The sequence below is a fragment of the Vulpes lagopus genome, chromosome 15, assembly GCF_018345385.1.
Source record: "Vulpes lagopus strain Blue_001 chromosome 15, ASM1834538v1, whole genome shotgun sequence".
Taxonomy (NCBI): domain Eukaryota; kingdom Metazoa; phylum Chordata; class Mammalia; order Carnivora; family Canidae; genus Vulpes; species Vulpes lagopus.
The window spans coordinates 35,905,841-36,454,026 of NC_054838.1; the positions used below are offsets into that span (position 1 = coordinate 35,905,841).

Sequence of the window (548,186 nt, forward strand, 5' to 3'; positions counted from 1 at the left end):
GTGGCAGAGGAGCAAAAAGAAAAAAAAAATGAAGAAAAATGAAGCAAGCCTAAGGCACTTTTGGGACATCATCAAACAGAACCGTGTATGTACTATGTGAGTCCCAGAATGATAAGGAAGAGAAACTATTTGAAGAAATAATGGCCAAACTCTTCCAAAATCTGAGAAAAGAGCAGGCATACAAGAAGCTTAATGAGCTCTAATTAGGAAAAATCCAAAGGGATTTACAATGAGAGAAACTGTTGGAGGTAATCAAGAAAATGTGACCACCAGTTGACCTGCAAGTTGGACCTGGGCAATTGGAGGCTCCTTGAATATACATTCCGTCCACCATCCTCATAGAGGGAGCTGTCTTCAAGGACACAGCCTTGAGAGAGCAATGTGTTATTGAGACCATCTGGACAGTGTATGTGACTGAACCCAGTCAAGTTTCTGGTGGTTGAGGACAGAGATCAATTTGTCTTGTGGCCACCCAAGACAAACCTTGTATGTAAGTTCTTTATTAAAACTTCTACCAATTTGGACTGATTTGCCTCTTGCTTTGGTCTCTGCTTGCCCTTCATGTACAGAAGCCAGTTTGCCAACCAACAGGTATCATAAACTGTCAAAAGTCACGAACAGAGAATCTCGAAAGCGGGAGGAAAGCAATTGTTATATACAAAAAAGCTACTACTAGGGATCCCTGGGTGGCGCAGCGGTTTGGCGCCTGCCTTTGGCCCTGGGCGCGATCCTGGAGACCCTGGATCGAATCCCACGTCAGGCTCCCGGTGCATGGAGCCTGCTTCTCCCTCTGCCTATGTCTCTGCCTCTCTCTCTCTCTCTCTCTCCGTGACTATCATAAATAAATAAAAATTTAAAAAAAAAAGCTACTACTAGATTGTTAGTAGATTTCTCAGTGGAAATCTTGTAAGATAGAGGGGAATAGGATGACATATTCAAAGTACGGAAAGAAAAAATGCCAACCAAGGATATTATATCCAGAAAAACTGTCCTTCAAAAACAAAGGAGAAATTAAGAATTTGTCAGATAAACAAAGGTTAAAGGAGCTCATCACCAATAGACTTGCCCTATAAGATATTCTGAAGGGAATCCTTCAAATTGAAGCAAAAGTACTATAAACGGTAACACAGGGGTACCTGAGTGGTTCAGTCTAAGCAACCAACTTGATTTCAGCTCAGGTCATGATCTCAGGATTGTGAGATTGAGCCCCACAACAGGCAACCCCACTGAGTGGGGTGTCTGCTTCAGGATTCTCTCTCTCTCTGTCCCTCCTTCTGCTCATGCTCTCTCTCTCCCTTTCTCTCTAAAATAAATGAATAAATCTTTAAAAAGGGACACCTGCTGGCTCAGTGGTTGAGCATCTGCCTTTGGCTTAGGATGTGATCCTGAAGTCCCAGGACCAAGTCCCACATCAGGCTCCCTGCAGGGAGCCTGCTTCTCCCTCTGCCCTATGTCTCTGCCTCTCTCTGTGTGTCTCTCATGAATAAATAAATAATCTTTTTAAAAAAATCTTTAAAAAAATGAAAGACAAAAACAAAAAAATAAACACTAACACAAAACCATATAAAAATGGAAAACTCCCTGGTAAAGGTAAATATTTAGACAAATATACAAGCTTAATGTATGATAATGTATATATGCAAATCACTTTACAATCCAGTATAGAATTTAAGAAACAAAAACAAAAAGCTATAATATGTATGTTGATGAATATGAAATATAAAAAGATGTAACATATATCATTAATAACATATAGCAGGAAAAGTGAAGATGTAAAGGAGTGGATTTTACATACAACTGAAGTGATTATCATACTTCAAGTGATCAGCTTAAAATAGATTGTTATAACTTTAAAATGTTTCATGTTATTGCAATGGTAATCACAAAGAAAATAACCATATAATATACACAAAGAGAAATGAAAAGAGAATCAAAGTATAGAACATTCCCTTAAGAGAGACATGTTAGACCACAAAACAAGTCTTAAAAATTTAAGAAGATTCAAATCATTCAAAGCATCTTCTCTAACCACAATGAAATGAAATTAGAAATAGAAGAAAAACAAGGCAATCCACAAATATGTGGAAACTAAACAATGCACTTTTTAAATTACTCAAATATATGTTATATTTAGGCATAACTTAAAATTCAAATTATAACTCAAATATATTCATTTTACTACAAACCAAATCCCTCTTACTATGTTTAGACTCAATTGACATCAGGGTCAGAAGAGGCAGTCCACTATTGGCTCTCCTACATGCCCTCCTGCATGTGGAGTGTGTCAAACTGCAAGCCCTGTTTTTGACTCCACAGCCTTTCTGTAGCTAGTCATGCAAGCAAATTAATAAGTCGACCACAGCTGACTGTCATACAGTTCCCTTGATTTTTTTCACACATAAAAAAGCCCATTTAACAGATTCTTTTTATAAAATACAAAGTTTTAATTATTCTTAAGTATTTATATTTTGGATTCTTTTTTTTATTTATCTATGATAGTCACAGAGAGAGAGAGAGAGACAGAGAGAGACAGAGACAGGCAGAGGGAGAAGCAGGCTCCATGCACTGGGAGCCGACGTGGGATTCAATCTGGGGTCTCCAGGATCATGCCCTGGGCCAAAGGCAGGCGCCAAACCTCTGCGCCACCCAGGGATCCCTATATTTTGGATTATTTATAATTGAGATATAATTAACATAACATATTAGTTTCAGGTGTATGACATAATGATTCAATATATGTGTATATTTCAAATGATCACCACAATAAGACTAATTAACATTTTTCACCACACATAATTACAAATATCTTTTCCTGTGGTGAGAACTTTCAAGATTTGCTGTCTTAGCCACTTTCAAATATACAATATAGTGTTGTTAACTGTAGTCACCATGCTGTACATTATATCCCCAGGACCTACTTATTTATATCTATCTTGTACCTTTTGACCACCTTCACCATTTCACCCATCCTTTATCCCCCACCTCTGAAAACTACCAATCCATCATTTGTATCATTAAGTTGGTTTTGTTGTTGCTTGTTTGTTTTTAGATACCGCATATAAGTGAGATCAATAGTATTTGTCTTTCTTTGTCTGACTTATTTCACTTAGCATAATGCCCTCAAGGTCCATCCATGTTGTCAAAAATGGCAAGATTTCCTTCTTTTTGTGGCTGAATAATGTTCCATTGTCTATATATATTACATTTTCTTCATCCATTCATCTATCAATAAACATTTAGGTTGAGTCCATGTCTTAGTTATTATGAAGTGCTGTAAAGAACATGGAGTTGCATATATCTTTGGGAGATAGTGTTTTTGTTTCTTTCAGAAAAATATCCAGAAGTGGAATTTTCAGACCATATGATAGTTCTATTTTTTTCAAGTTTGTTTTATTGATGCCTATATTCAGGCCTTGACTAGATGCTTTTTTTTTCTCATTAAACTTCTGTTCTAATGCGTCTCAAAATTCTTTTTTTTTTAATTTTTTTTTTTAATTTATGATAGTCACACAGAGAGAGAGAGAGAGAGAGGCAGAGACACAGGCAGAGGGAGAAGCAGGCTCCATGCACCGGGAGCCCGACGTGGGATTCGATCCTGGGTCTCCAGGATCGCGCCCTGGGCCAAAGGCAGGCGCTAAACCGCTGCGCCACCCAGGGATCCCGCGTCTCAAAATTCTGTGGCAGGTTTTTGGTCAAGTTGTTTCTATTAAAAACTACTTATTTTATTTTTTAAAAGATTTTATTTATTTATTCATGATAGACAAAGAGAGAGAGAGAGAAAGGTAGAGTTACAGACAGAAGGAGAAGCAAGCTTCAGACAAGGGAGCCCGACATGGGACTCGATCCCGGGTCTCCACGACCTGGGCCGAAGGCGCTAAACTGCTAAGCCACCCAGGCTGCCCAAAACTACTTATTTTAAAAATTAATAACTTAAAACTGCCACACACACACACAAAAACAAATGGTCCACAAAACATTCTCTTTGCTTCTGAAGGTTTTACAATGCATTGTTATCATCAACCAGCTTTTACTAATAATCTCAAATGGCCAATTGACACAAAGAGGCCTCAGACTGTTCTTCCACCACTGATTAACACTGGGGTGGCAGGTATTCGATATTATATTCATTTAGCCTTCTGAGCTTTCTGGGTGGACTTGGTGACCTTGCGAGCTCCAGATGCCTTCTTTGTCCACTGCTTTGATGACACCCACAGTGACTGTCCATCTCGTGTCATGAACAGCAAAATGGCCGAGAGGAGGATAGTCAAAGAAGCTCTCAACACACATACACTTGCCAGGAACCATATCAACAGTGGCAGCATTACCAGATTTCAAGAACTTGGGACCATCTTCCAGCTTTTGTCCAGAATGATGATCTATCTTCTCCTCCAGCCCGGCAAACTTGCAAGCAATTGGCTGGATGACAATCCATCACAGGTGTATATCCAGCACTTATTTGGTCTGGATCGTTCAGGATAATCACCTGAGCCATGAAGCCAGCTGCTTCCACTGGTGGATCATTTTTGCTATCACCAGCCACACTGCCATGATGAACATCTTTGACAGATACATTCTTGACACTGAAGCCCACATTGTCCCCAGGAAGAGCCTCACTCAAAGTTCATGGTGCATTTCAACACACTTTGAAATGCAAAGGTGTGACACTGACTTGAGCAAAGTTGACCACCATGCCAGGTTTAAGAACACCAGTCTCCGTTTGGCTCACAGGGACAGTAACAATACCACCAATTTTGTAGACATCCTGGAGAGGTAGATGCAAGGGCCTATCAGTGGGATGAGCTGGTGGCAGAATGCAATAGAGCTTCAAGCAGGGTGGCTCCACTGTCATTCCCATCTTTACACATGATTTCCCATCCCTTGAACCAAAGCATGTTAGCACTTGGCTCCAACATGTTATCACCATTCCAACCAGAACCCGGCACAAATGCTACTCTGTTGGGGTTGTAGCCAATTTTCTTAATGTAGATCCTGACATCCTTAATGGTTTCCTTGTATGTCTTCTGGCTGTAGGGTGACTCAGTAGAATCTGTTTTGTTTACATGAACAATTAGTTGTTTTACACCCAGTGCGTAAGCCAGAAGGGCATGCTCGTAAGTCTGCCCCTTCTTGGAGATACCCACTTCAAATTCATCAACACCAGCAGCAACAATCAAGACAGTACAATCAGTCTGAGATGTGCCCGTAATCATGTTTTTTACAAAGTCTCTGTGTCCTGGGGCATCAATGATGGTCATGTAATACTTGCTGGTCTCAAATTTCCACAGGGAGATATCAACAGTGATACCATGTTCACATTCAGTTTTTAGATTACCCAAGACTCAGGCATACTTGAAGGAGCCCTTTCCCATATCATAGCCTCCTTCTCAAATTTTTCAATAGTTCTTGTGTTGATCCCACCACATTTATAGATTAGATGACCAGTAGTGGTAGACTTGCTCAAATCTATACGTCCAATGATGATGCTGTTGATGTGAGTCTTTTCCTTTCCCATTTTGGTTTAGGTTTAGTGGTGGTTTTCACATCTGCATCTGGCAGCAAATCCGTTAGGAAAAAGCTTGACCAGATACTTCTGCAGCGAGTGTAGCCGCTCCTGCTGCTGCTGCTTCTTGGTCTTCAGGTTCTCCTGGTGCTTGTTCAGTCACAGTGCATGGCACATGTCTTCTTGGGCTGCACATCCCGTGGCTTGCACTTCTTACCCTTGTAGAATTTCCTGAGGTCCTCTTTCTGAATCTGGCTGATGACCAGATGTTAAATTAACTAAGAAAATAAGAAAGAAGACTCAAATAGCTAAGCTTAGAAATGAAAGCAGGGATCTTACAACCGATGTCCCAGAAATAAAAAGGGTCATAAGAGATTACTATGAATAATGATATGCCAATAATAGGATAACATAGAAGAAATGGACAAATTCCTAGAAACATCTAACCCAATAAGACTGACTCATAAAAATAAAAATAAAAATAAAAATCTGAACAGACTTATACCTAGTTAGGAGATTGAAGCTGTAATTAAAAAGTTCCCAAAAAAGAAAAGCTTAGAACCAAATGGCTTCACTGAAGAATTGTACCAAACATTTAAGGAATTAATACCAATCCTTCTCAAATTCTGCTTATGAATTTAGGATAGAATTCTCCCCAAGTTACTTTATTATGCCAGCATTAAAGCATTACCCTGATATCAAAACCAAGAAAGTTAAAGATCCCAGAAAAGAAACCCATAGAGCAATATTCTTAATATTGATACAAAGATCCTAAACAAAATACTAGCAAACTGTAATTTGAATCTTTTCTATACTCCATATCCACGACTAACTCAAAGTGATTAAAGACCTAATATAAGACCCAAAACTATACAACTCCTAGAAGTAGACATAGAAAAACACTTCAGTATATTGTGCTTGGCAATGATTTCTTGGCTATAACATCAAAAGTACAGGCAACGAAATAAAAAATAGATAAATGGAAGTATATCAAAATTAAAATATTCTACATGTCAATGAAATAGTTAACAGAATAAAAAGGCAACCCCAGAATGGGAGAAAATATTTGCAAATCACATATGTTGATAGGAGGTTAATCCAGAATATATAGGGAACTTCTACAACTCAACAACAAATAAATCCAATTAGGATATGGGCAAAGGGAGAGTCGAGACCAGAGGCCGAACTCGGGGTCTGACAAGATGGCCGGGCTGCCCTGCAGGATTATCAAGGAAACCCAGCGTTTGCTGGCAGAACCAGTTCCTGGCATTAAAGCAGAACCAGATGAGAGCAACGTCCATTATTTTCATGTGGTCACTGCTGGCCCCCAGGATTCCCCCTGTGAGGGAGGGACTTTTAAACTTGAACTATTCCTTCCAGAAGAATACCCGACGGCAGCCCCTAAAGTACGTTTCATGACCAAAATTTATCATCCTAATGTAGACAAGTTGGGAAGAATATGTTTAGATATTTTGAAAGATAAGTGGTCCCCAGCACTGCAGATCCACACAGTTCTGCTATCGATCCAGGCTTTGTTAAGTGCTCCCAATCCAGATGATCCGTTAGCAAATGATGTAGCAGAACAGTGGAAGACCAACGAAGCTCAAGCCATAGAAACAGCTAGAGCATGGACTAGGCTATATGCCATGAATAATATTTAAAATCGATCTGATCATCAAGTGTGCATCACTTCTGTTCTGCCAAGACTTCTTCCTTTTTTGTTTGCATTTAATGGACACAGTCTTAGAAACATTACAGAATAAAAGCCCAGACATCTTCAGTCCTTTGGTGATTAAATGCACATTAGCAAATCTATGTCTTGTCCTGATTCACTGTTGTAAAGCATAAACAGAGGCTAGAAGTACCATCTGGATTGTTGTGAAACATTTAAAAGCAGTGGCCCCTCTGCTTTTATTCATTTCCCCTATCATGGTTTAAGTATAAAGCACTGTGAATGAAGGTAGTTGTCAGGGTTAGCTGCAGGGGTGTGGGTGTTTTTCTTTATTATTATTTTTGAGGGGGAGAGGTAGTTTTATTTTAATTTTATGGGCTCCTTTCCCGCTTTTTATGGTGATCTAATTGCATCGGTTAAAAGCAGCTACGGCAGCCTGGGTGGCTCAGCGGTTTAGCGCTGCCTTCAGCCCAGAGTATGATCCTGGAGACCCAGGATCAAGTCCCGCATCGGATTCCCTGCATGGAGCCTGCTTATCCCTCTGCCTGTGTCTCTGCCGCTATCTCTCTCTGTGTGTATCTCATGAATAAATAAATAAAATCTTAAAAAAAAAAAAAAAAGCAGCTAACCAGTTCTTTAGAATATGCTCTCTAGCCAAGTCTTACTTTATTTAGACGCTGTAGATGGACAAGCTTGATTGTTTGAACCAAAATGGGAACATTAAATAAACATCACAGCCCTCACTAATAACATTGTGACTTTGCTGTCAAGTGTAGAATCCTTCCTTCAAGAAAAAGCTTGTGACCATTTTGTATGGCTTGTCTGGAAACTTCTGTAAATCTTATGTTTTAGCAAAATATTTTTTATTATTCTAAAAAAAAGATATGGACAAAGGACTTGAATAGACATTTTTATACAGAATATACACAAATAGCCAAGAAGCACACAAAAAGATGCCCAACATCGCTAATTATTAGGAATATGCAAATCAAAATCACTCAAAGACATCCTCTCATACCCACTGGGATGGCAACTATCCAAAGAACAGAAAATAAAGTGCTGGTGAGGAAATGGAGAAGTTGAAACACTTGTGCCCTGTAGTGTAAAATGGTGTAGACATCATGGAAAATAGTATGGAGATTCCTCAAAAAAAGTAAAATAGAAATACCATATGATCCAACAATCTCACTTCTGGGTATGTACCCAATAGTATTCAAAGGAGAGTCTTGAAATGATATTTGCACACCCATGTTCATTGCAGCATTACTCACAATAGCCAAATGATAGAAGCAATCCAAATCTTCACGAATGAATAAATGGATAAAGAAAATGTGGTATTAAAAAAAAGAAAGAAAAAGAAAATGTGGTATATACATATACATATGCTAGAATATTATGCGTTCTTTAAAAAGCAGGAAATCTGGGGTGCCTGTGTGGCTCGGTCAGTTAAGTGTCTGCCTTCGGCACAGGTCATGATCCCAGTGACCTGGCCTCAGGTGGGGTTCCTTGCTCAGCAGGAAACCTACTTCTCCCCCTTCCTCTGCCTCTCCACCTGCTTGTGCTCATGCGGTTTATCTCTCTCTCTCACTCTGTCAAATAAATGAAATCTTTTTTTTTTAAAGGCAAGAAATCCTATAACATGCTATAAAATGGTTGAACATTTAAATAAGTCAGTCACAAAAGAACAAATAACGTATGATTCTACTCATACAAAGTGTCTAAAGTAGCCAAACCCATAGAAGCAAGAAAGTAGAAAGGTGGTTACCAAAGGCTGGGGGTAGGGTGGGGGGGGGTGGTGGCAGGGAGTAGAGAGAAGTAATTAGTATTTAATGTGTAAAGTTTCAATACTGCAAGAAGAAAAGTTATAGATATCTGTTGCATAACACTATGAATATACCTAACATTACTGAACCATTCATTTAAAAATGATGGGGATCCCTGGGTAGCTCAGCGGTTTGGCACCTGCCTTCAGGCCGGGGCATGGTCCTGGAGTTCCAGGATCAAGTCTACATCAGGCTCCCTGCATGGAGCCTGCTTCTCCCTCTGCCTGTGTCTCTGCACCCACACCACCCCCCCCCACCGTCGTCTCTCATGAATAAATAAATAAATCTTTAAAAAATAAATAAAAAGGGGATCCCTGCGTGGCTCAGTGGTTTCGCGCCTGCCTTTGGCCTGGGGCGTAATCCTGGAGTCTTAGATCGAGTCCCGCGTCGAGCTCCTGGCATGGAGCCTGCTTCTCCCTCTGCCTGTGTCTCTGCCTCTCTCTCTCTATGTCTATCATGAATAAATAAATAAATCTTTAAAAAAATAAAAAATAAATAAATAAAAAATAAATAAAAATAAAAATGGGATCGAGCTTATATCAGGCTCCCTACAGGAAGTCTACTTCTCCCTCTGCCTATGTCTCTGCCTCTCTCTCTCTCTGTGTGACTATCATAAATAAATAAAATAAAATAAAAAAATTTTTAAAAAGCTTGCATTAAATATTAAGACAGAAGTAGGTTAAAAATAAAAGTATGGGGGGATCCCTGGGTGGCGCAGCGGTTTGGCGCCTGCCTTTGGCCCAGGGCGCGATCCTGGAGACCCGGGATCGAATCCCACGTCGGGCTCCCGGTGCATGGAGCCTGCTTCTCCCTCTGCCTGTGTCTCTGCTTCTCTCTCTCTCACTGTGTGCCTATCATAAATAAATAAAATTAAAAAAAATAAAAATAAAAATAAAAGTATGGGAAAAGCTATGTCATATTAATACTAATTTTCAAAAGCTATTGTAGGGGCATCCCTGGGTGGCGCAGCGGTTTGGCGCCTGCCTTTGGCCCAGGGCGCGATCCTGGAGACCCGGGATCGAATCCCACATCAGGCTCCCGGTGCATGGAGCCTGCTTCTCCCTCCGCCTGTGTCTCTGCCTCTCTCTCTCTCTGTGACTATCATAAATAAATAAAAATTTAAAAAAAAAAAAAAAGCTATTGTAGGGATCCCTGGGTGGTGCAGCTGTTTAGCGCCTGCCTTTGGCCCAGGGCGCGATCCTGGAGACCCCGGATCGAATCCCACGTCGGGCTCCCAGTGCATGGAGCCTGCTTCTCCTTCTGCCTATGTCTCTGCCCCATTCTCTCTCTCTGTGTGTGACTATCATAAATAAATAAAAATAAAAAGCTACCATAGTGGTTATATTAATACCAGACAAACTAAATTGCAAAGCAAAAGATATTACCAAGAATTTAGATTATTTCATAATCATAGAGGTATCAGTTTATCCTAAATGTTTATTCATTTCATGTGGAGCTTCAAAATAAATGAAGCAAGAGCTAATAAAGTGAAAGGAGAAATATGGAAAATTTCCATAATAGCTGGAGATTTCAACAACCTCTCAGTAATTGATAGAACAAGTTGATAGCAATTCAGAAGGGATTAAAAAAAAAGTTTAAAAAAAAAACTCTTAAACAATGCTATCAACCAACTTGATATACTGATGTTCAGAACACTTGGCACAACAGCAGCAGCATATAAATTCATTTATATTGCACATGGAGGGGATCGCTGGATGGCTCAGCAGTTTAGTGCCTGCTTTGGCCCAGGGCACACTCCTGGAGACCCAGGATCGAGTCCCACATCAGGCTCCCTGCATGGACCCTGCTTCTCTCTCTGCCTGTGTCTCTGCCTCTCTCTCTGTGTCTCTCATGAATAAATAAATAAAATCTTAAAAAATATATATACATATAATATATGGAATGTCTGTCAACATGGACCAGAATCTGGGCTATAAATATCAATAAATTTTAAAGGATTCGAATCATACAAACTATATTCTGTGACCACAATGTAACTGAATTAGAAATCTGTAACAGAAAGGTACCCAGAAAATTGGAGCTATTAGAAAACTAATACACTTATAAAAAACTCATGGGACAAAGAAAAAAGCAAAAGAAACTAGAAAGTGTTTTGAACCAAACCCAAATAATAAACATTTCAAAATCTGTAGGACATAGTTAAAACCGTAGTTGAGGGAAATTCATAGCACTAAACACGTATTTTAAGGGGAGGGGGAAGATCTCACATCAAACGACCTCAGCTTCTTCCTTAAGAAATTACAAATAGGGACACCTGGGTGGTTCAGCAGTTGAGCCTCTGCCTTTAGCTCAAAGCGTGGACCTGGCATCGGGTCTCCGCAGGGAGCCTGCTTCTCTGCCTAAGTCTGCCTCTGTCTGTATGTCTTTCCTGAATAAATAAATAAAATCTTTAAAGAAAAAAAAGAAAGAAAGAAATTACAAATAGAGGAGCTACTTAAATCCCAGGCAGGAAAAAGAAAACAAATAATATAGATCAGAGTAGAAAATAATCAAATTGAAGACAGAAAACAATTAAGAGGGGGAAAAAAGCAATGAAAAAAAAAAAAAAAAAAAAACCTTGGTTACTTGAAAAAATCAAACCATTAGTCGAACTGATCAGACACTAAAAAAGAGAAGATAAATGACAGATATTAAGAGAGATGTGGCCTCATTACAGATTCTACAGGTTTTATAGGCTAATAAGGAAATATCGTGGGAGGAGGGGCAGGATGGCGGAAGAGCAGGGTCCCCAAGTCACCTGTCCCCACCAAATTACCTAGATAACCTTCAAATCATCCTGAAAATCTACAATCTCGGCCTGAGATTTAAAGAGAGACCAGCTGGAACGCTACAGAGAGAAGAGTTCGCGCTTCTATCAAGGTAGGAAGACGGGGAAAAAGAAATAAAGACACAAAAGGCCTCCAAGGGGGAGGGGCCGCGAGGAGCCGGGCTGAGGCCGGGGCGAGTGTCCCCAGGACAGGAGAGCCCCGTCCTGGAGAAGCAGGAGCTGTACCAACCTTCCGGGGCGGAAAGGGGCCCGCAGGGAGTTAGAGCAGGACCCAGGAGGGCGAGGATGCCCTCGGGTTCCCTGGGACACTAACAGGCACCTGCGCCCCGGGGAGATGCGCCGAGCTCCCTAAGGGCTGCAGCGCGCACGGCGGGACCTGGAGCAGCTCGGAGGGGCTCGGGCGGCAGCTCCGCGGAGGGGGCTGCGGGGCGGGAGCGCGAATCCAACAGCGCAGGCCCCAGAGCACAGGGCGCCGGGACACAGCCCAGGATCCGGCCTCCCCCGGGACAGGCAGAGGCCGGGAGGGCCCAGGACAGCGAGGACGCTCCTGCCTGGAACTGAGCAGATCAGCGGCCCTGCCCCGGAGCCTCCAGGCCCTGCAGACGGAGAGCCCCGGAGTTACTGCTGGAGATGAATCCAGAGCTGCTCCCACCACTGTGGCTGTTCCTCCTGGAGTCTCACGGGGTAAACAACCCCCACTGGGCCCTGCACCAGGCAGGGGGCAGAGCAGCTCCCCCAAGTGCTAACACCTGAAAATGAGCACAACAGGCCCCTCCCCCAGAAGACCAGCTAGACGGACCAGTTCCAGAGGAAGTCAAGTATACAGAATCAGAAGATACTTCCACGTGTTTTTTGTTCTTTTTGTTTTGTGTTTTTTTCTTTCTTTCTTTTTGATTTCTGATTGCTTCCCCCACCCCCACCCCTTTTTTTCTCCTTTCTTTCTTTTTCTTTGTCTTTTTCTTCTTTTTCCCTTTTCTTCTTCTTTCTCTTTTTTCTTTTTCTCTTTTCTTTCCTTCTCTCTCTTTTTCTCCTTTTCCCAATACAACTTGTTTTTGGCCACTCTGCACTGAGCAAAATGACTAGAAGGAAAACCTCACCTCAAAAAAAGAATCAGAAACAGTCCTCTCTCCCACAGAGTTACAAAATCTGGATTACAATTCAATGTCAGAAAGCCAATTCAGAAGCACTATTACACAGCTACTGGTGGCTCTAGAAAAAACCATAAAGGACTCAAGAGACTTCATGATTGCAGAATTTAGATCCAATCAGGCAGAAATTAAAAATCAATTAAATGAGATGCAATCCAAGCTAGAAGTCCTAACGACGAGGCTTAACGAGGTGGAAGAACGAGTGAGTGACATAGAAGACAAGTTGATGGCAAAGAGGGAAACTGAGGAAAAAAGAGACAGACAATTAAAAGACCATGAAGACAGATTAAGGGAAATAAACGACAGCTTGAGGAAGAAAAACCTACGTTTAATTGGGGTTCCCGAGGGCGCCGAAAGGGACAGAGGGCCAGAATATGTATTTGAACAAATCCTAGCTGAAAACTTTCCGAATCTGGGAAGGGAAACAGGCATTCAGATCCAGGAAATAGAGAGATCCCCCCCTAAAATCAATAAAAACCATTCAACACCTCGACATTTAATAGTTAAGCTTGCAAATTCCAAAGATAAGGAGAAGATCCTTAAAGCAGCAAGAGAAAAAAAGTCCCTGACTTTTATGGGGAGGAATATTAGGGTAACAGCAGACCTCTCCACAGAGACCTGGCAGGCCAGAAAGGGCTGGCAGGATATATTCAGGGTCCTAAATGAGAAGAACATGCAACCAAGAATACTCTATCCAGCAAGGCTCTCATTCAGAATGGAAGGAGAGATAAAGAGCTTCCAAGACAGGCAGGAACTGAAAGAATATGTGACCTCCAAACCAGCTCTGCAAGAAATTTTAAGGGGGACTCTTAAAATTCCCCTTTAAGAGGAAGTTCAGTGGAACAATCCACAAAAACAAGGACTGAATAGATATCATGATGACACTAAACTCATAATCTGTCAATAGTAACTCTGAACGTGAACGGGCTTAATGACCCCATCAAAAGGCGCAGGGTTTCAGACTGGATAAAAAAGCAGGACCCATCTATTTGCTGTCTACAAGAGACTCATTTTAGACAGAAGGACACCTACAACCTGAAAATAAAAGGTTGGAGAACCATTTACCATTCAAATGGTCCTCAAAAGAAAGCAGGGGTAGCCATCCTCATATCAGATAAATTAAAATTTACCCCGAAGACTATAGTGAGAGATGAAGAGGGACACTATCTCATACTCAAAGGATCTATCCAACAAGAGGACTTAACAATCCTCAATATATATGCCCCGAGTGTGGGAGCTGCCAAATATTTAAACCATTAATAACCAAACTGAAGAAATACTTTGATAATAATACACTTATACTTGGTGACTTCAATATAGTTCTTTCTACCCTCGATAGGTCTTCTAAGCACAATATCTCCAAAGAAACGAGAGCTTTAAATGATACACTGGACCAGATGGATTTCACAGATATCTACAGAACTTTACATCCAAACTCAACTGAATACACATTCTTCTCAAGTGCACATGGAACTTTCTCCAGAATAGACCACATACTGGGTCACAAATCAGGTCTTAACCAATACCAAAAGATCGGGATAGTCCCCTGTATATTCTCAGACCATAATGCCTTGAAATTAGAACTTAATCACAACAAGAAGTTTGGAAGGACCACAAACACGTGGAGGTTAAGGACCATCCTGCTAAAAGATGAAAAGGTCAACCAGGAAATTAAGGAAGAATTAAAAAGATTCATGGAAACTAATGAGAATAAAGATACAACCGTTCAAAATCTTTGGGATGCAGCAAAAGCAGTCCTGAGGGGGAAATACATCGCAATACAAGCATCCATTCAAAAACTGGAAAGAACTCAAATACAAAAGCTCACCTTACACATAAAGGAGCTAGAGAAAAAGCAGCATATAAACCCCACCCCCAGCAGAAGAAGAGAGTTAATTAAAATTCGAGCAGAACTAAATGAAACCGAGACCAAAAGAACTGTGGAACAGATCAACAGAACCAGGAGTTGGTTCTTTGAAAGAATTAATAAGATAGATAAACCATTAGCCAACCTTATCAAAAAGAAGAGAGAGAAGACTCAAATTAATAAAATCATGAATGAGAAAGGAGAGATCACTACCAACACCAAGGAAATACAAACGATTTTAAAAACATATTATGAACAGCTATACACCAATAAATTAGGCAATCTAGAAGAAATGGACACATTCCAGGAAAGCCACAAACTACCAAAACTGGAGCAGGAAGAAATAGAAAACCTGAACAGGCCAATAACCAGGGAGGAAATTGAAGCAGTCATCAAAAAACCTCCCAAGACACAAGAGTCCAGGGCCAGATGGCTTCCCAGGGGAATTCTATCAAACGTTTAAAGAAGAAACCCTACCTATTCTACTAAAGCTGTTTGGAAAGACAGAAAGAGATGGAGTACTTCCAAATTCGTTCTATGAGGCCAGCATCACCTTAATTCCAAAACCAGACAAAGACCCCACCAAAAAGGAGAATTACAGACCAATATCCCTGATGAACATGGATGCAGAACAAAATTCTCAACAAGATATTAGCCAATAGGATCCAACAACACATTAAGAAAATTATTCACCATGACCAAGTAGGATTTATCCCCGGGACACAAGGCTGGTTCAACACTCGTAAAACCATCAATGTGATTCATCATATCAGCAAGAGAAAAACCAAGAACCATAGGATCCTCTCATTAGATGCAGAGAAAGCATTTGACAAAATACAGCATCCATTCCTGATCAAAACCCTTCAGAGTGTAGGGATAGAGGGAACATTCCTCGACATCTTAAAAGCCATCTACCAAAAGCCCATAGCAAATATCATTCTCAATGGGGAAGCACTGGGAGCCTTTCCCCTAAGATCAGGAACAAGACAGGGATGTCCACTCTCATCACTGCTATTCAACATAGTCCTGGAAGTCCTCACCTCAGCAATCAGACAACAAAAAAGACATTAAAGGCATTCAAATTGGCAAAGGAGAAGTCAAACTCTCCCTCTTCGCCGATGACATGATACTCTACATAGAAAACCCAAAAGCCTCCACCCCAAGATTGCTAGAACTCATACAGCAATTTGGTAGCGTGGCAGGATACAAAATCAATGCCCAGAAATCAATGGCATTTCTATACACTAACAATGAGACTGAAGAAAGAGAAATTAAGGAGTCAATCCCATTTACAATTGCACCCAAAAGCATAAGATACCTAGGAATAAACCTAACCAAAGAGGTAAAGGATATATACCCTAAAAACTATAGAACACTTCTGAAAGAAATCGAGGAAGACACAAAGAGATGGAAAAATATTCCATGCTCATGGATTGGCAGAATTAATATTGTGAAAATGTCAATGTTACCCAGGGCAATTTACACGTTTAATGCAATCCCTATCAAAATACCATGGACTTTCTTCAGAGAGTTGGAACAAATTATTTTAAGATTTGTGTGGAATCAGAAAAGACCCCGAATAGCCAGGGGAATTTTAAAAAAGAAAACCATAGCTGGGGGCATCACAATGCCAGATTTCAGGTTGTACTACAAAGCTGTAGTCATCAAGACAGTGTGGTACTGGCACAAAAACAGACACATAGATCAATGGAACAGAATAGAGAACCCAGAAGTGGACCCTGAACTGTATGGTCAACTAATATTCGATAAAGGAGGAAAGACTATCCACTGGAAGAAAGACAGTCTCTTCAATAAATGGTGCTGGGAAAATTGGACATCCACATGCAGAAGAATGAAACTGGACCACTCTCTTTCACCATACACAAAGATAAACTCAAAATGGATGAGAGATCTAAATGTGAGACAAGAGTCCATCAAAATCATAGAAGAGAACACAGGCAACAACCTTTTTGAACTTGGCCACAGTAACTTCTTGCAAGATACATCCACAAAGGCAAAAGAAACAAAAGCAAAAATGAACTATTGGGACTTCATCAAGATAAGAAGCTTTTGCACAGCAAAGGATACAGTCAACAAAACTAAAAGACAACCTACAGAATGGGAGAAGATATTTGCAAACGACATATCAGATAAAGGGCTAGTTTCCAAAATCTATAAAGAACTTATTAAACTCAACACCAAAGAAACAAACAATCCAATCATGAAATGGGCAAAAGACATGAAGAGAAATCTCACAGAGGAAGACATGGACATGGCCAACATGCACATGAGAAAATGCTCTGCACCACTTGCCATCAGGGAAATACAAATCAAAACCACAATGAGATACCACCTCACACCAGTGAGAATGGGGAAAATTAACAAGGCAGGAAACCACAAATGTTGGAGAGGATGCGGAGAAAAGGGGAACCCTCTTACACTGTTGGTGGGAATGTGAACTGGTGCAGCCACTCTGGAAAACTGTGTGGAGGTTCCTCAAAGAGTTAAAAATAGACCTGCCCTATGACCCAGCAATTGCACTGTTGGGGATTTACCCCAAAGATTCAGATGCAATGAAACGTCGGGACACCTGCTCCCCGATGTTTCTATCAGCAATGGCCACAATAGCCAAACTGTGGAAGGAGCCTCGGTGTCCATCGAAAGATGAATGGATAAAGAAGATGTGGTCTATGTATACAATGGAATATTACTCAGCAATTAGAAACGACAAATACCCACCATTTGCTTCAACGTGGATGGAACTGGAGGGTATTATGCTGAGTCAAGTAAGTCGATCGGAGAAGGACAAACAGTGTAATTTCTCATTCATCTGGGGAATATAAATAATAGTGAAAGGGAATATAAAGGAAGGGAGAAGAAATGTGTGGGAAATATCAGGAAGGGAGACAGAACATGAAGACTCCTAACTCGGGGAAACGAACTAGGGGTGGTGGAAGGGGAGGAGGGGGGGGGTGAGGGTGAATGGGTGACGGGCACTGAGGGGGACACTTGACAGGATGAGCACTGGGTGTTTTTCTGTATGTTGGTAAATTGAACACCAATAAAAATTAATTTATTTAAAAAAAAGGAAATATCGTGAAAATCTTTAATACTTTGAGAACTTAGATGAAACGGACATTTGTCTTGTGAAGAACTGATTTTTATAAAATCTCAATATTCTAAATTGCTTTTATTATTTCAGGATGGCATGCTGTAGATACTGTACAATGAACATTTATAAACTTCAAAATTAGCTTCAAATAATTAAAAATTAAATTGGAAAAAGCATATGAAATGGAAACAAGTATTCACATGGGCAAACTGTCCCTGCATTTACCTGGGAAACTTTCCAGGTGGAGCACAGGCTGACTTTCTGCCTTGGAATCTGAGGATGTTTTATACTGACAAGCGATGATTTGACATTGGCTACATTCCTCACAGCCAAAGGGGTTTTGAGGGCTCTTCTGCTCACCGCGCCAATGAAAATTCCTCCTTTATCTTGAATAGCACTTTCTCCTTGATAAAGCTCAGTGATTTCCAAGGCAACCTTGTTAGCGGCACTTTTAGGATCCTCACAACTTTACAAAACAGACAAGGAGAGTGTTATTTCCCCTCCCGTTTTATAGACGAGAAAAGAAGCTGTGGGGATGAGAACTGACGCTCGGTCCAAAACTTTGGTTCTCAATTGTTCTGACTTAGGAAGCCCCTAACTCCCTCGCTCTCTCGTTTTTCTTTCCCCACCTTCACCCAACCCTGTTCCTATGAGCAGTGCTCTGCAGGCACGAGGGATCCTCAGAAAAAGCTCTTGCTTGCTCTTGAGGGCCTCAGATTGTGGCAGGATAATTCCCAGATTACGACACAGCACAGGGAGCTGAAGGTGCATGGGAGAATGAAAACCCGCAGCGCAACCTCAGCCCAGGGGCGCGTGGGTGGCGCAGGGGCTGAGCGTCTGCCTTGGGCTCAGGTGGTGACCGACAGTCCTGGGATTGAGTCCGCGTCGGGCTCCCCACAGGGAGCCTGCTTCTCCCTCTGCCCCTCTCTGTCTCTCATGAACAAATAAAAATCTTTAAAAAAAAAATTTTTTTTTTTTTTTTACTTCTTTTTGACTGAGTATACCCATCCTGCGGCCAAGGGCCGTGCAGTTTCCATATACCCCACGCCCACACACGAGGGAGACTCCGCTGGCCAGAAGCTGAGGTAATGAGGTAGGTTTTCAGTGAAAGGAGCAGGAACCCCAAATTTCCATTTCCACAGGCTCCGTCCCGGAAGGCGGGGATTGGTCGTTGAGGCCTCCGCTCCGCGCCGACCCAAACCCCTCAGGCCGCAGCCCAGGAAGTGGCGCCCGCGGCCAGCGGCATCCGCAGAGCCCGACCCGCCCGCGCGCGCCGCCGAGTCACGTGCCCGCCAAAGATGGCTGCGCTCGGGCGAGGTGAGTGGAGGTTGGAGTGAGCCCCGAGCGGGCGGAGGAGGACTGGCGGAGGCACCGACTGCCGAGAGGGAAGCCTAAGGTACTGGCATTCCGGGGGAGAGCGTGAAGTGCCCGCATACCTGGAGAAGCACAGCGCGGTGACAGGCTGGTCGCCGGCAGTGCGGGACCGAGACCCCGGGACTGGGTCGGAAGTGGGGGAGGGGAGGGCGCACTGCCGTCTCGTCGCTTCACGCCCTAGACGATCTTACATTTACACTAAGCCAAGAGGAAAAATAAACGCCTGCGCTTGAATTTAACCCCAGTTTTACTGCCAGTGTCCAGGATGACCTTGGCCTAACTTAATTTTCAGAGGACCCAGTTGACGCCTTGCCTGAGAGTTAACCTGAGGGACAAAGAGAGCCAATGGAAAAAAAAAAAAAAGCCTTTGGAAATGTTTGTGGTATTTAAAGGTGGCATTGTCTTGGATTAGGATTTATTAATAAGAGGGGATCCCTGGGTGGCGCAGCGGTTTGGCGGCTGCCTTTGGCCGGGGGCGTGGTCCTGGAGACCCGGGATCGAGTCCCATGTCAGGCTCCCGGTGCATGGAGCCTGCTTCTCCCTCCCTCTGTGTCTGCCTCTCTCTCTCTGTGACTATCATAAATAAATACATAATTAAAAAAAAAGGATTTATTAATAAGAGACACGTCTTACTGCAGGCTGCCATGTGAAACTTTTACTGAATTAGGGAGACTTAAAAACTACACCTTAGAAATGGCTAGTTCCTAGAACTTGGAACCTCACCAGTATGCAGAGCATAAAATATAAAACTAGTGATAACATCAGGCAGGGCTTTCTGAGGAAATAACTTTTATTTCAGACATGCATACTGTACACACTTTCTCTGTGTATACTGAATTTATGTATTTCTACACGCATTCCAAACATAATCATTCAAAGCTCCTGCAGGGGGCAGCAAATACTGTATCTCTCATAGTATTGTAACCAAGTCCATCAAGAAGTCTGAGTCCCAGAACCTAGATGTACATTTTTAAGTCTACATTGTATTTATTAAATCTAAGGATATGAAATTTCAGTTCACTTAACATGTTCCAAATGATCTGGTACCCAGCAGTAAATCAGTGTTGTAAATTAATCTTGTAGCAAATGGATAACAAATCACGAAAATCTGATTTCATAAAACTATGTTGTATTTTGCTGTTATTTCTGAACTTTTGCTTTTCTTGACTTTGCTACCCTGAAATCTTGCTTGATGGGGATCCCTGGGTGGCTCAGTGGTTTAGCACCTGCCTTTGGCCTGGGGCTGATCCTGGAGTCATGGGATCGAGTCCCACTTCGGGCTCCTGCGTGGAGCCTGCTTTTCCCCCTGCCTCTCTCCCTTTGTGTCTCTCATGAATAAATAAATAAAATCTTTAAAAAAAAAATCTTGCTTGATGAGCTAAATCTTCGGTTTAATACTCCCAATTCACCATCCCTCTACTCTGCATTCACTCCAACTAGTGCAAGGATCAAGGAACTCCCATCCTTTTTGACAAAAACCGTATGTGTCCTGCAAAGTCTAAAATATTTATTATGTGTAGCCCTTTTGAAAAGTTTGCTAATTTCTACTTTAGGGTATACCTATAAGTGAAACTGGTAATGTTTCTTCTACCTACTAAATAATACCTCTTTCTTTTTCCAAAGTAGTTGTACGCAAAATGAGTACCATGTACATGTCTACCAGCAGCTCATGAGTTTGTTACCCCACATTTTTGCCAGTAACTGAAATTGTTAGGTTTTAATTTACCTAACCTGTCACTGTTTTTAATTTTTTTCCCGATTATAATGAGGTTAAGCATATTTTCATGTTTATTGGCTGTTTGCTTCCCTCTTTGTGAAAGTACCTGTTCAAACCTTTTGCCAGTTTTTGTGTTGAGTTGTTTGCCTTTTTCTTGATGATGTGCATTTCTTCATTTTCTGGGTACTAACTGCTCCTTTGTCAGTTATATTGTAGACATTTTCTCCCACTCTGGCTTTATATAGATCTTTATAGTATCTATTGATCAATATTAACTATTGACTAATATTAATATTAGTTTTATGTTCAGTGCTATTTGCAAATTAAGAAATATGTTTAAGGGTTATAAAGATATTCTTTATTTCCTAGAAGCTTTATGGGTTGTTTTGCATGTCTGGTTTCTATTTCACTTAGAATGTATTTTTTTGGTATGATGTGTATGCATTGATTTTTCAATTATGAATCAAATATAGCTAATTTTTAAATTAAATATTTATGGTATTTAGAAAGCTTTTTATAAGCCATTTTGTTGTTTTTTCTATAGATATATATTATTGAAAGATATTTTAATTTAAGGCTCAAGATGGAAAATCATGAACCACATGATACTGCCAAGGAAAACTTAATTTTCAATATCATAACCAGGAAAATTAGCCAACTCCCAGAAGCAGAAAGGTAAGATGCCTTCTTAGTTTAAAAATACTTTTACCAGGGGGATTTTCATAATTGGTTCATTATCTCACATTTATTTGGTTTAAATATAAACATAGGACATCAGAAAGAAACCGAGCTCTTTTTCTTGCCTTATTGAAAAAACCTGAGAGACCAAAAGAGATTAACTATTTTGCTTGTGGTCAAGGCTAGAATTGATATCTTTGGATTTAATTATATGATCATTCTCAGTTTTTCCATTTGGCTTCGAATATTGTTAAATGTGAACATTTAGGGCAGCCCTGGTGGCGCAGCGGTTTAGCGCCGCCTGCAGCCCGGGGTGTGATCCTGGAGACCCAGGATCGAGTCCCGCATCGGGCTTCCTGCATGGAGCCTGCTTCTCCCTCTGCCTGTGTCTCTGCCTCTCTCTTCGCTCTCTCTGAATTAATAAATAAATCTTTAAAAAAAAATGTGAACATTTATGAACTCATCTAAATAACAGACCTTCAAAATAGCTTTTAAATTGTCTTGTCAGTTCATTTCTATTATTATGTCTAACAGTCCAAGAGAGTGCCATATAACACACATAACTAGACAAGGAGTGCCAGAGAGATGGGATCATGGCTAAAAGATCTCTATCATTAAATAGAAAAAGCTATATAGGAATCATACTCAATCAACATTGAGTAAACTATAGTGCACTTCCTTAGCAAGAAGGCTTCTCTGACTAGATTCCATTTAAAGAGAAATTATGAGGCCAAAAAGGATTTTAAAAAAAAGAAGCCAGCCTAGGGAGGGGTTTTGGGGACAGATCTAAGGCAGAGAGGATGGCATATGCCTCAGCCATAGGATAGCAAAGAGTTGATCATATCTGAGGAACCAGTGCTACCAAAGTACAGGGAAATAGGCATAAGTTTGAAGGAACAGGAAGAGTTTTAAGCAGGGAACGGTATGACCCAGCTAACATTTCTAGAGAACATTCCAGTTGCTTTTGGGAAATAGATTTAATGTAGGAGAGAAAAGAAAGACCAGTAGGAAAACTGGCATAATAATCTTGGTGAGTGGTAAGGGTTTGAAGGATTTAAAATGCATTTTGGTTTTATTTTACTGTCCTGAGTAAATTCCAGTCTTGCCGCCACTCACCGTCTCAACAAACGAGAACCTATAAACCAAGGGCAACAATAAGAACTTGGTGAGATTTCATAAGGTTTATATCCTATGGCTCTTCCCCCTCCACACACACACACACACTGTACATCCTTTTTAGTGGTTTTCCTAAGGTAGATAACAGAACAACTTTTCAAGCAAAAAAAGGGCCTATGTCCACGTTTCCAGGAAGTAAGGTAGAGCGCCAGAAAGACTAACATAGGAATAAGGTCAATGGTGGCAGCTTTGAAGAGAAAAGAGCAGGCGCTATCACTGGTACTTTCACCAAAGTAGAAGAGAAGAACAGTGTGGAAGTAAGCTGGAACTGCAAAGTAAGCTTTAGTTTGGAGGTAATAAATTGCTCTCAAACATTGGAACCAGAACAGGGCAGGTGACAATGTCTCATCATCTTTGCCTTATTCCCTCTTTTCCTCTGTTCCTATTTTCTTATATAATAGTTATTTGAAAAGTCCTCAGGTATATAAAACTATCAAAAAACCTCAGTTTCTGATCTACAAAGTAATTATATGTACCGTATATTTCATTGCCACTTACAGTTCATGTTTCATTCATGTATCTATTTTATTTTTTAATTTTATTTATTTATTCATGAGAGACAGAGAGGGAGAGGAAGAGAGGCAGACACAGGCAGAGGGAGCCTGACATGGTACTCCATCCTGGGTCTCCAGGATCACACCCTGGGCTGAATGCGGCACTAAACCTGAGCCACCCAGGCTGCCCTCTCCTAACTTTTTAAATATTATCTTGTGTACCCTAAGTTTTTAAACTACCTCTCTCTTGTACTTCCATTACGATTTCAGTAGATTTGTTATATCTCATGTTCACATGTCTGTCATCCTCCAATAATAAACTATGAAAACACTGAAGGTTGAAAATAATTTTTGTAGAAAATAATTTTTTGTGACTTCAGCATCAAGTCTGCTGTATGTAGAAAATAATTTTTTGTGACTTCAGCATCAAATCTGCTCAATGATTGAATGACAAGCACCATTATGATTGCAAAGTGACAGGTAAGGAAAATAATGCATTATAAAATATAGGAAACTCAGGAATTCCTAGAAAAGCTGTTTTTTTTTTTTAATTTTTTTTTTTTAATTTTTATTTATTTATGATAGTCACAGAGAGATAGAGAGAGAGGCAGAGACACAGGTAGAGGGAGAAGCAGGCTCCATGCACCGGGAGCCCGACGTGGGATTCGATCCCGGGTCTCCAGGATCGCGCCCTGGGCCAAAGGCAGGCGCCAAACCGCTGCGCCACCCAGGGATCCCGAAAAGCTGTTTTAAGATGAGCGTTAACCATAAAGATTAGGGGGGTATTGTGTGGCTAGTCTGGCTAAATAAGTAATGAAAAATTTAAGAGACTGATGCCTGTGTTGTAGATGGCAAGGCAGGTGGTAAAAAAAAGTTAAGTGGTAGGCTGAAGAGTTTGGAGTACAGTATCTAGCATTAAGTTTAGGTATCATTTCTTCTGAAAGAAAGCACAGAACATGCATTTTAAAACTCATACATACCTTGGCTAAAAACCATACTACTTAGTAACTCAAACAGCAGTTTATTCTTTATTTCTATAGGTTGTAAAGTACCTAGCATATAGTATCCCGTAAATGCAAGTAATTCCTCCACTTCCCTGTCCTTGACTCTAATGCTTCAGGGTAAAGTGAAAGGAAACATAATTAGCTCCACCTTACTGAATGCCTTTTAGGTGTCAGGTGCTAATGAAAGCAAAATAACTAGATCTTTATATCCACTATCCTCAAGTTATTTACTTGAAGACTAGTGGGGAAGCCTGACATTATAAATCACTGATGATAAGATAGTACCACTTTATCATCTGTTGTGCTAGAGAGGAAAGTATTGGGTATTGTGGGAACCCAAAGGAGAGGTATTCATGTAAGACTCTTTGAAGCTCTTCCCCATTATATAGTTGGAAAATTTCTATACTAATCTTTTACAGAATCACAAAATACATTTAGCAAAATCTGAATGTATCACTCTATCCTTAAGTGTTGACCAAATTCAAAAGGTTTAAAATAAAAATGTGTATGTAAAACATTATTTTAGGGACGCCTGGGTGGCTCAGCGGTTGCGCGTCTGCCTTTGGCTCAGGGAGTGATCTCGTGGGATCCAGTCCCACATCAGGCTCCCTGTGGGGAGGCTGCTTCTCCCTCTGGCTGTGTCTCTGCCTTTCTCTGTGTCTTTCATGAATAAATAAATCTTTTAAAAAAATAAAACACTATTTTTAAAGGTTTTCATTTTATGGGGCTATATGTAAGGGATAAATGTTGTATCCTGTTATTCCTAAAGTCCTGTTAAGGACTTTAACATACAATTGTTGGACAGTTCACAAAATATAGTACCCTCCCAAAATGTTTTTTTGTCGCCACTCAGGAATCTGTTTGAAAATGGATCAGTATATATTGGACTTAATGCTGCTCTCTGTGGTCTAATAGCAAACAGTCTTTTTCGACGCATCTTAAATGTGACACAGGCTCGTATAGCTGCTGGCTTACCAATGGCAGTGATCCCATTTTTGACGGCTCATGCATCTTACAAAGGTTTTGTAAGTTTACCTTTGAATACAGGTAAATCCTATTTCACTATCACTAGAATTTGTTTTGGTGTATATTATTTGTACCTTACACTAATCCTTCAATATTTACATCAGGTATCTAGCTATATGCCATATCATAGTCAGTGAATGGGTAAGGCTGAAATGTGCTAGCCTTTGTAAAGTGGCAGTTCATATTAGCAGTCTTCTCTACAAGTAAAATACACATACATGGCAATTCTAAATACTTTACCTATTTTTACTAGAAGACTTAAAGTAAGAAATATTTGCAGACTTTATATTTTTAAATGCTGACTGCCTTAGTTTTTTTAAAAAACGTATCGGGAAGTCCCTCAAGACAAAACACTTATGGTAGGGGTGCCTGGATGGCTCAGTTGGTTAAGCTTCTACCTTCGGCTCAGGTCATGATCCTAGGGTTTCTGGGTTGGAGCCTGCTCAGCAGGGAAGCCTGCTTCTCCCTCTCCCTCTCCCTCTGCCCCTGCTCATGTGCTGTCATTCACTCTCTGTTGAATAAATAAAATCTTTAAAAATATATGTATATATGGGAAAAAGACTTTCATAGTAAATCTTTCAAAGCATTAGATATATACATACGAGAATTATCGAATATATGCAGACTTGATTTCCTTTTGATAGTTTTAATGTATGTGCTGAGTGCTCGGAGTTTAGACATACCTTGGAGATACTGCAGATTTGCCAGACCACTGCAATACAGTGGATATTACAGTAAAGTCAAATGAATTTTTTTATGTCCCAGGGCATATTAAAGATGTTTATAATAAGCTATATCATCTGTTTAAAGGGTGTCTAGTATTATGTCTAAAAACCAATGTAAATACCTTAGAAAATATTGCTACAAAGTATTAACCATCACTTGAGCTTTCAGCATGTGGCAATCACTGATTACAGATCATGATAACAAATATAATAATAAAAAGGTCTGAAATATTATGAGAATTACCAAAATGTGACAGAGACACATTTGCCCAGAAATGGGCAAATGCTGCTGGGAATGGTGCCTACAGATTTGACTCAAAAGGGATTGCTACAAACCTTTAATTTAAAAAAAAAAAAAATGCATTATCCGTGAAGGGCAATAAAGTACAGCACAATAAAATGAGGCATGCCTGTAGCTAATTATGAACTTTTTTTTATTAATTTCACATAAAAAATACTATTACCATAGGTGATGGTAAGATGGGAGACACTATCCATTTAAATTCTCTTAAGTGCTTTCCAAATTGGCTTAAACTGGAGGAGTATTCTGCTTGAATCCCCATCATCTGTGTGGAAAGAATCTTTATGACCTAGGGCTATCTACCACCCAGTGAACTGAACAGACTGAGTAAAACATATGTTACTAACTTAGCTTTCTTTTTTTAATATAGCTTACACTAATTTGGAAATGAAAAAAGAATTCTATAAAAATAGTCACACTATATAATATAAAAAAAAAAAAGTACAAATTATTTTTTAAAACTTCCCATGGGTTAAAAGTTTCTTACAGACAGAAAAATATTAGCTCAGGTTTGCCAATACAAATGCAGAAAGGTAGAAGCAGTACAGACTGAGATTAAAAATCCTCTATCAGGGGATCCCTGGGTGGCTCAGCGGTTTAGCGCCTGCCTTTGGCCTGGGGCGTGATCCTGGAGTCCTGGGATCAAGTCCCACGTCAGGTTCCCTGCATGGAGCCTGCTTCTCCCTCTGCCTGTGTCTCTGCCTCTCTCTCCCTCTCTCTGTGTATCTCATGAATAAATAAATTTTAAAAAAAAATCCTCTATCAGATATTCCTAGCTATTTTAGGTTGTCTGTACATATAATTATACCTTCCGACATACCTTAAGATTTGCATTTGCTGCCTAAAAATTGAGTATCTGTGACACATTTAAGATGACCTTGCATTCTTTAAACCATGTTTGACTATCATTTCAGAACTGATTTATTTCCTAGGTGATTTGAATTGTGAAACCTGTACCATAACACGGAGTGGATTGGTTGGTCTGGTCTTTGGTGGTCTGTACCCTATTTTCTTGGCTATACCTGTGAATGGTGGCCTAGCAGCCAGGTGAGATTCTTTTTTTACTTATAATCATCAAAAAACTTCAAATATAAATGATTACCTAGAAAATGTACAAATTAAAATAGATATATTTTCTGCTTTTAAGGCAATGTTAGTTTTTTGACTTACTTTTTTTTTTATAAGTAATATTACTTCTCAAGAATTTGAAAACTGTTCTAGAAATTGATCCCATTATACATACCTCTTGCATGTGTAGTTCAGGTTCTTAACCTTAACTTGTGTACTGAATGCCAACAAAGCTACAAACAGTACTGTGCCTAGCAATGATAGCTAATTATATGTTACGACTTTGAGTAATTCCACTAAAGGAAAATTCCCACAAAATGGCTGGCAATAAGCCAGTATAATTCAGTTATTTTCTGATGAACTCTTCTATCAAGCTATCAGCTGTATGAGCCTTCAGAGGTGAAGTGGAGGAGGAGACGAAAGAAAACATAAGTACAGTTTTAAAGACCAATAGACATCAAAGAGAATAACTGAATTACCTTAATCTTTACCTAAGCTACTTTTATTTTAACACTTCTTGGATTAATATATATTGTACATAGGTTTGCTATTTGATAAAACTATCTTCTAGAGGACTGTCTCCATGTTTTCTTATAGGTATGAGTCAGCCCTGCTACCAGAGAAAGGAAACATCTTAACTTACTGGACTAGAATTTCTAAGCCTGTCTTTAGAAAGATGTTGTTTCCCATTTTACTCCAGACTGTGTTTGCAGCATACCTTGGATCTAGACAATATAAACTAATTATAAAGGCCCTTCAGTTACCCGAACCTGGTCTAGAAATTCAGTGACAGTTAAACAAATGTGTACACAAAAATAAAGTTGTAATGTATGAATAAATATCAAGTGTATGAATAAACACAGACTTGTAATCACCTGAGGTACAATTCTAGGACCTATAACATAAGGCTACAAAGGGCAACAACAAAAGGCTGAATACTAGTAAGGGCTATTCCCCTTAAAAAAGAATAGAACTTTTCTAGTTTGCCCAATATTCTCTTCTATTTTGTTTGCTCCATGCCTTTACATTAAGCACATTTTGGTCTGTAACACAGGAAAAGTAACCATACAGCAGTTTTTACTAAAGACCTCATGAAGAACCCAAGCAGGAAGGGATGACTGGGTGGCTCAGTGGTTGAGCATCTGCCTTCAGCTCAGTGCATGACCCTGGGTCCTGGGATCAAGTCCCACATCAGGTTCCCTGCAGGGAGCCTGCTTTTCCCTCTGCCTATCTCTGTCTCTTATGAATAAATAAAATCTTAAAAAAAAAAAAAAAAAAGAATCCAAGCAGGAGGAGGGGATGAGGATTAGTTCACTACAGAAAATGTTCACTTTGTTTCCCCAAATCATTCTTTCCATAGGTATTATTAATCCATAGACATTTAGAATATATTTAACCTTCCTCACAGGAATCAATTCCAGTAGTCTTGAAAGGTGGTAGGCTCAGCTAGAGCCGATATATTGATATAGCTAATACAGTGATATAATGATATAGTTACACACTTGTCTCTGGAAAGCTATATTCTTGGAAGACTGAGGCAAATTCTACCTTTGAAGCTTCCATCTCGTGTGGGATAGTTCTTTGCGATGACATACCCAGGCCTCTTCTTTTCAGCTGTGTGAGGTTAAGCAAGTTAACCTCTCTGGTCCTCAGTTTCATCAGTAACCTCACTCAAGATTGGTATTATATGATATATAGGAGCTAACACAGCACTTGACCTTAAGTGGTAGCACTTAAATGGTAGCTATACTCTTTCCTATTGGTTTTGTTTTCTGAAATAGCTTAGTCTAATATTCCTCATTTCCTAAGATCATTTAAATTTTTGAAGTGACCTTTGGTGTTCCCCTTTGTAAAACTTTTCATCTCAGTTCTTTAAACTATTTTCATGTGACAGCATCTAAAATCAGCACTGTCCAAAGAACTTTGTGATGATGGAAATGTTTTATACATGACTTAAAGTGTTAGCTACTAGCCATATGTGGCCACTGAGCACCTGAAATGTAACTCGTGCAACTGAATAACTAAATCTTTTTTTAATTTAAATTTTTTCGCCACATGTAGCTAATGCCTACAGTACTGAACAGTATAGATCTAGACCAGCACTTTCTTATAAGCCGGTCATATAAAATAAAATAAGTGCCATCCCAGATCATATTCACAAGCATCTTAAATTACTCCTTTCAAATATAGTGACCTGTTAAATAATCTTATGCTACTTAACTGTGTGACAGAAGAATTTAATTTAGTTCATCACATAGAAAAGGTAGTCTCACGAGTGAAATACGCTTTCAGGGTCTCTTCAAAAAGAAAGCAGTACAGCTAAAGATTTTAAAATTTAAATAAAATTAACAAAATACATTTTAAGTTTTCCATAAAGCAAAGCTGATAATTCAACAAGTGCCTTAAAATGTATTCCCTGGCAAATTTATATATGAAATATTCCCAATTATGAGGCAAAAAAATCTATTTTTTTGCTTTGAATATTCTCTATGTTAGAGAATTAGGGGTGATTTTTCATTTTGTTTTGATTCCTTTCTGGATTTTGTTTTCTATACCGAATATGCTTTACTTAAAGGTCTCTGACTCAAAATTACATACCTCTACCTACATACTATCATTTTTATTTAAAGGAGAGTTCTACTTACCACAACAGAGAAAAAAATGAATTAAAAGTAATTCCTGACTTCAAAAATAAGAAACCCAAATTACTAAATTAAGACTCCAGAGAATAGTGCAATCAACTTGGATAATTCAAAAGCCACTGATGTAACTAAATTGGTAATTCAATAAAAACTGTTTTCTTAAAAAATAAAATAAAAACTGTTTTCTTATCCTGACACATTCCTAGCATAATGCCATCAATATATAGAAGAGTTTGCAATGGTTTCTATAACCAAAAAAGATTCCTTTCTAGCATCTGTCCTCTACCATATATTTTTTATTTAAATCATCTTTTCAATTAGTAAAAATGGGCAACAGAAGCAGAAGACTGTATTATTTTACATCTACTGGTACAAATCTACTCTACCAAAATTTTTGGTTGGGGGCAGGTAAATACATGTAAACTTGCCGTGACTGCATTACAATTTAAGGAACAGTCATTTGTAGCTAAGACCTAAAGAACACTACCTCAGTCAGGAAGACAGTTTTTAATCGTTCAGTCATAGTAAACTATTTAAATCTGTCTTTCACAATTTACATGATATAGTTAATCTGGCTTAAAGAAAGAGGACTGACTCCTATTATATTGTACTTCAGATAATATAATTTGTAAAACCCCAAACTATAGAACATTAAGAGCCAGAGGGGTCTAGGAATTAAACTCAGTATGTGTGTGTGTGTAGCAAAAGTGTAAAATTCAGAGACATGGTATAAAGAAAAGTTGGGCCACCAATAAAAATCAAATCTACATATTAAGACAACACAATTTCTCAAAACACCATTAAAGATTACATTTTTAGATTGAAAATTAAGCAAATAATTTTCAACAAAAATAATTTTGGGTCAACAAAACTACAAAAATCATTAGGTCCAATATAAACAGGTTTCTTTTTAAAAAGTGGGGAAAATGGTTCTAAGAAAGAAATCCTGAATATACAAACTGGGAAAAGTAAAAAAAGGGATAAAAACACTGTATCAATAACCAAAGCAATGAAAAAGGCAAAGAAAGGCAAGTTCATAAGCAACTTTCTATTAATCTGTATATTTTTTAAAATCAATTTTCCCTAACATTCATGATTTATATTCCTAATGATACTTTCTGAATAAAATTTATTTCTGCACTTCAAAACTGAAAGTAAATGACAATTTGTTGTAGTCTAGGTCAGAGCTAAAGGCTGTATATTACATAAGACAACAGTAGGTGACTGCTGAAGAGGATTGAGATATTCAAGGTCAAATATGTGAAAAATACGGTGCTGGCCACACAAAACATTCTACAGGTTTCTACGGAAGACCTCCCCTTTCTGATGCATAGCTTAGATGGGAACTACCTGGTTTCTGAAGAAAAAGCTGCAGAACTAAATACAGAAATAAAACATTTGGGAGGGTCTCAATACTCTGTATTGATAATGAGTGTGGGGAAGACAACACTTGAAAGTATTTTACTGCCTCTTCAACAAGAATCATCAGGTTATTTAGCTTAAAAAAATGTGACTAAATCAGTGAGACCTTAAACTGGAACATCAAAATGCTGACCTACATGATCACATGTTTTTAAAGCTAATTCTTATTAGCAGTGAATTATCCACTCTATCAAAGAAGTGATTATCTCCAGCTACTGTTAATGCCAAATCCTTGTAGAATTATAACCAATAGGAGCATTCATCAATCAAGGGTAAACCACTCTTTGCTGCCTTGCATCACAGGCACTGAATGTACTTAGATTGCAAGATACAGAGTAGATTTAATAAAAGTTTTGTGTAATAGCATACAATAACCAAACTATATAGTTATGATAAATCATTCTGGGCCTATCTCCTATCCCTCCTACCCCTCTAACCTGTACACTTCCCAATGAGTCAGTAAGATAAAATGACTCCATCTAGACCAAATGAAAGAATGTATTAACATAATCCAACGAAAATGAAATAAAACAATCCAGAGTTGAGTGTTTTTTCACACTTGTAATAAGCTGGAAAAGTGTTTCAATTAAGTAAAACAACGATATAATGCAAAAAAACAAAAACAAAAACAAAAAAAACCCTTCCATCATCCAGAATACTAAAGCCCTTACATACAACTAGAGACATTTTAATATATAACAATAGAAACTAGGATACCATTCATTAGAAACCTCAAAATAGTCAAGAAAGTGTCAAGTACTCAGAGAAAACTCAAGAAGCCGAAATCTCAGAATGCAAACATCCTCTTACCCTAAATTGCAATTAACTACTCACATAGTTAATCATAATTTTTTCAAAGATACACAAGACAAATCAATGCATCTATTTAAAAAGACTACTCTTTATAGTTAAGGACTTTACATTAACTTTTATATTCTACTCAGCAAGGTCTGCCTATACTCCAGATTAGCTCTCAAGTTCCAGGAAATAAATACAAACTCATGATAAGCTTTGTGATCCCTGATGGCCTGTTTATGTAATTCTACTCCACTAAATGTAATTCCATAGAATGTGTTCTTGATAATGTAAAGAATCTAATATTCCTTGATGATATACTATAATTCTCTTCTCCAATGGTTACAATTTTTAAAAGGTATGCAAAGAACTGAGTATCACTCCCATGAAAGACAAAAAAAAAAAAAAAAAAAAGTATAATTTTGTTCCAAAATTAACTTAGTCTCATGTATTTCTATTAAGTCTTTCAAGGATTCCAGAGAATCTTTTCATATCTCCATTTCTGGAAAGTGAAATCAGTATAGAAGTAATTTGGGAACTTGAAAATGGCATTCATTTTTTTCAGCAGATGCCAAATTTTTGACCGACATGGCTCCCACAATTACTTTGTTACCATCAGTCCAGTCAGTTAACAGGTTGTAGGAAAAGATTCTTTTTGCAGACACTGCTAAGCTGTTTAAAGAGAAGAGAGAGAGATTAATTTAGTGATTACAAAATGCACAAATATTTAAAATATTTCGAACACTTTTTGTTGGATTATATCAGAGGTGTGACTACATTTTAACAAACGTGGACTTTTTAGTTAGGACTGGTCAAGAAAGTGCAGAAACAGTAAGTCAATATGATAGAAATAGAAGGTCAATATGATGTGTTAGTTCAATTAATGTATGAATTCCTGTCACCATCAGAAGACAAATATCAAAACACTACCTCTTTACACTAATTCTGTATCATTCTGCCAAAGAGGCAATCAGAGAAGGGGAAAAAAAAAAAAAAAGGTTCCCCAAATACTAAGTTGTTTTCAACCTCTAAAGTAGAGCCAAACCTTAAAATTTCAAAACAATCCACATTATATGCCAAAAAATCTCCTTTATCCAACTATTAATCATTCAGAACACAATTTTCTAAAAATAGTAAGACAACAATTTCATATTAATCATAACTTTTTAATTAACAAGTAGTGAATAGGACACTTTAAGATATTGTTTACTACATACTGAAATAAACAGATCTGTTGTAAATTCAGAAACCCAAACATTTACAGTAAAATGTGCTTACACATAAATATGATCAAATTTATTTAAAGCCCCTGTTAGATAGATAGGTCCTAAATACATGCAATACCATGTAAAAACAAGACCATGAAGTTGATGTAAAAAAATGACAAAAATCACTAAGTCACCAAAATTAGGAAGAAAAAAAAAAAAAAGAATGAAATGGAAACTAAGAAAAGACAGTTAAAACATAAGAAGCCTAACAAAGCAGCTTTAAAAATAGGCGATACTAATCTCCATTTTCAAAAGTTCTTAATCAAGTATTTCCAAAAACTGCCATTTATAAAATGACATCCTAAAAATCTACACTTGGAATTTTCAAAGCATCCCATTTCAGAAAGCTTTGATTACTGTTTCTCCCCAGCCCCGAACTTCAAATAATGCAGGAAAAGCACTGACATTAGAAGAAAATATTCCAAGGGAATGGTATTTTAGAAAAACACACTTACTGCTTCCAGAACCTTTTAAGACCCACAGTCAGCATTAACAACAATCATTTTTCCTATTTTCATCCATTATTTTCCAATGTCATGTTAGAGATGAATAAATTCTTTGAGCCCATAACTGAAAGATCAACAAACCTGGTTTTATTATGACACCGTATTTTTGTCATTGGTACTGCACAAAATTATATACAAAGAAATATATACAAAATGTTCAAGTATTAATTAAATTTCAATTCAAGGCTTCTGTTTCAAAAAGCTACATTTAACATATTCCATAGATAGCACAAATTAGTCATTTCAAATAATTTTTCCAACTACTTTTGGTTTTTATATATATATGTATATATATATAATTCAGTAGGCACTAAAAATCCATGCAGCTGCATTGTGAGGGGCTTGCTCCTGCACTTAGGAATAAGCAGGTTCATCACTCCAGGCTGTGAATTTGGTACTACCCATTCATGCTCAAGTGCAGATGATTTTACAAAATATGCTGTAATGCACTGGAAACCAGAGACCAAAGTTAGGTCTCAAATCATGTTATCTAGCAACAAAACATTTACAGTTCTGCAAGAACAAGGATTCCATTTTTATAACCAAATAACAACAAAATAAAACATGTGTAAGATAACTTACATCTTTGGACTGCTGGAAAATACTTTTTAATTATGAACATTTTAAAATAAAAAACAGCAGAAGCCCTGATATTACCTCTTTTTCCTCATTTCTTATACTACCTTTTAAAATAAAGCAGGAAATGTGGCCAGCAGCTGGTCCCGTCTCTTCTGCCCCAACAGCTGTATCCACTTTAGCACAAAGAAAAACAAGGATGCTAAATATGTATATACTTTATCAAACAGTGATGTTTCACAAAGAATTTCTTAATGCCTCTTACACTGAAGGACACCGTAACTCAATCTATACAACTGGACAGTGGATAATACAGTACTTCAAGGGAAGAATATGTCCCATCTTTGGAAAGTGTCGATCGTGTCCTTAAGTAGCCAGAACCAGCCAATTTAAAAAAATTATTTTTATAAAGGACAAAAACCTTGAAATAAGGAGAGTAGTAGTAAGATTCTTTGTGAAGCCTCACTTTACATGTTTTCATTCACATTTCACAAACCTTCAATTTATCTAATCATACATAAATTTAACCTAAAATTTTAATACAACAAAAGTAAAGGTGTTCAACAATTTATTTATAGTCAGTGATAGGGTAATCACTGTGCTGGTCCTCAAAGAAACATTTCATTAACCACTCTTATTCCTCCTTCAATTAATTAACACAGAGATGCATGTTAATTTCCAACTTTTTAAATGGTGAGATTAAAATCTTCTCATCTGAATAGATTGTATTTCTAGATCTCCTACTGAAAACTAAAAGGCATACCCAAATAGTTAAGATATTTCTGTCATCTTCAGCAAAGTTAACTATCACATTTGTGCAAGCCCCAAATACTTATTGTCAACCTCTAAAAAGTTGCTCTAAAATTGGAATTCCAACTTGCACCTTGTACAACTCGGAACTTCCATTCAACTTCACCTGTTTCACTGTCTCCAAACTGTATCTCTATTAGCAGCTTTCAGTGTACAGTTGGAACCGATGTCATCCAAGGCCATGTCCACACTGGGGACAGAAGAGCTAGGTACACGCAAGTCTGAACAAGGGGACACATTAACAGCTATTTCAACCAGAAGAAGCATCTTAAATACATTACTGACCAGCACAAGTCTGTTTCCAGGGTGGACAGGGCCCAAATTAGCCTTCCCCTCCCACCTTCCAAAAAAGAAAAAAGAAAATAAAAAACCCACACACACACACACACACAAATTGAGATGTTGCCCAATAAAGTAGACTAAGCAGCAGAGCATGAGCGTTACGTGAAGAGATGGATCCTTACCAGGTTGTGAGGCGGGAACGACTGTTCTGTAACCCCTACAACGGAGCCTGGCAGGAAGGAAATCACCTAAAAAAGAAACTGTCAGAGAGATTTAATAGTCACATGTTATCATTAGGAGTTGGTTACAGTGTCACATTCATGCTTTTAGCTAAACACTTAAAGATTCAATATTACTTTTTCCTCCTCTGAAATGTGTCCAGTGAAGATGTCCCACTAAGGTGTTTTACATGGTGTAAGGGAGTTGAAAGGGGTAAACGCGGATAAAGAGCAGATTACTTGACCCTACATTTTAAGAGAAGACGACGCCTTCCGGGCGCACGCCGAGCAGAACTCCACCGACACCTTATCCTTGTCCACATGAAGACACACTCCTCCCGCCGAGTCGTCCTCTTCCAGCAGGTCCTGCTGCTGCTGCTGCTGCTGCTGCTGCTGCTGCTGCTTTCCCACGGGCAGAGCGTAGTCATGGTCACCGGCGGGCGAGTCTCTGAAGAGCGAGGTGGTCAGCCGCAGTCCCACGCCGCTCAGCCGGCTCAGCAGGCGAGCCAGTCCGGTCTCGTTGGCCAGGACGGCCCGTAGGTAGCGACTCTCCTCCTGCAGTGCCTGCACGCGCTTGCCCAGCTCCCGATTCTCGGCCCGCAGCTCCTGGTTCTCGGCTGCCAGACCGCGGACCCGGCTCTCCAGCCCCATCACGTACTCCTTCTTCTTCAGCCGATTTAGACGGGCAGCGGCCGCCGCCGCCTTCCGGGGACTCTTTGTCGCCGCCTGGTTGCTGTCGTTGCCGCCACTGCCGCCGCCTCCTCCTGGGGACTTTCTCCGCCTCTTTTCGCCGCTGCCACTGTCACTGCCGCTGCTGCAGCCTCCGATGCCGTTTAACAGCCTCTGCAGCAGGTCGGAAAAGCGCTGCATCTCGGCGGCCGCGGCCTCGTCATCGTCGTCCCCTCTCCACAGGCCGCCGCTATCCGAGCCTCCGCCGGACGAGGAGAGGGGCCCGGGCGAGCTGAGCCCGGGCTCCAGGTGCCAGTCCGGTTGCCGGGGGTCCAGCAGATCTGCCAGTTCCAGCCCGGACAGAAAGTCCATGTCCTCCGTCTCCTCCCCGGGGACGCTGGCGACCGCCTCCTCCTCCATCTCCTCGGGCGAGGGCGCGCGCACGGCCACGCCGCCGCGGCCCCCCCTCCCGGCCTCAGAGTCGCCCTCGTCGCCCCGCGGCTGCCTGCGGCCGGGAGATCCGGCCGCCGCCGTCTCTTCCTCCTCAGCCGCCGCCGCCGCCGCCGCCGCCGCCCGGCTCAGGTCCGGGGGCAGCAAGCAAGTCGCGGCCGGAGCCGGGCTCTCGCTGCGGGTTGGGGAGTCGCTGCCCGAGGCCGCCAGCAGTTTGGTCAGGCTGTGCCTCATGGGGCCCAGCGGCGGGCCCACGTAGGCCCCGGCCCCTCAGACCGGGCCTCGCGGGCCCCAGGACCCCAGAGCCCAGCGCGCGGGGCCCGGGAGCTGGCCAGAGCGAAACGGAGGGGAAGGGCCGAGTCGCCTCCCGCCCCACTTGGCTGGTCGACCCCCCGCGCCGGGGCGGGGGGAGGGACGGGAGATCGAAGCGGCGCGGCCCCGCAATGACTCGACCGCGCCGCCCAGACAACGGCCTGGCCGGAAGTCAGTCGATCTCACCCCAGCCCCTCCCACGGCGTTTCGCGCGCCACTGGGCTCTAGTATCGCGAGAGTTCGGTGAGGTCTCCGGTGGGGGTAGTTGCAGAATTTCAGTGATGTCATAGTCCGCAAGCGGCAAAAATAACGACAGATCCCGAGTTTATTGATAAGTGGTCTACTCTCTCCGCCCTCGCTTCTCAAGCCTCCGTATTCAAACTTCCACTTCCGGTGAAACCGCTCTCGCACAGACTTGGTCTTCTCGATACCAGATTTATGAATAACCTTAAAGCTATCCTGCATTTCCCTGGAATTTCATGACGGGTGATCGGACACCGCTTGAAATTGCTCCTTTCCCTTCCGTTTGTTATACAAGAGCCTTTCACTCAAACACAGAGTAGCGGGGGGGGGGGGGGGGGGGGGGAGAGGTAAATGAGTCATTCATACGTGATTGGATTTTTTTCAAGTTTTTATTATAATAATTTAATTAGAATGTCTAAGCCATTTCTATGCATTTTCTAAACAAACAAAAAGGTTTTGTCCTTGTCTTTAAAAAGATTCCAGGGATCCCTGGGTGGCGCAGCGGTTTGGCGCTTGTCTTTGGCCCAGGGCGCGATCCTGGAGACCCGGGATCGAATCCCACGTCGGGCTCCCGGTGCATGGAGCCTGCTTCTCCCTCTGCCTATGACTCTGCCTCTCTCTCTCTCTGCGACTATCATAAAAAAAAAAAAAAAAAAAAAAAGTCATAAAAAGATTCCAAACCCATTTCCTGTGTGTGTACTGTAGTGGGCGTGAATGTGAGCATGTGTGGGTTCACATGTGTGTCAGTGTTTTTGTACTATCACTACCTCACGGTTTTAGTGATGGTTGTACTGCTGGTTGTGTTAACAGAGGACGTTTTGTTGAGTGAATCGTGTGTGGGATTTTTTTCCTGTTTGTTTTATCCGGGGGTTCATGAAACTGACAGATTTTTTTTTTTTTTTCCTGAAAAGGACTACTACCAGTTTCCAAATAGAGTATTTTCTGGTTTTTCCTGAATGAGCCTGATTTTGTTGCTGTTTTTCATCTATCTGGTTAAAAACAGTGCTCTGAAAATCCCTGTGGTGGGGTTGAACAGCCCTCTTGCATTCTTTTCTCTGTTGTGTTGGCAATTTTATGAATGTGCTTAGTTTTGATGACCACAGGTTTTTAAATGTTTTTGTTTACATTTTGTATTTTACTTATTCCGGTCAGTGTTTCAGGATCATATTTTCTTTGACATCGACTTTACTTGAAATCAAAACAAATTCTAGTTTTAAAAGTAGATGTTGAAATGGGCTACATTACAGAAGCAAACTCTTCTCATTAGAACACTAAGGTTTCAACTAAATTTCTTCCAAGTTCTTTAGGAATTTCAGAAGTTTTTCCCCCTTAAGTCTACATATACACTCTTGTGACAATGTTGTGGTCTCTTTCCATACTAAAATTTACCAAGAGAGATACATCTCCATCTGGTAGAGTATACAATTCTTTGAAAAAGTTTTAACATAAGGTTTTATTGATTCATTTTTAAAATATCTGAAGCATATTTTCCTTTTTTTTAAAGATTTTATTTATTTTTTTTTAAGATTTATTTATTTGTGATAGACATAGAGAGAGAGAGAGGCAGAGACACAGGAGGAGGGAGAAGCAGGCTCCTTGCCGGGAGCCCGATGCGGGACTCGATCCCGGGACTCGATCCCAGGACTCGATCCCAGGACTCCAGGATCGCGCCCTGGGCCAAAGGCAGGCGCCAAACTGCTGAGCCACCCAGGGATCCCCAGATTTTATTTATTTATTCATGACAGACACACAGAGGGAGAAGCAGGCTCCATGCAGGGAGCCCGATGTGGGACTTGATCCCAGGTCTCCAGGATCAGGCCCTGGGATGAAGGTGGCGCTTAAACCGCTGAGCCACCCGGGCTCCCCTAAAGCATATTTTCTAAATTTAACTACAATCGTATCTACATCAATTTCTAATGGCTTGCATAAGAAAATTACCATTTGAGAAGAATGTGTTAGGAAGTATAAATGCAGAATATGAAATCAAAGATAATGATTCCCGAAATCAGATGTATGAAAATACTAGTACTCAGAGAGTAATGAATATGTAAATTACCCAGAGATAGTTCTGTAGATCTCTGTAACGTTGAACATCAAAATTCTAGCAAACACCTATAGTGGTTCTAGTGATAGTTGGACCATAATAATAGAGTCTCTAAATTTAATCCCCATTGAAAATTAAAGTATCAATCTCTTTCTTTTTTTTTTTTTTAAGATTTTATTTATTCATGAGAGACACACACACACACACAGAGAGAGAGAGAGAGAGAGAGAGAGAGAGGCAGAGACACAGGCAGAGGGAGAAGCAGGCTCCATGCAGGGAGCCTGACGTGGAACTCGATCCGGCGTCTTCAGGATCACACCCTGGGCTGAAGGTGGCGCTTAAACCGCTGAGCCGCCCGGGCTGCCCCAGTCTCTCTCTTTTTCCTTTTTTTTTTTCCTTTCCCCAGTCTCTTTCTTTAGAAGCTTTACTGCATAGGAAATTGCTTCACTGAAATATTCTAATGTTTTTGATAACCACAGTTTTATGTCTTTTATCTGTGCACAATAGAAAGATATATATCAATTTTAAAATTTTCCAAATATTTCACAGAATAGTAGTTTCCACTCTAATACTACCCAATATGCAGACCAAGCAATTCAACAATTAACATTTGCCATATAAAAATGTTTGTAAAAATATATATATATTTTTGGGTTTTTTTGCTGAATCATCCTAAGTTTGTAGACAGGATACATCACTCCATACTTAAGTATGTATCTCTAAGAATAAGAACATTCTCTTTCATAATCATAACACTATTATTAGGTCTTGAGAAAATTAACAATCATTTACTAATATTATCTATTATCCATGCCATATTCAAATTTCCTCAGCTTCCTTCAAAATAATCTTTTATAGTATATACTTTCTTTTGAGCCAGGATCCAATCAAGGGTTACTTATTGCATTGAGTTATATTTTTGTAAAGTTTTTTTCCCTATTTCTCAATCTAGAATTGTCCCTTCTACCTTTTAGCTTTTCTTAATATTGGTTTTTTGAAGAGACAAAGGCAGTTGTCTTAAAAAACGCACCACATTCTGGATGTCTGTTTTCCCCTTGGTGTTATCTAGTTCCTCTACTCCCACAGGGTATTTGATATTCGAAGCAGTTCATACGTACATTGTTTCATACAATGAAACAAAAAAATTCAAAATTTTTAATAGTAAGTCCAGCGAAAATATAGATGAAATAGGAAGACAAGACATTCCAAAAGGGGGTGAAAGTTTGCATTGGAATACAATAGACTTACAATCTTACAGTTCCTCAAGTAGAACTTCCCTGGCAAATCAAAAGGAGAAACTTTCCTTTGCTCATAAGTAGACTTTATATGATAAATTCCATAGCCACTTTTCCAGTTGGTAGGTCTTAAGAAACTTCTCCCTAGTGTACTCTGCAAAGTAGCAAATAGTCTCAATGAATAGCTACCATTATATGGTGGTTTCTTAGAGGGATAGAAAGCTAGTTCCAGAAAAGTTGGACACCGATAGATCCCAAATATCCAGAACAGTACCTGCCACAGCTTAGGCTTCAATAAATATTTGTTGAATAAATAAATAAAGAACATCTCCAGTTTCAGCTGAAGGCCTAACATAAAGCTCAACTAAATGAAAACGATTCTGCAAGGGGCAAAAATAAATATGACCTACGGTATATAGAAGAATAAAAAGAGAAAGAAACTTCCAGATAACTTTACAAAATTTTCCAAGTTCAAAAAGAGATGGAATTTTCATGGAAATTGCACTAAATTTATTAGTTTATTTTTCCAAGTTATATTATGCATTTTTTGCTCCTGGGCTGGATTATTTCTTCTTTTATATTTTCCAAATGATTATTGTTGCATAGGAAAGCTTTTGATCTTTCCTTTGTTAAAATTTTTACTGATTATTCCACTGAACTTTCTTAACAGTTTTTATTTTCAGCTTAGTCATTCAAATTGTCCTGGTAGACAATTATATCACCTTATTATATATAATGACAATTTTGCCTCCTCCTCTGCAATACTTTTTTTTCATTATCTTAACATAATGAAATAGTTCTTCCACCATGATGTTAAATAATATTGTCAATAGCCAACTTTGTCTTATTTCTGACATTAACAGGAAATGTCTCTGGTGTCTCGCTGTTAAATTTTTTAAAGGCTTTATTTATTTATTCATTTATTCATGAGAGATACAGAGAAAGAGGCAGAGACACAGGCAGAGGGAGAAGCAGGCTCCCTGCAGGGATCACAACAGGAGCCAAAGGCAGATGCTCAACCACTTAGTCACCCAGGCGCCCCTGTTAATTTCAAATGGGTATTTTTTTTTTATTAGGTTAAGCTCAGTTGCAGGAAAGAGAAACCAATCTGGCTATTTTAAGCAGAAAAGTTTCTAATACAGAGAATGCGTGCTTATAGTCATTGGAAGGACTGGAGGAATGGGCACTAGGCTGGGAGATCAAGAATGCCTCTCAGTACAAAGTGGCCAAACAGGCCTCTCAGGCCTGATAGAGACGTGCTATCTCTGCCCCAATTGGGAACATGGTAAAATAGAAAACTGGAATTTAGCTCCCAAGTGCACGGCTACTGCCCAAACTCTCAACCCCATGTATTATTTATTGTGGCCTAACACATTACCCAATATCTAAAAACAACAACAAATATTTGTTTATTGTTGTGGCTTAAACCCACAATAAGCATTTATTTCCTCTTGAAGTTCTTATTGGTCAGAAATTTTCAAGTGATTTGGCTACCCAGTCTGGCTCTGGAATTTTCATGGAATTCAATCATATTTTGGCTGGGGATGCAGTCATCTGTGGGCTTGACTGGGGCTAGAGATCCACCTTCAAGATGGCTAGAGGAAGCTTCAGCTCCTCTTCCATATGGGCCTCTTCATAGGTTGTGTGAATGTCTACGCTACATGATGGCTGGCTTCCACCAGAGTGAATGATCCAAGACATCAAGGAAGCAGCTGCAATGTCTTTTATGGCCTGGTCTTAGAAGTCACATATGTTCACTTCTGTAATATTCTATTGTTCACAGTGTCAGACCTTACTCACTCTGAAGACCACACAAGGATTGAATACCGGGAGACAAGAACCATTAGGTGCTATCTTGGGGGCTGACTACCATATCCCATAAAACTAGTGAATGAATATAAGGATGCTGTTGCAGAAAAACACAGTGTTTCCAAGAATATGTTTGGCAGCAACAACAGCCAAAGAAAACAAGGGGAAAGGGCCTGTGCCTCATCTGCATCTTCCTAATATAATTGCAGAGGAGTCTGGCAAATATAGTTTGCTTTGGTGTTTCTTTTGTTTCAGCTTTCCTATTTTTGTAATATGGAGAAAACACATCAAAAGAGGGATTGAAATAGATAACAATTACCAATCTATCAAGTCCTCTACAAAGACCATGACTTTGTGGTACTTCAGCACCAATACATGCATTTATTGGATTTTCTATAGCAGAGGATTGGAGCAGAGATGGTAGCGAATGCAGGGAAATCAGAGTTGGAGCATAGTGCGACAGAGGCCAGAATGCTCATTTTAATCTAGTTTGCCTATTCACCCATGAAGTATAATCTTCATAAGACCATGAGAAGGTCTTACTGAGTGAAAATTGAAGACTCAGGGATTGACAGTGTTTGACCACTGTAGGATTATGTTTACAAGCACCGCATATTTGCATGGATTATGTGCAATTCCCAGTGTGCTTGCTATATTTCCATTCCTTTGTTCTCTACTCAAGAAAGCATTTCTGAATGCAAATGAATGAAAATTACACTATTGTGGACTAATATGGAATCAGATTTCTTTTATTTAAAAATGACCAACATTTGTAATCAACTAAAATAGTAACAATGTACTGGTATGTCTCCCAACTAATCAAGCAACTGAAGTTGAGAATTATTGCTTTTAGGGGAAGGGACAACAAGTGTAGAAGTTTCAGGATTAGAGATTTGGAAGGGCAAAAGCAACACTTTTCATGCTCTAATAGGAAAAACTCCACTTCTCATCTCTCACCCCAGGAACCCCAGAGCCAGAACTTGGCTGAGCTGCCCTAGTTTCCCTTTGCCAATTCCAAGTTATTACTCTTCTTCCTTCCTTCAGAAACCTCAGCTCTTTTTCAATTTAATTTTTTGAGTATTGAAAATTTGCAGTCATACACAAAAGAAAATAATGAATCTCAATATACTTCTCCAGATGTAACCATTATCAAGATTTTGCCACACTTGCTTAATCTCCCTGCCTTGTTTTGCTCAAGTACTGTGAGGTAAAGATTCTAGACATCATGTCATTTTATCCTTACATGTGTCAGTATGCATTTTTAACTGTAAGGTCATTTTTTTTCCCTATGACAACAATGTCATGGTTGTAACCAGTAATATTATTATGGATTTCTTGGTATCATTTGAACCCAGTCACTATTCAGTTGTTCCACAAATTTCTATCTACAGATGACTTGATTGATTCAGGATCTGTTGGACCCTGGCTCACGGGTGCCAACGTGTCCCTGTGGACGCCCCAAAGACTCAGACCCCAGACAGGCAGATGCAATTAGCAAGAGGGTTTATTGAACGTTTGCGCAAACGGGCTCTCCGCCTCCGAGGAGGAAAAGAGCCCTGATTAGCAATTACAGGTATTTTTTAAAAGGCAAAAGGAAAGAAACCGCCTAAAGACAAAAGAACCGCAGGAGTCGCATAGCATCCAGGTTGATTTCTCAGGTCAACATGAACCTATTCAGGGACATTCCTTTTTTTTTTTTTTTTTAATTTTATTTTATTTTTTATTTATTTATGATAGTCACAGAGAGAGAGAGAGAGAGGCAGAGCACACAGGCAGAGGGAGAAGCAGGCTCCATGCACCAGGAGCCTGACGTGGGATTCGATCCCGGGTCTCCAGGATCGCGCCCTGGGCCAAAGGCAGGCGCCAAACCACTGCGCCACCCAGGGATCCCTTCAGGGACATTCCAATCAGGGTGTGGAGGGAAATGGTTTTCTTATTGTAAACAGAATGCTTTTAGTTGCTAAAATTTCAGGAAGGCACCTGGATGGGCTGCCTCTGGATTAGGGATGGTTCTACTTACAAGGGGGGAGGTTTCTTCATTCCCTCCTCTTGTTTGGGCTGATTTTAACCTTAAAATCTTAGGGAACATTTATTTCTTCAGTTTGGAGGGCCCGACATTGTTGAGTTAATACCAGAGCTTGGGTAATAGACAATCTTTCTCGGATGAACTGGAGCAGCCGGTTGAGGACGCAGGGGCCGAAAGTTAGCAGCAGGAGCAGGATAACTAGAGGGCCCATAATGGTAGAGCTTAGGGTGGTCAGCCAGGGAGACTGATTAAACCAGCTTTCAAACCAGCCCTGCTGGGCCTCCCGATCCCTTTGTCTTTTATTTAGCCTATCCCTGAGTTTGGCCATGGAGTCTCTGATGACTCCAGAATGGCCTGCATAGAAACAGCATTCTTCTCCTAGGGCCGCACACAGTCCTCCCTCTTTCAGGAGTAGTAAATCCAAGCCTCTCCTGTTTTGAAGTGCTACTTCTGAAAGTGAGGTGAGGGACTGTTCTAACTTAGAAACGGACTGCTCTAGTGCCCGTAGATCCTCATCTACAGCTGTTTGGAGTTCTAAATAACGTCGTGAGCCCTGGATCAGAGCAGCTGCGCCAGTACCCACCCCAGTAGTGACCCCTAGTCCCAACATAACGGCTAAGGTTAGGGAGACAGGTTCAGGCCGAAAACGGGTGGGATGTTTATCATACTGATTTTCTAGAGTTTCAGCAGGGTGATAGAACACCCTGGGTATGATCTGCACCATGACACAGAAGTCGTTTGAGCTATTTAGAACCTTAGCTGACACACAGGGGGTGAGGCCTTTGTTGCATGCCCACCAAGTTCCCGGCTGGGGCTCCAGGTAAGAATCAGTCCCCAAAATCGGGGTGGTAGTGTTGCAGAGTCCCTGGTAGCCCCGGGGAGGGGGGGTGTTCCTATGCAGGTTCCCTGTCCTGAAACTTCTGTAAGGGTGAGTTGTGGTTGGGAGTCGGGTGTGCATCCCTGAGTGCCAGTGATGTTATTATAGGTCCCTGGAGTAGCAATTCCCTCATAATAAGGGGGGGGGGGGATGCAAGGCAGAGCCAGCAGGATTTAGTTACATCGGGGCCGGTTCGATTAAGGGCCAGGAATGCCCCTATAAGATTAAACAGTCGTAGTCCCGTCTCAGGTGACGACCGAGGGGTTGGAGTGACCGCGAAGTTATTGGGTGTGGCACTCCCTGCAGCTAGGGCCGGGGCTGTTAGTTTAGCAGGAGCTCTTTGTTCCCCAAGGACCGATCGCCACTGGGTCTGGGGATTCTATTTTTAGTTTAATTCTGAATATAAAACCATCATCTGTTCTTTCTTTGTATAACCTGAGTCCCCACGTATATCCATTGGCCCAGTAAGTAGACCTTTTCCCGGGCTCCGTGAAGGATATCCGTAGGGGATGACACCACCCTTGGCAGGGCCCATAATTAAGGGTTTTCCATTTGCTAAATGTCGGGTGAGTATAGTTAGCCTTGACAGTGATATAATCCCAGGAGGAGGAGGGCCTCCATTCTGTGTCCCCCGTAGTCTCGCACCCCCAATTTTTACAATAGAAGTATTCCCCTCCTCCACAGGTGGGATTTAGCCTGCGATCTCTGTGGTACCCGGGACAGACATAAAAGGGAAGAGTGCTGAGCATGGCCCTTCTGTCAGGCGTGCCACATCCTCCCCATGGGTCTAATCCCAGTCGCCCTGGAGGGCTTTCTTGGTTAGGGGCTCTAGAGGTGTCGAAGTATCCCTCTAGGTCCCATGGGCTAGGGGCCCCTATGGTTAGCTTGCATAGGTCAGGATATAGGTTAGGCCACCAGGTTCCCACGGGGGCGGTCTTAGTTATAGACCAGACCTCGTCACCCCCAGACGTTAGTACCTGCCAGGTTAACCTTTTAAGGGCATGAGGGTCACCTTTGGCGGAGGTGAAGAGCGCTAGGAGAGGTAGGAATATAACAACTGTCATTGAACAATTTTTGAAAGTCTTATCTTGAGCGGGTTTTGGGTGCGGTGGAGCTTCCATTGGGGTGGCTCGCCAGGTCCGTCCTGGCTGGCGTCAGCGGTGCTCGTTGATGGGGCGCGCTTCACGTGTGAGGCGTGGACCCAAGCAGCAATGCCGTCTACCTTTAAGGCGGTTGGGGTGGTCAGTAGTACAGTGTATGGGCCCTTCCAGCGGGGCTCAAGCGTCCTGGACTGATGTCTCCTGATGTAGACGGAGTCACCGATCTGGAACGGGTGTGGGCCGGTTGTGTCTCCGGGGCGGTAGACAGCCGCAAGGGGTTTCCAGATCTGGCGCTGGATAATCTGGAGCGCCTTTAGCCTGTCCTGTAAACCGGGAGTGTTAGCAAGAGGGTCAATAGCAGAATCTAGTAAGCCCGTCACTGGTGGGGGACCTCCATAGAGAATCTCGTAAGGAGTTAGCCCATGGCGCGCGGGAGTGTTCCGGACTCGGAACAGGACCATGGGGAGGAGTTGGACCCAGTCTCTAGTGCCAGTCTCCAATGTCAATTTAGTTAGGGTCTCTTTAATTGTTCTATTCATTCTTTCTACCTGACCTGAGCTCTGGGGTCTGTATGCACAATGTAATTTCCAATTTATCCCCAGTAATCTGGCCACCAACTGACTTACCTGGGAGACGAAGGCGGGGCCGTTGTCCGACCCTATTACCTTGGGCAGTCCAAACCGGGGGAAAATTTCTTCCAGGATTTTCTTGACAACCACCTGGGCGGTTTCTCGCTTGGTGGGGAATGCTTCTGTCCAGCCTGAAAAGGTATCTATAAACACTAGGAGGTACTTGTTACCATATTTACCTGGCTTGATTTCGGTGAAGTCTACTTCCCAATTAGTTCCGGGTCTTTCTCCCCTCATCCTGGTTCCCTCAAGCATCTTGAGGTGTTTGGCATTTACCTTAGCACAGGGTACACAAGCGTCGGTTACCTGTTGGATCAGGGAGGGGAGTTTGGGAATGTAGTAAGTCTGACCTCTCCGAGGAGTGCTTTTAATGTTTTGTGTCCAAGGTGAGTCCATCGGTGGAGGTGAGTCACCAGTTCTTTGGCCCTTTTCTGGGGCAGGACCGTCTTCCCTTGGTGTTTCCAGACCTTCATTTGCTCGTCATATTTTGCCCCTATTTGCTGGACGATATCTAGGTCGCTGTCTGAGTACTCGAGAGAGAGTTGCCCCGGTGTCCGGACAGCCTCTGGTACTTGTAGGGAGAGGGCCTGTGGGCCTAGTGCAGCGGCCCGTGCTGTTTCATCGGCCATCCTGTTCCCCTCTGCTACTGGGTATTGCCTCGCTGATGCCCAGGACAGTGAATTATACTCAGTTTTCTCGGCAGAAAGAGGGAATGGAGATCTTGTATTTCTTCTCTGTTTTTGATGTTTTTACCTGCTGAGGTTAGGAGACCCCTTCTACGGTATATTTCTCCATGAATATGGGCAGTTGCAAAAGCATATCTGCTGTCAGTATAAATGTTGACCTTTTTGTCCTTAGCCTTTCTTAGGGCCCGAGTTAGGGCTTTAAGCTCTGCCCTTTGAGCTGAAGTCCCAGGCTCTAGAGCACTGGCCCAGATGACAGTTTTCCCATCTACCACGGCTGCCCCGGCTTTACGCTCACCATTTCGTAGAAAGCTACTCCCCTCGGTGTACCAGGTTGCTTCAGCACCTGGCAAAGGCTGGTCCGTCAAGTCCCCTCTGGTGCCATGGACTTCAGCTAGGATCTGGTGGCAATCATGCATTACTAGGGAGGGGGACTCGGTTTCTGGAAGCAAGGTGGCCGGGTTTAGGGATGTAGCCGTTCCAAACCGTATCCGCTCGGAATTCAGTAACATGGCCTGATAATGGGTGACCCGGCGTTTGAGAGCCATCGATCAGGGGGCTGGCGGGTGACTGTCTCTATGGCGTGGGGGGCCACCACAGTGAGGGGTTGGCCGAAAGTCAACTTGTCTGAGTCTTTTACCAGGACTGCCACAGCCGCTATTATTCGGAGACATGGGGGCCATCCTGCAGCCACGCTGTCTAATTTTTTTGAAAAGTATGCCACGGGCCTTTCCAGGGTCCCAGTTATTGAGTTAGGACCCCTTTGGGTATTCCTTGGTGTTCATCAACATATAGCGCAAATGGCTTGGTTACATCTGGGAGGCTCAGGGCAGGGGCGGTCAATAAGGCCCTTTTTATTTTGTCAAAAGCCAATTGTTGCTCCTTTCCCCAGTGGTAGGGGGTGTTGGATTTCGTGAGAGGATATAGGGGAGCCGCCATCTCTGCAAACCCAGGTACCCAGAGGCGGCAGAACCCGGCACTGCCGAGGAACTCTCGTAGCCCTTTGGCATTAGTGGGTGCTGGGATCAGGGCTACAGCCTTTTTGCGGCCCTCCGTCAGCCACCTCTGGCCTCCTCCAGGGGATATCCCAGATAGGTCACTCGTCTCTGGCCTATTTGGGCCTTTTTGGCGGAGGCCCTATACCCCAGTCCTCCCAGTCTCTCAAGCAGGGCCCCCGTACCTTTTACACAATCCTGTTCTGTCTTAGCTGCCAGGAGCAAATCATCCACGTACTGCAGGAGGACGAGGTCCGGATGGCCAACTCGGAAGTCTGCCAAATCCCGATGCAAGGCTTCATCGAACAAAGTGGGGGAGTTTTTGAATCCCTGTGGCAGCCTTGTCCAAGTGAGTTGTCCTGAGAATCCCATCTCAGGATCTTTCCATTCAAAGGCAAAAATAGGCTGGCTTTGAGAGCTTAACTTTAGGCAAAAGAATGCATCTTTTAGATCTAACACCGTATACCAGACATGGCTTGGGGGTAAGGTACTGAGTTCGGCTGGGGGTTCGGCACCGTGGGATGTATGTCCTCTGTCCTCCAGTTAACCTCCCGTAAATCTTGTACCGGCCGGTAATCTCCTGTGCCGGGTTTTTTTTACGGGCAATAGAGGAGTATTCCAGGGCGACTGGCAAGGTATTAAAATGCCCAATTGTAACAGTCTCTGAATATGTGGCCGAATGCCTTCTTTGGCCTCTTTGCTCATTGAATATTGCCGGATCGATATGGGGGTGGCCGAAGGTTTTAAGTTTATAATTATGGGTGGCTGGTTTCCAGCTAGTCCCATTCCGGCCCTTTCCACCCAGGCCTGAGGGTAGGTAGTGAGCCATTCAGAATCTAGGGGCTGCACGGACGGTGGAGAGTCCGCGTGCAGCCGATGTTCATCTTCTAGGCGCAAGGTCAGTACCTGGAGGGGCTGCCCTTCTGCGCCAGTAATAGTGGCCCCTTTTTGCTGAAAATGGATCTGGGCCCCTACTTTTGAAAGAAGGTCTCTGCCTAGGAGAGGGTAGGGGCAGTCTGGGACCAGTAAGAAGGAATGCGTTACTTGCCCAGTGCTCAGGTGGACCTTCCGTTCGGTTGTCCATCGATATAACTTGCCTCCAGTTGCCCCCTGAACCCAAGACATTTTAGAGCTCAAGGGTCCTTTTGCCTCAGTTAAAACTGAATGTTGAGCTCCTGTATCGACCAGGAAGGTCACTGGCTGTCCCTCCACTTTAAGGGTTATCCGAGGCTCAGGGGGGCGCTTCTGGCCCTGACTCCCCTAATCTTCATCTTCTAGGGACAAAACGGGAATGGGCTTCTTTTTAGGTCCCTGCGTTTGGCCCTTCCTTGGACAATCTTTAACCCAATGTCCTTTTTCCTTGCAGTAGGCACACTGGTCTCGTTCAACCCATGGTCCTCTTTTGTCTCCCAGGTCCCTACTCTGTCCTGACTTACTCTGCCCTGAGCCCTGTACTACGGTGGCCAGTATCCCAGTCAGTTCTTTATTACGTCTTCTATCTCTCTTATCCTCCCTTTCCTCTTGCTCTTTACGGATCCTTTCCTCCCTTTCCTCTAGGGTTTCTCGCTTGTTAAAAACCCTCTCTGCCTCTTTCACTAAGTCCTGTAAGGTGTACCCCTGAAGTCCCTCCAACCGTTGTAACTTATTACGAATATCCGAGGCCGACTGTCCAATGAAGGACATAATTACATCTGGTTGGCGGTCTTCAGCCAAGGGGTCAAAGGGAGTATACATGCGGTAGCCTTCTATTAACCTCTCCAGAAAACCTGCCGGCGCCTCATCTTTCCCCTGCCCTATAGCACGTACCTTTGCCAAATTGGTGGGGCGACGCCCTGCCCCTCTGAGACCCGCTAGGAGTACCTGGCGATAGAGACGGAGCCGCTCCCTACCAGCAACAGTGTCGTAGTCCCAGGTCTGGCGAACCAAGGGGAAAACATCCTCAATTTCATTAGGCAGCCGGGTCGGCCTCCCATCCGCCCCCGGGACGTTTTTCCCAGCTTCGAGGTAGACGCTCTGTCTCTCCTCCGTGGTGAGGAGGGTCTGCAGGAGCTGTTGGCAGGCATCCCAGGTCGGCTGGTGGCTCAACAGAACTGACTCAATTAATCCGGTTAGCGCCTGGGGGTCCTGGGAGAAAGTGGGGTTATGAGTTTTCCAGTTGTAAAGGTCAGAGGCACAGAACGGCCAGGATTGCATCTGGCCGCCCACTGATCGGAGGGGACGTGCCTGGGAGGTGCAGACGTCTTCCGACTCTCCCCCGCGCTCTCGTCGAAAGCGGAGGCGACTGGCGAGCGGGGGTGAAGCGAGGGGTCGCCCCTCTGCCCCCCTAGAGTCGGGGGACGGAGCTGAGGGAGCGGAGGGAGAGGTAGGGGCCTCCGAGCGGGGTGTTGGGGGTTGAGCATAAGGGGGAGGGGAGGAGTCCAAGAGAAGGAGACTGTCCTGGTCCCCTGGGAGCACAGGCGGCTCCTTAGGTTTTGATTCAGGAAATTTTAGGGGGCAAAGGGTGGAGGGAGAGGAGGGACGGGGAATTGGGGGAGTGGGGCAGGGAGGGGGTGAGGGTCTGGGGCCTGGTCCCCCCTGAGAAGGGATGAAGCATTTTATCCAGGGGGGTGGATTCTTAGCGAGATCCTCCCATACTATGATGTACGGCACCTGATCGAGGTGTCCATTGGGTCCTGGCTGAAAGACCAGGGCCTTCACCTGCAAGATAATGTCAATATTAAAAGTTCCATTCCTGGGCCACCCGACGTTGAGAGTCGGCCACTCTGAGGAGCAGAAGGTGACCCATTTTCGTCTTCTGACTTCGACCGAAAGGTTGTATGCCCGGCTGGCGACTTCTTTCCAGTGATCTAGAGTGAGGCTTAAAGGGGTGGTTACAGTTTGCCCCATGGGTGTAGAGAAGAGGTGAGCGGTGAGGAGGAAGACAGGAAAGGAAGAAAAACACGGAACGAACAGACGCACACGAATCACAGGACTGGCGCGGCAGATTCAGATGGGAGCGGTCGCGAACAACGACCCTCCCCGAAGAGGAGGGAGTGCCGGGCTCGGTTCCTCTTCCAGACCACTCCGGAGTCCGACTCCGGAGGGGGACCAGGGGACTCAGGGCACGTCTGCCTCCCCCGCTGGTCCAAATACAGAGTACAGCGTCCTGCAGGCACAATACAGACCCGGCACAATACAGACCCGGCCAGTCAGACAAACGGACGAGACAGATATGACATTTAGCGAGCTCGGTCTTACCTCCTACCGGTCTTAAGATTGAGCCTGGGGCGTCTCGGATCCCGGACGAGCCCCCAGATGTTGGACCCTGGCTCACGGGTGCCAACGTGTCCCGGTGGACGCCCCAGAGACTCAGACCCCAGACAGGCAGATGCAATTAGCAAGAGGGTTTATTGAACCTTTGCGCAAAGGGGCTCTCCGCCTCCGAGGAGGAAAAGAGCCCCGATTAGCAATTACAGGTATTTTTTAAAAGGCAAAAGGAAAGAAACCGCCTAAAGACAAAAGAACCGCGGGAGTCGCATAGCATCCAGGTTGATTTCTCAGGTCAACATGAACCTATTCAGGGACATTCCAATCAGGGTGTGGGGGGAAATGGTTTTCTTATTGTTTTTTTTTTTTTTTAAATTTTTATTTATTTATGATAGGCACACAGTGAGAGAGAGAGAGAGGCAGAGACACAGGCAGAGGGAGAAGCAGGCTCCATGCACCGGGAGCCTGATGTGGGATTCGATCCCGGGTCTCCAGGATCGCGCCCTGGGCCAAAGGCAGGCGCTAAACCACTGCGCCACCCAGGGATCCCTGGTTTTCTTATTGTAAACAGAATGCTTTTAGTTGCTAAAATTTCAGGAAGGCACCTGGATGGGCTGCCTCTGGATTAGGGCTGGCCCTACTTACAAGGGGGGAGGTTTCTTCAGATCCAAACAATTCTATAGATTCCATTTGCTTGTATGTCTTTAAATCTCTTTTCATCTAGGGCAGCGTCCCTTCTACCTTTTTTTCCCCAGTGCCATTTAACTGAAGAAACCAAGCCATTTGTTTTTGTTGAATGTCCCATATTCTAGATTTGTTTGTTTGCTTTCTTATGGTGCCATTTTACTTTTCTTCATTAGCCCCATCCATCCTGTAAGTGGGAAATTAGTTTTCAAGGGTTAGTTCGCTTCAGGTTCAACATTTATGGCCAGAATATTTCCTAGAAGGCAGCACTCTTCATGATGCATCCTATGACATGTGAATGTTTAACTATCCTGTTTTTAGTAATACTAAGAATAATGGATGTTTTCAAATAGTGACACTAATTCCTCCTCCATTGTAAAATTGTCCCTTAACCTTTCTCCTAATAGTTTTGTCTAATGATGATCAATACCTGACTAAATTATTTCCCTAGGGATTACAAAATCATGCCTCTTAAATTCTTTTATTTCTTTAATTACCTGCAGTTCTGTGAAAAACAACTTTATCTCAGCACATATGGGCCATATTGTCACCCTAATATACAGGGAACAGGAAAAGTAAGATAATCCCTCTTAATAGCTACTTTTCAGTTAGTGACAAATGAGCTTTGCCTTTGTTGTTTTCATTATTGTTGTTTGTCTTTTGGGTGTATCATAATGAACTCATAGATTTTAAAATATTTAGTTTGTTTCACTCAATTGCAGTTATTTTTGTACTCCAATTACTCATCTTTAGCCATTGGGAATCTCTCCAACTTGGTTCTCATGTCTTGTTAAGAGAACTGTTAGTGGTTGACAGTTGATTTGCTTTTTGATACAACTAACTGTATCAGGTTCATTGTGTACATTTCCACCTCCAGATCTGGAATTAGCTCTTTCTCCAAAGAGTCCTTCTTCCTTTTAATGGAAAATCGTTTTTGGAGGTTGCAAAGTGGGCCTGAGGGATGCTCATACCAAATTGTTGCTGAATTTAGGCCTTTCAGTTGACAGAGCTGGGATATGTGTATTTTTTTAAAGAAAAATACTGATATTTTTAATTCAAATTTAATATCAAATGCTTTACTTTACTTTTTGATATCTTAATTTGTACAATGAAAATTTTGTCCATAGCAACACAAAATAGTTTTGCTTTAGCCTCTCTGTCTCATTCTCTCTCATACACATTATACATATCTCATATATGATATAGTTTCTTAAATTTTTTTTTTAATTTATTTTATGATAGTTACAGAGAGAGAGAGAGAGAGGCAGAGACACAGGCAGAGGGAGAAGCAGGCTCCATGCACCGGGAGCCTGACGTGGGATTCGATCCAGGGTCTCCCGGATCGCGCCCCGGGCCAAAGGCAGGCGCCAAACCGCTGCGCCACCCAGGGACCCCCTTTTTTTTTTTTAATTTTTTTTTTATGATATAGTTTCAAAATGGTTTTAAAATATAATAGTTTTACAATAATGCCAATATTACAGCTAACCATAAACCTAATAAATAACATTTGCTAAGATGTTTTGATTCTATTTCTCCTCAGAATATCGCCTATTAAGGATATTCATTTGAAAAGCTGTTTTCTAGATTTGGGTGATTCTTTTCTCTCTAGGGTTACACCAGTGTGAAATTCATGCCATCTTCTGGTCATTTGTCTCATTCACTGAAAGTTTCAGCTTTCAGTACAAAGCCCCCCAAGTAAGTGATGGGATTTGAATCCAGACAGTCTGATGCCAGTGCACTCCTCCACTCACTACACTAATACTCTGGTTGTTTGCTGATCACAGATCTAGGTTTTCAAAAGATCTAGTGGAAAGATTTGAATGGGGATGGGGGCAGGGCGAGGACTGAGCTGGATTATGAAGGCTCAGACCTCTGACAGGGACCGAGGTAAACACGGATAGGAGTATAATGAGATTAATCTGGCCACAGCGTTTCTGGTAAGAGTCTACTGTGCCTGCTTAGCCTGCAGCTTTGGATGGTGTGACCACTAGGAAGGGCAGTTTCTTTTTTTTTCTTTTTTAAAGATTTTATTTATTTGAGAGAGAGCATGAGCAGGGGGAGAATGAGAAGCAGGCTTCCCACTGAGCCAAGAGCCAGATGTGGGGTTCAATCCCAGGACCCGGAGATCTTGACCTGAGCCAAAGCCAGACATTTAACTGACTCAGCCCCCCAGGTGCCCCTGAAAGGCAGTTTCTTACCAGGAACAGAAGGTACTATGAAGGCTGTCAAGCTACTGTACTCTTGTATTTTCCTCATCTCTTCAGTGTGCAATTCTTACACATTTAATAGGCTTTAGCTTAACTGCCACCAGCTGTCCTAACCTCTTCTACTTATGTTGGCAAACTCTGCTATGCACTCCCTTGTCGTCCTATCCTTCAGCATTTTCCTCACCCACTAGGAGGCAAAATCAGTGAGGATAAGGTCTCTCTTTTTTTAAATTAATTTATTTTTTGTATTTTTTTAAACGATTTTATTTATTCATTCATGAGAGATACAGAGACAGAGGCAGAGACACAGGCAGAGGGAGAAGCAGGCTCCATGCAGGGGGCCCGATATGGGACTCAATCCCGGGTCTCCAGGATCAGGCCCTGGGCTGAAGGCGGCGCTAAACCGCTCAGCCACCTGGGCTGCCCTGTATATTTTTTTATTGGAATTCGATTTGCCAACACCAAGTGCTCATCCCGTCAAGTGCCCCCCTCAGTGCCCGTCTGTCTTACATTGTGCCCAGGTACTTAGAACAGTACCTGGCCGATAAAAGGCCCTCAGTAAATATTTGTTAAATTAATGATGTACATTAGATTAATAACTTATTAAAATGGAAAAATCAGATTTTCTCTACCATCTCTTGTTTGTCTGTTACGGCACAATGAAAACCAGACTAAAAACTTTAAAATAGAAAATAGGCTAAGATCTAAAATTCTTGTCTCACACAGACATATGAAAATCCATGAGAAAATACATTCAAATCTTTAAATTCAGGAGAGAAATAGTAATCTTTAGGTGACATGCAGGGTAGAAAATAAATTGTCATTAGCCGTATGTTGTTGAACATTTGTGAAAGCAGCAGCTTTCAGCCGAATGGCCTGACCTAGATCTGTCAGGCCATATTTGGCTCTCTATAAAATATGTCTTGTCTACTTAATTCTTGGAGAAAGAATAATCTGCAGGCTTTTTGAGTCATCTACACCAAAATAGAGCTAACTAGGAAGTTAAAACAGTTACATGGGAGATTCTTTGTTTTTAATTGTATTGTCTTTTTGAATAGGTAATACACCCAGATGGCTCAAAAGTCAAAAGATATAAAATGGTATACACTGAGTTTCCTTCCCAGTCCTATTCCTCACCATCCCAGTCCCCACACCCCTCCATAACACTGATAACTGCTTTTATTAATATTTATTTTATTTTATTTATTTTATTTTATTTTTTATTAATATTTCTTATTTTCAATATTTACTTAAGCAGATGGGAGCAAATATATGTTTGCATTCTTATTCCTCTCTGCACCTTATATAGAAGATCATATACTACAGATATTATTCTGCACCGTTTGGTTTTTTTCCCCCTAAATGTATCCTGGAGATATTTCCATACTCATACATAGGACTTAATTTTTCTTTTCTTTATTATATATTTGCAATGTATTCCAAAGTATGAAGGGCCTACCTTTTATTTAACCAGTGCCTTATTGATGGTATTTAAACTATTTCTGATCTTTTGCTATTGCAAACAATGCTGTAATGAGCAATCTTAAACATGAAAGGGAAGATTTTTTAGACGAGTACAAATATGAGTGGATTAGAGCATTCAATAGGCATAGTCTGGCAAATAGCTAAGACAAGTCCCTTTGTAGAACTGAGGAGTGAGGTGGTTGAGGAAGGGGACACTGTGGTCAATTGAATGTGTAATGAATGACCAGGAAAATCTGTCCCAGGGAAAATTCTTCTTGGATTAGTTTTTTCCAAGTGAGATAAACAGAAGATTTAGTGAGAACATCAGGTAGGGAGACACATCTGTACAGCCTTAGGTTCTTAAATATTATTAGATGTTTTTCCTCTTTGGAAAATAATATCCAGCTTGTCTCTAGGGAGATGGACAAATGATTAGAAAAGCCACCTCCGGGCACCCCGGGTGGCTCAGCGGTTTAGCGCCGCCTTCAGCCCAGGGCCTGATCCTGGAGACCCGGGATTGAGTCCCATATCGGGCCCCCTGCATGGAGCCTGCTTCTCCCTCTGCCTGTGTCTCTGCCTGTCTCTGCACCTCTCTCTCTCTTTCTATCTCTCTGTCTCTCATGAATAAATAAAAATCAGAAAAGGAAAAGAAGAGAAAAGAAGAGAAAAGAAGAGAAAAGAAAAGAAAAGAAAAGAAAAGAAAAGAAAAGAAAAGAAAAGAAAAGAAAAGAAAAGAAAAGCCACCTCCCTAAAATGCCAACTTTGTTTAGGAGGCCAGGATAAAAAAAGAATCCCTGCCTGAAAAGGTTCATTAGTCTAAGTAGATGTGGTATAGCAGGCACTGTTGATGGCCTACCCAGCACCTATCCCTCTCCATCCACAGGTATCTAGGTAAACAGGGACTGGATAGAACAGCAAGCACCCGGGCAGGTACTCCCTCCAACACTATTCTTAAATAACTATTTAACTTGTGGCATTTGGGTGGCTCAGTTGGCTGAACATCCACTCTTGATCTCAGGGTCATGAATTCAAGCACCATGTTGGGTTCCATGCTGGGAGTGGAGGTTACTTAAAAAATAAATAGGGGCATTCAGTTGGCTCAGTTGATTAAGAGGCTGCCTTTGGCTCAGGTCACGATCCCAGGGTCCTGGGATCAAGCCCCACCTGGGGCTTCCAGCTGGATGGGTAGCCTGCTTCTCCCTCTCCAGGGCTTGTGCTCTCCCACTCTCTCCCTCTCTATCTCATAAATAAATAAACAAACAAACAAACAAATAAATGTTTAATATAGCCGAGTGGGGAAGAAGTAGATTTTCTAGTAATACTTTACTAGAAATAAATTAACCTGAGTATTCACTAACTGAAGCAGAGCCAGTATTTGTGAAAACATAAACCCAGTCAGTTCACTTTAGCTCTAGCTCTAGCTCTCCTTCCTTTTCTAGCTTTCATGATTTTTTTTTTGAACTAGACAAATTCCTTAGAGGCACATTGAGGGAATTACAAAAATGTAATACAAAAGATCATACTATGTACACAGCGCTATTCACACATTGGCTTTAAAATCTCTGTTCTGCTGGCTTTGTTTAGGGTTAGTGCTTGTGGATGTTACAGAAAAATTCACTAGCATTACAGATCTGCCTTAGAAAGGAGTTTTGTTGTTTTCCAAACTTCCCCTCAAGGGCAGTATTTCGGAGGCGGCCACTTTATACTTTTGTAATTTGTTCCAGTGATAAGCGTCATTTTACAGATCCGCATACCACAATAACTAAACTGGTTGCTCATCCTCAATCTGGCTGTGGGTCACAGATGAGATACAAGATAAGCACTGAAACAGTGGAATGCAAAGTGCTATGGAGCAGAGGGAAAAAAAAATCTCTTTTTTTTCTGAGGCTGGTGAGAAGGTAGTTCGTATAGTAGGGGAAAGCATGGAAATTTGAGCCAGAAAACAGGCTCAGCCACATAAATTGCCATGCCCAGTGCAAAAAGAGGACGTGGAACTCCTTGTCACACAATTATTAAGAATGTTGGGGTACTTGGGTGGCTCAGTTAAACCTCTGATCCTTGATTTCAGCTAAGGTCATGATCTCAGGATCATGAGATCAAGACCCATGTCAGGTTCCATATTGGGCATGGAGCCTACTTCGGATTTTCACTCTCTCCTTCTGCCCCTCCCCCACTCCCAATCACACGCTCTGGCTCTCGCACTCTCTCTCTCTCTCTAGACAGTGACAGCAGAGCACTAAACCAAATGTGGGGCCACCATGCAAGTGACATACCTATGAGGCTGGCCCTGCTACAGAGAGTGGAGTTCAAACCTTTCTCCTTCCCCACCCCACCCCAAGCAAAGCTCCCTGGCTTTGGGCAAGTCCCTCCCTGAATCTCACTTTTTTCATCTGTTAACAGTGATAAATGAACTTTCTTTGAAGACCTAGTATGTGGCTGAAATGAAAAGCACTTGACACATGATAGGTTCACATTCTTCTTACATTCTTATTCCATATTTTGGGCTCTGGTGTGAAATGTTGGGGTTTGGGAACCGTCAAGGATTCTTGAGACGTCTTTGGTGCAAAATAGGTGGTTTTATTAAATCACGGGGACAGGATCTGTGGGCAAAATCTGCAGTGGGATTGTGGGAAGAGACTGATTATATATTTTTAAGTTGGGAATGGATTAGAGATCTTAAGTCTGTAAGAAATTTGGAAGGCTTCCAGGACCTTGCAGGGCTGGCTGCTGTTAGGATAATGTCATTCACTACTGTCAAATAAAATCTTTTTATTTTTATTTTTTTTTTCAAATAAAATCTTAATCATGAGATCCTTCAGATGTTTATCAGTGGACTATATGTTTGGAGGATGATTGCTAACATATATCTTGGTGGTGGATATAAAGGAAGTTTCCAAAGGGATTTTTTATATGTTAAGGAAGACTTAAAGGATCCTGGAGGTCAGGCTAATGTCCAGCTAAGGTTACCTTTGCCTCTAGCAAAGTATTGAGGCAGTTGAGTTCCTGGAAGAAACTTACTCTCCTTGTTCCAAGTACTTGTCAATGTCTCTAAGTTGTAAGGAAGTTTAATTTTTCCTACATTTCTTTTACCTTTGTTCTCCACATTAGGCTGTTTGATTCAATTCTGTAGACATCCATCTTTGACCCTCTCTTCTGATTACTCACTTTCCTTTTACTATATTTCAAAAGAGTATTAGAATGATCAGGAAATAGTCAATAGCTAATCATTGATTACCCATAAAGTGGCAATTTCATATTGTACAACCTAATACAAATGCCTTAGCATGACTGAACAGTAGTGTCCTCAGACCTGGGCACCTGAGACCCCTCCTTTGAGCCCATGTTCTAGGGGACATACGTCCCTGTCCCCCTACCTTACCCACCTCTCTGCACTCTTCTGGATGCACCCTTCCCCACCTAAAGAGGGGTATCATGGGCTAAGCCCTCTATTAAACCACTCTTCGATACCAGGACGCCTGTTTCTGATTCCCACCTTGCCTCTGCCCAGGAGTTGCTGCCTCTGCAGAGATTGGGCATAAAATTTCAGCAAATTACACCACCTCCGGACAACTTGTTGGGGCTTGAGGGTGGAGGTTGGACAGGCACAAAGGGCTGGGGGGGATGGTGGCAGAAAGAAACGGATGCTGGCACGCATGCATACCAGGCCCCATGCAAAGACGCCCAAACCGGGCTGGGAAAAGAGGGCTGATCTGTGTGGCTGTATTTGTTCCCTTGCCCCCCTCCACCCTTTTCTCCTCCTTTTATAAGGGGTCTGCCCAACTTTCAAGCCTCCCTGTGTTCTGTCCACAATTTACTCTTCCAGTCTTATCTGTAGACATGATTCTCTGAGCCTCCAACTATGATGTCCCCCCAAAATAATATATATGTATATGTACATATGTATATGTATGTATACACACACACACACACACACACACACACACACACATATATACTTTTTTAACTCTATGACTTTCTACTCCATGCTGTCTCAAACCTTTCTCCCTTTCTTACACCGGTGAAATTCTAGTTATTTAAGAACCAGCTTACACACCAACTCCTATGTTAGTCACCCCTGCCATTCAATCCTCTCTACCTTCCTGAGCTTTACCCCAGGCAGAGTTAGCTGCTGTGTGTGTGTCTGTGATTTACTTGCTGTGATCTTATAAAGCTCTTGGGAAAACACATTACATTGTACGTAATTGCTTTTTGCCCCTAGACTCCACTGTGTGGGAGCTCTGACGGGGCAGAAAGGATGCTTCTTCATGCTTATTCTTGGCACTCAGTGGGGTGTTGTCATCAAAATCCCAGTTCTCCCAGTGATCAAGTGGCCTTGGGCAAATCCGTTTCCTCTTCTTTGAAACAGAAATAAACATAATGACCTTCTCCAATGGTAATTTAATCCTGTGGATTAAATAAGTAAAACAAGCCATTCAAAGTGCTTCAGCACGATACATAGTATGAGCTCAATAAGGGATAGCTATAATTAAATTAGCTCCTATATTCTGATTCTTGGTAATGTGTAAGAGCAAGTAAATAGTCCTTTCAAGCCAACAGCATGGTTTCTTGGAATTTGTATTTAATACCACAATTTTATAGGATTGTGAAAAAATAGGTTTTAAAAAACTGCCTAAGGTAAAGTGACACTCAAAAATTGTTTGTTAAAAAGATACTAAGTAAAGTTAGTAAATCCAAATTATTAGGTAACTCTTGGGAACTTTGACACCAAATGGGTAAGAAATATACTATATTACAATCTATTTTGAAAGGTATGTTTACATATTGACTAAAAATAGGGAAATAAGGAAGCACAGTATATTTTTTATAACTGCCTCTTTAAGAACTTTCCATAAATATATGTAATAACTATTATGTTTTTATATATCTACATAGTTATTCCTACAAACATGCTGTAAGTATACATATATATTTCATTTAGATGATTTTTAAAAAGGAAAAAGTTAAATATAAATAAATAAAAAAGGAAAAATTAATTGCAAGGAAATAAGGCTAATAGAAACAAAACAATCACTATGCATTTCTTTATATATCATACCCAGTCTGCTCTGACTTATTACCCTAAGTTGGGGCCCTTTGTCTATTAGCATATTATGCAGTATTAAATGAAACTACTGATACTTGCATCCCTGCACCTCTAAATCCTGTTTTTATTAAGGAAAAAAACCCCAAGAAAATGGAAAGTGATCTAAGCTTGCAGGAAAGATGAAAACTGGTTGATTTCACTTATTTGAATCTTACTGCTCATATAGAATGACTGTAATAAAGTTTGCCTACTTTGATAAAGACCTTAATGATTTCAATCCTTGTTTTCCAAGCTAGTGCAAGCAAAATAAGATCAAAAGGATACTGCTGTAAAGCAGGTGAAGCAAGCAATTGTTTGCCAGTTGCAAAATCAGATACTTTCTTCTGCAAGCTCTCCATGCTATTTTATTGTGCTATTAACTGTTACAATTTATATTTTCAACTAAGGGAGACTACAAGTCTACCTATCAACAAGGGGGAGCTATGCAAAACTGTCTTCACAATAGTACATCTCATTGCACATTGAAGGTTCACTTAAGTTCACAGCTGCTAATGTAAAATATTAGGATTTTTGAAGATATCTTGGGTTGAGAATGAATAAGTTAGGAGGAAGATGAAGATAATGATAGCAAATTTAGGATTTCAAAGGCACAGAAAGAAATCTGATACATCTTGTGTATTTAGGTGGTAGGACTGAAGATTAGGGCTACCCTTACAATAGTAACAACCACAACATCACAGTAAAGTGGCTTTTCTTTGAATCACCCTTTGTGCTTTAAAGTATAATAAATGGAATACCAACTTTTCTCTTGCAATGCTATGGCACAAATATTTAAATTCTAAATGAGAGGAAAGAGGAAACTGGGATTCCTATGGAAAGAGATGGCGGAGTTTGGCGTTGAGTTCTCTCTCCTTGCTTAAAAGATCCAGGCTGTGCTTTTTGAAGGCTTCAGACTGCAGCCGGAGTTCGTCGTAGGCCTTCTGGATCCCATCTACCCTGCGCTGAAGTTCCCGGACTCTCAAGTTGCTGTCCACGGCCACTGCCTCTTGCTCAAACCTCTCCAGCGCGTGCCTCCTGGCCACATCTGCTGTCTCCAGCTTCTCCTCGAGCTGGCGGATCTCTGCTTGCTTGTTCTGAAGCACCCTGCCCCTCTCCATGGACAGCTGCAACAGCTCGTCCTTCTCTCGGGTGACCGTCTGCAGCCTGGCCTGCAGCTCCCGGTTCAGGCTGCTGTGTGCCCGCTCTGCCTCTGCCATCTGCTCCACCGCCTGCCGCTGCTGCTGCTGGAGGCTCTGCAGCTGGCTGCGCAGCTGCTCTGTCTCCTTGGTGTGGGCGCAGGCCTGCTGATTCTGCAGCTCCAGCAGCTCCTTCTCTCTGGCCTGGGCCTGGCAGGCATCCTGAGCACACCTCTGTTTCAGAGTCTCCAGCTCCTTGGAGAGGGCCTCGCTGCGGGCAGTGAGCTGCAACACTTTGGCCTCCTGGTCCTTCAGAGCCTGACTGAACAGGTTGCTGTTCTCCAGCCTCAGTTTCTCATTCTCCTCCCTGAGCTTGACGTTCTGACTCTTGTGTTCGTCCTTGAAGCGTATCATCAACTCGTGGTTGGCTGCCAGGGTCATAAAGCGTTCCTCCAGCTTCTGGGCATGCTGGCTCTTGGCCTTCAGCTGCTCGGCCTCCAGCATCCTCTTCTCCTCCAGCTCTGTGTTGAGCAGCTCCAGGATCTGGCAGCGTTCCAGGGCCTCATCCGACCTCCGCTTCAGGATGCAGATGAGCTGGGACTGCTCTTGGATGCGGGAGCAAAGCATCGCCTTCTCGCTCTTCTCCTCCGCAGACAGCCCCCGGAGGTTTGCCAAGGCCTCCCTCAGACCGTCCAGTTCCTTAAACTCCATCTCCTCTTCCGGCGTTTCTAGTTTTTTGTTTTGCTTCTCTAAGGGCTCTTCAGTGGGCGCAGGGTCCATCCTGAGAGGCTTCTCTTCTTGAGGCATAAGCGCATAGGCCTCCTCCACTAGCCGCTGACCCCACAGTGTTTCCCCCGCGGATTCAAAAGCCTCGGCGCGTTGCTAGGGCCTCCCCGCGCTCCCCGCAGCAGTTGCTTTTCCCAGCAAGGAGCCCTGTGATTGGCGGGCAGGTCCCCGGAATGCTGTGAAGTAACAGGCAGATCTGGGGGAGGCCAGAACCAGTCTGCCCTGCTTCTGCTTGCCTCCTAGCAAATCACAGCTCTGGCTCCCAGCCGGTGTCGGGCTGTCCTGGACAGGGAAGAGATGCCAAGCTCGCTAGGTTTCCAGCCCGCTCAGAGGGTAAAAAAAAACTTGACTCTACCTAATTTCTGGGAGGAGTAAACAAATCGGGCTGACGGTGACATATGCTTCCTCCCTCTCGCCCCTTCAGTGATCATGAGAATAAATTACCGTCTGTGGAAACACCTTTGCTCCTTAACAATCTGCAATCTATAAAAACAAAGTAGCAGTGCTGCTGTGAGAGCCAGGATCCTAAGTGGCTGTGAGTTGCACCTGCAGTGTTTAACACAGCTCAGAGAGCAAACCCCAATGAGGATTTCCTTTGTTTCCCTTACCATTGTCCTCGGCTGGGAAACCCTCTTATTATTCAGTATTCCCTGTTTTTTACCCATTAGCAAAATAAGATTACAGAAAGCAGCTTCATGAACAATGTAGATACGAAAAACATTAAAACCGAAAAAAGATCCGGGGGTCGCCTACCATCATATACCAATTCCAGATGAACTAGACTGTTCAGTGTAACATGTAAAATAAAATCCAAGTGTTAAAGATAGAAACTAGAAGAAAATAAAGGCAAGTATAAAAACTCTGGGTCAGGGGCACCTGGGTGGCTCAGTGGTTGAGCATCTGCCTTTGGCTCAGATCATGATCCTGGGTCCTGGGATCAAGTCCAGCATATGGCTTCCCGCAGGGAGCCTGCTCCTCCCTCTGTCTGTGCCTCTGCCTCTCTGTGTCTCTCATGAATAAATAAAATCTTTGTTTAAAAAAAAAACAAAAAACAACTCTCTGGGTCAGAAAGGACTTTCTTAGCTTAAATATTATATAAAAGGTAAGGGAAAGCTTAATTTTGCTGAACATTTCAAGTTATAATTTTTAAAATTGTGAGCTCCGGGGTCTCTCCAGCCTCTTGTTCCTCAGGACCTGACTTTTTATGCCCTAGTCCAACCCAACCACTGAAGCTCCCCTAACCAACCAGCTCTCTGGCCATGTTTGCAGGTGTTCTCCTCACCTGAATGATTTCCAACCTTGGCCCTTGTTGCTCTCCATATGTACTCCGCAACAGCGGTCGGTTTAGAAGCGTCTCTTCTGTGAAGCCTTTCCCGGCCCCTATATGTGGAATGGACCACTCACCACTTTTACTGCTATAAAAAAGTCCACTATGGACTGCTCATAATTCTAATGGAAACTGTGATAGCCTTACTGCACTCACTGCTCACCTGCCTGCCTTCCCCTACTAAACCCTGAGATCATTGAGAGCAAAGGCTGCATCTGTGCTCTCCTTGATACTTGACAGGTGCCTGGGACTTTGGGAAGGCTTAGATAAACGTGTATTGAATGAATGTTGAAGGCAAATTTCAAACTGGGAAAAATATCCACCATAAAGATGACATGATAGATTTATATTTTTGCAGAGAGCCTGAACAAATCAATAAAGTATTAGCATCTTAAAAGAGAAATGAACAATTAAGTTCACAGATGATGGGGTGGATATGGCTATTGAAAACTAGAAATAATTTCATCTATTAATTTTGCTACATTTCCCCATTTTAGGACTACCCAGGATGGCTGAGACTATAGTGAAACAGGTATTCTCTCATACTCTCATACATATTGAGGACTTCAAACATTTTTATGACTTTTGAACTAATGGATTGCCCTTCTGGGGAGAGTTTTGCTTGGGAAATAATCCGAACGTTTTGCTCAAAGCTTTTCATGGCGGTTGTTTATAACAACTAAAAGCTGGAAACCTAAATATCCCCAAGAGAGAAAATGTTAAATTATATTTTCTTAGAATGTTATGCAGCCATGAAACATTATCATGTTTATAAGTAATTTGATGGTATGAAAATATTTATGCTAGAAAGAACTGCAAAACAAAAGATAAAAAAAATTCAGAATGATCTTGCTGGGAAAACTCAAGCACAGAGTGAAGGGTTGATGACTCCTACAAACACTGTTTCTGATGTTGAGATTTAATCTCTCAAGTCATGATGATAAGGAAAAAGCCTGGGTGTCATTACAGATGTTGGATGCATTTTCAAATGCTTCAGATTTCACCAGAAGCAAAACAGATCAGGAAGAGGTTTCAGATTTTCACTTGGGTGTCAAAGACTAGAGTCTCGTGTCTATAAAAGAAAAGCAACGTTGGAAGACTGGGGAAATTTCCTGAGCTGAAATTTTAATAACTACTGTAATTATAGGATACTGAGGTTTTATGAAAGTGGATTCCAAAGACTTCAAAAATGTGAATTAAATTTATTTGTATTCTCCCCTCATTTCTCTTCTTTTCCTTAAATTTCAAGCTCATATACTGAAATGGAACTTGTGAAGTTGAGACAAGTGACTAGAAAATTAGAATACTTCTCGTCATTTAAATAAAAGGTCACATATATATTGAATGTATTGCTGATTACCACATATGGTTGTCTGATGTAGTAAAGTGAATTTACAGAATATGTTTCCTAAGGTAAAAAAAAGATGACAGGGAAAATACTCAAAGTGGTTAATAGCAGTTGTTTCTTGAGGGATGAGCTTCTGGATGCTTACTCCCCGCCCCCCACCTTTCTATGTCCCTTGTACATAGTGGATACTTGATGGTATTTGTAGACTAAACAGATTTTCCACATTAAAAATATTTCACATTTATGTGTTAAAATTATTTTAAATAACTAAGTCCACAAAATGAATACTTGTCAAGTCTAAAAATCTCATAAGACTCTAATTAACATTCATTCACTGATTCGCTCAACAATACAGTGCAAGATACTAAGTAAACAAATAAATTAGATACCATCTGTCTTCTCAAAGAACTTGCAGTTTAGTAATGCTTTTAGGCTCCTCTCTGGATGGTGGTTGTCCTCGTTCTACCATTTTCTCCCCACATACCTTTGAACCTGAAAGTATCCAGTATTTCCTCCCCAGAAGTCCAAGGCATAAAACTAGGCCAATGCTCTCTCTAGTGGCGACCAGAGTCCCTTTCCATTGCCTTTGTTGAGTCTTTTAATGTCTTTTTTTTTTTTGAAGCTACTATTTAGAGTTATTCTATACAAAAGTACTAGGCATTTGTACATCTTCTCTCATTTAACTCTAACAATATTCTTGAGAGGTAGGCATTATCATCTACATTTTCTATTTTACAGGAAACAAAGAAACAAAGGCATAGAGAGGTTAAGCAAGCTACTCCATGTCACCCAGAGAGTGACAGAGCCAGAATTCAAACCCAAATCATTTTGATACCAAAGGTGGTTCTCTTGGTAACTCTGATGTTCTGAAGGTCAGGGATCTGAGGATAGGAGGAGGCACGCAGTCCCAGGGGGAGACGATAGAACCAATCTCATGTTTCAGAGCCAGCTGGATGCTGGAAGGTGGCTGAGCAGATAACTGAAAGAAGGGCTGAGAAAGAAGCTGGTACCATGAAGTGGCAGGAGCTGGAACAAGATTTGCACTTCTGCCACTATTCCTGGCCAGCCTGGGAGGTGTGCTTCCACTCAGCTCATCTTGCCCCTTCCTGTGCTCAGAACAGAATCAGGACCTGGAGCTGGACTACACATCTCTTTCTTTCTTTCTTCTTTCTTTCTTTCTTTCTTTCTTTCTTTCTTTCTTTCTTTCTTTCTTTCTTTCTTCTTTCTTTCTTTCTTTCTTTCTTTCTTTCTTTCTCTTTCTTTCTTTCTTTCTTTCTTTCTTTCTTTCTTTCTTTCTTTCTTTCTTTCTTTCTCTTTCTTTCTTTCTTTCTTTCTTTCTTTCTCTCTCTCTCTCTTTCTTTCTTTCTTTCTTTCTTTCTTTCTTTCTTTATTTATGAGAGAGAGAGAGAGAGCACACAAAAGAAAGGGCAGAAGGAGAGGAAGAAGCAGACTCCTCACTGAGCAGGGAGCCCAACGTGGGGGCTTGATCCCAGGACCCTGAGATCATAACCTGAGCCGAAGGCAGATGCTTAACGGACTGAGCCACCCAGGTGCCCCTCTAGTCTTTTTCAATGACATTTGCTAGACACTTATTGTAAGGTTTCACACTCCTGAATGTCCAGGCTCCCCCTGACCTATGTTTAAATTAGTGCTTGTTTTGAGAAAGACAACCAAGTTGGGTCCTAAGGAAGAGTAATGTTTTATATATTAAAATGATCCAGAAAATGTCTCCATGGGAAAATTTTCAAAAATAAATGTTAAACTACCTTCAACGCTTTTCAACTACTTTTGTAAAATAAAAATTCCACTTTCAATAACATAGCCAGAGCTTCTCACTTAGAGGAAATGATGTCCAGAGCTGCAAGTAAATACTTAAGAAATATTAGCTCAGTAGTTCTTTAGCCTTGCAAGAAAATTTACGTTTTAGGATTCCTGACATAAAGTATTTCACTCAAAATAAGAAGTCAGGTTAACTTGACCACACAATTAAATCATGTAATAATTTATTCTAAGGGTTTTTTACAAAATACTTTATGAAAATTATACATACATAGGAAGTACAGTTTAACAATTTACATTCTAATTAAAACTTTGTTGCAAAGCATGTCTGTGACCACTCTCATGCTCATTTCATATAGTAGAGTTATAGGAAAAACAGAATCTTGCATATGCAAGGTTTTGTTTGTTTTTATATAGTCTATTACAAAACACAGGCTTGGGATCTTAGGAGAAAATTAAGCCAAAAGCTGAATTCCACCTATGAGCCAGTGGGTGGCACCAAAGCACATCTCAGACTTTGACAGGGGAAAACAGAAAAGCACTTTCAAAGGCAGACATACATGCAGTAAATTCAGTCTCATGGCCCTAACCTGTAATTCCACATTTTAATAGAGATTGCAGAGTAAATAGTTTCCTTAGGGTTAAATTCTTTATTATCACTGATATTCTTCCTTTTTCCCCCTTATAGGAGCATTGTTCTGTCCCTCTTTTCCAAAAACTACATATTTTTCAGTTCCTGTGAGGGTTTCCAACCATTGAGTAGCTGGCCCTCCTAGCTGTAGCACAGGGTTGGTGGTGTGAAACACAGGATGGCAAACTAGAATATTTTGCTGGTTAAAAACCCAACATTTAATGTTTTGGGACAGCTTTTTCTCTGAAGCAGCAGCAACTGTTTGCTTTACCTAGCTTTCTCAAATATCTTCTTTAATGTTGAAGTCACAAATAAGTTACACATTTTATTATTAGTTAAGTCTCTTGGGTACATGCAGGTTGACTTTACCATGCTGTGTGGCATCCATTAGTGGTGAGAGGCAGCAGGTGAGAATCTGTCCATATAGTCAGATTTTCAAGATCAGATTCTACCTGTTTAGTAGTTTTCAGTGGAGGAGCCAGTCAACTTCGGGATCATTTTGAAATCTTGGCAATCAACAGCATTCTGAGAGGCAGGGTTGCTTCAATCCAAGTGTTGGGGGAATTTACCATCTTTTCCCAGAGAGCAACTTCTTCTGATGTAGAGTCCATCCAATCCACTTCAGTACCATAGCTTTTACCTAAAAAAGAAAGAAAGAAAAAGAAAAAGAAAAAGAAAGAAAGAAAGAAAGAGAAAGAAAGAAAAGGAAAAAAAAGCAAGAAAGAAAGCTTTGCATTTAGAAAGGAATAGTTCATTGGGGAAAAAAAAACCCTGGACCATCCCCTAATTATAATCATCAATGGAAGAGAGTGAGGAATAGTTTTAGTATTACTAGGAGGGCAGATCTGGGGCTCAATATAAGAAAAAACTATTTAACCACCTGAGATGCCCAATAATGGGGCATTCCATAATTGGGACTATAATTGGAACTATTCCCTCTACTCACAGAGTAGATTTCTCTTCATGTTCATAGAAGTTCTAGCTGACAACAAATCAGGGACATAGTGGGGTAATAGGGAAGGTTGGAAGTTAGACAATCTCTAAGGAAGTGTAGTTTGAGGTTTAGTGTCTAACAGGCTCAACTTTGAATCTTGGGTCTGATACTTATTAGCTCTGTTACTTCATTTCTTAGAATAACATTAGTAATAACTCATGGGCTTTCTGTGAAGATGAAATAAAAAAATATAAATACAGCATTCAGTACAGTGACTAGTGCTCATTAATATGAGTTATTATGATTATTTTAAGCACAATTCTAGTTACAAAAGGACATAAGTGTTTTTTCAGGGAAGAGTAGTAATGAAGGCTTTTCTGTACTTCCCACACACAATAACTTAAGCTTTGTGTGGATAGACACTACATCCCGTTAATCTTTGTATTTAGAGCCCTTGGCATACAGCCTGACATTCCTCCACTCATTCATTTCATTACACTTAACAGAAGTAGAATATCTATTTTCATTAGGAAGAAGCAAAACAACAAACAGGCAAAACTTTACTGTCCCTGGAAGCACCTGGCTCCTAGAGAATTGAAAACCTAACAAACATTACCTGTTCCAAAGCCAATCCGAAGACCTCCCAAAAACTGGTTGGTTAATTTGTGATGGTCCCAGACAGTAAGCTCTACACAGGCTTCTGTCAGGTCTTCAGGCCTGAACCCATCATACACCATGGTGTGGTTGAAGACAGGATTGGTGGTTTTCCCTACAGCTCTTGTTTTCTGGCGACTTTTCCTACTTGTATCTGGAAGGATGATACTACAAAAGGAATCATATTGTAAAAGCATTTTAATAAGATGGTGAATATTTACGCTTTCAGTGTACTGCAACACAGCTACTGAAGATTGGCAGAAGGAAATGGAAGAAAAAAAGAGTGTAGAGAGGCAGCAGTGGTGGTGGTGATGGTGATCATGGTGGCAGTGATGATGGTTGTGATAGTGGTGGTGGTGGTAACCATGATGGTGGTAGTGGTGGTGATGGAGGCAGTGATGATGGCAGTGGTGGTGGCAGTCATGACGGTGGTGGCAGCTACGATGGGGGTAGTGATAGTAGGGGTGCTGGTGGTGATGATGGTGGTGGTGGTGGTAGTGGCAGTGGTGATAGTGGTGGTGGCAGTGGCAGCGGTGGTGATAGCAGGGATGGTGGTGGTAATGGCAGTGATGGTGGAGGCAAAGATGGTGGCAGTGGTGGTGATGATGCCACAGTGGCAGCATTCTGCTGGAGAGACTGTGCATTATAGTGGACCAGACTTGCTTTAAATCCTGACTCTGCCACTTATTGGCTGTGTATTGTAGGGAAAGTCCCGTAATATCTCATACACTTGCTTCTTCATCTTAAAAATGAGAATGTGATGCCTATTTCATGAGGTTAATATCAGAATTACATATGAAGCAAACAACTTGGGTTAGTGCTTTCTTTTAGTAAGTGCTTAATATGGTAGCAATTGGCTGGGGATTCCTTTAAAATTTGTAAGCATTCGTGATCATCTGTTTTCTGTTTTTAACCTACCATCTCTTATAAATACAAAGCCTGAGAGTTGTCTCAGAATGACACACTGACCTGAGCTGAAAAATCTTACCAACTGACATCTATAAATACTATGTATAGTGAAAATCACAAATAATGTCAACAAACTTAAACTGCTATAATTGATCTTCTGGAAGGATCTATATAGATGAAATTAGTTAGGGGGAACTGAGAGTGCTTACTAACATCTGCTTAGTTACTACTGACTAGATGCCAGAGAAAAAAGTCTGCCACTTAAAGACTCCAATTGTCTTACACTCCTAGGACATAACTATTAGTAGGGGTCTTTTTTTTTTTTTTTTAAGATTTTACTTATTTATTCATGAGAGACAGAGAGAGAGAGAGAGGCAGAGACACAGGCAGAGGGAGAAGCAGGCTCCATGCAGGGAGCCCGACGTGGGACTTGATCCTGGGTCTCCAGGATCAGGCAGTAGGGGTCTGTTTAGCAAGTCATTTTCCACATATTTGCAGGCTGAGGCAAAAGATCTTTTGCAGATAAGCCACAAAGGTGGGACAAGGGATAGGAGGAAAAATTCTCCTAGCTCCACAAAGGAACCAAGGAGCATGGAATCCCAACATTAGAAATCTGATGAACTCTTTTATACTGAATATTAACCTCGCCAGCAGATATATCTCCCAGAAGACATCCCATACCTGAGTACATGGTCCCTGGTTTCATTTGTATGTATGCTGCCTTCATGGTTTTAAAATTAAATGGACCCTTAGGGGTTCGTGTCACAGATCCCTCTAGTTCACATTGTCATTGTCCCAAGTTATCTCACTTAAACCATGGAGGATGAGTTTCAGCATCACAGATATTGAGACCCCAAAACAACCAGCAAAGGCTAGTCTATGATAGAACTGAGAGAAGCAGAGTTATCAGTGTGGTTACCATTTAACAAAAGAATTTAGATGGCTGCCCCTTAGCTGTGGTAGATCAAGACATTCCTTTACCCAGATGTGCACTTCTCCCGTTGTAGGAAGCTTTTTACCTGGAATTGGAAAAGGACAAAAAATAAAACTTCACTGCCTTTCCTCTTGTGGCAATACTATATCCAAAGATGCCAACCTAAAAATGGTCTGGCACAGTGATACTAGCTAGAGCTTGAGGATATGGTCCTAATTGGTTAAATGTATACATTCTTAACCAAATCTTCCATACTCTGGCTGCACTAAGCTCAGACAGTTCTATAAAAATAATTCATATTGATTCCAAGTACAGAGTACTATATAATCTTTCTGGGTTTGGCTTGTTTCAAGACAAGTTATAGAAATCAGGTATGTAATCATACATTTATAGTTATATTCAAAACATCTCAATGAAATGCACATTCCTTTCAAATATTAATACTGATATCAATTGCTGTAGTGGGAGGCATCTGAAACCATACTGAGTATAAAGTAATCAAAATAGGTACTGGCTAAGGTATAGCTACTCTTCTTTTTAAATGTGGTGACATACTTTATGTAGATACACACATAATAACTAATCTTATGGACAGGGAATTACTGAGAAGTTGGCTTAGTCTTTAGTTATTGGCTAGACTGGGTACACATGGACAGAGGGCCATTACCATATTTTTCTGAATAGGTTAACTCAGTCAACCAACCTGAATTTAATGGGCATCTATGATATGCTCAGCCCTATGCTAGTAATGTCATCAGATATACAAGGAATATATAAAAAAAAATCTATCTCTTTGGAAAATGTTTACACTTAAGCTAAAAAGATTAACTCAAATAAAAACTATAAAAATGGCATATAGAATGAAATGCCAAGGTATTACCATAATGTTCTAGATGATGATGTGAACAGTGAGGGGGAAAGAATATAGCCAGACAAGATGGGGCTTCATCTAAGACTTGGATAGGTTGAGAAGAGGAAGCCATTTCAGGGAAGAGAAACTACATGAGCAAAAACTCAGACAAGATGGAGCTCATCAAAACACATGATCTCCTTTGCCCCCTCACCAAGAAATGATAGTGGAGGGAAAGATATTGGCAGAATTTCTATGCATGTGGACCATAAATGATAGGATACAAATTACATATAGTAAGAAAATCTGCCTTTTAGGAAGATCCAGAAGTAACAACAAGGTGGTTTGGCAGCTATATGGGCCTAAAGATAGGTTTTGCTTGCCCTCCAATTCTTTTTTTTTTTTTTTTTTTTTAACTGAATTAGAATGTCTTTCTCCAGTTCAATCACTGCCCTTACCACCCATTCTTTCTTTCGTCCCACTAGTTTTACTACCCGGTTACTGAAAACATTTGAGTTGCAACCTCTGATTTCAGTCATAACATTTACACAGATTCTTACAGAGAAAAACTTGGGGAACTTCTTGGGAAATGAGAGTGGGCTGGCATTCATTTCTTGCTAGTTTCTTGCTCCTTAACTGGGCTGTAGGCCTGAGGCCCTAACATCAAGGATGCAATTAGTAACCTGGAGGAAAAAGCTTTCTGTACTGCTGAGGCCTTGAGAATGCAGAACCAATGAACTCTAATTTCCTAAGAGCTTCATACTAATTCTTCTAATTCTCACCTCTGAAGAACACTCAGGTTCCATTCTTACCCTAATACAACCAATAGTTCCAAATTCTGAATATGGGAAAGGCCATTCACATTGTGTAGATACCAACTTTTTAGAGAGTGAGGTGAAAGTTAAGACGGCTGAAAATGAGGATTTTTTTTTTTTCATAGAAACAAGGTACAATGGTAGTTACCAAGGGCTGGGAGAAGGACAAGGCAAGGGCATAGTTTAATGGGTATAGAGTTTCAGATATGGAAGATGAAAAAGTTCTAGAGCTCTACTTCATAACAATGTGAATATACTTAACACTACAAATGGTACACTTAAAAAATGGCTAAGATGGTAAATTTTATGTTATATGTTTTTACCATAAAGAGAGAGAGAGAGAGAGAACGAACTATCAATTGTAAATTGACTCATTTGGTCCATACAATTATTAAGTTAATATATTTGCTTAGGGTTTCACCTTTGAAAGTAACACAGCGTCCAAAGAAATCCTTGGAGAGGGAGATATTAGGAAAGGGCATAAATCTAGATGGAAAATCATTACATACCAGGAGTTGGCTCTGGGACGTACTGGAGAGCTAACTTCATTTCACCTCTGTTTTCTACTTCAAGGGGAACCGGTGCAGTCTAGGAAATGAAGCACTGCCAGTCAGTAGGTGTAAGACACAAATGATTTTACTCTGTTGGTACTCTGTTATAGGACCATAACTGCCCCATCTCTGCAATTCTGTATCACCCACGAGTGCCCCAGATTAAAAGTTCCTTCCCCATTAGAGCTAAACTCTTGCGTTTTTACCTGGGAAGGCTCTATTATGTATCTTGGAAAAACGTGCTTGGTCCCCAGAAAACATCTCAAGGCCTTTGATCCCAGAGATAGGAGAGAAATCAGTTTGGCTGTCTGGCTGGTTGGCTTGCTTGCTTGCTTTTTTCCTTCTCTTTCTCTCTCTCCTTCTCTCTTTCTTTCAAAATTTTATTTATTTATTCATGAGAGACAGAGAGAGAAAGGCAGAGACATAGGCAGAGGGAGAAGCAGGCTCCCTGCAGGGAGCCTGATGCAGCCAGCCTGAATTCTAGAGAGGAAGAAAGAATTGAAAATACAGAAGAAAGAATAAACATATGGGACAGGGTCATGAGATTGAGCTCTGTGTAGGGTTCTGCACTGAGCATGGAACCTGTTTAAGATTCTCTCTCTCCCTCCTCTTGCCCACTTGCACAGGTGCTCTCTCTTTTAAAAACAAGAAAGAGAGCAAGAGAAACATATATAATGATCCCAAACTATGGATAACCATTATGAATTAAAACGCCATTATAATAGCTTTCTCCTATACAGGACCCTGGGATCATGACCTGAACCAAAGTCAGATGCTCAACCACTGAGCCACCCAGGTGCCCCCAGAATGGCTTTCTTGGAGATAGGAGAAATGTTCTGGGATGCTTTGGTTTTTATAAAAACACACATATTTTTGTTAGTCACTCAGCCAGGACATAAAACTATTTATTTGTATTATTCTCTTTCTTTGAGTAAGAATGTGGGAAAGGAGGGGAAAGAAAACCCAAACATTACATTTTCAAAGGTACATGAGTCTAATTACTTCAGATCACTTCGTATGAGGTCTGTAAGAATAACAAAGACTGGACAATAACTTAAGAGTGTAGCTCTATTATTTTGAGTATAAGAGAGATGGCTTTACTTTCAAATTCTGGTCCTCTAGAGCCTTATTGCTGAAGCATGGCTATGCTTCAGAAATGTAAGGGAAGTTAGTTTAAAATGAAAACCTCTTGTCATCTTCTGAAGAATTCATACCCAGTAAGTCTTTGGTAAGACTAGAAGCAAGGGCTTCCAGTGATTTTGATGCAATATTTTAGAATCATTTCTTTAGTATCTACATAATACAACACTTTCACTTAACAAAGATTTGTATTATTGCTATTTATAACTTCCAGCTGGGATCATACCAACCCTCACACTGAGGACAATAAAAAAAAAGAGATTAAACACATTTATTTGAAGGAGTTAAAGAACTATTAATATAGACAGGACTCAAATGGACAAGATCTTTTAGCCTGACAGTCATTGCTTTTCACGTTGAGGCATCAGCTAATTTTTAAGTAGTGCCAAATTAGAACATAAGAAGCCTAAATGAAAAAGACTAAGACGACTGAGCAGGAGGATGCCTAGGTGGCTCAGTGGTTGAATGTCTGCCTTTGGCTCAGGTCATGATCCCAGGGTCCTGGGATTGAGTCCTGCATCAGGTTCCCCACAGGGAGTCTGCTTCTCCCTCTGCCTCTGTCTGTGTGTCTCTAATGAACAAATAAGTAAAATCTTAAAAAAAAAAAAAAAAAGCCTGAGCAGAGTTTTTTCCAGTCTCATGGGGCTGGAGAGACCAAAATTGGAGTCCACAGCCAGCTAGGAAGGAATAGCCTTAGAAAGTATCCTAAATCAGTGGTTCTCAAAATATGGTTCCCAGGCCATACTCTGCATCAGCAATTAATCAGCAATGCCTAGGAACTTACTGGAAATGCATATTCTTGGGGGCTGAGGTCTTACTGAATCAGAAACCTTGGGAATAGGGCCCAGAAATCTGTGTTTTAATGAGTCCTTCAAGTGAACTGGATTCATCCTAAAATTTGAGAACTACTTCCCTAGGCTTTCACTTGGAACCTCTGAAGGGTCATAGCCTAGGAACACGGCCAAGCAAAAACTACATGAGATCCCATGAAAACTGAACCCCAGCTTCTGGTTGGTTCATTCTCAGGTTAAAGTGGTCTGTCCCTACTATGTGTCAGAAACAAAAGTAAATCCTCTCAAAGTATCCCTAAAGGTTTTCATATAAAATGTATAGCATGCAATAAAAAATAAACAGGCATATTAGGACAAAGGACCAAATGACCAAAGATAAAGAATTAGATAAAAGAGACTTACAAATGCTTAAGATATTGTGTTTTCAGATATATACCTTAAATAACATTGATAAATATGTTCATAAAGACAATATTAAGAAGAGAGAATTTTTGCAGTAAAGTGGTCTATAAAAAATCAAATGAGAATATAAATCTGAAAAATATAATGTTGAGAACTTATAAGATGAGTGTTCTAGACACAGCAGATAAGAAAATTATTAAACTGAAATATAGGTTCACAAAAACTAGTCAGCCTGAATTCTAGAGAGGAAGAAAGAATTGAAAATACAGAAGAAAGAATAAACATACGGGACACGGTCATGAAATTGAGCTCTGTGTAGGGCTCTGCACTGAGCATGGAACCTGTTTAAGATTCTCTCTCTCCCTCCTCTTTCCCACTTGCACAGGTGCTCTCTCTTTTAAAAACAAAAAAGAGAGCAAGAGAAACATATATAATGATCCCAAACTATGGATAACCATTATGAATTAAAATGCAATTATAATAGCTTTCTCCTATACACCAGGTCTCGAACCATCCAACCAACCAACAAGTCTGAACTTACCTTTCGCTTCAGAGGGTACCACTTCAATTGTTTGTTCTGTTTGTTGTCCCAGTCCCAAGTTTCCAAGTCCAGTTCCACTTCCCCTAGAAAACTATTACGCTTAAATGTATCCCGATGCCAAACGGAGACGTTCAGTTTTTGTGTTTTTAAGATTTGCTTTTCGATTTTATACTGTAGATCAAAGAAGGAAATTAAAGTGGTGAATAATATTATTTTATACCAAAGTTATAACATAGAGAGAGGAGGAGAAAAGTCATCTGTGCAGATCAGGTTTTCTCATCTGCTAGGTTTCAAGTCTCAAAAATATTGCAAAGTCATCTTATTCTAAGTGTCTTGTTTCAAAGAGCTATATCCATCTTTCACAAAAGCTGATTTTTTTTCCTGCTTCTGGAAAAGCAAACCACAGTTCAAATATCAGAGGCAGTAATGGCTCTCTAAAAACAAAAGCCAATTATTCATTTTTTTATTGGATGTTTTAGTTCAAACTAGATATAACATAAATCCAATTCATTCTAAAAATACTAATAAAGTTTAATCCTGTGGTCTGTTTTCTACTTAAGGACAAGGTATTTTTTTTCTAATAGACTCTATTTTTTTAGAGAAGTTTCAGATTTACAGCAAAATTGAGTAGAAAGTACAGACAATTCCCATATACCACTCGCCCCCACTTACACAAAATGTCTCCCACTATGGATATCCTGCAATGACAAGGTATTTTTCAAGAAAAGATATTTTTGTTTTTTTCCTGCTTCATATGGTTAAGTGGAAAATATCTGGCATCCTAGCAGTTTTTCATCTAGGATGTAGTCAATCCTAGATTATATATAATCATGGAAGGGATAATAGTAGTTCTAATCTAAAAATAATCTCTATTTGGCTTTATGATGTACTATTTGAAAGTCCATTTCGGTTGTAGCAGGCTTGCCTTTCTCTGAGTTTACCATTTAAATTAGCTGGCTTTTCCTGAGTATAGGGTTGAAGCAGCTGACCCAGAAATAGCAAGGGTACTGAGGTATATCATAGTCAAACTGTAATTAAAAAGTGGCTACAGAAAATCCATAAAAAACTGACCCATGGAGGACTGAAAATTAATTTAACTCTGCTTCTTTCCTTGGAGGATAATCAAACAGTAGGACAGGTTTTTCAGAAAGGGGGAATGAAGAGCACTTCTTATATTTTGTTTTACATTATCATGACTAAGGCAGCATTATGCAATCTGGGGGGAAAAGGAATACGGCCAATTGAGCCAGGTATACTTTCTATTCATCTGTTCTGCCATCTCTCCTTCCAATAAACATTTTTTAAACATCTATCACGACCCTGTACTAAGAGTCAACATTTACATGTTTAATGTATACTAATCACTTCGCACATATTAACTCTTTTAATGTTCATAAGTACTGAAGTAGATAGGCAGGTACTATTATTGCCTTTTGGAAACCTCAAGTATGGACAGGTTTAAGTCTTTTGCCCAAAGGCACACTGTTGATAAAGTACATGGAGCTGGTCTCTGACCTCCTGGAACTTAGAATTTAATGGGAAAGCAGACAATGGAGCCAGTAGTTAAAGTGCTGAGAGTTAACAAAGTCTATATGAAACAAGGTGCCTGAGGTAGCAGACCCAGGCGGGACAGAAGGGTTAGGGACAAGCTCTCACAAGAAGAGGCATTTAAAACTGTAGGAGGTAGTTAGGGATAGAATGTGGGAAAAAGTTCTTCAGCCTGATGGAACATGAAATCCAGCAGCGTGAGAAAATGTGGCTAGTTCCTCCAAACAACAGAAAGGAATCAGGGTGACCTAAACAAAGACTCTGAAAGTAGAGGTGCAAAGGGACTGGTGCATGGTAAGGATGGACTTGCCTCTAAGGGTAATGGGAATCCTACAACATTTTAAGCAGAGAAATAACATGATCAGGATTATGCTTCTGGGATACTTTGGTCACAATGCTCCATGTTTTCAGCTGTGTGTCTTTGAGCAAACTCCTTTGTTTCTCTAAGCCTCATCTGTGAGGGGTAGGTGATACCCTCCTGGTGGGGTATGTCCAGAGTGAGATAATGCATACAATGTTCATGGTGCATGATCTCACACAAAGCAGTTTCTCAGAACATGTTTATCCCTTTCCTTCTCCACTCTCTATGACTGACTTTATCTGTAGAGATACTACCCCAGAAGATACGGCTATTCACACACAATCACAGTGACACATCATCATTTAGGATTTTCCTAGACAGACAGTTCTTAGATACCCGCAATATCTCATTATACACAGGATTCAATGTCTTCTTCACTACAAGTGTTTTCTTCTTGCCCATTTTGCCCTTGTCTGGTAACAAATAGGTCTTTACATATCTAAAAAGAGAAGTGGACAGACAAGAAGGTCAGAGAAAATAAAAGTGCTATTTCCATCTCTACTTTGAAAAATGCATTGATAATTGACAGAAAAAAATATTTCATGACACCAAGAAAAGCATTAAGTAAAGGATGTTCTCACCAACACCTTTTATACTTAAACTTTTAAATTTGGTGCAACAGAATTGGTCATTTTATAATGTTTTGAAAATTTTTCAAGGATATTTCCTGAATTCCCTTTTCCCTTTGACCTTATCTGAAGTGGAGGAGGGAGGAAAAGACCTCTAATGTCCTTAATTTTACTGGCTTGTTTTCTATTGAGAAAAGGCTTTGGTGCTTGCAGAACTTAAAAAGTTTTATTACTGCCTTTTGAAAACAAAAATTAATCTTAGCTCACACCTAAGCAAGCCATATTTAGTGAGGGGAAAAAAGGATACTGACTCCAGCTGTTTTTACAATAAAAGCATAGAAGGATTGGCCTTACGCTAGCAAAATGGTTAAGAATCTGACTTTTACATTGGTCTAAGCGAGGAATGCCATTCAAATTCTGCAAATAAACTGAAATTCAATTAACCCTTTGATTTAAAAGATGAGCTGGAAAAAAAATAAAAATAATAAAAGATGAGCCGGTAATTTCCCTTAAAGTTCTTCTGTAAAATAGAATTTAAATTTAGAAACTACCTCATTCTAGAATCTTAACTGTTTCTGCACCACTGAGCATTCTGAAATATGGCCTGACATGTCCCTAATTTTAGAGAAGTTTGAGAGAGTCATGAGGGGAGATTGGGGTTCAAGCCCTCATGCCCCGTTTTGCTGCTGACTCTCTGAATTTATGTAAAAAGGTCACTTATCTTCTCTGGCCCTGGTGTCCTTATCTGTTAAAAGAATGAATGGGACACGATGGCCTTCAAGGCCCTTTCCAACTTGAAATATATTATGCTTCTCTGACATTTTTATAGTTTAATAAGTTTGGTATATGAATTCATGGAGTAAATAAAAGAGCATTTTCCCCCAATTTTTCTTCTCAGACATTTCTTTTTGACACAGTCACACACATATCTTCCCTTCAATTTTTTTCTTTCTTTCCCAATTACTACAAGATTACAAATTACTCAGAGAAAACAGTAACTCCAAATTGTACTTACGGATCTGAGCGTTGTTTTTTAATATCCGCTGCTGCTAGGTCTTTACACTGGGCCACAAAGACATGTAACTCCTTCAGTGAGTCCACATAGTCGATGGCAAACTGAATATTTCCTTTTACTTCCAGATTGCCAAAGTCTCCACTGTATACGCTCATCACACTACCGCTCACCTGAAAGCATCGGAAATATGCAGTGTTTGTTTCTATCTCTTTTGTGAACCCATCACAAGGATCACAGATATCATATTTGCTTGCCATTATTTCTCTAGTTTGCATTTAAAGCAGTTACCATAATATGGCATAAAGACAGACCAACACAGGCAAGCTGACATGCTATATGACACAACTAGTATTTAAAAAAAAAATGCCTCTAAAAGATACAGATGAAAAATGCAAAGTTATTTAGATGCTGGCTCATTTCAAAGCAGGGGGATTTTATGGTGAGGTTGTTCAGAGTCCCATTTTTAGGCATGCTTCGTTATTTAAGATGTTAAAGAAAGAGGATGTGAGAAACCCCAGGCACACAATTCACAGTGACACATTGCTCTATCAAATTTCCAAGGCACTAAAAAGGAATTTTACTATGTTATCCATCCACTGAATCTAGAAAATGCTTAGTGGGCCATACGCCTTTAGAGGTCAGGAAGGGTAGAGAATGGATGATTGATGAAGGCAGTTGAAAGCCTTCCCCAGGCCATACATTTGAGTATCATCAGCAGAAATTCTATTTAAACAGATTTTTAAAAAGTTGGAGAAATGAGAGGCTAGTAAGAATTTAAGTATAGCTTTAACATTTAGTTAGCATACCTGGTGAGGCATGTGCATCTGTATGTATATCAGAGAACTATCTGGGTAAATGTATGTGAATATATTTCCATATATGTATTTCTACACACAGACTACATGTACACACAATGACCTCACTTTATGAAAGAAGTTCTAGGTAGAGTCCAATTTTCTACATCAAACCTGAACAACTACACTTAAGGAGATTTCCTTTTAAAATCCTGTTCTGAATCCTTATGTAAAGCAAAGAATCACTTTTCCTACTCTTTTATCTGTATCAGTACTTTTATTCATCAGGTTTGCTAAAAGAGAGGTACAATTCTAAATGTTGCAATCAGAAATATAAAACAGATCTAAGCAGACTTTACAAAAGTTACCTCATTTGTTGCACAGAAAAATATGGTGGTTCACCTTGTTAGTAATTCAGGTATATTTTTGAAATCCTTACATTAAAAAAAAATTCATCTACAATGGGTATGCACTCTTTTTATGCTTATAGAAAGAAAAACAAAGATTTAGCTAGCCAGGAGCTATTGAGGGTTAGAGAAAAAGCTTGTGTCCTTGGAAATACAACAGGAGGCCATGTTATAGTAAGCAGGAGAATGGCAGAGTGAGGTTCACAGAAGCAGAGAGATATTAACACAGAGCCTTTGTTTACATACAGAAGAGAGGGACGTCATGCCAGAGGAGCTGCTAAGATTGGTTAAAGAGCTTGGGCTCTTCTTGTGTCTGCTGAGCTGGTAACTGCTTTCTGATGCTGTATCTGTTTCTCTGTCATCACTCTACAAAACATCATATAATATACACAAAATTTAAATTCAGAATGAGTGAAGATCAGCATCTCTATTTAGAAAAATGTGATACCTTGGTATGACATTTCCGAAGGTCAAAGCACACTAGTACTAATTACCAGGGAATGGGAATCAGGCTCAAGTGAGTGGTCTACCTTGGACCTCACCTAGAGAGGACAGCAGTGCTTAGCTACCAAAATAACAAAGTGATTTGTTTTTTTTACCTACAAGGTGGGCTCCAGGTGCTACGGTAGGCAATACTACTAGTATACTTAATACTATATATTTATGTTTGTGGAGAACTTTATTGACATATATGAGAAATTAACTTTACCCAGATAATAAAAGATCTGATTTACTCTCAAAACACCAAATACAATGCTTAATTCCTTTCATTAGTAACAGAGCTTTAACTTCCCTAAAAATAAAATCTTTTACTTGAGACACTATTAAACTCGAAAAGATAAATGCTAGTTTGATCTGTTTAAACTAAAAGTTATATATACATACATATTTAAAAATTTTTAAACCACCTCTTATGTATTTCCATAGTGCTATTATGTTTATCTTTTTATTGCTATAGGGAAGTATATATTAAATTATATTTATTAAAGTATATTAAATTCTACCTGCATTAGATTTTAAAACATTTTTTAAAAAGTAACAAAGACAATTATTTTAAACCTGTCCCAGGAAATATTTACCTTGGTAAAGAAAAAAAGGTGGCAATAATAAACTTTATTATATTTAGAGCTAAAATTTATTAGATAGTAGCTTTAAAAATTCATGATTAAGAATGAGCTCTTTGGGGGGTTAGAGAGTTTATGGAGCAGTTCAGGGGAGTTAGGGAAACACCTTCATAGAGTAGTTAGTTCATGCCAACATATTCCAAGGCCATGCAATTATGTATCATATAACAGATGCCAATTCAAATGCAGATTAAGGAAGGAGTTAAAGAAAAACAAAATTTATGACTTAAATGGATAAGGAAACAAATCCTCCCTTGAGGATTAAAAAACCCTCCACACCCTAGTGTGTCTGCTGTCATGCCCCTCACGCCCTTATAGTCCATTTCCCTCTATTACAGCATGTACTATGCTGTACCTAGTATATCAGGTCACTAGTGAATTACTCAAGGATGGGGTCCTGTCTTGTTAACCTGGAATACTGATTTTCATGCAGCAGGTACTCAATGAATGTGACTAATGCTAAGCCTCAAAGGTAGAGTGGATGGAGGAGCAAGCCTGGTTTCATCTCCACTTCCTTTAACATTTGGTCTGACCCATGTGCTTTGAAAGGCAAAATTCTACAGCTTCTTTTGGCATCTCTGATACACAAACTCAAATGATTTGGACTCTCATTGGTGCGGAGCTATGATGGAGGAGAAAATTAAACCAGGAACTGGTATCACTTGCCTCTTAAATTATTAAATGCTTATTCATATGACCAACCAAGACCAAAGCCTATTTACAAAGGTATAAAACCACAGGAACTCCATGAGTGGCCTACTGTTGGTTTCCAACTTAAGATTTAGTTTCAAAGAATGAGTGATTCTTTTCAAAGGAACTGTAATGTGGACTATTAAACATATGCAAGGGTGAATATTTACAGATAGAGTTAATCTAAGGCCCGAAAATAGACAGAGGGGGGCCTGGGAAGTCAGGGAGGAGGTATGTAATTTATATGCTGTCTAGAATGTTCCTCACATTTCATCTAAGAGAATGCTTGAAGATAATGCTTTTTATTTCACCATCAAAAATCGGACCCATACTGCAAAGAGTTAACAGCTAGCTACCATTTACTGGGTATTCACTACATGTCAGGCACTGTGCCATATGTTTCCCACGCATTATCTCACTGACTCCTTACAACCTAATGAGGTAGGACGAGGAAACCTGTCTCAGGGAACTTGCCTGTAGTCATATACCAAATTAGTAGCACAGCCAGGACTCCAAATTCCTAACTACCTGGCTATAAGATGAAATCTTTTTTTTTCACTTTTTAAGTTTTTATTTTAATTCTAGTATAGTTAACATACAGTGTCAGGTATACAATAAAGTGTTTCAATAATTCTATACATTACTCAGTGCTCACCACAAGTGCAATCTGTAATCCCCATCACCTACTTAACCCATCCCTCCACTGAGAACATGGAATCTTAATTAAGTCAAAAGGCCTGAGTTAAAGTCCTAGATCTACTTTTTAGAAGCTGTTGAATTTGGGGGAAGTTATTTAACCTCTCTGAAGCACTTTCCTCTTTTATAAAATGGAGAACATAGTACCTATCACATTTTGTTAGTGAGAGTTAGAAATCAGAATGACTATTAGGTGCCTAGTATTTACAAAGTACTGAGTAAATAGTAGGTAAGAGTCCTGTTCTGACCTGAGACAGTAGGTATAATGGCTAACCACAATAATCAGATCTGGGCTCCAGTCCTGGTTGGATCCCTTTCTACTGAGTGAGGTTACTCACCTCTCCCGATGTTTCCTTATCTGTAATATCTGGTAATAATGATGGTGTCTGCCTTCTGGCATGTTGGATGATTAAATGAGATAATGTATGTAAACTGCATATACCCGGTAGCTATCCTTAAGGTCCGCTGTCATTGTCACTTTACTACTTTAACAAATGCTTTCAAGCTACTCATGCTACCTAGACTAAGCTTTCACAAATCAACTCTACTGTAAACTACAGAGTGGTTAGGTCACACCAACATATTTCTGCCTGGATTTCTTATTTTGTACCTACTTTGAAACATAAGTCACATTCCAAAATCAATGCAGTTTGACTTCATCACCAAAATGAGTTATTGTTTGAGTCAAATGAGAGGTGCCTTGCTTGTTCCAGGATTAACAACACTACCTCTATTGATAGGAAAGGCAGGGGTCATTCCTGCTGACCTCCTTGGTCTCTGCCACCACTGAATACAAACACACCAACCTTGGCATAGCAAATCCACCTATTTGGTTCCAATTCTTCTGAAGTTACAAAAGACAAACTTGCCTCATCTTGGAGAAATGCTGGAACAGACTTGCTCATCCTTTTGAGTTTGTCAGGGTGGGAAAATGGATTATCAGGTTGTGAAGGCACTGTGGAAACTAAACAGCAGCATTTCCATTCAAAATTATCCTCACATTATCCGACAAACATAAAGGCATAAGTTGAAAACACACTTTTATCTATGAACAAGATATTTTTGTAAAAAGGTTAAAGGCACAGTAGTTTACATGCATAGGATCATAAGATAGGCAACATGCAGTTTTCATGAATTATACAGAGAGAACTAGCAAGGAGTTGAACTAATTGAAAATAAAATTTAATTTAACAACTGTTAGTTTTTATTAATCTGGAGCTGGATTTGAATTATATTAAAACTTACTGCCATTGTGAATTGATTTTCACTTATTTTTCACATCAGAGATTTGAACCACAAGATGTGTGATTTATTGGTTCATCTCCTTGCAATGTATTTTTAAAACATGCTGCAGGCTGAAAAACTATTTCATCGGACAGCAAGGATCTCCATACACAACTCAATCATGACAGTGTCCTGGCTATGGAGTGTCTAAAGGAAGACTTGTTTGTTCAGTGACAGTGTTTCTCACTTAGAATTATGAAAGACTATGATTTCAAACTAAATATTTTTTTAAAACAAATTAGATACTTTTCTGATTGCAAGGTATCAGACACCTTAATTATTTAGACACAGTAAGGATGTGTGTGGAAGTCACAATGAGATGATGAATTCTATTCCTCATTTGTGTGACCCTAGTTAGAAATCTATTTCCTTCTTTATCTAAAGGTTAGTGTCTAAGCTTTTCTTACAGTGAATCAAAGCTTATGTATGAACGAGTTCGTATGTTTCAAGGCCCTTAGAACAGTGCCTGGCACATAGTATGCTCTATATAAGTATTTGCTAAAAAAATAAATATTCTCTGATAATCTTTAAATTACCTTTTCAACATGATACAAATATACTGCCTTGTTTTTTTTTTAAATTTTAAATTTAATTAATTAATTTTTTTTACTGTCTTGGTTTTTATCAGTGAAAGAGATACTAGGAAAACAGATAAAAATCAAATTATATTTCTATATATAGCTTAAGAGGCTCAAATTCAGTCCTAAACATAAGCTAAATTCATCTTTAGTTAAAAGAAATCTAATGAAGGAAAACTGAAAATTTAACTATACATATTAAATATTTGCTTATTCACATAGTAGTTCTCATCTAGCCTTTAGCTCACAAATGTATCAAAATACATTTACAATGAATGACTCACGAGATATCTGCTTTAATCGTTTCCCATTAAACAATAATGTGTATGTGTGTATATTCAGGTGACTTACACTGAAGTAGTGTAAGATTAGGCCCCATGAGGGCACAGTACAGCCCAATGAGTATACAAAACCTTTTTATCATAATACTGCTCCCTATTATTTTCAAAATTTATATCCACTACTCAAATGTAGTCAGTTTTATATTTACGAGGCTTTAGTTTTTTATGTTTCAATCAGGTATTTCAGTTTTGTTTGGTGGTGAGAATACAGACTTCACTAGAGAAAAGAAATAATCTCAGCCTAATCATGAAGAGTCATCTTGGAAAGTACCACAAGAGAGAGTGGAATTAATTCATCCAGAATTCAGCACATGATTAGCCAATTTGGCTTCACCTCACTAAGCTAGGTCATGAACAAAGACAGATACATTACCATATATGTCTAGGTCTATGTTTTGTTTTCACTCTTCAGGCTAAATGTTGAACAAAACATAGCAAGATAAAACAAGATGACCAAACTGAAGTATCTACCAGTGCAAAAGCAACTGGAGAAACCTCTTTACCCAATACTCCTGAGGGACAGAAGTCTTGGTACCTCTGTAGCCACTGGACAGAAGACGTGCACCAGGGGTTGAAACCTGGATTATCTTTTTGCCTAGGTACTTAAGAATTTGTCAGGTCCTGTGCTAAACTTCAGCACCTTTCTCTCTGGCAGGAGGACCTCATGAGCAAAGTTTCGGATTTCAGACTAGATGTCACTGCCTTCTAGCATCAGCGCTTTGTTTCTCTACTGAACGACTCCTTCATTTAGCTGCTCTTCTCATTAAGACTTATTAGCACATCCAGACTGTTGGGCAACTGTTAACAAAAATAAAGTGTGCTGCTGACAGCAGACATGTGTATCATTATCTCCATACCTCCAGCACCTAGCATTATGCAACCAGCGAAACTGGGAAGCTGAGAAGACACACACACATGTCTGTGTGCTTTGATAGACCACACAAACACCTTTTTAATGTGCTATTTGTCCTGGAGACAGTAGTCCCAGGTAAGTACAGCAATCTTAAGACTGAACAGAAAAGAGTAAATAATCATTATCTTTGGTTGGTGGTGGATGGTAATTAGTGGATGGACATTGGGCACCACAAGTACACACTTATTTCTTAAGATTCAGACATTCACTTGCTTTATATTTTGAATAAATAACTGAGTCCAGTTTTGAACTTCAGAGCTTAAACCCTGGACATATTAAAATTTATTTCCAAAGGTAGATAGAGAGGCATATACAACCATACTGCATACCAACTGTAAAAATACAATTCTTTCTTAGGTCCAAATAAATTATAAATTGTTTCATGTCTACAGTTTTGTGTAAAGGTCACAAGAGATCCAATACTCAAGACCATACTGCAACATAAAGTGAAATGGTAATGCAAGGTGCCAACTTCATTTTAAGAAAAGACTCAAGGGCCAGAGAGACTTACAAAAGAATAATACACAGTAATAACATACATCTATATTTATATATAATACATATATATGCCTACATAAAAGTTTTTAAAATATGTAACTCTCCCACCAGAACCACAAATTAATCTTTCAATACTGGCAGCAGTAAATTGTTTTTAATAAAACCCTTGTCAGAATGAAATAGTTTTGTAAGCTGCAAGAGTTTAGTACCAATAATAAATACTGCGTGATTAGTAGTGTTAGTTATTTCAGTATATTTAACACCATGTAGAGTGGCAACATTTAGTCATTTGTGAGAAAGATCCTGCTACTCACTTCCTGGTATGCATTCATTTGTATCTGGTTCCTGATCTGCTTTTTGATCTACTCAGAAGAGCAACATTAAGAATAAATACGATTTTACAAGAAGGATTAAAGAGACATGAAGGTAAAGCTCACATGTCAGTGTCACAATGGAGACTCCAGAATACATCTGACACATTTTCAGCTTGCTTTTATCCATTCCCCAGAGTGACTCTTCATTAGCCACTTGAGGTCTCCTGTTCAACTAAAAATCTAACATCTAGCATAGGAGATGTTTGGTGTGTTTCTTCTAAATGCACTGAGCCACACATAGCTTGGGAGATGGAAGGAGCACTGCACCAGGAGTCATGAAACCAGGATTTAGTTCCCACCTCTCCCCACTGACCAACTAGCTATAGGATCTTAGACAAGTCACCTAATTTCTTTGAGCTTTTCTTATCTGTAAATGAAAATGGAAATCCTTGCCCCACCTACTTCCATGAAGTTGTTGCAAGCATAAAATGAGAAAGAACTAGGATATAAAAGTAAGGAATGACCGTTGAGGAGCTCTGATACTACATTTCATGGGGAAAAGCTCAGTTAATATACATTTTCATTATTATAGTAAAGGCAGTTTGAAAAACACAATTCCAGTGCAGAAATACAAATTACACATTTGCATAAATGCTGAACTATAAAAAAAATCAGACTCATTTCCATCTATTCCCCCATCAAGGCACTATTATCCTATATATTTTATAACTGAACCAAGTAATATTCAATCCATTGACAAACGTCAACATCTTTTGGCTCTGTAATATTCAAAACTGGTTAATTTTACTTCAGCCTATATTTAGCTATTTAAAATGAGCTGATGCAGGACCCCGACTCTGGTTCTGGGACTCCTTCCTTTGAAGTTAAAGCTTTACCAGCTATGCCCAGAGAGATCCAAATGCTGAGATGTGAGATTCAAATACAGGAATAACTTAACCCAGGAACCCACCCGACGCTTCCTGCCCTCACAAGGAGTTCTGCAAGTCAGAGTAGCAAAAATCAGCTCATATCCATAGAAATACAATTTCCTATTTATAGAAACCCTTGCTTCCCAAGGGTCTCTGATGCCATCCTCACAATGGTATCACCAGCAGAAGTCTTGAGAATACAAACAGTTAGTATTAAATGCACTGAGTCAGAACCGTTTTAAAACAACTTAGGCACCATTCATCACATGGTGGCAAATGACGTTCTTCTATTTAACCAACAGCTGCGTCTCAGTGACTGCCCAAACCACCCCACAACCTAATACACAGACAGACATGCAAATACATAAAGATATTTACCATCTTCAGCACTACGTACTAATTCTTCAGGCAGATTATCTACTTTTGCTTGATCTGTTCAGGAGAAATTAACAAACGGTTAACACGGCTGACCCTTGGCGAGAGAGAACAATGAGACTGTCCCTGGGAGCCCCCGGAGTTGGAAGCAATTAGTCAAGATGCAGTGAGGGGTGCAACCAAGATGTCTTCCCCAAAATACTTTCTCTTTAGATTAGCTACTTGAACCAGTGCCATAGCGGGAGCTCCCATTTCAGCCCCGATGCAGCTTACATCAGCACACTGCTGCACACGGACTCCCAAGGGTTAGAGGGTTAGCTAAGAGCAAGCAATCTGCCAGCAGCAGGAGAAAACACAGGGCGGCAACAGCCTCTCTATTCTTCTGGAAAGGGTAAGATGCTAGCCATGACTAACACCTTCTCAAACCCATGGTCATTAATAAATATTTCTGTGCATGCATCATCATTTGTGTATGCCTCTGGGAGCCTTGCTTGGGAAGTCAACTGAAGAGATGTAACTGGGGACCAGCTGCTAAGTGGAATCTTGGCAGGCTAGTGTGAGAGTGGGTATCGGTATTTGGAAGGGAGCGTGCAGGAATATCTGTCAGCTGATGGAGATTTTTTTTTTTTTAACCCTGCACATTCCTGAGTACTTTAAAGCTGCACCATGGAAATAGCTCCACGCCTCACAGGCAAGAGGTTTGCCAAACTGGACAATTGTTGCTGAGTTTTGGGGTTTTTTTTTTTTTTCCTTTCCTCAGGATCCATCACCAACATCAGGAAGAACAATTAGGACGGTCCAACAAAGGACTGGACTTGCTTTCTGTGGGAGCATTCAGGCGGATATGGCGGGGTTGGACACCTGTTGAGGAGGCTTTATAGAGAATTTCTGCACTGGGGAGATGTTTAAAATGGGTGATCTTCAAGGTCACTTTCAACCCTAAGATTCCAAGATCTCTGGTAGGGGTAGAACTGCATTCTAATTTGGGAATTCTGCCCTCAGAGCCCTGAAAATCTCTGATTTTTAGGAATTATTTAATGGAATGGCTTTTCCCTTTCCCTTTTTAAATTCTGACTTTTTAGTCTCAATTGCAGATGCCTAAAGCATATTCTAAACATGACAATGTTCAACTTTCAAGCACATGAGTTTGGCAGCAGTTAACTTTCATTCAATAAAGTTTCTCATGACCCTCTTCACTCCCAGGGGTGTATGATAGCTTAAAAACAATTAAGAGCAAACCTCCTAGAAGTCATAATTTCTAAGTCCACTTGTCTGGCTCACAAGTCTCTCGATATATTATGCTTTATGTTAGTAGTCATGAAGTCTGTCACCATTTAAAGCAGTAGCTGGGGGGAACAGTGTGCCTAAAGTGTTGTAGGCTAGGTAGTCTTTGGACTTTTAGTTCCAGTATCCAAAAGAAATGTGTGAAAAGAAGGGATGAGAGAGAAAGGATAGTCCTTGAAGCTAGGGACCAACTCATCTCCATATCACAAAAAATTCATCAGACACCCAACACTGTCATATAGAACACAGTCACTTCATAAATGCTCCTGATAGTAGTCTGTTGATTTTGATTCATAGCTCCGTGGCATGACTCTAAACAAGTTGCTTTACCTCCCTGAGCTTCATTTTCCTCATCTGTAAAATGGGAATAACAATTATCTCTTACAGGGTTCCGTATGCCAGTTAGATGAAATCATGCATGTGAAATGCTTAGCCAAGTCTTGGCACATGGTGCTCAATAAATGTTAGCTATTCTTACTAGAGTTGCTAGCTACCACAATCTTTTAAAACTCACTGTACTTGAATAAATACTCGAACTGGGATTTTTCAATTCAAGGAAACTTAAGTGTTCTAGTAACCAAACCTCATGCACTACTTTCAAAGTTCCAGTCACTTTAGGATGAGCTTCTTCAGTTCCTATGAAAAGGTTATTCTCATCTGTTAACCCTCAATTTAGGGACTCTGGTGCACAACAGCATGCAGTGAGGCCACAGAAGAGCACAAAAGCATTTTTAAGCTTAGACAGTGGCATCAACAGTGGGGCAAACTTTATTCTCACTTGGTGAATCTGATGACATGTCTTCTAGACTTTTGGAAGGCATTTTCCTAGCAGCACTCCTTTCCAAAGTTTTCAAGACAGGACTGGGTTCTTCTTCTGAACCTGTTACAAAACAAAATTGATGAACACTGCACGATACAAAAAAGATCCAGAAATCCAAGCTATTAATAAGCAATGGACATTGATATTGTAGGTTGAAAGGAGGCATCATGTCATAAGCTTCTATACTTTTATTTATAAGCCTAAGAAGGACTTCTTAGAAAAAAGTAGACGTTCTCCATTCTTGGTATATCCTTTAAAAACCATTTTCCTGGTCAAGAAATCTTTGCAAGCACAAATCATAAAAAACAAGATAACCACATAAATAGAAAAGTGACTCTTAGTCGTCTACACCTCTATTTTAGGCACATGATTTGTTCTGTGCCAGACTTTGAATCTTTCCACTTCACTTCTAGCTTTTGAAGACAACCACAAAGTGGTTTTAGGAGCATTAAAACAATTAGCTGAAAACCACAGAAGGCAGGATTCAGATGCTTAACATCTGTGTATAATCAGGTACACAGATGGGTATGGGTGAATTCTTCAGATCAACAAATGCAGGCTTTTTGGGATTCATGAGCTAATAAAATTTCCAACAAAATGCTGGAAAATGACACGAGGTAATCAACCTTTTATTAAGTCATTTTAAAGTTGGGGGGAGTCTATCATGTACTAATACCTTTGCTTATTTTTTTTTTTTTTAAAAGCATATTAGAAAAAAAAGCATGTTAGGACCAACAGAGAAAAAAAAGGGCATAATTTAAAAATAAGAATAGTCCTTTAAATCAAATACATCTAGGGGAACCCTGGGTGGCGCAGCGGTTTAGCGCCTGCCTTTGGCCCAGGGCGCAATCCTGGAGACCAGGGATCGAATCCCACGTCGGGCTCCCGGTGCATGGAGCCTGCTTCTCCCTCTGCCTATGTCTCTGCCTCTCTCTCTCTCTCTATCATAAATAAATAAAAATTAAAAAAAAATAAATCAAATACATCTAATGTTACAAAAAAAATATCTCTAGCTGGTTCTTAACTTTTTCATTTTGACAGTGAAAGCTCCATCATGGATTAACTCTGGTCTGAATATGGTCATTCATCACTGTTGTATCAATACTGCCTAGAACAGTGGCTGGCAATATGCACTTCAAAAATGTTTGCTAGGGGAGCCTGGCTGGCTCAGCTGGTAGAGCATGTGACTCTTGATCTTAGGGTCATGAGTTCAAGCCCCATGTTGATCATGGAGCCTGCTTAAAAAAAAAAGTCTACAAAATAAATCAATGATTCTATTAATAAGTCAGTGAATTTGAGATTTACTTCTCTACATGATACTTTCCTAAAATGCATCCCAGTTCTCCCCAGTACTGATTGGCATGCTAGAGCAAATGGATTCTAAGATGAATTAGATTTGGGATGCTCTGTGTTCAAATTTAAAGGTTTCCTACTATAAATCTTCTTGGAGACTTTAATATGCTAATAATAATGTGCATAACTTCCCAGCATTTCCAGACATATTTGACCAAGTTTTTTTTTTTTTTTAAAGGAGCATACTGAAGCATTAGTTGATTAAGAGCTTAGCCACAGGTCAAACATATTAGGTTACTCACCAAAATTGTGGTGCCATTATAGTCAAGGTTCCTCTCTCCTCCACCCCACCCCTACTTGTTTGTTTTAAAATAAAAATTTAGGACAGAGTATATGAAACTAAATTCTACCATTTTATACCTTTTATTGACTTATAACTTTTAAAGATCTTTTCTGGGTATTGTGAGGTCATTTAATATTGATTATTTCATTTTTAGATAGGCTTTTTGCTGTTCAATCAGTTATGCTGATATACTATAAACAAAGCTATATACATTAGGGGCAATAATCTCCAGAGTAAGTACAAATTCACAAGCTCTCCTATGGTCAGTTTACCCTCCTTACTCATGGGGTAATTTAGTAAAATAAAGTCTATCTCACCAAACTTAACATGCTGACTTATACTCCTGCAAAAGTCTGGCATTCAGAGATTGGTATTCTACTTTCCCTTTCTTTTATTTTTATTTTTTTTTATTTTTATTTTTTTTCTACTTTCCCTTTCTTAAGGGAAAGGGTAGCCCTTTCTTACCAGCAACCTTTCTTAGAGAGGCTTCAACTTGATTAATTAGGATTAAAGGTGGATCCTTTGGTCAGTTTTTTAAAAAGGCCCTATAGTTACTTGCAAAGGAAACCAAACCTCATGAATCATCTACTCAGCAAAGCTTATTCATTCTCATCAATAGTGAGTGGAGCTAGAAAATGATAAATTTTCTAAACTGCTAAGAGTGACCCATACCAGCCATTGTGCAACTATGGATAAAATGTCCCAGAGAGCATCCTTTACCCTTTTATCACTATAATTGGGGAGTTTCACGTTCTTATTTGCTTCTGGGTTTCTCTGCTAAAATGCCCATGTTGATCACGATGGCAAACTGAGACAGGTCCTGTATCTTACAGCCTGGCTGAAACCAGTACCCCTGAGTCCACTTAGATGAATGTGGTAATCGATTAAGATCTTCATCCAATTAGCCAAATCAGGAGCCAAAGAAATGCAGGCCAGGAAATGCCCTCAGGTGGAATCAGGTAAAGTCATCCGACCTCAGTCACACTCTAGAGAAAGGGAAGATTCTGCAGAGAATTGAAAATAAGAGGAAAACACCACAGCACAAGTATCTGAGGGAAAGAGAGTTCCAGCCTTGCACTCTGCTTCTGGCATTTAGCCACTACTGTGGTAGGATATTCATCCTAAAAGGGAAATCTGTGCCCATTTCTCTGTGGCACTTTCTTGCCACAAATCTTACTAGAGACTTCTATGTGGATGGCCAGTTAAGAAATTCTAATTATTTCCAGGAGGAAAACTAGTTTGAATGTTTCAGAAGTATTTTCTAAACCCAAGAAGTTCTTTAAAAAATACTTTTAAAACCTAAAAATTCTATCGTTAATGAGAAAAAGAAGTCAGATTCTGAAACACTGCCTTGTGAGTAAAACTGTATGTAACTCACTTGATTAAAGAATGTAAGAGGAAATGTAGCTTTTTATTAAGAAAGGCTAGGTAGACCTAAAGTGATAAGAACTGACCACCATTTGGGAGTATCAAATTAATCTCAATTTTAAAAACCATATCATCCTTTACATCAGCATTCCCTAAATCAACTCATTAACCAATGGGTTAAGAAATTCAGAATGCTCACTGGAGGTTTTTCTCCAGCTTTCTGCATTGGAACCCACGTCTCCAGCTGAAAAATCAGAGTCAGAGAAACCTTCTTTTTCTTCTGTTTTCTCTTGTCTCTTACATGGTGATGCCAGAATCAATTCAACGTTGCTTGTTTCTGTAGGTTTTTCTGTGTTTCCCAGGAGAGAAATGGGTTGCCTATTTCTGACCACACTAACTGCTTTAGGAGCTTCTTCTGAGCAAGGCTCCAGAGAAGCTCCTTCTCGAACACCTGTAACCTCACTTTCACTATTCCTGTCCTCTGGAGGGTTTATAGTTTCAGCGACCCCTATTTTATGTTCCATATAAAGCTGTGGGGTTCTAGAGCTCTCAACCCCACTTTCAGAACCACAAAGATCTACTGATAAATCAGTCACAGGTTCATTGCCTCCCAGCACTTCATCGCACTGGTTGACGTGAGATTTGAAAACATTACTCGTAAGCTTCATTTCAGAGGCCTCTGAGGCTGTCCAGTCACAATAGGGTACTGTCCTCAAGAAACTGGCTTGCTCTGACTGGGAAGACTCCTTCTCAGGAGTTTCTTCCTTCACTGACACCTGGAGCTGGGAAGAAGGAGCTTCAAAGGTTTCTCTAACAAGTTTCTTAAAACCAATATCAAAAGCACTCTCTGATATTGATGGAGCCTGAGACTTTATTACTGTTTCTTTGATTTCCTCAGGATGGAATTCAGAAGCACTTTGCCTGGACACCTCAGTTCTACCTGTTAACTTTGATGGATAAAGAGCCCCTGTATCACTTTCATATTTTGAGGAGGGGGTTTCAATTGCTTCCTTCAGTAGTTTTTCTAACCCAGCACTGAGTTCTAGGAACTCTGATTTAGGTTGAATATCTGTCTCCCTTACAATTTCTGCTACTTCCTGAGTGACAGTGGAATCAGATGAAAGGTGAGTTTGTACTGATGGAGATACTGGGGCAGCTAAATAAGATCCAACGTTATGAGTTTTATCAGGAACTACATTGAAGGAATAAAACCCCCTTTTGTCTGGAACCATAATGTCCATTGTAGTCCACAATGTAGAATTTTGGGGGCTACCTGCTGCCTGTACTCCTTCAGGAAATTCTGCGTTTAGTTCTCCAGGCACTACTTCTCTCTCAACTGGGTAACATGCTTCTCTAAGTAGCTTTTGTAATACAGCATTTACATCATTCAGGGCAGATTTAGGTGGAAGAATGACTTTTTCTACAGTTTCTGAAATTTCCCTTCTCGATGGTAATGCCTTATCCTGGGGAGCAAGATGAGCATCCCTGGAAGAAGGCATCTCTTGGGAAGAGTTGGCCACATCCCCGGAAGAATCTTTTCTGTAAAGACAGGAAGGTTGACCTGATGGGTGAGAACCTTCTGCAGGTATCTGATGTAAGTCCTCCATGTTGAGTTGGCACTCACCACTTTCATCTTTTGGGGGGAAAGCTTTAATTCCCAAAGTTTCTTTCCGCTTTGAAAAAGGAGCTATTTCTTTCTGATAGGCTGATGTGTTGTGACTCCCTTCTATTCCTTTTTCATAAATTCTACTACCCTCTTCAGGCTCAGAGTTGATCCTAGTAGTAACAGGTTCCAACATGATTGGCAAGGGACAGGATGAAGTTCCAGTTGCTTCCTTCAGGAGTTTGTCTAGACCAGCAGTCCAAGTGTTCGGCTTAACCTTCAGAGGAGCTACTGTTTTATCTACATGCTCATTAATGGTCTCCTTATGTCCTTTGTCTTCTTCCTTAGTATCAGCAAAACCTGTATCTTGAGGCCATGTTTTATTTCCAGAAATATCTGGTTCCGACATTTGTTTTCCATGAGCTTTTCCACCAGAAGGATGCATGGCTAGTGATGAAGCTTCTGAAAGTAGCTTCTGTAAGCTGTCATTAAAAGTGTCTTTGTAGTCTTTAGACAAAACACTCGTTTTAACGATGGCTTCTTGAATCTCTTGGTCTGAGTAATCCTTTTCTTCCTTGAACACTGGCGTAACAAACCATTTTGTATTCTTTCCCACATTTTCCTTTGATGACTCGTTTCCTGGCAAATGATGAGTAGACTTTCTGGATGATCTCAATGGAAATATGGTTTCATCTGGTAACACCTGGAGTGTGCACTTTGAATTTAATTTCTCTGTTTCCTCTCTTGCCAGAATTTTTTTTTTACCTGGAACCGGCCCTATTTCATGGATGTTCTTTCCTGGTGATTTAATGTAACTGAATTCTTTGTGTTTCTGGCTATTAAAAGGCACCGAATATTTCTGGTTTATTGTGGTAGTATTCTTCTCAACATTATCTTCACTGTTTGGATTGGCTCCTAAGTCCCAAAACTTTCTCAAATTCTCAAATTGAGAGCGGTTATAGACCTGTTCTGTATTGGGTTCATCCACTTTTTCTTTTAGGGACATAACTTTAAAGTTGGGATTCGATTCACCAATTAGAGATTTGTCTTTCTCCAAAGGAGTAGGAGTTCCACTCCCAATATTTGAAGGATGTTGCCATGCTGGTGAAGTAATGTCCCTTTCATGATGCCAACTCTGTGCCACTGGCAATCTTTTTATAGGCTCATTTATCTTATTCTGAAATGGAGATGCTTCACTTGATTGGTCAACTGAAGGGTAATTTTTGCATGGGCCTGATATCTGGGGCCTGGTTTCTTTTGATTTATTCGAGGAATAAAAACTGGAGAGATGGGCTGTGTGGCCACTTTCATCTAGGACCACTTGTTTGCTAGTGACTTGATTATATTCACTCTGGCCTGTAGATAAACTGTCCATGGACTTTACAGGCTGATACGCTTTAGCAGAAGGTTTCCCTTGACTGCATGACAATGATGGTTCTTTATGAGTTAACGTAGCAGCAGCTTTCTCACCTTCCCAGAAAGATATTCTTTCACTAACGCTTTTGTATTTCTCTCTTTGCACCTGGTTCTTGGGAACCTCACCAGTTTCTTGTAATTGGACTTCAGGCTTCTTCCAAGATTTGTTTTTGGTAGCCTCATGTAGGGACTCAATGTTCTCTGGCTGTAAAGAAGCTTTCAGGATGTATGTATCCCCTTCTTTGCTCTTTCTCTCTGCTTTCATGTTGTCTTTCAAACTTGGTTCTTTGACAAGGGTTGAAGAGTCAAAATTCACTTCTGACTTTCCTCTATTTTTTTCATAAACATGAAATTCAGGCTCTTCTTTACCTGAGCTGCCAATATCCTTAATGTGTGGAACTTGGTCTTCTGCATCAGCTCCTTTGAGAGCACTGTAGGAATAGTTTCTGGTAGGGCGAAGTACCTGATTTCTGTCTCCTATGTTTTTTGAACTTTGGCTATAGTCCATAGTTTTACTCCCTTGATTTGGGTCATAGATTTCAAAAGGTTGCAATATGCCTGGACCTTCTTGCCTTGTTGGGACAAATTAATAGATTTGGGTTTTATATTTACATTATTATTTTGGCAATTTCCAGAAAGCAGCGTATTTCCCTTCCTGTGGAATGTTGAATCAGATTCCATAGGCATCAATTTAACTTTGGTGGATAAGAGAGCCTTTGAGCCATTTTCTTTTACACTGGTGTCATCTGTCACCAAGGCAGTAGCAGTTTGTGATTCTGAGTTTGTTTCTTCTTTCGATTCTATTCTTTGGGGATGTTGGAGAGATGACTTATTGTCTTCTGAATGAGAACTTCGATTAAACCAGTCTAGGACTTTAGATATGGAATCATCATTTGTCTTCCTTATCTCAGTGGCAAATGGACCAGAGTGTGAGGAGGTCCTAGCTTTTAGGGCCTTGAGAAGTGGGGGCTTACCTTGCTGATGGTCTCTAGAACTGTGATCTGGCACCTGAAATGGCTCAGGCTCAACACTAGACAGTCCATCTGCAACACAGAAATGCTTTTCTAAATAAGGAAAGAGAATGCTTAAAGAATTATTATTTAATCACTCACATTACTTTTTAAAGAGGCACTTTGTATTTACACTTTCCACACCACTAGCTGTTTATATCAGCATTTTTCATGCTATAATATAAACCATCCTAATTAAGATTCTACCAGAGTTGCTCTACGACAGTAAAGGAAGGTAAATGAAGACTCCTGAAACATGAGGTATAGACCCAATTGAGAAATTCCTTTGAAGTCTCTGACTTATTCTGAAAATTCATATGGGGGTGCCTGGCTGGCTTGGTCAGTAGAGCATGCAACTCTTGACCTCAGGGTCATGAGTTCAAGCCTCACATGGGGTATAGAGCTTACTTAAAAAAAAAGTTCATGTGGCTTTTGTATTCTATGTTGTGTTTTTTTTTTTTTTAAGATTTTATTTACTTTGTGAGAGAGCATGTGCACATGTGTGCACACAAACGTGCACTAACAGGGAGAAGCAGAGGGACAGGGAGAGAGAATCCCAAGCCAACTCCATCTGAGCATAGAGCCCAACATGAGGCTGGATCTCATGAGCCCAAGATCATGACCTCAGCAGAAACCAAGAGTTGATGCTTAACTGATTGACCCACCCAGGCACCTATGATCCATGTTAATTTTAAATATATATTTTTTCTACTCTCAAATCCATTCATAAAACACTCTAGGAAGATACATCATGTTGATTTTATGATTCCACCCATCCATTGGCATACTCATAAATACTAGAGGGGGTTTACACCAAGTTTGAGGAACACGGACCAAGGAGATTTCAGGAATTAGGAAAACAACTTTTTGGAGTGCCCTCCAGAACATTAGCATGGTGCAATGAGGATATTTGTATTCCTGGGCCTTAGTCTTGATACATTAAACCAGAATCTCTGAAGAGGGATCCAGGAATCTTTACTAATAGCTATCCCAGTGATTGTTCTGCATGCTAGAGTTTGAGGACCATGATCTCAAGAGCCTCCTCTGTTACTCCCTATTTCCCTTCTACAGTTTGTGAGTTTCGAACTAGTTTCTGTGAGCCAAATAAACAAACAAGACTAATGCAGAATGTGATCTCTAACCATTCCCGGATGTTGGCTGACCAAAGGGTAAGAGGCTAGAGAAGATTATCTAAGCTCTAATATCAAGAATCCTTTCTGAGCCTTAATCATAGGGTACACGGTACATTTAGTTGAGGGAGCTCAGGCACTCTTCCCTTTAGTTAAGACCCAGGCGTTTCAGCATTCCTCTCTCTTCCTTACAGATGCTAAGCCATGCAATGTGTGTTCCTGAAAATTATGTCAGCTGAATTTTTATGAAGTCAGTTACATTTCAAATGCACTAGAGGACATATCATTTAATAAAATTCTATCTTTAATTTTAATCATTGACTCCAGCTAAGCATGAAAACAACAAAGAATTATACAATAATTAGCACATAGTAGATACTGGTTTCCTTAACTACACTTTGCACTATTGAATATATGTCAATAATGGTGAAGTTCTTTGAGAAATCTTGAAGAATTCTGTGTTAGTTTAACAGAAGACAATGATGAAAAAGATGATTGATTATAACATACTATTAGTAAGAACAAGAAGTCTGGTAGTATAAACATAATTACAATTATATTCATTCTTGAAAATTATTGAAAGGTCTCTAATTAAATGTTAGCAATACTTAGTGCTGGGTGATGACATCACAGATGGTATTCGTTTTATTCTGTGTGCATTTCTTCTTTTCAAATGTTTTACAACAAAAGTGTATTACTTTTAAAACAAGAACACTTATTTTAAAGATTTGGTACCAGGTAATGTTTCATTTTCTCTGAGGAATTCTTTTGTACTTCCCAATGTAGTAACGAATGTCATTTTAACTGTACTGAAGGTCAGAGCTAAAGTCAAACCCTTATATATATATATTTTTTAAGTCAAACCCTTATAATTCACATACTTTGCGTTTACCATTTTGGGGGACTGATTTGCTTTTCAAGCTTCAATATTTACTTGTATATATTTTTGTAGTAAGTAGCACAATAATAAGTAAGCAGAACTTTCTTTGTACATAAGCCCTAAGGCCAGGAGGCCAGTCAATCAAAATAAGTGTAGCTGATGATGCTACTAATTTCCTGGTCAGTTGGGATTCAAAAATCAGAAAGCACAAGGGCACCTGCATGTTTCAGATGGTTAAACATCTGGCTCCTGATTTTTGCTCAGGTCATGATCTCAGGGTCATGGAATTGAGCCCCCTGTGGCAGTGGGGGTGGGGTCCATGCTCAGCCAGGAGTCTGATTGAGATTCTCCCTCCCGCTCATATGCACACTTTCCCTCTCTCTTTAAAATAAATAAATAAATCTTTAAAGTAAAAATAAAAATCAGAAAGCACAAATCAGTAGTTAATACTAATATACAGTCTGTCATTGTAGGAAGCAGGCAGTTTGGAAAACAGGAAAGGGTTTACCAAATTTTTCTGTGGATTGTAATAAAGGAAAATATTATTAAATAATTTTTTTCATCTTTTGAACAAACATTTAAGCATCATCCAATTATTTGCCAATGTTTATCAAACTTTAGTAATTTCCTTTAATGAGGGGCTTTTTTATTGAAGAAGCATTTGCTTATCTTTTATTTTTTTAAAAATAATTGTGTTTAAATTATTCAAAATGTCTGAGGCGCAGGAGGGTATTTGGTATTTGAAAGTGCTTTGCTCTTTAAGAGGTGGATTGATCTGAACAAGTATAAAACTGTAGGGCTGAGCAAAAGTGACCCAGGGTTAACTTAATATTGACTAATAAAGAAGGAGGTGAGCAAGTGCATCAGACATGTGACTGCTGCCATTGCAAATTTTTCTAACTATAAGGAAATTATCATAAGGTTAGAGGAAGACTGGTAGAAGATGGGAGAGAATGCACAGCATGATTTTTTCCATTGTTTCTGTTTTTTTTAAAACATAAGAATTATGAAGTACTCATATGGGTATGGGAAAACAGTGTCTCATCCCATGAGAGATGTAAAATCTTCAAGACAGTGCTAGTGAACTAGGTTGCAGGGAAAAACAGTATTTTGCTTCTCAGTTCTTACGATCTAAGAATAAATGGCTAAGAAAATGAAGGTTCAGAACATCTGGGTGGCTCAGTGGGTTAGGTGTCTGACTTTGGCTCAAGTCATGATCTCAGGGTCCTGGGATAGAGACCTGAGTTGGGCTCCTGGCTCAGTGGGGAGTCTGCTTCTCTCTCTCCATCTGCCCATCCCCCCATTCATGCTCTGTCTCTCTCAAATTAAAAAAAAATGAAGGTTCTTCTGAGATTTAAAAAAAAAAATCTGGGGCACCAGGCTGGCCAGCCAATGGAGTGTGCAACTCTTGATCTTGGGGTTGTGAATTCCAGCCCCATGTTGGGTGTAGAGATTACTTAAAAATAAACTCTTTAAAAAAAATCAAAGTTTAATTAAATGGTAATTGATAAATATGCATTAGGTGAATAATATATTCTGTACAAAGGTATTAGTCTATTTTTAATTCTTACTCTATGTACACACCTTGATTTAACCAAAATGGATTTAACTCAAAATGCTATAATTTGTTTACTTAAATAATTGATAGTTACATTTTTTAGGGAAAAGCAGAAACTGTGCTAACCTGGTTTTAGTTTTATTTATCCCTTTAGATATTGGTGACTGAGGAAAACCTCCAAACCCATTAAGAGGTAGGTAGTATAATCATTCCCCAGGGGCACCTGCCTGAATTGTAGCTGGAATGTGTAGGAGGCAAAATGGGGCTTTTATAGGGCTGGCCTGGCCATTCCAAGCCCATTGGGTTGGTTTTCATAGCCTAGTAGTGACGATTCTCTTACCAGCAGGGCTTTTAGACAATTCTGATTCAAGCCTTGATAATTCTGATGATTTAGCTTTCTGTTCATTGATGGTAGGTGGATTCTCAGTGGACTCTGGTCTTGCAGTTAAAACTTCTGAGGGAGATTGATGCTCATTAATTGGAAAAGAACCAGATGTCACTGGCTGATGTGTTTCATTTTCTGATGCACTCGGGCTTGAGGCTGATTGATGTAAAGGCAAAGGCTTCCTGGATTGGGAAGGCTTAGCGTCATTCCAAAACTCATCTACATCCACATTATCTTCCGTTCCATTCTTCAACCTGTCAGATTCTAAAACACTAAATTCTCCTACTTCCCGGCCATGGCTTAGCCCAGGAATCTGTGGGAGTTCATCCTTCACTGCAGAGAATCTCACATGCTTTAATGGCTCTGGTGAGTGTGAGGAGGAGTCATCCTCTAAAGAATGCTCCTTCTCAGAAAGTCTCTCATGGATGATTAGGTCAGGTGACACAATTTTGCTTTTGGGTTCAAAGTTCTGATGGAAACGAACTGTTTCTGAGTCTGTGCTGCTGGAACTGGAATTGCGCTTCAGGATTCCTCTTGGAGCTCCCCTTGTGCTCAGAGAGTCTGTCCCTTGTCTAGGAAAAGATTGCTTATCATCTTGTTTTAACTCCTGTGATTTGTGGAGCATTCTTCTGGCTTTAGGGATTGGAGCTTTGATTGGGGATCCATTCTCAGGGCCTGGAAATGTTTGCTTTGGTTTCTCTAAATTTTGGCTTGATATATCTGGGATAGGTGACTTTTCTTCTGCCTCTGACAATTCACCTGAAAATCAAAATATATTAGGTGACATATCAAATGGAGAATAATCTAAAACACCTATCACAAATCTAATCTACATTTAGCAAAAGTAGTAAAATATTAAATAAAGTATTAGCATAAGGGCAGACCTAATTAAAAAGCATTTAAAAATTCATGCATGAACTTCATTGAACTAGACATTTAAGATTACTGTACTTTACATATATACTTTGTGGTATTTTTATACTCATTAAAAATTTTTTAGAAAAGAATTTTAAAATTCTTAAGGAGGCTAAGGAAAAACATAGAAGTCGCTTTAAAAATTCTTCTGTGGAAACCAGAAAAAGGAACTCAATTTTTTAAAAAGAAAATTGCAATTTTAAAAAAAGAAAATCTCTAAGACAAAAATTAATTTTTTCAGTAATGCCTGAGTGGTACAGTTGGCTAAGTGTCTAACTCTTGGTTTTGGCTCAGGTCATGATCTCAGGGTTGTGAGATCTAGCCCTGCATCAGGCTGTGCACTCAGTATGGAGTCTGCTTGAGACTCTCTCTCCCTCTCCTTCTGCCCCTTCCCACTTGCTCTCTCTTGCTCTCAAATAAATACATCTTTTTTTTAAAGATTTTATTTATTCATGAGAAACACAGAGAAAGAGCAGAGACACAGCCAGAGAGAGAAGCAGGTTTCCTGTGGGGAGCCTGATGTGGGACTTGATCCTAGCACTTCGGGATCACAACCTGAGCCAAAGGCAGACACTCAACCACTGAGCCACCCAGGCGCCCCTCAAATAAATAAATCTTTAAAAAAGAAACACAAAAACGTTTTCAAAAAGTTAAAAAAAAAAAAAAAAGAGAACATGTTCCAGTGCTTTTTTTCTGTAAAATATTTTACATAATATGTAATATGTATATCCAATAGAGAGGGGGAAATACACTAATATCAACATGGATAACTAAAACTCCAACTCCACTATTCAATGTTAATTTTCTACCCCTTGTCCAATCTTTAATGCCTGTGGAATCTTCTAACAGCTGTTTTTGAAGAGATTGAATTTTCTAGTATTCTTAATGGTATGGAAGAATGGTAAAATTCTGTAAGAGGCAGACTTAAATTAATTAAGCCACAAACCTGATCAAATGCCTCCTGAAGGACAAGGCTGATAGTTACAGATTAGAGGATCATAATGTTGTCAAGTGGCCTTTTTTTCTTGAGGCAACCTTTTTCAATTTTACCTGAACTGTGTCTGCATGTGGTAGGCATTCAATAAGTGCTGTTAAATGAATGAATGAATGCCTCCCCTCCAAAAATTCCCTAGTTCACTAAGGGGGAAGCCAAGGCCTGGAAGTCAAACAAGTGTCAGCTCCACGACTGGAATGCATGAACTCCCTGTTTCTAAAATTTCTGCTTCCTTCCCTCAGGCAAGAAACCAATGGGCAGAGTAAAATAAGAAAATCATCAGGACTTTTCAGTTTCTCTTGCAAGTTATTTTAAAGGAACTCTGAGAATTTCCCTTAGTCCACAGATAACGAAGATAAAAATATCTAGTCCATAAAAATAATATTTACCTTCTTTTGAAGTCTGAGAGAAACCAGCCTTTCCATTTTTTGACGTCTCACCTTTGGTGTGTTGAGATAAGTGATCTTCTGGCAACTTGGAGCTATTAAATGGATTCTTCCTTTGCTGGGGAAAAATATTATTAAACTTGTTTTAAATGTCACAGCAGCAACTCAATATTAGCAAATGCTTATTATCTCCAATATTGATAGTTGTATCCATTGAATTCTATTTGGTATGTTTGAAAAATTACCGTCCTGGTTAATGTGGCTGGCACAGAATTGCCATATATGCCAGAGAAAAATTAAACTATATAAAATATACTCAATCCAGGGTCCTACAAATTTAGATCAGAACCAGTTATTCGAATCTAAACCTCGCATTTTACAAAGGTGAGAAAATTTGGACCTGGTCAAAGTTAGAGTAAATCAGAGACTAATCGGAGCAGAGTTCCCCAGTGCTCTTTCTACCATATGAGATTCTTGCTGTGCTTGATTAAAAGTAAACTAAATATAATTGTAAATGATCTTTCCTATAAAGAATTAGAAGACACTTATCAAGGTATTTGAAGTGCTTCATTATCACTATTATGATCAATTCCAATGACAGGGAATCAGTAAATAGAAATTTTAAATTAATACAAAACTGATTATGAATGTTTACCGTCTAGAGTTTCATAAATTGGCAATTCCCTCCCACAAGCAGACATGTAACACAGATTCAGGAAACTATGACTAGGAATGTGGACCAAAATGCAACTAATGAGCCACATTCTGAATGCTTAAAAAGCAGCAATCCCCAGTAATTTGACTTTTTATTCTCTAGAGCAAGAATCTTCAGCAATGCAGAAACATGGTATTCATCAATTTTTTCACCATAAGCGTGGCTTCTTACATCAAATAGTAAAAATTATCTGTACTTGGTGCCAAAAAGTCCTCTTTATTTCATGGTGCTTTGCTAAAATGAGAAAAATGGCATTCTTGCCAAAAATAAGATATTTGGAGGCTGAGCTCCATCTACCTTAGCTGGAGACACAGTGGACTTCCTCGTGTTTTCCCAGGTATCAATCACGGTGGAAGCTGGATTTACCATGCTAGAAATGTAAAAGAAACAATTATTCAGAGAATAAACCCTTACTTTTTGAGGAAGCATAAATCATGACTCTGAAGCTTAGAGCTATTAAGGCAGGACAGCAGAGGAAGTTTGTAAAACCAAACTGCTAGGAAGAGAGAGGGAATTGGGGCCTAAAGATGATTAAGCAGTGAAGCAAAGGCAAAGGCAGAGCAGAGAGAGGCAGGTGTGAGAAAAGCAAAACCATCCAGCAGAAGCCTTGAAGGTTTTATCATGGTACCAAGCACACAAGAGGTTCACAATGTGAATTTGTAGAAATGAACTCATCTCAAAGTCAGCAGCTAACATCAGGTACAGATGACAGGGAGCCACTGATCTCAAGGTGGTGGGGGGAGGGGATGTCAGTGCTGAAATGAAGGCCCAAAGTATGTCAGGGCTTGATTTCACAGAATCACAGTGCTCACTCTAACTCAAGTGGGAAATAACTGAAGAAAAGACTCAGGTGAGACCAGTGACTTGACAGCACACTGTGCAGGGAGGCAGTGGCGTTCTGGCATCTTGCTGAGGACTCTCAACCCAACTCTCCAGGCTAGCCAGTGGGTTCTTAGTTCAATACAAGAGGGATAAGGCCAAGCACAGCAGCCAGAAGATGATGGGAGAATAGAAACCTAGAGCTGGCTCAGAAGAATAAATAAGATTCTCTACCCAAAGGGCAGGACAGCCCCAGAATGAGAGTGAGGTAAGAGTAAATGGAGAGAAGTGAGTTTAGCAGGGCTCCTTCCTGAACAACCACTCCCATGGCTATGGAGGAAGGGGAAAAGAGAGTTAGAGTGGCCCTAGAGAATGAAAAAAACCACCTGCTCAGACTTCCTGCAGTGGCCTTGCCTCAGGCATCAAATGTGAAGTCACTATTGGCTGAAACCACTGTGCCCACTTAGACTCCACATGTCCTCTTAGTGATGTCACAGAGTCAAGAACTTGGAAAATACCTGGAAAGGTGCTGGCGTTACACCATACAGCAGAGGAAGCAGAGGTTGCGGAAGGAGAGCAATGTGCCCCAAGGACACAGAGCCCGGCCCAAGAATACAGCAACTCCAGTTGTAGGCTACATGTTTCTATGGCTTCCTTTCCTTCCCTCTGCACTCCAGTTGTTATTTCTGCAGAGTCTTAGTCTCAGGAAGAGACTGAACTTCTATGGAGGCCATGTTCCCTCTCATTACCCTACTCATTGTTCCAGAAAGGAATTGTGGCAGATGAGGCAGATGTATATAAAATACATCTTGATCACATGGATGTGACAAAGAGTGGGGGAAAGGATGGGAAGGGGAAGAGCAGGGAACAAGAATGGGAATTTATAATGGAGCCAGAATGAAGGCTAATAGAAAAACACATCATTGGAGTCTGGTAGGCTCAAACTTCTATTAAGTCTTCTAGCAGTCAATGTGAAAAAAAGCAGCTGGTCACTAAGAGAACTCAGTCCACACTATAAAAACAACCAATAACTCAGGATTAGAAAGCAATTTATCTTGACTGCCATCTTAAGACACCACTGAGTGACATGGGGAACCTTACAGCACATGCCAGGCTCAGTTTCTTAGACCATTTTATATTATCTCCTTATAAATAAAGCATTCACATGATCAGAAGACCTGAACCAAGTGCTGCTGGTCAGGGCTGTCCACGGAAACACATCTTCTGCCACCTTGTTCCTTTCTCCTCTTACTCACCAAGAACAAAGGATAAGCAGAACCACTGTACTTTCTCCTCCCTGGTCCTTGGAAACTCAGGTCCCTAGCTCTGAGTACCTCTATCTCACATCATAAAACTAGACATGAACTCAATCTCTTTCTTACTAAACTCTATCAAGCAATGTACATCATGACTACTATGTAACCTCTTCCTGTGCACATGTATCTGATCTCTCACAGCCAACTGGAAGATCCCTCAGGAGTACCATCTTGAGCATCACTCTATCCCCCTGCAATGTCGTGTAGAGCAGCTGGGCCACAGATGGTGAACAACTAAAAAGGTGAAGGCCACTGAACCAGCACCAAGGAAGATGGAAGCAGATAGGCAACCATGAGCTTTCCTTTAAAAATCCATGTTATCTGCCAAACAACAACAAGGCATATTATATAGGTTTTTTTTTTAAAGTCTTTGTTTCTTAGCTCAGAAAGCAAAAGAGGGGAAGAAACAACACATTCAGAGCACACAGCTGTACACTAAAATACAGAAATACACAGTACTCACCAGGTTAGCATGTGGTTGGGAGAGAGGAAAATGAGATGAGGTTGGGACACGTGGTTAGCTACTTGGTTAGTCTGCTTACTTTGAAAAAATGAAACAAGAGTCTTAGACCTCAAAGTCTGTCTGTGAAAATATAGCTACTTCTTAAACTCTGGGTTTACTTCTCTTGAGGAATACAGCAACATTTGGCATGCCTGCCTGTTATTTGGCAACCATCATTACAGCAACCATCTTATTTTCTATTGATTTTTGCAACATCCCTGGGAGGTATGTACCTTTCTCCTCATTTGACTCATAAGAAAACCAAGCCTTGGGAAGGTTGAGGAATCTACTGGATATTACAAAATGAGTTCAGGAAGAGCTGGGGATTTGAGCCAGGTGTGTCTGACCATGACCCCAAAGAACATCATAACAATGACAAAGCTATTCTGCCTCTGATTTCTCACAGTAACAAAGCAATGGTTTATGGGATGCCTGGGTGGCTCAGTGGCTGAGCATCTGCCTTCATCTCAGGGCATGATCCCAGGGTCCTGGGATCGAGTCCTGCACAGGCTTCCCGTTGGGAGCCTACTTCTCCCTCTGCCTATCTCCCTCTGCCTATGTCTCTGCCTCTCTGTGTCTCTCATGAATGAATGAATAAATGAATGAATGAATGAATGAATAAATAAATAAATACTTATTAAAAAAAAGCAGTGGTTTATAGCAAGACGACTGAGGTCCAAGTGATTCTTCCTTCCCAGTCACTCTCACATCTGTCACTTCCTTTCCAGGTGTACTGTTACCTCCTGTATTTCTGTTGACTATTAACTTCACATTTGACCTACTGATTCTGAAGTTCCACCCCTCTAATCCATTCAGCATTCCACCACTAAGCTGGGATTATCTCAAATACAACTTTGATCGTGTTGCTCTTCTCCTCGTTACCTTTCCCTGGATTCCCCAAGGTCTGTGGGATGAAGCTGGAACTTGTCAGGGAGGAACTGGAGATCCTCCATCATCTACCCAGTATATTTTCTTCCTTTCTGTTGACGCTTCATGCTAAACAAAGCTGTCTATCTACTCATTACAGCCAAAACTCTCTTGACTGGTTGTTATCTCCACTCAGCCTATCCCCCAGCCCAGCCTTCACGTATTTTGCTGTGCTCTCAGCCCTTGCTCTCATTTCCAAGCCCAGTCCAAATCTCACTGCCTGGTGATGCTGCTCTGGTATCAACCAGGTGGAAGTGGGTCTCCTTGTCTCGAATCTTATAGCACATTTCAGTGGTTCTTTGGATTAGAAACTTGCTCTGTGTCTGGCACTATTTATCATGTGATCAGATATTCACATACGGATGCATAATTTTTCCTAAAAGAGTATAGTCTCTTTATAGCCAGATACTATGTCTTTGTTTCTTGGAATCCCTCTTGGAGGCAGTAGACTGTGTCCTGAATATAAAAGACATTCAGTACACTCCACAAGATGCACTTTTTAAACTGTAGCAAGCCAAATTCCACACCCTGTGCTTGTAATAGCTCCCTCAGGCACCCTTCAAAAACTACCTGCCAGAAGGAACACTTAGACAGAATGTGTTTACTTTGTTAAAAGAATTATTCAAGTATTACATTATGATGTTGGCATTAGGGTTAAAAGTATCTGCATTTTAACATAACTCTTTGAAGACTTAACTATAAAGAAATAATAATGTTAGGTACTGTTGCAAGGACACTGGGGAGAGAGGTGAGGCTTTAAATTACACTACATAGGCAGCCATACACTCCATCTGTGTCTGTGTCCAGCCATAAAAGTGCTCCTAAGTACATGAAAGCAACTTTTAAAAGCTTTGGACCTAAACAGGCCTTTCTCACTTAAATAGTTAAAAATAAAAGCAGACCTCTTATACCTTTTGAGGTATTTTGCAGCTTAAATATTAACAGTCCTGAATCAGAAGTAAACTCTGCAAGTGATTTTTTTCACGTGTTGTTGTTGTGACCTCTCCCTTTGGATGGTGAGGTCCTTGTAAGTTAATGCTGTATCACATCCCCAGCACCCAGCACCATTCTGGCATATGTTAAACTCAGTGAAGCTCGAACACATGAATAAACAAAAGAAATGGCTCAGGGATAAAGGGAGGGAGTAAGTTAGAAAATATGCTAGGCCAAGCCTTTCAAGTCAGTATTTTTTTAAGTAAAACATTACTTCTCTGGTGCCACCACACTGCACGCTATAGATTTCTCTAACGTGTATAGTCTCAGCCAAGTGTAAGACACTCTGATGTCACAGTGAAACTATTTCCACCACAAGTGATGTGGGCAAATCCAAGAGTCTATGAGATTAAAAAAGATTGTTTTAAAGAGCTCAATATAAGGGATTCTGTGGGGCAGGCCTCTAAGAAATGAAATGGTCACATCACTGGATGTGCAATGTATCCAAGAACAAAGATCAAATGTACTGTCCATAGATGGGCATCTCTACCTTGCTTTTGTGAGGCAGCTAGGTGCCTCACATCGATCTTATTATTGAAGGGTTAGAGGTAAATAGCTAATCCATCTGTAAGACAGAGATAGGGATGGGGAGGGGGAGAAAGAGAGAGAGAGAGATTGAGAGAGAATAAACAAAAGCCTTCCAGGAAAAAGAATGTTAGAAAAACTAATACTATTTCAGAACTAAAGACTTGGTTTTTGTAGGTTTCTTTTTAATTTTAAATGTTTGTTTTCCTTTGATTAAGACAGTATATTATCTCCAGGTATCCTTGGCAAAAGTAAAGTCTCATTTTTTCCCTACAAACATAGGATATACGTTCTACTCATGCTCTAGAAATATAGTTGAATATGAAGAGGAGAAAGAAATAACAGTAATGACTGTTAGTCATTAACATTAGTAATATATTTTTAATATATATATTTTTATTTCAATTCATTAATATATAAAGTATTATTCATTTCAGAGGTAGAAGTCTGTGTAAAGACATGGTTTTGATTGCTTGGTTCCCATTCAGCAGAAGGTTAAGAGGGAGGTCGGTGGGAGAAGTATTACTGAAGCATAGGCAGTCAAGCTTAGAGACTAGCATATTCGTTCATTATGACAACTTAGAACAAAACAATGTTTTAATTCTACCAAAAAACAATGAGAAGTGAGGATGCACAACTTCCCTTGTAAGAAAACTCATCACTTTGACATGTCACAGGGAAGTGCTGATGCCATGGAAAGAAATACCACAGGGAAGGCTTTACCTTGTTCTCCTGAATCCATTTTGGACACATTCTCTAGGGATTTTTTTATAAAAGATTTTTTATTGATTGATTCATAAGAGACACATAGAGAGAGGCAGAGGGAGAACCAGCCTCCCTGGAGTCCAATGCAGGACTTGATCCCAGGACTCTAGGGATATTTTTGATGAATGGGCATCACAAACCTCTGTAGTAGCCAAGCTCCCTCCTGCCTCTGTGCCTTCCAGTTCTCTATCCTGAATGCCCCTCTCTTGCCGTTGTCCGAAGGTGAGAAAACTCCTCACATTCTCTTCCATCTTTTATAATCACCAGAGCTCATGGTGCTACTGCTCAACTGATTCTCCAATTAAGTCCAGAGGGGGTCAGTCCTGTTCTTGTAGTTTGACTTTTCTCCTTTTCCTCTTCCTACTCACTTCCTGAGCTGCAAACCACTTCATTCAATCATTCATTTATTCATTCGTTTGTTCACTAACCTCATTCACTGTTATTCTTTATTTCATAATTATCTCGTCAACTATTTTCAGTCAGTTGGTCAGACTCTCACTCTCCACCTATTCTCCATTTATTTATTCATTCCATGCGATACTTGTTGGGCATTGTTGTAGGTGTTAGGAATAGTGCAGTAAACCAAACAAAATATAGCAATAAACCAAAAGTCCTTTTCTTCATGGATCTGGGGGGAAGGGATAATACATACAGTAAATATAGAACATGATGTCAGGTAGTGAGAAGTGTGCTGAAGGACAATGAGAGACGGTGCTGGCATTCATTCATTCATTCATCCCACAGATACTTATTCCTGATTGCCTACCATGTGTTAGATGGGATATGGTGGTGAATAATCTCTGTCCTCAACTTTGAGAAAGAAATGCAGTGACACTCAGCCCTGGGAATCTGAATGTTTGGAAGTTCCTTGGGCAGTTCTAACCTACAGGTCACAGTTGAGAACTTCTCATCAAGGGATTATCATATCCTTTATAGATTATCAGATATCTGTATCTTACAAACACTTCAAATTTCTTCTAATTTCATCTCTAAAACTCTAGACATTTCTTTTCTCCATTTCCTTGATTAGGTTCTCACCATCTCTCACTTAAACTTCTGTTATAATGTTCTAATTGAGCTGTCTAACCCCATCTTCCACAAAGTTACCAGAATGATGATTCTAAAAAGTAAACTTGATCAAAAAGTCATTTAATGGGGGCTCGGGCGGCGGCTCCGCGGAGGGGACTGCACCGCCAGGAGCGCGAATCCAACAGCGCAGGCCCAGGAGCACAGGGCGCCAGGACACAGCCCAGGATCCGGCCTCCCCCGGAACAGGCAGAGGCCGGGAGGGCCCAGGACAGCGAGGACGCTCCTGCCTGGAACTGAGCAGATCAGCGGCCCCGCCCGGGAGCCCCCAGGCCCTGCAGACAGAGAGCCCCGGAGCTACTGCGGGGGCTGACTCCAGGGTCCCAGAGCTGCCCCCGCCACTGTGGCTTCCTCCCGGGGCCTCACGGGGTGAACAACCCCCACTGAGCCCTGCACCAGGCTGGGGCAGAGCAGCTCCCCCAAGTGCTAACACCTGAGAATCAGCACAGCAGGCCCCTCCCCCAGAAGACCAGCGGCACGGACCAGTTCCAGGGGAAGTCAAGGGACTTAAAGTACACAGAATCGGAAGATACTCCCCCGTGGTTTTTTTTTTTTTTTGTTTTTTTGTTTTGTTTTGTTTTGTGCTTTTTTTTTCCTCTCTTTCTTCTTGATTTCTGATTGCTTCCCCCACCCCCCCTTTTTTTTTCTTTTTTCTCCTTTCTTTTTCTTTCTTTTTCTTCTCTTTTTCCCCTTTTTTTTCTTCTTTCTCTTTTTTCTTTTTCTCTTTTCTTTCCTTCTCTCTCTTTTTCTCCTTTTCCCAATACAACTTGTTTTTGGCCACTCTGCACTGAGCAAAATGACTAGAAGGAAAACCTCACCTCAAAAAAAAGAATCAGAAACAGCCCACTCTCCCACAGAGTTACAAAATATGGATTACAATTCAATATCAGAAAGCCAATTCAGAAGCACTATTTTACAGCTACTGGTGGCTCTAGAAAAAACCATAAAGGACTCAAGAGACTTCATGACTGCAGAATTTAGATCCAATCAGGCAGAAATTAAAAATCAATTAAATGAGATGCAATCCAAGCTAGAAGTCCTAACGACGAGGCTTGACGAGGTGGAAGAACGAGTGAGTGAGATAGAAGACAAGTTGATGGCAAAGAGGGAAACTGAGGAAAAAAGAGACAGGCAATTAAAAGACCATGAGGATAGATTAAGGGAAATAAATGATAGCCTGAGGAAGAAAAACCTACGTTTAATTGGGGTTCCTGAGGGCGCCGAAAGGGACAGAGGGCCAGAATATGTATTTGAACAAATCCTAGCTGAAAACTTTCCGAATCTGGGAAGGGAAACAGGCATTCAGATCCAGGAAATAGAGAGATCCCCCCCTAAAATCAACAAAAACCGTTCAACACCTCGACATTTAATAGTGAAGCTTGCAAATTCCAAAGATAAGGAGAAGATCCTTAAAGCAGCAAGAGAAAAAAAGTCCCTGACTTTTATGGGGAGGAATATTAGGGTAACAGCAGACCTCTCCACAGAGACCTGGCAGGCCAGAAAGGGCTGGCAGGATATATTCAGGGTCCTAAATGAAAAGAACATGCAACCAAGAATACTTTACCCAGCAAGGCTTTCATTCAAAATGGAAGGAGAGATAAAGAGCTTCCAAGACAGGCAGGAACTGAAAGAATATGTAACCTCCAAACCAGCTCTGCAAGAAATTTTAAGGGGGACTCTTAAAATTCCCCTTTAAGAAGAAGTTCAGTGGAACAATCCACAAAAACAAGGACTGAATAGATATGATGACACTAAACTCATATCTATCAATAGTAACTCTGAATGTGAACGGGCTTAATGACCCCATCAAAAGGCGCAGGGTTTCAGACTGGATAAAAAAGCAGGACCCATCTATTTGCTGTCTACAAGAGACTCATTTTAGACAGAAGGACACCTACAACCTGAAAATAAAAGGTTGGAGAACCATTTACCATTCAAATGGTCCTCAAAAGAAAGCAGGGGTTGCCATCCTTATATCAGATAAATTAAAATTTACGCCAAAGACTATAGTGAGAGATGAAGAGGGACACTATCTCATACTCAAAGGATCTATCCAACAAGAGGACTTAACACTCCTCAATATATATGCCCCGAATGTGGGAGCTGCCAAATATTTAAACCAATTAATAACCAAACTCAAGAAATACCTTGATAATAATACACTTATACTTGGTGACTTCAATCTAGCTCTTTCTACCCTGGATAGGTCTTCTAAGCACAACATCTCCAAAGAAACGAGAGCTTTAAATGATACACTGGACCAGATGGATTTCACAGATATCTACAGAACTTTACATCCAAACTCAACTGAATACACATTCTTCTCAAGTGCACATGGAACTTTCTCCAGAATAGACCACATACTGGGTCACAAATCGGGTCTGAACCGATACCAAAAGATCGGGATAGTCCCCTCTGTATTCTCAGACCATAATGCCTTGAAATTAGAACTTAATCACAACAAGAAGTATGGAAGGACCACAAACATGTGGAGGTTAAGGACCATCCTGCTAAAAGATGAAAAGGTCAACCAGGAAATTAAGGAAGAATTAAAAAGATTCATGGAAACTAATGAGAATGAAGATACAACCGTTCAAAATCTTTGGGATGCAGCAAAAGCAGTCCTGAGGGGGAAATACATCGCAATACAAGCATCCATTCAAAAACTGGAAAGATCTCAAATTCAAAAGCTCACCTTACACATAAAGGAACTAGAGAAAAAGCAACAAATAGACCCCACCCCCAGCAGAAGAAGACAGTTAATTAAAATTCGAGCAGAACTCAATGATATCGAGACCAAAAGAACTGTGGAACAGATCAACAGAACCAGGAGTTGGTTCTTTGAAAGAATTAATAAGATAGATAAACCATTAGCCAACCTTATTAAAAAGAAGAGAGAGAAGACTCAAATTAATAAAATCATGAATGAGAAAGGAGAGATCACTACCAACACCAAGGAAATACAAACGATTTTAAAAACATATTATGAACAGCTGTACGCCAATAAATTAGGAAATCTAGAAGAAATGGACGCATTCCTGGAAAGCCACAAACTACCAAAACTGGAGCAGGAAGAAATAGAAAACCTGAACAGGCCAATAACCAGGGAGGAAATTGAAGCAGCCATCAACAACCTCCCAAGACACAAGAGTCCAGGGCCAGATGGCTTCCCAGGGGAATTCTATCAAACATTTAAAGAAGAAATCATACCTATTCTACTAAAGCTGTTTGGAAAGATAGAAAGAGATGGAGTACTTCCAAATTCGTTCTATGAGGCCAGCATCACCTTAATTCCGAAACCAGACAAAGACCCCACCAAAAAGGAGAATTACAGACCAATATCCCTGATGAACATGGATGCAAAAATTCTCAACAAGATACTAGCCAATAGGATCCAACAACACATTAAGAAAATTATTCACCATGACCAAGTAGGATTTATCCCTGGGACACAAGGTTGGTTCAACACTCGTAAAACCATCAATGTGATTCATCATATCAACAAGAGAAAAACCAAGAACCATATGATACTCTCATTAGATGCAGAGAAAGCATTTGACAAAATACAGCATCCATTCCTTTTTTTTTTTTTTTTTTTTTTTTTTAAATTTTTTTTATTTTTTTGAATTTTTTTTTTTAATTTTTATTTATTTATGATAGTCACAGAGAGAGAGAGAGAGGCAGAGACACAGGCAGAGGGAGAAGCAGGCTCCATGCACCGGGAGCCTGACGTGGGATTCGATCCCGGGTCTCCAGGATCGCGCCCTGGGCCAAAGGCAGGCGCCAAACCGCTGCGCCACCCAGGGATCCCTACAGCATCCATTCCTGATCAAAACCCTCAGAGTGTTGGGATAGAGGGAACTTTCCTCGACATCTTAAAAGCCATTTATGAAAAGCCCACAGCAAATATCATTCTCAATGGGGAAGCACTGGGAGCCTTTCCCCTAAGATCAGGAACAAGACAGGGATGTCCACTCTCACCACTGCTGTTCAACATAGTTCTGGAAGTCCTCGCCTCAGCAATCAGACAACAAAAAGACATTAAAGGCATTCAAATTGGCAAAGAAGAAGTCAAACTCTCCCTCTTCGCCGATGACATGATACTCTACATAGAAAACCCAAAAGCCTCCACCCCAAGATTGCTAGAACTCATACAGCAATTTGGTAGCGTGGCAGGATACAAAATCAATGCCCAGAAATCAATGGCATTTCTATACACTAACAATGAGACTGAAGAAAGAGAAATTAAGGAGTCAATCCCATTTACAATTGCACCCAAAAGCATAAGATACCTAGGAATAAACCTAACCAAAGAGGTAAAAGATCTATACCCTAAAAACTATAGAACACTTCTGAAAGAAATTGAGGAAGACACAAAGAGATGGAAAAATATTCCATGCTCATGGATTGGCAGAATTAATATTGTAAAAATGTCAATGTTACCCAGGGCAATTTATACGTTTAATGCAATCCCTATCAAAATACCATGGACTTTCTTCAGAGAGTTAGAACAAATTATTTTAAGATTTGTGTGGAATCAGAAAAGACCCCGAATAGCCAGGGGAATTTTAAAAAAGAAAACCATAGCTGGGGGCATCACAATGCCAGATTTCAGGTTGTACTACAAAGCTGTGGTCATCAAGACAGTGTGGTACTGGCACAAAAACAGACACATAGATCAATGGAACAGAATAGAGAACCCAGAAGTGGACCCTGAAATGTACGGTCAATCTAATATTCGATAAAGGAGGAAAGACTATCCATTGGAAGAAAGACAGTCTCTTTAATAAATGGTGTTGGGAAAATTGGACATCCACATGCAGAAGAATGAAACTGGACCACTCTCTTTCACCATCCACAAAGATAAACTCAAAATGGATGAGAGATCTAAATGTGAGACAAGATTCCATCAAAATCCTAGAGGAGAACACAGGCAACACCCTTTTTGAACTTGGCCACAGTAACTTCTTGCAAGATACATCCACAAAGGCAAAAGAAACAAAAGCAAAAATGAACTATTGGGACTTCATCAAGATAAGAAGCTTTTGCACAGCAAAGGATACAGTCAACAAAACTAAAAGACAACCTACAGAATGGGAGAAGATATTTGCAAATGACATATCAGATAAAGGGCTAGTTTCCAAAATCTATAAAGAACTTATTAAACTCAACACCAAAGAAACAAACAATCCAATCATGAAATGGGCAAAAGACATGAAGAGAAATCTCACAGAGGAAGACATGGACATGGCCAACAAGCACATGAGAAAATGCTCTGCATCACTTGCCATCAGGGAAATACAAATCAAAACCACAATGAGATACCACCTCACACCAGTGAGAATGGGGAAAATTAACAAGGCAGGAAACAACAAATGTTGGAGAGGATGCGGAGAAAAGGGAACCCTCTTACACTGTTGGTGGGAATGTGAACTGGTGCAGCCACTCTGGAAAACTGTGTGGAGGTTCCTCAAAGACTTGAAAATAGACCTGCCCTACGACCCAGCAATTGCACTGTTGGGGATTTACCCCAAAGATGCAGATGCAATGAAACGTCGGGACACCTGCACCCCGATGTTTCTATCAGCAATGGCCACAATAGCCAAACTGTGGAAGGAGCCTCGGTGTCCATCGAAAGATGAATGGATAAAGAAGATGTGGTTTATGTATACAATGGAATATTACTCAGCAATTAGAAACGACAAATACCCACCATTTGCTTCAACGTGGATGGAACTGGAGGGTATTATGCTGAGTGAAATAAGTCAATCGGAGAAGGACAAACAGTGTATGTTCTCATTCATTTGGGGAATATGAATAATAGTGAAAGGGAATATAAAGGAAGGGAAAAGAAATGTTGGGAAATATCAGGAAGGGAGACAGAACATAAAGACTCCTAACTCGGGGAAATGAACTAGGGGTGGTGGAAGGGGAGGAGGATGGGTGTTGGAGGGGAATGGGTGACGGGCACTGAGGTGGACACTTGACGGGATGAGCACTGGGTGTTTTTCTGTATGTTGGTAAATTGAACACCAATAAAAGTTAATTAAAAAAAAAAAAGTCATTTAATGGCTTCTTTTTACTTAAAGGGAAAAGTCCAGCCTTTCGGCCAACATTCAAGGCTCTTCACAATCTGGCTCTAGCCTCTTCCTCCAGCATAACTGCCTACCACTCACACAGTATACCCACCATACTAGACTACTTCCATGTGTCCAACATGCCAGGCCCCGAAGTCATCCCCACTGCCTGTACTCTCCTCTCCCCATGTCTACCTGCCATAATCCTTCACATCTTTCAAGAGCTGCCCTACATATAACTATCTCTAGAAGCTTCCCTGACAATCCCTCCCATTCACCCTGGACACGGTCAGTGCTGCTGGCTGTGTGCTCCCACAGCTTTTTAATTATACTTATCCTACCACATCACAATTTATGGTTATACATGTCAGCTCCTTTTGCAAACAATAAGTTCCCTAAGGACAGGAACCGTATGTTGTTCATCTGAATTCCTAGCTATCATCTTGTATACGACAGACACTTAATAATTACCAACTGACTTAACAAATGGCTGAACGAAGAATGAATTAGCAACCCTACAGAATGATTTATCCTATTGGGTGCTAGCAAGACGTTAAATAAGTGTTCCCAATCAACTGCAAACAAGGACATTTAAATGCTGTATTTCCAATAAATAGCCTGAGTTGCCTAGTTAACCTATGGGTTAATTGTTCCATCCTAACCATTTGAACCTATTTCTCTTTCTTATTTTTCTCCACATCTCACTCTTGCCTTTCTTCTGGCCTTTCTGAATGCTTCTGCCGTGTCTCAGGCTGGCTTACACCACCCCCTATTTTTTCTATAGCAAAAGCACTGACCTTTGACTGATGACATCAATCAGGGCTAGTATGTATAGAGTCAGAGTATGCTACCACCACCACCTTGGTGTGATGCCAGGGCACTGAGATGCCCACTGCCCCTAACATAGTCCTCTCTGCACCAAACACCTTGCTTCCCTTGGTTGAAGGCACTGGCTTTTCTGTATTTGAAAGCTAATTCTTTAATCTTTGGAAACCATCAGAAACTGGAAGTCCTCCCAGCAGAAAGTCTGCACAGTGTGGGAGACAGGCACATGACAGACCTCTGACTCCTTTCACTGAAATGCCCTCATCTGTACTACACACCAGATGACAAGAACTACTTGGGCTGTGTGTTAGGATGCCACAAACATGCTTAGACTCATCTTTCAATAGGCTGACCATTGAGAAAAGCCAAGAGGCTCAAAATTTCCATCCACACAGGCTGAAGTTATTAAAGGTGAAGTACTCTTTAAAGTGGAATGCATGTTAGATCCCTTAAGGAGAAAGGAGAAGCTACCAGGCAACAGAGGGATGTGGGATGGGGAAGGGCATGGGAAGAGGAACCAGAAGGGGGAAAGAATTGGGAAACTTGGAAAACACTTAAAGAACCCTCATGTTTTGAGAGTACTGGCCCTGTGTGAGGCTACAGAGCTAAGACAACATAAGCTACCACAGGGACCAGGCCTCAGAGAGGCAGTCTGAAAGGAAGAGATTAGAGAGGGGCAGAAACTATAGGGCCAGTCCACTTCCAGGTTCCTTCGGACCAAAGAAGCACCAAGAGTGGGGCCATTTACGACTCTTCTCAGTAGAGAGGCTACTAGACTCTCGGTGTTGTCCAGAGGGCCCAAGCTAGTTTGACAGACTATGTTATCTCAAGTAACAAGGGAAGGTCTTCTTGTCCAGAGCAGGACTACCTCTATAGTCAAGAGATGTTATTCCTCCTTTATGGGCAGGGTCCTGTTCTCATGAGAGGAGCTTCTCACATCTTTATTATGTATTCCCATTCCCCACCTTGGTTCAGCCTGGCTCTGTGGATTATTGTGTATATGTGCCCCAATTATTTGGGAGCTGAAAATGACATAATGTGCTACAAGGTGTGGTTCACGGACCAGTGCCAGCCTGAGAACTGTTTGTTACTGGTTCACTATGAGGAAGGTACAGAAATTGAGAGTATGCATATAGAATCATATATAGCAATTTGCTGAGGCATCCCAGCACTTGATCAGGGTTTATATTTTGCATGTCTTTGTTGTTTATTTCATTTTTGTTACATTTTTTAAAAGGTACCAAGCTATGATGACTAGAAATACACATTTTCTAAAAAAAACAAAACACTAGTATTTTACTACAGTTTGTGCCAACACTGCCCAGTTAAAATTCAACAACCAGCACTGGAACTGTGACCATTTGCAGTTTTCCCTTTGCCATTCTAAAGAAAACCTGAGTCTGCTCCTTTGGTCATCAAACCTCTCTTTGCTTCTTTGTGTGACAGGTGCAAACATAGATGAGTTCTGAAAGAACACAGGTAGCGGACACCGCCTGAGTTCATGCTGCGCATGCATGGTGTTTCAATTCTTCCCAGGCAGGACCACACAGAATTGTGTCCAGAGAAAGAAGGAATCTTGCCACAGAGTTTATTAGAAAAAACTCCTGTGGAAATTGCAATATCTAGTCACTGTGGCCTCACAGGACTCCCGGACACCTGACTCCTGGCTAAGAAAATATTGACAGGTACTGAGTCATTCTATTGAAGTTCCATTCCTCTAAAAGGACAAGCCCCAAAATACACTTAACACACCCAGTTCCCAAAGGTTAAAGTATAGGTAAGAAACACTGCAGGAACCGGATATGAGTAGTAGTTTCTGACATAGGAAGAGGGAGTGATACAACAGCCCCTTCCACAATTCCGGATGATTATCACCTGTGTTACGTAATGAGTGAAGCATACTAGGTACAGCTGACATTTTTATCCTTGCCTTCTCGACCATATCTCATCTATGTTAAAATAACATAATTACAAATCCATTGGAAATTGCCAATTTTCTTTCCTCCTGTGAAATGCTAAGTGGTTTCCACATCTCATTTCATTTAATCTCATAATATCCTGGTGCGGCAGCTCTGCTCTGATTTAGAGATGAAACCAGGAAGACTCATCTAAGGTCACAAAGGAATGCAGAAAATAGTGGAGACATGAATTGTGGAAGCTGTATTAGTAGCATCAAACTGAGAAACAGGGGAGAAATACCCATCAGCCTACATGGTGTCATAAAGAAAATTAGCTGGGCTATGAAGGCAGGGGTGTCTCTATCCCCCGGGCCCTTTGGGATGAAATGAGTTCCTGGGAGGACAGAAAGTCTGACCCAGGTAAAACTACCAAGTTGGTCTTCTGACACCCCAAAATCTCCTTTCCCCTTCTGTGGGACTTGTACCACCCCTAGTCAGTGTTCTGGTGTCTCTGTCCCCTATCAAACTGGCTCTTAGGAGGTGTTGTCAGCAACTTGATGATGATTCTAAATGACTGTGTTTTCACTCCTGAAGTTTCTAATACTTCAGGTGTCATCTTTCCCTATGGAAGGAAATCCTTTATCTCATTAGGGAGATTGCTGGTAAATGGGGAGTTACCAAAGGGAAGTGGTAGGGGTATGTTATTACTCTATATGTGAGGGCCCATACTTCATTCACTAAATGCCTACTATGTGCTATGGACCATGGTAAGAATTCTGTATGTACTAGCTAATTAAGTTCTCAATAATCCTGTTGGCAAATCATTATTATTCCATTTTACAGTTGAGGAGCCAAAGGCCCAAGAAGTTAGTCCCTTCTAGTGCAAGGTCACAAAATCAACTAGTGGCTATTTATTGTTTAACTTCCAGCCAACATGGCTTCTACAGATGTAACAGAAAATTATAAATCATCCCAGAGGGAAAACAGTCCAGTCTACCACCCAGGGAAATGGATAATGGGTATTTTAGTAGAATCAGTATTCCGTTGTCTGTGTGATATAACTTGCCTCATATTTGGTTCTGAAATGCCTATTGATGCCTATATTACAGATCCTCTCCCTCACCTGTAATCTATATTGGAAACAACCCTGATCCCCATGTGCCTCGGGCTTGGAACCTGACTTGGTAATAATTGTACGATCAGCAAATCTGTCGACTTCAGCCCTGTTGGAGACTCTGAATTGAACCATCTTCACCAAGGAGCTATAGATAAATTACAACTGCTTTTTCATCAAAGGGTAACAACTACACCTCCAAGGGATGAACATCTGGGAAGATCCTTAAATACCTAAAAGCAAATCCTCAAAACATTTGTAGCAATGTTGCTCCACAATCAGGTACTTCTTAAGAAGGATGCACAAATGTACACTTTGGCCAGATGGTAACAGATACGGAAAATACGAAGAATATCAAGACTTAAATATGGAGGACAACCTGCATCCTGAAGAGGCATTTATTAAGCACCTACTATGTGTCAGGTATTCTACATATGTTATCACTAATTCTCACTACAGGCTTTCCTGGTATATACTATCATTCTTATCTATGATTAAGAAAAGAGACTCAGGTCAAATGACTTGCCCATCATCAAAAGGCTAATAAATGGCATATTTAGGACTTGAATTCATGTCTCGTTTCCATGCCTGAGCTTGTTCTTTTTTTTTTTTTTTTTGCATCTGAGCTTGTTCTATTACACCAGGTTATTACAATTTGATCATAATTCACCTCTTCTCTATCTCTCTATTCACTTCTTCTCTGAAGTGACTGTATTTATTTTGAAGTACCTCTTCATTCTACTCTAAGGTGAAATCATTAATACAAATAAAAATCAGCTATTGTTGGTGCTGGAAGAAATCACTACTTAACATTTTAATTTTACTTAACATTCAGACTTATTAGAAATTCTGGAAGCTGGGAAAGAGTATTGCTCAGGCTTTATCCACATCAGGGCCCAGAATTCTCTCATACATACTTCACAGAGCCTGTGAGAAGAGTTTGGTCTTTGTGCTCATAGCACCCCAAGCCATGAATCCCACATGCAGTGACTGTCCTCATGAGCTCTGTCTTACCTTGGGCTTGCTGGGGCTCCATCTTCTGGCTCTTCTACAGCACCAGTTAGCTCTGGGGGAAGGAAAGTATCTTTGTTGACATTATTCACCCAGCTTTCCTTTGACTCAGTTGCACTGTCCTTACTCTGTTCAGCTGAAAAGGAAACCGTAAATACAGGAAAGTTATCTCTCACCTCCATGACCTACAACTTTCCTAGCAGCTCTTGTCACTGAAGCTCAGACCTGAACTTCAGGCCTTCCTGGAGTGCCAAGGCAATCACTCAAGAGTCTGAGTCCCCAGAATCAGAATTATATCTGCAAAAGAAGTCAATAGATTCCTGTGATGTTAGCTTATCCCAAGCAGACTCTCTCGAGTATGAGCATACCTTTAAATGGGCAGGTAACTCCAGAGACCACTCCAGCAAGATTCTGACCACCTCTAGGTGAATTTGACCTGAATTGGGGTCAGGACAAAATATGTATGGCCAGGGGATGCGCAGGGCAGCTAGTCCTCATTGGAATAGAGACACTATCACTACCAAGCACTTACTGAACATCAGCAATGTGCCTGACTTAAGTCTGGGCTCTGGGATCAAAAGGGGAACAAATGCTTCTAGTCTGGAATGTTCCTCTCCACTGCCTCTTCCAGTCTTCTACACACTCAAGTTCTACACATACTCCCCAATATCCAACTCAGATGCCAAGGTCCCCCATAAAACCTCTGGTGCTGCCTCTTCAGGAAATAAATTCTTTTTGCCTCTGCACACCCAGGACTCTTTACCAGCATCTCTCAAGTAATTAGCATTAACTAATTATGCTAAGTGTCAGATGCAGTGTTGTTGGTTTTTGTTTTGTTTTGTTTTGATGCATGCATGCATTACCTTGTGAGGAAGGAGCTATTTTCCAAGTTTACGGATTTGGAAATTGAGGACCAAAAAGCTCAGGAAACTTGCCTTGGACCACAGTGCCAGCAAGTGCTTGGAATGCTTATACATGGGTGTTAAGATGAAGCAATACAAGAGCTCCCGGTTTCCAAATAATCACATTCCAGGGTGGTATTTACCATAGGTCTCTTCACACATAAGCCTAGTTTTGTCAATTGCAAAATAGAACCCACAGTACTGACTTGTACCTCCCAAGACTTCTGAAGGCGTGGATGGTTTTAAAAACCAAGAGGGATACAACTAATGCATGGCACATACTAAACAACAGGCCCTTCTTTACAAGGCTCTGAGTCAGAAAGAATGAAATCCCAGCTCTACCATTTGCCAATGATATAACCTGGACAAGTAACTTCACTTCTCTGAACTTGATATGTCCCATATCTAGAATGGGTATAAGAATACCTACCTTAAGAGATTGCTGCTATGGTTAGAAATAATAGAGAGCAAATGCTTATCACATATTAAATGTTCAGGAGGGGACAATTATTTTCCTTATAGGCTAGAGCTAGACAGGGGCTGTCCTCAGGGGTCAGAGTTTACACTGCCTAGCTCAGAGTCAGGAAGAAGGCACACCATACATATTTAACAAACCAAACATAATTCTAAGAAGCCCTCAAAATACTGTCTTTACAGTCCCTTAAATGATATACTTGGTTGATTAAAGAAGCAGCAGATGTCAAAATTGTTGAAAGGGAAGCTAATCTCTTCCTGTCATCCTACTCAGAGGAAATGGTTCTGAATCTTCAGAGTTAGAAGCCAAAGGAATGAAGGTGGTAAGCATCTTATAAGCCCCAGTTGTTTATACTACTACAACTCAACGCAGTAACATTGTATCTAAAGGATTTCCTATGTTTTTCTACATAACCCTGTGTCCCTTAGCCCTGCTTTCATCCATCCGAATCCAGGGAAAGAATATTTTTAGCTGGAGGACTACACACTATGCAAAGTGCAGCTCTAAATGACTTCCCTCAGCAGACTCCAGTAATAATTCTAACACCCTTCCCATCTCCTGACAACACCTGCCCAAACAAATGCCAGCTCAAAATGTTTTAGCTAGAGCAACTCACCTGCTACCTGAAGCTTCTTCTTTCTCATGGATGCTCTGATGATATCTGCACCATGAATTCTGTCTCTGTGTCTTTTTGCCTTGGCTTCATAAAACCATTGGCCACTCATATTCTTCAGCTGTTGGTCATCCTTAATTTTTTCAGGCAAATGTCTACAAAACAAAAAGAACTTTACTTTGCTAAGAACCCATGGTAAATAAATGAGTTCACCGTGACAGTGGATAAAGAAATCTATAAACATACAAATAAAGCTCTCAGTATTTTAGAAGACCCCACAAACCTCCTAGATGACCAAGAAATACATATTCCTCTTTGACTGAAAAGTCAGGAAAGACAAGGCTAACATTTTTTAAAAATCAAAGACTTCATCTATGACCTCTACATGATGTCTGGCATTTCTTAAGAGCAGATTCACTTTTTGGCTGCAGTCTTCTGTGTCCACTGTTCAAATGTAAATACCCCAGGGAAAGATGGTTTATTAAGTGTCTCTAAACCCTGCTCCCTTTATCTGTAAAAACAGGTTTATCATGGTAATCTACTTCATGATATTGCTTTGAGGATTAAATTAGCTAATGCATGTAAAACTACCCTTTGCAAATGCCTGGCACCTAATACCCAATGAATAACTGGTGGAGGAGTTATCAGCTGGTTAATCCTTTCCATTTGGCAAAATGAATTTATCAGAGACTTTCGGGGGTGGGGGAGGTTAGTGCATGATGTCCCTGGTTCTTTTTTATTTTTTAACTTTTAAAAAATTTTTTATTTATTTATGATAGTCACACACAGAGAGAGAGAGAGAGAGAGAGAGAGAGAGAGAGAGAGAGAGAGGCAGAGACATAAATAGAGGGAGAAGCAGGCTCCATGCACCGGGAGCCCAACGTGGGATTCGATCCCGGGTCTCCAGGATCACGCCCTGGGCGAAAGGCAGGCACTAAACCGCTGCACCACCCAGGGTTCCCCGTCCCTGGTTCTTAATGCCAGAGAAATGAATACTGAAAAAGTGGGCTGTAGGCAGGCAAGATCAAATTTATGGAAGTAGGGGGGTGGGGAGTAAAGGCAGAGGCAAATTCCGATCGTGTAGATACTGCTTTCAAGGCCTCCACAATCATTCATGCTCATTGAAAAGCTAGTACCTGTAGAACAAAATAAATATGGCCCTAAGATCTCCCTAACATACACTTGCTTAAAAAAAAACACTGTTCTACCTGACAAGTGTTGTTTTTCTCTTATCATAAATGTTTAATCCACATCCCCTCTTTTCCGATCCTTTCCACATCCCTACTGGTAACCATCAGTTTGTTCTCTACAGTCAAGAGTCTGTTTCTTGGTTTCTCTTTTTTTCTTTGTTCATTTGTTTTCTTTGTAAATTCCACATGTGAGATAATATGGTATTTTTCTTTCTTTGACTTATTTCTCTTAGCATTATTCTCTCTAGTTCTATATATGTCATTGCAATGTTATTGCAAATGGCAAGGTTTAACTTTTTAAAGACTGAATAATAATCCATTGTATACATACACTACTTCTTCTGTATCCATTCATCTATCAGTGGACACCTGGGCTGCTTCCATAGCTTGGCTATTGTAAATAATGCAAACATAGGGGTGCATGTGTTCCTTTGATTTAGTGTTTTTGTACTTTTGGGGTAAATACTTAGTAATGCAATTACTAGGTCGTAGGGTAGTTCTATTTTTAATTTTTTGAGGAACCTACACACTGTCTTCCACAGTGGCTGTACCAGTTGCCTTCCAACAGCACAAAAGGATCCCTTTTTTCTCCATATCTTCAACAATACTTGATGTTTCCTGTGTTTCAATTTTCACCATCCTGACAGGTATGAGGTGATATTTCATTGTGGTTTTGATTTCATTTCCCTAATGATGAGTGATGTTGAACATCTCATGTGTCTGTTGCCCACCTCTATGTCTTCTTCAGAGACATGTCTGTTCATGTGTTCTGCCCATTTTTTATTTGGATTGTCTTTTGGGTATTGAATTGTACCAATTCTTTACATATTTTGGATATTAATTCCTTATGTCATTTGCAAATATCTTCTCTCATTTTGTAGGATGCCTTTTAATTTCACTCTTTCCTTCACTGTGCAAAAAAAAAGTTATGTAGTTCCAATAGTTTATTTTTGCTTTTATTTCTTTTGCCTCAGGAGACCTATCTAGAAAAATGTTGCTATGGCCAATGAGAGATATTACTCCCTGTCCTCTCTCCAAAGGTCTCACAATTAGGCCTTTTAATCCATTTTGAGTTATTTTTGTGTATGGTGTAAGAAAGTGGTCTAGTTTTCCCAACACTATTTGCTGAAAAGTAGGTCTTTTCTTCCCCATTGGATATTCATTCTTCTTTTGTTGAAGGTTAATTGACCATATAACTGTGGATTTGGTTTTAGATTTCTGTTCTATTCTATTGATCTATTTTTATGACAGTATCATACTATTTAAATTACTACTTCTTTGTAATATAACTCAAAATCTGGAATTGTGATACCTCCAGTTCTTTCTTTTTCAGGATTGCTTTGGCTAGTTGAGGTCTTTTGTAGTTCCATAGAAATTTTAGGATTGTTTGTTCTAGCTCTGTGAAAAATGCTGTTGTATTTTGATAGGGATTGCATTAAATAGATGCTTTGAGTAGCAAAGATTTTTTAACAATCTTTATTCTTCCAATCCATGAACATGGAATATCTTTCCATTTCTTTGAATTGTCTTGAATTTCTTTTATCAGTGTTTTATAGTTTTCAGAATACAGCTCTTTCACTTGTTTGGTTAAGTTTATTCCTAGATATTTTATTGTTTGTGGTGCAATTGTAAATGGGATTATTTTCTTCATTTCTCTTTCTGCTGCTTCATTATTAGTGTACAGGAATGCAACAGATTTCTGTACATTGACTTTGTATCTGTGATTTTACTGAATTCGTTTATCAATTCTAGCAGTTTTGTATATAGGGCATCATGTCATTTGCAAATAGAGTTTTACTTCTTCCTTACCAATGTGGATGCCTTTATGTTGTCTAATTGCTGTGGTTAGGATTTTCAGTACTATGTTAAAATAACAGCACTGAGAATGGACACGCTTGTCTTCTTCCTGACCTTAGGGAAAAAATTCTGTTTTTCACCACTGAATATTTTTCATATAAAACCTTTATTATGTTGAGATATGTTCACTCTGGACCTACATTACATAAAGCTTTATCATGTATGGGTGTTATACTTTGTCGAATGCTTTTTCTGCATCTATTGAAATCTTTATATGGGTTTTGCCCCTTCTCTTATTGATGTGACATATCATGGTGATTATTTTGTGAAAAGTGAACCACCCTTGCATTCCAGGAGAGATGAGAGAGAAAGAGAGAGCATGCACGTGCAAAAGTGGGGGGAGGGGCAGAGGGATCTGGAAAAGAGAAGCAAACCCCCACTGAGCAGGGAACCCAACTCAGGTCTAGATCCTAGGCCCTTGAGATCATGACCTGAGCTTAATAAATGCATATGCTTAACTGATGAGCCACCCAGTCACCCATTTTTGTGGTGTTGTTTTTTTTTTTTAAGATTATTTATTTATTCATGACAATGCACAGGGAGGAGAGAGAGAGAGGGAGGCAGAGACAGGCAGAGGGAAAAGCAGGCTTCATGCAGGGAGCCCGACGTGGGACTCGATTCCGGGTTTCCAGAATCACACCCTGGGCTGCAGGCGGCGCTAAACTGCTGAGCCACTGGGGCTGCCCTTTTGTGCTGTTCTTTTTTTTTTTTTTTTTTTTTTAATTTTTTAAAATTTTTATTTATTTATGATAGTCACAGAGAGAGAAAGAGGCAGAGACACAGGCAGAGGGAGAAGCAGGCTCCATGCACCGGGAGCCTGATGTAGGACTCGATCCAGGGTCTCCAGGATTGTGCCCTGGGCCAAAGGCAGGCGCCAAACCGCTGCGCCACCCAGAGATCCCTTTTGTGGTGTTCTTATCTGGTTTTGGTATGAGGGTGATACTGGCCTCATAGAATGAATTTGGAAGTTTCCCTTCCTCTTATTTTTGGAATAGTTTGAAGAGAATAATCATTAACTCTTCCTTTAAATGTTTGGTAGAATTCACATGTGAAGCTATCTGGTCCTGGACTTTTCTTTGTTGGGAGTTTATTACTAATTCAATTTCATTGCTGGTAACTGGTCTATTCAAATTTTCTATTTCTTCCTGCTTTAGTCTTGATAGATTACATGTTTCCAGGAACTTATCCATTTCTTCTAAGTTGTCCAATTTGTTAGCATATACATTTTCATAATATTTTTTTCTTTTTTCTTTTTTTCTTTTTTTTTTTTTTTTAGAGAGAGAATGAACAAGTAGAGGGCAGGGGGAGAGAGAGAGAAAAAAAAAATCTTAAGCAGGCTCCATGTCCAGCATGGAGACTGACAGAGGGCTCAATCTCATAACTCTGAGATCATGACCTGAGCTGAAATCAAGAGTCAGATGCTTAACTGACTGAGCCGCCCAGGAACCCTAACCCTCAGTTTTCAAAATATTCTGTTACAATTGTTTATATTTCTGTGGTGTTATTTTTCCTTTTTAATTAGTGATTTTATTTGGGTCTCTTTTTTTTTCTTTTGATGAATCTTGCCAGAGGTTTATCAATTTTGTTTATCTTTTCAAAGAACTATCTTTTCATTTATCTGTTCTATTGTTTTTTTCATTTCTAGGTCATTTATTTCTGCTCTAATCTTTATTATTTCCTTCCTTTTGCTGAGTTTTACTTGTTCTCTTTCTAGGTCCTTTAGGTGTAGGTTCAAGATTTTTCTTGCTTCTTGAGGTAGACTTGTATTGCTATAAACTTCCCCCTTAGAACCACTTTTGCTGCATCCCAAAGATTTTGGACCATTTTCTTTTATACCTTTTCATTTGTTGCCATGTAATTTTTTATTTCTTTGATTTCTTGGTTGACTCATTCATTGTTTAGTAGCATGTTATTTAACCTCCATGCATTTGTGCTCTTTCTAGGTTTTTTTTTCTTGTGCTTGATTTCTAGTTTCATAGCATTGTGGTCAGAAAAGATGCATGGTAGGACTTGGATTTTTTTTTTTTTTTGAGACTTTTTCTGTGGCCTAAGATGTGATCTACTCTGGAGAATGTTCCATGTGCACTTGAAAAGAATAAGTATTCTACTGTTGTAGGATGGAATGTTCTGAATGTCTGTTAAATCCATCTGGTCCAGTGTGTCATCCAAAGCCATTGTTTCCTTGTTGATTTTCTGTTGGGACCATCTGTCCACCAATGTAAAATGTTAAAGACCCCTACTATATTACTATTGATGAGTCCCTTTATATTTGTTATCAACTGTTTCATATATTTGGGTGCTCCCATGTTGGGTACATAAATATTTAAAATTGTCACATTTTTAAGATTTTATTTTTTAAGTGACCTCTATATGAAATGTGGGGCTGGAATTTACAACCTTGAGATCAAGACTTACATGCTTCACTGACTTTAACCAGCCAGGTGCCCCTACTATTGTTATATCTTCTTATCAGATTGTCCCCTTTATTATGATACAGTGTCTTTCCTTGTCTCTTCTTACAGTCCTTAATATTTATATATTGCCATTTTGTTACTGGTTTTGTGGTTGTTTCTATAGATTTTCTCTGATTTTTTTTTTCTCTTGCTCTCTTTCATGGTTTGTTGGCTTTCCTTAGTGATTTACTTGGATTCCTTTCTCTTTATTCTTGCATATCTATTATTGGTATTTGATGTGTGGTTACCATTAAGTTTGCATATACATCTTTTGCATATAGCAGAGTATATTAAGTTGATAGTTACTTAAGCTTAAATCCATTCTTTTCTCCTCTCTCTGCCATGTTTTAGGTATATGGGATTTTATTTTACATCCTTTTATGAATTCCCTTGACTAATTTTTACAGAAATATTTATTTTTACCACTTTTGTGTTTTTACTTTTCATACTTCACTTATGGTCTTCCTTTTCTACTCAAAGAGCCCCCTTTAACAGGGTTGGTTTAATGATCATGAACTCCTTTAGTTTTGGCTTGTCTGAGAAACTTTCTCTCTCCTTCTATTCTGAATGACAGTCTTGCTGGATAGAGTGTTCTTGGCTGTAGATTTTTCCCTTTCAGTAAATCCTCCCACTCAGTTCTGGCCTGCAAGATTTCTTTTTTTTTTTTTTTTAATTAATTTTTATTGGTGTTCAATTTACCAACATACAGAAAAACACCCAGTGCTCATCCCGTCAAGTGTCCACCTCAGTGCCCGTCACCCATTCCCCTCCAACACCCATCCTCCTCCCCTTCCACCACCCCTAGTTCGTTTCCCAGAGTTAGGAGTCTTTATGTTCTGTCTCCCTTCCTGATATTTCCCAACATTTCTTTTCCCTTCCTTTATATTCCCTTTCACTATTATTTATATTCCCCAAATGAATGAGAACATACACTGTTTGTCCTTCTCCGATTGACTTATTTCACTCAGCATAATACCCTCCAGTTCCATCCACGTTGAAGCAAATGGTGGGTATTTGTCGTTTCTAATTGCTGAGTAATATTCCATTGTATACATAAACCACATCTTCTTGATCCATTCATCTTTCGATGGACACCGAGGCTCCTTCCACAGTTTGGCTATTGTTGGCCTGCAAGATTTCTGCTGAAAAATCCACTGATAGCAAAACGAGAGTTCCCCTAGTATGTAACTGTCATCTTTTCTCTTGACGCTTTAAAATTTTTTTATTGGTATTTTTGCCTATTTAAATTACTATGTGTCTTGGTGTGGACCTCCTGGGGTTGAAATTTTTGGAGGGATCTCTGTGCCTCCTGGATCTGGATATCTGTTTCCTTCCTCAGATTAGGGAAGTTTTGGATATTATTTCTTCAAATAAATTTTTTTTAAGATTTTATTTATTCATGAGAGACAGAGAGAGGCAGAGACACAGGCAGAGTGAGAAACAGGCCCCCTGCAAGGAGCCCGACATGGGACTCAATCCTGGATCCCGGGATCACGCCCTGAGCCAAAGGCAGACACTCAACCGCTGAGCCACCCAGGGATCCCTATTTCTGCAAATAAATTTTCTGCATCATTGTCTCTCTTCTTCTCCTTCTGAGATCCCTATAATGCAAGTGTTATTATGCTTGATGGAATCACTACGTTCCCTAAGACTGTTCTTGATTTACATAATTTTCTTTCCTTTGCTCAGCTTGGTGACTTTCCATTACTCTGTCTTCCAAGTCATTAATTCATTCCTCAGTTTCATCTAGCCTGCTATTTATTCCATCAACTATATTTTTAATTTATTGTGTTCTTGATCTCTGATCGATTCCTTATCTCTGTGTTAGGGTTTCACTGATGTCCTCCACTCAAGTCCAGTGAATATCTTTATGATCATTAATTTAAATTCTCTATCAGAATTTCATGTTGGTCTCTCACTGTGGTTTGGTCCTGTTCTTTCATTTGAGAATTCTGTCTCATTTTGCCTGTTTCTCTGTGCTAGGAAAGTTAGCTACTTCTCTTGCTCTTAATAATAGCCTTATGAAGAAGAGGTCCTGTAGTACCCTGCAGGGCATGTCCCATTCCCCAGGGCCTGGCAAAGGGAATGTCTCATAGGTGTGTTGGTGTCCTCTGCTGTTGAGTCCTGACCTCTTTTTCCTTCAGTCCAGTGTCTGCAGAGGCTTTGTCTATCATGGGCAGTATTTGGTCCCCAGCAGGAGTGGGGCACATTTTAACAAGGTGTGTGGTGGCCTGCTTGCCCGCACTGCAGCTGGAACTGATGTCCACACAATGCCTGGTGGGAGATGTGGTGTTGGCAGGATTGGCTCTGGTCTTCCTGGGGAGGGGCCCACAGTGCTGAGCCTAAGACAAGGATGACTGAAAAGGGAGGATCCAAGAAAGCTCAGGGTGGTGTGTCTTGGTGTAAACAAGTTAGGTAAGCAAGTGTTAGAGCCAGGCTGGTTCCCGCAGGTAGCCATTGTTTATGCTGGGGGGTGGAGGAGGGAAATGGGACCTGCCAGGTCCTTGTTCCCGGAGGGGTTGCCCCATGATTTTTGTCTCTCCAAGCCACACTCTGAAATGAGCAAATCACTCCCTCCTGCCTTCCCTAAATGTTTTTTAAACTGCTGGTTCTAGCTGTATGTTTAGGCTGTTGTGTGCTGTATCTTTAAGGGTAGGGACTCTCCCAGAGCCGATGCCTTGATTTTTGAAGTTCCAGGCTTTAGGTCCCACTGGTTTTAAGAATTCACAAATTCAGCTCCTCTCACTTTCAAAGGCAAGTATCATGAGGATTCATCCTGCAGTTTGTGGGCTCCCCAGTGTGAAAGTCTGTTTTTCACTTTTCTTTGTGCCACTGGCTCCCTCCACACTGCAGACAGCCCCAGTCCACTTCACTTCCACACTGGGTCTTTGCCCTTTCTACCTTTTTTGATGTGGCCTCTTCTTCACCATTTATTTGTAGAATTTGTTCTGCCAGTCTTCAGGTTGTTTTATAGGTTATCTATGCAGACATGAGAGTTATCTAGTTGTATCTGTGGGGCAAGGTGTGCTTAGGGTCTTCCTACTCTGCCATCTTCCCGGCCAACCCTCTATTTGACAATCTTTTAAACTTCAAATCTCTCCATCCATCTCAATGAGAACCACAAACTCCAGAACATAGTAAAAGAATAAAGGAGTATAAAAGCCTTAAGCCGACTGAACTTTCAGAAGGTAATGTGCTACAAAATCCAAGAGGGTTTCATGATTGTAATTCAAGCTAACATGCACCCTTCCTAAAGTAGTAAATCTAAGTATCTTAGCCAGAGAACCTATATGATGGCCACATCAAGATGGTGGCAGGGCTGAGTGTCAGGGGTGCACACCAGCATACCTGGGAGTAGGGAAAACAGGAGGGATCCTAGCAAGTACATTTCCTTTTTCCCAAGTATGCCTGGGGAGTATCTTTTTCCCCAGAGTCCAACTCTCTCCTGGAACTTTCTCTCCTCTCCCAATTATTTAGGAAGAAGTGGTCCATAGCAAACATAACCAATCACAACACGTGGACATACATTGTCATGACAGAACAGCACCAAATCCTGACAGAGACTGTTATCACTTCATGGTTTTCAATCACCAGAGAAGTCATGGTTCTTATTAAACATTTCTAATGGTTTCCAATTATCTGAGGCTTTTCACAGGACAAACAATCCTTCGTGGGCTGCTGATGGAGTGTTTGCCTTCTTCTCCCAAAGGACCAAGTTTGAGTTCAATTCCAGAAGACAGAAGTCCCTCCAGCATTCCCTGATTAGAAAGTGAGCCCCTAGGGGCAGGGCCTCTACTCCATATATCCTTGCGTGGTGTCTTTGGAAAACAGTGGGGTTTTATTCAGTGGAGGAAAGAGGTTTCATATGAGGCTCCTGGCCACCTGGCTTCAGACTGCCTTTTCAGATTCATTTTCCAGCACTTACTCTCAGACTCTACTTGCCAGTTATGCTGAACTTCTTACTATTCTGCGAACTGCTCTTTCTAACTTCCAAAAACATTAGAAGTAGAAAGCCCTGCAGAAAGACTATGAGCTTTAGACTCTCCCAAACAGGTCCAAACCCTAGTTCTGACCCTTCCTCTGGCAGGTTACTGAACCCTTCAAAGCCTCAGTCTCTATTCATAAAGACAGAGGAAAATGAGACCTACACTGCAGGACTTCTGAGGTGATTAAATGAGGTGTTTACCTGAAAGCACCTAACGGTGCCTAGATCTGGAGAAGGGGCCAATAAATGTGAAGTCTCTCAGGATATCCTTCCTCACTTCTCTGTGGAGTGCACTGCTCCTTATCTTTCAGATCCAGCTCATGTACCTCACAGGGGAAGCCTTCCCTAATTGCCAAGGCACAGGTCAGTAGCTTGCCCTTCCCACAGGCTCCCATGCCACTGACCACACCATATTCTAATGATCTATTTGCACATCTGTCTCACCCACTAATCTGTGAACTCTGTATCTCTCGGGACCACATCTTAATCACCTATGTAATGCCAGCCCTAGCACTAAGCCTGGCACAGAACTGATACCCAACAACTGTTAGGTGAGTGAATAAATGAAAGAACAAATAAATGCTCAACAGCCACCCCAGTCCAAGTCAGGCAAGAGATAAGAATGATCCTGCCACTTCTAGGGTTAAGTAAATCATAAATGTCACAAAGGCACTGACTTCTCCTGATGAGGTAGGACATCTCACACTTGGCAGAACAGGAACAAACATGATGATATCTGGCACTATCATCTTATTGAAAGAGACCACAAACCCTCATAGCATAACAACTCTCAATTTCTCTTCAGGAGGTTATTTATTTACTTATTTTCAGTGTTCAGCTGAAAGGCATTCTGTAGGTGCCCCTGTGCAACTGTGGATCTACTCCTGCCTACATGACTGTCTGCAAGCCCTGATCATGCTAAGCTTTCAGTATACGAGGGACAAATGCTGGGTGAGTCAGGCTCACTGAAACACATGGCTCCTGGAAGAGCTAGGAGCCATCATAGTACAGAATTAGGATTGGGTTTCATGCTTTTTAAATGGCAAAAGAATAAGAAATTATGCAATTTCATTAAGTGCCATTTATGTCTTTTCTAACATGATAATCCCTGCTAGGTTTAATTAATCAATTTCTTTTTCTATCTTAGTCATTTGGAATATTTCATAGATGAATACATATGTGTGACATTAAAACCCAAGGTTTATAAAGATGTAGGATTAAAAAAAAAAGAATCCCATCATCTAGATGGTGCTATTAAAATCTCCACCAGTTTGGAGTTGATGTCTCATTTTTCATCAACTCTAATCAGACCAATAAAAATGGCATTTGATTCTCTAATTCTTACACTATTTAGTTGAAATGAGAAAAGATGTTTCTTGAGATCACCATTTTCATCACTTACCATCCTCTGCACATATGCACAACGTGATTAGGAAAGAGCTAAGGATAGAGAAAATGCCCAATAAACACTCACGGGCTGGTGGGCATAAGTGAAGGTAGAAGAAGAGCACTTGACCCAGATAGGACACTGTCCTGCTGGCCCTCCAGGCAGAACATGCCAGTCATGCCCCTCATTCCTTTGGCTAATACATACAAAGCATGTGTTTTATATTGACCTTGGGCTTGTCACTGAACATGCATCATCTCATTTAATACTTACAATTTCACCATCACGTACAAAGAATTTAGTCAATTGTAAAAGACAGCCATCTTATCTCCTCCGCATGCTAAAGGCCATATCTATTCATTTGTTTATTCATTAATTCCTTAATCCCCTATCATGTACCAGCCATATGCTCAGAATTGTACATTAAAAAAATTCATTATTTTAGACAGTCCTAAGTGCCTGTCTCAATTCCTGTGTTGCAGAGAGTGTGTGAGCACTTCCAGGAGAAAGTCAGAAGAGCAGTGACACCCTTCAGGCTAGCCTCAACACTTTTCCTTTAGCTTATCCTCTTTTCCCCTTTTTATGCACACAACATACCCTGGCTTCCAGCTATTCATCATGATTAGGCAAAGGCCTACCTGGTTGATGTTATCTGGTCAACTGGATAAAAACCAGCAGAGAGGCTGACTGGCTGGCCCATTTCCCAGCCTTTTTTTTTTTTTTTTAACCCCTCAGTATATCCTGGGATGAGATGGTAAGACTATGTGATTTGAAAACACTCTAGGGCCAGAGAAATTAGGAGATTGGCCCAGAGTCAAACAGCTAGGACCAGAGCCATTCAGACTCCTAGTCAATGCCGTTTCTACCACTCTACCCTACCTGAGAGAGCCAAACATGATTTTTATGTCTAATATGGTTATCACAGTTCACTCTACAAAGGAATTCAACCTTTGATAGAGAATCTGAAAAACCAACACATGTGAAAATGAAGGAAACTGCAAATGCTTCCTTATAGTGGAAAATGAGAGGAAACATGTGTCCCTTGTGTCATAGACACATCATAAATCCCCACAATCTGCTGAGAGGCAGCACAGCATGTGGGAAGCACAGACTTTGCAGTTCGCTGAGCAACTCTTCAATCTTGCAGGGAGCTTAACCTCTTCTACCTCACTTCCTCATTGTTAAGCAGGTTCAGCTATGTGAATGAAAAGGGAAAATACATGTGAAGCCCCATATATAATATAGTTCCTTGAGAAATGTTGGTTCCATTCCTCTTTGCTTTGACAGAAAACACCCAGAGGTCCTGGAAAGCAGTTCTTCAAAGCCAACTGCCTTCACTTAAAACAAAACAAAACAAAACCCAGGTCTTAGGGGAGCAGCTAAGAATCATAAGTTGCGGTTGCGGTTGAAATGATATCTATGGCAAGAATGCCCATCACGTAGATGTGGTTATATGTGCACGGGGGTGGGAGGTGTGGTGCTGGTGGTGCACAGACACACATGGGCAATGACTTCCTGCTGACAGTATGACGCAAAGCACAGGAAATACCACCTTTAGAGTGTCTCATTTTCAAACCATAAAAGACTAAAATTATATATATGTATGCAGAATGGTGTTTCTTAAAAAGAAAAAGGAGTAGGGAGATTAGAAGAATCCATCCCGATGTCTGCTTCACCGCTGATCTGTGATATGTCTGTAGCTGGTAGTTAGGGAAGCAAGCTGAATATGCATGTGTTGTAATGACCGGGCCCAGTACTTGTGGCAGCAGGCAGAGAAGTAGCACAAAACACAGCTATAAGGGCAACAGTGACCTAGGACGGTTATCTTCTAGCTGCCTCCTGAGACGCCACAGTGGCTATTCCCTGGGTTCAGGTCCATGTTCTACCCTGAACAGGTAGAGTGATTTGGGAACTGAACATTTGCTTCCCCTGTATGACACTCATCTTTCTTCTTTCATGAAATCAGATTGGAGGTAACATATAGATTAAATCATTTCCAAAATGTCTCAAATGAACTTGGATGTGAACAATTTGAAGCCCTGGATATATTAGGAAAGGCAAACAGATTTCAGACTGAATGTGAAATCTCACCTACAGCCGTGCTGAAAAGGATTCGGAGGCAGCATCTGGTCTTAGTGGGCAACAGTGCTCTAGGGCATTAGTGATAACCTCTCATAGCTGTAGGAGGGTTATACTCCAAAGTCCATAATAAATTAGCATTTGAAAGATTGGTCTGATTTATAGTGGCAGATATGCCTTTCTAATGATGTTTGCTTACGCTAATATTAGAATCACATAATTTATGTTTCTAAAGCCACATACCAACCAGGAGGACTAGGAAATTGTAAAATCATGTTAGGGAAACAAAGTTGAGATTTTAAATTTGCAATTGATAATGCATTAAAAGGATAAAGGTCAATTTCTTTGAGGGCTAGGACCATGTTTTAATTACCATAGAATTCTCTTCATATCATTGTCTAGAGAAGTTCCCTATGTTCAATGAAATTTCACTGCATTAAATAATTGAGGGTTTTGGGATGCCCGGGTGGCTCAGCAGTTGAGTGCCTGCCTTTGGCTCGGGTCGTGATCCCAGGATCCGGGATAGAGTCCCACATCGGGTTCCCTGCAAGGAGCCTGCTTCTCCCTCTGCCTATGTCTCTGCCTCTCTCTCTCTCTCAGTCTGTGTCTCTCATGAATAGATAAATCTTAAAAAAAAATAATTGAGAGTTTTAAGAGTAATTTCCTCCTAAGGAGTCAGACTACCAAGCATAGAATTCTGTCCTTTTTTTTAGAGGCAAAGGTGGAGAGGGGAATAAGGGAATTAAAATGTATCCATCACCTCTTACGTGCTAAGAAGATTAGGAATTATCTTAATTAATCCTGACTCTAATCCTTTGAGTTTGGTATTATGGGCATTTTCAGTCTCTGGGTTAAGGCTTGGAGAGGTTAAGTAACTTGTCCAATGTCCAAGTAACTTGATTAGTGGTGAGAAGAGGATTCAAACTCATTTCAGTTTTGACTCCACAGTTAAGTAGGGGACTTCTTCCCTATTCTTCTGAAGGAATAATACCAATGATTTTGACTCCAATTGAACATGAATGCTTTGTGAATGTACTGTAATTCACTTTAAGCACTACTTATTATGGCTACTAATAATAACTCGTAAATAGACAGTGCTTCACAAATTAACAAATGATTAACAAATGGCAGCCCTGGACAAATTACAAGGGGCAAAAATACCACCATGAGGTACAGGGAATAGCACTGGACCAAGAGCTTTTCTTACTATGGCCCTGGCAGAGATTACCTCTGTGGCCCTGGGCTACTTATTTCCCCCTCTCTGGGCTTTATCAGTAAAGTGAATGATCCGGACAAAAAAAATCTTTCTGGAGCTGTCAGGCTATATGGAAAGCAGATGGAAGAGTCAAAGACAAACAGCTGGAAGATGGCAAAGAGGCTGAAAGCAAAAGCCCATGGAATAGCATCTTTAGAGATCAGAGATCTAGTTCCACCACCCAGGAGCAGAACAGCCTCAGACCCACACTCACAACTCACTTCAGTCCTAAATCAAAGAGGGGGTCAGAGCACAATTCTCTTTATATGAAGCAGGCCAGGCCATGGGCTGGGCATCTTTCAGTGTACACAGGTTATGGGCCTCATGCTCATCTGTCACCTGCACCCACCCACCCACCTACCGTACACCATCACTTCTCCCCAAGTCCTAGACCTATCTGTGGTCAACATCAGGTCCTTAATGCCTGACTAAAAACTCTCCAGAACGATGGTAGAACACAGGGCTTGACTCACACTTGATTTTCCGCCATCCCAAGACTTCCTGCTATCAGTTTGTAGAAGCAAAAGCTGCTAGGGCACCCTGAGAAACAGTAAACAGAAGGGGAGTCTGCAAACCCACCACTACTAAGGGACTCACTGCATTATTGCCGTGGCTACAGACGGGCTGGTACCAGAGGCTATATGCTCACACCCCTTATACTAAGCACAGTTCCAGTCAGAACTTTGCATTTTTGAGGATTTTTCCATCAGCCACTGCAGATGCTCGTGAAACACCTCCACTCCACTCACACAGAAACACACAATGGTGAACACTCAGCAGCCTGCAGTCCCAGGGGCCAAGGACATTTACAGAAAAGGGAGGACAAATCCCTCTTCCTAACCTGGCTGGATAGAGGATGTAGAATCGCAAACCACACATAACACCTGATAAATGGAGAAATAGAAGATAGTCAGCCATCTGGTATTCACAATTCCCATGTCCTGACACAGGAAGAGATATCCAGGGCCATCTTTGCTCCACTGCTTTCTTTCCAAATCTCCCCATCTTATCTTCTGAGAGAAGAAAGGATTCCCAATATGCTTTAAGAATCAACTAGTATTTTTTTCTGTATTGCCCTCACTCCTTATTTTTAAAATGGGTGTCACAGTCCTGCCTCGCCAAATCTCAGGGTTGTTGTCAGGAAATGTTGGATAACATTCACCAAAGGGCTTTATAAAGTGTAAATGGGTAAAGGATCAATGCTACCAAAAGGCTCTGAGGGAGGACTGGGGTAAATTTCCTGGGTTCCTAGATAAAATGCTCAACCCCCCCCCACCCCCCAGTTGCTGAGAATGAAGAACATTCCACCCCAAGTGCACAGAGCACTACAGGTGACTTGTAGGGAGGCATGTGACAAGTAAAGAGTCCCATTCTCAAGCTCTCCTGTACCTGTCACCATCACAGCTCAATGTCATACCTCATTTCAAGACGGCCACCCCCTTCCCCATGGCCAGGCACTAGGACTGCCTCTCTGCTATCTTTTTTCTCAGAAAAAGGAGGTGGAGTTAGTGCATGAGTACCTGAAGACCAGAATCTCACTCTCCATCCTGACATCTATGGGTAGTAGGAGCTTGAGCAAGTCACCACCTACCCTGTCTCAGAGTCAATTTCCTCACACATCAACTAGGCATAATTATATCCCACCCTTAGCCCCTATCAACTGCTCAAGAGTGTTTGAGCTCAGAAAAATGCCCTTTGCAATCTGTTAATCACTGCCATTTGTGAATCATTTGTAAGTTTAAGCACTGTCTCTGTGAGCTATTATTAGTAGCCATAACCAGATGCTCTGGAATGCTTGGAGTGAATTTCAGCATATTCACAAAGCATACATGTTCAATTGGGGTCAAAATATGGGAAATGGTGCAAATAAATCCATTATTCATGATTCTGTGTCCTAGGAAACAAGAACATGGCTTATGCTCCTTCCAGATAACTCCTAGGTGAGGATTATGCAGTTAATACTTTACAATCAAGAAGCCTTTCACTGCCTTCAAAGCCCAAGATGACACAGGTAATAGATAGCTGGGTCTGGGCTCAAGTCCACTTCTTTGGCATCCTGCTATTATGCTCCTTCTACCTACCCTGCGGGTGAGTGGCAAGTGGTAGGAATGTTGACATGGACCATGTTGCTTCCTCTCAGCAAGAACAATGTGTCAACGTTGTCACTCCTTGTGAGACAGAAATGAAAAAATGGCTCAGTCAGAGCCAATTTCAATCGCTGCTGAAACCAATTCAAACATTTCTGAAGTATGCAGAAATGTGAGCTACTTCTCAATTTATTATTTTTTTAAATCTTAGGAATTAAAAAATATTCCAATTTAGTTCATGATTCATTTTTTATTTTTATTTTTTTAAAGATTTATTTATTTATTTATTTATTCAGAGAGAGTGAAAGAGAGGCAGAGACACAGGCAGAGAGAGAAGCACGCTCCATGCAGGGAGCCCGATCCCGGGTCTCCAGGATCACACCCCGGGCTGCAGGCAGCACTAAACTGCTGCGCCACCGGGGCTACCCCATGATTCATTTTTTAAAAGTCAATATAAATATGCATACATCCAAATATATGTATGTATGTGTTAGTATATACTTCATTTTTAATTCAGTATTTAACAAATTAAAGGGGTTTAGTTTATCAAGACTATTTTTGGTGGAGTCCTAAGAGATAAATTAAGAGACACTGGGAAGGAAAAAAAAATCCCATCCATGAAGTAACCTAAAGCCTGTTAAGTCCAAGATCCATATCAGAGTTATCCCTTATGGTTCAGAAAAAAATGTGCCCCATCTTCTTATAGACTGTCCCCCTTCCCCGATGCCCAGGGACCTCCTGGCTCCTTACCTGACTCTCTCCTCTTCAGCTCTCTTCAGGGCAGCATCCCGCTGCAGAACCTTCATGATGGCTTCTTGCTCCTCTTCTGTCAGGAAGCTCAAGTCAATCATTTTGGAAATCATACACAAAAATAATAGCAACAAATCTGGCTTAAAATTCTCAAAGTGAAACTAGGACTGTAGCTTGAATGATTTAGAGATGTAAAACTTAAGTGAAATAATATCTTGCTCAGTTCTGCAGCAAAAGTCTGAGGTTGGCTCAGCAAAAGTTTAAGGTGGCTGATGGCAAAATCCTCAACGCCCTTTCCAGAAAGGTAAATGGTGATCTGTGGTACAATGTGGAGAAGAGGCTCTCAGAAGGATGCTGCATTCCTTGCCAGACAGGTCACTTGTTCCCACAGTGGCATTCCGACTCCCACTCCCACTCTGGACCAGTCTTAGACAAGGTTTATTCTCCTTGTGTCCAGGTCACCATCTCAAGGAGAGGCAGCAGCACCTGAGCATCTCGCGATACCTGGGGAATCACAAGATAGTAAACACCAGACAGTGTGAGGAAATTCCTATAAGCATTGCTCATTATTACAAGATTTAAAACGTGCCTGGGGAAAGAGAATGACCATGTGAGATGGTCTCTGAGATCAGGGAAACCAGTTCTGCCAGCTTCCTGAGCAAATGGGTCATGAAGCACGTTCTACTCAATTCCATACTGCCAAGATGGAAAGCACGCAAGATGCCTCTCGATGTTCGACAACCCACTGAGGAAAGGGGTGGCTCAGAAAAGGAGCTGGTGCTCTCTCTCCAAACTCACAGGATGCTAGGCTAAGTAGTCCCACTCAAGGTCAATAAGACCAGGAAGACACGTTGTCAAGTGATTATGGGTAAGAAGCTAAAAAATAAAAATTGACAAGTGCTCACGTCTCTGCGAGTAGCAGTGTTCAGGGAAACGTTATCTGGGCTCTGTAATGACAGGTAATGAGCTGGCATCAGGGAAAGGCAGTGTGCACAAGAGGCGGAACTGTTAGTCTTTATCCAGTCCCACTTCTAACCTTTGCTGGGTCTAGAGCAACTCACCACGCTTGCTCCCTTCACGTCTGAGGACAAAGAACACTTACTTGTGTGTATATAAACCGGGGAAAGGAAGAGGCATAATTTCAACCTCCTCCATCCAAAGTGAGAATTTTAAGTAGGACTTTGGGCAAGAATCCTATTTGCTTTGAGGCAACTCCACCCCATGTGCAATGAGAAGGTGTCACAAAGAATTTCACAGCTGTTTGGGACTTTAGAAGTCACCTACTCCAGGATTGGGGCCCTTTAACACTGTGCCACACATACAGTTGACACCAAAAACCAGGGATCTGGTAAGTTTTTTTGTTTTTTAATATTTAATTAATTAATTAATTTAAGAGAGAGAAAGAGACAGTGAGTGAGCATGCGCAGGGGAGGGGGTGGAGATGAGGGGGGGAAGCAGACTCCACGCTGAGCAGGGAGTTCAATGCGGGGCTCAATCCTAGGATCCCGAGATCATGACCTGAGCTGAAGGCAGATGGTTAACCGACAGAGCCACCCAGGTGCCCCAAAGGTGCTCAGTAAGTTTTAAAGCAGTCTCACTGAAAAATAAAACAGAGTGTGTATACTATTGAGTACTTTTTGTGAATAAATTCTTTGATTTGGCAAAACAGAACCACCGTGAAGTGCCCCTCTGCCATGTTAGCAAGTGACCCGCCACTTGGAGGCTCAGTTTTCTCTTTTGCCCTTATTTGTCAGTGGGATGTCCCTTACAGGTTGTAAAGACTAAGTGAAATAATGAATATAAAATAGCACATATCTTGCATCCTCTAGCTACTAAAATAGCTACTAAAAATATAGTCTAGCTTCCTGAGTTCACACTTTTGTCCTGTCCCTCCAAATAAGAGTATACTTTGTTATACAGTTTCCTTTTCTCTTTTGTATTATGTTTCCTTCTGATCTCCCCCATGAAGTATGGACTTCATGGACAGGTACTCTGATGACCTTTGTTTTATATTCCTGTAGCTCTCTGCATGTGGTTCACAGTGACTACTCAAATAAATATTGACACTACTTTATTCTCTCTTTTTAAAATTTGCATGCATTTGTATAGATTGGTGCCTGTCTGTTCATCTTGGAAAATATTCATCCCTCAAGATGAAAGTTACCACCTCCAAGGAAGCCTTCCCTAACTACCTCAGCTAGAGTTCAAAGTAGATTCACTTATTGCTCCTAACTCTTCACTTCCTCCCTGAAACAACTAGGCAACCATGTTGCCACAAGAGTGAGCAGAGTATTCATCCTTACCTTCCTGTTGTTGGGCTTGACCTGTGACTTTGGTCAATGGAATGTGACAAATGTGATACAAGCATGGGCCTGTGTGGTTTGGCTTGGCTTCTTATACTACTGCCATGGGCTACAAGAAGAACCTGCCCTAGGGAGCTACTGCCTTTCCAGTGTGGGTCCCAGAAAAGGAAATATAGTGTCAGACCAGACCTGAGCCACCTGAAGTAAGGCCACCCCAGCTGACCTGGAGATTATGGAAAGAAATACATATTTGTTGTGAAGCCACTGAGGTTTGTGGCTGTTCTACAATACTTCTGTAGCAGGAGTCTAACACAAAAACTTTCTTCTCCATATCTATACCACCACTATAATTATTTATCTTCCTTTAGTCATTACCATTTGACTATAAGTCTCTGAACATGAATAAGTAGGTGAGTAAATGAATGAAACTAACCCAAATATACAAGTTCACTAGGGGACAGCTATCCTTTTATGCAGAATAGCTTCTTTCATGCATACTAATTTTCTTAGATCTCAGAGGCTGGTAAGGAAATTAATTCAGGCCACATTTGGAGAACCATGTACACTGCCATATGGTTTAGTGAGAGACATTTTTTAAATTCAATGAGTGGTAGGAAGAGAACAAAGGACATAAACAACTCAAGTTGTCCAGCAGTCGTAACTGGCAGCATTGCTAAGGGAGGAAATGCTGGTTTCCACACCTTCATGAAGAACTACAAGCTAACCAGTGCTTCTGCATCAGAGCTTCTAAGGGTTAAACATTTCTTCTAAAAATTAGTGAGACAAAGGGCAATATCTTCATTTTACAGGGAAAGGAGTGAAGCTGGAATCTTTGACTACTAATTGGGTCAGACTGCAGCAGAGCCCTTGGATGGCAATCAAGACTCTTCAATACCAGGTGCTTTCCCAATTCCCAATACTCTGGATGTTATCTACCATGGGAGGTAATCGAACATTCATTCATTCATTCATTCATTCAACAAACATTTATTGAGAGCCTATTATGTGCCTGGCACTGTTCTAAGCACTGGAGATACAGTGATAAATAAGACAAAAAAAAAAAAAAAAAAAACTTCCTGTCCTTATGGAGCCTACATGACACTTAGCGGAGATATCAAACTAAATAATAATTTCAAAAAAGCCTAAATAATTAGATTATGTAACTTGCCAGAAGGTGATAATAGAGGAGAGAAGGGAAGGGGGTAGTTCGAGTTTTAAAGAGAGTTGTTAGGGTTGGTTTTGTTGGGAAAATGACATTTAAACAAAAACTTGACAGAGGTGAGGAAACAAGCTACACTGGTATCAGAGGGTCCTGAAGTAGAAGTCTGTCTGGCATGTTCAAAGAACATCAAAGAAGTCAGTGCTAGAACACCAGAGTGTGCCAGGTGGTGAATAGGACAGGGCCAGTCAGAAAGAAGTAGGTTGCATGAGGGCTATATGATTTCTGACTGTTTCTCTGAAATGGAGCACCATTAAGGAAAATCAGAAAAAAAGTAAATAATTACTGGGTACCTCCTACACTCCTGGCACTTAACATAGCTCACAGGATCCTCAAAAAGGTCTGAGGAAGTATTTTATAGTCTGTGTTTTTCAAAAAGGAGAGTAGGGCTCAGGGAGGTTTTTGTCACCATGCTTGTGTGGTAAGGCTGTTATTTGCCAGTAACTTTTTTTTTTTTTTTTAAGATTTTATTTATCTGAGAGTGAGGATGAGAGAGAAAGCAAGACAGAAAGCATAGAGAGCACAAGCAGGAAGGGGGCAGAGGAGAGGGAGAAGCAGACTCCCTGCTGAGAAGAGCTCCATCCCAGAACCACAGGATCATGACCTGAGCTGAAGCAGACCTTTAACAGACTGAGCCACCCAGGAGCCCCTTACCAGTAGCTTTATCAGATTAAGCCACCCCAATGCTGACCTCTCTAATTCTCCCCAACACAGATTCCTCAAACTGGGAAGCAGAACAAAATTCTTCTGACTTTGGGCCCTCGTTCTCTGTTTAAGCATAGAAAAACTACTGCCATAGTGGGCAGTCAGCAACAGGGGCAATTTCAATGTAAAAACAGAGAGGGATAAATTTAGGCAATGGGGATTACGGATGTGTTCCTAGAAGGAGTAGCTACCAGGGTGAGCAAAAAAAATTTCTCCTAAACTTCAGCCTCATCCTGATCATGCTGCTGAATGACTTTTCTAAAAGTCAGATCTAACTGAGCCATACTCTTAGGTTTAAAACCCTTCACAACTTCCCATTGCCCAAAGCTAAACTCCTTACTGTGGCCTGTGGGACTCACGTGAACTAGTACCAGCTTTCTTCCCCAAGTACTTTGCTGAAGGTCTGCCCCACACAACTTTTCAGTTACTTTTGTCCCCAGGTCTTTGTATATGCTATTCCTTCTTCTTGGAATACCTTCCCTGGGCTAATAGCCCTTGAATCTCAAGTTAGATGTCACGTAATGCACAGAGGCTGTCCCTAACCTCTCAAGGCTGAGTTAGGCATCCCTCTGGTGTGTTCCATTAGCACCTGACTTTCTGAGTCAGGATATTCGTCATACCATCTCAGATTCCTATCGACTCATGTTTATCCTCCATTCGTTTATGAGCAAGGCCTGGGGATCTGAGGGCTTGGTGACCCCAGCATCTGCCAGTGTGCCTTGCATCTACTAGGCACTCATATATTTAATACATTAATACAGATGGGAGAGGGCTGAGCTTCCACTTTTTCCATAAGGTGAAGCTGGCTCTAGGACTTGAAAAACCAGGTCCGTATTATTTAATGAGTTTCAGCTCCAGGTCCTTCACCTGACCGTGTGGTTTGAATAAATCACACGACTTCCCCAGGTCTCAGTTTTCTTATGTGATGGGTGTATGTACTCCAACTTTCCCTTTCTTAAAGAGATTATGGAGAAGCTCTGGTGAAAAGGCAGCAGACTGTTGAGAACAAATCAGGAGTGAGCAGTACTGAAAGCACAGCATGAAAGGGAAGCTTATAGGCTCCAAATGCAGACCACAGTTTTCCATGTGTCAGCCCTCCTATGCCACATCTACAAAAGCCAATACACTTCTCCTTGTCAAGTGTCCAAAGTTAAGCTAGAAAGGAAAACCAAGGCCCCAAACAGTGGGTGCTTGCTGGTTATCACAACTAGGAGAAGAGCTAGATTTACAGGCCTAATCCCAATCATTTTGCCTGACCAAACCCAGGTAAAAGCCTGAAGGACAACAGCATGTGTGCCCCCACTGTGCTCTGCTGCAAGGGCAGGTCACATAGCACCTCTTTCTTCCCCAGATGACTGTGGTTGTACCAAAGACTGCATACCTCAAGAAAGGGGAGGAAACCTCAAGTAAGTAGTGACTCTCACATGATGAGGTTTTCAGAAAAGAAGCAAGTTGTTCTGACAATCCTGTGACATTAAGAATGAAGGCTTGAAAGGAAAATCTGAAAAGGCAGAGCAGGAATAAATAAGGTGGAGTCACGGTGGGGTTGAGGGGAAGAGCACTGGACAGAAACAGCCCTGGATCAATTAAGGGACTCATGCATAAAACCAAATGTTTCATAAACTTCCTAGATCATAGTGGCATCAAGGGATCGATGAAATGACACACAGCTGGTTCAGGGGATGCCTAGGAATGAATGATTGCAGTGGAACAATTAGAGAACCTCTGCTCAACTCCTACCCAGCGCAAAGATCTCCCCATTACATACTAAACTGGTCTCATCAGACCCACAAGCCACCCTGCTAGGGAACCCATGCCCAAAGCCCTAATTCTCCTATAGAGCTGATCTACTTCTCAGGTTTCGTTTACACTATGATTGAACTTGCCTGCAATTTTTGCCTTTTGCCTCCAATTTGTCCCAGCCCCACTACCTCACTCTCCCTTTCAAACAGCAATTTAAAAGGAAGACAGCTTTGTTGTTCTCCCTGAGTCTCCTTCGTTGAGGGGAAGATGAACTTCCTTCCTCCCTCAGCTACTCCTCACATGATGTTTTCTAAGCTTTTTGCAATCTTGCTTATTTTTCTCTGAATTGAAAAATGAGCAGGTGGTGCTAAGTGCTCTGCCTACTGTGACCCCACTAAATCTCTCTGCCCTCCCAGTAAGGTGGGCAGGTATTCTCCACATAGTGCAGATAACATTGGGCTCAAGGAGTTAAATAACTGGTCTACTGTCACTTAAGCAGAACGTGCTTTGAAGCCAGGGCTGGAAGGTTCTAAAGCCACTGTTTTTCATCTTTTACTACATCACTACCCCCTTATTCTCAGAGAGATCACGCGGCTAGTCAGGGACAAAGAAGAGACTAGACTCCAGGTTTCCTGACTCCCAGTCCAATTCTGTTTTCACCCTGCTTTCCTCCCCTGCTTTCCTCTTTCCAGACATTCTACTTTCTTCTTTGCCATTTCCTATGAGAAACATGCATTGGCCCTCAAAGCAGGGCATGCTCCTCTATGCACAATGTGTAGGAACAGGAAAATGATTGGGCCATTTTGATTTGTTTTATGGACAGACATGGGAAGGAGCAAAAGCACAGGATAGAGGGGAAAAGGCATCTGTGTCAACATACAGGCATTTACGACATGGCCATGAGCCTCTCAAGAATGGTGAAAATCCTGGCAACCAGAAACTATGACTAAAAGAACCTACCTTTATGAGTTTAAACTCAATCAGAATGTGTTGTCATATATTTACACAGAGATATGTTTATATGAAAAGCAAACTTTTTCCACAGCACTGTCCCAAAACAGTGCTACATGAATATTTTCTTGTTTCTGTGTGGTCAGGGCTCTCATCATGCTATTTAAAAATATGCAAATTACTCAACCTAATACATTGCCTAAATTGGGCTTCTTAAAGGGAAAGCATAATTCATTGTCTTGTGACTGGCTCAAGGTTAACTGTTCAAAAATGTTGAGTGAATAAATGAAATGAACCTATGAATAAACAAATGAAAGGATATAGAGAGAAAGACTATGTTTGTTATCCAATAATAAATTTATCTTTTATTTGAGGAACTAAAAAATTAAAACTGACAGGCACCTCCAAGATATAAACTTTTCACTTTTGTGGGGATTATTCCAAAGGCGGAAGCCATTTTTCTACTTCAGTCTTCTCCAGCTCCAGGCTGATGTGGCTGACACATCTGATGTTTCACACAGACTAACTTAATGACTTCAAATTAAGAATAAAGGAGATAGGGGCACCTGGGTGGCTCAGTGGTTGAGTGTCTGCCTTCATCTCAGGGCATGATCCTAGGGTTCAGGGATCGAGCCCCACATCAGGCTCCTTGCAGGGAGCCTGCTTCTCCCTCTGCCTATGTCTCTGCCTCTCTCATGAGTAAATGAATAAAATCTTAAAAAAAAAAAAAAAAAAAGAGTGGAGACAAAGAGAAGGAAAGACTCCCTATACATGACAATTCCCTCACCCCTTACTCTTACAATATTCAAACCTAAGGATAATGTCCCAAATTTCTGAAAAACTCGCCCCTGCCATTCCTAGGCAAGTTTAGACTTATACCCATAGGAACAAAATATTTTCATCTAGCCACAACCAAGGACAAGATAATGGGCTATGTGAGGAAGATAGTGTCACACACAACTAACCCTCATGCAAGGAGAATGTGAAGCACTAATAAAGGAGGCCCAAACCAAGTATCAGGGCCACAGGAATTTTGGAAGGAAATACAGTGAGGTAAGCCTGGATGGATGAATTAGAGATGAGAGTGGGGATTCTGGGCCAATGTACCAGGCCACAAAACCATGAAAGGATTTAAAAAGAAGGCTGGTAACCAGAGTATAGGGTATGAATGGGAAAACAGTACCTGGGGTGAGACCCTGCAGGGCCCGAAATGCCAAAGAAGAGAAATTTGAACCTGGATTTTTCACATTTTCCAGTCTTGATGAGTAAGTGTGCCAGAACCACCCTCTAAATCTTTATTTTCTTGGTATGTCAAGATTCCAAAAGATGAAAAAAGTGAAGAAAGAAAGGAGCTAGAAAAATGGGAAGCTTAAATTCATTTTAAACTTCACATTTAGGGGCACCTGAGTGGCTCAGTAGGTTAAGTGACTGCTTTCGGCTCAAGTCATGATCCTGGGGTCCTGGAATCAAGCCCCACGTTGAGCTCCATGCTCATCTGGGAGGCTGCTTCTCCCATGGCCCCTACCCCTGCTCATGTTCTCTCTTTCTCTCTCAAATATCTTAAAAAAATAATAATAAACTTCATATTTGAGTCAAAAACTCAAATCTTCAAAAAAAGATGGCCATCTACAAAAGGGATGATTTACCTTTGACAACATATCAAACAAGGAGCTTTAAGACACAGAACAAAGTTCATCTGACATTGCAGGGACTTGCTGCAAAAGCCAACATACCCAGGAGGTTGTTATTAAGTATCCAGCTTGGGAAGCACCGGCAGCTTTGCCTAAGTTCAAAACACCAGAAAGAAACATCCTCTCCCCTTTAAAGGGCAGCATCCACCACCTTTCCAGATATCAGTTCTGAAAGAGGGTAAGTTGTATGCTCTAAAAGCTCTGATAGTACACCCAGTCCCTGCCCTCAGAGAGTCAATATTCTGGAAAGAAGGGCAGATGTTGGACAAGCCTGAGAAGTTCTACAAAGCTGAAGAAACAGAATGCTATAAAACTCTTAGCCAGGAGTCTTAGGGGAGGCAGGGAAGGCCTCCATGAAGAAATAGAATCTCTATTCACTTTAAGCTCTATAGTGACATCTAAATTGGGAATTCTGTCACTTTAAATTCATCATTGTTCGTATCCAAATGTGGCTGATGAGTAGCAGATTCCTAAACTTTCTCAAGACATACTGAATCAAAAGCTTCAGGGCTGAGGCCCAGGAAACTGCATTTTCTAAAAGGTTCCCACATGATGCCAGATGTTTTTTGGTTTTTGTTTCTAAAAAAAGATTTGAGAGAGAGAGAACACATGAGCAGGGGGAGGGGCAGGCAGGGGGAGACAAGTAGACTCCCCACATTGACCTTGGAATCACAACCTGAGCCAAAGGCAGATGCTTAGCAGAGCCACACAGGCACCCCCTAGCCACACTTTAAAAACTTGGTCGTCAAGGGCCATTTCTATCACTGCAGAAAGTTCTATCAGACAGTGCTATGTGAGATCTGACAGGAGGGGGATTTCAGTACTTCACAAATCAGAACACAACAGCAGCTCAGATGAAAGATTTATTACATTTATTACTGAACCAACCTACTGGTATAGAGGCATAGTAACAGAGAAAATAATTCCCTCAATAAGACATGTCTATTGGCCAGGTAGAAAGGATGTTTCCATATTTATAGGATAGAAACATGTCATCTCCATGCAGCTTAAATATGTGTGCCAATTATGTTTGCTATCTCATGATGTGCTATGCCTCCTCCTAGACCCAGCTTGGTTCTTCTCCAGTGCCTCCTCTTGGAGTTGTACCTGATTTTATTACCAGTTTTCATCTGAATCCACTGGGGGATGGAATGATTCTGCTTTTGTTTCTTGGCCAGGAATCACTTGATTCTGAAAGCCTTGTGAGAAGACATGGCGAGGAACAGTCACACCACACACAACCAGGATGGCAGCAAAAAGCTTGATGCCAAATGTTTGGCCAGGCCTGGGAATCACAGCTAGGAAGATTCCCAAAAAGCCAGAAATGGCTAATGACTGTTTAAAGAGCATAGCAACTAGTCAAAGTTAAAGATATCCATTGTACATCAATTGTTTTCTGGCTATAACAACAGTGAACCCCAAAATGGGAGCAACAGCTAAATCATGGTCATAACTAGCTCTGTGCAGATGAGGAAGCTGAGCTAACTGCCTATGGTCACACAGCTAGTTACTGTGAGAGCTGGGACACCCCGAAGGGGCCTCCTCTATCTCCGGGACCTAGGCATCTTCAACCTAAATGAGAATTTGCAAATGGACTAGTAAGTGGATTGAGCGGCACTTCATAGCACCCCCAAAACCAGCACATTGATACTAGCAGCATTACAAGTAAATTCTAGATTTAATTATTTTCTAGGTTTCAAATTCAAACGAAGGGAGTGGAGTGCAGCAACCAGCTGATTTATTAACCAGGCTGGAATTAAACCAGGATCATAAAGTTAACTGACCTGTAGCAATCACCAACTCAGACTTTAAAAGGACTACATAAAGCCCCATTTTGGGTATAATCATAGACATTCCTGCTTGGGAATGTGAGGGAATCTCTCCAAATGGACTAATGCAGGGATTCCCAAACCTGGCTGTACATTAACATCAATCTGAGAAGCTTTTTAAAAAAAATTAGCCATGTCCAGGTCTGTTCCTCCTCTAACCCCCCACGACACTGACATGACTGGTCTGGGGTCAGATGCCAGCAGCTCAGGTGATTATTATGTGCAGCCGGTGATGAGACCCTTGGGACTAACTAGCCCTCTCTCTCTCTGGCCCCTGCTCAACTCCCAGACCTCAGGGTGAGGCCAGCAAGATGCCCAGGGCACAAAATTCAAGGAGGCAAGGTTGTATAAGCACAGCACTCTGCCCCTGCCGCCCCCCAAAAGTGAGCCTCCTTATCAATAAGGCATCTAGGGCATAAACTGTAAGAAGATACTCATTCTCCAGATGCCACAAACCCAGTCAGTGTCTGTATGTTCATGACCTCGTGTCCACAGATTTGTGCCCAGGGTGCCTCACTTGCCTCACCCCAGGCTCAGGACCTGTTCAAATCCCTCTGGTAAGATTATTAATTATCCATGAAAGATCCTACCATGTGCAAGGTCTTCTTTGCTCCTCTCCATCCTCTACAGAGACACTAACTTTGAGACTGGCGAATAACCTACCACATCCACTCACCATACCTGGCACCAGAGGCTGCTGTGATGGAGTGGAACACACCAGGCTGAGCATCAAGAGATGACTAGAAGGGGACTGATTTTTTAGGACTCCTTGGTAGATCCCTGAAGACTGTCTATTGCTTGATCTGCACCCTGTGGCAGCAAGACTTACCTCACAGAGTCACTGTGAGGATATTAGGCTGTAAGTTAAATGGTTTGGGACACAGTAAATGCTCCATAGATACCTATTAACAGTAAATCTCCACATTTCACCAACTCGATCACCTTTCCATGCTACCTTGAGGCTAGAGAGTTACTGCTGTTTTTCTCTCTTGCTCATTAGACTGTCTCCCATCTTCTACCCTCCCACCCCATGTCACAAGAAGGAGTCAAATTCCTGGTTTCCACAAGCCTGAGGAGGGGCGTGAAGGAGATAAAAAATCTTCTAAATTTGGGTTGGGGAGTTGGCCATAGAGAAGGTAGGTGAGAGGATCTCATTTTTCAATGACCAAAAATTCCTCCAAATCTTCTCATCTTGGGCCTGGACCAAAACTTTAGAAAATCAAAAGTCAAGAGTCTAACATCTTGGTCTCTGGGTCTGCATTCACATCCCCCATCTAATTCTGTTTCCTCTGGTGGTGGGCAAAGAGGCACTTTGGCATCCCTGTGCCCCAGCACCTAGCATGGTGCCTGGCACACAACGGGTGCCCCCATTTATTGGATGAAGGAAAGAAAAAAAAGGCATTAGAAGGAGAAAAGCAAGACAATAGCCTAAAGAAAAAGCCAAGACAGGTGACAAAAGTGGGACAACAAAACTGTGACAAGTTATTTTCCATGGATGTATTTGTTAGCTCTCTGGTTGGCAAAATCGTGGCCCTCCAAATATGTTCACATCCTACTTCCTGGAACTTGTGAATATGGTACATGGTGAGAGGGACTTCATGGATGTGTTTAAGTGAAGGATCTTGCAATAGGGAGATTACCCTGAATCATCTAAGGAGACCCAGTGCAAGCACAAGATCCTCATGAGGAGGAAGGATGGTCAGAAGGATAGGCAGCAGCTATGAGAATGAAGACAGATTGGAGTGCTGTGCTTTGAAGGTAGAGGAAGGAGCCATAAACCAAGGACCAAAGGCCCCCCTCTGATAGCTGGAAAAGGCAAGGAAACAGATTCTCCTCTGGAGCTTCCAGCAGGAACTCACCTCTGCCAACCCCTTGGTTTTGCCCTGTTAAGACCTATTTCAGACTTCTGACCTCCAGGACTGCAAGATAATAAATCTGTGTTGTTTCAATCCACTCAGTTTGTGCTAACTTCTTATAATAGTCATAGGTAACTAAGACACAGAGGACAGATGACATCCTCATTCATCTCTGAATCCCCAGCTCGTCGCCTGGAACTCTGTTAACTGCATACATCCGCATAAATGACACTAAGAGGGATGCTTGCTCTCCTTGCCCTCCAGTTGCCAGGTTCAGATGACTGAACCTGTACAGTCTGCCTCCAGTTTGACCCTTTCTCTCCTTTTCTCTCACTCAATGAGAAGGCTACAATGGTCTCTGCACATGGCTTCTCTCATTCCTGGCTCTTCCTCACTTGGGTCTATTATACACGAACCAGCTAGATTCAGAGTCCAAAGCCCCACTTTGAGCATGCCATACCTCAATTTAAAAACTTTCCCCAGCTCTTCCCCTGTGGCAGAGTAAGTCCAAATTCCTTCTCATTCCCAATTCCCTATCAGCCTATTTTCACATGGTGCCTTTCCTCCAGCATGAATCCTAGTCAAAGCATTCCTCAATTAGCACCTCAACACCACCATCACCAGACCTCTGTTCCTTCCAATCCCCCCACCACACAGAATTCCTTTATATCTGCACACATCCAAACTTCACCCCTCACCCAAGTCTTAGCTTAAATAACAGACACTTCCTCCACAAAGCTGCTCCTACAGCCCCCTTCCACAAGCTGCCAATAATGACTCCTTTCAGAGCCCTCGTGGCATTTACTTGTACATCTCTCATCTGAAGTTGGAAAGAGCACAAGCCCCAGAGTCAGATACAGCTAGGTACAATGTGACCCTCTTGTGCAAGTTGCTCAATTTCTCTGAGCCTCGGGTTTCTCATCTGTAAAATGGGCATCATACCTATCTCACTGGGTTGCTGAGATTAAAATTCATATCTAGATGGCCAGCACAATAATTATTCAATAATTACATCAACATTATAGTAATTTATGCATATATCAAATTCCCATGAACTCTTTAAGAGAAAGACGTACATCCACTTCATTTTGTTGCCACACAGTACCTTGCATCTAGCAGTGAAAAAAAGTTTTATTTTATTTTATTTTTTAATTATTATTTATTTATATTTACAGAGAGAGAGAGAGAGGCAGAGACACAGGCAGAGGGAGAAGCAGGCTCCATGCACCGGGAGCCTGACGTGGGATTCGATTCCGGGTCTCCAGGATCGCGCCCTGGGCCAAAGGCAGGCGCCAAACCACTGCGCCACCCAGGGATCCCGAAAAAAAGTTTTAAATACTGAATAAATCACTGAAGTGTTAGGTGCATCCCTACAGTCTTCCTGTTCCATGGATAGTAAGGAAAGCCTTGCTTTCTCCATTTTAGGGAGAACCAGTGTACCAGTTCTCTTTCTGACCCTCAGTGTTAGACTTCTTAAGATGGAAACTTTGCAAGACCAATCTCTTTAGTTAATGCCTCTAAACTACTATTTATCCCAACTAACAATTTTCAGTGAGCATTATTTCATTAGCCTAAGTTATAAATTGTTCTAATGTCCTAGCTCAGAAAACAGCTGTCATTCCAGAGCTAGTGGGACAGAGCTCACATTTACCCCATCATGTTCAGATACCTCATGCTGGAGATATTCCCTCCTCCCTCGGTTGGGTATGCAACCGAATCACGTTACTTTCAAGGCATTCCTTAAACCACTTTTTAAAATTTTATTTATTTATTCATGAGAGACAGAGAGAGAGAGAGAAAGAGAGAGAGAGAGAATGAGAGAGAGAGGCAGAGGGAGAAGCAGGCTCCATGCAAGGAGCCCGACGTGGGACTCGATCCCGGGTCTCCAGGATCACGCCCTGGGCCGAAGGTGGTGCTAAACCTCTGAGCCACCCGGGCTGCCCTTAAACCACTTTTATGGAGGAGAAACTTGGCCCTTCATTTGCCAACCTAGTTGGCAACATCATGAAGAGGAGAGAACGTGAGATTTAAAGTCATAGGATCTGGCTTGACATCTAGTTACCTACTTAGTAGCTTGGTGGCTATAAATGTAGCACTTACCTGAGTCTCAGTTTCCTCTTTTTTAAAATTGAGACTAACCACTGCTCATCTCTCTCACAGAATCACTACAGGCGGCCAAGGACACCATATATGGGAAGACATTTTATCAACTGCAAAATGCTATACAATCATATTCATCCACTCACTGTCTAACACAGCATGAGCTCCACCAGACACCCACTGGACTAGATAAGAGGAAGGGTGCACAGAACATTCTAGAAGAAATGAAGAATGCTTTCACTCTGCCTGCCTTCATATAGACACTTCACCTGCCCTGAGACACAACAGACAGTACTGTTGTAACTAGATGCCAAATAACTACAGGCAAGCTCCCCTCACAGGAGTCTTAAGGAGTATCTGTCTTGAGATCTGTAAAGTGTTTTGAGGTGATATTACTGAATGAAAGGTGCTATATAGTGTAACTATCATGTAATCAGTATCACCTCTGTCCAGGCATCACTCTTTACATATATGACATCCCTAAATCTTTAAAATCCAGCAACCCTTCCAGGTAGTTGCTGTAATTCAGAAAGACCTTCACTATGATTGAGAAGGCATTAGGGATGACCCACCACATCTAAGATAGCACTCAACACCAAAAAGGACAGCAACTATCCTAATTCCAGTTTAGATTCCCCCAAACTCTAGTCCCTGTACTTATTTCCCAGGACAGCCTGACTCAGACTCAAGACAATGCCTCACAGGAGGATAAAAGCTCTAATGAGCAAATCTCATGAAAAATTCAGCTGGTCTTTTGTAGAAAAACAGCTGGAGCTGACCTTAGGAATTCCACTAATTCCCCCTACCACACAGCCTAAAAATAGCCAAAGAGCATTTCTAGCTAGTGATGGCCTTTCCTTTAAAGGACATAATATGCAAAAAGGCATGCTGGGGTCATTAGCCCGAACTATACAGTCCCCATGATAGATCCTTGGCCAAATGTTCCTATGAGAATCTGCATTACAAGGTCAACATTGAAATTTCACTGTGAAGGCTCCCCCTGCCCTACTTCCCCAGTACCACTGAGTCTGTCTAAAGAGGAACACTATCAGCCACTAACTACCTCTGTGTCCAGGGTAGGACATTTCCCTTTCCTCAGCCTCAGTTTCCAAATCTGTGAAATAGTGTGTTAGGCTCTGATCTCTGAGGTCTTTTTCTGGTGTAAGACTCCCTAAAAGGTACATTCCATGGCTCCTCCATTCATACTCCTTAGTGTTACATGGGCCCCTATATATGTGCCCCCTGTTCCTCTCCATTTTTCCTTATACCATACCTGGATTACCTCTGACGTTTCTGTGTCTTCAGAACATGAACTCCTCTCTGCCTATAATGGTTTTTCCCAGCTTCATAAATTCCTACTCATCTTTTGAGTCATAGTCCAGGTGTCCTCTCCTTCAGAAAGGTGAGTCTAGCCCCTTCCTTAGAAGCCAGGTTAGAATCTTGGCCTCTGCAGTCTCATAGAACTCTGTTTTATATAGCAACTGTCTATCTACTACCTCCCTTACAAGCTAGGTGCCTCCAGAAAGTAGAGATTCCATGTCCATTTCCTCCCTATTCCTACTATCAGACCCTGTGCTGCCATTTGATGTTTGCTGAGACTGTACTGAATTCCACCAAAGTACCACACGATTTTATAGTGTTATTCCAAAAGATCAGGAATTTTTTTTAAGTATTGTTCTCTTTCAAAAAACAAAAAAATAAACTATCTCTAGACTCTTGCCTTATTAGGAAAAAAATATAATATACAGCTGTTAGGAATTGTGATATAATCTTTGTGAAGTTGAAAAATATATATTTTCCCTGAGAAACTCTCTTTTTAACCATCTGAACCACAATTTTTTTAAAAGGAGATTCAAATTTAGAAATGATGTGTAACTTGGTGGGTTTTGAGGTTTTGTGTGTGTGTGGCTTTTTTTTTTTTTTTTTTTTTACCAAGAGGAAGGAAAATTTTCAAAAAGGACAAATTATATACTAAGCTTTCTGAAAATTCTCAGCCAAGCTCTGGGAAATCAAATGAAAAGCACCAAAGAAGAATGTGATTTTGTATCAGAGAAGCAAAATGCCTTATTAACTACTAATAACATTAAAAGGTATGCATGTGCATGTATTACAGAAGCTTAAAAAACCTAAGTTAATTAATACAATTAATAGGTACAAGTGGGAGTTGATGGAAAAGTAGAAGAAATAGACATTTTAATATCTTCCTCCAATACCTTCTTCCATCTTTATACACATTATCTCTACAGCATAAGGAAACCAGCAAAGTGGGCAATGTCACCTGTGTTTTACAGATGAGGAAACTGAAGTTCATGGAGGTTAAACGACTTGCCTCTAAACTACAGAGTTGGGATCTGAAACTGGGTCTGCCTAGCTCTGAGTTCTGTCTAACACACCAGGAAGAGCTTTGGTAAAAGTGAAGAAAGGAAGGGCCAGGTACCTAGTACTCTGAGAAGGATCCCAAGGATGCAAAGAAGAGCTGGGGTTTCCCTCAAAACCCTGCACACACAAAACACTGAGCTTTGCAGCACGGAATATTGTTAAATTTGATGTGTGAAGCAACCACTTACATAGAGATTTTTATTCTTTATATGATCTCAATTTGCCAGCATATATAAACAAACTCCTGAAGTGTAGAAACAGGTATGGAGTATGATGTTGCAGCATCAGCAAATCTATTTTCATAAACTCTTGTGAACAATAAAAATCCTCGCACTGATCTAGGAAAGAGGTTTACACAATTAGCCAAAAGCCAAAAAGATGATCATCAACAGTCTATGAGTTAGAGTCAGCCTGTGCCCTGCCTGGAGGGAAAGACTCGCCAAACCCCAGGGTTCTGGTCCTTGTACTGCCACAAATGACTGAAATCCTTTGGTGTCGCTCACCGTTCAGAGTGCCCTCACCTGTAAAATGAGGCATGTGATCTCTGATCCCTCAGATATCTTCCAAATGTATGATTTTTTTTTTTCCCTCATGGGCATAAAAGCAAACAGCCAGAATGAATTCCAACACTGCTACCAACCTAGCTGAGGGATAGATAGGAAGTCAACTGGAGGAAAAGTTATTCTGCTGCTCAGTGCAAATGGCTTTTAGAAACTAAACATTTTTAATAAGATAGAGCTATCTTGAGGGAGGGAATGGTAATTAGGAACATAAGGTAGAACAGCTGACAAAAAGTCTTCTTTCCCTTCTTTCTGTCCCTCTGTCCTCCTCTTCCTTTCTCACTGAGAGTGTCCCTTGTTTGGGACCGGGCTAGGCACTATAGAGACAACTATTAGGTAGTAAGCCCTGGTTGGTGTTGTCAAGAAGATTTTGGCTCCAAGCATAACAAGAGCTCCCATTTACACCACGTTGGGGCTTTATACTATATTGGGGGCACATGCATTCTTCATAGCAACCTTGGCAGGTAGGGAGGGCAGGAAGGAGTAAGCAGCCTCATAATCCCCCATTCACTGATGTGAAACTGACCTTCAGCAAGGTCAAGTGGCTTGCCCAAGGTCACACAGCTGCTAAGTGACAGAGATGGGAAGAAAATACATTTGCAAAAGGAGAAAAGGACTACAGACAAAGGGGCATACTTCAGCATCAATTATGTGATAAGTGGGGAAGTGAAGAAATCAGATCAAGAGCTGGGAAGAAGTGAGACTTGAACTAACCTTTGAACATAAGGGAAGATTTAGACAATTCACACTCTACACTCACTGAATTCAATGTAGAAGACAGCACACTACTACTTTAGAGGGTGGAGTGCAGAAAAACCTAAGGATGTCTATATTTATACACACAGAGAAGCATATTGTCTTTCATTTAAGAAGTGGTCATTCTTTAGCTGTCATCAATAATTAGCATGTGTGTGCTCTGGGTATTTTTCCCAGGAGCAGAAATGGGTGGCTCTGAGCCTTTTTCTTTGGCACTCATAGCGGGTATCGGGGAGAGGGCCACATGGTGCTAGGGATATGTGATCTGTACCTTGTGAGCTAGGGTGAAAATCCCTGACCTTGGCATTCTTATCCATTACTGTAGCTACCTGAGCTAACTGGCCTTCTCGGTCAAGTATTTTTCCCTGTGGGTGTGACTAATCACATGCTTGTACAGCAAGCCGGCCTTCCCAGACTGCATTCATGCTACCAAGGCTCAAGAATGTAATTAATGACCAACCCGGACCCATTCCTAAGGTGGGAAGAGAAGGAAGAAAATGACTGGGAAAGATTTCAAGGTGATGATAGAGCCTCAAAATTACAGAAGGGTTTAATAAAGCAGGCCCAGGCTCTGTATATCACACAGAATGGGATTTAAACCAAAAAACTGGGGAGACAGTGCAATCAGGCAGAAGGTCCTTCAGAGGGGGAAGCCTAAGGCACAAACAAGAGTGAGATTCAAGTTAAACCACAGACTTGCAAGTAGGGAATTCAGGTGACAGGAATTCTAAGGGTTACTCTGAGCATAATTACAGATCTTACTAGTGAGACTTCAGTCAATCCTCCAGAATTCTGGTCCCATTTTTTAAAAAATCAGATAACATTTCAAACACTATTTCAATCAAGGGTTCGGAGATGAAATTCACAGCATACAGGGTATGATGAGATTAACCAATTCTGTCTCACTTCCAACCCTGAGTAACTGACAAGCAGTAGGGATGGGGCAAAAGCAGAGACCACCTGATGGCAGTACTCAGGAAGTGGTTTTGGAGGTTGGACTTGAAGCTGGAAGTGACACTTTCCACAAAAGGAAATTTAAATTTTCTCTTCCATCACATCAGAACCCAGTACATTTGCAGAGCAAAAAGAGTGACCCAAAGAGAAAGAGAGCTACCAAATTAGAGAACAGAACATTTGCCAGCATCTTTTCAACTTTTCTGGCATCTTGAGGTGCTCGTCAGAAAAAGCAAATCCTTCCATAGACATCCACCAATGGAGATGTTCTTAAGCAAGTGCCTAATGACGACTAAGTGAGGAGGAACAAGATAGACACATGTACACTCTACCTGTCAAAAACTGACTATATTCTAGACATGATAGATACAGATACACACATATACACACACACAGGGATATATGTAATATATGTACATATTTAGTTCTCAGTTATTTGCAATCAATTTATGAAATCCTGAGAACTCTTCACTCTGCAGTTACATAGAGAAAGCTAAGCAGGATTGTTGCTAAGGGACTGACTATAAAACTAAGATTCTGGTGCCTCAGTAATGCGTAAAATTAGGGACCTTCCCCCCTAAAAGATGTCCTAAAAAGGCTTGTTTTGGTTCAGATGTAGTTGTTTTTTGGGAGGGAGGTAGAAGGATTATATGCAAAGTCACTGCTATTGTTGAAGATTCACTATGCTGGAAAGTTCCCATTGCTATCACATCAAATGCTTAGTCCCACACTGGAAGAAAAGTGCCATTATCATTCCTACTTTACAGAAGAGGAACGGGGCTTAGAGAAGTGGAGTAACTTTATTCTTGTCTGTCTTCTTAACTACTGTTATATATATGTATATGTGTATATTATAGATACCAGTTAAAAACTGAGATAATAGAATTTCAAGTTTTCATTTCAAAAACTAAAAATAGATGAGTCAGGGAACACTTGTAACATCTCGTTATTCTTTCTTTTTTTTCCTAGCAGAGGTAAATCTTAAATAGTCAAGCTACAACAGAAAATTGAAAACAATTTATCCATAACTTTGATTTCAGAAGAGGAAAAATTCTCAAATTCTTAATCAATAAAGGTTGACAGTAAATACCTCCTAAGACAAGCCATGTGAGAGAGACTTACTGGGTGCATCACACTGCAGAGGGATCATGATTATGGAAAACCTGTGTGTGTTGGAGAAAGAACACCCTGGGACTTACGCAGGGGTCAATTTTACTCCCAATTTGGTGGCTCCCTAGGTATGTGATGCTGGGCAAATCACTTAACCTTCTAGAACCTCGTTCTCCTCATTTGCAAAACGAGGGTGAAGAACAGTTTTCTCAAAGACCCGTGCCAGTAATCAATGCTTAGGTTCATATTGGTAAAGTAGCAGGAATTGGCTACAATGGATCATTTACATTTGGCTACGGGTACCATGGCCCAGTAACTCATGAGTACTACTTTCATCTCACCTCAAAGCCTGGATTATTCCATTCCAAACCTGCAGAAGCAAGTTAACAGAGCCAGTCCTTCAGTAGTGCTCAAGGTCCTCTAAAGAGTGTGATATTTTACAACCAAATTAAGTATCCTTATTCTTGACAGTAAACAGCAAACTGGGAGAAATTAGTTATTATTAATCATAATAATATCAAAGGTTTACATAACACTTACTATATATGCTAGGCACTGTTTTAAGCACTTCATAACTTTAACTCCATGATTTCACACATGACAAAGCAAGCATTTCAGAGCTAAGGAAATAGGCATAGAGAAATGAAATAATTAGTCAGTGGCGGTGTAGGACTCTACAAAGGGAACCCAACTTGAGGGTCCATGCTCTGGACCTCCATCCCACCCTGCCTCTCTTGGATAATGGTGTCAGAAAGCATATAGTCATTCTCTAGATAGCCTCAGTGGTAGCTTTTAAATCTCTGGCAGAGAGTCTTCATTCTCTCTGACCTTCCCAGACTCTCTGGCTTGGTTCATTTTCTAATCTCTGGCAGATTCAATCCACAGATTTCTTCAAAAGATGAGGCCCTGGGAGGCAAGCCTCTAGCTTCTTGATGAAGACTACTCAGCCTCAACAGCCATATGCCCCTGGGTAAACTTCTGGTGCCTCCTGAGACAATGTCCTACAATCAACCTTCACAAAGTAACTGAAAAGTCATCTTTCTTAAACCCAGGGAGATCTCTGACCCAGCCAGAGGATAAAAGAAACACTTCCTCCAAGAAAAGCAGTTGATGATGTCAGATAAATTAAGTTTTTGTAAAAGTTTAATGCCTGAGATGGTACAACACAATGGTCTGAAAATAGAGCTTGGCCTTTATGGGCTACTTAACCACTAAACTTCAAATTCCTTCTGCCTTATTCTTCCATTAGGAAGGCCAAAGCCACCAAGAGGAAAAGAAGAGTGTGGTGAACCTCATGAAAATACTGAAAAAAGAAGTAAACCAACAAATGTGAAGATAAAAATCTTCTCTAAAAATATGATATTCTCTGCCTTGCTCATTTTGTTTTTCATCTTAGATACAAGGGAGGTAAAAAGGGGATGAAAATAGCAAGATCAAGAAAAGCTAATCAGCCTGCAATGCTTTTCCGCTTCCAATTCTGAGCCCATAATTATATTATTCCCCCAAAATAATGGCTTTCAAATGCCACTACTACCTAAACTGAACTACAAGGAAATAAATGATATCATCATGGGCTTAACTTTGTTATGTTTATCTTATTAAATTTATGCACATCAGAAGCATAGAAAATTCACCAGACTTCAACATTCATTTAAAAAGAAAAGAATTGCACAAGAAAACCTGATCATCTTAAATCTTAGTTTTAATTTCTTCCTATAATCCCACAGACCTAGTAAGGAAAATGTTGTTTCCCATCATCTGGATTTACTATTAGTTTCCATCAGCTGTGGGAATAACAAGTTACTCACACCAGCAGCCCTCTGCCTGCTGCAACACGCAACATTTGCAAGTACTGCCTGCAATATCTTATTTGTGTATTACCTCTTATTTGAGCCAATCAGAAGTCAAGGTAGGTTGGGAAGGAGGGGAGGTGAGGAAAGGGCAACTGAAGCCAAGAGAAATCCCACACCCACTCCACAATGCAGTCACTGCTTGGTCCCCAAATACAATAAAAAGCATATGAGTGCCCCTGAAAGCTGGAAGACACTGAAGAGGTTTATTCTGTGGGACTCAGTCTCACCTGAGGATAGAGGCTTTTGTAGTTCTAAACAAGATGAAAACAAAAAGACATTTATTTACTAAATACAGGAGTGGACAGGACAGAGCGTCATTATGAGCTCAAGCAAATAACACAGCTTGTTTGAGGGCAGCTAGAAATAAAAACCCTCTTTAGGGATGGAAAATAGAAGGAAAATTGGGATTTCATTTCTTCCTTAAATGGGCATTATCTGGCAAATGTCAAGTTACCTTCCTAGGATAAAAGTCCTTGTCTACCAAGGTTATAAAATGAAAAGCACATCTTTAAACAATTTTTGCAGGAACTTCTTCCATTCTTTCATTTCTGAAATAATGCAAAAGACTGATTTTTAAGATTTTTTTTTTGTAAGTAGGCTCCACACCCAACATGGAGCCCAATGTGGGGCTTGAACTCACAACCCTGAGATCAAGACCTGAGCTGAGATCAAGATTCAAACTCTTAACCAACTGAGTTACCTAGGTGCCCTGATTTTAAGATTTTAAATGAGATTTTTTTTAATGATCATGCACAGTTACAGAGAGCCTGAATTGGTCCACAAGAATTAAAGACAGCAAAATGTCCAAATTTTAATTTGTGACGTCTGAGGCCATGGCAGCTTAAATGAGGTCTGGACCTCTAGCTTTTCTCCAAAGAGGCCATATACTAAGAGCTCTAGGCCACTAAAGTCTAAGAGCCAAAGGCAATTTTCATTTATTTCTTAGTAAAATAGAAGTATTGTAATGCCTAGTTGAAAAGGTACCTGTTGAATGAAGAGGGCTAAATGAAAAATTAAAATAGCCTCAAGGAAGACCTGATGTTGAACCCAGCTATGCTACATAAATAGCAAGGAAAAACATCCTGTTAATATCAGCTTGATTTGTAAGAGCCAGAAATTAGAAATGACCCTGATGCCCTTCAACAGGTGAATAGTTAAACTGTGATATATCCCTTATCATGGGATACTACTAAGCAATAAAAAGGAACAAATTATAGCTACATGCAACAACTTGTGTGAATCTCAAGGGAATTATGCTGACTGTAAAAAGGTAATTCCCAAAGGTTACATACTGTATTGTTCCATCTATATGACATTCTTGAAATGGCAAAATCATAGAAATGGAGAACAGACTACTGGTTGCTAGGGGTTAGGGATGCAGATAGAGGAGGTAAGAGGAAGATGGATATGGTTATAAAAGAGAAATGGGAGTATCCCCTTGGGGATGGAACCAATAAGTATCTTGGTGATAGTGCTGGATATCTGTGATAAAACTGTATAGAACTTAATATACAGCCACCTGGATGGCTCAGTGATTGAGTGTCTGCCTTTGGCTTAGGTTGTGATCCTGGGGTCCTGGGATTGAGTCCCGCATCAGGCTCCACACAAGGAGCCTCCTTCTCCCTCTATGTCTCTGCCTCTCTCTGTGTCTCTTATGAATAAAGTTTTAAAAATCTTAAAAAAAAAATACACACAGGCACACGTGCACACATAATATTGATGTATCCTAGAGGTGATTACTGTACTATATAGTTGTGTGTGATGTTACCACCATTGAGAAAAACTGGGTCAAGGGTACACAGACCTTTTTGTATTATTTCTTTCCATATTATTTCTTATAATAGCATGAGAATCTATAATTATCTCAAAATAAAAAGTTTAATTAAAAAAAATCTTGAAGCAATCTTTCCTCTCCCTCCATCAGCACCACTAATTTGAGACTATGTGTGTGTAGTCAACACATGAAACCTTTCCTAACTACCTATACAGATTTTTCCTACCTCTAAACTCCCAATGTACCAATTGTTTTTATCACACAATCTAATTCTTCCTCTTAAGATTAAGGACAACTATTTTAGGACTCTTCTCTCCCTCATCAACAATAAGAGTTTCTGTGATAGGGCCACTGTCCTAACCCTTTTTGATACCCTCTCAGTGCCTAGCACGATGCTGAGCCTAGAGACTGAATAAAAGCGTTTTTAATAAATGAGTGAGTGAAAGAATGTATACATTTCCTACTCCCCATAGTAGAGCTGGATAAACCAGAAATTCACAATGCTTTTGCTCCAATTTTCAGTAACAGCTGTGCCTGCTGCCTTACAAGCCTCTTAAAAAATTAAAGATCTTAAAAAAAAAAAAATTAAAGGTCTTCTGAAGCTGAGCCTAGAGTAGTAGTAAGCATGTACATAGAATTTGTCAGAGCTGCACTGATTATCTACTGTGTGACCTTGTGGCAGTTCATTTCTCAGAATCCCATTTTCCCTTTTGCAAGGTGGCTGTATGAATGAGATATAGTGTACCTAAACAGCCTAGCTCAATGCCAACCTAGGTAGAAGCTTAAGAAATGTTAATATCCTTCCACAGACACTTCTAGACACTAATGTTCACTTCATAGTTCAAAATTGTAGCCAGTTCTAAGATTAGGTCTTTTTAAATAAAGAAGCAGTGTTTCTTTTACGTAGCACCTTTCTCTGAAGATCAGACTTTGCTTCCATTGACAATGGCAGAAGTCATGTGGCAAAGTAAACGGAGATGGAGGGTAGACTAAATGGGAAATGGCTAGTTTGCATGGAAGCTAATCAGGGCAGTGATGGGTAGCTGTGCATGTACTACAAGCACCTCTCCCTATAAATCACTACAGAGGGCTTGTGTTTAGCTGGCTCCCCTCCCTGATGGTTCCATGTAGCGGTCCTGCCCAAAGGCAGCTGAGACACTAGGGGAAGACACACACAAAGCCTACTGACCCCAAGAATGACAGGATGGTGGTCCTGAAGGGAAGGAGGGACTATCTATGTTTATTTTCCGTGCTAGGAAGTATTTGTTTTCAGGGTAAGTCTACTGCTTCCTTCTCAGGGCTGGGAGTGCCTTGGTCCATTCTTACCCTGAGGGTGATAACGTTTCCCCTAAGTGTGCAGCTGTTTGAAAACATATTTGCTCTAGATGTGTCACTGGGTCATGAGGAGTTCTCTGAGAAATACTTTACACATGGGTGTCTCCAAGCCCAGGCAGTAGAGATATTTGCTGATCTGTGAGGCAGAGATGAGCAAACACTGGATATGGTTCCAGGGTCCAGGTTTTATTTATTTATTTATTATTTATTTATTTATAAATATTTTATTTATTCATGGGGGGGGGCAGAGACACAGGGAGAGGGAGAAGCAGGCTCCATGCAGGGAGCCTGATGCGGGACTCCAGGACCACGCCCTAGGCCAAAGGCAGGCATTAAACCACTGAGCCACCCAGGGATCCCCCAGGGTCCAGGTTTTAAAAGAATATACCAAATCAATTGGTCAGTCAACAGCATTTTGAGCCTCAACCATACTTGACCTTTGCTGGAAACTGAGGAAGAATCATGCATGACTGATAGAAAAGGTCCCCTTCCTTAATGCAGCTTGTGTTTAATTTTGCATACTTACATGTGTTTGCTTTACTTCTACCATAATGGTCTTGCATGACATAACAGCACATTTTGTCAAAGCAAAGGTCTTAAAAATAGATAGAACATTATTCAAAGCATATTCTCTAGAACTTAGAGACGCATATGAAATAGAATATAAAGATATGTACATAAAGGTATGTCTATCTTAAACAATGAAGGTATAGCATATCCCAGAGAGTTCAGCAAAGATGAATGTGTTCTTCGGAAGGATTATAAATTTTAAAGCTTTATGAGCTTTATTCTCTTCCTTATTTTATACAATAAATAATAGCATATACTTACTAAGTAATTAATTATTATGTGCCAGGCATTATACTAAGCCCTTCAAAGAATCAGTTCATTTAATCTTTAAAATAATCTAAAGTGATGTACCTAACATTTTTCCTATTTTGTAGATGAGGAAACTTCAGCTTACAAACACCAAGGATATAAAACCAGAATCATGTGATTCAGAACCAGTATTCTTGACCTTCACAATAAGATACAATACTATACTATATGCTTGTTTGCTTTAGAGAAGGCCAATGTTATTATTGCTATTACTGAACTAAGAAAGTATACAGTATTGATCTTTCAAACATATTTAGGTTACTCCACACAAACTGTAAATATATAAATGTTTTGTCCCACGGAAATGGCAATTTCACTTCGTTCAACCTAATATAATATGACAGAATGGCATGTCCCTAGCCCCAGCACAGACCCTAACTAGCTGTATGACTTTAGGCAAATCATTTAAGATTTATAGTCTTCACTTGCTTGACCACATAAAATGAAGAGATTGAGCTGAATGCATCTTCAGTCCCTTTCAGCTCTATAATTACAAGGAGGGAGGAGGAAGAAGCACTGTAATTCATCTGTTCACCAATTATTTATTAAGTGACTACTACCTATCTAACACTGTGGTTTCTTTTTCTTTCTAAATTCATCTGTATTGCAAGGATAGGCTCCCAGCAGCTTCCTCTGATCCCTGGGCTCCCACATGTTAGAGAGAAAGAACAGTTTGAAGATCCTTGTTAGTCTGCTATTTAGGGAAAGTGGGGTGTGCCCTACGGTGTTGTGTTGGCAGCTCCTGCTCCATCAAACTTCCACAGCAGAAGAGAATACCAAAGGATCTAGAACACTTTAGGATGAAGAGATGAAGTATGATATAGAATAAGAAATGGGACATGTGAACAAATGTGTATCTTCCAAGGCAAAGAACTCTCAGTAAATATTCTGGCTCACAATGACTTCTGAAAAATATTCCACTCCTTTCTGGACTTCATTTGCACCTCCTCAGGAAGACAGTAATATAGAGATTCATTGATTTAAGTTTAAAACAAAAGAACAAACAAAAACTCCAGAAAGGAAGAGCCCTCTGGATAGAGCACTTGAGCACCTAGGCTCAACCTTTGCAATGACTGAAGATTGGGAGTAGAGGGTTACAGAAACACCTACTACAGGCCTGGGGGCTGATTCTATACCTGGCTGTGCCATCTACTAATCTGGACTTATGATTCAACTTGCCTCTGACTCAGTTTCCTCATCTGTAGAATAAAGACTGGGGTAAATGACCTCTGTACATCTTTCCCATTCTAAAGGTTGACCAGCCCTTTATCTATGTTTTTACCATCTAATCTGCCATCTGTTCCTTTTGCACTGTCCACTGTAGACACAGCAAACAGCTGTTTTCCACCACACCTACAACAGCTCTTCAAATACATACTTGAATACTCTTATGAGTGCCAATTTCATTCCCTCTCCTCTGGCTCAAATCAAAGTCCTGGATGAAGTGGGGTTAGCAAGATATTGAGAGTAACTCATGTGGGGTGATATGACTAATTTTTTTTTTTAAGATTTTACTTATTTATTTGAGAGAGCACAAGCAGGAAGGGGGAGGGGCAGAGGGAGAAGCAGACTCCCCACTAAGCAGGGAGCCTGATGCGGGGCTCCATTCCAGGATCCTGGGATCATGACCTGAATCAAAGGCAGATGCTAGGGCAGCCTGGGTGGCTAAGAGGTTTAGCGCTGCCTTCAGCCCAGGGTGTGATTCTGGAGACCTGGGATCTGGTCCCACATCGGGCTCCCTGTGTGGAGCCTGCTTCTCCCTCTGCCTGTGTCTCTGCCTCTCTGTCTCGGTGTCTCTCATGAATAAATAAATAAAATCTTAAAAAAAAAAAAAGGCAGATGCTAAACCAATTGACCCACCACCCAAGTGCCCCTAAGTTTTTGAGAGAACACATACAGCAAATACAGTTTGCTTCTCAGCTTTCTGAAACTGAGAAAGACCCAAAACTCTCAACCTCATTCCCTGGGAGTTCTACCAGCTGTTAAAAGAATACAAAAGCTTCAAGAGAAGGGGATTAATAGCCCTGACATGCTGACAGTCTAGCTGAGATCAAATGTACACATAGTATGTAACTGGTGAATTCTATAGGACAGATATTATTATGTGCTAAATTTAGGTATATACCCAGTAAGAGTCAAAGCCAGATGAACAAGGGCAGATGAGAGGTACAGTCTGCTCTAGGGAAAACCTACTGTTCTGTACAAGAGTAAACTCTTTGAATCACTGAAAAAGACATAACTTGCCAGGGAAACTACCAACCCAGCCTCTAGTGGGAAGTGGTTCTCAAATTAGGGGTGACCCTGGACTCTACCAATAGAGCTCCCTCAAACTCATTCTTCTGGAATAGTTCAGAATCCAGTATCTCACGGAGCAGTGGAGGCAAGTAACAGCCAAATGTCCTTTGACTTTCAGTATTCTATTCCAACTTAGGGTTGCTCATTTCTCTCTGAACCCGTAGCTTAATTTTCTAGTCCATTTAATGCAAACCATCTTTAAATGGGGTACCTATGAAATGTGTCACTTTAAGTAACTTCAAGTCTCCAGAAGGATATTTTTTTCCTCTTCAAACACATTTAGAAACAATAAACCAAGGAGTCAAAATGATTTCACAAGAAAAGTAATCATAAAAGCAAACTGTTAATAAACTGCATGCCCCCCACCACTCAGATCCTTATTAGTTTCAAAGCTTTTTAAAAATCTCTTCATTACAAAATATAAATACTTATAAGGAAGTCATTTGAAAATTGTTACAAATCGGGGATCCCTGGGTGGCGCAGCGGTTTGGCGCCTGCCTTTGGCCCAGGGCGCGATCCTGGAGACCCGGGATCGAATCCCACGTCGGGCTCCCGGTGCATGGAGCCTGCTTCTCCCTCTGCCTGTGTCTCTGCCTCTCTCTCTCTCTCTGTGACTATCATAAATAAATAAAAAATTAAAAAAAAAAAAAGAAAATTGTTACAAATCAAAGTCTTTGTTTTAGAGATGAGCCGTTTTCTTCTGAGCCTCAATTAAAAACCTCCAATAGACAGAAATGGAGAAAAATTTCAGCCACCTCAAATTTTTTTTAAAGACTTTATTTATTTATTCATGAGAAAGAGAGAGAGAGAGGCAGAGGGAGAAACAGGCTCCACGCAGGAAGCCCGACACGGGACTCGATCCTGGGTCTCCAGGATCACACCCTGGACCAAAGGCGACACCAAACCACTGAGCCACCCAGGCTACCCAGCCACCTCAAATTTTGATAATACCCATGAAATGTCAACTGATATATTTCATAACCAGTATTTTATAAACTTGTCCTTAAAAATCAAGGGCATGTTCTCAACACTTTCTGTCATGGAAATTGTTCCAACAGGCAAATAAATAGGCATTTCCATGGTTAAGGGCTCTCAGCTGTCACATTATTTAGTTCTGTACAAATGAAAAATCCTATTACCAAAAAAAGCTGGAGAATCTGCAGCTGGAAGCTGGCAAACAATTGCATTTTCACATTGTTTTAGTCACTATGCTCCCTCAATGCAAATATGAAACCTGCAAAAGATTTAATTAAAAATAACTATGTGGTCTAAAAAGCAAGTCCAGCACAACTGGAAACATGTCAAAATAAGAAGTTATTGCCTTGCCATCTATAAGTGATGATGCTTATGCAATTCATTAGAGAAAAGAGCTCACATTTCCTCAATCCCCATGCTCCAATGACTCAAAAGTACAGATTTAACTCTAAAGGACAACAGAACAAGCAGTTAGCCTCCTACTTCCTCAAGGTCACAGAGTGGATTTTCGTAGGCCAAAACTCAAAAGAATCCAAATTCCCAAACAGGCATCATGTATCTCTATGAACTAGCTCCCTATGGGGGGAACTTGAGTTTACAAAGTCTAATCCGCTTATATAGGGCTTGATTTCTATTTGCCTGATATTTGAGGAAAGGAAAAAAAAATGATTATATTATGGGGGGGGGGGAGGACAAGACTCAAACATGAATTCTCATTTCTTTCTGATAAAAAATTTAAATAATTATTTAAGGTTTACATAGAAGTAGAAGAAGAAGAATTTCCAGAAATTACTTCGGGAATTAATGAAGAGTGGAGTGCTTCATCTGCACTTTCCCTTTAATAAAACCAAGAAATATCAAGAAATAGATGGCATTAAAAATGCCTGGGTCCCATCTAATGATTTTTGACATGAGCATCAAGAACATTCAGTAGAGAAAAGACAGACTTTTCAACAAAAGGTCCTAGGAAAACAGGATATCCACATATAAACGAATGAAGCTGGGCCCTTACCTAACATCATACACAAAAATTAACTCAAGATGAATCAAAGACCTAAATGTAAGACCTAAAACTAAGAAGCTCTCAGAAGAAAACACAGGAGAAAAGCTTCTTAACATTGGATTTAGCAATGACCTCCTGCCTATGACACCAAAGGACAAGCAACAAAAGAAAAATAAATTGGACTTCATGAAAATAAAAACATTTGTGCCTCAAAAGACACTATCAACAAAGTAAAAAGGCAACCCACAGAATGTGAGAAAAATATTGAAAATCATATATCTGATAAGGGATTAATATCCAGGATATACAGATAACTCCTAAAATTTAACAACAAACCCCAATTCAAAGTTAGCAAAGGACTCAAAGGGACATTTCTCTAAACAAGACCTACAAATGGCAAAATAAGCACAAAAGATACTCAACATCAGTAATCACTTAGGAAAGTTTAAATTTAAACTACAACAAAATATCACCTCACATCCATTTGAATGGTTACGATAAAAAAAAAAAAAACGGAAAATAACTAAGTGTTGGCAAGGATACAGAGAAACCACATCCCTTGTGCACTATTGGTAGAAGTCTAAAATAGTAGAGCTGCTACGAAACACAGTATGGCAGAGCCTCAAAAAATTAAAAACTGAATTACCAGAGGATCTAGTAATCCTATCTCTGGGTATATACCAAAAGAATTGAAAGCATGGTCTCAAAGACATATTGGTACACCTATGTTCATAATATTCACAAGAGCTAACACATGAAAGTAACCCAAATGTCCATTGATGGAGGAATGGATAAGCAAAATGTGCTATATACATACAACTGAATATTACTGATCCTTAAAAAGGAAGAAAATTTTGGTATATACTACAACACAAGTGAATTTGAGGACATTATACTAAGTGAAATAAGCCAGTCACAAAAAGAGAAATACTATGTGATTCCAATTGCTTGAGATACTTAATCAAATCATAGAAAGTAGAATGGTGGTTGCCAGGGGCTAAGGGTAGGAGAGAATAGGGAATTGTTATTTAATAGATATAGAATTTCAGTGCAAATGTAACTGAACCAATGTGTTCACTCCTTGGTGAGTCAAAGAAACTACACCAGGTGAGTTGTCACAAAAAGAAAAAACTTTATTTGCAGCAAATAAGGAGATCATGTGGAATAGCTTCCAAAGCCATGACTCAGAGCGAGAGAGACAGAGAGAGAACCTTCTGTTTAGGATTAGAATGAGTATTCAGATAGGGAACCCTTCTCATCATATGTAGAGGCAGGCATAAGAGTGTATATATATATGCCCTAAGGAAATATGCCTATACTTACATTGTATGTTATCTAAATGAGACTGGGCTCCTCTTTGGGCAGAGATGTTAGTATTACAGTGAGGTAAAGGCAATTGCCCATCATTCCAGGGGTCACTCCATAGGAGTCAGGGGTTTAGCTCAAAAGGCCTGAGTGGCCTGGGCCTGGAAGGTCTTGTCAGGGCAGTGGTCATCACCTAAGGAGTGGTTTCAGGTTTCATTTGCCTGAGGTAAGAGGAAAAGTAGAAAGAAAGAACAGTGTAAGGAAAAATATAAGACAAAGGTTAGTGAGTACAAGCAGGTGGACAGTAAAGGTCAGGTCTTGGGGTCTAGGACGGGAGTTATGGAAATGGATGGTGGTGATGGTTGTACAACATGTGAATGTGATGCCATTGTACACTTAGAAAAGGTTAGAATGGTAAATTTTATGTGTATTTTACCAAAAAAAATGTATTTAAAGATTTTATTTTATTTATTTATTCATGAGACACACGGGGGGGGGGGGGGGCGGGTGGGCACAGGCAGAGGGAGAAGCAGGCTCCATGCAGGGAGCCGGACATGGGACTTGATCTTGGGTCCCCAGGACCACGCCCTGGACTGAAGGTGGCACAAAACCGCTGAGCCGCTGGGGCTGCCCCCTCAATTTTTTTAAATGGGTGAAACACCTCCGTTCCTATTTTCTTATACTACCACTAAGGAGAGGTCAAGTGGCTGTTGGGTATTCACATTTACAATTCTGAATTAACCACTCATTATAGGACCTTGGGCAAGTGACTTAGTCTCTCTGTATGTCAGCTTTCTCAGTGGCAAAATATCTACTTGAAAGTGTGATGTGAGGATGAGATGAGTTTGCAGGCGTAAAGCACAGTAAAGTCTAGCACAGTAAAGACTACATATTCATTGTTGTTATCACTATCACCACCACTAACTCTGTTCTCCGTGATCCAAATAAAATCGTATCCTACCAAGGAAAAACCATTTGCATTTCATTCTCTGAAAGATGATGGATGGCCTGGCCCCAGGTTTAGTATCTGATCTAACAATAACTGAATATTTTCTTCCTCAGCCAGAACACACTAATGGGAACTAGGGCCCAAGTTACAGTGTCCTTTGGGCAGCAAAATAGTTAAGATACATATGCCTAAGTTGCATTCATTCAGCAAATGTTAACCATGTACCTTGTCTGTGCCGAGCATTGTACCAGGTGCTGATTTAATTTGCTGACAGCACTTTCCACTGTCATCTCTGGAACCCAAGCCCTGGTTTCCTTACTGAAGTGTGAGGATCATCTAAAAGAAATGTTGTATAAAAAGCTTTTCCCAGGACTAAATTAACAAAAATACACGAGGGCACCCCCAACTGTGCATTTCTGTTTTTCTCCTTATAGTTCTATTAAAAAACAAACAACTCTCCATTTACTTTCAAATTTCATAAAGCCAATCATTCCCAGGTAAATTTTTGCCCAAAATCTGTCAGGAAGGGAGACCTCAGGCAAACTTGGCAAAACCACAGAGCAGACCATCTCCGGCCTTCCCTGGGCAGGCACAAGAATAGAGCCAAGAAGGCTGCAAGTGCCAGCCACACTGGGAGATCCCAGAACTGGGAAAGGCACACACGTGTACAGGGCATGCACTCCTCTAAAACTTCTGGCCGGGTACCAGAAGCTAACACTTTTCAAAACTTAACATTAATGGAGGCCCAGATTAGATTTAGCCACTTGTAAAAGTGATATGATGATTAATTATTATTTTATGAAGTCACACCACGTGTTCAGGCCAAAGAGGTAAAAACAAAAACAAAAAAGCACTGCTTTGGGAGTCAGACCTGGGCTTGAGCTCCAGGGCTACTTCACAGCTGTGTGACTCTGGGAAAATATTAACTTCCCTAAGTTTCATTTCCTTATCTATAACATACAGCTTAAAATTCCTGCCTTTGAGGGTCTTTGTGATGATTAAAGGAAATGATTCATACCACACACCTAGCTGATGTCTTGACACAATAGAAATCCAATACGATGGATGCTCTGCTCACTCTATATTTTCAGGCAGGAAAAATGTCCCACGGAACTCAACTCTGGATTTAGAAGAATAATAAGAATGGATCCCAGGTAAATATTCCCCCTAGTTTTTCTAAGAGCCCAGTTCTGATAACCGGTATTTTTAAGACTCTGACAGTATTTGAGACATTATCCAAAAAATCCAACCAAATATTCTCCAATAGCTCCTTCTCACTGAAATTTTATAATGGGCAATCAAGAAGCCTTCAGCTTTATTCTGCAGAGCGCCATATACAAGACCATGTACATACAATCTTAAGAACTGCGGTCCTCTTATATAAAAACCAATAACTTCTCTCTGAGCTCTCCTATCTCTCAAGTCTTGGCGAAAAGAGAGGGAGGGAAGGAGGAAGGAAAGAAGGATTGCCTCTGCATCTGTGGCATTTTGTTAGGAGTTAACTGGACAAGTAGTCTGGGCCAGGGTCCCCAACAAGAAAATACAAAGTCAGGACAGCTGAAATAAAACAGCACTGACATCCTGTTTTGCAGCTGAGACAGGACTGCACTGACATTCTGTTTTGCAGCCTTTGCAGAAATGCCTTGTGCAAAATGTCCTAAAATAAGACAACCACAAAACACTGGTCAATATCACAGGCAAGAGGCAGTTAAGACCTAAGCCCCCAGATGTTAGGAAAAAAAAAAAAAAACCCTAAACCAAAACAAAACAAAAAAAAAACACCAGCACTTGGGCATTAACCTAATAGGTAGACAGCTATGTGACCAAAGCCCTGACTGGCAAGACTCAGCATACCCTGTTTAAGAAAGTTCTGCAAAAGAGCTCATAAAAACCCCTAAACTTAGAAACCCCAGGAGCAACCTACTCAGGCCCCTCTCCAGGAGCTTTACATTCTTGCCCAATAAACTTTGCTTTGCTGCCCACCACTCTTCATCTAGTCTACCTCTTCAGTCTCTGAAGTGGCACGACCACGAACCCAGACACTGGGGGACACAAATCCTGTAACAATTTCATAGTGTTGAGGGCATCCCCAAGACCAGGTCCAGGTTTTAATGCTTTACTAAGTAAGGACTCATAAGGCAGCATACAACCATACTCACAGCTAGGATTTATTACTCTGAAAGGATACAAAGCATAATCAGCAAAGAAAAAAGGTAGATGGGGTCAATGAAGATTGGGGAAAACCAAACCTAACCTTCAAAGAGTCCTCTTCCAGAAGAGTCATCCGGGTCACGCAGCAAGTTCTGACACCATGTGTGAAATGTTACCAACCAGGGATCTCAATAGAGATTCAGTGGCCAGGATTTTTATTGGAACCTGGTCAGGTAGACACTCTCTGCCTGGCACATAACCAAATTCCAGACTCCCAGGAGGAAAGCAGGTGCTCAGCTAAACTGCACTGTTTGCACAAATCAGTTAGGTACGGTGAGCCACTCTGATCATTTAGGGTGGTGTGAACCCTTCCGAAATCCAAGTTCCCAGACACCAATAAAAGAGCAACCTGGCAAGGAGGTCTTTCTAAGGATAAGCAGTCTCAGGCTTGATGTGTGAATTCTTTCCTGCATACAAGGGAACAAAAATCCAAACATCTAATTAATACCTGCCCACCGACCACTAAATTCTCAGGGCCAACTGATATATTGAAATCCTTAAAAAAACAAAACACACACACACAGTGAATGTAATTCAGGGCTTCAAAATATATTCATTCAGCATATTTTTACTGTGTCAGCCTGCTGTGCCCCAGGCAGTAAGGAAATAACAAGTCCTCTAGTCCCCGTCCTTTAAGAACTTTCAGACCAATAGGGAAGATAAGAGGAGTACAGAAAGAGTGATAGTACTAGTTAGTATGCGATGATGGCCATAAAAGACATGAACTGGGCCAGAGAGAGAAGGGAGAGAAGACTTCCTGCTGCGATGAACAAAGATTAAGGTAAGAATTGCCATAGAGCTGCAGTTTTGTTTTTTGTTTTGTTTTTTGTTTTTTTGTTTTTTGTTTTTTGTTTGTTGTTGTTGTTGTTGTTGTTTTAGAGCTGCCGTTTTAAGGACAGGTAGGATTTGAGAGTAAGTGACAAGCTAGGAATAGCTCAACAAGGGGAATAAAAGTATCACTCCAGGCAAAGAAGCTGCATGAACACAGTACAGAGGCCACTAGAGGGAAAGGGGAATATGATTTGAATAGAAGACAGGGCTCGTGGAAAGAGGTAATAGAAGAATTAAAAACCAGCCAGGGTGCCCGGGTGGCTCATTAAGCATCCCACTTAGTTTGGCTTAGGTCATGATTGCAGTGCTGTGAGCTCTACACCAGGTGTGGATTCTCCCTCTCTCCCCTGCTCCTCCCTCTGCTCACATGCTTTCTTGCTCTCTCCAAATAAATAAAATCAATCGATCAATAAATCAGAGGCTAGTATGAGATCAATGAAGGTCTCAGGTGTCAGACTGAGATTGTCCTTTATGTGGTAGGTGAGGGGGAGTGTGCATACATGTGTATGTGTTTTTACTTTTTCAATCATACTACTTTATTTTTTTAATTTTTTAAAAAAGATTTTTATTTATTTATTCATGAGAGACACACTGAGAGGCAGAGGCATAGGCAGAGGGAGAAGCAGGCTCTCCATGGGGAGCCTGATGCGGGACTTGATACCAGGACCCTGGGATCTCTGCTCTGAGCCGAAGGCAGACGCTCAACTACTGAGCCATCCCTGGGTGGCTATAAGCCAAAGGGCCAAGACCTTCACAGTAAACTTCACAGCAGCTAAAGAAGGCTAGAAGTAGCAGAAGAGGTGAAATATAAATATCATTTGGAATAACATTGGGAATGAAGCAGTAACAACACATCTTGAGAAACGTATGAATTAAACAAGATTCAAAAAAAATTTTGAATTTTTTAATTGATTTTTGAAATGATTTTATTTATTCATGAGAGAGACACACACAGAGAGAGGGGCACAGACACAGGCAGAGGGAGAAGCAGGCTCCATTCCATGCAGGGAGCCTGAGGTGGGACCCAATCGTAGGTCTCCAGGATCACACCCTGGGCTGAAGGTGGCGCTAAACCGCTGAGCCACCTGGGTTGCCCAAGATTCAAAATTCTTAAAGTTAATTGAGGTGTTTGTGCACCATAGTAAGAATGCCTAGAAAACCAGGTGGGTTAAAGGTAAAAACTAATAGCGTGGCAGGAAATTCAGTGGACATGTCTAGAACTCTAACAGAGATGAGCAATCAGTGCTCAGGAGAGAGGCTGTGGCTGGAGCTAGAAACATGGCCGTTGGCAGCATGGAGTCTCAAGTGCAGGTGGCTAAACTCTCAGCAAGGGGGAGAATGCAGTGAAAAAGCACAGAGAAGAAAGCAGATGATATTGTACTTAAGTGAAGAGAGAAAGAGCAGTCAGGTTGTAAAAAAACAAAACAGTAGTGTGTTCCAAAGCTGGGGAAAGCATTTCAGGAAAGAGGGAGCTGTCAGCCTAGGCAGCTGCTGCAACAAGTTGAGGCAGAGTCAGGCAGAGAAAAGGGCACTAGACTTGGTAACTGGCTTGTCACCAGTGACCTTTGCCCATCAAAAGACAGGGCAGGACAGAAAACTGTCCCACAAAGAACTCTGTGAACCAAGGCCTCTTGTCACTGGGAAAAGAAGGTGAGATGAAGTCCTAGAGGCTGGAGAGGGTAGTAAAAAGAGTAAAGAAAGTAGTAGAAAGAGGGTACCCATCCTTTAAAAGAAGAGGTTGCAGAGACGTGGTATCTGAATAACAGTGGCACTGACTACGGTGATAGGAATGGCTGACGCCCCTTCTCTTTCAGTGGACAGAAATGAGGAGACGCTCAAATGAGACAAATGAGTTCTTCACAATCCAAAAGGACAGGGATGACTGTGCAAAGCAGCCAGCTCCCTCAGACAGCCACAATGGAGAACGGCAGAATGAAGGAGGAAACGAAGTGCAGAACTGCCAAGGCCCTTCCAATGGGACACTAGTTTGAAAATGGTAGAGCCTCCATTTTTAGTAACAGATGTGTCAACAGATGTGTCAACAGAAAAACCTCCCTGTCAGAGGCAGATGGTCCATTTCACTCCAGAATTAATCTTGTGCAGGTCACAAATGTTCCTCCTGAGGAAAAGTCATCCTCTCCACTGTTAGAAGCTTACTGGTCAGATATCCACCAGCAAGCACAGTATTTTTCCCCAGACACACAGACCCATTGGTAATAGGCATTTTGGAGAAGCCAAATACTATACATGGCAAATCCACAGCTATGCATTTCTTTTGCCTCATGCCAACAGAACTTGGCTCTTGAGCTTCACAGAGTTAGTACTGTAAACACATATATGCACGCACACTGAGAAGTTCTCTTTAAACATGCTACTTCAGTTCAAATCTGGGCACTAACATTTACTAGCTTTATGATCTGAGACATCACTTAATCTCTGTGTTTTCTCATCTGTAAAATGGGCTTAACAAAAGTACCTAGTGCATATAGTTGTGGTGAGGATTAAATGAGCTAATTTGTGTAAGTATTCAATAATTATGAGCTATTACTATCTCATTTGAGTCTTATTTAATTCCATGAAGTAAAGCTAGGTAATCATTAACATCTCTTATTACTAATGAGGGCACTGAGACTCAGAGAAGAAATACTTGCCTAATTTTCACACAGAACAGAACACAAGACAAGATCTTAAAATAATCCAGCCTCCTTAATAAGTGGCACAAAGCTCTCCACAATCAGCCAACTGCCCTCCTCCCTGGCCCAGCTCTTTCCAGTCTTGCTTTGAACATAAAATTGTGCCCACCACACAATTTTCCACCCTTCCTAACTTTCTGATACCTATCCATCCTTCAGTCTCAAGTGCTACCTCTTCTAGGAAGCCCTTGGCAATTGATCATCCTTCCCCTCACTACCCCACCTCCTTCCTCTGTGCTCATGTCTATTAACATCATATTGCATGGTAATTACAGAGGTCTGTCTTCCCCACTGATTTCTAGCCTAAAACAATTTCTGGCATATAATAAACAGTAAATGTTTATCGAATGAACTTGTCTCCAAACCTGATATTCTTCCCACTACAGTATGCTTTCCCTTTTATCAAAAAATGTTTATTATGTAATAGTAATCTAAAAAGAGGTGAAACAAAAATCAACTAATCATACTGTATTTAAATATTAAACTAAATAAAACACTTAAAACACTTGCTCACTGTAACCAGAAATAGTGAAACCGTTCAGAGACCTGACCACTCCCATCCCCAGTTTATCAGTCCTTGTGCCTTTGGTCTCAAAGGGAAGAGACCCAACCTGGATCTACCAAAGGACTTAGCCTAGGCTCGATTGACCCAGTGAGAAGCACCTGGCGTGGCATGGAAGAAGACAGATTCAAAGATCCCATACTCTAAAACTCCCAGGTGAGATGCCTTCAGGAGTTTCAGATTGCATATTGCTCTTTGAAGGTCACATGGCAGGCCAAGACTGGCTTTCAGTTCTTTTTTTTTTTTTTTTTTTTTTTAATTTTATTTATTTATGATAGTCAGAGAGAGAGAGAGAGGCAGAGACATAGGCAGAGAGAGGCAGGCTCCATGCACCGGGAGCCCGATGTGGGATTTGATCCCGGGTCTCCAGAATTGCTCCCTGGGCCAAAGGCAGGCGCCAAACCGCTGCGCCACCCAGGGATCCCCCGGCTTTCAGTTCTTGACTGCTCCAGAGTGATCCTGAGGAAAGGCTATCAAAGAAGTAAAAAGTAAGCACATCCACTCCATCCTCGCTTTCTCACACACCAAGCAAACACTGATGATCAGTGCCATGGTAGGGTCACATCTATCCCAGGAGAATTTGGCAGGTGGAGCCACATCTCACAACCTTGGCTCCCAGCCACTGGCCAGATCATTAGGGGAAGCTAGTTCTCTACATCTAGGTATCTCTAGTAACCAAAGTGAATCTCCCCAGTGGCTCTCCCTGAGGAACTATAGGTATATATCAGGTTTTCCCTCTGGTCTGGATTAAGTAGACAACACTAAGGAAAACATAAACACAAACCTAGAAACACACAAACACACTTGTGTATACTTGTGTTTGACCCTGACTACTTAAGGAAAAAAGTCACCCAGTTTCTTGCAATTTGCCCATAAATGATAGTTTTGTGGCCCAAGCCTCACTGCTCATCTCCTGAGGAAATTCAGGGACTGCTAACCACAGCAGTACATGCTAAGCACAAGATATTCAACAAACCACCACCCAAATTCAGCATGCACTGGGTGTCAACTACTCCTGGAATCTTAAACTCAATTCTGGAGATAGAGAAAAAAAGGTCTTAATATTTTTCTGGATCTAAGCCTCAATCATTTGCCAAAAGCATACCCTGTCCTTTACTAAAAAATGGTTAATATCCTTAGCTCCAAAGCAGGGCATATTTATCCTTTTGGTCCAGTCCATAAATCAGTATATGGAGTCACTATTTTCCTACACATATGTATCTTCCTGTAGAAGTCTTCAATTAAAAGGCAGCCCCATCTCTACAGGTACCTTTTACAAAAAGCTTTAAAATATTTTATCTATGCCTTCAATCAAATCCCTCTTTTATAACTTGGGCAGTGCTAATCATTTCTATAATTTAGGCTGTTTGTTCTAAAGAGAAATCCAGTTACTTCCCTCACAAGATTGACACACCTCCAATTAGTTCTTTGCAGCCCTGCAAGGTAAAGGGCAAGTTTTTGGCCTGGTTTTACCATTGGGCGTCAGCCCACCACATGAGCAGCACCTCCAGCCACAGCTCTTCTGCCCTATATGCCAACACCATGGTCTCTTCCTTGGTACCCCAGGCCCTTCCTGCCCCCATGCCACTGTACATGAAAGTGCTTGAACCCTTCTTTCTATCCCATCCTCTTCTCAATCTAGCAAACTTCTACTGGGTTAGGGTTCCACCTCATTTGTCACCTTCCAACATTCCCAGACAGTGCTCTCTGCAATCTCACAATGAGCTGTATTTCCACTAGAACAGTTACACTGAACCCTAAGTACTCTTTACCATTGTTGCCCTTATTACGGGCATTTTCTTGTTCTTTTTTTAATCCTCAGAATCTGCTTGTCAATTTAATGATTAGATAAAAATCCTATGAAGAGTGGGGCAAATATGATCAGCCCGTTTTCTATAGGTAGAAACTAAAGCATCTGTAAAATTAAGTGATTTGATGAAATACAGTTGGATAATGGCAAAGCTTGTACAATAGGAACTCTCACGAGCCAACAGATGCATTCTAGAAGACAGAGGGAAGGGAACGGACACTGAACAGCAACCCTGTGCAAGACATAATGTTAGGCACTTTAATATATTATCTTATTCCTTACAGCCACTTTATGAGAGATGTAAGACAGATGCAATTTTTCAAGAAAGAAAACTCAGATTCAGAGAGGCTAAGTTACTTGTTCAACTACACACTTAATAAATGGATCCAAGGTTCCATTTATTGAATCCATTTCCAATGGATTCAACTACAGTCGGACTCTGCAACCAAGTTGATTCCATTACAGTGGCCTCTATTGATAACATGAACTTCCAGACTCACACTTGCCCATGGACACAATCCAGAAACACCTCCGTGTTATAGCCTGCCCACTGACCAAAAGGCAGATGCTAAACCAACTGACCCTATCACCTTGCCATCCATTGTGCTTCACAAAATTCTGGCTTCTGGGATCCCTGGGTGGCGCAGCGGTTTGGCGCCTGCCTTTGGCCCAGGGCGTGATCCTGGAGACCCGGGATCGAATCCCACATCGGGCTCCCGGTACATGGAGCCTGCTTCTCCCTCTGCCTATGTCTCTGCCTCTCTCTCTCTGTGACTATCATAAAAAAAAAAAAAAAAAAAAAATTCTGGCTTCTGACTTTTCTGCCTATGACTGTACCTTACAACCATCTGTTACTAAATCATCAGATAGCAATGTATTCCAAGGATTCTAGCAGAAAGGTGGTATGATGCTATTCCAAAACCCATCTACATGTGCATTATGTCAGAGTAAAAAAGCGTCATATTTAAGTGGTCTAAGTAGGGTAACTGGCACAAAAAATTCTTTAATAAATCTCTACAACATGTACAATATTAAGACCAACTTGTTTCTCTTCAAGTTCTTCATATATCCCTTCTCGTTTATCAGGTTGTAATACCCCAAAATAAAATGTAATTGGGGTCTTCCAGAAATTAAGCATGAAGAAATAATTACTTGCCAGTTCTCTAGATCATATTTCAGTTATTCTGTTCTCAGGCAGATCTGCTTCTTAACTGCCAAGTACGTGCCTGACTCCCTAGGTCATGGTATGTTGGGAAAACTGGATTTTTCTCCTGAAAGACTTCTATCAAGTCCATCATTACTATTTCTATGGTAACAGAAATGTTTCAGGTTTTCTAGAAAAGCCCCAGTTTTGAATATAATAATCTGTTACGAGCCTGTGCCAAGAAATATGCTTTAACACAGGATTTGGTAAACATAGATTCAACATCCTTCCTCTAAAGAACCCCCCCCCTGAAAGAGGTTGTACTTGCTAGGAGACAGAGCACAGGCTTTTGAGTCAAGGTAAGTAACCAGAGTTCAAATGTTTGTTTTGTCATTCACTAACTGTTGACCTTGGGCAATATACTTAACTTCCCTGCTTCCATTTCCTCATAGGTAAAACGGGTAATTATCATCTCCTTCAGAGAGTTGTCCTTACAATTAGATGAGCAATGACCTAGCAAGGGACTGACACATAGCATATACTCAATAGATAGTACGCATTCTGTTTATCACCATGCTCCTGTTATTGTTCATAACATCCCTGAAAGGAATAGAAAAGACACAATTTTGCTCTTCTAAGCAAAAGACCATAAATGATGTGATTTGCCTAATATAAACAGAGCTACCACTTTACTTCCCAAGACAGCACCTTTCAGTTACTATATTACAGCCCAGTATTGATATTGAAATGGGGTGTTAAGTTGCTGGCTCAGCTCTTTGTAATCCAGTCTCACCCCCAGTTATTTTCTGCAATACTTAAATTATTGCTGTAAGGTATAAAATTTCCTGAATTTTGTGCAACATGATCATTTTCAAATAAATATTATCGTGTATGGTCAGAACATCTGCCAAGCTATACATCCTCATTCTGCATCTAGAACTGTTTTCAGCTTCTTCCTTCCATGAACGATAGAGTGAAATGCTATTAGGGTACAGGCAGACATTCTGTGGTGGATGTGACTTTCTCATATTTTAAAGACACATGAAAGTGACATTTTTGCTTGGAAATATTATCCTCTAGTGATTCAAAGCATGGGCTCTAGAGTCAGACTGCCTGGGTTCAAATCTCTGTTCCTCCGGTTCAAATCTCTGTTCCTCCCTCTTATTAGCTATGTCATCTTGGGTAATTTGTTTAACTTATCTGTACCTTAATTTCATCATTATCAAATGGGAAAAATAATAGTACTCAAAATAGTATCAATAATGGATGTAGGTACAGTGCTTAGAACAGTGCCTAGTACATAGTAACTGTTCAATAAAGGTCAGATATCATCATCATCATCATTTACTTGCTTCACAGGATTTTAAAAAGCAATCTGAAGCAATCAGACATAATCAAATTGTTTTATTACCAGCAAAGGACATACCAGATCAGACAGAAATACTTTTGAAATAACTGAGGAAGATGAATTCTATCTAACCAATTACTATCCCCAGGTGCTATCAATGCAGTATATCCATAGCATTTGCCCCTGAATGCCTGTGGTCTCAATTATTCATAAGGCACCTTGAATACATGTCACATAGAAACTGTAGTTAAATAAAAAATGGTGCCAGATAGGTATGAGGTGGTAAGTCCTTGGCTGGTAAGTCTTTGGCCAACCACCCAGCAACAGAATCTCAATCCTTTTTTTGCTAGTTTCATTGATTAAATGTGATCCTATTTAATCCTCAGGGCAACTCTGTGAGGCAGGTATGATCATTCCCATTTTAGACACACTAAAGAAATGACATGCCATGGTGATAGTTGCAGACTTGGGGTAGCAAAGATCTCCGGATATACACCATAAGTATGTGCCAAGATGCTAAAAGTCAAACAACCCTAGAATCCACTCTAACAAGTATCAAAGAATTAAACTGGAAACCCAGACCCCTTACTTCTAAAGTCAAATGACTAGTCTAAAACAAGCAGGGGTAAAGAATCTTCCCTAATGAATCTAACATGCCATAGTTCAGTCTCTCTCTCAATGCAGACTGCTGGTAGAAGGGGTGGGAGTGTCTGAGGCACAGATCTGACTGAGCTGCTTGGTTTGGCCTGGCCGGGTATCCAGCCCCTGCCCTCAGCCTTGCAGCCCTATGTTTTAATCAGCTGACTCAGCCAGTGGCAGGAGATCCCAGGCGCCTGTGGCTGTGAGTAATGGTGGCACAAAACACATCTGTCTAATCAGAAGCTGATGGCATCAGTTCTGTCAAGACTTAGGATAAAACAATGCTTCTGCAAGGGAAAAAGAAAAGTCTAGTCATCCAGAAGCTAAGCAATGCAGTGCCTATCCTTCTCTCTCTGACTTGGAATGCAAATTTGTGGAACTGTTTACTAGGTCTTAGACTTCCAAGCCTCAAATATTTCTTGGTGCTTGTACAGAAAGAAGATTTATCTAGAAGTAATAAACCAAATCCATTTTTTAATAGTAGTTGTTGAAGCATCTCGAAAGCATAGCATTAGGAAATGCTTTTAAGGGTGCCTGGGTGGTTCAGTGGTTGAGCATCTGCCTTTGGCTCAGGTCGTGATCCCAGGGTCCTGGGATTGAGTTCTGCATCAGGGTCCCTGCAGGGGGCCTGCTTCCCCTTCTGCCTATGTCTCAGCCTCTCTCCGCGTCTCTCATGAATAAATAAAATCTTAAAAAAAAAAAAAAAAAAAGGAAATGCTTTTATCCTGGCCTTGTAAAAAAGTCTCTATCATTATTATGCAGGATAATGCACAGGAAAGTGTTTTCATAGGTTGTAAGTAAACATTTCATATATATAAAGACATCACTGCAACCACCTGAAGGTCATTATACTATATTTCAGCAAAAATGTCATTTCAGAAGACTCACTTATTAATTCATTAAAAATACTTGACTAAGTTCCCACTGAGTGTTAGGCAATGTAGATGCAGAATTAAACCAGACAGTCCTAATCCGTGGGGGTGGGGTGGAGGCCTCAGTCTTTTCCCAAATTGGTCTTTTCATCTTTAGCATACTCCAACCACACCTGGTACTCTTTGCTCTCTCCTGTCCCTCTCTTCCTCCCCCCACCCATACCTTCCTTCCTGTTTCTTCCTCTACAGGAGTTCTGAGCCACCCAAGAGTGTGCTTCTCCCACATTCTGCAAAAGTCATAGCATAAGCATAGTACCAAGTATCCAGTATGTAGTGACACACATAGCCTTATTGCCATTAATAACCTGCTTTTTACTGTACTTCCAACCTTCCCAAAAGTTATCGAAAGCAGTTCTTCCTCAAAAAAAAAAAAATGTATATCTAAGGAGGTTCTAGATTAATAGTAACAAATAGATGAGCAGAAACCATTCTCCTCTCAAAGATCTATGGATCTGAGTTCTGCATGAGAGTAATCAGCTGGGGAGACCCTTAGAAAACCCTAAAGGGCACCAAAAGCTGAAAGCAACAGAAAGTGGGAACATTATCCCACACCTGATTTATCTGGATGTAGTAATTCTCTACCAAAGTTCCATCCAGGCAAAGATGAAAAACAACTAGAACATAGATTTTTAAGACTCTAAGGTACCTCCTCTGGTCCTACTCCCTCACTTCATAAAGAAACTAAGGCTCAAGGTGAGGATATGACTAAGATTATACCGCTTGTCTTTGGGGCAAGATCAGAAGCTGAGACACCTGCCACCCAATGCAGGGCCCATTCCAGAACTGCCAGGAGATGAGTGCATGGCTGGGAGCAGCCCTTGAGGCAGTGGCTTCTGGTGTTCAGCCACACCCCTACAGGCATACTGCCTTTCCAAAGTTACTCTGTTTCTTCCTTGTGCACCTCTGCCTCACTTAAGGCAACTGGAGACAGCACTGGGACACTAGGACTCTCTGAGCCAACAAACAGCTCTCTTGAATGGCAAGCCTATTTTTATTCTGGAAAGTGGGACTATTTTCTGTCCTTTTCTTTAGAATTGTGATGAAGATCGAGATGCTAGCCATCAAAGAATCATATTCTTTGAAGAAAATGTAGAGTAGAAATACAGTAAAACATTTGCATTGTAATTAAGTCTTGCTAAAATGTTAAGCCCATGACTTAGATTCCAGCATTTTACAAAGGCCTACAATATTTTTGATCCTTCTACATTTAAACATCTTTTTAAAATAGCATACACACTTGCATGCAATTCAAGTAACAATCACACCTGACACTTGGTCCTTAATAGCAACTCTGGCTGGGAAGATAGAGTAGGTGTCATCATCCCCAATTTAAGGAAGGGAAAACCAGTTCAGAGAAGCTACTAGTCTTGCCCAAGGTCACACAGGTAATAAAATGCAATGCAGAAGCAATGATCTTTTTTTTTTTTTTTTCAGAAGCAATGATCTTATTTAAGGCTCCTCTCTGTGCAATTTAGCTTTACAACTTTCTTCTCACATTTTGCACTTCAACACTGAAGAGCTACCTTTTCTGTTACATTTGAGACATTTAAGACACCTGAGTTATTTCACAAGAAACACCTTGATCCTGAATGCCGGCAACAGCCTTATGGCAGGTACTTTCCACTGCTGGAAACTACATGACACCAGGGAATTAATTATGGGGTGGGACAGACTTTGGAGTTCACAAACAGGATTAACCTTTATAATGATTTTAATTATTCATAATTTATTCTCTGCATTCTTTCAAAAATAATCTGAGATGGCTCTTAGCTCTGACAATAATTCAATCAAAAGTAAGTTTTGTATTCATTTGTTCATTTTTTTCAGCTTAGCTGAGATTCTTTTTCAGTCTATTTTTCTTAGCAATCTCCACATCCAATGTGGGGCTCGAACTCATTACTCAAAGATCAAGAGTCACATGCTCTTCCAACTGAGCCAGGCAGCTGATCTTTTTTTTTTATTTTTTCAACTTACTCATATAGACACAGAGAAAAAGATCTGGAAAGCTATCCCCCAAATTTTGCATTAGTTATTTCTGAGTATGGATGTATTATTAATGCTAATCTGTATTTTGTCTTTTTCTACAATGAATACATATATAGTTTTGGTAATAAGAAAACAATCATGATCTCACTTTTAATCTAAAAAACTGAACTCACAGAAATAGGGAGTATAATGGCGGTTGCCAGAAACCACGGAATGGGAGAAATGGGAAGATGTTGGTCAAAGGGTACAAACTTCCAGTTATAAGGTGACTTGAGTTCTAAGGATCCAATATACAATATGGTGACTATAGTTAACAATGCTGTATTATATATTTGAAGGTTGCTAAGAGAGTAATTCTTAAATATTCTCATTACAAAAAAATAGCAATACATACAAGTACGAAATCATCATGGACTTAGACAATATTATATTCCAATTATATCTTAATAAAGCTGGGTGGGGGATCAAACAATAAAGATTATTTTTATTTTTAAAACAAATTCTTCATTCTGATAAATAGGAAAGGGGTTATCTCCACAAAGAGTTATAAAGCTCTGTTACTGTAAACTAAGTGCATTAAAAATGTAAATAATACCCTAAAGCGCCCGGACCAGAACCTTTGCCTTACTTCTCCATTTGGATACTCTCAGCCCTCAAGACTGTAAAACAGTATGCCAGGACACCAATTTTACACAAATCTTGTGGGGAAAAGCTTGTTTTATATATTGAAATCATATTCAATATATGAAATCACGTGAAAAAAATCACAAATTCTTAATATTCACACTTGCTGGGGTCAATCTGAACTATATTCCAACACCTAGAAGGGCTTGTCACTTTCATTACTGGAGATTCTTCTATGACGAAGTTTGGGAAGCCGTAAGGTAAACAGTACCATCTTATTTACCCTCCTTTTTGAAAGAGACTACGTCTCGTTTCCTGTTAAAAATATATATATATATCAAATTTTCTTCATCTACTGTAACTTTTAAAATTCTTTATAAAACAGGTGGCAGAAAACATATTACCAGGCAAATCTGGAAGCCCATAGGGGCATAGTTCATTCTACCTTGCCTAGAGGGGAGGCCTGGCATCCTGGGTTCTGAGGATGGTGGGGCCGGGCTGCCCCATTTCTGCAGAACAGCAGACCACTCTGCACAAGGTGCTAATTCATTCATTCCACAAATGTTTATTGAGCAAAGCTTGAGAAAGGCCTCTTAGGGGACAGTGGGATCATTCACAAGGCAACGGTCAGGTCTAACGGATCAGATGTGGACAATCAATCTTTCATTAGACCTCAAACCACCTCTAGGATAAAGCAAACAGGGCTCCTGCCCATTCACTCACTAGCAGCTGGGGGGGAATCAGACAGGCGTTCTGGAACAGGACTGCTCCTTTAGAGAGGCTAAGGTAGTCACTTATTCCCACCAGAATGACCAAAACTCCTGCACCATAAATGGCATAACTCTTCTAAAATGCTTTGAATAATGTCTGGCACCTACTGAGAACTCAATAATAGTCATTCTTACTGTTATGATTCTGGCTTGTCTTTATTCAAGGAGCACCAAACAATGTGGAAAGAACACAGGTTTTAGAATGAGAGAGCCTACTTTTGAATCCCAGCTATGTTGCTTACTAGCTATGTGACTAAGGGAAGCAATCTTTCTGAGCCTCAGTTTCTCATTTGTAAAATGGGAAAAATGCCAGTATACCTTCTTCATGTGGCTTTGTGAGAACTAAAGACACATTATATGCAAAGAAGAATGTCTGGCCCATAAGTGCCCAATAAAGACAGTCCATACTGCTACTGCCCCGCATCTTTCCCCACCACTCGTGACAGGTCCTGGCATCTGAGTTCACCCAGACACCACATTAAGGGACAGAAGGACTACAGGGGTGAAGGGAGGGGTGGGAGCACCTGGAGATCTTCCACAGAAATCCTCCATCAAAGTCTTCAACTCCTTTCAATCATCCTGTTTGGCTGCTTCATCCAATTGATAGCTGGAGCCACTATTCCCTCACTGGGAATGAATGCCAAGAAGGGGACAGGAAGCTGAACAGCGGTTTGAATCCATCCCACCTCCCACTGCCTGTCTGTCTGAAGCCCACTGGGCTTCCTCTGCGCATCCCTGCCGGGCTGTGTGGGTCAGGAAGCCAGCAGCAAGATCCACAGTCTGTTCTTATGCAGACTTCCATCTCGAATCCAGAGCCCAGGCTCCAGAGGCTGCTGGTCACAAACCAGCATTAAACGAAAATGAGGACGACCATTCAGACAGAAAAGTGGAGGCCCTCAAAGTCAAAGGGGATTTATAAGGGCCCGAGGGAGGACAGGGAAGGGGGAGGAGTCCGGATGGGCGCGGAGAGACAGGCCCACTTCGTACACAGCTGACAGAGCCCTATCTGTCCTAGCTGCTCCAACAGTTGGTTTTCCATACTGGAAGATGATAAATCCCATTCCTAGGATTCAGAACTAACGATGGGACGAGGTCCGGGTGTAGGAAGATAGTTTCAAAATGAGCTTGTCTGTCAATACCAAACTTGTTTTCCACGTGAGAAATCACCAGCCCCCGACTCAGCCTTCCCAGGCGCCCACCTGTGGAGAGGTCCTAAGCCCCACTTCACTTCACCTGAGCAGTCTCGGGGAGTGACTCTGCAGCCAGCCCAGAGCCCGGGGTCAGTCCTCGAAAGCCCCGGGAAACGCGACCAACCGGGAGGCCCCGCGCCCGCCCCGCCCCGCCCCGCCCCGGCCGCGGAGCCGGCTGCTAAGGGCGCTCGCCGGATGCCAAGCGCGGCTCCCGGTCGAGAGCTCCGAGCACAAGGCGCAGTCCCCACCAACACCCCCTTCCTGGAGCAGGGCCCCGAGGAGGGAAAGAAAGTTGCCCGAGAGGACGCGTCGGGCGGGCAGAGGCGGACCCTAGAGCCGCGGGGCTTCGAGTGGCAGCAGCCGGGCAGGGAGCGCGCTCGCCGGCCCCGCGGGGTGGTGCAGGCCCCGAGCCCCTGGCGCGGCGCGTTACCTTCCTCCCGACACGGCCCCGCGCGCCTCCTGCGCCCCGCACGCCCTCGGGGCGGCCCAGGTGTCGCCCCGCCGCTGTCAGCGCCCGGCAGCGTGTGCAGGGCCCCCGCGGGCGGCGGGCGGCGGGCGGGCGGCGGGCGGGCGCGCAGGGGCGGCTCCGGGAGCGCCGACCAATGGCGAGGAGCCCGCGCGCCCCGCCCCGCCCCGCCCCGCCCCGCCCCGCCCCCGGGCGCCCCGCCCCGCCCCGCCCCCGGGCTCTCCGCCCCGCCCCCGCGCGCCCCGCCCCGCCCCCGGGCTCCCCGGCCCGCCCCCGCGCGCCCCGCCCCGCCCGCCCCCGGGCTCTCCGCCCGCCCCGGCTCCCCGCCCCGCCCCCGCGCGCCCCGCCCCGCCCCCGGGCTCCCCGGCCCGCTCAGTCTCCCGCTTCCCTCCGCGCCTCGTACTCCTTCTCCCTCGGCCCTCCCCGCCCGGGCCTCCTCCAGGGCACCTTGCCCCAAACACCGTTTATGTTTTGACCCCTGTGCGTCAGGAGTCCTACAGCCCAAGGACCCGGCGCGCCAGGAACCCCTCTGCTCGGAGACCCAAGTTAGCCACCACGCAGGCCAAGGAAGAGGTTGGGATCAAGATGCTTTAACCGCTCCGAACGTGTAAAATAGATAAAAATCCTTCACAAGTTGTTTTTAAAGTGGCGCTTTAAAATATCCAATAATACCCGGATGAGTTGTGAGCGATGTGTTTCGCCTGAGCCGCTCCATGGGTGTGCAACGAGGGCCAGTATGCTGCTGGAAGGTGCTGGGAGGTGGTATATCAGGGTCATTTAAAAAATGTTACCAATGATGGGGCCAACCCAAGCAAACTTCTGGAAGAGGTGAACCTTAAGGCCTTTTCTCCTCATCGACCCCATTCATGTTGTCAGTTCAACTGAGGGTAGCCCAGGTCTGCCTGTCTTTCTTCTCTCAAACTTCGTAAATGCTGATCCCAAGGACCTCATTCAGTACTGGATGCTGGGCTGCTAACCTGGCTCAGGAATCCTCGCCCTGTGTTATGTGTGATTCTGGCTTTCACCCAAGCTTCGGTAGTCTCCTCTGTCCCTTTGCTGGGTGGGCACTGAGGATGCAAAAGAGGAATAAACACTCATCTTGCCTTTGAAGAGACAAATTTGTAAATAATTTCAATTTAGTGTAATAACAGCTAGAATAGGTTACAAACACTGGGAGAGGAGGGCAATACAAGGTTAAATACTGAGGTCAGAGGGAAGGGCTGCAGAGAAGCAGGCAAAGGCATACAGTTGCCTGTCATATGTTGCAAGGGTTGTGTGACAGTGAGGCAGAGATGAAGCTAAAGAGGTCGATGCGGGAAGAGCAGCTCTGCCTGCCTTGCTGAGGGAAGCAGACCATGTCCTGTTGGTGAGAGCTACTGGTGAATGACTTTAAGCAGGGGAGTGGTCTGATTTCATTTGTCTGCTATCTCGCTTTCAATGTTGTCTGTGCGTGCTTTGGTTATCTTCTTCCTGCTCCTCTCCAACGGGGGAGGCAGGCACTGGACCTTGCTCACCTGTGGGTGCCCTGCATTCTTGGTACAAGGCTTTGAAGGAACTCAGTTCTCCCTATTTCAAATGTCACTCCTCCCAGAAAAGAAATAACCCTGCTAGGGAGGGTCTTAGGATTCTTACTTTAGACTCTGGACAAGACAGGTGGGGGAGAAATTTTGAGGAAGAGTCTTGCCGGGGCCCTCATTGCAAAAGGTCAGAGAGCTCAGAGGTTAAAAGCTGGAGCTGTGATTTTAAGTGGTCAAAGTTCAAATACTGCTCTCTCCCCCACACACACTTTCTAACAGAACCTTCAGCCACTTACTTAACCTCTCCGTGCCTCACTTTGCTCATTTGTAAAAGAGATGATAATAATGCTCCTCTCTAAGGCTACTGTGAAGGTTAAAATGAGAAAGTGCATGTGCATAGCAAAGTGCCTTGCACAGAGGAAGTACTGAATAAATCTTAGTTAACATGATCATATCAAGTCAGCAGAGGCTTGTTCCTCTTAACCTATAGTAGTAGATTGCCCTTCTTCAGGATGCCTGGGTGGCTCAGTGGTTGAGCGTCTGCCTTTGGTTCAGGTTGTGATCCCAGGATCCTGGGATTGAGTCCCACATTTTTTCTTACTACCTCCATCCTTCCCCTGACACCATCTCTATCCCAAATGCCTTGCACACTATAGGCACTCAATAAATGCTTGTTGCATTGCAGGCAGTTCTCCAATAGTAGTTATGTTACAGAACACAGCACTGTTTCCACCATGGAAAATTTAAAAAAAAAGAAAAACAAAACAACTTCCTGTAGAGACATGACTTTATCTTTAAGCTATGTAGATTTATAACTTCTTACCCACCAAAAATTGAAGATACTGCTGAAATGCTGTACAATTACATCTAGCATGGTAATGTGGTTAGATGACGTATAGCATTAGGTATCAAATGTATAGCATTTAGAAAACAATTCGGTCACAGTACTGGGTAAACAAGGAATTTGGTTTTCTAAATAATTTGCAAATACTAAATCTTTTTAACTTTTGGAAATACAAAACTTTGGCCTTGAATCAAATTGTGTGAGCAATCTCTCCACAGTCTTTAATAATGCCTTGCATTTCTACAGGGCTTTTTGTATTTTTCAAAGTTCTTTCAGTTTAACTATCTTGTTTGATCTTCCCATCAACTCTATGATGTAGGAAGGGCTGCTCTTATTAGCATCTGCATTTTACAGATGAAGATAGGAGGGATTTAAGAGGATCAGGCACTAAGCCCAGGCCAAATGGCAAACTAGTGACAAAGTCAAGGATACCAGTGAGATTTCTGACATTTGTGAAAATTTTGGCATCATTATTTATGACCTTTCTGAGTAGTAATCTTATGCAGACAAGTCTTAATTTATATTTATGTATATACATTTTCATACAGAGTTCCTTTTATAAAGAAAAACCTTTGTAGCAATCATCTCCCTCGGATATGTACATGTAATAATTGTGATATTTCTTCAGTGCCTTTCATCTGTGCATATCAAGATGCATTGCAACATAAATACTCTTAAAAAACCTCTAGGTTAACTGTCAGTGTTTTTAAACAAATTTTCTTATTTTAATATTTAAAGAATAAATGTTTCTTCAAAAAATAAAAGCCCTCCATTTATATAAGATTCCTAGAATAGTCAAATAGAAAGAGACAGTAGAATAGCGCCTGCGGGTAGGGAAGTGATGGGGTTAGTGGGTAGTTGCTGGATACAGAGTTTCATTGTGGGATATTGAAAAAGTCCTGGAGATGGATGATGGTGATGGTTGCAGAGCAATGTGAATGTACTTAATGACATGGAACTGCACATTTAAAAATGGTTAAAGCGGTAAATTTTGTGTGATGAATATTTTATCACAATAAAAGAGTAGAAAACCATCTGGTTTTATTAATATGAGATTCCCTCTCGTAGAAGGTTATAATGTAACTCATGATCTTTTTTGTTTTACCTTGTCTTTTTAAAATTTACTGTACCTTAGAGCCCCTTTACACTTGCTGTGGCAGAAAAGATCGTGATCCGTAGGGAGTCCTATTAACCTTTTTTAAAAAAATCCAAAATGGGGTTGAGTTTTGTATGATAAGGTAAGATCCTAGTAGATTATTAGAGCTCCTATTAACCAAATGCCTCCTACTTGCTGGTATTGACTAAATGCTTTTTCTTACTACTTCATGTCACTGGGGGAGCAGCTCTAAGTGGTAACAGATGGGAAACCAAGTAATATGAAGACAAGGTTTCTTGCCCAGGGCTCCACAGCCAAACACGGCTGTCAAACACTGAAGCTGACTTCCGAGGGTGTAGAAGAATCTCCCTTTGAGTTGCAGTGGTCCAGGTTATGTGGTTGGACTAAAGCAAGTCAATTTCCTCAAGTTTTCCTTAAAATCCTACTACTCCCTCTGTGCTGTAATTACTGTCATCTTCTCTTTACAGAATTGTTGTGTCCTATGTAACTAGGCCTATGCTGTCCAAAATGGTAGCCACTAGCCACATGCGGCTATTAGGCACTAGAAATGTGGCTAGTCTGGATTGAGATGTCCTGTGAATGTAAAACACGCACTAAACTAAAAAAAAACTAAAATACCTCATCAACAGTTTTTGTGTTGATTACATATTGAAAGGTAATACTTTGGATATACTGAATTAAGTATAATATTTATCAAAGCTAATTTCATCTTTTTTTAACTTTTTTGTGTGTGGCTTCTAGGACATTTTAAATTAAATGTGTTTCTTGTTATATTTCTATTGGAAAATGCTATACTCAAGGCTACCTGAGTCACTTTCTCTACCTCAGCTTCCCCCTTGGAAGAAGGGGCAAATAACTTTTGAGTTACTACATACAAGACAGAAGGCACATATTGATAGATCTTGCCTTTGTATTCATGACTCCACTTTCAAAGCACAATAATATTATCATTACAACTTGTTGGCATTTTTGTCCTTTTATTCCTTTTCAGGTACAGAGGAATCTCGATTAACCATACACTTTAAGTATGGATTGCCTGGGGGCACCTGGATGGCTCAGGGGTCCAGCGTCTGCCTTTGGCTCAGGGTGTGATCCCACCGTCCTGGAATCGAGTCCTCCATCGGGGTCCCCTCAAAGAACCTGCTTCTCTCTCTGCCTCTCTCTCTCTTTTCCTCTCTGTGTCTCTCATGAATAAATACATAAAATCTTAAAAAAAAAAAAAAAAAGAATGGAATGCCTAGTAAAAACAAAACATAGTCTTGTTCTATTGCTTGTTTATTCAGTTATTCATTCATGTATTCATTTCATATTACAAATATTTATCGAGTGACACATTATGTACATGATACATGACTATGAGAAATTCAGAGATGAACCAGATTAGTGTCTACTGCTGATCCTTTTTCAAAAATATATTAGTTTATTTCCTTGTTTTTTATGCTGAACATGAGAGGCAGCATGATATAATGAAAAAGTCCTGGCCCAGGGGATATAAGACTCACAGTCTAGTCCTGGTTTTATGAGTTACATGAAATAAGCAGGTCTTTTTTAAATCTAACTCATCCACAAAATTAGAAAGGATAAAAATATCTGCTTTGCCTATTGCAAATATAAAATAATGGAAATGATAATCTACAAATTGCTATTTCTTACTTATTGGAAGACATTGTATTAGAAGTCAGAAGATCTGGTTTCCCTTCTGGACCCTACTAACAAAAGACTTTGTAGCTTTCACCTCTCACGCCTTGTTGTCCTCATTAAATTAAGAGGTTAGGGGCACCTAGCTGGTTTAGTCAGAAGAACATGTGACTCTTGATCTCAGGGTCATGAGTTTCAGCCCCATGCTGGGTGTAGAGATCATTAAAAAAGATAAAGAAACTTTTAAAATAAAATGAAGAGTTTAGTGTGCATAGATTCCAAGATCTCTTCCAGCTGAAAATTCCAGGTTTTAGGAGTTCGTGATTTTAAAGTAATTATTCTCTGAAGATCAGCATGTTAATTTACTAGAGTTAGATAAGTTTTCTAGCCATGGATCTTAAAAGATTTAAATGTATGAAACACTGGAAGCTTTTCTAGAAATTGTGCTTAATTGTTTGCAGAAGAATCTCTGCATTGGCTTATTTTACAGGGTGTTTTGTCTTCTTCATCTTAAAAAGTGAAATAGAAGAGGAAAATTTGGTAAAGAAAAACAACTATTTGAGTTACCTATTGGTGTGTAGCAAAACACTCTAAAACCTAGTGGTGAAAAACAACAATTTATTATTTTTTATGATTCTGTGGGTTGGTGGTTCTGATGCTTCTTACTCACTGATTGGGGTTTCTAATGCTGCTACATTCAGCTGAGTGCTCAACTGAGGCTGGAACATCGAAGAATGGTCTCTCATTCCCCAGGGCTGTGGTCCACGTAACCTCTCCTCATTCACTAACCTAAGCCCAAACTTCTTACATGACAACTGAAGCCCAAGAGGCAAGAGGAAAGCCCCAATGTACAAATATTTGTGTCAGCTGGCTACTGTTCCTTTGGCCAAAGTAAGTTTTGTGGCCAACTTCAGAGTCATATGGGGGAGCCTGAGGATTTGGAGGTATGTTTCATTGAGGACCACCAGTGTAATAGTCTACCACCACAACTTCATCCAACTGAGTTCTAAGTAACAGAGGTCTTACCCCTATGCTCCTGTATATATTATTCCATTCTTTTCTTCTGTGCTTTGTGCATACTTCCCTTTCAGCAGGTATCATACTCCGCTTTAATTATCAGTTTATATTTCCATCTTCCTGCACCAAAATGGGACATTAATGAATAAGGAAAGAGAAAGTGTCTTATTCCTCTCTAAATATCAAGCATCTATCACAGTGTCTCCACATTGAAGGCATTTAGTTAATAATACTGAATGACACAGACTCCAATTCTTTGGAACTCCACGCAGTGCCAACAGTAGAGCATCTTATTTCAGATTGCACCAGGGCAAGGATTCCTAACCTAGGCTCTTTATCTTCACTAACTTCTATCTGCTATTTGTCATTTCCTTCAGTTATAAATATAAGCAACAACCACAGTAGTGTTATCTGTAGGTGTGTGAGTTTACCACCAATGGAAACCACAAATATTTCATATCACAACACAGATGACTTATAGATATTGTAAATATTATAATTTTAAAAATAATTTTAAAATAACGTGAATAACCCATTTTAACATAATTGATTTTCTTTGTAGTCCTAGGTCTTTTATTTCATTCCATTTAGAAATATTCTTCTGAGGAGTACAGGGGCTTTACCACACTACCCAGGCTGTCTGTTGCAAAGAAAAGGTAAAGAACCCCTGACCAGAATAAGCACCTGACTTGGCAGACATTTCATACTCTTGAGAAGACCCTCCCTCCCCACCTCATTAGAGCCACATCAACATTACCTTGTTTGAAAAGCAAATTCTCAGGCTCTACCACAGACCTTCTAAATCAGGAAGTTCAGGGGTGGGGCCCAGTAATCTGTGTTTCTACAAGCCTTGTAGGTGATTCTGATGAAGGAGAGAATTTGAGAAACATTGAACCAGGATAAACATAAGTGAATTGAAACTAAGCTGTAAAAGGGTAGCTGGAGACTATTTAATCAATCAATGAGTATAGATAAATATTGACTGGTATCTCCTATTTCCTCAGCACTGGGAAAAGTACTTTAGGAAAATGCTCTGTATCTTAATTTCAGTGATTGTAATGCAGATATATACATATATAAAAGACGTTAGTCTGTACATTTATTAGTGTACTATATGTATCTTGCATGTCAATTTTAAAAATAACTATACGTAAGTATGGAATACATAACCCCTGCCTTTGAGGAACTTTCCATTCATGTTAGGGGTCCATTTATTCAGTCATTTATTGAGGACCAGTGTGCGGGATGCTTAGAGATGCAACAATGAATGGGCCAGAGATGAAATCTGTCTTCATAAGTATACATTCTAGTGGAGGAGTCAGAAAATAAACAGGCAATTATAAAACAGTGGTGATGTCCATCATAATTATGAATAATATGTAGCACTAAATAATTATGGTATTCATTGAGTCCAAGACAAACTTCTTTACAGCTTAACCTTTCTGAAATAAGGATGTGTCTTACGTTCTATGGTTGCCAGTTTTATTTCTTTTTAAGATTTTATTTATTTATTTGAGATAGTGAGAGACAGAGACAGCATGAGGAGGGAGAGAGGGAGAAGCAGGCTCCCCACTGAGCAAGGAGCCAATATGGAGCTCCATCCCAGGTCCCCGGGATCATGACCTGAGCCAAAGGCAGATGCTTAACCAGTCAAGCCACCCAGGTACCCCTGGTCGCTACTTTTATTAGAAGGGTTTTCCTAATGTACATAAAATAATTGTGCATCTTTAGTTGATAGGATCTTGATTTTGTGATATTTGATATATTCTAAACTATCAAGTAATACAGCAGTTCAGGAATATGGAGATAATAACCATTCCAAGAATCAAAAAGAGCTTCAAGTGTAAGGTGAGATCTGAGCCACGTTGAAGAAAGAGTAGGATTTTTAAGAGAGGAAAAACAACAGGGGCAACCGCAGGCAAAACACCCAAAGGGAAGGAGAAGCTGTAACTGAGAGGTACAGGCCTGGGCAGAACAAAAAAGGGGGACATTAGGAAGCAAGGCAGCTGAAGGGCTGAGAACCTGAAATCAGATTATAAAAAGCCTAGAAAATTAAGAAAATGATGGAATTAAAAATAAGGAGCAATGAAAGATTTCTGAGCAGAAGAATGAAAGGTTAAGTCCAAAGCTGGTATGTGGAATGGACTCAGCAATAGGTGAGATAGATATCTAGATTATCTATCTATCTATCTATCTATCTATCTATCTATCTATCTATTTGTGTTTTTTTTCCCATTTTTGGTCACCTCTGCTTGAGCTTGAAGTCAAAAGATGCACTGACTTGGCACTCAGAGACCATGAGCTCCTGGCAGAGTCATAGCAAATACAATAGTACTATATACACGTGAGCATGTGGCAGAGGTGAATGAGCCAACACCCAACCACTCCTCCAGACCTGGGGTGGCGGGGGTGGGGGTGGGGAGCACACCCACTGGGTGTTCTTGTTCTCCAGCTGCCAAACCTGAATGACGACTGTGGCACCAGGGCCAGCCACACCAGTGCTGGGCTGCTGACCATCGCCCTCTCCCCACTTGGGCCTCATGGAGAGCCCTAGCTGCTCAAAGACTTGTCTTCTTTTTGAGGAAGCCTCAAAGTCATCCCAAAGTCATCATTTAATCCTCACCACACCCAGGTGAGGTAGCTGTTACCAACCCCATTTTACAGGACTTGGGCTCAAGGTGAAGCTATTTGCCCGAGGTCACAGAGTTAGTAAGTAGCAGAGTTGGGATTCACACCCTCTCCTGCCTCCTCTCAACGTCTGCTCTTGGAGTCTCAGCCCCAACCAGACTGCCAGATCAATGTTTCAGACCCGCAGGTAGAGAGTCTGGAATTAGCACTAATGTAGCTTGGGTTTGGTGTATACCTATGTGCCCATCAAATTACAACCTTATCCCTAACCTTTTGTCAGGAGCATGCTTGCCTTTCTGTAAGACTGGAACTCTCCTTAACTCTTTGCTTTGCACTTGAGTTACTCTGCTACATGGATAGCCTACCCTGAATCCCTGACCTCTTGACCATCTCCTGCTAGTCTCTTCCTTCCAATCACAGTCCTGACCCAAACTAGATAAAATCTGTACCCTCAGCCTTATTGCCTGCCTGGTTTTGAGCACCACCCCTATTTGAAAATTCCTGCTGCTATGCCCCAATCCCTGAGATCCAATTTGCCAATTAGGTCAGTACATGTCTAAGGCTCCAACTAGGAAACTAGAGCTAGGCTCAGATTGAAGTAGAGCTGGCCCACAGCTTGGAATGTGGATGTAAGAAGGAATCTGAGGAAAGAAACTAGGAAGGAAGGCAGGGAACAGAACCAATGCCCAGCCTAAAAGCATCAATCCAAAGGAGCCTGGCAGAGAGAGAGGGGGAACCAGCCAAGAGGGAAGAAAGAAAGAAGGTAGTAGCAGAAGCCAACAGTAAGGAGCAAGTAGGTGGAGAAGGGAGGGTAGGGGTGAAAGTGGCACTGACATGCCAAGCACCTGAATGTGGGGCAGGGCTTCCTATAGGGTCTATGAATGGAGACAATGGGCAAGGTCACTAGGCTGACTCAGACCTGGCACTGACCTCTGCCTGGCTCTGTCTCAGCCCTCGGGCACTACCAGGATTGCTGGGTGCTCTGACCACCATCCACCCCAACCCCAGCCTCCTCCTCCACTCCACCCACATTCATTTGTTTACTTATTCAATTAACAGCATGTATAGTTTGTAATCGGACATATCCTATGCTAAGATCATTTAAATTTTTCTAAGACAAAAAATAGCACATAGACTTGAGAGAAGGTAAAAATACACTTAAGTTTAGAACATTAACTCATTTATTTTTTTCCTTTTATTCAATTTCCAAACTAAGTTTTGGTTGATACTATCAATGCTACTAAGCATTTGCTACTGGTTTCAAAAGAATTTGCAACAAAGAATGCCTGAAGATTGCCAAAAATTACACAGTCAACAGTGGAGCTAAAAAAAATGTTGGTGTTGATCACGAAATTTTCTAGACTCAAGTAGAGTCCCCATAAGGAAAATATTGATGCAAAGCTTTGAAACTTTACTTTGGAATACTTCTTACGGCCCCAGATCAAATAACACTCAAAAGTTTCAAGATGCATGTAAACTCTACATGCTGACTACAGGATGCTGTGGTCAGGCTGAAGCTCCGTCCACCATCTGCCTGCTCAGAGTAAACAAAAAACAACTCCAAGACTTGTACAGAAACCATGGCAAACCCTGAGGGGGACTCGAACTTAGACCGCAAGTTTCATACTGCTGACCGTGAACATGTTTACATGTTGTCTGATTGGGGGCAAGAGCAGAAGGAGTTTGGGTGACTTACAGAGCGGCTGCCTGACATGTGGTTAAAGTCACCTCATAGTGTTGAGGGGAAGAGGACCAAGGCATAGGGATCAGAGGACCCAGCTACATACAGTCAGGGGGTCAGAAGGTCCATGACAAACTTGGGCCTGGGTTGGGTAGGAATTGCCAACTGCTGGGTATGTGGGTGGAGGGAAGGAACACTTAAACAAGAAACAGATGTCACTTAAAATGATATAGGGCCTACAGAAGGTTGCCTGAGGTCTGGTTCATGATCATCAAAAGCGTCAGTCTGAGCACAGGGAATGGCTTACAAAATTCTGTTAGAGATTTTGCACTAAAAGTCACAGTATCAGGAAGAAGAATGGGTTACACTGAGTAACAAAGGGAGAAAACTTTGCATGGGTCAGTGAGAACTGACAATGACATATTTCAATACCCAATTCTTGCTAAATTCTGCCACTCCAAGGAAGATGAAGCAGTTGAGGCCATTGCAAATACTTTCCCTCCTCCTGCACTGGGTAATTCAATGGGAGTAAATGGAAGTAAGCTCCTTGCTTAAAGCTGGCCCTGCTAAGAGAGACTGGTGGGGAGGGAGTGGGGAGCCCTAGAAGTCAAAGCCATGATCACAGGCCAGAGCTTCTGTGGTCTATGTAACATCCATCCCATGTGGACAACTCCCCCAGACTCTGACTCTTTCTGCTCTCTCTAGAGCCTCAGCCTAGCAGAGATAGGGTTGGGGACAAGTCAAATCATAAGCTCTACTAGTTGTTACACCCCTAGGGAAAGGATGCCTGGACCATTAGGAATACTGCCCTGGGCAGAAGAGGTCCAAGAATGAAGTTTGCAAAAATTAGTGCCACTTCCCTCTTTCTTTACTACACCTATTTTGCAGCTTATTTACTTTCCGAAGTGCTTGATGCTGAGTGTGAAACTTCAAAGCATCAGGAGGGGAAGTATAGAGGAAAGGAAACATTCTAGTTCCTAGAAGCTATCTTGCAACATGAAGCAATGCTTTGTTTCCAGGCAACTGGACCATCTGTAGCCGAATCCCAACTAAGACATGGGTGGGTGAGGAGGGGCTGGAAAGAGCTGGGTGCGTGATCACTAGCCAAGCGGGCGGGGGTTTGGAGCAGGGCTCAGCCTGAGCCAGAAAGCCAGAAACTAAAGTGTTAGGCAAGGAAGCTGAGGCAGAAACCCAACTGTGTGGATTTTGGCAACATAAGAAGATTAAGGAAGAGATGCTTGAGCTATCCCAGAAAGTAGGAAGGCTCAGAGCCAGAGAAGTGAGCTGGAATCCCAGCTGCCATTTCCCATTAGTACAACCTTTGACAAGCTTCTAACCTGTGTAAGACTCTGGTTCCTCATGTATAAAACAGGTATCATACTAATCCCACAGGGATGTGGTGAGAATTAAACTTCATTAGTCTACACATTCACATTTTACCACTCAAAGTGAAGCTCATGAGCCGTTGACATGACTTGGGGAACTTCTTAGAAATTGCAGGCTCTCAGACCCCACCCCAGCCCCAAATATCAGAATATCCACTTTGATCTGATCCCCCAGGTGATTTGTCTGCCCGTTAAACTTTAAGAAGCACTGCTCAGTCAGGTTGACTAGAGGAATGAGGAAGTCTGAGTCTCTTCCTGGTGGGTGCTTTCTCGTGGCTCCAGCTGGGAGGGGCTGGGGAGGGCAGGAGCTGTCAGGGAATATCCAAATGGATTCCTTAAATTGTGACCATGTTCTCTCAGGGTTTGAGCAGATGGCCAGGCTGCTCTGCATCAGAGGAGCTGGGCCCCCATCTGCTCGGGCAGGGATAGTGTACAGATTCCATGGATATATGAACAAAGTTGAGTTTCAGAGCCTCGGCTGGACTCAAAGGCAAGAGGTCAAGAAGGCAAGAAGCCAAGTCCAGGGGACTCAGGTAAGTGAGAAGCTAAAACAGGTTATGCTGGTCTATGGAGTCAAAGTCTAAAGAATAAGAGTCTGGAAGAAAAAGAAAGCAGATGATTCAACCAGTACTTACGGTGCCACTTATGTGTAAGACACATATGTATGTGTAAGGGAGTGAGTTCTCATTTTAGGAGAGGTTGGTCCTCATTCTCGGGTTTCACGTGTAGGTGGATGTGTCTTTATAGCTGTGTGGGTGTAGTGTGAGGGGGACTCAGCATTATAACACACACTTGCTCTTTATGAAGGCAGATATGAGGCTCGCTGGAAGGTTCTTTTGACCTGCCAACATAAAGAGATATCAGTCATGGTGGGAAAGTGAAAATTTCAGGGACTCTTTTGGAAAGTACTGTGAAAAAGTGAACAGAAAGTCCCAGAACTTTTGCTCACACCATAAACCTGTGTGTTTTCTTTAATCTTTTTTTAAAAATTTATTTATGATAGGCACACAGTGAGAGAGAGAGAGAGAGAGAGAGAGGCAGAGACACAGGCAGAGGGAGAAGCAGGCTCCATGCACCGGGAGCCCAACGTGGGATTCGATCCCGGGTCTCCAGGATCACGCCCTGGGCCAAAGGCAGACGTTAAACTGCTGCACCACCCAGGGATCCCAACCCGTGTGTTTTCAATTACGAATGGGCCACCCATCAGGAGACAATATGCCCACACCTCTAGTAACCTGGACAGCCTTCTCGCAAGGGGAGCAGCACAGAATCCTATTATTCGAGGATGTCAGAGCCAGAGGGGACCTGGTTGTTTTCAATCACTTTTTAATCCATGGAACCCTATTTTCTAACATTATTGGATCCCTAACATTGGAAATGGATATGAATGAAGCTGCTCTTACTGAAGCAGAAGCTGGACCCCAGAGCAATTGCCTTTTACCCCCTACACCCCAAGGCCCTCTGAGGCTCCTGGGTGGAACCCCCTTGGTTCCATAGGGCAGTCTGAGAAGCATTGCTCTTTACCAGCCCTATTGCCACACATGAGGAAAAAGAGGCCCGTGCAGACAAGATCTTCTTTGCCTTGGCACTGACTAAACTCACTATCCATGTGACTCCCTATGGTTTAGCCACCATGGACTTTCTTCTGTCCTCAGAACATTCCACGCTTCCATGCTCTCTCTTCTGGGCCTTTCTATATACTATTCTCTCTACTTGAAACACTCTCTGCTCCTCTCCATGCCTCTTTGTCTTCCCACTCCACTCCTGCCTGCCTGGCTTCTCAGTAACCTGCAGATCCCAGCAACCCTGTTTGTTTTTTCCACAGTGCCTAGCACTGTGCTCATGTCTTTTCCCAATAATTGAATGAACACACTTGCAGGAGCCTTGCCCCATAGCTGCCCCAATAGCTCCAAGGTGTAGGAATCCTGACAGCCCCTCCACCCAAATATGGAGCAGTTGTGAGCAAATCCTTGTCCAGTCCATGCTGATTCCTTTTCAGGGAGTTCTGATTGGTGTACAACAAGGTGAGGCTGATGATCCAAGTAATGGGAAAAATGTGAAGGAAGTGCAAAGTGAGACACAGTTAGAAAATATTGGTAAGGGGATGCTTAGGGAGGCTCGGGATCATGCCTTTGCCTCAGGGCATGATCCTGGGGTCTTAGAATCGTGTTCCACATCAGGCTCCCCAAAGGGAGGCTGCTTCTCCCTCTGCCTGTGTCTCTGCCTCTCTCTCTGTGTAGACATGAATAAGTCAATAAAATCTTAAAAAAAAGAAAATGAAAATAAAATGTTGGTAGGTTCATGTGAGAGCAGCCTTCAAAGTGGCCATTCAGAGTTTTTGTTAGATATATGCTTCTTATGATTACAGTCTTCAGATATTATCCTGAACTGCCACCTTGAAGGTTTGGGGCGGGGAAAGAAAAACCAGGTCTTCAATCAGACTACCTTCTAACCCCATATTGGACATTACTAATAGATACTCTTCCAAAAGTTCCACAAGAAATTATTCACAACTTGATGATGACAGGTCGCTGATGACAAAATATAGCCATAAAATGTGCTACCTGGGATATCTCAGGCATTTCTGTGATAGATGCATGAATCTCTCCTGGAATACACATCTGATTTATTTATTTATTTTTTTTATTGGAGTTCAATTTGCCAACATATAGCATAACACCCAGTGCTCATCCCATCAAGTGCCCCCCTCAGTGCCCATCACCCAGTCACCCCCACCCTCCACCCTTTCCACCACCCCTTGTTCGTTTCCCAGAGTTAGGACTCCCTTATGTTCTGTCTCCCTTTCTGATATTTCCCACTTATTTTCTCTCATTTCCCCTTTATTCCCTTTCACTATTTTTTATATTCCCCAAATGAATGAGACAATATAATGTTTGTCCTTCTCTGATCGACTTTTTCAATCAGCATAATACCCTCCAGCAGTTCCACCCACGTGGAAGCAAATGGTGGGTATTTGTTGTTTCTAATGGCTGAGTAATATTCCATTGTATACATAGACCACAACTTCCTTATCCATTCATCTTTCGATGGACACTGAGGCTCCTTCCACAGTTTGGCTATTGTGGACATATGATTTTTTTAAAAAGCCAAATAAATATGAGGTAATGATGCACTAAAATTTTTCTGAATATGCAAGCAGTTACAAATGCTAAGTCAACGTATTCCAAAATTGGCTCTCCCTATTAGTATGTGGGCAGTAAATTGTTAAGAAAAGCTAATTATCTCTTTAGATAGTATTACCCTAAATATTACTTTTACAAACTTTGTAGAATGAGTCAACAGGTTAACTCAAGTCTCTGCTTAGGCAACATTTTATTTAAAGTGACACTTCCTGGTGAGCAGGTTTTTAATTAAAAAAGAAAATTGCATTTGCATCCCTTGAAGATAAAGAAGAAACTACAGACTATTTCACTATCTACACTCTCTGTTTCTACTTATCTTTGGCACCAGTTACAAAGGAAAACTACCCGGAAGGATAATTTCTCCCACAACAATCCCTTTCAATTAGATAGGACTTAGCAACTTATCAAGTATGTTCACATACATGATTTCATTTGCCCCTGTCCACCACTCTGTATGGCAGATGTAACAAGAGTGAAAGTGAACTTCAAGTTATGAATGGGGATGCTGTGGAAGCCATAGGAGCTATGTGACTTGCTCCTGGTCTCCCTGCTTGTAGGGGTTCAGCCAGGCTTTGAATCCAGGGTTTGTGGTTGCAGGTCTATCTCAGCAGGTAAACTGTGGATAAGGCTCACTGATGTCTTAGATCATACTGTAGATGGCCCTTGAAGGTCTCCTAGAGTTGTGATTCTCAAACTATACTTCTTAGAACTCCAAAGGTCCATAGTGATGCTTAAAAAGCCACTGTAGGGAAAGTGAAAAGACAGGATACTGGGCTAATATCCCAATCAAGGAAATCTGTTGGGCGCCTGGGTGGCTCAGTTGGTTAAGTGTCTGCCTTTGGCTCAGGTCATGATCCCCGGGTCTGCTCAGAGGGGAGTCTGCTTCTTCCTCTCCCTCTGCCCCACCCCTGCTCCTTCTCTCTCTCTCTCTCTCTCTCTCTCTCTCCTTCACACACACACTCTCTCTCAACTAAATCAAATCTTAAAAAAAAAAAAAAAAGGAGCTCTGTTTTTATGTTTCATATACTAATGCTTCAAAAGTAAAATTTCTTTGGAAGAAAGTATTCCACTGCTTAAATTATTTTTTTTTGAAACTACAGTACACTTGTCCAAATTTCTCATTTTATACATTGGAAAAGACTCATAAAGATGACATAATTTGGGGCACCTGGGTGCTCGGTGGTTGAGTGTCATGGCTCAGGTTGTGATCCTGGGGTTCTGGGGTGGAGTCCCACAGCAGGCTCCCTGCAGGGGGCCTTCTTCTCCCTCTGCCTATGTCTCTGCCTCTCTCTCTCTGTGTAGACATGAATAAATAAATCTTTAAAAAAATGACATAATTTGTCCATTTTTATACCCAAATAAGATCAGAAACCAGACGGTTCTCTCCACACTGTGGGATCAGTATCAGTACACTGTTTTGTCTCCAGTTGAAGCTCCCTGACTTGAGTGTGTATCAGGATCACCTATGGGGCTTGTCACAGATTTCTGGATCCCATGTCCAGAAGTTTTGATTCAATAGAGTTGAGGTGAGGCCTGGGAATCTGCATTCACAACAGATTTGCAGGTAATTCCAATGCTGCTACACCACCTATCAACAAGATACAGAACAACTGAAAAGTCTATTGAATTGACCAGCTAATTGTGCATTTCCTAAATTTTATTTCATGCTGGACAAGTGGTAAAGAGACGTTTCTCCTTCAGAATTTATAAACCCATTGCTTTAACCATGCCTCTACACATTCCTCAATACCTCATGTTGCCATTCTATCACATCAAGATTCCATGTCCTTTGTGTCGCAAATGACGCTGACATCCCAGCTCATACTCCCTCACCAACCTCTGAGTCACTGGCACCTACCATGGGCTGTTTCCATGCACACAGCCAGCTTTCTATTTCAATGGGTGGCATCTCTTTGCTGTCTCTGTCTGAGGACTTTCTTTAGCTGACAAGAGCTTGCTCAGCTCACGTGTGTGTGTGTGTGTGTGTGTGTGTGTGTAATTAATGCCCCCATTTTCCAGGGCATCCTCCAAACAATGACATGAATCTGCAGATAAATACTCTGGCTTAACCTATCCCTCAGTGGGATAATTTGAAGCTTGTTCAAACGACTCCGCAGAGGGTCTAGTGAGACTGTGCCCCAGATTCATACAGCAGTAACTCACTCATTCATTTATTGGCATTTCCCCCTTTCCTATCCATGTCCCCCACTTCCTCATTTGTGCTTCCTGAGATCACTTCCTATATAAACTACCTGCATCCCACATTTCTGTCTCAGGGTCTGCTTTTGGGGAAACAAACCAAGACATTCTATCTCATAGTTGTTCACCAAATTCACAGAAGCATACATCTGTTCTTGCTCACCTTTCAGATCCGTGCCCTAGGGTTTTATACACAGGTCTTCTAACCTGTGTTAGAATGGGTGTTAATAAACAAACAATACACAAATTGTTGCTGCCTTAACAGTAGCAGTAATACAGACTGTCCAATGTGTGGATACTCATGATTCATTAACTGTATACTTGAGTAGTCACTCTTCAAAAAGAGGCCCAAATTCATCAGATCTGTGAAGGATGCTAACTTAAAAAAAAAAAAAAACTGGCATTATTCATATTTTCCAGAACATTGCTATAAATATAAATACTTTTAAGACAGTCAATTCTGAAATGGAGATAATTTTCCTTTTGTACCATTATAGCAAAACTAACCTTCAGCAAATATTTACATTTAAGGGGTGGAGTTTCAGCAGTGATGGCACTGACATTTGTCAAACCATAGAGCAAATCTCAATGGAAAAAAAAAAGAAGAACTATGTGAGAAACAATTAAATTGTCTTCAAATTGAAGCCAAATAATAGACAGGTCCTTGGTTAAAAAAACAATGAAACGAATCACAGTTCATCCTAAATAATAGAGCTACTACATGAATTTCATTTCACTCATTGTTGATAGTTTAATTTTTTCTCTATTTAAAAAAGTCTTACTGTGGGATAATTGACATATAATGAACTGTACATAGCTAACGTGTACAACTTAATACATTTTTTCATATGTATGCACTCATGAAACCATCATGCTGACTTATTTTTGAAAGCAATATTATCAAGTTTTAAGTCTATATTATTTTTGAAATCCAATTTCTGGAACAGTCCATTGATTATCATATTGATGCAGTAAGTCACTGTGATTCATAGTGATTCTCCCTATTTGAAATGGCTAATGGGTATGCTTAAAATAATTGGTTGGCACAGTTCTCCAGAACTTAGGCATAGCTGGCAAATAATAATAAAAGCTACCACGTATTGAGGATCTATCATTGCCAAGGGCCATCTTGTAGTTTGGATACATCATTTGTAACCCTTACAACAATCCCATGAGATGAGTGTTATTAATTCTATTTTACAAGTAAGCAACTGAGACTTGGAGACATTTACAGGGCTGGGACATGATAGATCTGGGAACTAGATTTGCTCCATTATGTAATATTCCCCAAATTGTTAATTTATTTTTTATTTATTCAACAAATATGCACCAGACCCTAAGTTAGATGTTGAAGACAGAGTGGTGAAGGTGATTGACATGGTTCCCTTCTCAACATCATAGTTTACAGCCAATGATGAAGAAATTTACTATTTAACTGAAATATTATACAAATAATGGATTATAATTGTTATGAATGCCTATGGAGAGAAATACAAGGCACTGTGAGAGCATGAACCGGGGACTTGGTCTAGTTTGCCAGTTAGAGGAGGCATTCATAAGGAAGTAATGTTTAAGCTAAGACCCGACAAATGAGTATATCTATAGCTTTCTTAAGTAGAGGAAGTGACATACATGATCAGATTTGAAGGACTATTTATGGGAAAGCCACTTACACAGTAGTGGGCAGTAAAGGAGGAAAAAAATGTCTTCCTTGGAAAGGAAAATTGTACACTGCAAGTTCAACGCTCAAGCAGGGTTGAAAATAGAATCTACATGCCTATGTAGCACAAGAAAACCTCACCATACCTAAATATTGTTTAATACTTAGATTCTGGGTTAGTTAATGCTCTCAGGCATTTACGTTAGTAAAAGCAAACTCCAGGAAAAAAAAACTTTAAACCATCTTTCAAAAAATTCACACATAATAAGGTTTTAATGAACATAAACTCACAGTCAAAATACCATGGAACAAACTGCCAGGAGCAAACATTAGCAGACACAATAAAGTATACCACAGTCAGAAAAGCAGAAACTGCAGATATTATTATAACTAGCATATTAGCAAATTCAGAGTATAAGTTTGTTTGATACATTTATAGAAATAAGACTATCAAAAATACAATTAAGAAGCAAGGTATTTTAAACTGATAAATAGATTTGAAAAAGAACCACACAGAACTCCTAAAAATTATATGTGTAGATAGTATTAATCCTTTATCTCTTAAGTTTGTTGCACATATTTTCTTCCAGGTTTGTAGCTTCTGTTTAACTTAATTTGTGGTGATCCCTGTCACTCACTCCTACATTTTTTGTTCTTTAAGGTCAAATCTGTCCATCATTTGCCTTTATGGCTTTTGCAGTTTGTCCCCTGCTTAGAAGTATTTTTTCTCCTCCAATGTATTTTAAGAACCCTTATTTTTTTAATGTTTATTAATTCATTTTAATCTGGATTTTATATTAATGCAGGAGTCTAATGTTTTTAAAAGATTGCATTTGGAAATTCCAACACCGTTTATTAAGTAGACCTTTTTTTCTAGTTCTAGTCAATGAGAATTAGTTCTCTTACAACTTCTGATCTCACTTACTCCCCGCCCCCCATCCTCCCATTTTTGGGTTAAATCATCAGTCACTACTTATATAATAAAAAAAAAAATTCAGGGATCCCTGGGTGGCACAGCGGTTTAGCGCCTGCCTTTGGCCCAGGGCGCGATCCTGGAGACCCGGAATTGAATCCCACGTCAGGCTCCCGGTGCATGGAGCCTGCTTCTCCCTCTGCCTATGTCTCTGCCTCTCTCTCTCTCTCTCTCTCTCTCTCTGTGTGTGTGTGTGACTATCATAAATAAATTTTATCATAAATAAAATTTATCATAAAATAAATTTTTAAAAAATTTCAAATATTATACACTGATGTGGCAGGTAATTACTATGATTATGTTTCCTTTCCTGAATAGCTTTTTGTTTTTCCAGAGGTTAGCAATCAGCTTGTTATTTTCAGTTGCACCGTTTTCTATAAATCTATTTAAATGCTTGATTGGACTTGTCAAACACCTATTGTTATCATTTTCCGGATGCTAAAATATATCGAATGATCTTTCTGTTCCATTCCCCCCACCCCACCCCCATCCCCCCGGCAATCTATCTACCCCTCAGAACTCTCAAGTTCTCCTGCCCCATCTAATTACTTTCTAGGCCTATGACACAGCTATCAGCTAGAATTTCCTTTAATGCTTTCCCCCACTGGATCCTTCAAATACCAGTATGTGGAGTATGTTTTGTCTTTAGAGAAGCAGCCTCCAATCTCCTGCCTCAGGGTTACATGCCTGATGGTTATTTGGAAGAAGGGTCTTCATGGGAGTAGATCTAAATATTTTTTTAAAGATTTATTTATTTATTCATGATAGACATAGAGAGAGAGAGAGAGAGAGAGGCAGAGACACAGGAGGAGGGAGAAGCAGGCTCCATGCACCGGGAGCCCAATGTGGGACTCGATTCCGGGACTCCAGGATCGCGCCCTGGGCCAAAGGCAGGCACTAAACCAACGAGCCACCCAGGGATACCCATGGGAGTAGATCTAAGAAAGAAGGCTGTGGGTCCCACTGCTTATTACTTGAACTTTCCCATAATCAGCATGTTTCAATCTCCTACTATTAACCCAGCTCCACCTCACCCCTATATGTCTTGTGTCCCTGAGCCTGTCTGGGTCTCTCTTGCTCATTATCTCCAGAGAACATGCTTCCTATTGCCAAAAGTCACTCCCTGACTTCAAAGGATGGGAAAGAGGGCCTCTGGCTTTAATATTTACATAAAAATTTCAACCAATCCCTGCACCTCCCCTACCTTCGGTGTACTCAGTACCACCTCAAGTCTTGCATCTTCTGTGGACTCTCAATAGCAGCCTCCTCTGCTCTAAGTCACATTTTACTCCTCCACTCATTTTCCACTTTTCAAGATGTATTTCTGAAATTTCTCTTTTGCTCACATTTCCTTTCTAATTTTCTCAGTCTTTGTGGATTTATACTCCCTCCAACCCTACTCTGCCCCACCTCTCCCTATTTAGTGATGTTTCTGTAGGAGGAGATAAACTCAGCTATATTTAACTGGAAGTCTCTCAAACTCAGTGCCATATATGTATGTATAGATAGCACTATGAGGTATAGGAAACCCTACCCTCAATGAAGCAACCACTGATCTGCTTTCTGTCACTATAGAATAGTTTGCATTTTTGAGAGTTTTATATAAGTGCATTAGTACATAGGCATTCTTATTTGTCTGGATTCATCTCTGGATAGATTTGACTTTTATTCAGTTTTCTATTTATTTTTAAAAAAATTTTTAAAGCTTTTATTTATTTATTCATGACAGAGAGAGAGAGAGAGAGAGAGAGAGAGAGAGAGAGAGAGGCAGAGACACAGGCAGAGGAAGAGGGAGAGAAGCAGGCTCCATGCAGGGAGCCTGATGTGGGACTTGATCCCAGGTCTCCAGGATCACACCCCGGGTCAAAGGCAGCACCAGACCACTGGGCCACTGGGGCTGCCCTATTCGGTTTTTTAAAATCAGCTTTATTGAGGCACACAAAGTCACCAATTTTATTGTTTTAAATTATTTATTTATTCATGAGAGACACACAGAGAGGCAGAGACACAGGCAGAGGGAGAAGCAGGCTCCCTTCAGGGAGCCCGATGCGAGACTCAGTCCCAGGACCCTAGGATCACACCCTGAGCCAAAGGCAGACACTCGACCACTGAGCTACCCAGACATTCCACAAAATCACCAATTTTAAATGTAGAGTTAGAGAAGTTTTGATAAATGAGTATCATCATGTAATCATAACTATAGTCGAGACACAGAACATGTGAAAAGGAATATTTTAAATTTAAACCAAGATTTAAGGGAAACACAAAGTTTCTTAGTTTCAGAGAAAGTCATGTGTTGTGTGCACGTAACATTCAAGCATCATCCCATGAACACACAAAACTTAATGCCATTTAGTCTCCCTTTTCAAGTTACACAGCTTCTTCTTCTTTTTTTTTTTCTACAAATACCTATTTCGTACCTTAAGAAATAACTTCAAAGATAAAGGAACAGAAGAAAGTTTGTAAGGGAGTTAAACTAAAACCCAAAGTATATTTGCATACTGTTTATACTTTGATTCATTCCCTGCAGTGATTCTTCTGTCTCCAACCAGTCTACCGACCTACTACGCAAAGTGCCACATAGCCCAAAAGTTTCTGTCTGCCATGTTGTCTCAGGACTCTTCCCTGCCAGCTTGTCTCCCAGCTGCCAGTCTCTCCCCATTCCATTCCCACCTAAATATCTGTTCATTAATCTCTCTGAAGTCTTGCTTTTTATGCCAGCTTCCCTGGGCTCACAGGATAAGGTCTGAGTTTCATAATGCCACCTTCATCTTTGTGTGCTCCACCTGTTTGTGTTAGTACTATGGGCAGCTGGGAGCCATCTCCAATGAGTCATGGGGCTGAGCCCAGCCGTCGTTGCACAGGGTGGGCTGTGAAGGTTTTATCTTTCTGTACTCCAGCACAACATGTAGAATGGCCTGAGTCTAGAAAAAGGGTGTTAGGACTATATTTGTTGCAAACTTATACCTTAAGCTTTATTTAGAAAGCCTACTAAGGCTTTTAATTAGCTACTGAAAGAAATTTCAGTAATGTAGGTGAATATGGAGATTTAGGTATCATAATAACTTAGAGGTTTTATGCTACATGTTTACTTTATGTGTTGAATTCAGAGCATGACATGCCTGGGTTACTTTCTGAAAAGGATCACCATTTATTCATTTATCCATACATACATTAAGTATCTCCTGAGCACCTGTTACATGTCAGGCTCTTGTACTAGGCATTGGCGGTCTATTGGTGAAGCAGAGAGAGATATTGTCTGTAACCTTTCAGACCTAACACAGTAGCTGAATGAGTCACTACAAGAGTAAGCAGAGCCTTAGAAGGAAGGTAAAGAGGGAGCTGTGGTGGACACTGCTGCCCTGCTCACATCCCCTCGGCACTCACCAGGCAAGCCAAAGACACCTTCCTGCAAGTGACTCTCAGGCTGAGTGAAGACTTCTCTGGCTCACAGGCAGCAGGAGCATGCTCAGCCTTTGCATGGTGCAGGCCCTCAGTGCTGGGGAATCAATGAGCTCAGGAGCACTCCTCAACCAAGGGGGAGTGAGAATTGAGAGTTAACTACCCAGCTTCCTCACCCTCTGGGTAGGGTATTCTATACCATCTTAGCCTTGGTTGTCCTAACAAAATGCCATAGACTGAGTGGTTTAAACAACAGAAATGTATTCTCTCACAGTTCCAGAGGCTAGATGGCTGAGATCAGAGTGTCGGTTTGCATGGTTTCTGGTGAAGTCTCTCTTCCTGGCTTGGGGACAGCCTCCATATACGGGTACGGGTGTATTCACATGACCCCTTCTTTATTTTCTCCCTCCAAAAGAGAAAGAAAGAATTCAGGGGAGCTCTCTGGTGTCACTTCCTATAAAAACACTAATCCTACTGTATCAAGGCCTTTATGATATCATTATAGGGCCTCCTAAATTTTAACTATTATTTTAACTCTCCTTATTATCCCTATCTCTCAATATAGTCATATTGAGAGTTAGGGCTTCAACATATGAATTTGGGGGGAACACAAATCAGCCTATGGCATATACTGTCTCCCAGAGTTCCCCAGGGAGACTGTGCCCATTACCCATCTCCCAGTAACAGGCTCATTAAGGCACTCTGAATAGGCTTCTTTTTCTTCCCTCCTCATTCCTCCATCTTCTCACCATAGCTTCCCGAGTCTACCCCCTAAATCAACGACTTGTACTCAAATCCCAATCTCAGGGTGTGTTTGGGGGGGAAATCCCACCAGTGACCCATAACAGGGCCCATAACAGGGGATCGGACTTATGCCTGGTGGACCTGGAGTTTAGAGAGCTTTATCAGCTATGTCAGGAATTCTTTCCTAATGGCTCTGTGGGAAGCCATTTAAGGTATTAAACAAAGGAATGAATCCTGGCAGAATGTGGAGACAGGATTCAAAGAAACAAAAAGTTGATTCAAGGGCAATTAACTGGGCAGCTATTTTTCCAGTCAAATCAGAAGAAGACTGTGATCAGTGCTAGTGAGGAGGCAGTGAAGACAGAGCCTGATGTGGTGCCTGCCTTGTCCATAGTCACTGCTCAACATATAGTTTTGGATGAAAATTAATGAATAGGTTCTATGTACCAAACCTCTAGATAGACTGACAGGACTTAGATTGATGACATCTGAGATACGAGGAAAAAGAAAGAGTCAAGAACAACTCCTGGTCTTCAGGCTTCAATAGCTCGGTGATGCTGGTGCTATTTACTGAATGTAGATCATAGCCTCAAGGATCAGCAAGTTGGAAGGGTAGGAGATAACGAGTTTTGGGCATGATGTGCCTGTGAGACATCTAATTGATGCTAAGTAGGCAGCTGAGTATACAGGTTTGAAGCTAGCAGAGATGCATATTTGGGTCCCACCAGATATAGATGCTGAGTGGAGTGAGCCCTCTCCAGCTACATGGGAAATGTGATCCAGAAGACTTCCAAATGTTCCTACTTTCTGGCATTCTTTCTAAATAATATTTTAGAAGGAGTATGAGGGAGAACTAATATTTGCTGAGAACCTACTACTTGCCAAGAATTGGACCCGGTGTTTATTCTTCAGAACAGCCTTGAGAGGTACGCAATATTATCTCCATTTATAGATGAGGACATTGAAGTACAGAAAGAAGAAGTAATGTATCCAAGCTCACAGCTGGTCAGCTACTCCAGAAAAACTCTGTGGACTTTCTTAGTCCAAATTTCTGTTAAAGAAAATAAGCATCAGCAAAGCATGGTTCTATATCATATGTGTCTTAATCTCACCAGACTCCACAATGAGCAATTTCCAAAGTCAGTTGCATTCACCAGATGGGTCTTTTGATTTCAGAGTGCAAACACTATTCGTGGGGCACCTGAGTGGCTCAGTGGTTGAGCGTTTGCCTTTGGCTCACGGCATGACCACAGGATCCTGGGATCAAGTCCCACATCAGGCTCCCCCCGGCCTGGGGAGCCTGCTTCTCCCTCTGCCTATGTCTCTATCTCTCTCTGTGTGTCTCTCATGAATAAATATATAAATAAAATCCAAAGACTATTCTCTCTGCAACTCCCTGTTCAGCTACTCATCCCTCATTTGGACAGCTTTCTTTCTCTTTCCCTACTGATGACCCTATTGCGGTATAGCCCCAAACTGAAGTCTTCTCTCAATTTCTGTCTCTGTAGATTCACTTTTTCTGGACATATTATTTAAATGGGATCATATAGTGTGGTCTTTTGCAATGGTTTTCTCAGCTAGTGTACTGACTAAAAGGTAAAATATTTAGTATTTCCTCAATACCATATGTAATGCAAGGAGTAACCCAAAATCTCACTATGTCCTTTTATTTAAAAATATAGCACACCATCTTGGACTTGGTAATAATGATACACAGTCCTGAAAATTTCCTAATTATTTTTCCTTCTGCAAACAAATATTTTTTGTAGATCTGCATTAAACTCACACATTTATTTGAAAAGATTAACATTGATGTTATTCAATGTTACACATTTTCTAGTCCAGGTATTACAGTATTTCCTGTCCAATCTAGTCTGTTAAGTCAAAAGTTTTGAGAACTTTAAAAAAAGTATTATTTAGGTTTTGAACATATACTATCTATATTAACACTCTCTTATGGTGTTATTTTTATATGGTACATTTCCCCCATGGTCTATTCTAAATCATTGTTTCTGATAGGAAAATTATTGAATTGTGTACAAAAATGTTGGAAAACAGTATTGAGGTTTTTTCAAAAGATTAAAAAATAGAACTACTATATGATCCAGCAATCCCATTTTGGGGCACTTATCCAAAAGAATTGAAATCAGGATCTGAAAGAGATATCTATACTTCCATGTTCATCACAGCATTATTCACAATACTCAAAATATTGAAACAATCTAAATGTCCATTGGTGGATGAATGGATAAAGAAAACATGGTATATTCATACAATGGAATATTATTTAGCTTTAGAAAACGAAGAAAATCCCGCCACTTGCAACCATATGGATGAGCCTAGAGGACATTATGCTAAGTGAAATAAGCCAAACACAGAAGAACAAATACTGCATGATTCCACTTACATGAGGTATCTAAAAACAGTCAAATTCATAGAAGCAGAGAGTAAATTGGTGGTTGTCAGGGGCTCAGGAAAGGGAGAATGGGGGGTTCTGGCTCAACTGGTATTAAGTTTCAGTTCTGTCAGACACATAAATTGTAGAGCTCTACTGTTAAACACAGTGCCTACAGTTAACAACAATGTACACTTAGAATTTTGTGAGAGGGTAGATCTCATGTTGTGTTCTTACCATAGTTAAAAAAAAAACCAACTGGAAAATAATTATACAAACACAGTTCTTATAAGGTGGAAGTCAGAATCTATACTGCCTCATTCTCTAGATGTGAGGTAGTATCACTCTCTATGTTCTAATTCTTTAATATGTTTGTTAGAGGCAGAGTTTCACAGACTACTTCCTGGTGTGGGGGTAGGCATCTCACCTGAGTCATAGAAGGTTCTAGAGATTGGGCAAGCTGATAACTTGAGCCAGGGAGATGAGGTCATTCTTTTCGCCAACCATTGCAAACTTGCAAGAGGCAGAGGCAGTGACATGTCTCCTGGACCAAGCAGTAGACCTATGTGAGAAGCTCATAGGCAGAAGAAAGATGGAAAGTGTGATCAATGAAGTTCATCCTGTATCCTGTCCCTATCTTGACCTCTCCCAACCCTTCTATACTGTAGCCAGAGTGAACTTTTGTCATGAAAGATGATTCAGAGGACACATCACCATCTGTCCTGTTGCTTCTATCCTGCTGGCTAGCTCTTCTCCCCTCTCTGGGACCCTATTCTCCAAGCATTAGTAAATTTCTTTCAGCTTCACAAGAAACTCATCATTTTCACTTTTACTTGTAGGACTTTTTCCATGTCAATCCCTCTGTTCCAGCCCCTTTCACATCCAACCCTCTAAACTGACTAATGCCTGCTCATGGTCAAGTCTCAATTCAGACCTCAGTTCCTCTGGAAATTTTTCCCTGACTCTCAAGACTGGGTTAGGTTTTTTCCCTTTCCAGGGGTTTTTACCCCTATTCCACGGGTTGTCTAACTGTGTTGTGATGGCCTATCAACTTGTCTGCTCCTCACTCCCCATAGACTGAAAGCTCCTTCAGGCAGAAAGAATCTGCCCAACATCTGACCTCATGAGATACCCCAAGTTAGGACTTCCCAATCAACTTGCTCCCAAACTCCTAATCCATAGATACAGTGAGACAATAAGTGATTGTTGTTGTCTTGAATCACTAAATTTTGGAGTAATTTGTTATATAGTAATAGCTAACAAACACACTATCAAAACTTAGTGGCTTTAAACAACCATATCCCAGATTCTGCAGGGTAGTAATTGGCAATCTCTTGCTCCTGTGGCATCAACTATGGCACAACTCAGCAATTCTCAGCTGATGGATGGCTTGTTGGGAGGATTCAAGATACCTTCACTCACATGTCAAGTACTTTTTGGGCTAGAAGGTAGGCTCAGTTGGAAGAGATGACCATAGGGCATACATGTGGCCTCTCCAGCATGGCTGTCTCAAAGTAGATGGGCTCTTTACATGGCAGTTGGCTTCCCTCAGAACAAGTATCCCAAAAGAACCCAGAAGCAGCTTTTTCTGACCTAGCCTTGGAAATAATGTACAATCATTTCTGCTATATTCTCTTGGTTGAAATAGTCGTAAGACCACCTATATTCAAGAAGAGGGAAGAGAGACTCCACCGCTTAATGGGAGTAGTATCGGAGAATTTGTAGCTATTTTTTTTTAAGAAATAAACTAATTATTAAGGTATAATTTGCATGCAATAAAATGCACGCATTTCAATATGTAATTCCGCAAGTTTTAACAAATGCTTATACCCTGTACCCACCACCACCATGTTCTATGAAGTTAAAGAACATTTCCTTCACCTCTCCGTCTCAACACTAGGCAACCACTAATCTGCTTTCAGGCTCTTCTAGAATTTTGTATGATACAGTATATAGTTTTTCTCATTTGGCTTTGTCACTTAGCTAAATTCTTTTGAGACCTGTCTTGTTGTTTGTTGCATGTATCAATAGTTCATTTCTTTTTTATTGCTAAGTAGTTTCTATGGTATGGCTATAAACTTTTTGTTTTACCAGTTACCTGTTGATGGACATCTGGGTTGTTTCCAGGTTTAGATTATTACGATAAAGCTGTTATGAACATTCATTTTCATTTCTCTTGAACAAATATCTAGGAGTGGGGTTGCTGGGTTGATCATACCAGAGATATGTATTTAACCTTATAAAAGACCACCCAATTGTTTTCCAAAATGGTTGTGCCATCTTACTTTTCCAGCAACAATATATGAAAGTTCTAGTTGCTCCTCACTCTTGCTAACACACATTATTGTCAGGTTTTTTTTTTAAGTTTAACCACTCTAATGGGTGTGTAGTGGTATCTCACTGGAGCTTTAATTTGCATTTCCCTAATGACTAATGATGTTGAGCATGTTTTCAGGTACTAATTGGCCACTGATATGTCTTCTTTTGTGGAGTGTCTATTCAAATCTTTTGGTGTTTGTAATTGGTTGTTTTATCTTCTCATTATTGAGCTTTAGTTCAGTAAATTATGGATACCAGCCTTTGGTCAGGTATATGTATTGAAATATTTTCCTCCAGACTGTGGCTTGCCTTTTTGTCTTCTTAAAACTAACTAAAGAGAAGAAGTTTTTAATTTTTTGAATTCCAAATTCTTTTCCTTTTTTTTTAAACTTCATGCTCTTGGTGTCCTATAAAAAAAAAAAAAATCTTTGCCTACCCAACATCACGAAGATTTTCTCCTGTGTTTTATAGTTTTAGCTTTTATGTTCAGATCTATGATTAACTTCAAGTTAATTTTTTATAGGTGTATAATCAGGTCAAGGTTCATTTTTTCCCCCAGACCTATGCAATAGTTACAGTAGCATTTGTTGAAAATACTATCCTTTCCTCATCTATTTACCCTGGCACTTCTGTCTGAAGCAACTGTCTATGTATGTATGTGTGTGTGTGTATAAAATCAAATATGATAGTTAAATATATGTAAATATATGTACATTTGTTTTTACGTATCTATTTCTGGATGTTTTTGTCACATTCTGTTGATTTGTATGTTTCTCTTATGTAGTCATATCTTAAAACTGCCAAAACATGTAGCAACTCACTATAGCTGAATTGCTCCCATGACATCATACACTAAAGCCCTCAAGCACAGTCAGTATTACCTGGCTCAGGCTTCTGGACAGAACACTCTGGCTCCAGCTTACATTCTGGGCTCCTCTCCCTCTGAAAGAACAGAGTTCATAAAAGTAATTTCAAAAATTAGGTAGGAGGAGGAAGGAGATATGTGGGGGGAAAAGTGATGTGATTTCTTTTTGTCAGAGTTCTGGTCATTCAAGTTAAACTTGGTTTCAAGAGATGAAGAGATGGGGAAGGTTGCAGAGCCATTCTCTGGCCTAAAGGGAAAAGTTGCAACCCTTATAAATAGAGTGGGAAACAATCCCATTTTATAATATCAAAACATGCCAATGGATGTTGGATTAAAACATAATCCCCTTTATGAGTTTGTCATAATGCCTGCTTAAAGGTAAACTTTCCCTGTCAAGAAAGTAATTTACTTCATGACTTTTTGTTTGTTTGTTTGTTTTTTGCAAAAATACCTATTTAAGGTACAAAGGAACAAAGTTTTTGGGTAAGAAGTATAGCTGGGCTTTTCTGTTTCTCAAAAGTAATTCTGTTGTCAATAAACCTTCTGACTGGGATCCCTGGGTGGCGCAGCGGTTTAGCGCCTGCCTTTGGCCCAGGGCGCGATCCTAGAGACCCGGGATCGAATCCCATGTCGGGCTCCCGGTGCATGGAGCCTGCTTCTCCCTCTGCCTGTGTCTCTGCTTCTCTCTCTCACTGTGTGCCTATCATAAATAAATAAAATTAAAAAAAAAAAATAAACCTTCTGATTTACTAGAAGTTTGAACAGATTACTAAGTTAACAGGTTAATCACTAGCTCAGGTCTCTAAAAATTATTGTGAGATTTAATATTGATACATTTAGTTGATTGCTTTAGCGTCTGTTTGCAGAAGTAGTGATCCTCAACAACAAAAAAAAAAAGTGAAAAAATTGAAAAAGTATAAAATGTTTACAAATTGTGCATACCAAACAGGTTATTTAGCATTTTGCCAAATCAGACAATATATTTGGCTTTTTCTACCACAGAAACTTTCCTATTTGTATTTCTTTGGGGGGGGGGTGTAGGGAGGGAAGGGTGGCAGAGAGAGAATCTTAAGCAGGCTCCACACCCAGAGTGGAACCTGGGCAGGGCTCAATCTCATGATTCTGAGACCATGACCTGAGCTGAAATCTAGAGTTAGATTGTTAACTGACTGAGCCACCCAGGCGTCCCTCTCCTGCCTGTATTTCTACATCACTCAACATGGCTAGCAGAAAAATCAAAGTCAAATGAGGAAACTTGGCAAATGCTTATCTGGCTTCATCTGTTTGACCACCAACTGGCAAATACCATAATAAAAACTGCACAGGAGATAAAGGATAGAGTAAAAGTACATTTTTTACCCTGGGCCCAGGCTCTCCTAGAAGAAGCAGGTCTAAGGTTTATAGGAAATGATTTGGGAATGATTTCTAAGTGCTGAATAATCACAAAATTCTTTTTCCATTTAACAGAAATAATCCCCATGCTTGAAAAATTTTTGGTGGTACCTTTATTCTCCTGCATCTGCACTCTATTTAATAATTTTACCCCATAATCCCACCTGTTGTTATTCTAGGAAAGACCAAGTACCTAAGAAAATCTTTATCAAATGTGTAGATCACAGCAAACTGTTGGCATTTAACAAAGACATAACACCGATGGGATAAAGGAAGGCCCAAATGAGGTAGAACACATAAATTATCTCAAACTGGTTACTTTTTGGATGACTTATTACCAATGAGATAAACTACCTCAACCAAAAGCTAATATTTATATTAACTGATTCAATTCCCTTAAGAAGTTAATTTGTTATTAATATACCAGAGGACTGGGGCACCTGGGTGGCTCAGTGGTTGAGGCTTGCCTCTGGTGCAAGGCGTGATCCCTGTTCCCCACTGGAGTCCTCCATCTGGCTCCCTGCAGGGAGTCTATGTGTCTGCCTCTCTCTCTGTGTCTCTCACGAATAAAGAAATAAAATCTAAAAAACAAAAACAAAAACAAAAAAAAAAAACGGCACAGAACTAATTAGAAACTATATATGACAGTCTATTTTTTAAAAATCAAATTCAAGAATGTCAAACAGGTGACTTATGAAGAGTGGGGGTTCAAGGGAGCTCCTCACCTGTGTCTTCTGGGGACAGAGGGGTGAGCATTTGACTCGGATGTTACTAGCCTAAGTAGGTGCTGCCAGGATGTAAGAAATAGTCTTGAGGCCGAGAAAGAAAAAAATGCAGGAGTCCTGGTGTTTCACTGCATCTGTATCTTCAAAAGATGAATGGATAAAGCTGTGGTCTATGTATACAATGGAATATTCCTCAGCCATTAGAAACGACAAATACCCACCATTTGCTTCAACGTGGATGGAACTGGAGGGTATTATGCTGAGTGAAATAAGTCAATCGGAGAAGGACAAACATTATATGGTCTCATTCATTTGGGGAATATAAAAATTAGTGAAAGGGAATAAAGGGAAAGGGGAGGAAATGAGTGAAAATATCAGTGAGGGTGACAACATGAGAGACTCCTAACTCTGGGAAATGAACAAGGGGTAGTGGAAGGGGAGGTGGGCGGGGGGTTGGGGTGACTGGGTGATGGGCACTGAGGGGGACACTTGGCAGGATGAGCACTGGGTGATATGCTGTATGTTGGCAAATTGAACTCGAATTAAAAAAATAAAAAATAAATTAAAAATAAAAATAAAAAATGCAGGATAGAAAAGGCACCTTCGGAGGTTGTAGCCAGGTGATATATTTCCCCCTCAAATTAGGACAGAGCTGCAAAAAGTAGAAAGAGTGGGGAAAACGGAATTGGAATCTGTGTTGGTTTTCTTGAGGTTTAGGAGCAAAAAAGTAAATAGAGAAGCAAAATAGGACCAAGGAGCTTACAGAGCCGGATGTTATCACACAAGCACTTAGTGGAGGAGGCTGCAATTCCGTTAAGGACCAAACCCCAGGGAACTGTCGCACCCAACTCGGGCCAGCGACGAGCCCTGCGGGTGGAAGGGCAGAGGGGCAGAGGGACAGAGGGGCAGAGGGGCAGAGGGGCAGAGCGGCAGAGCGGCAGAGGGGCAGAGGGGCAGAGGGGCAGAGGGGCAGAGCGGCAGAGGGGCAGAGGGGCAGAGGGGCAGAGGGGCAGAGCGGCAGAGGGGCAGAGGGGCAGAGGGGCAGAGCGGCACAGGGGCAGAGGGGCAGAGCGGCACAGGGGCAGAGGGGCAGAGGGGCAGAGCGGCAGAGGGGCAGAGGGGCAGAGGGGCAGAGCGGCACAGGGGCAGATGGGCAGAGGGGCAGAGGGGCAGATGGGCAGAGGGGCAGAGCGGCACAGGGGCAGAGGGGCAGAGGGGCAGAGGGCAGAGGGGCAGAGGGGCAGAGGGGCAGAGGGGCAGAGGGGCAGAGGGCAGAGGGGCAGAGGGCAGAGGGGCAGAGGGCAGAGGGGCAGAGGGGCAGAGGGCAAGGGGCAGAGGGCAGAGGGCAGAGGGCAGAGGGGCAGAGGGGCAGAGGGCAGAGGGGCAGAGGGCAGAGGGGCAGAGGGGCAGAGGGGCAGAGGGCAGAGGGGCAGAGGGGCAGAGGGGCAGAGGGCAGAGGGCAGAGGGCAGAGGGGCAGAGGGGCAGAGGGCAGAGGGGCAGAGGGGCAGAGGGCAGAGGGGCAGAGGGGCAGAGGGGCAGAGGGCAGAGGGGCAGAGGGGCAGAGGGGCAGAGGGCAAGGGGCAGAGGGCAGAGGGCAGAGGGGCAGAGGGCAGAGGGGCAGAGGGCAGAGGGGCAGAGGGGCAGAGGGGCAGAGGGGCAGAGGGGCAGAGGGCAAGGGCAGAGGGGCAGAGGGGCAGAGGGGCAGAGGGCAGAGGGCAGAGGGCAGAGGGGCAGAGGGGCAGAGGGGCAGAGGGGCAGAGGGCAAGGGGCAGAGGGCAGAGGGGCAGAGGGCAGAGGGCAGAGGGGCAGAGGGGCAGAGGGGCAGAGGGGCAGAGGGCAGAGGGCAGAGGGCAGAGGGCAGAGGCAGAGGGGCAGAGGGCAGAGGGCAGAGGGCAGAGGGGCAGAGGGCAGAGGGGCAGAGGGCAGAGCGGCAGAGGGCACGAGGGGCAGAGGGCAGAGGGAGGCAGCAGGGGCAGATGGGCAGAGGGGCAGAGCAGGGGCAGGGCAGAGGGCAGAGGGGCAGAGGGCAGAGGGCAGCAGAGGGGCAGAGGGGCAGGGCAGGGCAGAGGGCAGAGGGCAGAGGGCAGAGGGCAGAGGGCAAGGGGCAGAGGGGCAGAGGGCAGAGGGCAGAGGGCAGGGCGGGGCAGAGGGCAGAGGGGCAGAGGGCCAGGGGCAGAGGGCAGAGGGGCAGAGGGGCAGAGGGCAGAGGGGCAGAGGGCAGAGGGCAAGGGGCAGAGGGGCAGGGGCAAGGGCAAGGGGCAGAGGGGCAGAGGGGCAGAGGGGCAGAGGGGCAGAGGGGCAGAGGGGCAGAGGGGCAGAGGGGCAGATGGGCAGAGGGGCAGAGGGGCAGAGGGGCAGAGGGGCAGAGGGGCAGAGGGGCAGATGGGGCAGAGGGGCAGAGGGGCAGAGGGGCAGAGGGGCAGAGGGGCAGAGGGGCAGAGGGGCAGAGGGGCAGAGGGGCAGAGGGGCAGAGGGCACAGGGGCAGAGGGGCAGAGGGGCAGATGCGGCAGAGGGGCAGAGGGGCAGAGGGGCAGAGCGGCAGAGGGGCAGAGGGGCAGAGGGGCAGAGGGGCAGAGGGCAGAGGGGCAGAGGGGCAGAGGGGCAGAGGGGCAGAGGGGCAGAGGGCAGAGGGGCAGAGGGGCAGAGCGGCAGAGCGGCAGAGGGGCAGAGGGGCAGAGGGCAGAGGGGCAGAGGGGCAGATGGGCAGAGGGGCAGAGGGGCAGAGGGGCAGAGGGGCAGAGGGGCAGAGCGGCAGAGGGGCAGAGGGGCAGAGGGGCAGAGGGGGCAGAGGGGCAGAGGGGCAGAGGGGCAGAGGGGCAGAGGGGCAGATGGGCAGAGGGGCAGAGGGGCAGAGGGGCAGAGGGGCAGAGGGCAGAGGGCAGAGGGGCAGAGGGCAGAGGGGCAGAGGGGCAGAGGGCAGAGCGGCAGACGGGCAGAGGGCAGAGGGCAGAGGGGCAGAGGGGCAGAGGGCAGCAGGGGCAGAGGGGCAGAGGGCAGAGGGCAGAGGGGCAGAGGGGCAGAGGGGCAGAGGGGCAGAGGGGCAAGGGCGGGGGAGAGGGCAGAGGGGCAGAGAGGGCAGAGGGGCAGAGGGGCAGAGGGGCAGAGGGCAGAGGGCAGAGGGCAGCAGGGGCAGAGGGCAGAGGGGCAGAGGGCAGAGGGGCAAGCAGGGGCAGAGGGCAGAGGGCAGAGGGCAGAAGGGGCAGAGGGCAGAGGGGCAGAGGGCAAGGGGCAGAGGGGGCAGAGGGCAGAGGGCAGAGGGGCAGAGGGCAGCTGGCAGAGGGCAGAGCGGCAGAGCGGCAGCAGAGCGGTCAGGGGCAGAGGGCAGGCAGGCAGGGGCAAGGGGCAGAGGGCAGAGGGGCAGAGGGAGGCAGATGGGCAGAGGGGCAAGGGGCAGTGGGCAGAGGGCAGAGGCGGCAGGGGCAGAGGGAGAGGGGCAGAGGGCAGAGGGGCAGAGGGGCAGAGGGGCCAGAGGGGCAGAGGGGCAGAGGGGCAGAAGGGCAGAGCGGCAGAGGGCAGAGGGGCAGAGGGCAGAGGGGCAAGGGGCAGATGGGCAGAGGGGCAGAGCGGCAGATGGGCAGAGGGGGCAGAGGGGCAGAGGGCAGAGGGGCAGAGCGGCAGAGGGCAGAGGGGGCAGAGGGGCAGATGGGCAGAGGAGGGCAGAGGGCAGAGGAGGCAGAGGGGCAAGAGGGGCAGAGGGGCAGAGGGCAGAGGGCAGAGGGGCAGAGGGGCACAGGGCAGAGGGGCAGAGGGGGCAGAGGGGCAGAGGGCAGGGGCAGATGGGCAGAGGGGCAGAGGGGCAGAGGGCAGATGGGCAGAGGGGCAGAGGGGCAGAGGGGCAGAGGGGCAGATGGGCAGAGGGGCAGCAGAGGGGCAGAGCGGCAGAGGGGCACAGGGGCAGAGGGGCAGTGGGCAGAGGGGCAGAGGGGCAGAGGGGCAGATGGGCAGAGGGGCAGAGGGGCAGAGGGGCACAGGGGCAGAGCGGGCAGAGGGGCGATGGGCAGAGGGGCAGATGGGCAGAGCGGCAGAGGGGCAGAGGGGCAGATGGGCAGAGGGAGAGGGCAGAGGGGCAGAGCGGCAGAGGGGCAGAGGGGCAGAGGGGCAGAGGGGCAGAGCGGCAGAGGGGCAGAGGGGCAGAGCGGCAGAGGGGCAGAGGGGCAGAGGGGCAGAGGGGCAGAGGGGCAGAGGGGCACAGGGGCAGAGGGGCAGAGGGGCAGAGCGGCACAGGGGCAGAGGGGCAGAGGGGCAGAGGGGCAGAGCGGCAGAGGGGCAGAGGGGCAGAGGGGCAGAGGGGCAGAGGGGCAGAGGGGCAGAGGGCAGAGGGGCAGAGCGGCAGAGGGGCAGAGCGGCAGAGGGGCAGAGGGGCAGAGGGGCAGAGGGGCAGAGGGGCAGATGGGCAGAGGGGCAGAGGGGCAGAGCGGCAGAGGGGCAGAGCGGCACAGGGGCAGAGGGGCAGAGGGGCAGAGGGGCACGTCTCCGCAGACCCACCGCCTACCGGTTTACCAGTCGAGGGAGGCCGGGAGGGGGCGCGCGTTAGTGTGCACTCAGCAGGGTGCACTGCGGGGGTGAAAACGCGGGGAGAAGGCGGGAGGGCGCCGTCTCGGCGGCAAAAGCCTGCAGCGCGGGTCTTCGGCCGGGCCTCTTCTCTGTGCGGCCACCGGGAGGCGCGCCCGGCCCGCGGGAGCCCCTGCGCGGGGCGGCGGGGGGGCGGGGCGGGGGGCGGGGCAGCCCGTGCGCGCGCGTCGCCTTGGAAACGGAGGGCGCAGGCGCGGCGGCGGAGGGGGTGGGCCCGGCCCTCTGGCGGCGGGCGAGCGCGGACTGCGCGCCCCCTGCGGTGCTTCGGCTCCCGGACCCGGCAAGGCGCGGTCGCGGGCCTGGCGGGCCTCCTGCTGGGCCCCGACCCCTCCCGGTGCTGCACCTAAGGCTCGACCTCCCCGCCCACCCCGCCCACCCCCGCCATCCCGGGGGGGATCCCAGGGGGGGGTCCCTGCGCCCTCGGGCGTCCTCCCCCGAGCCCTGCTCCTGGACCGTTGGGCCCGCCGGGAGCGCTTCTCAGACCTCTTCACGCAGGACACAGAAACGGAAGATCTTTGATCTGATCAAAATATTAACCGCCTTGCAGTAGAACCCCCGCATGTGTTGCTCGTTTGCCCTTCTAGATCTTCCATTCCCGGAGGGCAGGATCTGAATTTGATTCAGGTTCGTAACCTTTTTTTTTTTCCCCCAGAAAGCCCCATATTATTTTTTTAATAATAAATTTATTTATTTTTTTTTTATTATTTTTTTTTATTTATTTATGATAGTCACAGAAAGAGAGAGAGAGGCAGAGACACAGGCAGAGGGAGAAGCAGGCTCCATGCACCGGGAGCCTGACATGGGATTCGATCCCGGGTCCCCAGGATCGCGCCCTGGGCCAAAGGCAGGCGCCAAACCGCTGCGCCACCCAGGGATCCCCAATAAATTTATTTTTTATTGGTGTTCAATTTACCAACATACAGAATAACACCCAGTGCTCATCCTGTCAAGTGCTCCCCTCAGTGCCCGTCACCCATTCACCCCCACCCCCCGCCCTCCTCCCCTTCCACCTCCCCTAGTTCGTCTCCCAGAGTTAGGGGTCTTCATGTTCTGTCTCCCTTCCTGATATTTCCTACCCTTCATGCCCTCACCTCACAGGCAGCCTCTAGCATACAGTAGATGCTCAGTAAACCAGTTCTTCCATTTGTTTGGAGCTTTATTGCTTGACAGTACTCCCAAAGTACTTGAGCTTCCTTGATAACCGTGGGAGGAGGCAGGAAAGATGAAGAGAACTCAGGATCAGGGGGTTTAGAGGCTTGTTTGGGGTTATAAAACTGATAGTGGAGGGGCTAGGACTAGACTCAAGCCTTGCTTGGCCTAGTGTTCTTAGCTCATTCCCAGTCTTGTGAATGCGTTGTGAGTGAAGGCTCACACACCCTTGCATCCTTCTCAGTACCAGTACACAGCCCTCCCCTGTGGGTACTTTCTGAGTGCCCTGAATGTTGTTGATGGCCTTAACCCTCACTCTCTCAGTCCATAGATTGGCTTCAGCTCCTCGCTCTGGATGCTGCAACATCCTTCTTTTACAACTTAGTTCAATTTCACACTACCTTGATTCTTCACTCTCCTTCTCACTCCATGATTAATTCTCTGTTAGGCAAGAGAGAGTTGAGGAGGAGGAGGAGAGGTGGAAGATGTCCCATTGAAGGAAAAAAGTATATACATATATATGTTTCTGTGAAGGCAGAGAAGGAAAATAATGAGATTGGGTATTTATCATTGTGTGTGTGATAACCGCTCATGGATTTCCTTATTGCCACCCCTAGACCAGGCTCCAGTAGATCTTTTTCATAATCACCACTGTTATTTGATGATAGAAACCTTTTTGTTCTCCATCATCAGAGTATGAAAATACTGCATGCATTTCCATGATCTTCACAATATTCTTTTCATGATTATGTTTCTTTTCTTTTGTGACATTTCTAAGCTTGAAGGACAGAAGGAGTTGGGGGGAAAATCTAGTTCTGGTTGCTAGATAAGTTAGTATAAGATAGTGCTTTTCAAACTATGTTATTAGCAATTCTGGATCAGAAGATAGACCAATTATTAAGCTAAGAATCCAGTATAATTTGGGAACTGCAGTTCAGAAATGTGCTACTGACCAAAGGATTTGCGCTGGCAAAGAAAACATGTGGCAATGTAATGTAAATCATCAATTAGGCAAGTGAAAGTTAAAAGTGTCATTTATCCAGATATTTTATTTATTATTTTTTAAAATATAAGGTACATTAATAATAGTTAACTTTATTATTATCTTTTTTTATTTTAAATAGGCTCTACACCCAACATGGGGTTTGAACTCAGAACCCTGAGACTGAGCCAACCAGGCACCTATATCCAGATATTTTTAAATACTTCAATTTGAGTATATGGTGGTTTAACAAGTATCTCCAAACTGGCTGTTTTACTTTTTAAAGCTATTTTGGACTGTATATACATGATCTATACAAAAGGAGGACTGAATTTGTTTGAAACTAACTTTTAGGTGATATTCTCACTACTAAAAGCCTTTAAATGAATTTAGAGTTTTTTTTTAACATATGCTGAAGAACACTTTTTAAATATTTAAAAATTGTATTAAAAATATGTTCTACCATAAAAGAGTATTTGCATTTAAAAGTGATTTACTGGGACACCTGTGTGGCTCAACGGTTGAGCATCTGCCTTCAGCTTAGGGCAAGATCCTGGAGTCCCAGGATCAAGTCCCACATCAGGCTCCCTGCGTGGAGCCTGCTTCTCCCTCTGCCTGTGTCTCTGCCTCTCTCTCTCTCTCTGTCATGAATAAATAAATAAAATCTTAATAAAATAAAATAAAATAAAATAAAATAAAATAAAATAAAATGATTTACTTTCAGGGCCCCCTGGGTGGATCAGTCAGTTGAGCATCCAACTCTTGATCTTGGTGCAAGTCTTGATCTAGGGTTGTGGATTTGAGCCCCACATTGGGCTCCATGCTGGGCGTGGAGCTTACCTTAAATAAATAAGTAAGTAAACAAACAAACATGATTTACTTTCTAAACTAAGGATATGTACGACATTATGAGCAAATAAATAGGGTCATTGGTAAAGAAAGTGAGTACACATGATTTGCAAGTCAGTCATTCAAATTAGACATTTATTGAACATCTAGTTTGCATCCATGGAAGATGCTGGCCTATGTTCCAACATATATTTTTTGAAAGTCCAAAGATGAAGTGATTAGTTGTTATTCAGTATTAAGGGAGTTGTATTTTGTTGAGAATGAATGCCATGAATGTTTTCAAATATATACTGCAGTTAACACTGTAATGAGATATTACTATATTATTGTTGTTGTTTATTAAAGTCACACATTTATAGGTAGGTAATAGCAGAGCCAAGACTAGATAGATTTCAAGACTTCCAACACCCACATAGAGATCTTTTAACTAAACCATACTCTCAACCTCTGATGGAATCTTATTCAGAACTTCTGCTATTACTAATGCTATTAAATGAATATCTTCCATTTTAATCTACATTTATATAAAAACATTGGCTAATCAACATCAGAATCCATTCTAAATGTCTGGAAAAGTATCAGGGCAGAGCTGCCATCCCTCCCAGCCTCCATAAAATTCGGAAAGAGTCAGTAGGAGGCTTCTGGATATTCGATATTCGTCCCAAATGAAAAAGAGTCATGAGGAACCTTCTAGATACTGAGCTAGGATCCTGAGAATCCATTTTTTGTTTTTTGGATAATTTTGCAGAGTAAAGTAAGACATGGGTTAACAGTACATTTGAAGAATGTGGCTATTATATGTCCATTTTTTCCAAACAGGCTTCTTACTTTTCAGTGAAAAGCACTTGGGGAATATATTTTGAAACATTTTCTGATGGGAAATGATTATGGAGTGGGCTCTGACAAGGCTGGACACCCAGTCTTTCAAACTCAGCTTCCTCACCTGCCCTCCCACCACGACGTATATTGAAAGCCCAGTGTTGGGCAGGCTGGGTGGCTCAGTGGTTTAGTGCCGCCTTCAGCCCAGGGTGTAATCCTGGAGACCCGGGATTGAGTCCCACTCGGGCTCCCTGTATGGAGCCTGTTTCTCCCTCTGCCTGTGTCTCTGCCTCTCTCTCTCTCTCTGTGTGTGTGTGTGTGTGTGTGTGTCTCTCATGAATAAATAAATAAAATCTTAAAAAAAAAAAGAAAAAGAAAAAAAGAAAGCCCAGTGTTGGGAGAGGAAAAACAGGCACAAAAGGTCACCCTGTAGTCACGATCTTGGGAGCATTCATTACATGCACAATCTTTCTAGTCTTTTAAAGTTGCTCATTATTTTTTTTGAAGTTCTGCTGGAGTATATTTCTTTGAGTAGCGATCTTGTCTCTTCATATTTTAAAATTAAGGGTCAGGTAAAGTGCCATGCACAGAGCAGGCACTAAATAGATGTTTGCAGTTACTGGCAAGCAGATCAAGTGTCCCTCTGCCAGGAATTATTCTTTGTGAAACCTTCCTGAAAGGTAATCACATTATTTTGTGAGTTTTTTTTCTAGGATTCTCACCTTTTGCTGAGATAGAAATCCTCTAGGTGGTCAAGAACTGTAAATCCTTGTAAATATTTATGAAAATCCCCATTGTTTGTAGGACATTATCAAATGTAGAAGTACTTAGTACTTTCTGAAGTAACGTCATTAGCTCGTTGCAAGAATGCATCTATTAAAAGGGCAACCGATGCTTCCTAATTTTCTGAAAAATATATAAAACAATGAATTAATATAGTTTTTGCATAAATGATTTGTGCTTAATGGATCCACATTTTCACTCATGTTTTATTAAAGTCCTTTGTCATGAGCCGCAGTTACGTAACTATACTTTAGTCAGAGAGTTTAGCCAGGTAACTGAGGTAATTGAGCACGATGAGGTCATCCCCCCGCCCCCAGCACCAGATGGGTACTGTAGGTGGAAACTGTAACACTTGATCTCTTCCATATGACTCAGAAAGAGAACTAGAGAACTAGACATCGAAGTTAGCATTTGTTTTAACTTTTAACTGAAATATTTATAGTAAAAATCACTGTCGAACAGTAACTGTTGTGAAATGAAACACTGGTCAGCATGCTATCTTTTTGTTCAATAGTCAAGTTAAAAACTCTAATTCTAAAATGGAAAATAATATAAAAATTCAACTCTGGGGATCCCTGGGTGGCGCAGTGGTTTGGCGCCTGCCTTTGGCCCAGGGCGCGATCCTGGGGTCGCTGGATCGAGTCCCGGGTCGGGCTCCCGGTGCATGGAGCCTGCTTCTCCCTCTGCCTCTCTCTCTCTCTGTGACTATCATAAATAAATTTAAAAAAAAAAAATATTTAAAAAAATTCAACTCTGCATCTAAAACAAAAGAAAGCAATTTTTTCTCAACTGAGAAGTTTCTGTGAACTATGATGGTATAAATGACACATTTTGGTGTGTAGATTATGGAATTATTCTCAAGACTTTCACATCTGAGAAGATATCACTTAATATATCACTGTCTTAATGTGCTAATTTTTTTTGTTGTATCACCTATATGCTTTTTAGTTGGAAAGTATTATAGTATGTTTCCATTCATGCATACTGGAGTCTGTTAGAGTATAGAGATGAACACATTTTGGCTGGAAAAGAAAAGTGTCAGACATAAAGACTGAGCCTTGATGGAGGTCTAGGTATGCAAGCATCATGTCTAGGAAAACATGTTTCATTTCAGAGAGATTTCCCACTGTGGATCTCAGTGATCTATGCAGATTACCAACTCAGTGACCTAAATCATTGATGAAGGTTGACAACAGCAAATCACACAGATTAGTTTTTCCACATATCATCATACTTAGCAACAGGCAGACATCCTCTGCTTTTCAGTTACCTGAAGTTTGAAGAAGCATGATCTGGAGTTTAACTAAAGGGGCATAAATACCTAACTAAGCCCTTTTTGTATGTCAGCCACTATGCTAGGTGCTTTAAATATTAGCTTATTTAATTCTTATGACAGCTTTTAAAGTAAAGTTTTTTTTCTCTCACTTTACAAATGATGAAACTGAAGCTCAAAAAGATTAATCTACTCAAGGTTCCATTGACAATAAGTGGTGGATCTGGGATTTAAACATGTCTGCCTGTTGGAGTGACTGGGTGATGGGCACTGAGGGGGGCACTTGGTGGGGATGAGCACTGGGTGTTATGCTAAATGTTGGCAAATTAAACTCCAATAATAAAAAATAAATTAAAAAAACATGTCTGCCTGATTCATCCATCCATTTTTTCATCTGACAAGGATTCATTGTGCATCTGTGTGGGGAAATAGAGTAATGCACAAGAATTATATCATCCCCACTTTCATGGAGTTTCCAGCCATCTAAATAAATAATTGTAAAGGCTACATTCTTTTTTTAAATATTTATTTATTTATTCATGAGAGACACAGACTGAGAGAGAGAGGCAGAGACACAGGCAGAGAGAGAAGCAGGCTCCTCACAGGGAACCCGATGCGGGACTCGATCCCAAATGCTGGGATCATGACCTGAGCCGAAGACAGGCGCCCAACTACTGAGCCACCCAGGCATCCCACAAAGGCTACACTCTTTCTACCATACCCAATTACTAATATTTTGAAGTTTAGGAACTCTTTTTTTTTTTTTTGAGATTAATGGAAATTAAAAAATAAAAATCTGTTAAGGGAGACTATGTAATCTGAAAAGAAGTACTTTAGTACCTATACAGAATCCAAGAAATATTCCTGTTTATAAATCTTTGAACGGTGAACCTGATTTTTCACTTTTAAAATGTATCATTTTTGACAATTTTTTTACTATTGATTAAAAAGCAATTAATAGCTGATGAGCGGTTACTGTTAATAATATTATTATTACTCTTATTTTGCATTTGTAAACCTTTTAGCCCCTTAAAAAACATTTGAATATGTGCTTTTATTTGCTCTTTATAACGATCCTGGCCAAACCTAATTCTTCTGGGGTCTAGTTTCTTGGTGTTCATAGAAAGTTGTACTTTTGTTTTATCTTAGTTTTAAAAAAATTAACAGACATTTCCTGAACTCCTACTATATGCAGTGCAGTCTGCCAAACACTGTGGTGGAATAAAATGACTGAAAAAGTTAAGTCCTTGTTCTTAAAAATGCTTGAGAGGGAAAACAGATGTAGATGGATAACATAAGGGGATGAGTCTCTTAGAAAGTTTTGGGTGGGGAAATGCTGTACCTGGGCATGGAACTTACCAGACTCAAGAATCTGTTGATTCATTGTGTCCCAGCATTGTGGTAGGTAATAGGTCTGGAGACCTGGAGACCTGAAATGAAAAAGAAAACAAAACAGTTCTAAATTAAGTCCCAGCAGTTCCTTATCTTGAGTAAACACAAGTAGAGGAGCAAAGACAGAATTTATTTACTTTTCCCATTTCTTTTCAAACAGGTATGCTTCTTACTAACTAAGCAACACAATGGATAACACAGCAAAAGCAAATAAAAAGGATGTTCAAGATGGACCACACAAAGAAGTCAAATTGCCTACTAGTGAAGCACTTCTAGACTACCAGTAAGTTTCAATTATGAAATCCAAATGTTCCCATGTGTAAATGGAAATCATTATTAAGATTCATATAACTCCAAGTGGAAAGTGATGCACTCAAAAGCTGTCAAGAGAGACTGGAGGTAGATTGGAAGCATAATTTCACTCTTGTGCTATGTGCATATTTTTAAAGTTTTTGAAACTTTGACTATAATATTTTTCAAGTAGTAGCAGTGAAACAGCATTCATTAATGTGGTTTGGCTTCCTCTCTCCCACCACTCTCCCACATACTGTATACACAGTTTGTATATAACAGCTGGCTGACCTCATAAAATATGATTATGTCTAAAAGTATTGATGCTGATTTTTGGCTTATTAATAGGTTTATTGTAACATGGAATAGTTAGCATACATTTATAGAAGAGTTCATTTCTAGACATTCCAATGAGCATTATCTCCAATGGCTACAGATCAAATCCAAATGATACAATTATTTTTAAAAAAGATTTTATTTATTTATTCATGAGAGACACAGAGAGAGAGAGAGGCAGAGACACAGGCAGAGGGAGAAGCAGGCTCTATGCAGGGAGCCCAACGCAGGATCCGATCCCGGGACTCCAGGACCAAGCCTTGGGCCAAAGGCAGGCGCTAAACCGCTGAGCCACCCAGGGATCCCCCTGATACAATTATTTTTTTAAAATTTTTAAATTTTTAAAAAGATTTATTTATTTATTTATTTATTTATTTATTTATTTATTTATTTATGATAGACACACACACACACAGAGGCAGAGACACAGGAGGAGGGAGAAGCAGGCTCCATGCCGGGAGCCTGACATGGGACTCAATCCCGGGACTCCAGGATCGCGCCCTGGGCCAAAGGCAGGCACCAAACCGCTGAGCCAGCCAGGTATCCCCGATACAATTATTTTTAATGAAAATATTTCTTAGTGTCTCACTCCCAGGAGCTGGAGACAAAACTAGAGGTAATACATATTCTATGCTTATGTTTTATCCAATTCATAGATAGTAAATTCCTGGTGAGATTTTGAACCTCAGTTTTTGGCACGAGGTAGGTTTTTAATGTATAAGTCTTAGGAAGTAAATGAATTCATTTCAGTCCTTTTCATATAAGAATGTACTTCATAACCCTCAACAAAGTAGGTTTAGAAAGAACATACCTCAATGTAATAAGGGCTATGTATGAAAACAGCTCATCTAACACCATACCCAGTGGTGAAAAACTGAGAGCTTTTCCCCTAAGGTCAGGAAAAAGATAGGGATGTCCACTCTCACCACTTTTATTCCAGAGTCCTAGCCACAGCAATCAGACAAAAAGAAATAAAAGGCATCCATATTGGTAAGGAAGAAGTAAAATTTTCACTATTTGCAAATGACATGACGCTATATATATAGAAAAATACTAAAGGTTCCACCAAAAACCTACTAGAAATGACAAATGAAATCAAGAAAGTCACAGGATACAAAATCACTATACAGAAATCTGTTGCATTTCTATACACTAATAATGAAGCAGTAGACAGAGAAATTAAGAAAGCAACCCCATTTACAAATGCCCCAAAAAGAATAAAATAGCTAGGTGTAAGCTTAACAAAGGAGGTTAAAGACCTGTACTCAGAAAACTATAAAACATTGATGAAAGAAATTGTAGGTGATGCAAACAAATGGAAAGATATTCCATGCTCATGAATTAGAAGAACAAATATTGTTAAAATATCCATGCTACCTAAAGCAATCTACACATTTAATGAAATCCCTATCAAATTCCAATAGCATTTTTCACGGAACTAGAACAAATAATCCTAAAATTTTTGTATGGAACCACGAAAGACCCTGAATAGCCAAAGCAATCGTGAAAAAGAACAACACTGGAGGTATCACAATCCCAGATTTCAAGATATACTACAAAGCAGTAGTAACCCAAACAATATGGTATTGGCACAAAAATAGACACATAGATCAATAGCACAGAATAGAGTGCTCAGAAATAAACCGATGCTTATATGATCAACCAATTTTCGACAAATGAGGCAAGAATATACACAATAGAAGAAAAAGAGATCTCTTTGATACATGGTGTTGAAAAACAGCACAACCACATGCAAAAGAATGAAGTTGGGCCATCCTCTCACATCATACATAAAAATAAGCTCAAAATGGATTAAGGACTTAAGTGTGAGACCTGAAACTATAAAAATCCTAGAAGGGAGCATAGACAGTAATTTCTCTAACTTTGGCCATAGCAACATTTTTCTGGATATGTCTCCAGAAGCAAAGGAAATAGAAGCAAAAATAAACTATTGGGACTACATCAAAATAAAAAGCTCTGCACAGCAAAAGAAACAATGAACAAAACTAAAAGGTAACCTACTAAATAGAAGATACTCACAAATAACATCCAATAATGAGTTAGTATCCAAAATATATAAAGAACTGATACAACTGAACACACACACACACACACGCACAAATCCAATTAAAAATTGGCAGAAGACATGAGCAAACATTTCTCCAAAGAAGATATTCAGATGGTCAACAGACACTTGAAAAGATGCTCAACATCACTCATCCATCAGAAAATGCAAATCAAAACTACAATGAGATATCACCTCACACCTGTTAGAATGGCTAACATCAAAAATACAATGATGTATTTTTTCCTTTCTTCATGCGAAGAAAAGGAAAATCATCCACTGTTGGTAGGAATGCAAACTGATCTAGCCACTGTGGAAAACAGTATGAAGGTTAAAAATAGACTATTCTACAGTTCAGTAATTACACTACTCAAAAAATATAAAAACACTAATTCAAAGGGATACACACACCCCTATGTTTATTGCAGCATTATTTACAATAGCCAAACTATGGAAGCAGCCCAAGTGTCCATCAATAGATGAATGGATAAAGCAGAATGGATAATATATATATATGTATCTATATATATATTTATATACAGTTATACATAATATATGTATATGTTTATATGTTCATTATAATATATATGTATATGATTCAGCCAGAAAAACTGCACTGGAATTAAAATTTTAAATATATATATATATTTAAAGTATGTACTTCATTCATGCTTTTACTGAACAAATACTTGAATGTTTACCAAGTCCAAGGCAAGTGCTGGAAGACAGCAACAAACAGATCACCTAGTTCCTGGCCTGATGAGGCATGGGAGGCAGATATTGGACAACTACTTCAAGCTTTAAAAAAAATTGTATAGCTACAATTAAGACATTATGAAAGAAAAGTGTAGGGTGTTGTGCGACAATTTAACTAAAGGTCTTGATATGGTCAGAGGGGTCAGGAAAAACTTGTTTGAGAAAGTGACATTGCAACTGATATCTGGAAGAGGAACAGTTGTTATGGAGACATAGAATGAAGGAGAGAAAGGCTTATGGAAAAGATGCTGGGGTAAGGGAGAACTTTTCACAGTCCAGTAACTGAGAGAAGGCAGAAATGTGGGAGAGAGGGTAGGAGCCACCTGCTGCTATATAGGCAACTGTCAGATCAGCCAAGCCCTGTGGAACATGTGGGATTTGGAAATAGGAAATTATTGAAAGGGGGAACAAGGCTGAAAGTGCAGAACCCGTGATGCTGGTGACTGGCCTGTGATGCTGGCCCTTAAGAGATTTGGGGTTTTTTTGTTTTTTGTTTTTTAGATTTTATTTTTATTTATTAGAGAGAGAGAGAAACAGAGACTGTGATAGAGAGCATACGCAAGGGGAGGAGCAGGGGGAGAAGGAGAAGCAGACTCCCTGCTGAGCAGGGAGCCTGATGTGGGGCTCCATCCCAGGACCCTGGGATCATGACCTGAGCCAAAGGTGGACGCTTAACCAACTGAACCACCGAGGTGCCCCAAGAGTTTTTTTTAAACATTCATAGAAAAATCCATCTCCTTATTCTTGAGAAACTCCAAATCTACCTGTCTATTCTTTTTAGAGGACAGTGAGTGAATGGGTCAGAACACTAAGAGAGAAACACCCATGGGAAGGGACTTTCAACAAAGTTCCCTTTTATTTTCTACTTGAGACATTAAGTTATAACCAGAAACTACATGCACTCATCTGTCAGCATAACGGAAAACTTGTTCATCTCATCTTTGGAGAGGTGGACAAAAAGCCAGGCTCTGTGAATACAACCTGGTCTCTAACTTGTTCCTATGGTTTACACTGATGACATCCAAATATAACTGTTTCTTTCTCTTCTAGGTCAGCCAGAGGCCAGTATTTCTATTCTTTAACAGAGGTTTACAAAGAGACAAACATTTAAAAATTCTTATGATCTAGTGCAAGATGTAAATTGAACATCTCATATTTTTGTTCTCTCCTTTGTTAAGACTAAATAAATAATCTCATGGACTGAAACAGTCAAGGCCTTGCTCTACCATGCTCTGCTAGTTACACTTGACTCACTCCATGTGTTCCCAGGCGACAGAACTTTTGTCACATGACAAATAACCAAAACACACACCTCACTTTCTGAGAAAAGATTGACCAAATATCCTGTGGCAGCATCTTATGTTTCTCTTATATAATCTCATCTAACAAAGAGCTGGGAGCACATAGTAGATAGTCAATGATTTCTGGACAACTAAACTTTTTTTTAAAATCTGTCCCAAGAATATAAGGTCATGATCCTCTATGGTTGTTTGTGAAGAGCTGAGACTGCCAATGCAAAATCTATAATCATCATCTCTAGGTAATTGTGGTTTTATTTTTTCCTTTATATTTGCTTTTCCCATAGTTTTCTACAACGAGTATGAATATAGATATAGAAATAGGTATAGATATGATTATAGGTTAAAAAATAGATACAAGTATACATTTTTTTTTAAAACATTCAGATTAGGGGTGCCTGGGTGGCATAGTCGGTTAAGCGTCTGACTCTTGGTTTCAACTCAGGTCATGATCTTGGGGTTATGAGAATGAGCCCCATGTCAGGCTCTGCGCTCAACTCAGAGTCTGCTTGGGATTCTCTCTCCCTCTCCCTCAGCCCCTCCCACCCCATGCTTTCACTCTCTCTCTCTGAAAAAAAAAAAAAAATCCAGATTTATTTGTTTTCCTTCTCAGAATTTTCAGTCAAATTGCCTGGAGGTAAAAAGTTGACACATTAATAACATCTTAATAATTCAGAGAAGAAAGGGGAAAAGTAACCCATTGTATTACTAACCATTTCATATCACTGTGCTTTAGAATAGTGTATCCTTTTCAAACTGCTTTAAATGTATTATCTCATTAGTTTATCATTGCATTTGCTTCAGTACTTAGCACTGACACTTTTAGTGTCACATGTGCACTACCATGGCACCTAAGGGAGATATGAAAAGAAAAAGATACATAGAGAACAGTGAGACTTGAATTTCCACAGTGGCTAATAGTGTTGAGTTCTAAAGTGCAGTTTCATCTTCATGAGACCCATGGAAGTTGAAGTAGATTCCAAGGAAAGGCTCAACTGACTTAGACCTACACCTACCATGTGAGCCACAGTTGGGGCAACAAAGCCACCAAAACCTTTAGGGCAAGTCAGAATTGCCCCTGAGGCCTGCTGGTACTCTTAGATCTTTCTGAACTGCTCACAAGGAACATAAGACAAAGCCCCAGGTCATTTGCTCCTGACTGCTCTAAGTGGAGAGGTGGTAGATTCAGTGTAGGATTGCCAGATACAGCAAATAAAATTATAGGATGCCAAATTAAATTTGAATTTCAAATAAATGGGAAATATTTTTTAGTTTAAGTGTCTGCCATGCAGGATCTGGGGTTGGGGCTGAATGCAGTCTCCAGAGCCATCTTTGCACACTCAGTCATCACCAAGCAAGCCTCTCAGCTGAAACCAGGAATAAGTCTGTTAATCAGACCATGCAAAGACTCAGTCTCAACCAATGGACACCATATACTTGAGATTCATTTGCCTGCTTCACCCATGCAGAGAGTGAATTACGTTACCATATTTATAATGGTATAATTTGCATAAATTTGCATGAGCCTTTTTCAGATAATTCTCATTTACATTATTTTAATTTTTCTCCTTAAAAATGGGAGATAGAGAAGGCACTCTTTCAGAATTTTTGCACACCTAAGCTTTATTTTTTTAAAGATTTTATTTATCTATTTGACGGAGGGAGAGAGAAAGAGCACAAGCAGGGGAAGCAGCAGAGGGAGAAGGAAAAGCAGGCTCCTTGCTGAGGGGGGAGCCCTACGTGGGGTTCCATCCCAGGACCCCAGGATCATGACCCAAGCAGAGGGCAGACACTTAACCGACTGACCTACCCAGATGCCCTCACACCTAAGCTTTAGGTGGGAAGTAAAAAACATGGTTTATATCCACTACTGTTTGGAAACCACCTGTGCATAGTAGTCCCTTCTGTTTACTATCCTTATCATAGCCTGTTATGTCCCCCATAACAATAGGTAAATAATATGCTTGGGTGTTTACTTCTTTTTTGTTTAGTGAAATGTAAGCTCCTTGGGGGCAAGGATCATGGAAGTATTGTTCCACACTATCTCCATAATGCCCTAAACAATACTGGGCACAGAGCAGCAGCTCATTAAATCTTATTTGTGCTGTATGTGGTTGTCTGTGTGACTGCATGAAAGGGAACAATGATCAATGTAAACTGCAGAATTTTGGAACTGAAAAAATATAGAGCTCATCGCCTTCAATTCTCTTACTTCCAGAAAAGTAAGCCATGGCCTAACGAGGTTGAGAGTCCTTGGGCAGTCAGTGGAGAAGCAGTACTGAAGTCCAAGTTTCACAGTATCCAAACAGAGCACTTTTGCCACTAAAGGAATTGCTTGTTTTGTTTTTATGGTGCATTTTCTCATCATTGAGAAAGAAGATTTATTTTACTCTGTACTGAATACACAATGTCACACATATAAATGATATTTTGGAGGAAGGGCTGAGGATATAAGATTCAGATTCAACTGAAATTTTCTAAGCACCTACTTTACCCTAGAAACATTCACATACAATTCTTATTTTAATCTTTAAAGGATTAGAGCTAGGTATTGTTATCACCACTGACAGGTTGAAAATTGATGCTCAGAGAAGTGACTTGCCTGAGATCATATAGGTAAGAAGTGACAGGAACGTGATGGCAAACAAGAGTCTCTCCTTTTGTAATGACCTCTAAGTTCACTACACCATACAGGTGCTATATTTTTGTTTTGCTTTTTTTTTTTTTTAAGATTTATTGATTTATTTATTCATGATAGAGAGAGAGAGAGAGGGAGAGAGAGAGAGGCAGAGACACAAGCAAAAGCTCCATGCCGGGAGCCCAACATGGGACTCGATCCCGCAACTCCAGGATCGCGCCCTGAGCCAAAGGCAGGCACTAAACCGCTGAGCCACCCAGTGACTGTTTTGCTTTGTTTTAATGGAGGCAAGATGTTTATGTGAAGCTGTTTCCACTGTGTTACTTTGGTCTCATATTTATTTATTTATTTTTAGGATTTATTTATTCATGAGAGACACACAGAGAGAGGCAGAGACATAGGCAGAGAGAGAAACAAGCTCCATGCAGGGGATCCTGGGACTGCGGGATGAGCCAAAGGCAGGTGATCAACCGCTGAGCCACCCAGGCATCCCTGGTCTCAGATTTAAAGTTAAAAGATTTGAGGGGTAATAGAGAAATAGAGATACATAGCACTTCAGATAGCTATCAAATGGCCTATATCAAAGTCTTTCTCTACTGTTCAGTCTCTCCTTTGTACCTGACAGATGCTCAACAAATACTTGTTGGGTATGAAAGAAATGTATTTGTGCCAGAAAAACCTTTATTATTTATAGAAGAGATGGTAGGGTAACTGGTGACAGGCACTAAGGACGGCACATGATGAGATGAGCACTAGGTGTTATACTATATGTTGGCAAATTGAATTTAAATAAAATTAAATTTAAAAAAAAAAAGGAAGAGATGGCATACTAACGAACTTGAACCAGAGATACGTCTCATTTATCTTAGTATTTCAAGAAGGTGTGTCTGCCCTTATATAAAGTCTTTATCTTGTCATTTTTGTCTGAATTTTTAGAATTCTAGAGAACATGTTTTATGTGTGCCCTTCCCTAGGTTTCCTTTAAGCTGAATTATTTATAAATAATTAGAAAGTATACAAATTATGACTGTGAAATACAAATGGGGATTGATATAGGAAAAAACTTGAAGTTATCTCTCCAACATATATTTTAGTGAGTAAAATATACTCAGAAACACACAAAAAGGGTAGCCCTGGTGGCTCAGAAGTTTAGTGCCACCTTTAGCCCAGGGTGTGATCCTGGAGTCCCGGGATCAAGTCCCACATCGGGCTCCCTGCATGGGGCCTGCTTCTCCCTCTGCCTGTGTCTCTGCCTCTCTCTCTCTCTGTGTCTCTCATGAATAAATAAATAAAATCTTAAAAAAAAAAAAGAAACACACAAAAAAATCACTTAAGAAGGTATCTTATCCCTAAATGTGTTTTTATAATATATTTAATACTTTATTTCAATCTAAATAGTTTATATTTGTCTCATGAATTTTCCTAGATGAGTAATTGTAACACATCTTATCTTTGTTTATTATCAGCTGTCAAATAAAGGAAAATGCAGTAGAACGATATATGGCTCAAATAAAGAGACTTAGAGAAAAGAACCAAAAGTATCATGAAAGAGTGAGTATAACATTTAAAGCTTATATCTAGTTATTAAACATTTACACAAATGCCTTAAAAATTTGTGAATTATGATTACATGTACTTTAGGAAATTATCCTCTTTAGTGCTTGGAATTGATATTTACAATCTAAGTTTTGGTACATATAAGACAAGTGGGCACTGCTGTTCCTGTTATATTAATTACCATGTCAAAGGAAGTCAGCTTGAGCTGTGTTATTTAGATCATGATGACCTGGATCTTGTGTTCAAAAATTTTAAGGCTCAGAAACCACATTTTTTAAAAGACTATTTATTTGAGAGAGAGAGAGGGAGAAAACAAGCATTGAGGGGAACGGAGGAGAAGGAGAAGCAGGGTCCCTGCTGAGGAGGGATCCTGAAGCAGGACTTGATCCCAGGACCCGGGGATCATGACCTGAGCCGAAGGCAGACACTCAACCCACTGAACCACCCAGGTGCCCCCCTGGAACCACATTTATGTTTTAATTTCTTATTTTTTCAAATGACAAAACATTGGTTCTCTATTTTTAATTTCTGTATCTTTTTTGCTTCTAGATTGTCAGAGGATACATATGTAAATATTATTTGAAAAGTATAATCTCAATTGTTAAAGTGACTGTTTACGATGATACAATATTTTTACAAAAACAGATTGAAATGAATATCAAAGCCATGTATATGACTATCATGACTAAAGATGGGCAGAAATAGTTAAGAAGCAGTAAGTGATAATTAACACAACTTATCCCTTAAGGTGTCTCATAAATGAGGAACTACTGAGACTATTCCCTACTAAAGCATTCATATGGACTCTACAACTTCCACAGATAATTTTTATTTGGCTTTCATCTGAAATGACTATATCTACAAGTTTTAATGGAGCCTCCAATAACGTGGGGATTTTTGTCTTCTGAATAGAACTAATCAGATCATTCATTCAGCAATATTTATTGGGCTAGACATGCCATGGTGGTGATATAACTGTGACCCTGAATTGTCAGGGTTCTCCAGGATCAGTCACTAGACTCCAACAGAAACTCAGATCTGTGGATGAGAAGGGAAAGGGGAACTTTTGTCTAGGTGTCTGGATGCAATTCTATGTGATGAGATGCACAGTATGTGAGAGGAGTGAGCTGCCATCACAGGACCAATGCACTTCCCCCAGTGGTCACCACTGGGACTCTGGCGTCATCCTCAGACTTACATTTGGTTGTGCAAAGGACAACAGATCCAGACTGAGGAATCTCTTTCCTATAGACCCTCATTTGAAGCCAGAAACAAAATTCTTCTTTTCATGGATATTTACCCAAGAATGGGATAGCCCTACACCTTCTTTTGGGGACATAAGGGGACCCAGCAGTGAGGAGCATGGAGGGGCAGACTCCAGCTGCAACTATATTTATCTGTTTCTCTCTGTGTAAGCTGCTAATGCAGCAGTTTAAGCTGCCACCATCTCTCCCCTATCTTTCTTCAGTTGGGTACATTTTCCACAGTGCAAACCCACGGATACTGTAAATCTTTCAGTGCTTAAAACCCTACAGTGGCTGCCTATTGTACAGAAAATGAAATCCACGCTCCTTACTGAAATCTTTGAGGCCCTACAAAATCTGACCTCTGCTCACCTCTCCTGCCTTATCTCCAGTCGTTCTACCCTTCACTTACCACTGCTTCTTTTAAATCTTGGAAAAACCCAGTCTCCCTGGTTATTGTACCTTCATGCAGGCTGTTTCATCTTCCCGGAATGCTCTTCTCTTGGCTAGCTCCGTTTCATTCCCCCGAACTAAGCTGGGATGCTGCATACAAATGTTATTATTAAATTGAGAGCTCTTTAGGGAACAGCAATCAAATCTTACTTTGTTTCTCAGGAAGGGTCCAGCATGGATAAGTTATCAATAAATATTTATTGAGTTGATTCACACTAACACCTGTGGAAGGAAAAATTTTTGAGGTCATGGATATTTAATTGCTAAGTTAAATATGATTCATTAATAAGACATACTTTTCTTTTCATTTAGGTCAGAAATCAGAAATACCGCTTCATCCTTCCTACAAGTTATCTCTTCTCTTGTGTGAGTTTTGTTTGGACTCTCACTTCATTTATTATCTCCCTTTCTGCATTCACTGCTCCACTTACCTCATTAGACATTTCATAGTTCACTGTGTCCACTTCCTTACCTCAGATTCATTCTTTTACTCCTGCTACTCCACCACAACTGCTAAGGCAGAAGTTATTAATGACCAATTAGCCAAGTCCAGTGGCTTCTCGCTAGTCCTTGTTACCCCTTGTGCCTTCAGCAGTCATTGCTGTCAGCTTGAAACTCTCTTTCTTTGGCTGCCAGGACATCACTCTCCTTGATATTCCCCACTATTCACCAACCCATTTCATGTTTCTCATTCATTGCTCTTTTTTTGGACCTATCCCTAAATTAGTATTTTCCAGAGTTCTGATCTCGAGTCTTCTCTTTAACTCTAAAGATCTTACCTAACACCGTGGCTTCAAATGTCATCTATATGGTGATAATTCACATATGTATATATGACAAATTTTCATCATACTTATACACGCAAAAAAATTAAAATGAGCACATGTAAAAACTGGTGAAATCCAAATAAAGTCTCTAATTTACTTAATAATATTGTACCATTGTCAATTTCTCAGGTTTGATAATATTCTCTGGTTATATAAGATGTCATCATTGGGGAAGGCAGGGACATAGTAAGGGAGAACTCTGTGTGCTAATTTGGCAACTGTTCTTGCTTTTGTGAATCTTAAAGAGTTAAAAAGGTAAATCCCATGAGATGGCCTTATAACAAAACAAAATCAGGGGTGCCTGAGTGAATCAGTCAGTTAAGGATGGATGGAACCCTGCATAGGACTCCCTGCTCAGTGAGGAGTCTGCTTCTCCCTCTCCGTCTGCTTCTCTCTCTCTGTCTGCCCATTCCCCTCCATCCCCCATGTTCTCTCACTAATAAATAAAATCTTTAAAAAAAATCAGTCCTTTCTTTGTAGCTTATCTACTGAGTCTCCTTTCTTCTATTTTATGGTGTGACAATTATTCTTACTTTGAATAATAACCGTTTACTTTGTAGGATAAATGTCTTTTTTAACACATTGATAAATATATCTAACTAAATTGTATTCCAGTATATCACTCAAAATAATCTTTCAGATATAGTGAATTTTGTAACATGTTGTCAGACACATTTCCCATCCATTTGAAATTCACTACAGGACTTGGGAAGTTTAATATAGATGTTTTTAAATTTACGTATAATACAAAATATGATTTAGTCACATTTATGCAATAGTCAATTACATTTTTAGGACATGTGATACTATTTTTAATTTATAAATAAAAATATACATTTGAAAAGAATAGTCATTGTGTTAAAAGTTTGATCTAAGAGGACTGCATTTACTTCGACAAGTATTGTGCTAAGTGTGAAAGGTAAAAGAAAAATGTATTGATTGATTACACATTTCTTTATGAATTATATGTAGTGTGATTGATTACACATTATTTCTTTATGAATTATATGTAGTAGTTTTTAAATGATCACTATCGTTGGATTTTCTTTGCCTATTTTAGAGCTGGAATTGATTTTGAGGCAATTGTTGCCTTACTAAAATTAGCTAACATAAATAAAATCAGATAAATATTTTTTAGTATTCAGACTATACTTGATAAAGGAATTTTCCATCTTCTAACAAAAATAAATACAAAAGTCCATATTTGGAAAAAGTATTAGCAGGGCAATAGTTTGGCAAGAGATATTTCCATTGATATTATTCGAGTTTCTACAAATATTTCATTTCCAAATAACTCAATCAAGCCAAAGTAATTCAACTTATTTTATTTTATTTTTAAAAATATTTATTTATTTATTCATGAGAGGCACAGAGAAAGAGAGAGAGAGAGAGTCAGAGACACAGGCAGAGGGAGAAGCAGGCTCCACACAGGGAGCCTGATGTGGGACTTGATCCAGGGATTCCAGGATCATGCCCTGGGCCAAAGGCAGGTGCTAAACTGCTGATCCACCCAGGTGTCCCAATTCAGTTTATTTATAAGAAAACAAAACATGAATTTATTTCCCAGAAAATGGAATATTTGAGAATTGACAAAAGAGCAATATATTATTATTTATCAATTACTAATAATGATTGACCTCCATATTTTAAATTAAACTTTTTTGAAATAATTATAGATTAGTATGCAATTGAAGAAATAATGCAGAAAATAAGAAATAATACAGAGGGATCCTGTATACCCATAACCTGGTTTCCTATAACATATTACAGAACTATAGTATAATATCACAAGTAGAATATTAACATTAACAATATTGACATTGATACAATCAAGACACAGACAATTTCCATCAACAGAAGCATCTCTCATAATGTCCTTTTACAGCCACTCCCTCCCTCCCAATTGTACCCCTTCATTAACTCCTGGCAACCATCAATATGTTCTCCATATTTATAATTTTGTTATTCTAAGAATGTCATATAAATCACTTACTAGTAAGTAATCTTTGTAAGTAATCTTTGGAGATTGGCTTTTTTCATTCAGCTTAATTCTCTGGAGATTCATTTTGCTGCATGTATCATTAGTTGGTTCCTTTTATTGATTTTTGTTTTGTGATATGGATGGTACCACAACTTATTTAACCGTTTACCTATTGAAAGACATGTGAGTTGTTCCCCATATTTGGCTATGATAAATATGGCTTTTTTTATTTTTTTATTTATGATAGTCACACACACACAGAGAGAGAGGCAGAGACACAGGCAGAGAGAGAAGCAGGCTCCATGCACCGGGAGCCCGATGTGGGATTCGATCCTGGGTCTCCAGGATCACGCCCTGGGCCAAAGGCAGGCGCCAAACCGCTGCGCCACCCAGGGATCCCTTTTGGGTTAAATTTTTATCTTTGCCATGGAAGCATCCTTTTTCTGAGGCTGTTGTCTCCATGAGGCTGGAACTCTGACCATGGACACTTCTCACCTTACATCCTTTTAACCTTGAAACGGAGACAAAAAAAGGCCTGTTTTCCACCAGTTTCAGTGAATATTCAGGGAAGGACTCTGAGCATGTTCCTAGCTTGAGGCACATGCTCCCTCTGGACAAATCCCTATAGCTAAGAGAAGGGGCCGCTGTATTTTATATATAGTGTTAACTGATGTATTCTTAGTGTCTAGAAGATCACCTGGCACATGGTAGATGCTCCATAAACACTGACCAAATGAATGATGATTGCTGGAGAAGAATGGTTGTAGTGGGAGACTGACGAAATCGGCCTCCAAAGTCTAACTTTATTTTTTTTTAAGATTTTTATTTATTTATTCATGAGAGACACACAGAAAGAGAGAGGCAGAGACATAGGCAGAGGGAGAAGCAGGCTCCATGCAGGGAGCCCAACGTGGGACTCGATCCCAGGACTTCAGGATAAGCCCTGGCTGAAGGCAGGCACCAAACCTCTGAGCCACCTGGGGATCCCTAACTTTAATGTTCACTGACCCTATGATAGGGCCATAGACTGGGAGATTACTAACACAATTTTTCAAATGTAACTTTCTATCCAATAGTTACTGTGTTGATGGGTTTAATTTTATTTTGCATCTTCCATGTTCCTTAAGCTCTTAGAGATATTGTATAAACTTATGTCATTGTTTTTTCCTCATTTTGCAAGCCTTAATGTGCAACTCTGTTTTGAGGCAAATCAATGTAAATACTTGAGCAGTTGTAATTACCTACTGTTGATTTTCACAACAGAACAAACGCTTGAAGGATGAGCAGACTTGGCACATACAGAACCTTCTAAAGGAGCTGAGTGAAGAGAAGTCAGAGGGGTTACCAGTTGTCACAAGAGAAGATGTTGAAAAAGCAATGAAGGAAAAATGGAAGTTTGAGAGAGACCAGGAAGAAAACTTGAAAGGTGACTTAGGAACTGAGTTATTTCTTGAATATGTTCATGCTTTTGTCTCCTAGTATGTTCAAAATGCTGTGAACATGTTCCAGATGAGAGCGTTACCACCACAAGCACACACATGTGTGAGGGAAGTCACAGTGGGCAGAGCTACTGAAACCAAGTGAGGAGGAGGAGGCAGGGCACTGATCAAAAACAGAGACAGAAGAAAACCACCTGGCTTTTGACATCAGACAAACAGCCTGTTAGCTACCACCCTGAATTTCTTGCAGGAGGAGATTTGTTCTTTCTTAAGGGAAATTCTGTCATCTGGCGGCCTCTTTGGCTTCAGCCTCTGTTCAGACTTGAGAATAATGTGAATATTGTCATGAAGCCTCCCTTCCCACCAGTATCACTAAGGAAGCTAAGCCCCCCATTTTGATGGGAAAGGAGGGATGAGAGTTGGCAAGGGGGAAGATGGGGAGGACGTGGACAGAAATGATGCTAGGTTGCAGAAGATGAAAGACCCGGACCTACTCTTGCCACGGGTTTAGGAAATACCATGGTCCTGCGGATAAGTCAGACATAGTTTTAACACATGCATTTAAAAAATTTTTTCATTCCTTTGTCCTAAACCTGCTGCTCAAGATTTCCCAAACTACTTTTGCCAGAACCTCTAAAAATACTATCTCAGCTAGGAAGCTGGAGAACTTGGGGAAGAGATGTGTTCTCAGGAAGCAGTACTAGGAGCTGGAAGGCCAAATGAGGACTAGATTGCCTGAATTTCTCCAAGTGGTTCAGAGAGCCTACTCATCTAAGCACTTTACACAGAGCAAGCACACCATCTGTAAATATTTGTGGTTTTGAATGAAATAGTTGCCAAGCCCAAACATCAATCAGCAAACTTCATTTTTAGGGGTCTCCACAACTGTTCCCAAAAGCCTATTCTGACTTGTCCCTTTATGGGCAGTGGTGATATCATAAGGTGGTAGATACTGGATTTTGCAGGGCTCCTCTCCAGGAGACCTCCGCTTATGTTTGGAAGCAGAACTTTAATAAGTCCCTTGAGGTAGGAGTGAGACCACAAAGGATACTCAGATGTGCTCACTAAACTGCCCTCACAGGGAAATGAGCCCAGCTAGCTGAGAGTGTGCCTGTTTGTGGTTTGGGCTGAGTGCTGGGATTTGTGTGTCATACAAGACGGGGGCCAAGCTGGGTGACGGGAGCACAGCAGAGGGGGGCTGCTCAGGTCAAGTGGTCCAGGGATGAAAGGAGCCTGCAGATGCGGGAAAGTGAGAGGACAGGTGTATGTGCAGAGGCTTTCTGAAGCAGTTCTGTTATGCACCAGGTAGCCACTGTAACCCCATTGGGTATGCAGTGTAGCAGCAGCAGCTTCATTTGGCAGCTCATTGCAGTGCAGAATCTCAGGCCCATCCAGAGCTACTGAACTAGAGTCTGCTTTGAGACAAGATCCTGGGGGATTCCTATGCACAGTAAGGTTTGAGAAGTAGTAATAACCCCCCCCCCCTTTTTTTTTTTACAACTTTTAGTTAGGACTCTTCAGTTGCATGGATAAAAATTCAATCCAAACTAGCCCAAGCATAAAGAGGATGATAATTTTTTCATATAACGAAACTGGATAGGCAGTGTGCACTAAAGGCAGCGTGCACTACCGACCTGGATCTGGAGCCTCACCTGCTGTCAGATCTTGGCTTTTTTTTTTTTAACCTCCTCTGCCTCTCCCTCTTTCTCTCCCCTCACCCCCTTCCTTGCCCCTCTTCTCTCTCTGTCTTCCCCAGAAAGTTGGCTCCTTTTTCTGAGACTGTTGTCCCCATGAGGCTAGAACTCTGACCATGGACGCCTCTCACCTTACATCCTTTTAACCTAAATAGAGACAGAAGAGACATGCTTTCCACCAGTTCCAGTGAAAGTATTTCCAGGGAAGGACTCTGAGCATGTCCCTAGCTTGAGACATTGCTCCCCCCTGGGCAAATCCCCACAGCCAGGAGAAGGGGCCCCAGTAATTGGCCTACTTATTTGACAGGAGGTAGGAGAAGGCAAGGGAGATGGGATCTGGGGAAGCAGAACAACAGCCACTACACTCACCTCTCTTTCAAAATCTTCAGTGACATTAACCAACCCTCCCCTCAGAGGCCGAATGTGGCACAGGGCTGAGACAGCAGCAGGCTAATCAAATAACAGGATAGCTCATCAGGTAGGTTGTAGCAGTAGTAACTGTTCCATGGCAATAACTAGTGCCATTTATTAAGGGATTTAAAAATATATTATCTGATTTACATCTTTGGGAAAAGACATGTCTGGAGTCCTTCTGGCCCTCTATACTGAAGAACATCCCTCTGGCCTGTTTGGAATGCTTCACCCATTCCCTAGACATTTATTGAGCACCAATTGATACCAGACTCTGTGCTAAGTGCTGGTTTTATAGAGAAGAATAAGATATGGTCTTGCCTTCAGGGAGCTCTCAAACAAGATGGTGTGCAGCATTGAGCCAAAAGGACATTAAGTTCATCGTACCTTGATCTTTGTCAGACCTCATTCTAAAATCTTGGAAGTGGGGATCCCTGCGTGGCTCAGTGGTTAAGTGCCTGCCTTCAGCCCAGGGTGTCATCCTGGAGACCCGGGATGGAGTCCCACATCAGGCTCCCTGCATGGAGCCTGCTTCTCCCTCTGCCTGTGTCTCTGCCTCTCTCTCTCTGTGTGTGTGTGTGTGTCTCATGAATAAATAAATAAAATCTTAAAAATAAATAAATAAATAAAATAAAATCTTAGAAGCAAGAGACCAGCCTAAAGATTGAGTAGAATACCATGTTTAGCAAATGCACCAGGGAAAACTGAAAGTTTACACAGTGGAGATAGCTCAATATTTGTACATATTTTACTAGAGAATTTATCTTTCACTCTGAAGGCCTTAATAAGTGGAGGCAGGGGAAGACATGTTGCTATAACTATCATATGGTATCATTTCACAAGGGAAGCCCAAACACTGAAATTTAGATGATGGAATCAACCTATTTATTTATAAAAATGGTTGCCAAGGACAGCACATGATATAAGTTGAAGTCACTTTGTCCAGAGGGCATAATGGTCAGAAAAATGTCAATTTATCAATAAAAAGTACATTTGATATAGTATATTGTACAAAATAGGACGCTAATCAAGCTTATCATAGGATTAATTTAAGCTTGTGGGTTCCTAGGCATATAGATAGTCTATTACCTTATCAGTCATAGCCTAAAACCACATGTCTGTTTTATATTTGGAAGTTTAATTTTACTTGGGTTATGAATCCTGAGGGATGGAAAATAGTTAAAATAGCTTAGATTTCCTTTAATTGTAGTTTAAAAATTGCATTTATGAATTAACAGCATTTTAGTATCAGACCTTTCAGATCTTAACTTCATAAAATCTGATTGCAATGTATAATGGTTGCAAGAACAATGGAAATGACATGATGTCTCGATTTTCTTTCAACAGATATGCGCATGCAAATAACTAATGCTGAGAAACTATTTCTTGAGAAACTCAGTGAAAAGGAATACTGGGAAGAATACAAGAATGTAGGGAGTGGACAACATGCTAAACTCATTACCTCCTTGCAGAATGACATCAATAGAGTTAAGGAAAATGCAGAGAAAATGTCAGGTCAGTTGCAGCAAAGCTAGCTTAAATTCAGTAGAAAAACTTGGGAGAGCAGCCCTTTGGTAGAAGAAAAAAATGTGTACTCCCTGAATCATTCTTTACTCTCTGCTATTACCACAAGCAGCTATGAAGCTAAAGGTAAAGGTGGAGAGAGGGAGTAGAGAAACTCTCCCAGGACCACCACTGAGAAGTAAAAGAGAGTGATGGGAGTGGGGGTGCAGGGGGTAGTGGAGAATCCCTGGGACCAAGTGTCTTGGAGAAAGAAGCTTTATTCAGTCGGTCTCTCTACTCCCATACTTAGGTCTGGGGCAATTCCACCAAGCTATGAAGGTCCTGGGACAGGGTTATATTAGAAAAGAAGTTTACCTGAGACAAGCTAAAAACAACTTAACCAGGCTATAAAAGTAGAATCATTGTAGAGAAATGCCCAAGTAAATGCTAGGTTATAGTCAGAAAGAACTGGAGCACAAACATGAGATGGGAAATGGAGAGAATATGGAGCCAGATGGCACCAGGCATGATGAAACTTATCAGGACTAGATCTGGGAACCATGAGGCCACCCTTCTGTCACTGTGGCTAGCACAGTGGCTTAAAAAAACATCAGAGATCCAGGGATAGGAAAGTCATACAGTAGAATAAATGGAGAAATCTGATGACTCAAAAGAACACTGGCTGGGTAACACCTCTGAGCCCAGCTGGTGATGGTGCCCTGAGTGGCGAAGGTGTTCATGTGAGGTCATTTCCATTATCCTCTTCTGGGTCCCTGTCAGGATGTTCCAATTCTGGACCAAAGTTTTCTGTAGGTTTCTCAGCTCAGGACTTCTGCACCACAATGGCAGTGTAAATTTGGTTCCAAATCATCTGGGCTTAGAGTTCCAATTTTTAAAAAAGTTTTCCTCCCCAGAAGAAAAGTAGAAAGTAAAAGGGACACCTTCCAAGGCACCTGGGTATGCAGTTGATTAAGCATCCAACTCTTAGTTTCGGCTCAGGTCGTGATCTCTGGGTCCTGAGATCAAGCCTTGCATCAGGCTCTTCACTCAGTGGGGCATCTGCTTGGGACTCTCTCTCCCAAAGGTGTGGGGGACACCTTTCTCTCAAATAATAAATAAATAAATCTTTAAAAAGTGGGGGGGACAACTTCTTACTCCTGTTTATCCCCCAGCCACTCAGATTATCTCTCTAGATAAAAGTACTATTACCAATTTCTTGTGTAACCTTTTTCAGAAATATTTTATATTAATATATACAAAGCATACACAAATACAATTTTGTACTTTTTTCATATAACAATATGGACATTTTCATATAACAATATGGACATTTTCATAGATCAGTACGTATTAGTACCTATTCATTCTTCCAGTGGCTACTTTGTTTCGTTGTATTATAATTCTTTTCACAAATCCCCTACTCATTAGCACTTAGGTTGTTTTCTATAGTTTTCTATTATAAATAATGCTGCAATGAATATTCTTAAATATCTCATTTTACTGTAGTGAATATTCTTGTATTTATATAATTTCATTCGTGTGTGTCTCTAGGAAGGAATGACTGACCCAAAGTGCCCATTTATTTATTTTTTTTTTATTTTGATAGGCAGAGCCCTCCATAAACCTTGTGCCAAGTTTACTAACCATCCTCACCCCTTCCCGACTCCTCCTCATGTGGATGAGGATGCTGTGTTCCTGTATTTTCAACAACAGGGAGGTTAGCTAATGTTTTGTTCTTTGCCAGTCTTAAAAGCAGAAGATGGTACCTCATTGTAGCTTTCATTTCCACTTCTCTTACTATAAGTGATAGTGAATATCTTTTCATAAGTTCAGGAACTATAATGAGTTTCCTTTTCTGTGAACCATCTATTCACATCCTTTGCCCATTTTTCTACTGTGTTATGGAGCTCCTTACATTTGAAGGAAATTAGCTCTTTAACTGTGATATAAAGTACAAAGATTGTCCCCATTTGTCATTAGTCTTTTATTGTGGAATATGTTTATGAGAACATTCTGAAGTTTTAGAATGCTCAACTTAGATTTTTGTTTTATGAATGACGAAAAAATTGCCCAATATTTTCTTCTAGAATATTTGTGGCTTCATTTTAATATTTAAATCTCTGATTTTTTGTGTGTCTATGAGGTAGGAAGACAACTTTATTTTTTGCCAGATGGTTTTCCAGTTGTTCTTTTTTTTTTTTTTTTTTATGATAGTCACAGAGAGAGAGAGAGGCAGAGACATAGGCAGAGGGAGAAGCAGGCTCCATGCACCGGGAGCCCGACGTGGGATTCGATCCCGGGTCTCCAGGATCGCGCCCTGGGCCAAAGGCAGGCGCCAAACCGCTGTGCCACCCAGGGATCCTGGTTTTCCAGTTGTTCTAACATCATATAGCAAATAATTCATTTTAACTCTACTGATATGAAATGCTGACTTTATTATACTTTAGTTTCCTATGTGTATTTGGGTCCTTCTCTATACTTTCTATTCTGTTCCATTGATCTATGTATTTGTACACCAGTACCAAACTTTTAAAATAGTTACTGTTCTGATATATTTAAAAATTTTAAAGTCCCCCCCAACATTATTTTCATTTTACATTTTTAAATTAGGAAGAATCATCTTCTCAGATAAACTTAACCCATAATCTTGATCAGAAATTTGGATGATTTGAGTTGAAGATTGTCATGCTCTTGTATCCAACTTTGGGATGGTGGTAATAATATTTATATATTTACATATTTACATATTGAAAACCCTGGTCTGTAACCAACCTTAGGTGTCCTAGGAAAATAGTAGCTATGGGCTTTTCTCATAGTTTTAGGTATTTCTCCTAACCATGAAAGTAGCAGGAGCAACTCTGCTGTATTAAAATATTTTGAGGGCCACTACACTAATTGGACAATGAATATGAGCAGGACACTTAAATCAAGTTATCTGAAGCCTTACATTATCTGAAGCCTTATATTGATCTTTTTTTCCCACCTCCTTCCTTATTCCATGATTTTTCTAGAATGCTCCTCCCACACCCACAATCATGAAATTTGTGTTAGTTAGACTGGTTGACTTGCAAAGGAACAAGTATTTTTAGGGAAAGGGGTGGTTATTGATATAGGTTATTAAAGTAAAATTGTTTTATTCTCATTTTAAACTGGGGTGGCAATGTAACAGACACCACATTTCAGAATAAACTGAGATACCACCATGCAGATGAAGCAGTAAACTGGTTTCACACCTTCAGCCACTGAATTCCAATCTATAAAAGAAGTTGTATAGGTCAAGAAAAGATTGTTGGAAATTAGGGGACAGTGTTAAATAAGAGATCTTGGTGTGCTGTAAGTCCTATGCTGTCTCCCAAAGGGACAGGTGAGGGTAATTCCTCTTTCACCTCAAATCAAGATGGAGAGTCTTTAAGGAAATTCCTCAGATTGATCAGTATGTGTCCCCTACAGTTTGGAGACATGGAGGTCTAGTTTATGGCTTTTCTCTGAGAAATCTTGGGGATAAGGAACTAACTAATCATTCTGACAGCAGAGCAAAGATGAAGTGGCTACTGCCCTAAGCTAGTCCATTCAAGATACATTGAATGGGTGGCTTATAAACAACAGAAATTATTTCTCCCAGTTCTGGAGGCTGGAAAGCTCAAGTTCAATGACAGCACATTTAGTGTCCTGTGAAAACCCACTTCCTGGTCCATAGACAGCCATCTCTGGTGGAAGGGGCAAGGGAGCTCTCTGGAGTCTCTTTTTCTAAGCGCACTAATCCCATTCGTGAGGGTTCCCCCCTCTTGACCTAAAGACTTCCCAAGACCCCATCTCAAAATACCATCAAACTGGGGATTCAGTTTCAATGTATGAATGGGGCCCGGGTATAAGTATTCAGTCTGCAGCAGCCTGCACTCTCAGTCATGGCAAAGCATGAAAGTGTTTCCTATGAATCTGCTATGAGAGAGAGCTAGTACACACACCTGTTAGATCTTGGTGATGGTGTCCTAACAGAGAAATAGGAGCCTGCATGTAAGGGAGAGAGGAATAGATGGAGAGCCAGAGGCCAAAGGTAAAGTTGTTAGCCAGCCTTGAGGACAGTACATCCCCCTGCATCAAGGAAACACCAGTGAAATAACTAGCAATGGGGAGTGTGGTCCTCTGAAGAACCTATAAAATATCCCCATGAGAAAGGAATCAACCTTAAGTGTCAGGACGAGAAAGTGCCACATTAGCTTGAGATAGTATCTGTTAGGCGAGAGCTTTCTTTCCCTTTCCATGCTTCTCTTCAACTGTGAGAAAGGAGGCATAGAAACTCAAGTCAGAGGAAGTAGTTGTATATCCAAGCTGAAAAGAGAATAGCCATAACTTTGAATGAGTTTAAAGTTTTAATTATTACAAAAGGCTGGATATATTAATTAGTGATTGGAGGACCTCTTATTATTACAAAGGGATCAGAGAAGTCAGAAATTTGCCATATATCTTGTTGAGAGAGTTACTAGCCTCACGGTACAAATTTTAAAGGGAAGAGATAAAACTAAGTTTGCTTAATGTGCCATGGTCATGTTGTTGAATATAACACTTGTAGTGAGGAATGGGAAGGTTAAAACTGGAAATAGAAGCGCATCAGATCAGTGATAGCCCTAGAGAAGGTTCCCCTTTACATTTATCTTTCATGGTCTGTGTCTCTGCTTTGCTCTGTCCTGTCCGGTTCTCTTGTTTCCCACAGACCAGTTCTTGCAGTTTTCTCCAGCCCAGATTCTGAAGAGCTGGTGTGATCACCTACCTAATCAAAGATGAGCCTTTGTCCCATGCTTCCTCATGGGTCATCGATCAGCTATTTTATGGTCAACTCTCCAACTCTGCCTTATTTAGTACCATCCCTGAGCTCTAGGGGGAAGGAGGTGGAATCACCTAGAGCTACTTCCCTGAACTTTAGCTGGGAGATGTTGGGAGTGGGTATGAGAAACACAGTCACTAATATATCCAGGACAAGGCTTTGTCTCTCAATAAAAGGAAAGGGAGTTTTATTTTTTTTAAAAAAGATTTATTTATTTATTTATTTATGATAGAGAGAGAGAGGCAGAGACACAGGCAGAGGGAGAAGCAGGCTCATGCCAGGAGCCCAATGCGGGACTCGATCCTGGGACTCCAGGATCGCGCCCTGGGCCAAAGGCAGGCGCCAAACCGCTGAGCCACCCAGGGAGCCCAGAAAGGGGGTTTCAGATGAGGCTCAGCAATACAGAAAGTGTTATTATAAGTCATTAGATATCAGGGTCACAGAGCCTATTTACTTTTGTCCTTTACCAGGCACACAGGACAGGAAGCTCTAAAATTTCTTTGTTTCATAACAGCGAGTTGAGAGATTTAGGTTCAAATGCACTCACAAAAAGTAACTTTTTTGAACATCAATTTCTTCATCTGTAAAATGGGAGTCCCTTGGTGCTTTCCAAGAGAACCCACAAGAGAGGCTATCACCACCCTCCCCACAGGAGAGGGCAGCACGGTGAAGATGTATGACCCTGAACAAGTGTGTGAAAAGTGGGCAACAGACTCCCAGAAAACTGAGGAGGAGCAAATCAACACAGAGCCAGACACAACAGGGAAGGCAGAACAATCCAAAGCAAGCTTCAGTCAGTGTGGCTTTGCCATCAGGTTCTGAGAAGTGGCTGCATTAGACAGGTGTCTGAGCAGCCAGGAGTTTAAAGGCAGCAAGCCAGAGTCTCCCACGCTCCCACTAGCAACATCTCAAACTTTTATGAGGAGACATTCCATACTCCCAGCTTCTTTGGCTGTATTCACAAATGCATGGTTAACAGTTGTTTCTCAAAGCATCGTATGAATCACAAAAGATAGCGATGAGATTTTTATATCTTCACTTGTGCTGGTTACTTTGCTCTTAAGAAGATAAACAGTCTATTGAATTTTATATGGAACTTGAAATCAGTTGGGTATTTTTATTGCTTTTTCAGTGTTAATGTGGCAAGTATTCAAGTGATGACTCCAAATGGAATAAGAAAAATACAGGTTGTATAGATGAACATATGTAGGTTGGAATAATGAAGGCTTCCATTCTCTTATTCTCCAAATGTCAAGTTAGATGACTCCTCAAAACGCAACTCTCATGTTCATCAACTGCTACCTCAGTCAGACACTCTGGTCCCAACTCTGTTAGAGGCAGAAAGTGACTGGCTCCCTCTCTGGCCACTGGCAACTTGGGAGGGCTCTCCCCTTGTCTCTCTGCACTCCTCCCTCCCCACGCCACCACAGCTGTCACACCTGGTGGTGAAGCCTCAGATCACTGCCTACCAAAGACTTGCACATTGAATTTTTTTCAAAAGATTTTTCATTATCTGTTGTGTCCCACGGACTACAGGAGTAAAATGATATAGAAAAGGAATTTTTACTCTGCTTTCAGAGTTTTTGACTAATAGAGGGAGCCATTATGCCAGTACAAAGTACAGATGAAGGCTGAGGAATTCTTGCTTAGCTCCCTGGTCTCCTTTCCAGACCTTCGGTTTGATTCCAACGTACCGAAAGACCAGACCTGCAGATCTCCTTCCCTGTAGTCTAGGAGTGCAGAGAGTTCTGTTTAGACTGACTTGGTCTGTGGAGAAAATTTTCCTTTTGAAGCAGTGTCATGAATGGCAGATTCCACAGCATGACTAGTACAAAAGTATTTTTACTTACAGAATAAGTTAAATGGGTCTCTGTGGACCAGTCCAGAAATATAACAACCATAGTTGTCAACATCCTTTGTATGGAAATAAATACTCCTGACTCTCAAATAGTTATCCTTCAGAAGTTATAAATAAAACACAACTAATGGGAACATATAACATAGATGTGATCATAAGGCACAACCTACTTTGATTATTCTCAGATTTGGGTAGTGCACTTCCCTCTGTTCACACTGCTGACTGCCTCACTTCATTCAGCCTCTACCTCCTCAAAAGTGCTTTCTCTGGTCACCCTATCTAAAATGGAGAATTTTAGTTCTGTTTCATCACACACACCACCACCTGAAATATTCCATATTTGCTTGTTTACCTAAGGTCAGCCTTCCCTACTAGAATGTACATGTCACAAGGGCCGGGGCTTGTCTCTTATTTGGCAGTATTTCCAGTGTCTTAAGTAGTGTCATGTACATCAGAAGAGTCTGGTGCTGATTTGTTGAAAAGAAGACTAACAACCTGGACTCGTTATCCAGCTTTCTTGCTCTCCACTCTCTGCAGTGGCCTTAATGTCACTCTATCTCACTGTTGCCTAAACAGAGATGATGATGATACGATCACTAAGCATCTTTCAAGGCCTAAAATTTTCTGATCCTTTTGTTTCTGTTCCGACTATGACATAAGAAAATTGGGAGATAATAAAGAATTCTGCACTTCATATCAGCCCTCCTTTCTTGCTCTGAGCCCAACTCAGGACCAGGGACTGACCTTCACAGCCCCTCACTCTGCCTTTCCTGCCCAAGGAAATGCATGCCAGGAGTACTGGAAATTTAGTTAGATTGAGTCAGAGGTACAGGATGCTTCTCATGCAGACAATCAAATCTTTTTTTTCCCCACCCCCCAGACAATCATATCTTCTTTATATTTCCCTTGTGGAATCAGAAGTGTGTGGTATGCAAGGTAGTATTAAAGTATTGCACAAGTATTAAACTGTTGGAAACTCTCCCTTTGGAGAGACAATCCTTTGAAAACACAAGTATTCTTGGGAGAGATACCATTTTAAGCTAATTCACATTAGGGTGTTAGTAAATTATTGGAGCATTTCTTTTCATTGGAGGTACTAGATGCTTCAATAAGAACGCTCCCTGAAAATTCAGGGGGAAAATGTTTGTAGAAAGGAGAAGGGAGGATCATGGAAGATGAAATTTACTAGCAGCGTAGTTTTACCTAGGATTTGCCTTGTTAAGGCTTCTAATTTTCTTTTTAAAGAACACTATAAAGTCACTCTGGAAGATGCTAGAAAGAGAATAATCAGAAAAACTTTGTTGCAACTGGATCAAAAGAAGGAATGGGCCACACAGGTATATTTCAATTTTCTTAAAAACAAAACAAAAATTGTTCCCCTATTTTTTCCTGTGGTATAATGATTAAGAAGATTGAGTTTTGAAATTTGGCAATTTAGTTTAAATCACAGTTCTACCACTTACTGGGAATATAAACTAAATTTGTTACCTGATTTTTCTGGGCTTCAGTTTCCTAATTTATATAAAAGGAGCAATAATGATATTTACCTTTAAAAATAGTATGGAGGTTAAATGAGATGATTTAAGTAGCATAGTGCCTCATAAGGAACAAGAGCTCAGTAACTTCTTATTGAGTTATTTTTAAGTAATAATAATGGCTACAACAAATTATTAAATAAAAGTTTGGACACATTATAGAATGAAATAGGACTTGTCTAAAAAGTACTTTCATATATATCCAAATCTAAGAGAGTATACTTTACATTGCCAGAGTTTTAAAATTTTGGGATATTAAAAAATGTTTGAGATATAGTTTCCAACATTATATGTTTTCTAACCCCTTTGTTTTCACTGTCTTTCCCCTGCCCCCAGACTACCTCGTTAGTTAGACTGTCTCTTCATCTAGAATAGCTCTTATGCAGAATTGTAAACACCTGGGGTTCTCTACAGCTCCTCGCTGAATTTCAGTTGCTCTTCTTTGTTGCTTAACTGTTAGTTCAGTTGTTTTTTTCAATTACTATCCTACTGTATGATTTTACTGATGTATACAAAGATAGAGGATTATGGAAAACCAACCAATAGTTTATCTGCCCATAAAATTCAGCCCCTTTGTGACTGAGTATGACTAAATGGTGAAGTCAACAATAAAATGATCTGAACATAGTTAAGATGATTAAAAATGCATCTATAGATCAAATATATTTCAAACATACATATTCAACATATAATGAAGACTGGTCCAGATACTGTTCTGAGCATTTTACATTTATGTCTCTCAACAATCCTGTAAGGCAGGGACTTGTTAATGAGAATGAGGCACAGAGAAATTTTTGTGACTTTCCCAGAGCAAGTGATAGAGTGGAGATTCAATTCAAGATGTCTCTTCAGATCACTGCTTTTAATCACTACATTGTACATTTTTTTTAATCTACATAATGCCTAACACATGTGAATGAATTTTCCCCATTTTATCTGGCTCTTGTAGCATATATTTAACATCTGATAATCCACTGTTGTACAATCTTGGCTGCATATTGAAGTCACCTGAGAAATTTGGTTGACTCATTTGGTGCCTCATAAATGCTCATGTAAATGACCTATGATGTTGCCTTGGTTTCTGGATTTTTCAAAGTGTTCAGGAGATTCTAATGTGCAGCCAAAGTTGAAAACCTCTGTTCCATTGTTACTGAATTAAGCCATTAGTCAACTAACTTCAGTTATGAGCTATGTCTTGCTTCTGTTCAACTGAAATTCTGTGTGCCAGGGCACTTCAGAGTTATCAGCTGCAGTTAGAGTATAAAAGTTCCTGATTCCTAGGCGGTGTAGGTACACCCTTAGTTTAATTAGCATGATTTAAAGAAAAAGAATTATTGCAAATCTTCCAACTCTAAAGACTTAGATAAATTTATTCTTAACATATTTTTAAATTATTTTGTCTGTATTTATTACTTTTAAGATTTTTCCTAATTTCCCTTCCTTAGATAATGCCCTTTAGTTACTGAATGTAGAACTTGTAACATGGTAGCCATAAAAAAGTGCCTCACTGATAAATATGATCTTTCATCTATTATAAAGTTCCTTTGGGGAAAACTATAATAAGAATTGAAAATTAATTTACATTTTATGAACTTACTGACAAAGTAATGCTTTTCCTATTTTCTTCATCTAAAATGCCTTTCTCCAGGAGACTGTCTAGCTACTCTGAAACTATTTGCTATTAAGTTTGTAAATATGTATGTTGTTATTACTGACATGCATAAATCTTTCAAATTAAAAAGTCAGTAATAGGATCTATTCATGTTTTTGTTCTATGTTGGAGTATGTCTGTGACCATAAACTTGAAGAATATTTGATCATTACAGTTCAGCCACTTTAATCATGGAGCAGACAACTTAATGATTGATTTCACCATGGCAATCAGATTCAGTCACAATAGAAGCCAAATTGAACGGATGACTATTGTCCAGTTCTCTAACTGTATTAGGCAGTGTAAGTCACCAAAATAATATGAGAGTAAAGAACAACTGAAGCAAAAGTTCTTAGATATGTTTCCAAAGTGATCGCAAAACATACTATAAAATGATCAGATAAGTTGATTGTGAATCTCCATGTTGTGAGTCTTCTTTAATGCAGAAACTTTCTTTTAGAATGCCATACAGTTCATTGACAAGGGCAGCTACCGAGAGATCTGGGAGAATGACTGGCTGAAAAGAGAGGTAGGTCAAATTTTAAAAAACAACTCCTTCCTTCTCGTTTTTTTGAACTGGAAATGACTTTTATTTTGTGAGCTGAAGGCATGGAAAAAGCATAGAATTGTGACTAGCTGACGTCAAATAAAATTCAAGTGGAATCCTAATCTTATTACAAACTGTTGCTCAATGACCACCACCAATAATTTCAATAACAACCAGAAATCACTTTTGGCATCATAATTCATGCAGTAAACTCAAATGTATGAAGCTTCTTTATGCCCTAAAATTGATCTGGCCTTCTTCAAGACCCTACTTCCTTGTGGGTGGTGGGAGTAAGGCTAAAGGATCATTCTAACCTCAATCTCTGCTGTTTTTAAATTGCCTCTTTGGGATGACAGAGAGTACCCTTTGCATAAATGTTCAGTTGTTTAGATTTCCTTTCTTCCCTCTGTTCTTCTCCAAGATGGACCCTGTTATATAAGGAAGGGAAGTTTATATCCCTCTTTGGGGCATGTTACTAAAGCGGCCTCAGATCTATGGGCTTTGCCTTGGACCTTTGCTCCCTCTGCCTTTCATCTGTACAGGATATGCTTTCATCTGCTCCCTGCACTGGTGACTGCTAAATGGATTGCTCTGGTCTTTTGGACATTGTGTTGCAGCCAACACCAAACCCACAGTGACAGCTATTTGCCCACGGTCAAGATGTCCCTGCCCACTGCGGTCTCTATATCCTATCCTAGCTTGGTCATCAGGCTCTCTTCACACCTCCTTCTGGAGAACATGCAGGAACTAGGGGCCCAGTGTGCTGCCTTAGACTCTGCTCCACCTGTCTCTCTATACCGATGCTACAGTCCCACTCTTGCTAAATGTGGTCTTGTGAGGACTTCCAGACCTTCTTTGTTATGAGGCACTGTCTTGTTTGCCTTACATTGCACAGACTAGTCCTTCTGTCTTACCTTCTTAGTCTCATCTACATGGAAAACTCCACCTCTCTTGTTTCATAACTCTTGCTAATATATATTGAAATTGTTTATCTATCTGTCTCTTCACTGCACAGAGCAAGCTGTGCCTTTTCAACTATATGTCCATGAAAACTAATAATCTATGTTCACTAAATAGTTACTGAATGAAAGGATATCCATGAGTATAGATATAGTCATTGGAGAGATGAATCAAGTACATGGCTTAGATCTTGGGTGAAGATGTGAGAGCATGTTATTGGATAAAACAAATAGATAATCCTCAGACTAGTTGTCACAAGGGTGCTACAGAAGATGTGCAAACTCATTGCTTTGAAATTTGCTTTTTATTACAGAGAAACAGTCACCTGACCTGTGCTCAGATACCATCTATGAAAGAAAACTTACCATCTTTTGAAAAAATTCACTTCAATCATACACAGCTCTTATTAACAAGTTATATATATATATATATATATATATATAGTTGATATTTGAAGGGTTATGGGATCATGACCCCAGCCGAAGGCAGACACTAAACCAACTGAGCCACCAGGCACACCTCAAATCTTAAATCGTATAAGATGTCATAGTTATTAGGCTCAGAGAAAATGACTGCAAAAATTTGTATTTGACTGATAAGAAAGGGATTTTTTTTTTTTTGGTGTCTTGATCCCTCCTACTAAAGCCACAAATTACATTTTGTTTCATTTTACTTTTTATGTCTCATAATTCAGTAGAACTAAAAGACAGGGGAAAATGTGAAGTTTAATTAAATCATGAGCAAAAGAGGTTAGTAATAAAGGACAAATCATTTTAAGGAAATTTAATAGATTTAATTTCTCCTTATTTCAATAAATATTTATTTTAGCATTATTAAATTTACTAACAAATTAATTAAAACCATCTCTGGTTATAAGTATTATCACAAGAATTGAAAATTGCCTAGAGGGATCCCTGGGTGGCGCAGCGGTTTGGCGCCTGCCTTTGGCCCAGGGCGCAATCCTGGAGACCCGGGATCGAATCCCACGTCAGGCTCCCGGTGCATGGAGCCTGCTTCTCCCTCTGCCTGTGTCTCTGGCTCTGTCTCTCCTTCTATCTCTCAAGAATAAATAAATAAAATCTTAAAAAAAAAAAAAAAGAAAATTGCCTAGAAATGGAATGATCTATGACAATTAGTTTCTTTAAGGAAGGTTTAGAATGAGTAACAAGGGATATTTAATAATGGAACTCCTGAAAATATTTCTCCATTTAACTATTCAACAATAACCAAAACCTTAGATCTGAGGGAAGGATATGAAATGTCCTATGCATGACTTCCATTATCTGGTTTTATTTAGCATGCTTATTAAGGAAATGAAGAAACCTGAAATTTCCAAATGACTTAGACTAACTCAACAAATAGCCCATAAAACTAGACAAAGGGATTCAAAGAGTTAGAAATCAGAGTTTCAAGTGAGAGGACGCATAAAGCTAACTTGGATCTCACAGGATAAAATTGCAAGAGCATGCATTTAATTCAGGATCCTAGGGGTCTGACTTATTATAGTTCTAACTAAATTATCTTTCTCAATTCCCTAAGTCCATTTCTTGGGTATCTGGGGAGAAGCAGGATAGGGAGGGAAAAGCAGTCTTGATCTTCATTTTCACTTTCTTACCCTGGAAATTTAAAGGTGTATATATGGTTATAACAAGGAACTAGTTTTCATTTCCCTAATATTTTGATAGGCTGGAAAGGAGACAGTAAATGCTAAGAACCTTAGTAGTCCAAATGGCCAAGTGATACCACAAGATATCCTTAGCTCCAAAGATCAGACTTAACTCCCTGAACGGGTCCTCTTCATTCCCAGCTTTGGAAGGAGACCAAGAACTGTGTGTGCTGCTTCCCAAGCATGCCAAGCCCTTGGGTCAAACATATCCAAATGTTCTATCAATTCCTTCTGTTTACATCCTCTAAATATAATTTCTTTCTCATCCTTTGACATTTGAAAAGTATTAACTTTTCCTTAAGGCGCTCAAGCCTATAATCAGGCTGATTAACTCCCAACACATGGGATGCTGAAACAACCCCTTGCTTTCTAATTTAGCATAATGGACTTAATGGTTTGCTAAATAGTTTAAGGCAGGTAAATAATATATGCTTTTCTCTCGAATTCCAAGCCACTAGCAATATTTGAGCCTTTTCTATGGCACTAGTATTGTTTTATGTTATAATTATTTGTGTATTTGTTCATTGAATCCAATAAACCTCTTTGGAGGAAATTCTTTCCATGCCTTATTCACTTTTGTATCTTTCTGTGCCTTGCACAGAACCTTGCCCATAATAGAAATTCAAACATTTAATCATGACTTATGTGATAGAGATATGCATATAGTAATATACAGAATGTTTCCAGACTCCAAAATCCAATAAATAAATTTCAAGCACAAATTCAAAATGTCTAAGTTATCTAAGTACTCATCTCAGCTACACTCTCTTGGCAATGCCTAACAAGAGATACTGCATCTAAACTAACCCCTGAACCTTTTTTGTTTCATCATAGTCCCTTGAGATACTTTTCCCAGTTTATCTCTATTATTCTCATCAGCCTATTACTTTCTCTTTTATACTCTTTTTTAAACAATATTTATTTATTGGGACACCTAGGTGGCTCAGCAGTTAAGCGTCTTGGCTTAGGCCCAGGGTGTGATCCCAGAGTCTCAGGATCACGTCCCATATCGGGCTCCCCACATGGAGCCTGCTTCTCCCTGTGTCTCTGCCCCTGTGTCTCTGCCCCTCTCTGTGTGTCTCTCATGAATAAATAAATAAAATCTTTAAAAAAAAAATATATATATATATATTATTATTATTTATTTATTTATTTATTTATTTGAGAGAGAGAGAGCACGAGCAGTGGGAGGGGCAGAGGGAGAGGGAGAATCTCAAGCAGACTCCCTCCTGAGACCAGAGCAGACATGGGGCTCCATCTCACGACCCCGAGATCATGACCTAGGCGAAATCAAGAGTGAGCCACCCAGGAACCCCTTTTTTATACTCTTGCTTCTAATTCTATTGTCCTGACCTCTCTCCATGAATTCTTGATGCAGCATCTGTATGGTTCATGCCATATGAGGCGGGCAAGGAGGGAAGCGGGAGCTCTATCTAGTCACGTTCTATACATTTTTCCCACTATCCTAGCCTTCTTTAGACAGAGGTTTTCAAAATACACTTCTTTAAGACTAATGGGAATTCCATCAATAGAAACAGCAAATTTTGTTTATGTTTAATGAAGTTAGCTATATTTCCTTAGTAAACATCAAACCTACTATGTCTATCAATGACCTTCTATCACCTGCAAAATTAAAATCCAGACTCTTTGCCATTATTTCCCTAATTGTCCAGTTTCTCTCCTACTTCTCCCCACGTCCTCTTTCTATCTATCTACACCAAAATAATGTGCGTAACATGTGGTTCCTTCTGCCTACAGTGTACCCTCTTTGGTCTTCAAAATCCAGATTAGATGTCATCTCCTCTATTAAAACTCCCTTCCCCCCTACACCAGACATAAGATGAATCCCCCATAGTACCTGACAGCTTCTGTTATGTTTTGATCATACCACTTTTGGTTTTATCACCATCTTCCCCCATTTAACCACATTGATAATTTAATTCTTATTTTCATGTTTATCTCTAACTCCAGCTCACAAATAAATCTGGTGATGTTTTTGAAAGGGTAAGAAAGAACAACTCCTGCCATTCATTGTCTAACCATGCAAACAGGTTCGGCAAACAGTCTAGAAAAAAGACCCACCCATTCCTTCTTAGAGAGTAAGGACAAAGAAACCGAGTAACAAATAATACAGGATAGATCTTTCCCTCAGGCAAATGAACTTTTTTAGAAGTGAATTTCTTACAGAAGACTAGATAGAACTAAGTTAACAAGGGCAGCCTGGGTGGCTCAGTGGTGGCTCAGTGGTTTAGCGCCGCCTTCAGCCCAGGGCGTGATCCTGGAGACCTGGGATCGAGTCCCACGTTGGGCTCCCTGCATGGAGCCTGCTTCTCCCTTGGCCTTTGTCTCTGCCTCTCTCTCTCTCTCATGAATAGATAAATAAATCTTTTTTTTTTTTTTTTAAAAGAACTAAGTTAACAAGTACCAACATCCATCCATTGTCTTCTTCTGAGAACAGATTGCAAATCACAGAAAGGAAGTTGAAGAACTGGAAAGTACTATTCATGAATTGGAAGAAGAAAATTTGTTGCTTATTGATCAACTATTCAACTGTAGACTTGTGGATCTCAAAATACCCAGGTGAAAGTCATTAACATATCTAGAAAGTAGTCTGTAAACATTTGTATTGTAAAAGTTATTTTTAAAAGATGATTTAATTTCTTAGTGCTCCATCTGGATGGCAATAGTTGAAAAGAAAGGAACTCACCAAATGGCTGTGGTGAAGGTATCAGAGTATTACAATTGCTCATTGGTACAGTGCAAACTTCGGCTTACTTTTTCTAGCAGTGCACTAGTCTTAATAACAAACACTTAACATGAACATTACAAGTGCGGACCTTCAAAAGCCTCCAAGTCAGCAGGGAAAGTAGGCATAAAAATGAAAGCATACCAGTGCAGCACAAGATGTATGAGGTGTGGAGTCAGCACAAAGGAGCAAGTGATCAACTTTGTGGTAGCTTCCTGGAAGTCTTCTCGGCTTCTGGTTACCTTGTGGACTGTAAAATTGTTTCCTTTGATAGTTAGTGGAAGAGTCAAACTACCTTCTAGACAGAGAAGGTAGCCTGGTATTCCAAGTCACATTTATTCCTGCACAAGAAAAACCAACGGTGTATTTTAGGTCATTTCTTTTTCTTACCTGACAATTCTCAATACACAAGTCTTAAGGAAAATTAGGGCCTTGGAATATGAAATTAAAATTCAAAGTGGTGATTATAAGTTGGGCAAGTAGTCAGAAACAAGAACTAATAGGAATAGTAGCATGTTTAGGAAAAGAGGAGAAATGACTCACACAAATGTAGATTGTACATGTGGAAGATGGGAGACAAATGTCTAGGTCTAGGAATTAAAGCAGAGAAATTCAACATGGTGAAAGAGCCATGAAAAAATTTCTACCCAAGTAGCTCCTGTTGCTGGTGTGGCATGGAAAAATACTGTTTATGACATAATAAGGCATTTTTTGTTTACAAACTTCCCGATGTGTTCCAAGAAGGGTGGATACAGGTAAGTTGTGGGGTTTTTGTTTGCTGGGCTAAGAGATGGGCAGCAGGATACAAAACTGGAGAATCTGGGAAACAATGCAGTTGCATTACAGGCTGAAAGCTTGGCGAGACTGGACAGAGAAGGGGGTCACCTGCTCCCTTCCACAGTGTAGCTGTTTGCTGTGTCATGTGCAATTTAACCCTAACCAATTTTATCCTTAACCCCACAAAAATTCAGTAAAACAATGTTCATCAGTGCCTTGTGGATTGGTTTTCTTTAGTGAGAGACCTGAGTGTTTAGTCTTGCTTCAGAGTTGGGACAGAGGAGTTCAAAATCTGGCCAACCAAAAAGAAAGCAACATTTATGAGAACCAGGCGAGGAGCCCTGGTATATGCTTCCATGGTACCCTAATCTTTTCATTCATGGCCAGCATTTATCACACCCATGATTACTTATTTAATGTCTGCTTCCTTGCTAGATTGTAAATTCCTCGAGGCAAGTCTTTAGGAAATTTTAGAAAAATATGTGTAAAGGAACAGAAATGTGTAAACCCTCAGTTGTCTGTTAGACTACTTTTCTAGAAGGGGAACTTTGAGCATATTCAGGAGCTTTTACTATAAACCATTTTCAAGTCAAAGAAATATAATACATTTTGCATATTTTATGGCAACTTCCCTTTTCACCTTTCTGTTGAGAACTCAGGTCTTGTAAAATACTAGAAGGTAGTGAGAAGTAGACATGAACTGTGCCCCAAGGACATACAAAAAGTTGTTTTCCTATTTGGCTGAGGAATGGGGTATTTTAGCTAATAGAGTTACTACCTTTCCCATCCAATGCTCCTCAGACTTTTTCCCTTTACAACTCATATGAGATGAGGCCAATGTCCACCAAAGGTGACTACCCAGGGACTCCCATGTCACAGAACTGAGGCTAAGTGGACCAATACCTAAAATCTAACACTCACAAATCTAATAATAACATTCTTTAAGTATTTTCTAGATCATCGAGTGTTGTCACCCTGTAGTGGTACAAAAATGACAATAAATTAATGGTTAAGAGAGAATCTAGATTTATAATATTTATAACATTTAGTGAGATCATAAGGATTCAAAATGGAAAAACCAGGGGGAAAGGGAATTCTAAAACCCCAGACATATCCACCTGTAGACCAGAGCTACATGTGAAAGTGACCTATACAAAGTTGAACCTTCAGAAACTTTTACAAACATAAATATTATACGTAGTTACATTATTGCTGGAGACTTAAGCATTTTGAATAACATTTTACTCATGTTCTTTACATCTGACAACCTGTAATCCAGGGGCTTCACTCTGATTGCTGAGCTGCTAAGCAGGAGTGGTGGTTTGAATATCTGCATGAGTCTGATTCATGCTCTCTTCAGGCAAACTTCAAGGAAAAGCTACATGGAGCTTTCAAGACATTATATGTTCTGGTTGAAATTCAGTGAGTGCTGAAAAGCAGAGCACAGGCTTGCCTGCATGCATAGAGAGCTGCAGTAGCAGACGTACAAGTCACCAGGCATGTGACTGGAACATGCCACTCAGCAATGGCCAGAATCGCAACGTCACCGTGACCCCTCCTGCTCACTGTCTTTCTCTTTTTCTCTTCATTTTAAGACCATCCATTTGGGCCACAGTTGTTCCTCACCTGGATTACTACAACAGCACCCTAACTGGTGTCATGCTTACTTTCATTTCCAGGACATAAGTGTGTTATTTCCTTATCATGCAATATACCCTTCCTCACCCAAGCCCTTCCCTGGCAAACAGCCTCTGGTTCTTCAAGACTCAGCTCAGGTACCATCCCTCCTGGAAACCTTCCTTTACCTCCAAAGGTCAATCAGGTGCTTCTTCTCTCTGTCCCACAATATTTCTCACACTTCCCCAATCACCCATCAGGGTTACAGACCATCGTCCTAAAACACTGTGAGCCTGTCTGTCACCCCACTGGGCCTTATGCTCCAAAGGGTAGAAACTATGTCTCATTGTTCATCACTGTGTCTCCAACACTTACCAGAGAAACAGACACCAGTGAGCAGATGGTATAAAATTTGTTGACTGACAGACTTCTTTTCTCATTTGTTCTTTTTAGGCAACTCTATCTTACTCAAGCTGCTGGACTGGAAGCACCACATAAAGTGCCTCTGGAGTTGCCAGAAATACATGAAGGTATTATTTTATTGTAATGGTGATAGCATCTCAAAAATTTAACAAATACTTATTGAGCATCTATTATAGACAGGTACCTCATATCCAAGAGCTATTCAGGGAATAGATACATGACAGCTTCTCCATAGTTTTCTTCTCCTTGTAGCTTTCTCTAGTCCTGTTTTTGAATTAAAGTCTCCATGTTTCACAGTGAATTATGTAAGTAATGGGAGGGATGGGATGCTGTCTACACTGGTGCATTTTGGTTCCAATTTAGTCAATGAACCAAAACACCAACATGCACCTCAGTTACCAAAACCTATTAGCTAACAGAAGGCAAAACAACTTAGTGATTCTAAAAATGGGACTCACTCTCGCCTTAATACATAGATTCTACATTTCTAAAAGCCTTTTCAAACTAAAAGTGTGACAAAGTGTGTATTGATTGTATTTTCATTTTTATCCATTCCAAAATAACCAGTTTCTTTGTATTCATCCCAGAAGAGTCAAAATTACAACCGGTAGAAGTTAAAAGTACAGACATCATGAGCTCATCATCTGAGAGCAGTGCTTTATATCTCTGTCATGAGGATAGTATCAGATATGTCAAGCACCTGAAGATAGATGAAGAAGACAACTCATGTATAGAATTTGGGGCCTCTGATATGAAATACTTACTATATGAGGATGAACAGGATTTCAAGGTAGGATTCATGAAAAAAATTTTGAGTATTAAGAGAATGCCGTTTTATTAATGGAAAAAATTAACCTGAAATATGGATATTGAAAAATTGTTTGCAATTTTTAGTAAAATTTGCCCACCATTCACATTTCTCATTAGATATAACTTTCACTCCTACCCTTGTGCAATTTGCTACATATATTCATTAACAAGGTCCCATTCCTAGCATACCATGTAAGTTATCTAATGCTATATAACAAATTATCTCCAAACTTAGTGGCTTATAACAATTGTCATTTATTTTCTTTTGTGGCTTCTGTTGGTTAGGAATTTGGAAAGGGCTCCAATGAATATTTTTCACATGGGCCATCAGGCAGTTGCAGTCATATGTCAGCTGGGGCAGTGGTCCTCTGAAGGCTTGTTTAGAGCAAGGATCCATTTCCAGGGTAGCTCACTCATATGGATGGCAAATTAATGCTGGCTAAGCTGGGAGCCCCGGTTCTTCACATGAGCTTCTCCTTGGGGTGCCTTTATTGTTTCTGTTATGGTGTCTGGCTTCTCCCAGAACAAGCAATGCCAGAGACCAAGGTGAATGCTGCAATATTTTGTATGACTTAGATTTGGAAATCATACATAATCACTTCCATCATATTCTATTGGTTGATGTAGTTACAAAGTTCCACCCAAGGGGAGGGAATGTAGTTCCAGCATCTGGAGAGAGGAAGGAGCATCACATTGTAAGAAAAGCACATGGGGGAGCAGCCTGGGTGGCTCAGCTGTTTAGTGCTGCCTTCGGCCCAGGGCCTGATCCGGGAGACCTGGGGATCGAGTCCCACGTCGGGCTCCCTGCATGGAGCCTGCTTCTCCCTCTGCCTGTGTCTCTGCTTCTCTTTCTTTCTGTCTCTCTTTCATGAATAAATAAATAAAATCTAACAACAACAAAAAAGAAAAGCACATGGGACAGTATATCTATTAGTGCGGCCATCTTTGGAAAGTACAAACTGCTGTATATACCATATTAGGTGAAAACTGCAATATCAAAGCTTTTTAATTTTAAAACCTTTTTGGTACATTCCAGTTACTCCCACATCCATCCCTTGCTATTTTCCTTCTTAATACTACTGATAACTTTAAAAGTTCTCTTAGAACTTAAAGTCTGGTAGGAGAAAGAGTGCTATATGAAAGCAGGAAAAACAGAAAAGATCAACAAAAATCATTATTAGCTAACTACAGCTCAGTCCTGCTAACATCAAGTGACAACTTAAAGACTAAAGTTCTCTCTAAGGCATTCAAACACCCCCATGGGAGTCTTGAAATCCTGACACCTGCTATGTTATCATGACCTCAGGCTAGTAGACAATTGTCCACAAAATTCCAAAGTCACATGCCATTTGGTTGATGAAAGACATTCTTACTTTCCATGGAAAGTAAGATGGTTTTTTGATGGTGGAAATGGCACTGTATATACTATGGACTGAACTGTATCCCTACCTCCACTCTTACCCCACCAAATTCATATGTTGAAGCCCTAACACCCAATCTGGAGATAGGATCTTTAGAAGGTAACTAAGGTTAAATGAAGTTAAAAAAGATGGAGCCCCAATCTGATAGCACTATGGCTTATAACAAGAGTCTCTGCCTTACATGTAAGGACACAGGAAGAAAGTAGCCATTTATAAACCAAAAAGAGAACTCTACCAGAACTCAACCATGCTGGCACTCAGATCTTGAATTTCTGAGTCTCCAGACTATACAAACTAAATGTCTGTTGTGTAAGCTGGTCAGTCTATGATATTTTGTCATGACAGCTTAAGCAGACTCTGAAATATGTGGTAGACATCCATCAGTTTATTTTTCTCCTATCTTACATTTATTATAGCCCTATGATTATATATTTTAAAAACACAATAAATACAATTAATTAGATGCCTATATGATAGGCCCTACCCTCAAATTGTTTACATGCTAGAAGACAGAAAGTCACTATTACTGTACAAGAGAAATGTACCACCTGTGTCTTTCTCACTGACCAGTCAGTCTGTGACCTTATCATTGCAACCCAGCACTTGGTACAGGGCCTGGCACAAAATGGGCACTCAGGAAAGGTTTGTGAAATGTTGAAGGAATTCCCAAGAGAGTTATGGCTTGAGAAGGCACGCTAGGTAGGGACTGAGTGAGCTGTTTCAACTCAGTATTATGTTGGCTGTGGGATTTCATGTAAATTAGATTTTTAATTCCATTTGTTGATATCTTAAACTATAGTTTAAGGCAGAAAATGACAAGTTTTACCTTTCCAGTAGTCAGCGGTTCTGTGAAAAGTGAGAAAAATTCATGGAGAATTTGCTCAATATTAGAATATTTATAGTCAAAGTGACGTTTACAAATCCTTCCCATTCTTGAATAATACAGAAAACTCTTCCATGGTTATATCCTGGCCAGCATAGGGCTACATATGTACAGCCAACACTTTCTTTTACCAATTAAAGACTTTGAGAGAGTGTATCTCCCCACTCTAACTGGTGCCCCTCACCCAACTCCCAGAAAGACAAGCCTGTCAGCCTTGCGGTGTGCTCATTTGGAGATCTTGCCTGCCATGCCCCATTGGGCATATATATTTATTGACTAGTTTTCTGTTTACAGTGGCTCTCATATTTCATATGTTATTTAGGCAATTAAGAAGGCAGTGAAGTCTGTCAGATAAAGGCCAATTATAATAAAGGAAACCTAACTCTTGAGACTGGTAACTTGTTAAATAACCTCTCCTATTCTCTTCTGTTCACCACAGGATTATGTAAACCTGGGTCCCCTGCAAGTGAAGCTCATGAGTGTGGAGAGCAAGAAAATGCCAATTCATTTTCAAGAAAAAGAAATTCCAGTCAAATGCTATGAAGATACCAGGAGCCCAGAAAGCCGCATCACATATAAAATGATGAAGTCTTTTCTCTAAGACCAAAAGCTGCAAAGTAAAAATAACTTTTCCTTATAAATTTTCATTGGGAACTGAAGTGTATTACTTGCCCATTTTACCTACACTTTGGTCCATTTTTAAACCAGTTGTTATTTCTAAAAGTCATAATGACATTTAAAATCAAAGTTCCAAGTATTCTGCTGTTCATTTATCTGCTTGACAAAAAAAGAGTACACTTTGTATTTCCATATCCAAGTATTCAGAAACAAAATAATGGGCATGAGATGGTTTCTCAGTTTCCTTACCACTTAAAAAATCTTCCGTTTAATCTATCATTCCAATATGAAATAATTCAGTTAGAAATTTTCTAAGACAAATTCAGAGATTTGCACACAGCTTTGCCTCTGAGGGTTTTGAATGATAGCCAGTCCACAATTCAGGTCTATTCTTCTTTAACCTAACACTATTTATAATAAAGATAAAATACTTCAGAAACACATAAATCTGAGGGTGGTAATTTATTACATAAAAATAATCTACCAAGAGTGAGATCTCTCTCCTCTCAGCTCTATGAAGTCTAAGTCTATGAAATCTAAGCTGTAAATCTACCAAGTCTAAGGGTGCCTGGGTGGTTCAGTTGGTTAAGTGAGAGACTCACGATTTCTGCTCAGGTCATGATCTCATGGTCCTGTGATAGAGCACCATGTGAAACCCTGTGGGGAGTGCCATGTCCAGCCCCACGTCAAGCCCCACATCGAGCCACAAGTTGGGCTCTGGGCTCAGCGGGGAGTCTGCTTGGGGTTCTTTCTCTCCCTCTCCCTCTGGTCATCTCATACCCCCTCTCTCAAATAAATAAATCTTTAAAAAAGTCTAAACTGCTGAGTCCCTGTTAAGACCATTACCATTTCCCTTTTATGAGTGCCACAAGCCAAGGACTATATACCTGACATCAGGTATATAGTCAATTTGACATCAAGCTTTCATTTTAAAGCTACATTTACTTATAATGCTTTCTACAAGGAACATCTTTTAACTAGAAGGCCAAAGATAAAGAAAAAAATCAATAAAACCAAAAGCTGGCTTGAAGGGTTAATTAAAGTTGATAACCCCTAATAAGACCAATCAAAAAAGAAAGCAAAAAAACAAATGAAAAAGGAAAAATCACTACATATTTGACTAACATTATGAAAAATATCATAAAAGGAAATTAAAGGGAAAAACTTTCTCAATAAAGTCAACAACTTTGATGAAATGGGAACATATCCTGACAAACAAGGAAATAAAAATTCTGAATAGTCCTCAATCTATAAAAAAAGAAAAACTTTCTCAATAAAGTCAAGAACTTTGATGAAATGGGAACATATCCTGACAAACAAGGAAATAAAAATTCTGAATAGTCCTCAATCTATAAAAAGAAGATCTAACCTATACTTAAAATTTCCCCACAAGGAAAATTTCAGACCTAGATGGCTTGCTTTACTGGTGAATTTCTCCAAAGATTTCAAAAATATATAGTAGCAAACATACACAAACTCAGAGAGTAGAGAAAAAAGGAAATGCAAATCATTCTGTGAGGCCAATATACTTCTACACCCAAACCTGGCAGGTCATTACAAGAGAAGAGAATTGCAGGCCAATATCTCTCATGAATATAGATGCAGAATCCCTCACAAAATATTAGCTTATTGCATCCAGTATTACATGTTTCATGAATAAAGAATGAAAGGTTGGTTTAACATTCAGAAATCAGAGTGGAAACAAACAGAACCAGTGGATTAAATCACTGTGAATATCCTGCCTATGGTATTATACTATAATTTTGAAAAATGGTACTCTTGAGGGAAATTGGATAAAGAGTGCATACAATCTGTTCATAGTATCTTGTACAATTGCATATGAATTTATATCTCAAAATTTAAAATCAAAAGTATAATGAATGGAACATTGGTAACTCATATGATCATCTCAATAGGTGCAGCATTTGATAAAATTCAGTACTGTGATAAAAATTCATAAATGTATGATAAAGCTCTTAGCAAACAAGGAATAGCATTAAATACTATAGTTAACACTGCACTTAATAGTGAAATATTAACATTTTCCCATGTGTCCCAACAAGACACATATGTTCACTACCATATTTTTTAAAGGAATTTTTTAATCCCTTTTAAATCCTTTTAAAAATCCCTTTGAAAAGGACCCAGGGATCCCCTACTACCATGCTTCTATTCAACGTGTTTAATGGACCTTGAGGTTGTAGCCAGTTCAATAAAGGCAAGAAAAATAAATTCAAAGCCTAGAGATTTTAAAGGAAGAAGCAAACTCAATTACTTACAGATGTCAAGTTTCTGTATATAGATAATCCAAAATAATCTACAAACTACTAGAATTTATGAGTGAATTTAGCAAAAGTTACAGAGTACAGATCAACAAAGAGCCATCGTATTTCTTTATACTAGCAGCAAACAATTCTGAAAAATTTAAATCACTTAAAAAAAACAAATCACTTATAAACTTACAATAACTTCAAAATTGGGGCAGCCTGGGTGGCTCAGCAGTTTAGCACCGCCTTCAGCCCAGGGTGTGATCCTGGAGACCCGGGATCAAGTCCCACATCAGACCCCCTGCATAGAGCCTGCTTCTCCCTCTGCCTGTGTCTCTGCCTCTCTCTCTCTCTCTCTGTGTCTCTCATGAATAAATAAAATCTTTAAAAAAACAAAACAACAAAACTTGAAAATCAAGAAATTTAGCTAATGAAATATGAGCAAGACTTCTATGTTGAGGACTGCAGAACATTGTTAAGAGAAATTAAAGAAGACCTAAATAAATGGGGAATGGAGACATATACCATCATCATGGATTGGAAGAGTCAAAATGCTTAAGATGTGAGTTTTTCCTATATCTGTATAGTCAGTGCAATCTCAATAAAAATCACATCAGGCTTTTGTTCATAGAAATTAATAATGTCTAATATTATTATGGAAATCTATAACCTGGGCAAAAAACCTATGATAGCCAAGACAATCTTGAACAACAGAATTGGAGAGCTTATTACCAAATTGCAAGACTTTTAACAGTTCAGTAATTAAGACAGTGTGGTTTTGGCCCAAGGATAGAGAAAAAGTCCAATGGAAAAGAATAGAGTCCAGAAACCAACCCACAAAATCACGTGATTTCTGACAAACATGATATTATAACTTGGGAGGGGGGAGTTTTTATCATTAAAAAAAAATGATTCTGAGTCAACTATATATCTACACTCGGGAAAAAATGAACCTTGACACCTACATCATACCATACACAAAAATCAATTCCAAGGGGATCAGAGACCTAAATATAGTAAAACAATAAAGCTTCAAGTAGGAAATAGAATGTCTTTGTGTTCCCCTTTACATACCCAATAGATCCTCAAAGCCTATGCTTGAATTAACTTCTACATCTGGTAGGTGGATAAGTGTGGATTTGGCTGTGCTCTGCATGACCCCTCCCCCCAAATCTACTACTTCCTGTGTCACCTATCTCCCTGGAGAGCGGGTGGAAATGCCATAAAAATCACTGATCATAAACTGATAAATTGAATTTCATGAAAACTACAGTCTCTTTTCATTAAAAGAAACCATAAGAGTCAAAAAGTAGGCCACATACTGGGAGAATATATTTTCTACACATATATCTAACAAAGAAATATCTAAAATATATAAATAACTTTTACAAATCAATAGGAAAAAAAGACAACCATTTTAGGGAAAAATGGGCAAAAGATTTGAATTACCACTATGCGAAAGAGTACATCCTAGCGACTAATGAGCATAAAAAGAAGATTGGTATTATTACTCATCAGAGAAAAGCAAATTAAAACCATGAGATCCAAGTATACATGCATCAGAATGGCTAAAATTAAAAGTTAAGGACTGCAAATATTGACAAGGATATGGAACAACTTGAACTCTCATATAATTGTTGGTGGGATCATAATTTGGCATATAAGCACTTGGAATATGATAGTATTTAGTAAAGCTGAATATGATCCAGCAGTTACACTCTTGGCTTAATATGGAATAAAAATGAGTGCTTACGTTTACCGGAAGACATGATAACAATGTTCCTAACAGCTTTACTGATAGTAGTAAAAAATTTGAAACAACCCTAATGACTGTCAGTAATAGAATGTGTAAATAGTCTATAGACAGTCATTCAATGGAATACTATACAGCAATGAAAAAGAACAACCGTGTCAGATATAGCTACATAGATCAATCTTCTACACATAAGATTGAAAGAAGGCTGATACAAAATAGCACATATGATTCCACTTACACAAAACAGGACAGGCATACTAACCTTAACAACAGAAGTCAGACTAGTATAGTGATTACTTTTGTAGTAGGGAATGACTAAGATGGTACATGAAGGAGTTTTCTAATCATCTTGATCTGAGTGGCAGTTAACATGGATGGTTCACTTTATAAACATTAAGCAGGACACTTAAGATCTGTAAACTTGACTGATATAATCTATACTTAAATAAGTTACTCTCCAAAACGTCCCCCAAATACTATCTTCCAATCAATTCCATAAAGTGACAGCATGGAAAAGCCATGTTTATGTCTTGCACCATGAATGACAAGAGTGTTTCCCAATAGGAAGGCACAATACTGTTGGGGTATCTTTCAGAGGTCAACAAAACAGAAATGTCCTAGGAAAAGTTAGTGACAACATGGAGTGAATCTGCCAATTTTCTTTTCTAAGAAATAGGTAAACATTTTATAGATAAAATTTATCTTTACTTTTGCGGACAGGAAAAAAACAAAAACAAAACAAAACAAAAAACAAAACAAAACAAAACAAACTTACTGCCTTTCCACTGGGACAAATCAAAGAGCTTCCAGTAAACTACCAAAGAGAGGCCATGTGACAGCCCACTGGTTTCAGCAGGTCAGCAGAAATTGACATTGCTTTTCTCTCACTCTTGAAAAGTTCAGGCCATGAGATTATGAAAATAAGCCAGGCATAACATGGTAGGATTCCAGCATTAATTTGTTAGTTGTGGCAGTTTTTACTTCACAATGTGAATTTGAATCAGAAGAAAATATCAAATGGCTAAAAGTCTTGTTTGCTGCCAAGAAGATGTCAGAGTAGAAAAGTCATTCTTTGGAAAAGGAAAGGGAAGAATGTTCTTTCCTTCTGTTAATATCATTTCTTGTGTTTAGAATTTGCAGAATGGCACTATCTCTTAAGAAATCTGCAAGGTTTTTTTTTTTATATATATATACCAAATTCTAAACAGTGTAGCGTGGTAGCTTTGTGAGATGACATTACAAAGCAAATCTCAATAAACTGCTGTACCACTGTGACCTTCCTATCAGTGCCACTCACTCAAGAAACTGTTGATCAAACAAGTCCTTCTAGACAGGCACTGTGCGTAAGGCAGTAGGGAGGCACAATCAAACTGCCTCTTTTTTCAAGACGCTAATGGCCCAGTAAGGGAACCCAAGGGTCTGGAAGGCCTCCCTGGGCTGGTGTGAAAATTGCTTTCCCTCTTCATACCAGCACCAAAGGAGGAAGTAAGAAAGGGGGGAGAAGGCAGGACAAGATACTCTAGGCATGGTAGGTGATTGTATTTAACCTGAAATATTCTATTTTTAGCAACTTTAGTAATAAATTTAGAAAAGAATTTTAAGATGAGTTTAGGAGGATTTTATGTAGTGGTTTCAGTTTTCAAAATAGCCAAACGTGAGTTTTTTATGTTGCCCTTTAAAATTTGGGGAGGCAGAAGGGTAGAGACAGAGTGTCAGCAGCTTTAGCCTCAGGCTGGGAAATTGCTTATTTTGGGCCACGAATTAGATAAATTTGGAGAAATTAAGGAGATGTAAAGAGATAAGGTAAAGTATGGGAAAACACATTTTGTGGAATCAGGCTGGCTACCTCGAATCTTGGCCAGTCACTTAACCTCTCTGAAGCCTGGTTACCGCTTCGATATCACACGGACCTAATTCTCATACTGCAGAATTATTTTAAGGATTAAAATAAGGACACGTAACCTGCACATACTAGACATTAAATACATGGCAGTTGAAATAACGACTGGCATTTGACAATAGTCTCTGGCAGTAAGGCCCTAGGCGTCTGGTTGTCTCTGCAGTACCTTTACGTGAAGGTATAGAGAGCGCCTGTCCCACTGGTCACGTGCTGTGAGGCGCTGCCCAGAGGGCTGTATGAAGGGCTTCATTCTGTCCTGAGCTGGCTGGGGAGAGGCACTGAGCTGTCGCCTGGCCTGGGGGCTCCAAGACGCCATTCCCAGGACCTGCTGATCTCCATCCGGCTGTAGGGACCAGTGGTAAACCCACTTCCAATATTCTTATGAGCGTGGGGGAGGCAGGCTGGGCGCTGTGGGTCAGTGGTAACATTTTTGTTTCTTTCTGAGTCCCAGAGCCAGACACTAGAGCGATTCAGGGAACAGGGAGGACAGGGGATTTTTGTGGCAATAAAGAGCTGTTTGTTAGAGGCTTGCTTGATCCTTCCTTGTTTTACTAGAGCTCAACACAACAGTTCTCTGTATTTTTCTTGGAATAAAACTGGCTCTTGCATTAAATGCAAGGAAATGTGCCCTCAAGCAGCAGAGGCTTTCTAAATATTAGTGACTTTAACTAGATTAAGTATTTCCATTTCCTATTCCTGTGACTTTATGAGGCTTCAGTTCCCAGAAAGGCTGCTTTTTTTTTTTTTTTTCACTATGACTCTTTCGGCTGGTTATGTTTTAGGTCATTCTGTTCTTATGATCTGAGTAAGTGCTAAAAACCTTCAAGATGCTTTGAAAGATTTTTCACGTAGTAATGTTTTCAGGTTTCCAGCAGAGTCCATGAGTTTGAAAGGGACTGCAGATTCAGATACCCTCACAGACACTTGGTAAAAGGTTTTGTCAGCATTTCCTTCCTCAAGCTGGATGCTCAACTCACTGACCTCTTGCCTCCTTGGGTTTGGGCCATCTTTTTGTATAGTCTCAGCTATAAAAATATGCTAGGCCTTGCAACATTTCCCTCCTAAGAGGAATGAAAATGAACTATGCTGGATTCCCTCTCTGTATGACTGAGGTCAGTGAGGCATTTTACCTTAAAGCCCTCAGACACCAAATCAGAGGGAAGGCTTGCTCTGGCCTCATTTGAGCTTCTGGCCAAGTGTGCAGTTCACTTCAGATCTTTGATGTCCTTTGACTGTTAGAGTTCATTTTTGCATCAGTTATTTTCTCCTAGCCACTTAAAAAGTGACTTTTGTGCTATTTACATAAAACTGTCAATGTGGAATACAGTTGGGCCTAACATCTGGCGGGAAGGTATACATTTCCAACATGTCTTCTAACACATACTGAGCACTTAGCAGTTTGGATTTGCTTCTTTTTCATTTTTAAGCACTTGGCACATTTTGTATTGAATTTCTTTGAAGTGTTTCAATTCTATGAGTATAAACTATAATTCTTTTTTTAGTATATCTCAGATCTCAACTTACAATATGTGACATGGGAAGGTTTTAGTCATTGATCAGAAAAAGGCTCAAGAAATTAGCAATTCTTTTAACAAAAACTGTATGACTGTGACAGTGCCTGCCAGAGTTCGTTCAAATCTCTTTTCCCTCTTTCACTATAATGCATTGATTTAGCTATTTTAGCTGAGTATATGATCACCTTAATTAAAGACTACTTCCCACCTTCCCTTGCAACTCACATGACCAGGTTCTGGCCAATTTAACATGAGAAGTTGTGCACAATTTCTGTGTCATGTCTTCCTCTCCCTTTCTCCCCACTTCCTCCATCCTGCTGCTGTGGATTATGAGCTGGAAGGAGCACCGGAAGGACTATGGAACAGCAAGACACCTATACTTGGAAACAGACACCTACAAGTCTCGTGAGCCAAGCTGCTACACCAGCTCAGGCTTCTATGTGACAGAGAAAATAAACTTGTTTGAATCACTGTTAGTGTGGATTTTGTTATACACAAGCCAAATCTAATGCTAATACAGAGACAAACATGAATATTTATCTCACAGGAAGTCAGTGTTTCCAATAGTAAAACGCAGTCTCTGAGACCACTAAACAAAACTTTGGTATTTATTCTCTGTTAAAAGAAAAAAAGGAGGAGGTGCTCAAATGACTTTAGAAAGTATTCTGCTAGGGTGCCTGGGTCTCTCAGTGTTTGAATGTTTGCCTTCTGCATGGGTGTGATCCCAGGGTCATGAGATTGAGTCCTGGATCAGGGTCTCCGCAGGGAGCCCACTTCTCCCTATGCTTGTGTCTCTGCCTCTCTCATGAATAAATAAAATGTTAAAAAAAAAAAAAAGTATTCTGGGAACCCCGGGTGGCGCAGCGGTTTAGCGCCTGCCTTTGGCCCAGGGCGCGATCCTGGAGACCCGGGATCGAATCCCACGTCGGGCTCCCGGTGCATGGAGCCTGCTTCTCCCTCTGCCTGTGTCTCTGCCTCTCTCTCTCTCTGTGTGTGACTATCATAAATAAAAATTAAAAAAAAAAAAAAAAAGTATTCTGCTTTATCTGAGTGCATCTAAAGCTGCTGACCTAAGTATACTTAAATGTGTGGGGTTGGCTGTTTTCAAAAATGTGTCACAGCAGACCCTAGAATTACTGCAGCTGCCTTAGAATCAAGGACTCCTGCTTGTGTGAGGACGTGTGGAGTTGGAGGTTCAGGGTTTTGCTTGGGAATCAGCTCGTGCGACCTCCAGCAGAGCACTGGGCTGACAAAGTACAATGCGAACAGGGCAGGGTGAACAGTCCCAAACCCTGACATTTTAAAAGCCTCTTTAGTAACACTAACAATAGCAAACACTTAAATGTGCTTATTATATGCACTTTACGTATGTTAACCTAGTTGATCCTTCTATAATCCTGTGTGATGGGTCTACAATTATTCTCACTTTACAGATAAGGAACAGGCAGAGGGAAATTTAGTTAATTTCCCAAAGTCCCCCAGCCAGGAACAGGGTTGGGATTTAAACACAAATTTTTACCTCCAGAATCTAGGCTCTTGGCCAGTTATTCTGTATCCTATTAAGTGTACTGAGACTTTGTCACATGCCAGGATGTTCTAAATATTTCCATTTATTGATTCGTTAGTTACAACAGTCCTATGAGGTAGGCATCATTATGCCATTTTAACAGATGAAGAAATTGAGGCGCAGGCACAGTATATAAGTAGTCCAAACACGGTTTAATCCTAGCATGGCTGCAGAGTCCACTGTTACCACTATGCTGCACTGTCTCATCAAGCAGCAGGGAGGGGCATCACTCCTGGTAGGTAGGAAGGCTCTCAGAAGGGAATGATGCTCTCCAAAGACAAATACCATGCAAACTGTCCTCTGTGTGTGTTCATACGCTAGGCTCTCCCTGTGTTCTTTCTTCACTTACCCATCTCTCTCCAGTCCTAACCACTCAGAATTTCCCTTCCTCCTGCTGATTTTGCAGCCTAGCTCAATGTTACTTAACTTCCTTAACTTCTACTCTAAGTAATTAACATTACTAGTGCATTCTTTTTCATCTTTGAGATATAATTGACAAAATCTAAAGCTATTTAAAGTATACGATGTGATTTGATATATACATATATATATATCACCATATACATATATATAGTGTGTGTGTGTGTGTGTGTGTGTGTGTGAAGGGATTCCTCTCGAAGTTTTACACACATCCATCACTTCACATATTTACCTTTTTGGAGGCGGCAGGACATTTATGTCCTATTCCCTTAGCAAAGTTTGATTATACGAGACAGTGTAATCAACTACAGTCACCATGCTACACATTAGATCCTCAGACCTTATTCTTCTCATAACTTAAACTTTGCACCTTTTTTACCAACCTGTCCTTATTTCCCTCACCTTCCAATTTTCTACTGTTTCATTGTTTTTCCATTGTTTCTATTATTTTGACTTTTTCCCCTTTTTCGGTTTTGTTTTAAAGAATCCACACGTAGGTGAGACTATGCAGTATTAGTCTGGCTTAATTCACTTAGCATCCATGTTGTCATAAATGACGGAATGATTTTCAACTTTAAGAATAAGTAATATTCCACTGTGTATATATAACTTTTAAATCAATTCATCTGCTGATAGACACTTAGGTTGTTTCCATTCCTTGGCTATAGTGAATAATGCAGTAGTGAGCATGAGAATAAGGTTATTGCTTCAGGATAATGGTTTTGTTCTTTGCAGGTATCTACTCATAAGTGGGATTGCTGGATCCCAGGATAGTTCTATTTTTAATTTCTTGAGAAAACTCCATTGTTTTCCATAGTGTCTGAACTAGTTTACATTCCCACTGACAGCACACAAGGGTTCCCTCCTTCTCCACATCCTTACCAGGATACGCCCCAGGAGTCATCATTGAACTTTCCCTTACTTCAGTTATACAGTTGTTTCTTTGGTAATCTCATCACTTATGATACGCATTCTTCCACATATTTTCCATGCTTTAATTTCTTCAGATGTCCAGAAGTGGGATTACAGAGCTAAGTATAAAAGTATTTCTGTGATTCAATGAACAGAGGTGCTAGTTTTCCCTAACCAGAGTGACAGTACTCAAAGAGGCTCAATAGGTTAAAAAAAAAAAAAATGTAGAGGAAAGGGGGCAGGTAACTCGAGAATTTTATCAGGAGACAGTAAAGAGAGAAAGTTAGTTTGAGTTGAAGTTTCAAGAATGGAGGGGTGAGAAAGGTTAGAATTGTTCTAGGCCCTAACTACATGGTGAGCACTGAGCCACAGACATACACGGAAGGGTCCCAGCAAAGTGCAGGGTTGAGGGGGTGGGGCTACAGCCAACCAGACACACGGAACCCCCATGTGATGGATTCCCCACGTCCTTCACAGAAACTACATTTGGGAAGAAAATTATCAAGTGGGGAAACTTTGTGAACCATGTATATTAAGACTTGCAATCAAGAAGATGGCTCTGAGAAGCTCCTTGATAAATGTGAAACTAAAAATGTCTCATGGATCCTCTAGTTCCTCTTAACACAAGACAAGGAAACTAGAGTTCCACTTACCTCCCAAATCTTCTATAACAGAACTCATGTTGAGGAATGTAAAGCCCTCTTCTCTGTTGGGTGACTGGTAGAGAATTTTGTTCTTCTAAGCACCTTGGACCAGTATTTCTCCTGTCTTCAGTGGAAATGCCCTCTCTCCACCTCATCACTGGCCAACCCTCCCGAGGGAGAAAACATCTTTCTACTTTTCGTTGGCCTGGGAATTGGCAGAGCCTGGTTAGTGTTGACTGGCTTTAATCTGGAATGATTGCAATAGAGATCTGCACTGAGTCTCTAATCGTCTATTATCTACTGCTGTAAACTGACTCACATTGTTTCAAGATAGTCTCAAGGTATGGCATCCTGCTAATCTGACCTCTTCAATACAGGCAATTCCTGATTTTAAACTTCTGTGTTATGCAACAACTCAAGGCAAGTTCCCTAGAAAAGACCTCATCCCCAGGTTATTTCTGCAGGTAAATTTCCTAAAAGTTAATTACTGGATCAGCAGTAAAACTCTCAAGACTTCTGACAACCCTAAGCTAACGTCCATCCAAAAAAGCTGTACTAGCTTCTATTCACGTCAGCTGTAAATTAGCAATCAAACCCCATGCACTCCTGTCTGTGCTGTTATATACATCAATTCTTTTTGATAGGTAACCAACATGGCATCCTCCTATAGCAGCCTGCAGTTAAGTGGTTATGAGCAGAACTATAGCCGGACCACAAAGGCTCAGGATTATAGCTCACTTAGTTGATAAAGCTCACACAGTGAGGTACTCTCTCCAGGCTTCAGTCTCATCTATGAAATAGATAAAACAAAAGTTATATGGCACAAAAGTGCCTTCTCCATAGATTTGATTAAATGAATACATACAAAAGCACTCAAAATGTCCTTACACTTGGAAAGTTCTATTGTTCCCATTTTAATTTTCTAGTTACTACTATTCATTTTTTTTCATTGATCATCAGTTCTTCCTTAACTGCTTTTACCATATCCTTTCCCTCCTGTTATTTTCCTGATAGTCACATATATTCTTCACCTTTCTAATTCCTTACATTGACACTCTTCAACCCATTTGGAATTTATATTGGTATATGTTGGAGGGAATTGTCACCCTTCCCCAGATACATGGTGCCAGTAAAAACCACTTATTAAATAATCCATCTTATCTTTACTCTCCTGAAATGCCATCTCTATCACATAAACACCTGTTACTTTAAGCTCTTTAAATGCATGAGAAAAACACTTGTGTGCCCTAGAATTCAACTTTCATACTAACTAGAGTTGGTGCAGACCCCAGAAGCGAAGGGCTCAGTTCTACAAGATTGCCCAAATTTCCCCAAAGCCCCAGATGCCAATTTCAAGTCCAGGTTGTCACCCATACTTCTTATTCACTAACTATAAATAGGGGTTCCTGTGGGTTTGATAATTTGAATGGCTCACACAACTCAGGGAAACATCAAATATTTGCCAGTATTATTTAATAAAGGATACGATAAAGGATACAGATAACGGCCAGATGAAGATTCGTCAGTACCAAGTGCAGGAGCTTCTGTCCCTGTGTAGGTGGGGTGCACCACCCTCCTGACCAAATGGATTTATTCACCAACCTGGAAACTCCCCAGATCCCTTAATATTTGTATTTTTCTGGAGGCTTCATCACTCCATAGGCATGTTCAATCATTAACTCAAGTCTCCAGTCCCTCTCTCTATCCTGAAGGATGTGGTCAGGCTAAACTGCTAAGCTTCTAATGACACATTGGTCTTTCTGGCGACCAGCTCTCATCAGGAGCCATCCAGGAGATCACAGAGAGCTGCCGCGTTAAAACAAAAGATACCTCTGTCACCCAGGAAATTCCAAGAGATTTAGTAATTTTATCAGGAATCGGGGTCAAAGAACAAAGATGCTCCTAGTGCTAAGAAATTAGAAGGGTCTCAGCAGCTCTGAGCCAGGAACAGGGGACAGAAACTTTCATATATTTTCTATCATTTCATATTATCCTACCGTATTCTTGCTTTTAGGCCAGCATGACGCCAGTTTAACCTCTGTAAGAAGTGTACTGTCATGCTTTCATTTCTACTTTGGACCCACATATGAAATGAATTTTGTCCATCATAAATTACTAAGTTCTGCATATCAGCATAGTAGTTATAAAAGATTAGCTCCCAGCAATAGGTATTCTGAACACCATACAATGGGCACAGCCATCCTTTTCTCTCTGATGTCTTTCCCTTTGTATTGTACTGCCTCTGCCTGCCTCAACGTGCCTCCTGGTCTTTTGAGCCTCCTTCAATGTCATTACTTGGAAGCAAAAAGCTGTTCAGTTTCCACCCTTCTTCAGGACAAAAATGACCAGAAGTTAAGATTTCATTTTGTGCCTTTTAAGATAGCCACTAAGCTAGCTGGCAGTCCCAGTGTGGTATGCCTGATGCTTCCATGTAAAGTGCTCCTGAAAGGCTAAGGAAATCAACTGTTAAGTTCTGCACATTAGTTCAGACAGCCTGGAGTCCAAGTGTATGGTGGGGAGTGGGGACTGTCTACTTCTCTGTTGATATTTTCTGCCCTACGGTCCCAGTCAAGGGTCAAGGGGATGATACTGGGAGTACAGTGCAGCTGCCAAGTGCCCAGGCCCAAGGAAGACAGGAAGGGACCTGACTAGAATACTCAGACAGGGTTAGGGTTAGCTCCCTGGGTTATTCTCACACAGCAATTTTTATTTCAAAACCAACCTTAGTATTATTTTTGGGAGCAGCTAAAGGAAGAGCTATTTTAAATAAGAACTGATTAGAAAACGGAACTTCTATAAAACTTTCCTCTCCCTTTCCTCTCCTCGCTGTCTGCCTCCTCTGAGTGTACTCTACTACTATTCTGCCTGAAGACAGTCATACCTGCCCCATCCCCCAATACCACAGAGAAAACCTGACACAACTTTTAACAACGTGGCTCATTTCATCCAGAATAAAAACTATACATGCACACGACATCAGTAACAAATGGGACATTTACTAAGTGTTTACATCAAAATTAGACAGAAATACTAGAGACTTAGAAAACATTTGATTGGTGACACACAAAAATGGAAGATGATACTGCAGGCTTTCCATTCCGAGCCTATTCAGACAGCAGAATTCCTGGCCAGTCAGACCTCTGGAAGGTAGCAAATATGGCTGAACAAAGCTCAGCTATTTGCAGCGGTCACCGACAGAAGCCATGAAGCCATCTTTTCTGTAAGGTAGGAGTATGTTCACCTGGCTGAGTGCTGTGGCCTCTCCAGATAGTCTGTGACCAGCCTCTGCCCAACACACAGGAGCCACACTTATCCTGAATGTAGAGATGTTTTTCTCTCCATTGAGTATTAAATAAGCATTCCCCCATCAGTACTCTGAACTCTCAGAATTTGGAAACATGTTTGTTGATGATGATGAACAAGAAAAGAGCCTTGAAATTATTTTAGTTCAAGGAGAAACTTATCCCATAAAAGCCTCTTTTCCAGGGGTGTTTTGTTTGTGGAGAAAAAACTCCTAGTCTAACGTAAGGCCTCCTCCTAAATATGGACTCTCAAACCACTGGTTAAGAAAAGGGTATTTTTAAGAAAATGTTCAATGATGATAGTAAGATATTAAGTCAAAAGCAAAAAACTAAGTTTGCAAACGATTTGGGACGAGTACAGCTGCCTTCTGCAGCTAATCATCTTATGTCTCTCTGCAACCGCTGCCAACTTGGTAGTTAAGTATTAAGATGGTGTGTGTATGTACAGGTTTATAACCTAATATATTAGGCATTCAACAGCTAATTTACCTCACTGGTTATACTGTGATTAAAGTTAATATGATCATGTGTTTTGTATTTTTTCCTTGCCCATGATTGTGTGGGCATCAGAAAGGGAAGCAGGAAATGTACTTCATGGAAGAAGACCATGCAGAAATGAAAAGTGGTCACCAGTCTACAACGCAGAGGGACAGAATTCCCTTTTCAGTTCATACATTGGAATAAACAACAGCAGGTCATAAAAAAGACAATGGACCAGAAACCAAACACCTGACTCCCCTGTTAGCTTAACGACTTGAGCAAGTTCTTTTCCAGTTCTTGATTCCAATCTACAAAATGGGTAAAATGTAGGTATCAATGGGTATCAAATGGGTATCAATGTAGGTATCAATAATTCTCAAAGTTGTTCCAACAACAGGATGACAATACTTCTAAAGTACCTTCACAAACATACAAAATAATAATAATAATGTAATTATAAAAGGAATAAACCACAGACCTGCCATTGAAGATCTGTTCAAACATGAGACCAATCAAAATCTGTGATAACATTAGGAAGTTAACTACAAAAGTACAATTTCCCAGTTTATATGAAAAGGGTTTAGAAAGAGTGCAACTTAGAAACTAATAAAATTAACATAGTATATCGGATAAAAATGATTTCTTCCAATCATGCAGACGCTTATCGATGCCATCTTTAATCCCTCCATCATGTACTCTGAATCCTACTTACTACTATGAAACATGATACAGTAAGAGATGTCTCTGGCATCAATGTGCCAAATAGAAAGCATTTTCTCCCTTAAACTTACCTGACCAGAGGTATCTGATCAAAAGACAAAAATAAACAATTTTAATTAAGTAGTTTAGTTTATCAATGAGAGTCTAGAAGGTAACAAAATGTACAAAGATAAATCTTTTAGGAAATTAAAACAAATAAAATTTACATTTTATTAAATCAGCAAATATAATCACCTGGGTATATTTTTATTAGCAAAAAATAATGATACTGATGATAAAGAAAAAGGGAGTAAGAAAACAAAATGCACCTCAGACCAGAATACCATAACAAAAGTTTTGTGGAAGCTGCATTTTATTTGAAAATCCACCCATTTTTGCTAACATACATTTTAATATTGTAAACAAAAATAGAATCTGCAGAGACAATGCAACAAGTATGCTTAAACTCATGTACAGAATTGCTTTCCTACAACGAACTGTCCTTCTTAAGGCCCCTCTCAACCAAAACGTTAAGATGTATTTACACAAAGCACCGATCAACAGTGCAGTTTAATTCTTCGTTAACTAAACTCTTGGCTAGACATTAACTTTAAAGATACTATTTCCCCTTATTTAAAAGGTACATGATCATAACATGGCATGAGCCAAATAAAAAGTTTCAAGGATTTGGTTCCCTTCCCTCCCCCCATAACACCTCCTAGAGTTTTACTGAAAAGAAGGAAAGTCTTGAAGTGAAAGCAATTCCTCACATTCATTTTGGAAAGGCCCTAATGTCAAATGGAAAATAATGACATGCCAAGCACAAAGCAGTAAAGTTCCTTCCCAATGCACTAATGCTGAATTTAAAATGTAGTGCTTTTCCTAGTCAGTGAACTGTTCCCTTGCAAAATCCTAGGCACAGAATTGACTATAAGGATTAATGCATTTATAATGCTTCTCTAAATCCCATAGAGACTGAGAATTCTTAAGCGATTCAGACCTATGGACTTGCCTTAAAATATTTAGTGCTCTGTATGTCAGCTGAAAAGCATTCTGAATCAGATTCGCTCTTAATGGATAAAAATCAAACATACTGTATACATCCATACTCATTTTCATAAGGAGGTCTGATACAATATTAATGTTACGTAAATTGATAATCATAAATAAATACAAATACTTAAGGAATGTCTACTGCAAACTGAATATATAATTTTTTTAAAAGAAAAGTTAATTTTAGTTATTGTTTCTGTATCTGTGAGGACTGGAGAAAAGAAAAATACTGCATAATTAAGAATTATGATTTTGATCCCCTCAAAAGAGTCCTGTTGCATTACAGTAAAGGACACAGCTCTTCTCTCCAGGCAGCTTTTCCAAATACAAATTTCACACTTTCCAAATAAGGGCTTTTCTTGATAGGTTACTGATTATGGGTATTAATAAGAGTTGAAAGAACTGAAGGGTTAGTCACCAAAAAGACAGATCTTAGTCTGAAATCATGGCAATTCTTGGCTTTATAAACTGTATTGATACGTTCTCCTATAGACTAGTCCCAATTTCCTTCATGGGCCTTCACTGGGTTACTGTAGCATTCTAATGGAAGAAGAGAGTTTAAGAGACAGCAGTTTGGATTTTGCTGGAAGTAAGTATTTGCTGCTTGAGCACTCGTCTTTTTGGAATAATTCCATTCTCTTCCATCTAGTTACATAAACTGTATCTGGAAAAAAAAAAAAAAGGAACGTAAGTTCATTCACTGCCTTGTAAGATATCTTCTCACAAATAAAAATGCTTTGTGGCTTTTCCCATTCAACTGGCCCAGAAATGTTTACTGCATGTTTATCACAACCCTGATTACAAAATTAAGTCAGTATTATCAGCTCACCATGTGCTAGACCTCAATATTTGAAGCCTAGTTAGAGGGACTTCCAAATATATCTTTCTAATTACTAAAAACCAAGAGACAGGGGAAGAGAAAGAAAATGAACAATTTTTCAATGAGAAGTTCAGAACATCTCTTCATGAACACAAATATTCCGTGATTCCGTGTGAAAATTTCATTTAGAAAAGCACAATTTAAAAAAAAAAAAGAAAAAAAAACGAGAAAAGCACAATTTGACTTATTTCCAATGATATCATAAATCATAAAATTAAATATCAAATTAAATATTAAAATAAAATAAAATAATATTTTATTTTAATACATAAAATTAAATAATTTGGATAAAATTTTAATATCATAAAATTAGAGATAATTAAGGGAAGAGTAATATTATACTTACTAAATCATTTCTTTACTAATATAAATAAAAATCTGAAAGATCTACAAAGGAATAGTTTTCAATAGGGCATCACTGTTTGCTCAGATACTTCACTCAGGATATCCCTGAAACTGTTCATCCAAAGACATTACTTAAGTAGAAGTGCTAATAAACTTGTCACATCCGAAGAGTACAAACTCTCAAAGATTTAGAAGTTCTATCTACCCTGGGGGCTAGAGCACCAAGAAGAACAAATCTCACTGCCTTCCAGTAAAGAGAGGCAGTGCAGATCAAACACAGAATCCTTCTATCAAAAAGGGCAAAAAAGTATTCGCTAGTCCTTAACTTTAAAAAAAAAAAAAGTCTGTTAGGGGAAAATGTTACAATTTTTAAATGAAAAGGCATATATGAATACGACACTTTAAAGAAACTGTTAAAATGAATTCTTCACAACTAATGTTCAGGGGCATTACGTTCAAACTAGAGATGCGCCTAGTCAAGCTCTAATCCAACATGTAGAATTGTGTTGTTCTTTGTACATCTTATAAGACTGACAAAAACATCCAGTTTTTAAAGGTAGTATCTGATCCCACCCATCTGCTGTGAGCAGTGGATGCTTATATGTAAACATGAGAGATGGTTCTTTGATTTCACACCTAATTATGTTAAAGATATTTTCCAAAGTTGTTTGTCCTTATGGCCTATTTTGATCTATTTTTATTCTTCACCTAAAGAATAGAGGAGAAGGAGGAAGAGTGAGAACCTAGAGTCCTTTAAAGAAACAAAGGAGAAGAGTGAACTGTGTTTAATATTTGATAAAATTTTAAAGTATTTAAGTCCCCATCTCCCCCAACAAGCAGCAATACCTAAAGTGATTTATAAGAAATCCTCCAAAGAGAGCTCTGCAAAAGGGTCCTTTCCTGAAGCTCTGTGAGGACTGTGACTGGAGGGGCTGGATGCTGCCGACAGCTGGGGGAAAAGAAGACAGAGAGAGGGAAAGAAAAAAAGATCTCTGAATGACAGAACATGAAAGCAGAAAATGTAATGAAAGAAGAAGTGGTTTTTGTTTTGTCATCTTTAATAAATATAAAGGCAGCTTTTGTAGAAAATTGAATTATTAAAACAAAAGTTTCAATCACGTGTCAAGTTAAAGTGTATCCAATGGCATGTGTTTTTCAGAAAACAAATTGTTTCTGAAATTCCAAAGGAATAAAATCTTTTACTCAAAAAGGTTGATACAAGCTGACCCACACTGAAGACTTCTATTGTGGATGGAGGGGAAGAGGGAAAGAAAGTGCATAATTGTGATTGTGATTTTTTTTTTCTTTATAATTGAGGAAAGATGGCTTCCTGTGTCCAAAGAGCTGTATAGACTCTGACCTCCGTCCAGACCCAACACATCCACCTGTAATATTCTTTCCTTCCTTCCTCGTAAGAGGTCTTGTCTTCTGCTCACGTAAGAGTCTTGTCTTCTGCTCACACTTTTTCCACATGGAATTGTCTCCTGCCTGTTTCTCTGGACACACTGTGGCTGATGCATATACTCTGGGAGGTGAAAGTGACTTTAGAGGTCACCTGAATATAGGGAATACTCAAGATCATTGATTCTCTTTTCTACCGGATTACATTTGCTTGATTCTTGGAATTACGTGCTATCATTTAATCTGAATATACAGTGAGGCAAATAGTTTATTAAACTCAATAATGTATCTTTAAGAATTTCCTCAAAGAATGAGTTCCTGAAGAACGATGTTCACTGACGTTCATTTTCATATGCATATCTCCTTCACCAAACCTACTTTGAATATTTCAAACCAACACAAATCCTTTTCATTTGGAACAAACTTTTAATTTTTTTTCTCTCCCCTGCATAAGATTGCAGAGGCATGCAAGCACAGGGCTATTATGAAATGAGCTGTCCTTTTAGGGAAATTCAATTGAGTATTAAATCAAAGTTGATAAAATGGGAATAGTTTCAATTCTTATTTCCAACATTCAAATCCTGTAATGGATTTCAAGCCTCATAATCTGTCTTTGGTGGTTCAAAGTGATTTCATTTCTACTTTTTTTTTTTTTTAAGAAAAGTACTGCAGAGAATGAATAGCCAGCCAGTGACGTTAAACAAATATTACATCACAAATATATGTAATTTGTTGTGGATGACAAAATCAACTGAAAGGTTTAGAAATCATCTTCAGTTATTTTAGTGGTTGAGACATTTTCCTATTCCATACCTTGTTCTCAGAAATAAAAGTTCAAAGACAATGGAAAGAAACAATGCAAAGGATGATGCACTTACACAGGCAGCTCCAGATGGGAGGATGGAGCAGCAGTCTGGGTTTGGGGATTCAAATAACAGCCAGGCAGAGACAGATTAAGGTGAAACTTAACTGGAAAGATGTCTCCTCCTCACTTCAGAACCAACCATGAATGAGCATTCAGAAACAGAATGATTTTAAGTAAAGTGATCAATAGTCGGGAAGTTGGAGGAAGTCTAGGATTAACTGTGTTTCTCTCCAAAACAGTATTTTTTCTCTTTCACTAGAAGTTCAAACACAAACACTGAAAATCCCTTATTGTGGATAGACTGCATCCAAAATCTCAAGTCTCCTATGAAAGGCCCATACTAAAATGTCTTAAAGTCCCATGTTTTCATAAGGACAGCAGTCTGAAGACCCAACAGTCCCAGAGGAAAATGCACGAAGAGTATGTCAAAGGAAACACTTCTATTCTCAAAGTGTGAGAGCATACTGCTAGAGAGAAGTCCTACAGACTTACAAATAATGTTAAAGAGGATCAATTTCCTTGGGAAGAAAAAAAGTGCCAGTTTCAAATACTTCCACTCTCTTAAAATTGGTAAAATCCACATACGTTTTACATTTATAAATATGTAGCCAAATTAAAACGTGAAAACAAGACCTAATATCCCTATAATAATACTCCTCAATACTCATATCAAGCACATGAAACCATGGCCCAGACTGGCTTAGCTGACTGCAGAGTGCTAAAGGCAGGGCCATGAAGCAGTCCTGGACCACCTATACCCACTTCTTCCCTGGCACCTGTACCAAAGCATAGGCACACCATGCACTGGTGAGAAAGGAGTCAGCTCTGAGAATAAAGACAAAGAAAAGGAAACACGCTGCAATAACCCAATTACTGCTCAAGGAAAGTAGGAAGAACAAAAGATCATGAAGGAGCAACAGGATCCTGGTGGGTGAGAAGCAGCAAGACTGGAAGAGTCTACAAAAGTCACTTGCAAGTAGAAGAGCTGACCCTCTACTAATTCTGTGAGTAAATTAGAGACTATGTAGGGCTGCTAGTACTGGGTCTGTGTGACCCCCTTAAAAAAATCCTACTATAAATATGCCATCACAAAAAAACGCAAAACATGGCAGGGGGCAAGGAGGGGGTTGGATTGGTGGGCCTGGGTGGCTCAGTCAGTTAAGCATCCAATTCTTGATATCTGCTCAGGTCTTGATCTCAAGGTGGTGAGTTCAAGCTCCGCATTGGGCTCCCACACTGGGCATGGAGCCTATTTAAAACAAAACCAAAAAAACCCCAGGAGTACTGCGTAGGCCCATCAGTTGAGCCTTGAACTCGATTTCGGCTCAGGTCATTATCTCAGGGTCATGGGATTGAGCCCTGTGCTCAGTGCAGAGTTTGCTGAAGATTCTCTTGCTCTTCTACCCTCTCAGTCTCTCCTCTCACTCGAGCTCTTCCCCACCCCATAAACAAATAAATAATAAAATCTTTAAAAACAAAACAAAAAACGCCCTTTTACCCATTTATTTCAAATATTCTCTATACAAATGCCCACAGAATTAAAAAAAAAAAATATTAGCACAGTTATTGTTCAAATTAAACTGACCTACAGCACAAGTGAATTTGCTTTTTAAAGAAAGTAGTCAGTTTTACTCTAAGTCTAATACAGACATACTTAGTATTACTTTCTCACTTTATAGGAAAATAAAATATTGAGAAACAGTAGGAAAAGATCAACATATAAATAGAAATACTAAGATTTATAAGTAACTGATGATGGTAACTCTTAGCTGAAATTCCTCCATCCTTTCTCTCCACTCTAATTAATCTTACAAAAAAAAATGCTGAAAAATGTCAAGAGAAAGATTTTTTTGGTTGTAGCATATGTTTAATATAAGAAAGAGTACAGAAATCATAAGTTAACTTTAATAAGAGGCAAATATATTTAAAAGAAATTTTAAACAAATAATTTTACTGCCACACCAAATGTTATAAAATAAAAATGGTTTTTCCTTCATTAGACTCCTGTTCAGCACTAAAGAAAGAAAATTTCAGGTCAGAACAAGAAAATAAATACACACATAACAAATACATAAATACACAGCAGTCTCAAAGTGAGATTAGTGCAACTAAAAGCTTATAGAAGAATAAAGAATTGGATATTTTAAGGATAAACTCCTGACCTATCACTGGCTGTGCTTAAAATTCTTGGAGAAGAAGCAACTTGGCCACATCTTTTCTTTCCATTTGAATTTTGCCTGCATAGCAAATATCAATGCTGTAGAGACTCACTTTGTCTTTGTTAGAGAAGCAAGGTCAACATCTTATGAGAAAAATGGATAAACTTCCTTTGTCTGAGTTGACAGAGTCAAGTTTTGTAGAAGGATGGCACTGAATCTAATCATGGCTCGTCTATAAACAGGGCTTATCTAGACTAAAAATTTGTATCTCCTTTTAAGACTGTCTTGAGGATTAAATAAAAATATACATAAAGCATCCTGTACATTGCCTGGCATATATTAGTAGCTCAAATACTAGTTCAAACTTCCCTATCTCCTACAGTCAAATGTTTATCTACTCTTATATAAGAGGCCCAGCTCAAATGTCATCAGATCTGTGGTGCCCTTGCTCTCCACTGTGTTCTCAATGTTCTGTGTTTCTCTTATAATGCTTCTTATTCTGCCAGCAACTGGTCACTTGTGTGTCCATATTATACTCATCCTTGGGCTCCTCAGATGTAGGACACATATTTTACCTGTCTCTTGGTTCAGAAACTAGCAATGACTTACATATTCTAAGCATTTAGAATGTATAACATACATTCTAATTACATATATAGAATATAATTATACTAAGCATTCTATAACATGTTAAATTAAAATGCTTTTTGGTGATAAAACAAGCTCTGTATAAAAATAAAAATGATCTCTAACATAGGACATTAGAAGAAAATATTAGAACTTCTCCCCTTATTTTTTACCTGTTTAACATTTCCATTTGTTTTTAAATATACCTAATAGTAGGAACATATAACTTATAAATATATATTAGCTGTATGTAAAAGGATACATGATTAAAAAATGTTTTCCTAATAATGCTGTGCAATCAAAACACTTAAGAGACAGAAACATCAGTTATAAACTCAACATAGAGTCACAGAACATCAAAACAGGAAGTTGTTCTTGATGATGTTTAGAACATGGCCAGGATAATAATGGCACAATTAGATCCAGTTGCACGAGGACATAAATACAGTGTAGATAATGCTACTCCTCAGCTGTCTCTGTGAAGTATGGCTAAAAGAGAGATTTCTCTACTATTATATAAGGTAGCCTGCCCTGTAGGCTTAGTCTAGTGTCTCCGACAGCTGCTTGTTGGTTTTGTGTTTAACGTAACCCCATGTTGGCTTCTATCAGTAACATCACAAAGTTATACCAATATTACTCCCATCACTCTCAAAGCATTATTCATCTTAGGGACATGAGACAACTGCTACAGTCTATGATAACTTAAAACTGTTAACAAAGAAGCTATGAATTATTCCAAAATGGCATCTAAAGTCATCTCACTAGAATTATGGCAACCTAAATTGACAAAGAGTTAAAACCAAATGGTGATATAGGGAAATAGATTATAAGATTTCTTAAACTGATCAGAGAAAATATTAATTGGCCTAGCTAAAAATAAACATCTGTATATCAGAAGTGCTTCCAAGGATAAGAGAAGTCCTCTTCAAGTCCCACTTAATGGGTGGGAATTATGAACACTGACTCAACTTATCTGAAATAAAGTGTTCATTGCTGATTCCAACTAATATCAACTTACTTCCTAAAAGCAAAGGAAATGAAAAGCTAAGACAAAGTAGTAATTAAATATACCAATAATACATCTCTTATTTGCCATTTACTGGAAATATGGCACTTCAGTTTGGTTAAAAAAAAATTTTCCAAACTGTGTTCCATATGAGTTTGAGACTACCTGTTTTTACCTGATTTATATATTAGATTTCTATTAAAAATGTCTAAGGAGAGAATTGTAGACTTAGACATTTCAAGCAAGGCTTACCCCGTCCCCCTGAAACAGATTATTTACTCCAAATAAATATTTTAATTATTATCAACTAAAGTTTTATACTTCTGGCTAACACTACTTTCCACAAAGGTTGAGCCAATTAAAATGGTGCTGATACTGTCCTGAAGAATGACGTGGCTTGGTTCCTGTAAATAATGTCCACAGTCTACTGTGTAAATAGATGATTCATGCCCTAAAACAGACCATGATCATCAGGGCTGCCCTGTCACCACCATGGCCTGCATCTATGTATTTACCTGATGTTGTCAGATAACAGAGTCATAATTAAGGTTTCAAAATAATGGAGTATGAATTATTTACAAACAAAAATATTTGTAATGCATGGAAAGAAATATAAACTATATTAGATTAGAATAAGTTAAATGAGAATTTGGGAATAGAGATGAGCACCGAAATTAAGGAAACCTTATATAATTTTCTACTAAAAACAAGTAAAAAGTTCCTTAAAATAATCAATAAAGAAAAACAAATCTCCACATTCCTAGGTCAGTTTCAAATATTTGTTATTTGATCCTTATAGCAACCTTATAAGGTACACAAGGTAAAATTACCATTAAAAGGGCTCTCATACAATGCCTGCTGTCTTTGTAAGAGGGAAATGCCACATGAAGACAGACACAGGAGAACACCATGTGATAGAGGCAGAGACTGAAGTGCCAGAGCTGAAGACCAAAAAATGGGGCTACCTCTTTCCCTCTGGGGAAGAAGAAAGGAAGTATCTTCCTCTAGAGGATTTGGAAGGAGCATGGCCCTAGAGACACACTGTTTTCAGATTTCTAGCCTCCTGAACTGTAGAATACATTTCTGTTTTAAGCCAACAAGTTTGTGGTATACTTGTTACAGGCAGCCCCAGCAAACTAACAGGAGACTCTAATGCAGATCTGCTGATTCCAAGACAGGTGCTTTGTTTCCTCTTTAAAATCTATCCCAATTAATTCCAACTCAGCTAGAATTTATGGCTATATTTACATACAGAGAAATGTTAAAGCAAGACTAGATAAATCATTTTTTTAAAAAGAGACTTCCCTAGTAAATGTTAGAAAGTCAATGCACCCCTGTGTTTGCTATCCACACAGTACTGTATATGATCATGGATATTCATCATGAAGGTTTTGAAGAACTTTACAGTCATTCAAGATTTAAGAATATGTTCTGGTATGGTTCAAGACAAGAAATTAGATGTCCTAAGCAAAAACCCACTAAAAAGGCCTTATTCTATAGGTTGTCTTATCAACACTGTCAGCAGATGGGACTCCTCAAATTTTTGTTTTGACTGATTCAGGTGTGCCCTGGGGACTACAGAACTGTCACCTATGGTACTAAATCCCAATTCCCAAAGTAAATTCCCTCATGGTCTTTTCTATGAGACAAGGATAAACAAGCATAACACACTGCTGACAAGGCAAAAGGCTTTCATCACAGAAATCCAGCTGGGCAGATCAGCTGATAGAAGAGCATCACCAACACCCACAACAAACACATCAGGAAAGTGGAAAGGAAAAGGGAGAGGGGAGAAGGGAGAAGGGAGAAGGGAGAAGGGGGAAGGGGGAAGGGGGAAGGGGGAAGGGAAGGGAAAGGGAAAGGAAGGAAGGGAAGGGAAGGGAAGGGAAGGGAAGGGAAGGGAAGGGAAGGGAAGGGAAGGGAAGGGAAGGGAAGGGAAGGGAAGAAACCGAACAGTAAAAAGAGCCACTAGCTCTGACACAAGAAAGTCATTAAAAAGGCAATTTTTTTGTAAGACTTGAATTATTCTTATATCCAACAGTGTCCCTATTTAGAAGGGTAAAAGGCCTGCACAACAAGCCATTGTTTCCTTTCACACACTTAACTGATGTCAGACTTACTTAAAATCGGCTGTTATGAACAAAACATAGCAGCCATTTTGCATCTTTAGCCATATCCTCCATAAACAAAACTGGTAACCCTCCATTAAAAAAAAACAAAAACCCAATACCAATCAAGAAACCAACACAACTTCTAACAGCTTATTTTAAAAATTAAATACCCATATGTAACACTCTGGTTGTCATACTGCTTTTGGGAAAATAGATTGGTATGGGATCAGAGTGAGTTTCTCATATAAGGAAATGATAAGAACACAACTAACAACACCCACTCCTCCCAAGATCTTCAATATCTAAATTGCCTGGTAAACATCCACTAAAAGAATATTATTTCACATCATAATGACTTCAAAAGAAAACTGAAACTAACTAGGTTTAACTGTCTTCATGCTTTTAATAGCAAAGCTGCAGAATGCCATCCAGAATGAGTTTAACAAATTATTGGTCAGCAATGGACATTTCAATGTACACATCAATAAGTACCAGTAAGATTTATATAAAACACCATTAAGAGAAGGCATGAGAGTCCTTGTTCTCCTCTAGTTAACAGACAAACACACTCATAACAAGCCATCATACAGTGAGCAAAACTGGGAGGAAACATGAAAGATTAAAAAAAAAAAAAAATCACTAACCTAGGGATCTAGTATTTTCCATGTAGTCAAACATCTAGGCAGATGCACTAATGTAGAACATTTTTTTTTAAAGCCACAATATTGGACATGAAACAGAAGAACCTAATCTCCATCTTTTTAAGCAACTGACAGTTACATAAGATACCCTAAAAATACAGAAGGAGCCAGCCCCAAAAACGAGAGAACAGGTTAAGTGTATAGGAAATCATAATTTCAATACTATCCTATAGTCTATTAAAGACAATATCCTAAAGAACAGAGTAGTCTAGTCTGAGCTAACAGCCATCTGGAAGGTACTAGTTAACACTAATGCAGCACTTAGAGCAACCTAGATTTAATGTAGAACACAGAACACAATTGTTTGGAATGCCTCACTAAATGGCAAGAAGATAAACATATCTGGTAGGGCTGAGATACTCTCAAAAATATTAATTTAAAGTAAGTAAGCAAGCAAGAGACCAGAAAATACAAGTTATGCCCTAGGTAATAGATCCCAAAAAGCACAAGAAGCAGGGAAAGATTTTTGGCAAAAGGTGTAGAATTGGGATTTGATTAAAATATTTTATTTTGATGGGATTTCATTTTACATTTAAATTATCATTTACTTCTATGTACAAAGAGATGTTACTCTGTCCTCAAGGACAGAATTCATTTGAATTTCATTTGAATCCAAATGAAAAAAGGGAAGAAAATGAGAGAATTGAAAGGTTATTCTGGTTATAACTAGCATTTGAATGGGCAAAATTAATTCAAGGGACTGGCTCAGAATCCTTAAAAACTAGAGGATGAAAAAAATCTCACCTACTTCAAAGATAAACAGTTAGATTTTTAATTATTAAAAATATCCAATCAGGATGCCTAGGTGGCTCAGTGGTTGAGCATCTGCCTTTGGCCCAGGGTGTGATCCTGGAGTCCTGGGATAGAGTCCCATATCCAGCTTCCTACCCAGAGCCTGTTTCTCCCTCTGCCTCTCTCTGTGTCTCTCATGAATAAATAAAATATTTTTAAAAATCCAATCATGATATTAAATGTATCTTCATTTCTTGGGTGACAGTCATCTAGTATTTTAGCTTATAGTAACTGTTAGCCAACAAATTAAACCAATTTTAAATATGGCTATAAATTATTACAATGGCTACAAGGAAGTGAAAAAGAGATCAATGAGGAACAATTGAGTTACACAATAGAAAAGGCAAGTTTTCAACCAGATTCACTTCTCTGACAATGTTGAAAACTATTATGAACCAGGGACACAAAATTAACAAGCCTCATAGAAGCCTGCCTCTACGAGGCTTATAATACATTCCAGGAGTCTCTTGCTAGATTGGATGAGTGGATGGATAGATGGATAGACAGACGGGACAGGCGAACAGATGTCAGGTAGTCATTAAGTTCTATAAAGAAAAATAATGCAGGATAAGGGAAAAAAACTTCAGATCTCACAAGTACTAGAAAAGGATGAGAGATGACTAAAAAATAAATAATGAGCACCAGGTGATATATGGAAGTGCTGAATCACTATATTATACACCTGAAATTAATTTAAAACTTCTGTTAACCAAATGGAATTAAAATGAAACCTTAAAAAATTAAAAATATTGGAAAGGAAAGGAAAAAAATAAATAATGAATCTCCTTTATGAGAGATGAAGGATTTCTGGCAAAGACAAGCTATAGCAGAATAAGGGTTACTTACTGAGAACTGTAAAGGCGTGGGAATTGAAGAACCTGAATGTTCTATTCACTATTACTCTTACAAATATGGAGACTCTGTGAGGTATAGCAATTACGACAGAAGGAAAGCTAAAGGAATGGCTTATATGTTCAGTTATATTTAGATTTACTTCTTTAGGTTTCTAAGTATGGAGGTCTGATGCTAAAAATACTGCCTATGGAAGACTGTTCCAGGATCTACAGAATGGATTAAATTAGAAAGGGAAGAAGCACAGGGAGACTATTGTAAAATAAAGCATGAGACAAAGGATTCCAATCTGGGTGAAGGCTGCTGAAAGCAAGAAAGATGGATCTAATGATAGCAGAGAAACAATTAGTGGGGCTTTGTGATGAGACAGCTGGAGAACAAAGGGGAGAAGGAATGAAAAGTAATATTAACAGATTTGAGATTCTGAAGTGCCTGGAGGACTCAGTCATTAAGCACCTGACTCTTTATTTTGGCTCAAGTCATGTTCTCAGGGTCCTGAGAATCTCAGCATGGAGTCTGCTTGAAATTCTCTGCCCCTCCCCCGTTTGTGCATACACATGCGAGCTCTCTCTTCCTAAAATAAATACAATCGCAATCTTTAAAAACAGATTTAAGATTCTGACTTTCAACTGATTGAAACACTTCAATGCCACTTGATTTCCTTTTTCTAGTTATTCATTTTCTTCCTTCATGTACTTTCTTCAATTGTAATATTTAGAGATAAGTACATCAAATTTGATTTCTTAACTTAAAACTTATTACTCTAGGGATCCCTGGGTGGCGCAGCGGTTCAGCGCCTGCCTTTGGCCCAGGGCGCGATCCTGGAGACCCGGAATCGAGTCCCACATCGGGCTCCCTGCATGGAGCCTGCTTCTCCCTCTGCCTGTGTCTCTGCCTCTCTCTCGCTCTCTCTCTGTGTGTGACTGTCATAAATTAAAAAAAAAAAACAAAAAAACAAAAAAAACCCTTATTACTCTAATGTTCTTATTCTCTTCTCTTCTGGCATAATTTGATTAGGAAAAGGTATTTCATTATCTCTTTTCATGCTCATTGAAATTCTTGCACTTTTTTGGTGTTTCAGTGAGTTATGTGGGTTTTAGAAGGCAACAGGATATAAAACCTGGAATAATAAGAGTAGGCGCTGGGGGCAGCACTTTTTATAAAGGCAGATTTTTACTACAATTTATTTAACCATATATATATATTTTTTAGGATTTTATTTATTTATTCATAGAGACAGAGAGAGAGGCAGAGACACAGGCAGAGGGAGCAGCAGGCACCATACAAAGAGTCTGATGTGGGACTCGATCCAGGGTCTACAGGATCACGCCCTGGGCTGCAGGCAGCACTTAACCACTGCGCCACGGGGGCTGCCCCAACCATATATTATTTAAAAAAGCAAAATTCATATAAAATGTTTCAGTGAGCCTAAAAGTAGTCCCAAAACTACTGAAGATATTCTTGACCTCTATAGAAGTTATATCCTGGAATGTATAAATGTAATTTATAATCTAGCAGGAAACCCAAAGATTTGTAGAGTGGTTTACCACTGCCAAAAGGAAAATAGCCCTAGTATAGTAGCTATATGGGCTCAATCCCATTAGTAGAGAGGTAGAGTGGTACAAATGAGCCCTGGACCAGAAATCAGGGATTCCTGGAGATAAATCGCATTTCCCCATTTATTTAATTGAAGAACCTTTCCAAGTCTTAGCTTTCTCTGTCTATGAAATGGGATGGTGATAGTAAGCCTATCTACCTTCAAGATTATTCTGAGAGGAAAGTAAGATAATAAATGCTTAGAAAATGTCAAGCAGTATTCAAGCTTAAGGTTATAATGTATTTTGTTTCTGAGATAGGAATCTGTAAGATGAGACCCAGACTGAGTATGAAAGGGTTTAGCTACACATCAGGGAAAAAATTATTGTAGTCAGCAGTTTCTGGTAAATTTATAGCCCTGAAATATAGCTTTTTCTCTTAAATACATTTAAGGTGCTAATCAGTCTATGCATCAAAAAATAAAATTAATTTTTAAAAATAAATAATAGGGGCCCCTGGGTGGCTCAGTTGGTCAAGCTTGGGTCCAACTTTTGGTTTCAACTCAGGTCATGATCTCAGGGTCATAAGATCAAGCCCTGAGTCAGGCTCCACACTCAGTGGGGAGTCTGCTTCTCTCCCTCTGCCCCTACCCCCACACCTGATCTTTCTAAAAAAATAGATCTTAAAAGAAATAAATGATACATATCAGAAGTTAAAAGTATAAATAACAAAAAAAGTATAAATAACAAAAAACTGAAGAAAATAATAAAGGACACAAGGAAGACATAATCTCAAGAAAACATCTACATCACTAGAAGTCATCAACATTTTAAAAGATTATCAAGATCTAGTATATTTCTTTAGCAAGTTAAGCCAGTATTTAGGACTACTAGTGGTAAAAGACAGAAGAGAAAGAAAACTATATACATTCATAATCCATTTTATTAAAATGAATATATATAAAACAGCTGACTTATATAAAAGTTATGGCTGCATCAATTACCCTCACTCCTAGCTATCTTCATTATAAATACTATGATTAAGGAACAAGAAGAAAAGGCTACTTTAACATGGATAACAGGGGAAAAAAGAGGCATCTGGGCAAGTATATAAATTGCAAAGAACATGAATTTTACCTTTTAATCAGAACTAAATTCACTATCCACTTCAAGTTGCCAGTTGGTACTCCCTGAGATGGCAATTTATGAAATGAGTTAAATACTCAAAAAGACTGAAAAGCAAAAGGACTGAATGCCTATTGCCTGTGCTTCATAAGTCTATGAAATAAAGAGACTAGATTAAAAATGATCAATATAATTAATATTGGTAGGGTAACACTGTATGCATTTGCAAGTGTAATACCACATGTATTCAAGTGGTAAAGGAATAACAAGTCCATTACAAAATGCTCAAACCAATGTCTTCAAATAGGTATTAAACACATGACAGTAACCAATCAGTTGGCATCAGAAGCAGTGTAAGAAAGGAGTACTTTAACAATTGTAATTATTTTTAATTGTTAAATAGGAGCAGAGCCACAAACAAAATGAGAAGCCATTCTATCGCTTCATGAATGTCTCATCTACTATTAGGCCACCAGAGAAGTAAATAACAAAGAAATTGCACATCTCTCCTAACCACGGTGGGGAAAAGCTTAAAAAAAAAAAAATCCAGATACCCCTAATGCTAACAATAATGAAATGAAAAAGTGTAAATATTTGGGTGAAATTTCAGGAACTGGAAGAGGGGCCTTGAGAAACATCTGAAGAGCAAAGTCTCTCCTTAAATAAATGCTGAATTAGGTCAGCATTTATTTGACAGAGAGAGAGAGAGTGTGGGTATGAGTGGGCATGCACAAGCAGGGGGAGAGGAGAAGCAGCAGGCAGAGGGAGAGGGAGGTGCAGGCTTCTCACTGAGCAGGGGGGTTAATGAGGGGCTTGATCCCAGGACCTTGGGATCATGACCTGGGCCGAAGGGAGATGAAGGGAGATGCTTAACCAACTGAGCCACCCAGGCGCTACTGAGCCCCCACCCCGCTTTGTTTTTAAATACAATCCTCAGTGGTAGGAAGTTACCTAATGAAAAAATAACATTCACAATTTTTTGTAGACTTGTCATGTTTCACAAATATCTTAAGGGCAACACCTTTGTTGTAGCACCATTCAAGCCAATACACTGGAGCTCAGAGTTCAAGGTTCACAAAGGAGAGCAAGCCAGAATCATGAACAGAAAGTAGGTTCCTTAACCTCAGAAAAACCATCCTCTGGATTGACCAACTATACGTTGTCAAGAATTTTCCATCCTTAATGTTTGTAATCTGCTTGTCCATTCCTTCCAAATAATCAATATTCTTAAAAGCTCTTAGCTGATAAAGATAGGAAGAAAACAACATCTACCATCAAGGGTAAAAACACTTATAATTTGTTTGTTTCTAAGTTGTATGAAAGGAATTTTTAGCATTCTATTCTTCCTCCATCGGGCCATTAAGAGAGTTACATGTGGCGCATTAATACCTGTGCTCCTGATACAGGACCAAAGGGGTTTGGTGGTCTCATGACAGGCTGGCTGTATATTAAGGTTGGTTGTGTCATTACAGGTACACTTCCCATCTGAGGAGGCTAAAAAACAGAAAAATATTAAGTTAATCAATACTATTATCTTCCTTAAGTAGTAAACAAGAAGGATGACAGGAATGGAAAGTACTAGTACCTTTAACTCAAAGGAAAAATTCTTGTAAATACAAATAAAACAACTATAAATTCTTGTGTTTTTTTTGAAAGTCTTTAATGTGTTCAATTCTAAAATTTGTAAAAAAAAAAAAAAAAAAGGTTTAAATTTAAGCAAAATGTAAACCTTTCTACAGTATAGCAGACAAAATAATTTTAACCAATCAAAAATTTCTAAACTTGGAGTTTTAAACATAGGAAAACTTAAAACTAGGTTAAAATGGCTAAGATATTTCAAAACAAACTGCCTTTGTACATCAAACCACGTTCTTATGCCATCATGCAAGTGATCTTAAGTGAATACTTTGAAAAGTGTTACTGTCTGTGGTTTTCCTTTTATTTCAGCTATTGTTAGGGGAGTACCAAGAAGAGGCTTAAATAACACTCGAAGAGGTTAGTTCATTGAGTAACTGAAAATAGAATCTCAACCATCTCTTTAAAAATTGCTACTTCACAGTATAAAATTAACACAAATAAGTAACCAAATAGAACATACACAAATCACTCCATTATTTTGGTTAAAACACCATACTCTAAAATCTTATCTTTCTACAAATTCTATTTAACCTTTTAATTAAACTCCTACTTATAGCAAGAGCTTCATTTTAACTTTATGAGATTTTGAGCACATTCCTTTCTTCTATGGTAACCACCAATACAAAAGCTATGAAATTTCTTCATATGTAGGCAAAAAGCTACTCTCAAAAGATGTAAATAAAGTAGCACAGCAGCCACAGTAGCAATCCCAAGGGACCTGGTGCTGCCTCCTACCAGCAACAGTTCCTCAAACACATATAGGGGATTGAAGTCATTACCTCCATTTCTTTTCTAAGTGAGTCATATGTTAAGAAAGTTGGGAGAGTAAGGACAGTGTAGAATATGGATTGTGGGCAGCTTAAAGGTAAAATGAGTATTTCTGTATGGTAGCAATCACGGTCATAGGAAAGTTTCTCTGGCCTGTACTGAACTAAATTTGTCCCTACACAATTTGAGAAATGTTAAATCCTCCCTTCCCCTTACAGTATTAAGGTTATACAACTTAAATGGTATTAATGTAAGGTCACACAAGCAAAGGGTTGGAGTTAATATCAATGTTTAAATGAGTCTGTAATACATATAAAATGCTTAGCAAAGTTATGAGAGGAAAAATAAGCCAAGTAATACTGTGAACATTAATAAGTGGTGTATCTGCTGTATAATGACTATTCTAGAAATACTTATGATACCAATGCTCTATGTTTGGCACTAAGGGTACACACCAAGTTCTTTTTTTTTTACTTAAGTCTCTATTAAGGCATGTTAACTATGAATCAATCTATTTTCAAAAATTGTGTTTGGAAAAATACTTACGATTCCATATCCTATCATGCCTGTGGGTGTAGTAGCAGGATAGGCCATTACAGGGGGTGCCTGACATGGTGGAGAAAAGATAAACAAGGACGTATAACTCACGTATGTCAATTGAGTTCAAGGAATCAATAGCTGCAGTTCCACTAAAAAGAATTGCTAAGACAGCTGTGATTAAATGGGACATTTGTGATCATTAATAACTGTGTCAGTTAATGCTCAATGAAAAAGAGTGTCTCGAAATTAACAGAAAAGCAGAATTATTAGAAAAAAATCACTTAAACTTAGATATAACAGTGATCTAAAATTTCAGTGTGCTTTTTTACAGCTTTAAAAATCTTCAAATTTTAAAAAATATTGAAGTTCTAAAATTTAAAATCTATCACTATCATAAAAAATGTTTACCCAGAAAAAGTAATATTAGTGAATGTTTTCCTAGGTGCTTCATTTTTTTGAGCAAGGAAAAAATTAAAGATCCCAAATCAATTAATAATCTAATCTTCCAAAAAACTAGTTTCTTAAAGACCTCATTCACTTTTTTCAAAGAACCCCATAGATTTCAAAACACTGAGTATGACTATTTCTAGGACACACACAGTTCTTATACAGAGTACATATATTAACATTCCTTCTAATTTACTCTAAATTATTTAAACTATCTTCTGCAAAGCACCAATTTGGAGGAGCAATAAATTTTTAAACCTGTTTATGCTTTAATGCTTAAAAGAGCCACCTAGCCCTAAGATCTTTAAGGTCCACTCCTCCTACTCTAACTTATGCTCTATAAATATACAATCTGAGCACAAAATCATTTTAGATATATTTGCTGTCTTAACAACATCCCCTGTGTGTGTGTTATCTTATAATGAAAACTGAAATTGAATACAGGAGAAAGACCAATAACATTGCTGAAACATAAAAAATAACTGAAAGTATATGGCAATTTGAACATATGCATGGAGAAGTTAAATGAAGCATAACTAAAGTGAATAGTTAAAAGTTTAGTATTTCAGTGAGCATATGTAGGACTTATTGGTCTCTCCCTACTTCAAAACTGAGAGCTGCAAGAGCAGTAGACAAACTGCCAAGTACAGCAGAAGCCTGTTAAGATTTCATGCAATTGTTATTCTCAACATTACCACAATCAACATTTCCCTTCATTCAGAAATCATCAAGTGCATAGTGGCAGCACAGATACACACACAGAGACACCCAGCCATCTGACAGCAAATGGCAGAATATTAAGCAAGAAAAAAAAATCTGTATTTCCCATGCCACCATTAGAATCAATTCTGCAACACATCCATGAAATCAGGAGATGCTAGAAAGAATTTTTGGCACATTGAAAATCTGAATGTGAAAACAAGTAATAGCTGGAAGGTTATGAGATTCTGCTATAGCAGTGGTTAATAGCATGCCAATTTATTGCAAAAAGGCTAGTTTTTGGTCACTTACGTATTGTGGAAAATGCATGCCATTCTGTTTTTCCCAGGGAGAACAATTACATAATGCAATAACACTGGATTAGAACAAATACTTACACAACAGAAAATACACAGAGAGCATTTTTAGTTCACATGTACACTCACTAACTACCTTAAATCCCTTGTATTTCCAATATCTAACAGAAGAATACCTATACTAAAACACTATCAAGGTTGACAAGGGAAATTTAATCTCCAGCATAATCCCCTTACAAATCTAATAGTTTATTACAAATATCATAAAACATAAGCTCTATCAGTAGTGTCAATACTGTAAAATTTAGTGCATCCCATAAACAGGGCTGCAGCATACATCTACCACTCAGGAAAAAAAGCAAGCAGTAATTAAAATAATTTGTAGTATATCATTATCATATATATTAATAAAATAGCAATGAATTTTTTTACTTAAAAAAGTTCAAAAACCTTGACAGTGTTTATGGATTAATAAAAAGGTTAGAAATGTAAAGAAATGTCATAAGCAGCAGTTTATCTAAGTAGTAAACCACATCACCAACCCTATATGTTAGTCATTAAAAAGAAACTATGAAATACATACATACAAGTATTTTAACAAAATTCTTAAGAGATGACACACATGACACAGTGCCATAAATCTCATTAACTTACATACATATTCTAAATGGTTAAATACCTATTATATTCTAGTAGTCAATCTTAAGTGCTATCTACAAACTTCTAATATTTCATATAGATTAATACTAACAATACAAAATAAAATATTCACTGTATTTTCATATCAGTATTTGGATTTGCATCAGTTCTCATGTATTATCAATGTACAATTCACACCCAAGGCTATAAAATCCAGTACCCTAACTTCCTGTCATCCCTTGGTCAGTGAAGTATGTTACAGTGCAGAAAAATAATGGATTGAGAGTCAGAAGGAATGGATTTCAACTAAAATCTGCTTTCTAGATGTTTTATACTTACAAAAGAAAAACTGCGAAACTTTATTCTTATAATTGGGATGCTATCAATTCAAACTTCCCTAAGAATGCACTGTTAACAGACTCAAGATAGGGCATATGTATGTGTAAAAACCAGACAGCTAATTAAATGCAAGGATTTATTATTAGTAATGGCAGTGAGCCCTACCAATGAAAAATTACTGACTTAAAAGGTGGCTAAATAAAAAAAAGGGGGGGGGTTAAATTTCATTATTATTTTCCATTTAAGAAGACTAAACCTAACAAAACTCTTTAGATAACGTCACAAATTTTATAAGTACACTAATTTTAGATGAGCCCTAGTAATTTTAATGTATGATTAACTCCAGGAAAACAGGGTGGTGCTCTGGAAGTGATTTAATACAAGAAAATGGCTAATATGGTGGTCTTTAACAATAGGAAGGCTACAATGTGTAGCCTATGCAATCAAAATGATGCTATTTCCAGAGTATTGTAAGAAATCATGTTTTAAATTCTTCTATAAGAAGAAATTGGTTTTCTCTGATGCAGGAACTTAACTGCACTGGTACAACAGCAGCTGACCAAAGATAGGGGTACAACCAGTTACAAAGCTACCCTAGGACAACCATACCTTAGAATGCTAAAAGCATTAGTAGAACTTCTTCAGTACTAGATGCCAACTAGATACTTAGCACATACAATTAATCCTCACTTTTCATGAAACCTGTATTCACAAATTTGCTTACTTGCTAAAATTTGTGATCCTCAAAATCAATGTTTGTGGTGCTTTCAAGGTCAATGACATACATGCACAGAGGGGTAAAAAATGTGTTGCCTAACACGTTCATTCTCAGCTAAGGTTGAGCCAGGTGAGGTCCTGCCTTGTTTCAGCTCTGATATAAAGATGATCAGTGGGACTAAGAAGGTAAAGAACAATGTAGTGTTACTATTGCAACAAGTTCTGGCTCTGGAGCCATCTGGATAGGGGTAGAATCTCAAGTCTGGCACCTGTTGGGCAGCAGCCTCAGGTAAGCAATTCATTTAACGTGAACTGCATTTTCTTTTTTGTTTGAAAAACAAACAAACAAAAAAAGGCATCTACTAGAACAACTTTTTTTTAGGGTTTAAGATTATAATGAATGTAAGGTCAGGGTGTGTGTGTATACATACACATGTAATTGATTCTCCTTGTCTGCTGCACTTACACTGTTAAAGTAACCCAACACTAAATCGGTGAACACTGAACTATTACTAAAGGAAATATGCATGTATATATGTGTGTGAACCTAGCAATGGTTCAGTGTTCAGAGGGTTTTAAGACTATAACTAGAGAAGTAAGGAAAATCAGCACTATGTACTATTTGTTAATATCAACAAAAACCAAGCAGTATAGTTTCTTTACCAATGGTGAGATCAGAAAAACACTAGACACTGTATATTCTGGATAAATAAATAATAAATCTGACATCAGCAGTAAAAGGTAATGATTAAAGGAGTTTATGCTCTGAGGTTAGGCTTCCTGGGTTCTAAAACTCCACCCAATCACTTATGAACTCTGGGATCCTAGGCATATCATGTAATAACTCTGTGCCTCGCTTTCATCTGCACAATGGGGGCAGTATAGTTATTACTACATAAGGTTAATTTGAGGATTATAGAAAATAAAGTCACACATTTATTAGAATAATGCGTGGCACAAAGTAACCTTTAAATAAATGTTAGCTACTAAAATATACCTGACAAATATAGTCAATCAGCTTCCTTAAAAAATATATATATACAAATTACTTATGTATCTAAAACTCAATAAATAATCTTTCCAATTAAGAGCTATCATTTAAAAAACATTTTCATGTTCCACATCCTCCTAAATTATTCATGTTACTGTGAGCTTTTCAACTCACCATTGTTGCAGCATTCCAAGCAGTTGTTGGTGCAACCTTTGGTTGCCAGTTAGATCCTCCAGTTAGCTTCTTTTCACCTGGCTGACTCCAATTTACATCACTTTAAATAAACATAAGTGAGAACATTAAATGTCTGTGATTATACAAAGTTTCTTTACTATTCACTTAGATTGAACAAAAAGCATTTAAGATGCAGATCTGACATCTCTACGCATACTTTTGAGATGAAAGCCAATTTGACTCTAAATGGCACATGAGGAAATAAAACATAGAAAACACTCACTTCTTAGTAGTTCCATTTCCAATGCCAAGATCTAAGACAGGAAAAACAGAAAGCATTTAAAAACGAGACTCATTTCTATAATACAACTTATTTTAAAGAGGATTAAAAGAATCCAAAGAATACTTACTGCCCACAAGGTTGGCTAAGGATGAATCCAAGTCATCAGATACTAACTTGTTAGGTGGGAGTTTGGCAACAGGAAGACTCTGGTTCTGAGAGGCCACTGTTGGCTTGAGAAGTCCACCTAGTTCATCAAAGCCTTAAAGTTACAAACAGATGAAATAGGATTTGTAAGGGACTTTATGGTGCTACAACTTTCTATAGGAGATCTCTGCCTTTTCTACTCGTTTGCTGGAAAATCCTCCACGACACTGGGCACTAATAAATGCCTTTAAATGGAAAAGGGAGAAATTCACCATTTCAAAGTTAACTGATTGAAAAGGCAACTTTGCTTTAAGAAAAATCATGTCCTATTTCACAACAAAATTATATTAAGGTAGACAGAAAAAAAAAAAAAAAAAAAAAAGAAGGATTTGAGTAAACAATTCTTATTCCAAAGTTGTGAAAAAGAAGGGAATGGAATGTAATTCTCTCCCTCACTGGCAATATTTTCTGAAGATTCACTTATAAATACCTAAAGAAATTTAGATTAAAAAATACATCTCTGTATCTTTGAAAAATGATTTTTCTAAGAAATATTTTACAGACCTCTTTATATTCTTCAAATTGGAGAATGTAAGGTATATGTATATATATTCCTACATTAGAAGGAAGTGAAAATGAACCATTTGATTATCACTTTTCTTCTGTCTAAAAACACTTAACCTAAATTATACCTAAGAAGTTACTAACCTTATGCTTCAAATTGTATTAAACCATCTAGTAAACTAGGACATTGCTTAGAAATGAAAATAAAATCTACCAAAACGAGAAACTAAAGTGAATCCAATCAAACAAACCTACTAAAGGACTCAATAGCATAATAATAATAGAGAATTTGAAAAAGAAAGTCACCAAAAATGATGGTTTACAAAATATTAACAGTTGATCTCTATTTCCTTTATCCTTTTTTCCCAGAAAGACAAACTCAAAAGGAAAAAGTCAAATGCATCAAAAAATAATAAACCTACTAGCACACAGAAAAAAACTTCTTAGAGTTCATATATACTTTTTATAAGCTTGTTTACTTTTTGTATAACTGATTATATATTATAAAATTTAAAAAATGCCTCAATATGTTTAAATGGCTTGAACTTACTAACCAAAATCAAAGGTCATCCCATTGTAAGAATAATCAATTTTATGGAAATTCTTAATCTTTATAAACCTCAAATCAACAAGATATTAAATGAAAACAAATGGAAATCTGGCTCTAAAATTTATATAAGTTCTTTTAAGACAAGTGAACAAGCATACTTAGAAAGAACCATCCTTAAAATACTAAAAAGCCCCCACAGCTCTGATATTTAATACATTCTAGCTGTTTAACTCAACAAGTCAGGTACCAAAGGTTTTATTTTCCTACTTTTCAAAAAAGCCAATTTCACTTCAGTAAAGGTAAAAATTGTAATGATTACAAAGCACAACATTCTACACATAGTCATTAGCAACTTACCTATCTAATCTGAGTAAGATCTTATTTAGTTCTGGGAGAAACAAAATCCTCCCAGAGTCAAACTGCCACTAAGAAAAGGGTAACAGTTAATAATTCCTTGAAATTCTCATCCAGTGGCTAGGAGAAGAGGAACAACTTCACTGGCTATCCCAGTTTAATCTATTTACACATGCTCAGAAGAGTATTATTATGTGTCCTCACACAGAATCTAAATGAGAACATTATAGTAGTGTTAATAAAACAATTTTTTCTTACCCCCAGAATCTACAATAACATTGGTAGATTTATTTCCAAACACAGACTCAAAGTCAACATTAAGGCCAGCTGAAGGATGTGGCTGTGCAACTGGAGATGGAGTGAATCCTAAGAAAAACCAAAATGGAAAAAGCTCAATTCTTTAATAACTCTACATTTATAGCTCTTAATAATGCTGACAACAGAATGGAAAAAGCAATAAATTCCCCCCAATGAAAAACAAGGTCAATCCTTAAAGCAAAATGTTTCTTAATACTACTGCATCTTTTTGTGGTAATGACATTTTCCACAACAAAATCATCCTACTGACAAAGAAAAGTAACAAAAGAACAACTGAAGTTGAACTACTGAGTTTGTTTCATTACAAAAGTAAAATCTTTATGTTTTCCCTTAATTTTGTATGCAGATGATGTTTTTATAAACTAAAAACACCTAAAATTCCAGGACTTTGCATAAAGCAAAATATATACACAATGCAAACGATCGCTTGGTAATGAAATAAATTTTCTATGGTGCTTTTAAAAATATGAATCTGGGCAGCCTGGGTGGCTCGGCGGTTTAGTGCCGTCTTCAGCCCGGGACCTGATCCTGGAGACCTGGGATCGAGTCCCATGTTGGGCTCCCTGCATGGAGCCTGTTTCTCCCTCTGCCTGTGTCTCTGCCTCTCTCTGTGTGTGTCTCTCATGAATAAATAAATAAAATCTTTAAAATAAATAAATAAATAAATATTTTTAAAAAAATAAATAAAATAAAATACTCTACTTAGTATCCCCAGGAGTCAGTCTTGTCACCTACTCACCTTCCATTATTTCTCTCACTTTCCTTCTTCCCTTCAATGGTTAATCAAATGCAATACGTTTTAAGTTCATTTGAAAAGTAACAGCATTACAATCCACTAATTAAAGTTACAATCCACTAATCCTCATGACCCCCTTGCGCCCAGTTGCCTTTCGACTATCAAAAAAAATAAGAGATGCCTGGATGGTAAAAGAGGTTAAAGCGTTAGACTCTTGGTTTCAGCTCAGGTCATGATCTCAAGAACCAGTCATGTTTTTGAGATTGAGCCCGTATCAGGCTCTATGCTCACCAGGAGTCTGCTTCTCTGCCCCTGCCCTCCCCTTCCTCATGTGCTCTCTCTCTCTCTCTCTCTCTCTCTCTCTCTCAAATAAATAAATAAATCTAAATAAATAAATAAAACAGACTATTTTCGACTCCTGATCACCCACCCTCTAACTTCAACTTGTTACTTAAACAGTGAAGTGGACAACTATACAATTAAACATGCTAATTTACCTAACTCTGAAATACCAGAACATAAATAGAAAACTCTTTTCTTTCCTATTACACTGATGCTACTGGTATTAAGCCAACACTCAGCTCCTATCTCTGAAACCAGCCTATCCTGAGGTAACAAATGAAGATTTTTCAATTGTGAGGGGTAGTATTTTTGTGAAGTGAGGTTCTGAATTTCTTGGGTCTGAACAATTAAAATCATTTAAAATTATTCAGTCACATGATTTGGAAAGCTTTCAACCACTGAGTGTATATCTAAATAGAACTAAATAGTCCAGCAAGGATCACAAAGGGATTTTTTTACTTTGTGGAAGGCTATCACAAACGGCTCCTAAACTCTCTTCACCGCTAAATTCTAGAAAACCCAAATATGTGTGTGTATAAAAACTAGTATTAGAAGATTATCAAATACATTAGGGAGAAGTTCAACTTTTCAGTCCTAAACACAGGCTCTCTTCACTCTCTCAACTTTCTGCTAAAGGACTTTCACAGTCTGTCAGAACCTCACTTTCAATTCTTTTTTTTTTTTTAATTTTTATTTATTTATGATAGTCACAGAGAGAGAGAGAGAGAGGCAGAGACACACGCGGAGGAAGAAGCAGGCTCCATGCACCGGGAGCCTGATGTGGGATTCGTTCCCGGGTCTCCAGGATCGCGCCCTGGGCCAAAGGCAGGCGCCAAACCGCTGCACCACCCAGGGATCCCATCACTTTCAATTCTTAATGTACTTAATTACCAGGATATAAAGTATAATGATAATTGTACTAAAAAAACTGATCTTAAAGAAAACTGTAAAAAGTAAGATAAGATTTGGTGAGAAGTCCATGAAAATCCTCAAAAACAATGACTTATAATGACTCACACAGCTGGTAAACATCAATAATATTACTTTAAAAATAGCATTTTAGATCTAGCATGAGTATTCTGTAGGACACAAATTCTTAAAAATGTTTTTATTGCAGGGACGCCTGGGTGGCTCAGTTGGTTAAGGGGCTGACTCTTGGTTTCAGCTCAGATCATGATCTCAGACACCTGGGATCAAGCCCCCAGAGTCTGGGCTCTGCCTTCAGCAGAAAATCTGCTTGGGATTTTCTCTCCCTCTGCCTCTGCCCCTCTCCTTGCTTGTGGCTACATACTCTCTCTCAAGTCTTTTTTAAAAAGTTATTTCATAATTACTTAACTCTTAAACTACTTTAAAAACAATGGCCATACAATGAGAACACAAACACTATCAAAATATAAAATAATTTAGTATGTAAGTATGACGATTCATCAAGAGATTCCCAGATTTTCTAGACTTAACATTTTAAAGTGTACAAGCCGGGATCCCTGGGTGGCGCAGCGGTTTGGCGCCTGCCTTTGGAAAAGGACGCGATCCTGGAGACCCGGGATCGAATCCCACATCAGGCTCCCGGTGCATGGAGCCTGCTTCTCCCTCCGCCTGTGTCTCTCCCTCTCTCTCTCTCTCTCTGTGACTATCATAAATAAATAAAAAATTAAAAAAAAAAATAAATAAAGTGTACAAGCCTTCTAAGAATTACATCATGGGCTCAGGATTCTTCTCATAATTCCTTACAAAAAGAACTGATGTATCTACTCAAGGAAGACAAAAACCTACTGTGCTTAATTACGTACCCATGCTACCATCATAGGATAAGAAGTACACATATTGTTCTTTAAATGATTCTGGAAACAGTACCTTGGCTAGACCTCCAAAGTTTAGAAAATACAATAATTTATAACTAGGATAGCATATCAAATTCCTGTTTTCTCCTGCTATTTGACTCTAGCTTTCTAGAATCTGGTTAGTATCCCAGATAGGCCTATTTTTTATAGTAATCTATTTGTTACTTTCTGTAAAGAGAGGAGACATTTCTTGAGGCCCCTGGGGATATCAATCTGTGGAATTCTTAGACTATTACCTAAAAGTATAAAAGGTTTGAGGGATATAAAGTAATCCAGAGATAGCACTTCAAATTTAAAAAGTCTCTAGGTATACAAAAGGAAAAAGTAAAAAGAAATTTTGAAAAAATTATAAAAGCTGATTGGCTATCAGGGAAGCAAGCAATAAATTTCAAACTAACAATCTTTTAAGTAATAAACATCTATAATACCTCTTCAAAGTAAGAGTTCTAAATTATCATTTCAATGAACATTATCAATTTAAGAGTCTTTTATCCCAAGTCATTTTCTGGGAAACTGTTAGGATCTAATTTTTAAAAGCTACTAAAAAGTTACTAAAAACAAACTATTGTCACAATTTCAAAAGGAAAATTTAGGGACAAAAAAAAAAAAAAAAAAGATGAACAGGCTCTCCGAGTTAAGGTTAACTGTATAAAATAATCATGATAGGGGATCCCTGAGTGGCTCAGCCATTTAGCGCCTGCCTTTGGCCCAGGGTGTGATCCTAGAGTCCCGGGATCGAATCCCACGTCGGGCTCCTGGCATGGGGCTTGCTTCTCCCTCTGCCTGTGTCTCTGCCTCTCTCTCTGTGTCTATCATAAATAAATAAATAAATAAATAAATCTTTTAAAAAAATCATGATATTGCCTACTCACATTTCACCAAGGCCCAGTAAAGACTCCACCACTGACCACCACTAATTCATAGATTAATAATTTAGAAACCACTGCCCAGCAGAGCAAATCTCAGAAGAACAATTATAAATTAATTGAAAGGTGTAAGATGAACAAACTTTGGGACTGAAAGGGACTCCAAACACTTTCCAGAAAAATTTACTGTTTTGTTAAGGGATTTTGGTGGTAGTTCCATAATAAATTAGGTCTCATACTTTTTGTGAAAGTAACTTCTACTATTTATTAAACCCTATTAAACACTAAGCAAGAACTTTCTCAACAGTATCTTATTTAAACCTCACAATAACCCTAGGAGACAGTTATTATTATCTTCATTTTACAGATGAGGAAACAAAGAGATTAAACATGGTTACTCAAGGTCAAAGATTAATTAAATGGCAAAACCAAGACTTAAACCCCAAATTGTGGATTCCAGAATTGTGATTCAGAGGTTTTCAGTTTAAGTATTTCATCTTATATAAACTAGTAAGTAGAAAAAAGAAAATTCTATTATTACAGCTCTAATAATGAATTATATTTATTCAACTATTAAACTTCTTGAGCTTCTCGTAGTAAATGCTATAGGCCAAAAAGGTCAACAGCTTGTGGCAATTTTAAGTCTAGAAGCATTTAAAAAAGTGTTCAAGGCAGTATCTGAAAATTAAATAGTAATTTAGGTAAAAGCTATATTCCAAATATAAAATGATTTGCATACACAAGATGGTTTTCAATAGTAGTTTTAATGATAATTCTATGTACCAGGTGTAGTGCTGGACATTACAAAGTCATATATGGAAACCTCATTATTATCCCAATTTTCATAGGCTTAGAAAGGTTAAATACTTGTTTCAAGTCACACAGGTAAGGCAGTAGAACTGGAATTCAAATGCAAACTCACTGGATTCTAAACACATACTTTCCATCAAATGTCTTCATAAATTCCATTTTTAAATCCGTTTAATCATGCTCACCTCTGCTGGGTCAAGAATCTCAATTCTTTAGTTCTATCAAACCTACTTTTAATGCCAACTGCACTAAGGTAATCAACTCCTATCCACACACACACACACACACACACACACACACACAAATTCAGCTGGATTTTGGGGCTTCATTACTACTGTGCTGGCCTAGAACATATCTGGAAAGACAGAAGTGAATATAAAATTGGCCATGCCCCTCTGGAAACAGTTCCCCATTTCTACTGCCTTTGCAGTGCTGAACAAGCACATGTTTCCAGGAGATTTCCCCTACATCTGTGCCACAACAGCTCAGATCAAAATTATTCAGTGTTCTATCACTAACATCTATACAAAGAGCTTCAAGTTCCATAAGCTTGTAATAATAGAAAAACATTATAAGCTCCTCGGAAAATGTGAACCTTTTGAGTATGGATTAAAGTAGGGAGAAGACAAGCATCCATTCACAAAACAATCCTATGTTTAATCAAAGCAAACAAAATTAGGTAAAAAAGGATCTGTTCTTCAAAAGCAAGTATTTTTTCTTATCAAATTTAAAAAATTCATTTTAAAGAAAACAACTCCCTCCTGCATAAATAAATTGATAAACTTTAGAGATACCATTACCTACCTCCGAATAAACCAGCTACAGTAGAAGGCTCATGGCACATAAGCGTAGTATTAGGATAAGCTTGAGTGCCACAAAAAGAATCTGACAAGGCATACACGGGGGGAACCACGGGGGAGAAGGACAGAAAAAAAAAGGAAAAGAGAAAAATGAGGAGGAACAGTTAAGAGTGGAATGGAGTAATTAAAAAAACCAAAACAAAAATAAAAACAGGAAAGTCCAACCTTAGTGTTCTTCAAATTACAACTTACTTAAAAAAGCACTTACGTCTCCATTATGAACATTATAAAGTATATATACAACAAAAATTTAAAAATAACAGGCACTGCATTTCCTTAGAGAAATAAGCAGCAGTTGGCTTTTTTAGTCAATATTAATATGCCTTCTGATGTCTTCTTTTACAGATGAGAAGGCCTACCAAAGTCATAGACATGGCATAGCTGGGGCCACTACCCACTCTTCTTAACTTATGATTGTTTTAATGAGGACAAGCTACTAAGGACACTGAGGTTTTACATCATTAGATCAACGTCCTCTTCTGAAAGGGTTAGAGGGGATCTATGTAGCTGTCCTGATTTTTCTGGGTTGTTCTTAATCTTAAACAGCAGAGGTTGGCAAATTACAGCCAGAGGCTTATTTTTATATGGCCATATGAGCTAAAAAGGCTTTTTACACTTTCAAAGGGTTGTTTTAAAACATGAAAGAAAATAAAAAAATATATAACAAAAATCTTATGTATTCTGTAAAGCCTGAAATATTTACTGTCTGGCTCTTTACACAGAAAGTTTGCTGACCACTGTTCTAGAGAAGCACTATCCAAAAAAATTTCGAGTAACAGAAATGTTTTACAAATCTGTCCAATATGGTAGCCACTAATCATTTGTGCCACTGAGCAATAGAAATGTGGCTAGTACAACTAAGGACCTAAAAATTTGATTTTATTAAAAATTAACTGTAATTAATTACAGTCTAAATGATAATGGCTAGTGGCTAATGAGACAACGCAGCTCTAGGAATAACATACCTTGGGTGGTCCTTTCATGCTCTTAATACACTGAGCATGAAACTGCTGGAATTTTTATCATACAACCCTATTTCTTAGGAACTTTTAAGGTGGATTAAAAGGCTTCTTATTATAAAGCCTCTTCTTAGGACAGACATAAGTAAACTACAGCTGCAAGTCTTCATAAATAAAATTTTATTGGAACATGGCCAAATGTATGCTTATGTATTGTCTATGGCTATCTTCATGCTATAGTGCCAAAGCTAGTAGCTGCAACAGAGACTATGTAGTGGCTCATGAACCAAAAAATATTTAAAATCTGACCCTTTAATTAAACGTTTTATGATCCTTGTTCTAAACTAATGCCTGGGTTGACATGAGTGGTTTTCATTTTCCATTCTGTACTCATTTTTACAAATATGTAAGTACTGAACAATAGTTTTTGCTATTAACAAAATTTGACAGATGTGATTTTTCAAAAAAAAGTATACTCTGTAATTTTATTTGTACTATTTTGCACTCAAAGAATAGAAGAGTTTAAATAAAGTCTGTATTTCCATAAGGAAAGGGCACTACAGAGCAAAGCTGCAAATCTCCTGCTTCAAGCTTCTGCTCCTACTAGCTGGGTTGTCTCAGTACATTAACTTTTTGGAACTCAGGTGATTGATCCATCCATAAAATGGTAGTAATTCTCTTACCAATATGAGAGTTGAGAACTTGAATAAACATTCTCTGAAGGTTCTCGTAAGCCCCAAATCACCAATTCTATGATTTTAATCTTCAAATGCACCTACTCACTTTGGCATATACAGCCATCAACCTTACTAACTTTCTTTGCTTTCTGATCTTCCTCTTGCCCCAACCCATAGGCCTGAAACTTAAGAAACATTAGGAAAATGACAATTCTAGTATACTTCTTTTGTCACAGGCTTTCCCTGAAAAGCTGAAATAATAAGCCTCTCACAATGCTTTTTTTTAGATTTTTAATCACTTCTGTTTCAATGTGAAATAATAGCTATGGCCTTTATCATTTAAGGTTATTGCCTTACATTCTGTCCATTTTGGGTGAACAGAAGATTGACATACTGAAGCACATGCTCTACTCTGACCTAAAGGATGGAAATTATAAGCCCCAAAGTAAAGACATATCTGTTTCACATCCCAAATTACAGCAAATGACTTTAAAAGACACAAGAAGCTATACTTACTAAATATATACTAGTTCATATGCAATAAGTATTAAAAAAATATAAACTTATTAGAAAACTGCATTCCAAGGATAACTTGAGTAACCCTTTATTAAGTAAACAAGGTACAGCATTTCACAAATTTCCTAAAGAGTAATAAAATACGAAATTTAGTTTAACTTTTTATTTAAATTTGTAATTATTACAATGACACGAAGGAATAATTGCAGTCAATTATTACAATTTGGAGCTATGAGACTAGTTATATATAATGACAACACCTGCCTTGGAACTTTCTCAAATCTCCAACTACTCTTTTCTAGTCACCTCTCTTCTGCTCCCTCAGATGTATCAAATAGAATGTTCAGAATGTGGCCACATGATCTATTTAGGGTACACAGAAGACTTTCTGCATGTCACATTAAACAAAGATTTAAATTTGCATCACCTTAAAAGCTGTTTCTCTGAATTGAATAAAAGTTTCACCATCTTTTAAGGGGTGTTTAGCATCTTTCCAGCAGGGTTCAAAAATGTTAATTTCATTAGTTTGAGTAGATACTCAAAAACTTACATTTCCTAGTGTAACTCTGGAGTGAAATTTTACCTTTTTATGGATTTTTATACCACAATTAAAGTAAACTTAGTTGTTTTTCATTTTCTACTTGTCATTTATCTCCAGACTAACAATGAAGTAAAACCCTTAAGAATGGGATACAGTGGGAACGCCTGGGTGGCTCAGTAGTTGAGCATCTGCCTTTGGCTCAGGGTGTGATCCCAGGGTCCCAGGATCAAGTCCCGCATCAGGCTCCCTGTGAGAAGCCTCCTTCTCCCCCTGCCTGTGTGTCTCTGCCTCTCTCTCTCTCATGAATAAAATCTTTAAAAAAAAAAAAAAAAAGGATATAGTATTATGTATGGAACTTGAGACCATCTAAAATTGTACCATTTACAGTTTAAAAATAAAAAAAAATTAAGATTGCTACTAAGAATGATAATCACCCTCTCTCCCAAACACAGAGGGAAAGATATATGCATGCATAAACATGTCAGTAAGTTTAAGAGATGTTACCCTATAACCAACTCTGAATTAATAAACAAAATGTGTGTGTGTGTGGGGGGGGATGTAGCAAATGATGTTGAACAACTTGAATATCACATTACGATAGAGAACAAAACACTAAAAAAAAAGCCCAACTTCAAAGGAAATTTTCTTTCCTAAAACTTGGATAAATAAATAAATAAATAAACAAATAAATAAATAAATAAATACTTGGAATAAATAAATTAGGGATATTCATTTTAAAAAGTTACTACATTACTGCTATTTAGTTTATTTTAAAATTTGATATTAAAATCCAAAATAATTATTGCAGTGCCTTAAAAATAATTAATGAATATGTAAAAAATATTTAGGCAGTATAAACATTAATTGGAAAGAAAGGTTAAATGGTACTTTACCAACAAACATTTCATGAGTAGGTGTCCTAGTAGTGAAAGTGGATACATCTGAAGAAATGGGAAGGTGAACATCACCACTACTTTTTGTGAGGAAAGGATTTAAGCTTGGAATGGCATCATCAACAGCATCTACAGTAGCAGAGAAAGGATCTGTGCAGTCCAAGTGCATTACAGCAAAATGAAGAAAGGAAGTAAATTAATTAGTATTGTAATTAGTCAAAAGATGCAAAGTGAAAAGTAGCAGCTATACTATTGCTTATTAAAGTAAATTAATTAGTATTGTAATTAGTCAAAAGATGCAAAGTGAAAAGTAGCAGCTATATTATTGCTTATTAATCTTAAGTGCAAAATACTAATCATCATGAAGATGGAAGAACATTTTACATATTTTAAAATGAATCCTCAGAAGAAAACATTTATGTGTCCAATTAACATCTGCAGCATACTAAGGATAGATCTGCTCCCCAACACTAGGAAGCCGATAGTCAAATAATCAAAAAAGAGAATAACCAAAACGCATCTATAAAAGAGCGACCAATCCTGGACCATGTTCCCCACTATAGGTGGGAATGTACTGGCTTTCATGGCATAGTTATGTTTATTCAAGTAACATATAAACAACCAATATGTGTGTGGTATATGTAAAATTTCAAAAAACAGAGAATTAGGGGTAAAGGGCTATTTCTAACGTGCAGGTATTATATAGGTTCAGAGGTAGGAAATAAAAAAAAAAAAAGAGGAAGAAATGGTCTAATGATTTAGAAACAGGAAAAGGAATTTTAGAAAAAGTAAGAACAGACACAAAAGCCTGGTGGCCATTTAGTAGACTGGGAACTACTCTGAAGAGCCCGTTAAGAGTTCTAAAGCCAAATCATTATGGCTTTAAATGATTTGCTAAAGGAATAACAAAAGTAATGTTCCATATTAGGATGGCCAAATATGTATTATTATTAGATCCCACTTTTAAAGTTATTTTAGAATCAGATATTTATTGTTACCTATACTTCATTCAAGATAATCATCATTCCAATAACTGAAAGCCATTCATCATTAGCAGTAAAACACTTTTAACCTGTAAGTTCTGTACTTTTAACCAGCAGTCTGTTCTTGCCTACTCTAGTTTATGATTCTCACTTAACAATATAGTATTAAGTAAGCCCTGTATCTTACTCTAAACTGTATGATGAAACAGTAAGAGGAAAGAAATAGCCTCAGGACCAGCTAATTCACTACAAGCACACTTCTCCCTAAAGTCAATAAATTTAAAGCAAATGCTCCACAAATCCTACAACTGTTTAAAAAAGGGAAGCATCAAGAAAATATTGAGGTCACTGACTTATATAGAATCTTTATAAAAACTTTCATTTTTATATCACACCTTTATATCAGGACCTTTTTTAGGAATTAAGCATTCCTATGGAACATCAATTCATACCCCAAAATAAAGTCCTACAAATGTATCAAAATTTACTGATATAATATTCAAACTCAAATGATCATGTTTAAAATCTTTCCCATCCCTCTGCTTCAATAAATGGAACGGGGAAAAAGAATCCAAGAAAGTAACTGAGAAATATGAAGCAGAAAACAGATATAAGAAATTGGTTTTTTATACTAAAATAAAAATGTAAAAAAAAAAAAAATGTAATGATGACCACTCTAAACTCCTTTCTGCATAAGAACATGTTAGAGTTGATCAATTCATTGAAAGTACATATTAAGATATTGAATCGTGCATGAAATTTTTGAAGTACATTATAATTGCTGCACCCAAAACATCTCTAGTTTTTCATGCAAAAGAAGCCATGAGAGAAGTCATTCAAAAAAAAAAAAAACACTTTTTTTTTTTTTTAAACTAAAGATCTAGTAGTTTATGAGAAAAGACATGTTTGGGAAAGGTCATTAGTTATCTGCTACTCTGATGAATGAATAAGTTTTATCTAAGTACTTAGTATCAATCATTTTCCATTATATGAAACAGCCCAGAGAAGAATATGCAGAAACATGCAAGCGCATCCGTACTTAGGTCCATCAGACACTAAGAAAAAACAGTTCTTAATCTACTTGACAAAATATTACAGATTAATACAGATGTTATTCTGTTAGTGGATACTATACCTATCAAGAATAAAAACAAATTCATTAAGATAAAAAAATAATAATGTTTCAGCTATTCCAACTTAAACTTTATTCACTAGATTGTTAACTACTCTAACTTCCTTAACCTTTTTTAAAAATTGGTTTCTTCCATTATTTTTATCATTATTCATTTGAAAGTTTAATTTTATGTTACAATAGTAAAAAAAAAAAAATCCAAAACAACTAAAGATTAAAACAGTTATATTATAGTGCTGAGGTCCTAAATACTGGGTACCTACATTTACTCAGAAACAATTGAGTTTTTCACTAAAGTGCTACATGTTTCATGCAAGCTGAAAGCAAAGCAGCTTAAACTTCAGAATGAATAATTCTTTTGTGCCTGAATTAAATTTTGAAATCTTGCTTAAGATATGTATCAGTGTACTGAGCTGATAATATTGTACATTTTTAGATCTGCTACAACACAAAGTTTTAAAGGTGATATAAACTTAAATCTTCGTACATCTTAGTATTCAACATGAACTGCTTATTCAGACTCCAGACCATTTCTTAAAAAATCAAAGGCTCATTAATAATGCAATGAAGGGAACAGAAGAGCTTGTGTTCTCTATTTCACGTTCATTTTTAGGTGGTATCTTAAATGCCTTTTACATAAACATGCAAACCTTACTTTAACTCAATATCGATTTATCTGTGACTGGGAATACACATTATCTGTAGTGCTTATGGTAAGAACTAAAATAACACAAAATCTGTTTTAAAAAAGATGAACTCTGCTATTAAAAACCATTTTAGCATATGAAAGCAAGACAAACATAAAATAAGATATTAGGATTACCAAAAACTCATACCTTTGGGGTGCCACATGCTATAAAAGCAGCGTGACATAAAATGTTATTTTAAATGTTTAGGAAAATGGTTAATTCCCAAAACAAAACAAAACCCGAAAACAACAAAACACTTTAACACTTTATTATCATCAAAACTTTCTATTTATATGATTTATTTATCTTAGCCTAACTTTAATTTCAAAAATAAAGTAAAAAATCTTAATCTGAATGTCCTAGATATAAAAAATAAACTGATTGAATTAGGAAGTACTCAAGTTCTTGACTTAAAACACTCTTCAGCTTTCCAATTAGGCAGAAGTCAAAACTGAAATTATCACCAGCTCAGAAACCAAATAGCTTTATACGGAAGTCAAGATAAGATTTAATTCTTAAATTGAGAGGTTCATAGTAAACATTACTGTCTCTTCCTCATATAAAATGATAAGCTTTTAGGAAAATAATAGTCAACTGCTACAGCCTCTGCTCCTACTGTTACTTGACCTGTATTTTTAATACTTTTAACAGTCTCACTTGTACACAGCACGCCTAAATGTTAAAATATGAAGGGAATTTTGACGGAAATAGTACAAAGAGCAAAATAACCTAAAATAGAAAAATAAGACATGATTAAGTATATTCCAACATACTGTATTATCACACAGACTGCTATGAGATGAGTTCTTCTAACAGGACATTAAACAACTCTTACAGGCTGAAATTATTCTTCCACAATATAGTCTATCTGCTTCATCTGAGTTCAATAATCCTATGTCTAAACTTTAATTTGTCATTATTAGAATTAACTAGATATGGTGTCCAAACAAAACAACCTCACAGTTCAGTTTCTTTGAAATGTATTAGTTCTCACTAAGTCTTCTGTAAAATTTCTCATTCATTTAGAAAAACAACTACATTGTAATCAATTTTTTTTTTAAGGGAGGGAAGCAAGCTAAAACTGCTTAAATGGTCATGTCAATTCTACTAAGCTTTTCTAAAACAGTTCACAATAAGCAGAAAATAACTACGTAAATTTTGACAGATTAAAAATCCTAAAATTAGGACTCATCATTAAGATCTTTAAAAAAATTACTTTCTTAACCTTAATTTGGTATCTACATTGCATTCAGATCATTCTAAAATATTTACTGACTTTAAACTAGCTTACCATTTTTAGAAATCAACTCTGAGATCTTAAGATTTAGCTAAATTAAACTAACCTTCTAAGTCAGTTTTTAAATCAATTCATGACTCACAAAATTAGTCTAGAAATCTAGTGTTCAAGTGTCTCACTATTCCTGTTCCCTGTCGTATCTTGAACCAGAAATAACCTGTCCAGGAAAAAAGAAAATATCTACTCATTCAACAAACTTATTAAAAGTCAAAATGTCCTAGGCAATGATAATATAGGATTGAACAAAATATTTTAAAACTCCTGCCTTCATAGAGATTACATTCTATTATACTAAATAGAGTCTCAACAAGTAACTATAAAAAATAATGAAAAAATGTTAAGATTTGAATCATTAAAATATAGATGAAACAAGTTTAATTCATATTAACATAAACATTCACTAGAACAATTAATTTATCTTGCTATGAGAGGTAAGCTGATCGATTCAAATTTTACATGTGAGCCAATAAAAATTTTAAGGTAGCTTGCCATTCTCTATTGTTCTGTAGAACGTATCCTTACTCAGAATATCTCCCCTTTTTCTCCCAAATAATTTTTGAGCATTTGTAAAATAATACATATATAAAAACGGAAGCACCAAAAACAACCAAATGAAATAACTTGAAAACATACTATATGTATGTCTAAGCAAAACTGGTTAAAAATTGACAGGGACTAGGTTCAATCCCTCAAAGATACCATGTCAATGATCATGATATTGTCACATTAAGATCAAAGAACTACTCCAGGCAGCAAACATTCCTGGTTGCTATTCGGCGAAAATTATTTGAATATGAAAATCCTACAGGTCTGAACTAAACACAAGTTTTGAATACAAGTAGCATAAAGATTGTCATGACATTTCTGGTTAGAACATAGTTCACGGCTGGTAATACCATATGAGTTTTATTAGAACCTCATCATATATTTACCTGACAGGGGTTTTCTTTATCCATAAGTCACTTTTTTTCTATACCAAAAGCAAAATAACCCTTAGGCATTTTCTGATTATGCAACAGAGATTTAACATTGAAAGAATGATTTCACACTTCAGCATACACTGACTGGGTCCTTCCTCTTCACCTTCATTAAAACTTCATTTCATAATTGAACAGAAAATTCTAAAATTACATTTACAAACACATGAAAATGTCTTCAGGAACAAAGTGACCTTATTGCCATTTTAGTAATTTTCAAGTTCTCATGTATCAAGTGTGACCAAAAAACACAAATAAATGAAACACTACAGAAAGGGAAGGGGAAAGGCCTATACAACATATAAGACAGAATTCATTAATGCTTACCTCCCCATGTACTTGCTACCTGAGAAGCAGTTGACATAGGAAGTACAGACGGGTGAAAAGTTGGCTGTTGCAAATCAAGCAGATCATTTGGTAGTTTTGATGTGCTAGGAAAATATTTTGAAAAGATGACTGATTAGGTAAATATTGCTTATCAGCCATTCCCTTTCTCCTGCCCACTGAATCAAAACATTAAAAGTGAGAAAAGGCCCCAATAATGTAAACCTCAAAAGGAGGAACAGTTTCAGCAAAATAACAGTTGCATACCCTTTATATATACATAATAGTATTTTTTATTTATAACAACATATTTCTAAAGAGGGTTGGAAAAAAATATTCAAGTACTATATTTTAAGTTTATACAGGATTCAAGTAATTATAGCCCTTCTGGAAAAATTAGTGAGTCCCCCAGGAAAATACTGATTTCCTTACTGAAATGAACTGAAATATAAATCATCATGGTAATTTTAATTTTTTTAAGGAAATTGGTTTTCTTACTTTTCATCTTCAAAAAAAGTCAATTACATTTGTAATATTAATGCCCCTAACAAAGTAAAATATCTGTCAAACTCACTTCTTTTCTTCAATATCCAAACATACCAACAATACAGGAAAAAGTTACACATATATGTATGATATAAACTTATAAAAGAGAGCCACCATTCCCCTTACACAACTGGGGGGGGGGGGGCACCACTTATACCTTTTATGTGATCAAGGAATAACAATTCAAAAAAAGATCCCAGAGTTTCCATGATTGAAGCATTGTGTGTACTATAGCACAGATATTTTTAACTTACTCAAAAACAAAATGTCTTTTAGACGTAAAAAAAAGTTTTAATAGATAAATAAGAATACAAATGCTTTTAGTGCTGAGGAAAAAAAAACAGAATAGGCAAGAAATATTTTATAATAGGCTGTAAGATTTGTCCTCAATTACAATTAAAAAGGTAAATACTTTGAGGTCATGTATTAAGTGAAATGAAATACAAAGTAGTTCTTTATCTAATAACTTGTTCCATTCTCAAACATCTTTTCCATTTCTCTCTCCTAAGATAGACTTCTTTACAAGGTCCCGAAGTAGGGACATTTCACTGGTTCAATGTTCTAAAAGGTAGTATACAAAAAAAAAAACAAACAAAATAAACAAGAAAAAAAATTATACAGCTGAAGGAAAAACTATTAAATTCAACAAACATCTACTAAAGACTTTAGGGAAGAGGTAGCGACTGAGTAAAAGTTACACTCAGCTGTGACAGGACTCAGTAGGTGGGAGGGAAGACCTTGTAAGAAGGAGTTAATAGAATAAACAGCAACAACAAAATCAAAGAAAACCCTATCCTTCCTTTTCTATGGACCATTTATCATGTGCTAATTTAATTAAGCATGGTATTTTTTTTTTTAAAGAAGTACTTTTTTTTTTTTTAATTTTTATTTATTTATAATAGTCACAGAGAGAGAGAGAGAGGCAGAGACACAGGCAGAGGGAGAAGCAGGCTCCATGCACCGGGAGCCCGATGTGGGATTCGATCCCGGGTCTCCAGGATCGCGCCCTGGGCCAAAGGCAGGCGCTAAGCCGCTGCGCCACCCAGGGATCCCTAAGCATGGTATTAAAATCCTATACTAGCAATCTGGGAATTCACTGGAAATGAAAAATCTTGGGCCTTGCCCTATACCTACTGAATCAGAAACTGGGAGTGAGGCTCAGAAATCTATGGCTTCAGATACTCTCCAGGTGATTCTGATGCTTAATAAAGATTGAGAACCACTCAATTTGTGCCGTACTATACATCTTATTTGGAAACAGTTTTTTTTTAAAAAAAAAAAATTAAGAAATAACAGAGCCAAGATTCAAACCAGAATCTGACTTCCAAACTTAGCCTTTAACTACTCTGAGGTAAAAGGACAAATTTAGAATAAGTCAATTAATCTAATTTGCCTGGAAATAGTAAGTTCCATTGATAAGTAGCTTCAATTATGCAACAAAATTATTGAAGTTGGTCTGGTAGGCTTTAATGCCACAGAAACCTGGCAACTATCTAACTATGCTCCAGATTACTGAGTTTAACAGTTGGAAACTGACAAGTAAGACATTTAATATCCAATGAAAGGATACTATGAAACAGATTATATATCCACATACATAAATGAAACTACATTCCAAATAGTATAAATTTGTAATTCAGCCATCTTTGGTTTCCTAAATATGCAAAATATAAACTCTTAATTATACCACTATCATCACTTCCTTTTTGTGAATTTATGAATACAAAATCATACACTAGGGATCCCTGGGTGGCACAGCGGTTTGGCACCTGTCTTTGGCCCAGGGCGCGATCCTGGAGACCCGGGATCGAATCCCACATCGGGCTCCCGGTGCATGGAGCCTGCTTCTCCCTCTGCCTGTGTCTCTGCCTCTCTCTCTCTGTGTGTGACTATCATAAATAAATAAAAAATTAAAAACAAAAAACAAAAAACAAAAAAAACAAAACAAAACAAAATCATACACTAAATCTGAAAAGCTGTGTAACATTTCTGAGAAATCTTTAGAGCTGTGTATGTAAGGTAATCTTTATCTCCTCTACCTACCTGTTAGAAGAACTAGGGGTAGAAAAGATGTCAATGGCTGGTGCAGTCATTATACCCCCTGCTGAGGTGGACACAGGAGAGGCTGCAGTTGTTAAAGAGGTATGAGGTTTCTTTGCAAGTTCTTTTAGACGCTGTTCCTGTTGAGAAAGGGGACTAGCTTAAGAAATCCAAAAGGACATTTGTTGTAAGGCCTTGGAAAAAAGCACGTTCCAATTTTATTCTGATAGCAGAAAGCTATTCACTGTTTCATCAGTCATTCAATGTCAGGATGAAAAATCAGACTATTACTGAGCTTCAACTTCATTTGGATTACTAAATATTCAATTCTGTTAGTCTATTAAGAGGCCCCAATTACTTGATGAACATCTATATTTGTTGTTTTTCCCAGTAAGGAGAATGCAAACAAACACCTACCTTTAAAGCTTTTAAACGAGCCTGTTCTTCCTCTAATGCTGCCTGCTTTTCCCTTTCATCCACTTTGGTTAGAGACAGGCCAGTGCTTGCCAGGGAAGAGACTGCGTTGGAAAGTGTTGTCGCCCTAGGTAATTGGACAAAGGTAATTTGGCTTTTTGCAACCCCGTTATGAAATGGTCTGGCAACATGGCCAAAGATAAGCACTACAATTATGAACTTACCTTACAGAGCAAAAATCAGTACTTCAGACGAAATATTCTACCCAAGGACACAGGATTATTAGCCATTAGCTAATTTATACATTCACTGCTTTCTAAACTATTAGACTTTGGAAAGGGTTCACAATAATGGTAAGGGACACTGCTTCTTCCAAGTCCCAAGGGACAGAACCAATCCAATTAGAAAAGACCTCATGTGCTCCTAAAAAATCCCTACTGGATAAAATGTATTGAGTTTCTCACAGTAAATTACTCTGCCAATTTACAGCCTAGGTTTTGGCAGTTACTACTACAGGAACATTAAAACATGAGAAATAGTAATAATTAATATGTCTAGATATGTTTCCCTTATAAGAACACCCAAAGATGTGTCGTTCCCAGAGGACCATGGGTTCCTTCAAAGGAAGATCAAGTTTATTTCAGTCATTAGTCCACCTGACATACCTTCTTTCTATCTGCTACCCTTTTGCCAAGCTAGAATTTCCTTTTCCTTTTCAAACATATCACACATATGCACAATGCATCATCTCACTGGCAGATTGACAGCAAATCACCTCCTTTCCCTTATACATCAAAACCTTATCCATTAAATTCCCAAATGTCGATTCTAAGCAACATAAACACATGCAGTAAAGAGTTCTAACCAGAAGAACTACTCCTCATGACCTTTATTCATTTTCCTTTTATCATATACCAAACATCATTAATTTCTACCGTAAGTATAAAAGTGGCAAAACTATTCAAATTTTATGTAAAATCAATTTTATAAACATACAACACAGAAGACAAAGGAAAAGTAATATAGTTGTGATAGAAATGCAAGAAACCCAGTAAATTTTATGAAAAAGTGTTAAGTTATTAAACCAATGTACCTGAACTACTTGGCTATATTTTTCATTACTTTCTCAAGCCGTATAATTTGGCTTATGCTTCTAAAAACCTACTAGAAAGTTCAAAGAACAAATTTGGAATTAAAAAGTACTAAAATCCAGTAATAACATTTTCCTTTAAAAATTACTTAAATTTTGTTGCCACAAAAAAAAAATTCTGAATCAAAAAGTCTAAAGAAAAGTTAAGTTCTCAAAAAAAAAAGTTAAGTTCTCATTATAAATATTTTACACAAAAATTTTTTCATACTGTTAAAACAGAGAAAATCTTCATAAAAACCATGAGAATTACTCATGAGAATTACTCAACACAAAACTCATGTTCCAAAGTCAATATGAGATGAGCTGTGCTATTTTCAATTTGCTAGGTTAACTGGTTTTTAGTCTTGCAGATCAGCTTAAAGCCAAGCAGACTGATTAAAATACATCAATAATTAACCCATGTGAATTGGATTTTGAAAAAGATGATGAAATTTGATGTCAGACATTGTAGGTTTGAGTCTCAGAATTACTACTGTCTACATGTCACTGGGCTATAGTGAGGGTCAATCAGTTTGTAAAAAGGTATAAGAGAGGATGTGAATTAATGCATTACCACCTTTAAAAGAAATACTGACACTATGAATACAATTGCAAACCAAGGAGTCAGTGTTATTATTTTAAGAGATGCTGACATCTATTGGAAGACCAGAAACTATTCCAAGAATTTACATGTGTTAACCCCATTTAATCCTTGGCAGCAACTTTATGAGGCAGATGCTATTAAGCCCATTCTATAAATGATTAAATCAAGATAAGGGGAAGTTAAATAACTTGGAATTAAAGCTGGATTCAACAACTCTCTCAGAAACATCACTCCTGCTTTTTGCCCCACAAAGAATAATGTACCTGCTTGCAGCTGTAGAATCTTTGATTTTCTTTCCTTCCAAGGAAGCTAAATGTTGTTCCAAAGCATCAAGAAGACTGCTGGGGGCCTAAAATTGTACAAACAGTTAAGATTTTTCACAATAATTAGATAACTCGGCAAAAAAATACTGTCATCTAACATATGAGAGTAACAAAAATAGGTATATTCCTCATGAACTAATTAACAGTAGAGTTTTAGCTATCAAAGAACAACAGTATTTAAAAAAAAATTTTTTTTTTAATTTTTATTTATTTATGATAGTCACAGAGAGAGAGAGAGAGGCAGAGACATAGGCAGAGGGAGAAGCAGGCTCCATGCACCGGGAGCCCGACGTGGGATTCGATCCCCGGTCTCCAGGATCGCGCCCTGGGCCAAAGGCAGGCGCTAAACCGCTGAGCCACCCAGGGATCCCAGAACAACAGTATTTTTATTACATAAGCATCACTTAGTAAGAGGCATTAATAAACATAAAAAAATATATAAAAATGGAGACTACATGGGTGATGGGGTAACTGGGTGGCAGAAACTAAGGAGGACACTTGACGGATGAGCACTGTTATACTGTATGTTGGCAAACTGAATTTAAATTAAAAATTTAATTTAAAAGAACTGACACTAGAGAAACATGAAATATTAAGAGGCTCCTGCAAGTAATTTTTTAAATATTTAACTTATTGGAATTTTAAATAAAAACATACTCCTAAAAGCTAGACATATATTGTTGGGCACGTTCCTGGCAATTAATAAATACTTGTTGAGTAACTGAAAGTATGCAAACATTATTTCTGAATAGTGATGGATAATTAAAACTACAGACCAGCATCAAGAAAATGCAAATGAGATACAATTTCTTACCCACTAGAATTGCTAAAGTTAAATAGACTAGCAACATCAAACATTGATGAGGATACGAACAAATGGAATTCATACAATGCTGGTCAAAATTCATCCACCTTGAAAAAGAATCTGAATTTTCAGATCTTGAAAAAGGATCTAAATTTTCTTTTTATGAAGTTAAAAATATATCTGGTTTAACTATCCAATTCCATTCTGAATTATTTACCAAGAGACATAAAAACACATCTCTACAAGAAAAGACTTGTTTAAGAATGTTTTAAGCAGCTTTACTTACAATAGTAAGAAACTACAAATAATCCCTAAGTCTAACATATGGGAATGGATAAACAAAACTGTAGTGAAGTCACAAAATGGAATACTATTTAACAACAAGGAAGGATGAATTAACAATACATTCAATAGATGGACAGAGGTCAAAACACAATTAAATTAATTAATAATTATCTTTATTAATTAAAGAAGCCAGATTAAAAAAAATACTTGCATGACTTATAGATATTACATTCACGATCTGATAAAATTATGCCATTAGAAATCAAAACAGTGATTTATGGAGAGGACTAGGGAGTGACCAGAAGGGAACCTGAGAATTGGCATGATGGAACTGATCTATATACTGAATGGTGTGCTGATTAACACAAATGTTTACAGTTACCAAATTCTATTGAAATAGATAGTTAGCTCAGTTTTGTTTTAAAAAACAAAGACTGGACTGTGAAGGCTGTATATCAAATCTTATCTAATTACTTTCAAAAGGCAACCATTTCAGGGAGCTGAAAAGGGACTGTTCACTATCTTTGAGTGAAGCAAATGCATCAGTGGCATTTACTTGCCCCATGTTATCTACAGGATTTGAAATAAAGAGTTATTGGATTATAGGAATCTAAATCTTTCTACCAATTAGGACTTAATTTCCTTCATTTTGTATTTTCTCTCTATATACAAGACCTTAGTATAAGAAAGACACATAAAAACCAATTAAAGTCAGAAATATTAGATTATAATATTAACTTCTATGTTGAACTGAGAACACATGTGCACCACTCCCTAATCTCAACAAAATGCCTAAGACTTCCAAGAGCTCTTGTCAGAGATGATGAGGAGAATGTTGTTGAAGTGATTAACATTTAAAAATGTATTATGGCACAACAGGCACCTTGCTAGCTACCTTGTATGTAATTACTGAGTCTATGAGGAAGACACTAATATTATATATTCATTTTATAAATGAACAACTTGAGAGTGAAAATTTAATAATTTGCCTAAGATCACATATCTGATATATATCAGGAGCCAACATAGGGTCTAATGTATATCTGACCTGAAAGTCTAGATATTTAACTACCATGAATTAAAATTGGGCTTTGAACTGGAGAGACTAAAGGAAAGAAACTAAAGGAATGCTCTAGTAGTGGCTAGCTCTACCAACCTAAGAGATGAAGAGATCATAATGTTAGAAAAGTCAGCAATATATCATGTTAAAATCTGTCAAGAAAAATTACTGATCTCGACAGTAGAAGCTGGGTATTATTCATACTTGTACCCTTCACACCTAGCAATACAGTGAAAGATAGCAGCCAGTGGATTGATAGAATAGCAATATGCTTACCTGTGAAAGGTCTGGTATATCACCTCTGTCAATTCCGACTTGCTGTAAGAAGCAGCAGCATTGTATTTAATGAACAAAATTATAATAAAGCATTATAAATAAAATTTAGAAAATGAAACTTATGGCTAGTACTCTGAATAATATTCTAGATATCTTTAAAAGGAGAAGAATATTTAATCTCCAGAGGTATCATTCAGTATTTCCAAGGGCTGTTCTTTAATGGCTCTAAAAGTCATAAAAGGAAAAGAACTAGAGTTAGGAAATTCAATAAGAACTATTAAGTTACCATCTCTACATCTTCTAAGCACCTTTTTAAGCTACCTTGTTACAATCTGAAAAATTCATCACTTTTATGTTTTACAAAAACACTATGGCAAGAAAAAGAAAGGCTGACCACGAACAAGTTCTCTGAGGCATTAAAAGAAGTTAAGGAACAAACCTGATGACAATGACTTTGTCTTTCTCCATAAAGAATGCTTTTCCTGGCAATCACCACAGATAACAATTTTTAAAACCTATGTTACACGAGTCGGCCAGGTTTTATACAAACACCAAATGATCTCCAACCAAGATATATCTATCAACACAAGACAATTCCAGCACACTCTCATGATGTTCAGGCACTAGGCAAAATGATAAAAACCATTCTTACTTTTTTCTAGCCCCAAATTAAAAAAATATTTCCCCTCACTGTAGCTGTTTCACTTTCTTTTCTTTTCTTTTAAGATTTTATTTATTTATCCATGAAAGACACAGAGAGGCAGAGACACAGGCAGATTCCTCACAGGGAGCCCAATGCGGGACCTGATCCCTAGCTCCTGGGATCAAGACCTAAGCCAAAGGCAGATGCTCAATCACTGAGTTACCCATGTGCCATGCTATGTTTCATTTTCTATCTATTCTTATTCTCTCTTCCTTTTCTCAATCTCTCAAGGGCCAGTCCCAGAATGGTATCAGAAAATTTGATAAAACAATTCATGCTAAGATCTTAATAGCTAATCACTAAGTGATACATGAGTCCCCTCCAAACACATTTGAAAGGTTACTTGTGCCTTTAACCCAAGGACTAAGGTCTCATAATGAAATTGCAAGCCCCAAAACAGTCTCATGAAATAATATTTTATTTCTCACATCATATGAAGCAGAGGTCTATTTCGTTTCAGACTAGAAGAACTGGAGGTAAATAAAGGCTTAAAACTTAAGTCAGGAACTATTAAATGTAAAGAACATAAGAAGCTAAGGTGAAAAGTCAACAAATTAAGACATTTAAATAATTTACTGGAAACACAGTATAAATACTACCTTCTGGTTTTAGTATATGACTGATGCAAAAGTAACGGGGGGGGGGGGGGACATTGATTTCTCCTTGAGAGATACTTTAAATCCAATATAAACTCCAGTAGACTTCATAAAATAGCTAACGTAAAGTTATTTTCTTCAAAGTTCTCACCATGCTGTTAGAATGAAATATCACTATGGTAATAGAGCTACAATCACCAACTTGCTGGCCAAATTAACTACTTTGATATAATTGATCAATTATAGCCTAGTCAGAATTATCCTAGCTAGACATCTCTACCGGTGATGAGTAGAGGGGAGAGAAAGGGAAAACAAAGAAAAACACTTTTGAGAGTTGCCTCTGTGGAAGCAAGATAATGTCTGCAAGCATTACCACAATATAAGTGCCTTCTATGACAATGTCAGAAAATCATTTTTTAAACAGATTTATAAAATTATCCTATAACCTACATTCATGGTTTTCATAATCAATGATAATAAATACACTAAATACACCTCTGTAGGGAAACAAAGCATGGTGAACCATGTGACTCTAGTTGCAAGTCTCCCTGGAGGAAAAAGGTAAGTACTCACTGAATATTCTCTACCACATAAAAGGATAAATATGCTAAAATATATGGCTAACGCCAAACATAAAAATCTCTGCCACCATTATATGCCACCTACCCGATTTTATAGAGAAATAAACTATTTAAAAATAGATTACCTTTCAATATTCAATATTGAATTAAATATACAGGACCTATCTTATTCAATATCACATCATACTCATACCATAAGAATTCAATACAACATGGATATATATGTCTGAATATATACTTCATTATATTTATGATGTTTCTTTCATTTGGATGATGCCATATTTCTTTAACAAGTTAGAAGACAAATCTACTTAAACGCAGCTTACCTCTGCAACTTTGAGAAACTCTGAGATTCTTGTCATCCTAGTCAGGAACTTCTTATAGATGTCAAGACCTTCTTTGCACTGGTTCTTTTTCATATCAAAATATTTTTCTGCCAAAATAAATGTAAAAATACTTTTATTCATCAAAACAGAACACTCAAAAGGGAAAAGGTTTAAATAACAGCTCCAAAGAAATCACACAGAGGTGTCTCAGAGAACACACACCCTACAGGAAAAATATCAGTGTTCAAATAGCTTAAGACATTTAAAGCAAATTAAAACAGAAATGCTATTATATTAAAATAGAAAAATTATTTGACTACATTCATATTACTAGTTTGTTCTATATTTCTTCCCTCATCAACTCCCTAAGTATAATTTGCATTTTTGTTAACATATACTTCTCTCCATTTAAAACAGCAGTAACTTCTATTTCCAGATATTCTTATTAATAGTATATTAACAAAGATGACAACTTTAACATGTCCAAATGTCACTTGGAAAGCTCACTTAAACTTACATAAACAGCAATAAAGAGCTTTATTTATACTAATCATAGGGGATTAAGACTGACTTCGAAAACTGTGTAGAAAACCTTCTTTTACTTGTGCAAAAAATAAGCCAAATTTCCCTTTCTTCACACATTAAAGCATTCCTAATAAGCCTATTAAATGGGGAGACAAGGGAGAATAAGCACACTGGAGTAAACACATTTGATATCTGATACTTGACACTTAGGCACCCTTTCCAGACTATTATTTGTCTACTATATCTAAGTCCCACAGGAAAAAAATGATCATTTCTAGGCAAAATTAACTGCATTTTATAAATAATAAATACACACAATTTTAAAATGCCTCAAAAATAAAGGGCATCCTAAAAACTAAATATTTAATGAATTTAAAACAATTATCAATATTAAAATTAGGCTTAGAAAAAATCTGTTTTATAATTAAAATTCTTCATGGTGTAAATTGCGAGGAAGTAAGATTCTTCTGGGAGAGAAAAAACTCCAACTTAATTTTAAAGGATTTTTATATTTCTTTCACTTTTTTTTTTTTTAAAGATTTTTATTTACTTGATGGGGGAGCGGGGAGAGAAAAGTGAACACAAGCAGGGGGAGTGTCAGGGAGAGGGAGAAACAGGCTGTAGGAGCCTGATGCGGAACTCAATTCCAGCACCCTGGGATCATGACCTGAGCTGAAAGCAGATGCTTAATTAACTAACTGAGCCACCCGGGTGCCCAGATTTTTTTTTTTTTTAAGATTTTATTTGTTCATGAGAGACAGAGAGAGGCAGAGACATAGGAAGAGAGAGATGTAGGCTCCCTGTGGGGAGCCTCATTGTGGGACTTGATCACAGGACCCTGGGATCACAACCTGAGCCAAAGGTAGATGCTCGGGCAGCCCAGGAGGCTCTTAGCGCCACCTTCAGCCCAGGGCGTGATCCTGGAGACCCAGGAGTCCCGCGTCAGGTTCCCTGCATGGAGCCTGCTTCTCCCTCTGCCTGTATCTCTGCCTCTCTCTCTCTCTCTCTCTCTCTCTGTCTCCCATGAATAAATAAAATCTTAAAAAAAAAAAAAAAAAAAGGTAGATGCTCAACCACTGAGACACCCAGGAGCCCATATATTTTTTTCCATATTTCTAAAAATAATAAAACTGATAAGGAAAAAAGCACAGATATATCTAAAAACAAACTTCATCTAAGGGTGCCGCTCATTCGGTTGAGCATCAGGGCCTTGGCTTCAGCCCAGGTCATGAACTCAGGGCCCTGGGATAGAGCCCAGCATAGGGCTTCCTATTCAGTGGGCAGTCAGCTTGGGGATTCTTTCTCTCTCTCCTTCGTCCTTGGCCCCTCCTCCCGCTTATATGCTCGTTATCTCCAAAATGAATGAGTAAATCTTTAAAAAAAAAATTAGGGATCCCTGGGTGGCGCAGCGGTTTAGCGCCTGCCTTTGGCCCAGGGCGCGATCCTGGAGACCCGGGATCGAATCCCACGTCGGGTTCCCTGGTGCATGGAGCCTGCTTCTCCCTCTGCCTATGTCTCTGCCTCTCTCTCTCTCTCTCTCTCTCTCTCTGTGTGTGACTATAATAAATAAATAAAAATTTTTAAAAAATTAAAAACACAAAGTTCATTCAGCTGAACATTCTAGTTATAAAAAATATGGGGATCCCTGGGTGGCGCAGCGGTTTGGCGCCTGCCTTTGGCCCAGGGCGCGATCCTGGAGACCCGGGATCGAATCCCACGTCAGGCTCCCGGTGCATGGAGCCTGCTTCTCCCTCTGCCTATGTCTCTGCCTCTCTCTCTCTCTCTCTCTGTGACTATCGTAAAATAAAAAAATAAATTAAAAAAAAAAAATAAATAAATAAAAAATATGTATTTAATTACTTAACGTAGATAACCAGGTATAAAAATTTCTTCTCCAAATAAATTATTATAATTTATTGAAATATAATATCAATGAATATCCCAATGAGTGGTTACACAGCTCTAAGTAACAAGTCAGACAATATTATTTATCCATAGGACACAAGATAAAAAAATAAAATGTTGGGATGTCTGGGTGGCTCAGCAGTTAAGCATCTGCCTTCAACTCAGGGCGTGATCCTGGAGTCCCAGGATCGAGTCCCACATCAGGCTCCCTGTATGGAGCCTGCTTCTCCCTCTGCCTACGTCTCTGCCTTTCTCTCTGTGTCTCTCATGAATGAATGAATGAATGAATGAATGAATGAATAAAATGTTACTGAACTACAGCAATACTGGGGCACTTGGGAGGCTCAGTCAGTTATGCAACTACCTTCCACTCAGGTCATGATTCCAGGGTCCTAGAATCAAGCTCCACATCCGGCTACCTGTGCAGAGGGGAGTCTGCTTCTCCTTCTCCTTCTGCCCTCCCCCTGGCCTGTGCTCACTCGCTTGCTCTCTCTCAAAGAAATAGTAAAAAAAAAAACAACAAATAAACAAATAAACTATAGCAATATTTACCCAAGAGGTTAATAATTCCTTCATTATATGCTGCAAACAGTCTAATGGCATCTTTGAACAGGAGCATGAAGGCAGCATTTATTACCCCATTTGTAAGTTCATTACTATTAACCTGGGGAAAAATTAGAAAAAAAAAAAAGATGAGCTAATCTTATGTTTTAAATGACAATGACTTCCCTCAAATGAAAATACAGTAATTCAAATATTTAGGTGTATTAGAGAAAAAGATATTTATTCCTTGCAACCAGAGTTACATCCATATAGTATTAAAAAATCTGAAGAGTTTGGATTTATGTAAAAGGTACAAGCAAACAAAAATTCTGTAACATTCAATTTAATTCAGAAATAGTTCACAAAGAACAGAAATATCCTTTAACTTCTGAGATTCCTAGGCAATCACCTTAGCACAAAGCTAAGCTAGGTAGAAAAAATGTATTTTTTAATACACCTTTTCCCAATATTATAAACAAACTCACCTTCAAAATGGTTATGGTAATATTTCTATTTCATATGATTACGGGAGAACTGATGATATAGTAATTATAAATAGCACAGTACCTTACACATAAAGAATATTATTACTGAATTATGCTGTAGCAAAAAAAATAGCACCTATCAAGAATATAACAAATACCTTTAGTTTTATCTCAAGAAATGAATCAAAAGGATGAGCCAATTAACTTGTTTTTAGGTATAGAAAAAAAGGTAAGCACAAAACTGAATGGTAAATATCAAAACTGGTAAATATTTGCAAAATATCTAACAAGGCTGATTTCCATTGTAGGGAATCCCAATAATAAACTAAATGACAGACAATTCACAAAATAAATACTTATGATTAATAACATGTTGAAAAGACTTCACTTATCAGGAAAATTAACATATACGAAATTATTGAACTATCCTTTCTAGAGTACTAGACTAGTAGGTACAGAATAATCAAAACCAAGCTATTATTCAATGCCAAAAGGAGGAAGAAAAACAGGCACCATTTTACAAGTGACTGGGCTTAATCCTTTTGTAATGTAAGCAGGCAATATTTACTAAAAATTTAAATGTCTGGGATCCCTGGGTGGCGCAGCGGTTTGGCGCCTGCCTTTGGCGCCTGGAGACCCAGGATCGAGTCCCACATTGGGCTCCCGGTGCATGGAGCCTGCTTCTCCCTCTGCCTGTGTCTCTGCCTCTCTCTCTCTCTCTCTATCATTAAAAAAAAAAAAAAAAAAAAAAAAATTAAATGTCTGATCCACCAAATTATTTTTCTGGGCCTTAACTTTATAGAATTAGGTTTACAAATGTGTATATAAACATTAACACACAAATAGCATTTAGTACGTCCCCCTTCTGTTTTTTAATCATTTTCTGAATTTAAAAAATCAGAAAAACTCTAAATCTGTCAATTGGAATATCAGGTAAATTGTTACATGTAATTAAGGACAATAAAGACACAGAAAAAACACACACACAGTTTTATAAAAGTATTCATAACATATTAGGTGAAAAAGTTTCATGGTTGGACCCTCTCTCTAATAATAACCAAAATAAAGCTCAGTAGTTACATCAGTCCCCTATGTTTTCCACAGTAGGCATCAGCAAACATTTGTAAAGGACTTGAATGTAAGTATTTCAGATTTTGCAAGCCATATGGTCTCTGTCACAACTACTCAACTCCATTATTACATGGGAAAAGCATCCATTGACAATATGTAAGCCAACGAGACTGGCTATATCCTAACCACAGAAATTGAATTGAAATTTCATATAATTTTCACCTGTCAAAAATATTCTTTTTTTTTAAATTGTTTTCAACCATTTAAAAATGTAAAAATCATTCTTAGCTCACAAGCCATATAAAAACAGGCGGGAGAGACCATAGTTTAATAACCTGTTCTAGTCTATGAAGCATCTATAGAATTTATTTACTGAATGTTTGCTGAACATGCATTCTATGTGCCACACACTCGTTGACAATGGAGACACAGCAGAGAAAAAGCAAACCTGGTCCCTGTCCTCAAGTAATTTAAAGACTATCAGTTAATAGTATAAGTTAAAGGAAAAATCTATTTGAGCATGAAATTGTCACAGTTTTATTACTAACTTGCACTAATAAACTCTAAAATAAAATAGCTAAAGATAGATGCCCCCCAAAAGAATAGACTTGAAAATGCTATAACACCTAACATATTACAAATGACAAAGTTAGCAATTAGGTTTAAATAATGGCCATTAAAACAAAAATTCCAGGGAAGACAATGCTCTTCAGCAACACACACACACACACACACACACACACACACACACACACACACACACACATAGCAGGGTGTACAAGTGTACTTGAACTTCCTGGTATCTGTTAATAACTGACATGCTTTGAGTCCTACAATGCAGACAGAAGTGTAATATTAAATTGGCTATTCATGAAGAAAATCTGTATACATTTTTAAAACCTAAAAACCATTATCAAAGGAAGTAGATTTTCAGATCAATCCCTTCACCTCTCTATCACTTTCTTTAGCTTGTATACCTTTATAATTCTAGAGCTCAAGAAACACTAGCAAAGAAATGAGAGAAAATCTAAAAAAAAAGAATCATAAAAATACCAAGTAATCTGATTGGGGAATCACATTTATAGAAAATTCTGAGCCAAACAGAATATTAACATGAAAAAATTAGTTTATGAAAACTTGAGAATAAAGACTCTGACCAATTATATTTTTTAAATATTAAATTTTTATAAAAGCATTTGTACAATCAACTTACATTAAAATCAAGAAGGGCATCCATTTGATTTTGAATAATTGGTACAGTTTTTAGGAGTTTTTCTGTGTTCATTGTTCTCATAACACCATCAGCCCTGTTTTTTTAAAAAAAGAAATAATTGTTATTATATCTACATTTTTAAGCTCTCATCTGGTTCTCTATTTAAAGAGAACAAGCTGCTATGAAACATCACATTTTTGTCATTACTGAACCTGACACCTCAAGCAAAAGTCATACAGAAAAGACAAAAACAGGAAACGCTTTATATCCAACATCAAGGAGCTAAAAAAAAAGTGTAAAAACATGAGACATAAAAATAAAAGTGAGACTTATAGCATATTCTTCACATGAGGAAATATGATCCTCATACATGTAAGGGGCAGTTCTACAGATTTTTAATTGAAAAAAAAGAAGAAATCATTGGCCTCAAATCACTAAACAGGACATGATGGCGGCTGAACTCAAGTCATGTCAGCACTGCTTTATTTAAAGTATTTTATTTAATGACTCAAACAGCAATGACTTGTAAGCCATTAAAATATGTGATACTTAAAAGACATGTTTTTAAATAAAATATTGTTAAAATTTCCAAAAAGAATATTGCCTTAGATATTTCTAAAGATACAAGAAATAAATTAGCAGTATCAAAATAAACCAGGATTTTACAAAAGTGGTACCAAAAACACTAAGTAAGAGGTACACAATGAACATCAGGCTCCATATTAAGGGTTTGATATATGTTTTTCAAATCCTCACAAAAAAATCATATAGATACTTTTCCCATTTTATAGATGATGAAGTTCTAGGTTCATTGAGATTATATATGACTGTCTATGGTCAGAGAACTAATAGGTGGTAGGGCCATTATGTAAACCCAGGTGTATTAGACTCCAAAACAGTGTTGTTCATAATCTTTTGTTGTAATCACTTCCAACAGGTGTAGATTTTCTCTACCTACACTTAATTATAAATAGCCACTGTACCCTGGGCTACTACCCCTTCAATCACAACTCCAGATGCCAGAAAAACAACTAAGCTACGAAAATCAACAATACTGATTTTGCAAGACAAAAATGAGTTTAAAGAACACACACTGGGCTGCCTTAGGTAGACAACTATTACCATCTTTAGTTCAATAACTCTCTCCAGTAAGAAGTATTAACCCAGGGACAACAGTTTCCCCCACACGTCCTATTCCACTGGCTGCTGCAGTTTGGCATGAGGACACCACTTCCTTTCTACCATCGTTTTTTTATTCTCATACACCTCATTCTCATTTTATCAGTCATCATTAGTCTTTTATTTCTCCTTCCTCTCCTTGCTGAAATCATTTCTGACCTGCTGGTCCTTTCCTCTTTATCAGTTTTTCCTGGCTGAATCCTGACTCAGTTTTTCTTGGTTAATTTCAACACCTTCATGGTGTTGAAACATCTTGATCTCAAAGTCCCTGACTTTGAGAGTCCCTATTCCTATGGTCAAATCATGACCTTATTGCCCCCAGAAACCACATTATTCCTACCCCCCAACCACCAGTAAGAGAAATAGATAAAATTTAGACACTTTATCCTATGACAATAACCCTTTAAACTCCCAGTTGCTTTGGTCAAGTATCCCCATCACAAAAACTATTTGACTTCATCATAAACTTCATTGTATCAACCCCACCACTACTCTTCTCATTGACCCTTTTCATTTTTACTTCCTTCATCTAGCTTAGAATTCCACATTATCATTATTGTAATCACTGCCTTGCAAATACTCTCAACTCTCTTGCAGTAACTTGGCAATTTCACAATCCTGGCTAAGCAGTTAAGTGCTGGTAAAGAAAGCCACACAACAGAGCAAGCTAGTAAAACTCTAAAATTTCATTATCATCAACCCCAAATGAGGATTTGTCATTGCCAGCAATCTTCTTAGCCTTCCCCAGTGAATTCCTCTAAGTACTTTCAAACCTAATTCTCTCATCTGTCCTTCCTTGCCTCCCTACGCCCAACACACGAACTCTCAGCTCCTAACTCCCAAATATTTCATTCAGAAATAGAAAATGACAAAGAGAGGTTGTCTGGTCATCTCACCAACAAAGCTACATCTATCTGGACTGGTCGAACTCTCTCTCTTTCTGTGAAATATAAATACTAGTCACAAAGGTCCTCTGGATCCTACTCTGTAATAATCCTTTAGTTGTCCTCTTTTTCTCTAACACAGAACTGTCCAACAGAAGTATCTGCAATAGTGGAAATGTTCAATATATGCACCATTCAATATGGTCGCCACTAGCCACATGGGGCTATTGAGTATCCAAAATATGGCTGATGCAACTGAAGAAATGAATTTTGTATTTTACTTCACTTTAATCCATTTAAATTTAACTAGCCACATATGGTTAATAGCTACTGTATTGGACAGTGCAGCTCATTAATCTCACAAACATGCTGGCAAATGCACTATGATCTTTAAACATACACAATCCACTGAAGCATATTCCCATTCAGCTACCATATTTGTCTTTCAGAGCCAAACATACTTCTCAAAAAAAGTTCCACACTCACTTTTCATTCACTATTCAATTCTTTCCAATAAAAAACCCTTTCCAATCAACTCCAGTTAAAGTGCTCATGTTTAGATCATGCAGAATTTCCATAGTGCTTCTCCAATGGAATTTGTCTAACATTATCTGATCAGACTTCTCAGTATTTTCTTCACTATCACTTTTTCAGTCTCTTGTTGGCTCCTTGATCTCTAAAATACACATTTTGTATCTCAAGGTGTTCCTCTCGTTCTATACTTAACTCATTCCCAAGACAGAAATCCCCAAGATGCCAAAGACATACTTATACTCTTAGACCAGAACTCTGAAGTCCCAAGTTAGTATCTCACCTTGTACAAATCGCAGACATGTCAAAACTATTATTTCCAAAACTAAATCTTTAATTTTTTTTTACCACTATGCCCAACCCTATTCCACTCCAAAATCTTCCCAATAAAAGGTACCCATCTCCCCAGTGACTCATACCAGGAACCGTCAGGACAATTTTGATTCCTCCTTCTCCCACTAGCCCCTACATAATTTCTTTCCAAAGAACTTCAAATTTCTCAATTAAGAAAAATCGTAAGTTACCAAATTCTTATATTAGATTTTAAAAGACTTGAGTAATTGACAAACCCAAGTGCTTGAATATGATTCAGACGAAATACATGACAATTCATATTCCATGGAGAACACAAGTTTTATGACTTTTTAAATACATTATAATTAAATTCAGATACTTCCTTCTCAAATATGAAAACAATGGAATAAAGGCTGGTCATCCATATCCTTATTTACAGAAAATATCTGGATTATTCAGTCTTTTGCTTATTATATAACAGTATCTTGATACTTTGAACCAAACCAAGTTAGAATTGAAGATAATTCAAAATAAAGTAATACTATCAAGAAGTGAAATGGTAAACAAAAAGAAAATGTAGAGACTGATGTTTAACTGATGTTTAACAACCAACTGAAAAGATAAGTCTACAGGCAATTTACTGAATTCATTTTTTATAGAACCATTTTTAACATACTGTTTACAAATGATGTAGTTACCTTTTCAAAAACAGCTAAGCACCTACCATCTATGTTCAGACACTGTCATAAGTCCTGAAGATGTAACTATAACTAAGGTTATATTGCCTTGTGTTATAGAAAATCTAACAACAGAAATAAAATTTCCTCAAAGGAATAATGTTTGAGTGAATTCTTTAAGAATTATTAAGTATTTAACAAAATAACAAAAAAGAAGCTTTATAAAAGAAGGCAGTATATAGAGTCATTTAACCATTATGGGGCAATAATTCATTTTAATTTCTTAATATCATTTATTTCTATTAAAAATTACAGTTGATCTCCACCTCCCTTTTATACCAAGATATATATTCCAAATGAATCAAAGACTTAGACATGAAATACTGAATCCATAAATATATACGACGAAAACACGAATAGGTAATTGATCATTTAGGGTGTAGAAAAGCTCATCCTGAGCATCCTTAAAAAAAGTCATAAAAATACTTACAATTTTTATTATGTAAGATTTTAAAACTTTTAATAATGTTTTAAAAAGAGAGAAAAATATTTGTAACTCATGACAATTTATTTTCCTAATACACAAAAAGCTTGTTAGTGTTTGCCATGTGCTAAGCACTACATACAATATTTAATTCTCTCTACAATCTTTATAGACAAGTGCTAATAACATCACCATTTTACATTTTACAGATGAAATGATTCAGAGCTTAAGTCAAGGCTTCCCAATTGTGCCAGAGGAAACAGTACACATGGGTTATATATGAACCAAGAAGACATTAATCCCTAACCCTTCAGCCTCAAGAAGTGTTCTTAATTTAACCCACTGACCTGTACAAACAGTATCAGTTTATGTGCCACAATGCGGAAAAAATTAGCAAGCTAATGGACATGTAAATAAAGGATCCTTGTTCTTAGACATATACACTGAAGTATTATGGGATATAAAACTATAAAAAGGCATGAGGTATATAATCCACTCTCAAATGGTTCAGGAAAAAAAAAGTATATGCACATGCTAAGAATAATTAAGCAAATGTGAGAAAATATTAAAATCTGATGAATCTGACTAAAGTATATACAAGTTATCTATATTATTCCTACAGCATTTCTGGAAGTGAAATTATTTCAAAATAATGTTATTTTTAAAAAGTCAGCAAGCTGGCTGAAGTATGTTACTAAACTTCCTCAGCTAACTGGGGTGAAGCTAAAATTTAAACCTAGATTTATCTGACTAAACAACTTGTGAGCTCTTAACATTCAACATAATAGGAAAGAATAAAATACCCAATAGGGAAGGGGGCAAAAAAATATTGTAAAGCAATGAACAAAGCATGAATGGCATTTTAAGAGAGAAAGAGGTTCAATATCACCATTTACTGAATTAATTGCTCAATGTAAAATGAACACGAGATACCTTTCCGTAAGGATGAAAGAGTACAGTGAAAGAGGTATTTATAACTGTATTTAAGTCAAAATTTATTCTACAGGAAACTTAAGAGTATGACAATATGTAAACAAATGGTCAATGCATTGCTTTATTAAGAAATGAAAATAAATCAAAGGTACACCAAGAACATAAGCCTTTCAAAAAAAATGAAACAGATCTACAAGAAGAGATCCAGCTTGTTACATGATTTTCTATGTATCTTCATACATATATTTACTTCTGTTATAGATTGCATATATCCGGTTACATACACCAAAATATTAACATTTCCTACAAATTACAACATAGGTTGCTATACTGCCTCAATTTTAAAGCTTTTTAGTTTTGTAAACATAAAATTACTCTAATAAATAAAACTTTACTATTTACCACACAAATGCTCTCCAAAACTGAAAGAGTTCACTGAGGTTTAACTATGATATATAATAAATTTTAGTGCTGTCACACTCTCAACTGACACCCTAATGCCCTATATTTTTTTTCTTATGTATACAATCTGATACATATATATGTATGTATATGTATCTGTGTGTACTTGTCAATTTTGTGCTTCTTGGTTCACTCAGCTATGATTCCTTTGATTCATTTTCTTCTCCCTTTCAGAATAACTTCCTTTAAGTCAATAGTAAATATATTGTGCATAATCAACAGTTGTTCTCTGCCAAATAGTTTGCTCTATTAAGTAGAGTGCAGCAACTCGTCTTAATCTCAAAAGTAGCCTTTAGGATTAGGAAAAAAGTTATTATTTTAAAAATCTATTAATCTGAAATCTACAAATACCCTGAAGATTAGTTTTACTGATCACACTTTACAGTGAAATATTAATATAGACCCAAATGGAAAATGGTTCATTGGACAGAATATTGGAATTAAAAACCAGATTTGTAAGATGAACTCTTCAACTATCATCTTACAAACAACAAAATACTTAAATAAAGGAAACAAAATCTGTGAAATTTAGTTTTGCTAAGTTCCAAACTAATCACCTATTTATTTGGAATGGTGACATAGAATATCTAGGTTCAGTTTTAAAACGCTTAGGGACGCCTGGGTGACTCAGTAGGTTACACATCTGACCCTTGGTTTCAGCTCAGGTCATGACAGTCTCTGCATGGGATCAAGACACGTGTTAGGCTTCACGCTCAGCCTGGCTTCTGTTTGGGATTCTCTCCCTCTGTTCTCCCTCCCCCTCCACCCCTGCGTGGGTGTAGGCACACTCTCTCCCTCTCTCAAATAAAATCTTAAAAAAATAAAAAAGCTTAAATAACTAAGGGGTTATTTCTACATGCACTAAATTTTCCATTACAGTCTAGTAATTTAACATTTCAAGGGAACAATGTAAAGAAAACATTAACTGCTTAGATATCTGAGCAGCAGAGAAATTCAGAAAGGCATTCACCAAAATATTTCTGCAGAAGCTAAATTCCCCTCAGGGCAGTCCTTCAGAGCTTTAAGGGTCACCAATGTCCCTTACAAATGTCTCTAGTGGCTTTTTCCCGAGGTCTTCTCATATATCCTAAGAAAAACCTGGATACCAGACTGTATCAGGTAGCAATCCACACTACAAGAATGCTACAACTTGAATACATTTTGCTACGTGACAAAGGCCAGACTCAAAAGGCCACATAACACAGGATTTCATTTATATAAAATATCCAGAATAGGCAAATCCATAGAGACAGAGTGTAGATTTGTAGCTGCCAGGGTCTGAAGGAAAAAAGAAATGGGAAGTGACCACTAATGGGTATGAGGTTTCTTATAAGAATGATGAAAGAGTCTGGAATTAAACAGTGATGTGGCACAATTTTGTAAATATACTAAAACCCACTTATTTTAACTTTAAAAGGGTGAATTTTGGGATCCCTGGGTGGCGCAGCGGTTTGGCGCCTGCCTTTGGCCCAGGGCGCGATCCTGGAGACCCGGGATCGAATCCCACATCGGGCTCCCGGTGCATGGAGCCTGCTTCTCCCTCTGCCTCCCTCTCTCTCTCTCTCTCTCTCTCTCTATCATAAATAAAAATTAAAAAAAATAAAAATAAAAATAAAAGGGTGAATTTTATGTCATGTGAATTGTATCTCAATAAAACTATTATAAAATTAAAAAGAACTTTAAGAAAAATCCTAGCACAAAAAGCATATTATATACTTCAAAGAAAAATAAAATTCATCTTTTAAAACTGGCCTGACATTCCATAATTCAATCTACTAATTTCTATGGCTTACATTTTAAAATAGTCAAATCCATCAGATACCCAAAAAAAGGGGAAAGCTTAACTCACCCTCTTTTCACTTTTGTGAAATCAAATGCAACTTGTCTGTATGAAACTGCTTTTTCATTAAGATATCTACTATACCGCCTAATAAATGTAGACATGTCATATCCTGCAAGAAAAGAAACAGAAAATGTTTTCATAAATTATTAAAATACCAATTCATTTAGAAAACCAACTCATTTCATCCAACAGCCATAATATCTTGGCATCTCAGCTCAATCCAACAATATAAATTAGGTGACTAATAATGAACAGTATCACATTAAAATCTGTAAGACCTCACATGTTTTAAGTCAGGTAGTCATATGCGACTTTAACCCCCCCCCCCCTTAGAATTTCACTAAAATATTTCTATTCTACTTCTGATTAACATTCCTACTGGAATTAGAAAACCATGTTCTCTTAAACACTACTTGCTAAACCTCATAACCTCTTAATTCAAATTTAACTTCCTATGGAACCATATGCCCTCTTCAAATCATTAAGCAATTTTATAACTTTCATATTTATGAAATCTTCAGTTGTCTTTTATTTGAACCAAACTTACATATGCCAACCTTATAAAAAGTCCATAAAATTATTGTACAGTACAACGAAGGAAATGGCAATATGCAAGTTTAAGGTGCAACAAGAAACAACTATATTGGTATTTTCAATAAAACTTTCTCTAAGACTTTCTTTCATTATCATCATATTTGAAAACTTCAGCAACATAAGATCTAATCAATGTTATTTAAAAAGCAACCTATTTTAATTATTGCCTTGCTCAAGGAAGTCTATAAATTTTTACTACTCATTAAAAAGCAGGCCCATTTTATTTTAGCTCATCTTCATCTAACAAATTTCATTTATTTGATAATCTCTACAACTCTAAAAAGAAAATACCAAAAGAATAACAAAAATGTAAAGTGACTGGTTTTAACATCATTACCAATTCATTTATTCAGCAAATACTTTAAGTGTCTACAAAGTACTGCTGGAGAAAAATCAAAGGACAAAATAGAAAAAAAAAATGATTGCCCTCATATAACCTCATAACTACTACTATATTTTATAAGGTGTTACATACTCATATTCCCTAGCTCTTTTAGTTTATACTGTTTCCTTTAATCAACTCTACTCTATCCTCCTTCCTAGAAGAATACCTGCCATCTTTCAATCTCTGACACTTCCCCTGAACTGTTTCCACATTATTCTTATTCCATATTCAGTTTCTAGCTATTTGATGTACATAGTCCTAACTCACTAGACTAGAAGCTTATTTATATACACCCTGTATAATAACCCATATATATACACATATATATAATACACAGACTCCAACAAAATACATGATCAATCAAAATTACTTGTCAAAACCATTGAATTACATGCTTTTAATTACTGAGTTTTCTCCTTTATAATATCTAGAGTATGAGCTTCAAATAAAAGGCCTAAAAAATATTCTCTACATGAAAGGAATAAATGTCCTAAAACCTTATTACTAAAAGTGCTTAATTTGGGATGCCTGGGTGGCTCAGGTCATGGTCCCGCAGAGACCTCTGCCTGTGTCTCTACCTCTCTGTCTCTCATAAATAAATAAATAAAAATCTTAAAAAAAAAAAAAAAGGTGCTTAATTTCCATCTTAAGAAAGTAGAAAATCAGTAGCTAGTAAGACACCAAAAAAATCCTCATTTGGGCAAATGCATATACTCTGCTTTAGAGTAGTTTGTAAATCATTTCCCATAGACTTTTAACATTCAAGTGAAGTAAGAGGAAGCAAAAATAAAAATACAAGTAAGTAGAGTTTCCCCCACATCCAGTTTTATCTATTACATATTACTGTTTTCTATTTAAGGTTATTTTTTTGTTGTTGTTAAAGATTTTATTTATTCATTCATATGAGAGAGAGAGAGAGAGAGAGGCAGAGACACAGGCAGAGGGAGAAGCAGGCTCCATGCAGGGAGCCCGACATGGGACTCCATCCAGGGTCTCCAGGATCACGCCCTGGGCTAAAGGCGGCGCTAAATCGCTGGTCCACTGGGGCTGCCCTCTATTTAAGGTTTTATTTGAAAAAAATAAAAAATAAAAAAATAATAAGGTTTTACTTGGAAAAAAAAAGTTTTATTTGAAAAAGGTATTCCATTGCCTAATTTATTTTTAACTTCTTAGAGAACTATTTCTCTTACTAAAGTAAATTCAATCTTCTCACACTTGGCCCCGTATATAGATCACTGGCCTTCCAAAATCTCTGGAAGACGGGGTATTTAATTCATTCTAATTAATACTTTCATCTGCCCAAAGTGAACAAGTATTGAACTGGAGAGCCCCTGCCCCAAACACTGCTAGTTACTAAAATCCACTGATGTCACGTCCCCAAGACATAATTCATGTCCCTGTTAACTTTCTACCAGATGACCAGAACAATGACCAGAAAGTCTTAATGTCTTCAAGACTTTGTAACTCTAATCCAACTTGTACTGAGCTGTGGCACGTTCTTTATAACACACTCCCTCTCCCCTCCTCCCTCAAATAAAAAAACTCTGATGGTTTCTCACTGCCTTATAAAATCCCAACTCTTATCAAAATCTTCCATGTCTGAATTTGGGCCCAGCTTCTTGAGGGCTGCCACTGCATGTTCTGCAACATATCATCTGTAAATTCTATTCATATTCATTTGCTCTGTAAATCTTCAATATCCCATGCTCTTTCACATCTGTGTACATCTTATCTATCCTTGTCCTCATCCACCTTTCACAGCCTGGCACAAAATCTCCCTTTCTCCAAAGACATTTCCCAGATTGAGCTCTACTGCTGAATATTCCTTAGTCATCTGGTATGTATGTCCCTTATGATTTATTCTTAGAGCTAGTACTATACAATCATAATGGCCTAGTTCTGGAACTAAGTACAATAGATTCCTGTAAGACAGAATGTACATGGGGCACTACAACACCAGAATATAGCAACCTCAAGTTACTGAATTAAAAGTAAAATAAATGAAATAACACTGAGTATCAGTGGGCAATTCATCTGAATAATAAACCATACTTACCTTTGCTAATAGAATGTATGATATTCCCAGCTACATTTCTTAGGATAAAGCATAAAATAATAACACTGACAATGAAAGGTCATGCTTACATAGTGTTTCCTGTGTGCCAGGCATTATTGTAAGCACTTTACATTTTTGACAACCCTATAGGGAAGGTGCTATCATTACTACTGTCTTTATAGATGCAGAGAGGTGAAGTAACTTGCTCAAATTCATGCAGCTAGTAAGCAGCAGAGATGGGACTGAAACCCAGGCAGTTCAATTCCAGAATCCATGCTCTGAAACCACTATTTTACACTATTTCTGAGAGTTCTCAGTGTCAAGCATTGAAGTCTATCCTAATCTTCACATTAAGAGATAGTTTTTTCATCCCTACACCTTTCACTAAAATATAAGGTTCCTCCATAGTTAAAGGACAGAGTTCAACTCTGCACTAATTATCATACAGGGCTGATTTTCTATAATGAGTAAGTTGTCTTTACCTTGTAATCCACTTTTATCCAAAAAATTGCTTAAGTTAAACAACGTGTTTCTTGAAGCCAAATACTGAATAAAACGCTGGAAAACAAACAAATAATTATGTCAAATTAAGGTAATGCCATCCAACAAACTCTAACTTGAGAATTGGGGGCGGGGGGGTATTTAACACATTAAGCTTATCTAGCTTAAATTTCTCATCATGAGTCCCACTAACTAGGTTAAACAGAAATAAAAGCATAATCCATATATTTCACAACACACAGGAATTTATTAAAGCCTAATGCACATGGCTTTGGAATTAGAATCAAAATAAAAGGAAACAGGCATTTTTACCCTGGAATAGTAATTTTGGCTTTACTACAGCATATTAGGGCTATAGTTAATCACGCTAAAGTGGCATCTTTACTTTGAACAGCTACCTGGTGACCCAAATTTTTATGACCTTTTTGAAAACAAAATATTTATAAACATACAAGAGAACAATATTATAGACCTCCACTTACCGAGTGTCCAGATTAAGGAGACTGCCATATTTACTTTAGATCTTCTTATAGAAACAAAAGATTAAAAACTCTATTGAAACACACCTTCGATCTCATTCCTTCCCTCTTCAAAGGCAATCACTTTTCTGAAGTGGGTATCTATCATTCACACAATTTTTACAACTTCTCTCTCTCTCTCTCTCTCTCTCTCTCTCTATATATATATATATATATAACCTATAAACTACAAATTTTGTTTCCCATTTTAAATTTGGAGAAAAATTATACTATATTCTCTTCCAATGTACTTTTTAACTTTTTCCCAAGAATTATCCATTTAGTACACACAGATCTAATTCATTCATTTAAAATTATGTTCTAGTATTTCAATGACCTACTATATCATTATGTATCCATTTCTTTAAGGATGTTTAAGCTCTTTCCAATCTCACTATTATTAACAATGTTTCACAGGCATCTTTGTACTTGGTCTCCCTGGGCAAACACAGGAGAGTTTCTCATGATACAGACTTAGGGTTGAATTGTTTGATCAGCATGTATGCAAAGGTCATCTTCTCAAAATAACTGTCAAAATTTTCTCCAAAGTGCTTACCATAGAATACTACCTTAACTTCCCTTTACATACACTCTCTAAAATTGAGAACTAATTTCTTTCAATTTCATTTCTCCTTAAGATTTCCTTTTTTTTTTTTAACGTGTGCAGAGGCTTACTATCAATTAGGGTGTACACCATGAATCCTCTAATTCAATCTTGTTCACCTGCATTCACCCCAAACAAGCCAGGATTTTGAAAAACAGTTTGTAAACTGAAGACTCACCTTTCATCACTTATCCTTAAACAACTGGTTTATAAAAAGTGTTTAAGTATCCTAAGACAATATTAGACTCCATAATTTTCATAAGCTGTGATAATTCTTTATTGTAAGAAGCCTGCCCTGTGCATTATTATATGTTTAGAAGCATCCCTGGCCTCTATCTAGGGATGCCAAGAGTATCCTCATCATTTTTGACAAATGTTCCCTGACAGAGGCAGGACAGGGGATCACTTTCTTCCCTGCCCTATGATATTCTCATCACCACAGCATAGTAAAATCCCATGCATACTATCTCACAGACTAATAAACCTGCCAGTAAGAAAACCATCACATTTGTCTTAGCTTAAGGGAAATTAAACATATGTTTATCTAAAAACCACACAGAAGTGCTATCAAACTTTCTCCTCCTGTCAGTCAAATGTAAGGAATGACAGTCAACTTTCCATTTCTTTTCCTTTATCGAGGTTTTGCTTCTAATATTATCACTTTATATACAGTCTCCAAAAGCCACTGCTAACAGTTTTCCTCTTTATCTGGCATTCCAATTGGCTATATATGCAGCTTTTTCTTTTTAAAGAATAAACTATACTTTCTTTTTAAAAAGTGAAAAACACTTTAAACCTGAAATTCTTCAGAATGATCATGATCTTACATAAACACAGTCCCAATAAAACCAGAAACTATTACCCTAGTAAGATCAAAATGCTTCACATTAAAGCTAGTATATGCAAATATTCCTACTGACTCTATACATTGGTTATAATAAATTAGAAAGCAATTGAGTAACACATATCCTAAAAATGGTCATGTCTGTTGACTAAGCAATCATATTTCAGGTAACACTTCTAGAAATAACTTATAAAACTTAAATACTACCAATAAAGTCCCCAAATACCAATGTGGTGCTATTAACAATGAATAATCAGAAAGCTGAATTTCTACGAAAGGGGCAGTTAAAAAATAATGGAATATACAATCCATTAGAGATTGTCATTAAAAATGATAAATACAAAAATATCAACCATGGAAAACCTTATGGTGTGATGTTATATAAAAAAGCTAAATATAGGGGATCCCTGGGTGGCTCAGTGGTTGAGCATCAGCCTTGGGCCCAGGGCCTGATCCTGGAGACCCAGGATCAAGTCCCACATCAGGCTCCCTGCATGGAGCCTGCTTCTCCCTCTGCCTCTCTCTCTCTCTGTGTCTCTCTCATGAATAAATAAAATATTTTAAAAAAACTAAATATAATATCTTCTCTAAATTATGATTGTAGCCATGAAAAAAAAATCACTCCTGGACAAGGATCAGAAGGCAACACCAAAATATGCATGTAGTAATAAGATCTACTGCAATGAAAGAGTTGTAGGTGAATTCTTGGCTTTAATTCTGAACTCCAATGATGCTCTATGGATATTTGCCAAAGATGACAGCAGAGCTTTATCACTGAGAAGTCCAAAATGAGGAAAGTGATTGATGTCAGAAAGTCATGCTCTGAAGTCTATTATCAATAAAAGTCCTTCCCCATCTCTCCGGGAGTCATCTCTCAGCAATCAGTGGGCTGCATTTTTCTAAGGTGCGCACTAAACATGGATTTATTTAGTTGCATTCAACTATTAGCACAATTTTGCATGTTCCTTTTAACTCAATTTTGGAAGCATATAAGTATACTGGGCTAAGAAAACCATTTAAGGTAAGAACTCAAAAATCAGCTGCTAGGCTATCATGTTAAACGAGATGATTCTCTCTAAACATTAAAATGGAAAAGCTTATGCATCTTTTTGCCACCCTTTCTGGCAATGAAAACTTCAATGAAGGCTTCAAACACACCTCTCTGCTTAAGAAGGCACTCTTTCAACAGTCCCTCTTAGCAAATGTCATCTTAGCCTTCAATATAACAGTTTTTAAGTACGCAAAGTAGTTCCAGAGACAACTACATGAAATCAGACAGAAATCTGATGGAGTCATAATAAAGCAAAAGACAAACATGCGGTTTATACACAAGGCCTACAAAGACCAGTGCTGCTTACAGAACATACCTCTAGACATAAAACCCTGCTTCTTGATCCCATTATTATAAGTCCTCTGCTCTGACCCACTTTCTGCTTCCTAACTTATAGACCATCCTTTCTCAAATTGTAAAATCTACAATTTTATTTCTGCCTATTCACCTTGTTCTTTTAACCTTTATTATTTGGTTGTTGAAGTCATTCCTGAAATTTCAGCAGGAGAATCAAGCTCAATCATCAAACCAGTATGCTTGTTAATTAAAAATTTGGCTTACCTCATTTCCATATACCATCAAATGATGAGTTGTAATGAGCGATTTGAAGACCACCACCCAACTACTGTTAGTAGTTCTTTCAAATAAACTGTCTGCCAACTGTGGGATGTTCACATTCATCTCATTCGTGCACTGAATTAAGTCTATAATTAAAAAAAAAAAAGATTTACTATCTTTAATTTACTATTAAGGACAGACATGCATGCTGACAGTGGATCAATAATAGTCTGAAGAAGTTATTAAAAATCTATTAGGAGAACAACTGAGATCACTATAATCTACTGAGAAATAAACAAGATGTTGATTAGGATCACATAAATGATCAACAACAGAAAGTAAATCAAGCTTCCTCAAAGAGTAATTCAATCCTCAAGTATTTTATTTATCTCAAAAGCCTTGAAGAACTTTCAGCTCTCTTATTACTCATAAACCTTCAGAGCTACAATGCTAGGATTATTCATTCCTACCATTCAAAAGAAAACTTAAAAAAAAATCATACATATGGAAGGAAGCACGAACAAGCTGAAGGTAAACTACCTTTATTTTTTTTTTCAAACTACCCTTATCAATATTTTCCCTAAGCTACTGTCTTTGCACTTTTAAGAAGACAGAGCAGATATGTGGTTTGTGAGTAGGGAGGATCTCAGTTTGTTTATACAAAATTTTCATTCTTCTCTCCCTTCAGTTTTACTGAGTTAAGCTCACTTAGTTGGTATCAACTAGCTTAAACTAACAAACACAACTGGAAACAAACTGAAGTTTCTTGTTGCATAAATTTCTAAATAAGAAAGGACCCAGAAACTCTATATGCTATTACTCCAAAAACAGTTAAAACAATATAAGTTCCAATTTTATATTTTAAGTGGTAGAGCACTACTATAAATCGTCTAATGTACAATTGTTTCAGCACCTAAATGGGGGTGGGGGGGCTCTTAATAGACCCCAGAGTATTACCTCTAATTGCTTAAGAGATATTATTGGCAAATTCAATGAAGAAATACAAATCCAAATTAGAGAATACAATCCAATTTTGAGAATAGAGAAGAAATGCAATCCTATTTAGAGAATAGAGAAGAAATACAATCTAATTTAGAGAATAGAGAAGGCCTAGAAAATAGGTTTGATTTACTATTTAAAGTATGTATAAAAAATATCTCAGCTGTAACTATCATAAAGGGGAAAAAAATAAAGTTATTCACGACTCATAAACAGTTTGTCTTTTAATCTTCAGCATGTAATAATTAAATAAAAATTCAGGTGACCTAACCTGGCTTTGATCCCAAGAAAACACCAATGTAACTATGACCATTTATATACTTAAAATCTTTCAAAAATATCTGTTCTAATAGGTTCAATTATTATACAAAGTAACATCTGATAAGCAAATGAATTTTAGATAAGTAGTTATCCTAGCCAGAGTACTCATGGAACAGGGAATGATAGATACAAGGCTTTCAAGATTCATACTTGCAACAAAAACTGGATAGCACTTCCAATTTGGTGTGTATGGTTCAATTCCTGAGAGTAAAAAACAGAACTTGATTTCTGCCTTCTCTGTTCCTAAATAGTACTTCATACCTGTCCTACAGCACTAAATACATTATGTACATCTTATACCCAAAGTTAAAAGCTTTCTCAAAAAGTAACGTCTTGCTCCTTTTAAATCCTTTAAAACTTCAAACACATTGGTCAAGTTCTGAACTCAGAGGATGTTATATTCTTAGTTTCTTTTCTTCTCTATCTTGATATACTACATTTTTCTGTATCCTTCCAGAAATGGTTTTGATAAGCTATTCCATTCTTAAATAGTTACTTCCCCTTGATGGCATCAAGTCATTTTACTCTTCTCAGAATCTTACTTTTAGTTTTCAAAACTGAACATGTCATAAAATTTGTCACAATATTACCCCAAAGGTGCTCCTACATCTCTGTATTCATATACACTCCCTAGGTTCCATCAGTAACCAAGTCTCCTAAATCTCCAACAATTTTACCTGTTCCTCTCCATCCCATACCACTGCCAAAGCCAGAGTTTAAATTCTATTTATTTCTTAACTAGAGGGTGCCACTTCTCCTGGAAGTATTTAGAAATTGGGGAGGGAGATTAACACAATGAGAGATTTTACTGGCATTTAATACCAAGGATAAGGGAGATTGATTGTCTTGCAATGCAAAATCAGCACTTCACAATTTAAAACTGCTCTATCCATCAGGGAGCCTGGCTGGCTCAGTTGATAGAGCCCGTGACTCTTGATCTCAGGGTTGTAAGTTCAAGTCCCATGCTGGACGTAGAGCCTACTTTAAATAATTAATAAAGAAACACACAAACCTGCTCCACCCAAAACTGCTGGACTGCCCGGTTGCTTCTTATCTGATGATACCTGATTTGGGGTCTCGCCCACCTCATAACCCCAAACATTCTCTAAACCGACCACAGAATGATTTACAACATATTCAGTGCTTAACCTCAATGAAGTCCCTACTACTTAGATAACGTCCATTTCGTCCTTGTCAATATCCTCCCTTCTTCAATCTTAACTTCTAACACAGAACCACTTTCCATTGTTCTGACGTACCTTGCTGTTTCACACCTGCATCTTTACATTCTTGCTCATTCTTCAAAATGAATCAAATCTTCTCTTCACATACTAAGGTACCCTCCAGTCACTAAAGCTAGCACATAACTCTACATAATAGAACTATTCTACACTACAATTTTTTACATCTAAATCATTAGCTTCTAACTAGTTAGACCCTAAAGGAGACTGCAAACATTTTTGTGAATAATTTCCATATTCTTCATCACAGAGGAAGTAAACTACTACTACACCAGTCAGAAAGAGCTTGATCTTAAATGAAGCAAAAGGTATAGATTTTAGTTTCAATTACTGTAGTATTTTATGTTATATAAACCCTTTGTGATCAATTCTCTCTGCATCACTTTACTTCAGTTACAGACATCTCCTTTGTAATGCCTCCCACAAGCCAAGAACTCTTAACCCCAGGTTAACAGCACTTGCTGTTCTTTCTGCCTAGAATACTCTTTTCCCAGATATCTACATTTTTTGCTCCCACACTTTAATCTTATACTTTGCTCAAATGTCACCTTATCAGATGAATTCTTCTGAATAATTATACTAAGTAACAAAGCCTCAGGGCACTTGCCTGCCTCCAAACTCTCACTATCCATCCTTACTCACTTTGTCTGCAGAGCATGTACTACCTAACTCATCTTAAGCTGTTTCATGTTTTTCTCTCTCAATTAAAATGTAAGTTCCACCCACTCCTGACACCCCCCCCCCAAAAAAAAAAGTAAGTTCCATGTGGGCAAGGCTCTGTTTTGTTCTCTATTGTATCACCAAAGGCCCAGATACTGCCTTGTGTACAGTGGTCACTTACACTTTTTGAATAAATACATTTTAATAAGCATATGGACAGCCCTAGCATGACTTTTTAAATAAGCATCCAAAATGGTATTTTTTACATAGACTAAAACCAACAATTTCTATTTGCACAATCTTCTATTCCCAAAAGAAAAAACAAATCTGAGCCCATTACACGTGAAAATTTTCAAATTTCAAGTTAGAAAGGATATAACAAATAAAGGTTTTTATTATAATGCTTATGAAAACTATACTATACTCTAGAAATGACCACATAAAAAGTGAAAGTAATTCCAAAAACGAAAATACAGCACTTGACATTAAACAGGAAGAAGAAATAAGAATTCATGCTGAGATTATGAATCCACAGTAGACCAAATGCAAAACCAAAATTATATAAATATTCCTGGGAGAAGAAACACTGAATTGTTACACCAAATCTATAGAATATACTTCCCCTATAGTATTTTGCTCAAGCAGTACTCCAGGCAGTAATTTTTCCTCTGTACAATGTCTCTACTACAATAGTTTGAAAATACTTCCAAGTCTGAATTTCAACAAAACTGAGGAAGGAAAAGCTTTTCCCACCTCTGACTAACCAAAAGCAAATCATTCCAAATAAGAACCATGCATATCATGGGAATCATGATAGCTACTGCTTTTCCCATTCCCAGTACAGAAGACTTCAGTTCTTAAAAACCACCAACTTGGTATTAAATTTCCCTTACCAACCAAAAGGGTTCCAAATGGAAACACATATTTTTAGTTATTTACCTTAAGAATATAAAAAGTAAAATACCTTCTTAAATATTACACTATTAATAAATCCTAAACTCCATACTTTTTATTTTTTAGTACAATTACTAAATTTTTTTGTAGTACAATTACTGCATGGAATGTAGGTTTTTGCTTTAAGTATAGATGAAAATTCATGAAGATTCTAGTACTTAAAGGTAGGAAGAAACAGGCCTATCACAGAAATACAAGAGCATTTTTCCAGAGACAGATGAAGGAACCAATCTCTACTATACAAAATACTCTCACTTTTGTTATCAAATATGCCCCTCCAAAAATGCCTGAGATCGATAAAGTAGACATGACCTGTATGAACACAGGCTAAGACTTTCCCAAAGGTAAGTCACAGTAACTCACTACTATAGTAGCGACAGATTTATGAACAGAATTACATTTTTGTAAAAGATAAGGGTGCTTAGAAACAGATATACTAAGTGAATAGCCATTTAGTGCAAATCTTAAATCTCTGTTCAATTTAAAAACAAAAATGCAAAATAGAATTTTTGTATTCAGGGAAAATGTTCATCAAAGTATCAAAACTTTAGTAGTAACCAATTACTAGATGGCTTCACTAATCTTGCAGCCATATTTCTAGTGCAGGCCACAAGCTTATTTACATCTCTCAAGGCAGAGGTCACCAACTTTAGAAACTTAAGCCACTTAGGGTTAACTTCCACAGCAATTCAGGCATGCACCATTAGCAGAATGTTGGGGGTCTCATGTTCCCAACTATATAGGCATTCACTAAGCTATATATATATGTGTAGTTATATATAATTACATTATATATATATATATATATAAAATCATAACTATGTGGATACCCAAGTAGATTTTCTAATAAACTTGGCTAAGAACAGTATTAGTAAGAAACAAACAAACAAAAAAAAACCCCCACAATGTATCATAATTGCCAAATGCTACACTATCTCTTTCAAAAGGATCACTATGAAACTTTTTTTTTTTGGTGTATATGTGTATCTACCTCATAAGATTGTTTTGAGGATTAGCTCTTGCTGCTGGAACTATAAAACACTAATAATTAAATACTATTCTTTTTTTTCAGTGCTCTTATATACATTACATATACCTGTGTCACATATAGTTACATAAACATATATTTTAAATGATTCAAAATTTGTTTTATATCACTTGCACTTTTTTTTAGCCAATAACCCATTTCTCCCACTCTCATTCCCCACCTCTTGCAACCACCAATCTGTCCCCTTTATCAGCTTTTTGTTAGACTCCTCATGTAAGAGATAACATGGTACCTGTCTTTCTCTGACTTATTTTAACTTAGCTTAATGCTTTGGAGGTCCATCCATGTTGTTGCAAATGGAATGATTTCATTCTTTTTTATGGCTGAATAATATTCCATTGTGCAAACATACCACAATTTCTTTTCCATTCATCCATCAATGGACACTTAGGATGTTTCCATATCTTGAGATCGCACATAATACTGCAGTGAACATAAGGGTGCATTATCAAGTTAGTTTTCCTTTTCCTCAAATACCTAAAAGTGGAACTGCTGGATCATACAGTAGTTCTTTTCAATTTGATGAACCTCCATACTGTTTTCCATAGTAGGTACACCAATTTACATTCCCACCAATAGTGCACAAGGATTCCCTCTTCTCCACTTGGTATTTGTCTTTTTGATAAGAGGCAGAAGGTGATATCCCATTGTGGTTTTGACTTTCATTTCCCTAATGATGTTGAGCAGCTTTTTACATTCCTGTTAGCTATATGTTTTCCTTGAAAAAAAAAAATCTATTCAGATCTTCAAACATTTTTTAATTGAACTGTTTTTTGCTATTGAGTTGTATGCATTCTTTATATATTTTAAATATTATCCCCTTATCAGGTATATGATTTGCAAATATTTTCTCCCATTCTTAGGGTGCCTTTTCACTTTGCTGATGGTTTCAATTGCTGTACAGAAGCTTTTCAGTATGATATAATTCCACTTATTTTTGCTTTTGTTGCTTGTTTTTTTGTCAGGTTCAAAATAATCCAACACTGTGCTCATTTCAGCAGCACATATGCAAAAAACCATCACCAAAACTAATGTCAGGAAGCTTAACACCTGTTTTCTTCTAGGAGTTTTATGGTTTCAGGTCTTACATTCAAGTTTTTAATCCATTTTGAGTTCATTTTTGGGTATGGTGTAAGATAGTGGTTGAGTTTCATTATTCTGCATGTGGCTGCCCAGTTTTCCCAGCACCATTTGTTGAAGAGATTATCCTTTCCCAATAGTATATTCTTGGCTACCTTGTCATAACTTAATTGACTATATATGTACAGGTTTATTCATGGGCTCTCTATTCTATGCCTGCTTTTATGACAATACCATCCATTTTAATTACTATATCTTTGTAATATAGTTTAAAATCAGGGAGAGTGTGTGAGGCCTCCAGTTTTGTTCCTCTTTCTCAAGAAAACAACTGTTTTGGCTATTTGTGTAGTGTGTGTGTGGGTGTGTGTGTGCATGCACACGCATGGGCTGTGTGGTTGTTTTTTTATAAATTTTAGATTTGTTCTATTTCTCTGAAAATAAAAATCCCACTGGAATTTTCATCTGCACTGAATCTATAGATTGCTTTGGATAGTACGGATACTTTAACAATATTAATTCTTCCAATCCATAAGAGCACAGAGTATCTTTACATTTGTGTCTTCTTCAATTTCTTTTATTAAACCCTGTGGATTTCAACATATAGGTCTTTCAGGTCCTTTGTTAAGTTTATTCCTAAGTATTTTCTTTTTTTTATGCAAGTATAACTAGGGTTGTTTTATTTTCCCAGTAATTCATTATCAGTACACAGAAATAAACAGACCTTTTTGTGTGTTGATTTTTTTATCCTGCAACTTGACTCAATTTTTTTTTTAGTTAATAGTTTTTTTGTTGGGAGTCTTCGGGTTTTCTATATAATATCACGTCATCTGCAAAGACTGACTGTTCTACTTCTTCCTTTCCAATGTTGATGCCTTTTATTTCTTTTTCTTGCCTAGCTCCTCTGGGTAAGACATCCAGTACCATGTTGAATAGAAGTGGCATAGAAATAGCATCCCTGTCTTGCTCCTGGTCTTCGAGAAAAGGTTTTGAACTTTTTACTCCTGAATATGATGTCTGCTGTGGACTGATGAAATATACTCTTTTTGCAATTGCTTTCAGGATCGATTTTAGTAACAGGACTGATTTCTCCAATTATATAGAAAATTAGAGGTACACTCATCTTGAAGGCTAATTAAGCAGATCATCAAATGCTGCTTCACTAATCAGATATTTGAAATCTTTCCTGGGTAGGAGTACAAATGGTAGGAACCACTATTTACCAAGAAACAGCAATAAAAACTAGTCAAGAAACAGTAGAGGACAAGAAAAGTTTTTTTGCTTTTTAAAAAGCAGCAGCAACATTTTCCTCATTCAGCAAAAATCTGAAAGTATAAAACATGCAAAGTTGAAATCAGACTTATGCCAAAAGAATTATATACACAGAGGCACATCTGCCCTTATTATAATATCAAATGTCTGGGAAATGGAATGAACAGTCTTGAATCTTAATTCTACTCAATTTTTTGTGTAAGGGGTCACAATCTATAGCCCAAATTAAGATGTAAGTGTTACCATTTGATCTTTATAGTTTGCGGGGTCCTCCATGTGAAACACAATGCTATCCTTGTATTAATTCCCAAAAGAATTAATTCAGAAATATGGTCTTCATAGACTAGCTTGTATCTTAAGAAATAAATCTAACTTATTAATGGGATGTAAAGGTAAAAGCTGGAGAAAGACTTATATGCTACAGAATGTTCAGTAAAAGGAATAAGGATTGAATTAATCTGAAAAGAGAAGGGTGTATTTCAAAGTATTAAAAAGAAACGAGGATATCCAAACGGCTTTGATAAAAGTACTATGAAGCTAAAGGAGCTAAGTCACAATATAAGAGGACATGTTCAGCTCAGCGGTTTAGCGCCGCCTTCTAACCAGGGCCTGATCCTGGAGATCCGGGATCGAGTCCCACGTCAGGCTCCCTGCATGGAGCCTGCTTCTCCCTCTGCCTGTGTCTCTGCCCCTCTCTCTCTGTGTCTCATGAATAAATAAATAAAATCTTAAAAAAAAAAAAGGGACATATTCAATAATAGAGGAATAGCTCATTAAAAGCAGTCTGGCAATGAAATACTATAAAGCTAACAAACACAGGGCAAAAAAAACTGATGGAGAAAATGGTCAAAGTACATTAAATCAAAGCCAAGTTAGAGAATACAGAGTATGACACTATTTTAAAAAATTGTAGACATACAATATTTTCTGATATATACTAATGTGCCTCAATAGGTTGATGCAAAAAGAACTGAACACTTTCAAAATTATTCAGCAACTAAGTCATATATGAACAGGTAGTCAAAATCAATATGTAAAAGAATTATACCATTAATCTCTATAATTTTACAAATTTCAATAAGCACCTCTCATGTCACAAAGCAAATACCAATCATATACCAACTTATTAATTGGATGTGAAGATAAAAACTGGGGAGATTCACATATCACAGGATGTTTGGTACAATTAACAAGGATTGGAAAAAAATATATAAGTATTGAGTTAATTTGAAAAGAGAGAAGGGTGCATTTCAAAGTATTAAAAAGAAATGAAGAGGAGTACACGATGAGATGAGCACTAGGTGTTCTACTATATGTTGGCAAATTGAATTTAAATAAAATAAAAAAAAAAAAAAGAAAAGAAATGAAGATATCCAAACGGCTTTGATTAAAGTACCAAGAAGCTAAAGTAGCTAAGTCACAATATATAAGGACATTCCTTCCAGACCCTTTGGGGCATATCATGATCAATGGCAGAAAAGGACAGCCATGATGTGTTATTTCTTCAAGCATGTGAGGAAGAGGTGGTACATGAACAAGAGTTGCATGGTTTAACAGCTGAAAATTTGGAAGCCACTATTCCAGAGGAGGGCCAATTCTGTGAATACAAGTTCATTCTCTCACAATGATAGATGAACCTTAAATTACCTCCAGAACCACAAAGAAAGGCAAAGGCCCATCTTACTTTAAAAAAAGAAAAAAAACTTAGTTGCAGCTGCAGGAAAAACCAATCTGTTAGCACAACTAGATATGTTATTTCTGTCGCTGGGTTCTCTGCAAAATGAATGAACAAAAGACTCACACATGTGAAAACTAACATATGTAAAGATAACTCTTTGATAATAGTACATGTTATATTTAACCTGTTTATTCCATAGTAATTTTTCTTTCCCTTTTTAAGTTAGGCTAATTCAAGTAGTTTCTATACACATGGTGGGGCTCAAATTCATGACCCCAAGATCAAGAGCCACATGCTCTATCTACTGAGTCAGCCAGATACCCTAGTTTTTCTTTCCTTTCAACTGATTTATTTAATCGCCATATAAAACAAGAGGTTTTCTTCCCTTAAAAACAATTCAACAGAAAAGTTGCAAGCCATTACAAATTCTCTCATTATCTGGCAATCTCTATTTATTTTAAACAAAGGTATTTTTTGAAGACACATTAACCCAAAAAGACTTCCCTCAGTGCTAATTTCAGATGCTTATGGAGGCCATCCAAAGGAATCCATTGTCTTAAAAGAGGAATACAAAACTTTAACAGATTTAGGAAGTACTTTTAGTGGGATAGACCACGTGTCAAGTGTTGAGTGTTTTCAGAACACTTTAGGGAGTAGCAAAAAAGAAAAGACTGATTTCTTTCATATCTGTAGGAGAAGAAAGAAGTGGAACGACACAAAGAATACCTAAGAAAACAAAGAACTCAGATGGAGCTAGGTAAACAAAGCCAACCCCTAAGACACTGTCAACAGCTAGCTAGCTGATATTTAGCCTCTTAAGTCATAGCTGAACACAAGCCAAGTTTGCTGAATCGTTTGTACTTTAATTTTTAAAATGCAAAATAAATTGTTTTAGTTAATGGAATCATTATGTAGTTGCTCTAAAATTTTAATCAATATACAAGTATCTTTTTCAAATTAGTCCAACCTACTGTCTCTTAAAATCATCTATCATTATTTATGCATTTGCCTCTTCACCAACCAATCTGTTATAAATACATAAATCTTACAAGAGCAGAAAGTTTGTCATAAAAATGCTCTACAGAAAAACACATATTCTTTGAATACTCTCAGAATTCACTACTACTGATTTATATCTTCAAGTGAAAAGGTCATCCTTTTTTCCCCCATTATCAAAATATTTTAGCCTGCCATGTCAGCTTTCTTAATACTAAAAAAAATCTGAAAACCTACAGCTTCTCCTTAGTGTTCTGGTGTATCCTGCATTCCTACCACTAGATGGCAGGCTGTACAGCGAAACAATAGGACTCTAGCAAAAACAAGGATTCAGGTCTCCGTAATTTTGAGGCTGTTTAGGATTCCATTCTAGTACTCCAAAGTGGTGACTTCCAAACTTTGACACCCTATTCCCATCCCAGATTCCAAATAAGGATCTTAAAGGTGAGGAGATACATATGTTATTAAATACTACTCCAAAGACAACTATTAACTTCTGTTCATTTTTACCAGAAAGTAAATGAGTTACTTAACAGAATAAAAAACACATCACTTGATATAAGAATAAAAAAGATTTATTTATATGAAAAGAAAATGAAAGCATTACAGTGCTCCAACATAAAAAAAGCAATATATCCATGATATAAACACAAAGTGTTTTCCTTCCCTTCTTTGAAGATCTGGTTTCAGAATTACCAATCCCACCTGTAGGAAAGGAAACGTATAAGTATCAAGTAATTTAAGAGTAAATGCAAAATTACAACTTCACTCCTTTTGTATTACATTCTAAGAATTTACTAATCAGCCCAGTTAAAGAGATATAACCAGGATTCTTAATAATCTAATACTGGATCAGAAACACGCAAAATATAATCTCCTAAGTAAAATAAAGTCAATGAACAACTCAACCTAGTATTATTTATCACCACCAAACAGTTCAAGGGAACAGAAAAAATTAAAAGAATTCTTTCATTCCAACAAGACCAAGAAGCAGGAATCCAAGCTTAAGAACCTTCTCAAGGGACCCCTGGGTGGCTGAGCAGTTGGACGCCTGCCTTTTGGCTCAGGTCATGATCCCAGGATCCAGGATCGAGTCCCTCATCAGGCTCCCTGCTTCTCCCTCTGCCTATGTCTCTGTCTCTTTCAGCCTGTGTCTCTCATGAATAAATAAATAAAATCTTTAAAAAAAAAAAAAAAAAAAGCCCAGCTCCTCAAATGCAGATCAGAGTACTGTATAGGAAAAAAAAAATTATCTGGAGTCCAAGGAACTAGGACTAAGTCTGGAGAAAAGTATGTTATTAATAGGGAGTGATCAAGTGTCCTGGTTTTCCTGAAACAGTTCTGGTTTACACGTGTTGTCCCAGTGTCCCATTCAGATAGCACATCCTTTCATTCTCAAAAGTGACCCATTTTGGAATATAAATTCTATGTCACCCTAGTTTAAGTGACCTAATAAAAGTCTACATGTAGCTAAAGGATTAATATACTACCACCATGTACTCCTGGCATATTTGCATTTTTCTTTCTGGAGTGCTGTATTCTCATTCTTCCCTAGCCTTCCCAAAACACAAACGAACTTCCATCCCATTCATTTTGTCCTCTGATCCCCCAACCCAAGGGCATTTTCCTAACATTAATCTCTGATTCTAATTTTTTCACCTTGACAAAACCATCTTTTAACTTGAACAAAAACCACTATCCAAATGATAGTGATTCTCAAGTGATTTCTCAATTTTCTTCTCTGAAAATCAGTCTAAGGTCTTCCGGAGAGTTGGAGATTTTCACCTCTAGAAATTTTCACCTCTATATCCAAAAACATCAGGAATATAATCTCAATTTACCCCAAGTATTCCTTTTCTGTTTTTAGAAATCAAGACTCATTCTTTGGGCAGCCACAGTGGCACAGCGGTTTAGCGCCGCCTGCAGCCTGGGGTGTGATCCTGGAGACCAGGGATCGAGTCCCACATCGGGCTCCCTGCATGGGAGCCTGCTTCTCCCTCCGCCTGTGTCTGCCTCTCTCTTCACTCTCTCTGAATGAATGAATAAATAAATCTTAAAAGGGATCCCTGGGTGGCGCAGTGGTTTGGCGCCTGCCTTTGGCCCAGGGCGCGATCCTGGAGACCCAGGATCGAATCCCACGTCAGGCTCCCGCTGCATGGAGCCTGCTTCTCCCTCTGCCTGTGTCTCTGCCTCTCTCTCTCTCTGTGACTATCATAAATAAAAAATAAAAAAAAAAAAAAAATTAAAAAAAAAAAAAGACTCATTCTTTACTTTGTTAAAATGAACTCATGAGTCTTTTGTTTTCTTATATCCTCCACAATGTGTGACATGATGCTATAAATATTTATAGGTGAAACAAAAGCCCATTTCTCCAATCAAAAAATTAGTGAGGGCAGAGGGAGAGTAATAGGCAAAAAGTTGTCTTCACAGCTAAGTTATGCTTAACAGTCCAGCCTATCTCTAAAACTTAAGTAAACAGGAATCCAGGAGTGGGGGTGACTGGGTGACGGGCACTGAGGTGGGCACTTGACGGGATGAGCACTGGGTTAATATGTTGGCAAATTGAACACCAATAAAAAATAAATTTAGATATATAAAAAAAGGAATCCAGAAGATTTTCATGGCTTTTTGTAACAGTTCAAATTCTGCCTAGTCAGAGTCAACAATGAATTGCAATCAGACTCTCTGCCACAGTCTACCTCATTCAGAAAACACAAGTTCATGTCCCAGATGCGATGAGAACAATAGAATCTTTATGTTTCATCTTCCTATAGCCTTGTAGACCTTAGTATGAACAAGTTGAAATTCCATATATTTTACAATATTTATCACATACTACAATATGCCAAATAGTCTTAGGCCTTGGAAATAGGCAACAGAGGACAAAGCTGCTGCCTTCAGGAAGCTTATAACAATAGTTGAGGAGAAACTAGTTGGGGAGAAATAATCAGTAAACAAATGAAAAATATATGTCAGATGGTGATAACTGCTAAAGATTTCTTAGCACCTAAGAAGGATGGGACATGTGTTGTGGGTGTGGGAGGCTGCTAATTACACATGATAATCAGGAGTCTTTGGATAAAGAGGCTTTTGAAAATTACAGTAACAATGGTAGTGTGTCACCAGTGGCCTCTAGGCCTATGGAACTGACTACCATGATCAACTCCCTTTTTCCAGAGAGTGGAGAAGTATGGAGGTATCCTATTCATTCTACATCACACATGTCTGCTTCACCGTTGCTAAATCAAAGCCTTATTGAACAGAATCTTCTCTTGTTGATTCTACAAAGCCTATAGTTTTATGTAGATAATAAGCAGGGTCTGGGAATCTCTAATTTATTTATTTGTACACTTCACAATTAAACCAAAACAACCTTGATTCAAATTACACCAGCCATTTACTAGGTATCAAAAGACCCTTCTAAACCACTAACAAATGAAGGCCACTTCTAAAAAAATTTTTTCAAACTGCTGTAAACATTGATATAGCCAGAAATAGATAAGCACAAAATAATTAAGCTATCTACACAGCTTTAAGTTTTTAAATAACGCTAAGTGGAAAATATGAGTAATTAATTATTAAGTCACCATAAAGTAAAGAAGTATTTTTCCTAAAAGGTTGAAACTTAAGCCTTTGAGTTTCTACAAGGAATAATGACTGTTTCAACAAAAAATATCTCCACCCTCACACATTTTGTAACTATACAACCGTTCTTATAAAATTCCATTATGATCCATGTTTGCCTATTTCTCAGCATTAAAAAAGCCTGATAATTTCATCCTCTGACAAATGCCTTTTTAAAAGGCATTATCTTCTGAGGTAAAAATCTGCTGTATTAGCTGTCAAAATTAAGATTGAAAATGCTACTTTTATAACTTAAATTCCATGTAAATTATGCCTCAATAATGTTAAAGGGGAAAAAGCTCCCACTAGTTTGAATCTGTAAGTCTAGGCTTTTGCCATAACTGTTTGCTGATCTAAGAAAGACTTTTTCAAGAACTATGTATGAGTATAAGAAATTTGGCATGTTTTATTTAAATTCCAAAATAAAGCTACTATTTGATTAAATCTATGCTTAAAAGTCATCGACCTAAATATATTACAGAAAATACTTAAGAGTTAATATTTAATTAGTATTTTGAGGATTATCTCTTCTATTAAAAGTTGACATGATCACAATGTATTCTACACACTGCGCAATTAATTATGGATTTATTCCTTCTAAATATAGGTTTTAAGTATTTCTCAATACAAGGTACTCTGACCTCTACTGCTAGGGAATTTAGAAACAATGAATTTAACACTCAACATATGTCATACGTAATGCTTACAATGGGTTTTTATTTAGCAGTTCTGTTTTTATGTACCAGTGATAATAATGCTAATAATAAAAGGCTAAGAAAAGTCTTAGTTGATGCTTTCATATAAGTAGCTATTTCTATTTATTTTAATAGATAATATATATATTTTCAAAATCTATATATTCTAACTGTAGATAAATATCTAAAAAGTCTCTTAAATTTCTGAGATAATATATATTTCTCTTGGTTTGTTATGAGAAGGCAATATAAATCTTAAACGGTCTAGTCAAGCAGCAAAGAAAAATTCAACAACCTTTCTCCCTTTTCTAGAGTATCAACCTTTCACCAATTTTCCTTTTGCTATGATGATAAAGGCTCCCCCAAACAGGCCTCCTCCCCAACTAAAAGACTACTACTTTGAATAGTACTACTTTTCAAAGTATGATCTCCCCCTAAACTTGACAAATACTGGAGAACATTAACTACACCTTCCAGAATGAACAGATTGGCAGATTGGGAAAAGGGGTGTTTTTAGTTTTTTCGATTCTTTTTAAGTTCCTTTCTCCCTGTGAGAGCTCTTATCTGACTTACATTCATTTGATAGTCTATCCTAAGTATTATTCATTTCCAATCTCTGCTTCAAACAGTTATGATGAAGACACTAATCTACCACTAAAGCTCTACTCTAGGCTCTCCCATTTCTTTGCATGGTGCCTGCCATCCATATCCATTCTGATGTGCTAAGACTATACAATAACAAGATGAAGTGATATCAGAATAAGCAAAGGATCTAGAATCAAATTACAGATTCACTATTTATAATTACAACCTCAGGCACATTAATTAGCCATTGTTTCAATATCTCTATTTTAAAAATAGGATTATCACAATAGTACAAAAACATACTTAGAATATTTTATAAACTTTAAAACAGTATTACAAATATTAGTTTTATTTAGCATCTTATTTTATTGATGAGTTTTCCCTCATCACTTTTCCAATACAGTATTATGAAACCACCTCAAATTCAATGACTTCTGTATAACCTTCCTTAGAAGGTTTATAAAATTCAGTTTCTTCAACTGGGAAGTGTAACTATAGATACATGCATACATGGCAAAATCTTTATATATGCAGATCTCTCTATACAAAGTTCTTTCATACCCTTAGTCTTCTGATTATTACAATAGCCTTGTGACAAGGCAAGAGATGCTCTATTATCTTCACTGTAAAGATTTAAACACTTGCCTATCTAAAGTAACACAATACAATGGCTGTGCTGGAACTACATTCTGTAAAACAGTAACCTTTCCATTAGAGGGATGAAGATACATATTTTCTCTCCATTCTCTCTCTTCATTCCAAGTAGTCCGAGTCTTGTCTTCATTTTCACTATTTTAAAATTCATACACCTGTCTTTTTCTCTCTCACCATCTAATCCCCAGTACAGACAATAACTACTTCTTGTTTGGCATAGTATTTTCTGCTCATTGGCACCATCTTCATTCTGGCTACCATCAATTGAAGTTGACAAGGAAGGTCATGTCATTCAAACCAATTTCACTAGGAACAGGTTTTAAGAGTTTTGGACAGCCCCATCTCGAAGTGTCACAGAAACTGTAAGCTTTAATTTACAAACAAGCTTTAAAAACTAACAATGTTATGAAACAAAGTTAATTCACCAGATTTCAGGTGAGGAGGGCTTACATGATTTCCCATGAGAGGAACACGCAAACAATTTTCCAGTCATCTAACCCAGAGATGTAATCATTCCCAATTCTTAAAAAACAACAAAACAAAACAAAACAGCCTCAAAAGCTACAGGTTGGTCACCATGTTAGGAAGACACAACTCTGATGAAGAAACTCAAAGAAAAAAGCATTCCAAGGTTAGGTCTACAAGCCCAAAGACAGGAAACTACTTACAAGTTTTCCATCTCCTGATAAATGATCTTCACCTCGTACAGCACCTTCAGCAGTCACAGAATGTCTCAGCCTTCTGAGCGGCTCTATAAAGAGCTTTCTAACTTAGCTGTCAGTTGCAACTCTATAACTAATTCTTAATTCAGTACCTGCTATTGTTCTTTATTGCCACTCAGGTGTGTTGTGGGATGTTTCCGGATGTGTTAGAAATCTGAAAATAAGCCCTAATCCCCTCTAGGTCACCAACTCAAAACAATATTTTGCAAGAATATGAAGAACAAAAACAAATGAATGTTTATACTGTACCAAGTCTAAAATTTTATACTGAATGAATACCTAACACAAATTCCAAACCTCATAAATAATACACAACAGTTTGTCAAAAATAATACACACTTTAGCTTACAAAAGCTAATTCTGAGAAAAGAAAACAATGGAGGAAATACTGTTAGCTAAGCCTTAATTTCCTGGTCATCAAACAGCAGGTTTTACTTCTAAAAGTACAAATAGGTATAAGGATAATGTGGTTACATCTTCCAGATCTGAAAAAGTGATCACATAAAAAACAAACTCGATCTTTCCTCCTGTTTCATACCAAAAGTTCAAATGCAGCTATCTTATACATATCTTTTTTTTTTAAGATTTATTTATTTATTTACTCATGATAGACACAGAGAGAGAGAGAGAGAGAGAGAGAGAGAGAGAGAGACAGAACACAGGCAGAGGGTGAAGCAGGCTCCATGCCGAGAGCCCTACACCGCACTCAATCCCGGGACTCCAGGACCGCGCCCCGGGGCCAAAGGCAAGCGCTAAACCACTGAGCCACCCTGGGATCCCCTCTTATTCATATCTTATATCTTTCCTCTTGAATATGCAGTTTTTAAAAACAAATTAACTGTAGAGCAACACTCAATTTTGTATTCATCAACAAATACTCATACGGGCCTTATAAAATTAAAATTAGACCAATTCCCCCATGACAGCTGACCTGAAATAAAGCTAACAATCAAAATTAGTGAAATCAGTTTTATCTGCTACTCACCGTAAATGCTACACCTTTCGAAAATCCTGCCCCTCTTTTTCCAAAGATGCTACCTGCAGATTAACTTAGCAGTTAGAAAAGGTATAAGCAACTATTAAAAACAAGTTTCCTACATATAATTATGAATTGAATACAACTAAAGATAATTCTAAACTATACCAATAAGTTGCTTATTTAATTTCATGACACAAAGGTAAAAAGATGACCAAAGAGAAAGATAGCTCACACTATATTTGACAAGTATTTGAAAGTCAACCCAAAACTTGCTACATGTATGTACAAGTACTGCAAGTAAAAACGTTGAGACCAAAAATGAGTAAGCAGCTAATCAGAAAAACTGATGCAACTTTGGGCCTATTCTAAAGTTCTAGTATTAATAAGTAGATATATCCAACCCCCATCCACTATATATATATATATATACACTTTGTTTCTGAACTATATGTATACTGTATATATGTATATATATATATACAAAGTCCTTCCAACAAGCAAATAATTAACAATCTTAAAACAATAATGCTTAGATTTCTATGGTTCTATGGAGTTAGAATAAGGGATAAAAATAAGGTTTGAGAAATCACAAATTTATCACTAAACCAAATAATTTTATGATATTGCAAAAACATGAGCACACGATGATAGACTAGTGATGCTTCATTATATACCCACAACAGATCTCCCATCATGACCAACAGTCATCAAATCCAAGACATTAACCAGTGTAAATCATGCAGTCTATGGCAATAGCTAAGTGACCACCATCCTCACCCCTTTTCAGGTATCAATTTATAATCCCAGCATGAATACTACAACCTGATCAAGTGATCCAGCTAGCTTAAGATCAAGACCATATCTGAATATTTTCAATATAAAGATTAATTCTATCCAAGAAGTACTTCATATTTAAAAAACAAAAAACTGTTGACTACACTAAGTTCATTATCTTCATTAAAAATTTAAGTATGCACTAGGCATTACATTCTGGATATTGGGGATACCAGGATATATAATGCAGAGTCCCTGTTTTCAGGAGAGATAATAACATTTACAGGATGCTATGAGAGGGAAGGAAAGCAGGCAGGCAAAGAGCGAGCAAGTGAGCAGCCTCTGCAGAAACAGAGAGGTGCAATTCAATTACAAGTGCTATCCAGGTTTGGCTCATTTGGCAGGGGGCAGAGGGAACAAAAGTGTACAGTCATCCTTCACTTAACAGAACTATCCAACGCAAATATACTTGCCCAAAGGGGGCAAATCTGAAAGAAAGATAAACACCCTGTGGTCAACATGACCAAATGAAATGAAAAAAAAAAATCACAAAAAACCAAGCACTTGATACATGGTTTGAAAGAAGGATCCTATTATTAAATTATCTTTATATTTTATTATTTATGTTTTCAACAAGGCTACAAAAAAATTCACATTTTTGTTGGAAATTTCCTCTTAAAGACACTTAAAACAATGCTGCCCCTCCCTCCTAATGACAGTAAGATGCACAAGTTCAAAATGTTTTTCAAGTAATGATGATATAGTAGTGGGTGGGACACTCCAATGGAAAATGAAGCAAAAGCTCATGTAGAAACAAACTGTCCATAATCTTAGCTGCCAAAGCACGAAACCAAGAACACAAAAGCTAGAGGAGCACAAATATATAACATCACACAACAGCAGAGCAGGGAGGCAATTTAGAAAATAAGCAATTTAAACGAGTAATGGATATCCTTAAGGTCAAATGGAGCTGGGACAGCCTCCCATATATCAGTTCAGGGATTATTCCTCTTGAAGCATATTAATAATTTACTCCAAAAAGTACAGGAAGCTACTATTTCCAAATGTAATCTTACATATTTATGAAATTATATTTCTGAAAAAAAGATTTTTTTCCTAACAATATCCTGTTCCCTAAAAGTCCTCTATGAGCTAAGAAGTCCTTTAAACTGCCTGGCTTCCACTTAAAGTTCTTTGTTGCATTTTAATGCTAAGTCTCTATATCCTTCTACTAGTAGTATCTCAATTTATGCATTTGTACAACACAGCTAATAAGCCATATATACTCAATAGGTTTTATAAGGATTATGTTATGCTTCAAAACAGAAAGGATTCTTTAAATCTTATTAGCTATTATCCCTATAATGCAGATTATATCCTAATTAAACTGATTTGATCAGATTTTGTATAACACCAAGTCTGAAAAGTCTCCTTAACCTTTTATAAACTCTCTATGTCCAGGGCAAAATTAGGTATGTAACATCTCTGTTCAGAAGACTTTTTCAATAATTCCTGCACAATCTATGGACTCAGAAATCCCAAGAATCTCAGATATTGCCACTGTTAATGCAGTCTATAGTAATCAAGCTAATATAAAAAAGCACGAAGCAGCAAAGTCTCATTTTCAAGATCAGCAAAACTCTTTTTATCTACCGTATTTTTACACTGGCAACAGAAAAGAAAGATCTAGTATAATCTCGAAAATCAGCTCTCTGGTCCAACTTCACCCACAGTAGTCAAAAGCTACATAGAGGTGAGATATATCTAAAGTTTATGATTGAAACCCATACGTCATCCACAATCTAGCTTAATTAATTACTCCCAAAACTATCCCTCCGGAAGCCCCAAAGGACCCCATTCACCCTCTATAATTAGACTCCTTTGTTCCCCAAACACACTTCCAGCCTTCCTACCTGCAAATGTTTGTTCATGCTGTTTCCTCCACTTCATATACCTATTGCTCCTAACTACATATCATGTAAGGTCCAGTTCTCCCCCTTATCAAAAGCAGTATCTTTCTCTCCTGTGATTTTCAATGACATTTGACGTGAACTTTATCTCACATTACCTGGTAATACAGCTATCTATATACGTCATCTTCCCTTCTAGACTGAGGACATGATCAGAAATCTTACTTTTGGATTTCTCAATAATCTCTACACAGTAACTTAGATACAATATGCAATTGCTAATGAGTGTATTAATTTCCACAAGATTAAGAGAGTCTTGTTTGGTAGAGATCAAGCTTTAAAAACCTATGCATGCAGAATAAAAAAACCTATGCAAGACTAGGATGATTAGGTGGCTCAGTCAGTTAAACATCTGCCTTCAGCTCAGATCATGATTCCAGGGTCTTGGGATGGAGCTCTACCTACATCAGGTTCCCTGCTCAGTAGGGAGTCTGCTTCTCCCTTTCCATGTGCTCATGCGCGTGTGCTCTCTCTTGCTCTCAAATAAATCTTTAAAAAAACAAAACAAAACCTATGACTTACTAATAATTAATGTATCATTTGCAGATAAATACATGTTAGTAGTTAAATCCCATAAATCAAACATGCCCCAAGAATCTCACTTTAACTGGTTTATCAAACCTTTTGTATTCATAATGACCATATTTTGTGTTTAAATTCATTCATTAATTTGGAACTCAGAAAACTCAATTTCCAGACAAACCCACAAAAGCCATGAGATCAGTGTAGCTGATTTTATTTATCAACCCAAGCCACCATCTATAACAATATTCAGAAGTCCAATTTCATATACAAGCTTATCTAATCCTTTGAACAAATGGCCAACAGGACTGTGCATGTTTTTCTTCCTATCCCTTTCAATAACCCTACCACAAATTACTTCGGAAAAGGAAAGAATACTTCCCCAGTTCCACAGCACTGATATTGAAAGTAGAAAAGCAGCTAATGAGCAGGAGGAAAGGGGACTCTAAAATAAGTCTGGAGAAGAGCACTGAAGAGATCAAATCTACCAAGATAACTCTTGCCTCTCTAAGACCTTAATTACTCCTTCTCCAGCCTCATCTCCCTCTTTTATTAACACTTTGCATTCCACCATACAGAACTACTAAGAGTTGTCCCCAAACACATCATAATGTTCTTTTTTGCCTCCATGTCACTGCATGTGCTAATCTACTTAGAAGAAACTTCTTTGTCCATCTGGCAAATAACTATTCATCCTTAAAATCCTTGCTTATCTCCTCTAAGAAGCTGTGACTAACCTTCAAACTCCCTTAGTCCAGCCCTTACTTTGAAACTTTATGTAAAAAGTACTATGCATTTATCTCAATGTATTACAATTATTTGTTCACATCTTCACTATTTGATGTCATGTTCCTTTTAAGGTAAGGACCAAGTGTCATTCATCTTTACATTCTTTTCTCTATTTTCATCACTTTCTCTCAGCACCCCACTAACTGCTTCTATTTTTTTTTAATTTTTATTTATTTATGATAGTCACACGGTGGGGGGGGGGGGTGGGCGGGCAGAGACATAGGCAGAGGGAGAAGCAGGCTCCATGCACCGGGAGCCCGACGTGGGATTCGACGTGGGATTCGACGTGGGATTCGACGTGGGATTCGACGTGGGATTCGATCCTGGGTCTCCAGGATCACGCCCTGGGCCAAAGGCAGGCGCTAAACCGCTGTGCCACCCAGGGATCCCCCACTAACTGCTTCTTACTCTTACTAGTGTCTTTGTTGGTATTCCTCAATGTTAAACAGAACTCTTAGAACTTCTGCCCCCCCCCCAAAAAAAAAACTTCTGCCCCATAGTCTTACCTCATAAACCAAGTAAAAGATTTTGATAGTTTCCTAGAGAATTTTAGTAACACCAATTTAAAAAATATGTATTTGCTCTTACAATTCTCCCTTTTCTACTCAGACCTCCAAGAAAAAAAAGTCACACAAAATGATTAACTCTCAGGTCATTAGGTTCACAAATGAATTAAGACTTACCTACATTTCACTTTCAAAAGAAAATTAATTTGGATTTTCACAAGCAATTCACCACAGAGTCCTAGAACTAGGAAAGGGAATAGCTTAAGGGGGTAGTAGGAAGAAACTAATCAAGGTCAAAGCTTGGCTCATTCAATAGAGCCTATTAGTCATATACTTCATTTCTGAGTTTCTTTATTCACACTTCAAAAGTTTTGCCAATGTTTTGTAACAAACCACACAATGCTTAGCAAAAAAGGCCTTATGGCATTCTGCTATCAGATGTGGACTGCTGCAGATAAAACTAAGTTTAAAATCAAGGATTGGGGGATCCCTGGGTGGCTCAGCAATTTGATGCCTGCCTTCGCCCCAGGGTGTGGTCCTGGGGTCCTGGGATTGAGCCCCACATCTGGCTCCCTGCATTGAGCCTGCTTCTCCCTCTGCTTGTGTCTCTGCCTCTCTCTCTCTCTCTCTCTCTGTGTGTCTCTCATGAATAAATAAATAAAAACATTTTTAAAAATAAAAAAATAAAATAAAATCAAGGATTGCTTAGGAATTCACTTTTAACAATCACACATAAGCAAACAATAATAATAATAATGGAAAGAAAGATAAGGAAAGAAGAAAACTCAAGATTTGACTAACTTGAACTCGTCTGTTTGAAGTTAAATATACCAATAATAGGTAGGTTCTGCAAAGAGTAACATTTTACTGTGTAGCTCTAGTTATACATAATCCAACTTTGGAAGTTTATTTCCCAACTTCCATAATTTCTCACATCTTCAACCAATAAAGAATTTACTTGATCATGGAAATGGAAGTTTAAACAACCACTACTCACAGCAGACTATTACTTCTACAGAAACCATATTCTTCCTTAAGAAACCCTAAAACACTGTTTGAAAGCACATTAGAAACCCCCCCATGAAAATTTCATTCCTCCTTTATTCTTTCAGCATCGTTTTACTGCACACTTGCTATATGCTGTTTGTAGCACAGTAGACACTTACGGGCTCTTTGAAAAAATTCTAATTATAAAAGCTATAAAAAATTACAACATAGTGCTTACAGGAAAGTACAAGGCTCTTTGGAAATGTACACACTATTTTATGGGGACAAAAGTACTGCTTATTGATACACAACTAAGTATTATCTCTCCACACATTTAAAAGATTATATGAGAACCTAAAAAACAAAATAAAATAAAATGTGTATCGCATTAGATTAAGTGACCTATCCAGTTGAAAAAACGTTTGACTCAAATATTTTCATTTATCAATGAACTATGTAACTTAGTACCAACAAGGAAATCTTTTTTTCTCCCTCACTAATGTCTACATTCATATTACACAGGGGCATAGTAGGGTTATACCATATGACAACTTTAAAAGAAGGCAAGAAGAATCCTTATTTTCCTTAATACCACCTTGCCCTCAAACCATATACAAAAATTAATTCAAAATTGGGACGCCTGGAGTGGCTCAGTGGTTGAGCATCTGCCTTCAGCTCAGAGCATGATCCCTGGGGTCGAGGGATCCAGTCCCTGTGGGGATCAGGCTCCCTGTGGGGGTCTGCTTCTCCCTCTGCCTGTGTATCTCATGAATAAATAAATAAACTCTTAAAAAAATTAATTCAAAATTGATCAAACCTAAAAATAAGAGCTAAAAACTGTAAAACTCTTTAAGAATAGTTTAGGTATAAATCTGATTAACTGTATATCAGCCAAAGGTTTTTTAGTTATTATACCAAAAGCACACTCAAACTAAAAAACAAAAATTGCAACTTCAAAATTTAAAATGTTTGTGCATCAAAGGGCAATACCAAAAACAGTGGAAAGACAAACAACAGGATGGGGAAGGAAAAAGATCTGCAAATTATACGAAGATCAAGCATCCGGAAAATGTAAAGAACTCTTCTAGTATTGAAATATATAAAGAATCAAATTTAAAAATGAACAAAGGACCTGAACATTTTTTCAAAGATATACAAATGTCAATAAGCACATAAAAAGATGTTCAACATCATTAGTCATTAGAGAAACACAAACCAAAATCACAAATTATCACTTAACACCCATTTATAGAATGGGTACAATATAAATTTTTTTAATTTTTAAAAGTAACAAGTGCTGGCAAAATGTAGAAAAACTGAAACATTTATACACTGGTGTTGGGAATGTAAATGATGCAGTGGCTGTGGGAAAGTCTGGTCATTTCGCACAAAGTTTAATATTTCCGTGTGATCCAGTAATTATTCTCCTAGGTATATACTCAAAACTAAAAACATGTTCACACAAGCACTTATATAGGAATGTTCTTAATGAGTTTTAAGAAGTAACCAACCCAAATGCCCATCAATGGACATTGATAATGGAATGGATAAACAGAATGTGGCATATCCACCCAAGGGAATATTATTAGGTTATGAGAAAGAATCAAGTAATGTTATATGCTACAACATAAACCTTTGAAAACATTAAGCTGGGAAGCCTTGGTGGCTCAGCAGTTGAGGATCTGCCTTTGGCCCAGGGCGTGATCCTGGAGTCCCGGGATTGAGTCCCACACTGGGCTCCCTGCATTGGAGCCTGCTTCTCTCTCTGCCTGTGTCTCTGCTTATCTCTCTGTGTCTCTCATAAATAAATAAAATCTTAAAAAAATAATAAAAAAAAAATTAAGCTAAATGAAAGTTATCATACATAAGGCCACATATGCATGATTCCATTAACATGAAATGTCCAGAAGAGGAAAATCCATAAAAGTAAATTAATGGTTGTCGGATAATGAACATAGGGAAAATAGAAGTGATTGCTAAATTTGATTTCTTTTGGGGCCAATGGAAAATATTCTAGAATTAGATAGCAGTGATGGTTGCATACAGCACTATACAGATACTAAAACCCACCGAATTGTATACTTTAATGAATTTTATGTTGTGTCAATTATCTCTATGTAAAAATGTTAAAAAAAAAAACCACTTTGCCTCATAACCCCCTTTCTCACATTAGATTTGGATTAAATAATATTTCAAATTACTCAATATCCTGCATCAATCAGATTCCTGCAAACTGTTTCAAGTATGTTAAAAAAAAGTCTGCTGGGGCGCCTGGGTGGCTCAGCTGGTTAGGCATCCACCCAACTCTTGGTTTTGGCTCAGGTCATGATCTCATGACTGTGAAATACCCGGAGTCTATTTGAGATTCTTTCCCCTCCCTCTCTCTCTCTCCTCTTCTGCTCCTCTCCCTGCCCATGCGCTCATGAACACACATGCCACCTGTGTCACTCTCTCTTAAATAAATAAATAAATAAATAAATAAATAAATAAATAAGTAAGTAAATAAGTAAATAAATAAATAAAATCTTTTAGAAGGGGGAGGGGTCTGCCAATCCTCTGTGAATGATGTGAATACCATCTTGCTACTTAGTTTTTGGTATATACTTGAATTACAGTAAGACTTTCACACATTAACTGTATTCAAAATATGGTATATTCATGTTTCTTAAGCATCCACAAGATAGCTATTACAACATGTAATATTTTTAACATCACATATACACACCACAACCCTTGTTCAGAGTTTACAGTCACGTGAAGAGATCTATAACCAACAGAAACATGTTCATTAAGTATAAATATGAAGTCACTTGTACAATATGTCTACAATCTTTAGTGAGAAAAGAAATTTGGAAAGCAATGCTAGCTGCTTTGACCACCAACTAGAAGTGTCCCCTGAGTAAAATTAGAGCCCCTAAGGATGCTTTCAAATAGTAAGTTTATCACTATAAGTATCAGCACCATTTTGGAAATTACTGCTAGAATTCCAAATGTTCAAACGTTCAGTAATCCCCACTAGACCCTAGACCCACTAGACTTCTCGAGATTTAGTGGTCCTACTATCACAATCATCACTACTAACACCTGCCTCCTATTCCATAAAGCTTCATTTTAAAACAATCATTTATTTCCTTTTGCATTTTGACATTATTAAGTGTAATTTATCCTTCCTTACATCTAAAATGAATCTGCCATACAGTTAGTACTCTCGAGGGCACCTGCACACAGACTACAATGTGATTACCACCTCCTAGAGTTGTTCAAGGAAGCAACTCTGAAAAAACATTTCAAATCTATATCTGGTCCCCTCCTTAATTCTTAAAGTTAATTTCTACTTTTAAGAACATATCCTCAAAAACATGTCTCAATACAGTTTTCAAACTAAGCAATGCTACCCCCAGTTTTTTTTTCTGGGACACTGTTTTGAAAACATTACCTACTATTTCAACAAAACTAGCCCTTTTAATGCTAGGTTCCATGAAACACATAGCCATTTGTTACATTTTTTATCAGTGCTACATTTTTATATTTATATTTATAAATATATTTTATATTTTTACATTTAATTTTGAAACCAGGTAATTGCCATTCAGGCCACGAAGAAAATCACCATAAAATTTTTAATTAGGGCAGCCTGGGTAGCTCAGCGGTTTAGCGCCGCCTTCAGCCAAGGGCCTAATCCTGGAGAGCCGGGATCGAGTCCCACGTCGGGTTCTCTGCCTCTCCCTCTCTCTTTCTCTGTGTCTCTCATGAATAAATGAATAAAATATTTTTTAAAAAAATTTTTTAATTAAACGCTTATTGGAATAGATCTCTATACTGTGTCCCATTGTTGTTCATGTAACAGTCTGAGCTGTGAAGGGAGATTAGGTGTAATCATCCAATATTTACTGAACACCCACAGAGTTACTGATTAGGTACTTTGAGATGAGATATAGAACAGTACAGAAAGGTACAGTTCCTATTCTACAGAGAAAACACAGGTGAACCCAAAACATATATAAAAGCATGATACTAACTACAGTTTAACAAAATTATAAATTTTAAAGGGTGATGACAAGTTTGGAGTGACAGGATCAGGGGAAGTTGTTCAGTAATGTCTTTAGGAAAGAGGTTACTTGAACTGTGAGCCTTAAGGAAAGCAAGTTTTTAAAAGGTTTAAAAGGAGGGAGGTATCTGTTTTGACACAGAAAAAACTATTTTGTGTCCAAAGAATGGTATGTGCAGTTGCTAAAAGTTTGAGAGTCAAGAACTTATTTTGGCACAACAGGTTAACTGAAGTGCTTGGCTGAAAAGAAATTGGTTAGATGTTTAAAAAAAGAGAGAGAGAGAGAGAGAGAGAGAGAGAGAAATGGATCGAGTCCCAATTAATGATGAACTTTTTATTAAGGCCTTTTAGGAAAAGAATTAGGTATTATTGTTGGATTGTTTTTGCTTCCAGCGGTCTCCTTTCCAAGCAAGTCACACCGCACTTTCCTTCCAATCTACTTAGCAGTATGTCATAAATTATGCCACATCTCTTGCTCAAAGTCCTCCAAAGGTTGGGTCACTATTAACTACCAAATTACTCCGAGTTTAAAGGATCTCTTAAATCTACTTCCTGAGTATCCTTTTCTCCTGATACACACTCTTCCTTAGTGTTCCATTTTCTAGTCTCAGAACTTTTCCAATTTAAAAACTGGAAACGCCCAATGAGATTCTATTTATGTGGGTTTTCTCAATCAGTATTTACTATATTAGGAGTTAAAACAGAATTTTAAATACATCTACTAATTCTTTTTAAAATAACAAATCTCATTCCATGTTAATAATTTCCATAAAAAATAACTATTTTCAAAAACTAAAATTTAGAACAGGAGTATTGTTTTTACCTTTTTACAAAACTTTTTACTATCTGGCTTAAGAAAAAACTGTTGGATTCATCGTATCTGTTACTACTTTCAATCTTGCTGCAATATCATACCTCTCATAGCCCCCAGAAAATTCTACTGTACATTAGTGAAAGAAGAAAAATAAAAAAGGCAAACAATGTCTTAGTATAGGAATATAGTTTTGACCGCACAAAAAAGCTGAAAGAGTCTTGGGAACTTCCAGAAGTGCCAGAACCACACTTTTAAGAACCACTGCCATGAATAAATGAATATGGTTTATTCATTCCCTGGAACAGAAAAGCATTATGTAAAATGTCACACTGAGATGAAAACACAAACCTGATGCTAGACTTCCTGGGTTCAAATCCCAGTTCTCCTCTTTCTGCTTATGACTAAAATTACTGAACTTCTCAGCACCTTAGCTTCTTCAGTAAAATAGTGATAATAAAACCTTTCTCACAAAGTTGTTGGAAGGAATAAAGTTTAAAGTTAATAAATGTAAAGTGTTTAGTACAGTGAGTGCCCAGCACAAAACAAAAACAAATAAATAATAGTTAAATAAATATAAAATCAAACAATGCATAAATACAAAGAATATGTGTTGCTGTACTGCCACTATGTTCTAGTATAACTTGAAAAATCCTTAATACTGTATTCCGATAACCTAGCCAATTACAACTCTGAACATATTAATACAACAGTTAGGTTCATCAGAATTCCCTTTAAGGAATATCATTAGGAAAATCGGACTACCTGGAAATGTTTCTCCATTAACCATATACACAATGAACATATAAAATTCTAAAAGGTCAAGTCCAAAAATTTCAATTCTCTAGAGAAATGTATAAAGCAGTTTAACAGGGAACATACTGAGACAGAACACAAAGTAACGGAAATGCCACTTCAGCCACCAAAAGAACAGGAAGAGCAAATACTAAGACTGTACTTTGAAAATCTAACCCTATTTCTTCTTGGTAGGGCTCTAACGTCTTGCCAAGAAGCCTTTAAGTTTATTTTTCTTACTTCTTTGATTTTAAAGGGGAAATCATGAAACTAAGCAGTTTGGAACTAAAACAGAAGAGAAGCACTTTTATGTGCATCATGGTAAACTTTTACATCAAATATTCTAAATGATAATCGGGATCAAAATAAACAATTTTATTAAAAATAATGCAATTCTGGTGATTAAAATAGGTATTTTAACTATTAATGTACTTTTAACACATCTAATTGAATATTTCAAATAAGTGTTTCACAAATCAAATAAGGAAAAAAAATCCTAGTCACCTCTAATGAAGTGTTACTTATCTGCCACTCTAAATCTGAAAACACCTCTAAAAATATATTCAGATATATAAAATATAGAGTAAACATAAAAAGCTTTGCTCTAAGTATTTAAAAAAAAAAGATGCCTAGAGTCCAACATTATTTTTAAAAATAACAAGTCCACTAGTGAAGCCTAAGTACTTTTCAAAGGTATTTTAAGAGTTCATTTGCTAATTACAAATAAGGCGGCTACCAAAATGGTTATATATCAAGTTCTCTTCTGAGTTTCTCTTTTAAAATGCATACAATTCAGAGGTATAACTATACATTTATCAAGGAGGAAAAAACTCCATTTGTGTCATTCTACTACATACCTAAGGCATTTGACATACTTGACTCCACTACCATTTTCCGTATTCCAGAACTATTAAAGACTAAATAGTAAGAGACAGAATAGGTTAAATAATGAAAAGTGAAAATATAAATTATATGGTTAACTTTTATGACAAAGAATAGCAACTCCATACATTAACCACAAAGCAATTGCCTCTTTAAAACAAGATCCATTTGGAAAGCCTCTTATTACTTTATTTCTAAACAAGACACACCTTGGGGCAGATTTCCCACTTAGTATCTTCCTCACATGCCATCTTCTTGCAAATCCGATCCCAGTTACTAGATACCCTCCCCAATAATATACAAACAAAGCACCCACTGGATGTCACAAATCAAAATATTTGATTAAAAAGGTAATTACTTCAGATACTTTTTGATATTTTACATACATTTTCAATGGTTATACAACCACTAATCCAAAATACCTTCTACATATTCAATACATGCAAATTATTACTTTAAAAAAATGGTTTCCACAATTAAATTAGGCAAGGTAAAGATCCAGTATACAACAGGCAAATCCCCACTATAGCTACACAGAAATACACTTAAAATCAGTGCTTAATAAGAGCAAGATCTTGATTTGTTGTCAAGACCTAAGGCAGATGATAGATGGAATGAAGTGTCCCTGGAAATTAACCGGGAAAAAAATAGAGATAAAAAGGTGAAACCATTATTGCCATTAATATAAATATTATATTTCAGTGCAGCATGTAAATGCCCAAGGACAGTAAATTAAACAAGCATAGGAAAAAGAAAATTAAGCATTCATATCAAAAAACAAAATAAGACTAAAGGTTATGAAGTCAGATAATAATGGTTTTTGAATTAAGAATTTATAAATTTAAAAAATTGTGTCTGGGGCACCTGGGTAGCTCATTTAAGCGTCCAGACTCTTGATTTCTGCTCAGGTCATGGTCTCGGAGTCTTAGGATTGAGCCCCACACTGGGCTCAGTGCTGGGGGGGTGGAACCTGCTTAAGATTCTCTCTTCTCCAACCCCTCTCTTTAAAAAATTAATAGAAAGTAAAAATTGAGTTTTGTTTATACTTTATTACAGATGTTTGAAGCATTCTTTTTTTTTTTTTTTAATTTTTATTTATTTATGATAGTCACAGAGAGAGAGAGAGAGAGGCAGAGACATAGGCAGAGGGAGAAGCAGGCTCCATGCACCGGGAGCCTGATGTGGGATTCGATCCCGAGTCTCCAGGATCGCGCCCTGGGCCAAAGACAAACGCCAAACCGCTGCGCCACCCAGGGATCCCTGTTTGAAGCATTCTATAACCTCTTTAAATGGAGTTAGAAAAAGGGAAGATTAAATTAGATCATGGTTAGTCCCCAGCAAACTGAAGTCCTTCCATTTAAGGTTTGCTATTCTTCTACTTTGATTATGACCATTAGAGGCCTGAAACTAAACGCAGATTGTATTTATTTTTACATATATGTTTCAAGTTGGACAACTCTTCATAGTAGGGACCCTAGTTAACACTATTATCTATAGACATCTATAAGCAAAGCAAAAGATCTTTCTTAAACAAGTATACAATGTAGTATAAACTAAACTATAACTCATAGATTATAATAATCACTTCCTAATATGGAAAGACCTTGGCGAAATACATAGAAACTACCTCCACAGTGTAAAGGCCTATAGGGAAAAGAACAGTCCTAAGCATATTTTTGTTAGATAGTATTTTAAAAATGAAATTGCTTTCACTAAGTTCAACTAAGGCAATAGTTACTCAAGATATTAGAAGGTGCAAAAAAACTAACCCCTCGCTAGGAAGAAAAATGCCTAAAAAAGAATTATCTCTACATTAAAGCCTGAAGTTCATGGTGTCAAGACACAGAACTGTCTGTGAAAGCCTTTTTAATTTTCTGGAAGCATATTAAAGTGTGTGGGGGAGGGAAGGTGTTCAGAAAAACCACTCATTGGCCAGACTTAGTATAAAGTTACATCATTACTGAAAACTTGCTATATAGGCATTTAAAACAATATGGGGAAAAGAGTATTTTAAAACCTCACTGAAAGGAACTCCAGTAGTGGCAACTTACATGGTTTTAAAGAAAAAAAAAATCACACATTATCAGGAATATTCAAGTTCTGAAGTGGAAGCTTATAAACACAACAGTGGTAGAGAACTACAAACGTGAGTTTACCCTCCAAACCTAATCCCAACTGGCATGTACAGTAGCTGCTATTACATGAGAAAAAGGCTAGCACTAATAAAACCACAAGAAAATATCACTCTCCTAACCCTATTTAACCTATTTTCTACCCTTCTTGACATGTGTTAAAATGACTACTGCTACATTTAAAATACTGCAAAAACCTTTATAAAGACTTATAAAAGCCATACATTTTTTAAAAATGTATCATTTTCCAGTGAGCAGAGAGGAAACTAGTTCTTACAGTAACAAGTAGTTTCTTCACCTACCCCCAACACCAAAAAAGAAAAATAAAAAACAGCTAACAAAAACTGACAGTCTCAGGGCAAACCATAAGATCAGTTACAGCAAGCCAAGTAGTCACTTGAAAGGAAGTAAACCGTAAAGCTGTCTACTCCAAATATCAGATAATCAAAAAATCACATTTGGCTTCACAATTCATTTTAAAGAAGTTTCCATTTACAAAAGTGTCATCATTTAAATATATTCCACATTTTCTAAACAGTCAAGGACTGACAGTTAAAAAGTAGCCTGTATGACCAGCACATTAGAGAAAAACCAAGCAGTAAGGATTTTTTTTTTCACTTTCCCACAGAGAAGGAACAAGTCACAATGAATAATGGGTTTGTCTGTAGCAATAACTTGTTCTAACAGAACTTCATGAGCAAAATATCTTGAAAGAATTCACATTTTGTACTTTTTTTTTTTTTTTAATGCAGACCTTACGGCCAAAGTCCAAAATGAGAAATCAAAACAGGACTCCTGTCAGTGAATTCCCTTTCAGGACATGCTCACTCTTGCTTCCAACAGTAAAGCAAAGTTAACTTTGATGCAGAATGATAAAATTCAGGCTAGTGTGTCCAGTTAACATTTTAAAAAGAATTTATTATTGTGCCTATTTCCCTGTTTTTTTCCTGAAAGGTTTTAGGTTACTCCACTGAGTCAAAGCTTGAGTAACCATCCACTGAACTTTGTACCTCGAGGTAAAGAAAAGAAAAATGAGAGTATTACAAGTGGCTTCCAGGTTTGGAAAAAGTTGGGAGGAGTCAGCTATGGTAATTGTATGTAAGTTAGTGAATGGAGTAATATTATGCCGGTTAAGAGAAAATGGTCCCCCGAGATAACCAGCATAACTAAAAAGCAGTCTGAACTCGAGCATCATCAATCACCTTTTTAGCATTTTTAAAGAGAACGTATGTTATCTGTAGGTTTGATGTTAATCCATCTTTTATTCCAATAACCTACACTTCATACTAAACCTTCTAAACTCAAACCGCCTGGGTTAACAGTTCCAGAAAATGATACCACTATCAGCCAATCCTTCCGCAGATTCCCATTAGAAAAAGAAATATGGGGGGGGGGGGGGAAAGGGGGGCTGACATTCACAACTACCTAAAAAGCGTGAAAATAGAATGATCAAATTCCACCAGAGGCAATTAAACGCTTCCCACAAAGCGCTCCCAACACCCAAACGGAAAACCTTTACTTTCACTGTCACAAAGAAAGTAATTTGGGATAAAAGTCCTATTGAATAGGATACATCTGACATAAAAAGAGACGAAGGGCCCTAACTGAACCTACGGATGCAAAGAAATGTAACCCCAAAATGAGAGAGGACAGAAAAACCAGAGAAGCGAAGGGACAGAAGAGGCCAGAGGAGCAGAGGAAGTGGAAATCACTTCGGCGGAGGCAGCCTCCAGGACTGCGGGGAAGCAGGGCGGCGGGGATCCAGGTCCGCGGAACCGGGCGTTTACGGAACCCGAAGGCTAACGGGGAAACAATGGGGGCGGAGAGGCCGGGAGCGAGCGGAGACGTTCAGGAGAGGGCGACGAGGGAGCACGGGCCGGGGGACCGGCGAGCAGGCGGCTGCACAGGCAGAGGCGGCAGCGCGGCGAGAAGCTGGGCGGAGGCAAGTCGGTCGGGGCGACCGGGCTTCGCGGCTTCGCGGCTCCGCGGCGCCCGGGCGGGAGAGCCGGGGTCCCCCAGGCACCTGGGCGGGGAGTGGCCTACCCGGGAACGGAAGCCGTGAAGGCAGGTGTGATGGCAGCCAAAAAGCACACACCTCGGAGCGGCACAGGACCCGCCGCGCCAGACGAGGCGCAGGCAAGGCAGGGGCAGCACAAGGGGGTAAGAAAACAGAAGGAAAGAACGCGGGCGGCGGGGTCGGGGGCCGCGGGCGGCTTCACTCACAGTCCAGGTGCTTTTTCTTGGGCCCCATGATCTCGTGGGTCGTGGCCTTGCATACTGTCTTGGAGACGGCGGAGCCGGTGACACTGTGCTGGGCGGCGGTGATTCGGTCCGTCAGGCTCTGGCCGGACATCTCTGCGGCTCCTCCGCCACCCCTCCCGCTCGGCAGCCGGCGGGGACAGGGACCCCCAAGCGCCGGAGGACCCCCACCCCCCACCGCACCCCCTACCCCCACCGGCTCCTTCTCCGCCTGCCGGCCTGGGGCGGGGCTCAGGGCCGCGCGCTGCCACCCAGCCCAGAAAGAACCGGCTCGTGTCACCCGCGGGGTCAGGCACGGTGTCGGGCACTCCCCTGCCCCCGCCTCAGCTCAGCCCACCCCTTCCCTGGTCAGCTGGAGCCGGGCAGGGCAAGAGGGACAGGCAGCTGCAGGAAAATGGCGGCGCCAGGCTCCTCCTCGGAGCTTTCCGGGCTGTCCCGGGTCACGTGACTCGGGCGCCGCCCCTCCGCCTCCTTCTCCCGCCCCTTTTCCCTTCCCTTTCCTCTTCGACGCCCGCCCTCCCTCGCTCAGCGAGGGAAGAGCGGGGCGGCGCCCGCGCGTTACGTGCTGGAACCCGCCCGGCGGGCGCAACAGGAGGCCCGCCCCGGGGCAGCGCGCGGCCGGCCGCGTCACGTGACGCTCCCTGCCAACAGGTCGCCCGAGGCGGGCCGCGGGGGTCACAGAGGGCAGGTGGGGCGGGGGAGGGGCGGGCCGGGGGCTGGCGGGGGGCCGGGGGGGGGGGCCGCGTCGGCCGCGTCTCCCCTCTCCCGCCCCGAGGGTCTCCTGGTGCGGGTGGTTGAAACCAACAGCCTGACAAAGAGGCGGTGCGGCTGCCTTCACAGCTCCGCCTGGGCCAGGGTCGGGCGAGGGCTCCGGATCCCGGGACTTCAGTGGCCGAGTCCAGATTTTGCTGAGGGACTCCCCCAAAGCCGTCCGCCTGGTTTTAAGGAAAAGGAAGACGCTTCATTCGGCGCATTTCCTGAGCCTGCCAGCAGGCCTCTCCCTACCGTGGAGTTGCTGACGCTCTCCCTGCTTCCTTACTCCAGAAGGGATGGGGTCCCCCCCCCATTTTCTTGAAAGGCTTGGAAATGTCACCCGTTTCTGTTTATTTCTCCTCTGAAGACTCAGACACGTTGCTGCCGGACTAAATTTAGAGACTAACCGGCCTGTATTCCTTCTGTAGGGTGTCGAATAGGACAGGAAACACATAACTTCACTGGAATTTGAAAAGGGAAGTAGTAGGATGATGTCAACAAATTAGCTTGACCCTACAAGGCTGAGTGCCTTCGTGACTTAGGTCCAGACCATAGAAGGAAGTGAGAGGGCTGGTAAATGGAGAAGTCCCATTCAAAGAATTGAGACATCACTACCTGCCATCACCCCCTACTTTAGTCTTTCTTCCCTTTGGCCTTATTTTCTCTTGGGTAAACCGGGTTTTCAGAAGAGACACGGACACTGACCTGTAGACATTTTAGAGGAATGAACTGTCCTGTGAATCTGTTCTATGAGATCCATATCTTTAACAGAGCCTTTTAAAATGTCTTTAGGGCCACACTTATCTCAAGTTTAGGGATAAATTTCAAAATCTCTATGAATGTTAAATTACCGTGGTAGTCCTACGTAATCTTGCTAGTTTCAAATGAAATGCTAACATACTCCAAAAGTCTGTGTACACCATCTGCCAGCCAAATCCAAAATTCGTGCTTCAATCTGGTGACTCTCAGGAGATGCAAAGCTAATAGTTAACATTTTATGTATCATATCACAGATTTTGTGGTCTTCTCCCATTCCCTTCCCCCACTTTTTTCACTATGGCTGGTGAAATTCTGCAGCACCATGCTTTGCCAAGAACATACAGTCTTAAACTAGCGGCTTCATCTTTGTCAAGCCAGTCCCAAATTTCACAAAACGGCAATGACTTCCTTCAGTGCATCTGCAACCCATCTGCAGTGTGGTGCTGCCCCATGTCCATCCAGCAGTACAGTTACCCAGTCCTCAAGACATGTTGTCCATCATCCTTGCTACCTTTCTGTGGGTTCCACTGAGTGAGTTACCAGGTCACCTGAGCCTCTATACTAATAAACCCCTGCTGAAGTCAGTCAACATGAGCTTGGCATTTAGCTGTCAATAGCTAAATATTTCAACCTTAGGAAAAATGTAGACATTGTTCCTAATTACAAAGCAGGAAACTTGTCTTTTTTGCACTACTATGAATGATATTATAGGCTAATATTTCACTGTTACGTTTACCAAAGAGGTTCTTACAAACCACCTTTATTCAAATTGAGGTCATATTCACTTTAGTATTAAACTAGCTTCTGTTAGAAATATCACTGTACTTTCAAGGATGCATTTTACAAGTTTCTAATTAAGGAAATAATCAGTGATCACTGTAGAATCCATACGGACCTTCTTTTTTTTTTGTTCCTTATTCCAGGAAGGCCTTACCACCTGCCCAGAAGTCCAAATCAGAAAACCGTGACTCATTTTTAGCTCTCCTTCTATCTTACTTCTCTTACTTAGTCTAATCTAGTTATATCCTTCAAGCCTATTTTCTTTCTAATACCACTTCTATTGCCTTAGTTCTAGCCTTTATGATTTATGATCTCTTCCCATGTAGATTTTCCTAATAACTTCTTAGCTGATTTCTCTGTCATAACTCTCCAGCCAGATCTTTCTGAACCCAAAATGTGTTTATATTTTCTTTGCATTAAAACCCTTCAGTAACACCCCAAGCACTACTCTAGAGGATAAAATTTAGGACTCTCAGCTTAGCATACAAAGCCTAACATGATCTAGAGTCTACCTAACTATAGTTTGTTGAGCCTTATCTCTCTCCAATCTTCTGTGTGCACTCCAGCCATTGTCACAATACTGGGTATGCCATGCTGTTTCACACTCCCATAAGTAGTCCGTGGTTTCCTACTGTTACTTATATAGTATCTTACACATCTTCCAATTAATTATTTTTGTAATTGTTTTATTGTGCTAGCATGAGGCACAGAGATATCTTCTTGCTAATATTGTGGCTGATCCATAGTAGACACACACTAGAATGCTAGTTGAATGAATATACTTTGAAGTCACTCATTTGGAAACACTACCCCAGACCTCTCACTTGATAAAACCTGCCCCCTTTTTCACACTTAGAGCGTGTCCATTCCATAATTATCCATCTGGAAGATCATTTTTATTTCAGAATTTTATTAATTGATTCACAAAAATATATGTATTGAATACCCAGACTCTTTCACCTAAAATTTGAAGCAACTACCAATGCAGATTACATTTATTCAACAAATTCTTCTTGGCTACATACTATATGCTAGGTATTGCTAGATGCTAAGATATAATAATGTGTGAGACAAATGTGGTCTCTGTTTTTAGAGTCTTCGAATATTTTAAATGGTTGGGATGCCTGGGTGGCTCAGGGGTTGAACACCTGCCTTTGGCCCAGGGCATGATCCTGGAGACCTGGGTTTGAGTCCCACATTAGGCTCCCTGCATGGAGCCTGCTTCTCTCTCTGCCTATGTCTCTGCCTCTCTCTCTGTGTGTCTCTCATGAATAAATAAAATCTTAAAAAAAAAAAAAAAGAATAAATGGCAACAGAGGAGAAAATAAGCGGGGTGAAGAAAACTTCTTACACCTGAAGAATCTTGAAGATGTCTAAAGTTAAAAGCAAGATAGTAAGAGAGGAAAGAAATTTTTTTTAAGATTTTATTTATTTATTCATGAGAGACACAGAGACACAGGCAGAGGGAGAAGCAGGCTCCATGCAGAGGGCCCGACATGGGACTCGATCGCAGGTCCCCAGGATCACGCCCCAGGCTGAAGGCAGTACTAAACTGCTGAGCCACCCAGGCTGCCCTGGAAAAGAATTTAAGAGAATTAACCAGAATTTTTACCCATTATTTCTTAAGTTCATTTCCAAAGCCAAAGAATCTACTAGTTTACCCTATTCCCACTCTTCTTGGACATTAGAGTTACCAAAATTACAATGTTTTGACATTCTTTTAGCTGAACTGATATGAACACCTTAGCATTCCCTTCCTCTCTCACCTTTCTATGTTTATATCTTCTGATACTGCCAAATGAATTAAAAATCATAATCTTTGAAAGGTCAGAACTTTTTTTTTTAATTTTTATTTATTTATGATAGTCACACATTGAGAGAGAGAGAGAGAGGCGGAGACATAGGCAGAGGGAGAAGGAGAAGCAGGCTCCATGCACCGGGAGCACGATGTGGGATTTGATCCCAGGTCTCCAGGATCACGCCCTGGGCCAAAGGCAGGCGCTAAACTGCTGCGCCACCCAGGGATCCCACTTTTCTTTGAATGTATCTGAGTTCTCTTACTAGAACCTCCAAGCAAGTACTCTACTTCCCACTGCAGGACACATATTCAGGGTATCTGCATACATATTTGTGATGATAATAGGAACATGTAACTTCATTGGTGATTTGCCCTGTACTAAACACATTACATGCATTATTTTAGTGAAATCCTAAAATAACCTCATGACTGTAAGTGGCAGAGACAGCTTTGTGTTCACCAAAGTCTGTTTCTGTTTCTCCACGGCGCGCACACCTTGTATTTCCCAGCCTCCTTTGTTATTGTTTGGGGTCATGTGTCTGATTTCTGTCCAGTGGAATAAGAATAGAAATGATGAGAGCCATGTAAACGTTAGCCCACGAAACCTCTAGAACATCCTACACATGCCCCATATTGTCTTTCTTTCTATACTTACCAATTGAATGAAAACTTGAAAGAATTTTAGAGGAGGTCAAAACCTTAAAATTCGAGAAGCCTGGGGCCCCAAATTAATCTTTGAAGAATGTTGTCCAAGCGTGGTAAGGAACACCTGTGTTAGATTTTACTTGTTTTATTAAATTATGCCTCTGAAATTATGATGCTGTATTTTACAGTAATTAGCTACCCTGCATAATATACTTCTTTTCATTTTACTGGTGAAGAGATTGAGGCTTAGGAAAAGTTAAGTAACTTGATTAAATTTGCTCAGCTATTAGATGGAGGAACTAGGATTAGATCTCAGGTCTGACTGACTTTAGAGTTTGAGGTCTCACTGCTTAAGTTTCTCATGATACTATTTTTGTACTTTTAAAAATTTCATAAAAGGGGACACACCTGGGTGGTTCAGCGGTTGAGCGCCTGTCTTCATGCTCAGGGCATGATCCCAGAGTCCTGGAATCAAGTCCCGCATCAGCCTCCTTGCATGAAGCCTGCTTCTCCCTCTGCCTGTGTCTCTGACTCTGTCTGTCTGTCATGAATAAATAAATAAAATCTTTAGGAAAAAGTCATAAAAGTTTCATATGGCCTTTAATATCCACTGTTCCACCTAGCATGCTGAAAAAGGAAATAATCAGGGTGACCTCCAGGTTCTCTCAGATATAAGATATATTTATATTAATTTTACAATTTCAATATGATTTACAGTGTATTTGGACCTTATATACCTGTTGAAAAATTATGTATAGATTAGTTTTTATGTATCATCCTTCCCTTAAAAAGGAAGATTAACCAAACTTTGACCCTGAATCACCATCAAAAATCGTCTAATTATGAAGTAGAATAAAAATAGGATACCTGAGCTGTTAAGATATCTAAGGTCTATTCGTCTTAGTAATCTAAAAAGCCTGGATCAAGTACAAGTACAAATGTATTAGAACATGCAACACTGAACTAAAATAAGAACAAAGTTTTAATGTTAATGTTAAAATTAGGATATTGAATTTTGGTTGAAATATATCAATGAGAAGGAGACTTAGTTCATTTGAGGCAATGGGGAAAGTACTGGATTTGGAGATAGACACACAGGTTCAAAAACTCTGGACAAGTTATTCAGTTTCCTCATATATAAAACAGGAAAAACAGTACCTATTTTATAGATTTCTTATAAGAATTAAAATGACATACATAAAAAGGCTAACACAGTGTTTGACTCAATATATGAAATCATGCAACATTTATTCAAATTTCACTGTGGGCAAAGCACTCTGCTAGATCCCCAGGATACAGTGGTCAATTAGACAAAATATTAACAGAATATATTAAGTAATGTGATAGAGATATGAATAGAATACTATAAAAATGGAGGAAAAGGACATCTAGTTCTTCCTGGAGGGATCAATGAAGGTTTCTCAGGGGCATTGATAACATAAACTGAGTCTTAAAGAATGATTAGGAATTGTGAGCCAGTCAGAAAGAAGTTAATCCTAGGCAGAGGAAAATTGCATATGCAAAAGAAAGAATCATTTGAGGACTGCAAATAGTCTGTTGTTGTTGTTTTTAGGTAGGCTCCACACCCAGCATGGAGCCCAATGCAGGGATTGAACTCTGGACTCTGAGATCAAGACCTGAGCTGAAAATCAAGAGTTGGACTGGATGCTTAACCGACTGAGCTACCCACACGCCTGATTGCAGAAAGTTTTCTATGACTGAAACATGTTATGTATGAGGTTTTTATTTATTCATTTGATCAGCAAGTAATTATTGAGCACCTATATATACCAGATAGTGTGCTGGGTCCTAAAAATACATCAGTGAACAAACAGAAAAATCTTCTGCCTTCTGAAATGGTGGGTACATTCAAGAGGGGCATATAACAAACAGATAAATATGAAACAAATGCAGAGAGTGAAGAGGGCTATGAAGAGAATGTAAGCAGGGTAAAAGAATCAAGAATGACAGAGGACTTTAAATTGGATGACAAGGGAAAGCTTTTCTGAGGAGATGACATGTGACTTGAGTGGATTGTGGGAGTCAGCAGTGCAAATATTGGGGAGAATATAATTTTGCAGAAAAGGAACAATAAGTACAATGGCTGTCAGGCAGGAACAAGATTAAGTTGTTTTCAGAACAGCAAGGCCAGTGTAGCCAGAGATGGAGTGAAGAAAAGAAAGAGAATTAGGAGATGATCTCAGAGATATGGCCAGATCATGAGGGGCATCTTGAGGATTCTAGATAATATTTAGAGGTAGACGTCCCATGAGAATGGACAGCTAGGCCTAGATCCTTAGAACAGGATCCAATAGGCTGTTTCCAATCAACACCGCTGGAACAAGAACCCACTGATTCCCATGTTCTTCCACGTATGCATATCCCCTTGGCTCTCATCTTTATTCTTTTGGTTATTTTCTTCCCCCTCTTCTTTTTTTTTTAAGGTTTATTTATTTATTTATGATAGACATAGAGAGAGAGAGAGAGAGAGGCAGAGACACAGAAGGAGGGAGAAGCAGGCTCCATGCCGGGAGCCTGACGTGGGACTCGATCCCGGGACTCCAGGATCGCGCCCTGGGCCAAAGGCAGGCGCTAAACCGCTGAGCCACCCAGGGATCCCCTCTTCCCCCTCTTCTGGATTAAGGTCCTACCTAGATTATTGTCAGACATCCTCTTCCTTTACTAAATACATAGTATTCCCAAGACTTGTATCCTTGAAAATTATTGGATATAGGACTAATTCTTCACTTATTGGTAAAGTTGAACAAACCCCACCTAAATTAAAGGAAAAATGAAACTTAATTATATTAGGAAGAGTATGTCACAGGTCCAGCTTTTTTTTTTATTTCCAGTATAGTTAATGTATAGTGTTATATTAGTTTCAACTGTAACAATATAGTAATATGATAATTCTATATCCATTGTCCAATTTTTAAAATCTAGGAATGTAGCTTTGAAATGCCTTGCAAACTCTAATCATTTTTGTCTTAGTGTCTGTCTGCATTGCAGTTACTAGATTTATGATCTTTAGAGTCTTAAATGCTGCTGCACAGCCTCTGCTACAATAGATGATTTACAAATGATTATTCGACAAAAAGAACAAGAAAGCCTGATACTTCTAGAGGTTAATAGGACTACCATGAAAAACTCAATACATAACTGCAACTTGTTAAATAGCAGTGCAGATCTGAATTGATCATGTTCCCCAAAAAATAATGGTCTTTCTTCCAGCTTAGGCTAAAGAATGACCAAAAGAAGGGGGACTGAGAAATGAAGCTAAAACTAAAACGATCAACAGTACTATTTATTGATAAGCAACACAAAAAAAATTCAAGTTTTAACTTACTGTAAGTTTTAACACCAGCTTTAGACTCGTGTTACAAGATGATAAACTGATCTAACTGTAACTCTGCACACTCATATATTATAGTAATTCACTTACTTTACAAATTCTTATCAGATCCCTGCCCAAGCTAATAGCATCCGCTTACAAAGGCACCCTATGACTAATACTAGTCCCTTCCCAAATCCTTTAAGTATCTTTCCCTAACTACCTACTTTTGAGACATTATTAAGACTGTGTTACTGTGATGCTTCCCTTTATCAGCAACTTTAACATATCTAGAGTTTTATGATCAATAGGTTTTCAATAGTGCTATGTTTCGGTTTGCCTTTGGGTCAGCTTGTGCCCATGGATTGTGCAATTTACCAGTATTTCTCAAATATTTTTGTATTTTATTGAAGTGTAGCTGGCACGTAATGTTACTTTAGTTACTATGTACTATGTGTACAACATAGTGATCCTACCACTCTATTTTTATACTATGCTCACCACAAGTATAGCTACCATCCTACCATCTGTCACCATACCATGCTATTACATTACCATTGACTATATTCCCTATGCTATACCTTTCATCCCTGTGAGTTGTACATTCCATAACTGGAAATCATATATCTCCCATTACCCTTCACCCACCTTGCCCATCCCCGCCCCCCTTCTCCCCTCTGGCAACCACCAGTTCTCTGTATTTAGAGAGGGTCTTTGTTTGTTTGTTTGTTCATTTGCTTTGCTTTTTTGATTCCACATTTAAGTGGAATCATGGTATTTGTCTTTCTCTGTCTGGTTTATTTCAGTTAACATAATGCCCTCTAGGTCCATCTATGTTGTCAACAAATGGCACGACATCATTCTTTTTTATGGCTAACATTCTATTGTGTATATATACCCTGTCTTTATATATTTGTTGATGGACATTTTGATTGTTTCTATATCTTGGCTATTGTAAATGATTCTGCAGTAAATATAGGAGTGCATGTATCTTTTTGAAAGAGTATATTCATTTTCACCCAGTAGTGAAAATACTGGATTGTGTGGTATTTCTAATTTTAATTTTTGGGGGAACCTCCTACTGTTTTCCACAGTGGCTGCACCAGTTTACACCCCCACTAATAGTGCATGAGGGTTCCTTTTCTCTACATCCTTATTAACATTTGTTATTTTTGTCTTTTTGATACTAGCCATTCTGACTAGCCATTCACTGCAAGATGATATCTTGTGGTTTTGATAGGCATTTCCCTGATGATTCCTGATGTTGAGCACCTTTTCATGTGTCTGTTAGCCATCTGTGTGTCTTCTTTGGAAAAATGTCTTTTCAGGTACTCTGCCCATCTTCTAATCAGATTATTTGTTTAGTTGGTATTAAATTGTACAAGTTCCTTATATATTAGATTTTAATCCCTTATCAGATATATCATTTGCAAATATCTTTTCCCGTTCAGTAGGGAAAAGGGGTTTCTCCTTAGTTGTTGTTGTTGTTTTCTTGCTTATGTGGGACAGGGTAGACAGAGGGGGCTGGAGTTGTCTCTTTTTCTTTTTTTTTTTTTTCCTCCCAGGTACTTTAGCCACGGATAATGTCACAGCAGAATAGACTAGGTAGTTTCTCCTGAGGGTAGAACTCCTTCTCCTTAAGAAGAGAATGCTCTGGCATGTATTGAAATGGTTCCTTTCCCGAAACACCAGGGGAATTTTCTCTGGTATTCACTAAGAGGGCATGGTAGAGCTCTCAGAGGTAGAACTAACAAAAGTGTGGGAACCGGCCCCATACCTTGTCCACATTGAGCCTCCAGCAATTTGTCAATTACAGCTTAGGTCTCCAAACCCAGGACTGGTTCCTGTGCTGGCTTCTGCTTGTGGGTCCTGCCCTTGTAAATTGTGATTCTCTGTGTTCACCTGTCTGTCTCTCCAGTTCGTGGGGGGAGCAATGATTTGTCCTGTGACCTCACTTCTCAGATCTAAAAAGAGTTGATTTTTCAGTTTACTCAGCTTTCTCCTTGTTACATTGGAGTGGTGCTATGGGATAAGAAACCAGAAGACTGGACATACTGCTTTAGGGTGCTCAGGAGACACACAAATGGACCAATCCAGTATACCAAAGGATATTAATATGGATTTTGGTAAACTAGAGGTACAGATCCAAACAATATGAGTATATAAGTAGTTGGTGAATCATGGAGTATATGAAGTTAACCTGGGAGTAAGTTCGCAGGAGTGAGACAGATTCCCGGGGAATTCCAGCATTAAAGAGGCAGCATACAATTTTGAAGGAGCACTAAAGATACAGCCACTCTCTGATAAAAATAAGTTTTCACAGGTACCTTATTATTGCTCATATAAATTTATCAAAGTTCATTACCTTTTATTCTTTTACACCCACACCTCCCACACCCCAATTAACTAAAGCAATTATATTACATAATCTGCTCATCCTGGGGCAATTGTTAACATGGAGACTTTTCAAAAGCAGAATAAAATATTTCAAACTACCTTTTAAATAAGGTTCTATAGAGTGTTCTGTAAATCTCCTGTTTAAAAATATCACTTTAAAGCAAAGATATTTTATTCCAATTGGCAGTCCAGAGAAAGTTTTGAGTACCAAATTCTAAACCTCCAAAAGTAGAATTAAAATTTTAGATACTGAAAGATTCCAGGAAATGGCTGCATTTCTGCATGCTACAGTAGAATGAAGGCAGGAGAGACACATATGCCAAACTTTATATTATAATTAAATCACTTTGTACTGACATAGCTTTATTTTAGAGGAGAATGTTTGTGGGGATTTTTAATCAGATAAAAATAGGGCTGCTGTTTTCTCTATACCAATTAACATAGTTGACATTTAGCCAGATCTGCCCTGGACACAGCAGGGGATGTACAGTTTGTCCTGATTCTGTGGGAAATGAAAAATGCAGTACTTGGCACAAGAAAAAATATGTGAACCCAAAAAATGTTGTCAAATATAGCAAGTCAAATTAAGAAAATTGATTTACTAAAGGGCAGTCTATGCTTTCTAGAGAACAAAGGAGAAAGAAAGACTCTCTGGACTACTCAAAAACATGATAGACGTTGAGTTTAACTATAAATACTATATGCTAATGAATAAGCATATTTAGTTAAAGACATTTTTCTACAACTCAATTAGGTATGCAATTTTTCTTGCCATGAGTTGGAAGAAACTACTAGTGGCTCACACAGAGAGTATAAAGACATTAAAGAATTTTGCACAGTAAGTCTGCTTAGATGACATCTAATCAAATTCTTTCATTTATGGATGAGGAAAATTGGTCCCAGAGATGTTAAATTACTTTCATAAAATCACACTGATACATTGCCCTCAGAGATCCTTTGGTTCTCAGACTTTATGGGAACACCAAAGCCATGGTAACATTTCAAATAACCAGAGTTCTTGAAGAAGAGTTTATGCTAGATCATTGAAACTTATGATTAACTAATGATATGAAAGGAATGTGGTTTTTTATTTATAATTTCTTAAAAATTGACCTAAGGTATTTTACTTCATCATCCTACCTTCGTAAGTAGTAGGTTGAAACTATAAAATTGCTGATATTGGATAGTTATTTACTCACAAAAAACAGCAAATTTCATATGGCTCAGCCTAAAATATGAAAGTAAACTGAACTGAATATTTGAACAACTTGTGATAACTCAAGTTCATCACTGCAAAGAGCATTTTATACAATTGAGCATTACAACTCCAAGTATAGATGGTTCTGGTGACTATGTAGAAAATATTCTGGCTCCCTATATACCCTGAAAAAGTTGTGACCTGTGCTAGTCAACTTCCAAGATGGACTTCAGTGTCCTCACTTCCTGGTTTTTGTGACTTTGTATAATCTCCTCTTGTAATGAATAGGAATGACCTGTATAACTAATAGACTCTTGGGGAAATGATAGTCTGTGATTTCTCAGACTAAATCATAAAAAATACTGAAGCTTCCACTTTACTCTGTCTCAGCTCTCTCACACTGGCAGAAGTCAGCCACCAGGTTATGAAAGCACTCAGACTCCAGTGAAGAGGTCCACGTGGCAAAGAACTTAGGCCTTCTGCCACCAGCCTGCATTAACTTGCCAGCCTTGTGAGTGGGCCATCTTGGAAGCAGATCCTCTGTCTGGCACCACAGCCAAGCCTTCAGAAGCCCTGACCAACATCTTGATTTCAACCTCAGGAAAGAACCTGAGCCAGAACTATCTAGCTAAACTGTTCCCAAATTCTGACCCACAGAAACTGCATGAGATGTTATTTTAAAGCCTCTACATTTTGAGATGTAGATAACTAATACATGGCTTTTAAAAAATACATATGCCATATGTATTAGTTTTCGTACGGCTGCTCTAACAAATTACTTTAAATACAATTATAATATTGTAGGAATTTATTCCTTAACACAATAGGAATTTATTCTCTCACAGTTCTGGAGGCCAGGAGTCTGAAATCAAGGTGTTGGCAGGACTGTACTCCCTCAAAGGCTCTAAGGGAGAATACTCCCTTGTTTCTTTAAGCCTCTGGTGGCTTACAACAGTAGGAATTCTTTCTCTCACAGTTCTGGAGGCCAGGGGTCTGAAATCAAGGTGTTGGCAGGACTGTACTCCCTCCAAAGGCTCTAAGGGAGAATCCTCCCTTGCCTCTCATTCAACTTCTGGTGACTGCAAGTGTTCCTTGGCTTGTGACTGCATAACTTCATTCTCTGCCTCCATTTTCACATGACCTTCTCCTTTCTGTGTGTCTCTCCTTTGTGTGTCTCTTACAAGGACATTTATCTGGATTTAGAACTTACACACATAGTCAAGGATGATCTCATGTCCAGATCTTTAATAACATTACAACTGCGAAGGGATTTTTTTCCCAAATAAGATCACTTTCATAGGTTCCAAGATATGGACATATCTTTTTTGCGGGGAGGGGGGTCACCACTCATTCTCCTACGACACTATTTGAGTTTACATATGTAGTTTAAATATATAATTTACTTAAGTTACCTAGAAGAGTCATGAAGGCAAAATAATGATAAGATGATAATAATAGTCATAATAAAAGAGTGCTCTAGTGGACGGGTTTGATTACTCAAAGCTGCATCATATCATCTTTTTTTATAAACAGAAATTAGGAATCCTGGGATCTAGCCTCCACTGGTTGTATGGTCCTGGCAAAAAACTTTACTTCCATGACCTTTTCTAGACGGAGGATCCTTTCCTTTAGCCTCTATGTGGAAAGATACCTACTAGAGTAACACATCTGGCTTCCCTTTGCCTCCATACTCACTCTCCTTAGTGACTTCAGGAAAAAAGAAATGAATGTGCTTGGCCAGGGCCTGGACTAGTGTGAGATCAGAGAAGAACTCGGGGCACAAGATTTAAGAAGTCTCTCACTTTTATGGTCACGAGGCAGACATTTTTCAGGGATTATATTATGGGCCTTATTCCATTGCCACTCTATGAAGCCCTCTCTGCCAAAGGATTCAAGATCACATCAGTCTTTCTGTACTTTCTCTACTTTGATGCTCCATAATAATTGTTTGTAGCTCACAGTTCACAGTTTTTATGATCTATTCTCTAACTGTTCCAAGTAGACATCATTTATCTCTTCATTAGACTATAATGTTGTCTGACCATGTTGGGGCATATTACATGAGCATCACTACACATTTATTGACTGATCAAATTAATAGAAACACTTCCTTAAGAAAACCTATTTAAGATGCTTTTGCTCCTTGAAGATAATTTTGTCTCAGAAATCATTATTTATTTTCCAACATAGTACTTTTTCCACATTGACTGTTTTCCCCATGGATATCATGTAATATTTAAAACACCTAAATCCATCATGTAATCTTCTTCAAGTTATTCATATTTCAGAAATGTGCTCAATTTTTTGGTATTAATTTGCTTTCCCAATTTCTTAATTTATGAGTCTATTTGTGAAGATACTCATCTAATTGTTATTTTAGACAGACTAAAATACAAGGTAGGCGAAAAAGAGCTTGCTTTGGCAACTGTGTGTAAACTCTGCCTAAAGTCCCACCCCTAACGCTGTGGAGATGGAACCAGACCCTATGTAGAGACTCCCGTGTCATGTGTCTACATATTTAAAAGTTACATATCAAGCTCTCAAACTTTTTTTTAAAAAGATTTATTTATTTATTCATTCGTGATAGACATAGAGAGAGAGAGAGGCAGAGACACAGGCAGAGGGAGAAGCAGGCTTCATGCTGGGAGACCCACGCGGGACTCCATCCTGGGACTCCAGGATCACACTGTGGGCCAAAGACAGGCGCCAAACCGCTGAGCCACCCAGGGATCCCCTCAAACTTTTTTTTTTTAAGATTTTATTTACTTATTCATGACAGACACACACAGAGAGAGGCAGAGACACAGGCAGAGGGAGAAACAGGCTCCATATAAGGAGCCCGACGCGATACTCAATCCCAGGTCTCCAGGATCACACCCCGGGCCAAAGGCGGCACTAAACCACTGGGCCACGAGGGTTGCCCAAGCTCTCAAACTTTTGATGAAAAAGTTCTATCCTTCTACCTTGACAAATATATTTTTCTTTTCTGAATTTTACTTTCATATTTTCCATTTCTGTCTTTGCCTTATACTCATTCTTAATGCTCTAAAAGATTAAAAAACAAATGTAATTATGCTCAAAGTATTCAAATTGTGAATATATTTTCCATCAAAAACTATAAAATGAATATAAAAAACTGAAAAGTTACAATTATTTTTGGATGAAGGCAATCCAAAGTACAAACTTCTAGTTACAAGATATGTAAGTTCTGGGGATATCATGTATAGCATGGTAACTATAGTTAATGATACTGTATTGTATATTTGAAAGTTTGTGGGTTTTTTTTAAAGATTTTATTTATTTATTCACGAGAGAGGCAGAGACACAGGCAGAGGGAGAAGCAGGCCCCATGCAGGGAGCCCGATGTGGGACTCCATCCTGGAACCCCAGGACCACGCCCTGGGCCAAAGGCAGGCGCTAAACCCCTGAGCCACCCAGGGATCCCCATATATTTGAAAGTTGCTAAGAGTAGATCTTAAAAGTTCTTATCACAAGAAAAATAAATATGTAACTCTGTGAGGTAATGGATGTTAACTAAATTTATTGTGGTAATCATTCCACAATATATACATATATCAAATCATTATGTTGTATACCTTAAACTTATAAAATGTTAAATAACAGTGTATATATCTCAATACAACTGAAATAAAATTATAATTATTTTATATGTTTAAAAATGATTTCTGTAAATAATCCAAAATAATATCTTTTAAAATTGAAAAGGAGGGCAGCCTGGGTGGCTCAGTGATTTAGCGCCACCTTCGGCCCAGGGCCTGATCCTGGAGACCTGGGATCGAGTCCCGCATCAGGCTCCCTGCGTGGAGCCTGCTTCTCCCTCTGCCTGTGTCTCTGCCTCTCTCTTGCTCTCTGTGTCTCTCATGTATAAATAAATAAAATCTTTTATAAATAAATAAATAAATATTGAAAAGGAAAAAATTATAATTATTCAATATCAAAATTTTAACTCAAAATTATAGGAAAAAATTTAAATTTATTTGCATCGATTTAAATTTTTAAAAATATTTGATTTATTTTAGAGAGAGAGTGTGCAAATGGGCGAGAAGGGCAGGGAGAGAGAGAGAGAGAGAGAGAGAATCTCAAGCAGACTCCACACTGAGAACAGAGCTTGACACAGGGCTCAGTCTCACGACTCTGAGATCATGACCTGAGCTAAAATCAAGAGTCAGATGATTAACCAACTGAGCCACTCAAGTACCCCTCTTTTTATATATTTTTATAAAATTAAAGCCATTCTTTTTTTAAAAAATATTTTATTTATTTATTCATGAGAGGCAGAGAGGCAGAGACACAGGCAGAGGGAGAAGCAGGCTCCATGCAGGGAGCCCAATGTGGGACTTGATCCTGGGACTCCAGAATCATGCCCTGGGCCAAAGGCAAGCGTTAAACCCCTGAGCCACCCAGGGATCCCCGATAAAACTGTTCTTGATTCTTGCATTGACCGTCTAGTGGCGAAAGGGAAGAATTGATAGCATGTTTCATGCATATTATGTTATGTCTAGCCTACCTATGCACATATTGAAGGGTATGAATTGTTTTATATTGCAGAATATCCCTCAGCAATCATGTTTAATTGTTTCAGATAATATACTAACTCATGAGTACTTCTGGAAACACAAAACATAAAGAAAAGCAAGAAAATGGATGCTGCTGCAATGAAAAATGACACTGTACTATGTAAAATCTCTTGCACTCATGCTCTTTAAGAGGAAGGAAATGAAAAGTTAATATTTTCTCCCCTTTAGATGCTTCGGCTATTCAGATCCACCCAAACTGCTGGGGTTCATCTCCAAAGTTGGTGGCAGTACTATCAACAAAACTTCACAGCATTTAGACACAGTTGCCTTTTCACTCAAGGACATAGGACAAGAGATGTAAAGAAGCCTTTCCCTGAGGCCTGAATGCAGTTAAGCATGAAAGTGGATATTTAAAGATGTATGTGCCAATGCTGAGCACCAGATCTCAAGTGCCAGAGGTGCCCATGTGCTACATTTAATAGATTTGTTTCTTATGTTTGTGATACAGGTGGCCTTCTATAACACAGGGCTTAAAGCAGGGCCATCTTGCCTGGGTGGCAGAGTTGATTGTACTACTGTACCAAAAGTCAATCACTAAATATTAGAAAGTTCTTTCTAGACCCATATAGGACTTATGGTTTAAATAATTAAGTAATTTGTAATGATACAGTATAATAGTGAGAGCACAGACTCAGGAGACATAGTGATTGGGTTCACATCCCAATATTGCTACTTAGTTGTAAGTAATCTTGGGCAAGTTACTTAACCTTTCTGTGCCTCAGTTTCCTCATCTGTAAAATAAGGATAATAATGATACTACTTTGAAGGATAGTTGCAATGTTTAAAAAACACCCATCTCTCCAAAAAAAATAAAAAACCATCTCACTGAATAAAGTGAATGAATATATAAGTGAGAGAATATATAGTGAATATATTTTCCATCAAAAAATGTAAAGTAGGGCACCTAGGTGGCTCAGTTGGTTAAGCATCTGCCTTTGGCTCAGGTCATGATCCCAGAGTCCTAGGATCGAGCTCTGCGTCTGGCTCCCTGCTTGGTGGGAGGATCTTCTCCATCTGCCCTTTCCCCACTCATGCTCACACACTCACTCTCTTGCTCTCACTGTCTCTTTCTCGAATAAAAAAAATATTAAAAAAAAATAAAGTAAATATAAAAGATATTTTGCAATATAAAACAACTCATGTTACTCTTAAATGTGTGCATATGTAGGCTAGACAAAGATATATATCTTTATGTATATGTAAAATTATGTGCATCCTCCAAAGCATTTTGTAGAACCAATTCACTCTTGGAAATAGTGCAATAAATAATAATAATTACAATAATTACATCCAGCTTTTGAGTGCCTTTTATGGCCAAGCACAACATTTACATTATATCATTTAATCCTCAAAACAATCCTGAAAGATCCTCAGTCTTCAAAGAAACAAAAATTAAGAAAGTTTAAGTGATCTTCTCAAAGGGCAAAGGTAATAAGTGACAGGGCTGAACTTCAAATGAATGTTTTCTGAGTACTAAACCTAAGCTCTTTTCAATTTGTTCTTGGTGAACCAACCATGTCTCTTAATCCCAAATTCTTAATTCTAAGATCATAAAGTACAATGGTACTATTATTGGTAAGGATGAATATTATAAATAACTTGCCACCACCAAACTTTGAGGTCTTTGAGGACACAGGTTGTTTTATTCAACTCTTAGCACAATGCCTGGAACATTGTAAACATTCAATAGATGTTTGTCAAACCAATAATGATTAATCTGGGGCCAAAAACAGGCTAGAGAAGTTAATATACTATCTTAATTAATTAACAGTGTAAACTAGATTCATTGATATAACTACAGTACTCCTTCTACTTCATGTAACAAAATTTTGTATGATTAATATTTTTTAAAGTTTAGTCACCTCAATACCCTTAGATCTTGTTTTGACATTCTTTTTTTTTTTTTTTTTTAATTTTTATTTATTTATGATAGTCACAGAGAGAGAGAGGCAGAGACACAGGCAGAGGGAGAAGCAGGCTCCATGCACCGGGAGCCTGATGTGGGATTCGATCCCGGGTCTCCAGGATCGCGCCCTGAGCCAAAGGCAGGCGCCAAGCCGCTGCGCCACCCAGGGATCCCTTGTTTTGACATTCTTGACCATGGCCTATGGAGCATAACTTTGACTCTTCCGTGAATCTTTTTGAAATGAAGACTCAGTTTATTCAAATTTATCTAGCTTCCACTATTATTCCCATGGTCTTTGCCAGAAAAAAATTACAGAATGTTTGAAGATAATTTCCTTGTTTAGATTTCAACTACATGGGGCATTTTTCTCAGAAAAATCTCATGGGACACACAGGTTCATACCAGCCTAGAATATGGTTATTTGGCCCATCTGCCATTTTCAATAACACTTAAATTCAGGTTTGTGTATTTAGGAACATAATGATGATGCTATAGAGTTTTATCCCGAGTTTCAGTTCTTTTGGAGTTCCACAAGGAACAATCTGCGTCTAAGTACTGAACCACGTCTTAAGATCATGCATTTCCCAGAAAATGGTAGGGAAGAAAAATGAACTCCCTTAAGTTCACCTCTCTTCTACTGGATGAGAAGCACCAGCTATTCTATAATTTAGTCCAGATTGGGAAGATAAGGAATTTCAGACAAAGTCATGTAGCCTAAGCCCTAGAGGTTAGCAATAGTGGTGGAGAAGGAAGACTTGTGTCAGACACAACCCCAAATATCCATTCTGTCATCTTTGTTTGGTGAAGGAACATTCATTTTAGCTTGGTTTATAGCTACCCCAAAAGAAAACCAAAAATAAAAAACTTTCCCTTGCAGTGGATTGTGTCCATGTGACTAAATTTCATCAGTGAGATGTTAGCAGTATTGTCCTTTGAGATCTCCTTAAAGGGAGATTATGCAGCCTTCTTCATCTCTATCTCCTTCATTTGGGCTGAAAATGAAATGTGACAGCTGAAGCTCCAGCAATAATTCTGGGCCACTAGGTAGAAGCCACATACTGAGGGTAGTATAGCAACAAGGTAAAAATATATCCTTGATGATTATAAATCTGCCTTACCAACCCTGGACCATTTACTTCTAGATTTCACTTATGAAAGACGGAAATGAATTTATGTCTCATTTAAGCCACTATTATTTGTAGATTTCTGTCTTTCTCACTTTTACCTAATTCCAAGAGAGAGCATCTATTAAAGTCCACAGAGGTTGTCCTCTTGGGCAAAGAAAAGAGAAGAATCTGACTTCATCTCCATGATCATCTTCTTTTTCTACTGCCAACACCAAATATCATCTTATTTCCATTTGGCCTGTAGAAGCCAAAGGCATTTAAACAACTTCCATAAGAAGAGACAACTTGTTAATTAAGCCTAGCATATGAATACAGTAGCAGTTACTCAGATCATATGCTCATATTCTCCAAGATGAACTAATTAAACACACCAAGTTTTGTTCTGTGAAATTGGTTTAAATTGGTTTATCCTGTATTTTACACACTTCATGAATTATATACCTTTAAGGGCTCTAGAACCTTTTCCTAGAGTACGAAGAAAGGTAAGCTAGCCAAATGTGACTTCCTTTTTTTAAAGATTTTATTTATTTATTCATGAGAGACACAGAGAGAGGCAGAGAGAAGGCAGAGGGAGAAGCAGGCTCCCCACTTGATCCCATGACCTGGAGATCATGCCCTGAGCTGAAGGCAGATGCTCAACCACTGAGCCACCTAACCACTGAGTGCCCCCAACCCAATGTTACTTTTAACCTCAAACTTCAGACTGCTCAAAAATTACACTGAAAAGTACTGCAGAGCTGGTTTCCTGGAAAGCCTAGGTTATTTTTTTTTTTAAATCTTCCCTCATTTTTATTTATTTATTTATTTTTTATAATCTAATCTCTAACATGTTTCAATCTATTGGTATATATTGAGTTCTGTGTTGTAAGGTTTAAATTAATTTCCTTTTAAGTTTTCTTTTTACCCTTGAAAAGATATTTTACATTTTCAATAGTGAATAATTATTAGTGAGGTAAGAGTAGAGTAGAAGATGGGAGGAGAAAAGAAAATGAAGAAAACAATTAGAATTTAACACAGAAGAAAACATATCTAAGCGCACATTAAACTTTTGGCTAAGTAAATTCTTATAAGGAATACCAAAAGATTTTTAACTGGCAGGAACAAAGGCTTGACAAAACCAAAAGGCAGGTTTCCTTATGATCTAATAAGATAATTTTGTCTTCATAATTAGCAAATTGATGTTGCTAAAATAGCACATGGAAAAGTATGCTCAAATGTTCCCCCAATGGGAACAATGTGCATGATTCAGACTGTGAGCAATGACAGCATAGGACGACTTTGGGGAAATGCACACAGTTGCTAAATCATATCCTCAGGCACCAGAATGTGTGAGTTCTCTACCCACTACTGGTTCCTGTCTCTTAAATATGTTGACACATTTATTTGTCATGCGTCTTTCTTCAGTCTGCATGGTGGTGTAATACAAAAAGTACTGTGTTCAAGGTCAGAAGACTTGAGCTGTAGGCGGCCCTCTCACACTTATGCCCTTGTGCATGCCACTTGACCTTCTCCAATGTCAGTTTCCTCACCTGTAAATTAGGGTTAATAATACCTGCACTGCTTGCCTCCCAAATCTGTTGTGAAAATCAAATGACATGTATGTATTAGTGCTTTGTAAACTATAAAAAGTAAGCATTCTCCTACTGCAGGTTTTTCCACCTATACCTTCTACTTATATTTCTTTTCCTGAAAATATTTTTTTTAAATTAAGGGCCAATCTAGATGTTCTAGTGGCCTCTCTCAAGAGCAAATCCCTTCTCTTCTTGAGCCTCTTTATCTGTAAATGAGGAGTTGGACTATAATGATAGGTCAAAATTTTATTTAGCAGCAGAACATTTTTTAAAAGAAACTTATTCAAAAGATCAGCATGTAAAATTAACAAAATAAAGTTTGCTCTTAGTCAAGATGGTTGAAGCTGGAATGAGGGTATTCAGAGTCCTGCCTAATTAGACATCCACCCAAACACACACACTCTACCCCACTTGGACAGCCCCTAAAGTCACTTACAACAAGCCTTAGATCCTCCCACTCTAACCTGTAATGTTGATGTTATGGTTCCAGACTTATGTTTCTGTGATTCTTCAAGCAAAGTTACTATATTATAAAGGAGTAGAGAAATACTATAGTATATTATGGATGGATAGATGCCCCAATGTCTGAACTCTTGTTAACAGACCAACAAATTTGTTGAAATGTAGCCAAGTCAGTCTAATCATTTAAGTACCAAACTCCTTGATATGGAAGATGTCTTTAAGAAACTATGTAAAATATCTCAACAGTCCTCATGGAGCGGAGAACTCTGCCGAAACTATAAAAGTAAATATTGAATGGGCAATTCTCCAATTTGTTCTTCACTAAATATACAGCAACACTGCGTCTCTTTGAAACTGTTTTCAGTAAGAATGACTCAGAGATGAAGAAGCCACTTATAACAAAGCAAGTAATGCAATGGCATTTCTCAATGCCCCCAAACAAGTGAGATTGCATATGGAGGTTGACTTTGGTATACACAAATCATATAATCACAGAATGTCAAACCTGGAAATAATGTTAGAGAACAACTGATCTATTTTACAAATGACAGATGTGAAATCCAGAAAGACTGTGAACTGCCCAAGTTTAGGAATTCATTCAAGCTTCATTAAATAAACATTAGCTGAGTACTAACCATGTGCCAGGTGGTATGGATAGGAAGACAAATAAAACATGATCTCTGTCCAAGTAGTGGGAGAAGTCAGACAAATAAATCTGTAATTGCAGTTAGATTGTTGCAGAACCAGGATGCAAAACTCCATGTCCAAGTTCTTTTTTTTTTTTTTTAAAGATTTTATTTATTTATTCATTCATGATAGTCACACACAGAGAGAGAGAGAGGCAGAGACACAGGCAGAGGGAGAAGCAGGCTCCATGCACTGGGAGCCCGATGTGGGATTCGATCCCGGGTCTCCAGGATCGCGCCCTAGGCCAAAGGCAGGCGCTCAACCGCTGCGCCACCCAGGGATCCCCATGTCCAAGTTCTTAAGCCAGTATCTGTCCTATCATCTCATACTGCCTCTCAAAAAACGTGAGAAATTAGTAGTGAGGAACTATGGCCAAACTGATCCAAAGATATATTAATGTCAACTAAGCTTAGGTTTTAGGAGTGCTCAAGTTCTTATTCACATCTCTTGAGGACAGAGAAGTAATTAAGAGAGTTCTATCCTTGTATGAAAAAAAAAAAATACTTGTAAGGACTTCCTAGAACACTGAGGAAATCATGAATGGAAAAGCCCTGCAAACTAAGCATATATAACATGGCCTTCCTCCCGCTTTTGAAGAAGTTGCCATCAAGGTCAAAGTTATGAAAAATTCCATTAGCTACTGGCATACTTTTCAACCTACTTAAGCAAGAAAAGGAAATTTTAATTAGCTGTCTTTATGGGCTTATTATTTTTCTTTAGTATATAAAATACTGAAGAAATATATAAGATTTCAAAGATCTATGCCATCATCCAAAAAGAAAAACAAAAACAGAAACAAACAAAAAACCCATGACCATACCTTACAAAATTTCATTTCTTCATTCTTAATAAGATTCTAACACGAATTATTTTGAATTCCTGCTTATTGTCTTTTCTAAACTGCTTTGTGGTTTTCAACTACAACAAAGTAAAATCAGGGGGATCCCTAGGTGGCTTAGTGGTTTAACGCCTGCCTTCGGCCCAGGGCGTGATCCTGGAGTCCCGGGGTCAAGTCCCACATCGGGCTCCCTGCATGGAGCCTGCTTCTCCCTCTGCCTGTGTCTCTGCCTCTCTCTCTCTCTCTCTCTCTGTCTCTCTCTCTGTGTCTATCATGAATAAATAAATAAAATCTTAAATAAAATAAAATCAGCACAAATACCTAACGAGAAAATTTTAGGGTACAGTATCAATCAACCTACATTTATTTGACAAAAGTCTAACACTAGAAGATCTGAGGTCAGGCGTCCTTACAAAAAAATCCATCATTTAACCATCCGTTTATCCATTCATTCATCTAGGATACATTTAAGTACCTTCTACATGAATACCACAATATGAGGCTATGTGGAATACTAAAAAAAATAGAGCAGTGTTTCTCAAAGTGTAGTTTGAGGACCCACATGCATCAGAATCATCTGGAGAAATTGCTAAAAATGTAAGTTACTAGACCCTACTAGTGTAGATTTTCTTTATTGGTTTAGTTCCCCTTGCAAACTACAGAAACTAATTCATGCTCCCTTAGACAAAGAAGGAACTGACTGGAAGGATGTCAGGAATTCACAAAATTGACCAGAGATTGGAACTGAGGAAGCTTTAGAGGAACCACAACAAAAATCAAAACATGGGGATAATGTGGTCTTCATGCGGACTCTATAATGATTTGCAGTTCCGACTTTGTTGTTGTCTTACTACTCTAGACTGAAATTTCCAAAATAGAGACTTCAAATGATGGAGCCTCAGGCCCAGGCCCAGGTGACACTTCCTAAAACTGTATACAAAGGGAGATTCTTCTCAAGGGAAATTAGGATGAAAATGGAAAGTGGAGTTAAAAATAACAAATGCCTAGTTATCTATTAAATCAGAATCTCTGGGGGTGAGGCTCGAGGGGGGGAGGGTTACATTTTTTAAACAAGCTCTCAGATAATTATGAAGTATTCTGAAGTCTGACAAACACTGATGTAAAAGATATGGTCTATATCCCAAAATAGATTTAAATTAAAGTGAAAAGCAAAAATACCTTATTTATGAAACTGAAGCATAATTCCAACTTCCTGATCAAATGTTGTCTCCCTGTGTATGTTGCCCCCATCTCCACCCCTTGCCCTCAACAGTGATCCATTCAATCAACAATGAGCATCTTTATAACAAGAGAAGGTATGGGGCAGCCCTAGTGGCTCAGCGGTTTAGAGCTTCCTTCAGCCTGGGTGTGATCCTGGAGACCCAGGTTCAAGTTCCATGTCAGGCTCCCTCCATGGACGCTGCTTCTCCCTCTGCCTGTGTCTATGCCTCTCTCTCTCTCTCTGTCTCTCATGAATAAATAAATAAAATCTCAAAAAAAAAAAAAGGGATGGTATGTTTATCACAATAGAAAGTAAGTATACACCTGTTTTTATGGAAAAAAATAGGTGCATAAAAAGCAAGTTTGGAAGGCTACATACCAAAATGTAAATAATGAAAAAGAAAATAATTCCAAAGAAAATATAAACAAATTCATGACAGTTATATAGAATAGATGTACTTGATATATATATAAAATAAAGATAAATGTAACTGAAATCCTTTATTTCAAATTCTTATGTTTACTTTCTGTATTTTCCTAATTTGATTCATTGGGAGTATAATTGATCATTGTTAGTGACCATGTCCAGAGTTTCACATGGCTGGTAGTTTCAGCCATGTGAAATACTGCATGTCAGATTTTCTTAAATTATAGAAATTTTCATCATTATCACTTACTGTTAAGTCAAATGAAGGGAAGTGGTCATCAATAAGCTCCTGTAGTACAGCTAATGAAGTAATATGTTTATTTACATTTACTCATTCCAAACAACATTTGAGGACCTTTCACACATATAATTTTATCATAGGAACTATGTTGTAGGAAGAAAAATGTAGAAGGGTACTAGCTAAAGAAAAAAGATAATTCTAATAGAAATAAGTAAAGAATCATGTGAAAGAAACTTATAAATAAATACATGATGGTAGAATCTAGATTCCAGACAGTGTCTAATGTCTGGTTTCACTGCTGTAAAGCATGTTCATCTCAAACTAACCGGTGCATGAAAACAAGATAAACCAGCCTCATTTTTTTGTTTTGTATTCATATGTGATAGACATAGACATAAAAGACTTACAGGCAGTTCTGAAGTAGGGTATCAACCACTGTGTGGTAGCTGTGACCCATGACAACCAAGAACAGCCTGGCTCTTCTTAACAGGAAAGTGTCTACCAGTTACACCAATTGCTGAGCCCCATCATGGGGCTCAGAGGCAAAACTGGGAACAGTGAACCAACACAGCACTTTGTAGCTACGTTCAGGAATTAAGATGGTAGCTGGCCCCTAATAGGAGCTCAGAAACCATTCCTTGTTAAATAGTCCATTTGGAAAGAGCTGCCACTGTTAACACTGATTTACCCAATCCTTACCCACCGTTTCCTCCTCATTTTCTCCCTCCTCTGAGTCCCTGCCTCATACAATACAAGGAGAAAATAATCACTATCCTCAGTGTCATCTTTTTTTTAAATTTTTTTTCTCAATGTCATCTTTAAATGAAATATTTAATGTATACCCAAGATGCCAAATACTTAAAAATACATTGCAAAACATAACCTAAAATGTGCATTTAGATAGAGGCCCATCTAAAAAAGGAAAGAAAGAATAAAAAGTAAGTTGGGTTCAAGGAAGAAGGATGTTTGTGCTGTTTCTATGCATAATATTCATAATATTTTAAGCTTTGCCTCTATGAAGCTTAGAGTTGCTAAAAGCATATTAAAACACAGCTAGCTGGTTAACTCTCAAGTCAAGTCTTCTAGGTATAGACCATTATTTTATAATTAGAACACTTATTAATATTATAGTAAACATTTATGTAGTGTTGTACATCACCAAAATGCTTAAAATTAGTTAAAGCCAAAAGCAGTATCATTTTTATTCACTAATGAAAATGAAGTTTGACTGTTTTATGGAACCTACAGAGAAAAAGACAGATGGACTAGAAGTTTAAATATTTGATGTAAATATCAGTTAAAATACTCAGCTGTGTAATTTAACTAGAGCATAAAAGGCTCCACCCATTAAAAAAATCAAACTATTAAAATAATGTTATCTTATTTCAAATGTTGCTTATAATTACAGAACATAACAGACACTGATAGTCTATATCAGTGTTTCCATAACATTTCTGATAATATGAATCACAAGGAATGTTTGTAAAAAGTACAATTCCTTAGCTCCAGGGCTTAGAGTTTCTGATTCATCAGGTCTGGAATGAGACCAGACAAATTGTATTTTTAACCAATACCATAAGAAATTCTTATTATCAGGGAAAATCAGGAAACAGTAGTTTCTGTGAACTAGTATCCAACTCCAAGATCCCATAGAAACTTGGAAAATATAAACTTTATAATCAATCAGACTTTACTTGAATAATCAATCCATCAAGTAGTGGGCTTAAGATACTCTGCATCTCTTTTGATCTTCATAACATTCCATAAGATATCATTGTCCGGGATCAAATTCTGAAAAGCTGAGTAATTAGATGAAAAGAATAATTGAATAATTAGATCAAAATAAAAACGCCAGGTCTACCTGGCTCCCTTGCCTATGCCCAATCAGTGCGTATTTTCTTTTGCATATTGCCAAATCCTGCATCTCAGGAAATACAAGAAGGGAGAAGGGAAAAAAAAGTAAAAGAAATGCCAGGAAGTGCACTCAAGCTTTTCAAGAGATTATTGAATATACATAGTAAATTAAAAAGTTAAACCTGCCTTAAATTCTCCAGTTGAAATATAAAATTATTAAAAATTGTTAAAATTTGTTTAAAAATTGTTAAAATTAGGGCAGCCCTGGTGGCTCAGCGGTTTAGCTCTGCCTTCAGCCCGGGGTGTCATCCTAGAGACCGGGATCAAATCCCATGTCAGGCTCCCTGCATGGAGCCTGCTTCTCCCTCTGCCTGTGTCTCTGCCTCTCTCTCTCTTTCTCTCTCTCTCTCTGTTCTCATGAATAAATAAATGAAATCTTTTTTAAAAATTGTTAAAATTGTTAAAAATAGTTATAAATTGTTAAAAATTGTTTAAAACTACACTATCCAGTTGAAATGTAAAATTGTTAAAAAGAATCATGTCCCAGGAGAAGACCAAAGGGAATAAGATGATCATAAAATAAATCAAAGATTATAGTTGATTTACATATTAGGGTTAAGGTAGATGTTATTTTATTAGGAAGTGTGCAGCCTCTTTTGGTTGAGGAAGTAGAAGTAAGTAGGTCATGATACATAAGGTGATATGGTATATTATTTCTCTGAAGTTGGCAATTTATAAGGAGAACATTCTTTTCTGATGAGTGCAACTCTTAATCTTGACTAAAGGAATTAAGGCACAAATAATGTACGGTCTATACCTTTGTTTTACAATAGTGATGCTGAGAAGGGAGATTCTCCAAAGTCTTTCAATAAGCAAGCCTAGTTGTAAGAATCAGGTTATTTTGTACAAGTGCAAGAAATAATTGACCTGAGTTGAGCTAACTTTCTCAGAGAACACAAGCTGAGTTGAGCTAGTTTTTGTACAGAACACAGCTCTAATGTTACCTTGAAAGGCCCAGCAAACAAAACCTTCAGGCCTTTGATGTAGAAATGGGACAGATAGCTCATGACAAGAAAGGGTAGACTCTGTCAGCAAATTGTTATTGAAATTAATGCTCCTCCCATTTTTAGTTTATGGCATTGGTCTGAATGTAGACAATGGTGATTGTTTTTCAGTGTTGTTATAGGATGTGGCTACTTCCTTGGCTTTCAAAAATTCTACTTCTTTGGTTCCTTCATTTCAGTATATCACAGTATTTCTGCTTTAGGGTTAGGGGAGGTGACCTTGGAAATAGACGTAGGGAGGGTATTTATAGCTTAGAGGAGAACACAATGTGGATGAGCTTAGCTCAGGAGAGCTTCCAAAAAGGTAACAGACCCATCAACCAGTAAGAAGACAAGTATAGGAATGAGTCTGTATAATGAAGGGGCCATTATAGAAGAATCTGATAAACTGAAAAGGCCTGGCATAAAGCAACATCAAAAACCATATTAATTCTGGTATTTCTTATATAGATGGGATAGGTCAGAAATTAACAACTTTGTGTTAGAAAAGCAAAATGAGAGGGGTGCCTGAGTGACTTAGTCACTTAAGCATCCAACTCTTGATTTCTACTCAGGCATGATCTCAGGGTCGTGAAATTGAGCCCTGCCTCAGGCTTGGGGTTCAGCATGTAGTCTGTTTGGGATTCTCTTCCTTTACCTCTCCTTTGCCCCTCCCGCCCCCCACTCACAAATGCGTATGTACACACTCTCTGTCTCTCAAATAAATAAATAAATAAATAAAATATTTAAAAATAAAGAAAAGCAAAAATGATATCTCAGGGGAGATGTTTAAACACTAGGGCTTTGGGAATGATGGTTTTCTCCTCCAAAGCACACTTTGCATATAAGGAAGCATCCTAGTGATTATAAATTATTTTAATGTTTTGTCTCTCTTGAATTTATTTTATTTACACTTAATTTTTTAGCTGAAAATAGATTTTGAAGACCTGAATGTGTAAAGTAAAAATGATGAAGAAAAGGCCTACTTCTCAAAGGCAGAAAGCTCTATTACAAAAATAGACTGATTAATAAAACACTACTGAATTTAGTAGTGATAATAATAGAGTGAATAATAGTGATTCTTCTAGGAAGTGACTACCTTAATATTTTGTGTGTCTGAGATCAGGGGCTACATCCATTGCTCTTTAAATCCTCCCAATTCTGAACTATAAATTTATGAACCAGAATCTGAAAGAGAAGTAAAAATAAACCCTTTTCTCTTTAGTATGTCTATGCCTAAGAATCATTTTCAAACCAGGTTGTATTATTTCTTCATGCCATGCCATATTCTATCTACATGCCAAGTGGAAAATGTAGTTGAAAATGTTTTTTGGCCAAATATAACTCTGTTCTGGGAAACTGCTTCCTTTACCAACCACAGCTATTCAGACACATCTTACGTAGTATAGGTATCCAAGGAATACCCACCATGGTCCCTCAAGCCCCTGATTTAACTCTTAGGAAAAATTGAAAATTGATTACAAAGGCATCTGGGACTGGCATAGGGGTCTTTTTTCTTGCTTACTTCAAACATAGCCAACAAGTTGGTTGTGCATTGTGAGAGAGGACAATGGAAGCATCTTGTAATAGCCAAGCAAGTCATCCTTTTAGACATTTCCATATGACTGTCTCAAAGGTAGGTCTATCATCAAATCAAAACCAATTCCCCAAAAAATGTTCTACTTGTGATCTTTCCTTTCTCAGTAAATGGCACCACCATAACCCAAAAATTGAAATCCAAACCTAGGACTTCTAGTTTCTGCTTTTCCTCACTCCCCAAATCCAATTTACCAACAAATTCTGGAAATTCTGAACAAATTATTCTGAAAGAAATCCTGAATTTCACCATCATTGCTGTTATTATCCTGCTCCTAGCCACCATCATCACACATCTGGGCTACTATAAAAGCTTCCTGTTTTCACTGTTCCTTTTCTATATTCCACCCTCTAGCCGGAAGACAGAATAGTCTTTTTTTTTTTTTTTAAGATTTTATTTATTTATTCGTTGAGAGACACATAGAGAGAGGCAAAGACTTGGGCAGAGGGAGAAGCAGACTCCCTGTGGGGAGCCTGACATGGGCCTCGATCCCAGGACCCCGGGATCACGACCTGAGCCAAAGGCAGATGCTAAACCACTGAGCCACCCAGGCACCCCCAGAATCATCTTCTCAAAAACATAGATCAGTCTATATCTCTTCCTGTTTTAATCCAACCCTATCCAAGGCCTCCCACTGTAACTGGGAGAGCTATATGGTCTGGCCTCTGCCTACATCTTCAATCTCACCTCTTACCTCTCACTTCTTTGTTCAGTTCACCCCAACTACATTGTCATTTCCTCTATCCCATGCGCTTGTATACCAAGCTCCTCTGCACTCAATGCCCTTGGATTGCTGTTTCCTTTTGCTGATACACTTTTCCCCAGGCCTTCTTCTATATGTCTGCTACTGATTCAGGTCTTTGCTCAGTTATTAGTTTCTCAGAAAAGCCTTCCCACCTTTCCTCTCCTTATTAATTAGATTTTGGAGGAGAGATTTGATTTTTTTTTTTTATCTATGTGCATCTATTACTTTGATTTGTAAATTAAAGTAAAAATAAATGTATAAATAAACAAAATGGCTTCTTTAATCACTATCACTTTGTTTTGCTTTCTTCATTGCAATCATCATTATCTCAAAATAATTTTCTTTATTTATGTGCTTTCTTGTTTATTGTGTTTCCTACTACAATGTAAGCTCCATGAGAGAGGAAATTTATTTCAGTGATGCATGTCTGCCATATCAACCAGTGTATCCCAGCGCCTACGCGGTCTTTTGTAAATTGTAGACTCTCAATAAATATTTGTTAAATGAATACATTTCAGTTGCCTAAGAGAGGTTGTTTCCTTTGGTTGAGAATGGTCTTGTGCATTCATTTGAAAAGAGTGTTTAGTGAAATATTTTGTCTAAGTTGGGTTCTGTTTGCATATTAAGATACTACTGCCAATACCCATGCACATCATAGTTTGTTGACACAAAAGAGAAATTGTATGCATGTGTACAGAGCTTGTAACAAAGATGACAAATAGATGGATCTCTATATCTGTTTAAGCATATTAGTGGAAAGGTTCACATCAAAGTGAAAATTGAAAAGCAAACTTAATGTTGACTTTGATCTAATCGCTAATATCTGAGTTCTGCTTTCTAGGTGGTGGTGAACTGTGTGGAATTGCTGATGCTGGAGATGAAACCAGAATATGAGGATACTCTAAACTGATTTGTAGCACAGAAAAAATGGAAGAATAAGAGGTAAGGATAACTGCCTAGACACTCCAAATAGGACACAAAGTTATGAGAACATGGTTATGACAAGTTGTTTAGAATCAGGGCTTTGAAAAATAAGAATTATCACTGATTAAATGCCTACTGTGTACCAGATCATTGTCTAGAATCTTTATACATACAACATAGGTAGGTATGGTTTCCCCATAGTTATGTGAAAAGTAGAGCAATAACTTAAATTAGATTTTTCAAATCCCGAAGCTGACATACCCAGTCTTCTGATGATGCACTCCATTTATTTCTGTGACTCCTGGCACAAGTTTAGAGTCTGGCACAGCATCCTAATGGAGTCATGCCTAGCTGGGTGGTAAATGCCTTTGCTGCCAGCAGAGGGGACACCTAAATGTCCAAGCTAAGCTGGGTCCAAGGTTTGCTGATTAAGCAGGTTTCAAGTCTTATGCTCACTCTTCTTCCTCCTCTCTTTCTTCCCCAGCATCCCCTGCAGCTCACCTCTGCCTCTGTCCACTGGGGAAAACATCTCCAGGTACTAATAAAAAAGATAACTCTGGCCATGGTGTGTGAGGTGAAGAGGCAGCTCAGCAAAATCACTACTGAGAACCTGGGCAGGCTTAGGCAATGTGATCTGAAGAGCTGAAGTGTGCGGTCCACAGAGAGAAAGAATTGGGCAGAATGCAAAATTGAAGTGGATGCGCATAGAGGAAAATCTTCCTGACAAAGATGAATTAGTTATGAGACTAACTCTCCAAGGTAAGGGATGTGGCTCCATTTTCTAACTCATGAGCAGAAGACATGCTAGAGAGGACAGGAAAGAGATGGGGAAGAGGGGGAGGCATCAATGACTAATAGGTGCTTTCTACCTTTGAGTTTTATGAAGATGAATGGAGCATTTTTGAATGTAAGAATATAAAATAATAATAATAATAGTAATAATAATAATAATAATAATAAAGGAATAAAGCTGATAAAGCCCTGCAAAGATAAAGAGGAATAGAGGATTTGGGCCCCATGCTGATTGAGAAAAATCATTTCTTCCAACTGGGAGATGTAGAGGCAAGTGGTTCAGAGTTTTAAATTTAGAGTTCAGACTCTGCCACTTGCCCATTATACAAACCTGAGCAAATTACTTAGCCTTTCTAAGTTACAAAGTAGGAATAATACCCAATTTTTTTTTGTTACCTCTCATTATAAAATAAGGATAACATTGCAGAGGATTCTTATAAGATTGAATGAGATAACTCATGTAAAAATCAGTCTAGCATGTAGAAAGCACTCATTGAATGATGACAATTATTAACGGGCCATGGCTTTGTGCAGAGGGGGAATATAGCCAGGTCAGTTATCAAGGTCAGATTATGGGAACAATCCTTCCCTTTAAACTTAAGAATGGTGACTTCCTGGCTTAATTATTTGCTGTGTCGATAGTCCACACTTCTACTGACTTGGCTTTTAGCTCATAGAGAAGATGAAGCCCAAATATGATTGATAACCCCCTACTTGGAGGCAAGTTTGCCAAAGAACAGCTCAACACATGTTGGTACTCTGCATCATTCTGAAGATAAAACCATCTCCCCATGGAAGTGTGTTGTGCACAGAAGGTAATACTAATTACATTATGCATTTATTCAATCTTTTACAGTGTACAAAGCACTCTGACTTGGGAAAAATTACTATTTCTATTTTACTTTTCAAGTTTTATTTATTTATTTGAGAGAAATGAGGGATGGGAGCAGAGGGAAAGGGAGAGAAGAGTCTTAAGCAGACTCTGTGCTGAGCTCAGAGCCTGATGTGGGCTTTTGTTTCATAACCTTGAAATCACGACCTGAGTGGAAATCAAGAATCAGATGTTTAACCAACTGTCCCACCTGGTGCCCCGGCTATTTCTATTTTATAGATGAGGAGACAGAGAGTTAGAGAAGTGAAGCAACTTGATTAAAGTGGCATAGATAATTGGTGGGTGGAACAGGAATCCAACACCCAGCTTCTCCAGACTTCCAGTTTGGAGCTCTTTTATACCACAAGACGTCATAGGCAATGGGAGCAGGTAGCAGATTAGAAAGCTAGTTGCTTCCCATCATGAAAGCATTGGATTTTAGGACAGAAAGTAACTTTCAGATTACCTAATACCATGGTTTTTAGGCTGAAACCAAGGAATCCTGTAGGAAGTGGAGAAAACCAGCAGGAGGTAGGACTATATGCATCTCAATTTTTCTCAATTAATTTTATAACATTACAGTGCACTTTGAATGAATCTCTAAATCATTAAGACTTTCCTTTAAAAGGAACGAAGTTGGGGTGCCTTGGTGGCTCAGTCAGTTAAGTGTCTGCTTTCAGCTCAGGTCATGATCCCAGGGTCCTGGGATTAAGCCTGCTTCTCCCTCTCCCTTGGCTGCTCCTCCTGCTTGTGCATTCTCTCTTTCTAATAAAGAAATAAAATCTGGGTGGGGGGTGGGGATGACTGGGTGATGGGCACTGAGGGGGGCACTTGATGGGATGAGCACTGGGTGTTATTCTATATGTTGGCAAATTGAACACCAATAAAAAATAAATTTACAAAAAAAAATAAATAAAATCTTAAAAAACAATAATAAAAGAAAAAAATAGAAAGAATGAAGTTAAAAACTCCTGATCTAGTTCAACTGCTTCATTTCTCCAAGAATGATACTGAGGCCCAGTCTGGTTAAGTAACTTGTCCAAATCTCATAACTAGTTAGAAGCAGAGTGAGGAATAGCATTGAATCTTCTTTACCTGCACATTTGATAAGCATGCCATAAATGTCCTCATTCTCCAAATATTTTCCTTTGATTACCTCAAGCAAGTCATTTAAATCATCAAGAAGAAATAAGCCCTGAGGTTAGTCTCTCCTAATGACTCACTCTGCGACCTTGATCAGTACACTGATCTCTGAACCCTTGGTTTTTCCATAAGTAATATGGGATGATGATTCCTGTCTAGGAAGCTCTCAGTGGGGATGTTGTGATGACTGTAAAAAAGAACATGTGAAGGTTCACAAGGTTCTTCTGGGGAAGGACTCAGCAAGTTCAATATCTTATTTACAAATGCCCACTAAGGATGTCATTGCTTCTAAGGTGATCTCTATAATTCACTGTCCCTGTATATTTGTTGTTTCTGATTTGAGAAGGCAATGTAGTTCATTTTCGTAATCATGTTAAAGTTTATGAAATAGCCTCAAAAACTTCTTATCACATTGGCTTTCTGAGAGGACTGTGAGTTCTTACTACTTGGAGTTGATAGGTAAATCTTTTAGGTTAAACTCCTTTCATTCTAGATATGTTATAAAGGAAACTATCAATACTGGGTTCTAGCAAACATGGGTAACCTAGAGCTATATGAGATCAAAGGCCTTGTGTGTAAGTTACAGAGTATAGAATCCTTCCACCTAAGTGGCAGTTTTTCCTTCTTCCACAAGGTATAGTAAGAAAGTACTAATCACAGACCTTCAAGTTGACCTTGAAAGCAACCTAATGTATTTGTGATCTTTCTTTATTTCTCTGAGCTTGTTTTCTTACTTGTAAAAGGCAGTGTTGACCTTACCTTTCTACCTCATAGGGCCATCAACTGTCAAAAGAGAGAATACAGGGTGCCGTGTTTTAAAACTGTGAAGTATATGCTTACTAAAAGGATTGTCATTTTTAAGAATGCATAAAATTCTACAATTGTTTGTATGTACATATCAATTAAATCCTCTCAATTTGTTAGAAATACCTACTTTGGAATGATCAACTACTCAGGGTAAAGAAAGGTGTTTTGAATTATACTGATCTCTTTTATAGAATGTAAAGTGGCCTTACTGAGCAAGGCAAAGTTAGAGCTAAGGAATTACCTCCTTAACTGGCATTATCACAAAACCAGAAATATTTTCCTATTTTCAATTAAGAATATTTTAAATTAAAAAAATAAGAAATTAAACAGATCTTTACCAAAATTCTCTGGATGCCTCAAATTTCTAACTATATCTTTTGGAGAACAGCATTTCTATGATTATTCATGTTGATACTTTAAAAAATCTGGACCTAGTTTCCATCATGCAGACAAGCCACAGAAGCCGACCAATATTTTAAGACTGCAATATTTACTAATGGATGTCTGGCTAGAAAAAGTGTTGGCAGAATTCTGGCGGAGGCATTTACTCTCACTAATGATGTGGAACAGGGCTGCGTAATCGTGTCCACTTGGATTAAGTCTACCCAAGGCTTGTCATATTTTGAAATGGAACCAGAACAAGCACCCCCAAAAGTCCTGGGATTTTCCTGGAAGAAGCATTACATCAAAACTAGTTTAGACCTTCCCAAAGTCATCATACCAGCCATTCCTTTCATTTGAGACCCTCTTTACAAAAATGACTTCACAGAGTAGAGTGAATATCAGACTCTTTTGCAGAATGTTTAGAGACATAAAAACAGTGTATCCTATATTTGGGCCATCCTGGGTCAGGAAAAATCTTTCAAACATTTCCTTAGAAAACACATCAAATCAACTACATTTCTTGCTCATATACTAACATATCCCAAGGGTAAAGGGACACTCGATCCACACCCCCATCCCTCAACTCCATGCCCCAGGAAAGAAAACTATTCCCAGTTATGCATTATCAATTTCTTTCCTAGCTATACCTGAATCTAGAAGCATCAGTAGTTATTCATCAATAAGGAAGAAGGGCAATGACATTCATTTTGACTGTCTGGACATCGTTGCTGTATCACTCTTCTGGGGGAAAGTAATTTCTGTCTATTAAAAGAGACAGATTCTAAACTAAGATATGTGGGAAATCATTTAGTATTTAATAGAATTCAAGTCATGTACATAGCCTAAAAAATTATAATTAAAAAGGAGCCAGGCAAGGAAAATTAATAACAGCAAGCCTTTAAAATGGAAATCCTTAGAATAAAGGAATAGCCTTTGTTATCATATTAGTATTACTCTGTATTAAAAATGTCAAGATACTGTCATTGAATTTCTTTCCCTTCTACCTAGTTTCTAGACCTCCAAGGAATCTTCATTCTATTTTCTGAAATTAGATGCTGCTTCAAAGATTTTAGAAGTAAACCATGAAATGAGTACCAAGAAAGCATTAATTTTTGCAGATCATTATTAAATAACATTTTTATCCCACATTAATAATGTAATCACAACGTTTGTCAAATATCCCAAGATATGCTTTCAACAAATGTCTAATGTTTTCTGCAACCAAATCTGAATGTTTCAAATGGTTAGGAACTTAGCTTTGGGGTAGAAAAAGGTGCTGTATCTCTCCCCTTATCCCTCCCCCCTTTTCCCTCCCTTCCTTTCTTTCTTCCTCCCATTCATTCTTCCTTTTTCCACTCATATGGCCTTTTGATGCTTCTTATCTATACCAGGACAACATTTCAGTGGAAGCAATACCTCGGAAAACAATGTGCCAAATGCTTGTGTGGTAGCATTCAGACAAGGAGATGTATTTGCAATGTGTGATACTGTAGTCACCACTGCTCCTGTATGTCCTCTCTCAAGATGTTTGTGCCTGCATTGTTGATCAGATGTCATCAAAGATTATCCCTTTAATTTTTAACATTGTCAAAGTTAATATATGCCCTTTGCTTTTCAATATCATCAGTGTTAATGCAAACCTTTTAATTTTTAACATTTTAAAGTTAATATAAACTCCATTAATGCTTCTCAGCTGATTAAACACAGGAATGATCACTATGAACTAGTCATATTAGTAGTTTTTCCAGTAGGTAGTAAATTCTTTTTTTGGTAATAACATTGTCAACAGTTATAATGATATATATCCTTATTTACAATATTATTTTGTATGCAAATTACTATCTTTCTCAATACCTCATTGGAGGCTCTCCTCACAGCTCACCACCCCAGGCTTCTTTCCTGTCACCTCTCTTCCATGTCACCTCTTCCTCTTCCTCCTTTCCACCTCTCCCTCCCCCTGGAGCTTATTGTCTACACGTGCATCAACTCCTGCCTTCATCCTTCTAAGTTTTGTTAACACCTGATAGTATATGTAGTAAACTTTACTGTGTTGGTTTCCTAGGGCTGCCATAGCAGAGGATAGCAAATTGAGTGGCTTAAACAGCCTAAGTTTATTATGTCAAAGTTCTGAAAGCTAGAAATGTGAAATCAAGTTGTTGGCAGGGTTGTGTCTTCTGAGAGCTGTGAGGGAAGGATCTGTTCTAGGCCTTTCTCCTTGACTTGTAAATGGCTGTGTTCTTCCTCTGTCTCTTAACATTGTCTTCCCTTTATGCATGTCTATGTGTCCAAATTACCCCCTCTATAAGAATACCAATCATGTTGAATTTGGATCCAACCTAACAATCTCATTTTAATCTGATTATCTTTATAAAGATCCTATCTCCAAATAAGGTGACATCCTGAGGTACTAGATGTTAGGACTCTAACATATCTGTTTTTGGACACAACTCAACCCATAGCACTAAGGTTTAAAGATAACACACAAGGGGATCCCTGGGTGGCTCAGCGGTTTAGCACCTGCCTTCGACCCAGGGCATGATCCTGGAGACCCAGGATCGAGTCCCGTGTCAGGCTCCCTGCATGGAGCCTGCTTCTCCCTCTGCCTGTGTCTCTCCTCTCTCTCCCTCTTTCTGTGTATCTCATGAATAAATGAATAAAATCTTAAAAAAAAATAAAGATAACACACAAGAAATACAGCATAGAAAAGAAAAACTAAATCTTAAGCATCTTTGTTGGAGAATCTATTGGCTATGCCTGGTATAGAGTCTGATTCTGTCTATTCTTCTGTCCAAACTGCTACAATATTTCTGGGGCCACCTCACCATTCTGCATGGAAATCTGATGGTGTACATGCCTCTCTCTCTGTGATGGTTAATTTTATATGTCAGGTCAACTGAGCCACAGGGTATTCAGATATTTAGTTAAATATTATTCTGAGTGTTTCTGTGAGGGTGTTTTTGGATGAGATAAACATTTAAGTTAGTAGACTGAGTAAAGTATATTGCTCTCTGTAATATGAGTGGGCTCCGCCCAATCAGTTGAAGGGCTGAATAGAACACAAGTCTAACCTTTCCCTAAATAATAAAGAATTCTCCTCCCTGACCTGCAAACTGGGGCATCAGCATTTCTAGATCTACAGCAGCTACCAGCATAAGACTCCAACTGGGACACTGGCCCTATAGAATATGCATCTCCCTACCCCCTCACCCACACACATATATGCTATTGGTTCTGTTTCTCTGGAGAACTTTAACTAATACATTCCCTAAGACCATGTCCTACCTAATAAAGAATAACTACAAATAGCATAAGTATCCCTTCAGGATTGCAATCTATCTGCTACAGAGCCAGCCCTTTTTCTTACTAACTACTCTACCCAAATCCTTCAGTCTTAAGTGTTTATATCTGGGTTATTCCCCTGGGTTTCACTCATCTTTATGACTGAAAATGCTCCCCCATTGGTCTCTCCAAGAGCCTACCTCAAAGACAAAAATCTAGCTCTCAATCTTAGTGCCATCATGGATTAAGAGATACTGAGATCCAAACTCAGAGCATTCTGCTATGTGCACAGAACTTCTCACATACTCTTTGCATACATCTCAAATCATAGAATTTCTCAAGCTCTCCCCATCTGATTCCATCTAAGGCTTTTTGTGCAACTATGTAATTCCTGCTATAGCTTAATATTTCATGGGTATGGCTTTATAAAGAATTAACCTTGTCTGTTTAGGACTCAAAACCCTCCAAAGTTTAAACAGATCAGTGCTAAACCAAATCGAACTCTTGGAAGAGTGTTTCTGTGTTGGAGGGGGCCACATGACTCCCCCTGACTCCATGCTTGACTTTCGTCTTCACGTTGGGTTTCTGTTTTCCAGACTCTCTAGGCTACTACATCACCTGGTCCTGTCTTACACAAAGCTGTGTGGTTCCCCTTTAAAATTTTCAATGTGGACAAAAATGTTTTTTCTTGGCATAACTAAGACAGGCTGGTATTTTCAAGAACAGCTTTACTAAACATGAGGGAAAACAGAAAACAAATAATTACAGAAAACATACATGGTATAAAAATAGCCAAGTTTCCAACTGCAGGTTTCTGTTTCTAAAAATTCCATTAGAAGCAGGAAAGTTTTACTGGGCCTCAATCGCATTTACCCTTAGTCAACCACATCCCTTAATTTTGCCATATCCTGTCTGGTCTCCTTCTCCCCCACCTCCAACACCTCATCTATCCCGGGCCCTATAATCTTGAGCTGCTAGCTAGTTTTTTAAATCCATATCCCAAAGAAAAAAATACCCTATAACTTACTTTTTAAAATTATCATTCTCCTATTAAAAATATTCTGCATTCCCAAAGACTTGCCAAAATGCCTGCTTGTAAGAGATTTTTAGGTTTTGATGTTGAAGATCCACTGGATCTCAAACATTAACTCTTCTCAATACTGATATTAAATCAGCATAAAACAAAATGATTCCTGGGATAATGAATATTTACAATGGCAAATAAATAAATTTGAGCTCAAATAAATTTGAAGAATGTAGGGTTAAACTAAGTTTCAGTTTTTCTAATACATAATGTCTCAAATCATTTCATGCTGTCACCAAATACTTGCTGAGCACCTATTGTGTGCCAGGCACTGCTCTAGGTACTGAAAAAATCCTGATGAATAATGAGCAGAACAGATAAGATCCCTACCTTGCCTTCATAGAATTCACTTTCTAGGTATAGTTCACCAAAAAAGGTGAATGACCAAGCAAACAAGATTTCAAATAATGGTAAGGACTGTGAAGATATTAAGGGATGATGTCATAGGGAAGAACTAGAATTGGGGAAACCCAGGTGGCAGAGGGAACAATGAGTGCACAGACCTGACAGGCAAAAGCTTGACCTATTGAAAGAAGAAAGAGAGCCTCTGTGGCTGGAGCCAAGAAACTGAACAGGAAAGTGCATATGAAGAGGTATGATCTTAGAGGCCATGGTAAGAACGAAGATTTGATCATTGGTGTGATGGAAAGCAATTTGAAGGCCTTTAAGCCTTAGCATAATCTAATAATACAATTGGAAAAAAGAAATCTCCTTGGCTCTTATGTAGAGAATGGAATCTATCTATTATCTATCTCTATCTATCTATCTATCTATCTATCTATCTATCTATCTATCATCTATCTCTCTTAGAGAATGGAATGTAAAGGCCAAGATTACAAGTGGAGACCAGTTAGGAGTCTCTTATAATAGTTCACTTGAGAGATGGTAATGGGGTTGTCAGAACAGGTAGAGAGATGTGGATGGCCTCAGCATGTTTTTAAGGAGTGGAGACAACAGGGCTTCCTGATGAATTAATGTTGCAAATAGGGACCAGAGAGAAGACTGTGATAACTTGTAACTTTGGGGCTTGAGCAGTTAATTGGTGGTATTTTTGACTGAGCAAGAGAAAACTAAGGAAATCAAGAGATTGTTTTATCCATGTTCTGTTCAAGGTACCTATTATTACACACGTAAGAGGTGCTATCAAGTAGACCGATATATGAACATGGAACTTAGGAGAAAGATTTGTGTTATAAATTAGGAAATCATTGGCATAGAGATGGTATTTAAAGTCATGGATCTGGACAAGATCACCTAGTGAGAGTGTAGAGAGGAGTTAAGACCCAAAGCCAAGCCCTATGGCACTTCAAATTGAGAAATCTGGTACAGAGGAGGAGCCAGCAGGGAAGATTTTTAATGCGTTCATGTGCATTAATGACTCCTTAAGTGGCAATACAGAAGACAGCATTTCCCAGACTTATTTGACCTTGGAACCTTTTGTCACATAGCACCTCACAGAGATAGGATTCCAAGGAAAACATTTTGAGAAATATTGTTCATAACCTTCTAGCTGCACTCCATTGTAGCATAATATGTTAACTTCTAAGGTGACATAGGCAGGTCTTCTCCCTCTAAGCAGAGAGGTATTTCGATGAAAGTTGCTAAGCAAAACACTGCCCTGATGATCCAGGCCAAAAAATGTACCTGCAGGAAGCACACATGAGCCAAATGCAGTCATAAGGAAGGAAAGCTGTTCCACCATCGTGTTACTGAGCCAAACCTCACATGCTCTTTTCAAGTCTTTTTACATTAATAATACTTATTTTGCTGGAGGAGTGAGATTGAAGGTCTGAGGAGAGGCCCAGGAGGAAATGCTCTTTTCTTTTTTTGTTTTCTTTTCTTTTTCTTTTTCTTTTTCTTTTCTTTCTTTTTTTTTTTTTTTTTTTTTTTGTGAATTACGTAACTTTTTTCAAAATGCTAGCATTTGGGTGTTTTACCTATAAATAATACCAGGGTATCATTTGATACTCTGGAAAAAAAGTTAATTTAGATAAAGATTTTTCTCTATTTTCTAGTTAGCTAGTTTTTTTGTTTTTGTTATAAAGAACAGAAACTTACTCAGGTATATTATTGGGATCTGAGGCAGCCCTAAAGATAATTTCTCTCTAGGACCCACTTTCCCTCCCCTTCTCTCTCTCTCTCCTTCTCTACCCAATCCTTCCCTGACAAAATAGGCTAGAGTCCCTATGGTCTTTCTCTCATAGTACCTCAGAGATACTATGAGACACTTTACAGTTCCACGTTAAGAAATTGTAATAAAAACCTCTACATTTGTATAGCACTAAGTGGACCACACGTTTTGTGGACTGTTTGTATTCCTGTAAAATCCATATGTTGAAATCCTTAACCTTCAATGTGATGGTATTAAGAGGTGTGGTAGTAATTGGGATGTAATTAAGTCTTGAGCATGGAGCCCTTGTGGGTGAGATTATTACCCTTATAAGAAACACAAGAGCAAACTGATAGTTGCCAGAGGGAGTGGAATGGGGAGAATGAGCAAAATAGATAAAAAGGAGTGAGAGATACCGGCTTTCAGTTATAGAATGAATAAGCCATGACAATAAAAGGTACAGCAGAGGGAATGTAGTCAATGGTATTATAATTGCATTGTATGGTGACGGATGGTAACTACATTTGCAGTGAGCATAGCATAATGTGTACACTTGTTCAATCATACGTATACGTTGTATACCTCAAGCTAATATAACATTATATGTCAACCATACTCCAATTTAAAAAAAAAAATTAAAAACAAGAAGAAAAAAACCCAGGAGAGATGATCTTTCTTTCTCAGCTGTGTGAGGATACAAGGAGAAAGCAGTCATGTGCAAACAGGAAGAGTTCCCTTGCCAGACACCAGATCTGCTGGGGCATTGATTTTGGACTTCTAGCTTCCCGGACTGTGAGAAATAAATGTTTGTTGTTTAAGTCACCCAGTCAGTCTATGCTATTCCTCTAGAACAACCCAAAGTAAGAGAACATGGTCTTGGAGGTTTGCTTTGTAAACCAAGACCTGGGGAGGAGAGACAACCCGGTGGAAGGAGCCTACATGGGCCTGATAATCCTAAATTGTTCTTTTGTGTGTCTGCCTGCAAGAGGCTTCATTAGGGCTTCAAATTCCTCCTCTGCAAAAGGAAAAGATTAGGAAGGGGTAAGTAATTTTCAATCTGCATTTTCCAGCATTTACAATCTGATTTTATGATTTTGAGATGGAGTGTCTTGGCTGAGGTCATACGGTAAGGTGGGATATACTTGTTCTATCACCTTGTTCAATGTTTTGCTTCATGACACCACACTGCATTTCCATTAAAAAATATATATATTTTAATTTCAACTAATCTTTTTCATCTTTTTGGATTGCCATGAAAACACTGCCAGAAGGCAGCATTGTGCAGTGCAAAAGCATAAACTTTGAAACAAATGGCATGGGACCTAAGTTTGGAGGTAGGTCTACTTTTAGGTCTGTGACCTTGGAGCACCTAGTTAACCCCTTCTCAGTCTCATTTTGTCATCTGTAAGACAAGTGTATGTAATACCTGCCTTATAGGATTGCTGATCAGATTGAAATTGTATCTACAAAACATTATGGTCATAGCAGGTACAGGCATTCTTAGTCCATTCAGGCTGCTAACAGAAATTTACTTCTCACATTTTTGGAGTTTGAGAAGTCCAAAATCAAGGTTCTGACATATCTAGTGTCTGGTGAGAACCCACTTCCTGGTTTGCAGATGGCAGAAAAGGGGCTAGCAAATTCTTGGCCTTTGCTTATAAGGGCACTAATCCCAGTCATGAGAGCTCTGCCCTCATTACCTAATCATTCCCCAAATCATGCCCCACTTCCTAATACTGGGGATTAGGATTTTAACATACGAATTTGAGGAAGACACAAGCATTCTCTAGCACAGTCCATCTCACATTTCACAGCTCCCTCCTTCTTAAGGATTTGGGCAGATAAGGAATTACAGCAGAGTTCATGAACCAGGATGGGGATGGGGCATGCATGTTCCGGATAAGTAATATTTATTCGGGAAACCATCTTAGTTTAATCATTCTTGTTGAAAACCTTTTCAAAATATTGCTCCGTCCTCCTCCTTTGGAAACCACACACTCTGAATGTAATTGAATCTTTCTTGATGATTGAAGACCTTGCCATGCCTCAGGCTTATTATTCAGAACTTATTCAGCTGCTTGGATAAGTATGCAGAAGGTGCAAAACTTAGTTGGAAACAGGTTGAACTCAGGAAATCTTCTAGAAGTTTGTTATTTAGTTTGAATTGAAATCTTTGTTAACAGTTTTTTTGTGGTTCAGACTTCTAAATAGTGCAAACATTCCATTTATAGATGAGGTTATTAGATATTGTGTGCTGGTTAAACAAATGATCAACAGATTTTTTCCTTTGAATGACTAATGTATTGAAGGACCTGAGGCAGACATCATTTTGAAGATGAGGAAATATGAAGATTAGTTTGAGGCCTTAAGGAATGAATACGACCATGGGGGGAGGGGCAAAACATAAACTCATAAAAAAGTAACTGTAACAAGAGCCAAGTGAAAAAGAGAAGTCTTCATAAAGAAGTCAGTAAGTGAAATGGGACTTGAACCATGTAGGATTTGGTCCAGTTGTGCTCAGTGGTAAGAAGAATGTTTGATAGGGAAGGGTTTTTAAAGTAGAGGGAATAATTTGAATAAATACATAGGGATGGGATGGGGAAGCTTGAGGTCTATCCAAAGGACCATAAATTGTTCAGAAATAATTAAGGCTAACAAAATATATTTAGTTGGGACATTCCTGGTTTTTGATAAAATGTGCTGAATAGGCCAATGTCTTGAAAAGTGTTTCTCAGGCTCCTGTAGTTGTGGGAAACTATTATCTACTGTACAGGCTTTTGTTGTTTTGTTTTGTTTTTTTCAAATATTTTATTTATTTATTCATGAGAGACACAGAGAGGGAGCCAGAGACATAGGCAGAGGGAGAAGCAGGCCCCATGCAAGGAGCCCGATGTAGGACTCGATCCTGGACTCCAGGATCATGTCCTCGGCCGAAGGCAAGGGCTCAACCACTGAGCCACCCAAGCATCCCTACTGCACATGCTTTTGTAAATTATTTTATTTCTGTGGGCCTATAATATATATTTTACAAGAGAATTCATAGGGCTTCCAATTTGCCTGTTGTTAGAAGCCCTAGAATCATTTCTTGGACACCAAAGATGTCTAGTACACCAGAAAACCCTACCAAAATCCAGTTTTCTTTGTAGAAAACAACCTTTAGAGCCACAGGATAGGTCCTATTTAGACCTCATTGCCCCTCCTTAACCACCTCAAGTTAGCAGTGTGGAGGAGAGAAATAGATTTCTCTATTCTCCCCACTTGCCTCACCTGCCCCTCATTTTCCAGCCTAGCCCTGTGCCCCCTCCGATCCCATACTGGATTCTTAAAAAGAAGGGCACTTTCCTCAGAGGGAAAGACATCCTTTCATCTACTGATACATGGACTTCCATACTCCTTTATGAAAGTGGAAAATGAGAAAAAGAGAAAAATCTGTGCAGGACCCTGGTGTTATGGGACATAGTCCACTTTGTGGAAGTCATCACTCCTAGCAGAGGTAAATAGCATGACATAACAATGTGTATATTCCACATTAAATTATCTGGGTAATGAGTCCCTTGTTAAAAATTGCTGGATAGACCATCTTGTTAACATTTCCAAGTATTGGTTGACTCTGATAAGTAAAGAAAGACTGACGAGATTCTCAAACTCAGCATTCCACATGTAGAACAAACCTAGGCTATGCCAAAGAACATGACCTTTTTGCTTTTTAAGGAAGCAAACATCGTATCCTGAATACCAGATGAGGAGGGTACTTGGTGTTGCTGCCTGAATAGGGCCAAGGTTCCCTTCTAGTCTTCTTTTTTCATTGTTGTTTTTCCATATTTGACCTCTTTGTTCCTGCCATTCACCTTCGATCATAAACATAAAACTGCTCACCATATAATGAAAAGCTCTTTTCCTAACAAGGCACAGGGCCAGAGTGGTAGAATTGGAAGGAAACTCAGAAGCATTGAATTCACCCTTCTGCCTTTTGAGATAAGGAAAACGAAGCCCAGAAAGATAAAGTAGCCTTATTGAATATGGAGACGATACGGATGGAAGCAAGTGGTATTTCAGGTAGTGTTCGTTTACAGAGTGTGATCACACATGTGATTGCATAAAAAAACCTGTGATGTAGGTGACATTATTAGGATTTTTTTTTTTAATACATGAGGAAACTGAGACCCAGAGAATTCTCCTGTAAGGAGAAAGAGCACATGCCTTTTCATCAGGGAAACTGCCATGACAATGCCTAGTGGCTCTGAAATGCCAAACTCCGCTCTGAAGGGCTAGGCATTCAAAGATTGATAAGATGCTGCACATGTGCTCACATCTATGAGGGGAGGGTTGTCAGCCCACACACAGGGCTACCCTAATGCTATCATAACATTACCTGAATCCTGGAAGCCTGAGTTCTATGCAGCCATTTGATGCCCTCTAAACATGGTTTTGTGGAAACCTTAGAAAGAGCCAGCTCTTCTGCAGAGGAATCTATATTTTAAACTAGACAAAACTAAGGGTCTCTGTAACATGAAAAGTAAATAAAGTTGGCTCAAGATTACGGAGGCATTCAGAGTTTAATTGGAAATCGAGGTGGAATGGGGATGAACTACGGGCTTTCAGGACTCTTTTTGTTCTTTTACTGTTCTTTGTGAAGAGCACCTATCTCTGTGACCCTGCCTTTTCAAGTGGCACTGACGAGCATACACTCTTTTTTCCCCCTTTTATTCTTTTTCCCCTTTTTATTCTTGGGGAAAGAATCTGATCACTAACTAGATGATACTTTTGTGGATGGCGAAAAATCATTTGGAACTTATGGTAGTCTAAGACAAGGATCAGCAAACCACTCCCTATAGGCTAAATCCAGCCTGCTGCCTATTTTTGTAGGCTTATGAGTTAAGGCCAGTTTTTACATTTTTAAATGATTAGAAAGAATAAAAAGAAGAATATTTCATGCCACATGAATCTTATATTAAGTTTAAATTTCAGTGGCAATAAATAAAATTTTAGGGGAATACAGATATTTTTTATCATTTCCATTTTATTTATGACTGCTTTTGTGCTACAATAATGGGATTTAATAGTTGCAACAAGTTTTATGGCCTGCAGAGCTTAAATATTTACTATCCAGCACTCAACAGAGAATCTTTGCTAACCCCTGTTTTAGAGCACTAATCATACGTAAAAAAAATTGTTCTATTCATATTCATCTCCTAAACTAGACTTTTGAGCTTTTGAGGGACTCCACTTTGCTTAGAATGAACCTTTATTCTTGGTTGGTACTGTACATGTCTGTAGGGTGAAAAGAAAAATAAATAAATGATGTAGGTTTCACCAAGTCACTTCTCATTTCTGAGCCGTAGTTTTCCTCTTTTGTGAAATGAAAGAGTTGGCTGCGGTGACCTTGGTCCCTTCTAGCTCTGAATGTTTGCTTCATAACATTCTATGCTTTAATGTTACTGCAGCCAAAAATAAGTATTATGTTCAGTTAATTGAATCTTCTTTTTTATAACTTTGGGTTCTCCCTTAGTGACTTTCTGAATATTGGCTGGTTTCTCAGGTCTGTCAGTACCATGAAGGGAATGCCCTTACTAGCTAACTTTACTGGAGCATATGATGTTAGTATTGTGTACAATATCTATTGTGTGGAAATTCATTATAAATCAGTAACTTCCTTTTCTTCATACCTGCCTGTCTTATGTGAGTCTGGTGACATGAACAATTTTCTCAGGGCTTGGTTACTATTAAGAATCTGAACATGTGGAGTCCAGAGACCACATTTTGGGTTTATGACTACTCTTACCCCACTTCCATCAAGATGCATCCACATGGCCTAGAAAACAGCTATCTGACATTACTTAGAACTTCTCACTACTTAGAAAAATTTAGTATTTGGAAAATAGTGGCATTTTTAAACCAAATGGATATAAAAGTTCTCCTCCAAACCTCACAAGTGCACAGGGCTATGCCCTCAGGTGGTGGTCAGTGGACACTGTCATGGAGCAAGGTTATATGGCCTGATGTGTTATCAACGGGATTTGATTTGAATGATTATCATGCACTGTTTCATCCCAGAAGGATCATTGCCTCTTCCCAACCCCATCACTGGTAAGGGGGCAGAAAATCTTAGAATTAAGGCACATATGATGTGAGGAAGCATGTTTGCCCTAAGTGTGGCCCAGTGAAGGCTTCCTGTGCAGCAGCCAAGACCAGCCATCATGTAACAGGTGAAATTTGTTTTTGGACTCTTCTGTTCCCTTCTCTACTTCTTCCCCAAGGTTTCTAACACTGTCCATTCCACCTTGGACCTCCGCTATGATGCACTAGGCATAAGAAGCACCCAAACTTTAAGTTCAGTATCTCCTTTCCCTTTCTCTTTTAAATGAAAGGTAGTGAGGTATAATGGAAAAGGGTAAAGCACTGAAAATCATGTTAGTCTGAGATCCAGTTCCTCCACTCAGTGGTGGAGTCTCAGTTCCTATTATCTACTTAGTGAAGATGATACTTACTACCTGCCACTACTTATCACCCAGAGTCCCTTACAGGCAAGGACCATGCATTATTTATTCTTCTTTTTATCTTGCATTGTTCAGTACATAGCATGCAGTAGACATTTGACAAGTGTCTGAGCAAAAATTGAACTGACTTTACACATAATCTTACATGGATCATGACACATGGAGTGTTCTACTCAGTTCACTGTCAGCAAATACTAGGCAGACGTGTCCCACTTCTCACTTCTTTGCCAAATGGTCTAAAACAGTTACTATATTCTTTCCAGCTGAGTGTCTTCTTTATCTAAGTTTCACAATCTTTAGCAAAGTCCTCTGGAAGGCCACTGTGATTTGACTGAAATTATCACAGGAAAAAACAATTAGATACAATTCTGGTTTGAATTCAACCTCCACCTTATAAATGAAGAAACCTAGACCTAAGAAGATTATGTGATTTGGCAGAGGTCACAGAACTAATTGCAGAGGGAGTTGGAACTAGAATGTCGGTCTCTAGGTTCTTCACCCAATTCTCTATCGACTATATAACATCTATGTTCTGATAGAAGTCTCAATGCCTTCAAGCCAAGAAGTGAGCACTGGGGGAAATAGCTAGCAAGGATGAGTATGGGAGTCAGGGAGGGTGGGAAAATAGGAGGGCCTAGAGTCATATAGCTGTTTCCCTGTCAATTCAGAAGGCAAGCAAGTTATTCAGCAACTTTCACTGAAGGCCTCTTTCAGGCAAAGGTACAAGGTCCCAGAGATCTAGATAGATAAAATGAGGACTCTGCCCCAAGACTTATAGACCCATAAACAGTGAAAAACAAAACAGGATGATAAGTTAGCTAACAGAGATTTGCTAAGAGCCCTTCAAGGACTAGAGGGCATGACCCAGAGAAGTCAAGGAGGGCTTAACTGAGGAAGGAAATTCTGAGCTGATTCTTTCAAAAAGAGTTATGCTTCTCCAAAGCAAAGAAGGGAAAGCATTTTCCAGCAGAAGGAACTGTGTGCAAAGACATGGTCTAGAAAGGCATGGCTTGGCATATATAGGGACTAACAAAGAGTTCTTCATGGAGACAACATTGATATATGGTAAATGGGGGAAAAGAAGGGAGGGGATAAAGAACAGTGCCAGGAAAGGGACCTAGGAAGAAAAGCAAATGCAGCCTGCTTCGAAGGAGACTACAGAGGTTGATAATATCTTTATGATATTATCTTTGGATCATATCTTTAACTTAATATAGCAGATCCTAAATCCCAACACACTGCCCAGTGGCATGCTATTCCCATTACATAACACGTTGTATATTTTGTTCTCCATTCTATTGCCAGCACCTAGCAGGTGGCAAATAAATATTTACCATGTCTGACACCTAGGAAGTATCAAATAAATATTCTATAAATATTTATAAATATTCTATATATTTCTCTACATATATTCTATATATAGAATACTCATAAATATTCTATAAATATTTATTTGAATCATGCCTAGAACCTAGTAGATATTAAATAAATATTTGTAGAATTAGTCTTTTAAGTGATACATTTTTACCATGGCAACCACATACAGAGTGACTTTAAAATATCCTGTCCTTTAGTTGTCATTAGTACAACTGTATTTGCAATGCATTTGAAGTTCTGACTTAGAAAATATGGTAACAAAACTCATAGATACAATCTCATCAAAAACTCCCTTGCCAGCTTGAGTATTTGGGAGGGATATGCGAAGGGGATGTGGTTTTATGTAGAGCACACCATTTCTGGGCTAGAGGCCTCAGCCACTCCCTTCTGCATGGCTGCCCGCCCATGTGGTCTCAGATGAGAGCCGCCCTTCTGTCTCATTCTTTGCCCACTGAACACACAAGCTTTAGGAGTCTTGGATGAAAGTAGAAAGCATTAGCATCTTGGAAAGGATCTAGTTGGGGTGCTTGTGGCCTTGTATGGGTCTTTCCAAACAGGTTTCTGGCTGTCCTATTGGGAGAGGAAATCTCCAACATCTGCAGAGATGAGTGTGTTGTTACAAACTTAACATCTGCCCAATACTCCCTGAAATATAATATTTAATGTGCTTGATTAGTACTGTCAAGTGGATCATCAGTGAAAACCATTATCAACCTTATAATGCTCATTTTGTTCTCATTCTTCCTCACCTTCTTCCTCTTCACTTCATTCTCCTTCTTCTTCTTCCACTGTCCTTCCATTTTTGTTTGGTTTTAGATTCAGATGTCAAAATTACTGAGTGTACATAGATTTTTATTTTAGTTGTGTAAGAGGCTTGCATTATGTTCTGACTTTTCACAGCCTATCTCTATCTCCTAGAAAATTTTACATCTCTTCTGCCTTTCTTAATGGTTTTACCATTCTCCCATTCACCCAAAATAAAAATCCTTAGAACTTTCTCCTCTATTTCTCTCACCATTTCATTCTTGAGTCCCCTTAATTCTACCCCAAATTTTCCTCACCTGTATCTCTTCTTTCCTGTCACCTTAAATGAGGCTCTCAATCTGGGTTGTTCAAACAGCATCTTAACTGACCTCTCTGACTCCAAGATCTCCTAATCAGCAGCCTTTGCACTGCTCACTAAATCACATTGGACAGTGTCACTGTCCTCCTCTGAAGCCATGGGCAGCTCCTCATCATACAGTGAATAAAATACAAAATCTTTGGTGTGCTATTCAAGACCATGTTGAGTCTTGACAGTGCTTTCCAGCCAACCTTTGGAAATGAAAAATCCACAGAAAAAAATAGATGGATAAATGTGTGTGTATGTGTGTGTATATGTATATACACACACATACATATATATGTATGTATATATATGTATATATACACACACACACACACACAGTGTTATAAGTGGTTATTAAGATTTCTAGGCAAGTCCACAGAAGTCTGTTCAATGTATAATTGTAGGCAGACTACTGTGCATGTGCAATTTTTTAAAAAAATTACTTAGCAGTGCCAATAAATATAACAGGAAAACCACTAAAATTTTTAAATATTTTTAAGCAATAGATCCTGACTACTGGCCTTTGGGGTAACAAGATGGATAGACAGCTCCTTTTGTCTTACTAGGTGACATTTGCTATATGCTTGCGATATGCCAGGCCATGTACTAAGACCTTTACAAGCATTAGCATTACAAGTGTTTGATCTCACAATAACCTTATAAAATAGGTATCATTCTTTTCCCCATTTAACAAACAAGGAAACTGAGAAACAGGAAAGTTAAATAACCTGCCCAAGGTCACATAGGGAGTGGTAATGGTGAGATATGAATTGAGGCAGCTTGGTTCCAAAGCTCCCACTGTGAATGACAACCCTAGATTAAGAACCACTGGAGAGTTCTCTGGAGAGCCCCAGTTAATAGTGGGGGATGCACAGGAAGTTTCTAAAACTGACTGACTGGGGACAAAGCTGGGTAGTCAGGATAGGGTACTGGGTGTATGTTTTTTGTTATGGTCATTTTGATACTAGTGGTATTTTGACATTCATACTTAATTCATTTCTATGAAGAATAAAGCATTAAATTTTCAACTTAAAAGATCGTTAAGTACTCTGCAGTAGAAACTCATTCTAATATCAGGATGAAGTGGGGGCTGGAGTCAGAGATGTGGTAAGAGACAATGAAGCCTAGAAATCAGGTAAGGTTTCATACACATTATTTGTGCATTTGTTTAAAGAGATTGGCTTGATACATAGGATTACAGAATGTCCATGGTGTCAAAGTGGTCTAAAAAAAGGTTCTACTTCAAAGAGACTTACAGGAGGAAGAGGTTAAGCAGTGAGCGCTAACCACAACCTGCCTTGGGCAGAAGCAGAAGGAAGCCTCAGGCCAAGTAATGGGAGGAGAGTCACTTTCTGTTCTGGTCATCAGAAAGGGCAAAGATCAAAATATCATTTTTGCAATGGATGAGTTTACAAAATTGCAGGAAGTGTGACAAGACTTGAAAGACAAGACACATTTTTTTTAAGGAGTTCAGCTTTTTATTGAATAGGTTACAGAAGAGGTTTAGTTAGAAAGACCAAAGCCCATGTCATCATCAGACTCCTCTGAGACTTTGCTTCTAACCTTTTTTCCTCTGCTGGGGCAGCCATGGTGCAGAGGGTGGGAGCTGCTCCTGGTACAGCGCCGGCTGCTTGGGAGGGTCCACCAGCCCCTATATTGCAGATGGGGCTCTCGATGTTGACATCAGCCAGGGCCTTTGCAAACAAGCCTGGCCCAAAAGATCCAACATTTATACCTGCTGCTTTAATGAGGGCAGTGCTCTTATGCTCTGTGACCATCACCTCATCGTGGAGCAGGTCAAGGGCCAAGTATCCTACTCTACCACTTACCAACTATGTGTCTTCAGGCAAATCTCAACCTCTGAACCTTAGTTTCTTCATGGAATCAAAGGGAGTAATAATATTGCTTAATTCCCAAGATTATTGGGGGCCTTAAATTGTGCCTCAGCTTGTCAGCATTCAGTAAATATTTATCAGAGCAGTTAGTGGCATTACCACTATTTTATTTTACTTTTTTGTATTTCTTAAGTTTTCTATCACAAACATATATTGCTTTTGTTTGTTTGTTTGTTTTTAAAGATTTTATTTATTTATTCATGAGAGACAGAGAGAGAGAGAGGCAGAGACACAAGCAGAGGGAGAAGCAGGCTCCACGCAGGGAACCTGATGTGGGACTCGATCCCGGGTCTCCAGGATCAGGCCCTGGGCTGAAGGCAGCGCTAAACCGCTGCACCACCCAGGGATTCCCCGTATATTGCTTTTGTAATTAGAAACAAAAACATGAAACTTACTCTTTTTTAAAATAACAAACATAATTTCTCATATTTTCACATTTGCTCTCTTCACCTTCATTTCTTTCATTTCCCTTGCTGCTATATATAAAAATGGGTCCTCTCCACCCAGCAATATTCAGGAGATGCTATGTGATGTCAGTTTTCATCTATACTCCAGCATGGCTTTAAGGGGTCAGCTCAGGGTACCGAGGCCTACAGTACTTAGATGAGGCTGAGATCAGTGGTAGCTCATTGCCATGGGAGCTCTGTTCTCTCCATTACCCATCCATCCCTGTCCAGACACTGCCAGGCCTCAGAGAGCTCCATTTTTTTTTAATCCTACTAGTTTCATTTATTCAGCACCAAGACCCAGAGTTACTGACATAGGCTGCAGGAGTCAAGCCTACAGTTGGTCTTTGGAAACCAGGGAGAGCGTGGGTATAATAAATAAAGCAAAGTTCTGGCAGAAAACTGGCTTTTAATCTTGAAGTGTCCCCTGATTCTCTTCTTTTCTTTATAATTTTAGGTTTGTGGGTCCCAGATCTCCATATTTGCCTTCTGGTGCTGCCTTAGCAATAATAAAAGAAGAATGCAGGGATTTAAGGCTGAGTTTTATCAGCTCCTAAAGCATTCTCTCATTAGAAAGCATAACCAGGGGTCTCTGTCACATTTGAAGCTACCTGGTCTGCCCACCCTCTCATGCAGTGGGTCTTTTCTCACACAAACAGGTAAGGGAAGAGCCGAAGGGCCAGGATTTTTCTCAGTGTGTGGGCTTCTTGGAGCACAGGGTGTGGTTCATCAGCTTCCTCTCAAACCCACTCCTGCTTGCTTGTTCCTATTTCAGCCAGTATCACTGCCATCCACCCAGCTGCCTAGGTTAGAAATCTAGGTGTCATCCTTTCCCTCTATTCACGCCTCACATCCAATTATACATGCAGTCCTACTTTCTCTACTGCTCCAAATGGCTCTCGAAGTCATCTGGTTCTCTCCATTTCCACTACTACCAACTAATCAAGACAACCATGACCTCCTGCCTCTATAATTGGTATCCCCCAAATAGGACAGTTGTTTGAATGCCGGGTAGCCCCAGATGACATTTATAGAGAAGATAAGGAACGTGTCAGGGTTACCGAGGCAGTCAGTGACAGCAGATCCAGAGGAGAGTCCAGGCTTTCTGGTTCCAAGTTGAGCACTGCTCCTGGACACCATTTGTTCATTCATTCACTATGCAGTTAACCCTTGAACAATGCAAGGGTCAGGGGCAACCTCCCACACAGTTGAAAATTTACATTTAACTTTTGACTCCTCCGAAACTTAACTACTAGTAGCCTAGAAGCCTTGCTGATAAGATAAACGATCATTTTGTATATGTGTTGTAACTATATTCTTACAATGAAGTGAACTAGAAAAAAAAGTTATTAAGAAAATCACAAAGAAGAGAAAATACATTTATAGTACTGTATTATATTAATTGAAGATAAAACTGCATAAAGGTGGACCCAGGCAGCTCAAACCTGTGTTGTTCAAGGTCAACTGTATTGCATTGAGACCCTGATTGGTGCTGGGCACAGTGCTGGATGAAATCATGATCTCCCTTTAGGGTTTCTTCAGTGTCACCTCTGGGGGTGACTCCCCATATTGGATTAGGGTCTTCAGCCTGTTGATTTATGGCCTGATCACTCTTGCATATTCTCAACTACATTAGAGTAGGGCATTTCTCAGACCCCTGCCACTCCTCTCATTCTGACATTCCACAAGTGAGACCAACAGCAAATGCACACATCGAGGCACTTCTCCCAAGGAAAAGATTCTATGTGAGTTCAATATTTACAGCACAAATAAGTGGAAATGTTTCCCTTTAGACCAAACTTATAACCTACATAGGAAAGGGGTACAGGAAAGTTGATCTGGTTCAGCTTTCATTCCTATGACACTCCATAACTTCTTGGAAAGTCAGTGCTCAGAGCATGCATGATAAGTTCCTCAGTATACCCAGAGTTCCAACTGATTCACCTAACACATGTTACTAAAGGTGTACTATGTGCCAAACACAGTGCTGGTGCTGGGAACACAGTGCTGTATAACATAGACAGACATTTTACTTTAGGGGACCTCATAGGCTAATGGAATCTTTTTTTTTTTTTATAGGCTAATGGAATCTGAGCTAAACTGTTAACCTAGTTTCCTTTTAAATATATTCTTGTCTGGATACCATCTTTACAAATTTCAAGTACTGGATTATAGAATCATAGATTCTAGGAGACAAATAGGAGATATTCACTAGCCTAATGCCTTTCTCCACTTAGCCAATGTTTAAACCCCTTTTATAATATTCCTGTCGAGTGATCATGTGGCCCCACTTTGGACATTGCCAATAGTGGGATTTACTACCTCCAAAGTGATCTTTTCTATTTCTAAACAGCAGGAGGAATTCCATTGTTTTTCCCTATGTCAAACCAAAATTGGTTTCCCTAAAGCTTGTACTGTGTTGTGGCCTTTAGGCTGATGTAGTCAAGACAGTCTCTTCTGCTCTGAGTCAGCCTTGAATGTGAAAGCATGCTTACTATGTCCACTGTTTCGACCTATCCCCATAAATATGGTTTCAAGCTTCTTCTCTAGTCAAATGGCCAACAGAGCCACTTCTTCCCACTCTGCCAAAGCATGAAAGCATCTTTACATAAACAATATTATTCTTCTTGATTCTCCCATGTTAAGCTCAGAGATCATATGACCATACAGCAAATTTCTCCCACACCTGCAACACCCCATCACATGCATAATTCTGTAGATAGCTTTGAAACAAGCAGGTTATTATTAAAAAACTAGAGCTAATAATATTGAGCTGTCAAGGTTGTTGTATTAAAAGAGATAACGAAGGTTGAATCAAATATTTCAACAAATATTGATGTAACACTCATCATGTACTGGACATTATGCTGGACTCTGAGTATAATACAGTCCTAGGATGATAGGAAAGACCTCTATCTTTATGGAGCCTGGAGACTGAATGTGAGAGGCTCTCTAAGGGTCATACAGTTTGAACTGAAGCTCAGCTCAAACTCTCCTTGAAGCCAGTTTGAATTCTCCCTTCCAATGACCTAAGCTGGAAGCTCAAAATGGTACTCACTATTAAGATTATCATCATCATAAACATAGATAGAACCATATTAATGCCAATAAACCTTTGGATGCTATAATTTCCTTATGAAAATAGTGCTTTTAGAAACAGCAAAAACCGTAGTGGCCTTTCTTATGAATAATAACCATTATATCACAGATTGTCTCATTTTCTCCTCCTAGAAACCACATATTTCCTACAAATCAAGGAGTTTTATAATAAATGATCTGAGTTAACCTCCACACAGTGACTGTTTATTCAAATCTGGATTACTTGCTTAACTTGGGCAAACCAAATGAGACATTCTAGAGTGCAGAACAGCAGCTTCATCAAGGAGGTGCACTTGCACTTACAGGTACAGTGCCAGGCCCCCTTCTTTCATCCATCTGTCTGCTAGAGCAATTATCCTGTCCATGAAGTTGTCTTCAGCCATCATCTTATTCAGTACACTGTGGATGACAGGATGTGCTTCCAACATCAAAGAGGCTTTCAGCTTTTCCAAAAGCTGTGTCTTGGCTTCCTTATCATTTTGTATCATAATTTGTTCAACAGTTGGTCAAGGAACTGATAGAAATGGAAGAGTTATTTACTGTAAAACACCCGGTCTCTGCTCATTTAAAACCACTGATCTTCCTGTTTCTCTGTTACCGTCAGATAATCCACCATTTTGGGTGGGGTTAGCATGAAACCACCACCTAATATCTCAGTAGGGGAAGGGAGTGACCACAGGATGTCATCTGCTATGTCAGAAGAGTGGTGAATATTTAGCAGGATGGATTTCATGTTTGCATATCTGAGAAGTGCTTCACGTCTATGCTATGCTGCTGAAATGAGAATTAAGATCTCTTCCATCAAGCCTGCCCCACTGACCCTATATGGTGACAAGAGTTTTTAATACTATCTCCATCTTGTTGTATTAATTATACTCATATTTCTAGTCGCTAATGTTTGTTAGCTACAGTTAGTCCGGTATCATGCCAGGCACGTACTTTATCTCAATTAATCCTCACAGCAATCTTGTGATATAAGCATTTTTCTCTTTTTTCATATGAAAAAAACTTGTTCAGAGAGGGTAAATAGCTTGCTCAAGCTAATTTAACTAATAAGTACAAGTGCCAGTATTCAGGCCCAGTCAAGTGCCCATTTCTTTTTATTCTCATACACACCACTCTAAACACTTGAATCTTAATCCAGAATGAAGGGAACCATGCTCAGAACACCTTTCCTTGCCTACTTGCTCTCTCCCTCCCATTGTTTGTGTCCTTTTCTATCTCCTACATAGGATTTCAGTTCCTATGAGGAAAAGAGAACTTACTTATCTTTGTGTTCTTCCTCAGAGAATAGAACATAGTAGTTCTCAATAAGTACATTTTAAGTGAAAACACACACAAACCAAAATCCAATGCTATTACTAGAATTTCTGATTCCTACTTCAAAATTATAGAAAGGCTCCCATTTTAAAGTTAATAATGAATCAAATCATTACTGATCCTATGTGATAGTAGCCATAGAGTGACTGAACAATGAAACCCCCTTTTTGTTGCAGCTCCAAATTGCACATCCATTGGCTGTCCAAAGCCAGAGAGAATAAAATCCTCCCATCCTTATTATGACACTCAAAAGTAGTTGAGCAGAGACATGCAGTTGTTCGAATACAGTTAGAAGGGTATGCTCCTCTGCACAAATAACAAAGCTTCCCCAGACGTACAAGAAGCTGGTGTGACTCATTGTTCACAACACATGGGAAGAAAGCTTTCCCCTTTATATGAGGTTTGCCTTACTTAGAGCAGTTGCAGATGGAGAAACAGAGTTCTTGGCCTTAGTATTTAAGACTCTGACACCTGAAAGTCATCATTCCAATTGGAATGGAAGCAGCATGGAACAAATAGGTGTGGAGGGATCAGCAAGCCAGGAAAGAAAGACTGACATGGCAATAACAACTCTCCACATTTATACAGAGTTTCCTATGTCCCAAGTGCCTACTTACATTATTTGTTTTAATCCTTACAACAGTCGGAGGGGTAGGTACATTTTAAAGATGTAGAAATGAACTTCAAGGAGTTCAGTGACTTGCCCAAGGCCTTCTTGTTGGTCATTGTAGAGCTGAGAGAATTGAACTTAGGTCTCTCTGACTCCAAAGTCTAAGCTCTTAACCACTCATGCTAATCATTAACTGCACTTGCCTAACTGTTGAATCTGGTCCTGGTGATCAATACTAAAAGGCTAAATTCTAGACACACACTGCCTTTTGTTTATAGCTTTATTTTTATTTATGTCAAAGCTAAATGTATACTTCTCATCCTGTAAGATGAATCCTATCATTCTCAACTAATCTTTTAGTTGTCAACACAAGTCCAGGCTAACAACCTTCTCTAGATAATATACAGGAATATTTGGAGTCAGTATCTTCAAACTGACAATTTTACTGAAGAAATTGATGCCCAGAGTGGGCAGACCAGATAAGCAGCTGCTGTTACAACTTGAGTCTGTTGAAAAATACTATCTATTTCACTTATATCTGTAGACTGTGTTATGGCTACCAGGCATGTCATATATATTATTTGATCCTACAGAAAATTGTGCAGTAGATAAAGTAAGTAATATTATCTCTATTATACAGAAGAAGAGGCATGCCTAGAATTATTATCCTATTAAATTCTAGCCTTGAGAATCCAAATTCCAAATAAATGAACTTCTAGCCCTTTAAACCCTTCTGCAACACAGATGGAACTGTGATCAAATCTTGACTCTACCCACACATCTCTCTGAGCCTTCAGTTTTCTCCTCTGTCAAATAAGGGATGAGGGTGTCTACCTCACAGGATTGTGAAACTAGGTAAAGTAATGTAGGTAAAACAACAGACTCAGATCCTGTCCTTATGGACCTTAGAGTATGGAGTTAGGAGGCGAGGGTGAAAAACAAATGTTCAGTGATTACATACTTGACGATCAGGTTACAATAATCCTGTTATAAAGGGAAAAGATAGAATGCTGTGCAGGCAAACCATAGGGTGAGCTAGCCTCCCATGTGGCTGAGGAAAGGCCACCCTAGGCAGTGACAGCCAAGCTGAGACCTGAAGGATGAGTAGCAGTGAAGCAGGGGGTGTAGATATGGGTTGCAGCAGAGTGTATTCCAGGCACAAGGAACATCACTGATCAAGAAGCTTCGTGATCTTGAGGATCAAAGAAATGACTTCTGTGGCTGGAATGTAAGGAGCTCCAGGAAGAACAATGTGAAAGGGTGTTGGAGAAAGAGGCGATCTCCAGGCCATGTAGAGGAAGCCTCGCAAGACAAGTTAAAATTTTTGAACTTTGACACAGGAGCAATGAGAAGTCATTGAAGGGTTTTAGGCAAGGGGCAGCATTACATCAGAGCTTTGAAAAGTCCAATTCCAAACTAGGGAAAGTTGAGATCTTTTTCAAAGCTTGTCTTTCCTTTTTTAAATAAACACTTCTTTAGCACCCTTTACATTGCAACAGTGATATAGACTGTGCATTTGAAATACAAAACGAAAAGACTTAGACCAGGGTAAGTACAGCTGCTCCCTCTACCAGTTTCAGGATCTAGGACAAGTAACCTCAAAGACTATCTCTGCTCTTGCTACCTAACACAGTTTCTTCTCTCTCTAAGCAAAAGTTAACCTGCAGATCTTTAAAGTACTCTGATAACCAGTATACACACTTCTGGGAAACTGATTTATTCATTGTTTTTGTTGAACAAACATTTATTAAGCATCAGCCATATGTCCAGCATCAGTATTAGGTATTGGGGGTTCAGAGATGGAAAGATAGAGACTCTGTACTTTAAGAATTCACAGTTTGGGGTAGACATAGGTCAGGAAAATAAATAAGTAATCACTATGCTGTACACCTGAAACTAATGTAACATCATGTGTCCACTATACTCCAATTTAAATTTTTTAAATAAAGAGGGATGGAAGAAAATACATACATGCATACACACATAAAAAGTAAAGTAGAGTCTACTACAAGAAAAGAAACAGGGAGAGAGTTACAGAGCCTACAGTTGGGAAATTTTTAGTAGAAGTGATATGCACATAGTATGTGCTTAATACATGTTGAGTAATATATGTTGAATGAAAAGTTTGAGCTGAGTCTTTTACTCCCAGCTTTATTGATATATAATTGACATATAACATTGCGTGAATTTAAGATATACCATGTGTTGATTTCATACACTTCTATATTGCAAATGATTACCACCAAAACAGTGGTTTTTTTTAGAGATTTCATTTATTTATTTAGAGAGAGAGTACATGAGCATGGGGGAGCTGTAGAGGGAGGGAAAGAGAGAGAATCTCAAGCAAACTCTGTGAAGAGTGCAGAGCCCAAAACGGGGCTCAATCTGACAACCCTGATATCATGAACTGAGCCTAAATCAAGGCTCTGGATGCTCAACCAACTAAGTCACTCAGGAGCCCCTATTATGATAACATTTTTGATCTGAGTCTTAAAGGATGAGGGGAAGCTTACCAGACAATAAGAGTAGGGAATGAATAGGATCACAGATGCCATAAAATTGACTTTTTAAAATTACTTTATCAGCAGGCATCTAGATAGATTGAAAGGGAGAGATTGTAGATGAGACCAAGTGAAAACCTGAGGCAGTAATCCAGGTGAAAGGTGCAGAAAACTTAGCATTCACTCAGCAGTATTGGTGGCTGTACTCAGTTTTCTTGACACTAAGTTTTACTTAGTAATATAGTGTATAGCTTGTAAGTGTTAATATATCTCCCCATGAGTAGCTGTCTGTTCTCCTTCACAAGGGTAGAGACCATGTCATTTACTGAAACCCTAATAACACCTAATGCTATGCTCCATATCCCATGTGCACCCATCAGAAGCTGGATTGACAGTTGGATTCACTGAGCTGCGTTGGGAACAGGGCAGTTGGAACCAGAGAAGTGGGAGAGCACTCCTCATCTGCTGTGCACCAGAGGCACTCTCCTCTTCTGTAAGACAATATCTTAAACTCAGCCAAACCTGCTTGTTATTTTTCCCAAGAAGCCTGGTATATCCTTGTTCTCCATATCCATCCACCCTAGCTAGAAACCTCAAGATAATATTGGAAGCCAAGAACAAAGTTAGGGGGAAATCATTTTTCAGGTTTTTAAGAGCTATGCTTTTTCTTCCAGGATCCTCAAAAGAATTTTTCCTCTCATTCATACATAGAAAGAAGTCAGTGATCCTAAGATTCAACAATGCCACTTCTCTGAATCTACCCTAAAGACACACTCACATGTGTACATAAAGAAGCATGTATAAGCATATTTTTTGTAAAAGGCAAAAAGTGAAAATAGTCTAAAAGTCAATTCATGAAACACATGCTAATAAACCATGTTCTATTCATGACACAAAATACTATACAACAGCTAAAATAAATGAAGTAGATTTATAAGTATTAATACAGAAAATACCCCAAAATCGATTGTTTAAGTGAGAAAGGCAATTTGAAGAAATGATAGGTCTTATACCATTGGTGTAAAAAATAACCATCAATGAACCAACAAACTGAAGTAGTAATTTATTTCTTATAGTAATTTATTTCATATAGTGCATATGCACTAAATGAATAAAACATGGTCTGGGAGAACATATACAAATCTGGTAACAGTGGTTACTCCTGGGAGGCTGGGATAGGAACAAGGACTGGGAATGATGGTCAAAAATACTGTTTTCTGTATCGAAAATTTTTTCACAAATGTAATAGTGCACTTATGATTTAATGAAATAATTTTTTTAAGGTAAGAAAATCATTAAGGATATGCAGTGCTGTGTTTAGCAGTGAAAAGTTTGAACTACCTAAACATCCAGCAATAGAAATTTTATTAAATCAATCATGTAATATCTACATAGCAGAATTTAATAAAATATTTATTTTAATGTTCACAAGTGTAAAGAAGTTAATTTATAGTTCCATTTAAAAGGAACTACTTACTAATTATAATGTTCTGAATTATCCCATTTTTGTAACAAATGCATACACAAAAAGTTTGAGATGATGCTTTATAAAAGGTTTATAGTTGTTTCTACAAATCAATGGGATTCTGATTTTCTTTTAGTTCTGTATGTCCTAATTTTTCTCTAAGGTGTAAGTACGTAAGAAGAAAAATTCCATTTTAAAGCATGTAAACAAAATGAGAGAGTTGAACTGGGAGAAAGGTAAGAGGAGGAAATGTGTAATGGTGGATGGGGATAAGAAAGTCGGAAAAGATGTTTGAGGATTTTTTTTTAAGAGGTTTGTTTTTTTTTTTTTCCAGAGAGTTAAGGGGAAAAATATTTTTGTTCTCAGAGTTTTTCAGTATACTTTCCAAGCCATCAAGTTCCTAAATATAACCAAAGATGATGATTTTACGAGCAAGCCAATATAAACATAGTAGATGTTTATATTTCTACATTAACAACATGACATTGGAGCTGCAAAAGTTCTTTTGAATTGGCTACATTTTATTTTTCTAAAAAAAATAAGTCCCCTTTTAAAATATAACACCACCCCCACCCCACCATGGCTTTAAATTTCTGGAAGAGGCTGAATAAGATAGCTGCATTTAGGACTGAGGAGAGAGGGGTGGAGGAGCAGGAGCGGGTGGGAGGTTAAGCATTTGGGCAGGAAGGGGAAGGGGAGGACTTTTTGCAGAGTCTTACCTAAAAGTAGTACTGCTTAGACTTGAATGTGTATTTGGATTCTCTAGGGATCTGGTGAAAGTGCAAAGTCTAGGATGGGACTCCCAGGTGATGCCCAGGCTGCTAGTCCATGGATAACTTTGAGCAGCAAGGCCTTAGAGTCCAGGAATTTGCTCTTCCACCCTGGTTGGCCTGTGTTTCACACTGAAAATCTCTGGCCATGACTTCTTTCTAACCCAAAAGTTTTTGGTCAGTATACCAAAAGCAGAAACTTTTCAGAAGGTCACTTTACCATATACAAGGTTCAGTTTAAAGTCCTATGCATGGAAGTAAGTAAAATGGGAAACAGAATAGGGAATGGGCAGGAGCCCCTGATACACAAATGTTATTTGTTATAAAGGGTGTGTTATTATGGAAAAAGCTCTGGACTGGTTGTCAGAAGACCTGGCTGGCTTCATTAACTAGCTGTGTGCCTTTGTGCCAATCCTTTCTTTCCAGTTTTCTGTTTCCTTTCCTGTCAAAAGAATTGGTCGACATGGCTTATAAAATTTTTTCAGCTCTTACACTTGAGGAGTCTATAAAGAGAGCCTATATCAACAGGAGGGAAGAAAAGAAAGATGTGCCACCACACACATAGTTGCCAAGGATCCTGTACATGTGGTATTATAATGGAAGAATTTTCCCCTTGTCTGCCCAGATGCAGAAATGTTGGAGTGAGAGACTGGGAAACATGCCTAGTATGAAATCCTAGTACCCCGACTTCCTGGTTTTGGCAATTTAGTGTCTTGGGAATCTGTCCCAGGCTCTGTAAAGTAAGACAGACCATGAAAACAGGCCCTCTAAGAACTGCAATGTGGCTCTGGCAGCTTTCAGATTCCAAGGTCCTCAATCCTTGGGGCCACCCTCAGGTTTCACCTCATTCCCCTACACTGATCAGCAGCCAAATTCTGAAGCCACTTGAGCTTAAAGTTGCAGCCAAATGGCCCTACTGCCTTCCTGTTTGTGAAAGTCTCCAATTCCCAGCCTATGGCCAAATCCAATTTTCACAGCAACTCAACCCTTCCCCTAGGCTCACCCTCTGGACCCAAGTCTCCCAGATGCTGCAGACTCTATTTGGGCCTGCAGCAGCCAAGCCTAAAAGAACTGGGAAGACCAGATGGTGACACTTCTTTCTCTACATTGCAGATAGTCCTGTGCTCAAAGTGAGGCTTGGCACCTAGTTTGATAAGCACAGGGTGGGAAAGTGGCCTGCTTTGGTGAGATTATGCAGACTTTGGGGCAATCTCCTACAGTTCTGCCTCATACCTCAACAGGCCTGCACTCCTCACTGTTTCACTTACTCAACAGGCCTATGGCTGTTCTAGCAAAGACTCCCAAGTCATCCATAAGCATGCTAGCTTCAGGTTGCTTCCTGTGGTTTAAGGGAAGTTGGCTTCCATCCCTGTTCATGAGACCCTGACCCCCAGCAGACATTCTCTCAGGGCACAGCCTCCATAGGCATCCATTTGGGATGCAGGGACCCTGTGGACTGCAAGAGGAGTTATTTTCCCTCCAGCCCCAGCCTAGCCAGTGCTGAATGATGGGGCTGGCTAGCACAAAAACTGTTTTTTATAATGTTGGTCCTTGGCATTTTTGGTGTCTGGAGAGAGTTTCCTCTCCTCCCACAGTTAATTAGCAGCATAGGAGCATTTCTCTTTCCTCAACAGAAAGTCTGTTCCTGTCCATGGGGCCAGACAGAGGGGTGGCAGGTATGGCTAAGTGCTCCCTGAGGTTAACCTCAAACTTAAACTTAGAGCCATACTTGACTAGAAGCAAAGTGAAAGGCAGGATTCGCTTCCATGGGGCAGAGTCAGCAAGTGGGTGCAGGTCCCTGACAAGCCAGGGTATTGTTTTCTAGTCTCCCAGTCAGGTGAGGGGACAGGAGAAGGGAGTGGGGAACCAATGTGTGTTTGACACGTTTGTGAATTGTTCCTATAACAAAGGCTTTTTAAAAAAACAACAACAACAGAGTGGAGCTTTATATATTTGAATGAGAGGCGCACAGAAGGACCTATTGTCAGGAGGAAAAATTGCATGAGTAATTGTGCATGACTTCAGACTTCCCAGTTGAAATGTTAAGCGTGTTAAGGATGATTGTGGACATCCCAGTGTTTTCAGTGTTGAGGAAGAGGGAGGAAAGAACTCCTGGGAGGTAAGGAGGCAGGTTGTTTAGCAAGGCAGGGGAGATAGGAAGCTAAAAACCTCTTCTTCTTCCTTGCTGGTTCCCATTCTTCCTTTACTTAATTAAGGTACCACCTCCTACAGGAAACCCGCCTGCCCCTACCTCCTTCTCTCATCTCTCATGTTAGGTGTTCTTGATAGGTATCTACCATCTTACTATTTACTAGACCATGATACTACTGATAGTTCATAGAGCCGTGTGCATGGATTCCAGGACTGGATCCCACCACTTACTAAATGTATAACTCTGGCCAAATTACTTAATCTCCCTGTGTCTCAGTTTCCTCACCTATAAATTGGAGTATACCTACCTTTTAGGGTTGCTCTGAGGATTAAATGTGGTGATACATATAACATAGAACAGTGCCTGATATATACTATGCACTCAATAAATATTAGCAATTATTATTTTTATTTGTATCCCCAGTGGTTAACACAATTTGTAATATATCATGGGCTAGTAGTTTTTCAACTCTCGTATTCATCATCATTGCTGAGGACCTTTAAAAATATATGAATCTGGCCTCTACTCCTCTGGGAATGAAAATTGATCATGGTATTTGGTAAAAGTTCCTAGGTAGTTTTATTATGCAGCCAAAGTCATGAGTGCCTAATGAATAGATGAATAGATGAACCAAATGGGATCAGAGCAAACCAACCCAGGTGATATGATCCTTAGGAACATCAAAGCATGATTCTGTCTCCTTCAGAAACTTTGTTATTCCTGAGATGGACTTCCAGAGAATGATATGACAGTGAATGTAATGGAATACATGAAAGAATGTTAATTCTAATCATTTCAACATATTGCTCTATTGAAATAGATAATTGATTGACTAGAGCTAATATTAGAGATCAGTTGAGGTCTTTCTTCTTGTGCTGTCTTCTGTTTATGTAGACTTATTGCTCAGAGTTACCATAACAACTCCAACCAGAGCTGAACTTTGACCTTTCTTCCAGTTTTAATTTCGACTTGCCGCTAAAGTCTTTAATTCAATTGACATAATAAAACACTTAAAGGTCTCAAATAAAGCATTTCTACCCCTATAATGTACAGTTGCTGTATGTTGTTATCATAACATATTGTAATTAGTTGTTTTATCGAGTTGGTTTACAAAATTTAAATTGATTGCTGCTTGTAAAACACAAAGTCAGGCACCTCACAATGGAAATAATGAACTCTAGCCAGGGCCCTTACTCTCAAGGCATGTGTATATTAATGGGGGAAGTAAAGATAAACATACTGAAAACTAGGGAAAATGAATACAACAGAGACATTTAAATAGTAATGTAGCAGGATAAAGTGGGCTTGGATTCAGATTTAGGTCTATTTCTTATTAGCTATCTGACCTCAGTTAATTCAGTTAAATTTCCTGAATTTCAGCTCCCTTGTCAACCAAATGTGGACTCTAATGCCTATATCATTCAATTACTGGGAGGCTTCAAAGCAATAATATATGTAAGTGTCTGGCACTTTTTTATTAAATGAAAATATTTTTTAAAAAAATAAATAAATAAATGAAAATATTTTAACGGACAAAGAGCTGTATTCCAACAGCACAATTTGTTGTCAGCAATTTCATTATCAAGACGAGAGATCATATGGAACAGGAGGATTCAAATCAAAATGGAGAACTAAGCATGAACATATATCTACCCTCCCACCATAAATTCCTCAAAGGACAGAAAAGACAGCTTTTAAAATCATTAAGTCTACCCACACCAGCAAACCAGAGGAGGCAGAAATTATGATAGAAATCTGGATAGAAAGCACTTAGGATCAAACAGATAGAGAACTCAGGGCAGGGTATTAACATATTCCAAAACACTCTTTTTTTTTTAAGGTTTTATTTATTTAGTTAGTTAATTAATTATTCATGAGAGACACAGAGAGAGGCAGAGACATAGGCAGAAGGAGAAGCAGGCTCCTCACAGGGAGCCTGATGTGGGACTCGATCCCCAGACTTGATCCCTGGACCAGGATCACACACCCTGAGCCGAAGGCAGTCACTCAACCACTGAGCCACCCAGGCGTCCCTCCAAAACACTCTTAAGGTAAATTTCTTTGAAGGTAGGGGCAGAGAATCTCCTTGCTCAGAGGGAGCAAATAGAAAGAATACAAGGGGTTAGGAAGCACTCACTAAGGTTATTAATTTTTAAACTGCCCCGTGAACAACAGACCTCTCTCCTCTTCCCTCCACTTCAGGGAACTTTAGTTCAGGCGTAGGTGGGTGGGGGGGTGCGGTGTAGGGGTCAGGAGGGTGAGATAAAACACAAATCTTCATTTTAAGAAAGGAAGTCCCCTGTCTGGGGAGGGTGTCTGTTGGTGTGTAAGGGCCAATGGGAAAAGCAGGGTTGGACAAGTAACCCTAATCCAACTTCCACAGACACAGACAGAAGAAAAAGACAAAGCTGTTCTGCCCAGCCTGTCAACTGTGCCTTCACTGAAGTAAAGATCTCCTTATTTTGCTCTAGGGAAGGACGAAGGACCAAGTAGGGAGGACAGTGGTCCCCAAGCCTGCCTCTCTGTCTGCTCCAAGGACCTTACTGGGAATTCTGCAGTCAAAATGACCTACTCACAGAGTCCCAAGCAACCCTCCACTCACCAAAGGAAACCAGAGGGGAAACGGACTGCTTAAAACTGAAGTGAAACTTAAACAAAATACCTGAAAACCCATTCTTCAAACATAGATATGATGAGAAACCAAGGATCACCAGGTATTTGAGGAAATTCAAACAGCTCTAAAGAAAAGGATTAAGATAAACAAACTGAGGCGGCTGGATGGCTCAGTCAGTTAAGCATCTGCCTTCAGCTCTGGTCATGATCTCAGAGTCCTGGGAGGACTCTGCAGGTCAAGCTGCCTACTCAGCAGGGAGTGTTTCTCCCTCTCCCTCTGCTGCTCCCCCAGCTCATGCTCTCTCTCCCTCAAATAAATAAATAAAACTCTTAAAAAAAAAAAAAAATTTAGTAGGGCAGCCCAGGTGGCTCCGCGGTTTGGCGCCGCCTTCAGCCCAGGGCATGATCCCCACAGTTGTGGGATCGAGTCCGACATCGGGCTCCCTGCATGGAGCCCGCTTTTCCCTCTGCCTGTGTCTCTGCCTCTCTTTCTGTGTGTCTCTCATGAATGAATGAATGAATGAATAAATAAATAAATAAATAAATAAATAAATAAATAAATAAAATCTTAAAAAAAATTTAGTAAGTAAATAAAAATAAAAATTATGGTAGCAAAACTAAAAAAGCAGTAGATGGGATGAATAATAAAATGGATATGGCAAAAACTGAGGATATTATCCAGCAGCTTAGTGTGAGATCTCCCTGAATATATGGAAGCAATCAGAAATGGAAAATTTGAGAGAAAAATTGAGAGACTGCTATGGACTGAATTGTATGTTCCCCTCAAATTCATATATTGAAGCCCTAAACTCGATGGACTGTGTCTAAAGATAGATCCTATAAGGAGGTGATAAAGGTTAAATGAGGTTGATTCAATAATTCAATAGGGCTGGTGCTCCTATTCAAAGGGGAAAAGAGCACAGCTATCTCTCTGCTGTGTGAGAACACACCAAGGGCACCACCAGAAGGCAGCTGTCTGCAAGCCAGAAGGAGAGCCCTTACTGGAAACTGAATTGGCTAGCACCTTGATCTTAGCCCCCAACGCTGTGAGACAATAAATTTCCATTGTGTAAGCCACCCAGTATATGGTATTTGACTAAGACAGCCTCAGCAGAGTAATAGAGAGACACAAAGGATTGATTCAGAAATACCTCCTTTCACTGGAAAGAAATGCCAGGAAAGAACTGAACATTGGTGGGGTAGAGATTCACAACAAAATAATCAAAGAAAATTTCCCCATCCCAAAGAAAGGCTCAAGACTTCATAGGGCCTGCTAAGCTGCAGGCAAGGAACATTTTTAAAGGGGTTTGCTTAGACAAACACTCAGAATGTTTCAGAGCCAAAAGGACAAAGAGAAAACTCTCAAAGTATTCAGAGTAGAAAAACAGGTTACCTACAAGGAACAAAAATGAATTGGCTGTCAGACTTCTGAAAGGTCACTCTGAATCTGGACTGCAATGAAGTAATAACTTCAAACTTTGAAAGAAAATAATTTTGACCTAAAATTATATACCATGCTAGCCAAACTAGCTTTCCAATGAGGGAGCAAAATCAAGACAATTTCTTTTTACCCTCAAGATAGTAAAAGATGAGTAAACTTGGCCCTCTCAAACTCCATGGGAGTGTCAATTGGTACCTCCATTTTGAACAGGGCAACTTGAAAGTATGTATCAAAGTTTTTCCTCTCCAGCTATCTAACCTGGAGAAGAGTTTGTACAAATGTACAAGAGGCTTGTACAGCACGGTGGAGTCATTAGTGGAAATCCTGGAGTCAGAGTGCTATGTTCAAATCCTAGCTCAGCCACTTATTAGTTATGGGACTTTGGGTAAAATTACCTTAATGCCTCTCCAGTGAAATGAGGATGATAATAGGTACTCCTTATTTCATAGGGTTGTTCAGAGAATTGAGTGAGTTACTACATGCAAAGTGCTTAGAACAGATCTTTATCAGATTAAGCAATTGATAAATGAGTTTTACTGTCATGTATCATATATAGCAATATTAGATGTTATCTAAGGATATTAGACAGTAGACTACTCCCAATTCTGTGCCACTGGAAAGAAATCACGCTGTGGTGTTTGATGTGGAACAATATTATAGGACCTAGCATCTATAAGTAGAAGGACAGTACAACCATACTATGGAATACTATGTAACTGTTAATTTAAAAAAAAGGTAGAATTATACTAGTTCTATGTACTATCATGGAAAGATCCCAAAGATATTTGCTAAATGAAGGTGAGGTGGAAAAAGCAAATTGCTGAGCAATATATATAGATTATCCCATTAAAAAATACATGAATGTACACTGGACATATGTAAACAGTGGCATACCACTGTAGGGCATAATAGAGGGAGCTGGCTGTCCTGGGTGTAGGCAGTAAGGGAATATATCAACTCAGGATAATTTAAAACAATAATGTTAAGGAATAACATGAAAACAATAATAAATGATAGTAAAATCTACTTAATCTACTTCTTATTATCACCATGAGCAGTGGAAACAATGTCAGTGATGAAATACTCCTCCCACCAGAGCAGTCTGCTCTTGCTTTCTGCCCCCCAACCCCTAATTCTAGATGCTATTGCATCTTCCTACGTGCATAGAAAAACTTACAGCAGAATCTTACAGTACTGACTAAATAGGATAATATGCAGAAGGAAGTGAGGTTAAGTGGGGGTATGTGATCAGCAATCTTACTTTTCACTTGCTACTCATTTAAATTTTTTTTTGCAGAGAATATACTTATTTATTTATAGTTTGCACTTGTATAGTTAATATTTTTTTAATTTGGGGAAAAAAGGTAACATGGTAGGCAAAAAGATTTATTCAAGGAAGTCAGAAAAAATGAAACCCAGCGATAGTCTATAACAATTCCTCCAAATATTTTAGACTATGGAATATGGATTAGGTATGGCAACTGCATTTTCAGAACTAAAAGTTAGAAGCCAGCATCTGCCAAAGCATTTTTGGTACAACTTCTGAGTGAGAGAGGCAGCCTGAGACATGCAATCTGGGTGCCAACATAATGGAATTTCTGGGACCATCGAATGGATTATTATTACAAATAGACTGTCAAAAACCAGGCCTGTCCATAAATCCCGAATCCCACTCCGTTTTTGGATCCTTTTGGAACTGAACTCCTGTTATGATACCAACTTCAAACCTAGTGTTCAGCCTGCCTTACCCTGACTCCCCTGAGTTCAAGGCTTGAAGCCTTTGCTCCCACCGAGATCTGCCACATCTCCTGGCAGAGTACTTCCAACTTTTCAGTTGCCACAGCAGCATCCTCAGGCATGCTATCTGCCCTTACAGCCCCCTCATTCCCTCCTGGACTCCCCACCCCCAGCTCAGCCACCTTCTGCACCACCCACACTCCCCACACTTCCTCCCACCCTCTCCACCCCACCCTTTGTACGCAGCTGAGCCAGCCTGGCCTGGGGTACTGTTACCGGTCCCAAGCACAGGGTAAACTGAGACTGTGAAAATGAAATGGCTAGGTACAGAAAGGAAGAGAGTCATAGATCCAGACAAACAGGAAAGATTTGCCAGGAAACCAGACTGATGTGAGCTGAGTGGAAAAGAGAAGTTAAAGCAGGACTCACAGAACATCTTGGGGCCAATTGAGGAAGTAAGAGACTAAATGTACCCAGAAGTTCTAGTTCTCAGCATGAAGAAGGGTGTCAAGGTAAGTGCATGGCTATTCATCACTGAGAAAGACCAAATGAATGGCTCCCATGGGCCCCAGAACATTCTGTGGGGAACAGGGAAAGAAATTGTGTTAGGAACTCGTGCTCTTCACCCAGGCTATGTGATGTCAAGCAAGTTCCTTAATCTCTTGAGCTTTTTCTGTAAAATTGGGAGTCCTTCTAAACATTAAATGGATTCAGGTAAGTAAAGCTCTCAGGCCAGCATTCAGTATATCCAAATTTCCTTCTTCTTCCACCAAAATGTTGATGATGATGATGCAGCCTCTCACTACCCATTCCATCCTCAGTGTGAGCAGTGGACACACTAAGTAATAGTGAATTATGATAGCTAACATTGATTGAGGGCATATTATTTGAAAGCTTTATTTTAAACTCTTGGCAGCATGACCTCAATCCTCACAACTCTATAAGGGAGATAATATTAGTAGTCCTTGTTTACAAATGAGAAAGTCAAGGCTCAAAGACGTAATTCACCCAAGATACATAGCTAATAAGAGGCAGACCAAGATGAAAATCCAGCTCTTATTGCAAAACCCATGCTCTTTACCAGTGCACTATTCCTTTCCATTGGTAAGGCAGAAAACAGAGAAAACGTTAAACAAGTAAAGGTCCTATCCAAGGCATTGATGAAGATCAGTAGGATGGTTCCTGTTATCCTATTTCTTTGTATGGAAGCAGCTGCTGTAGGAAGCTTCCTGGAGAGTTCCCGCTGACCATGGGACCCAGGAGAGATGCTACTCCTGAAATGAAGTCATAAACCTCCCCAACTGCCAGAGATGAGTGATGGCATCCAAAAAGCAAGCAGATCACATATGTAACCAGTGCAAATAAAGCTGTAGGCAAGGGCATTGCCTCGTGTTATGAAAGTATCTTGCAGTCAGAATGTGGTAATTGAGTCCAAACAGAAGGGTGATGACTTGGCAGGCCGTCTAGAACAAGCCAAGTTAAAGTTTGCCCATGTGTCTGTAGACAGCTGTAGCTCTATCCATTCTAATTTTAAATGATCCATAGTGGTTCTGTGGGCAGAAAGCCCTGGGATGAGAAGGGCCTGAAGGAGATGCTGCCTGGGGAAGGCCAAAGCACCAAACAAACAAAAGAAATTACTACTGTTAAAAAAGAAAGAAAGAAATTACTACTGTTAATTTATTTTTATTTTTTTAAATAGTATTTTTTAAAGATTTTATTTGAGAAAGAGAGAGGGAGAGAGAGAATGAGTGGAGGAGGGGCAGAGGGAGAAGCAGACTCCCCACCAAGCAGCCAGATGCAAGACTCAATCCCAGAACCCCAGAGTCCCAGGATCATGACCTGAGCCAAAGGCAGATGCTTAACCGACTGAGCCACCCAGGTGCCCCACTAATGTTAATTTAATAATGCCAATGACATTAATTTAATAATGCCAATGGTTTCACTAATGTTGTAGTCATCACCACCACTTCATTTATTCACTCACTCATGTATTTATTTATCTAGGAAACATTTATAGAGAGCCTACTGTGTTCCAGGCCCTGTGCTAGGTGCTAGAACATTAGGGAGTTCCCAGGAGCTTACAGGGTAGTCAGAAGATGGTCGTTAGCAGGCCCTTCCAACACAATCAGGTAAAAGCTCTACTATCAGTGAGGGCCTGCCATATGCAACCACGTTGTCTCCCTGCCAAAAGGTAATTGTGCAAATGGGAGTCAGGAAATAACCTCCTATGATATGCAAGTCAGAAAAGGACTTTAAGAAGTATTCTAGCTCCCTCACTATGTTAAGAAGGAAGCCATGGACCTGAGTTATAAAAAGGATATACTGCAAATCAAGACTACACATAGTATCGACTGAATGGCTCTATCACAAGTGCTGCAGGAGTTTAAGGGAGACAAGTATCACTGTAAGTCAAAGAAGGCTTCCTGGAAGAGGTAGGACTTAAACTGGGCTTTCCTGAAAAAAATAAGGAGTGTATATGTCTGGGGGGCGGCGGGGGGGGGGGGGGGGAAACACCTGTTTTCTTAGATATTGATCAAATTGTTCCTTAAGACTATAATTTTTTTATCTGTTTGTAAATAACCCCAAATTCTTGAGATCTGCAATTTTTTATTTGTGCATTTGAGAAGATCTGCTACCAGATATATGATTAGTTAAATAGGCTTTGGAGTCTGACAGACCTGGGGTCAAATCTACACTCCACCGTTTTCTACTTGTGTAACCTTAGTTTCCTCATATGTTAAATGGGATAATAATGCCTACCATAGGACTGTGTTGAGTGTTAAATGATGTAATATATGTAAAGCATGTAGCATAGGACTTGACATTCAGGAAACACATAGCATAGCTTCTTTTTTTTTTTTTAAGATTTTATTTATTTATTCATGAGAGACAGAGTGAGGGGGAGCAGAGGGACAAGCAGGCTCCCTTCAGGGAATCTGATGTGGGACTCGATCTCGGGACTCCAGGATCACGCCCCCTAGGTCGAAGGCAGGCACTAAACCGCTGAGCCACCCAGGGATCCCCCATAACATAGCTTCTTAAATGTCATGATAATTACTTACCTGCATGGACCTTATGACATGTACAGTGTATCCTATATTTATTCAATTTCTGTTAATTCTTTTATCAAATGGTTAGGCACAGTGCCAGGCATGATACTAGATGTGGGACAAACTGTGTACCAGACAGACAATTTCTCTGCCTGCTCAGGGCAGTTTAAAGGAATATGAGACATGTAAACCACAATTGGGGTACAATGTGAGTTGCACTGTAATAGGGGTAGGTACTAGTCATTATTGGTCACCTCTGGGAAGGCTATGAACTTTAAGAGCTATATTAGGGATTTCAGGGAACTGACCTCACCAGGGTGCAGTTGCTCTGAAAATGCTCCCACCAGCAAAGTCATTACCACTTCTTTATTATTATTATTATTATTATTATTATTATTATTATTAAGTTTTTTGTTTTAATTCTAGTATAGTTAAACTACATATTAGTTTCTTTTTTATACATATTAGTTTCAAGTGTAAATATAGTGGTTCAACATTTCTATACATTACTCAGTGTTCATCATTATAATTGTACTTTTTAATCCCCATCACCTGTTTCACCCATCACCCCACCTCCCCTTTTGTAAATAAGTTTGTTCTCTGTAGTTAAGAGTGTTTCTTGGTTTGTCTTTCTTTTTACTCTTTGCTTGTTTGTTTTGTTTACCAAATTCCTAATATGAGTGAGATCATATGGTATTTGTCTTTCTCTGCCTGACTTATTTTGCTTAGCATTATACTCTCTACCTCCATCCATGTTGTTGTGAATGGCAAGATTTCCATCTTTGTTATGGCTGGATAATATTATGTTGTATATATGTAAATTACTTCTTTATGTATTCATCTTTTAATGGACAGTTGGGCTGCTTCCATGATTGAGCTATTATAAATAATGCTTCAATAAACATGGGGGTGCACGTATCCCCTTGAATTCGTTTTTTTGTATCTTGGGGGTAAATACCCAGTAGCACAATTACTGGATCACAGGGTTGTTTTATTTTTAACTTTTTTTTTTTCTTAAGATTTTATTTATTTATTCATAGAGACAGAGAGAGAGAGGCAGAGACACAGGCAGAGGGAGAAGCAGGCTCCATGCAGAGAGCCCGATGTGGGACTCGATCCAGGGTCTCCAGGATCATGCCCGGGCTGCAGGCGGCGCTAAACCGCTGTGCCACTGGGGCTGCCCTATTTTTAACTTTTTGAAGAAATTCCATACTGTCTTCCACAGTGGATACACCAGTTTGCATTTGCAGCTACAGTGAATGAGGGTTTCTTTTTCTCCACATCCTCACCAACACCTGTTGTTTTCTTGTGTTGTTAACCTTAGCCATTCTGACAAGTGTGAGGTGATATCTTGTAGTTTTGATTTGTATCTCCTTGATGATGAGTGATGTTGAGCATCCTTTCATGATCCTATTGGCCATCTAGATGTCTTCTTTGGGAAAATGTCTATGCATGTCTTCTGCACATGTTTTAGTTGGATTATTTGGTTTTTGGTGTGTTGAGTAGTATCAATTCTTTATATATTTTGGATACTAACCCTTGATTGGATACATCATTTGTAAATATCTTCTTCCATTTAGGAGGTTGCCTTTTAGTTTTGTTAATTGCTTCCTTTGCTATGCAGAAGCTTTTTATTTTGATGAGTCACTACCACTTCTTGATAGTTCTATGTTTGCTCTATACTTTATACAATGTCATTTCCACTTAATAGCAGAGTAATCTGGATAGAAAGGGATGTCTTCTCTTAATAGTCCAGCATCCAGCAGAAATTAAAAGAAGCAGTAAAAATACACCTGAGCTTAAGCTCTAGACAATTTTCCAGGCTCCTCTCTCCCAGTGCATTTAGTACCTGTGGCAGCAAGCATCCAAAATGGCTCCCAGTGATCCCTACCTCCTGCAACTTATACCCTGCTATATTCCCCTTATGCATTATATCATGGCTGTTCTTTGTAACCAATAGAAAATGGCAGAAGTGATAGCATGGCACGTCTAAAATTAGGTTATAATCTTGGGTGCTCTCTCACACATGCTCTCTTTCTCTTGTATGACTTTCCTTGGAGAAAGCCAAGTCTTGAGCAGATCTATGGAGAGGTTCACACGGCAAGGAGTTGAAACCTCCTGCCAACAGTCACATGGGTGAACTTGGAATTGGATTCTCTAGCCCTACTCAAATCTTCAGAGACTACAGCCTTGGCCAACAGCTTGAACTCATGAACTACCCAGCTAAGCCATTCCCAGATCTTGACTCCTAGAAATCATGTGGGATAATAAATGCTTATTGTTTTAAGCTACTAAGTATTAAGGTAATTTGTTTTGTAGCAATGAGTAACTAATACAGCGCCCCTGGATGCTTACCTGTCATGGCACTTACCACACTGTGTTGTAATTACTAGTGTATGCTTTCATCTCTTCCTCAAACTGTGAGCTTAATGGATACCATATCTATTGTCTTTGGATTTTCATCAGTTGGCACATATCTGGCCCATAGCAGATGGTCAAACAACTTTGTTGGATGAGTAACTTGCCTTTGTATAGCACATTAGAATTTATAAAGCATTGATACATTTAGGTAGTCCTCATGGCACCCCTAGAGGATAACTACTAATATTATTCCTACTCAACAGATGAGGAAATTGAGGCTCAGTGACTCAGTTTTCTCACGGCCAATAGTTAATAAAATCAGGACTCAAACCCAAGTAATCTAATTCCTAGTCTATGTTCCTGCCTCCGTACCAAACTGCTCTTCTTACCTTGTAGGGAAGGAGGGTAGGAGAAAAATTGTTCTAAAGACTGGGGTGCTGTCCAGTCATGATGGAGCTCTGTAGAAAGGGCAATGGACAAGAACATGGCTCACTTATGAATAGGCCAGATCTCTGTGGGCCTTCCCGACACCCCACATGCAGTATTTCATTTAATGATCATAAACCCAAAATAGGAAATTAATCATTATTATTCCTACTTCACAAATGAGAAAACCAAGGCAAGATCTCACGTATGTTAAATAGTAGAGCTGAGACTCAAGCAAATGTATTCAAACTCCTAGTTCAAGGCTCTTCTTATAAAACTCAAACTGTTTCCTTTTCCTAGTACTGGACAGATGGATTTGGGGTCCAGATAGAATTCTTAATTCCAGCAGGGATACACAGAGTCTCAGACAATGAGCAGACATGACTAATATAAGGACACTACCTGTGTGGCTATGTTACACCTCACCCTCATGTTGAGCTCCAGTCACTGATTCTCAGTCCAAGGTTTCACAAGATCCCTTTTATCAATGAAAGGAAATATGCTGCTGTTGTGGTTAGAGTAATTTTCAGTTTACATGTCTTTAAAATGGGAAAAATAATTGTAGTAATGGTTAAATGAGATGACGTATGTAAAATGGCTGGCATGTAATAGATGTTCACAAGTATGTAAATACTCTTCTCCCTTCTGGCTCTATTCCTTTGGGATAATTTTGGGACAGGAGCACATAGCGTTATGTGAGCCTGTCTTTTCCCTATAAACTGAAGTCTTAACAGCAACAGTGGAAAGCAGAGGGAGAAGAGAATATTTCTGAAGACTCTGTGCAGTCTTCAGCCTGAAGGGTGCACTGCAGTGGATTTCTGCTCTATGTCAGCTGTGCAGTGGAGCAGGAAGACCTCCATTCTTCGAGGGCAGGTATCGTGCTGAGGAGAAGAAGCCCCAGCTGCTCTGTGGGATCTGATGGAATGTGCCTCGGGGCTGCCTGACGCCTTGCTGGGTTGGGTAAACTTGGCCTGTTGGTTTCCATCCAAGAGACCTTTCACCTTGAGGACTCAGTGACCAGAAAAACATTCCAGAAGCCAATAATTTCTCATTCTCCAGGGAGCCAGAGTGCAGACAGTTTCTGGGCTGGACACTGGGGACAAACCCATGAGAGGCCTCTGTGCTAAGGGCTCCATCTGATCCCAGGAAATGCAGTACTGGTTCCATGTGCTAGAAGACACAGCCTCCTGCCAGGAAAAGGATCTGGGCTTTGTCTTCATGCACTCCAGCATTTAAATGAGGCTGTCTAGTGTTTCATAGATGGGCTGTGAAGATGGCCAGTCCACTGCTGGAAGTCAGAGTGAGCCTGACTCTTGCAGTCCTGTTCAATGCAATTCAGAGCAATTAGACAACTAAGTGAGAACCTACCAGGCGCAGGCCTTTGAGGACATAGGTGACATTGTGAAAAGACTTTGAAGTTGGAGTCTTTAATTGAATCCTAGCTCTACCATCTACTAACTATGACTTGGGAAAGATATTTAACCTTTTTGGGCCTCAGTTTCTTTATCTGTAAAGTAAGAGTAATAAAGTAAGAGTAATGCCTGCTCTGCAAGCCTGAAGTAAGGATTAAATGAAGTTGTCATGTGTAAAGGGTATAGAAAAGTGCCTGCTGCCTGATGAGCACTCAACAAACCAATCTGTATTACTACATTTCATGTGGAGACAGATGAGAGGCAAAAACAGCCACAGTAAAAGAGACAGTATATGTAAAATTCAATATAACTCCTTTGATTTTTTTTCGACTAGCATATATTGTGGAACCTCCTAAGTGCTAGTGACTAAAGATATAAGGACAATGGCCCCGACCAACAAGAACTCAGAATTTTGCACCTAAGATGGATAAGTAAGCAAACAAATTCTATTGGATTTACCTGTAATCTAAGATAAAGGATAGAAAATGCTGTTGGAGCAGGATGGAGAAGGTGCTCACATTGTCTGAAGGAGTTAGGGATCTTGCTGAAGAAGCAACAGTTGGGCTCTGTTGGCAGTCTTGAAAGATGAACAAGCAGGCGTTCCACAGGTGAAATGAGTATAGCACGTCATTGCTGACACTGGGGACAGTGTATGGGAAAAACAAAGAGGCATGAAAGAGTTTGGTTAGAGGAATGGGACCTATGGAATAACTGGATATAAGGGACATGATAAAGGACCATCAGCCTTGAGAGATACTAAAAAGACCTCGTTTGCCTGCCAAAGGGTTAGGACTTTGTTCTGAAGGCAAAGGGGGATTAAGAGCAAAAAAACAAGATGATTAATTTGTTTTTAGGGAAGATAACTGGGTGGCAGTTGGGGTGCAAAGGGGAAAGACTAGAGGCTGGCGACTGGAAGCATCTGAAGATAAAAGCACATCTGGGTTACATAATCAGGAAGTTGGTGGGGTCTCAGGAAGAGAGGCTAGACCTCTTGGCTCCTGGTTTGAGCTTTTTCAATTAGATTACTCCTCATTCCACATCTTTGAAACCTGCCTACTAAGCAAACCTTGGCCTAGAATTATAGTGCTCATGTGAACAGGACAATAAAGCATGCCAAATTGCAACTAAGTTTGATTTGGACCAAGGCACCTGCTTTTTATCCATGGTTCATCACAGCATTAAAATATGTTCAACATTTTTCTGAGCATTTACTCCCTGAGGCCTATATTCCTAAGGAGAATGCAAATTTTTATTGATTTGGGCCAGTCATTTATCCATTTGCTCATTTTATCTATTCACAGAACCACAGAAATATATCAGCAGCTACTGTGCTCTAGTCTGGCTAAGTCCTGAGGATATGGAGACGGAAGGCAATCTCTGCCCTCAGAAAGCTCAGCCTGCTGGAGGGAAAAGCAGAAAAGTAAATACACAGGGACAATCCAGTGTGATGGTTGCTAATCTAATGAGAGAGAGGTACTAATTGTTATGGGAGCTTGGAGCAGGCATACTCAACAGTCTGAGCCATCAGGGAAGTAGGGGACACTTGTTTAAGGCTTGAAGCACAAAGAAGAGGGTGCAGAGCTACTCTGAGTAGAAGGAAGAGCATATGCTGCTTGGAGTTACAGTGCAGTGTCAGGAATGATGAGAATTCGAGAATTCAACAGTCTTCTAGCCCCGAAGCCAAACACATGCTTTGCCTGTTTTAATCAAATAAACCATATTAATTCAGATTCAACTTACGACTTCCTTCTGGTACCTCACTGCACAAGGCTAAGCCAGCGCCCACTTTCCCTCAAATTATCAAATAGGCAAAGTTTGCCTGGCGTTTTTGACATCCTCTTTCAGTGCCTGTCTCGGGACACCTTGAACTCTGGCCCTGGTGCCTGAAGCTGTTCTTACAAGAACCAAGAGCCACCTCGTCTCCCTCCCCTACAGGGGCCCAGGTTCCCAGTCTCTTTTCTCACTCACTTCCCTTTCAAGTCTTGGCTTGTGGGACAAATTCTGCCCAGCTTTTGGTTGGTGTTACCTTCTGAACCTGAAAGTCTACCACACACTTTAATTGTTCATAACCACTAATCAGCTTAAGGCATTCACCCTTGTCAGAGTTATCTACTCAACATGGTCTTTCCTCACTTTACTTGAGGTACATGATTTCATCATTCTTCCACTTGTGATTTTTTATGAAATCTCTTTCTCTGGGGCCACCTCCTACTTCTCTGGCAGGCAGCCCCATACATAAAGCTCTGTCATCACACTTTTCAAACATACAGTTTTTTTTGTTTTTGTTTTGTTTTTTAAGATTTTATTTATTCATTCATAATAGACACAGAGAGAGAGAGTCAGAGGCATAGGCAGAGGGAGAAGCAGACTCCCTGTTGAGCAGGGAGCCCCATGCAGAACTTGATTCTAGGACCCCAGGATCACGCCCTGAGCCAAAAGCAGACACTCATCCACTGAGCCACCCAGGCATCCCAAACATACAGGGTTTTAATGATTTCCCTATTTTTGTCTTCATACTAGACAAAAAGCTCTGGTTTTACTCACTTTTCTTTCCCCAGTTCCTGGATGAACAAATGAATTAGTAAGGAAAAGGATTGAAGTCTCTGGAACAAACTTCTGCCAGTGGAATGCCACTCTAGATGTAAGAATGGCAAACATAAGAGGTATATTGGAGAACCAACTTTCAGTACCCCTCTATGCTATCAGCCACTGCCTACTTTGCCTGGGTCTAAGGTAAGTTGTGAGAAAAGAAATGATGTTCCTGGAAGCAGAGAGAAGGCAGCATCTTCTACCTTAATTTCTTTGAGCCCTGTCTAGCCGAATTTCCCTAGGCCCATTTCTGTGGGCCTGTGCTACTTTGCATGGCTCTTATTCATGAACTTGGAACTATTAATGACACACCGGAAGCTGATATTCTACTTGACCTGAATTATGTTTTAACATTAATGCTGTGAAACTTCACAGAGGAGAACTAAACTGAAGTTAATACTTACTAAAAAGAAAACGAGGAGTCCCTGGTTTATTATTAGAAAAATTCCAGCCTCTGGGCTGAATTATTTTCCAGTTTTACTGAGAAATAATTGCCATACGTCATTGTATAGGTTTAAGGTGTACCACATGATGGTTTTATTTACGTATATTGTGACATGATGACCATAATAAATTCAGCCAACATCTATCTGCTCATATAAATACAGTAAGAACAAAAGGGAAAAATGTTTTCTCCTTGTGGTGAGAACTTTTAGGATTTATACTCTTAACAGCTTTCCTATGTATGATACAATGGTGTTAGCTAGAGGTGGTGTGTTGTGCATTTCATCTCTAGTATTTATCTTATAACTGGAATTGTGTACCCTTTGATCACTTTCCTCTAATTCTCCCTACCGAGCCCCTGCCTCTGGTAATAAGTCTGACCTTGTTTGTTTTAAAACAAGGTTGTTTGTTTGTTTTTAGATTCCACATGTAAGTGAGATCGTATAATGATTGTCTTTACCTGCCTGACTTATTTCACTTAGCATAATACCTTCAAGGTCCATCCATGTTGTTGCAAATGGTAGAATTTCCTCACTTTTTAATGGCTGAATAATAATGCATTGTATTTAGATACCACAACTTCTTTATCCATTCACCCATTGAGGGATACACAGGTTAGCTAAAGTAAATAATGCTGTTATGAACAAAGGGATATAGATATCTTTCCATATTAGTGTTTTTGTTACCTTTGAAGATATTCCCAGATTAATTTCTTTTTTGTGTTAAGATCCAAAAATACCAAAAAGTATGACTGATTAGCCACATAAAGCATATGCTGAGTGTCCTCAGCCAAAGCCAAATACGAGAAAAGTCAAACAGTGTATAGAAAACAAATAAATAAATCACAGTATTGGGTAAACTGCTGTTTGGCACAAATCCATGTCACAGACCAAGAAGAATCTCTGCAAAAATGTGAGAAATAAAAAAATATATATATATGAGAAATATCTGGGAAAGATATGGAAAATATCTCAGAAACAGATCTGAATTTGACCTGTAAGCTTGACTACAACTGAACTTTGACCCACAGGAATAATACATGATGTTTTCCTTTAGTACATATTTTGTCATCACTGTGCATGGCCAGCTGGAGCCAGGTTGACCCACTGCCATAGGAAGCAAAGGTAACGGAATCTGGCTGCTTAGAGCAGTGGAATGGAAGCAGGCACAGGAGCTGGGAGCCCTGGGTCAAATAGCTGTGTACCACATGTAACATTCTTTAAAAAGCCCTAGCCTTCTACATGCATTAACACGTAACTGACTACAGACTGTTTAGTCTAATGTCCAATTTTTTAAAAATATTTTATTTGTTTGTTTGAGGAGGAGAGGGACAGATTGAGCATGTGTGTGTGTGTGAGCAGGGAGAGGGGCAGAGGGAGAGGTAGAGGGAAAGAATCTCAAGCAGACTTTACACTGAGTGCAGAGCCAGACACTGGGCTCGATCTCATGACCCTGAGATCATGACCTGAGCCAAAGTCAAGAATAGGTCACTTAACCGACTAAGTCACCCAGGTGCCCCAGTCCAATGTGACATTTAATTACAATAGACTTTTAAAAAATTACAATAGACTTTTTTTAATTCATGGAATTGCTTATTCTGTGGTTAAAGTCACCTTGTGAATATTAGGGATGAAAAGATAGGAATGACTGGGACCTAAATTTTCCAAAATCTGTCAGGTAACTAGTTTTGTGTGCTAAGTTCTAGGCACAAAAAGAGCTACAAAAAATCAACAGGCACAAATCCTGCTTTCAAAGAGTGTGGAGTCTAGGAGCACAGTGGTCAGGCACAGGAACTGCAGTCACACTTGAGTTCAAATCCCTACTGGAGCCTTAGCTGTGATCTTGGGCAAGTTATAAGCCTCTCCTTGCCTCAGTGTCCTCATCTGTAAAACAGACCTAATAGCATAAGGTTTTTGTAAGATTTAAATGAGCCAGTACATGTAAAGCATTTAGAATAGTGCCTTGCCCATAAGTGTTTTTAAATGCTAACTATCATTACTACTGTTTCCTTCTACCTTATTTCATAGGTATAACATCACTCTCTTACATTTCCTCCTAGACAGGGAATCGTCTGATCAAAAGCGCATATGTAAGTTCTGGAGGCTTAGCTGATGGAGATATTCACTACACCCTTGGAGAAAGATTACCCATGTTTTGTGGAGACATAACATTACTAAGCTTTGAAGGAAGGGGAGGATTTGCATATACCGATGTTGGCAGTGGGATCGGAGGAAGAATTCAGAGAGAAGGTTTCCAAGTTGAGAGCAACATTAGCAAAACACGAAGCAGTAAACATGCTGGATCTGAGGAAACAGCTGAGGTCAGTCTTGTTGTATCAGAATGTGTGAAAACAAAGGAGCGGGAAAGGGCTAGAGGGACTGCTGGGGCTAAACCCAAGAGGTTCGCTCACAAAGGTGATTTTACTCACCTGTTCCCTGTACTTTGCCAAACTAATGAACTTATCACCAAAAACCACTCTCAGAGAGAAACTTTGACAATAAAAATGAACAGATGAGAGAGCTTAAAAAACAAAACATGTCCCTTTCCCCCAAAGACCAGTAAGCCCAGGGAAACTCAAATTCTGGTTCCAGTTTTCACTCATTCATTCATTCATTCACGTGGGGGAGGGGCAGAGGAAGAGGGAGAAAGAGAATCTTCAGCAGGTTTCATGCTCAGCACAGGGCCTGACGCTGGGCTTCCATCTCATGATCTTTTTTTTTTTTTTTAAGGTTTTGTTTATTTATTCATGAGAGACAGAGACACAGGCAGAGACAGAAGCAGGCTCCATGCAGGGAGCCCGATGTGGGACTCGATCCGGTGACCCTAGGACCATGCCCTGGGCTGAAGTCAGGTGCTAAACTGCTGAGCCACCCAGGGATCCCCATCTCATGATCTTGAGATACTGACCTGAGCCGAAATCAAGAGTCAGACACTTAATCACCTGAGCCACCCAGGTGCCCCTGGTTGCAGCTTTCTGCTTGTCAGCTGTGAATATCCTTTCCAGTGTTCCGGGTCAGCTATACTCTGTCAAACCACTAGATAAATAAGTGTACACATCATAATAGAGATGGCAGTTAGATTCACGGCAATAATTCCTAATAATTGTGAAGAGTTCTAAGGCTTTGTTAGAAATAATTGGGGTTTGGGATGCCTGGGTGGCTCAGTGGTTGAGCGTCTGCCTTTGGCTCAGTTCATGATCCTGGGGTCCTGGGATCAAGTCCTACATTGGGCTCCCGTGGGAAGCCTACTTCTCCCTCTGCCTATGTCTCTTTGTCTTTCATGAATGAATAAGTAAAATTGAAAGAAAGAAAGAAAGAAAGAAAGAAAGAAAGAAAGAAAGAAAGAAAGAAAGAAAGAAAGAAAGAAAGAAAGAAAGAAAGAAGAAAGAAAGAAAAGAAAGAATTGGAGTTTGGACTTGCTGTTATAGCCATGCAAAAGAAAAAAATAAGTCCATATGCTTATTTTAGAATTGGTAGGGCCTTTCAAGCCCTGTAGACTATGCCCACTCACAGTGCAGAAGAAGGAAAAGAAGTTTGAAGGTTAAATGGACTTACTCCAAGTCACCCAGCAATCAATAGCAAAATCATTTTTTGAACACAAAATTTGGGGGAAGCCAAAAAAAGCTTTTATGACACACTTGTAAAATCTGCATATACAATGTATTCAGTGTTCTGTCCCACCCCTCATCCATGAATCTTTGAAATTTAAAGTACAATATCCCAACAGGAGGCTTTTAAAAATTGGAACACAAATTTTTTTATATTTACAAAAGTGATCTTTGTGAATTTATATAGCATGCTATAAAATAATTCAGTAAAGCTATTAAAATTAACTATAGCTGACTCTGAGCACTTGTTCTGTGGCAAACATTGTACTGAACACTTACAATGCATTATCTCATATCATTAGAACAACAACTCTCACAAAGGTACTACTGTTATCCTCATTTTATGGTTGAGGAAACTTAAAGAGATTTAGTAACTTGCTCAAACTTACACAGCTAGTGAGGACCAGTCTGAACTCAAACCTCCTGACACTCCTATTAACTGTTAAAAGACGGAATCTTTGTAGCTGGTAGTGGATGATACCTACCTTGTACCAGTAGGTCAAAATTATCCAGCCAAGGTGTAGAAACTAGAAGATTTAATCTTTAAAAAAATTTACCCTAATAGGTAAAACCTCTAATAGGTAAAACCTCTGATAGGTAACATTTCTAATAGGACTTCTTATCTGTTTGTCACAACCACCCATTTTTACTATACTTTGCTGGAAAAACAGATGCCTACGGTTTATCATAGATTTCAGTGACCGTTAATAACTGTTAGCAACCTGTGGCCTTCCTGGTGCTGTGACCATCAAACATTGCCCTGCTGTGAATGGAGCCTGCTTGATTAGCCTGGGATCCTGGCAGTGTCTAGAGTCTTGAGAAGTAGTACTTTGGCTTGCCTCGGGCCCAGCCTTCTGCCCCACCTGGCCTCACCTAGTCATGACCTGGTCATCTGGTCATTCCACTGACCATAGGCCCCATTCACTGCATTAACTCCTGCTTCCTCTCAGTTCTACCGCCCCTACCCTTCTCTAGACATCCATCAATCACCTCTTGCCAGGACTACTGTAAAATCTCCTACATCCTCATGCACCTTCTTGATTTCTTCCAGCCTATCCTCCTCTGCTACCAGATTAATCCTCCCACCAATCATGTCTATCCTCTGTTCTGAACTCTTTGATGGCTTCACATTGCCTTTAAAGTAGAATCCACCCTCCTAAGGATGGCATTCAATACCCTTCACAATTTGGCCCTTCCTTACCTTCTGGGACTCAACAAATATTTGGTCAATCAGTGAATGCTTTCTTTAGAAATCCTGTTAGCAAACCTTCCCTCCACCTGTTATTCAACATCCACAATGTGTTGAATTTTAAGAATTTACTGGGTTTTTTTCATAGGATAACGGTCATAGTTATGGACACAGAAACTGGAGACCTTGGGTTCAGGTGCCACACTGGCCCTTTCTCTCTATGTGGATTAGGGAAATAATTTCCCTCCTTTAAGCTTCATTTTCTTCATTTGTGTAGAGGAAAGTAGATCTAAATGATTTTGAAGACTCTTATAGCCCATGTGTCTACTGGCCCCTCATACTAGAGTCCCCTTGAAGGAAGAACCAAGAATGTTAGCCCCTAGCCAGCCAAAGATATGTGTTCCACAGCTAAATCCTGTGCTCAGCAGCTTCAAGGCATCCTACTTTACGCCCCTGCCCACTTAAGCACTGTCTCTTGGAATCTCCTGACTGGCCCTATACTGAGTGGCAGCACTGGCATTCACATCTTCAATGTATCAGACCCTGGGGCTGAGACAATGGAGCTCTTAGACTTCAGCTATGATCTCATCTTCTGACCGAGATTTTTCTTGGCCTGTGATTGCTCAGCCATAACCAGGGGAGTGCGGGGGTGGGAGTGGGGGAGCCTTTACTCCAGGAAGTGCTAGTCCTGACTCAGCATGCCTTAGGTCTGAAATTTAGAGCAGGAACTTGTGTGAACTGGCAGGAACCTTGTAGGTTCCAGTAGGAAAGAGAGGAGGAATCCAGGCAAGCCCAGGAGAGACAATCCTGAGAGCAAAGAGACTTGAAGAGATGGAAGGTAGCAGGGTTGATGTGAGGAAGAACTCTTATCAAGAAATATCTGCATGCCAGGCACTTTGCATCTGGGCTACTACTTTGCAAGGCTACTTCCAAAGCTCAAAGAGATAAACTTTTCCAGAACCACATGACTAGTAAGTAGCTGTGGGGTTCCAATCTGGGTCTTCAAAAATCAGTGTTTTTTCTTGCACACACCCTGAGAAGCATCTGGGAGAAACTTAGAAAGTCTTGAGAGTAAAGCTTTACCCTTGGGAAGTACTTACTGGTGAATATTTCTAGGAAAGGGGCAAAATACTAATGGGATAATATTTAGTCTCAAATCACCAGCACTAACTATGAGCAAAGGTAGAGTTATAATCATCACATGAAATAGCTTTAGGTCATAGATGAATGTTGTCCTTTGGGGAGATACAAAATGATGTCGTTAATTCCTTGATCATGAATGTGACTAATAAACTAGGTGTGGCATCAGTCATCTCATCCACGCAGCTGTCTGGGTCGGCTAATCTGTGGTTTGAGTCTCAGCTGCTGTCTGCCCAGTGGTGTGCTACACTCTAATCTCCTGGCTTCACAGTTAACTTGACAGTTTTGCTGAGTCTGACTCACTTGCTCCCAACCTCAATTGTTCTGTGCCAGTGCAGACTTCTTTCACAGTTGGCCTGCTTAGAAACACAGGATGTTAGTATTGGAAGGAAGCTACCTTAGAAATCACCTAGTATAACCCCCTATGTTACAAAGGCCCCAGATGAGGTTTGGTGATATCTGAACTGGGGTGGGCCTAAGTATGAGATATGAGTGGACCTCAGTGACATGGGCCTATTTGGCAGGAGGAAGAAGCTGGGATCAAGAAGCACTAGAGCTGGCAATACTAACACTGCTGCAGGATTTGGGGGGCCAAGGTAGAGCACAGGGAACAGACTCAGCCCCTTGAAGAATGGCTTGGAATAGGAAAGCAGAGTGTCAGGACCTCAGCCAAGCAATCTGGAGTTCAGGGCAGGGCTTCTGCCCCAGCAGGGAAATGTGGGACTGCGTAGGGGAATTAGGCTGCAGGTCAGGTTATGAGGACTAGACCGACTTGGCAAGGAGCATGAGGAATATAAAGAGAAAAGTCATAACTGAGAGCCTATCAAGGAGTGCAGAGTTCACCGAGCACAATAAAGTCCAAATTAGCAGCAGCATGCACCATTGCCATGGTGGATGGTGACTGATGAACTTCTCATCAGGAAGACTCCCACCTGCATCTGGAAGGAGCTAGCAACCCCATGCCATAGCTGGGAAGTCAGGGAAGACAGCACCAAATCACTTCATCCATTCTGCCTCCCAAATGTCTCTTGGATGCTCCTTTCTTCCATTTCTACCTTCATCATCCTGAGCCCTGGTCATCATTCCTTTGAATTATCGCAATAGAATTTTATTCTACCTGTACTCTTTCTAAACCATTCTGTTCATTCTGTCTCTTTATTGGCCTTGCAAAAATCTTCCATCTTCTTTCAAAGCCTAGCTTGGATGTTACCTCCTCTCTGAAATGGTACTTCTGTACCCCTTGAAGGTTGATTAAATCATCCCTTCTGCTGTGTACTCTTATGTGCATATGTGTGCCACTGTATAGCACACTGTTCACAGTGGAGGTTTACTTCTCTGTGTGACCTACAAAACTTTGAGTTTCTGCACAATAGGCAACATTTCCCTCCCACCCCACCCCACCCCACCCCCGCCTATTCCCCCCTGACCTGAATAGATGTTTATCGAACTGAATGGCCCAGAGCTCCCGGGTAATAAAAAACATTAATTCTGGAACACAGAACTCTTGACTTATAGTCCATCGTTATTTGAGTTTCTACACATGACCACAACTAGATCAAATGTTAAATATGTCAGTTTCAGATATGCAGGTGTGCATGGTTATCGTGTGGGCTGGGAGAAAACTTCCTACTAAATAATTACTGTCAGAGTGAGGGAGTAACAGCTGGTAGGTCCCACTTTGAAGGGAGAGTGGAGCCCGAATGATGTTAGGTAAAGTACAGGAGTAAAGGCCATCAGGAGTATGCATAGCACCAACTTTATAATTTTTCTAGGAAACAGGAAGGAGAAACAAAGGAGAAAGAGTTGGCGGAGGGTTTAGGTGAAGGACACATACGTCAAGGACCAACATCTGAAATGACTCATCAAAGCCGAAATCTGATAATAAAGAGAACTTACAGTTGTATGGTATAGAATACCGTCACAGAAGTGATCTCATTTAACTCTCAGAATAACGCTGTGGCAGGCAGGGGTGGTGGTGGAGTGAGCATGTGCACAGTGTTGTTACAGTCCCTCCTGTACGGAAGAGACGGTTAAGGTTCAGAGAGAAGTGATGTGTCAAACACCGACTACCCCTAAGTGAGGCAGCTTGAACTTGAAGACAAGCCTGCATGCCCCAGAACCAGGCAGGACCACATTCACTCTGTTTGAGAATGGAGAGGCAGCTGAAGGCTTTATAAAAATCAAATAGGATGACATATAGAGGTTTTTCTGAGCCATGACTCAGAGAGACTCTCGAAAAACTCAAGGCTTTTCTAGGCTGTTTTCAAATGAAGATAGAAAACCATTAGTCAGCTGACTTGCAGGGAGTTGGCTGATACAGAGCAATTCTTGGCTTGAACTGGGCAAAAATCTGACTTGACTCAAGAATCTGGAACAGGACAGAAAAGCAGAGGGTGGTTTGTTTTTTACCTGCCAATGGCCCCAGGAGGATAAAGAGGACCACGATGAGTACCCCGCCTGCTGTGCTTTTTGGTCCCAGCTTGAGTTGGACAAAGTGTCCAGGAGCTAGAGTGGAAGAGTCAGGAACCACAAGAGGTCTCTCAGCTTGTCTCTCCCTCTCAGACTTCTCCAAGAACCCTGCAAACTGTGAGCTCTTAAAGTATAAGTACCATTGACCAGGCTCTGCTGCTGATTCCTTCCGTAGTTTTGCATCTGTGGTATGCATTTCCTGTCTCCCCAACCAAAAGGGTAAGGCCCTCAGGGGCACAGAGTTGGTTTAAATAACTTTATACTCCACTGTCTGATGCTCTGAATATTTAAAACAAACCTCAGGAAATGGCTTTTTGGTTACAATAAAGATTTCAAGTTTATTAAAAACATCTTCTATATGACTCTATGGAATGAGATTCCTTGATTTCTCTTTCCTCTCCTTCAGAAGTTACCTAGATAGTTTATTCAATCCTTACCTATTCATTCTATGCTAGTACTTCCACTAACATTCTAGGTGTTAACTATGTGTCAGGCCCTATGCTAGGTGCTAGGTACCTGGAGGAAAACAAGAGGTGATCCACCTTCAAGGAGGTTAGAATTTGAGGTGACACAGACTGGCATGGTTGAAAGAGACTGAAGAGACTGTCTAATTCAACTGCCTCATTTAACAATGAGAAAATGAAGGCTCAGAGAAAAGTAAAATGTTGCTGAAGGTCACACAGCTAGTCCATGGCAAAGCCAGATAAAGAAAATAGTTCTACTTTTCAATTAAGATCCTGATCTGAAGTTATCCAGGAGGCCAAAAAAAGCATTATCTTCCTTCCCTTCTGTCCCAACTTAGTAAATCTCTTTCTTGGCTTCTTGATTGTTGGAGAAAGTGAGTATTTTCCTGCCCTGTCTGTTCTGGAACTAAGCATGGTCTGTTAGTAATAAACTAGAGTTTCCTCATTCTCTGGAACTCTATCTTCTCTGTTCTTTGTAAACCCTCCTTCTCCACAGAGGCTCTCAGTCTTATAACTGGAACCCCATGACCAGAAGAAACATGCTGAAAACTTTACTTTTTCACAGGAAACAGAACGTGCAAACTCTCTCAAACACACACACACACACACACACACACACACACACACACACACCATGAACTTCTATTTCACTGATTGCCTTCTGCATGTGGATATTTACATTACACCAGGGGAGGCAGAAAATGAACAACATAAATAAGTGAAATACAACATATATACCATGCTAATAATGAATGCTGAAGAAAAGAATAAAGCCATGGCAGGAACTAGGAAATGGGGAATGGACGCTGCCATTTCAGATAAGAGGCTAAGGAAGACGTCACAAGGATAGTAATATTAAAGACCAGAAGGAAGTGAGATGGTAATGCAGACATCTGGCGAAAGAGCATTTCAGACAGAAGGGACAACTGCAAGGGCCATTGTTGTGGGTTGAATTATGTCTCCGAAATGATATATTGAAATCCTAAATCCTTGGTACCTGTGAAATTTGATCTTATTTGGAAATAGGGACTTTGTAGATGGAGTCAAGTTAAGATGAGGTCATTAGAGATGGCCAATCCAGTATGAATGACTGATATCCTTACAAGAGGACACAGAAAAAAAAAAAGAAAAAAAAAAAAAAAACAAGAGGACACAGAGACACAGATATTTAGGAAGAGTGCTTGCTAAATGATAATTATCAGAGGTTGTAGTGACGCAGCTGTAAGTCAATGAATGCCAAGGATTGATGACCACTATTAGAGACTCAGAAGAGGGCAGCGCCTGGGTGGCTCAGTGGTTGAGCATGTCTGCCTTTGGCTCAGGTCGTGTTCCCTGGGTTCTGGGATCAAGTCCTGCATCGGGAGTCTGCTTCTCCCTCTGCCTATATCTCTGCCTCCATGTGTGTATGTCTCTCATGAATAAATAAATAAAATATTAAAAAACAAATATTAGGAAGAAGCAAGGAATAGTCTCTGCTACAGGATTCAGGGGGAACATGGCGCTGATAACACCCTGATTTTTTTAACTTCTAGGCTCCAGAACTGTGAGACAATAAATTTCTGTTGTTTTCAGCCACGCAGTTCGTGGTACATTATTATGGCAGCCCTAGGAAACTATTACAGCCACGGAGCAAGAATGTGCCTGGCATGTTGAAGGAATATGGAGGCCAGCATAGCAAAGATGGGAATGATAGGAGATCAGAGCAGTTACATAACAGATGGTGGATCAGACAGTGCCTTCCAGGTCAGAGAAGTGACATAATCTGACTTACCCTTTAACATGTTTATGTATAGTTATAACTTTGTGCTGTATTTATTTAGGGCTGAGCAGAAATGTATAGAAGAACCCAGATGATATTAAGTTGATGAAGTAATCATAAGTAGCAAGATACCAAATTGTGTAAATACTAATATTTAGAATTAAATTTTTCATTTGCTCTTTCAGTCTATTTTAATCTATATTATTGAAGCATAATTAATTTTACAAGGATGAAATTTGAGGGGGCACCTGAGTGGCTCAGTTGATTGGGCATCCAACTCTTGATTTCAGCTCAGGTCATAATCTCAGGGTCATGGGATCAAGACCTGCATCAGGCTTCACACTGGGCATGAAGCCTGCTTAAGATTCTCTCTCTCCCTCTGCCCCTTCCCCCCCCTTTCTTTCACACACACACACACACACACACTCTCTCTCTCTCTCTCTCTCTCTCTCTCCTCCAAATAATAAGTAAATCTTTTAAAAAAAAAAAAGGTGAAATTTTATTTTTAAAAACAGATCAAAGTTTTTAAATAAAAAGTGTGAATTCTCTTGTATGATCTCAATTGACCACATAAGTGGTCTACTGGGTTTAGACCATAATCACATAACTCAAAACAGAAGTCTCTAAATATCAGCCTTATTCTCTGCCACCTTGTAGTTCCAGCGCATGCAGCCAACTGGTTCAGTCCTCTGGATTCCCAAGAGAGATGGTCTGCCCAGGCTTCCTCCTGGGTCAGATATTTGTCCACTTCTGAGCCCATCAACCATGGTTGAGGATTGGGTTATTTTGAATGGAAAACCTCTCTCCCTCCAAGGCTGTGGAGATAGTATATTTTCTAAGCAGAAGATGTGGAAGTAGAAGGGATACAAAGGCCATCTCACAAAACCCCTCAACCATATCTTCAACTTTGAAGCAAAGGATTGGTTTTGTGTTCTTCTCTGACCACGTATTAATTGTATGACCTTGAATGTAGTCAGCTCAAGTTCCCAGTTGTTTCCTCAACTGAAAAATACAGATAATACCCCTACTCTGAAGTTTTGTTTACATTCACTTATTTAAAAGAAATAATTTGGGCGTCTCGGGTGGCTCAGCAGTTTGGCACTGCCTTCGGCCCAGGGCCTGATCCTGGAGACCCAGGATCGAGTCCTGCATCAGGCTCCCTGCATGGAGCCTGCTTCTCCCTCTGCCTGTGTCTCTGCCTCTCTGTGTGTGTGTCTCTCATTAACAAATAAATAAATAAACTCTTTTAAAAAAATAAAATAAATAATTTTACATTTTTTGAGATGGGCAATAGCCTGGGCACCAGAAATAAAAGACACAGTCCTTGCTGCAAAGATGCTCACAAGCTAGTGAAGGAGGCAGGTAAGAAAGCAAATAATCACAATTGTATGGTGCTCTGCAGGAGGAAGAACATCACATCTGGGTTAGGTGCTCTCTTTTCATGGCCCCATTGTGGGATATATATGTATATTTGTGTGTATGTGTGGTGTGTGTAGTATGGATGAAACAGAAAAGGAAGGAAGGATAGTTGAGAACATTTCCTAGAAGAGGGAAAGTGGGGTGGAAGCTTGATAGACAGGTGGGCATTATTGGGAGATGAGTGTGGGGAGGTGGAAGCATGTGTGGCAAGGAGGGCAGCATGTGCTGAATCACAAATATGTGAGAGAGACTGGTCGTTTTGGAGATGTGCTCATGGGAGAGCAGGGCTGAAGCATAAAACGGCATCTCTCATTCAGCGAGACAGGAAGTTTGGTGGGGTGGCTAGTGGTAAAGCTAGAGAGTACAGCCAGGCTCCCTGATTGTGCAGGAAGAAGTCGAAGAATATGTGGCTCACTTCTCTGAGAGTACAGAGTGCTACATGCAATAACAATGGCTAACACTAATTGCTGATTATATGCCAGGAATCAGGCTAAATTCTTTCATGGAGTCACCCGTAGGAGGCAAGTAATATTATCTTCATTTTGCAGGTTATTATTTGAGTCATTTTCCCGGGGTCATATGGTGTCTTAGTTTAGATTCCCCCCAGAAGTAGACTATGAGAAAAGGATCCAAGTACAAGCAGCTTTTGGCAGGGTGGGACTGACCCCACGAAATGCCAGCTCAGGAGTAGGGAAATGAGTGGCAAGGAGCCAGGCAGGTGTATGCTATCAAGCAGGTTACCACTAAGGACAACTGGATCTCAGTCCCTTTGGGGAATTTTGGGAGACTATGAGGAATACTCTTTAGAGTTAATTCCCACCAAGAGGTGAGGAGGCTGGAGTATGTCTCACCAATCTCTATTGTTGTTTGAGGACTGTTGCTCAGGATGTTAACTCTGGCTTTCCTAGTTTCCCCTGCACAAAGGCAAAGTGTGCTCTTCATGCAGTGAGTTGTAAGTACTTTCTGTAAGCAGACTTTGGGGGTCGAGGTGAGTGCCTAAAGGTTATGGGTAGGAGGCTGAGGATGTGCAATACACAAGCTCTAAGTGGGAAAGTCAGGATTTTTCCCCATCCAGTCTGGCTAGTTTGGTTTGTTTTTTTTTTTCTTTTAAGATTTTTATTTATTTATTTGAGAGAGAGAGCGCGAGCCAGGGGAGGAGCAGAGAGGGAGGGAGAAGCAGACTCAGCGCCGAACAGAGAGCTTGATGCAAGGCTGGATCCCAGGACACTGGGATCATGACTTGAGCTGAAGGCAGACGCTTAACCGACTTACCCACCCAGGCACCCCTCTGGATAGGTTTTAACAATATTATACTGCTGCTCAAATATAAGTTATATTTATTATGAACATATTATTATATGATATATTAACATATTAATAAATTTATTTATTTATATATACACATATTTATACTAATAACAATACTTTTCAGAAAACAGAATATTGAGCTAGAATAGGATGAAACCCATTGTCCTACTCAATGACTGGCATGTAACAGATCCTTGATGAATATTCATGAATGAATTCTTTAAAATTCAATGCAAGTTAGTCATTCAGTGTTATCTAAGTGAAATCCTCTGGCTAAAAATCAAGAAGTGAGGATTATAGTCTGGGTTCTGTCACTAATTTGGGGACCTCAGGGAATCCATTTAGTTTCATTGAGCTTTACTTTTCTCATTTTAAAATCTTGTTTTATGGTGTGCCTGGGTGGCTCAGTTGGTTTAAGCGTCTGCCATCAGTTCGGGTCATGATTCCAGAGTCCTGGTATCAAGCCTTGTGTCAGGCTTCCTGCTCAGCAGGGAGTCTGCTTCTCTGTCTCCCTCTGTCCTGCTCGTTCTTTCGATCTCTCTCAAATAAATAAATAAAATCTTAAAAAAAAAAAGTCTTGTTTTACTACTCACCCACCTGTCTATATAGGTAGAGATGTTGTGAGGACAAAGTCTGACCATGGCAATGGAAAACACAGTACAGCAGACTGAAAGGTAATCCTGTATCTCTGTTTTGGCATTGGATCAGGGACAAGTTACTTGTTGGCCTTTGGCTTCTCAGAATCCAGGGTCACCTACATTAGGTGTATCAGTCAGGGCTCTCAGATGCAAATAACAGAAGCCAGCTCTGGCTATTTTAAGCAGAACAAGAGTTTCTTTAAGAGATATCAGGAAAATCACAGAATCGGCTGCAAGGCTAGAAAATCAAGCTTGGAAAATGGACATGAAGCAAAGGAGGCCATCTCAGAAGACAGAAAGGCTATATCACAGAAATATCTCAAAATGCTGCTGCCACTCCCATTGAGCAGTGGACACCATTGGTGCCACCAGCCCAAATTCTAAACTGTCCCTATTTCTTGGGTCATTCACTTCAGAGTCAAGGTTTGGGCAGAGATATCAGCTGGGCTGAGCTTAGCTCTAATGCTTGCACTCCAGTTGCCAGGGATCTAGGAGGGCAACTGGCCTCTTTCCCAAATTCCATAAAGGGAAGACATATTCTGCCTTCCATGAGACCCATATTTCACAGCCAATAAAAATATGTAATTTCTGACAACTATCCTATCTAAGGCACTCAAAAGTCCCATTCAAGTCAGAATGCTGGGAAAGTGAGGATACTGGCTTGAAATTGGAAAACTTAACAATGGAATGCTACAGAGCCATCAAAAAAAGTAATCTTGCCATTTGCAACAACATAAGTCAATCAGAGAAAGACAGTTATCACATGATCTCACTCATATGTGGAATTTAAGAAACAAAACAGAGGATCCTAGAGGAAGAGAGGAAAAAATAAAACAAGATGAAATCAGAGAGAGAGACAAACCATAAGAAACTCTTAATCATAGGAAACAAACAGAGGGTCACTGGAGGGGCTGGGGGCGGGGGGATTGGATGACTGGATGATGGACATTAAGGAGGGCACGTGATATAATGAGCACTGGGTGTTATATAAGACTGATGAATCACTGAAATCTACCTCTGAAACCAATAATACATTATATGTTAATTAATTGAATATAAATAAAATTTTTAAAAATAAATTAAAAGAAAATTAAATTGGAGAACTAAGATTAGAAGGTCATGAGATTTTTTTATGTACCAGGAACTGTTCAAGGTACTGGGTACAAAGATAACAAAGACAGGGGCACCTGGCTGGCTCGGTTGGTAGAGCATGCAGCTCTCGATCTCAGGATTGTGAGGTCAAACCCCAAGTTGGGCATAGAGATTACTCTAAAAGAAAAAAAAAAAAAGACACAGGTGCTGGGCTCAAAGTGTTCTGACCAGGTAGGGAAGAAAGATAAATAAAATACTAAAATAAAATGTGATAAGAAAAGGCTGTAACTGAGATACAACAAAGTAGAAAGAGAACATTGAGCAAAAGATAAATGCTGAGGATTGCGTGGGTGGTCAGGAGAGCTTTTACAGAAAAGATGGGTCTCGAAGGGTGGAAGGGGAGAGGGAAAAAGAGCATTAGAGGCAAAACTAGCTTTGGTATGGGTTAATCTTTCTGATTAGCCAGAATCTGGTTCTGGTATTTCCTGCTTACTCCTTTCCTACTGCCATTAACCATGACGCATATGTTACTCCAATTAAGGTCTAAAATTAGTAAGGTCTAAGCATTATTTGGGTATTGTCAGAACCAAGTTTTTCTCCCTTTGCTCTCCCCAAATCTCTAGTGCATAATAGTGTTGGCACCAGCTTAGCGCTGCTGCTGCTGCTGTTTTTAGCTCTTTTAGATGCAACGAACCATATATATTCAGTCAGACCTGGTTTAAAAATGGCGCAGCCACTGACTAATTATAAGACTTCTCTGAGTCTTAATTTCCTCAAAGGTAAAATGAATCAAAACTACTTGCCTTCTAAGACTGTTTTGGGGATTAACTGAGATAATGTTTGCAAAGTGCCATTACTCAGCAGTTAATAGGTGCTGTGATGGCTGGTTCAAGGACATTCACTGCAAGTCTGGTGATGACCACCTTGGTCTTGTTCTCTATTCTTCGTCTTTGACCTGAGCATTTCACAACATGGCCAAGGAGATCACAAGAAGGAAATACCTTCTGGAAGGGAGGTGGCTCACGAGTTGTGTCAAAAATGTGAGCATATTTGTGTGAAGAAGGAATGGATACAGAGTTCCTCTTGAGTTCTGAGCCCTTTCCAAAGCCTGACTCCACGGTGGGATTGAGAGACTGGTTCCTGAAGTTGAGGAAGGTTTGCCAACCTCTGAAGAATGATTTTGAAAACAGCTCTTCTGGCAGTAGGGATATTTGCCTCTGCCCATTAGGAGGAGGAAACGATTTATCCAGATGTGGGCCTGATCAGGCTCCCTCGTCTGTTGAGATCAAGCCACAGAAGTTGGAAGGGTAAAGAACAGCACATCCATTAACTGGTCATTTTTACATATTGTTCCTGCACAGCATTTGAAAATGTGTGCAATATAACAGGTTGAATAACACTGGTGGGGTAACACTGTGTCCTTTCAAAATAATAAGCATGACACTTGAGGGGAATTTGCTATGGGCTGAAGCAGTTTAATAAATGGGGTAGATCCAGATGTGGAAATGCTGTGTGGCTTGGAACAGACACCAAATTATGTGGAATATGATTTTAGAAATCCTTTCTGAAATTCCTGGTGCACATTTTATTAGTCTCTTCTGCCTTATAAACAATGGTGTTCCATTTCAACCTTGGGCTTCTAGGTAAATTCTGATCATTCATTCACTGCATGACTATACATTGACTACATTGTGAGGGGTATAGATAGGATCTTGAATTTGATTCTGAAGAAAGAAGAAGTGATTGTTTTTTTAAAATTCAGAGAGCTTCTCCCTTCAAACATTATTTGTAGGGAAGTGTAAATGCCTTCCCTATCTGCATATGGAGAAAATTTCATGTAGAATGGCTTAGTTCCCGTGTTCGTCTCATCTGGGGGTAGGCTCAGGAATGGGAGGGATAGAGCAGCAGAGCATGTTGCTATGGTTACTTGGCATTAACACACCTTTAGCTCCTTTGTGTCGCCCCCAAATTACCTTTATAACTAGTGTTTCAGAGAGTGGAAAGCTTTTCTTAATTTCCACACAGCGAGTGATAAAGGTATTTTCCAAGGCACTAGGCAAAGAAAGGGAGGGTCCTTTCTTTTTAAGGCTGAGGCTTTGTTCATGCTGTTTCCTAAGCTACAGTAAAGAATCAGGGTCCAGACTATCTTATCTTTTTATGGAAGATTTCACTTTCAAATGCCTTTAACATATGTTATGTCACTTTTTATTGCCACAGTCTTTAACCTCATGTTTAAGCCATCCAAAAGGGCAAGAAAATAAACCCACTAAACATTTATGCCTCAAAATAACCATGTAACGTAGGGACTAATATACCTGTTGCACAAATGGAAGAACTAAAACTCAGAATTGCTGTAACATGCCCAAGGTCACATTGTTAGAAATGGCAGGATGAGGAATGGGACCAGGCCTTTAGATCCCAAATCAAATGTATTGCTATTAAACCTCTACTGACCTCCAGTCTCTTTCTGCCTTTTTAAAGAAAAATACAGATATATATGAAATAGCAACAAATTTGTGCTTTGCTTTAAAAAAAAAAAAAAAGCTTTGGCCAGCATGGGTGGCTCAGTGGTTTAGCACTGCCTTCAGCCCAGGGCGTGATCCTGGAGACCCGGGATCGAGTCCCGCGTCGGGCTCCCTGCATGGAGGCTGCTTCTCCCTCTCCCTCTGCCTCTGTCTCTGCCTCTCTCTCTGTGTCTCTCATGAATAAATAAATAAAATCTTAAAATTAATTAATTAATTAAACATTTTTAAAGACTTTATTGAAGTATTATATATATTTTATAATATATAAAATTCACTCACTGTGAACATACAATTCAATGATCTTTTTAAAGAATTTTTGCAACAGTTTTATCGATATAATTCACATATCACATATTCTACCCATTTACAGTGTACAAGTCAATGGTTTTTAGTACAACCATCACCACAATAAAATTTTAGGAAATTTTTTTAAAGATTTTATTTATTTATTCTTGAGAGACACACAGAGAGAGAGAGAGAGGCAGAGAAACAGGCAGAGGGAGAAGCAGGCTCCATGCTCCCGACGTGGGACCCGATCCCAGGACTCCAGGATCACGCCCTGGGCCAAAGGCAGGTGCTAAACCGCTGAGCCACCGGGGCTGCCCAAATTTTAGGAAATTTTTATCTCAAAAAGAAACTGAAACCTTTAGCAGTGACCCACTGATCCTCCCATTCTCCCCACCACCCTAGCCTTAAACAACTACTAATCTACTTCCTGTCTCTATAGATTTGCCTATTCTGGACAGTTCATATAAATGCTATCATATAATATGTGATTTTTTGTATTTAGCTTCTTTCATTTAGCCTAATGTTTTCAAGGCCCATACATGCTGAGGAATGTAACAGCAATTCATTCCTTTTTGTGGGCAAATAATATTCCATTAGATACACCACCTTTTGTCTATCCATTCATCTGTTGATGGACATTTGGATTGTTTCCACATTTGAGCTATTATAAATAGTGCTGCTATGAATATTCATGTATAAGTTTTTGTGTGGGCATATGTTTTCATTTCTCTACGAGTGAAATTGTTGGGTCAAATTTCATTCCTGTCTCTCTAGGAATAATTTTACATTCTGACCAACAGTATATGAGGTTCCAGTTTCTCCACATCCTTGCCCAAGTTGGTGTGCTTTGCTTTTTTTGAGTTACATTATTTCTCAGTTATATTTTTTCTTAGTTACATTTCCATATCCAAAATAGTTGTCACTTTTAATGGCCATAAACCATATTCCAAAGCAGTTACTTTGATATTATTAACGCATTACTTTAGAATTGAGGATTTGTATTGTCCTCAGGTTTATGCTGTTAGAAGTAGTAGAACTAGGCTCTGTGCCACTTACCCCTTTTTTCCTTTAGTTTATTTCCCTGAGGTACATTCCAGAGTGGAACAAAGGGCACACACAGCTCTATTGCGGCTTCCCAGGTTACTCTGCAAAGGTTGACTGTGTATAAAATGCCAGTTGCCAAACTCATGCTACTTGCTTCCCCACAGCCTCTGCCAACAAAGAGCTTTATTGCTTCATTTCTGTGCATTAATATTATAGATATATGATAGAGCGTGAAGGTTGTTTTGATTGGCATTTCTTTTACTATTAGGAAACTTACTATATTTTAAGGGCCATCACGTACTCACTGTAACTGAGTCATTGATCCGAAGAGGCCAGCTAGTGCAATAAAATATAGGGGTTGAAGCAAAAGGTAGCAGATGAAATTAAAGGAATTCTCTGGGTTTGTGAACATGGGTTCAGTTGTGTTTGATAGGGTGATTGCAGCCTCAGCCATAGGTGAAGAATGCTCCTTAACTGGTCAGTTTTTAGACACCTGCATTTTCATACTTTACCCTGATTTAGCTCCTCTCCCATTTCTGCTCCCCCATCTCTGACCTTTCCTTCTCTATCTCCTTTGAGAGTTTCTTTTCCTTTATCTGCCTCCTAGAGATTGGTATTCCCCAGGATCTGATTCTCAGGATTTTCCTTTTTTCATTTAACACTCTGGCAATCTTATCTACTCCCATGGCAATCATGACTATGTAAATGCTGGAAACTCCCAAAATGTTTATTTCCAACTTCAAATTGAATTCCAGATGTGCTTCTCCAACTTCCAACTGTACATGTCTATTTGAATGGTCCCTGGGCTTCTCAAGTCCAGTATTTTTACCTTCAGACACTCCTTCTTTTCCCATTTCCCTATCTTTATGATGATAGCAACCCAATTGCCCAAGTCAGAAACCTGGAAGTCACTCCAAACTCCTTTACCACCCTACATATTCCTAAATGTCTCTCAAGTACTTCTTTTCTCCAAACCTATCACACTAATTTCATTTGTGTTTTCATTATTTCTCCAAATAATTGTGGCATTTTTACATGTATTAGTTAGGATTCTATTGGTTGTAACTTTGTCACTTTAGGAAGGAAGATGAAAAAATTTATTGAATGGATACATGCATGGGATGAAAGGAGGGAATGGGTCACCGTGGAAAGGCAGGTTCTAGGGCCATTCTAGGGACCCAAACAGCAAGCAGGTAGCCCATGGGCCTTCCCTACAGGGTCTGTTATGGATATGACTTGGTTCCAACAATCCTCAGCCTCTGCATTTCTCTCATACATCAAACTAGTACATTTCTGGGAGAGTCTGGGGATCAAAAAAGATCAAAACAGTGGAGAGGCTGCATCATGTGATGGAAACACAGCTGCTAGAGGATGACCTTCATGTATGAGAGGCAATTATCAGAGAAAAAGAGAGGGCATGAGATGGGCAGTCTTTCCAAAGTTGTCTACTACATTACCACAATTTCTGAACTGGTCACCCTGCCTCTAGTCTTACCCTCCATCAATCCCCTTCTGCCAGAGTAATCTTCCAAAATACAAGCCCAAGAGAAAAGAGAGGTAGTGTGGAAAGTATTGACATAAAAATCCACATTCAGTTCTTGCTAAGTCTGGGACTTTGAGCAATGATAACTATCACCTATTTGAGTCCCTACTCTTTGCCAGTGCTGTGTGACAACTCTGTGAGGTGCATATTATAATTACTGTGCAAGGGAGGAAACTGAATCTCAGAAAAAATTAATAAACTTGTCCTAGGGCCCATGACTGGTAAGTCGTAAAATCTGCCATCTGACTCAAGGCTTTTGTTACTGGGCTATTCTCTCTCTCTCTCTCTCTCTCTCTCTCTCTCTGATTCCCAATTTCATTTGCAAAATGGTTATAACCTTTACTTTTAAGGATTGTTGTTAGGAAAAGGCAGGAATGGCTCTGTATGTCATTTGTGGAGCTCAAGTGCAAAAGGAAAATGCAGGATGGCTCCTTGTTAAATAATTAAGGGTTTCAAGGCAGCAACAAGTCATTAAACCAAGATCAGGACCCTTGTAAGCGTGGAGGCTTCTGTGACAGCATAGGTTGAATACCTATGACGTTGGCCCTGGGGTTAGGGTTAATGTATATAAGATATTTTGTATGGAATAGATAGATACACATTAAATTGTAGCTATAATAATTGTATTAGCTTCCTCTGGGTGCTGTAACAAATTATTATAAATTTAGTGGCTTAAGACAACACAAATTTATTATCTCACAGTTTTGGAGGGCAGAAGTTCAAGAGGAGCCTTAATGGGGCTAAAATCAAAATATCAGCAGGACCACATTCCTTTTGCAGGTCCTAAAGGATTTCCTTGACTTTTCCACCTTCTAGAAGCTGTCTGCATTTGGTTCATAGTCCCTTCCTCCATCTGCCAAGTCAGCAAGGTACTATGTTCCAATCTCTTTCTTTCTGACCTCTGCTTCCATTGGCACGCTTCCTTTTCTTATTCTAACCCACTTGCCTTCTCCTTTGAAAGACCTTTGTGATTACATTGGGCCCATCCAGAGTTCCTGGAAATCTCCCCATCTCGAGATCCTTACTTAACCATACCTGCATCCCTTAACCATACCTGAGTCCTTTTTAACCATGTAAGGTAGCATAGTTGCAGGTTCCAGGAATTAGGATGTGAACATCTTTGGGGAACCATTATTCAGCCTATAGCAATAACAACATCGTTGTTATTTTGTTGTTGTTGTTGTGATGTTAATATCCTTTTTTAATTCTTCAGCAATTTCAGAATAAAGTCCAAACAACCCATTGTGATCTTTCTAGTGTCAATTCTTTCTACTCTCCTACGTGCATCAAACACTCCAGTGACATTCATTAAACCACTAACAAAACTGACTACTGTGCCAAATTTCCTTTTGTCTTCCTTTGATCTGGCCACTGCCTCTTTTTTCTTTTCTATTTCCTTCTCATAGAAGTCATCGCTTTCTGTGTCATGATCCAATCTCTTAATTTTTTAAATATAGTGACAGTCTTTTTCTGAAAAGTTGCATTATTGCAAGCTTCCCAGAAAGTAGTGTACAGTTACCCGTAAAAAGGGAAGTCCCACCCTTCCTTTTACCACCTGTACTGCAGCCCTTTAAGTGACCAGGATATCTGGAATCTTAGCATCAATGTGTGATGTCCCCACAGGTTTGCAGGTAACAAAGATGCTGAAGTTAGACACGAGGTTAGAGTATCCCAGTTACATACTCAGGAATTTTTAGGAGTATGAAGTAACTCGGGCCTGTGTGCTCTTTGAACTCAGACTTGAGGAGGCATGAGGCTCTCTAATATATTCATGAAATCATTTATTTGACAGGCATCACAGTGATCTGGATCCCATCCTTTCACTGAGAGGTGAGAAGCTGCACAGCTTTAGTAGAAACAGTGCTAACTTTAGAGTGAGGACTTGACTTTGAGCCCACTGACCTGGCTGGCTGCTTTTTTTGACAAATCACTAATATCTGTAAGCTTCTGGGTCTTCACCTTTAAGGTGACATTAGACCTTCAGCTCAGGGCCTGATCCTGATCCTGGATTCCACTTACCTTATGGGGTAGATATAAACTTTTTAAAAGAATATAAAAATACCACTACTTACTTATTGGGCATCAACAATGCACCAAGCACAGGTAGGTACATTTAGCCTATTTTATACATGGTTTATACAAGGTTCAGGGACATGTCACATAGTCACTCTGTCAGCAAATGGAGAGCCAGGGTTCAAACCCAGGTCTTTCTGATTATTGTTGTTCTTGTTGGTTTCCCTGTAATTATACCAGACTGATACTCATGAGTCATTCAATCTGAAAACATTTGGGGGAAAAAAGTAAAGTCCTGTACCACAGAAGATAATTATTATTTTATAGATGAAGAAACTGAGACCTAGAGAAATACAGCAATTTCCCTTAGGAGTTGGTGGGAAGTTTTTATCCAAGTACTCACCGGGGCAAATATGTGTGCAGATCATTCAGGAATGAAGGTTTGGCTGCATCCAGGTGAAAGAGGGAAATCCAACAAGGGTAGTAGGTATTTAGGACTATTTTCACATGTTTTCCACTTTGTGGTTTCCCTCAACAGCTTTAGGACACAATCTCAGTGACACTCTCAGGTCAGAAGAGTTTCCAGATTCCTTATTGTGGAACACAGGAGGCCCTCTGTGATTTGACCCTGGCAGAAATCTCCAGTGTCATCTCTTATCAGGCCTCCACTGCCACCACCTACCCCCACACCTTCTCTTTAGTCAGAATGACTACGTGCAGTTCCTGAAATGCACCCTAGGCGTTTGTGCCTCTATGCCCTCCATTCCTTTGCTTAGAAGGCACTACTTCACCCTCTGAGTATCCAGCGGGCACTGACTAATTTTCTAAGACTGCTTAAATGTCACTACCTGAATGAAGTCTTACCTGGTCTCCCCCACCCTTCCCTACTTTAGATATCAACCTATCTCCCCTTTGGGATTCTAATATCTCTTCTACATATCTATCCTACAGAAATACCAGCATGTTTATACAAAGACATATGTGTGTGTGTGTGTGTGTGTATAGTGTTTTTTTTTTTTTAAGATTTTAAAGATTTTATTTATTTATTCATGAGAGATACACAGAGAGACAGAGGCAGAGACACAGGCAGAGGGAGAAGCAGGCTCCACCCAGGGAGCCCAATGCGGAACTCGATCCCAGGACTCCAGGATCACACCTTGTGCGGAAGGCAGACACCCAACCACTAGGCCACCCAGGTGTCCATCCCGAATGATTTGTTTTAGAATTTCTTGAAGGTAAAAGAAAAGATAGAAACAACTTAAATGTCCATTAAGGGATTGATTAATTACTTTATGCACATTCATCCTCTGGTATATCCTGCAGTCATTACTGATATTGAAATATTTTCAAGATATATTAAAGTAATATATCATTAGCATTCATTTTAAAAGTAATTCACAAAATACTATTGAAAGAAAAACTGTATAGTTATGTAAAAATATACATATGTAAGTATGTAACTGTGCACAAAAATGCCTTGAAGGAAGACTAAGAAAACCTTAACAGTGATTACTTTTGGGTAATGAGATTGAGGGAAAGAGAAGCTTGACTTTTTACTTTGTAAACTTGTATACTGTTTGAATAATTGGCAAGTATTTATTTTTATTATGTTAAAAATAGAGAATAACATCTGTCCAAAGAAGATATACAGATGGTAAGTAAGCTTATGAAAAGATGCTCAACATCATATGTCATTAGGGAATTGCAAATTAAAACAAGAATGAGGGATCCCTGGGTGGCGCAGCGGTTTGGCGCCTGCCTTCGGCCCAGGGCTCTATCCTGGAGACCCGGGATCGAATCCCACGTTGGACTCCCGGTGCATGGAACCTGCTTCTCCCTCTGCCTGTGTCTCTGCCTCTCTCTCTCTCTCTCTCTCTCTCTCTCTCTCTCTGTGTGTGTGTGACTATCATAAATAAATAAAAATTTATTTAAAAAAAAAAGCAAGAATGAGATACCGCTACATATTAGAAGGGCAAAACACCAAAACACTAACACCACCAAATGCTGGCAGGGATGTGGAACAATAAGAACTCTCTCACTTGTTGGTGAAATGAAAAGTGATTCAGCCACTTTGGAAGGTCATTTGGCACTTTCTTACAAAAATAAACATACTCTTAACATATAATCCAGCAATAGTGCTCCTTGGTATCTACCCACGTGAATTGAAAGCTCGTATCTACACAAAAACCTGCACACAGATGTCTATAGCAACTTTATTCATAATTGCCCAAACCTTGCAAGATGTCCTTCAGTAGATGATCAGATAAACTGTGGTACATCCAAACAATGGAACATTATTCAGCACTAAAATGAAATAAGCTATCAAACTGTGAAAAGAAACTTAAATGCATATTGCTAAATGAAAGAAGTCAATTTGAAAAGGCTACATACTGAATGATTCTGACTATATAATATTCTGGAAAAGACAAAACTACAAAGACAGTAAAAAGATCATTGGTTGCCAGGAGTTAGCAGGAAGGGAGGGATGAATAGTTGGAGCATAGAGGATTTTGGGGACAGTGAAACTATGATGGTGGATACATGTCTTTATACATTTGTCAAAACCCACAGGATATATAACAACAAGATGAACTCTAATGTAAACTATGGACTTTGAGGAATGCCTGAGTAGCTCAGGTGGTTAAGCATCTGATTCTTGATTTCATCTCAGGTCATGATCTCGGGTTTGTGGAACTGAAGCCACACACACCCCACCCCCACGCCGTTGGGCTCCATGCTCAGTGGGGAGTCTGCTTCTCTCCTTCTCCCTTTTTCTCTGCCCCTCCCCCTGCTTGCATGTGCTCTCTCTCAAATAAATAATTAAAAAATAAATAAGTAAACTTCAGAATGTAAGTGATAATGATGTGTATATTTAGGTTCATTAGTTGTAGCGAGTGTAATATCATGGTAGAGAATGTTGGTAGTGAGAGAGGTTGTGGTTATGTTAGAGTGGGATGATATGGGAATTCTCTGTCCTTTCTCCTCAATTTTGCTTTGAACCTAATACTGCCCTGAAAGAATAAAGTCTGTTTTTAAATATACAGGATTAAAGAACACCAATTCAAGACTTAGCCCAATATATTTATTTAATGTTTTTTCTGCACATCACAATGGTCTAAGTGTTGTTAGGGTAAACAATAATTAAAACATAGTTCCTGGGATCCCTGGATGGCTCAGTGGTTTAGTGCCTGCCTTTGGCCCAGGGCGTGGTCCTGGAGTCTCCGGATCGAGTCCCACATCAGGCTCCCTGCATGGAGCCTGCTTCTCTCTCTGCCTATGTCTCTGCCTCTCTCTCTCTCTCTCTCTCTGTCATGAATAAATAATTAAAATCTTAAAAAAAAGGGATCCCTGGGTGGCGCAGTGGTTTGGCGCCTGCCTTTGGCCCAGGGCGCGATCCTGGAGACCCGGGATCGAATCCCACGTCGGGTTCCCGGTGCATGGAGCCTGCTTCTCCCTCTGCCTGTGTCTCTGCCTCTCTCCCTCTCTCTCTGTGTGACTATCATAAATAAAGAAAAATTAAAAATATATATATATATTAAAAAAAAATCTTAAAAAAAAACAAAACATAGTTCCTATTCTCAAGGAGCCCAAATACAATAGGGTGAAGCTGTAGAACTATACCAACTATAAAGCAGGATTTTTAAAGTTCTATAATAAAGACACAAACAATGATGAAGACTTGCTCTGTTCCAATTAGGGAGAATCTTAGAATATTTGACTAAAGTAAGAGCATATGAGTTGGGTCTTAAAAACACAAATAAGATTTTGTCAGTCAGATACAATATTGGAAAGGGAATAGGAAAACCTTAGAGTTTTCTCTAAGCAGAGGTAATAACACAAGCAAATCCATGGAGGCATGAAACATTATGTATTGCATGTATTGCTTGTGAGGAATAGTGACTGCCAGTGTGGCTGAATTTAAGATTATATAAAGAGATACAGTGGGAAATAAAATTGGGAAGGAAAGGTGAGATAAAAGCCTTGCATACTCCATGCTAAGTGGTTTATGTTAATAAGATACAGAAGGAGTCCACGCAGTTCGGCAAACTCTCTCACTGGTAGATGGGATCATTGTCCTGTAGCCAGGACAGAAGTAAAGAGGCACAGGCCTCAGTCCAAGCATCTGGGCCAGTATTCAGGAGGGATGAGATCTGGCAAGGCTTCCCAAGAGACAAGCATGGCTGGGGTTGTGCCAAAAGCCAGTTAAAAACATATACTGTCTTTTGGCTCAGAGTAGCTCTGCCCTCCCTGCTCAGCTTGTCTCTGGCTGGCCAGACCATCCATAATTAAAATTCAGGCTTGGGGATGGGGAGTGGGTGAAATGAGTGAAGAGGGTCAAAAGCTACAAACCTCTAGTTATAAAATAAAGAAGTCATAGTGTTGTAATGTGCAGCATGGCAATTATAGTTATCATTGTATTGAACATTTGCAAGTTGCTAAGAAATGAGAAAAAAAATTCTGTAACTATATGTGGTGACTGATGTTAACTGGACTTATTATGGTGGTCATTTTGCTGTGTATACAAATATCAAATCATTATACTGTATACCTGAAACTAATATAATGTTGTATGTTAATTATACCTTAATAAGATAAAGATCAGGCTTTCTTAAGGTGCCTGGGTGGCTCAGTCAGCTAGGCATCTTACTCTTGATTTTGGCCTGGTCATGATCTCAGGGTTGTGGCATTGAGCCCCCGAACCCGTCTCCCGAGTCGGGTTCCACACTCAGTGCAGAGCCTGTTTGTCCCTCTCCCCCTGCTCCTCCCCCTGCTATCTCTCTCTTTTTAAAATAAATAAATAAATAAAATCTTGAAAATATCAGTCCTTCTCATGCTTGGTGTCCTCTTTTAGGGTCACCTTCTCTAGCTAGACAGGGAAATTTCTGGGGATCTCTGGTGAGTCTCTTTTCTTTCCTTCTCCTTATTACCTATTCTGGGTGTTGAATAAGGGAACTGTGGCTTGATTTAACTCTTTCTGATCATCTGTAATTCAGTTAAGGAGTTTGTACTTTGGAATCTCCTTAAATTCCCCTGACTCTGGTCATCTAAGGTCCTGACCTTAAATTACTATCTTCATTTTTCCTCTAATGTTCGATCCACATTCCTGGCTGATTTCCAGTTGTTCCAAAACTTATTGGTTTAATGGCTTGGCTCTGCATTTCAACCTTACTCTGAACCTCAGCCTTAGAAGCAAAAAATAAGGGCTTGTACCTAATACAGACTACACTCATTGTTCCTAAACTGCTTATAATCTAATCAGGGATGCATGATTAATAAAAATGAAGCAAAATGCAAGATTGGATAGAATTAAACTCTAAAATACATTAGTTGGTAAAGAAAAGGTAGAAAAGTATAGCAGGATGGAAGCTAAAATCAGGACACCTGGCTTCTAGTTCCAGCTGTCACAAACTGGTTGCAAGACTGGCCAACTCTCTGAACCTCAACCATAAAATTGGGGGGTTGTTCTATATGATTTCTAAAAGAACTTAGAACTTTGTGACTAAGTGCTGTGTGGGTGGAGAAAGGGAGAGATCTGTTTGGATGACATTTGTTGGGTAAGTCTTACAGAAAGAAGAAAAAGGAATTTAATATGAGACTTAAGGATAGGTGGGATTTTTTTAAGATTATATTTATCTATTTTAGAGAGAAAGAGCATAAGCAGGGATGGGGAGAAGAGCCGAGAGAGAGACAGATAAGCAGACTCTGGCCTGAGTGTGGAGCCTAACAAGAGGCTCGATGCAGGCTGGATGAGGAGCTTGATCCCACCCTGAGATCATGACCTGAGCTGAAATCAAGAGTCAGACACTTAACCAACTGAGCCATCCAGGGGCCCCAGGATGGATGGGTTTTTGACTGGGAAGTGCAAGTTAGAACACTTGCCCAGTTGGAAGTAAAATCATTAGTCAAGTAGTGAGGTAAGACTGAGCAGAGTGGTTTATCCAGCACAGCAAAGAAGCCAGCCTGAGCACAAAAGCTGGGAAGCAATGGGAGAGAACTAGTTGAGTACACTGCAGAGATTATTGGACACAAAACCAAAGGGTTGAAGAGGATCCTTGAAGAGTGTCTGGGATGGACTGGTGGGGAGATATGCTGGAGGGGAAGTGGGATTGTGACCATGGTCCAATTATAAGTTAAGTAAGTTTGGAGCAACGTAGCTGAGGTGTGAGTGAAGAGGCAGTGGTAAATGTGAGGAGCATTTTCAAGAAGAGATTGAATAAAGAGGAAAAAGAAGGGGAAGCAAGCTAGGTTCACCATGAAGGGTGGATAAGTTTTTCTCTGGAGGACAGTTGGTTTGCTGGGGAGTTTCATTTTTAGACATGAACATGTCTGAATAGTTTAAGTAGATATCGTCTAAGATGAGCATGTCTTTATAGGCAGTTAGAAATGAGAATATGATTCTTAGGGCTAGATACATAGAGTTCTTAATGATTCATACCAAGGCAGTAGTTGAAATCATAAAAAATGGATGTTTGTGAATGAAGCAGAATATTACAAAGAGAAAAATGTATACGTGAATTATTGGAAGAAAAAAGAGATCGTAAGTCTTGCATTATATTATTTCCATCTCGTATAGTACCCCTTCAACCTGTCCCACAGATCTCTTTCTAAGCATAAATATTAGCAGTCTTTTCATTTATGGATAATTGTATTAGGAAAGATAGTTTAGCTTATACTTAAATCCCCAATCTCAGTGGTTAAAACGTAATTCTCACTCATCCTACATGTTTGTCCCTCCCACTCACGTTTTATTGGCCAAAGAAAGCCATGTAGCCACATCAATCTTTGAAGGAGGTGGGAAGTTCAATACTATCTTGTGCATTAATGGAGGGTGGGAATTTCTGTGAATAGTTCTAACAATAACCATAATAACATTTTCCCTTAGACACCTTCAATAACCATGTCATTGCCACCCGTTTATCTGTATCATCAGTACAATGTTCCTGGTATTAATATTTTATAAGCAGTGGTACAATAGCAAAATTCCTATGTGGAAACATTCTATTTCTTTTGTTTTCTCCTTGTTTTGATGCTAAGCCTTCCTTTGGTTCTATGGTTGGCTCTCTTCTTTCCTTCCCCAATTCTTGAAACTAAGGAGACTCTGGAAAATGCTACATCCATGATCTTTACCCCCTTTCTCCTGCATTTGGTTCCACTTCTCCTCCTTTTTTTTTTTTTTACAAGAATAAATTCCTTCCCTCACAAAAATAAATTCCTTCCCTCGGGGTCCTACCATACTTCCTTCTTCTACTTTCTCACTTCCTTATCACTCAGAGTTTAAGGCCATTGCAGGGCAAAATAACCAGCTGACAAGTAATAGTTATTACTCAATCCACTATCTATTCTGTCCAACATTAATTAGCTGGTTGCCCTGATTTGCACACCCTGTGTGCATCCCATAAGTCGTTGACTTGATTATTCTAATTAGAATTAATATTTTTTTTCTGTCAGTATCCCATAGAATATTGTCTGTACCTTCAATATGATTATCACAGTCTGTCCTGTCTCAAGGTTATATATGCTCCCTCCCTAAATCATGACATCCTTATAGATTGTTATAATTTGCATGTAATAGATACTCAATAATTGTTGACTCACTGATGAATCCTATATTTGACCAAAATGACCATTGGTTTTGGTAACATTTGGATATATCTTGATTCAGCAATTAGTACTTATTAGGCTCTTGCTCATATCTAGAAAAAACAAACACTGAGATGGGAAATAAAATTACTTACTCTAGAAATTGTCCAAGAAGTTCAATACTATTGAAACATAACACAGAAGTTGAAGGATGGCAGGAGACAAAGCTAGAAAGATGAGCAGGTGTCAGATCTAAAGGGGATTTGTGTGTTAGACTAAGGAATTTTAATTTCAAAGCTATGGATCATGTCTGAAGTCCTCTCCCAGGCAAGTAGGATCTAGGATGCCCTTCTGGGATTGTATTTCCAGAAACTAGGTCTGGTTATGAGTAGGGTGAGACTTCTCCGTAAGATGCAGAGAATGGAACTGAGAGGATCTCAAGTAGAGACCCAGAGGCAAATCTAGGATTTGCTCAAAGTTGAGAAGGAAAACAGCAATAATTAATATGAAACATAAACTGAAGGTAGTAGGACAGAGCAAAGAGGTCAAAGCAGAAAGCCAGAGGCACAGCCTCACGTGGATTCTTAAAGCTCCCTCTTCCCTTTCTGGGCTCTTTCAGCCAATTCTCTCGGCAGGAAAGGAATATTCTAAACCAATTTGGACCCAACGCCCTGCAAGGATTTTAAACAAAAGATGATTGGGACTGCCTCTGACTTCTTTACTTAAGTACACAGCATCTTGTCATCTCTGAGCCCTCCCTTATATGTATCTGTCCCAGATTACCTCCTCAGTAAACATTTAGTGAGTAATATGGACTTACTGCTCATTGTTAAGCACGGGAACACATTTGTTTAGTCTGTTCGTATGTTGTGTGAGTATAATGCCACAAGAAAACTGATTTCACACAAAGCCACAAAAATTCTTTTATTTATTTTAATAAATGCTGACTAAAATCGTATTATTTCCCAGTCATTCAAATGTAAAACTAACCTTTTCTTCAACAGTGTCTCAGGTATGCACACTTAAATCCTATGTATTAAGAAACAAAACAATAGAAAAGAAACCCCCAAAAATGAGAACCAAATGAGACATAAGAATACTATAACACAAGTAGTCTAGCAGTAATGTGGTGTAAGTCTCCATAACAGTAGTCATCCAGAAACAGTGGCTGAGATGATTGTAAAACGTAACTTTAAACAATACAATGCTACTCCTAAATCTTGTATGTATATATGTGTGAGCTGCCAATCATAACTCAGGTTGCGTGGCTAGAAGTAATGGTGGCAATAGCAAAAGCTAGAATCTCTTGGGGAGAAGCCTCACTATTTGCCTACCATTCTAAAGTTCTGGGTAAACGGGTTAGCCTTGGGCCCAGTTTATCAGAAAAGAGGGTTTTAAAGAAATAACAGTTGAACAGGGTGTGACCAGCTTGTACACATGTCACAATGGTGCCATCATGAGACAAGTCCATGTAACATAAAAATCAAGGGAGGAAAAACTCCAAGTGAAGATAAAACTGGTAAGAGCTGCAGAGGACTACCTTTTTCCCACAGCACGCATCAGCTACACCTTGCAAATGTGCATATGCAACATATGAATGGATGTGTATCATAAGTCAACAGGTACTTAAACCTGCACTATGATTTCAATTATTTATATGAACTTTCTGTCTCAAATTCCAGGATGATTCCTTCATACATACAGAAAGCAGCATTCTTTCTCTGCAAAGATATCCCTTGGGGTACAATAAAAAATAAGTATTAAGCCTTTGTCCCTTGTTCCTACCCCATGGCTCCTAAACCCTTGAACTCATATCTTTTGTATGCTAATGAGATACATTAACATAATGAGGCTGGAGCCTTGTAATTTCCAGATTGGCAGGGAGGGGGGTTGGCTAGAAAGATGGAGCCTTGATTAGAAGCTTGGAACTTTCAGCCCCAACCCTCAACCGTAGGCAGGGGAGAGGAATAAAGATTGAGTTCTATCACTAATGGCCAGTGATTTCATCAATCATGCCTATGCAAGGAAACCTCTGTTAAAAAACCCTAATAGATGAGGCTTGGATAGCTTTCAAGTTGGTGAACACATTGAGGTGTTGAGAGGGTGGTACACCCCAACTCCAAGAGGACAGAAGCTCCTAAACTCAGGATGCTTCCAGACTTTGCTCTATATATCTGTGCAGCTGGACGTTCATTTGTATCCTTTATAATAAAATAGGAAACATAAATGAAGTGACTTCCTGAGTTCTGTGAGCCATGCTAGCAAATTACTGACCCTAAAAAGAGAGTAGTGGGAATCCCCAATTTATACCTGGTTGTTTAGAAGCACAAACATGGGTGGCTTGAGACTTGCAATCGGCATCTGAAAATAAGCAGTCTTGTAGGACTGAGCCCTTAAATCTGTGAAGTCTAACAAACTTCAGATAGTGTTAGAATTAAATTGTGCGACATCCAGCTGGTTTCCAAAGAATCAGAGAATTGGTGTGAGAAAAAAACAAAAACAAACCAAAAAAACATACATCTGTTTGGTGTCAGAAGTATTGAGTCAAAACAGCTCACCTCTGATTAAATATATCTTTCTAATCTTACTATTTTATCTATTTGTTGAAAATTAGTATTTAGGAAAATCTCATAGGATCTCTGAGTATATGTGTGTGCATGAGTGCACACAAGCACGCTATCTGGTGAGGTTTGGAATAATGACGTTGGTAGGTATAGAGGTGAATCTGGGCTTATTCCTCTCAAACATTTCAGGTCTAGATTTAATGCTGCTCTGTTCTTTCTCCTCCATATTTCCTTACTTCCTTTAAGTAAACTTCAAGTTAATTCATCCCTTTTGGAAGCTGATATCAACCCCACCCTATTCAGTTACCTCTCTACTTGGTTCTGCAGATACTCCATTTTCTAATACATTCTGTAAGGCAGTGAAGAGTCAGGAATTGTTCCAAGCCTCAAAGACATGGTAGGATTTACCATGTGATTTTAGGTAATCACTTAAACCAGAAGCTATGCTATGACAAAGGAGGCTAGAGGTGTCCTGCATGAAAGCACAGGTTCTGGAGTCAGCTAGACCTGAATCCAAATCTACTTTCTAACACTTACTAGCTGTGTAACCTTAAACTTATTTTGCTCTCCAAACCTGCATTCCTTCATGAAGGGGCTATAGTAATGGTTTTCAATGAAGTCATGTTTATAAAGAGCTTAATGTAAAGACTGGCACATAGTAAGCACTCACAAATGGCAATCATTAAGTTTAATTGCTGTGTTGTTATGCAAATATTTTTCGATTGGATCTTAGCTAGATTTTTAAACTCTTTCTTGTCAGCATCTCTCTTATTTCCTGTTAAGGGCACCTGATGCCAGAATGTCTGTTCTCACTGCACCCTCATCCCCACCCCCATCCTGGCTAGAAGGTTATTTGAGTATCATCCCATCCCAACTGTGTAGCAATCTTATGTCAAAGGAATGTAGACTAGGCCAAGCTGGTCTTTGATACTCACTTCTTCATTTGGTAACTCCTGAAACCCATTTCCTTTAGGCTTCCCCTTCTGGGCTTAAACCTCATTCAATGCCGTGGACACACACCACTCCTGATCAGCTCCAGCCTAGAACAAATCTTTCATTAAATTTACTCTAACACATGGTATACTTTCCAGCTCTGTCTGCTTACTAAGTCTTCCAATAATTCAACAAACTTCTACTGAGTGCGTATAACATGCTACGAGCTGGGGAAACAAAATGAAAGCAGTTTAGTCTTTATACTCCAGTAATTCATACTCTGCTTATGATGTGATAGTTCAGTGGGTCTCAGCCTCAGAATTAGAACCACTTATTGAAGTTTTAAAGACTGCAAATGTGGGGCACCTGGGTGGCTCAGTTGGTTAAGTGTCTGCCTTCAGCTCAGGTCATGATCCCAGGGTCCTTGGGATGGAGCCCCATGTCAGGCTACCTGCTCAGTGGGGAGCCTGCTTCTCCCTCTGCCATTCCACTGCTCATTTTCTCTCTCTCTCTCTCAAGTAACTAAATAAAAAAAATTTTAAAATAGACAAAAACTGCAAATGTTTATGTCCCACCTAATTTAGTAAATCTGGGTGGGACTCAGATATATAAAATTTGTAAATATTCCTCAAGGATTTTACTGAATAGCCAGAGTAAAGAAGAACCACAGGATGTGCTAAGAATGGAAAGGTGGTAGGAATATGGAAGTGTTGTGTGGACTTCATATTGAAATTTTAAATGCTGAAGGATGAGTAGTTTTCCAGGAGGAGAAGAGAACTCCAGGAAGAGGAAAAGTATGATGCCTAACCCTAAGGCATTTTAATTTATCAGTATCATTTTCACTAATACCCTCATGGAAGAGGATTACAAGACTCATTTATTAAATTACTGGCATCTGTGCGCATGAACTATCAGTTTCTGAGGAGAAATGCCCTTCTGCTGGGTCTTCCTCTCCCCTTCCACTGGCTTTCAGCTCCCCTCCTCTCTTAAGGTTGGAATGCCCCAACATGGGGCCAGTCACTGTTCCAGCTCAACCCTTCTCTCCACTTAATCATCAAACACTTTCTCCATCTTACTCAGAAAATAGCTGAGCCCCTTTGAGGGCAGCAAGAACATAGCTCGGAGTGGAGGAGATGCCCAGACCAGGGGCGAGGACTGGGCGAAAGCCTCCATGTCACTACAGTGTTTCTCCCTTTCCTCTTCCTTGAGGCTTCTCCTGTATGTGGCTGGGGAAATCCAGCCCAGTCATCTCTGAAGACTTTCAATTTAAAGCTTGATCTTCCACTATAGTTGCTTTTGGTGAAGAGAGTTGGCTGAAGCAACGGTCCCCACCCACAGCCAACATTCATCTACTCAAGCTCTCCGAAACAGTCTATCCTCTCAGAGAAAAATATACCATCCTTGTAAGCCCCCAAATTAGTCAGAACAGCAGACTCAGCCTTCAAAGGGGTATTTACATGGAATGCTTACGGTCTGGCACAGTCTTTCCATAATGTCCCTTGGCCAGTCACCAGTCACCTATTAAAGTCACCCATCAGCTTACTTCCCCTCCTATATCCCCTGAGTATTCATGAGGTCTGGCTCAACCCCTTACCAGGTCACTTAAAATGAGTTTCTCAAAAAGCTTAATCTGCAGAATGCCATCAATAGCAGGTATTAAATCAGTAGATGGATTGTGAAAGCCGAAAACTCCTCTTGGCGCCAAAGTCCCACTTTTGAATCCCTTCCACTTCTCTTGTGGCTGATGATGAGATTAAGAATCTTTCTGCAAGGTCTTCTATCTATAGCTCCCCCAGTGCCCTCTGACCCATTTGTGCCTCTGGCTCTGGCCTTGGACCTCAGCTGTGGGCTCCCCTCCTAGTTCTGCCATCTCAGGTACATTCTTAGGTGACTATTCAGCAACTTACAATTTTTGAACCCCACAGCCTACATGCAAAACATTCAAACTCTTAACTGAAAGGAATTCCAAAATCTGTATTGTGTTTCCTCAGTGCAGTTGTCTTTATCTTCTTCTTGACCCAATCATTCTGGCCATCATGTGGTTTGTTGTGGTTTTTTTTTCCCCCCAAGAATGGCACTGACTTTAGGGTTGGTGCCCTTAGAAGATTCTCTCCTATCCCTTCTTCCTATTGACTCACAGAACTCCATCCCTACCCAATGATAACAGCTCTAGCAAGCTGAATAGTGGTGCCCTATTCACTGCAGCCTAAAGATGTCACCTATTTTGGAAAAAGAGCCTTTGTAGATGTGATTAAGTTAAGGATGAGAAAATTATCCTGGATTGTTTAGGTGGGCTTTAAATGCAATCACAATTATCCTCCTAAGAGAGAGGGTAGGGCAGGATTTGACATAGAGCTAAGAGATTTGAAGATGCTGGCCTTGAAGATTAGAGTGATACAACCATAAAAACATGAATGTGGAAAGTCATTCAAAAGCTGGAAAAGGCAAGGGACAGATTCTCCGATAGAGCCCTCTCCTAAAAAGGAGAATGGCTGGGCTCACACTTTGATTTCAGCCCAGTGATTTATGCTTCTTTTTTTTTTAAATAGATTTTATTAAAAAAAATAGATTTTATTTATTCATGAGAGACACAGAGAGAGAGAGGCAGAGACAGAGGCAGAGGGAGAAGCAGGCTCCTTGCAGGGAGCCTAATGTGGGACTCGATCCTAGGACTGCAGGATCACACCCTGAGCCAAAGGCAGATGCTCAACTGCTGAGCCACCCAGGCGTCCCAATGATTTATGCTTTTATTTAAACTTTTCTGTATTTCATTTAAAGATACATACAAACATATTTAAAGTTTATTCAAAGAAACAACAAAATTATTTTTATTACCTGCAAAGTAAAAAGAGTAAAATGCTTCTGTAATATTTGAAACTTTATAGTGAAAATACATTGAGTTATTACTTATATAACTTTTAAAAACAATTGACAGGATATAGACTAAAATATTAAAAGCAATTAATCTCTGGATGATAGGGTTCTCAATGACTTATTTCCTTCCGTACAAGTTTTCTCCATTTTCTAAGTTCACAACAATGTACAGCTAATACTTCTAAAATAAAAAAAATATAAAGAAAAAATCTTGATGTAGATCATTCACTGACATTGAAAAAGTTCCTGACAAATATACATTAGTCAGTAGAAAGAAAAAGCTACAAAACAATGTAAATATCATGGTGATTTTTTTTAAAAGATTTTATTTATTTATTTGACAGAGTGAGAGCACAAGTAGGCAGAGCTGCAGGCAGAAGGAGAGGGAGAAGCAGACCCCTGTCTGAGCAGGGAGCCTAATGCAGGGATTGATCCCAGGACCTTGGGATCATGACCTGAGCAGAAGGCAGACACTTCACCGACTGACCCACCCAGGTGCTCCTGTGGTGATTTTTATTTCAAAACATGCATGTATATAGTCAGAAACAGTAAACATGCATACATCAAAATTATCTTTGATACAATCATGGCTAATTTTTCTTTTATATTGTGTTTTTTTGTGTCTTCAAATATTCCGCATTAATTATTTGTGGATCTTATAATGAGATCAAATTGCTATCAAATAAGAAAAGTTAGGAGTATATAAATGATAGAATAAAAGATTTGTTGGGTCAGAACACATAGACCTTCATATAAGAATATCAGATGGCATGCTAGAATAATAATGTAGCTCCTGTAACTGGAACATAGAAGACAGTTTTAAAAAATGCTCTCTGAACGTATGAAGATAAAATAAGATTAAAATTGTGCCACTTTGGCACCCACAAGCTAGGGTAAGTCCAACACCTGTGTAGGCTGCCTGCTTTCCCAGAGATTTGCATCTAAACGCTGCTGTGAACTAGCGAAACTAAGAATTTACTGTATTGTCATATCTCTTCCATAAGTCATTCACAGGTCTCCTTTATTCCTGTAGGTTAAACACCTTTCCAAGGTCCTAGATTTATGCCCTCACTATTGGCATTTCCAGCTCCTCACTCCTAAATTAAGTGAGGGCCAAGAAGATAGCCCTCATTTTAGAGAAGGTGTGTGCCTTGCAGTTGGCTTTGCATTTCTTCAAATTCCAGGCTTCTGCTGATGAGATTATTTTGGTCCTAGAAGCAAATCCTGGCCAAGAGCAGGTTCTCTCCCACCATGAAGGATGATGCATTTAGGTGCTTTTGTATTCTTAGTCTTTCACGGATACCTTTTCTGGTGTCAGGAATAGTCCTCTCTGCCTACTGGTAATCAGTTGCTGAAGCGTTGAACAAGAACTCTCTCAGCAAGAAGTCTGCCCATTAGGATCCTGCCTTCTAAGTCCTTGCGCCCTATGTGACCACACGAGATGCAGGTCTTCTACAGTTATGTGGAAACAATTTGACCGGATCCTGATCATGCATGTAACTATTACAGGCTCCTCACCAGACACATGTACAAAGGACGCAGGGGCATTCTGCCCATTATCTTTAGTGCCAGCTCATGCTGGTTCCAAATCCTATCAAGCTGGATGATGTGGACTCCCCAGTGATATTTTTGCCCTTCTGACTCAGAATGTCCCAGACACCAATCACAAGGCAGAGAAGAGATAGAAAGATAAGTACAAGAACTAAATAAAGCTAAGAATCCCCAGAAATCATTGATGGGGAAAATATTTTCTCAGCTCACTTCCATTTATTATGACTGGCTTCCTCCAACAGGATCTCCTGAACAATCATTGTTTCTATAAAATCTCCATTTTGTTCTAGATTCACTTCAGTTCCTTTTTCTTTGGAATGAAGGACAGAAACCGTGAGCTCCCCCTGGAGGTAGGAGTGTGCTAATAAGAGTCTCCTTGGACTCGCTCTAGACTCCTCCTACCCAGTTCATCTTAACAGCAACTTTAGTTAACTTGCTTGCTGACTTCTACCCATTTCCAGTCAGCTTCTGGGTGACCTGTCCGCAGCCTGATCAAGTAACATCTGACTGGGGCTTCTATCCTCTTTGTATTTTAGCTACTCTGATCTTAATAATAGGAAATGCTCCTTGCCTTGCTGCATAAAGAGCACAGTCTGTTTCCATCTTGTCTCACATTTTTTCTTTTAATATAAACACTTTGTTAGTCGTATGATTCTACTTGACGTCTCGCCAACATATTCCTTTCCTCTTTATCCTTATTATGGCTCTTCATCTTCCTAGAATTCTTTTCCTACGCTAAGCCCTTGTCTCCTTGTAAAAATCTTTTCCATTCATTTAAAACCCAAGTCCTGGGCCAGCTTCTCCACACCCACATCTGAAATCCTGTAAAACTTGTTTACAAAGCCCTTCTGTATGCTCCTTTGTATTTTAGTTATCTCTACATTGCTTATCTTACTCTAGCCAATCAAATGCCTAGCATAGTGTCAAGGTCTGGTGTGCAGTAGATAATCAGTAGATAAATGTTGAATTAAGTTGTTGAAGGATGATTTCAAAAAATCCATTTTCAAAAAAACAGATAACCACATTATTGAAAAAGAAAGAAAGGAAACAGAAAGAAGAGAAACATGTCTGGAGGAGAAAGGTCATAAGAATCCCAGCATGCTGTAGAGAGAACACTGGATTAAGGATCAGGAATGTGGGCTTAAGTCCCACATAGCTGTAAATGAGCTAAATGACCACGAAACTGCTCTCTAGACAATCAAGACAGTGGATTACATGAACTCTGGTTTGTCACCATGATGAAATGTACGACCATCTCCCCATTTAGGCTCCTGATAGCTAACTAAACAAGATAGCATTCAGACTGCACCTGCCACAGAGCCTAGCGTAACATGTGTGCTAATAAGTATTAGTTCCTCTTTTCCTCACATACAATGAAAACATTCTCTCCATAGGCTGAACATGTTTTCTTGTCATTTTTTTCCTCTAGCCCTTGCCACGTGCCATTTTAGGTAGAATCTTCCAGTCCAGTAACTAAAAGGAAAGAGCTATGCCAAAAGAAATTCTTAGTCAACTACATCACAGTCTGGGAAGATGTGGAAATCATTTGACAAAGATTATTCTACATGGTAAGCAAGAAAGAAGAAGGGTAACACTTGGAAGGCAATTTAAAAAATAGGAAAGAAAAAAAAATGGGAAAGAATTTAAATAAGATATGCCAGGAAAATAAACAGATTCCAAGGAATTGAACTAAAGATTCTGGAACCTAGGACACTTGCAGATGTTCAGATTAATACATGTAGCAACAACTCCTTTTTTTTTTTTTTTTTACCAAGGATTTTAGAGAAATGAGGACTTCTACCTATGACACTTTTAGACTTCACTGAGGTTTAATTCTTTGTATTTTTGGAAAGCTAATTTAATTTCACTATTTTATTTTGATGTTTTCCTGACTGACTTAAAAGACTTCCAAACCACCCTCAGTCCCTGCAAATATGCAGTGTTCTTTTATTCCTCTCTGCCTTAGTGGGTGCTGTTCCCTCCTCCTGCCATCCCCTCTCCTCTTTACCCTTCAAAACCTATTTGACATCTCTGACTCCACTCAGCAAAGTGAGTCGCTCCCACTGCCATCCAGTAGTCTTGGCTCATAGCTCTATTCATAATTTTCCCAATCACTAGGGCCCTAGCTGGGTGCACCCAGTTGGGGATCTGCCTGGAAAGTGAGGAGGAAACAGATTAGGAGAGCAGTGCTATGCTCAATTATGAGAAGTTAGGGGCCTTTCTTTACTGAGCATCTAATGCTATTATCTGGTTGTTGTTGTTGTTGTTGTTTAAGAAGCCTTATGAAAAGGCTTTTCTTCCAATGCTGTTCTGAGTATATGCTGAGAGGCTCTTAATAGCAGCCAAATTGTGGGGGGTGGGGTGGGGGGATAATCTAGAGGAGGAAGGTGCTGAAATAGAAGAGTGAAGAAAAAGAATCCTCAGTCTCAGAAGACTTTGCAAGAAGTGACGTTTAAGTTTGCCCACTCCCACACCTTCACTTAGTTATCCTCCTACAGGTCTTTAGATTAGCTTCCTTAGGAAAGTGTGTCATGCTTTTTCTGATGAGAACAATCAGAGCATCTTATACCTCTCACTTACAGCATTTACCACAGTTGTAAATCTATATGTATATGTGATGCTTTGATGGATGTCTGTTTTTATCACTAGGCTCCTAAGAATAGGGACTCATATCTGGTGTTCCTCACCACTATTCCCTAGGTCTTAGCATAGGCCTGGCACATAACAGGATTTCAATTTTTGCAGAGCAAATGAATAATGTTGCATGAAAGGCAATGGGGAAAGGGAATCGAAACAGATTTAAAGGGACAATCTACAGTAACTTAGCAGCACTGCTAACAATCAGCATGCTGTGATCAATATAATGATCAAGAGCATGTGAGGTTTTTTTTCCTCCTGACGTCATATATCTGATGTCTTTTCTAACACTACCTCCTTAATTCTCTGACACCAGCTGGGTAACCAACAATTCGATTCAGTTCTGGCACTATTTACTTGGAGTTAGCATCAGATCTCATAAGTTAAAGGGCTCAGCCCCAAAAGACTACCTCTACTTCCAGATGCCTATCATAAGTCCCAGACCACCTGTACTTTGGATCTACCAGATATAAATTGAGGATTCCCATGACCCTCTCCTCAGGTTGGATGTTTTGCTAAAATGGCTCACAGAACTTAAGAAAGCACATTACTTACATTTACCGGTTTATTATAAAGGATACAAATGAACAGTCAGATGAAGAGGCACATAGCATGATGTCTGGAAAGGTCCCAAGCACAGGAGCTTCTGTCCCTGTGAAGTTGGGGTGGGCCATGCTCCCAGCACTTAGAAGTGTTTGCTAGCCTGGAGACTCCGGACCTCGTTGTTAATGGGTTTTTATGAAGGTCTCATTACGTAGGCACAATTGATTGAATCACTGGGTGTTAGTGGTTAAACTTAATCTCCCTTTCCCCTCTCAGGAAGTAGGGCTGAAATTTCCAAGCTTCTAAGCTAGGTTTGCTCTTTCTGGCTTGCAGTCCCCTTGTTAAAGCTATTTAGAGTCTCACCAAGATGGGCCTCATTAAAAGATGCTCCTATCACTCTTATTCCAAAAAATTCCAAGGGTTTTAGGAGCTCTGTGCCAGGAACCAGGAACAAAACCAAAGATCTTTCTGTGATACCACAAGGTAGGAATGAATTTAAGGATGTAAATAGAAGGGTATATTCAGTTAATAGGTAGATTGTAATGATGATGCCAACAATGATGATAACCAAGGTCTCAATTATTCAAGGTAATAATAAGTCATTAGGTTACAATTGAATTTCATTGCAATTTGTTTCCCCACTAACTTCTTACATAGGCATATTAATGACATTAGTATGTCTTCACTCAATAATTATAGCATTCCCCTCCCTACTTTATGTAAGCCCAATACCATTTTACTCTGAATCATTTATTTGATAATCGGATGTTACAGATGCTCATGAGACTGTACAGCTGAATTAAATATTCTGGGACTGTGTTTTCTGGGAAGAGAAAAGTGTGGATGTCTTTTTTTTTTTTTTGAGACTTTATTTATTTATTCATGAGAGACGCCGAGAGAGAGAGAGAGAGAGAGAGAGAGAGAGACAGAGAGAGAGAGAGAGAGAAAGAGAGGCAGAGAGAGAAGCCGGCTTCGTGCAGGAAGCCTGATGTGGGACTCGATCCCGGGACTTGGGGATCACGCCCTGAGCCAAAGCCAACCGCTGAGCCATCCAGGCATCCTAAGTGAATGTCTTTTAACAACTTTGGGTCCCACACAAGACTTATGAGTTTAGACCTGAACTCTCTTTGTTTCTCCTATTCTCCAACACTTAAATCAAAAAACATTTTCCAACACAAACTATAAATAAGTTGACCACTAAGGTAAATTGTTACTGACTGTAACAGAAGGCAAATTATATACAATCTATTGATGGAATCATTCAATCATTCATTCCCTCCAGTGTTTGTTGAAAGCTTTCTGCATGCCTGATAAGGCATATAGGAGACCTCTACGATGAAGTTAAAAGACGTCTGTAGGATATGAATAAAACTCAACGCATACCCGGCCCTCAAGAAGTTCCCAATCTTGCTCAAACAAAAGATCATGGAACAAATTTTAGAACAAAATCTATAATTAGAGACTAAGATAAAATAAGGATTCTACAGAAGTGTGGGGGAAAGGGCAACCAAGTCAGGTTGGGGGATTGGGGAAGGTTTCCCAGGAAGCTAATTTTGAAGGATGATCTAAGAGAAAAGGATGAATTAGGAAGAAGAGGGTTTTGGTTTTTTTTTTTTTTTTTAGAAGAGGGTATTTTAAGCAAAAGGAAACATGTATGAAAGAGCTCTCAGCCTAATCAGTAAACTACAAGTACTTCACTACATATCTTTACTCAAATACTTTCTATTTATGAACATTCATAAATACAAAGCTCTGCTTCCAAGCAAAGACTCATCAACTCTTTCAGACATGCCAGAAGGAGTTAGTGGTCAGGTGAGGTAATTTCACTCCTGGTCACAGGATCATTGGGTTATTCCTTAATCCATTTAATTATTCCATTGGGTTATTCTTTAATCCATTTAATTAATATCTTACCTTGCAGTATGGCAAACTCAAATACCTACCGTGAGTACAACTGGCAGGATAGGGTCTGAGGTAACCTGGAGTGTGAGGTGTGAGGTGAACTGTGTCCAGCTACGGAAATGAGCAGCCTCGGGCTTTTGCTGATTTTACTTGGCCAGAATGTGGTCTCAGTGCTGCTGTGCCTTTGCTCTCTTAAGGCAAACCAGACCTCCTTCAACTTTGAAATTCTGAGAACAAATTCATATTTTTTAAGTTATATGCAGGCCAAACAAAAAACTTAATGCAGGCTGAATTCAGTCTGCTGACCATCACTTTGTTACCTTGATCTTTGTATGTTTGATGTATTTGCTTTTGGTTTTCAGTGTTTTCCAAAAAAAATTACAAATGTTTTTGAGAAGTTAAAACAGATGCAGCTGTTATTAACATTAATAGTGTTAGTAGGAAAAGACATGCAATTAGTATAAAAACAAAAATAGATGTAGTACACAATTGGAAATGGCAAATGTACATACTTATAGGATAAATTGTTTCAGTGATAACGACAATTCTGAAGAACAATGATCCAGTCATTGCATCATCATGCACATACCTATGCCATCAAAAATAATGAGCAAGACGAAAGTCATGGTCAGAATGAAAGGCTTTCTGTGTATGTGTATGGAGGAGGGAGAACAATGTCAGATACCTAAATAAAGTTAATTCTGGAAATACAACCATTTATTTAGGAACTTCAAGGCTGGACATGGGAAAACCACTGCTCCTGAAACTTCAGAAAAAGCCACAGTTAAAATTTCACTTTTAAGGACGTCGTGGCTGCCAAGGAGTTTTCTATACTTGCAGCCAACCCCAAAGAGTAGGACCACCTACCTCAACATATGTTCAAGGTGTTAGGAGAAGGTAGCCCATAGATTGTACAGAAGGTAGGAGAAAAGAGCATACCGGATTTGTGATTTTAAAGACAAATGAAATTTTTTTAAAGATTTTATCTATTTATTCATGAGAGAGGCAGAGACATAGGCAGAGAGAGAAGCAGGCTCCATGCAGGAAGCCGGATGTGGGACTCGATCCTGGGATCCGGATCATGCCCTGGGCCAAAGGCAGGCACTTAACTACTGAGCCACCCAGGCGTCCCATGAATTGGTTTTTTAAGCAATAACTGTAAATGTTTAAAAATTCAAATAGTGTAAAAAGATATACAGTGCTAAACAAGTCTTCCTCCCTCCCTAGACTCTGACTTCTACCTAGAGGTGATCATTATAAGAGTTATAGGGGCACCTAGCTGGCTCAGTGGGCAGAGCATGCAACTTTTGATCTTGGAGTTGTGAGTTCAAGCCCCATGTTGGGGATAGAATTTACTCAAAAAAAAAAATTAAAAAAAAGTTTCTTATATTTCCTTTCAAATAAATTAATGCGTATTATACACTAATTTCTGCAACTTTTTTCCTATTTAAGTGTTTTGGAGATTATTCTATATTAGTTCATGTAGATACTCTTTATTCATTTTTACTTACTTATTTACTTGTTTATTTTTTAAGATTTTATTTATTTATTTCAGAGAGAAAGTGAAAGAGCATGAACTGAAGGAGAGCGACAGAGGGGGAAGCAGACTCCCCACTGAGCAGGGATCCCAATGGGTGCTCAAACCCTGGGATCATGACCCGAGCCGAAGGCAGATGCTCAACTGACTGAGCCACTCAAGTGCCCTCTTTATTAATTTTAAAAGCTACATATAAAGAGATATCGTAACTTTTTTTTTTTAATTTTTTTTTTTAATTTATTTATGATAGTCACAGAGAGATAGAGAGAGAGAGGCAGAGACACAGGCAGAGGGAGAAGCAGGCTCCATGCACCGGGAGCCCGACATGGGACTCGATCCCGGGTCTCCAGGATCGCGCCCTGGGCCAAAGGCAGGCGCCAAACCGCTGCGCCACCCAGGGATCCCGAGATATCGTAACTTATATAATCAATACTCCATTGATGGATTTATATTGTAGTCTTTTGTTATTATAAACAATTCATCTGTCTTGTTTGAAGTCTCCAAAGAATCTATTTGGTGGAACTGCATCCTAAGCCTGCAAGCCTAAACATCTCTTAGTTCTGATGGGCTTGGGAACAAATGAACCTAAGAACAGCCACTTGGAAATGAACTTGTTGATACATAGAGAAGAATCTGTGTCTGAAGAAGGTAAATGTGGTGGGATGAACAGCAACAAAACTGAATTCAAAATTAATGGAATCATAAAGAGTCCCATGGGATAACCTAAGGAATTTAATCTTCTCTGGAAAGATAGCCAGAGCCATTGACTGGTTTTAAGCAGAATGATAATATAACTATACTTCTGTTTTAGAAAACTTATTGTGGGGATCCCTGGGTGGCTCAGTAGTTTGGCGCCTGCCTTTGGCCCAGGGTGTGATTCTGGAGTCCCGGGATTGAGTCCCACGTCGGGCTCCTTGCATGGAGCCTGCTTCTCCTTCTGCCTATGTCTCTCTCTGCCTCTCTCTTTCTCTCTCTCTGTCTCTCATGAATGAATAAATAAAATCTTTTTTTTTAAAAAAAGAAAACTTATTGTAATAACAATGAGAGTAGATTAAAGGGAACCAGAAAAGAGGCAGGAAGATTGGAAGGGAGGGCATTCAAGTAATCCACAAAATAATTTTTTAAAAAGATTTTATTTATTTATTTATTTATTTGAGAGAGAGAGAGAGTGAGAGTGCACAAACAGGTGGAGTGGCAGAGTGAACAGGAGAAGACTCTTTGCTGAGCAAGGAGCGGGACCAAGCCCCAGGACCCTAGGATCATGACCTGAGCTGAAGGCAGATGCTTAACTGACTGAGCCACCCAGGCACCCCTCAAGAAATAACTTATGAGGATTTTAACTAGGTGACAGCAGTGGGAATGAAGAGGAGGAGATAAGATGTTAAACAACTATTAGGGAGTAAAATCTATAATACTTTGGACTTCTTGAGTAAAAGTGTGATTGAATGAGCAGAATCTAAGATGAACACCAGGTTTCTGAGTGGGTCCACTGGTAGATAGTGGTATTAATCACCAAGACAGGAAGGAGCAAGCATAGGGAGAAAGACATTTGAATTTTGAACATTTGACCTTGACCTCTTGAGGTAGTTTTGTCCAACAGGCAGTAAGACACACAGATCTTAAAGCTCAACGACAGTGCTACATGCCAACAGCAGACGTCAACATATATTTAATAGCTGAAGCTGTGAGAATAGAATAGGTCACCTGAGGGTTACATACTCACTGATACAACAAAAGGAAGATATGGCAAAACTCTAAGAAAAGGAGGCAGATAAGTAATACATGGAGGAAGAAGAGCCAACCAAAGAAGAAACGGCCTTTTATGAACATTCAAAAATTAAATAAACTGGCACAAGGATTCAAGTAATTTTATCTTATTTGAAGCTCAAACAATTCCATATTCTAGGTAACTTAATTAAGCTCATTTAGAGGACTGACCCAAGATTTCACAGTTTTTCAATAGCAGAGCTAGGACTTTAACACTAGCCTTCCCCAAATTCCACAGATCTTCATTCTACCTTGCTGGCTGCAAATTTCTTAATGATTCGCAGACTAGCAAAGCCAAGAGAGCAGAAATAGGAAAGAAATGATACTAGTACAACCAACCTACTGCAACTCTCCGTAGTCCCATGCTTTTTACACAATAGGAAATAAGGCTCAGAGAAGTTTAAAAAACACATTACCTTAAAGCTCCAGTCTTTATTAAAACTTACCTAAAACCGCAACCCCATCCTTTAGCATTCACAGGCAAGGAGACATTAACTCTTTGTTTGCATAAGGGTCCACATACTCAGGACGTTCATAATAAAGGCATCAGAAACCAAATGGTATCTTTTCAGTACTATAATCATTAGAGAGAAAACCATTGGACTTCTTAAGGACTTGCTCTGCCCCACATAATGTTCTTTATTTTATGCAAATGAACTGGCTCAGGCAAATATTCTAGGTGGTTTTCAGGAGTATGACATGAATGAGTGTTAGAGATAGTAGATATTGGCAAACCATTTTTTATAGTGGATATTGGCAAAAGAGTATTATTATGGGCCCACAAAAGTTTGGAAAATGTTTCACTATAATCCATCTTTTTTTTTAATTTTTATTTATTTATGATAGTCACAGAGAGAGAGAGAGAGAGAGAGAGAGAGAGGCAGAGACACAGGCAGAGGGAGAAGCAGGCTCCATGCACCGGGAGCCCGACGTGGGATTCGATCCCGGGTCTCCAGGATCGCGCCCTGGGCCAAAGGCAGGCGCCAAACCGCTGCGCCACCCAGGGATCCCATAATCCATCTTTTTATAGTGAAAACTGTTTTACTGGAATCTCACCTGAAAGAATAGAACTTGGTCACCGAGTTTCAACAACAGATCTTGTTAAAAGAGTACATTTCTCCTGCTGCTAAGAACAGAGATTTTCTAAAAAAAACTTTGATATGTATATTATAAAGCCAGGTTATGCAAGTGTGTTGCAATTGAATACATTCCAAATGTGGGTTTGAATATGATTATTTCAAGATCTCTTTATTTAGGTGTATTAGTGAGCCTGTGCAGGAGATCTCTGCCTAGAAGCTCCAACCTGTCAAAGTGGTTTCAGTTGCTCCAATTCTCTTCTCACCCCAGGTAAAATCTCAGTCCCTATGATAACTCCAGGAGCTCACCTTCTTCTTCTTCTCCTTCTCCTTCTTTTTTAAGATTTTATTTATGTATTCATGAGAGATACACACAGAGAGAGAGAGAGAGAGAGAGAGGCAGAGACATAGGCAGAGGGAGAAGCAGACTCCATGCAGGGAGCCTGATGTGGGACTTGATCCTGGGTCTCCAAGATCGCGCCCTGAGCCAAAGGCAGAAGCTCAACAGCTGAACCACCCAGGCATCCCAGGAGCTCACCTTCTTTAAAGTCTTCAAGAAAATCAATGAAGTTAGGGTAGTAAACATAGATAGAATTGATTTCATTCATTCAGAAAATATTTATTGAGTGTGAAGGCACTGAGGATATCGAGATGAATCAGAAATGGATTCTGCCCACAAATAATCCAGCCTGGGGTTGGGGCTGTGGCACAGTTAATTAGCTAGGTTAAACCTAACATTTCTGTTGAGAACTTGAAGTACATGTATTTTGTGTTGTTGATCCATGGACTTTGAGGTATAGACCAGGAAACAGGTAGCATATGGCAAAGTTAGTGTTCTTTTTTATTTTTTTTTCAGTGTTAGCATTCTGGAATGAAAATCGAAAAGCTTGGTTGGTATTTTCTCATTGTTGCCTGGAACTCCTCCTCTTCCTGCTCCCAGTGGAGGGGTCTTCCCCTGCAATTCTGGCAGCCCTTTCAGGATCTGGCCCCTGCGGGGTTACAGATCTTTTAGTCATCAAATAGTAACCTAACTCCATTGTGTGTTAACTTGTACAACTTTACCAGGGTGAAATGTAACTTTGCATGAATGATTTAGCTTCTCTCCCCCTTCAGGAAACAATCCCAGATGGATATAAACATGTATTTGCATAAATTCAGAAACTAGGGATCCCTGGGTGGCTCAGCGGTTTAATGCCTGCCTTCAGCCCAGGGCATGATCCTGGAGTCCTGGGATCAAATTCCACATCGGGCTCCCTGCATGGAGCCTTCTCCCTCTGCCTATGTCTCTTCCTCTCTCTATGTCTCTCATGAATAAATAAATAAAATCTTAAAAAAAATTCAGAAATTATTTAAATGCTGAACAATTGAAGTGTGCTTAACTACATTATGGATATCCTTATGATGTATTACTATGGAGCCATTAAAATGATATTTTAGGAAGATATTCACCATATGTTGTTGTAAAAATTACTTACAAAACCATAATGTGATATCATTACATTTTCCAATATACACATATATTCATGTGAATCCACAGAAAAGGATTAAAAGAATAGAAGACACAAATATTAACTGTGGTTACCTTTGAGTGGTAGAACTATAGAAGAGTTTTCTTCCTTGTGGTTTTCTTGTATTTTCCAAATTATACAAAATGTACATGTGTTACTTTCATTATTCAAAACAAATTATATTTTTATTTATTTTATTTTTTATTTTTTTATTTTTTCAAATTATATTTTTAAAAAGAAAGACCAAAAAGTAGTCTAGCTCTTCCTATTTTGTAGCTTTTTTGGACAAAGAAGTTTTACCAAATTCCCCAAGGACTGGAAGGGAAGGCTATTTTAGAGACACCAACTGTGCCAACTCAAAACCTTACTCACAGAACTTGTATCAAGAGGCAAAGAAAAGCGTCACTTCCCATCCCATGTGAGGCACACTCACCAGAAACTGCAGTGAGTCTTCCTACCTCTTTTTATGTTCAAGGGTTTTAAATTATGATATCTCTGGGGCCTCATAAGCAATGCTAAAGTCTTCACCATCTCTTCCAGTGTACTAGTTGGCCATGTGCAAACAGGTCTATTGATATCCTTGGTAGTATCCCAGAGTTTCTGAGAGAGGCCAGCAACATAGGCACTATTTGGAACAGAACAGCATATGAGTCAGGAACACAGACTCTGGAGTCAGAACTTAGTCAGAATCTTAACACTAAAATTTACTAATCATGTGGCCTTGAGTACATTACTTAATCTCATTGTGACTCAATTTCTTCATCTGTCAATTATATCATAATAATGTTTACCTTATCATGTTTTTATAATGATTAAAAATGATAATGTATGTTAAGTACTAAGCACAATGTCTGTCACGTAGTAATCAGTAAATGTAAGCTATTACATTACTAAGATAAATACAATAGAGAGATAAAAATTAGTGTTATGAGATTTCTAGAAAAGGCACAATTACTCCTGGTTGAGAAGATTGCAAAAGGCTTTGTGGAAGGAGAAAATTTAGATATTCTAAGATGAAGGGGGAAAGACATTCAAGTGATGGCAGCATCAGAGCATAGAGGTGAGGAAGCTATAGAACATAGTAATGAGCAGTTTTCCTGGAGCATCATATATATGAAGAAGTCTTTAGGAAACAAGAATGCAAGCTAAACAAGTTTAGACTTAGCTTATGGATAATAAGGATATGTTTCATCTATTATAATTTTCATACCAGAATAATCTTTGTAACATTATACAGGAATCCCTTTTTTGCAATTCACCTGAGCATGTGTACAACTACCCCATTTACCCATCTCATGACCTTCCATATTGTCTATTAAAACCAAGTTTTAGGGAGGTGCTTGGGTGGTTCAGCCAGTTGAGCGTCCAACTCTTGATTTCAGCTCAGGTCGTGATCTCAGGGTTTGGGGATCAAGCCCTGCATCAGGCTCTGTGCTCAGCGTGGAGTGATTCTCTCTCTTGCTCTCTGCCCTACCCCCACACCCCAGTCCAGGTGGCTCAACGGTTTAGTGCCTGCCTTTGGCCCAGGGTGTGTTCCTGGAGACCTGGGATGGAGTCCCACATCGGGATCCCTGCATGGAGCCTGCTTCTCCCTCTGCCTGTGTCTCTGCCTCTCTCTCTCTCTGTGTCTCTCATGAATAAATAAATAAATAGCATCTTTTAAAAAACAAAACAAAAAAATCTTATTAAAAAGAAGTTTTAGGGGTGCAAGCCTGACTCAGTCAGTAGAGCACATGACTCTTGATCTCGATGTTTTGAGTTCAAGCCCCATGTTGGGTATAGAGATTACATAAAAAATAAAATCATTAAAAACACACACACACACACACACACACACACACACACACACAAGTTTTCGCCATTGGTAAGTCAGAGGATCTCCTAGTCAAAGCACAGAGTGGTTTCCTGGGGCAGGGAAGAAAACAGAAATAACAAGAGTAGGGGTAGCATGATCCTTTATTTTTATAGCTTTTATAGATATTGTAAGGCATCAGGGGTATGAAAGGAAACAAGATTGTGCTTGGTCCTGGTAAGTAGGATCATCTTTGGGATAAACATTTATTTATTTATTTTTTAAAATTTTATTTATTTCTTCATGGGAGACACACAGAGAGAGGCAGAGACATAGGCAGAGGGAGAAGCGGGCTCCCTCCAGGGAGCCTGATGAGAGACTTGATCCCAGGACTCAGGGATCACTCCCTGAGTGATCTGAGCTGAAGGCAGACACTCAACCACTGAGCCACCCAGGTGCCCCTGGGAGAAACATTTGAATGACATAAGAAGCATATGAAAAAAAAAAAAAAAACAGAGTTCAGAACAAACAATACTCTATTTCAAGATTCACTGTAAAGCTTCAGTAATGAAGACAATGTTGTACTAGTGAAAGAATAGATGTACAGATCAACAAAATAATATAGAAAGCCTGGACAAAGAACCATACATAGGTTGTCAGTTGATTTTTGACAAAGTTGCCAAGGCATTTAATGGGGAAAGAAAAGTCTTTCCAATAAATGATATTGGAACCACTGGATATATATACGGAAAAAAGAAAATTAAACCTCAATCTTCATCTCACATTATACATAAAGATTAACTCAAGAATGTCATATAGATCTAAATGTAAAAGCTAAAACAATGAAACTTTTAGAAGGAAACATAGAAGAAAAATCTTTGTGACCTCAGAACCGAAAAAGAAGAAATCATTTTAAAATCAATAATTTCAATAATTTGAACTTCATCAAAACTAAAAACTTAAGAGATATCATTAAGAAAGTGAAAAGATGGGATCCCTGGGTGGCGCAGCAGTTTGGCGCCTGCCTTTGGCCCAGGGCGCGATCCTGGAGACCCGGGATCGAATCCCACTTTGGGCTCCCGGTGCATGGAGCCTGCTTCTCCCTCTGCCTGTGTCTCTGCCTCTCTCTCTATCTGTGTGACTATCATAAATAAATAAAAATTAAAAAAAAAAAGAAAGTGAAAAGATAGTCATAGATTATAGGAAACATTTTATGTACATCTGCCAAAGGATTTATATCTAGAATATATAAAGAGCTCTTACAACTCATTAAGAAAGGGCAAACAAGTTTTTAAAAAATGGACTGAAGGGATGCCTGGGTGACTCAGCATTTAAGCGTCTGCCTCTGGCTCAGGGTGTGATCCCAGAGTATCAGGATTGAGTCCCACATCGGGCTCCCTGCATGGAGCCTGCTTCTCCTCCCACTGCCTATGTCTCTCTGCCTTTGTGTCTCTCATGAATAGATAAATAAAATCTTTAAAATAAATAAATAAATAAATAAATAAATAAATAAATAAATAAATAAAAATGGACTGAAGACTTGGACAGACACTTCACCAAAGAAGATACATGGATAATAAGCATACAACATCACTAGTCTTCAGAGAAATGCACAATAAAACCATAGTAAGAGGGACACCTGGGTTGCTCAATGGTTGAGCATCTGCCTTTGGCTCAGGTCGTGATCCTGGGGATCCTGGGATTGAGTCCTACATCAGGCTCCCCACAGGGAGCCTGCTTCTCCCTCTGCCTGTGTTTCTGCCTCTCTTTCTGTGTCTCTCATGAATACAAATCTTTAATAAAATGTCTATACAAAGACCTGTCCATGAATGTTCATAGCAGCTTTACTCATAATAGCCCCAAGATATAAATAACTCAATTGTCCATCAATAGGAAATGGGTAAACAAATTATTACATATTCATTCAACAAAATACTGAGAGATAAAAAAGAGCAAACAACATACATGTGAAAACATGGATGAATCTCAGGAAAGATCTATGTCCAAGACGTATACACTGTGTGAATCCATTTATATAAAATTCTAGAAAATGCAAACTAATCTATGGTGCAAGTCTGTTTACCCAGGTTGGAGGTAGAGAGGAGAAGATGTGTGCGAAGGGGCACTAGGGAACTTTTGGGATGATGGAAATGTTGTGTGTCTTGGTGGTAGACATTACACTGGCGTTGAAACAGTTTGAACTGTATACTTTAAATGAATGCAGTTTATTGTATGTAGATTATAGCTCGATAAGGCATGAGAGACACTAGTCGTGCCAGGTGCAATGCTCAGGAGTGATAGAACACACAGATGATAAAATATTACTATTCCCTAAGCTTTACAATTGAAAATGATGTACATAATTTTCAATAAAGATAGAAGTTTATTTTCTTTATGCTGCCCCCTCCTTGTTCACTGACCCAACACATATTTATTGAGCTTCTACTAGGTGCTCATTTGACTCAACGTTGAGAGTAAAAGGCAGACAAACAATCTTCACAAGGTTCCTGATCTCACAGAGCCTACAGATCAGTGAGGGAGGTGGAAAGACCAACTATAGTTTATGAGGATGACTTCTATGGCAGAAGAATATGGGATGTCAATTAAGTACATTTGCTTGGCGGCCATGTCCTGTAGCAAGTAACATCTAAGTTCATATCTAAGAATGAGGCTTAGTTAACCCAAATAAAGCTAATTGTCACCTCAGAAATGCTCCCTTCAGAAGGGACACAAAATGGACATTCAATATGTTTGTGTGTACAAGTTTTGAATTAATGCTTCCCTAAGTAATCAATTTTTCAAAAGTTTTCAAAGTAGGGGGTAATTTATCCATGCTTTTAGATTAATACCAAAAATATGGAAGTGTGTTAACCAAAACCCTAATAGTTTTGACTGAAACCCTTACTCAATTTTGTATAGTATAACTTGTTATACTAACCTAAGTTTACATTTTAAACCTTACTACAGGTAGTGTAATTATAGATTCACACATTATTTACTGCAAAATAATCTAATACAATAAATTACACAGTCAAATCAGAAAAAAAGAGAAATAGTCTACATATGAGATATAGTAAAAGGTCAAATCTATTTCCTACTCTAAAAGAAAGTAGAGGGTAATTCCTAATAAAGAGTATTATGCCCACCTTACAGTGTTTGGAACCCTTTGGGATGGTTTTGCATTTGGCACCTTGATTGGGAGAGCTATCTGCAACCAGAAGTTAGGATCAGAGGTACTAAATGCTTTTCAATGATTGGGATAACCCCTTACATATAAGAATTACTCTGCCCCCAATGCTAATAGCATCCTCAATGAGAAATACCATCAGAAGGTCTCCAGAGCCCTTTCCAGCTCTTAAAGTTTGTTGGTGGATTTTACTCATTCATCTGAAATGGCATTGTTTTAACAAGAAGACAAAATCAGCCAACTAGGCATCTGTGATTAATTTTATGTATCGATCTGGTTGGGTCACGGTGCTCAAATATACGATCAAACAATATTCTGGTTGCCGGACGCCTGGGTGGCTCAGTGGTTGAGCATCTGCCTTTGGCTCAGGGCGTGATCCCGGAGTACCAGGATAGAGTCCCACATGGGGCTCCTGCATGGAGCCTGCTTCTCCCTCTGCCTGTGTCTCTGCCTCTCTCACTCTCTCTCTCTCTGTCTCTCATGAGTAAATAAATAAAATTAAAAAATATATATATTCTGGGTGCTTATGTAAGGGTGCTTTGGATGACACTAAGATTTAAATCAATGGACTTTGAATAAAGGAGATTGCCCACCATAATGTGGGTGGACCTCAACCAATCATTTGAAGGCCTGAATAAAATAAAGACTTTCCTCCCAGAAGTGAGAGGGAATTTTGCCAGCAGGTGATCTTTGAACTTGAACCATAGACTTTGAATTCTCAAGTCTCCGTTAGTGAGTGGACCAATTCCTTAAATCTTCACCCTTCTCCTTTATTTCTATCTTTCTCTATATTGGTTTCATTTATCTGGAGAACCTTGACTGATACAGTATTCTTATTCTTGGGCATATGATTTACAACATGTAGAATGGAGAAACAAAGTTATCCACATTACCACATTTGCCATGTTATCTCATTTACCCCGGAGATGGATAGATGGATAGCCATGGTTTCATTAATGCACACCTCAAATCTTAAATATTTTAAGTATGTGCATTTTAGAATGCCCCTGAGCATTTTACTGAGCATCTTTCCTCTGCACATTTAAACTTCTGTGCACTTTGAGGAGCGCTTTTAATCTCATATGCACATAATCCCTATGTTTCTGATTCACTTACACTTAACAAAATTCTCATCTAGCAATTGTTGCTATGAGCCTTTTGGATGCTTGAACTTAGCTCCATCAAGTCTTTGTTCTAAAAACCAGAAGTTACCTTTTCTATCGAAATAAAATAAAATAAGAACCCAAGTTGGAATAAACAGTAGGTACAATTTCTAATTTAGTTCCTATTTCCTTTTTAAAAGCATTTATTGTTACTCATATTCATTTGGAAAAAAACTGCTGTGTACCTTAAACCTATTCAAGGTTCTCTCACAGACACTTTAAAATACATACATATCTTCAAACCCAAAGCAGGAAGTCATTTTTGTATAAAGTATATTTGTATTAAGTATATTTCTTTCCGGGCCTTGGTTATATGCATCAATGGCAAATTATTAGTGCCAAGTTCAGTGAATCCAAGCGTAATCTGTTTTAGAGGGTTTTTTTTTTTTGTTTTGTTTATTGTTTCCCTTTAAGTGCCTCATGTTATTTTGCAAAGTCCATGTAATTTAATCTAATTATCCTTTCAACAGAAAACATCCCTGATGTTGCCTTATTCCAACACAAAGAGCACTATCTGATCCAACAAACTAATGCTCCTGAGACATCATACAATAACAAACCAATATGAACACGGGAAAAAGGAAAACCAAATACTCACAAAGAGAATTAGAAATGCAGTTTTGCACTTCGAAGGGACTAACCTCACATTTCTTTTAAACATCAGATCTCAGGGCTGTTTGTTAGGGCTGGCTTTAACTTGTAGATAGTGGCGAATTTCTTAAGCTTGCTTAACAATTTTTCAGATAATGTAAAGGTTACAAATGTTAAAAAATAAATAAATAAATAAAACCCCACACTCCTTTTTCTCTGGCTTTGACAGCTTAAGTTTTATTTCAGTATTGCACATTTACCTGTAAAATTCCAGACTCTAAGATAATGACAGTTAGCTAACCCAAGAATAACTGTAATCTATTTTTCAGAGAATTTATTTATTTATTTATTTATTTATTTATTTATTTATTTATTTATTTTCCCTTGTTTTATGAAGACCGGGAAAGAAGGAAGCAAATTCCGGGTGTTGAGAGGTATATAAGGAAGATCCCGAAACGGGCAAGGAGGAATTTCTATTCTTCTTCTTTTTTTTTTTTTTAGTTTTATTTTATTTATGATAGTCACAGAGAGAGAGAGAGAGGCAGAGGCACAGGCAGAGGGAGAAGCAGGCTCCACGCACCGGGAGCCCGACGTGGAATTCGATCCGGGGTCTCCAGGATCGCGCCCTGGGCCAAAGGCAGGCGCCAAACCGCTGCGCCACCCAGGGATCCCTCTATTTTTCAGAGAATTAAGCACACATTATGAACCATGCACCAGACAAAACTTGGTCTTCCAACAGTAGTGTACATAATGCTCCAAATCAAAATTAGATACAGAAGTGTTCTTTTCAGGGAATGAATGAGAATTGGGCTATTTAAAATAAACTCACTTATCTGATTGCTTTCTAAATTAAAATAACCTTTTTCTCTTAACCTCAAAGTAAGGTATGCTTATTACTAGAAATACAGAGAAGTAGAAAGAAAGAAAGAATACATGCAGGTCAACCCACCCAGGGATAAACATGCTGATGATACAGTAGGAAGCCATACGGTACAAGGTTGAAGAGTTCAACACACATAGCTAGGCTGTGTGCGGTCATACCCAACTCCAGCACTTAACAACTCTGTGCTGAGCTAGTAATTTTATTTCTCCACTTCATCTTCCTCCATCTGTAAAATAGAGGAGCAAGGATGTTGTGAGGATTAAATGAAATAAATCGTAGTGTGCCTTGCATGTAGCAAGGCTTTGATGTATGTTAATTATTAGTTCCACTTTTTATTTTATTTTGAAGATTTTATTTATTTATTTATTCATGAGAAACAGACAGAGAGGCAGAGACACAGGCAGAGGGAGAAGCAGGCTCCCTGGAGGGAGCCCCAATGTGGGACTTGATCCTGGACTTGGGATCACGCCCTGAGCCAAAGGCAGATGCTCAACCGCTGAGGCACCCAGGCATCCTTCAAATAAATAAAATCTTTAAAAAAGCAAACCAGGGCAGCCCCAGTAGCTCAGCAGTTTAGTGTCGCCTTCAGCCCAGGGCCTGATCCTGGAGACCCGGGATCCAGTCCCACACCAGGCTTCCTGCATGGAGCCTGCTTCTCCCTCTGCCTCTCTCTCTCTCTGTGTCTCTCATGAATAAATAAATAAAATCTTTAAAAAATAAAAAATAAAATAAATAAAATAAAATAATAAAAAAGCAAACCAGCAATGTAAACATATTTGAAAACACTAAGACAAAAAGAATTTTAAAAGTTGAACTAGGGACACCTGGTGGCTCAGCAGTTAAGCACCTGCCTTGGCCCAGGGCGTGATCCTGGAGTTCAGGATCAAGTCCCACATCAGGCTCCCCACATGGAGCCTGCTTCTCCCTCTGCCTGTGTCTCTGCCTCTCTCTCTCTATCTGTGTCTCTCATGAATAAATAAAATCTTTTAAAAAAAAGAAGTTTATTTATTTGAGAGGGAGAGAGCATGCACATGCGCACACCAGTGGGGACAGGGACAGAGGAGAGGGAGAAGCAGACTCCCTGCTGCAGGGAGCACAACCCCAGGCTCAATCCCAGAACCCCAAGATCTTAACCCGAGCCAAAGGCAGATGCTTAACTGACTGAGCTACCCAGGGGCCCTGGGACATTCCTGGTTTTGATTTACATTTGAAAAGGGCCCTGAGAGTCTCAGAAGATAATCACTTCTAATCACAATTACCTTTTTCTTCATACTGTTTTTTCAAGATTGTATAAGGAGAAAATTGCATATAAAATGATACTATTTTTAAAATCAAGGCTGGTGATTTTTAAAACGAGCAATCTTTTATTTCAAAAATCAAAATTAATTTATCATTTAACCATTTTCCATGCAATAATGTTTCAAGCTATTCCACACATATTGTCTTATTTAATGCACACACAAAACTCTTTGGAAAGACAAGACATCAGAATTATGTCCATTTTTTTGAGCTAACTCTTCCCTTACACTAGTAACAGACCATTGTCATTTGCATTTGCCCTTGAAGACTATATTTAGTTTTGGGGAGAAATAAAATTACATGTCTATCTGCTCAATGCTAAAAGCTAAAAATTCCACCTTCTTCTCCTCCTCTGTTCCCTATCTTATTTTGAGATAACACCATCCAGGAAGTCAGCCTGACTCTAAACCTGAGTCATCCTATGCCTCTCTCTTCACTCCTCACATTCCATGAATTACTGAGTCTTGTTGGTTATATTTCTTTTTTTTTCTTCAAGATTTTATTATTTATTTATTTATTTATTTATTTATTTATTTATTTATTTATGAGAAAGAGAGCACAGGCACGCAGTGGGGCGGTATTGGTGGCGCTGAGGAAGAGGGAAACAGACAAGCAGACTCTGTGCTGAGGGCATAGCCCAAAATAGGGCTCAATCCCACGACCCTGATATCATACCCTGAGCTGAAACCAAGAGTTGGACACTCCGCTGATTGAGCCACACAGGCGCCCTGGTTATATTTCTTAAATACCTCTGGAAACAACCCTTACTTTCCACCCATCTTCTTTGGCATTGCCTTAGATCTAGGTTTCCTGTGTTGTGGTCACCTTGGAGCTCACTTCCCTGTCTCCAGCCTTACCCACTGATGTCTGCAAAAGAGAAAACTCTTTGGCCACCCATTACATACAGACCAATGGCATTTCACGATCTGGCCCCTTCCAAAGGAACAAGATATCTATTTACAAACTGTATACCCAAGTATTAAAGTGATGCTGTGGAATATTCCTCTCCAGTGACTAAAATACAAATGTCCACTCATTAGGGCACTTTCTTCCTGTTATCAAGGAAAACAGAAAGTTGAAGTGGTAATCATAAGGTAGTACTTAGTAAGCAAAAGCACTGTATAATCACTAGGGAAATTGTATGCAGACTATAATTGATCTCAAAAAACTTTCCCTCATCCACAATAGAGTGTGCTTTTTTAGTGTTTGGAAGACAGCATTTGCATCCACTGGATTATCTCTGCCTCACAGACTTCATTAGGGAAACTCTGACAAAAATTTATTTTCCAAACTAATTCCCACCTCCTCATGAAGACTTCACATATTTCCACCTAGTTAAGATTATTTGCTGTCCTACCTGTCCTACCATAGGACTGTAATCTGTGTTGAATATTTCTACTGTAGGATTTGTTAGTATTTTTAGCACTAAAAAAGATTTATGAAGGTTCGTTTCTTCTAGAAAGCTGCAAGTGTTAGTGACTAAAAGGACTAGCACTTGGGTCAACCAGATCTGGGTTTGAATTCTGATTACTTCACTTACTTGTTGAATGGCCTTTGTCTAGTCCCTTAACTTCTCTGGACTATACAGTTGCCTTATCTGTAAAATGTAGACAAAATGATCCTAGCTTCATAGAGTCATTGAGAGGATTAAACGTCAAGCTTCATGGAAAGCACTTTGTACAGTACTAGACCAATGGAAAACACTCAATAAAGTAGATCTTACTTATCATGTTTGCATTCAGTGTGGCGGTGAGGAATCCTCTGTCTAGGGTAGGACCCATTATAAAGCCTTGCTTTTATTCTTAGTGATTTATCTACTTTGGAAAGCAAGTATATTTTCTCTTTTAAAATATTTTGTGGAGTGCCTGGGTGGCTCAGTAGGTTGGGCGTCTGCCTTCAGCTCAGGTCGTGATCCCAGGGTCCTGGGATCGAGCACCACATCGGGCTCTCTGCTCAGTGGGGAGTCTTCTTCTCCCTCGCTCTCTGCCTGCTGCTCCCCTTGCTTGTACTTTTTTCCTGTGTCAAATAAAATATTAAAAAAATTTTTTTTCCATTATTTAGTGAGCAGACTTTCTAAGACAGCTAGAAATACCCGTTTGGCTTACCTCTGTCTCCCCTACCTGACTATAAGTTACTAGAGGAGAGGAATGAAGTTTTAATCATTTTTGAATTCCTAGCAATGCCTGGCAAACAACAGGTACTTAAAGAAAATGTTTACTGAATAAATAGATAAACGTCTAGAAACTATTTATGAGCCATTTCTCATTTTATCATCTAGACCAGTGGTTCTCAAAGTGTGATCTTTGAATCAGCAGCATGGACATCACCTTGAGTTTGTTAGAAATGCACATGGAGTTCTATGTCTTGATTAGATATAGATTATAGGAGTATGCCTATGTCAAAACTCATCAACCTGGGGATGCCTGGGTGGCTCAGTTTGTTAAGCATCCGATTCTTGATCTCAGTTCAGGTCTTTTTTTTTTTTTTTTTTTTTTATTTATGATAGAGAGAGAGAGAGAGAGGGAGGCAGAGACACAGGCAGAGGGAGAAGCAGGCTCCATGCACCGGGAGCCACAGGCAGAGGGAGAAGCAGGCTCCATGCACCGGGAGCCCGACGTGGGACTCGATCCCGGGTCTCCAGGGTCAGGATCGTGCCCTGGGCCAAAGGCAGGCGCCAAACCGCTGCGCCACCCAGGGATCCCCTCAGTTCAGGTCTTGATCTCAGGATCATGTGTCCAAACTCCATGTTGGGCTCCATGCATGGAGCCTTCTTAAAAAAAGAAACACCTCATTGAACTGTATTCTTAAGTGAAATACTAACAAAAAGTTAAAAAAAAGTATTGCCATTTTAATTCCTTCTGATAAGTCTTATCAGCAGGAGATTTTTTTGCATGGCAGTCTTAAGATGGTCTACAAGGTCCTGTGAGATCTGATCTCCTACCTACTTTTCTAGACTGAACTGTTACCGCTGCTCCTGTCACTTTTTCAGTCCTTCACCAGCAATGACCTTTCAGTTTCCCAAAGGCATATATTTCTATCCTGCCCCAGGGCCTTTGCACATGCTGTTACCACTCCCTAGGAATGTTTCTCCTTCCTCCCTTTCACCTGTTTAAATCCCATTCCTCTGGGGCAGCCCGGTGGCTCAGCAGTTTAGCGCAGCCTTCAGCCCAGGGCCTGATCCTGGAGACCCCGGGTTGAGTCCCATGTCGGGCTCCCTGCATGGAGCCTGCGTATCCCTCTGCCTCTCTCTCTCTCTCTCCCTCTCTCTCTGTGTCTCTCATGAATAAATAAATAAAATCCTTTAGAAAAGTTAAAAAAAAATCCCATTCTTCTTTCATCTCTCATCTTCTGTCTGTTCCTCAGAGAATCTGTGTGATTATATGGTTAATGTTTGTTTCCCCCACTAGACAGTAAACTCTGTGACAGTAGGAAAGTGTCTGGTTTTGCTTGTTATCAGGTATTCCCAACACCTAGAGTAGTGTCTAAACATAGTGGGTAATCAGCAAATGTCTATTAAATGCATAAGACATTTGGCAAGGAGGTTAGATAATGTTCCTTTTTCATTATATACTTACTTAAATTACAAAGTAATACAGGCTTATTATAAGAAATTCAAACAATAGAGAAGCATGTAAAGAAAAAAATGAAACTCTTTCTCCATCAATCCTATTTTCCAGCTATAACTACTGTTAATGTTCTTCAGGATTTTCTTCTTCTAAGCATATATAATCAAATTCAGTCTTTTTTTTTTGTATTTTTTTAGAGTGAAAATGCAACCCACTCTACTCCTTATTCTGTGACTTGTTTTTTCCACATCTCATCAATAATTGGATTTTTTAAACATCATTTTTTAATATTTTATTATTTTATTTATTTAATTATGAGAGAGACAGAGAAAGAGGCAGAGACATAGGCAAAGGAAGAAGCAGGCTCCCTGCAGGGAGTCTGATGTGGGACTTGATCCCAGGACCCTAGGATCACGACCTGAGCCAAAAGGCAGACGCTCAACCACTGAGCCACCCAGGTGCCCCTAACGTCATTTTAAATTTTGTTTATTATTATTTTTTAAAGTAGGCTCCGGGGATCCCTGGGTGGTGCAGCGGTTTGGTGCCTGCCTTTGGCCCAGGGCGCGATCCTGGAGACCCGGGATCGAATCCCACGTCGGGCTCCCGGTGCATTGAGCCTGCTTCTCCCTCTGCCTGTGTCTCTGCCTCTCTCTCTCTCTCTCTCTGTGACTATCATGAATAAATAAATAAAATCTTTAAAAAAAAAAATAAAGTAGGCTCCACAGCCAGTGTGGAGCCCAATGTGGGGCTTGAACTCACAACCCTGAGGTCAAGACCTGAGCTGAGATCAAGAGTCGGACACTTAAATGAGCCATCCAGGCATCCAGGTAGCATAATTTTTTTAAAACTAGGAAAAAAAATAATTATTTTTGTTTGGGGGAATAAAAATGATCAACCAGGAGAGAACAAAGTGCATGTGTGATCCGAGTGGCCTAGTGGAGAGAGGCACAAGATAGCGACTTCCTAAGTGTAGGTCATCATAATGGTGAGTACAGGTGGGGACCCAGATGTGCCCAGTCACTTCAGGAAGTTGATCCCTAAATCTTCAAACCCAAAGAGGGACTGCTAGAGCTCAGCCTGGGGCTAGGAAGGCCCAGACAGTGGGCTGTGGGCTGCCCCCAGAGATGCCCTCCCTGTACTAGTGCAGCAGCCCGGGCTGCAGATTCCACGCGATCAAGGAGGACAAGGCCAAGGAAGGCTACTGCACTGCTGTTTGGGAGACCAGCTGCTACATGCCAGTACCCACCCTTCCCCTGGGTTTGCTGCAACCCCGTCATGAAAAGCACCCAAGTTCCTTTCTCTTTTTCTCCCCTGGTTCTGTCAGTTGTCATAGTCCTGGAGAAGGGGCTCTGTGAGGGATCAGAAGTGATTCTGGAAGTTCATTAGAACCCTGTGAGAAGGGCCAGGCGGTCTTCTTGCTGCTGAGTCCTGGAGAGAAGCAGAACCACAAACCTGTCACTGTGTCTGCCCTGGCAAGGCAAGAAGGCAGGTCTGGCTGCAGAGACCCACAGCCCGGCAAGCCAGAGCAGAGCTGTGCCTGCCTTAGGTGAGCCCTTTGCTTCCTAGTGAGAGAACTATGAAGAAACTGAGCCAGAAGAACCTCTTGCTTTGGCAGATCACTGCAGGGAATTCAAAGCTGCCCAGTAACTGCCCCGGAGAGCACGAGAGCATGCCCTAAGGTGGTGTTTTGTCCTGTAGTACTGGCCCAGGGCTGCTTCCACAAGCTCACTGTCTGGTCTTCTAGGAAGTTCTTTGAAAAATTCAGTCATGGGGACATCTGGGTGGCTCAGTGGTTGAGCATCTCCCTTGGGCCCAGAGCGTGATCCTGGAGTCCTGGTATCGAGTCCTGCATCTGGATCCCTGCAGGGACTGCTTCTCCCTCTGCCTCTCTCTGTGTATCTCTCATAAATAAATAAATTTAAAAAATGAAAAAAGAAAAAGAAAGAAAAATTCAATCATGGTTATCCTTTTGGTTTTTCTTTTCTAGTAATAAAATCCATGCTCTGTGCAGACAATTGTAAAACGGCAGGAAGATACAAAAAAATTTTTTAATGACTCATAACCCATTACCCTAAGATGGCTTCTGAGTATCTTCATGTATCTGTTCCATTGTCTATAAAGAGCTGTAATATGTTTCTTTCTTTTTAAGTTGGTTTCCTGTGGGATTTTTTTTTCCACTATGCTTTTTAAATGACAATGTGAATAATATTAAATGATCCCATGTATTATGCCAGGTACTGCACTAGGGGCATTAAATAAATTACGAAGTAGATATCACTATTATCTCATTTCAGAGATGTAGTACCAAGTTTTGGAGATGTTCAGTTTCAATCCAAAGCCCCAGGGGTCCTGCAGGTGGGGGCTGAGCTGGCAACCTGCCTCTCGGGCTCCCCCTCCCATCAGAGCTCTCCTCCAGCCCTCTTCACGGAACACTCCTAGCTCTCCATCTGCGCTGCTTTGCTTGCCAGAGGCCTTTCCTGCCCCCTTCAGGGAGCGTCCCTGAAATGCAGGTGCTAGAGACGAAGGAGCCACTTCCAGCCAATGCTGGAAGGGCCAACCGGTGAAGACTACACAAGGGGTCCGAGGGTGAATTATCATATTTTAATACCTGTATGGAATAATCCTTTTCTACTGAAATTTCGTGCAGTTCTCTAAGTAAGATACAGACCCATGGAAGCTAGAAAAAATTGCCTCAAATCATGCAGCAGCTCTGCAGGAGATGCATTCATCCCTGCCTCAACAAACCTCTAAGTACTGGGGTCCCTCTGTTGTGGGCTGGGGCCCAGGCCCCAGGAAAGCAGTTCATTTCACAGGGCCTCTGGATACGTCACAGAGATTTAAAGATGGCGCCCTCTCCACGTGGTAGTTTTTCAGAAGTGGAAAACTCTGTCTAAGACAGAGGTCAGCAGACTTTTTCAGTGAAAGACCAGGTATCAAATATTTCAGGCTTTGAGAACCAAATACCTCTGTCAGCTCCGCTATCGTGGCACAAAAGAAGCCATAAATAAAATGTAACAGGAATGGCTGTGTTCCATTCTAATTTTATTTACCAAAAGGTGGCCATCAAACATTTGACCCATAAGCAGGGTTAGACTGACGAAAGGCAGGAAGAGAAAGGGAAAGGTGGGAAGAGTCCTTCCAAAGGGCAAGAGAGGAAATCCCTCAACCTTTCAGGCAAGTCCAGCTGGTTCCCCCTGGGGCTTCAGATGCTCACTGAGAGCTTGTCTCTGTCAGAGTTTGTCAATTCCTCAAGGAGTGCTAGAATTGGTCCACCAAAGGAAAGTCCTGAGAAATTTCTGGAGAATCCAGGGAGTGCAGCAACTGGCCAAGTCTCTCCACCAAATGCAGAGTCCACCAAATGTGGAGTGACCCAATCAGGTTGAGGCCAGCGGCTCAGGCCGTGAAAGAATTCACCCAAGCAAAGGATGTAGAAATTTATTGAATACACTGCAAGGGGACGGCAGGCAGGACAGCAAAGGAGAGACTGTCTGCCAGGTGCTGGGTGGTTGCAGTGAAGGGGGAGGTATGGGAACCTATGGGATTTTCCTTTTTTGGTGCCTAATGCCCAGGTGTAAGTCACCCATCAGTCAGCTAGGGCTTATTAGGGTTAGAGATGGATCACCTAATGGGCCTGTTTGAGTCAGCCTGGTCATCACTGTGGGCCCTTTTACCACACTCAGGTTTCCATTGCTCACATTGGTTGCCTAAAAGCAGCCTCTACAAGCTGCAATTTGTCAACCTCTGCTTTTATGGTTTAAAAAAGTCTTCCCTAAAGACACCTAGATTTAGATATTGGATAGATTATAATTTATATGCAAATCACTTAAATTTTAGAGCACAAGTTCATTTCTGGGGAGTTGACCTGTTTTCTTCAGTGGTGTGGGAATATAATCATTCAACTATTAATCTAAAATCTTGGGGAATGGGCGGCCTGGGTGGCTCAGCAGTTTAGCACCGCCTTCAGGGCATGATCCTGGAGACCCAGGATGAGTCCTGCATTGGGCTTCCTGCATGGAGCCTGCTTCTCCCTCTGCCTGTGTCTCTGCCTCTCTCTCTCTCTCTCCCTGTGTGTGTCTCTCATAAATAAATAAATAAATAAATAAATAAATAAATAAATAAATAAATAAATAAATAAAATCTTTTAAAAATAAAAATAAAATCTTGGGGAAGTGCAAGGAAATCAGAGAATGTTTTGCCTTATATTGTAGCTGGTCGGTATTACTAACAGATGAAAGGGGAAATATTGTACAGATCCATAACAACCAGAAAAGAACATAAATCAGGCTGAGGGAAAGAAAACATTAGGAAAATAAAAAAGTGTGAGGAAAAAAAATGAGGCAGCTCCATTTGGCTTTAGTTAGACAACTGAGGCAGTGGGCAGCTTATTCAAACTAGAAAATGAAGGAACTCGACAGCTCTCATTGGTAATGATAGGGCATCTCTTTTCAGAAGATTTTAATTGAGGCAAAGATATTAGATCACATACATTTGGGACATTTGGAGAGAAGAATGCCATGTAAGCTATTGATTAGAAGTAATTCAAGTTCAGTCCAGGAATATCTCACACCTGGTGACATGCTCTCCGCTCATCACTCTATCTTCCTGACTTCCTTCCTTCACTTGTAAAGCTGGGATGAGGTAGCAAAACTCCATCTACCTCCTGGATCTGGAGAGACAGCCTGTGATGTGCTGTTGGGCATGGGTATGCTGAAGCTGCTAACACTTCCAAGAGAGAAGAGGCATCCCCTCCCTCAGCTGGAGAGCTTTAAAAGAGGCAGGCTGGGGACAGGATTATACTGAGTCAAGCAAGGTCCTAAGGCTTAAAATTGCTGAGCTGACAAGAGAATCCATGACTCTGGGAGGTCTGGGGGGCTCAGTGATTGAGCGTCACTTTGTGATCCCCAGGTCCTGAGATCCAGTCCTGTATAAAGCTCCCCACAGGGAGTCTGCTTTTCCCTCTGCCTATGTCTCTACCTCTCTTTCTGTCTCTCATGAATAAATAATTAAAATCTTTAAAAAGAAAACAACAAAAAAAAGAATCCATGACTCTGATGGCTATACTCCAGCACCAGCACCGTCTTGAAAGAGCTACTCTCAAAATGTAGGTAGAAAGTCTCCATGAGACATTTTTCAATGCTGGAAGAATATTAGAGTTTTTGAAGACAGGGACTGTGTCTCATTTTTCCCTTTTTAATCCCCACCCCCCCACACACACAATTACCATAATGCTTTGCACATAAATGGCATTCAGTAAATTCCTCCTGATTGATTTTAAAATGTTCAAAGAAGCCATATGATGTTCTGTTCATAGAAAACTGGATCTGCAAGCGTATGATTACACAGTGCACGAGTGATGATGAACAGCTGCTATTTATGAAGCAGAAGAGACAAAAAAATTTGAATGAATGAGAAATAGACTTCAACTGAAATGGGAAGGATTTAATTCAGCTTTTGAAACTCATTTCCTGATTTGAAGCTTACATGATACTAGAAGACAATAAGGAAGACTGTAAAATTTCTCTTCTTTATAAATAAATGATCTTTGAAAGTTTTTCAAAATAAATCAACCCTTTATTTGAAGGCTAAGGGGTATTTCTGACTGGTATTCTCCATAGTTGAATATGAGATACATTTTTCTAATACGGTTTTTGAAAAAAAGGGAGGGAAGCAACCCATAAGAGACTCTTAATGTTAGATAACAAACTGAAGGTTGATGGAGGAAGGTGGTTGGGGGATGAGCTAAACTGGTGAAGGGCATTAAGGAGGGCTCTTGTGATGATCACTGTTATATGTAAGTGATGAATTACTAAATTCTGCTCTTGAAACTAATATTATACTATACTTTTTTATTTTTTAAGATTTTATTTATTTATTCATGAGAGACATACAGAGAGAGGCAGAGACATAGAGGGAGGAGAAGCAGGCTTCCTGCAGGGAGCTCCATGCGGGACTCATCCCAGCATTCCATCACTCAGAGATCACAGCCAGAGCCAAAGGCAGAGGCTCAACTACTGAGCCACTCAGACTTCCCTTCACTATTTGTTAACTAATTAGAACTTAAATAAAAATTTGGGGGAAAAATAGGGTTTTGGCATGTGGGGGATAATTTTACAGAAAAGTTGTGAAGACTTCACAATATAAAGACTTCCTGTACACCCCTGTTTCCCTCGTTGTTAACATTTATATTACCATGGCACATTTGTCAAAATTAAAACAGAAAAGTTGTGAAGACTTCACAATATAAAGACTTCCTGTACACCCCTGTTTTCCTCATTGTTAACATTTATATTACCATGGCACATTTGTCAAAATTAAAAAACAAAAATATATCCATAACTGTTAAGTGAACTCCAGACTTCATTTGGATTCCCTTGTTTCTCTAGTTGTTTTCTTTCTGTCCCCGGGCTTTTTAATGTTGTTTGATAGTGCATAAAAGATTATGTGGTCTGAAGACCAAGATCTGTGAGTAGAATTACATAAATCTAGAGCTGCCTGGGTTTTTTATTCTGAGGCAAAAGCACTTTGGCTTTCCAACCAATCATATCTGAATATGATCCCTAGCTTTGCTACTTTGAAAAGCTGTGTGTCTTTGTGCAAATTGTTTAATTATGCTAAGTCATAGTTTCCACATTTGTAAAAATGTGTGTGGTAAGACTTCTCCAATTGTAATGATTCCTGAAATCCCTCACAGTAATGCAGTGTCGAGAAATTTATGATTTTTAATAATAGTCTTTTGAATTTAAGAAATACCATGAAGAAAGCACTTCAAGTAAGACACATGATATATTATGTATGTTAGATTAGTCACAAAGACTCTCCTCTTGACCAAATGGTAGTCAGGCTCCTGAGCCCTCTTCTCAAGTAGGCCTTATCCTTGGGACCTGTCTTTGATCTCCCTAGTCCACCGTTGATAGCTGATCAAATTTTTTTTCCCAACTCTGGATATCTGATCACTCTGGCAAGTCAGTTTATTTTTTTTTTAATTTTTTTTAAATTTTATTTATTTATGATAGGCACACAGTGAGAGAGAGAGAAGCAGAGACACAGGCAGAGGGAGAAGCAGGCTCCATGCACCGGGAGCCCGACGTGGGATTCGATCCCGGGTCTCCAGGATCGCGCCCTGGGCCAAAGGCAGGCGCTAAACCGCTGCGCCACCCAGGGATCCCGGCAAGTCAGTTTAGAAAGAATCCTCCTACCCTGAATGTTTATTTTTACTAAGTTTCCACTACCTCCTACCCTCTCCCTCACACAGTGGAGGAAAAGCCTTTCCCCTTACCCTCCTAGGTTGGATAACTGAGTGTATGAAATAAAGTGATAACAAGCAGATTAACAGGAGAAAAGGTATACAATTTATTAATTTTAATATAACATGCATAGGGGCATCACAGGGAACAAAAAGTGAATACCCCAAAAAGTAGTGAGACTTGAGCTTATACCATCAATGGGGGAAGGGGCTGGGAGATGTATTTCACACAGAGAAAGTAAATGATTTTTTTTTTTGAAAGATGAGAGTAAATTATTATTTTTTTAAAGATCCCTTACAATAGTTGGGAGATATGACAGTTGGTGACAAAGTTGGTGTGGGTGTGGTGTGACTTCTAGTCTCCTCTTCTGTGATAAGAGTCAATCTTCTCTGGTTGATGAAACTCCTGGGGAGGGGATTTATGACAGTTGAGCTCCTTTGAAGGATCTGTCTTTAGGCAGATAAGAGGAGTTCAGAGAAAGGCTTTTTTTCAAGTGACCTCAGATCAAAATAACCAATATACTAAAGAAGCATATTGTGGGTGGAATGTCCTAAACTCCACCCCCAACTCAGTTCCTTGATTATAAATCCCCATCCTTGCTTGCTACATTTCAGAGTTGAGCCCTATCTTTCTATTGGCAATAGTCATGATACCCATTACAATAGTCCTGAATAAAGTCCCTTACTATTTTAACAAGCGTTAGAATAATTTTTTAACACTAATGAGCATTAACTAATTTCCATTTATTATCCCTGACTCATCAGAAAATAAAAAAAAAAAACATTCCTCCAAGTTTTAATAACTCTTTAAAAACATTTTTGCTTTGTTACAGCTAACATGCATACATAGAGGCATTTTCCTCCCATATGTGTCCTGTATTCAAATGTTCAGCAACTTTCCTAATTTTATGACCAGAATTTGACTCCCACTTTCCAGTTCCCACTGATCCCAGACACACAGTGTAATTCGGGTTGGAAATGCTTTAGTTGACTATTGTTTAATTGCAGAGCGAAATTTCACAATCTTAACAGACAGGAAGTTTGTCTCTGCCCATGAAAATGTCACACTAAGCACATCTTACTTTCTCAGTTGCTGACTCCATACCAATCTCATCTCTTTCTCACTAACTGAGGAATGCCTGGCATATTAGAAGAGTTTAACAAATAACTGCAATTCTTATTTTTTTAAAAATATTTTATGTATTTATTCATGAAAGACAGAGAGAGGCAGAGGCATAGGAAGAGGAGAAGCAGGCTTCCTGCAGGGAGCTCCATGCGGGACTCATCCCAGCATTCCATCACTCAGAGATCACAGCCAGAGCCAAAGGCAGAGGCTCAACTACTGAGCCACTCAGACTTCCCTTCACTATTTGTTAACTAATTAGAACTTAAATAAAAATTTGGGGGAAAAAATAGGGTTTTGGCATGTGGGGGGATAATTTTACAGAAAAGTTGTGAAGACTTCACAATATAAAGACTTCCTGTACACCCCTGTTTCCCTCGTTGTTAACATTTATATTACCATGGCACATTTGTCAAAATTAAAACAGAAAAGTTGTGAAGACTTCACAATATAAAGACTTCCTGTACACCCCTGTTTTCCTCATTGTTAACATTTATATTACCATGGCACATTTGTCAAAATTAAAAAACAAAAATATATCCATAACTGTTAAGTGAACTCCAGACTTCATTTGGATTCCCTTGTTTCTCTAGTTGTTTTCTTTCTGTCCCCGGGCTTTTTAATGTTGTTTGATAGTGCATAAAAGATTATGTGGTCTGAAGACCAAGATCTGTGAGTAGAATTACATAAATCTAGAGCTGCCTGGGTTTTTTATTCTGAGGCAAAAGCACTTTGGCTTTCCAACCAATCATATCTGAATATGATCCCTAGCTTTGCTACTTTGAAAAGCTGTGTGTCTTTGTGCAAATTGTTTAATTATGCTAAGTCATAGTTTCCACATTTGTAAAAATGTGTGTGGTAAGACTTCTCCAATTGTAATGATTCCTGAAATCCCTCACAGTAATGCAGTGTCGAGAAATTTATGATTTTTAATAATAGTCTTTTGAATTTAAGAAATACCATGAAGAAAGCACTTCAAGTAAGACACATGATATATTATGTATGTTAGATTAGTCACAAAGACTCTCCTCTTGACCAAATGGTAGTCAGGCTCCTGAGCCCTCTTCTCAAGTAGGCCTTATCCTTGGGACCTGTCTTTGATCTCCCTAGTCCACCGTTGATAGCTGATCAAATTTTTTTTCCCAACTCTGGATATCTGATCACTCTGGCAAGTCAGTTTATTTTTTTTTTAATTTTTTTTAAATTTTATTTATTTATGATAGGCACACAGTGAGAGAGAGAGAAGCAGAGACACAGGCAGAGGGAGAAGCAGGCTCCATGCACCGGGAGCCCGACGTGGGATTCGATCCCGGGTCTCCAGGATCGCGCCCTGGGCCAAAGGCAGGCGCTAAACCGCTGCGCCACCCAGGGATCCCGGCAAGTCAGTTTAGAAAGAATCCTCCTACCCTGAATGTTTATTTTTACTAAGTTTCCACTACCTCCTACCCTCTCCCTCACACAGTGGAGGAAAAGCCTTTCCCCTTACCCTCCTAGGTTGGATAACTGAGTGTATGAAATAAAGTGATAACAAGCAGATTAACAGGAGAAAAGGTATACAATTTATTAATTTTAATATAACATGCATAGGGGCATCACAGGGAACAAAAAGTGAATACCCCAAAAAGTAGTGAGACTTGAGCTTATACCATCAATGGGGGAAGGGGCTGGGAGATGTATTTCACACAGAGAAAGTAAATGATTTTTTTTTTTTGAAAGATGAGAGTAAATTATTATTTTTTTAAAGATCCCTTACAATAGTTGGGAGATATGACAGTTGGTGACAAAGTTGGTGTGGGTGTGGTGTGACTTCTAGTCTCCTCTTCTGTGATAAGAGTCAATCTTCTCTGGTTGATGAAACTCCTGGGGAGGGGATTTATGACAGTTGAGCTCCTTTGAAGGATCTGTCTTTAGGCAGATAAGAGGAGTTCAGAGAAAGGCTTTTTTTCAAGTGACCTCAGATCAAAATAACCAATATACTAAAGAAGCATATTGTGGGTGGAATGTCCTAAACTCCACCCCCAACTCAGTTCCTTGATTATAAATCCCCATCCTTGCTTGCTACATTTCAGAGTTGAGCCCTATCTTTCTATTGGCAATAGTCATGATACCCATTACAATAGTCCTGAATAAAGTCCCTTACTATTTTAACAAGCGTTAGAATAATTTTTTAACACTAATGAGCATTAACTAATTTCCATTTATTATCCCTGACTCATCAGAAAATAAAAAAAAAAACATTCCTCCAAGTTTTAATAACTCTTTAAAAACATTTTTGCTTTGTTACAGCTAACATGCATACATAGAGGCATTTT

General features: G+C 39.4%; 8 protein-coding genes, 1 long non-coding RNA gene and 2 pseudogenes across 21 annotated transcripts; 3 read left to right on the plus strand and 8 right to left on the minus strand.

Moving 5' to 3' along the window:
- Nucleotides 1-4,124: 4,124 nt before the first annotated feature.
- Nucleotides 4,125-5,512, minus strand: LOC121476055 (annotated as a pseudogene).
- A 1,190-nt stretch (nt 5,513-6,702) lies between these two features.
- On the plus strand, nt 6,703-7,161 carry LOC121476636 (ubiquitin-conjugating enzyme E2 N-like). The gene has a single exon (XM_041730757.1). It carries the CDS (start codon nt 6,703-6,705, stop codon nt 7,159-7,161), a length of 459 nt encoding a protein of 152 aa, XP_041586691.1.
- Nucleotides 7,162-19,150: 11,989 nt separating this feature from the next.
- TMEM126A (transmembrane protein 126A) lies at nt 19,151-28,308 on the plus strand. Of its 2 annotated transcripts, none has more exons than XM_041730075.1 (5): nt 19,151-19,306; nt 21,546-21,676; nt 25,207-25,400; nt 27,338-27,452; nt 28,071-28,308. In XM_041730075.1, the coding sequence occupies exons 2-5, from the start codon at nt 21,585-21,587 to the stop codon at nt 28,261-28,263; spliced, it is 594 nt and encodes a 197-aa protein (XP_041586009.1). In that variant the 5' UTR covers nt 19,151-19,306; nt 21,546-21,584; the 3' UTR covers nt 28,264-28,308. The 2 variants fall into 2 exon arrangements, with proteins under 2 accessions (XP_041586009.1, XP_041586010.1); XM_041730076.1 differs by having other exon boundaries at nt 19,160-19,306; nt 21,578-21,676.
- Nucleotides 28,309-32,204: 3,896 nt separating this feature from the next.
- Nucleotides 32,205-37,576, minus strand: CREBZF (CREB/ATF bZIP transcription factor). 6 transcript variants are annotated; one of them, XM_041730071.1, is made up of 5 exons: nt 36,243-37,576; nt 35,957-36,034; nt 34,790-34,858; nt 34,056-34,170; nt 32,205-33,004 (listed from the first exon to the last, which is right to left on the minus strand). In XM_041730071.1, exons 1-2 carry the CDS (start codon nt 37,343-37,345, stop codon nt 36,019-36,021), a joined length of 1,119 nt encoding a protein of 372 aa, XP_041586005.1. In that variant the 5' UTR covers nt 37,346-37,576; the 3' UTR covers nt 32,205-33,004; nt 34,056-34,170; nt 34,790-34,858; nt 35,957-36,018. The 6 variants fall into 6 exon arrangements, with proteins under 6 accessions (XP_041586005.1, XP_041586006.1, XP_041586004.1 ...); XM_041730072.1 differs by lacking the exon at nt 34,056-34,170; XM_041730070.1 differs by having other exon boundaries at nt 32,205-34,170.
- A 12,748-nt stretch (nt 37,577-50,324) lies between these two features.
- LOC121476194 lies at nt 50,325-51,815 on the minus strand (the record flags this gene model as incomplete). The annotated part of the gene is made up of 2 exons (XM_041729915.1): nt 50,325-50,338; nt 50,555-51,815. Coding segments are annotated over 2 exons (1,275 nt in total), but the record flags the coding sequence as incomplete, so codon positions are not given.
- Nucleotides 51,816-59,302: 7,487 nt separating this feature from the next.
- Nucleotides 59,303-64,459, minus strand: CCDC89 (coiled-coil domain containing 89). Its single transcript, XM_041729682.1, has one exon. The coding sequence runs from the start codon at nt 63,689-63,691 to the stop codon at nt 62,579-62,581; it is 1,113 nt and encodes a 370-aa protein (XP_041585616.1). The 5' UTR covers nt 63,692-64,459; the 3' UTR covers nt 59,303-62,578.
- Nucleotides 64,460-67,837: 3,378 nt separating this feature from the next.
- On the minus strand, nt 67,838-219,572 carry SYTL2 (synaptotagmin like 2). Its single transcript, XM_041729973.1, is given in 21 exon segments — nt 67,838-69,395; nt 70,306-70,511; nt 72,172-72,271; nt 74,361-74,439; nt 77,277-77,447; nt 79,522-79,624; nt 80,770-80,939; nt 82,217-82,336; nt 85,350-85,444; nt 88,409-88,456; nt 89,716-89,769; nt 91,775-91,876; nt 95,020-98,409; nt 98,412-98,882; nt 102,758-103,561; nt 105,101-105,215; nt 106,110-106,182; nt 123,674-123,806; nt 125,664-125,815; nt 142,704-143,207; nt 219,204-219,572. Coding segments are annotated over 20 exon segments (6,645 nt in total). The 5' UTR covers nt 142,817-143,207; nt 219,204-219,572; the 3' UTR covers nt 67,838-69,249.
- Nucleotides 219,573-228,800: 9,228 nt separating this feature from the next.
- On the plus strand, nt 228,801-276,878 carry CCDC83 (coiled-coil domain containing 83). Its single transcript, XM_041729974.1, has 11 exons — nt 228,801-229,275; nt 236,059-236,181; nt 244,749-244,833; nt 250,608-250,770; nt 254,236-254,403; nt 262,317-262,408; nt 264,718-264,786; nt 269,889-270,010; nt 273,024-273,100; nt 273,581-273,783; nt 276,547-276,878. Exons 2-11 carry the CDS (start codon nt 236,087-236,089, stop codon nt 276,706-276,708), a joined length of 1,236 nt encoding a protein of 411 aa, XP_041585908.1. The 5' UTR covers nt 228,801-229,275; nt 236,059-236,086; the 3' UTR covers nt 276,709-276,878.
- Nucleotides 276,879-292,541: 15,663 nt separating this feature from the next.
- On the minus strand, nt 292,542-395,802 carry PICALM (phosphatidylinositol binding clathrin assembly protein). Of its 7 annotated transcripts, XM_041730277.1 has the most exons (22): nt 395,336-395,802; nt 361,395-361,537; nt 357,798-357,873; nt 354,287-354,389; nt 346,994-347,087; nt 344,234-344,345; nt 341,252-341,358; nt 339,046-339,087; nt 336,560-336,645; nt 334,567-334,690; nt 334,153-334,289; nt 331,567-331,670; nt 326,162-326,311; nt 317,061-317,168; nt 315,318-315,449; nt 315,191-315,221; nt 314,908-315,007; nt 312,043-312,066; nt 310,591-310,650; nt 309,028-309,132; nt 295,311-295,413; nt 292,542-293,903 (listed from the first exon to the last, which is right to left on the minus strand). In XM_041730277.1, the coding sequence occupies exons 1-21, from the start codon at nt 395,463-395,465 to the stop codon at nt 295,321-295,323; spliced, it is 2,061 nt and encodes a 686-aa protein (XP_041586211.1). In that variant the 5' UTR covers nt 395,466-395,802; the 3' UTR covers nt 292,542-293,903; nt 295,311-295,320. The 7 variants fall into 7 exon arrangements, with proteins under 7 accessions (XP_041586211.1, XP_041586206.1, XP_041586205.1 ...); XM_041730272.1 differs by lacking the exon at nt 326,162-326,311 and having other exon boundaries at nt 315,318-315,434; nt 395,336-395,799; XM_041730271.1 differs by lacking the exon at nt 326,162-326,311 and having other exon boundaries at nt 395,336-395,798.
- Nucleotides 395,803-447,136: 51,334 nt separating this feature from the next.
- LOC121476340 lies at nt 447,137-447,752 on the minus strand (annotated as a pseudogene).
- Nucleotides 447,753-450,834: 3,082 nt separating this feature from the next.
- Nucleotides 450,835-453,216, minus strand: LOC121476341. Its single transcript, XR_005983918.1, has 2 exons — nt 453,103-453,216; nt 450,835-451,679 (listed from the first exon to the last, which is right to left on the minus strand). It is a non-coding gene; the product is annotated as an uncharacterized LOC121476341 (long non-coding RNA).
- Nucleotides 453,217-548,186: the final 94,970 nt, after the last annotated feature.

Coding starts and splice junctions, on each gene's coding strand:
- CREBZF (XM_041730072.1), bottom strand. CDS start 37,345: ATGAGGCACAGCCTGACCAAACTGCTGGCGGCCTCGGGCAGCGACTCC.
- TMEM126A (XM_041730075.1), top strand. CDS start 21,585: ATGGAAAATCATGAACCACATGATACTGCCAAGGAAAACTTAATTTTC. Junction 21,677..25,206: donor CAACTCCCAGAAGCAGAAAG/GTAAGATGCCTT, acceptor GTCGCCACTCAG/GAATCTGTTTGAAAATGGAT. Junction 25,401..27,337: donor AAGTTTACCTTTGAATACAG/GTAAATCCTATT, acceptor TTTATTTCCTAG/GTGATTTGAATTGTGAAACC.
- CCDC83 (XM_041729974.1), top strand. CDS start 236,087: ATGGATAACACAGCAAAAGCAAATAAAAAGGATGTTCAAGATGGACCA. Junction 250,771..254,235: donor CCAGGAAGAAAACTTGAAAG/GTGACTTAGGAA, acceptor TTCTTTCAACAG/ATATGCGCATGCAAATAACT. Junction 273,101..273,580: donor GTTGCCAGAAATACATGAAG/GTATTATTTTAT, acceptor TATTCATCCCAG/AAGAGTCAAAATTACAACCG.
- CCDC89 (XM_041729682.1), bottom strand. CDS start 63,691: ATGCCTCAAGAAGAGAAGCCTCTCAGGATGGACCCTGCGCCCACTGAA.
- PICALM (XM_041730277.1), bottom strand. CDS start 395,465: ATGTCCGGCCAGAGCCTGACGGACCGAATCACCGCCGCCCAGCACAGT. Junction 331,671..334,152: donor ACCCCTAGTTCTTCTAACAG/GTAGGTAGAGGA, acceptor ATATTTTCCTAG/CACATCAAAACTACCAAATG. Junction 315,222..315,317: donor CTTAGCCAACCTTGTGGGCA/GTAAGTATTCTT, acceptor TTCCTGTCTTAG/ATCTTGGCATTGGAAATGGA.
- LOC121476636 (XM_041730757.1), top strand. CDS start 6,703: ATGGCCGGGCTGCCCTGCAGGATTATCAAGGAAACCCAGCGTTTGCTG.